General features: G+C 49.5%; 13 protein-coding genes and 1 long non-coding RNA gene across 32 annotated transcripts; 5 read left to right on the forward strand and 9 right to left on the reverse strand.

Annotated features, from left to right (window-relative positions):
• Window positions 1-38,422: 38,422 nt before the first annotated feature.
• On the reverse strand, window positions 38,423-45,443 carry LOC109285577 (uncharacterized). The gene is made up of 3 exons (XR_002093361.2): window positions 45,224-45,443; window positions 42,458-43,019; window positions 38,423-41,193 (listed from the first exon to the last, which is right to left on the reverse strand). It is a non-coding gene; the product is annotated as an uncharacterized LOC109285577 (long non-coding RNA).
• A 55,554-nt stretch (window positions 45,444-100,997) lies between these two features.
• On the forward strand, window positions 100,998-103,506 carry LOC102575024 (tubulin beta-4B chain). Its single transcript, XM_059716135.1, has 4 exons — window positions 100,998-101,119; window positions 101,239-101,347; window positions 101,428-101,538; window positions 102,280-103,506. Exons 1-4 carry the CDS (start codon window positions 101,063-101,065, stop codon window positions 103,338-103,340), a joined length of 1,338 nt encoding a protein of 445 aa, XP_059572118.1. The 5' UTR covers window positions 100,998-101,062; the 3' UTR covers window positions 103,341-103,506.
• On the reverse strand, window positions 103,322-171,808 carry CIMIP2A (ciliary microtubule inner protein 2A). Of its 4 annotated transcripts, XR_009456128.1 has the most exons (9): window positions 167,963-171,808; window positions 166,319-166,440; window positions 143,935-144,149; window positions 139,756-140,147; window positions 136,627-136,744; window positions 122,690-122,784; window positions 104,413-104,530; window positions 103,905-104,032; window positions 103,495-103,582 (listed from the first exon to the last, which is right to left on the reverse strand). XR_009456128.1 is itself a non-coding variant. In XM_014607957.3 (8 exons), the coding sequence occupies exons 1-8, from the start codon at window positions 169,330-169,332 to the stop codon at window positions 103,497-103,499; spliced, it is 1,170 nt and encodes a 389-aa protein (XP_014463443.1). In that variant the 5' UTR covers window positions 169,333-171,808; the 3' UTR covers window positions 103,322-103,496. The 4 variants fall into 4 exon arrangements, 2 of the variants coding, with proteins under 2 accessions (XP_014463443.1, XP_059572116.1); XM_014607957.3 differs by lacking the exon at window positions 103,905-104,032 and having other exon boundaries at window positions 103,322-103,582; window positions 169,309-171,808; XM_059716133.1 differs by lacking the exon at window positions 103,905-104,032 and having other exon boundaries at window positions 103,322-103,582.
• Window positions 171,809-172,284: 476 nt separating this feature from the next.
• On the forward strand, window positions 172,285-309,268 carry RNF123 (ring finger protein 123). The gene is made up of 39 exons (XM_059716136.1): window positions 172,285-172,376; window positions 178,405-178,522; window positions 179,299-179,383; window positions 182,319-182,398; window positions 183,588-183,685; window positions 185,794-185,848; window positions 186,177-186,262; window positions 187,286-187,372; window positions 188,317-188,384; window positions 190,222-190,360; window positions 191,073-191,174; window positions 195,890-195,994; window positions 197,220-197,345; window positions 201,824-201,916; window positions 202,073-202,146; window positions 202,700-202,817; window positions 203,049-203,148; window positions 203,692-203,753; window positions 204,735-204,806; window positions 205,731-205,851; window positions 206,720-206,821; window positions 207,940-208,046; window positions 208,810-209,008; window positions 218,670-218,815; window positions 219,344-219,427; window positions 220,096-220,203; window positions 237,471-237,648; window positions 239,829-239,903; window positions 241,904-241,991; window positions 243,289-243,376; window positions 243,568-243,652; window positions 252,033-252,172; window positions 253,804-253,992; window positions 256,893-256,968; window positions 258,430-258,514; window positions 300,762-300,904; window positions 303,550-303,644; window positions 307,708-307,793; window positions 308,163-309,268. The coding sequence occupies exons 2-39, from the start codon at window positions 178,441-178,443 to the stop codon at window positions 308,260-308,262; spliced, it is 3,927 nt and encodes a 1,308-aa protein (XP_059572119.1). The 5' UTR covers window positions 172,285-172,376; window positions 178,405-178,440; the 3' UTR covers window positions 308,263-309,268.
• On the reverse strand, window positions 292,222-294,886 carry AMIGO3 (adhesion molecule with Ig like domain 3). Its single transcript, XM_059716130.1, has one exon. It carries the CDS (start codon window positions 294,556-294,558, stop codon window positions 293,032-293,034), a length of 1,527 nt encoding a protein of 508 aa, XP_059572113.1. The 5' UTR covers window positions 294,559-294,886; the 3' UTR covers window positions 292,222-293,031.
• Window positions 309,269-309,819: 551 nt separating the features above from the next.
• Window positions 309,820-314,360, reverse strand: GMPPB (GDP-mannose pyrophosphorylase B). Its single transcript, XM_006274941.4, has 9 exons — window positions 314,174-314,360; window positions 314,003-314,083; window positions 313,886-313,934; window positions 313,661-313,803; window positions 313,334-313,492; window positions 312,787-312,865; window positions 312,261-312,388; window positions 310,488-310,670; window positions 309,820-310,050 (listed from the first exon to the last, which is right to left on the reverse strand). Exons 1-9 carry the CDS (start codon window positions 314,300-314,302, stop codon window positions 309,919-309,921), a joined length of 1,083 nt encoding a protein of 360 aa, XP_006275003.2. The 5' UTR covers window positions 314,303-314,360; the 3' UTR covers window positions 309,820-309,918.
• Window positions 314,361-315,678: 1,318 nt separating this feature from the next.
• Window positions 315,679-418,451, reverse strand: IP6K1 (inositol hexakisphosphate kinase 1). 6 transcript variants are annotated; one of them, XM_059716132.1, is made up of 10 exons: window positions 418,270-418,450; window positions 415,859-415,908; window positions 404,387-404,508; window positions 376,070-376,298; window positions 350,099-350,303; window positions 325,743-325,953; window positions 324,977-325,078; window positions 324,099-324,283; window positions 323,355-323,530; window positions 315,679-322,399 (listed from the first exon to the last, which is right to left on the reverse strand). In XM_059716132.1, exons 5-10 carry the CDS (start codon window positions 350,238-350,240, stop codon window positions 321,890-321,892), a joined length of 1,326 nt encoding a protein of 441 aa, XP_059572115.1. In that variant the 5' UTR covers window positions 350,241-350,303; window positions 376,070-376,298; window positions 404,387-404,508; window positions 415,859-415,908; window positions 418,270-418,450; the 3' UTR covers window positions 315,679-321,889. The 6 variants fall into 6 exon arrangements, with proteins under 6 accessions (XP_059572115.1, XP_019352549.1, XP_019352547.1 ...); XM_019497004.2 differs by lacking the exon at window positions 376,070-376,298; XM_019497002.2 differs by lacking the exons at window positions 376,070-376,298; window positions 404,387-404,508 and having other exon boundaries at window positions 349,972-350,303; window positions 418,270-418,451.
• Window positions 363,345-377,375, forward strand: LOC109285574 (uncharacterized). The gene is made up of 3 exons (XM_059716134.1): window positions 363,345-363,725; window positions 369,300-370,012; window positions 377,185-377,375. Exons 1-3 carry the CDS (start codon window positions 363,556-363,558, stop codon window positions 377,262-377,264), a joined length of 963 nt encoding a protein of 320 aa, XP_059572117.1. The 5' UTR covers window positions 363,345-363,555; the 3' UTR covers window positions 377,265-377,375.
• A 14,778-nt stretch (window positions 418,452-433,229) lies between the features above and the next one.
• On the reverse strand, window positions 433,230-461,880 carry CDHR4 (cadherin related family member 4). Of its 4 annotated transcripts, none has more exons than XM_059716137.1 (20): window positions 461,607-461,880; window positions 453,127-453,147; window positions 451,893-452,107; window positions 451,014-451,179; window positions 449,258-449,346; window positions 448,575-448,670; window positions 448,034-448,134; window positions 447,405-447,541; window positions 446,911-447,094; window positions 446,201-446,351; window positions 444,222-444,324; window positions 443,073-443,291; window positions 442,455-442,594; window positions 440,854-441,004; window positions 440,437-440,651; window positions 439,589-439,728; window positions 439,255-439,296; window positions 438,309-438,399; window positions 437,868-437,898; window positions 433,230-436,518 (listed from the first exon to the last, which is right to left on the reverse strand). In XM_059716137.1, exons 1-20 carry the CDS (start codon window positions 461,752-461,754, stop codon window positions 436,463-436,465), a joined length of 2,496 nt encoding a protein of 831 aa, XP_059572120.1. In that variant the 5' UTR covers window positions 461,755-461,880; the 3' UTR covers window positions 433,230-436,462. The 4 variants fall into 4 exon arrangements, with proteins under 4 accessions (XP_059572120.1, XP_059572121.1, XP_059572122.1 ...); XM_059716138.1 differs by lacking the exon at window positions 461,607-461,880 and adding an exon at window positions 453,575-455,463 and having other exon boundaries at window positions 444,180-444,324; XM_059716139.1 differs by lacking the exon at window positions 461,607-461,880 and adding an exon at window positions 453,575-455,462 and having other exon boundaries at window positions 444,180-444,324; window positions 451,893-452,092.
• A 235-nt stretch (window positions 461,881-462,115) lies between these two features.
• Window positions 462,116-469,029, forward strand: INKA1 (inka box actin regulator 1). The gene is made up of 2 exons (XM_006274938.4): window positions 462,116-462,264; window positions 467,976-469,029. Exons 1-2 carry the CDS (start codon window positions 462,214-462,216, stop codon window positions 468,921-468,923), a joined length of 999 nt encoding a protein of 332 aa, XP_006275000.2. The 5' UTR covers window positions 462,116-462,213; the 3' UTR covers window positions 468,924-469,029.
• A 1,131-nt stretch (window positions 469,030-470,160) lies between these two features.
• On the reverse strand, window positions 470,161-512,101 carry UBA7 (ubiquitin like modifier activating enzyme 7). 4 transcript variants are annotated; one of them, XM_019497012.2, is made up of 26 exons: window positions 512,016-512,101; window positions 511,582-511,731; window positions 510,750-510,812; window positions 509,937-510,105; window positions 509,179-509,313; window positions 508,489-508,595; window positions 508,212-508,302; window positions 507,565-507,703; window positions 506,853-506,950; window positions 505,777-505,923; window positions 505,315-505,473; window positions 492,816-492,923; window positions 492,575-492,655; window positions 491,708-491,863; window positions 490,596-490,761; window positions 489,971-490,185; window positions 488,544-488,608; window positions 487,831-488,017; window positions 487,333-487,407; window positions 482,225-482,414; window positions 481,084-481,193; window positions 480,161-480,253; window positions 479,791-479,982; window positions 472,876-472,977; window positions 472,062-472,162; window positions 470,161-470,515 (listed from the first exon to the last, which is right to left on the reverse strand). In XM_019497012.2, the coding sequence occupies exons 3-26, from the start codon at window positions 510,803-510,805 to the stop codon at window positions 470,383-470,385; spliced, it is 3,075 nt and encodes a 1,024-aa protein (XP_019352557.1). In that variant the 5' UTR covers window positions 510,806-510,812; window positions 511,582-511,731; window positions 512,016-512,101; the 3' UTR covers window positions 470,161-470,382. The 4 variants fall into 4 exon arrangements, with proteins under 4 accessions (XP_019352557.1, XP_019352556.1, XP_006274999.1 ...); XM_019497011.2 differs by lacking the exon at window positions 512,016-512,101 and having other exon boundaries at window positions 511,582-511,984; XM_006274937.4 differs by lacking the exon at window positions 512,016-512,101 and having other exon boundaries at window positions 489,971-490,167; window positions 511,582-511,983.
• Window positions 512,102-512,121: 20 nt separating this feature from the next.
• On the forward strand, window positions 512,122-515,383 carry TCTA (T cell leukemia translocation altered). Its single transcript, XM_006274944.4, has 3 exons — window positions 512,122-512,443; window positions 513,166-513,220; window positions 513,893-515,383. Exons 1-3 carry the CDS (start codon window positions 512,227-512,229, stop codon window positions 513,933-513,935), a joined length of 315 nt encoding a protein of 104 aa, XP_006275006.1. The 5' UTR covers window positions 512,122-512,226; the 3' UTR covers window positions 513,936-515,383.
• Window positions 515,384-518,471: 3,088 nt separating this feature from the next.
• On the reverse strand, window positions 518,472-526,259 carry AMT (aminomethyltransferase). 3 transcript variants are annotated; one of them, XM_059716143.1, is made up of 9 exons: window positions 526,151-526,259; window positions 523,217-523,384; window positions 522,690-522,770; window positions 521,795-521,926; window positions 521,580-521,658; window positions 520,671-520,816; window positions 520,248-520,428; window positions 519,675-519,830; window positions 518,472-519,172 (listed from the first exon to the last, which is right to left on the reverse strand). In XM_059716143.1, the coding sequence occupies exons 1-9, from the start codon at window positions 526,232-526,234 to the stop codon at window positions 518,994-518,996; spliced, it is 1,206 nt and encodes a 401-aa protein (XP_059572126.1). In that variant the 5' UTR covers window positions 526,235-526,259; the 3' UTR covers window positions 518,472-518,993. The 3 variants fall into 3 exon arrangements, with proteins under 3 accessions (XP_059572126.1, XP_059572125.1, XP_059572127.1); XM_059716142.1 differs by having other exon boundaries at window positions 526,103-526,249; XM_059716144.1 differs by lacking the exon at window positions 521,795-521,926 and having other exon boundaries at window positions 526,103-526,249.
• Window positions 526,260-527,065: 806 nt separating this feature from the next.
• NICN1 (nicolin 1, tubulin polyglutamylase complex subunit) lies at window positions 527,066-537,105 on the reverse strand. Of its 3 annotated transcripts, none has more exons than XR_001373494.3 (7): window positions 536,922-537,099; window positions 536,023-536,211; window positions 535,214-535,327; window positions 532,899-532,970; window positions 529,732-529,836; window positions 528,979-529,179; window positions 527,066-527,541 (listed from the first exon to the last, which is right to left on the reverse strand). XR_001373494.3 is itself a non-coding variant. In XM_006274935.3 (7 exons), the coding sequence occupies exons 1-6, from the start codon at window positions 537,051-537,053 to the stop codon at window positions 529,138-529,140; spliced, it is 654 nt and encodes a 217-aa protein (XP_006274997.1). In that variant the 5' UTR covers window positions 537,054-537,098; the 3' UTR covers window positions 527,066-527,541; window positions 529,098-529,137. The 3 variants fall into 3 exon arrangements, 2 of the variants coding, with proteins under 2 accessions (XP_006274997.1, XP_019352570.1); XM_006274935.3 differs by having other exon boundaries at window positions 529,098-529,179; window positions 536,922-537,098; XM_019497025.1 differs by lacking the exons at window positions 527,066-527,541; window positions 528,979-529,179; window positions 529,732-529,836 and adding an exon at window positions 529,843-532,242 and having other exon boundaries at window positions 536,922-537,105.
• Window positions 537,106-568,979: the final 31,874 nt, after the last annotated feature.

Raw genomic sequence — 568,979 nt, forward strand, 5'->3', positions numbered from 1 at the left:
TCCCCCCATCCGTCAACAATTGCTTCTGCCCATTTAGTAGGGGTCCTATTCCACCCTGGGCCTTCCTTTTCCTCCCTATATATCTAAAAAACAATTTTTTGTTATCCTTTACTTGGGATGCCACCCTCAGCTCCATGGTAGCTTTGGCCCATCTAACTGCCTCCCTACACGTGCGAGCAGAGGAGGTATACACCTCTTTGGTAATCTCCCCCCGTTTCCACTTTTTATACGCTCCCCTTTTAATCTGCAGGCTGCCCTGGATTTCTCTGGTCAGCCAAGGAAGCCTCCTGGCCCCTTTCCCTCTTTTTTCTCACATCGGGATCGTCTCCCTCTGTGCCCAAAGGATCATTTCCTTAAGGCACAGCCACCCTTCCTGGGCTCCCATCTCTTCAAAACTCCTACTCTGCAGTGCATCCTTGACTAATCGCCTGAGCTCATTGAAATCACCTTTCCTAAAGTTTAGCACTTTCACCCTACTAGTTACCTTACCCACTCAACGTCTTATGATGAGTTCTGTTATTTGGTGATCACTGTCCCCCAGGTGACTACCAATCTGTAGGTCCCCTACCATATCATCCCCCATTGCCAATACCAGGTCTAGTAAGGCATTCCCCCTAGTGGAACCGTGTACCTCCTGCGTCAGGTGTAGGTCCTGTACGCAGGATAGGAATGCGCGTGAACGGTGGGACTTTGCTGTCTGTGTCTCCCAGCGGATGTCTGGGTAGTTTAGGTCCCACATAACTACTGCCTCCTTAGATTTTATGGTCTCTGAGAGCTGCTTCAGGAGCCCTGAATCTAGTTATTTTTTTGACCAGGTTATAAAACGCCTGGATGCAGGAGTAGGGGTTGATGTCGTATACTTAGACTTCAGGAAGGCCTTCAATACGGTATCCCACACCATACTGGTAAACAAGAGGCTGTGACTTGGATGACTACACAGTCCGGTGGGTGGCAAATTGGCTAGAGGGTCACACCCAGAGAGTCGTAGCGGATGGGTCTGTATCGACCTGGAAGGGTGTGGGCAGTGGGGTCCCGCAGGGCTCGGTCCTTGGACCGATACTCTTTAATGTCTTCATCAGCGACTTGGGCGAGGGAGTGAAGTGTACTCTGTCCAAGTTTGCGGATGATACAAAACTGTGGGGAGAAGTGGACACACCGGAGGGCAGGGAACAACTACAAGCAGACCTGGACAGGCTGGACAAGTGGGCACAAAACAACAGAATGCAATTCAACAAGGAGAAATGCAAAGTGCTGCACCTAGGGAGGAAAAATGTCCAGCATACCTACTGCCTAGGAAATGACCTGCTTGGTGGCATGGAAGTGGAAAGGGATCTTGGAGTCCTAGTGGACTGCAAGATGAACATGAGTCGGCAGTGTGACGAAGCCATCAGAAAAGCTAATGGCACTTTATCGTGCATCAGCAGATGCATGACAAACAGATCCAGGGAGGTGATTACTTCCCCTCTATCAGGCGCTGGTCAGACCGCAGTTGGAATACTGCATGCAGTTTTGGGCACCACACTTCAAGAGGGATGTGGATAACCTGGAGAGGGTCCAGAGAAGGGCCACTCATATGGTCAAGGGCTTGCGGGCGAAGCCCTATGAGGAGAGACTGGGGCACCTGGACCTCTTCAGCCTCTGCAAGAGAAGGTTGAGAGGTGACCTTGTGGCTGCCTATAAGTTCATCACGGGGGCACAGAAGGGAATTGGTGAGGTTTTATTCACCAAGGCGCCCCCGGGGGTTACAAGAAATAATGGCCACAAGCTAGCAGAGAGCAGATTTAGACTAGACATTAGGAAGAACTTCACAGTTAGAGTGGCCAAGGTCTGGAATAGGCTCCCAAGGGAGGTGGTGCTCTCCCCTACCCTGGGGGTCTTCAAGAGGAGGTTAGATAAGCATCTAACTGGGGTCATCTGAACCCAGCAGTCTCTCCTGCCTTTGCAGGGGGTTGGACTCGATGATCTATTGAGGTCCCTTCTGACCCTAGCATCTATGAATCTATGGAGACTCTCCTAAAGAAGTCCCTGCCTGACCCAAAACTCAGATTTGGTGTGCCAGCCTCTCAATCGACGTCCCCCACAGAGCTGTGTGTTAATTACCAAGCAGCAAATAAAGAGCTCATTTGGGTCTGGCGTTATGAGTGATAATCCTCTTTGGGTCACCTTAAACCACACATCTCTGCCACCAGGGGATTATTCTGAAGAAGTCTGGGCCGGGCACTACCTGACCCAAAGCTCAGTTTTTGCATGTCAGTCTGCTAAGTGACTGCCCCCTGACCTGTGTGCTGTGTACATTCCTGTGACTAAAGAGCTGAATTTGGTCTTGGATTATGGGGCAAAATCCTTTTTAGATCAACCCAAAACACTCCTCTCCACCACCTGGGGACTTTCCAGAAAAAGCCTGAGCCAGTCCCTGCTTGACCCAATGCTTGGTTTTTGAGTACCAGCCTGCTACCTGCCACCTACCCTTCAATGCCTGCACGCTAAGTACATCGCGCCAATAAGGAGTTTATTTTGGGCTGTGATTATGCAGCAAAGCCCACCTTGGGTCACTCCAAACCACACTGTGACAGGGGGCCTCCTGGGGCCAAGCTCTGTGGCCCGCCCGCCTGTCACCGTGACAGCAGGCCTACTCAGGGCCGAGCTCTTCATGGCCCGCCCACCTGTCTCTGGGCAACCCCCGCCTATCTCGCCCACCACGCCTTTGATGATAATGAGTTCAATTGAGATGTTAATTAAGCGGGAGGCTACCCATTGTAATGCCCCGATGCCAAGGGGCGCTCTGCGGCTCCGACCTCCCCTAATACCGCAGCTCAAGCCTCACAGATGGCATCACAGTGTTCTTCCTCACTGGCCCCCACACTGGGCCCCAGAATCTTCCACGCAAGACCCCACTATGGTCTTCTCTACTCAGGCGGCCACTCCGCCGTCAACTGGGCTACCTTACCCCCCCGAAGCCTTGTTCCCCTCTCGGGTGTGGTTCCCCCAGAACCTTCGGCTACCTAGCCCTGACCCACCTCAAGGCCAGTCGGGACCCCAGGCCCCCGGCTCTTGGGTGTCCCTCGCAGTGGGCCCCCGGCCCTTTTGACCCTCACTGGTCCAGGCCTCAGCATGGGCCAGTCGAGGGGACTCTCCCCTTCGGGCTGGGTCTCTCTAGCCACTCACTCTACTCCTCGGGCCTCACCGTGCCACTACTCCCTTCCTCCTAGGAGCAACCGCGGCACCTTGCCCACATCACTCCCACTCTCAGGATCCGCCCTCTCTGGGCCCCTCACAAACGCTGGCCCTCTCGGCCCTCATCCAACTCAGGGGTCACCCACCCGGTGGTGGTGGGAGCTAGGGGTTAAGGCGCCCCAACCCACCTTTCACCGGGGTGATCACTGGCCTGGTATTTCCTGGGGGCTCCCGCGCCACTGAGAGCCCCACCAGACCACCCACTCCCGGCAGGGTGCAATTCCAGGACCCGGACCCGGACCCGGACCCGGACCCGGACCCGGACCCTCCTGCCATCCCCTTACAGCTCTCCCTTACCTCCGGGTCATTCACCGCAGCCCTAAGGCCAGGCAATGTTGCTGCCTGACCTCCTGCAGCCGAACTGCCTGGTTTATATAAGCCTCAAAATGGCTGCCGCAATCAGGCACCTGGAGGCTGCCAGCTCCAGGCCCTTAAAGTGGCAGGAGCACCCTGTGCTCCACCACATTCCTCCCCTCCTTAAATCTTCACCCCCTCGCTGGGGTCTCTCATCACCGCCCCCTCGCTGGGGCCTCCTCATCGCCACCCTCTCACACTGGGGCTCCCCATATTCGAGCCTCCGGTCTTATAGGCCCCACGCACTACCGTCCTCCCAACTGGGCTCACCGTCCTGCTCTCTCCCTTCCCGAAGCTACCTTCCCCTCTCGGGTGTGGTTCCCCCAGAACCTTCGGCCTCTTGCCCTGGCCCACCTCAAGGCCAGTTGGGACCCCAGGCCCCCGGCTCTTGGGCATCCCTCGCGGTGGGCCCCTAGCCCTTTTGACCATCCTGGTCCTGGCCCCAGCATGTGCCAGTCAAGGGTACTTTCCCCTTCGGGCTGCTACCGCAGGACCTTGCCCCCTCGAGGCCTATCATTGTGCTGGCCTTTTACCGGGCTCGATGTATCGCCCCTCTCGGGCTCCTCATTGGTGGCCCCTTACTGGGGCCGGGGTCACCGTACCCGCACGCAACCCACCGGTTGCACACACATATCCCTAACTCTCCTGAATAAGGACTGGTGCCCAACCCGCAGCTTCATTTTCACATTCCAGACAGCTAACTGAGAGCCCCCCAGGCTTGCGTGTTGTGTAATCAGTACTAAATAAGGAGCTGAGGTTTGCCTGGGATTTCCAGACAAAAACTGTTTCAGGTCACCCCAAACTGCACCTCTCCACCACTAGGGGACTCTCCCAAAGAAGCCTTTTCAGGCACCATTGGATCCTTGGCTTTTTCCACCACATTTTTATACATGACATTAAGTAAGTTGGTAGCTTAAGAGTCATGTGGAAGCCATGATGACATTCAATTGAAATAAAACTATATGCATATCTAGCTCTATATCGAATTACTGAACCATGCCTTTCAAATGCAATCACTGGCTTTTCAGAGATGGTGGTACTCTTTTCCCGTGCCCACAAAATCCATTTCATATATCCTGTATACTGGTATCTTGTATTTAAGTAGGTGACATGTTGCTAGTTAAAGCATGTCACCAGTCCTGATTAATTCAACAGAGAACATCAGACCTATTTGCAAATTTATCAGTTATTTAATTTATCAGTTTGCTAAAACAAAGGTTTTCTCATTGCACGTACAAAGTAGTTGGGGTAATGTACTGTAACAGGGATCATAAGGCCCTGTTACTGAAAAGGCCATCCACCCCAGGAAGCGTCATCATCAGGTCAAGAGACAAGACCAAAACCACAGAGCTGTGACCACCTGCAGCTGTCCTGAATAACAGAAGAGAGTACAGAATAAAAGGAAGAGAGGAGAGACAAAGCTCCCGGCTGGGGACCAGGGACGACAGAGCTTCTGAATGCTGAAGACCACAGAGGCTGCAAAGATAGGAGCTGAAGGATCATGAGGTTGGAGACTGATGCCAGGAAGGTAAAAGAATAATAGAGGGGTACTTACCGGAGTAGGAAATCGGCTAACAATCAGCCAAGGCAGTGACTGCAGCAGGCTCAGCTGAGCCAGCGCGGCTGGCAGGGGGGAGCGGAGTCCGTACCCCGGCAGACTCAGCTGAAGAGAGACAGCCAGTGCAGGGAACAGAGTCTGTACCCCAGCAGGCTCAGTGGGAGTGGCGCGGCTGGCATGGGGAACAGTGTCAGCATCCCAGTCAGCTCAGTAAGGGCTTTACCGTTGGCATGGGAAGGGAGAGCAGGGCCAGTGTTTTTGACGGGCTCAAACAAAGAGAGCAGAGCAGTCAGCGTCTCAGCGTTTCGGCAGTGGCTGCACAGCTGGCACTGGGAGTGGAGACTGTATCCTGAAGGGAACGAAGATCACTGCAGCAGGAGCAGTAGCTGCAGTGTGATCACAGAGAGTCAGACCTGCAAAAGAGACATAAGTAGTCCCTGTAAAAGGAAGAGATAGGATGTCCCTAGGAAACAGGGAGAAGCCATCCCTGTGCGGAGGACGATACTTGGAGGGCCTGTAAAAAGGTAAAGAGGGAAAAATGTAAAGGCGTGGTGGCGGGTACACTTTGTCACTTTTGTGTTTTCATCAACCAGCAAACCTGTATCTTTTCCTTTTTGCACCTAGTAAATGAGTTTCATATTCTAAAAGGGTTAACTCACCTGAGTTTTCTTTTCTTCAATCTTCCTATCAAAGGGGTGGCAGGAAAGTCAGACCAGAGGAGACCCTAGTATAGACACCGAACCCGGTAACATGTGCAGTACTGGCAACCATTTTGTATGTTTCCACGAAGTTGGTGAGACTGAATGCTGGCGTTACTATGATGGGATTTTAGAATGAAAAAAGGTAGGATGTGGAAGAAACTCCAAAGCTTCCCTTGTTGCTGTGTGAATGTCTCAGAAATAATAAAAAGATTGGCAAGGACACACATGGATAGTTAAATACATACAACTCTCTGGTTGTATGTACTGTTGTACTGGTTGTACTGGTGCTAATGCAGGTCAGGTCAAGTTTGCCTGCTCCTGTAACTTACAATAGATGGAACAAACAACCTGTGACTGTTTTTGCTGAGTGCTGGGCACCAGTTAAGTAACCTGGCAACCTCTAGGATGCCAATGGCTTTGTGCAGAAGACCACTTTAGAATGAGTTACTAGTCTTACCCCTGACAGGAAATGCTGTCAAAAGTTTGTTGAACTGAAGTCTACTCCACGATAGGGTAGACTGGGCTCTTTAACCTTGGCCAGTTGCCATTCTAGGAGCAGAGCCCCAATAGACAGACAAATGGATGTTCTCCTTTGATCTGGCAGCTCCTGTGGCCAACCTGATTCCAAACATACTGGCACCTGCCTTTCCTTTGGATTAAATCAGCATGGCTGAGAGGGGGACACTGGTGTGTGGGCAGCTCAGTGTCTGCATATACAGGCTTTTGTGCCCTGGAAAGGTCATTCCAGCTTCACTTTATCTTTCAAGTGAGAATTACATATAGCAAGCTGATGTCTCACACAGCATAATTCTGTTGTCTTGCGAGACAGATGTCTACTACTACTACTGGTGCTAATACTGTTATTTTCAGTTCTCATCTGTTCTCATCTATCTTCTATGTTCTGTTATTGGATGGAATAGTATGCTTTGATAATGATAATTTATTTTTGCAAGTGTCGCCTTATTTACCTGAATCTAAGATGGCTTTCAATGGAGGATGATCACCCCAAAAGCCTGTAGCCATTTTGTGCCCTGAGGCACACTTCACAGAACCTTTCAGAATTGAAAGCCCTGGGTGCCTTCTGGACAGGACCCAGGCTGCTCCTGCTAGTGCTGTCCCCTAGCCAGAGATCCTGTCTGGCCACAGGTGTGTTGCAAAGGGCTGCAGCCTGCTGCTCCCCTTGCCTAGCCCTGGGATCTCCCCAGGGCTGCTACCTGGCAGCAAGGCCAGCACCTGCTCCCTGCTGCTGCTCACCCCCAGCACTATCTCCTGTGTTTACAGGTGCTGTGCCACATTTGCCTCTGCTGCGCAGCTCACAGTCCCTGGCCATGCCCCTGCACTGTGTGGTGCAACCAGCTACACAGGGGCCCAGAGAGCCGGTGCAGGACACATCACCACTATGTCCTCCCTATTGAAGACTGACCCTGCCCACATGCACATGCCTGAGTCTTCTACCTCAGGCCCCAGCTGGAGCCAGGAGGAGGTTGAAGACCTTGTGACCCTCTGCAGAGATATGGAGCTGCAGAGGCAGTTTGTGCAGGGTGGGCACTCCAACACCCATATTTATGAGGCCCTGTCAAGTGGGATGCACAAGAGAGGCCACTCGCAGACAGTATAGCAGTGCTGCATAAAGATCAAGGCCTTGTGGTCACAGTGGGTGGCCGTGACCAACTGCAACTCTCGAGTTGGTCATGCCTGCAAGGCCATGCCCTTCATGCAGCAGCTGACCAATATTTGGCACCCTGGTACCCAGGCCATAACCCTCCAGTTTACACCAGCAGGAGCAGCCTGGTGAAGCCCCCACCCCACCCTGAGCCCTCTGGTGTTGACACCACAAGGAATGCATCAATGCTGGCAACAATGACCTCCTTGGCAGTGGGTAGCAGGGACATGTAGTGCTGCCACAGGTAGTCCTCCAGGTGGTGGCGGAGGTTGCAGGGCAGTCCGGGTTTGTCCCCCCCTATCATAGCTCAGGGTCCCAAACCAGGAGAGCAGGTGTGCTCAGGGCATCAGCAAGATCAGCAGCAGCAGGGTGTAGCAGCTCAGGCACCCCTCAGCCTGCACAAACAGGTCATCATGCACTGCCTGGGGCACACACAACGGGGGCATGCTCATGTTGCAGCAGTGGCACAGGGCAAGGGAGAGGCCCCCTGTGGAGAGGGAAGGGGTGTGACTAGTTCCTTGCCCCAATTGTCCAGGAGCCCAATGCACCTCAAGGCCAGGCACTGTGGGCTGGGTGGCAGTGCAGTAGAGAGGCCACCCTGTGGGGGAGTGGGACACCACCACCCACTGCTGGAACCCACTGTGTGCGCCACGTGCACCAGCAGCAGACAAAAGACCAGACACTCCTGCTTCAGTGGCTGGGGGTGATGGTGGAGGAGTGGGAGGTGTAGGAGTGGGCCTGGCTGGTGAAGGACATTGCCCAGGTGGAGGCACAGAACTGGGCACAGCAAGAGCACTGTGCCCACATGGAGGCCCTGAGCAGCAGCGGCTGGAGCAGCTCTGGCTGCAGGGGGACACTGACCACCAGGCCCTCAACAGCCTCCTGGCCCTGGTGACCTCAGCTGTATCCACCACTGCCCAGTCCCCACCTGTGGCCCTGCAGCCAGCCCCCACCCAGCCCTGGGCCCAGCCTTGCCACTTGCTAAGAGGTCATGCACCTGAACATCAGGAGGTGCCAGGCATAGCACTGCAAGGAGATGCTGGCCATGGACTGGGGCAAGTAGAGATGAAGCTGCCCATCATTGAGGAGCACCATCCAGTGTCCCCTACTGATGAAGCTGCAATGTGCCGGGATCACCACAGCCCTCGGACCCACAGGGGAACTGCCCAAGGCCAGGGTCCTGGGCATCTGTCCCTGGGCTCTGCCTCCTATGTGACCCCACCCCACAGACCCCCACTCCAAAACTCAGACTAAGACTGAGACTGTTGTACCTAGTTTTCATTTAGAGAAGAGGGTTTTTTACTGGTGGTGAGTGAGGAGGGTGGTGGAGGGGCACTGTATTGGAGAGGAAGTGGAGTGGGGGCTCTGTTGGTTGAGGGGGGAAGAGGAGAGGGAGGGGACTCTATGTGCTGGGGAGGGGAGGAGGAGGGGGTCTATGTGTTGCGGGGGGAAGGGAGAAGGATGCGATTGGGTGTTGTGAGGGTAATCAAGTTTTTTTGTTTCACCCATGTGCATGCCCTGAGCATGGTGCTGGGGATTGGTAGGGGGTGGGTGGATGGCAGGGCAGGTGGGCTGCAGCAGGCTGTGCAAGAGGAGAGGGTTGGCCAGGGCACCCTGCATCTGGTATCCTGGCCACTGCTGGCGGGTGCACGGCTGTCCTGGGGCCCGGGTGGGGGAGGTGGGTGCTGGAAACACCAGGCCCAGCACCATGGCCAGCAGCAGCAGGCAGGGCTGCAGCAGGGTGCTGGGTGCTGCTGGCAGGGGCAGCCCTGATGCAGGGAGGCAGGGTGGGCAAAGAGGGAACTGCCCCTACACAGGGCACGTGGCTCCCAGGCTGGCTAGGGATCCGAGCTTCCAAGATGGCTTCTAGGTGCTGGCAGCTGGCTCTGGCTTCAGCATAGCTGCCAAATGCTGGCAGCCATGTGACTGGAGCCCTGTCCCTTCCCCCCTTCCCCCCAGGTGGCCACAGGAGCGTATGGCAGGGCTGAAAGAGCTTGAGACTAATTTTAGTGCCAAGTGCACTAACTTTAGTTCCAAGACTGTGCATGTGTAGACACCTGCCCAAAATTGCTTAAAGCGCATTAGTTTAATGTGCATTAAATTTACTTGTGCCTATTTGCATGTGTAGATGTGCCTACAGTGATAGTATTTTTAAAAAATCATATTTTATATATGTGTACTGTATCCCTGATTATGTTCTGCATGTTAAACTAAGGTTATGTTCCGTAGTGAAAACTTTGCATATTTCTTATCTGCATACCCTCATTAGTATGCAGAGGGTACCCATGTTTGAAGGGTTACTTGAGCCTGTTTTCACTGTTTGTGTGAAAGTGCATACTTGTAAAAGGCAGGTGAGAGAGTGTAAGACGAGAGGCAGGTTAACAGGCAGATGAGATTTTGTGTCTACCAGCTCTCCATTCCAAATTTGTGAAGTCTGTTATTGATGCCAAGTGATCAAAATCAGTCCCATCATAAGCCATGCAATAGACTGCAATGGGGTGGCCCTCAGTTTTGGTGAAAAGTACAGGTGTGGGCAAAGGGGAGAGATTCCAGACAGGAGTCACTCCCTAGACATTTTCAACCAACTACTCAGATAAAAAGAGCTTTTGAGCACAATACTCCGTAGTCTTAGGTTCTAGGTAATTCACTATAGTAAAAACAAGTGAAAAAATCCTAGAGCCTACCACTGATATAGGCCAGGATCAAAATACCTGGGATTCCATGGTACTCTGAAGAGGACCAGCAGAAAACCCTGGCAGGATGGAGGAGTGACAAGAGACACCCAGTGGCATGAAGGAGAAGCAGTTATACCCAGCAGAGCAACAAAGACCCCTGGAGGTGTGGAGGAGTGATGGAGACCTTCAGTGGACTGACGGAAACCCCTAGCAGAGCAGTGGAGATCTCTGGAGGTGGCATCCACAGCAGTGCTCCCTAGCACCACACTTTAGCACCATTCTACAGCATCGGTGACAGTAACTCCTGTGCAGACCTCCCTATCTAGCCCTTGCTACTTTGGCTGGCATAGGTGGTAGAGCCCAAGGAGAAGGGCTGTAACCTCTGGCAAAAGGGAGCCTCCTATGCCCTTCGGGTTGGGCCTCCCTATGCAACACTTACTACTAAGCTGTTGCAGGTGGTAGAGACCCTGGGTGGCAGCCCTGGGTGAGACTCCCTTCCCAAGTGACTGGGTGGGCTAGGTGGTAGCTCCCCGGGTTGGTTTGTTGCTGAGTATGGCTGATCAATTTTGAGCTACATTAATAGTTAAGGTGAACTTTAATAGTTAAGGTTTTGCTTGGTGTGTATCCTTGTTGCATCAAAATATATAATTTTATTGTAAATGAATTGTGCCATATCAGAAAAGGTTCTTTGGATAAATATGATATCTTTTATTAGACCAACTCAAATAGTTGGAAACATTCTTCTTAGCAAACTTGCGGGTTTAAATACCCTTTGTCAGGCTATGCATGCAAGACAGACAGTCAGTGAAGATGTAAATTGAGGAATCAGTGGGTGAGAGATAGGGTGAGGGGGTGGGGGAGTGTAAAGGGAATGAATATACAGTGGAGTCGCATCATACGCGCATTTAACTTATGCAAATTCAACTATACGCACTCAGCAAAAAAAAAAAAAAAAAGAGAGAAAAATAACAATTTAAATAGTGTGGGCGATTTGAGACCGTACCAAGAAATGTTTGAGCAGCTCAAGAGACAACAGCAACAGTTGCCGATCACCATGTTTTTCAAGAAAAAACAACCAGCAGCAGATGAGCCTACGCAATCAACTTCTCGAGCTGAACCAGAGCCAACTACTTCGTCTACGACTCGCTCTCCATCACCCAAGCCTGGCCCATCATCTCCTGGATCGACATCAAGCCCTGACGACCCCCCTATATGGGCGATTTAAGGGATTTTCAAAGGTAATTTTGACTATATGCAATTTTCGCCTTACGTGCTGACTTTAGAACCTACCCCCCGTGTAAGATGGGACTCCGCTGTAGCTGGTAAGTAGTGGAGCAGCACACTTGTGCCATATATCACTCAATTTCCTTTTCCCTAATTCTTTTACTGTATTATCTGCTAAATTATTATTCACAAGCTTCTGATTTTTAACAGGGTTATAGGGTGATAGACCTTTCATGATTTCATGCAACATCCTGGTTTTTGCCCAGATAGACAGGATGCTCCCTGTGAAGAGATGATCTTTCAGTTTGGCATTAACCTAATCTGGGAACAATGAATTTACACAGGGTGCTTTCCACTACATTACACTACATCGTTATGGTTCTAAATGTGGCTGCCCAGTGATATTTCAGGTCCCCCTTTTCCTGTTCATCTACATTTGTTTCCTTTTGATACTAGGCTTTTTATTATGCCATAAAAAGTTATAAATATTTTTTCTACAAATGTTAAAAAAAATATTACAGGCAGCTTTATAGGCAAGGTGGACCTTATGTATAAAATTTTAGGGAGGACCATCATCTTCACATTGTTAATTCTGCCTGCCCATCCATAGGTAGATTCCGAATCACAGCAAAGGGAGTGGAGCTACACTTCCTTCAGCTGCTGCACATGTGCAGTGAGCTCTTTGAGCTCCCTGGCATGTCAGCACAGCTCTTGCCAGAGCTCCACACATGCTGTGAACTCCAGGCTCATCAGCTGATCAGCACAGGTTTTGGCCAGAGCCCCTGTTTTCATATGGATTCATAGCTCAAGGGATAAGGGCTAGCAGAGTCTTCTTCCCTTTTGTCTTCATAAGAGAGACAGTGAGGAATGCATCATAGGTTTTGCGTAGTTCTTTGGAATCCAATATGGGATTATAGACCTTACACAAGATGGAGACAATATCTAGATTTATAATTTATAAAATTCACTTAATGCTACAAGCCCAGAGGCTACCTATTAGGGAAAAAATTAATGGTTTCTATGATTTCATCTGGTGTAACTTTTTATCTAATTGAGATCTGTGTGTACTATTTAAGATGGTAACTTAATTTTCTCAATTTGTTGGCTCTCCTTCAGTCCAATCATCGTGCTCCTCTCTCCCCTTTCCGCTCCATGCCATGTCACTTTTTCTCCCTACATCCAGGTCTCTCCTCTTCTCATCCGGGTCTCTCTTCGTCTCCACCCCTCTCTCTGGCCGCTTCAGCTTCACAGAACAGTGACTCCAGAAATGCTGTTCGCAGCAAGATCTCTCCTCCCCCATCAGCTCTTGCCCACTCCCAGGCAGTATTGGGATCATCTTTTTTTCTTCTTCACAGTGTGGAAGCTGATTTTTTTGTCTGGAATAGAATCATTCCTTCTCCAGAACCAACTGCCCAGCAGTAGTGGCATTTCTCTTTAGGCAGCTGAGGGAGTCAGTTGACTTAACGGCTCATTGTTCTTTACTCAACAGGCATTAACAATTATCTCTCCTTTTTAATGGTCCTGATCTTCCACTAATCAACCTAACATTTCTTCTAGCAATTTTGCTGTCTGCTAGCTACTCCTGGTCTCCTCCTATTTTAGGTCTTGCAGATATTTTGGCTCTGTCCTTGTTGTATCCAGCTGTAACTTTGGAAAAATCTTTTTTCTTCATTCTGTCTTTCCAAAAATGAGGTCCATATTTTATTCCAGGATGTACTGCATGTGAAAAAATATGGTACTTTCTTTAATTTGTTCTCTCATCATAGGTTTTTGCATTAGAATTCTATTCATGCTCCAAGTTTTCCTATAACTGTATTACCCTTCTAAGCAAATATGTATTTCAGAGGGACATGACCTGAAATAGTGATAGGGTCAATGGTACAATTAGTGAATTTATTGATTGAAGCTCTGTCAGTGAGAACATAATCGATTTTTGAATAAAAAGTGTGAGGGATTGAGAAAAAAAGTGTATTGTCTTCCTGTAGGATCCTCCAAATATCTTTACATTTATTCTCACTAGGAATTGTTTTATGGCTTGGCCCCTCTTTCTAACATGGCCCATTTAGAGATAGCAAAATCACTGAGATATGGGGTACCAGTAGTGCAGCTACAAAAGTGACACTGCCCTGCAGCCTGTGTGGCTGCAAACCCTGTGCAAGAGCATGGTAACTCTGCCACAATACCATACAGGACTGGCTGTTGAAGGCCTTCTTGGTGTCAGTTGGGACAGCAGCTGTTAACCATGCCATCCCAGCTGTGACAGCCAGCTGCATTCAGACATTGTGCTAATGATGAGGACAATAAAAAGATCTTGATTATGGATGTGACTATCCCCTTTGAGAGCCAGTGGCAGGCCTTCACCAAAGCCCTGGAGCAAAAGCTGTCCAAGTACAGGCCACTAGCTGATACCCTGAGGGAGAACAGGTATAACATAATGGTGCGAATGCTGTTTGTTGGGGTATGTAAGCGAATGCCTGTCCTGGGTATCCGGTTTTCAGGTAACTCCCCCCAATTCCTGCCTGCCACGACTTGATCTAAATGAGATTTATGGTGGGGGGAGGAATAGTTGTTAGATACAGGTACCCCGGTCATAACCATGCGGGTCAGATCTTCATTGCAAGTGCTTTATTAAAGTTAATAGGGCTTTCTCTCTCTTTTAGCTTGGATTCCTCGGTCTTGCCACGGGGTTACCACGATCTGCCGTCTGGGAGTAACACAGGGTCACTGGTTTGCTTGTTACTCAATAACCAGTCCTTAACAAGGCCAATTAACGGCTGTTTGCCGCCAACATCGGGATTCCCCTCGGCTACGGCTTGTGCCGGCTTTGTCAATTTCCTATCCTCTTGTGCAATAATCAGCCGCTAACAAGGCAATTAACGGCTGATTGACGCCGATATCAGGATTCCCCCCCGGCCCCGGCTTGTGCCGGCTTCTAAAGCCCAGCTTCGTCAATTTCTTTTCCTTTCACTTTCTGCTGTCTCTGCTTCCCCTTTTTCCTCCGGAGAGAGCCTGGAGTTACCGGGGCTACAGGACACTGCCAGGGCTTCTTCGCCCTTTTCTCTCTGTCTCTTCTTTTCTCTTCTTCCCCCCCTCGCTCGGGGAATTCCCACACTGAGCCCCCTCGGAGCTGCGAGTGGCTCCCGCGCCGCCGCTCCGTTGATAACTCACCACCGAGACTGTCTTCTATCAGATAGGACGCAATCTGGGGCAGGACGTCTCAATTCCCCTCAGAACTCCTACTTCCATCTTGGAGTGTCCCTTCTGGTTCCTTTCCATGAGTGCATGCCCAAAGGCACCCTTGGTAAGTTTCCTCCCCTTTTTATTACGCTTTTCAGGCTTCGTATTGGCTGCCCGGGGTTATCCATCAATTTCCTGGCTGTCTTCATTCCCAGCAGCTGTTACCTCTCTTTTAGTAACCGCGTTGCAGCTGCGGCGCTGTTACAGGGTACATGAAGTATGGAACCCCAACAACAAAAGCATCCTGGGACCCTGCAAAGTACCCTTCTGCTGCTTGAAATTGATGAGGTGCCTCTTATTATCTGACACCATCAGATGGTAAGGGGACATCTATGTTAAACACACTATGTTGAGCACCCTATTACCAATATGTAGGGACCTACTGAAATCAGTGCCGCAAGTGGACAATTTCATAGACTAAATCGCAGGGTTGGCCACCATTTTTGTGGGCCTATTGCGGCAGGGCCTCCCATGCCTCTGGCTGAAGGGCCCTGTTAGTCCCATCCCTAGCTACTGATTGGCTGAGAGGGCTGTCTGTCATGTGGGCTGGCTGGCTGTCATATGGCAGAGAGAGGCGGGGCCGTTTGACTGGCAGTACTCTCAGCCAATCAGTGGCAAGGGACAGAAGGCACCATCTTGGCTGCTCCCCTTTGCACCAGGGGCCCCACCCCCTGGTGGGCTGCAACGTTGAACCACAGCACCAATGCTGGGGAGGCAGTGTTTTATTTTTAATATTTTTTTTATTTCATAGATTTCACAGAAAATACCTGATTTTGTGGGAAATGCCTGATTTTGCAGCTTCTATGAAATTGCAAATTGAGTAGATCCCTACCAATATGAAAAAAAGCTAGCTGACACCCCTGCCAAGAGCAAAAGTAGGGGGACAGACTGAACACTCTCCTATACTTCAGACTCTTGCAAAACTGATGACGCTATTGAATTTTTCTCCCCCTTTAGGAATTATAAATTGTATGCTAAAGTAAGAAAGAATTCTTAGACAATGTCAGCTCTATAATGATGCAGTCTCCTAGCTCTCTTTTTACCACAGCATCACACTGAAACTTTCTAATTATTTTATCCCAGGATAAAGTGGGTGGCATGACTAATTTGCACATGTTAGATTGCATTAATATACAATAATTAGGTTACCTATGCAGCCACAATTTGCAGGATTCCATACTGTCTTCCAAGTCTACCAAGCCATGTAACAAGCCATGTATAATTTTAACAACTATATTTTACCACTGTTGCTTTTATACTGTATAACACCACTACTGCCACTTCTAGGTTTTGTGACAAAGGCATCCAATCCTCTCTATCAAAACATTTGAGGATTGCAGCAGAGTATACCATTATACTCATCTTAATGTACAAAAAAATCTTTTCTTAACTCCTCCCTTCCTCTAAACCTTCTCCCCACTAACTGTAACATGTAAAGTATTTTCCACCTCCCCAAATAGATTTTTATATAGATTTCCTATATTTAAAATTAACATTTGTTCCCCCAAATGATTTAGCTTTGGGTATTGTCTAGCCAGAGTGGGATTAGCTGACTCCCTCTCACCCCACCAACTACCTCTCACTCCCATCCCACCAACCACCTCTCCTTTAACATGGGAGGAAATGCCTCATTTTAGAATTGACTAAGAGGGCAGTGGGGGGGGACAGGCAGCTGCTATGGCTCTGGTTTCAGCCCCTACTTGGGATCGGGGCCATAGTCACAGCTATTGCCTGCCCCGCATCTCCTTCCTCCAAGCAGCCTCTCGTCCCACTTTACTCTTGCTCTGTAACATCAGGCTCCATCCATGCTTCAGCCTAGGGCACTGAGAATGGACCCTTAGCAGTGGCACACAGCCCACTACGCTGCTACTAGGGCTGCTATGGGGCCATGCTCAGTGCCCCAGGCTAGAATGGGAATGGAGTCTGTCAGGGCATAGCGGGGGTGGGGGGAGAGGCAGGAAGAGGAGAAGAAGGAAGCAGAGGTGGGGGTGGGGGTGGAGGCAGGGAAGAAGCAGGAACAAGAAGCTGAGGAGAGGAGAAGCTGCTTGACCTTCCCACACCATGTGCTTCCACACCATCTGCACCCCCTTCAGTGGTGGAAGGGTAAATTAAAAGATGACCATCCAATAATTAGATTTTGTGCATGGAAAATTATAACAAATTTATAAATTTTCCATGTATAGAATCTAATTATTACAGGGGTAATCTTAAATTTGGGGTCATCTTAGATTCAAGTAAATATGGTATTATTTTTTAGTTATTACAAAAGGTGAAAAAGTGTGGGAAAGATTCATTATAGTCCAAAATATACCAGAGGGGCAAATTACAGAAATTAAATGCCCAAGCTGCCCATTTCCACTTCTAAATTGAAAAATACTTCTATTCCCCTTTTAAAACATATAAAAAACTGTTGGGACCGAGGGCAGCCGGCCAGCAGCTTTTTTTGACTCCCACCCGGGCAGATAAGGGTTCGGGGCCTTAGAAGGCCGTTAGGCGGGTACTTGTGACGCGTGGAGTGGAATTAATTAGGCAGACGCTTATCGGTTGCAAAGCAAGATTGTTTACTTACGTTAAGGTGGTGTAAGACGGAGGTCAGAGATACTTAGTTAGTTACAGCTTAGAGATCGTTGTTTAGTTATTTTGCAGATATATATATACGGGCCGGCGGTCGGCTTATTGGGCATGCGGGGCAAGGGTACGCCAGGGAGGTTGCGGCGGGAAGACGCTGACAACTGATTAAATTGTTAGATTTACTTTAAGGTGTGGGCAGAGTTGTTTTTGACTTTGCGAAAAATGTAAGCAGGTTTTGTTTGTATGATAGCCAATTGTTTTTTGCCACGTTATAAATTTAATTAGAATCGCCAATTATTTAGCGGTTTTTGCTAGGGTGTTATCATAGGGTTACTCCCTGTTTTTTTTTACCAATTATAATGATTTATATAAAGCAAAGAAGGCAAAAGTTTTTATCTTTGTTAGTGGCGCAGCAATAAATTTCTTTTTGACATGCGCAGAAAAAAAGCGGTTACTATCATTATTGTTAACCCTTAGTTAACCTAGTGCAGAAAAAACTGTTTTAAATGGTTATTACTTGTTTGTGACATGGGCACTACCTAATTTGGTTGTGACAAAAACAAGAATCAGAATTTAATAGATATAAAACCCAAATAAATATATATTTGTTGATTTCACATATATAGAACATGAAAAAAGTATTTCATTAAAATTTGGATTTTTATAATAAACTTGTTTTTAAGAGACAGCTTAAATACCATCATATCCTCAAATATTTTTCAGACTACAATTAGATCATGGTTATAAATAAGCTTAGGAAGTAGAATCAGGTCAGGGTCAGGGTCAGGCCCTCTCTACATGTTACATTTATGCTGTATAAATGGCCATTGCTCTTCCGCTGCCAAATTTATGGACCCCTGGGGATGACTACAGGCCAAATGAGATGGCTGTGCAGGCCACAATTTTACCATGGACTGGAGGTTGAGCACCCCTGATGTAGAACATTTTTATGACCCATTTGTATGGCACCTTCAATTTAATGTGCGGTCATGTGTGGCCTGAGGCTGGGCAGGGGGGAAGCCAGAGATCTTTCTTCTCTGGTCTCTTTAAACCTTGTACAGAGCAGCACTGGTGTGATTAGTTTTACATTTAGATATAGTATTAAAATGATGCTTAGGTTTAGAATTATGATTTGGTGGTAGCAAGGGTAAATGCACACTGAATCAGATCTGTAAACCCATTCTTGTTATTCTAGCTTTGAGCTCTTCACCTTTCACAGGTCTACTCATTTACCTCCATCTCAACCTCTACACCTTCTGCTACTTCATTCCTAGGATTTCTTGATGTATATCTATGCTGCTGCACCACAATCTTGTCTTGTAATGACTGCTATTCTAGTGCAGGATTACAAGTATTTGTCTGGCCAGACTGTAGCTTTCAGCCTAAGGTCTTAGCTTGGCCATCATGGCCACCTATCCAGGCCTCCTACTCCCTAGCTGATCATTGTGCTAGGCCAAGGCTGGCCTGAAGGGGACACAGCAGGGTGTTATGCCAGGTTATAGGCAGCCAGGTCTGGGCGTTACCTCAGGGTCAGGAGAAGCAGCCGAGGTCCAAGGGGAATGTGCTGAGTTGGAGCGTAGGGAAGCCAGAAGATCCATCCAGGAAACCAAGTTAGAGATCCAGAGGATCAGGCAGAGTGCAGGGTAAGGAGGCTAGCCAGGGCAGAAATCCAGGATATCAAACCAGAATTAAGTCAGGTATCCAAAGGGTCAGGCTAAACTCAGGGTTCATGGGCAAGCCAAGTCAGGTATCCAGATAGTCTATCAAGAAGTCAGTAGCAGCACAGCCTGGATACAGGGTTGAACCTTGTTGCCCAGATACTCCCTCGTCCAGGTCAGGGGTTTATATTGGAAGGAGTGAGGGTTTAGCTGACCCTGGCTGGCTACTCTGGTGGCAGGGAAAGGGAATGTGGCTAGGCCCAGATGAAGGATTCTGGCCACTTGTGGCCACCCCAAATGCTCTGCTGAGAAACTGACAGATCAGGAGGAGTGGCTAGGCTAGATAGGCTGTGGGCCCAGGTTCAAGGCCACAGCCTGATCCAGGCCCTAACTCTCTGTCCATACTCTCTCATCAGAATGGCTGATCAGGATTAGCTGACCCTCTACTTCCTCAATATAAACACCTGTACAGGACTAGGAAATGCCTGGACAATTGGGTTCAACTTTACCCAAGACTGTTGTGCTGGTCCATCTAGCTTGTCCTCTTCCTCCACTCCCTGCTTGACCTTCTGACTTCTTGTCTGGGCTTGCCTCTAGACTTTGATCTCAGATTAATTTCTTGGCTTCCTGACCTGGCTTGTCACTGTATTCTGCTTTCCCCTCCTGATCCTGGTTGGCAGCTCAATCCCCAAGTGGCCCCAGACCTGGCCACTCATGTCCTGGCAATATAACATATGACCTCTTCCTACTCCCTGCTGAAAGATTTAAGCCAGTGTTCATTCATGAAACTAGAGATCAGTGTCATGATTCTCTTATGAAAGTGGTCTGTGGTCCACGTTGTGGGGTTGTTTTCTGTGGCTGATCTAGCCACTTTGGGAATTACCCTGTCTCTGTAGTGCTGGTGTAAATCTTCCTTGGTGCTGGAGCCCATCTCATAGGACACTAATAGTATCTCACTTGTACAAGGAACAATGTGGGGGGTGTGCCCTTACCATGAACAGCAGTAACTGCTTATCTCAGCAATTCAGCAGGGATCGCCCCACTGCATGGCAGCAGCCGGTGAGCGTGGATTTTTTTTTCCAAGAGCCAGGAACTGGGCCAGGCAGGGCAGCCACTGAGAGCAGACGGGGGATGGGGCCTGTGTGATTTGGAGAGTCGGCTGATTCGGCAGCAGCTGAATCTCAGAATCAGATTCGGCCAAATTGATTCAAGACAGTGATTTGAATTGCCGTATCGAGTCACTGTCTCCCAAATCAGCCGAATCCAAATCTGAAGCGAATACTAGCCACTTCACACAGGCCTACTGTCCACAACAAAGCCATGTTGACTGTCATTTAAAATACTGCCTTCTGTTAGCCTATAAGTGATGGATTCTTTGATAAATTTTTCCAGGATTTTTCCAGGAATTGAGGTCAGACTGATCAGCCTATAATTCCCTGGGTCCTCCTTCCTTCCTTTCTTAAAGATAGGCACCACATTGGCCCTCTTCCAGTCTTCTGGGACCTCACCTGAGCACCGTGAGTTCTCAAATAGCTTTGCCATCAGTTGTGCAATGATGTCAGACAGTTCTTTCAGCACTCTAGGGTGTAGTTCATTGGATCCTGCTGACTTGTAGATATCCATCCTCTCTAGGTATTCCCTCACAAGATCTTCACTGATTTATAAGTGGGTGATCACCCCTACCTTGTCCATTGAATTTCCTATCTGGCAAGTTAATATCCTTTGTCTGGTGGAATAACAATACAAAGTATTCCTTTAGGAGTTCAGTTTTCTCCTGAGTGTCGGTTGTCAACTGTCCCAACGACTTGTGGAACAAATCTTAGCTCCCCACATGTCGTATGCATCTGCATACATAGACAACATTGTTATTTACTCAAGAAAGTGGACGCATCACCTTAAAGCAGTAGAGGCAATCCTGACAGAATTATGGAAAATGGGTATGACAGCAAATCCCCAAAAATGCTTCCTCGGAAACCGTGAGGCAAAGTATTTAGGATTTTTGGTAGGGCAAGGGGTCATTAAGCCTCTTGCAGATAAGGTGGCAGTGGTGAAAAAATTCAGGCCCCCACAAACCAAGCGACTGATGAGGTCATTTTTGGTGCTCGCCAATTATTACCAGCATTTTGTGCCCCGTTTTGCAGAGCTTGCTGCCCCCTGATGGATGCCATCTGAGGAAGAGTACAGAGACAAATAAAATGGACACTACTGATGGAAGACACATTTGCTAAGATCAAGACAGCCCTTTGACAGGATGTGATGGTTTTGACACTGGATTTTATGAGACCTTTTATTTTACAGACAGATGCATCAGATATGGCCTTTGGGGCAGTTTTGACTCAGGAGCAGGAGGGAATTGAGAGACCCATTGCCTACACCAGTTGCAAGTTAAATACAGCTAAAGGAAGTATGCTACCATTGAAAGAGAGTGTTTGGCTATTAAATGGGCCATAGAGTACTTTAGGTACTATCTGATGGGATGAGAGTTCCATTTAATAACAGATCATGCTCCTCTTCAATGACTCTGTAAAGCAAAAATGGACAATGCTCAAATTACCAGGTGGGTGATAGCATTGCAACCTTTCAAAATTTCCATCAGATATAGGCCTTGCACTACTAATAAGGTTGTGGATTTCCTATCTAGGTGTAATGACCCAGAAACCCAGCAAGAGGAGGTACACCTTGAAGATGGGAAGAATGCAAGGTCTAACATCAGGAATAAAGATGTAAATCTGCCCCAAAGCAACTTAAATGGGGGGGGGGTGTTATAGTGGGGTACTCCCTACTGACCCTTATTGGGGTCACAAATACACTTCTGGGAGCACTGCATACGCTTCCGGGAGCACTACAGTGCTCTCACTCCCAGCCAGCACCCACAGGGTGGACACTGGCACTCCTGCCTGCCCCACCTGCCCATTGCCTAAGTGGCAAGTGCGGCCTATCAGGGGATGCACCGGCTCTCTCAGGGGGTGCACATGCACCCCCATGTACCCCCTATGCGTTGCCACTGTTCATAGTTGTGCATACATGGAATTTTCAAAAAGTTTTGTTCAACACATGTCTATATAATAGCCCCCAAAGTTTACCAGAAACCTTTCCACAACTCTGTTGTCAGGATACCTTGGTCTTGACAACTTTTTGGGCATGAAAAGCTTCTTGATGTCTCAGAAGAACAAGTCCAGTGTGTAGGCAATGGAGCAGGAGGCTGATACATCTATTAACCATAGCCCCAGCTGGACTTGGGAAGAACTTAAGGACTTGACTGACATTTGGTCAGAGGAAAAGATCATTGAGCAGCTGGAAAGTAGGAGGAATAAGCCCCTGTATACCATAATAGCAAAGGAAATGAAGTTGCAAGGGCACAATTGGGACTGGACATGATGCCAGGGCAAGATCAAGGCCCTGAAGTGTATGCCTCATAGCGCCAACAAGAACTCTTGTTCTGGGGCAACATGCACAATTGCTCCATTCTACAACCAGCTGTCCATCATCCTCTCCAAGGATGTGGGTGAGGCTTCCTGTCTCCAGTCATTTGGGACTGTTGTTGTTCTGGAAAGCACATCTAACAAAGGAGCCACAGAGTGTCCTAAGATGGAAACTGAGGAAGTCAGAGCTGTGGGGCAACTCCTCAATGCTGCTGGATGACAAGGACAGCCAAGAGGACATGACCCTGATCATGACCTCAGTCTCTCCAACACCTTCACCGGTGGGCACAGATGATGATGAGGAAGAAGCCACTTCAGATGTGGTTAACACATCAGAGGTTCCTCCAGAGACCCAAAGATCAGTTTCTGTTCCTGAGACGTAAGAGGACGTATGACTGGGGACTTGTAACTTGTAACTATAAGGGAATGGGCAATATATCCATTTCCACCCCTATTCCAGCCAGGGATGTGCATCTGAACCTCAGACCCCGGCTCACACTGGAGCAGAGCACGTGCAGGAATACAGCTGCAGGCAGCAATGCTCCAGAACAAGCATAAGGGAGGCTTGGTGGAGGCAGCACAAACCCAAGTGGCCACCACGGATGACTGATGGGATGAAGTCAGGGAAGAGCTTAGGGCAAACGATGAGTGGGAGACCTGAAGTGTGGACAACACCATACAATTCAGGAAGCAGCTCCTGGACTGCATATGCCAGTTTCTTGACCTGGCCATGCAAAGCTGTGAGGATCTGCAGGCAACACGCACATTGATTAAGGACCATGTCCTTCAGTACATGAACAAGCCCCTGTAATTCATAAGTGGGTCCCCCCTAGAAAGTGCACACTAGCTCCACTCAGCTTGCTTCTGTCCAGGACATAGCCAGGAGTATTACAGCTGACCCTGTTCCCCCACCCACATTGCAGTCAACTGAGGGGTGCCCCAATGCCAGCAGGGCCAGGAGAATAGCACTGCTGTTCAGGGAGCAATGGGGGGGGTGCTAAATGGGGGGGGGGTACATGGGTGGGAAAAAAAGCCAAATGATGGGAAAGGGGTTCCTATTTGTTGCTATTTGTTCCTATTTCAGTAAATTCTTGGTTTCTATTTATTCCTATGTGTTCCTAAGTATGTTCTCAGGTGGAATAAAGCTGCATTTCTCATCCCTGTCTTCCTTCTTTATTGGTAAGGGGTGAAAATGCCTAGTTCTGGGTATTGCAGGGTGAAAGCAAAGCCAAACATTCCCTGACTTACCTCAGACACAGAGCAGTAATGAGACATCATTCCACAAAAGTGGATGGTGGGTGGGGCTGGGGGGAGAAGGGGAGTGATAAACTTTTAAGAAACCCCTGTCAACTGCCCCTGTTGCTGCAGCAGGAGAAAAAGCAAGGGAGCTCAGCCTGAGTATGTGATAATTGCCCTCTTTGAAATGTGAAGTATCTCAGTAATATCCTGTATTGAAAAGGAAAGTGCCTGCCTATAAAGTGTTGGCAAATGGTGAGGTGTTCTGTACCCAGAGCAGGACTCTCCTCCATGTACAGATGTTGTCTCTGGAGAGCCAAGAGACAAAAGCCCTTTGTAAAACATTGCAACATTTCACAGATAAGATGCTCAGCAATATTGTAGTTCCCTGCTTTCCTTAGATTGTGGCTTGGCAGATTGCAGTTAACTGACATGAGATGTGGACGGGGGCGGTAATTCAACCGCCACAACTAACTGACAACTAACCGACAACTAACCGACAGGTTGGGGGGATTAGATTGTCATGCAGGAAGGTGAAGGGCAATGCAAAGTACAAAGGCTCTGCAGGTGACTTGTTTGCAGCTGTTTGTGGCCTGCAGTGCAACAACTTGGACAGACAGGCAGGCTGGCAAGCCATTCTTGGTGTGTTTCCCAAAACCTTTCTTATCTGCTTGTCCGATTCTCAGAGAACACAATAATTCCCCACATTCATTTCTTTGGTTTCCAGCTCCAACTGGTATGCCACTGTCACCGTCTCCACCACTGTTGCCACCGCAGCCATCACCACTGCTGCTGTCACCACTGAAAAAACACAGACCACATAGGGAGCCTGAGAAGGATGCCTGGACAGATAAGACTGTCAGCACCATAAATACCTTTGTTGTGTGGTTGCAGGAGATAGCAAGATAGACGCATTGAATCTGTGACCGAGTGTCAACTGGGCAATGTGGCAGGAGGCATTCAAAAGAAAGTGACAGAGAAGAGCAGTCCAGCTCAAAAACAAAGAAAAGCTATGTTGCTTACGTGCAATGATAGTAGCTGCCTATTGCTAATTAGTGGTCATCACCTGTTTGTTTACTTAAGCATAAACAATGCCATGGTGTTGCAGAGCACTTAGGTGCCCTGCTTCTTAGAGTGGAAACTGCTAGGGAAAGAGCCCTAGCAGTGAGCAGGGAGCCCCAGCTGCTGGTTACCAGGACAACCGGAGTGAGCTAGTGGCCCACACCTGCCAGCAGTCAGCTGACCGGAAGGGGCAGGGCCTGGCTCACATATAAACCCCAGGGCTGAGGCCAGGATGGCAGTTCCCTGCCAGCAGCCAAGGGGGAAGGAAATCTCCCAGAACAACCAAAAGGGGAGAGGCCTGACTGCAGGTACAGCCTCTGAGACTGGTGAGGGACAGAGCACCCCAGAGCAGCTTGAATGAGGTTATAGCCAGGCAGCTGGAATTTATGTTATAGCCCAGGGGCTTGTGTTTTGTTTGCTGTATAACACTGGTGGCTTGGGTGAGGCTATTAGGGGGTGGAGGAGGCCTCACAGGGGACTCACGGCAGTGTGGGGACCCCAGCGCCAGAGAGGGCACAGCATTTTGGGGTGTACCAACCCTGGTGCCAGAGAGGGCGCAGCATTTGGGGTGCACTGACCCCAGCGCAAGAGAGGGCGCAGCACTTTGCAAGGCTGTGGAAAGCCCAGGCGCCAGTGAGGGCGCCGTGCGAGACAGGGGCTGCAGAGAGCCCAAGCGCCAGTGAGGCGCAGTGTGAAACAGGGACCGCAGACAGCCCAAGCGGCAGTGAAGGCACAGTGTGAGATGAGGATCACGGAGAGCCCAAGCGTCAGTGAAGGCACAGTGCGAGACAGGGCAGCAGAGAGCCTGAGCGTCAGTGAAGGCGCAGTGCGAGATAGGGCAGCGGAGAGCCCGAGCACCAGTGAAGGCGCAGTGCGAGACAGGGCCATGGAGAGCCCAGGGAGGACCAGGGCCCACATTACAACAAGGCCCAGACTGAACAATGTCAGTTCCATCTGCAAGGCTTGGGCAGAGGCAGTGTGACACCTCCGCTTATCTAGTGAATAACCACGTTAGCTGGGTAGGGCCTCTCCCCAACTCACCTGCCATGTCTTGATGATACTGTGAAAGGAGGGGTACAGTGTGATATGTGGTAGGCAGTAGGACTGTGCGAAATTTTGCCAGCTGTTTTGATTTGACATTGTTTTGACTCATTTTGAGCTTGAAACAGCAAAATCAAATCGAAACAAAGGGCTTTGAAACAGCCTTGGAACAAAACGAGGCTAGTCAAAATGTTTCAAAAGTTTCAAAATGTTTTGAGTTTCAAAGCAACCAGCAGCCAGGTGGTGGGAGACAGGGAAGAACCAGGGCTGTGCTCCTAGTGGCTCTGCAGCCCCATGTGATTCAGCCGGGAGTGCAGCCCTGGCTCTCCCCACCTTCCATGGCTGGGCTGCGGGAAGCCGATCACAGCGCAGAGGAAGAGAACTGAGCCCAGGCTCAGTTCCACTCCCAGTGCTGCAATCAGGCTGGGGAAGGCAACTGAGCCCAATCGATCGTTCAGTTCCCCTTCCCAGCCTTACGATCGGGCTGGGGAAGGCAACTCAGTCCAGCTGAGCTGAGTTCCCCATCCCAGCGCTAGGATCAGGCTGGGGAGAGGAACTCAGTCCAGCTGGGCTGAACCACCCCAATCCTAGTGCTGGGGAGGGGAACTCAGCCCAGCTGGGCCAAGTTCCTTTACCCAGCTTGATTGTAGCGCTGGGGAGGAGAGCTGAGTGATCAGGCTCAGTTCCCTTCTGCAGCACCCGGCTTCCCCCTCTCATCTGGCAGGCAGATCAGGGGCCTGCAGCCCCAGGAGGACTGGCACAGCCCCCGCAGCCCTCCCAGGGTTGCGGGCCCCCATCTGTCTGCCAAATGAGAGAGGCTGTTTCGAGCTTCTTCATTATAGCGTATGGGCAAAACCTAGAAACAGTGTCACTGTTCTGATGATATGAAATGGAACAGTGGTTTTGAGCTCTCTATGTTAAGGAAAGCTACGCGTCCCTGCAAGCCAATATTGGCGACCAGGGTGGACGGCTGGAGACCCTCTGGGTTAAAATCCGTGGGGAACACAGCTCAGGGGACACAATGGTGGGAGTCTATTACAGACCTCCCACCCAAAGTCCTGAGCTAGACCAGGAGTTTGTCCAGGAACTGGCTGAGGCAGCTTGCTCCAGGACCATGGTTGTCATGGGTGACTTCAATTACCCAGACATCTCGTGGGAGGATCGCTCAGCAAAATCTGAGCGGTCGCAGAGCTTCCTCTCGTGCATGGATGACCTCTACCTGACTCAAGAAGTCTATGGGCCAACGAGAGGCAAAGCGCTGCTCGACCTGGTGCTGGCTACTGGGGAGGACCTAGTCGGCGACCTAGTGATCGATGGGAAGCTGGGTGACAGTGACCACGAGCTGATCACCTTCACCATCTGCCGAAAAGCTGGCAAGTCGGTCAGCAACACGCAAGTCCTTGACTTCAGGAAAGCCGACTTTGACAAGCTCAGGAGGCTTGTCAGTGAGGCCCTAAGGGACTGTGACCGCAGGGAGAGGGGAGTTCAAGAAGAGTGGTTGCTCCTCAAGGGAGCGATCCTCAATGCACAAACTAAGTCTATTCCATCTCAGAGGAAAGGCAGCAAGAGGGCACAGCAGCCCCCCTGGCTCTCCAGGGACCTAGCAGACCTCCTGAGGCTAAAAAGAAAGGCCTACAAAGGATGGAGGATGGGAGTCACGTCCGAGGAGGATTATTCTGCACTGGTCCGGTCCTGTAGGGAGCAGACCAGGAAAGCCAAGGCTGCAACTGAACTCCAGCTAGCTTTGAGCATCAAGGACAATAAAAAGTCCTTTTTCAGATATGTGGGGAGCCGGAGGAAAAGCAGGGCAACGTTGGACCCCTGCTGAACCAGATGGGGCAACTGACAACTGACGCCCAGGAAAAAACCAACCTATTAAATAGGTACTTTGCGTCGGTCTTTCATCAGCCCCATGGGACGCCCGTGCCTGCTACAGGGCCGGGAAGTCCGGGTGAGGGTGATCCCCTGCCCTCCATTAATGCTGACTTTGTGAAGGAACATCTTGAGAAGCTGGATACCTTCAAGTCAGCCGGCCCTGACAATCTTCACCCCAGGGTACTCAAGGAGCTGGCGAGCATCATAGCCCAGCCTCTAGCGCGGATCTTTGAAAACTCTTGGCGCTCTGGTGTAGTGCCCGAAGACTGGAAGAAGGCCAACGTGGTGCCTATCTTCAAGAAAGGGGGGAAAGTGGATCCGGCTAACTATAGGCCCATCAGCCTGACTTCTATCCGGGGGAAGATCTTAGAAAAGTTTATTAAGGAGGCCATCCTTAATGGACTGGCCGACGCCAACATCTTAAGGGATAACCAGCACGGGTTTGTTGCGGGTAGGTCTTGCTTGACCAATCTCATTTCCTTCTACGACCAGGTGACCTATCACCTGGACAAGGGAGATGAGATTGATGTCATATATCTTGACTTCAAAAAAGCCTTCGATCTGGTGTCCCATGATCGTCTCTTGGAGAAACTGGCCAATTGTCGCCTTGGGTCCCCCACGATCCACTGGCTGGAAAACTGGCTCCGGGGTCGGACCCAGAGGGTAGTAATTGATGGAAGTCACTCATCGTGGTGTCCTGTGACCAGTGGGGTCCCCCAGGGCTCTGTCCTTGGACCCATACTGTTCAACATCTTCATTAACGATGTGGACACTGGAGTCAGAAGCGGACTGGCCAAGTTCGCCGATGACACCAAACTTTGGGGCAAAGCATCCACGCCAGAAGACAGGCGGGTGATCCAGGCTGACCTGGACAGGCTCAGCAAGTGGGCGGATGAAAATCTGATGGTGTTCAATGCCGATAAATGCAAGGTTCTCCACCTTGGGAAGAAAAACCCGCAGCATCCTTATAGGCTCGGCAGTGCTATATTGGTTAGCACTATGGAAGAAAGAGACTTGGGGGTCATCATTGACCACAAGATGAACATGAGCCTGCAATGCGATGCTGCGGCTAGTAAAGCGACCAAAACGCTGGCTTGCATCCATAGATGCTTCTCAAGCAAATCCCGGGACGTCATTCTCCCCCTGTACTCGGCCTTAGTGAGGCCGCAGCTGGAGTACTGCGTCCAGTTTTGGGCTCCACAATTCAAAAAGGATGTGGAGAAGCTTGAGAGAGTCCAGAGAAGAGCCACGCGCATGATCAGGGGTCAGGGAAGCAGACCCTACGATGACAGGCTGAGAGCCCTGGGGCTCTTTAGCCTGGAAAAGCGCAGGCTCAGGGGTGATCTGATGGCCACCTACAAGTTTATCAGGGGTGATCACCAGTATCTGGGGGAACGTTTGTTCACCAGAGCGCCCCAAGGGATGACGAGGACGAATGGTCACAAACTACTACAAGATCGTTTCAGGCTGGACATAAGGAAGAATTTCTTTACTGTCCGAGCCCCCAAGGTCTGGAACAGCCTGCCGCCGGAGGTTGTTCAAGCGCCTTCATTGAACACCTTCAAGATGAAACTGGATGCTTATCTTGCTGGGATCCTATGACCCCAGCTGACGTCCTGCCCTTTGGGCGGGGGGCTGGACTCGATGATCTTCCGAGGTCCCTTCCAGCCCTAATGTCTATGAAATCTATGAAATTTATGAATCCAAATGAAATTCAAAATGAAACTGTTACATCAAAACCTCGAAACTCAAGTCGAAATGGAACAGTGCCATTTTGCACAGACCTAGTGGGCATCCACCCAGGGGTACTGTGGCAGGGAAAATGATCCCGCCATGAGATGAGATTTAGCAAAGAGGTTGGAACGACGATTATGCAAGCAGCCAGCCGCAGGAGTGGCACAGGCTGAGGAACATCTGGTACCAGCATGGGAATGCTTTGTAAGCACGTGCTGATGCCAGTTTGCCAGGGGGAGCCCACGTGATGGGTTAAAGCCAGTTCAGGATGGCACAACCACGGAACCAGAAGTGAGTTCCCCTCACCCATGGATGCTGTTCCAGAGATGGAGTGCCCAGGCAGGAGTGACTGGTGGAAGCCAGAGACGAGATGGCTTTACACTAGAGCTGGCTCGGAGGAATCAGTGTACTCACTGGAGCAGCAGACATGGATGCCAGAGCTGGACGACTTGAGCTGGAGTGACGACAACACTGGAAGAAAACAGAAAGAAAAGTGGCAAAACCATGAGTAAAAGGGGTTGTTTAGCACGCTTGTCAGGGTGCCCACACCCTACTTACCATGAGAAGGGAGATTTAAGTTGAATCAAGTGCAGTTAAGGCTGGAAGGGCTGTATATGGATATTGTAATAGAAGACAGAGATTTTATGCCCTGTTGGCCACTATTGTGGTAAGAGTATGGTTGGGACCATACTTATGAGAAGTGACCTTGGAACATCAGGTTGGCACTCGATAGGGTGTAGAAGAGGCAGAGCCCCAGGTCTGACAGCGCTACGAGCAACCCCAAGAGACCCCAAAGAAGACAGGGACAAAATCTTCTTCCCTTATCTTCTAACATCAAAGGCGTGGCAGGAGAGAACCCACAGTATCTTTAAGAATGGAAGAAGCAGTCCATATTGTCGGTTCGCAAGGGAGCAGAAGGGGCTGGCCGGTCAGGAAAAAGCAAGCACCTGACCAGAGACTGGCACAGCAAATTACAGGTGTTCACAGTACATCTGTGGCTGACTCAGGGCTCTGCCTGCCCTATACCCTGTCCACTCACCAACTGTAGATGATGATGCTTTGTGGTCCTCAGTCGCTGCTCCAGCTTACTGGCTCCATTTACCTCCCACCCATTGTAACTTTGACATGTAATCCTACACTGGGCCTCCTCAGGTTGTGGCGTAGGTGTGCTCAGTGTCTTCTTCTGCTGCTGTCTCCTCTCAGTCCTTATCCCCCAAGTAAAGGTTCTGGGCCTTCCCTCACCAAAGAGGGCCCCTTCAGTTTAGACCCCATGGGTCTCAACCACAATCAAGAACAATAAAGAAAGAAAAAAGAAATAACAAAAGGCTTTTCCCAAGAAAGTTTTTAGCTCTCTCCCTTCCTGGTCCCCTCCTCTTGGAGGAAGCAAAAAAAAAAGAAATGTGGAGTGAGAGGAGTTTAGCAGGAGGGTCCTACTTGCTACCCTTCCTATCCTAGTGTGGACCCAATTGTCTGGATGCCCCTTGGCTGTGGCACCTCTCGGCTTCCCCCTGTACCTGGGCTGTCACTGCTCAATGCTGGGTTCCTTTCTTCCCGCTCTTTGGCACCATCTGTGCCTTTTAAATTCCCCGTGATGGCACATGGGACCATGGGCAAATTTTGCCTGACCAACCTGATTGCCTTTTATGATGAGGTGACTGTATCTGTGAATGTGGGAAAAGCATAACATGAGATACCTTAACTTTATCAAGGCTTTTGCTACTGTCTCCCACAGCACTCTTGCAAGCAAGAAAAGGAGGTATGGACTGGATGGACTGTGAAATGGATAGAAACCTGGCTGGATTATGGGGCTTGACAGGTAGTGATTGTTACGTCTCAGCTCTGTGTTCTTGGGCAACCCTGGCACAGGACAGTCTGTCTGGCTCACAAAGAATTCCCCCTCCCTCCCCTCCTCTACATAAACGAAACTGATTAAGATGCAGTGAGAGACACACCTAAGACCCTCAAGATAAGGGTGACAAGAGTGAAACAACTGCCCTAGGTCTCATTTGCATCCGAGATGGAACCAGATGACCATTCATTTACATGAGAGATGGAGAACAGAAAGCCTGAAGCAGAGACTGCAGTGAATTCTGGGACCAGAGAAGCAGGGGAGCACTGCATGATGGGGAATCTGTGCTCCAAATGCTAATCAACCCATGTTCACACACACCCAGCTCAGCATTTATCAGATCAGTTCTAATCTGGATTTACAAAGGACTTTTCCCACCCCCCAGACACACACACGCCTCTAAGTTTAATAGGTATCTCGGGCTGTACATTCCCCGGTCCCACTATGGGAGGCCTATTTAAACTTGATTGACTAAAACTCGGTTGCCAGGTTAGGGAATGCTGAGGCAAAGAGACCGAGTCAGAGGGGGTATGGGCAACATTTGAACAACGGTTAAGGGTTCATCACAGCGTCCAGCCCGTTGGAGTCCTAATTACAGGTGTTGCCATACTTTTCCCAAGACGACTAGTGGAAGTCCTCTCCATAAAAGGTTATGAGCACCCCAATAATTGCCTTAAGTCTGTTAAAAGACTATAGTAAGATCTGGAAAAGTCATGCTAAGCGAAGGCTTGTGCACAACAAGTAAAAATCCAAAATCCTGATGGTGCAAGCTATCTATTGTTCCTGAAGAAACCATGAGATATCCCATCAGTATATCTGCCATCCATAGGAATCTCAGGCTGGCTCCCAAGTATCTGGTTACTCCTTAACCTTATGCGTTTCCTGATTATCAATCAGTTTCTTGAGATGTTCCAAACCAGATAATCCCTTGTCAATAGAAAAGACAATGATTTACACTATTGAGGATGCTTCAAAGCAGCTGAACTGAGGGTATAAAAATCTGTAGAAAGCAGCTGTGTGGGGGCTTGAAGAAGAAAATTCCTGTGCTGACACCATCCCCTGTTGTTCTTGGGATGCTGGAAGAACAGACTGTCTCTCTCTTCAGTGTACTCTGTCCAAGTTTGCGGATGACACAAAACTGTGGGGAGAAGTGGACACACCGGAGGGCAGGGAACAACTACAAGCAGACCTGGACAGGTTGGACATATGGGCACAAAACAACAGAATACAATTCAACAAGGAGAAATGCAAAGTGCTGCACCTAAGGAGGAAAAATATCCAGCATACCTACTGCCTAGGAAATGACCTGCTTGGTGGCACGGAAGCAGAAAGAGATCTTGGAGTCCTAGTGGACTCCAAGATGAACATGAGTCGTCAGTGTGACTAAGTCATCAGGAAAGCTAATAGCACTTTATCGTGCATCAGCAGATGCATAACAGAACCAAGGAGGTGATAATTCCCCTCTATCGGGCGCTGGTCAGACCACAGTTGGAATACTGCATGCAATTTTGAGCGCCGCACTTCAAGAGGGATGTGGATAACCTGGAGAGGGTCCAGAGAAGGGCCACTCGTATGGTTAAGGGTTTGCAGGCCAAGCCCTATGAGGAGAAACTAGGGCACCTGGACCTCTTCAGCCTCCGCAAGAGAAGGTTGAGAGGCGACCTTGTGGCTGCCTATAAGTTCATCATGGGGGCACAGAGGGGAATTGGTGAGGCTTTACTCACCAAGGCGCCCCCGGGGGTTACAAGAAATAATGGCCACAAGCTAGCAGAGAGCAGATTTAGATTGGACATTAGGAAGAACTTCTTCACAGTTAGAGTGGCCAAAGTCTGGAATGGGCTCCCAAGGGAGGTGGTGCTCTCCCCTACCCTGGGGGCCTTCAAGAGGAGGTTAGATAGGCATCTAGCTGGGGTCATCTAAACCCAGCACGCTTTCCTGCCATGCAGGGGGTCGGACTCAATGATCTATTGAGGTCCCTTCCAACCCTAACATCTATGAATCTATGATTGTGCTACAGACTGTGCCTGTCAGCTTTGTAGCCTGAGTACCTTTGACTGATGAGATCCCATCGCTCTCTCTCTCTCTCTTTTCTCTCTAGGCGTAAATTTATGAACCTGAACTGTAGTAGTTAAGCTTGAGCTAAGTTTCCCCAAATACTTAGTGAAACCAGGGTAATACTGTAATTGTTTGTGTTTGTTTTTCCTTTGCATGTCTATTACTACTAGTACCATTATATATTTCATATGCTTAGTAATAAATAACTTTTATAGTCAAACTGGTAGTAACTGGGTATATTTTTCCTTCTCTGCTTCTCTTTCCTCCTGTGCTCTGCAGCAACGCTTCTTTTACCTAAGCTAAAGATCCCTGTGAGGCCCAAAAATACTGTGGGGTCTGCTCATCAAGAGGCCAAAAATTGGGACGTGCTGAGTTTGAAACACATAAGGGGATCAGCTTGTACAGGCTGATTGACCCAGTTTAACTCAGACGTGTCCTTATGAACTGAATGCTGGCCCATGAAGGTGTCAGCTGGACACCCAGCCGGATTCAGAGGGATTCTGTTCACCTGTGTCCTTGTGTCTGACTGCAGTTTATTGTTGCTCTGATGAACTGATTCTTGGCATATGAGGGTGTCAGCCTGTCCATGCTGATCAACCTGGCCAGGTCAGGCGTGTCACGTTAATTTGTGTGTGTTTGTGTGTATGACTGATTTGGTGACTGGAGGAACGCAGCCCCATTGAAACTGAGTCCTGCAAAATAGCTCCACTGGGGGTGAGGACTTGCAGAAGAGAGATATACAGCTCCGTATAGAAACACAAGTAACACAAACAGCACATTGACAGAATTACCAAGACCCTACAAACCTATCCCTAATAAATGAGCACACCCCAAAGTAATGGGCAAAACTGGTAACATGATCAATGACTCAATGTCTAGTTATCAGCCTGTATCAAGTGGAGTGCCCAGGGGTCGATCCTGGGGCCAGTTTTGTTCAATATCTTTATTCATGACCTGAAAGATAGAATGGAGTGCACCCTCAGCAAGTTTATGGATGACACCAAGCTGTGGGGAGTAGTAGATACATTGGAGGGTAAGGCTAGGATTCAGCGTGACCTAGACAAATTAGAGGATTGGACCAGAAGAAATTTCATGAGGTTCAACAAGGACAAGTAAAAAATCCTGCACTTAGGATACTGGGGTGCATTGGTAGGACCATTCCTAGCAGATCAAGGGAAGTAATTATTCCTTTCTATTCTGCACTGGTGAGGCCATATCTGGAGTACTGTGTCCAGTTTTGGGGCCCTGTGGCAAGGCACTGTTGGTGCTTGCCAGTTTAAAATCAGAGCCAAGCAGCCAGCAGGTGCTTGATTGCAGCAGCCATTTTAGATCCCTGGCTGCCTATGTAAATAGATCAGTTCCCTGCTGACAGGCCAGGCAGCAACATCACCTGGCTGCAAGGCTGCTGGTATCATCCTGGAGGTAAGGGAGGAGCTGTAGGGGATGGCTAGGAGGCTCCTTGGTCCTGGGCATGACCTAAAACTGCACCCTGCCATGAGTGGGTGGCCTGGTGGGGCTCTCAGTGGTGTGGCAGCCCCCAGGAAATGCCAGGCCAGTTACCACCCCAGTGAAAGGTGGGTCAGGGTGCCTTAACCCCAGCTCCCACAACTGGGTGGGTCACCCACTAGTAGGATCCAGAGGGCAGGATCTAGAGAGAGAGAGTGGGGCTAGAGGCTCAGAGACCTGATACAGAATACCCTCGACTGGTCAATGCTGGGGCCAGGACCAGACCAGTCAAAAGGGCCAGGGACACCAGACTGCGAGGGATGCCCAGAGCTAGGAGGGCCTGGGGTTTCCAACTAGCCTTGGAGGTGAGGCCAGGGCCTGTATGGCCAAAGGTCCCGGGGGGACCACACCCGAGAGGGGAAACAGTTTCAGGGAGCTAGATAGCCTGAATGGAGGCAGGGTAGGCTGCCTGAATGGAGGGAGATTAGAGGGGTCCTGATTGGAGAAGTCTGGGGCCCAGTGTGTGGCCGGTGACTGTGAGAACTATGGATGCCATCTGCAAAGCATGGGCTGCAGTGTAGGGGAGGTACGGAGCTGCAGATAGTGCCCCCTGGCATCAGGGCAAGAAAATGGGCAGCCTTCCACCTAATTAAGATTATTAATTAATTAACAACAAGGCATGGCAGATAGGAAGGTGGGTGGTTGGCCCAGAACAGGTGGGTGGGGCCACTGGTAGACGGGCCCCGAGAAGGCCCCCCCCGCTACAGGCCCCCCACTACAGAAAGCATTCGTGACACGTAGGGGGTGCATGCAGGTGCACGTGTGCCCCCTGAGATTAGCAGTGCACCCCCTGAGAGAAACACTGCTGACACTGCCAGTGGCACCTGCAGGCAGTCACTGCTCGCCACCTCCTGCTGGTGGTATCTGTGGGCAGTTGCTGATCACTACTGGCCACCGCCAGAACAAGTAAGAATAGTCTCAAGTTGCAGCAAAGGAAGTTTAGGTTAGATATTAGGATGGGGATGGTCCTGCTTTGAGACTAGATGACTTTGAGGTCCCTTCCAACCCTAGTTTTCTATGATTCTATGACATCAGAACAATATCAGGCTTGCTTTAGGTTCCTCAGGCAGCCTCCCTCCTATAATATCAAAGGCATAGCTGGCAAGTAGAGGAGGTGAGGACCACTAGACTTAGAGCTGGGGCAAGAATTTTGTGGTGTCCAGGGCGTGCATCGCAACTGCCTCTGGAACCAGAACTTGTCACACATAAGCACTTCCCATGCTTCTAGACTTTGCTGGTTGTTCTTGCTTCCCCACCCCGACCCCTTTTTTTTCCTGCTATATGTGCCAGAGGCATTGGTTGTTGGTTACAGCCAAGGCTGTGGACTTTGACTACGGTGTGCCACTGTTTCTGCTGGGAGCCAAGCCAAAGGTTCCTGGCTAGAGGGTTTTGCCCCTCCACTCAGGGTCTGACTGGTCACCATATTTAGAATCAGGAAGGAATTTTACCCTATTGTCAGATTGGTAGGGACTGTCGGGGCTTTTCTGTTCCTCTGCAGTGAGGAGCATGGCATAACCCTGGGATATCTTGAGCATATTTTATCAACCTTTACAGAGCAGGATGTTTTCTGCCATAGTCCCTTTGCTTTACCTGTGGCAGGTTAGGACATTAATTTATATGTTGCCGATTGCTACACGGAGGTGAAAGAAAATCTCCACTCAGCCTTTCTATTACGTTGGGGGGGGGGGGGGGTTAAGCCTTCCTCAGAGGCATTGGGTGTTAGCTGCAGCCAAAGCTAGGGTGTGTCAGTGCTCCTGCTGGGGCTGAAACCCAGAGGTTCCTGGCTAAAGGATCTTGTCCCCTGACTAAGGGTCAGACCAACTGCCATATTCGGGATCAGGCAGGAATTTTACATCATGGTCAGATTTGTATGGAATATGGGGATTTTTGCTTTCCTCTGTAGCAGGGTGTATGGCCCTCTACCCTGGATCACTTGAGCTTATATTGACAACATTTTACAGAAGCAGGACATTGGCTGCTGTGGTTCCTTTGCTTTACCTGTGGCAGGCTAAGGTGTTAGGTCTATGTTGCGACAGAGTCGAGTTTAGATTATAGTTTCTTCAGGAGGGTTTGGATAGGGATTATTCTGTTTCAGGAAGGAGGATAGACTAGATGACATCTGGAGCTCACTTCCAGTCCTACTTCTCTATGACTATGTAACAAAAAATTGGCACCCAAAGTAACTGTCCTCCAAACAAACTGAAGACCTATATTAAACAATAACATCAAGTTGCAACAAGTTAGTACACAAGATATCTGGGCAGACAGGTGGAAGTTGAAGCTAGAGGGCAGTAGTGAATCTAGGGCTTCAAATGATACCCTGTCACAACCCCTGCTCTGGAGGAAAAAACCACAGGCCTCAAAACAGACCTGTTCTGGGAGTGAGTCAGGTACAGCACTACCTGTGTCCACAGGCTGATTCCATTTCCCTGATCAGGAAGCCCTTATTGCCCTCTTCAGCTCTCTGGCCCCTTTGCAGTCTGAAGCTCCGGTTGCAACTCGCTCCAGGGGTTTAGTGCCGACTTCCATGCTGTGTCTCCATGCAGCCTACATTGGTCATGCTGCTCCCATGCACTCCCTGCACCAGGGGCTTCCAATCTGTCAGACATCTCCCTTTGGCTTCCAGCAGGGCACTCAGGGTGAATAGAAACCGGCTCCCATTGCCTGGAAGGGGGGCCTTGGCCCAGACGGCCTCTTCTGCTTCTGCTGGCCCTAGGGAAATGTGTTGTCAGGTCCCTCCCTGCATCGCTTCTTGCTTCCAGTAAGTCTCTAGGGGGACTCTGGTTCGGCAGCCATGCCTAGACCATAACAGGATCTGAGGCCAGTGCTCTGTTACACATCTTCCCCTCTTTCTTTCCCCCCCCACTTTGACTTCGTTAAAGGTGCCATTAATTTTGAAAATCAGAACATGATTTTTCTATAATTGGCTAAGCCCAGAAAAGACCTCAACTGTTTGTTGGTCTTGGGATACCCGCAAGCTCTAAGTGCCTCCACTTGTCGGCCAGGGGCTAAATCTTACCCTGCCCTACCTGAAACCGCAGGTACTTAAGTCTTCCATTTTCCTAGGTAGCATTTATTTGGGTTCCCCATTAACCCAGCAGATCAAAGCTCCCTCACAACCAGTTCCACATGGCACAAATGCCATCCCCAAGTGTCCAAAAAAGGTATAATGTCCTCTATATATGCAACTACATATGCCTGATGAGGAGCCAGGAGGCAGTTCATTAACCTTTGGAAGGAAGCTGCTGATGACTGTAATACTCAAGCTGAGCTGAGCCTACTTAAAAAAGTTAAAATACAAAATATTGATGGCAATTGCATAGTGCAAGAGGATGTATACTTGTGGCTAGACCTTCTGAAAAGAAATAATGACACATCACTTCCAGATTATCTTACTATATCTAAGATGATTTTAAGCAGACTCCTATGTGTCCGGTATGTAACTGTGTGAAATGTCTATCCTTGATTAATTAGTATAGTAAATATTTCTTTTCAATAACTCATGTTTATGTGCAGGAAGCCCATATTTTCCATATGGGCTTTGATAAGTGTCTCCTCCTGATTGACTCTTGTTTTACCTCAGTGGTTCACTTGATCTTCCAAGGACAACTCTTCAGAAATGCTTTGTATTTCTCCAGGTTGTTGATCAATTTCCTGATCTGTTCTCAGTAAAAATTGATAACCTCCTGTTACTGAATAAGGTAATTCAGTCAAAATTGGGCCTTTCCAATAGCAAATAAATAAATAAATAAATAAATAAAACCATGAACAGTTGAAAACAGGACCTTCCTGTTTGTTATTGCTTGGGTTTTTCTTTTACTTGGCTACAAAAATGCTTTGAAAAAGCTGAGCTTAAAGGATTTGAAGAGAAACAAAACAGCTAGCAGGGTGCATTTCAAGAATGAGAAATTCTGACAAGAACTGCTATTGCTTCCAGCTTATCTTCTGGTGAATGGAACCATACCTTGAGAAGCTTACAAGACTGAAACTGCTGTTTGCCTGCATTGGTGAAATACTATCACGTTTACATCTAAATATATTAGAATTTGATTTGCTTTAAGCTCATTGAACAATGAATACTTGTAGTAAATAAAATCTTTCTGTCATTCATAGAACGAGTTATGTCAATCCTTTATACACTAGTCCTGGATCCCATTTCATGACTTAACACTGAGGCCCCATGCAGTCCAAACAACATCCTAGTAAACTGGAACAAACCTTAAGGAGTGCCAAAAGCCATCTTGGACTTATTCTCCACAGCCACTGGACTCTCCAATACCCCTTCATAAGGTCTAGCATCATTATGAAGTGGGCTTGTCCAATTCACTCCAACATATCTTCTATCTGGGGCAAGCAAAGGTGGAGCCTACATTGACCTTCCATAAGTCAGTACATACTCATATGGTCCCATCAGTCTTTGGAATGATTTCTAATGGCCTTCATCACAGGCTGAGAGATTCTTTAAAAAACCCTTAGCCATCTGTTCCAACTTGTCTGACTGGCCCATACAGATGTCTCCACAGCCACCTCCAGTGCTCCTGCACTATACACCCCAGAGGCATCACTATTCTGTTTTACCCATTGGGCTTTTCCTGGCTCATCAATAAACACATCTTCAAAATCTCTTATTAGCAACCACAGCTAGCCCGTTTTAATCTCTGTAAACTGCTTGCCAAAACCTGGGGTGTTGTCTTCCCCCCTCATATTACATCTCCCAAGCTTGAGGTTCATAGGAGATGGGGCCACCCCTCTAGCTCCACCCATTTCTTTACTTGGTATACTTGCAGATTTTTCTTACTCCCCAAGTTGCTCAACTTTATAAATTTACAAGACCCCTTTCTGGACTACCTTAAAATGGGCCTTGCATTGCTTCTTGCTCCCAGTCTCTGGGAAGACACTGGTCTGGCAGATGGACCCAAACAGTAACAGGGTCTTGGAGTGGTGCCCTGTTACACTCTGCTACAGAGGGCAGGCCCTTAACATACAATTTGCAAAAAGGGGTCACAGCCCATGCTTTCCTAATTTCTTGCTAAGCACCAGGAACCCTTGGATTTGATTTGGGGAAGAGTGGTCCAGGCTGTCTCTCCAAAAGAAAGAACCTGTGTTGTGGTCATGTCCAGGCCTATCTAGGCAACAGTCTTTGGAATATTGTATCATCAGAAGCTTGTAAGTGGCCTGGGGAGCTGCTCCCCACACAAAGATACTGTGGTTCTTGGCAGACTCCTTGCTTGGTGCCAACCTGCAATTAGGATGTATTAGATACATATGTATCTAATATACATATCTACTCAATGTCTCACTGTAAAAACAAACAGCTGTAAAGCAAGGGACCACTTCATCAGTCTGGTGTTATCCAGCTTAGCTGTTCGCAGCCAGTGTAGAGGTACATGGTCTGTGATTAGCACACATTCCTGCCTTATTAGGCAATAGCAAAAAAGTTCCACCCCCACCGGATGGCCAGGCCCGCTCACTGGTGCAGTAACAGGTCTCCTCCAGGGTTAGCTTTTTACTGGTGAAGGCTATAGGCTTGTCTCCCCCACACTTTCTCTTGGAAGAGGATCATTCCTAAGGTGGTGCCCTATACATCTGTTTGCAGGAAGAAGGTTTTCTTGAAGTTCAGGGCATACAAGACCAGGTGTTGGCATAGGGCCTCCTTGACCTGCTCGAAGGCTTGGAGGGCCCTTGGGTTCCACTTGACTGAGTTCCTTTGGCTCTTAGTCAGTTCCGTCAGGGGTGCCACCTTCTCCAAGAAACCCTGGATAAACCACCTGTAGTAATTGACAAAGCCAAGGAATGATCGTAATTGTTTTAGTGTTCAGGGAAGGGGGTGTTGCCAAATTGCCACCACTTTGTCTGCCACTGGTCTTACACTACCTTGTCCTACCATAAAGCCTAGGTACTGTTTCCCTTTTTCCTAGTGCACATTTCCAGGGGTTGGCCATCAGTCCGGCCCATCGGAGTTCTTCCTGGACTTTCCGTAGATGTTGGCGGTGAGTTTTCCAGTCTTGTGAGAAAATGATATTGATGTATGCAGCGGCATATTCTTGGCGTGGTGCTAGTAACCAGTCCATCAATCACTGGAAGGAGGTGGCCACTCTGTGTAGCCCAAATGGCATTTATTTAAATTGGAACAGGCCCCACGGGGTCCCAAAAGCCATCTTTTCTTTGTCTGCTACTGCCATAGGGATCTGCCAATAGCCCTTGGTCAGGTCTAGAGTAGAGATATACTAGGCCTAGTCAACTTTTTCCAGCATGTTGTCCACCTGTGCAACATTTGATGCTTTCCCAATGCCAATCTCATTCACCTTGTGGTAGTCGATGCATAGGCATATCGAGCCATCCATCTTTAGGACCACCACCATTGGGCTCCTCCAGGGGCTCCTGGATTCTTCAATGATCCCTTATCTTTTCATCTGGTCAATTTTCTGTCCAACTGCAAGCCACAAGTGTCAAGGTAGCCTTCTCCAGTGGTTGCGAACAATGCACCCCGGTAGTGTCTGGATCTGGTGCTCTACTCCTTAGGCTTCTCTGGGTAACCCTTTGAAAAAAAAAAAAAAAAAAAAAAAAAAATCTCAAAATTCTGATATCAGGCCCCTTAGATTCTCCTGCTGTCCAGTGCTAAGATGGTCATCGATCTCTGGTCTAGCAGGGGGTTCTGTTGTCTCATGAGGCACCCTGGCTTCTTTGCTTTCTTACAGCCTGTCTGGTTATTTCATCATCCACCCCTCTGACTTGTGCCATTTCTGTAACAGATTAATGTAATAAATCTGTTTCATGGGTGGGTTGTCTTGAGGACCTTGTAGTTAACTGGTCCTGTGCACCTAGTTACTTGAAACGGCCCTTGCCACCATGATAATAGCTTGTGGGGATTCTTGGGGAGCAGCACAAGCACCCAATCTCCTACCTGGAGTTCCCTCTCGGTGGCCCACGTATCATAATGCCGTTTCTACTTCCCTTGGTTTTAGCCCAAGTTCCTTTGAGCTGTCTCTCCTGGAAATCTATCATGACTTGCGGTTGGGCCAGGTCCTCCATCTCCTTTTCCCATTCTTCTCATGTTATATCCAACAGCCCCTGCAGGCTGTGGCCATAGACTAGCTCGAACGGAGCATACCCAGTAGTGGGGATATCATCATGTCCCATCCCTGAGATTCCCCCTGTATGCAGGTCCAGAGCATCCCCTTCAGGGTGCAATTAAAGCGCTCCACTAAGCCATCTGTCTTTGGGTGGCAGATGTAAGTTTGAAGCTGCTTGATCTTCAGGGTGTGACATATCCCTCTCAGGATCTCGGACATAAAATTCTTTCCCTGATCGGTAACAATTTCCCAGGGAATCCCAACCCATGTGACCTGTTTCAGAAAGGCCCCAGCTATCACGGTGGCTGTTACCGAACATAGGGGCACAGCTTCTGGGAAGCAGGTGGCATAGTCATTGATCACCAGGATGTATTGGTACCTGGCCCGGCTGTGGGGAAATGGCCCTGCAATGTCCAGGGCAATCTTGTCAAAGTGGCATCCTACTAGGGGCAGGGGCATCAGTGGGGCCTTAACAGGCTTTGCCCCCCCTCCTTCTGGCACTTGGGGACACTCCATGCAGTCTCTCTCCACCATCTTATAGAGCCTGGGCGAGAAGACCCGCTGTTTCAGGCAGACTTCTGTCTTGTCCCACCCCAAATGTCCCCCCCGCCATGGAAAGAGCGTACGCTACCCATAGCAGAACCTCCCAGTACCTTTGGGGGCCAGGATTTGTCATCTCTCTTCCCCATCTTCCTTATCCTCTACCTGGTAGAGGATACCCCCTCTTACCTCGAACCACGGGCTCCACCTTGTCTCCCCGGGGTCCACCACCTCGCCCTCATCCTTGGCCAGTTGGGACAGTTTTGGAACAGGGGTTCTTGTCTCTGTTCCTCCCTGAAGTATCCATCTCCTATCATTTGTTCCATGTCTAGGTCTGCTCCCTCTTCCTCCTCCAGGGTCCTGGAGCACACCACTCCTGGGTCCTTCTCCCACTCGCCTCCTTTCTTTGCCAAGATCTGGGTGACTATCTCTTCCAGGTGGGGCCAGTCAACCCCTAGGAGCAAGGGGCAAGGGAGTGTCTCAGCTAAGCCCAGAGACCTCTCAGGTCCTGCTGATGAGAATATAGCCAGATCCATGCCTCAGTTTCTTGAGTATGTACCTCTAACTGGGCTTGTTGCCCCTGTAGGAGTCATAGGGTGAAGGTGTGTGCCTGCTGCCAGTCGGTCAGAGCTTGCATATCCATGGACTCCATGGCCCCTCAGGTTTCTTAAGGGTTCCTGGCCAATGCACCAAATTTTGTAGGAGGGCAGCTGGATCTGCCTCGGTTCCCCTCCAAACTTTCCTGCCACAACTTCAATTGAAACAAAAAACAAGGTTCAGTGATATTCTTTAGGGGTGAGGAAAACACAGACCTCCCAGATGGTAAACTCACAGGGTGCTGGTTTATTTAACAAGCAGTTACAAAGTAGCATTCACCTTGTCAATTACCTCATTAGTGAGGGAACTCTGTAGTTGAGCAGATAACTCTCCTGACCTCAGCATGCCCTGGATGCTTTTAGGCTATTCTTAGATCTAGTGGCATCTTCCGCATTAATTAAGTCATTAACAGGGCCTGTTCCCTGCACCTCCGAGTAGAGAATGGAGAGCTGCCCTGGCTGCTACTTGTGTGTTGGAATGGTGGAGCCAGCTTGGCACTCAGCTATCCAATAGCACCACCAGTACCACTCCACCTTAGCTGCCTGAGTAGTGCCCTGGACACCTACCTCGGGATTCTTCTTGGCCTGATGATCCCCAGAACCCCAACTCCCTATCCGTGTCAGCTGTGGGCCTCAGGTGAGTACCCCCATCTCCTTACTGGTCAGCCATGGCATCCTGGGGTCTTTAGTCTCGAGCTCTCTTTGATGATCAATCATGCTTCTCTCATCTCTCAGTTTGCTCCTCCTCCAATGCCCACTTGCTGCTGAATTTATACTGGCCATGGCAAGTTAATTACCCTCATCTCCCCCCAGTGTGCGGTTCTCCTCACCTGTGTAAGGTGCCCTCTATGGCTACACTAGTAATGGGGCTCCTGGCTGAGCCCCTGTCAAAATAAAATCCTATTGGTTTCAGCAGTTAAGGAGTGCTGGCTTTTATTTAGGGTCCCCAAGATAGACAGCTCTGATATGCGACTCTGTACATCAGTGTTTCATAGTACTTAGGAAAAGGCCTACAGGTAAAAGGGTGTTACAGGTTAAACTATCATGAAAAGCACTTACAGGGTTTACCATATTTCCAGTATCAAAAGAGAGGACACCTGTGGGGCAGGGACAGGGGGAAGACATGCAGTATATAGTGGGGGGGGAGCAGCGATATGTCAGTGCCCTGTCCCCGGTGCCCCTCACTCCCAACCCACAGCCCCCAGACCCCCCCACAGTCCTGCATGTGCGTCTCTCTCACTTGCTGGGGCCTACATGCAGAGCCAATCACCTTGCCCCATTGCCCCCAGCAGCCAAGCTGGAAGTGCCTGGGAAAAGCCAGAGGCAGAGCAAAAACCCAGACATTTGCTTGCATTTTAAAAAGCCTGCCTGGACAGGAGGGCAGGGGGCCAAAAAAAGATGTCTGGGAAAACCTGGACATATGGTAAATCAGGAGCATTCACCCATTAAAGAATGTCAACCTGTGCTAAGTACCCTCTAAACATTTTTTAAAAAGTTACGCAACCCTTGCCAGCATACTAGGCCAGGTGATATGCTGGATTCTAGATCCTCAGGGTGCCAGTAGCCCTTGGAACTCCTTCAGGCAGGTCTGCTGACTGAGTTGTCCCTTGGAGAGGTGACTCCCTCAACCTCACTACCCAAGAAGTTTACTTTAAAAGGGTTTTTTAATTATACACAACTATATACAGAATTTATGAAATCAAGAGAACAAATAAACCAACCAACAAACAATAGTTAATAATAAACCCAACAAATTGAATAGAATTTACAACTGCAACAATAGATGAATAATTCCACCACACTGGGTGGTCTCACTTGCATCAAAAAGCCTCAATGGTTACATTTGCTTGGTTATAACACTTTAAAACAGTTTCCCCCCCATAACCCAGGTTGATTTCCCTCTGGTCATACTTCCCGTCCCTTAACAATAAGTGGCAATAACTACGATCTACCACTGGGTGGCAGAGGCGAGGTTTCTGCTGCTCCAGGGAAGGTGGACTCTTTGCTCTTCCTTGGCAACTCAGCAAAAAAAAAAAAGTCTCTGATCAGCCACTGCAGGTAATAGGCTTCTTTCTTTTGTTTCCTTCTGAAAAATACACTTCCTGCAAACACTAGCGGTTAAGTATCCTATCACACAACCATGCAGATTTGGGATTCCCACAACCTGCTCCCTCTCTCCCCCAGCACTTCCACATGCAGACAGTGGATTCCTTCTGTGGGCTTGTGTCCCTGCAGTACAAGCCTTTCCAGCCCAAGCAGAGGACTTTCCCCTGTAGGTCCCTGACCAGGCAGCTTCTCCCAGCTAGCTTACCAACCCCTCCCCACTCTTTCCCTGGGTACCTGATTACACAGCTCTGACCTGGGTGCGGAATAAGCTTCTCCTTGGATGACTCAGGCTTTCCTCTATCCTAAAGTTTGCTCCCCAGCAAGCCTCAGTCAGCACTGTTTCCTCTGCCGGGGGGGGGGGGGGAAGCAGGGGCTGAGTCTCTGACCCTTTAGGCTGATATAGCTCTCCTGCAGCTTCACTCTCCAGCTGCTTTTCCCTCCTTCAGCTGTTATGGCTCCATAGTAGCCAATCAGAGCCTGAAGTTTGCAATGAGGTTACAGTTCAAATCCTCCAGTTAAAAACATGCATTGTGCACAGCATACCCTCCATTTGGAAAAGCTATTGCACTCTTTGCAAAACTTTTTGCTACCTTTCTTGCAAAGTTCTTAGGCACAGCTCACCCATTCAGTTTGCAGCCAAGCAAGCCTTTGCAGCTGTTACAGTTATGCCAATTCAAATTGGGATTATCTTTAATCACAGAATCATAGATAAGTAGGTCTGGAAGGGACTTCCAGAGGTCATCTATTCCACCCCTCACCCTGAGGCAGCAGCATCCCTATCCAAGCCATCCTATACAAATCCATTGTCAAACGTCTTAGCAAAACTACAGTCAAACCTGAAACAACAAAAGACGTAACACTGTAACATGCCACAGGTGAAGCAGGGGTACCATGGTGGCCAGCATCCTACAGCTGTAAAGATTGCTAATAAATGCTCACGAGATTCATGTCTTGATTCTTCTCCCCACTCCCCCCCCCACAGAGGAAAGCAAAAAACCCCACAGTCCATATGGGTCTGATCACAGGGTAAAATGATATCAAATACGGCAACCTTGAGTGGAGGGGCAAGACTCATTAGCCAGAACCTCTGAGTTTAAGTCTTAGCAGGAGCATAGGCACACACAGTCAAAATCCCTAACACCCAATGCCTCTGAGGAAGGCTTAAAAAAAAAAGCCCAAACAAAACAATAAATCCCCCTGACATGTAGCAACAGCGGGTAGGGGGCAGAATTCTCTCCCAGCCCCATGCAACAACCAGCAAAGCCCAAAAGCATAGAAAATACAATTAGTAGAATATAGGCATAGAACATAACATAGAACATAGTAGAACATAATTTATGCCTAGATTATTCCTAACCAGTGGCTGTCCAACCTCTTTGTGAACATTTACAAGGATGACGATTCCACATTTTCAGTGGGCAATCTATGCCACTTCCTCACCATTCTAACAGTCCAGCAGTTTTTCCTGATATCCCATAAAAACCTACTTTCCTGCAACTTTAAGCCATTAGTTTGCATCCCATCCTCTGCAGCAAGAGAGAAAAGTTTTTTTCCCTCTTCTTTATGGCAACCCTTCAGGTATTTGAAGACTGCTATGTCCCCCCTTATGCACCTTTTCTGAAAGCTGAACGTGTTGAGGGAACACTTTTAGGGTGCAAGACCAGCTGTTAAATCTTTTCAATCAGCCCTCGCTGACTTCTCCCCTGCTGGCATCATGACAAGGAAAAGGGTAGGTTGCCCAGCAAGGTTTTATTGTAAGTGAATGAAATATTATTTAAATAATAAGATAATAGATTAGAACAAAAATTTAAAGTGAAGAAACACAAATTACTTTTATTATAAATAGAAATACTGAAGAACAATAAACAAAGATTATAAAATAAAGAGATTCAATACAATAATACAAGGCAACAGGGACAAGAATTTAGATACACAAAACACAGCAAGTTACTTATCTTTCCTAACGAGCGAAATCCCAAGATAAGCAAGCACTGGTCTGATACAGCGAGGGAAGCAATGAGGAGTCAGTTCTGGAGTCTTGCTCAGAGAGCACTCAACTCACAGTTCATGGTCACCATACACATGCCACACACCCCACTCTCACACCTTCAACTTTGTCCCTGGGGACTTCTCCCTGAGACACAGAGGTTGAGCCTAGAATTTAAAGTCACTCATCCCTCACATTAGGACACACACACAGAGCAAACAAGGTATCAGACAGGATCCCAAGAATTGGATCTGAACCAGCACAGGAACAACTAGAACTCTCCTCATAGAAAAAAGAATTAGGGCAGAAAGTATGCACCAAGGTGAAAGAGCCCTACCCTGGGGTGCCTAGACTTTTTAAAGCTCAAAAAAATCACCCCCCTTTTACACACTAAGCATAATCCAGCTGTCAGCTATCAATCATTCATCTGTAACATACTTCCCAGTCTCATCCAATCAATAGCTTTCTCACCTCAGGCATTTACTGTCAATCAAGGTGATCTCTGATTTTTACCTCACAGAAACTGGACAGAACCAGTCCAGGTTCATGCCAGAACTAGGTTACAGTGCTGCGCGTGTTTGGTTGATGTCACTAGGCCTTCAGATCAATAGCTCATCAAGTTCCAGCAAGTTCTGGGAGTCCATGCGTGCAACCGCTCTACCTCCATACAGATGAGATAATGCTTCCAGAGTGCAGTAGAGTTAACCATTTCAAAACCAAAACAGAACAAAGTCTTCTATAGCAAACATGCCTAGCTCTTTCTTTATATACTAGCCAATTGCCCATCAAGAATGATGGGGGGGGGAGTGACCACTGCCGCCACCTCCAAGGAGCAAGGCGGGGTTGGGGGCGAGGCTCTGGTGGCCTCACCCCACCCCTCTGCTCCATCATCACTGCCTCCAGGGAGCTAACACCACCCCCGCTCCGTTACTCCCCCCTCCATCACCTCCACCTCCTGTCCCAAAGCTATATTTACACTCTGGTTGTTTCAGTCAGCCAATCAGAGTGTGAATAAAGCATTACAGACAGACAGACAGACAAAGGCTTTTATAATATTAGAATCTTGCTTTCCAAACCCTTTATCATCTTTGTTGCCTGCTTCTGGACCCTCTCTAACTTCATAGAATCGTAGAAGATTAGGGTTGGAAGAGACCTCATGAACTCATCTAGTCCATCCTCGTGCTCAAAGCAAGACCATCCCCAACTAGATGATTCCCGCCAAGGCTGTCTAGCTGGGTCTTAAAAACCTCCAAGGATAGAGATTCCAGAGCCTCTCCAAGTCACCTGTGTGGCAGAGTGAGTGAAGTGGGAGAAAGAAAGCCCCCATTCACACCCTTCCCCTTACTAGTGCTGCAGTGGAAACTCTCCCCAGCAGTCATAACGACAGCTGGTGCAGCAAGTGCCACAGCACTAGACAAGAAACACAACTTCATTCCCCGAGGACTAAACATCTATAATCCCCTGACCTACAACCTAAACCCCTACAGCACTAGACATACACTTTGGGCACACCAGCTAGGATCTGCTGGGCTGAATCACATGGCACACAGCACAGGGAATCCTGGCTGGGGAGGGACGGTCCCCCAGCCAGAAACTGGGATAATGGGACTCCCTAGCCCTGGACGGCTAGAAAACCTAGAACCCTGATTGGCAGCATGTGGGTTCTTCATCAGGGATGCTAAGTGGCAGCTGGAAACAGAGCACCATCCCTGGTAGGCTGGAGTACCCAGTGGAAGGATACAAGAAGATGCTGGAACTGAAATGGGGGACAGGGAACATCACCTGACAGCAAAAAGGATTCAAACAGATGAGATGCAGCCAAGCTGTCCACATTTCTTGATTTTCATAAAAGATAGACTGTCAGGTATTCTCAGTGTGAAATCTGGGGCCATCAGCTAGGGACTTTTTCAGGGCAAAGCTTAGTGCCCAGCTGCTGTCATGAACAGAGACAGGGTTTAGCCATGGACAGTCATACAGAGGCCTGAGGTAGGAGTGCAGGGGTGAAGGAGCTTCCAATACAGACCCTCTAAGGGTCAACCCAGCAGGCCTTTCTTTTGGTGGCTAGCAGAATCTAGCTGGATGAACCTTTTTCCTCCAGGCAAAGTATTGCCTCCTGTTGGGACCAATTCGCCTTTCTTTCTTTTACATCAACATCACGGTGGGTAAGAGAGAGAGAGGGAGAAAGGCAGGAAGCAAACTTTCCTTGGGGAAGAAAGTACTAAAGCATCCACACCCTTCACAGGTTGATACTGTGACAATCTGTTCCAGTATTTCACTACCTTCCTCATGAGAAAGTCTTTCCTATTATCTAACCTAAGCTTCCCTTGCTGCAACTTGAGACCATTACCCCTTGTTCTGAGAAGAGCCTAGTTCCATCCTCTTTGCAACCACCCTTCAAGGAATTGAAGGTTGCTATTAAACGCTCCCTCAGTCTTCTCTTCTCCAGACTAAATAAGATCAGTTTCCTCACCTTCTCCACTTAAGTCATTTCCCTAGCCTCCTAACCATTTTCTTTGCCCTCCACTGGACTTATCTACATCCTTTCTTGTGTGTGTGTGTGCGGGTAGGGGGACAAAACTGGAGACAGCACTCCAGATATGGTCTCACCAGTACCAAATAGAGGGGAATAATTACTTCCATTGATCTGCTGCCAACACTCCTACTAATGAAGCCCAGTATACTATTAGCCTTCTTGACAACAAAGGCACACTGTTGGCTCAGTATTCAGCTTATTGTCCGCTGTAACCCAGATCCTTTTCTGCAGAACTGAGGTTTGCCCAGTCAGTCCACATCCTATACTAATGCATGGGATTATTCTGTCCTAAATGCAGCACTTTGCATTTGCCCTTGTTGAACTTCATAAGATTTCTTTTGGCCCAATGCTCCAATTTGTCTAAGGTATTTGGTTGGAGTCAAATGCTCCAATTTGTCTAGGGTTTTTGGTTGGTAGTTCTGAGATCTCCAAGGAATGAAAAAAACTAAAAGTGTGACAGAAGATCAGGGAGAATAAAAAATAGTTGGAAATTAGGAAAACAATGGGTAGAGAAGGGAGGGAAGGTGGTGAAATGAGGGGGAAATAATGCTAAAGGTAAGCAAGGGAGACTGCTATAGTTGAGTTCTCCTTTTTATTCCTTGGAGATCTCAGAACAACAGCAGAGAGTCCCTATGCTTGTGTCCCAGGGCAAAAGCAGCTTAGCCATGGGCTTTGCATACTAGGCAGTGCACCACAGCTGTGGGTTGGCTGAGCATCAGGCCAATGAAGTAATTAGCCAGCACCTGCAAGCAGTCAGCTGACCAGGAGGCAGAGTGCTGGGCACATATAAGCCCAAGGCTGGGGATAGTAAGGGTGAGTTCTCTGGCAAGTGTCAGGGAAAGATGTGCCTGCAGAAGAAAGCTATTCAGGGCTACCTGGTGGCCTATCCTGCTCCCTGCAAGACTAATAAGACTTCTAGAGCTCATAAGGTACCCAGGGCTAGGAGGCACACTGTACTAGGTGAGAAGGTTGCCTACTTAAAGTGGTAGCATGAGGCCCTTCTGTTACTTTTATGTTATAGCCCAGGGGCTTACGTTTGTGTTGTTTAAGCTGGTGCTGTATGTACAGAGGCTTCATTAGTGCCTGGAGGGGGCATGCAATCGCCTAATCTGGCCAGTAGCTGGCTTGGGACTTGAGTAGTTATAGAGCCTGTAGTGGGCAAAATGTGTGCAAAGCACAGAGTACACAAGCACTTGGAGCCCCTAGTGCCAGAGGGGCATGGCAGCTGAGGGCCCAGAGGGCCTGATAACAGGAAGAGATTGATTGGAGCTAGTGCCTCAAAGCCAGGTCTGTCACCAGTGAGCCTAGGCTAGAAGTCCTAGATAGACTAAGGTGGCAGAGTTAGCTGAAGCCTCAGCGGTGGTAACAATATCTGTATAACACCTGCAAGGCATGGGGTATCATATAGAGGAGACTTGGAGCCATGCATTTAACCCCTAAGGCTCAAGGTACCCTGTGCAGCACAATACTGGAGTGAGGTCTGGTGAAGGCCCCAAGGACCAGTGAGTTCTTGTGGGGTTTAACAGACCAGGGCCATGCGAAGGCCTGTGGGTAGCCTCCTGATTCATTATTTACCCATCAAGATGTGGCAGGCAAGACAAGAGACAAATGCTATGGGTTGCTGATTCAGCATTAATGCTGCTCCTAGGTCTCCTTCTGAGCCATCACATTTCTGACCTCAGCAGCCCAGTCCAATCGAAGCTGCCAGTGCTGGCCGCTAGCCAACCAATTTAAAAAGCATCACAGGTCACCTGGGCTGGTGAGCCGGGGGCTTTTCCCCAGGTGACCAGAGAATCCACACCCGAGGCACCAGGCTTTTGTCATGTAGGCAGGGAGGAAGATCCCTGTCCCTGAGGAATTCAACATCAGCCTCTCATGCTGAGAGAGACAGATTTCTGGAGAGGGACACAGACAGTGGCATTTCAGCCACAGGGTGAATTTGATATCTTTTATTAGACCAACCCAAATAGTTGGAGAATAGTAATTAAGCAAGCTTTCGGGTTCAAAAACCCTTTGTCAGGCTAAGGAAGCTTCAGCAGTTGGTGTGTGCTCTTCCTGGATGGAATGAAAAGTAAACAAGGCAGGGGGTGGGCTGGGCTGGGCTGGGGAGTCAGTTGCCAGGCAGATTATGATGTGTCAAAAATCCAAATGTCTGTATTTAGTCCATGATCTCTAGTATCCTAGTGGCCTCTTGAGCAGTAAAATGCTCAAGAGGCCACTGAAATTGCAGACAGACTGTTGCTAAATCGTGAGAAGCCTCCCTACTCTGGGAAGGAACAAAAAGGGTTCCAGAGAGGGGGAAAGGGAGGTCCAGGTCAAAAAGGGGAAAGAGGGCCACCTCCTGCAGACCGCAAGGTGGCCCCAGATTTGGACAAACCACCCAATTCGGAAAGGAGGGGGTGCTATAACTGCGGGGCGCCGGGCCACATCAAGCCCAACTGCCCAAAGCTAAGCAATGGACCCAGGCCCATCAGGCGTGCAACAGCCGTGAGGGGGAAGGCCGGAGCCACTCTGAGGGGAGTGTCTGTTGCTACAGGATCACAAACTCGGAGGAGGTGATGGCCCCCCACCAGACCATGATCACGGTAAAGGAGAGGACCCTTGTGGGGGAACTGGACTTGGGGTCCAGTGTGACATGAATCAATTCCAACCTTGTCTCGTCTGCAGACATAATCCCGGGGAAGACACTTACTATTCACGGGGTGGGGCCCCCACCTCTTACGGTACCGGTAATCCGTGCACCCGTCGTGTGGAACGACTGTGCAACGTACCTGGAAATGGGGGTGATGGAAGGGGCTCCAGTCCCCATCCTGGTGGGACGGGATCTTATGGGGCAGGAATCCCAGCTCCGGAGGTGGGAACAGACCCAAGAGCCAAAGCCCTGCACTGTTCATGCGGTGACTCGTCTGCAGAACAGGAAGGCTAAAGAGGGCGGGTTAGAAAATTCCCAGGAGACAGCCACACCATTGGCCGCAGTGGAAGGGACCCCTGCAGATGGCGATTGCACACCAGTCCCGGAAGGAACTAGCGACCCCATGGGTGAGTTAAGTGACAGTCCTGGGGAGGGGTGTATTCCGTCAGTGGCAGAGGGAGGTGAGACTATCAGGGAGGAGACCCAGGAAGTCCCTGAGGATGAGAGTGCACTCCCTGCAGGAGCACCTGAACTCCCTGCTGATTGCCTAGCTGGGCAGGAGGAGTTCAAGCGGGAGGTTCTGGAGGACCCCAGCTTGGAGGGACTCCAGCAGATGGCTCAGGAGCAAGAGACTGAGTTCACTCTGGAAGAAAGGGAACAGGTTGTCTGGGATAAGGGGCTTCTCTATCGGTTGTGGGTGCCGAGGAACCATGCCGAGACCTGGGAGCCCCAGCGCCAGCTTATTGTACCCTGGAAATACAGACGGCAATTGCTCTCCATGGCTCACGATTTACCATGTGCTGGTCACGTGGGCAGGGAACAGACACGCCAGCAGTTGCAGGTGAACTTTTTTTGGCCCAGAATTGCCCAGAATGTGACAGACTACCGCAAATCTTGAGAGACATGCCAGCGGACGGGCAAAAGTGGGGACAGGAGAAGGGCTCCCCTGCAGCCCCTCCCTATTATCGAACAACCCTTCCACAGGGTGGCAGTAGACATTGTGGGACCACTGAAACATAAGACTCGTAGAGGAAAGAAATACATTCTGACTCTAGTGGATTTCACAACTCGGTACCCGGAGGCAGTTGCCTTGGCCTCCCTTAGGCACCTGTGGTTGCTGACGCCCTAATCATGGTCTTCTGTCAGCTGGGTTTTCCCTCCAAGAGCCTGACTGACAGGGGTGGGAACTTTATGGCGGAGGTGATAAAGTGCCTGTGGGACTGCTGTGGGGTGGAACACCTTAAGACCACAGCCTACTACCCTCAGACAAATGGGCTGGTGGAAAGGTTCAATGGGACCTTCAAAGGGATGCTAAAGGCCTATGTGGACTCCAACCCCAGTGACTGGGATGAGAAACTGCCGCATCTGCTCTTTGCCTACCAGGAGGTGCCGCAGGAGTCCACTGGGTTCTTGCCCTTCGAGTTGATGTTTGGGAGGCGAGTTCGAGGTCCTCTCGATTTGGTGAGAGAGGAGTGGGAAGGGAAGATCCCTTCCACAAGGCCCTCAGTGGTGGAGTATGTGCTTAACTTTCGTCAGAAACTGACTGACCTGATGAAAATGGCACGAGACTCCCTGGGACAGGCCCAGGAGAAGCAAAGGTCCTGGTATGATGAAAAGGCCCACTTACGTACCTTTGAGCAGGGTGATAATGTTATGGTTTTCCTGCCACTAAAAACAGACAAGCTGCAAGTTGCTTGGGAAGGTCCTCGTGCTATCCTGGACAGACTGGATGAGGTGACCTACGTAGTGGCTATTAGGGATAGAAAGCCTAAGACAGTTCATGTGAACATGCTTAAACCCTACTATGACAGAAAGGAGATGGTATTCTGGGTTCCCTCCATTGAGGGAACACCGGAGGACCCAGAGGAGCCGGTCATGTATGGTGACTGGGATGGCGAGGCAGGGATCGAGGAACTCCGCCTGCCAGACCATCTGCCCTTCCAGGACAAGGACCAGCTGCTCACAGCACTCGAGGACTTTGAGACAGTGTTCTCTAATAAACCAGGTAAAACGGACCTGGCAGTACACTCTATAGATGGAGGCAGCCATCGCCCTGTATACTCCCGACATTACCCAGTTAGTGAGAAGGTGAGGCAAGAAATAAAACAGGAGATCGCAGAGATGGAAGAGTTGGGGGTAATCCAGCCTTCAACGAGTCTTCAGCGAGACCAAGCAAGCTGGTCTTACGGTGAAAGCCAAAAAGTGCCAGTGGGCACTATCTGAGGTAGTATACTTGGGTCATCGTGTGGGTGGAGGTCATATTGCTCCCTTGTGGGACAAGATCGAGGCCATCAAAGACTGGCCGCCTCCACAAACCAAGAAGCTAGTCGGAGCCTTCCTTGGCCTTGCTGGATATTACAGACGGTTTGTCCCTGGGTTTGGAGCAACCACAGCTCCGCTGCACGAGCTGACCAAGAAGGGCAGCCCAGACCCGGTGGTCTGGAAGCAGGGGTGCCAGGAAGCATTTGACTCTCTCAAGGCTGCACTGGTCAAACAACCGATTCTGAAGGCACCGCTCCATGATAAACCCTTCTACGTGGCAACGGATGCCTCTGACGTAGGACTAGGAGCTGTACTCTTACAGGAGCACCAAGAGACACGGCACCCTGTGGTGTACCTCAGCCGGAAGTTAATCCCTCAGAAGCAGAACCTATCATCCATCGAGAAGGAGTGCTTGGCAATCGTCTGGGCACTGACCAAGCTGAAGCCCTATTTATGGGGACAACAGTTCACCATCCTGTCAGACCATGCCCCACTGCAGTGGTTGCAGACCATGCAAAACACTAATGCCAAGCTGAAGCAATGGGCCTGGCAGCTTCAAGAGTTCAACTTCACTGTTGAACACATCAAGGGAAGCCAGAATGTGATAGTGGATGCCTTGTCACAAAAGGACTCTGTGTAGTGGGTCCTCTGGACTCGGGACTAGTGAAGAGATCACTAGTGTAAGACTGACCATCAGGTTTTATGGTTTCTGTATGTTATTCTTATAACTCGTTTTAGGTTGTTTGTGTTTTTTCTGGCATCCCGTGGGAACTACCTGACCTGACACGCCCAGACCCACAGCCCTGAGAGGCCCTGTGTCCGAGCTTATAAAGGAGTGGGGGGAAGTGTGGCAGAAATGCCACCGTCTGTGTCCCTCTCCAGAAATCTGTCTCTGCCAGCGTGAGAGGCTGGTGTTTGAATTCCTCAGGGAGCGGGATCACAAAAGCCTAGTGCCTCAGATGTGGATTCTCTGGTCACCTGGGGAAAGGGAGGTGATGGCTGCTGATGCACGATAAAGTGCCATTGGCTTTTCTGATGGCTTCGTCATACTGCCGACTCATGTTCATCTTGGAGTCCACTAGGACTCCAAGGTCCCTTTCTACTTCCGTGCCACCCAGCAGGTCATTCCCTAGGCTGTAGGTATACCGGACATTTTTCCTCCCTAGGTGCAGCACTTTGCATTTCTCCTTGTTGAACTGCATTCTGTTGTTTTCTGCCACTTTTCCACTTGTCCAACCTGTCCAGGTCTGCTTGCAGCTGTTCCCTGCCCTCCGGTGTGTCCACTTCTCCCCATAGCTCTGTGTCATCTGCAAACTTGGACAGAGTACATTTCACTCCCTCGTCCAAGTCGCTGATGAATATCAGCCCTACTGAGCCCTACTGGCCCGCCACACACCCAAAGAACCTTGTCTGCCTATGTGGATACCAATACATTCAGCTCTGTAACCATAATTATCTATTCTTTTCTGGATCCTGATTCTGAGTAAAAGAATGGTATCTTTCTAATCTTCTTTTCTGATGTCATCAGAACTCTTCATCAGCTGCTTTAATGCAGTGATATTTTTTTTTTTTTCCCCAACCTCTTTTTTTTTTTTTTTTTCCATTTGCAGACCCCTAAAAAAATTTTTTTTGAATGGAGGTGGGGACCCCTTTTGAATGTTAAGTCTGGGTATTCCTATACTTTTGATTGACCATAGTCATCTTTTGCAGACCCTTTAGACCAGGGGTGGGTAAAATACAGCCCACGGACTGGGTCCGGCCTGCCAACTGATTGGAACCAGCCCACAGTTGCCCCACAGTGCTCTACATACAGCTAAGTCCCATCCTCTTCTGCTGGGGCAGCCAGTGCTGCACTCTTTCAGGTACCTGCTGGCCTGGGCCCTGACCAGCAAGCACAACTTCTAGCAGGGCTGTTCTCAGTGCTCTTCTGCTCCCCTTGCCTCCAGCAAGAGCTGCCTGGCTGAAGCTTCTGTCACCACCTGCTTGCCTGGAGCAGCACAGTAGTGGCAGGAGCGGGAGAATAATCCACTGCTGAAGGTAAGGGGAGCTGAGCAGTAGCTGGCCAGGTGCAGCTACACCAGGGACAGCCACACTGGAAGCTGCACACCCTGGCTGGGACCTGGGCTGACCAGGACTGTTCTGCTCCCCTCACCTTGAGCTGTGCAACTCTAAGTGGGGGTGGCGGAGGGAGCTTCAGCTAGGGGCTCCTGCCTCAGCTTGTGGGGCTCTGGCTCCGACTCCCAGCTGCCTTCCACCTGCTCTGTCCATGGGTCATGATGAGCAGCCACCTGTGGGTGGACGGAGCAGATGGATGGTAGCTGGAGCCAGAGCCCTGTAGGCTGAGGCAAGAGCCACCCACCCATATATTTTTATAAACTTTTTTTTTCTTTTTATGCTTTACTTACAGTTTCTTTGTGTCTTCATTACAGCAGAAGCAGCCAAACTTTAGACCAGAAAAACCTCAGAAGGGTTGGACCAAGATAGGAGTGGTGTGTATGTGACCATTTGTTCTACTCTCTATGCATAGAGAGATCTGTATGTGTTTTAATATAAGGCTTCTGTTGGACCACCATTTTAAAACTGCTTGCCCCCAAACGGAAAACCCTTCTTCAAGAATGGAAAACCAGAACAAGCATGTCCCTTCATGTGTCTACCCTGTAGTGAAAGGTACTTTTTTCTGAAATCAAGCTTTTTGAAACTGAGGGGTTTTTGGGGGGTGATGGTTAATTTTAAGGGTCTCTTAAAGCATGAGTGTTTCTTTCAGACTTGTAGCTTTTAAAACTGTTTGTATTTTGGGGGAAGGGGTAGGATTAGGGCTAAGGGTCAGGATGTATATTTTAGGGTTAGGGCAAGTTAAGGGTTAGAGGTAGTGTGTGTTCACCTTAAAAGTTAATTGTTGATGCTGAGATGTCAATGCTATTTCCTAAGTGATCTCTCACACAACACCTCCAAAGAGATGATGTTCCAGAAACATCAGAGGAACACAATCCCATTTGAAGGTCTCTAGCAGCACTTGCTGAAAACCACAGAATCGCCCACCCTGAGGATCAAAAAACCCATGGACCAGAACCCCCCCAAAACCAGAGCAGAAGGACAGTTTAAAAAAAAAAAAAAAGATGGCATTTTCCTCTGAGTAACCATGCGCCACCAAACCCTGAGAGCGCCATGTGTGACGACACAAACACTCTCAGTTCCAAAGTTGCTGTTTTAGGGTCTGTGAATAAGAAACACAAGACTGATTACTCACACTTTAGAGAAACCTGAGGAGGCTTTTCCTATGTGTTTTGAAAGATCATGATTATTTTTCAAGTGAAAAGAGGAGACTTTGGCAGGGTGTTGATACACAATACTTTAAAAGATCATGATTTCATAGACATTAGGGCTGGAAGGGACCTCGGAAGATCATCGAGTCCAGCCCCCCGCCCAAAGGGCAGGACGTCAGCTGGGGTCATAGGATCCCAGCAAGATAAGCATCCAGTTTCATCTTGAAGGTGTTCAATGAAGGCGCTTGAACAACCTCCGGCGGCAGGCTGTTCCAGACCTTGGGGGCTCGGACAGTAAAGAAATTCTTCCTTATGTCCAGCCTGAAACGATCTTGTAGTAGTTTGTGACCATTCGTCCTCGTCATCCCTTGGGGCGCTCTGGTGAACAAACGTTCCCCCAGATACTGGTGATCACCCCTGATAAACTTGTAGGTGGCCATCAGATCACCCCTGAGCCTGCGCTTTTCCAGGCTAAAGAGCCCCAGGGCTCTCAGCCTGTCATCGTAGGGTCTGCTTCCCTGACCCCTGATCATGCGCGTGGCTCTTCTCTGGACTCTCTCAAGCTTCTCCACATCCTTTTTGAATTGTGGAGCCCAAAACTGGACGCAGTACTCCAGCTGCGGCCTCACTAAGGCCGAGTACAGGGGGAGAATGACGTCCCGGGATTTGCTTGAGAAGCATCTATGGATGCAAGCCAGCGTTTTGGTCGCTTTACTAGCCGCAGCATCGCATTGCAGGCTCATGTTCATCTTGTGGTCAATGATGACCCCCAAGTCTCTTTCTTCCATAGTGCTAACCAATATAGCACTGCCGAGCCTATAAGGATGCTGCGGGTTTTTCTTCCCAAGGTGGAGAACCTTGCATTTATCGGCATTGAACACCATCAGATTTTCATCCGCCCACTTGCTGAGCCTGTCCAGGTCAGCCTGGATCACCCGCCTGTCTTCTGGCGTGGATGCTTTGCCCCAAAGTTTGGTGTCATCGGCGAACTTGGCCAGTCCGCTTCTGACTCCAGTGTCCACATCGTTAATGAAGATGTTGAACAGTATGGGTCCAAGGACAGAGCCCTGGGGGACCCCACTGGTCACAGGACACCACGATGAGTGACTTCCATCAATTACTACCCTCTGGGTCCGACCCCGGAGCCAGTTTTCCAGCCAGTGGATCGTGGGGGACCCAAGGCGACAATTGGCCAGTTTCTCCAAGAGACGATCATGGGACACCAGATCGAAGGCTTTTTTGAAGTCAAGATATATGACATCAATCTCATCTCCCTTGCCCAGGTGATAGGTCACCTGGTCGTAGAAGGAAATGAGATTGGTCAAGCAAGACCTCCCCGCAACAAACCCGTGCTGGCTATCCCTTAAGATGTTGGCGTCGGCCAGTCCATTAAGGATGGCCTCCTTAATAAACTTTTCTAAGATCTTCCCCGGGATAGAAGTCAGGCTGATGGGCCTGTAGTTAGCCGGATCCACTTTCCCCCCTTTCTTGAAGATAGGCACCACGTTGGCCTTCTTCCAGTCTTCGGGCACTACACCAGAGCGCCAAGAGTTTTCAAAGATCCGCGCTAGAGGCTGGGCTATGATGCTCGCCAGCTCCTTGAGTACCCTGGGGTGAAGATTGTCAGGGCCGGCTGACTTGAAGGTATCCAGCTTCTCAAGATGTTCCTTCACAAAGTCAGCATTAATGGAGGGCAGGGGATCACCCTCACCCGGACTTCCCGGCCCTGTAGCAGGCACGGGCGTCCCATGGGGCTGATGAAAGACCGACGCAAAGTACCTATTTAATAGGTTGGCTTTTTCCTGGGCGTCAGTTGTCAGTTGCCCCATCCGGTTCAGCAGGGGTCCAACGTTGCCCCTGCTTTTCCTCCGGCTCCCCACATATCTGAAAAAGGACTTTTTATTGTCCTTGATGCTCAAAGCTAGCTGGAGTTCAGTTGCAGCCTTGGCTTTCCTGGTCTGCTCCCTACAGGACCGGACCAGTGCAGAATAATCCTCCTCGGACGTGACTCCCATCCTCCATCCTTTGTAGGCCTTTCTTTTTAGCCTCAGGAGGTCTGCTAGGTCCCTGGAGAGCCAGGGGGGCTGCTGTGCCCTCTTGCTGCCTTTCCTCCGAGATGGAATAGACTTAGTTTGTGCATTGAGGATCGCTCCCTTGAGGAGCAACCACTCTTCTTGAACTCCCCTCTCCCTGCGGTCACAGTCCCTTAGGACCTCACTGACAAGCCTCCTGAGCTTGTCAAAGTCGGCTTTCCTGAAGTCAAGGACTTGCGTGTTGCTGACCGACTTGCCAGCTTTTCGGCAGATGGTGAAGGTGATCAGCTCATGGTCGCTGTCACCCAGCTTCCCATCGATCACTAGGTCGCCGACTAGGTCCTCCCCAGTAGCCAGCACCAGGTCGAGCAGCGCTTTGCCTCTCGTTGGCCCATAGACTTCTTGAGTCAGGTAGAGGTCATCCACGCACGAGAGGAAGCTCTGCGACCGCTCAGATTTTGCTGAGCGATCCTCCCACGAGATGTCTGGGTAATTGAAGTCACCCATGACAACCATGGTCCTGGAGCAAGCTGCCTCAGCCAGTTCCTGGACAAACTCCTGGTCTAGCTCAGGACTTTGGGTGGGAGGTCTGTAATAGACTCCCACCATTGTGTCCCCTGAGCCGTGTTCCCCACGGATTTTAACCCAGAGGGTCTCCAGCCGTCCACCCTGGTGGCCAATATCGGCTTGCAGGGACGCGTAGCTTTCCTTAACATAGAGAGCTACACCCCCGCCCCTTTTCTCTACACGATCCCTCCTGTACAGGGTATAGCCATCTATCCCCGTGGTCCAGTCATGGGTGGAGTCCCACCAGGTCTCCGTGATCCCTATGACATCGTAATTGTTTGCACTGAGCAGGAGGATGAGCTCCTCCTGCTTATTCCCCAAGCTCCTGGCATTTGTGTACAGGCAGGCAAGCGCCCCCTGGGGGGCTCCTTCCTTGCCCACAGATTTTACCAGGGCTGGGGCTGGGGCGGGCTCCCTTGAGTGCCATGATCCGCTGGCTTTGCAAGATTTGCTCAGCGGGCCAGCAGTGGCGGTCGTGCCCCCGTCCCCCAGCGGGCTTAGTTTAAAGCCCGGTGGAGCAGGTCAGCCAGTCTGGCTGAGAAGAGCCTCCTCCCTAGGGGAGAGAGGTGGAGACCATCTCTTCCCAGCAGCTCGCTGCCTCTCTCGCCAAAGAGCGGGCTGTGGTCATGAAAGCCAAAGCCTTCCTGACGACACCAGCGCCGCAGTCTTTGGTTGACCACATAGATCCTCCTGTCCCTTCTCAGCCCATAGCCTGAGACTGGGAGGATCGACGAGAACACCACCTGTGCCCCCAGACCCTTAAGCCCCGCTCCCAAATCCCTGTAGCGCCTCATGACCTGGCTGGGAGTGCTCCAAGCCGTGTCATTGGTGCCCACATGAATAAGGAGCATGGGATAGCGGTCTGTGGGTTTGAGGAGCTTGGGGATCCTCTCCGCAATGTCCCGGATGCGGGCCCCTGGGAAGCAGCAGACTTGCCGGGCTAAGGGGTCAGGGTGGCAGATTGGCCCCTCCGTCCCCCTCAGGAGGGAGTCTCCCACAACAAACACCTTACGTTTTGTCTTGGGGAGAGCAGGGGCGGGAGTTGCAGTTGGGCCCATGTTGCCTGTGGGGGCCGGCAACTCAGCAGGCTCTGCTGGGGCAGCAAGAGGTGCATACCTGTTGCTCAGTCGTGGCGGGGGTGGGGCCTTGGTGCGGCGGGCCTTAGGGCCCTTGACCACCTTGGTCCATGCCCCTGGCTGGACACAGCAGGAGGTCCCAGAGTCCTCCTCTGGCCTGGAGGGAGACTGTGATCTACCCTCTGCCTCCCGGGGGAGAAGGGCCTGGCAGTAGGAGTCTATCTCCTGCTCACAGTCCCTGATGGCACGCAGTCTGTGGACTGTGGCCTGGAGCTCCTCCAGCTGGCGCGCCAGAGACCCCAAAAGGGAGCAGACCCCACAAGGGGAGGTCGCCATGCTCCCAGGCCCCAGAGCCTGAAAAAGGGACAGGCAGCCCCCGCAGCCGAGAGCCAGGGGCTCCGTCTGGGTGGCCGTCTCTGAGGTGCCAGAGGGGGGGGCCGCGGAGCCCGAGGGGACCCTCGGGGTGCGGCGCTTGCCCATCCGTGTCATGCCTCTGGTAGGCTGGCTACGGCTGGGACTGTCTACCCTGGGGGGTGCGCAGGCAGGGTCTGGCGCCCTCCCGCACAAACTCCGCGCTAACTCACGCGCCGGCAGAGAAGCGCGCCTGTTTGTGCAGCCTGTTCGCGTGGCTCCCTGGGGGGCTGGGCGAAGTAGGGGCCTGGGCGGGGCTTGACCCGGCCCGGCTCCACTCAGCTGCCGCCTCCCACACACACACTAAGGGGTTAGCCCCTTCTCTTCACGGGCCCCGCTTACCCCGGCTGCGCTGGGGGTCAGCGGGGGGCTCCGCGGCTGCTGGAGGGTTTCTGGGGGGCTTTGGGGGAGCGGGGGTGCAGCGAGCTTTCACCCGCGCGTCTCTCGCCGCTCCCGCGTCTAACTGGCTGCTCCCAATGATGATTGTGCAACCAAAAGGGCACATGTTGTCTGTATGGCCCTGGCACTAGGCATGGTATGCATCATAAGAGGGGAGGCCCTGATAAACCTGAGAACAAGTGGCTTGCGGGGCAAAAAGTAAGGGCCTCTTTTAAAGATGAGTGGAAAAGGCTAAGCGCCCATTGAGAAATAATAAGAGAACCCCTACTGAGAGCCCCTCAAATACCTTAAACCTGTCTGGCAGGTCTGGCAAATGTGATGTTGAAGGGCCCCTCAAAAACCCCCACCCCTCCTGTGTCTGTGAAATTGGTCAGTAAAAATGGTGAAAGTGATTTAGAAGATGCCTCCGAGGGTCCCTTGAATGTAGCCCCTCCTTAGCCTGTGGAGGATGTCTTGCCCGATATAGAAATGGTATGGGTGAGAAGGCGGGAGTGGCCTATAGCCAGGTTTGGAGCCCAGAGGTATATAGAGGAGTTTCATTTTAGAAATCTAGAACTCGTTCTGCTACATGTCGCTCCTGAAGCCGTAAAAAGTGGGGGGTAGAACGAATTGTAGAAAATATCCATCATTTATTCACACCTGCTGATTATGCCCAGCTCTGTATTGAAGCAAATGGGATGAACAACTATTTTTTCATATATGTTAGGGTCGGAAGGGACCTCAATAGATCATCGAGTCCGACCCCCTGCATAAGCAGGAAAGAGTGCTGGGTCTAGATGACCCCAGCTAGATACTCATCTAACCTCCTCTTGAAGACCCCCAGGGTAGGGGAGAGCACCACCTCCCTTGGGAGCCCGTTCCAGACTTTGGCCACTCGAACTGTGAAGAAGTTCTTCCTGATGTCCAATCTAAATCTGCTCTCTGCTAGCTTGTGGCCATTGTTTCTTGTAACCCCCGGGGGCGCCTTGGTGAATAAATACTCACCAATTCCCTTCTGTGCCCCCGTGATGAACTTATAGGCAGCCACAAGATCGCCTCTCAACCTTCTCTTGCGGAGGCTGAAAAGGTCCAGTTTCTCTAGTCTCTCCTCATAGGGCTTGGTCTGCAGGCCCTTGACCATACGAGTTGCCCTTCTCTGGACCCTCTCCAGGTTATCCGCATCCTTCTTGAAGTGTGGCGCCCAGAATTGCACACAGTACTCCAACTGCGGTCTGACCAGTGCCCAATAGAGGGGAAGTATCACCTCCCTGGACCTATTCGTCATGCATCTGCTGATGCACGATAAAGTGCCATTGGCTTTTCTGATGGCTTCGTCACACTGCCGGCTCATGTTCATCTTGGAGTCCACTAGGACTCCAAGATCCCTTTCCACCTCTGTGCCACCCAGCAGGTCATTCCCTAGGCTGTAGGTGTGCTGGACATTTTTCCTCCCTAGGTGCAGCACTTTGCATTTCTCCTTGTTGAACTGCATCCTGTTGTTTTCTGCCCACTTGCCCAACCTATCCAGGTCTGCCTGCAGCTGTTCCCTGCCCTCCGGCGTGTCCAATTCTCCCCATTTATATTCCCCAGCTATAAATTTAAGCTACATATCCACTGACCTGTTTTTAGAGTGGATCAGCAAGCTCTTACAAAGTGAGAGAGAGAGATACTGTTTGATTCAACATTCTGGTTGATTGTGGTAGTTATAATAGGTGTGGGTGGTAGTGCCTGTAGAGTGATAATTTCTATTCCCAAATCCATTGCCAAAAAGAGACTGTATTTAATTGATCTGAGCACCACTGATACCAAGCTGTTTTGGTGGTAGTCTGCTTGCTCTGACCACTCTTGTAGCAGCTCCACGTCCGTGGTTCCTCCATGGCAGCAAACTAGCTGCACGAGAAGTTGGGGTGATCAGCACAAAAACAGGTCATGTTGAAGGATGTAGCATTATTTGAAGACCTTGTAAAGGTTAACATCCATATAGTTATGCATAAGGATAAAACAGGGTGCAGTTTCTTTAAAACACACAGCACACCTTGGTACCCAAACACCTGTTTCCTTATGTTGCATGATGAACGTTATTATGGTGTGCTGGATGTGAGAGATTTTGGGGTAAAAATTTACTGTGACCTTTGTCAGGCATTGTACAACCATAGCTACCCATGCAGGTTCTGGTGCTCCCTCTGTCTGACCCCTGACTGCAGATAATGTGGGTGAGGCACAGAGGTGTCTTAACTGTAAACTGGTCTGTTGGTCCTTAGGGTACTTAGAGAGACTCACAGTTCTGGCTTCTGAAAAAAAGGTTGACTGTCTATCTAAAACTTTGTTATAAATGTAAATCTTATGTGGACAAAAAAACCACAAATGCAAAGGGAGGCAATGCAAACAGCTATGGGAAGATCAAGGACGTAGACAAGCACCAGTGCTTTATGCCCTGGATCGCTAAACCTGAGATAGGGGAGGGTTCCTTTTTTGTTAAAAGATTTTTGAATGTATGCAGGAGACTGGGATGCATGTGCTGAATTGCACTTTTGCAATGGAGTTAGCTCTAGAAACCCCCTGGGAGGATGAGACAGAACAGACGTGGGAATTTAAGGGTGAAGAATGACTGTGTGACTTACTTTTTAAATTGATAAAGAACTTTATTATCAGGGCTACACCTTCATAGCTTACAATTCCAAGGGCTCTGATGGGTACTTCATTGTTAGCCAGATATTAAAGGAAAAAATGGGCGTAAATCCCATCACCCAGGGTGGTAAACTCATGTACATAGAAGTCACCAGCCTGGATATCAGTTTCATAGACAGTTTAAAGAATCTATCTTTGAAACTCAGCAAGCTCCCCCAGGCAATGTGGTTCAAAGAATGCAAAGGGCATTTACCATACTTTTTTAACACAAGGGAAAATCAGAATTATGTGGGGCCTCTCCTGGAAGCAGAGTACTAGGGGGCTGAAAGCATGATGCCTGGTGAGAGAAATTTTTAGAATGGTATCAGGGCAACCGTGATAAGACCTTTGATTGATTATACAAAAGGAGCTGGCCTATTCATAGTTTCATAGCAGCTAGGGTCAGGAGGGACCTGAACAGATCATCTAGCCTGACCCCCTGCCACAGGCAGGAATGAATGCTGGGTTCACAAGACTCCTGACAGGTGATCATCCAACCTCCTCTTGAATTTGCCCAAGGTAGGGGCGAGGACCACTTCCCTGGGAAGTTGGTCCCAGATTTTGGCCATCCTAACTGTAAAATATTGCCTTCTGATCTCTAGCCTAAACCTGTTCTCCATCAGCTTATGACCATTGTTCCTCGTCACCCCAGGTGGTGCTGGGGAGAAAAGAGCTCTGCCTATTTGCTGTTGCTCTCCCCTGATAAGTTTGTAGGCAGCCACCAAGTCCCCCCTCATACTTCTCTTGCCAAGGCTGAACAGGTTCAGGTCCCTCAGTCTCTCCTTATAGGGCCTGTCCTGCTGCCCTCTCACCAAACGGGTGGCCCTCCTCTGAACCCTCTCCAGGCTGGCCGCTTCCCTTTTGAAGTGTGGCACCCAGTACTGGATGCAGTACTCCAACTGCAGCCTGACCAAAGTCACATAGAGGGGGAGTATCACCTCTCTGGACCGGCTTGAGGTGCATCTTTGGATGCATGACAAGGTATGGCTGGCCTTGTTGGCTCTGGTCTGGCATTGGCGGCTCATGTTCATCTTGGAGTCAATGATGACTCCAAGATCCCTTTCTGCCTCTGTGCTTTCAAGAGGGGAACTCCCCAGTCTGTATGCATGCTGTGGATTCCTTCTCCCAAGGTGCAGCACCCTGCATTTGTCTACGTTGAACCCCATCCTATTCTCGTCTGCCCACTTTTGTAGTCTGTCCAAGCTTGCTGATGACACTAAGATGTGGGGCGAAGTGGGCACACTTGAAGGGAGAGAGAGGCTGCAACTAGATTTAGACAATGTGCTTTCAACCCCCTTGTCCAAGTTGCTGATTGAAGATGTTAAACAGTGTGGGCCTGAGGACTGAGCTGTGAGGGTACCCCACTACTCGCATCTCGCCTGGGTGCGCCCTATCAGCCAATTTTTTTACCCATCCAACTGTGTAGGCATCAATGCCACAGTCACTTACTTAATTTATTGATGAGGATGGGGTGAGAGACAGTGTCAAAGGCCTTCTCAAAGTCTAGAAAGACTAGGTCCATGACGACACCATCATCCAAAGATTTAGTTGCCTGGTCATAAAAGGCAATCATGTTGGTCATTTAGGACCTGCCTTTGAACCCATGCTGATTGCCCCTCAGCATGATCTCCCCTGCTGGCCCCCCACAGATGTGCTCCTTGATGATTTTCTCCAACATCTTCCCAAGCACCAAGGTGAGGCTTACAGGCCTATAGTTACTTGGGTCCTCCTTCCTCCCTTTCTTGAAAATTGGGACCACATTAGCCAGTTTCCAATCCCCCGGCACCTGGCCAGATGACCATGACTGCTCATACAGCCGGGCCAAGGGCTCCACGATGACCCCTGCAGTTCCCTCAACACCCTTGGGTGGAGGGCATCTAGACCTGCAGATTTAAAAATGTTCAGCCCTTCCAGAAGATCCCTAACTACCTCTGTGCTGACCCAAGGCCTGACAGAGCTATCCCTGAGATTCTCCCTGCCTCTGGCAGGAGGATTGTCCCAGTCTCTGTTCAAGAAAACAGAGGCAAAGAAACTGTTAAAAATATCAGCTTTCTCATCTGGCTTAGCCACAAGGTTACCGTTTGCATCTTGCAGGGGCCCCACATTGCCTGGTGCCCTCTTCTTGCTCCCAATGTACTTGAAAAAGGACTTTTTGTTGTCCTTAATCCTGGACGCTAGCCTGAGTTCTGTCTCTGCCTTGGCCTTCCTAATAGCCCTCCTACGCTCCCAGGCCGAGGAGGAGTAATGCTCCTTGGTGTTAGCCCCTCCCTTCCACTGGTTGTATGCCCCCCTTTTAGTTCTCAGGCATTGCTGAATGCCCTTGCTGAGCCATGGGGGTTTCTGAGCACTCTTACGCCCCTTTCTTCTCTCGGGTACTGTTACCCTTTGGGCCTGGAGGATTGCCCCCTTAAGGTACGACCATCCCTCATGGACTCCCATCTCCTCTACCTTCTGGGCCCTCAGTGCCTCCCCCACTAGTCTCCAGAGCTCATTGAAGTTGGCCCTTCTGAAGTCAAGGGCTTTAGTCTTGCTATAAGCCCTTGCTGGACCAGGTCCTACTGGGGCTGTGCACCTCCTGGATAAGGTGAAGGTCCTGTAATACAGCCAGGAAATCGGTCAGATCTGGCTGTCTGCTCCTCCCAGCAAATGTCTGGATAGTTTAGGTCACCCATGACAATGACATCCCTTGACCTAACCGCCTCCATAAGCTGACCGGAGAAGCCCCAGTCCAGCTCATCCCCCTGGTTGGGTGGTCTGTAGTAGACACCCACCGTAAGGTCCCTTTCGCCACACCCGCCACACACCCCCACAGTGTCTCCGCCCAACCCTCCTCTAACCTGAAGCTAATGCTTGATGATGTGAATTGCTCTTTGACATAGAGCGCAACCCCCCTCACCTCTCCTCTCTGTCCTGTCCCTTCTATATAGTGTGTACCCTGAATGCCCACCACCCAGTCGTGGGTAGGGTCCCACCAGGTTTCTGTGAGCCCTACTAAGTCTGGATTCTTACTCACAATCAGGAGGCACAGTTCCTCTTGCTTGCTCCTCATATGACCCAGCAACTTGATGCAGGGTATACCCCCATTTCTTAGCTCTGGAAACAGTTCTGAAAGGGGTGTCTTCACTGCAGAGTTGGAACAACCTCAGGAATGTATTTCTGTTAACTCTACCTCCCAGCTCCAGAGGAGATCCCAAGGTTGAGCTGGTGTTCTGCAGGAAAACCTTGATGCAGGCAACGCTGGGCAAAGTGATGTAAGAGATGAGTCACCATTGCTCATCTTGTCCTTCCAGTGGAGGTAATGATTTTTCTTTTACCCTCTAAATGTTAGACTTGGGAGACTACCACCCAGCTGTTAAATTTAGCCAGCTACCCCAACCATTTTAGCAGTAACTGCTTCCTTCACCCCTTTCCGTTCTCGGCTAGAATTTATTCAATCCTGTTAAACACTGTCCTTTTGGGGGTTCACTTTTTGTAGATCTTCAGGGTAAAAAGAACCCACAATAGGTTTGTGTTTGTAATGTTTTAGGCAGCAGATTGGGGTCTGCACTCACCTAATGACTTCATCCACCATAGGCACTGAGTACATGGGGGCCCAAAAGATGTAGGATGAACACGTGTCCCTAACTGGGTGGGAAAGTGCCAAAATAGGAATATGAAGTCCCAGTCCTGGACTGCATGACTTTGGGACAGCATTTGCCCTGGATTCCCCATATTGTGCAGGGATTTAGATGTTCTGTTCATTGTGGAAAACCATGGTAAATGGTGGGTCAGGAATACAGCCCCAGGAAGCAATGGAGAGCAGCTCCCCCATCTGCCTGCAGCTAAGTCTATGGGGCAGAAGATTGAGGTCCCCATGGTGAGGGAGGGAGTGGGGCAGGAGCTGGGCCTGGGGGTGCTGCCCAGCCAGGGCAGTCCCTGCTCTGGCCCCAGGCCTCCTGCAGTGGTACAGAGCCAAGGGTGACTCTTCAGGGGTTAGGGGGGGCCAGCTCCTTTCTACTGTTTGCACTCCTGGGTAGGGGGATATGGGGGGGGGCACATGCCCCCCCCCCCCCCCGAGTTGTGCACATGGTGGGGTCAGATGTGAGCTGTCCACTTCAGTCTCAAGGTTCTCTGTTCTGCCGCTTTCCCCCAGGAGCACTATACCAGCCACACCACCATAGGGAGGCATCCCCTGCCCACCCAGCAGCAGCAGGGGTGATGGCACAGAGTTATGCCCTGCACTGCTGCTGGGAGGGCAGAGGTTTCCTTGCCATGACAGCATGGCCAGTGTGAGGCTCCTGGGGAAGGGGCAGCAGTGGGGGAACCCCAAGCTGAAGCAGGCAGACTGCAAATGTCCCCCACCTCCCCAGTGGGCTCTACTCAGCTCCACTCTGGCCATGCTGCAGTGGGGGGAGGGACACCTGGAAGCATCATCTTAGGGTGTCCCCCAGCAAAATCAAAGGTGAGCACCCATGTCATCCAGTATGAAAATTTCATCGGTGAATGTTTTTCCATAACCTTTTTCAAATCTCCCTTTGGTTCTAGACACCCTCATGTGGTCTCCTTTTCTGAACAAGGCTGCTGCTGCTGCTTTTATTTTAAAATAGTCCCCCTACACTCTTTTCCACATCCAAAGAGAGTTTGAAGAGTTCACGTCAACAGGTCTGGCATGGATAGTCCTGTGAAAGCTGTGGTTATAGCTCTTTACAAACTGTGGTTTTGCATCAGTGTATTGAAAGGTGTGGTGGGCTGTAAAGTACTTCCTCGACTGGGGTGGGTGAGACAGGCTGGTGGTGTGCCATCTTCACCTTTCACTGGGGAGACACAGGTGTGGTATTTCCTGAAGACTGTCCCACCACAAGCAGCCCCACCACACCATCCAACCCAGCAGGGTGCATTTTCAGATCATGCCTCAGGACCAGGGACCTCTTCCATCCCCATAGTTCCTACCCTGACCTCCATATGTTCTGGGAGCTTCAGTCTGAAGGCTGAGTGTTGTTGCTCTTCTGGCTCCCTTGGTTTAACTGCCAGCTCTGGTCCTAGGGCCTGGACTTATACTGAGGCTGCCCAGCCCTCCTCCAATCTGGTGGCCCCCTTTCAGTCATGTGACCATTTAATTGGACCAAATTGCACCTCCCAGCTACCCAGAACCTGCCTGAAACCTCTTCAAAGTGGCAGGCACAACCTGTGTTCTGCCACAGTGATATGTTTGAGAAACAAAGAACTGTGCTGACAAAACATAATGTGGACAGTATGACAACCACAGGGAAACCAATCAATTGTACCCAGAAATAGAGTCATGAGGAGAAAAAGAATACAAAAGGAGGGATTTTCAGAGCAGCAGGGGGATCCCAAGGTCACTGTGGAAAGAGGGCACACCACCGGCCTGTCTCGTCCACCCCAATTGAGGGGGAAATGGGAAGTGGGCTTTGGCCCTTGACCTCCAAGACTGCTGACATTCAAGGAAGAACCATGGGGTAGCACTCGTGTACTGGCCAGACACATCATCACTCTCTGAAAGCCTTAGGACTGGTAGATAAGTAGAATCAGGGGGTTATTTTGTTTGCTTTGCCTGCATTACTCTTATCTGCTATCATTGTGTATCAATACAATTTATTCATTATCAAATGGAAGAAGTCATGGATCAGCCTGAGGGCTTGGGTCTGCCCAGGAGAAGGTATCAGGACTGGGTCATAAATTCAGTGGCAACATCACAAGTGTACCAATGTGTATGTTTTGAAAGCTCTCTATAAATGCACCATCTACCTGCAAAGAGATTGTATGGTTAGGACAGAGCCACACAGTTACAATAGAAAACCACACCCCAAAAATATAGATTAGTTACCTCAGCAATTCCCTATGGTTCAGCTTCTCTAACACTTCCACCCTCTCCATTGGTGGTTCTGCCACAGTCTCCAGGCCTCTTTGGGAGTCTGGGAATCTGTCTCAACCACTGAAATCTCACCCATAGTGCTGCTGAGAGATACCAGAACAGTGTCTGGGGCTTCCATAGGGTAAGAATCTATATTTGCTTTTGTCTGCATCAGCATGGCCTCAGAAAACACACAGCCTGCTTTGGAGGATTTCCCAACAGGATTTGGAAAAGAGGCAGGCCAGGGGCTTCCAGTCTAGGTCCTACCCATATACTTGGTCTGACTGTTCTGGCACTATTCTCGGGGAGTTCTGACACCCCACCACCCTTGACCAATCAGCAGGGGTTGCAGGTGTAAGTTGCTAGAAGGATCACAACCCCTTGCTACCTGATAGGTCATGCCTGTGCCATGTGGCCTAGGGGAGCAGAACTTCTGGGCCCCTGAGGTGGGCCATGCAGCATGAGGGGTGGTGTTTCCCAGTCAAGGGGTAGACCTTCTGATGTCACAGGCCATGTGATGGGGCAGGGGATTCTGGGACCAACTGGAGGAAGAACGAGGAGGACAGAGCAACAGGGGAGGTACTCTCATACTTCATGAGAAATCAGGGCAATCAACTAGTTACCTCAGGTGCCTGTACACAAATGCACAGAGCCTGGGAAACAAGTGGGAAGAACTGGAAGTTCTTGCACAGTCACGGCACTTTGACATGATTGGAATAACAGAGACTTGGGAGCTCACATGACTGGAGCATTGTCGTGGATAGGTACAAAACTGTTCAGGAAGGACAGTCAGAAGAAAAGAGTAGGAGGAGTTGCACTTTATGTAAAAGAGCCATATGATTGTTCAGAGCTCCAGTATGGAACTGGAGATAGGTATGTTGAGAGTCTCTGGGTTAAGGTTAGAGGGGACAGCAATAAGGGTGATGTCATGATGGGGGTCTACTATAGACCCTAGACCAGGAGGAAGTGGTGGATGAGGCTTTCTTCAAACAGAAGTTTCCAAATCTCAGGCCCTGGTTCTCATGGGGGACTTCAATCACCCTGACATCTGCTAGTAGGGCAATACAGCACTGCACAGGGAAATCAGGAAGCTTTTGGATAGTAATGGGGATAACTTCCTGGTGCAAGTGCTGGAGCAGCCAACTAGGGGCTATGTTCTTCTTGACCTGCTGCTTACAAAAAGGGAATTGGAGAGAATGTAGTAGTGGATGGCAACTTGGGCAGCAGTGAGCACAAGATGATTGAGCTGAGTTCAGGATCCTGAGGAAATGAAGGATGGAGAGCAGCAGAGTTAGGACCCTGGATTTCAGAAAAGCAGACTTTGACTCACTCAGGGTACTCATGGGCAGGGTCCCCTGGGAAGCCAGACTGAGGGGGAGAGGAGTCCAGGAGAGCTGGTTGTACTTTAAGGAAGCCTTTCTGAGAGTGCAGGAACAAACCATCCCAATGCGCAGGAAAACTAGCAAGTATGGCAGGAAACCAACTTGGCTTAGCAGGGAATTCTGCAATAAACTCATCACAAAAAGGCAGCTTATAAGAAGTGGAAGCTTGAAGAAATAATCGGTTTCTGAGATTAAATGAGATAGCTGTCTGCAGTAGAAAAGGGGAGGGTAGTTAGTGTGAATTAAAAAATAAGTTAAATCTAATGCATTATGAATTATTCTGATTAACAGACTACTGCAGTTTGGAGACGAGGTGAGCAGCCCTCAGTGATGAAAGAACAGGTTAGGGACTACTTAGAAAAGCTGGATGTGTACAAGTCCATGGTGCTGAGAGAGTTGGCTGATGTGATTGCAGAGCCATTGGCCATCATCTTTGAAAACTCATAGTGATCAGGAGAAGTCCTGGATGATTAGAAAAGGGGAGACATAATGCCCATATTTAAGAAAGGGAAAAAGGAGGATCCAGGGAGCTACAGACCAGTTAGACTTACCCCAGTCCCTGGAAAATTCATGGAGCAGATCTTCAAGGAATCCATTTGTAAGCACTTGGAGGAGAAGAAGGTGATTAGGAACAGTCAGCATGGAATCACCAGGGGCAAGTCATGCCTGGCCAACCTGATTGTCTTCTATGACAAGGTGACTGGCTCTGTGGATGTGGGGGGACCAGTGGATGTGGTGTACCTTTGATTTTGTCTCCCACAAAATTCTCACAGGCAAGCTAAGGAAGTATGAGCTGAATGAATGGACTGTAAGGTGGATAGAAAACTGCCTGAAGTATTAGGCTCAGAGAGTGGTAATCAATGGATCAATGTCTAGTTGGAAGTCAGTGTCAAGTGGAGTCCCACAGAGGTCAGTCCTGGGGCCAGTTTTATTCAATGTCTTCATCAGTGACCTGGAGGATGACATAGAGTGCACCCTCAGCAAGTTTGCAGATGACACCAAGCTGGGGGGAGTAGTAGATACACTGTAGGGTAAGACCAGGATTCAGAGTGACCTAAACAAATTGGAGGATTGTGCCAAAAGGAATCTCATGAGGTTCAACAAGGACAAGTGCAAAGTCCTGCACTTAGAACAATCCCATGCACCAGTACAGGCTGGGGGCTAACTGGCTGGGCAGCAGCTCTGCAGAAAAGGACCTGGGGGTCACAGTGGACAATAAGATGAATACGAGTCAGCAGTGTGCCCTAGTTGCCAAGAAGGCTAATGGCATTCTGGGCTGCATTGCTAGGTGTCTTACCAGTAGGTCAAGGGAAGTAATAATTCCCCTCTATTCAGCACCGGTGAGGCCACATCTGGAGTACTGTGTTCAGTTTTGGGTCCCCCGCTACAAAAAGGATCTGGACAAATTGGAGAAAGTCCAGCAGAGGGTTACAAAAATGATGAGGTGGCTGGGAGACATGACTTATAAGGAAAGACTGGGGGGAACTTGGCTTATTTAGTCTAAAGAAGAGACTGAGAGAAGACTTAATACCAGTCTTCAACTACCTATGGGGGGTGGGGTCGAAAGAGGATGGAGCTAGGCTATTATCAGTGGTGGCAGATGACAGAACAAGGAGCAATGGTCTCAAGTTGCATCAAGGAAATTTTAGGTTAGATATTAGGAATAATTTTCTCACTAGGAGGGTAGTAAAATGCTACATTATTCTGGCATTGTCCATTTTAGCAGATCTAAGCCATTTCAACAGGGCATGATCTGTAATCGGTTTAAATTTACGTCCCAGCAGGTAGTACCTAAAATATTCAATTCCCCATTTTAGGACAATACACTCCCTTTCCACCATTGCATATCTTTCCTCATGCTCATTGAGTTTTCTACTAGCATAAACCACTGGCCTTGCCATCCCTTCTACTGCTTGCAATAAGACCGCTCCCACAGCCTCGTCCACTGCATTGGCCTAAAGAATGAAAGGCTGTGTAAAGCCAGGAGAGTGCAAAACCACATCCTGGCACAAAGCCACTTTGATCTCTTTGAATGCCTCTCTGTGCTTCACATTGCGTTCTGTGGAGCTGTTGCCTTTCCCCCGATGGTGTCCACCAAGGGGCTTATTAATATGGCAAACCACGGAATAAACCTGTTGTATTAACTGGCTAATCCTAGAAAGGCCTGCATCTGCTTCTTATTCTGTGGGGGGCAGTAATTTTTTATTAACTCCACTTTATCCAGCAAAGGTTTTATGTGGATTTATCCTGCCCCAATAGAAAACTTTATTATTTGGTCTCACCCTTACCCAAGGTACATTTCTTTGGGCTTGCCATTTGTGTGTAACCCGGGCAGTACTCCAAGAGGTACCCCCTCACCAATTGAAGGGATCAAAGCAGGTGCAAAAGTGCTGTGGGAGGTGTAGGGACTCTCCTCCCCCTATAGAGCAGAGCCAGACCACCAATGGGGACTTAACCATATACCTTTTAATGAGAGAACAATACTAGGAACATAACCATTATAAACCAGGGGGTATAGGGGACACTACAATGCCCCGAGAGGGCAGGATTCAACAAAGGTTAGACACTTACAATCATAGACATATTCATCCAGTTGACAAAAGACAGGGTTAACCAAAATGTAAAACACAAACAACAGAACAAACAATACTGGTTGGTGAAATATAAAAAGGCACAAAATACAAAATGTCAAATGCCAAGGAATATAGGGCCTAGGTGCCTGGAGGGGGAGAAAGGGGGAAAATACAATGACCCCTTTCCACTGCAAGATTTTATCCCTGTTAACTCACTCCCCCCAAGTCACCCCAGCTGGAACTTAAACTCAGATCTCTGAGCAGAAACTCTGCCACACAGCCACAAGTGCTGGCACTGCACCAAGCTGCTAGGGGTCTTGACCTTCCTGGAGCCCTGGCCTCACGTCAAACTGCCTGGTCTCTTATTGGGGGAGCTGGAAGCAGGGTTGGGAACCTCTCAGGTTGCTGCTCAGATCCTTGCTGGAGCTGGGGAGCCTCTCCTGCCAGCTGCATGCCATGTTGCTGAGGGTCCAACTGCTGCCTGGAGGTCCCACTCCTTCAGGTCCTTCTGGGGCAACTGCTCCTGCCCCGCTGGCCCAGCTCTTGTCAGCTCTTTGAAGCACCTTCCTTGTGGTCCCTCGCTGGTCTCCCCGAGTCAGCCGTACTGCCCCTTTTATTCCTCTCCAGGTGACTCAAGGGGCCAATCAGGGGACACGGAGGTTGAGTCTCTGGGGCCTGATTGGTGAGGAAAGGGAATCCCAAGTCCTCCAATAATCTTTTACCCCTTCAAAGCCCCTGGGCCAAATCATTACCAGATTGGTGAGGAAAGGGAATCCCAAGTCCTCCCATCATCTTTTGCCCTTTCATAACCCCTGGGCTAAGTTACTGCCAGCTAGCCCATCACACATGTAAGACAGCCCTAACAGCTTTCACATGTCGGTCCCATCCTTCAGTACAAATGACAATATTGTCAATGTAGGCTGCTGTATAACCTTGATGTGGGGCCAGCACCAAGTCGCTGAAAGGTAGCAGTGGCCCCATTGAGGACAAAAGACATCCACTTGAATTCATACAGAACCCAAAGAGTTCCAAAGGCAGTTTTGGCCTTGTCTTCCAGTCTCAATAGGATCTTCCAATACCCTTTTGCAAGGTGAAGTGTCAAGATAAACTTAGCTTGTCCAATTCATTCTAAAAGTTTGCCTGCCTAAGGCATGGAGAAAACATTAAATTGTGTTATTGTATTCAATTTACAAAAGTTGATGCAGAAGCATAAGGTCTCATCAAGTTTCCGAACAGTCACAGTAGGGCTCCTCTAAGGACTTTGTGTCTCGGTTATGACTCCTTGCACTAACATTTTATCTATTTCCTCTTTGATAGACTAGTATGTGTGATAGGGTATTCTTCTCCACTTTTCTCAGATTATTTTCCCCACTGGAGTAACGATCTAATTTACAGCCCCCCGTGCTCTTCCTGGTGCTTCACTAAAGATGTCCTCAAACTCCCAAACTGTCTGTATCAACTGTTCTTGTTGCCTTTCCATGAGATGTTCCTCTAAAGCAGGGGTGGGCAATTATTTTGCCTGGAGGGCCACTTAATGGCTTTTGGTGAATTGGAGAAGATCACAAGGGTAGTGCCGCCCCTTGACAGGTGCCCTGCCCTGGTTGCCATCTTGGGAATGGAAGTCCCACCCTATAAACCCTAACCTTTGCCACTAGAAGTCCCTCCTCTTGTCCCTGGAATACATCTTTTGGGAGGGAGGTTTGCCATCTTGGAAACAGAAAAAAATATATACTATATATATGCTATACTATATAACCTGGAGAGGGTCCAGAGAAGGGCAACTCGTATGGTCAAGGGCCTGCAGACCAAGCCCTACGAGGAGAGACTAGAGAAACTGGACCTTTTCAGCCTCCGCAAGAGAAGGTTGAGAGGTGACCTTGTGGCTGCCTATAAGTTCATCATGGGGGCACAGAAGGGAATTGGTGAGTATTTATTCACCAAGGCACCCCCGGGGGTTACAAGAAACAATGGCCACAAGCTAGCAGAGAGCAGATTTAGACTGGACATTAGGAAGAACTTCTTCACAGTTCGAGTGGCCAAGGTCTGGAACGGGCTCCCAAGGGAGGTGGTGCTCTCCCCTACCCTGGGGGTCTTCAAGAGGAGGTTAGATGAGTATCTAGCTGGGGTCATCTAGACCCAGCACTCTTTCCTGCTTATGCAGGGGGTCGGACTTGATGATCTATTGAGGTCCCTTCCGACCCTAACATCTATGAATCTATGAATGAATGTCACGGGGTGGTGTCCCTAAGGATGGCCGTGATCTCCTAAGGCCCCTCGACTGTGCCAAATTGGCCTGATGGGCACCCTCTTTTCTCACCCACCACGTCTTGATGTAAAAGTAATGTAGTGAGGCTGCCTTCACGTCCGGTTGGACACGGTCCCGATGGACTTCCCTGGGACCCCACGGGTCCCCAGCCTTATGGGCTAATTGCATGGCTCCAACCGCCCCTTTACCACTCCCCATGCCTTGCAGATGGTACTGGTGTTGTTTTCCCTAGGCCTCATTATAATTCGGCCCCTTGTCCTCACTGGGCTTTCCACAGCCCTGTCTCTGCACCCCTCAGCGCTGGGGTCTGTGCAGCCCAAATGCTGTGCCCTCACTGGCGCTGGGGTCTGTGCAGCCCAAATGCCATAGCCTCTCTGGTGCCGAGGTCCCCATGCTGCAATGGGCCCCCAATGAGGCCTCCTCCTTCCCCAAATAGCCTCACCCAAACCACCGGTTGTTATGAAATGGCAAACAAAACATAAGCCCCATGGCTGTAACATAACACAAATTGCAGAAGGTGTGCTCTGCCCCTTTACATTACTAGGAGCAGAACTTAGTTAGGCCTCTTCCCTTCACTCACTTTTGGAGGCAGCTCTCTGCCAGCAGCCAAGGGGGAAGGAGCCCTCCTAGTCCCTGTCCTGGGGTTTATAATGGCCCAGGGCCCTGCCCCTTCTGGCCAGATGACCAGGTGCAGGTGAAGGCTAATTTCCTCATTAGCTAGCTGCCATGGCAACCTGCACCTGGACTCCTGTCTGGCTCTTTGGGCTCTCCCCAGGCAGTTTCTGCTCTTCTAGGATCAGGCACCTAAGTGCCCTGCGACACACTAAAAAAATCAAACATATAGTATATTTTAATTTTATTTTAAAATATATTTTTGTCCTGATTTACATGTGCTTGCGTAATGTATATAGAGGTGTACACTATGTATAATAGCTCAAAATACAGTCTTACTCTTGTATATTGTGTGTGGGGTTTGGGGGTTTGTGTGAGGGGGATATGTCAGGGTATGGGAGTGTGTGGGATGTTTCTGGGGGGTGAGTGGGCATGGGGTTTGTGGGAGGATCTGTGGGGGTTGTGGGGTTTGTAGAGGATTGTGGGGGTGGGATTTGTGTGTGGGTGTGGGATTTGTGGAGGTAGGTTGTGAATGGGTGTGGGGTTTGTGGGGGTATGGGGGTGTGTGTGTTTGTGGTGGTTTGTGGAGGGGAGGGGTTGTGTGGATGTTGGGTCCTCCCACCACATGCAGCAGCAGCAGCAGGTGGCAGGGCCTCAAGGCTTTCATGGCCCGCAGCAGGCAGAGCCCCCAGTGGTATGCAGCTCAGCCTGGAGTCTGTCCAGTCCAACCCAGCCCAGCCCAGCCCAGCCCAGCCTATTGGTGTGCACCTTCAAACCAGAGTAGGCAGGCTCCATGGCAGCATATGGGGCCCATGGCACTGCAGGCAGGAGTCACTTGCCATCAGGCTGGGCCAGGCCAGCTCCATGCTTCCATATGGAACTTCCAGCACTCCAGCAGAAAGCTGCATACGGCAGCACAGATCCCGTTTGGCCTGATGGCACACGACTCCCTGCAGCTTCCAGTTCACAAGTCACTGAGCTGGATGGGCTCTGTGCCTCCATGTGGAGCTCCCAGCACTTCAGCCAGTTGTATGCACAACTGGGCCAGTCTGGGTTGGTTCCATGCCTCCATGTGTAACTCCTCATTGGAGTGCTAGAAGCCCCACATGGAAGCATGGAGGCAGCCTAGCCTGGCCTGATGGCATGCAGCTCCCACCTGCAGTGCCAGGGGCCCCAAGTGGCAGCACAGAGACAGCCTGCTCTGGTCTAAAGTTGCATGCCAGTGGGCCAGGCCAGCTCTGTGCCATCATATGCAGCTCCTAGAACTCAGCCAGAGCCATGTGCTGCCAGGGGTCTCAGCCCACTGCCTGCTGGTGCAGCAGGGGCTGTGTGCCATGGGGGAGCAAGGGCCCACCCCCCAAGCCCCTTTCCGATACAACTCCACAACCCCCCCGACCACCTCCACACACACACACCCCACCACCACCCCACCCCTCACCCATATCCCCTCACCTACCACCTAGGCCACCCTGCCCACACCCCCACCCATCCCTCCCACCCAACCTACTTACCCCTCCACCTCTGCCCACCCTCCCACCCCATCCCCAACATGAGAGATAACCAGTGTCAAGTAACAGCATTATTAGGCATTAAGTTAGAGCACTGAGTGCAGTTCTGAGCTCTGCACTTTAAAAAAGGATGTGGAGAGGTTAGAGATGGTCCAAAGGTGGGTGGCAAAAATGACTAAAGGACTTGCCAGTGCAGGAGAAGCCCATTTACACATGGAGAAGAATGTAGGCAGCTTCAGCCAGCAGTTATTAGAACAGACCCTGAAACCATATTGAAATGGATGGAGATGCACCAGCAGAAGCAACCACCATTCCAAAACCAGCACTCTTTCAGCAGCTCCAGATTCAACAGCAGCAGTTCCAGCAAAAATGGTACGAGGAGCAGCAATTCTTTATGCTTTGGCTGCTGGAACAGGTGAAGCCCAGCCTGCAGGTGGATATGGCTTCTCTAAGCCATACAGAAATGGGTAGAATGCTTAAAATGAGCTTTCTTAGAGACTTTTGAGCAGGTGACTGGATGTATCAATGGGTGTGGGAGCTGAGGCCATATGCACTTATAACACCCTCAAGTATGCCATTTTAGGTTGCATGGAGCTCATGGAAGAGGCATACAGACACCAATTCTATGTGGAGCCACTTCACACAGACTCTCAACCCCAAGCACCTCACTTATGCACCCAGTGGCTGAAACTGGAATCCAACTCATCCACAAAAAAATCACAGAATTGGTAACTTTGAAAAAATTTAGACAAATATTGCTAGTGGGGGCCTGGAAGTTGGTCTAAGTAGAGTGGGTTAGGGACTTTGAGGAGACAGTCTTCCTCACTAAAGACTTTTTAGAGGTCATATTAGAGTGTGGGACATCTTTCGCTGGGTCAAAGGGACAGGCCCACTAAAGCCTAAATGTAAAGTGGGGAAACCAGTTGGGGCTCATGAGCTGTTGGATGGAGGTTGTGTACTTGTCCTGGGAGTTCTACAACACTTTACTGGACTCAGCAGCCTCAGACCAGGGAGCCTAGGACAGAAGAGGATCACCACTGGAAGGTAGTATTAGACCGAGGGAAAAAGGAGCCCTCTGGTCTGCTTTTTATGTGCTCGGGTTGGTCACTGGCACTCATGAACTCTAGTTACATCCAGTCTGGGGTCTGTAAGGTCCTGATGGTTGCCACAGTGGCTATCCTCTAGGGCTGTGCGAGTCTTCAGATCCCACATTGGATCTAGACCCGCTTTGGATGCTTCGGTTTCCGAAACACCACTTCTGGATCACAGCGGGATCTCAGTAATGGTGTCTGGAGTGGGTCGGGGGCATCCAAAGCACTTCGGACCTACTTTAGATGCTTTGGAGCTGCTTCAGCCATTTTGAGGCAATTAGAAGAGGGAGGGGGAGCAGGGGAGGGACGGAGAGTGGGAGGGAGGGAAGGGGAGCAGGGCAGGGCGGGGAAGACTGACATCTGTAGGTAGCCAGGGAGAAGGATTTCTCCCTGGCTACCTTTCCAATGGCAGAGTCTGTGGGGTAGGACTAAAAAAAAGCATAAAAGCCCCCGTTTCCAGCCCTTCTGTGCCTTTTGCAGTTCATTCCCTGTCGGTAGCTGTGTGAGAGAAGAATGCTGCAACTGAGACCTGCCTGCTGCTTTTTCCTGTTATAAAGGAATGGTTAGGATTTAGCTTAGCTTAGCTTAGCTATTCAATTCAATTATTAGTAGTATTACAATTCAATTTATTTCTTTGAATTATTTTTTGAGACTCACCCTCCATGTCCCATGATTGGCCTTTTGGGTCACCTGGAGGGGAATAAAAGGGGCAGCACAGCTGACTCAGGAGAGACCAGCAAGGGACCACAAAGAAGGATCTTCAAAGAGCTGGCAAGAGCTGGGCCAGTGGGGTGGGAGCAGTTGCCCCAGAAGCACCTGAAGGAGTGGGACCTCCAGGCAGCAGTTGGACCCTCAGCAGCACGGCGTGTGGCCAGCAGGAGAGCCTCCCCACTGGGCTCCAGGATCCCTTATGAGAGGCTGCAGCCAGCAGGAGAGGCTCCCGAGCTCCAGCAAGGATCTGAGCAGTGACCTGAGAGGTTCCCAGCTCTGCTTCCAGTTCCTCCAGTCAGAGGCCAGGTAGCTCAGCATGAGGCAGGGGCTCTGGGAAGGTCAAGACCGCTAGCAGCTTGGCACAGTACCAGCACTGGTGGCTGTGTGGTAGAGTTTCTACCTATCGTGTGGGAGATTCATATTCAAGTCCCAGCTGGGTTGAGTGAAGTAATAGGGAAAAATTCTTGTTGCAGTGGAAAGGGGTCATTGTGTTTTCCCCCTCTCCCTCTCCAGGTACCTAGGCCCTATATTCCTTGGCATTTGACATTTTGTATTTTGTGCCTTTTATAATTTCACCAACCAGTATTGTTTGTTCTGTTGTTTGTGTTTTACATTTTGGTTAACCCTGTCTTTTGTCAACTGGATGAATATGTCTATGATTGTAAGTGTCTAACCTTTGTTGAATCCTGCCCTCTCGGGGCATTGTAGTGTCCCCTATACTGGTTACGTTCCCAGTACTGTTCTCTCGTTAAAAGGTATATGGTTAAGTCCCCATTGGTGGTCTGGCTCTGCTCTATATGGGGAGGAGAGTCCCTACACCTCCCACAGCGCTTGTGCACCTGCTTTGATCCCTTCAGTTGGAGAGGGGATACCTCTTGGAGTACCACCCAGGTTATACAGGTGCTGGTGAACAAAGTCAGGGAGGCCAAAGTGCAGAGGTGAGGGGATGTGGAAGAGGGAGATCCACTTTCCCATGCCAGCACTCCCAGCACCAGCCCCAGCCAGCCTCCTCCACGCCAGCCACTGCCAATGTGGGCCATGGGCATGGCTTCAATGCTGGGTTCCAAACGCACCAGACCCCAGCCTCGGGCAGGTAGCGCCGAGGCTTTGGTGACTACCTATCTCGCTGAGGATGTGGAGCCACTGGACTGCAACCCCTTGGCCTACTGGGCAAGCTGCAACCAGATGTGGCAGGATCTGGCCATGGTTGCCCAGCAAAACCTGCCTTGTCCACCGACCAGTGTTCCAAGTGAGAGGGTGTTCAGCATTGCTGGGGATGTTGTGACACCCCACCGCACCTGCTTGGATCCTACGTTGGTGGAGCAGCTGGTGTTCTTAAAGATGAACCTCCTGCTGCTGGGGTTCCCCAAGCTCCACCTGCAGATGGACTGAGTGCCACCCTCCTCACTCCATCTGCACCAATTTCCTTTCTTGAGGTTTTGGAAAGCCAAGTAATGCCCCACTTTCAGCTGGAGGGGGCACTAACTGCATCACCAGCCTGGGAAGACCATGTTCCTGCTGAGCTCATTCCCCTGCCAGGATGAACTTGGAGGTATGGGATTGGGGCTATGGGGAAGGAGGAGGCCCCAGGTCCTGGGCATGACCACTAAAACTGCACCGTCCCAGGGTAGGGAGGCCTGGTGGGACTGCTGGCAGTGCGGCAGCCCCGTAAATGCCAGGGCCAATGATCCCCGGTGAAAGGTGGGTAGGAGGTGCCACATCCTACAGCTAATGCATGCACGCAAAGTCCTGGCTGGGGAATGCCCAGACCTGTCACGTCTTTGACAGGCCTGACGCTCTGCTGGTTGCAGTGCAGTTGTGAGGCTCCTGGTGAGCTCAGCTTAGCTGAGGCTGGGGTGGCAGGTAAGGGGGAAAGGGGGAATGTAGCAATGCAGGTAAAAGTGCAGAGGTGCCTGGGGTGTCAGATGTTTGGCAGGTCACAGTGTGCCAGAACTCCACTGTGTAGATTGAGTCCATGAGTTTCTGTACTTACTACCTAAGAGGCTGATGAAGTGCAGTTCATAGGCCCATGAAAAGTGGTTTGCATTGTAATTTATTCCCTCTCAGGATCAGGCCTGAGAGACTGGAGGCAGAGTGTTTTTTTGGTAAGGAATGTGCCCCCTCAGGTAACTACTGTTTTGTCGTTTTTGATAAATTCTGGTGTGCAGTTTGAGGGGGTACTGGAGATAGTTGGCAGATTTTGTGTTTTGAGCTGTAGGAAGTTGGCTTCAGTTCTGGTGATGAGGTTAGGTGCTTGTTTGAATGTACAAACCACTTTTCAGAGCTGGGCCCATGAACTTCTTTACTATTCCTTCCATCCAGGACCAACTGCAGGTACTTCCTCAGCCTGACAAAGGGGTTTTCAACCCTAAAGCTTCCAAAGATACAATTTTCTTAAGTACTCGTTTTTTTCATAATACACATATAGACATAAAAACACAAGGTAAGCCATGACACACCATGAATGACATCATATGTCCAACACAACACAACATAACATCTTTACTTCTTGCTGTCAATTCCTTTATAAAATGACAGGCTCTGTGACAGTTCCATTTGGGTACCGTTGATGCTGTTGATGATGCTACTGGTGAATAGTAAGGGTCTTCCCCAGGATTATGTCTGCGGGCGAGACAAGGTTGGGATTGATTAACGTCACACTGGACCCTGAGTCCAGTTCCCCCACAAGGGTCCTCTCCTTTACCGTGATCATGGTCCGGTGGGGGGCCATCACCTCCTCCGAGTTTGTGATCCTGTAGCAACAGACACTCCCCTCAGAGTGGCTCCGGCCTTCCCCCTCACTGCTCACGGCTGTTGCACGCCTGACGGGCCTGGGTCTATTGCTTAGCTTCGGGTAGTTGGGCTTGATGTGGCCCAGCTCTCCACAGTTATAGTACCCCCTCTTTTCCCAATTGGGTGGTTTGTCCAAATCTGGGGCTGCCTTGCGCGCTGCAGGAGGTGGCCCACTTTCCCCTTTTTGACCTGGACCTCCCTTCCCCCCTCTTTGGAACCCTTTTTGTTCCTTCCCAGAGTAGGGAGGCTTCTCACGATTTAGCAACAGTCGGTCTGCAATTTCAGTGGCCTCTTGAGCATTTTTGGGGTCTCTGTCCCTGACCAGGGTCTTAACCTCTCTCGGACACCAAAAATAGAATTGTTCCAGCACCATGAGCTGGCATGACTTTTCTAAAGTGTCAACCTTGGCTTCGGCTAACTATTTAAAGTATATGTCCTCCAACAGGGCCACATAATCAGTCAATGACTTCCTGGGTTGTGGGTGCGTATTCCGGAATTTTTTCCGAAAATAGTCTGGTCCTAACTTGAACCTTTAGACACAGCCGCTTTAAAGGCGTTATAGTCATCCGCTGCATCTGAGGGCAGGCTGTTCAGGACCACTGCCATGTCGCCTTCTACCAGAGCAGACAAGTGCATCATGAGCTTTTCCTCCGGCACCTTACACCGCTGGGCTTGTCTTTTGAAGTAGCTTAGGAACACCGCAGGATCGTCTCCGTCTCGGTAGTGAGCGAAGGCTGAGACGTCCAGTTTGGGGTGTTCCCCGGACGCTTGTGGAGTGCTCACGTTTCCCCCATTGCTTGGCAGACGGAGCTGAGCCTCCAGCTTCTTTTCCTCCAACTCCATCCTCTTCTCCTCCAGCTGTCATTCCCGTTCCCTCATGCTGGGCCTCCAGCTCCATCCTTTTCACTTCTAGCTGTCGTTGTTCCCTCTCGCGCTGGGCCTCCAGCTTTTTCTCCTCCAGCTGGGCTTCCATCACCAGCCTTTTTAACTCCATCCTTTTCAGCTCTAGCTCACGGAGTCTCTGCCGCTCCCCCTCAGTGGGTGATCTCTCGGCGGCCTCCCGACTTGACGAGCGGGAGTGTGTTTCTGGCTCGGACTCAGGAGTTGTCGAGCGTGTAGCTGTCGCTTGTTCTGACTCACTGATGCACAAGAGTTTAACCAGCTCTTCCTACTTTAGCCCTTTCTTCACATGAAGGCCTCTTTCTTTTGCCAGTTCTTTCAGTTTAGGCACGGTCATCCGGACATACTCGTCCACCATCCTGACTATCTACACTATCCAGTCAACCTGATTCCGAATTAGAAATTGTTTGCTCAAGGGATTTCAGTGACTCTATTCCTTTCCCCAAATTATGCCTCAAATACAGCAGGGTATTTGGATCCCACCTTGCCACCACATGTGGCGGGCCAGTAGGGGGCGCTCCTGATTTGAGCTGCCCACCTCGCTGCGCCCGACCACCTTCCAGGATCCGAGTGCCTCCCTGGGGTGCCTCACGTTCGGCCAACCCCTTCCCTGGAGCACACCCGCTAGCCATCCAAGGCTCTGGACTCAATTCTGGCTCTGCGCACCTTGGAAAACACAGGCCTGATCGTCCATGTGGTACTAGACCCAATACAGGCACTTGGGGCACTTCCCCCAAGTCAGGGGCTTATTAGGAAAGTCTCCCTTAGTCCACAGACCTATGGGCCCTCCTAGGCATAATTTAAACCCACCCCTCAATAAGTCTCCCACACTGGTCACAAGGAGAACTTTATTGATTACAGGGGGTAGGGCGAAAACAGGGTAAAAGGTAGAGCAGTCACAGAGGAATATCAGAGGAATCCCATAGAGCAAATCTGTATGGCTGAGGTAGACCATTAAGCCAGCAAAGAGGCAAAATGGCCTCCCCCTAAAGGGTGGGGCGTTCTTTTATACTTTTTACAATAAGGCAAGACTACAGGGTTAACAAAAGCAATACTTGGGCGGTGCTTCAGCATATTTCTATTAAGCTGAGCTAGCACTTTTTAAAAGCTAAAAGTTAAGTAACAGTAACATTATGATACATTAGCAAGAACTTGCACAGTGGTAGATACTTCTTAAGGACACGAGATCGCTGTACTTAGAACAATGGCTTCTTTGTCTTATCTTGTTCCTTGCTGTATCTGGTTTATAGCACACAGACTTATACAAATTCACTTGCTGCATTTTACTCAGAAAATGGTTAACACAGTTAAAAAGATTACTTAACATAAATAAATGGCTGGCTTAGCTATTATTCTGCCTTGTGGTCAGCAGTATTGCTAGGCCACAGGTCATGCCTTATATTCAGCTGTAAAGCTGATACTTCTTAATAATCTAAATTATTGTTAACCTAACAGTATGCTATCAGAAAACTATTTTATTTCAGGGTAATAACAAACATGCCCACCACATCCATACCAGCAAGAGGGTGAAGCAGGAGCTGGCCATTTCTTTATGAGAGAGGGAGAAGCAAAGACAGAGGTAGAAAAGAGCACAGAGACATGGGAAGGAAACCAGGCCAACCCTCGTGCGGAGGGCAAGCAAATGGAAAGAGCTGGAATGAGTGCGGTGGGAGAGGAGAGCGGCCGCAGGAAGGAAAGGCACAGTGGCCTGAGCCCAGGGGACAGTGTGTGCACAGGACACTGTCCACAGGTGCATCAGTGACCGCAAATTATGAGACGAGACGGATTCCTTGGTGCATGGTGTTTATTGTCAGTTGGGAATGGGCCCTAGGGGATGACCTCTGCTCAATGCCCAGAGGAAGGCAAAAAACCTCCCGGGTCTGTGGCCAATGTGCCCTGGAGAAAAATTCCTTCCTGACCCCAAATCTGGCGGTTGGAGGCCCCTGGGCATGGGAGCAAGGGCCATTGTGCTCAAGCCCCTGCTGGTTCCTATGCTTATGGACCCTGCTGCCCTCCGCCCCGGCACTGGTGCTTCCTCTCACACTTCTCTCCTTTCTTCATTTCCCTGCCGTTTCTTCTCACACCTTCCACGCACCTCCTCCCCCAGCCCTGCCTTTTTCACTCTCTCACTCTCCCAGTGCGCACCCCCTGCCCTTTTCCCCAATCCTCCCTCTTTTTTCAATCCTCAGGGCTTGTCTATGCTCTGGGGGGGTTAGCTCGTGTGGTACACCATGGTCGCCAATGATCTCCATCGATGCCTGCTCCAAAGCTAGAGAGGTTCAGGGACGGTGCTTCAGGCAAGCCTGTTTGGCTTCCTTCCAGTTTTCATGGGAATCCTTCTGGAACTCCCCTTTCACAGGAGGGAATAGCCTACCTCTACTCAGGGCCACGTGCTCTGGGCCCTCACCCAGGGCCAAACACCAGAGCCCCTAGCAACCAACCCAACACTCCCTGCATCATAATAGACTTGCCTGACATCATCGCCACAGCTCCTATTGGGCCTTGTGAGCTAAGGGCCCCCCTTGCCCCGCTTCCTTGTCTCACCGTGATGTCATGCCAGGTCTTTGTGCTGTCCCCTCTGTCACTTTGGAGAATGCCCTCCAGCTGCTCTGCTTCATTTGCTAGGGGAATATATGGCCCTTCTCCCTCTACCTGGGTCTCCCCTTTCTCAGCAGGTGTTTCTAAATGCGCAGCTCTTTTCAGAGGCATTGCAGTGTCTGTGGCCATTCCTCTCTGGTCATGTCCTTGTGGAGATATGCTTTCTCCTCAGAAAGTAAAACCCAAGCTAAAGATTCTCTCCTGGCTGCTAGCGGCAGGTGCCGGACCGCAGGGTAAAGATAAAGCCCTTCTGCGTGCTGTGGGCCTGTGCTCCTCCCTGACATGAAGCTGTTAGATCAGGGGAGTCAATCTGTGCCTGACACCAGATTCACCAATACCAGACTTCCACAAATTGTGACCTCCCTTGGGACTCCTTTTGGGGTATTTCTCTCCCTGGATACATTTCATCCCCACCCCATTTAAAAAAAAAATCCAAGTTGAGGTGAGTCTTTCCAGCCCCATGATGGATTTGAAAGGAGAAAGGGTGCAGGGCCAGGTACCCCTGCATAATTTGGGGATTCCTTTTCTCCACTGTATGTAACCACTGTAGGAGTATATGTTCCATGACCAAGGTGAAAGTCCAGTCCAGCAGTTAATATCTGAGTGCCTCCACTGTCCATCTTACTGCCAGTGCTTCTTTTTCAATATCAGAGTAATTCTTCTCCCTTGGAAATAGCTTCCAGCTCATATACAGGATGGGTGTTCCTCCCCATTCACTTTTTGGAACAACACTGTTCCCACCCCCACAATGGAAGTATTGGTCTGGAGTATAACCTCCTTTGAAAAGTCTGAGTTATACAGGATTTGTTTCTGGCATAGGCAAGCATTCAACATTCAGAATGCTTGGGTGCATTCTCCGCCCCACTGTACCTTCTGCAGATGGTCACCCTTGGGAAGGTCTGTGAGGGGCCTTGCAATTGAAAAGGATGCTGGTATAAGCTGTCTGTAGTACCTGGCCAGTCCTAGAAACTGGTATACCTGGGTTTTGGTGTTTAGTGTTGGGAACCTCTGCAGGACCTGTACCTTGCCCTCCAGTAACCATATTTGACCATTTCCCAGGATTATCCACACACATGTGGTTTCAGTCTTAACCACATTGCACTTGGCCAGGTTTATTGTTAGAGCCACTTCCTGGAGTGACTGCAACACTGTGGTTGCACAGTCCAGGTGCTCTGCCCATGTCTGGCTGTAGACTACCATGTTGTCCAGATATGCTGCCACATTCCCCTGATGAGCTGTAAGACCTGGTCCATCAGCCTTTAGAATATGGCTGAGGACTCATGCAACCCAAAGGCCATTGTCAAGAATGGGTATAAGCCAAAGGAGGCAGCAAAGGCTGTCTTTTCCCTAGTTTCCAGTTTTAATAGGATTTGCTTTTTGTAAGATTGAGGATTGTAATGTACCAGGCATCTCCTAGCTGGTCCAGCAACTTGTTGACCCACAGCATAGGGTATGAGTCAAATTTTGAGATTGCATTGACGTTTTTAAAGTCATTGCAGAACCATGTAGTGCCATCTGATTTTGGACTAGCACAATTGGACTTCTCCAGTCACTGTGGGGCTCCTCAATAACCAACAAGATCCAGCATGGCCTGTGGCTCCTGCTTCACTGTCTCCCTCATTCAGTGGGGCAGGGGACAGGCATTTTCTCTGACCCTACTGTCAAGATGAGAGAGCAGAGGGGTGAAAATCTCTGAGAAACAGGGTGAACCCTCCTGTACTTACCTCAGGAGAGTGGCAGAACACTGCTGGCAAGAGTGGCAGGATGCCGCATCTCCAGAGTGAGTGTTCACTCCAGATTGGCAGCCCCAGGGAGAACCCAGTCCCTGGAAGCCAGGAATGTAGGGGAGCTGCCTTTTCGATGCTGATCAACCAAGGAGAAGGCAAGATACAGGCACCAGGGAAAGTGTGAGGGGATCAGAAGATTCCTGATAAAGCAAGCATGGCTGCAGAAGCTGGAGCAGGAGAAACCAGGCACTGCTGAGATCAAAGAGGGAGTGATTGTCTTGTGAGAAGTGGGCACCCACAGGTAATTGGATATTTTTGCCTTTGATGGATTTTCGGTGTGTGTTCATTCTGGTATGCAGTTGTTGTTTGGTTACATTTCTGGAGGTGCATGTGTAAGATCTAGGAATGGTGATGGTTCTGTTGTGGGGTGTAATTACTGTAGGACTGATGGAGATGTGTTGGCAGGTTTTACATTTCTTGTCTTGGCATGGTCTGGATCCATTTGGTTTGATTTGGGTTATAGGAAGTTTGCTTCTGGTGATGAGGTTAGCAAGGTTCAGTGCTTGTGTAAAGGCTAGAGTGGGTGGTTCTGGGCAGATCTCTTTAAGAACTGGGTTTTCTTCTAGTATGGGTTGCAATTGTTTGAGGATTTTCTGTGTAGGTTCCAGGGGATATCACATCTACCCCAAGAACCTTGCCTGCTATGTCCTTAGACCAACACGGCTACAACCAACAACCCTGCTACCTGGGGTGTCAAACTTCCCAGCATCCCTAGCTCTGGCAGGAGTAGGGTTGTAAAGAAGCACTCCTATCATGTCAACCTGTTGAAACCAGGGGAAGGCTCAGCTTTTCTGGCATCTCATGCAGTCTTCATAGTTGACCAGCCCAACCCACTGGATCATCCCTGCCTGTAAGTCCATCGGTTTTGATTTAGTTTGACACAGTTTTGCCCTGTGTCTACACAAGATACTAAACACGCAGTAGACTAATTCTACTGCACATTAGTGCATTAGCATGGTTTTTGCTGTGATGTACTAATGAGCAGTAGATTTAGTCTTCTGCACATTAGTGTCACAAGAAAACCGTGGTCCAGTTATTGCACATTCAGTTAGTACCTGTTATTACATTAATGAATTAGTGCATTAATGAATGTGTTGATGCTCCCAGAGGATGGCAAAAGTAGGGGCGCTTGATCTTCAGGGTTCAGTTTGCAGAGCTGTGTGTTTTTATTGTCGCATGCCACCTGCAAGTCTTGGGCCTGTCGAAGATTTTTCTGAGCAAGCTCACCCAGCAATTTAATTTTCTCCTTCAGGTTGAGTACATACAAGACCACATTATTGGCTTGCTCTCCCCATATTTCCCATACAAGATCCAGGATTCCCCAGGGCTGTCAGCCATTGAGCACCTTGAAGGGGGAAAGCCTGTTGATGCCTGGGGTACCTCCCAGACTGGGAGCAACTGATCTCAGTGGTAGGCATTCCTGCCCAGGAATTTTCTTAACATTTCTTTAAGGGTTCTATTGAACTGCACCACCAACCCATCAGTTTGGGGGTGGACACACAGAAGTCCTGACCAGTTTAATTTTTAGTAGCTTATATAGCTGCTCTATGATTTGTGATGTGAAATTGGTTCTTTGGTCAGTAATGATTTATTGGGGCATGTCCACCCATGAGAACACCTTCATGAGTTTGGCAGCCACATGTGACTTTGGCCACCATCAAGCGCAGTGAGCCAGTGCCAACCCTTGTCCCTCACTGCTGGGCAACAAGGCAGGGTCAACCTCCAGGTGGGTAGCGCTCCTCACAAAAGCACTGTCTAAAGGTCTCCTCTGAAATGTCAAAGGGCATCCAGTATTATGGTTTTCACCTCCTGCTAATCATGAGCTGTCTCAGCATTGAATCCCCAGTAGGCCAGCTGAGCCACCCCTGACAGATACAGAGCCAGGGTCAGCACCCATTGCTCTCAAGGCCACTTTGCAGCAACTGCCACCCTCTCAAATATCTCTAAATATGCCTCAGGGTCATCACCTGGTCTCATCTTGGTCAGCCGGATTGGAATGCTCAAGCTTGGGGTTGCCAGCTCAGGGGATGCTATTGGTGCAGGTGGTCATGGTAACGTGCCAAACTTCTGGACCACCTGCTGCTGCTGGTTCTGAAGTCCTTAATTAGTTGCTGCTGGTGGGTAGCCATCTGTGTCAGCAGTGTTTCCATCTCCATGGTGTGGGGCAGGACTATCAGTGATCCGCTTCTCCCCTGCCAAGTCCAAACCCCCTCTGTAGCAGGAGTTGGGACAGGGGTGGGCAATTATTTTGGGTGGAGGGCCACTTAATACATTTTGGTGAGCTGTTGAGGGCTGTATGGGTAGTCCCACCCCTTGACAGTTGTCCCACCCCCTTGTCCCTATCTTGGGACCAGAAGTCCCACCCCTAGCCCCTTACCTTTGCCACTGAAAGTCCCCCTATCCCTTGCCCCCCAGAAATACTCCTATTGGGAGGAGGGGTCGCCATCTTAGAACCAGAAAAAAACCCAACTCATACACTAAAGTCAAGTTACATGCACCTGTTGTAACACATTTTAATTTTATTATGAAAATATTTCTGTCATGATTTGTGTTTGCATAGTGTACATAGAGATGATTGCATAATAACTCAAAAATAAATTCTTAGTTTTGTATATTATGGATGTGGGTATGTGTGTATGGTGATGTGTGCGTGTCTGGTGGGGTGTGGGGGGTTGTGAGGGGTGTTGCAGTATGTGGGGGACCTAGGGTATGTTGGGGGTTATGGGGGACAGGGTGTGGGTGCATGGGGTTTTTGGGGTGTGGAAAAGTGGGGGAGGAGAGAGTGGGGATCCTCTTGCACTCCCTCCATGGTGCAATGGCAGCAGGCAGGGAGCTCATCCAGGTGCACAACAGGGCCTGGCTCCAGCCAGCGCTGCACATCACAGCAAGGAGCACAGCCTCCAGCCAGCTGCCTTCCCTGCAGGGGCTGCCCTGGAAGGGAGGGAAGCCCCAGGTGCCTTCCCCTGGGAGATCGGGAAGGCAGCTGGCTCCAGTGCCTGAGGCTTCTCTCTAGTGCTGCGCAGCCCTGGCATGGAAGGCAGCTGGTTCCAGTGTGCAGAGCTTCCCCTGCATGCCTGGCAAGTGTGGGAGCTGCACACGAGTGGCAGGGAATGCCAGCGATACAGACTGCCCAGGGGAGGCTGCACCCCTCACTGTGTTATGCAGCACTGGCCAGAGCCACACCTTGCTGGGAACCTGCACCCTGAGCGCCCCATCTGCTGCTGCTGCTGTGGCTGCTGCTGCTGCTGCCTGCTGGGGCTGTGTGCCATGGGGGGAGGGCCTACACCTCCCCACCCTCCCTTACACCCGCCCGCTGCCACCACCCTCCTGGGAACAGGCTCTGTGCTGCCGCCAGCCCCAGTCCCATATTACGCATTCCCACGCAGTTGCAGCCCCACCCCCACCTCTTCCACTGCCCCACTTCTCTGGAGAGCAGGTAGAAAACATGCCCCTGGGGGCTGCAGCAGCTGTAGGAGCAGCCCCGCACAGAAGCTGTGTGCTGGCCAGGCCCGGCCCTTCTGCCCACAAGGGTGGGAGTGAGACAATAGGGTATATTTGGGGCTGTGTGTACGCGAAGTGTCTTGCTCCCACATTCATGGGTGGAAGGGCTGGGCAGGGTACAACTTGTTGATGTGTGCTGTGGGCCAGATGAAATGCTTGGGGGGCTGGATCCGGCCTGCAGTCTGTATTTGCACCCCCCCCAAGTTAGACTCTGTAAACTGTCCAAATTCTCCACCAAAAATGTAATGGGGCCACCAGGTAAGTTCCTTGGTCCTTGTGCTGTGATCTGCCCAGGTAGACTTTGGAATACTCATGGTTTGGTTCTTGAAGAACATTTTTTTTTTTTTTAGTTTTTGTTTCAAGGGCCAAATCCGTTCCAAATTCTATTGAGCAAAGTCCAATAGTCAGATTCTAAATTTCAACTGAGCAGAGCTCAATCATTAAAGCATGTGTGTGTGGCTCCACCACTGGGCAAGTATCCTCCCTTGCAGACCCATCAGTCTGAGGCTTCAGATACTCCCCAAATCCATGGCAGACATCCCATGTGGGAGCCCCAAGTCTGGAGGCCCTGGGGTTCAGATTTTTAAGGTTTTGTCTTTTTTTTACTATGTGTTCTTTGGGGAACCTTCTTGGAGAAAGCCAGCATATAAATTAAATAAACAAATAAATAAACACTGATAATGACTTTTTGAGATCTATTGGTTAGCCAGTTCTTTACTGATGTTGTATAGTGCTAGTTTTTTTAAATTGGAGTTTTGTGGGGTACTAAGTTAAAAGCTTTATAAAAGCCTACATCTACAACATTACTCTCAAAATCAAATTTATGATGTCGTAAGGAATGAATCCAAATAAGCCATATTTTTCATAAATTATGTTGATTGGCATTAATTGAAATTCTTTATCAGTTGCATTGTGTCACCTTTCCCATTATATTGCCTAGAGTTCATGTCTGGCTAACTGACCTATATTTATACAGGTCATCTTGCTTGCACTTTTTTTAATATTGGTACAACATTACCACTCTAATATTAGTCTTCTGGAATTTCACCTGTATTCCAAGATTGATTAAAAATTAACATCAGTGTGTCAGAAATCTCATCAGACAGCTGTTTTGGAACTCCTGGATGCAAGTTATCAGAGCCTACTAATTTAAAAAAAGGTCTATTTCTAATAGATGCTTTATCAAAGAAAGTTGCTTATGAATAACTGGAGTTCTTTAAAATGTATTGTCCACATATACATTCCCAGTACCAGAAGACTGGCTTTAAATGGAGACTTTTTACTAGAGGTGTACTGATAACTGGCTGTATCGGATATCAGCCCTATAGGGCCAATAATTTGACTGATAAAGGCCCATGCTGCGCGCAGCCGCAGCACACACAGCACGCAGGCAACGACGAGCACATCCCGCAGCATAGAGAACTGCCTCCAGCTGGTAAATCCAGCGTGGTGGAAGGAGAGGGGGGAGGGAACGGGTGTGGGGGGTTGCAGCTTAACACCCCCCGTGGTGAGTGAGGGGCAGGTACTGCCCAGGTGGGGTAGGGGGGCAGAGGTGCAGCTCATGGTGTCAGAGAGGCAGCTCCCACCACTGCTTGCACCCTCGGAAGGCGGGGGGGCTGTTCCCCCCAGATCTGCATGGAGCAGGGTGGGCTGCAGCCAGGACTGTACAGGGCTCTTCTTAGCAGGCTCCGGCGGTGTTGCTGCGTCCACCCCAAGTTTCACTGCTGCTCCACTCCCAGCACTACTGCTGCCTCCAGCTGCCTGACTCTTCCCAGCACGCGGGTGGAGGCGGGGCGTTGAGCACAGCTCCTGCCAAGAAAGCCCTGTGCAGCCCCGGCTGCAGGCAGCCTATCCCTAAACAGGTCCAGGGGGCTCCCGCAGCCCCTCCTCCCCTGTCCTCCCAGGGTGCAAGCAGTGGTGGAAGCCACCTCCCCCCCAGCACGAGCTGTGGCCCCAGCCCCCGCCTTGCCTGGGCAGCGCCTGCCTCAGCCCCCTCCCGCACCACAGGGGGCGCTGGTTCATAGATGCCAGGGTCTGAAGGGACCTCAATAGATCAAGTCCGACTCCCTGCCTAGGCAGGAAAGGTTGCTTATGAAGCAACCCCTACCCGACCTGGGCAGTGCCTGCCCCCTCCCTCACCACGGGGGGTGTTGATCTGACCCGCACCACGCTGGATTTACCAGCTGGAGGCAGTTCTTCATGCTGCGCATGTGCTGTGCTGCAGCTCCACTCAGCATGGGCATTTATCAGTCAAATTATTGGCCCTATAGGGCTGATATCCGATACAGCCAGTTATCAGTGCACCTCTAGTAAAAAGTCTCCATTTAAAGCCAGTCTCCCACTACTGGGAATGTATATGTGGACAATACATCTTAAAGAACTCCAGTTATTCATAAGCAACTTTCTTAATGAAAGCAACCTTTCAGCAAGTTATTCATAAGCAACTTTCAGATGACCCCAGCCAGATGCCTATCCAGCTCTCTCTTAAACACCCCCAAGGTGGGGGAGAGCACCACCTCCCTTGAAAGCCCATTCCAAATTTTGGCCACCCTTACCATGAAGAAGTTTTTCCTGATATCTATCCTATATCTGCTGTCAGTTTGTGACCATTGTTCCTTGTTACCCCAAGAAGCACCCTGGTGAACAGAGCATCTCTGATCCCTTGCTGCATCCCCCTAGTGAATTTGTAGGCTGCCACAAGATCACCTCTCAGCCTTTTCTTGCCTAGGCTGAAGAGGTCCAGGTCCCTTAGTCTCTTCTCAGAGCTTGTCCTGTAAGCCCCTCACTATATGAGTGGCTCTCCTCCGGACCCTGTCGAGTCTATCAACATCCTTCTTGAAGTACGGTGCCCACAGCTGGACACAGTACTCCAACTGCGGTCTAACCAATGCCGCATAGAGGGGAAGTATCACCTCCTTGGATCTATTTGTCATGCATCTACTGATGCATGATAAAGTGCGGTTAGCTTTGCTGATGATTTCCTCTCACGGACAACTCATGTTCACCTTGGAGTCCACTATGACTCCGAGATCCCCTTCTGCTTCTGTGCTGCTGAGAGGGTCACTTCCCAGCCAGTAGGTGTGCTGGATATTTTTGCATCCTAGATGCAGCACTCTGCACTTGTCCTTGTTGTACTGATCTTCCCTCCCCCCTCCCCTTCCATCACATTGGACTTACCAGCTGGACACAGCTGTATCGGAAATTGGATTGGTATTGGTCAATATGCCTCCTTAAATATCAGCTATCAGTATCAGCCCAAAAAAATCTCTATCAGTGCACCCCTACTTCTTACCTTAGCAGTACCCGTAGAATGTGCTGAAGTTGCATTGCCCTGTTGAAGGGATAAAAGGTAGTGTACATTTCCTGCTCTTCAGTCTTCTCCCAACCACAGAATCTTGTATTTGACTTGGAGGAAAAATGGAAGTATGGTGTATGCAAGTGTGTTTGTGGACAATACCTCTTGAAGAAATTCAGTTACTGGTAAGTAATTTCTCTTTCTCCTTCAGTAATTGTTCATATATATATATTTTCTCACCAGTGGGCAACTCTAAAGCTATGCCTCTCACATCTGGATGTGGGTCCACTAGGCAACATATCTGAGTCATCTAGGTATATAACAATTTGAGGACCTCCCTTTGTGAAGGTATGAGCTAAGTTCTAGCTTGCCAGCTTACAGTTGTCAGTTAGAAACACTGCAAAGTCAGGCATGGAGGCAGCCTGAGCTTTAACAGGCATAGATATCACTTACAGCACAATTTCACACAACCCAATAGCCAGCTGGATACTCTCTGGGCTGATATTTTTAAATCCTTTGGCTATAGATACAAAAAGTCATAAAGATTCACAAAAAGGACTTAAACTGATGCAAATAGTAGGCCAGTGCCTACATAACATCTAGAGTATATAATAAAGACTCAGCTTGGAAGGTATGTGGCTTTAGAAGGGGACTGGTAGAGAGTCCTTCTGGTGCAAATGAAACAGTGATCACTTTGGGCAAGAATTTCAGGTGAATCCTGAGGACTACCTTCTCAGGAAAAAGAAGTAGTATGCAGAGGTAATTGCTATTAATAAACATTTTTTTAAAAACTTTACCAAGAGAGAGAACAAGCAATGAGTAGGTTGTAGTGGCTCCAGAGGTGGGTCCAGTTGTGAAGACTAGGTTCAGGTCTAGTCTGTAGTAAGAAAAAACATCTTCACTAGGCCTTTGAGAAATCCTAGGGCTATTGGGTATGAGGTTCTATGGTAGTCATTAATAGAAAGGGTGAGTGATATGCTGATATCTAGATGTGATGCATCTAGACATAACTTGACTGAATTCATAAGTAGATTAGCATTATTGAGCTCTCACTAGTAGCCTTGAATATTCAGAATCAGAGAAAGGAATGTGCCTGTAGTAGCACTAATTGAAAAACCTTTCAAGCCATTTAGCCATTTAAGTTCACCTTACCTACAATGGATGAGAATAGTCCTAACTGGTTCAGAACATTCTCTCTCTTTCATTGAGAGTCACTCAACATCCATGGTAAGAAGTGGAGAGGGTAGAAATCTAGATGGAAACTCTCCCCTTGTTCTGTCCAAGTAGGTCCAAGAATGGGGGCAGGGACTTATGGCACAACACCAGCAGCTGCATAATCTCCTGGTACCAGAACCATCAGAATAGGGGGTGATGAGGGCAGATAGGATCAGCTGGGTTAAATCTGGTCAGATCTGGCAAGTTACCTGGGGAATTGGAGGCATTCCCAGATTCAAATTAGGATATTATATAGCAGGGGTGAGCAAAATGTGGCCCTGGGGGCCAGATGCAGCCCACCAGGTCATTCTATCCAGCCTGCAGGGCCCCTAAAAATTTTAGAAAATTAATATTTATTTGCTCTGGGCTGCTTATCATGTGGCCCTTGATTGCTTGCCAAAACTCAGTAAGCAGCCCTCTGCCCAAAATAATTGCCCACCCCTGTTATATAGGGTACATCTACGCAAGTGCTTTACTGTAGAAATGACTAATTAGCTTTGAAGTAAAGAGTCATGATCTACATGTGTGCCCGTATTAAGGCGCAGTAAATTAATTAACTCCACTGTAGGATAGTACTGTCTGGGACAAGTACTTTCCTACAGCAGAGTAGTCACATGTGCCAAAATGCATGTGTATACAGTGATTGGAGCTGCCTGGGGCATGAGGGTGCTACAGTTTGGGGGATGCCTACTAGCTAACTCTGCACTGTAGCACCCTCATGTCCCAGCCAGCCCCTCCACAGCATATTGAGCTGGGGCAGAGGTGCATGTATAAACTCTGCAACCAAGAGCAATAAACTCATGCATGAACTGCACTTCAGTTTATTGCTACCTGCTAACTGCACATGTACATGCACCCATAGAGGGTTGTGATGAGGAGCAGATGTAGAATGACGGGAGGGCTAGTAAATGGTGAATTATTTTGCTGCATCAGGCAACTGGGATTGATTGAGTTAGGAGAGGGTTACTGTCTGTTTTTGGAGGTTTAGGAATGGTTAAGGGAAGTTTGAAGATGGTGCACAAATGGGGCAAACCTGATAATTGGGAAGTGTAGCCGAGAGTGGAAGGAATAGGAAAGTGGGGCTGGGTCAAAGGGGATGGGAGCATAGTATTCAGGTGTGTCTTTTCTTACAGTCATTGCTGTGACTGTAGCTTGGGTAGGCATACCTGAGCTAGCTTGAAAATTAGCTAGCTTGTGTACTGCTCTCTGTAGCCATGGCAGCATAGAACTCCGTGCCAGTTGCAAAAGCAGTGAAAACATGAGGTAAATATGTGGATGGCTAGCCCATTCTGAGCTCCCTGGTACTGCAGATACATTGCTAATGTCACTCAAGCTTATTAGTTTAAATATAGCTTTAGGTATGTCTACACAAACTAAATTCACAATAATATATTTGTGAGCTCCCTAGTGGCATTCTATTTTATGCCTCAGAAGTTGCCAGAAGCCATTCAGAGCAGTACTGTGTTTTCATAACTGGGCTTGGCAAAGCTGTGTATATTTAGTAAACCACTGTGCCGCTTTGGTTTCTTTATATTGTTTGTGGCTAAATATTGGAGAAAGAAGGGGTTGAGAAGGGAGGACTGGGTGTTAGGAAGCAGAGAAGTAACTGAATCTCAATAGTTGGGGTATTATAGTATTGGATATAGGGGAAATGTTTGTAGGGAAAGGGTACAGCAGCCAACTTTTGAGGAACACAATCTGGGGCAGTGCCAGACACTCCACAGGCCTCTTGAACCAGAAATAGCACCACTTATAGCTCTGGATAGTGCGCTTGCCTTAGTGTGGTGCTGCAGGTTGGCTAATTAGACCCATGCAGTACTGTGTGAATGCCAGTATGAAGCCAACTGCCTCCCACACAGGTAGAAGTATAGTTGCATTCTTGCAGCCTAGTGCTGCACCTATTCAAGCTTCAGGACACTTCCTTTCACTGTGAAATGTCACCTCTTTTGGGATCTTTTTTCCAAATTCAGGACAAAATTTAGATCTTTGGGTACAGGCTAAAAATTTGATAATCTCCTGGAAAATTTGGAAAGCCATTTGCTTTAGGGAAGGAGAACCTGTTTGTTGGAGGGTTGAGTGTAGATGGGTTTGCGAATGACAGCTAGGTGAGGACAGAAAGAGGCCTTTGTATAAGAAAGGGAATTAGGGTCGTGGTGGGCAGTTGGAATATGTCTTTGGAAAGGGGTACTATGTTTAGAAATGCGTATAGGGGTGGTTGGGGGGCTGGTAGTAAATCTGGGTATCAGGATGACCATAGGGTTGGGTGTAGGAGTGGATGGCAACTCAGTGTTGGGAGGTGGAGGAGGGTTAGGAAGGAGATTCTAGTTTGGGGAAAGAAAGAGGAAGTTTAGGATAGAAGTCTGAACGTAGTGTGGGCCTGGTAGGTTGTGTTTCAGGAGGTTCGTCCCAGGGTTGCTGTGCATTTCTGAAACTGATTTTGGAAAGATGTATAGAAAGGCCCAGTGAGGAAGGAAGAGATGTCCCTGATATCAGAATGCACAGAATGGGTGGATGATTGGTATCTGGATAATGAAAATGTATGAAGGGACTTGTAGGGAACTTGGTCTGGGGTACTGGGGTTAGTCTGGAGTGGTAGCAGGGTGTCAAGTGGGACAAGTTGGCTGAGAAGGGAGCCTCACTTGCAGTACAGCAGGTCTCTGGAAAGGGGAGGATTTGGAAGCAGGGTGAAAGGGCAAAGTGCTTGGGAAGGAGCTGCTGAGTATCAGGGATGCGTGCACTTGCAGAAGTGGGGCTGGATGCTGAGCAACAGGCTTTGGGGAAATAGGATGTCCCAGGTGGCAGTTTGGGACGATTGGTGGCAGTGGGAAAAAAGGGTGCATGGCAGAAGTGGCTTGAAATGAAGTAGGTGTTGGCTGCCAGGGCTGTGGGGATGTTGAGAGAGTGCGTGCTGGGCACCAGGGGAGTGGATGGTGTTTGGGAAGGGGCTGCTGGCTGCCATGCCTCCACGAATGCCTCATGCATGCCTCATGCCTCCCCAGGCTCGGGGGTACGGCGACCACCCGCAGAAGGCGGCGGGTTGTGGGGGCAGTGAGCGGGGGCCACCTGCAGGCGGCCGCAGCAGTGTCAGGGGCAGGCTGCGGGAGATGGTGAGCGTTGACCGGCGGTTGGCGACCACCCGCAGATGCCGCTGGCAGTGGCGACGGTGGCCAGCGGCAATCGGCAACGGCCCGCAGACGCTGCCAATTGGGGGGAAGGGGAGGGGTGGCGGGCGGCAACCGCCTGCAGGCGCCACCAGCACCGTTGGCAGGGGCAGTCTCCAGGGGTGCACCGACAATCTCAGGGGGTGCATGTGCACCCCCTGCGCGCAGTCAGTGCGTGCTTGTGACGGATGTTGGGAAGGGGACCCCGGGCGGGGTGGACAAGTGGCATGGGCCAGGGGCGAGCGGAGTAGCAGATCCGGCAGGGAGCAGAAAGAAGAGCGAATCGGCAGTGGCAGGGGACCGAGAGGCAGGTGGGGAGGCAGCAGCGCTCCTCGGCCCACTGGTTCAGGACATCAAGGGCGGGCCGCACGCGGTCAGAGGAGGTATTTCAAGTGTGCGGATGCCGGAGAGGACGGGCCTCAAAATGTTTTTCTTTTTCCAAGGAAACGCGTCCCAGGCAACACTGAAGGGGAGCTGCCCCCACCCCCACATTTACGGCCACAGCGTAGCGCCTTGCCGCAGCTCGTAGTACACGTCCCGCCCGTTACGCTGCAGACGCAGCCTAAAGCCTTTCAAGAATACAGACAGAGCCACCGCCTTGCTCCTAACGCAAACCTCACTGCGGCGGTTCCTAGGACACGGGGTGTTAACCCAATCGTTGTGAGATTACTTCATTGCTACGGGAAACAGCCAATCAGCCTCTACATCAATCATTCAATTAAACCAATCGGAGCTGTGCTGAAGAGGGAGGGGAGAAATTGTGACGTTCAGAAACTTAACGTCACGACCCGCAGGAGGGGGCGGTGTTGGTTGAGGAAACGTGATAATTTGACCGACAGTTTCTTAACCAATCGCGCTTCTCTCTGTTCCGAGCCTCATTATGGTTGTCCAATAGTTTTTGCCAGCGGTCGGCCGGGGCCGAGGGAACGTGGGTGCGCGCGCAAACCGTTACTATATAAACGGCGGCGGTTGCTTGACGCACGCAGTGAGGCTGGTGCGGTGCTGTGGGCGGTTCGGAGTTGTCTGCAGAGCCGCCATAATGAGGGAGATCGTGCACCTCCAGGCCGGGCAATGCGGGAACCAGATCGGGGCCAAGGTCGGTGGCAGGGGGCGGGCGGGCGGGCCGGTAGTAACCCTCGGTACGCGGGGGCAGTGGCTGACAGGCGGGAGGGCCGCCGCTCGCTGCAACCTCTGACCTGGGTGTGTCTCTTGCAGTTCTGGGAGGTGATCAGCGACGAGCACGGTATCGACCCCACCGGCACCTACCGCGGGGACAGCGACCTGCAGCTGGAGCGCATCAACGTCTACTACAACGAGGCCACAGGTAGGTGCTGCCCCCGCCCCTCCTGCCCCCCCCCCCCCGCACCCCGATTTCCGGCCTCACTCTGCCTCCCTGTTTTCTAGGTGGCAAATATGTTCCCCGCGCAGTGCTCGTGGACCTGGAGCCGGGCACCATGGACTCTGTGCGCTCTGGGCCTTTTGGGCAAATATTCCGACCTGACAACTTTGTCTTTGGTGGGTGTCACAGGGTTTGTTTGGGATTGGGCGGGCAGGCGGGGGGATAGCTTGCCTTGTCTGTAGTGAACTTTATCCTGGCTGTAGAGGACTTCTTTGGAGCAGGGTAAGCTTCACCTAAGGCTTGGCTCTGTTTGAAGTGGTCACAGGTGTTTTGGGTGGGACGTGGACAGGGGCAAGGAGTGAATTCCTTGTCAACACACTTATGATGCATCCAGTTTCTGTTGCAGTGTAATCACTGCGACTTCGAGTTGATCCAAGGGGGCATTGTGCGAACATGGTAATTGGTGTTCAACCTTCTGGCCCTTTAGAGGAATGGTAAGGGGTCACTCCACAAACCAGCACGCTTTTAATATGTCTACTTCTCTCTCACCATTAAACTTCTGGACCTGGAGAGAGCTGTCTGTGCCATATGTTGAGCACCACTGTTTTTAACAGACTTTGCATGTTGAATACTCGCACTATTTCTTTATAGAATAATCTGGAATAAGAACTTTAAATTCATGAACTGCTGTCTTTTTGCCAGACTTGGCTTCAGGCACAGTCATGTCTATTTTTTTTTTTTTTTTTTTTAATATTAATATTGAAACTTGTTCTTTAAAAAGTAATTAAAGAATAATATTTCTTAAATATTGTCACTACCAGGAAATGCATTCTCAAGCACTCCATTTAAAAAAAACCCATCCAAACCCATAACATCAGCAGTGCCTGTAATGTAATGTAAAAATGGTTTTCTTCCAGGTCAGAGTGGAGCAGGAAACAACTGGGCAAAAGGCCACTACACTGAAGGTGCTGAACTGGTTGACTCTGTGCTAGATGTTGTAAGAAAAGAGGCAGAAAGCTGTGACTGCCTCCAGGGTTTTCAGCTTACACACTCCCTTGGTGGAGGCACTGGCTCTGGTATGGGCACCCTCTTAATCAGCAAGATCCGTGAAGAATATCCAGACAGGATCATGAACACTTTTAGTGTTGTGCCTTCACCTAAAGTATCGGACACTGTAGTAGAGCCTTATAATGCCACACTTTCTGTACACCAGCTTGTAGAAAACACAGATGAAACCTATTGCATTGATAATGAAGCACTATATGACATCTGTTTCAGAACGCTGAAGCTAACTACTCCAACATATGGTGATCTGAACCATTTGGTGTCAGCAACCATGAGTGGAGTGACCACTTGCCTACGTTTTCCAGGCCAGCTTAATGCTGACTTGCGTAAACTTGCAGTTAATATGGTTCCTTTCCCCCGTTTGCACTTCTTCATGCCTGGCTTTGCCCCACTCACCAGCCGTGGGAGCCAACAATATCGGGCTCTAACTGTGCCAGAACTCACACAGCAGATGTTTGATGCAAAGAACATGATGGCGGCATGTGACCCACGTCATGGCCGCTACCTCACTGTAGCTGCTGTTTTCAGAGGCCGCATGTCAATGAAAGAGGTGGATGAGCAAATGCTTAATGTACAAAACAAGAACAGCAGCTACTTTGTTGAGTGGATTCCCAATAATGTTAAAACAGCTGTTTGTGACATCCCACCCCGTGGCCTGAAAATGTCTGCTACATTCATTGGTAACAGTACAGCTATCCAAGAATTATTTAAGCGTATTTCTGAGCAATTTACTGCTATGTTTCGCAGAAAGGCTTTCTTGCATTGGTATACTGGGGAGGGCATGGATGAGATGGAGTTCACTGAGGCTGAGAGCAATATGAATGACTTGGTATCTGAGTATCAGCAGTATCAGGATGCTACAGCGGAGGAAGAAGGGGAGTTTGAGGAAGAAGCTGAGGAAGAGGCAGCATAACATTTATGCAGTAGCAATTCCTGTATATTATGTCTAAAGCTGTATGAACTCTTTCCATTCAAAACTTTTTTGTTTTTGTTTGTCTGTATTGTGTGAATCTTTTGCTGTTCCATGACAACTTCATGTCCACTGATGTACAGACAATTAAAGCATCTTTCAAAATGCATGAGCTTGTTGCTTTTGTTTCTGGTAAGCTTTTCGGGAACTGTTGCCAAAGGTCAGCATGTAGTTGTTTCTAATAGCTGGAAAATAAAATGCAGTAAAGTTAGCAAGTATTCATGCAAAAATAGTTTTGATTGGACAAATTTGTGGAACAAAGCTAGACAGCTAGTAAACTCAAAATATATGCCTGCTTGCAAGGAAGGGATGGTGTGGCAAGATGGTGCTCTTGTCAAAGAGCCTGCTACCCTAGAGGTGGTGAAAGGGATTGGGTGGGGGTGGGGGGGGGGGTGCAGAAGAGTCTACATCTAGTTCAAAGACCTGACAACAAGGTTAGTGCATCCCTCCTCCACCATCGCCTTTATGCTTCCTCTGTTAAACATAGGGAAAATCATGTTCCTATACCTTCCCCATGGGGAGCTGAGCCTCCGGCTTCTGCCATGTACAATCTTCACAGCAAGGTCACTAACCCATTGGCAGTGGGTGGGTGAGTGGAGGTAGTCAGAATTTTCGCAATGGCCTTCCATGGGATCCTGTACACCAAAGAGGGGAGAGCAGGTGCTTTCCATGTTGGACACTGGACCACCTTTGCCAGGAGGTGCTGTGCATTTAATGCTTCAGGGAGTGCTAATGATACCAGCCCCCTGCAGGCTCAAAAGACCACGTACCATAGTAACCTGCAGGGCCCTAGAGCAGAGGTGAAGGGCCCTTTTGCCTTCACTACCACCTCCTGGTGCAACAGTATCCCCCCTCAGAAGCTAATTCACTTTCACCTTCCAAAAACACTGATTAGCAAGACCTGTAAAACTGACTATGACAATTACTGGGCAGTTCATCATCATCATCTAGTATGCCTACTATGATTACCATGGCTATTACCATCAGTGATTCATGTCAAACCTGACAAACTTACTCGGTACAAAGCCAGTGTAGAAAGGTATCAATCCAGTGTTGGTGTAAATTCTTTTGTTAGGCCAGTATGTTTGGGGTAGTCTATTATTAGATGTGCACATTGGGTTTCTTGCCGTGTGCTGAAAGAATAAGTAATAGTTTATTTTAAAACGTAGTGTTATACAAACTTGTTTTATCACATTTGCACTCCTAACTATGACATTAACTTTGATGCAGAGCCAGATTCAGGGTTGAATAAAGCAAGACCCTAGGTTCACAACAATATATCTGAATTACAGTGATATGTAGTCCCAGTTTGACCATGACAAAGGTCCTGTGGTAGCTATGGGCCACAACTGGGACTGGCAACAGTGCCACTTAAAGATACAGGTCTTGAAGGTAGGCTGCGAGAGAGCCACAGATGCTAACTGGATCTTCAGTGCCCACAAGGCGATGACCACCTACCATAAGCAGTTCTCACACATCCTCATGGGGGGTGACTCCATAGCACCCCCCATTTGCCTGACACTGATGGTTGGGAACTAGCTGACAATGACTTTGATGCCTCCAGTGAGGCAGAGGGGGAAGACACCTCTCATCCAGGGACTTCAGTGGCACAAAAGTGAGCACAGGAGAAGCAGGAAAAACTTCATGGAGTCTCCATTCTTGTACAAGGGCAAAGAACCAAAGTTTATCACCCCTCCCCATGGTAGAGCTCTGGTGAGACTCATCCATCCATCAGTGCCGTTATTAAAAACTCATTACCATTTGGCCTCTAAAGAGACCAGACTGCAGCTCATCTATGATCAGGACCTGTTTTGCAAGCTTAGACTCAGAATTAAGATACTATTCCTTTAATTATCATCACTCAACCAAAAAGAAAAAAAATGCCATGAGACAAATCTACAGCATGACCCTTGAATATCACACCCCAAAAGCAGAACAGACACATTTCAATGCCCATCTAGCTATCCCACAAATGAACACAGATTCTCAATAGCTTTTTAGGTCTTCTTGAATGTTTCTCATTTTCCCTCCAGTCTATACCCTATGTTTATAGACAGCATAGTCTAATAACTTTTCTAACCTGAGAGGGGCAAGAACCAGGGTCAGAGGCCCAGCTGCCCAGGATAAATCCTAGGGCCAGGGACCCACAGAGAGAGGCACCAGGGCCAGCGGCCCAGAGAGACTGACAACTGATGGGGCTGAAACTGAGAGAGCTAGACCTGAATCTGGGCCAGGGCTGAAGGCTGACAGCCAGAGAAAAAGGAGGTGGAAATTGGGAAGCTTGAGGCTTCTATAAAGGACAGTATTGTATCAAGTAAAACCTGCAAGGCATGGTCACAGCTGTAAGGGATGCTGGAGGCTGTGAAAAGCCCATAAGGCAACAAGTACCCTGGGGCACATAGGGGCCAGGAGGGCCTATCTACTATGGACCAGGTCTGGGCTAGTGGGGTCCAGGAGGGGAGCAGTTGGTGAAGGAAGAACAAGGGTATGTTCTAGGACCCTTAGACCGCTGCCCTTTAACAATCTAATGCATGGTGGTTGAAAGTGGAAGAGAGGGTACCTAGAATCAGGGTAAAACACCTCTGACGCCTGGTCCAGATACAGGCAGTCACACAGTACCTAGCTGTATGTGCATGGAGGGATTTTTAATACTGGCAGGCCTGAGGGTGGAGGATGCAGAAATCAAAGTGAATGTCCTGTTCTGTTTCTGTTTGGGGTGGTACCAACACTGGCTCCCAGGGTCCCCTGCTGTGCCTGTCCTAAGTAAATACCTAAGTATTTACCACCTCTGGGTATCCTGGATTCATGCCCCTTCTCCCCCTCCCACCCCAACTTTTCCAGAATATGTGTAGATGGAGGGGGTAATTAAGATGAGGCATAAGGGGAACAATTCACAACATTCACTGTGAGAATTACTGCTGGTTCCATAGTGGCTCCCTTGGAATTCCCCAGCAATTAGAGGCACCTAGCACTTCATTACTGTGGGATGGTAATGAGTTAATGCAGGGAGGGAGAGTCTAGAAGGCAGCATTTCATTTACAAGCTTTCAGATCACCTACCCTTCTCTGACTCTGAGATTCCTGCCTCAACAGCCCAGGGGACAGGGAAACACAAACAATGCACGTGCAGGCCATGTGTGCAAACAATGCACCCAAGACCACAAGCATCCCAAACCCTCTTCCTGCTCTCCTTGACCCTTCCAGATGAAAGAAGCCATCTCTGCTAGTACACAGTGGCCGTGTCTACATGAGATGCTGGCTGCACAGTAGCCTGTTACTACTGCTCAGTAGCATCGCATGGCATGAAGCATGATGTATCGCTACTAAGCAGTAGTAATGAGCTACTGTGCAGTCAGCATCACCTAAAAGCTGTTCAGTGACACTACTAAGCAGTAACTCCAGTTACTGCTTACTGTGCAGTCATTTAGTACTTGTGCCTCAGGCAGGAGAGACTCAACAGGCTGCTTTGGCCACCTTCCGTAGGCAAAGAGCATTCTCTGTATCACATCATCACATGGTCCACCTCCACAGCCACTGAGTCACCAACACCTTGCTATTGTTTACCCTCTGTAACAATAGGCCAAAGCCCCTGTTACTTTAATAGGGGAAAGCAACAAGATAAATCTGCATTCCGAAGGGGCCGCTGAGCTACTGAGTAAGCAGCACAGCTGTGCAAGGTCCAGCAGAGGAGCAGGAAGCTCACTGAGCTAAAGGGGGGTACCCAGGCAGTAAAACAGCTAAGAGGGGCCATGTGACCAGAAATGAGTAGCACTCATAAGCTCAACCCTGAGCCAGGATAGGTGGTCTGGTCTTGATCCCCTGAAGGAGAGGAGCAATTGCCGGCAGGGAAGCTGAAACCTAGAGAGGGGTTTGCAGTGAATAGAGACTGGTGGATTTGGGTTGGGATACAAGATTATGTTAAAGATTGGTGTGTTGATATTTGTGTTTAAGTTTGACCAGAGGGCTGGATTGTGGCTGTAGGGAAGGATGAAAATCATAGCAGAGGGTGCCTGGTGGGGCACTCTGTTTTAGCAACCTAGCCTGGGGTCAGGGACCCAGAGAGCAGAGGACTAGAGATATGCAGGCCTCTTGGCTTTGGCCTAAGAAGCTGGAGCCCAGGAGGGGCTGCAAACAAATCAGGGCCAGGAGCCTGGATGCAGGTGGAGGCTGCAAAGCCTAAAGCCTCAGAAAGGCTAAAGCCAGAACAGAACCAAGGGCCCAGAGACAGATTAAGGCTGAGAAAGCCCAGGGCCTGGTGGGCAGATAAATGAGAAATTAACCTAGACAGGATGGGGGGCTCAGGGAAATAGACTGAACCTTGCCAGGGTCAAAGCCAAGACCAGGGTCAGGGGCCTGGTGAATTAACAGACAGAAAGAGCTAGAGGGCCTGGAGCAACAAATCTGGAGTGACACCTACAAGGTGTGGGCTGGCTATGGGGGAGCCTGGAGGCTGCAATTAAAGTGCTTAAGGCACAATTAAAGCCAAGAAGACCACGATTAGTGCCCTAAGGCAATTAGGGTCCTAGGCCCTGATCCATGCACAGAGGGCCACCTGAGTGCCAGTAAAGCATGAATAGTGTGACCCAATAGGAAAAAAAAATTGTTAGTGGACTGAGGGTCTGGTGACAAGAAGGACCCAGGGTCTGGCCGAGTAAGCAAAGTAAAACTACAGATGGTACCAGTAGGAGTACTCTGAAGTAGCCTTCTTAAGTGCTAGAATATTTAAATCTAGGTGTGGCAGGAAAGATAGCAAAAGGGGATACTCTGAAGAGCTGGACAGGGTTGCTTCAGCAACTACAGGGCACCATGTCCACCCTCAGGGCAGGTCCTGTCACATCCCAGTGTCCAATGTACCATCCTCCAACACCCCTCCCTGCAAGTCCCACATCACGGCCAACAGAGGAGCATGGTTTCCCTGGGCACCTCCTCATATGGATGCAGCAGCTTGAGGGATCCTCTCCCAGCCCTCAATCTCCCACACAGTGAGCCAGTACTACCAGCAGCAAACACACTTGGGGCAAATGCTAGGCCATGGCTAATAGCAGCAAACCCCACTCAGGGCAGCAGGTGGGCCAGAGCTATTGTTAGCTGCTTGACTTGGGGCAGTAGCCTCATCAAGGCTGCTGGCACCAGCCACCCTTGGCGAAGTATCCTAGAGGCATAGGCAGAGGGAGAAAAAATTATTTGGCAGGGCTAAGCATGTGCATGCATGTGCACCCCCCATCTCACCCCCACAGGTAAGTCTGTGGAGGAAGAGGGGAGGGGAGGGGAGGAGGCAGATCAAGGTGAGGGAGGGAGTGGGGCACAGGCAGGACCCATTCACCCCAGCCCCTGCTCCTGCCTATGCCCCCACTCCCTCCCCACGTCAGGTCCTGCACAGTCGGGGCGGGGCACAGGATAGAGCCACATGTGCCTTGTCCAGGGAGTGCCTGGTGCAGAGGTGGTGGCAGTTCCTGCTGCTGCATGCACCCTGGGAGGGCATGGGGGCTGTATGCCTGGGATCTGTAAATGGCATGAGGGTGGGCTGTGGGCTGGGGCTGCACTGGGCTCTTCCTGATGGGGGGGCTGGGCCATGCTGTGCTTGGGGTGAGCAGTGGTGGCACTGGGAGGGAATTGGGGCCTTAACTCTGCAGCCTTAACCAAGCCTTAACTCTGCAGTAGTATGTTGGGTGGGAGGGGGGGCAGGGGAGGATTGCATGGGTGCACATTACTGCATGGGGATTGTGCAGTCATGAATTGAAGCATGGGAGAGGGATTGCACGAGTATGCATTGCAATGGTAGGTGACTGATGGATCATGCAGTCCCTGGGGAGAGGGGAGCATCTGTGAGGTGTGCAGCCCCTGAGACATGTGGTTCCTAAGGGCTCAGAAACTCAAGCTGGACAATCCTGCTCTACAGCAAGGAAGAACAGTTGTTCTGCTTTTCTATGGCATCATCTCATATATTTGGAATCTATTATCAAGCCCCTTCATTCTCCTTTTCTCCAAGATAAAATACCTAATTGTCTCAGGCGTGCCTTCCAACTCCTTTATCATTTTTGTCACTGGCCCCTGAAACTTCTACAGCTTCTTCACATCCTTCTTAATGTGGAGCCCGGAACTGCACACAATACTATAGATAAGGCCTAGCCAGTGCCCATGCCTCATACCTAATACTCCCTTTATGCAGCCCCAAATTACTTTTGCTTCTGCAGACTTGATTGGGAAGGTATCTACTCCAGCATCCAAATAATTAATTCTTAAGATTCCTGCCCTTATGTTTCACTGTGTTGGAACCTTGTTAAGCATCCAATAGTGTGATTAGGAACAGTCAGCATGGATTCACCAGGGGCAAGTCATGCCTGACCAACCTAATTACCTTCTATGATGAAGGAACTGGCTCTTTGGATGTGGGGAGACCAGTGGATGTGCTATAACTTGATTTTAGCAAGGCTTTTGATAGAGCTGTTGGTATCAAGTAGAGTGCCTCAGGGGTAGGTCCTAGGGCTGGTTTTGTTGCATGTCTTCATAAGTGACCTGGAAGATGGCATAAAGTGCACCCTCAGCAAGTTTGCAGATGACACGAAGCTGGGGAATAGTAGGTATGCTGGAAGGTAGGGCTAGGATTCTGAGTGATGTAGATAAATTGGATTATTGGACCAAAAGGAATCTCAAAGGAGTTTCAACAATGACAAGTGCAAGGTTCTGCACTTAGGACAGAACAATCCCATGCACTGCTACAGGCTGGGGGCTAACTGATTGGGCAGCAGCTGTGAAAAAAAGGATCTGGGGGTTACAGTGGACAATAAGTTGAATGTAAGTCAGCAGTGTGCCCCAATTGCCAAGAAAGCTAATGGCATGCTGGGCTGCATTGGCAGGTATGTTGCCGGTAGGTCAAGGGAAGTGATTATTTCCCTCTATTCAGCACTGGTAAGGCCACATCTGGAGTACTGTGTTCAATTTTGGGCCCCCCCCCCCCCACTACAGAAAAGATGTGGACAAATTGGAGAGTGTCCAGTAGAGGGCAACAAAAATAGTGAGGAGGCTAGGGGACAAGACTTATGTGGAAAAACTGGGGGAACTGGGTTTCTTTAGTCTAGAGAAGAGGAGACTGAGAGGAGACTTAATAGCTTTTCAGCTAGTCTTCAACTACCTGAAGGGTAGGTTGAAAGAAGATGGTTCTCAGTGGTGGCAGATGACAGAACAAGGAGCAACTGTCTCAAGTTGCAACAAGGGAAGTTTAGGTTAGACACTAGGAAGAGTTTTCTCACCATGAGGGTAGTAAAACACTGGAACAGGTTACCCAGAGGAGGTAGTGGAAGCTCCATCCTCACAGGTTTTCAAAACCCAGCTAGACAAAGTTTTGGTTGGGATGATCTAGTTGGGGTTGGTTTTGCTTTGAGCAGGGGGTTACTTCCTGAGGTCACTTCCAACCCTAACTTTCTATGGTTCTGTGATTCTACAAGAGTAGCGATCAACAGCCTGAGAGGAAGGGGCAGGCTGTAGGGGAGGTGGAGCTCTGCATCAGACCGGTGACCTTGCCAGACCAACCTCGACTCATCCATCCTCCTGAGTATCATTATACCATTAAGGCATGGCAGACAAGTGGGGATGATGAGCCAGACATCAAGGTAATTCCAACACAGAAGTGGAGTAGTAAGGTACACACACTCACACAGAGTAAAGAGGATTTTCTATACATAAGAATAGTAACTGAAAAGGCTCATAAGTGGTTGTGGGAAAATGGATTAAATTTAAATTTGATGTAATGTGTAAAATGGAACCAGTGGAAAGTTTCAAAATGAATGTCTGACTTTTATACTGATAGTTGGGACCTGTGACAAAGTGTTTAATGCACCTGACAGTTTAAGAGGAAAAGTGGCCTGCAGGTGGTTAGGGGGGGCTGATTAGAGAGTCACCTGACCAGAAGGGGGCCAGGGTTGAGTCATATAAGCATAGGGCCTGATCCAGTCAGGCAGTTTAGCCCTGCGAGGCAGAAGGAAAAGAGCTCCTGGCAGTAGGGGTGCAGGAGGGCTCCTGAGATGACTGTGGAAGGGGGATAAGCAACACTGCAAGCTTAGGAACATGGGAATATTACCTGGGGCAGAGGGAGACTTGTTTATGCAAGTAGGTGTCCTTGTTTTATGTTGAACCCAGAGAGAGTTTGGTGGTGCTGGTAAGAGGGCTTACTACTGAGCCCTCCAATTTGTACTGGTGGTTCTGGTGGGATTGTGAGGGGTTATTTTTGGAAATCCCATTAGTGCCCTAGGACCATGTGATTTCCCTGAGCCCTGCTAGGGGGCCAGGCTGAAGGTGTAATCAAAGTATCTACAGCCTAGGGAAGGGCAAAGTTTGGGACCAGAGCGCCCAAAACCTAGAGAGGGGCAGAGCTTGTGGGGGCAGAGTGTCTGGAGCCCAGAAGAGGGCAGATCTGGGGGGTGGGGGGTGGGGCAGAGAGCCCAGAGCCTAGAGATGGATAGAGTGTTGCGGGGGGGGGGGGGGGGGAGGGGGCAGAAAGCCCAGAGCCTGGAGAGGAATAGAGCTTGTGGGGCCAAAGGGCCTGGAGCCCAGCAGAAGGCAGAGCTTGGGGGCCAGAGGGTCTGGAGCCCAAAGAAAGGCTAAATTTGGAGCCAGGCCTCCTGAAGCCTGTAGCCTGAGAGGGCCAAGAGGCAAAGTCAGCAACTCATAGCCCAGGAGGATCAAATAAGGTCAGGGAGCCCAGAGGTCTCAACAGTCCTGGGAGTGAGGCCAGGGCCCATGAGGGGCCACAACCAGAGACTGCCAGGGAACCTGGAGATCTCAAGTGGCCCAGGAGTAGAGGCAGGTCCCAGGAGCAGCCAAAGGTCCAGGAGAGGCCACTGCTGGAAACTGACAGGGTCAGGGACCCACAGCCTAGAGGAGGTTGGAGACATGGACCAAGGTCTGAAGCCTGAAAGGAGCTAAGCCAGAGTCTGATGTGGCAAGGCTAAGGATGGAACCCAGAAGCCAGGTCCAGTACCACAGGCCTGAGGTAAAAGGCTCAGCAAAAGCAAAAAGGGAGGAGGCTGAGAAGACCAAGATCCCTACAAAGCAGAGTAAGGGTACAGTGACACCTGTGAGGCATGGGCATAGTGTAAGGGGTGGTTTGGAGCAACTTAATTAACCCTTATGGCTACAGGTGTCCTGGGGGCACTGACAGGCCAAGAGGGCCCACTCAGCTGAGAGCACAAACTCAGAGGCCAGTAGGGTCCAGGAGGGACCTTCTGCTGGTTGGAAGTGACAAGGGCTGACTCTAAGACCCCCTAGGCACGGTCCCTTTCTTAAATATGTTAATAAGACCAAGATGTGGCAGGTGAGGAATAAAGGAAGGGTACCTTAGAGCCAGAGCCAGACAGGAGGCAAACTGCCACCAGGGGGTATCACAGCTTCTCCTGGGGGCACAGTCCTGTTATAGAAACTCGCCTTTGCAGTAGGAAGAGTTAAATGTATATTGAGGTGGCCAGACAGTAGAAGACTTGAATAATCACAGTGGCTGTAGCATGTACAAATCTCACGTGAGGCAGGAACCAAAGCTCTGGTATGGGCTAAGGTGGAAGAATGCTAAAACGCATCACTACAGTTCAGATGGTAGCAGCTCAGAGAAGTGAAGCCCCAGCTTCAAGCTCTAGCTCCCAGAGAAGGGCACAGCTGAGGACCAGACTGCTCATGTGTCTCTTGCCTTTCTGAACTCTGAAAGGAAGGGATGCTGTAGACCTCAAACAATTACTTTAAAACTCCTGGGAGAAACATGTCAGAAGGAATTGAATTGGATTAGACTGCTATAGATCCCTTGTAGGAAAGAAGGCCCATTGCTGACTTCTTAATTTGCTCTTTTTTTCCTTTTTGCAACAGCTGGTACTCCTGTAATGTGAACTGAACTAATGTAGCTGATGTTAACATAGAGTGTAATAATAGTGAAATATAACCATGTTAGTCTTGTCCTGTAAGCAACTTGAAAACTCCATTTTGTATCCTTCTGCTTGACATAAGTGAATAAACTTTGCATAGCCTTTTTGTACGAGTGTGTATAAAAGGGTGAATGGTGAAAGAATGGCATGGAGACACGAGAAGAAGATTTAACTGTTTATGTAAGCAACAAGGCACCAAATGTAAGTTACCAGCCAGTAACCAACTAACGAACGGCTGAAGAACCTCTTTGAAGCTCGAGGGCACAAAGGAGATAACAGAAGAAGAAATTCTGCCAGACGGGCAACAAGAACACTCCAAGGCTAAGATAAGCGGAAGACAAAAGAAGAACAACCGCAAAAACAGAAGCTGGGTATGGAAAAACCCCAAAGCACTGAAACAAAGGATGCCAATCCCTATAAAAGAACACTTTGAAAACGCCAAGTTGGGCGAGTCTCTTTCTCTACTGCTGTTTCATTGGAGCACAGATGCATCTGTTCACCCCGCTCCAGCTGTTATCTTCAAATCTGCCATCTTCAAATCATCATCATCTACTCAATTGGCCACCCTGGGCTCATATTGAGCAACTATTGCTGGTAACTATATCTGGTGTATGTGTGGATGAAATGGTTGTTTTGTGTATGTGTATGTATGTGTGTAATGATGTGTATGATGATTTGTGTGTGTTTGTATGAATGGTGTCCAAACCTCTATGTCTAACTCATGTAATCAATAAATGTGGCACCTTGCCTTATCCTCCTTCATAAAGTCTCGCTCATGATTTGAGCAATTGGCAATTTGAGTAACACTCCTGAGAGGGGCAGACTTGCAAATAACTTAGCTGGAGGGCTGAGTGGGTGTGTCTACATGAGACGTTTTACTGCACAGTAGATTAGTTTACTGTGCAGTAAAGCATCACCATCTACACATGCTTACATTTACTGCACAGTAAATTAGGCTACTGAGCAGTTAGCGACTATCTGTAAATACAGGTAGTAAAATACATGCAAACTACACACCTGTAGACTCTGACTGAGAGCAAATTTGCCCACAGTCAGCCTAGCCAACAGAGGGCCACAGGGGAGAGGGAGCTCTCTGCCCCTGGTCCTGGTGCTGTTCAGCTCCCTGGCTGCCCCCAGGAGCTGGAAGCTGATCAGCACCAGGACTTGGGAGTTTTCTGCCCCCTGTCCAGGCTTCCAGTTCAGAGCTGGCTGCTCCAGGGAGTGAGTGGGGGCTGGGAATTCTGTCCAGCAGATTCCCAGCCCCTGCCTGCTCCCTGGCACAGCCACCTGTGCATGGTGCAGAGCTGCTTTGGGGCACAGGAAAGACTGGATTCCTAACCCCTGCCTGCTCCCTGGAGCATCCAGTTCCCTGCAACATGGTACTGCTCAGGGGAAGAGGTGAGGGATAGATTTCTAGCTCCCACTTGCTCCCTGGAAGAGCTGGCTTCATGCTGAGCAGGGCAGCTGCCAGCAAGACTCGTGCCCCCCCCCTTCTCCTGCTTGGCAGAAGGCTTGCCTGCAGCTGCCCCACACCCCAGACAACTCCCAGCAACCCCCTGCTGGGCACAGAAGCACTTCTCAGCAGGGAGCTTGCTGGCATTTGTGTATCCAGATAAGCACAGGGCAAGAGAGCTCTGCCCGCTGCTGAGGCAGCTCTCTCCTGGCCCTGTGCACATCAAGTCCCCTCCCAATGTTCACAAAGCCAGGACACTGCTGCTGTTGCAGCTGGCAGAGTGCTGCTGACCCTCTGCCCATTGGGACTACCCTATGCCCCTTACCAGAACCTGGGCTAGCACCAGGAGGAGCCTGGAACTCCTCCTGGCTACTGTAGGGGGCAGAGCAGGATTTTCACCCATTGGGTGAAAATCTGCTCCCTAGAGGGAACACATGTAGTTGTTTTCCTAGGTAGGCTTACTGCACGGTATTTTTGCTTTGAATTAATAGCACATTTAGACCCACCCAGTGGGCGCATCCACACATGCAGGCATGTTCTCTTGCACCAGCTCAAATAGAAGCAGTGCAAATTTGAAAGCAGAAAAAAGAAGAGATGGAAAAGCACAGTGATTAGCTACATCAAGAATGAGCACTAGAAGAAATATGAAAGTACTGGCTGGTAGGGCAGATTTTGTCAGGCTAATGCTGGCTGGGAAGTTTAATTGGAATGATTTTCTGATTTTAAAATGTCCTTTTTACAAACTTAAAAAAAGTTCAGGAGACCCAGTCTCTTGTCACTTTCAGTAGTTGACATGAATATTTTCAGAGGATAGTGCAAGAAATTCTGCTTTGAGAAAGGAAAAAGAAAGGTATAAGGAAAATAAATGGAATTTGTATAATAAAAACTGTTGTATACTTGAAGGAATTTGGGCAGAAGAAATTATTGGTATTTGGATTAATAGCATTTGAAGAGACAGGGCTGAGGCCCTGCACTAGGTTGTCCCAAGATCAGAGAGGAAAAACAGAAAACATGGCTGTTATTAAGACAAAGCTGCAAATTCTTGTTACTGTTTCCAGTGCCAGAGAAGTAAACTCACTTGTACAACTTCCTGTGGACTTGCCTATGATTACACTAATTTGCGCAAAAATGGTTAAACTTGTTGAAAATTCCAGAAAATCCAACCCTGGACTCAGTGGAGAGTGATATATTAGACATAGCCATGGCACAAGAAGCAATTCCATCTTCAGGTTCTCCATCTGTCTAGTTTATTAGAACTTCCAGAAAAATGCATAGAGTGGAATAATTAAAAACCCTGAGAAATTTACTGAAAGCTATTGATTCTCTTTGGGATTAGTTTTGTTGACATAAGTGATAATAGAGGAAAAATTAAGTGTAGTTGTAGGGAAGACGTATGTGACAGTAGCTCTGAGTGTATGTGGGGAATTAGTTAGGAGAATTTGAAATGGTCATTCTTCAATACAGGCAGTCCTCAACTTGTAACATTTTGAGTTACAAGGTTTTGACTTACAACATTTATAAATTGACACCCTGTTTCAACTTGCTGACCTCAGTTTCTACTTTATAATGCTTGATCCGATGCTACACCATGCCAGCAAACAAGTTCGCTGGACCGCCCATCTCCCTAGAGAACATTTGTCCAAACTTTCTTGGACACTTTCTTTAAGAAAGCAGACAAGACTCCAGAAAAGCCTGCAGCCAAGACTCCTGAGAGTCCTTCAAAAAGTCCAACCAAGAGCCCTTCAAAAAGTCCAGCAAAGTCACCTCAAAGAAGTCCTTCCAAATCAATATGATTGCTATTTACAATATAAATACATTTCAGGAACCAATTGTGTCGTAAGTCCGAGGACTGCCTGTACAGTAAAGTCTAATAAGATCAGAGAGCAGGCTAGTGCCACTAGATGGATACAATGTGAAAGTAAAATAAGATTCCCTTATGTTAACATGAGGACCAACACCCCACTGGTCACTGAGCTACAAGAAATGTTCAAGTAATATTAAAAATGAAAATGTTTTATTTCAGAAATACCAAAATTAAGTGTTTAATCTTTTCCATTTGGTTTCCTTTTTTCCCATTTTTTCCAGCTGAAATTTTTTTATGTATTCTAACCAAATTGGCCCTGGGAGCAGCGTGAGACGCACGGGTCGAGGCCCGTCACACCCCCGCACCCCAAGGCCCCCCCAGCGACCCCCAGCAGCCACCGAGCACCCTGCCGATCCCCGGCACAGCCAGAGGTAAGCGGGGCCCGTGGAGGGAGGGGCTACCGTAGATCAGCTGCAGGGACGCAGCTGAGAGGAGCGCAGGAGGGTCTTGCCCCGTCCCGGCTCCTACTTGGCCCAGCCCCCCAGGGAAAGTAAAGAGGAGGAGAGGGTTCCTACCAGTTCCTCTCCGGTGGGGCAAAATCTCCCAAATCCCCGGGCAGGGCTCCCCCTTGCTCAGGAGCAGCCTGGTGCCGGCGGCGGGCCCATTGCGCATGCGCGCAGTTTAAAAGGGCCCGCCAACAAAAACCCCCTCAGTTTGGCCCCGGGAGCAGCGTGAGACGTAGGGGTGAAGGCCCGTCGCACCCCCCCTCCCCCAGCAGCCGCAGAGCACCCCGCCGACCCCCGGCACAGCCAGAGGTAAGCAGGGCCCGTGGAGGGAGGGGCTAGTGTAGATCAGCTGCAGGGAGCCGCTGAAAGGAGCTGAGGAGGATCTCACCCGCCCCGGCTCCTACTTCGCTCAGCCCCCCAGGGAGTCACGCAACTGGAGCCTCATGAACAGGCCGCGCAGTGTGGGAGTTTGCGCAGGAGGGTGAGCGGAAAGGCCCGAGGCCCTGTCAGTGAGCCCTAGGGAAGCTAGTCCCATCAGTAGCCAGCCTCCCGGCGGCAGGATGCGGATGGGCACATGCTGCACCCCGAGGGCCCCCTTGGAGTCTGCGGCCTCCCCCTCTGGCACCTCAGAGGTCTCCACCCAGATGGAGCCCATGGATCTGGGCTCCACGCAGACAGAGCCCCTGGCTTTTGACTGCGGGGGCTGCCTGGCACGTTTCCAGGCTCATGGGACCGGGAGCACGGCCATCTCCCCTTGTGGGATTTGCTCCACTTTGGAGTCTCTGGGGCACCAGACAGAGGAGCTCCAGGCCGCAGTCCAGAGACTGTGTGCCATCAGGGATGGTGAGCAGGGGGTAGATTCCTACTGCCAGGCCCTCCACCTTCTGGAGGTGGAGGGTAGACCAAGGTCACCTTCCAGGACAAAGGAAGACCCAGGAATCTCCCATATTGTCCAGCCAAGGGGTTGGACTAAGGTGGTCAAGGGCCCCAAGGCCCACCGCACCACGGTCCCCTCTCCTTTGGGGCTTTGCAACAGGTACGAGCCTGCGGAGATGCCAGCTTCTGCAGGCAAGGGAGGATCACCCACCCCTACTCTCCCTAAGATGAAACACAGAGTGCTCGTCATGGGATACTCCCTCCTGAGGGGGACTGAGGGAGCAATCTGCCACCTCGACCCCCTAGCCCAGGAGGTCTGCTACTTCCCAGGGGCCCGCATCCAGGACGTAGCCGAAAAGGTCGCAAAGATTCTCCAGCCCTCCAACCGCTACCCTATGTTCCTTATCCTTGTGGGCACGAATGACATGGCTTGGAGCAATCCCAGCCAGGTCATGAGAGAGTACATGGGCTCTGGGAGCAGGGGTTAGGGGTGCACATGGTCTTTTCCTTGCTCCTCCTGGTTGTGGGTCATGGGCTGAGGAGGGAGAGATGGGTTAAGGTAGTCGATCAGAGACTGTGGCACTGGTGTCATCATAAATGTTTTGGCTTCCACGATCACAGCCCACTCTTTGGTGAGGGAGGCAGTGGGTTGCTGGGAAGAGAGCCTCCACATCACTCTGCTGGGGAGGAGGCTTTTCTCAGCTAGACTTGCTGACCTGCTTGACCAGGCTTTAAACTGAGCCCGCCAGGGGATGGGGGGAGTACTGCCACTGCAAGCCCACTGGACAGTTTTTGTAAACTCAGCAGGCTAAGGCACTCAAGGGAACCCAACCCTACCCGAGCCCCAGAGCAATCTGTAGGAAAAGCAAGGGCCCCCAGTGGGACACTTACGTGCCTTTACACCAATGCCAGGAGCCTGCGGAACAAATGGGAGGAAATGGTCCTCCTGCTAAACCAAAAGGATTACGATTTCATAGGGATAATGGAGACCTGGTGGGACTCCACCTATGACTGGGCTACAGGTATAGATGGCTATACCTTGTCCAGGAGAGATTGTGCGGGCAAAAGGGGCGGGGGGGCAGGGGGGTAGCTCTCTATGTCAAGGAAAGTTATGCGTCCCTGCAAGCTGACACTGGCACCCAGGGGGGACAATTGGAGACTCTAGGTAAAAATCCATGGCGAACAAGGCACAGGGGACACAAAGGTGGGGATCTACTACAGACCTCCTAGCCAGGATCAAGAGCTTGATCAAGAATTCACCAGGGAACTAGCTGAGACTGCACACTCCCTGTGCATGGTAGTTGAAATCTCCCATGACAACCAAGACATCTCATGGGAAGAGCACTTGGCCACATCCGAATGGTTGCAAAGCTTCCTCGTGTGTGGATGAGCTCTATCTGACTCAAAACGCCTATGGACCAACGAGAGGCAAAGCCACCAGAGGTGGTGCAAGCTCCTACTCTGGATTCCTTTAAAAGTCAATTGGACATTTATCTTGCTGGGATCCTGTGACCCCAGCTGACTTCCTGCCCCTCGGGCAGGGGGCTGGACTCAATGATCTTCTGAGGTCCCTTCCAGCTCTAATGTCTATGAAATCTATGAAATCAGATTCATGAATAATTTGGGGTTGACCAAAATAATATTTTTAGCAAATAAAAAATTTGCCAAAATAATTTAATCCCATCCTTGGTGGGAAAACATTGGGTGTTTATAAACATGCTTGGGTGTGGGGGAGCTTCAATTTGAGTAGCTCCAAGAGGCGCTCTAACTGAAGTGCCTGGAGTATCTCATGTATCAGCGCCCTCATGCTTCAAAATGGTGGCATCGATGGAGCTTTAGATAAAGCTCCCCTGCTGCCATTTTTAAGCATGGGGACACTGATACATGAGACACTGGAGACTGCTGGAGTGTGTCACTTACCATGCTCCAGACTCAATTAATTGTAATTATAGCGCATTGGAGCAGCCTCGCTGCTCATGTATAGGCACCCATTAAGTCATTTGTCTTTTGTGGAGTGTAAAAAGAAGGTGGTGCTTCACAGGGAGCTAGTAGACATAAGAACTGTTGTATTGGAGTTTAAAGGATAGTATTGCAAACCCCCAAGGTGGGGGAGGGGTGTGCGGGGTGGCCGCGAGTTCTGACCAGTGGTCAACGACCACTCACAGATGCCGCTGGCAGCGTTGGCAGTGGCCAGAGGCAATCAGTGACCACCTGCAGATGCGAGTGAGGGCTGGTGAACAGCGACCACCCACAGGCACCGCTGGCAGCCATGGCAGCAGCTAATTGGAAGGGATGCACTGCCAATCTCAGGGGGTGCATGTGTACTCACCTGCCCCCCACCTATGCATCACCAGTGTAGCTAGGCCTTCTAGCTTAGGCCCATTGGGTTGGACCTGGCTTTGAGACACTTGCTTCACTTGTCTCTTCCAGTTGCTGGGTCCCTTGCCTCTCTGTGACTGCGCCCTCGCTGGCCCCTGGCCCCTCTGTGGCAGTGCCCTCGCTGGGTACTAATGTAGCCTACTCCTTCCCTTATAGCCTCATCTTGATACACCTTGGAAAACTGTAACATAAGCCCCTGGGCTACAACATAAGCAAAACAGTAAGGCTGTGTGAAAAAGCACCATTCCGTTTCGACTTCTGTTTTACCTTTTCGAAGGGACAGTGTTTCATTTTGTCATTTTGTTTTGTTTTGAAGCACTATTCCATTTCATTTTGTCAAAACTGTTTCACTGTTTTTACGTTTCACCCATAGGCTATAACAGGGAATCATGAAAATGCCTATAACTTTATCATTTCATGCCTGATTCAAATGCAAATTACAGGGATGGTAGCCCCTTCTGATGGCATAAAGCCTGTCAAGTGTCAAGGAGATAAGTGCAGGAGTTTCTGGGAAACTGCACCTCAAGGTGCTGACAAGCAAAACTCGTGTTATGTGCTGGCAGTGGCAGCCTCCTGTCATCCTGCATGCAGATCTAGAGGCCCACACCCCTGGGAGGGCTGTGGGGTTGTGCCGGACTCCTCCCGGTGTGCAGGCCCCCGGATCTGCACTTGGGATGACAGGAGGTTGTCACCTGGGACTGGCGGTGGGAGCAGCCTGCGCCCAGGGCCAGGAAGACTGGTGCTGCTGCTAGCCCCAGGCAGCAGCAGCAGCAGCCTCCTGTCATCCCACATGCAGATCTTGGGGCCTGCACCCCTGGGAGGAGTCTGGCAGTGCTGGGAGGGCAGGTTGAGCTCTGTGGGGCTGGCGGAGGTGCTTGGAGTGCAGCCCTGTCTCCCCCTGCCTCCCGCTGCCGGGCTGCACTCCAAGCAGCTCCGCCAGCCCATGAAGCTCAGCCCGGAGGCAGGAGGCGGGGAGAGCCAGAGCTCCACTCCGAGTGGCTCTGCCAGCCCCACGGAGCTCAGCCCGGCAGCAGGAGGCAGAGCGCAGCCCTGGCTCTCCCCTGCCTCCTACTCCCAGGCTGAGCTCTGTGGAGCTGGCGGAGCTGGTTGGAGTGCAGCCCTGGCTGTTCCCCACCTCCTGCCACTGGGCTGCGCCCCAAGTAGCTCTGCCAGCCCCACAGAGCTGAGCCTAGTGGTGGGAGGCAGGGGAGAGCCACTGGCCCAGGCCACACTCTGAGCAACTCTGCTACTGGCTCTCCTTCTACTTCCCACTGCTGGCTGAGTTCCATGGGGCTGGCAGAGCCACTTGGAGTGCAGCCCTGGCTCCAAGCACAGCCCTGGTGAGCACAGCCCAGCGTCTGGAAGCTACGTAGCCCCACGAAGCTGAGCTGACAGCAGGAGGCAGCGGAGAGCCGGTGGCAGAGCCGCTCTGAGCACAGCCCTGGCCAGTGGCTCTCCCCTGCCTTCCACCACCAGGATCAGCTCCATGGGGCTGCAGAGCCTCCAGCCACTGAACTGTGCTTGCCAGGGCTGTGCTCAGAGCCAGGGCTGCACTCCAAGCAGCTCCATCAGCCCCATGGAGCTCAGCCTGGTGGTGGAACTTCTCAGAGCGCAGCCCTGGCGAGCACTGCCCGATGGCGGGAGGCTCTGCAGCACCACAGAGCTAAGCCTGGTGGCAGGAAGTAGGGGAGAGCCACTGGCCAGGGTTGTGCTCAGAGTGGCTCCATCACTGGCTCTCCTGCCGCCTCCTGCTGCCAGGCTGAGCTCCATGGGGTTGGTGGAGGCGCTTGGAGCACAGCTCTGGCTCTCACCTGCCTCCTGCCACCAGGCTGCTTCGAAACTCGTTTCATTTGAAGCTGTTTCAAAGCCTTCTGTTTCATTTTGATTTCGCTGTTTTGAGCTCAAAATGCACCAAAACAGTTTTCAAAAGAAACACTCATCAAAATTTCACACAGCCCTACAAAACAGTAGAAGCAGCCCTCTGCCCCTTTAAGAGGGCAAACCTTCCATTCTAGGGCCAGTGTACCTCCCAGCATGGCTCCTTGTGAGCGCCTTGGGCCTAAGTCTTCTTGCAGGCAGCAAAGCAGGAAGACCCAGTGCAGCAAGCATGGGTAGCCTGACTTGCTCGCTCAAGCCCCGGATTTATATGCACCCAGGGCCCTGCCTACATCCCGCCAGGTGACTGCCAAGGCTGGCTGCTAATCACTTAATTATCCCAGTTGCCCCAGCAACTGGCAGCTGCTGCCCCCTGCCTAGCCTACAGTGCTCTCTTGCTGGGCTGTTTCTCTTAACGTAAGAGAGAGCTCTCTGTTACAGATGGGTCACTACCCAAGTCAGTTTACTGAAATACTGGTTGTGGACATGACTTACCTGATTTATGTCAAATTCATTCATGGCCTCTTTAACTCCCTTGAGGTAGTTAACACCCATAATCCAGGTGAAGCGGGGAATGAATCCAGTATAACCTTTAGGTGAAGATGATAAAAGAAAATAATTCCTTCTTAGGAACACATCTATGGAGGGCAATGGGTGTTCAGCAAATATACAACCAGGAAAGCTTGGGAGGTGCCATTTAATAGCTTGTTATAAGTAAGGTCAGATACTTTACACCTTAATTTTAATTAGATATTTGCAAAGTGGTTGTTTTGAAATGTTCTTTTTTTTTTTTTTTTTTAACCACCCCAGGGAAATTACTATGAATTAAATGGATCTTTTTGTTCATACATGGGTTCTATGTGATATGAATAAAAACACTATTTTCTTATAACCAAAAGACCTACCATGGCCTTTCACTCTTAGGAGTGATTCTGTGTAAGTGGTTTGGACCCAGTTGAAGCACTGATACCAAAGATCCTCAGCTATATGCTGCTAGGAAACACATAGGAAGTCTTGAGTCTCTACTGAGGGATTGATTCATACATGAGGTTTGAGATGCAGTCCTGCAACACAGACTCTTTACAAAGGAAACTGTAGTAGTGACCAGACAGAGCCCCGTACTTACTGGGGGGGGGGGCAAAGACCACCAGTGTGTTCCATGGGTGGCAGGTTTGCAGCCCGCTTGGTAAGAAAGCAGCAAGCCCAAGAGATGCCAGAGTGTCCTGCTGCTCCCCTGCCTCTGGGGCAGGATCAGTGGTCAATGGAAAGCAGACTTGCCACTGGTCCCTTCTCCAGGGCACAGTGAGAACTGGAGCCCAAGTCCCTTGTGGCCATGGAGTCCCATGCGGTCAGGCAGGTAGGCGGTGTGGGTGAACAGCACCACCTAGGGCCCAAGAGTTGCAGATACAGGAGCTGATGAGCCTGTCTGGGGTTCTCTACACCGCTAGCAGTGAGCATAGGGCACATGGGGGGAGGCAGAGATCTGGGTTGGCCCAGGCCAGCCCAGAACTTCTGATATAAGAGAGTACCAGCCTCAGATGGGGGGAACACTGGCCCTGGCACTGGCCTATACCACATTTCCCCACCAGAATGCAGGACCCAGATAAAGGACTTGATGGCTAACCCTGTCAAATATACGCTCGCTCAAAAAGAGACCCAGTATTTGGGCTTCCAAGTAGGACAAGGAAAGATAAAGCAACTAATTGGAAAACAAAATACAGTCTTTTAGAGACTATAAACAGCCTATAACAAAAAAACACCTAAAAACAGTCAGATCCTTTGTGGGACTTGCAAATTATTATCGTAAGTTCATCCCTCATTTCTCAGAAATAGTGGCACTTCTAACGGCCTTGACTAAGTCCTATGTATCCTGCAAGATCAAATGGAACTCAGTGGCTCAGGGCGCATTTGAGCAAATAAAGCAAGCTCTATGCCAAAAACCAATCTTACACGTGCCAAACTTTGACCAAACCTTTATTTTACAGATAGATGTATCAGCTGTGACCCTAGGGACCATATTAATTCAGGAAAAGAAGGGAACTGAGCACCCGATTGGATACACTAGTTGTACATTTTTAGAATATGAACAAAAGAATTTTACAGTAGAGTGGGAGTGCTTAGCAATTAAATGGGTGGTGGACCTTTTTCTCCTACTACTTGCTGGGGAGATTATTTGTTCTGGTCATGGACCACATTGTGCGCAAGTGGCTCCAGTTGGCAAAGACAGAAAATGCACATATCACTAGATAGGCACTGGCTCTACCACCTTTCTGTTTTACAGTGCAGCACCAGCCTGGCAAGAAAAACATTGTGGCTGACTTTCTATCATGCAAAGATGAGGAGGAAACAAAGTCAAGCATAAAAGTGCATGGGTCAAAAGGCAGTAAGTTGTGTGCCCACCAACTTAAAGTGGGCGGGGGATCTGTAGCAGTGACCCGTCCAAGCCCCATATTAACTGGGGTAATGAACGCTGGTGTGTTCCATGGGTGGCAGGTTCGCAGCCAGCCCAGTGGGAAAAGCAGTGAGCCTGAGGGCCACTAGAGCATCCTGCTGTTCCCCTGCCCCCAGATCAGGATGAATGGTCAGCAGGAAGCAGGCTTGCCGCTGATCCTTTCTCCAGAGCAGAGTAAGAGCTGAAGCCTGAGTCTCACGTGACCATGAAGCCTAGCCAGCCAGCCAGGCAGGTGGCATGGGAAAACAGCACCGCCTAGGGCCCAGGAGCCACAGGTACAGGAGCTGTTGAGCCCATCTGGGGCTCTCAACACTTGGCAGTGAGTGTATGGCGCATAGGGGCAGGCAGAGATCTGGGTTGGCCAAGGCCATCCCAGAACTTTTATATAAGAGAGTACCGGCCTCAAAGGAAGGAGGAACACTGGCCCTGGCACTGGCTTATGCCATTTCCCCACCAGAATGCAGGACCCAGATCAAGAACCAGCAAGTCGCCAACTCTGCGGGAGGAACTCTGACTGTCCCCCAGCTGACAAAGGTCAGATACCCATAGAGGCCACATTGGGGTTTGTGGTACTGGTGGCCGCAGAGTATCCAAAGGGCACAGCCCAAGATGGGCCAGCCCACTCAGGCTTAGGGGAGGATAATTCTGAAGAGCCCACTCATTTGGGAAAGGCAACTGAGGTGCACCATTGGGCCAACAAGAAGCCTGAAGCAGGCACAAACTGTATTACCTGAGTTATAGTTATGTATTTGGTTGTCTCTGTTGCAGACATGTGCATCTAGCAAATGAAGCTAACAAGACCAGATGCCCAGGCTGATCTCCGAGAACACCTGAGTGAAAAGGGGTGGGGTATAGAGGAGATGGAGCCCCACAGAAGACTCACAACCATTAGGACCCACATCAACAAAACCCAGAATATCAGGTACCGCCTCCTAACAGCTTCTTTTAGTAACACCAAGTCATACAGATAAGGGAGAAGTAGACACCCATGAAGTGGGGCTACTCGGCCAGGGTCCCTCTACAGAAACACTTAACATTTATCAGTGTTCAAGAAGTACTTCCCCACAAGGCTGCATTTCTCCATTCAAAGGAGATCCACGTGTTTTCTGTGAAAATTATATCAACTGAAACTCATCAAGTATAATCAAAGAAATCACCAGCAGCTCACAAAAATATATATTTTTCACCCCTGGGAAGCTGCTACTAGTCGTGGGGGAGTCAGAGATGTGATACATGCTGTCCTTGTTATGCTGAATGACATCATTGCAATTTCAAGAGTCACATAAGATGTGTGTCATCAGAAATTCAAGAGCATACAGGTAGTTAGCTATGTTAGTCTAAAGTCAATCAGAAATATTTACCCTGCCATCAGAAATTCAAGCCATCTGCAAAGAAGTTAGAGGATGGTATACCTCCAGCCACCACAAACACTGTCACTGATCTGAATCAAATTTTAGTCTGTGGAACATTCTAGGACTGTGCGAAGCTTTGGTTGCTGATTCTATTCGGAGACCTGATTCGGTGGCCAAAAATCTGAATCGAATCAGGAGACCCTTTAATCTCTCCAAATCGAATCAGAACCCTCCGAATCAATTCAGAGAGATTTGGAAAGATTTGGTGATTTGGGCACAGACACAGCTTTAAATGTTTTTTCTACATACCTTAAAGTAGCAGGCAGCTCATGAATGCTGCAATGCTGGGGCGGATGGCGTGTTCTCAGCAGTAGACCCAGAAGTGGACCAGAAGCACTTCCGGTCCACTTCTGGGTTCGCCAGGGGGTGTGCTGGGGGGGGACCCCTGTGCCCTCCCGACTCAGCAACAGGTGCCTTCTGGGTCTGGGGGGCACCCGGGGTCACCCCGCAGCCAATCACCAAGCTGGGGGAGCATGGGGGCCCTCCAGAGTGCTCCCTGGAAGACCCAGAACTTCTGGGTTTGCCACCAAGCATGTGGGGGACCCCACCATGCTCCTGTGGGACACTCCATCCATCCTTGCATTGCAGCGTTCACAAGCCATGCCTGGAACCTCAAGGTAGGTAGAAAAAACATTTAAAGCTGTGTCTATGTCTGAACTGCTGATTCTCTGAATCAGCATCAAATCTTCAGATTCAGATTTGGCCGAATCAAATTGGGGACAGTGATCCAAATCAATGAATCAAATCACTGTCCCTGATTTGGGCCGAATCCAAATCCGAATCGAATAGGGCCTGTTTCACACACCCCTAGAACATTCACAGATGTCTATAATAATAGTGTAGAAATACTGCCCCTACAAAAAAGTACCTACATTACAATGATGCTCCAAGTGTTTCATGTTTCATGGAAATAGACTCTGGACCTGAGTTTGCCTTAATTCCAGAAGGGACATACAAACTGCTGTGGTCTCAAAACAATCTGCTTATTGTCATTTGCAACGCAAGACTTGTGTACTACAATAAACACGCAGTTGACTTAATGTTATATCAGCATCCACTGTGGGAAGGATCAAGGGGTCCCCTACTTCATAATTGCCAGAGGATAGCAAGCAAGTGTCACAGGGCAGTAAGGTGAGCCTGCTCCTTTAAAGGCAGAAGCAGCCTAGCTGGAGACCACAGTGAGGGAGGCAGAGCTCTGCAGCTGCAGGTTGCCGGGGCAGTGGGCTAATGAGGAAATTAGCTGGCACCTGCACAGTCAGCTGACTGGAAGGAGGCAGAGCCCTGGGCACATATAAGCCCCAGGGCTAGAGGTGCCAGGAATTAGTTCTCTGGCACCCACCAGGGGAAGCAGCCCCTGCATGAAAGAGCTACCTGGAGATGTTTGGGGGCCTGACCTGCTGCCTGCAAGATTAATAGGGCTTTAGGAGCTTATAAGGTACCTGGGACTCAGAGGCACACAATACTAAGGGAGAAGTTTGCCTTCTTAAAGGGGCAGTGTGGCCCCCATTGTTATTGTTATGTTCTAGCCCAGGGGCTTGTGTTTCTGTTGTCATTTGCACCGGTGGACCAGAATGAGGCTAATAGGGCAGGAGGCGGCCTCATTGTGGCACTCTATTGTGTAGAGCCCCAGCACCAGAGGGGCGCAAGCTGCAGAGGCCCAGAGAGCACAGTGCCAGAAGGGCGCCACAACAGGGGTGCACAGAGCCCAGTGCTGGAGGGATGCAGCAACAGGGCCCAGTGGCAATAGGAGGCTGAGTTCAACCAAGGCCTCATCAGAGGGTCAATATTTATATATCACCTATGAGGCATGGCGAAGGGGAGGTTTTGGAGCCACACACCTAGCCCATAAGGTTTAGGGTGTTCTGTGAAGCACCAACTTGAAGCGGGACTCGGCAAGGGATCCAAGAATGTGCAGAGTCTAGTGGGGTCAACAGGACCATGGCCACATAAACTCACGGGCAACCTCCCTATTTGCTATCTTAACCAACAAGATGTAGAAGGCATCTGCAGGGTGAAGATGGCCCCGTCACGGAGCCCTGGGGGCATCACGGCCATCCCTGGGGACCCCACACTGTGACAGCACGCTTGCTAGGTAAGGAACAGTTCAAAACACTGGACACTAAGTTAATAGGAGTGCACGGCATTGCAACAGACACCGCTCAAGGTGTCTCAGAGATTCAGATCAAGCCTTGTTGTATTCCATTCACCTTCTGTCCAAAGACTGATGTAGTGATCAATCATCTTGTAGAACAGGTTGTCCTAAAAGCAGTAGTAAATCCATCCTGGTTCACTCCTATTGTACCCATCACAAAGCCAAATGTGCCTGTAAGAGGGAGCCAGAGACTCCCTGTTACTTTAAGGGTGGAACAGCTGCAGAGTGTCTTGGGTGAAGGGAGCTGCCCACCAGGGGCTGTGAAAGACTAGTCATGGGGAATTAATAGGCTACAAATGCCTCTTGCAGCACATGTGGCCATGCAATAGGACAATATGACAGGGCCTGTCTAAGCAACACCGTACCTATTGCAGTGCTAGTGGCACAGCAATAGTACAATAGATCAGAGCCCAGTTTAGGTAAGAAAGGAATAGCCACAGAAATTAGGTCTGCCAGTAAACCTAATGGAAAATACCTACAGCTGACCTAAGAAGGCACATGACCCAAAGAAGCAGGGCTTAGGAAATATATTAGCTCTGGGAGAGCCTGGGGATTAGTCTGGGGCTGTGGGCCATCAGGGAAGGAGCTCTATACTGAAAGGACTATGGTGGAGGGACTGACTGTGATCTGCCTGTTCTGGGGACTAAAATAAATTAACTGAAGGCTGGTAAAGATCTCAGTTTTGGTATGTAGCCAAGGTGAGAGCTGGAGTGACACAAGGGCTACACGGCCACCTGGAGGCATCACAGACCCTCCTGAGGCCCTAGACCTGCTACAGTGCCATTCAAGTATGTACTGACTACAAGTGTACAATAAATAAAGCACTGGAGAAACATTCATCTCGGATTACTGGTGTAAACCAGCTCCTTGACCCTCCCCTTGATCAGCTCCTTGATCAGTTTTCTTTCCTGATTGGTGCAGGGGGCTGGACCTGATGATCTTCCAAGGTACCTTCTGGCCTTACACTCTATGAATCTATCTCTGGGGGGGTGCGTGCATATGTCTGCGTCTGTCTGCGTGCGTGTGTCTGTGGGTGTGTGTCTGCGCGTGCACGTATGTGTCTGTCCCCTGCCTGCCCATCAGCAGCAAGCACATGGCATCATGTGGCCCTTGGAGCAGCGGGGTGCAGAGTCCAGCCTGCAACAGCAGCAGCCTCCACCCCATGCACAGATCTAGGGGGCATGTCCCCCCCAAACCTCTGCCAGGGTGCGTGTAGTGGCAGGAGCTGCCCCCTCTTCTCTATGCCCCCCAGATGAACTGTTCTCACAATTCCATCCCGCACTCCCTCCCTCACCACGGGGGCCTCAATCTGCACCCCCACTTCAAAAAAAAGAAAAAAATATAAAGGGGTACATGAACTGAAACTTTGAGGGAGAAGTACACTTATTAAAAAAGGTTGAAAACCCCTGCCCTAGATTTGAACAGGCAGAAACTGCAACCATTCCTAGGGTTGCTTAATTTCTACAATTCCTTTTTAAAAGACAAAACTACAGTTGCTGAGCCTTTGTATCATCTACTGGACAAGGATGCAACATGAAAATGGACTAAATGTCATGACAAGGCCTTCAATGATGTGAAGCAGTTTCATTCAACAGTCTGCTAGCCCATTAGGACATGAAGAAGACACTTTTACTTACCTGTGATGCTTTACCATATGGAGTTGGGGCTAGGGAATCAAACAAGTATTTATTTGGGTTTGGTTCAGATGCATTCAGTGGGTTCAGGTTTAGTTAGGGTTCAAGCCCCCCAAAGGAAAAATAAATAAACAAACCCCAGTGGTCTAGTTACCAGTTTGAACTGATTCAAATCAGATTTTTGTTCATGTATAACATAGAAGAAATTTGTCTGAGCAAACTAAAATGTCTTCTAATATCTGCTTTTGTCATATTGGACCTATGTGCTGATAGAACACATTTAAAGCTTGAAAATGTTCTATCTCCACTTGTGTTGCTGGAACTGCCATGACAAATTTTGCCAGTTGATATAGTTCAGCCATGGCATTTTTCTGAAGTTTCCAGTATTTTAATATATCTTCCTTCTTACTGAGACATAGCTCATCTAAACATAACTATCTTTCTGGGAGGTTTCTTTTGTTCAGATCTCTTTTTCTCTCTGGATATTTCACAAGCTTGAATAAGAGAGTTCAATTCATCATCTGGTCTTTCACTTTCAGACATGCATTTCTTAGATTCTATATAATTGACTTCAACTACTGAATGAAGCATTTCCCTTTCTGTCTATATATTGGTTAAATTAAGTGTTGCCTTAATTTTCCCTTCTTCTGACAAGGATTTGATATCTGGAATCAAGGCATATACATGACAGAAATATATCATTTCAAGCAGACTTTTTTTCTCACCTTTTCATGGAAGCCAGTAAGGACTGAGATATAGGGAATGAGACTTCTGCAGTTTCCAGTTGGCATTTTAACCAAGCACCACAAGTCACCCACTGTTAGTTGTTCATACTGAAGAATCTTTGCAATTACATTAACAGGCTTTATGCTTTCAATAGTATTCCATTTTGCTTCTGTCAGATGAAGCTCATGACTTGAGGTGACTGTGTCCTGACAGAAATCCCTTAGCTCAATTATGTCATAAGTTGAATGCCATCTGGTAAGACAATCTGTGACTGTGTGTTTTGACTTTAATTTCCTAATTATTACCAATATTGTTGGGCTTCTTAATATTTTACATACACATTGAGCTTTATGAATTATGTTAGAGATTATATTGTTCCTTCAGTGAATCTTTAACTGCATGCTGCTGCGTATAGGCAGAACAGTGAATTCCACTCAATGTTGCACCAATAGTCTCAGCAGATGTATTAAATCCATCTTCTTCAACCATCTGAACCCAGTTACTATAATCCCGCAGTTCCTGGCATTCCTTGCAACATGGTCAGCAACAACTGATGTACTTCCTCAGGGCATGGGTCTTCAGGGAGGCAAAGTCATCCTACTAAAACTCTCCCTCTAATGACCTGCTCTGGAATGTGGCTGTGTCTTTGTTGCATGGCAGCCTGTTGATGCTCCTCTTGGCGATTTCTTTGATGGTGCCAGCAGCAATACTGCTTACCACTTTATTGGGGCAAGCCAGGAGATGAAAGGTAAGGGTAACTAATACAATGTCACAGAGGTAACCGCATGTAACTCCATGTACAACTGCAGGTTAAAGCCCTGAAGAATCTCAGAAAATGAGAATTGGAAGGGAACTCAGGAGGTCATCAAAGCCAATCCCCTGCTCAAAGCAGGACCATCCCCAACTAGATCATCCCAGCCAAAGCTTTGTCTAGCCAGGTCTTACCCCAAGGATGGAGCTTCCACCACCTCTCTGGATAACCTGTTCTAGTATTTTACTACCCTCCTAGTGAGAAAATTCTTCCTAATATTTAACCTAAACTTCCCTTGCTGCAACTTGAGACCATTGCTCCTTGTTCTGTCATCTGCCACCACTAAGAACAGTCTAGCTCCATCCTCTTTCAAACCTTCCTTCAGGTAGTTGAAGGCTGCTATTAAATCCCCCCTCAGTCTTCTCTAGACTAAATAAATCCAGTTCCCTCAGCCTGTCCTCATAAGTCATGTTCCCTAGCCCCCTCACCATGTTTATTGCCCTCCACTGGACTCTCTCCAATTTGTCCGCATCCTTTCTGTAGTGGGGGTGGTGGAGGGCCCAAAACTGAATGCAGTACTCCACATGTGGCCTCACCAGTGCTGAATAGAGGGGAATAATCACTTCCCCTGACCTAGCAGCAACACATCTACCAATGCAGTCCAGTATGCCATTTGCCTTGGCAACAAGGACACACTACTAGCTCATTTTCAGCTTACTGTCCACTGTAACCCCCAGGTCCTTTTTCTGTAGATGTGCTGCTCAGCCAGTCAGCCTCCAGCCTGTACTGGTGCATGTGATTGTTCTGTCCTAAGTGCAGGACTTTGCACTTGTCATTGTTGAACCTCATGAGATTCCTTTTGGCCCAATCCTCCAATTTGTCAAGGTCACTCTGAATCCTAGCCCTACCATCCAGCCCTACCCTCTGAATTCAGCCCTAACCTCCAGCTACTACTACTGAGGAATCTAAGAACTACTGAGGCATCTATAGTTGAAGACCTGCTTGGATTGGCTTTCACACAGACCTGGTAATGAGTGCCAAGTAGAACAAGAAATCTAGTTCTTTATGAAACAGGCTACTTCACTTGTATGGACTTTCAAACCAAGTGATCCTGTTTGTGTCTGAAACCAGGCAACCAAACCACAGTAGATGCCTACAACTTTCCTTAAAGCTATAGGACTAGTGTCAGACAAGACCAAGACTCCAGATGGGAAGATACTTTGCAGATGATATGCCTACAAGATGAGAGACTGAGTCCCAGATCTACCAATCCAGGAGACATCATACTGCCAGTTCTTGAGTCCAACAGCTGTTTTGCCAGACACCTCAAATCCTCTACCTGCTGAAATGACTCATGAGGAGCTGAAAGAGCCTGCTGCCAATTCCAGTAAACTGACTCCTACCTCTGAATTGGGTTATCTGAGACAATTCACCATCCTTCCCAAGTACTTAAAGGATTACCTTATCTAGGTGGAGTGGTGTTCTGTACTGAGTATTACATATGTTAAGCAAGTCTATCAGTAGGTGGCACTATTTCACATGGTGTTTGCTGCCTGCTGCTTTGGTTGGAAGATTTAAATTAAGCCTTCTGTGAAAGTAATAAGAGATAGTTGCCCTGTTGCCTTCTGTCTGTCCCCACTGGGACAAAGAAACACTGCAGTAGGCTAAAGTGACCACCCCCAAGGATTGTGACCATAAAGAGGGAGGTCTCAGACTTCCCAGCACAGCATTCTAACCATCCTGCTGCAGGACATCCATTACCCTTGCCCATTCTTTGCTACTCCTTTTGAAGCTGGCCTCCTGAGCAGTCATGAAAGATGGGGATGGGGGCAGACTTGCAGGTATTTGAAGGGCTATATGTATGGTAGTAGGAGTCTTTGGATCCCAGGCTTTGGGGCAGTCCTAGTCCCCAGCAGTCAGAGCTGGCAGGATCAGCAGAAAGGCTGATCTCTGAAAATACTGGCAGAACTCTAACAAGAATTGTTAAGAAACTGGGATGTGGGCAGTCTTGCCTAGTGTTTAGACACCAGAAAAACAAGTGCAGTCTAGATTGGCATTCCAGAGAGCTGGAGGTACAGAGGAGTCTCGTATCAGAATTAGACTTGGGAGCTGTAGCCATAGCCAAAGCCAAAATAGGCCAGGGTCAGAAGCCGGAGCCAGAGACAGGGTAAGCTGATGGTTAACCAAAATCAGGAGCCAAAAGCCAGAGGCAAAGGTCAAACCAGAATCGAGAGCCAAGAACCAAAGTCAGGGAATGCCAAGGGTACTGGCAGATTCAGAAGCCTAAGTAGGATCCAGGAATCAGAACCAGAAAACCAACGAAGAAGATTGTGGGGATAAGGAGTTAACCCAGGGAAAACCTTGATCTTCCTTGGGAAAGCAGTGGGACAGCAGGGAAAAATTTGGGGCTCTGGGAATACCCCACAGATATTCCTGTCTTGGTGTCACAAACCTAAAATGCCACCACTGTCTTTCTCATGACAACTTCATGTTGTCCTCTTGAAATTCACTGAATTTCCCTTTGAACTGCTTTAAGGTGGTTACATGTATCAACACAGCATCTAAATAAGCTTTTGAATGGCCTTCACTTACTTCAAGAGTTAGTGAGTTGTAGACTCTTCAACTACCTTACAAAGACTTCCTTAAGGAAAACATGCTGCCCAGACGGCACCCCAAGTTCTGCTCAAAGCCAGTTCAGACTTATACCTAAATTAACTACTTACCTTATTTGTTTTCTTTCCTTGGCTACACTGAATGTTGAAAAGAAGAAAATTCACTCCCTGGATATATCCAGACATTTATTTTGTTACCTCTAACAGGACCAAGCCATTTCCATTATCTCCTTTGCTCCTTCTGGCCATTTTTAGCCTTTCAATAGGCTAAGAAACCTTGTTAAAGAGAACTTCTAAATGGACTAAGCAATGATTTCTGCCAACCATAGGTGCTAAGTAGGTGGTGGCTCAAGGGCCCTGACCCCCCCCCCCCGTCAGAAAGAGGCATAGGGTGACCACCCATCCCTAATTAAGTGCAGCAGTTCCAAAATGGGAACATCAAGTCCCATCCCAGGCTGCATGACTCCAGGATAGTATTTGTCCCAGATTCCCCATATCATGCAGGTATCTGCGTTTTCCGTTCACCATGGGTGATGGGTTTTCCCTGCAGGCTGGCAGAGTTCCAGCCTGGAAGGGGCTGCAGGGAGCAGGACACAGGGGGGTGCCACATGCATGTGTGCGTGCACACATATGCACATGGTCAGGAATTCAGCCTCAGGCAGTGGTTGAGAGCAGCTTCCTCAGCTGCCTGCAGTTAAGTTGGGGGAGGGGTGGTGGTGCAGATTCAGGCCTCCACAGTGAGGGAGGGAGTGGGGCAGAGGCTGGGCCTGGGGGTCTGCATGGGGTCCAGGATCAGGGCAGGGAGCAGCACAGAGCCATGCGTGATTCATCCAGGGGGCAGGGCATCTCACTGCTGCTGGGCACACTCCCAGGGAGAGGGGCATGGAGGGGCACATGCCCCCTCAGACTTGTGCACAGAGCAGGGATGGATGCAGCCATGAAGCTCCCTGCCCTGCTGGCCCTCCCCTGGGAGCCTGTGCCAGCCACACTGCCATGACAAAGGATCCTCTGCCTGCCCAGGAGCAGTAGGGGTGGTGGTATGGAGGTGTGCCCCCCACTGCTGCCGAATGGGCTGGGGGTGCCTCACCACGGTGGTGCAGCTAGTGCGGGACTCCTGGTGGGGAGGACAGCAGGGCAGCTTGCCCCAAGGCCACAGCAGGCAGCTTGCATTCACCCCTGCCCCCCCACAGACTTCACTCAGTTCTGTTCCAGTCATGACACTGGCAGGGGAGGCAGGGGACATCCTCTTAGGTCCCCCCCTGGCAAAAATAAAAGTTGGCACCTATGCTACCAGTAGACACCTGGCTGACATCCCTTTCCTTGTGAACACTTAAGTGCAGACCATCAGGGCAGAGAGTGCACTTATCAGATGCTTCAGAACTATTCCAATCCATGAAATCTGTAAGGCTGAATAGCCAGTAACTTTCCATATTTGCCAGCAGTACTTCAATCAGTGTTTGATGCAGTTGATGCTTCTCATCCCCTAGCCTTTTGAGGTAATATTTTCTGCCAGTAACCCGCAGTGGAAGCTGACACGTACTCAAGAGTCTGGTTTGTTTAACGTAGCAAAATGAGTCCACTTTGTGGCCTGTACTCTTTCCTTCTTTGCTAGGGCTTATTAATCATAACTGCGTCTTCTATTTTTATATCTTTACAGCACTTTTGCTTTTGCATAGGAGCAAGAGAAGGCACAGGGCACATACACAGCCTTCATATGTACTGCTACTCAAATATTTCAAGTTTCTTATGCATGAGGCACATGCGTATGTACAGTGGAATTCACATTGATTACAGTATCTTGAAGAATCATAGTCACTGTAGTGTAGGGTGAATAACCATTCTCTATCTGTAATCAAGCTGAAACTACTGGCAAAACTATGGTATTTACCCAGATCCAAGATGACTCTGAATTTATTTATAAAGTATCCATGTATAGAATCTAATTACTGGGAGGGGAGTGTCACCTGAAATTCATTCTCCCCCCCCCCTGCAGTGGGGCAATCGGCTGCAGAGGGTCAGGTGGTAGGTGAGTTAAATGGCCTGATATCTGCCCCCTGCTGCCAGCTTCCCCAGCCTCTGCCCCTAGGCCTGCCCCTCTACCACCACCTCTGCCCCCACTCTCCAGCCTATACCCCTCTGGCACATTTGCTCCAGCCCCAGCCCAACCATGCAGTAATGGCAGTGCCCAGGATGAGGCTGGAGCAACCATGTGTTCTGTGACCCAGGTTGGAGCAGGGCCAGAGCTGAGGCTAGAGCCAAAGGGTAAGCAGTGTTAGCACCAGCTGGGGGAGTGGCAGAGGAGACAGGAGTGGGGAAGAGGCGGGGAGGGGTGGGGGACAGTGGAGGCAGGGGGGTGGCAGCAGCTGTGGCTCTGACTCTGAACCTGACCCAACCTCAACCCTAGACCAGAGTCTGAGCTGCAGCAGCTACCTGATCCCCGACTTGTACTCAAATGCAAGTCAAGAGGCTCCCCCCATGTTAAAATGGGGATGAGGGGGAGACGGGACTCATCTTGGATTCAAGTAAATATGGCAAGATTTTCAGAAGCAAGAGAGAATGAAGATCCAGTTCAGAGAACCATAGAATCATAGAGAAGTAGGACTGGAAGGGACCTCAAGAGGTCATCTAATCCTTTTAAGATTAAATGGCCTCATATTGCTAGGGTTAATTCTGCACGTGACGTTGGTGTCTACCTGAAATAGCTTTCCGTTGGATCAGGTTGGGCACATCCAGCTGTGGGAGCTGAGAGTATCTGCTTACATCCACGGCTTCAGTCACTGCAGGCAGAGCCACTGCCTCAATTCTGACAGGCTAAAAACCAAAGCAAAAAGTACAGTAAGCACTATTTAAATTTGTCTCCTCCCCTGACTGTGTTTTCCTTCTTTGCCGTGGCTTATTAATCACAACTGCTGTTTTGTCTGTACTGCATTTAAACAACAAGGCCTAATCTGATACCCACTGGTTGAGTTACTAATAATGCTACAGCAGAGCTCTATATATGTAGATGAGAAAAATATGTCTGTCCTTTTATATTTTTTTATCATGAGTGTTCTCCTCAGAGCAGATATGGTGGTATCTGAGGGTTTGACTGTACATTACAGCTGTTTTGGTGTGCTTGGGAAAATTGCTGGTCTTGTGGGGATATGTATGGTGGTCTATAGGTTTTTTTGCATATGGCAGTTTGTAGGGTGCCATCCCAAATGTGGACCATGCTATGTACAAAGTTGATGGTAGAGTAGAAGTATTCTAGAAAAAATTTGATCAAGGAGTGAGAGTTGTTAAACCTGTGGTTAAAGTCAATAAGTGAGACCAGGTGCTCAGTTCAAATGATGAAAAGATCATTTATGTAATGCAGGTGTAGTGCAGGTTTAATGCTGCAGTTTTTTAGAAATGCTTTTTCTTTTGGCCCATAGCTGTGCCCATGGTTTGGAGAAAGTGTTGATTGTTGAAAGTAAAGTTGTGGATGAGGATGATTTTTTTCAACATGCTGTTGCATATCTGTTATATGCTCCATGTTCTTGTAGGTATTTCAAGCAGGCAGCTGTGTTTTCATGGTGTTGGATGTTAGTATACAGGCTGGTGATAGGTGATACCCATGGTTGCAAATATGGCCTGCTCAGGAGTGGTTGATGCTCTGGATTCTGTTGAGGAAGTCTTGTGGTGTCTTGTAGAAAACTTGTTCTTTTCATGACAAGTGGTTTCTGGGTAGTTTCTATGAATCCTGATAGCTCTTCTGTGAAGGTATCATAGTTGAATATGATAGGTGTGCCAGGGTTACCTTGTTTTCGGATTTTTGGGAGCATATAAAAAGTTCCTGGGATAGGAGAGTTAAGGATAAGTGGAAATAGTTTTTTCTGAAGCTAGGATGGGAAGGATATAATGTTTTCCAGTCCCAGAGCAAATGCTGGTATGGGGTCCTCCCTAAGTTCTTTAATACTACATATACCCCTGGTGGTCACCTATGACCCTACTCTGGAACCAATTAGAAGAATCATCAAACAGCTACAACCTGTACTTAACAAAGATCAGACCTTGAGAGAAATATTCCCAGTGCCTCTTGCTCCTGGCTTTCAAAAAACCTCTGAACTTTGCCCAAATTGTCACCTGAAGCAAACTGCCTACTGCTCAACAGACATTAATAATAGGTGGTTAATCTGTCAACACATCCCCACTGCTACTACAATTACAGCTTCCCACAACAAGCCTATTGGAATCTACAGAACCCAAAATGTGATATATCTGATCCAATGTACCAAATGCCTTCCCGGTAACTATGTGACTGAAACTAAATAGCTACTCATGAAACAAAATGAACTCTTACAAAAAACAAATATAAAGGATGGAGATACACATATGCCAGTAGGAACACACTTTTCACAGAACAACCACTTGCTTTCTGACCTCACTATCCTCATGCTCAAGGGAAATTTACCAAACGCCTTTAAAAGGTGAATTCAGGAATATTCATAAGATGGCTAGACACTAGGAACCAAGGACTGAACATTGATACTGATTTTATGACACACTTGATTCCTGAAATTCTTTCTATACCTGACAGGTCGTCTTCTTCTCCTCATGTCTCTACACCACATTTGACCATGTTGTTACACATGCTTGTGCATGTCATTTCATAGACATTGGACATTAGGGGCTGGAAGGGACCTCAAGAGATCATTAGGTCCAGCCCCACCGCCATAGACAGAAAAGTACATGACACTCTAGAGGGGGTAATAGATATCAAACAGGCTTTGTGTATTTGTGTATGTGTATAGACTTTATTGAAATTCTTGTAGTTTACTGTGTACATGCACCTTCAAGCAGTGGGCATTGCAGCAGGTGTTGCATAGTCTGAGGCTCTTTGCCTCAGTCACAGGTAGTGAACCAGTGGTATAGCCCCACTTCTTCATTAGTTCCTTGAAACATCCAAGTCTGGTACGTAGGTGGGTGAAACATTGCTATTTTTGCCATAGTTCATCAGCCCCTGGTAATAAGGACTGAGCTGCTGGAATGTACATTTTTTCACTGTCAAGTATTTTCTTCAGTCTCTTGTTTCACACCTGTAGTCGTGTCTCCTTGGGTATGGCATCAAGAGATTGGGTACTGGTAAGTAAGCTCCTGTATGACTTCAGACATGTGTGTGCTGCAGGATGGTTCTATACAACAGGTAATAATGATCCTCATCCCTCATCTTGATCACCCAGAAATCAAGCTTCTTTTCTTCTACTAATTATTTATCTGCTACCCCTGAGAATTTCTCCCCCTCATATTTCACAGCTGTACCTACTGTTCTTAAAAATTGTTGTGCTTGCTTTCCTCTTCAGACTTGAAGAATATTTTGCATTCAAAAGCTTGTCTGACTTTATCTTGACAATACAGTTGGTCCAATAAAAGATGCATGACCCAAAGTATCCTTACCTCTGGAATATTTATTTGACTGTTTTTATTTTTGCCATGTAGGACTGAGTCAAAAAACTTACGGAATATTAAATATATCGTGTCAACACAATTACCTTTATCAACCAAATTTTTACTTTTGCAAGAGATGATATCAAATGTATTTTATAATACCTCTTTTCCATACATCAGGTTTAATTATTTCCATAAAATTAGGTTTAATTATTAGTTATCAGAGTGGTCTGGGTGGCTTGCTAAGACGGACACAGCAAACTACATGAATTTCAATAAAGTCTATACACATACACAAATACACAAAGCATGTTTGATATATATTACCCCCTCTAGAGTGCCATTGTAAATAAGGAACACTCTTTCATTTTGTCAGTCTCTACAAAGGCAGTGTGGTACAGAGCTCTCTCCCATACCTCTTTGATTCTAGGGAGGCAGGGAAAACTGTTCCATCCCTGACCACATGCAAGTGCGATTTCCGAATGGCAAGGTCCATGGCTCTTTTCTTGCCCACATGCCAAAGCAATGTCAGGGTCACAAGATGACTTCTTCTCTTCCTGCTCAGAGATTAGCTGTTTTCCGGGAGGACAGGAAAGACTTTTCCACCCATGGCCACATGCCAAACGGATACCAGGATGGCAAGGGATGAAGTTGTTCTTCTCACATAATGATAAGGAGTCACCAGTATCTGTGTTCATCAATAATTGTTGTTCCTTTGCTGGAACAAGTCTTGATAAGGCAGGGTTTGATTCAGGTGCTGGTATAGGGAAGTACATTCCAACCTGTGGTTTTTGGTAGGGAATGAATCCTGTAAAACAAAACAAAAAAAATTAAGATGTATATATGGGTAAATGTGAACAAATCAGAGGAATGAAAAGGCATTCATGTCAAGGGAGGAAAGGTTTGACATGCAGACCTCTGTGTACTAGAGAGAAGAAGCAGTCCCATTGTCAACTGGCTAATAGAGTCAAGTACAAGTATTATTATACCCAGCTAAGAAAGAGCTGTCTCACTTGCTGAGCAACACTAAGAAGCCCTAGAGTCCAAAGTACTGCTTCATGGATATATGACCATACAAACATAAAAAGTGCCATACTGAGACAGACCAGTGGTCTATCTAGCCCAGTAACCTGTCTCCTACCATGGCAGAAGTGGATGCTAGAGAGAGAACATTGAACCAGATAGAACAAGTGATCTATGACCTCTTAACTACCCTCTCAGGAATCCAGCATTATTGATTTAGAGTTGCCAACAGCTATTTAATAATTCTCACTGCCTGTGACAGAGGTGGCAGCAGCTCTTTGGGCCTCTATGTGGCTCAGCCTGGGCATAATGCAGGTGGGAGCTCAGCCTTGGATCAAGCAGGGGAGCAGGGAAAGCCATGCTGGGCACTGGAGGCAGATGCAGTCCCAGACTTCCTGGGCTGAGCCAAACAGAGCCCCCAGGAGTTGACGCTGCCTCTCCCAGTGTCCTGCCATTGGGCGCTTGCCCAGGACAGAGGTGGGTGGAACAGGGAAAGCTGTATCAGGCAATGGGGCAGATGCAGTCTCAGCCTGCCTGCTGTACCGGGTGGGAGCCCTAGTGTGGGCTTTTAAGGGCACCTGAATCCTGGGAAGGCAGCGAGGCATCCCACCACTGCAGGACTGCATTGCTGGGCCACCAAACCTGTCCCGAGGGAGAGGCGCAGGGAAGCCACCAGCAGCTGCAACACCAGCTGCCACTTCTTTCTTCCTGGTGGTGCCCGCAGAAGCGCACAGCCCCGTGAGTTGGGCTCCTGTTGGTACAGCCAACATAGCATTAAGATGCCTACACGTGATTTACAGTGCCTTAACTAATCGAGCCTAAATTTGATACTTGCTTTATACAGGTATCAAATTTAGTCCCAGATAGCCCTAAGTCAGCATGTTTAAGGCACATTAAGGATGTGCACATGTAAACCTGCCCTTAGTGCACCATAAATATGGCAGCTAACGCAATGTAAATCACCTTAGGTCTTCTTGAGGGTGCACATATAGACACACCCACATTAAACTAGAATGACTACATGACTAATGGCATTATCTTTTGATTATTTTGACTGTTTTAAAACTTATATAAGCTTAGCAAATGTATGCTATTCCAATAATTATATTTGCTTTGATCTTAAGCTGAATAATATAGTGCTAGTTCCCTAGCATAATAGTAAGATTTCTAGATTCTCTTTAATTAGAGAAAAATGTATTGTGTTGTATGTGATGATGTGTCACACCATTTGCCACCTTCCATTTCAAAATCTTAGATTCACCCATAGGTCAGAATCCTATTTTACTGCAAGTGCTTAAATGGGCAGTTTTCTAGTAGTTTAACTTTGAGGATTTATACAGCATGTATGTTTCTATTTCTTATGCAGTGTAGATGCATAGCAACAGACAGTAGCAAGGAATGCCTTGAAGATAAAGTTATAAAGAATAAAGGAGGAGGTATTCTAAACTGAGGTGAATTCTCACAGTATGGAGCATGCCTGAGAGAGGAAAGTTCATGAGCACTAAATCAGACAGTAATGAACATTTTGATATCACAGGCATGTAGCTCTTAAACCTATTACTGGAACAGAGCAGGTACTGTCCAGTACCACAAAGAAACATGATTGTATCACACATCAGAACTAACAAACTTTTGCCCTTACTCAGGTGATATCACACTACTGCATAATTCGATAGCGAGCTGCTATAAAGCTTTATACTCATAAACCCCCCCCCCACCTTTGTCACTATAGGAAAAGCAAATAAAAAACAATTCTCCCATGCTGAGAAGAACATAGAAGAAAAACTTCTGTTGGGTCCTGGTGGACCTGCTGATGCAAACTGAGGTTCAAATCTGTTCGAAAGCATCATGTAAGCTACCTGAAGAGAACTACTATTGAAGAGGGGTCTAAGCTCAATGCCAAGGGTGTATTCAAAATCCTACAAGTGGGAATCTATGTGAGCCCTTATCAAAAGAGAAGAAAATACTTCATTTTACAGTTACTTGGCAAATAAGAGAGTGAGAACATTCATATTGTCAACTCTCAGAGGCAAGAGACTGAGGGGCCACATCCATACTGAATAAGGAAACATTACATGAATGCAACCATTCCCCTTTCCTATGTCAAAGTTATGATTTTTCCACTAAAGTATGTTACACTTTTTCCAAAGTAGTTCATATATTGTGAATACAGACCTGTAACAGGACCTGGCCCCAGGGTCAGCTGCAACACCCCCTGGTGGCCAAATGGCAACTGCCTTGCTCTGGCTTTAAGGTACCCTCCTTTTAGCTTTCACTTTGCCATAACTTGATGTAATTAATTTTTAAAGGGAAGCTGCCTAACGGTCCTAGAGCCAGCTCCAGTCCTACAGTCTACCAGCGGATCCTTTCTCTGAATCCTGCTAGCCTCAAATCCTGTCTTCATGCAGAATGGGTCTCCCTGGCCCGTACATGCCCCCAGGGTACCTTTTGCCTTACAGGCTATTCATGGCCTCCTAAACTTCCCTATAGCCATGTCCACGCCTCATAGATGTTAACAGTTATCAGTTAGCTGGAGTACTTTGCCCCAAGCCACTACCAGGCCACCTAAGGCCTTTACTCCCTTGTTGGAGCCTTGGCCTTCCCGGCCTCTGCCCCTTTCCTCTGTCTGTGCCCTTTGCCTATGTCCACTGCCCCAGACCTGGCTTTTGGGCTTCAGGCCCCATCTCACCCTCTCAGAGTCTGGGCCCCTTGGCCCTGGTCTCTACCCTTCCCAAGCACTGGGCCCCTGGCCCTTTCTGGCTTGCACCCGGGCTGGGCTTCAGCCCCTCTCTGGGCTTACATCCCCTTTGGCTTAAGCCTGATCTCTATCCAGAGCCCCTGCCCCGGCAGGGCTCCAAAACACTGGTGTGCCCCTGGAACTCTGCTGTGGTTAACCACAATATGTTCCTCAGGTGCTCCACTATAGGTTAACTGCAATGCATGCCTTTGGCTCCCTGACTACAGCCACATACATAGTCTACTGGTCAAAACTCAAACCAAAACCCCTGGCCATAACTAAACTCTTAACCCAACTGGCTGTATACCAACCCCTTCTCATTTGGGTCTAAGTTCCCTGCCAGCCCTCAGCTCTAGCAGACTCTCGATTAGTCACCCAGAAACTGGCATCTCTCTTTCCCCAGTGGCCTCTAGAGACAGAGTACTTGCCTGGCTCACTCCTGAGCTTATATTCTAGGCCCTGCACCTTTCTGGTTAGGTGGCTTCCACAGCTACCCACAGGTGTTTTCTGATTAGGCTAGCTGGCTTCAACCCAGGGTAGCTTACCATTGCTGCCTAGCCACTGTAGAAGTGTTTCATCTCCCCTGCTGGACTCTACCCTGCTGGACTATTGCAAGTTAACCAGCTTGATGATACCCCCTCCTGGCTTCTCTTTTTTCCCCTGGCTGGCTGTTTAGCTCCTCCTACTGCTCTTTCCTCCTCAAGTAACAGGAGCCTTCTGCCCCTCTGTTACAAGACCTCACCTATTTGGGTGAAAACCCCGACTTAATTTTAGCCATTTGAGACTTAATTTAACTTGTGTTTGTGTATGGAGTGAAATCCTGAGTTCTACTTGCCTGTGTAGCCAGGAATATAACTTTTGTCTCGATCCAGCATCTGGTTCAAGGGATGCTTTATGTCACTAAAATCCTTTAAGAACTTTGGCTTCACCAGTGGTGCCAGCACAGAGCATGGGCTCTTCTGAATACTAGGATCGGTGAGCAGGTGAGATGTGGTTTTGCCATAGGTTTCTCCAATTTGGTAGCGAAACTGAGGGTAAAATCCCCCATATCTGAGGAGGTAATCACAGATAGGCAGTCAGCAATCCAGCATACTAAGGTTCTCTCTCCCTAGTGCATAATTACAATAATTTGTTTTATTACTGTGCTCACATGTATTTGAAAGAGTATATTTAGCCTGGAGAGGAGACAGAGGGGTATTTGATAACAGTTTTCAAATACTTGAAGGACAGTTAGAGAAAGAATAGAGATGGGTTTTTTTTCTCTATGGCCAGGGGACAGGATGTGGAGCAATGGCCCCAAGCAGCAGCAGAGGAAATTTGGGTTGGCAATTTAGAAGGAACTTTCTGACTTTGAGGGTGGTCAAACGTTGGAGTAGGCTACCTAGAGAAGCTGTGGATTCTTCATCCCTGGAAATTTCCAAGAATAGGTTGGACAGACATTTGTCTGGGATGGTTTAGTCCTGCTTTGAGCACGGGGCTGAATTAGATGATCCTGTGAGGTCCCTTCCAGCCCTACTTTTCTATGGTCCTATAATGCAGATATGTATGGGTGCAAATGTGTGAGGTGTCTAAGATTGAACTGTAGATAAATATACTGTATGTGTGTTGGTGTTCACAAAGCAACACACTGGCATACACAGCATGCATACCTGCAGAAAAGTAAGCAAAGTGAAAGCTTGTACTTGGTGTTTTCAGCTGTGAAAGTGTATGGAAGGAGGTACAATTAAGATGTTTAAAGATGTGAAAGCAAGCAAGCAGAACTGTTTTGATGCATACAGGCTTACGCTTATGGGACTGTGCCTGCAAATGTACAATAGTGTAAATGTACCAGAGAGGGCTTGCATTTGTGGTCAGTGGAAGAAGATAGGGAAGATAGAAGGGATGCTTTGTGTTGATTTTTATTTTGGGAAAATATGGTAATAATATGTTTATAATAAAATGTGAAACCTTCCTCAGTTCCAAAGTTTGGGTTTGCATTCACAGTCTTTAAGCACACTGAATATTTTAAAATTTTCAAAAGTCCCTTGTTTAACTGTAACTCTAAAAATTATGAAAAATATTTTTCTTCTATTATTAAAATAATTCCTTCCCTTATCCTCTAAGGATGAAAAGATTAAGAAGAGAAACAAATACATTAGAGCAAAACACCAAAAAAACTCTCATAAAATCATACGCAGTTGTTGTTCAAAGAGATGGTTTTAAAGGAAAGTAATTAAGGAGGATAAGTTCCCAGTTAAGATTTGGATCTCCTGAGAGAGATTTAATACTAGCACCAGGGAGCACCCACTGAAGCTAGTAGATGACAAGTTTAAACCTAGCAAGAAGAAGTACTTTTTTATGCAACGTATAGTTAACTTGTGGATTTCACTGCCATAAGAGGTGGTAAAGGCAGATAGCAAATCCAGTCCCTTTTTGAACCTGGCTAAATTGATGGATGATAAATCAATTAATAGCTATTGAGCAGAATGGTTAGAGATGTTTCTTCCAGCATTTTTGAGCCAATAATGGTGGTTTAGACATGCCAGAGGATCACTGTAGGGGGTCACTATATCTAGATCATTCTAGAGGGTTCCAGCTCTCCCTCTGTAGCATCAACTTCTGCGATTGTCAGAGGCAAGAAACTGGGCTAGATAGACCACTGGTCTGACCTAATGTTGCACTTCTTATGAGACTGAATACAAGCAATCAATCAATATGCATTTTAATATATTACCAGGAGTAATATAATATATTGTCAACTATAGATACTATAGGATTTATGCCCTTTCTGGGACAATGTCTTCTGTTCTGCTCCAAAGGGAAAGGGGTCCTAAATAACCCTTAGCCCAGGGGTGGTCAAAATATGGCCTGCGGGCCGGATCCGGCCTGTGAGGCCATTCTATCCCCTAAAAATTTACAAAATTAATATTTATTTGTCCTTGGTTCCTGTCAAAAATGACAGGAGCCAGGGGCAGTAGGACCCAGGGGAAGCCCTGGTGGACTCCTACAACAGCAGGGCCCACCCGGCCCTGCCAGCCAGAAGCCCCAGGAGGGGCTTCTGACCTGGAACCATGTGGCTCTTCCAGTGTGGGGAAACTCAGGTAAGGGGGGAGGGAAGGGCAGGGGAGGACCCTGCCCAGGGAAGGAGCTGGTGCTGAGTGCAGGGAAAAGTGGCCCCTCCCCTGCCCCGTGACCAGTGCTCCCTGCTGCAGCTGCTCACAGCCCCTGCGGGGCTGTCCTGACCAGGCAAAGGCAGCCCTATGCGGGCTGCGAGTAGCTGCAGCGTGGGGCGGCAGCCATGGGGCAGGGGAGGGGCTGCTTTTCCCTGCATTCAGCACTAGCTTGTAACCTGCCCCCGCTGCCAGCCTGGGCCCCATGCCAGCTCCAGGCTCGCCTGTCAGGGCTGCACTGTGGCGGCAGCAGCTGCTTGGCATGGAGGAAAGCAGTGGCAAACACTGCCCAGTGCGGCAAGCAGGGGGGCCACAGCTGCTGTTGCCATGGTGCAGCCCCAACAGGCGAGCCTGGAGACAGCACGGGGCCCAGGCTGGCAGTGGGGGTGGGTTACAAGCTGGTGCTGAGCGTGGGAAAAGTGGCCTACCCCATGGCCAGCGCCCCGCGCTGCAGCCACTCACAGCCCACATGGGGCTGCCTGTGCCTGCTCAGGACAGCCCTGTGCGGGCTGCGAGCCTCTGCAGCAGGGAGCACCGGCCATGGGGCGGTGGAAGGGCTGCTTTTCCCTGTGCTCAGCACCAGCTCCTTCCCTGCCAGTGAGCAGGAGGTTGGGGTTGCGCACTGCCCCCCGCCTGTACTGCAGGGCTGGGAGGGGGGGGGGCACTGGGAGTGAGCAGATGCAGGAGTTAGTGGGAGCATGGGGCCTGCACCGGTGTCCCGGGGCCAGCGCTGGCCGGGCCCAGAGCAGGGCAGCAGGAGTACAGGGTCCCGGCCAGTAGGGGCTCTATGGAGCTGAGCCAGCTCCCCCTTCTCCCTGCTAGTGCAGCTGAGCCCAGCTCCACAGACCCCTGCCAGCCTGCACTACGCTCTGGGCCTGAGACATTGGTTCCAAGACGATGACCAGGGGATGGGCCGCCTGTCAAGGGGCTACCCATGTGGCCCTTGACAGCTTGTCAAAACTGGGTAAGTGGCCCTCCACCCAAAATTATTGCCCACCCCTGATCTAGTAGCACAAGTTGTCTTCTCTGCAGTCCTCCCAGTCAGGGACAGTGGCCAACAGAGGGAGGAGTGTATCGAGGTCAACCGAAGGCTTAGAAGATGGTGTCACCACGTGGGCTTTGGATACCTTGACCTTGGTATGCAGTTTAACTACAGCGGCTTCCATGCAAAGGATGCTGTTCATCTCATGACCAGAGGGAAGAAGCTCTTTGCCATGAGAGTTGCCGACTTGTTGAGGAGATATTTAAACTAGCCGTGTCTGGGGGCCAGGGAGAAGGTTTTGCTGCTGAAGCAGAATCCATTAGCCACAATGACACATGGGAGGACATTCAAACAACGGATGTCTTGAGGCAGACAATGTGATAGAAAACCTGAAATGAGCAGGGGAGAGCTCAAATGTCTTTATGGGAATGCCAGAAGCACAGAAATAAACAAGAGGAACTGCCAGTCCTACTGGCTGATGAGAAATTCAATTTGATTGGGTTGACAGAGACCTGGTGGAATGATACACATGACTGGGCAATGAATACTGAAGGTTACAGGCTTTATAGGAAGGATTGGATTGGGAAGAAGGTGTGGCCCTGTGCCTGCCACTTTAAGGGCCTGGAGCTGGCAGCTGCCAGGTGCCTGATGAGGGCACCCATTTTTTAATTTGGGGCTGCCCATATAAACAGGGCAGTTCTGCTGCTGGAAGCCAGGCAACAATATCGCCTGGCCGGAGGGCTGCTGGTATCATCTGGAGGGAAGGGAGGAGCTGTAGGGGATGGTCAGGAGGCTCCAGGTCCTGGGTACAACCTAAAACTGCACCCTGCCGGGAGTGGATGGCCTGGTGGGGCTCTCAGTGGTGTGGAAGCCCCCAGGAAATGCCAGGCCAGTGACCACCCTGGTGAAAGGCGGGTCGAGGTGTCTTAACCCCTGGCCCCCACAACCGCGTGGATTACCCCTTCGTAGGGTCTGGAGGGTGGACCCCCGGAGAGCGAGAAAAGGCCATAGACTCATGCCTCTCTGGACTTCCCCTGACTGGTCAATGCTGGGGCCAGGACCGGAAGGGTCAAAGGGCCAGGGGCCCACCGCGAGGAACACCCAAGAGCTGTGTACCTGGCGTTCCAACTGGCATGGAGGTGGGCCAGGGCTAGTGAGCCGAAGGTCCCGGGGGGACCACACCTGAAGGGGAAGCAGCTTAGGGAGTTATGCTACCTAGTATGAAGGCGGATGAGACCGCCTGAGGAGAGGAATCCAGGTGGGGTTCAATTAGGAGGATTTTGGGGCCCAGTGTGGGGGCTGGTAATGATAACATCTGCGAGGCTCGGGCTGCAGTGTAGGGGAGGAATGGACCTGCAGATAGTGCCCCCTGGCATCAGGGCAGGAAATGGGCAGCCTCCTGCTTATTAACATCTATTAATTCTAACAAGGCGTGGCGGGAAAGAAGGTGGGCAGTTAGCCCAGAAACAGGTGGGCGGGCCACAGTTAAATCGGCCCCGAGAAGACCTCCTGTTACAGGCCCTCTATGTGAAAGAACAGTAACCCTCCCTGCAGATCATGTTTGACATCAAGGAAGGGGCCCTTGAGACCCTCTGAGTCAGACTACAAGGGGGACGAGGAGAGGGAGACCTGATGCTGCGAATCTACTATAGGCCTCCCTCCCAAGAGGAAGAGAGCAATTGAGCATTCTCAGGAGGACTGACAGAGGCAGCTAGCACTAAAGACATGATAGTCATGGATGACTTCAACTACTCAGACATCTGTTGGGAAGACCATTCAGCTGCCTCCAGCATGTCAGCCAACTTCCTGGCAACAACAGACAATCTGTTTCTGACACAGGTTGTAGAAGGGCCTACTAGGATTTAGTAGTGCAAGGCCACCCTGGATTTAGTGCTGACCAAAGGGGAGGACATCATAAGCGACCTAAGGATTGGTGGTACCCCAGGCAACAGTGATCATGACCTGATAAAGTTCACCATCCACTGTAAGACTGGGAAATTAGTCATCAGAACAGGAGTCCTAAATTTCAAGAAGACAGATTTTGGCAAACTCAAGAGGATCACTGGAGAGGCCCTCTGCAACTGGCAACTGGATGATTTGGGAGTGTGGGAATGATGGTACTTCCTTAAGGAGGCAATTCTCACAGCTCAAAAACAGGTCATCCCCACACAGGCAAAAAATGGAAAAGGAGCCAGGAGACTTGCTTGGCTCACCAGGGATATTAGGGAGCCATTGAAAAAGAAAAAAGTATATATACAGTGGAGGAATGGCTCAGCAACCAGGGAGGAGTACACCTGTATCACCAGGGCCTGCAGATACAAGACACGAAAAGCTAAGGCAGGCACGGAGATCAAATTGGCAACTGTCATGGTGCGGGGTCCAGTAGGATGGCTGTGATCTCCCTAAGGCCCCCTTTACCATGCCAAGTTGACCCAGTAGGCACCCTCAAATTCTTGTCTTTGGTGTTCAGATATATTAGGGAGGCTGCCTTTTACGCTTTCTTGGTCACGTCTTGCTGGACATTCGGACCCCGTGGTTTCCCGGACCCCTCGTGGGTTGCGCTCTGCAATGGGTGCTTTAGGGGCACCCTAGCCTTATGGGCTATACATGGCTCCAACCATCCCTGTACCATGCCCCAAGCCTCACAGATGGAATAGACGTTGTTCGGTCCAGGCCTTGTTTATAATCTGGCCCCCTTGTCCTCTCTGGGCCCCACCTCTTTCGATCTGTGCCCTCTCTGGTGCTAGGGCTCTCCACGGCCCTGTCTCACTCTGTGCCCTCTCCCTGGGGCTTCTCCACAATGCTGCCCCCTCTCCTGAGGCTTCTCAAAGTGCTGCCCCCTTCTCTGGGGCTCACCACACCTACGCTGGGGCTTCTCATTAGTGTCCCCTCTCTGGGGCTTCTCAACTGCCCCCTCTCTGAGGCTGGGGTCAGTGCACCCCGAATGCTGGGGCCCCCACACTGCTGTGGGTCCCCTATGAGGCGTCCTCCAACCCCTAATAGCCTCACCCAAACCACTGGTAACAAACAGCAAACAAAATGCAAGCCCCTTGGCTATAACTTAAATGGAAGCCGCCCGGCTATAACAACATTCCAGCCTACCAGGGAATACTCTCTCTCTCAGCCGTGTCAGATGCTGTGCCTTCAGTCAGGCTTCCCCTTTCTTCCCTGAGAGAGCTCCTTCCCCCTTGGCTGCTGGCAGGGAACTCCCAGCCTGGCCTCAGCCCCTGGGCTTTATATGGGAGCCAGGCCCTGCCCCTTCTGGTCAGCTGACCTCCTCTGGTTGCATCGGCAACCTACAGCTGGGCTCATCACTCACTGCTAGGGCTCTTTCCCTAGCAGTTTTTTTTCCTTCTTAGGAGCAGGGCACCTAGATGCTCTGCGACAGCAACCAGTATGAAAGATAACAAAAAGTCCTTCTACAGGTACATAGGGAGCAAGAAAAAAAATCAGATTCCACTGTGGGACTCCTACTGAATACCCAGGGGCAGCCCACAATACCGGTTAGTCTGACTTTGATCTGGGGAAAATAATCTTTGAAAAAATTGTCGAGGAAGCTATCAGCCACAAGCTTATAACAGGTGGGGTAGTGAAAAACAACCAACATGGCTTTGTTGAGGGGAGGTCATGCCTAACAAACCTGATGTATTCTTATGACCAGGTAACTAACCAGCTGGATATGGGACATGAAGTTGACATCATCCATCTAGACTTTAGCAAGGCCTTTGATACAGTACCCCACAAGATCCTCTCAGTTAAGTTGGAGGGTACTGGCCTGGACCAGTCAACAGGTTAGCAACTGGCTCAGAGGCCAATCCCAGCGAGTCATAATGGATGGGATGGCCTCATCCTGGAGGGCCATCTCCAATAGTGTCCCCCAGGAATCAGTGCTTGGGCCCATACTATTTAACATCTTTACCAATGACCTGGATGAGGGAGTGGAAAGTGCAATGATTAAGTTTGCAGATGACACCAAGCTGTGGGGAAATGCAGGTACATCTGAGGACTGGACAAGGATCCAGGATGACCTTAACAGGCTGGTCCTATGGGCTGAATGCAATCAGATAAGGTTCAATAGGGATAAGTGCTGGGTCCTTCATCTGGGTAGGAAGAACCTTCACCACACCTACACAATGGGTGGTATTCCACTGGCTGACACCAGATCTGAAACGGACCTGGGGGTGACAATTGACCAGAGGATAAATATGAGCCAACAGTGCGATGAAGTCACCAACAGGGCAGGGCAGAGCAGGTGCAGTAGACCTGGGATGCCAAAAAGGGATCTTCCCCATAAAAAGGTTGGAGACCACTGTTCTATTCTATGATTCTATACTTTGCATCGGTATTTCTGAAATCCAGTGGGGACTGCTCACCCTGACCAGAGGCCCAGGGAACAGGGGGAAGGCAACAGCCTACATTAAATCAGCCCAGAACAGGTGAGGGATGAGGGATCTTCTATAATGCTTGGACATTTTCAAGTCTGCCACAGGGCCATCCCGGGGTGGGGGTTAGGATGGTTAGGTGGGGAGTGAATCGGGGCAACTGCCCCAGGCCATGCACTTTGGGGGGGCCCCGCGGATAGTGCCGTACCGGTCCCACCATGGCCACTGCATGCCACTGGCTCTGTGCTCCAGCCGCTTGCCACCCCTCCCTCGCCATTCCCTGGTCCTGCATGGGCTGATATACCCTGGACCCCGCACACCCCAAGGGATGGCCCTGACTGCCCAGACAACCTGCGCCTGAGAGTCCTGAAAGAACTGGCCAAGCTGTTTGAAGAGTCCTGGAACTCAGGAGTGGTCCCAGATGACTGGAAAAAGGCAAATGTGGTGCCCATCTTAAGGGAAGAGGGATGACCCTGCAAACTACAGACCAGTCAGTCTGACCTCAGTCCTGGGTAAAATCTTTGAAAAGTTGGTTAAGGAGGCCATCAGTTAGAAGCTGGTAACAGATTGGGTGCTAAAAAGCAACAAGCATGGCTTTGTCGAGGGTAGATTATGCCTGACAAACCGTGTATGCTTCTACAACCAGATAACTAACCACCTGGACGAAGGACACGAGGTTGATGTTGTCGTCTTAGACTTCAGTAAAGCCTTTGACTCTGTCTTCCATGGGATTCTCTCTAACAAACTGGAGAGTACTCAGCTGCACTAGTCTCCAGTGAGGCAGGTGGACAACTGGCTTACAGGCCACACCCAGAGAGTGGTGATCAATGGGATGCCCTCATCCTGGAGGGCCATCTCCAGTGGTGTCCCCCAGAGATCAGTACTTGGACCTGTGTTATTCAATATATTCATTAACAACTTGGATGAAGGGGTGGAAAGCTCAGTGATTAAGTTTGCAGATGATACCAAGCTGTGGGGAAATTTGGGCACACCAGAGGATAGGGCAAAGATCCAGGACGACGTTGACAGACTGGATTTATGGGCAGAATTAAGTCAGATGAGGTTTAACAGGGAGAAGTTCAAGGTCCTTCACTTGGGTAAGAAGAACCCTCACCATAACTGTATGATGGGTGGTGGTCCACTGGCTGGCACAGAATCTGAATGAGACCTGGGGGTCACAATCAGCTGAAAGATGAATATGAGCCAACAGCACGGTGAGGCTGCCAGAAGGGCAAATAAAACTCTAGCGTGCACAGCCAACGTGTGGCCAATAATTTTAAGGAGGTACTCCTGCCTCTCTATTTGGTGTTGGTGAGGCCTCAGCTGGAGTACTGTGCCCAGTTCTGGGCACCGCGCTTCAAGAAGGATGTGGATAAGCTCAAGAGGGTACAAAGAAGGGCCACCCATATAGTTAAGGGCATGGAGGGTAGGCCTATGAGGAGAGACTCTGGGAACTGGGCCTCTTCAGTCGGAGTAAGAGAAGGCCGAAAGGTGACTTGATAGCTGCCTACAAGTACGTCAAGGGGGAGCATCAAGAACTAGGAAAGTAACTCTTCAGGAGGGTACCTCAAGGGAGGACAAGGACCAATGGGCATAAACTAATACAGGGTAAATTCAGTCTGGACATAAGGAAAAACTTCTCTGTAAGGGTCACCAGAATCTGGAACACACTCCCAGCAGATGTGGTGCAGTCAACCTCCTTGGAGGTATTCAAGGTGAGGCTGGACAGGCACCTTGTCGAGCTCATTTGGGCCCAACAAGTTCCTGCCCATGGCAGGGGACTAGACTTGATGATCTTACAGGTCCCTTCCGGTTCTATGTTTCTATGACTGCTTGATAAACCAGGAGCTTGGTTTCAGATCTGATGTTGCAATCTTCGAACACCTATTTCTTCAGGTGTCCAAAGGTGCACATTTGAGGCAACGTTGGGATTTCTTTGTCAGTGTCAGCCTTCTGTGAGAGATGGCTTCTGAGGTATGGGATATACTCCTATAGTAACTATAGCTTTACTTTATGTTCCAAATATATATATTCAGTGCTGGCCAGCATGGCAGCACTCTTTCCCACTCTTGTTGTTGGAGCAATTTTATTTTGGAATACCCTTGGACAAATACAACAGCCATCCTCTCCCCTGCCCACTACATCTCAGAATACATCAACCATAAGGGCTTCTTCCCAATTACAACAATGAACATCATGGACCAGAGGAGGCAGTTCACATACATCAATGCTGGCTGCTTGGGCAAGGTCCATTGTGCCAGGATGTTTCACAACTTTGGCTTCCCTGCCTGATGGAGTTAGTCACTTTGTTCACAATGTTTTCAGGTGGCTGGATTCTGTAGAGTAAAGGGGGGCAACCTGCAGCATGGGTGCCACACATGGCACAGGCAGCCTGTGTGTGTGGCGTGTGACAGATCAGGGGGGGGGAGAAGAAAGCAGAGTAGCAGACAGAGGGTGTGTCTACACAAGGTGCTTATTGTGCATTAGCCTAATAACACTACGTCGTAGCACGTCACAGCACAAACCATGCTAATAGCCTACTGCGCAGTGTTATTAGGCTAATACACAGTAAGTATTGCTAAATAACCATGCATTGGTGCTACTGCACAGTAACTCTAAGTACTGCGCGTTTTAGTTAGTACTTTATTAAGAAAGTACTAAATGTGCAGTATCTAAGGTGCATTAATGAATGTGTAGACATGCCCGGAGAAGGAAGCAGAGCAGCAGGGGAAGGGGATCAGAATGACACCCTGGGAGAATGTGGGACTAATTTATGGCACATCTGCCAAAAAAGTTTGCTTTCCACCACTGCACACTATAGTATGCCCTGAGCTACTTAATGGCAATATGACAGAGCATTTATTTGAACAAAGCAGGGTAAGAGAAGAGGAGGTAAAGGATATGAGCAGGCTAAAGAATGTCAGAGATGAGAACAGTTTTAGAAAGTACGAGAATGGTCAAAAGAAGTAGGTTTAAGTTTGTTTAGAGTGTATTTGGTGGTTTTATGCTAGCTAGATGTTTTAGATAAGCTAGAGCTTAAATAAGGAACAAAATAAATGATATTATAATTAATATTCATATCCCTATTAGGACCATTTTTTAAAGCCTTATTTAGTAAGCTGTTAATATTTAGCCAGGCAATAGAATACAAAAATCCAGGTCTATCTCAGGATTTTTGCTTTTTGGTCCTGAACTGTATTTCTTGCTGTACTGGTCACCTGCAGGTATACAAAGTTAGTGACTGTTAAAAACCTAGTTTTTGAAGCATGCATAAGATGTTCTTTTCCCTAACAAGCTAACCACCTGTTAGAGGTATTTTAAGACTTTACAATGTAGAGAATTTAAGATGAGTTCTTTCTAATATTAAATAAGATAATTATTTCTTTAGATAGTCACATTTTATAAATTCTAATAATTTGCTTGATATAGTTTTACTTGTACTGTTTTGTCCTTTATGTCTTATATGTAAAGTTGCAGCAACTTCACAAATGGATCTGTGGCTCAAGGATTGTTTTTTTAAGTCACTCAAGACCCACCAATGAGCTGTGGTAGAGATCATTTTTAACTGAGGAATTGCCAATCACAATCTGTGAGCATTTGTTTGTTTTTTTAAAGTAAAACTGGCTCTCAACTTTTTTTTAGTTCCCAAAATACTTTTTGAAATCAACACGAGAACACTAGCTACTGCTGCAGCAGCTGCTGCGTGGCTGTGGTATGTGCTTTTCAGTACCTTTGAGGCAAGACGGAGGGCACTGGAGGTCCACCTGGATGTCTGAGTACTACCTGCCCTGCTTTTTGTTATTTATACCAATATTATGCTTAACATCTGTGAAGCCCGTCTTGAGGTGCCCATGTAGTCGCTGCCAGCACAGAGCTGATGCCGGAGCTGTGGAGCCCAGCACAGCTGCTTGCTTGCTGCAGCTGCCCAGAGCCCAGGCTGGCTACAAACAGCTGCACCGGGCTCCGGAAGCCTGCTATCACCTCTGTGCTGGGAGCAGGGGAGAGACCGGGGCTGCACTGCCTCAGGCCCCTCCCTCATCACCCACTCTGACGTATGGAAGCATGCGCTGGTGCAGAGCTGGTGCCAGAGCCTGGCACAGCTGTTTGGAGCCTCCCAGCTGCAGCCGGCCCTGGCTCTGGGGAGCTGCTGCCACCTGGGAGCCCGGGCTGCTCCCAGCAGGCAGCTGGGATGCTGCAAGCCCTGCTGGGAGCAGCCCAGGCTCTGTTGCTGGCAGCAGCTACCCAGAGCTGGGGCTGGCCATGGCGTACCAAGCAAAATGGCCTCGCGTGCCATGATTCATAGATGTTAGGGTCGGAAGGGACCTCAATAGATCATCAAGTCCGACCCCCTGCATAAGCAGGAAAGAGTGCTGGGTCTAGATGACCCCAGCTAGATGCATATCCAACCTCCTCTTGAAGACCCCCAGGGTAAGGGAGAGCACCACCTCCCTTGGAAGCCCATTCCAGACCTTGGCCACTCGAACTGTGAAGAAGTTCTTCCTAATGTCCAGTCTAAATCTGCTCTCTGCTAGCTTGTGGCCATTATTTCTTGTAACCCCCGGGGGCGCCTTGGTGAATAAATACTCACCAATTCCCTTCTGTGCCCCCGTGATGAACTTATAGGCAGCCACCAGGTTGCCTCTCAACCTTCTCTTGCGGAGGCCGAGAAGGTCCAGGTTCTCTAGTCTCTCCTCGTAGGGCTTGGTCTGCAAGCCCTTAACCATACGAGCGGCCCTTCTCTGGACCCTCTCCAGGTTATCCGCATCCCTCTTGAAGTGCGGTGCCCAGAATTGCACGCAGTACTCCAACTGCGGTCTGACCAGCACCTGATAGAGAAGTATCACCTCTTTGGATCTGTTCGTCATGCATCTGCTGATGCACGATAAAGTGCCATTAGCTTTTCTGATGGCTTCGTCACACTGCCGACTCATGTTCATCTTGGAGTCCACTAGGACTCAAGATCCCTTTCCACCTCTGTGCCACCCAGCAGGTCATTCCCTAGGCTGTAGGTGTGCTGGACATTTTTCCTCCCTAGGTGCAGCACTTTGCATTTCTCCTTGTTGAATTGCATTCTGTTGTTTTGTGCCCACTTGTCCAGCCTGTCCAGGTCTGCTTGTAGTTGTTCCCTGCCCTCCGGTGTGTCCACTTCTCCCCACAGTTTTGTGTCATCCGCAAACTTGGACAGAGTACACTTCACTCCCTCGTCCAAGTCGCTGATGAAGACGTTAAAGAGTACTGGTCCAAGGACCGAGCCCTGTGGGACCCCACTGCCCACACCCTTCCAGGTCGAAACCGACCCATCCACCACGACTCTCTGGGTGCGACCCTCTAGCCAATTTGCCACCCACCGGACTGTGTAGTCATCCAAGTCACAGCCTCTTAACTTGTTCACCAGTATGGGGTGGGATACTATATGTTTGGCACGTGTGCTGGGGGTTGCCGACCCCTGGACTACCAGACCAGGAGGATGAAGCTTTCTTCAAACAGCTAGCAGAAGTTTCCAGCTCATAGGCCCTAGATCTCATTGGAAATGCATAGGGGGTGCATACAGGTACATGTGTACCCCCTGAGCTTGGCAGTGCACCCCCTGCAAAAAGCAGAGATCTGTGGGTGGTCCCTGATCACCTGTTGGTGCCCACCCCTGCCACCAACAGCACCACCGCTGCTGTCTGTGGGAGCTCACTGATCGCCGCCGCACTCCCGCTGCCGACAGCACTGCCACTGCCTGCGGGAGCTCGCCATGCCCCACAGCCTCCAGGGGCACATGGCGTTCATGCTAATTCTTATGGGGGACTCCAGTCACCTTGATATCTGCTGGGAGCGCAATACAGCAGTGCACAGACACCCCAGGAAACTTTTGGAAAGTGCTGGGGACAACTGCCTGACAGAAGTATTGGAGAGGGCAATTAAAGGCCATGCTCTGTAGCTGCTGCTTACAAACAGGGAAGAATTGGTGGGGAAATGTAATAATAATAATGGATGGTAACTTGGGCAGCAGCAACCATGAGATGATTGAGTTCAGGATCCTGACAAAAGGAAGAAAGGAGAGCAACAGAGTAAGGACCCTAGACTTCAGAAAAGCAGACTTTTGACTCACTCAGGGAACTGATAGCCAGGATGCCTTAGGAGGCCTGTCAGAGAGGGAAAGGAGTCCAGGAGACCTGGTAGTTTAAAGAAACCTTACTCAAGGTGCAGAAATCAACCATCCTGATGTGCAGGAAGACTAGCAAGTATGGTAGAAGACCAGCTTGGCTTAGCAGAAAACTCTTCAGTGAGCTAAAACACAAAAAGGGAGCTTACAAGAAGTGGAAACTTTCATAGATTTCATAGACATTAGGGCTGGAAGGGACCTTGGAAGATCATTGAGTCCAGGTCCCTGCCCAAAGGTCAGGAAGTCAGCTGGGGTCACAGGATCCCAGCAAGATAAGCATCCAGTTTGCTCTTGAAGGTGTTCAATGTAGGCGCTTGAACCACCTCCGGTGGCAGGCTGTTCCAGACCTTGGGGGCTCGGACAGTAAAGAAATTCTTCCTTATGTCCAGCCTGAAACGGTCTTGTAGTAGTTTATGACCATTCGACCTAGTCGTCATCCCTTGGGGCGCTCTGGTGAACAAACGTTCCCCCAGATACTGGTGGTCACCCCTGATAAACTTATAGGTGGCCATCAGATCACCCCTGAGCCTGCGCTTTTCCAGGCTAAAGAGCCCCAGGGTTCTCAGTCTGTCATTGTAGGGTCTGCTTCCCTGACCTCTGATCATGCGCGTGGCTCTTCTCTGGACTCTCTCAAGCTTCTCCACATCCTTTTTGAATTGTGGAGCCCAAAACTGGACGCAGTACTCCAGCTGCGGCCTCACCAAGGCCGAGTACAAGGGGAGAATGACGTCCCGGGATTTGCTTGAGAAGCATCTATGGACGCAAGCCAGTGTTTTGGTCGCTTTACTAGCCGCAGCATCGCACTGCAGGCTCATGTTCATCTTGTGGTCAGTGATGACCCCCAAGTCTCTTTCTCCCTTAGTGCTAGCCAACATAGCACTGCTGAGCCTATAAGGATGCTGCGGGTTTTTCTTCCCAAGGTGGAGAACCTTGCATTTATCAGCGTTGAACACCATCAGATTCTCGTCCGCCCACTTGCTGAGCCTGTCCAGGTCAGCCTGGATCACCCGCCTGTCTTCTGGTGTGGATGCTTTGCCCCAAAGTTTGGTGTCATCGGCGAACTTTGCCAGTCCGCTTCTGACTCCAGTGTCCACATCATTAATGAAGATGTTGAACAGTATGGGTCCAAGGACAGAGCCTTGGGGGACCCCACTGGTCACAGGACACCACGATGAGTGACTTCCATCAATTACTACCCTCTGGGTCCTACCACGGAACCAATTTTCTAGCCAGTGGATCGTGGAGGACCCAAGGTGACAATTGGCCAGTTTCTCCAAGAGGTGATCATAGGAAACCAGATCAAAGCCTTTTTTGAAGTCAAGATATATGACATCAATCTCATCTCCCTTGTCCAGGTGATAGGTCACCTGGTCGTAGAAGGAAATGAGATTGGTCAAGCAAGACCTACCCGCAACAAACCCGTGCTGGCTATCCCTTAAGATGTTGGCGTCGGCCAGTCCATTAAGGATGGCCTCTTTAATAAACTTTTCTAAGATCTTCCCTGGGATAGAAGTCAGGCTAATGAGCCTATAGTTAGCCGGATCCGCTTTCCTCTCTTTCTTGAAGATAGGCACCACGTTGGCCTTCTTCCAGTCTTCGGGCACTATACCAGAGCACCAAGAGTTTTCAAAGATCCGTGCTAGAGGCTGGGCTATGATGCTCGCCAGCTCCTTGAGTACCCTGGGGTGAAGATTGTCAGGGCCGGCTGACTTGAAGGTATCCAGCTTCTCAAGATGTTCCTTCACAAAGTCAGCATTAATGGAGGGCAGGGGATCACCCTCACCCGGTCTTCCCTGTCCCGTAGCGGGCATGAGCATCCCATGGGACTGATGAAAGACTGACACAAAGTACCTATTTAATAGGTTGGCTTTTTCCTGGGCATCAGTTGTCAGTTGCCCCATCTGGATCAGCAGGGGTCCAATGTTGCCCCTGCTTTTCCTCCGGCTCCCCACATATCTGAAAAAGGACTTTTTATTGTCCTTGATGCTCAAAGCAAGTTGGAGTTCAGTTGCAGCCTTGGCTTTCCTGGTCTGCTCCCTACAGGACTGGACCAGTGCAGAATAATCCTCCTTGGAGGTGACTCCCATCCTCCATCCTTTGTAGGCCTTTCTTTTTAGCCTCAGGAGGTCTGCTAGGTCCCTGGAGAGCCAGGGGGGCTGCTGTGCCCTCTTGCTGCCTTTCCTCCGAGATGGAATAGACTTAGCTTGTGCACTGAGGATCGCTCCCTTGAGGAGCAACCACTCTTCTTGAACTCCCCTCTCCCTGTGGTCATGGTCCCTTAGGGCCTCACTGACAAGCCTCCTGAGCTAGTCAAAGTCGGCTTTCCTGAAGTCAAGGACTTCCGTGTTGCTGACTGACTTGCCAGCTTTTCGGCGGATGGTGAAGGTGATCAGCTCGTGGTCGCTGTCATCCAGCTTCCCATCGATCTCTAGGTCGCCGACTAGGTCATCCCCAGTAGTCAGTACCAGGTCGAGCAGCGCTTTGCCTCTCGTTGGCCCAACTTGGACAAATGACTAGGGAAGAACGTAAGAGTATTGCTCAGCCTTGCAAGGATGAAATCAGAAAGGCCAAAGCACAACCTATGTTACAGCTAGCAAGGGTAACAAGAAGACCTTAACTTAATTTTCTTGAATCTGGGACTAGGGGCTGGCTTTTACTTCCTTTTGTACACCTAAATGGTGTTTTTTTAATGCTATAGGGTGCCTATATGGATGCTCCAACACATTCTAATTAAAATGCATTGAAACAGGCTCAGTTAATCAAGTCTGCTCCACATTCTAATTAGAACACTAGTAATGCCACAGTGTCAAGTTTATAAGCCCCTGCAGGTTTAAATATGGCCACTGGGCACTTTAACTAAAGGTCATTGAATGAGCTTTAATTGAAGCATCCTGTGGCCATTTTTAAACATGTGAGGGCTTAATACACATGATGCTGCAGTATTTTATTTAGAGCAGCTCTCTAGGAACCACTCTAATTAAAACACCCCCTCCCCATCCCGATCATGTGTTTAGGCACCCATACATTTTTGGCACATATAGGGCTATGAATGCATGTATCCGAGTATAAATCTAGGAAAACTAACCCCATTATATTATGAAAAAGGGCGGAGCAGATGCTCCGACATTTTGGCCCTAAGAGCAAAGTAGTTGGTGCACTTGCCTAAGAAGCTAGAGGCCCAGGTTCTGGGTACCACTCATCCACTCAGGGTTCATAGGAAAGGGACTTTATAAGATCATCTGGCCTAGTCCCATGTTCAAGGTGGGATTATTCCCGACTAAACCATCTCAGCCAAGTGTTTGTCCAACCTGATATTGGAGATTTCCAGTGAAGGAGAACCCACAACTTCTCTAGTTAGCTTGTTCCAATGCTTGATCACTCTCATAGTCAGAATGTTCCTCCTAAATTGCCAACCTAAAACTTCCTCTGCTGCAGCTTGAGGCCATTGCTCCAAGTCCTGTCCCCTAAGGCTACAGAGAAAAGCCCATCTCTATGCTCTCTGTAATTACAGTGTTTGAACCTGCATCTCTCCAACTTCCCTTTAGTGTGCCAACCAGTTCCTCACAAATTAAACATTATTCAGTTTGCTCCACAATGCAGGGCAAGTGCCAAAAATCCCCAGGTACATGACTGCTATTGACATATACAAGGAGAAATAGAATTCTGCCTTAAGGGTCTAATTTCGGTGGTTTTCAACCTTTTCTCATTTGCAGACTGCTAAAAAACTTTGAATGGAGGTAGAGGCCTCTTTGAATTGCAAGTGCGGGCATTCACATACTTTTGATTGATCACAGCCATCTTTCATGGACTTCTTAGTCTGTGGACCCACTAGCCTAATTTTTAGGCAGTCTTACAATGCCTAAATTTAGGCACCTGAAATACCTCTCTGGGTCTAAGAATCATAAGGAAGTACCACATGTACTCAGTCCAATATTGGGTTTGCTACCCACCCCCTGCAATTTAACATGTGTTGGGGGCCAAACCACTCATCTTGGAATTGAGTACAAGGCAATGGAAGGACAGGCAGCTACTGCAGCTGTGGCTTCAGCTCCAGACCTGACCCAGGGTCAGGGCCAGAGTTGCAACTGCTGCCTGCCTCCCCACAACCTCTTCTCCTCGCATCCCCCAAACTCTCCTACTGCTTACTTTTGTTCTGGTACCAGCAGGCTCCATCCCCGCTCCAACCTGGGGCACAGAGCACAGCCCTAGCCTAGCCCAGTAGCAGTGGTGGCAGCAGTAGCTCCAGCTAAGTCCCAGAGCTAGAGCCCCAGCTGGAGCTTCCAGGCTGCTGCCACAAGGACAGGCTGGGGCCATGCTCCTCCATGCTTTAAGCTAGAGCAATAAGCAGCAGGGGGCAGGAAGGAGATAAGCAGCTTTGTTTAGAATCTAACATACAGAAGGTAGATTCTAAACAGAATATATAGAATCTAATAATTGGCAGGGGGTGGAATCATCTTGGATTCAGGTAAATACAGTAGGAGTAGAAGAGAGATCTGAAAGCTTAAGTCTATCCCAACTATGCAAATAATCCAATAAAAAGGTATTACCTACAAAAATCCTTGTTGCATATATTTCCTCCTATCATGGCTACAGCACCATTTGAACACTACCACTATACAGAAAAAAGACATTTGTTAATCAATGTCTCTTGAATCTAGCAGGCAAAGGTATTACCTAGAATCTGAAGGTAAGCATATTTAGGCTAGGAATAGTGTCTAGATTTTTTATTTGTGAGGTTAATTATCAGGAATCTTTAGAGCAATTTACCAAAGGCTGTAATTATTCTTCCAGTTTGAGCAATTTTTAAATCATTACTGGATTATTTTCTAAAGAATGAGTTTTATTTCCAACAGATTAAAAAAGGGAAGTCCTATTGTCTGTGTTACATAAGACATCTTTCTTTACTGGATTATTTAAACTCTGTTCCATAGGGTGAATGTTTAATTCCATTATGGGTTTTTAATGATGTCCATTGCTAGAGTTAAATGTTTGTAAAACAAAACTTTTTTTGTGAAAAACAAAATTAGATGAGAGGGTGGTATTATTTCAGTTTTACTGTTGAGGAATAGAGGCATAAAGAATAGCACCCATTTAATTTTTAGTGCCCAGTCTGAAACATATAAAACTCACCCCTCCAAACATGCATAGCACTTTATATGCTCAGTACCTAGATAACTTTGTCTTGTGTTACAGCTGTGAGTGCCTAGCACTTTGGGGTAGGGGGATACAGCCCAGATTGCAGGGGTGTAAATTGAACACTCAGAAAATAAAGGACATGCAGCTAGTGACCACTTGAAAAGTTCAGATTAAAAGCTAGCTCCACAGAAAGATTGATGCTTTTTGTCTGCCTTGGCCATTTTTATGGGGCCTAGGCTATGTTGCAGGAGTGTTGCTAAGCAGAAGGCCCAAAGCCTGTTTCTGAAAAATCACAGTGTGAACCTTTGACAACTAACTTGGTTAGCAAGTAAAGAGGACTATAAAAAATTAAACAAAGCACAAGGTCTGAAAGGAGATAAAGAGAAGACCATACATTAAATAATCCATATACACTATATCATAATTTTATAAGTAGTAGTAGTGACTGATATAACCAAATATATTAGATGTTATTTTGCTGTATAACTATATAGCAATAATAGACTGCTATATAGTTGAAGGGCATCCATAAAGAAAAGGACCCCCCGCCCCTTGCTTTCTGTTGCTGCAGAGCAGGATGTGACCTAAGGGCTTGAAGTTGCTAAGTAAATTTAGATTGGATATCAAGAAAAACTTTTTTGTTGTTAGAAAAGTGAGGTAGTGGAATAGACTGCCTTGGAAACTGTGAAATCTTTATCCTTGGAGGTTTTCAAGAAGAATTTGGATAAGCATTATTCAGGGATGATCTAGGAGTGACTAATGCCTGGAGTACTCCAAAACAAGCAACAGCTAGAAGCTCAGGAGTATCACCTATGACCCCTCCCCACCACCCCAAAGGGAATTTCTGGGAAATGAGAAGAGCTCTGTAGATTAGAGTAAGTGGATATTGGAGAGGACCATGCTCTGTAGTAGGAGAAAAGTAGGGCTCCACAACTGGCTTAGTTAGTGGGAGGTAGGGGGCATGGTCCTCATCCTTGGATCTCTTGAGTAGTGCATTTTAACAACCCTTGCAGCAGCAAGGCACCAACAACCCTTGTTCTCCTGCTTTACCTGTAGTACTTTAGAATGCTCTTGGTTCTTTTGGCCCAACATGCCTCACAGTTGTGTGACAGAGTGGATTGTGTACTATTAGGAATGTGTTAGACAATCAATTGTATGGGATGAGTTGGCTAGAGATGATCCTGCCTTGAGCAGGAGGTTGGACTAGTGACCTCCAGAGGTCCCTTCCAACTCTACTTTTCTATGATTCTATGACTCTTTCAGTCCCACACTTTTAAAGACAGGACTGTGGTGGAAGCAGGTTCTCTCCCCACCCTGGTTCTATTTCTAGTTCTACTATCCTTACTCAGCCAGTACCCATTTCCAGACCACAGGCTTCTCATTCTAATCCTAGTATTTTTACCTATCCAGGCCTAACCTCCCCGTCTAAATTCCAGTCTCAGTCCCAGTCCCACTCTCTTGCTTCTGCTTCTTTCTTTTTGTTCACCAATTCCACCCTTTCTGGTTTCTTGCCCAGCCAATCCCAGTTCCCCATCTCCTGTATCCTCCCATCTAATCTATCTCGCCCCACCCTACTTCCTCTGCTGCACCTCAGTTGTTTCAAGTCTCAGTCTCTGTACCCAGATAATTCCACTCTCTCTTGCTGCCTCATATGATCCAAGTATTGCTGCCACCCATTATTCCCATATCCATTTATCCATTGGGCTCCTGTTCCCCAACTCTTTGTCCAGCCCTGATTTGTGTCTCCAGCATTCTTTTTTCATAACACTTTTTACCTCGGACTTGCTTGTCACCACTGCATCAGAGGAGGAAGCTTTCTCCTCCTCACTGGCCGCTGAGGAGAGTGGATGGGCATGTCAGCAGTATCTTGTGCCAGGACACTCTACTGTCTTGATGTAGATTACCTTCAGAGTCCTGCTGGCACCCAGGCATAAAATCTCAAACATATCAGAGACCAAAGTCAAGGGTGACTGTAGGGGACATTCCTGGAATGTCCTCAATGCCATACTTCCATGGAAGTATGCAAGAAGCTAGTGGGCAGGTCATGCAGGAAAGTCTCTTGCTTAAACACTACCACCACAGTGTGCTGTAGACAATGCTCATCTATGAGCATAGGAAAGAAGTCTCATTGTTTTCCATTCTAGGAGCAGTGTTTGGGAGCAAGATGGGTGTACAGAGCCAGGATCACAAGACAAGGTCATGGGGCAGCCCTTGCTCTGTAGGGGGAGGTGTGTGTGGGGGAGGGGGGGGTATGTGTGCGCGTGCATGGGGAGTTGTCTGGGCACTAGGCCCTGGAGGCCAGCTGGGGTGAGGCGAGGAAGGAGGATGCAGGGGGCACATGAAGCAGAGCTTACCTGGACAGTGCAGTCCACAGTTGCCCCCATGGCACTCCACATTGGGCTGAGCCCTGCTCAGGACAGCCTGCTCCACGCTCCATCCCATGCCCACCAACCCTGGCCAGTAGGCACAGCTTCTGGCAGGTCTGCTCCTGGTACAGCTGCAGCCGCCTGGCTGCTGGCTCCACTCTCTACACCTCCAGCAATGGCTCCTGCTGCATCACTCCAGGAGTGGGGTAGGAGCCACCCTGCTGAAGCTTCTTGTGAGCCAGATTCACTCCACAGAACCAGGTCATCTAGCTGGAAATAAGCCTGGTCACCTAGCTCACAGGGTCTCCCCACATGTCCAGAAGTTTTCAGTGGCATTGATAGTTGCCCCTCCCCTGGTGCAAAATTTCTGGACCTATGGGGAGGTCCAGGGGCCAGGTAATATGGCCATGTATGCTAGATTGTTCCAACAGATTGGAGGGGTGGGGAGAGGAAAAGTCAGATTGGACCACTCTGTGCACCCATGGACCAGTACCATGCAGGTTCTTGCTCACAGAATGACACCATGCTACTTATCTGGCCTGCACAGCTAGAAGGTTGACCACACTGTGCTAGGTAAGCAGAGCAATGCAATTTGAACTCTATACAGCACAAGGGAGGCCTATCACTCAGGTCTCCTACTTAGTCAAATGCCCTAACCACTCAGTTATTGGAGCTAAAACACAGGATGGTCCTCCTCTCCATTCTTCACAGACTTATGCTTAGGCACATGTATGTATAAGCAAGCTCAGTCTACACATACATACTTGTGTATCCACAGTAGGAGAGGCAGAGTCAAGAATATCCATATATTAAGAAAGCCAGTATTTCAGGTACGCAGAGGGAAACAGAATTCCATTCGCAGTCTTTAAGTGCACTATATTATGCAGTTCCTCCCCCCACCATCATGGAACTCCCTTCCTCATTAAAATCCCTATTGAACAATGTAATTATAAAAAAATACTGAAGTTTATAGAAACAATATTTTTCCTTAATGTGATCAAATTTTTCTGCAATTAAAAATTACATACTGCTTCTGTGAAAGTTGGAACTTACCCTGGGATGTAGTGAGGTTCAGGATTAAAGAGGCTGTGTCTCTGTGGAGCTGTCATTGCATTTGTACTGTGGATGGTCAGCTCACGCAAGGCAGATGCAGGACTGAGCAAAGTCAAGCAACACTGTAGTCAAGACAACCATTGTGAAGTTATCATAAACAGCAGCATCATGGGCAAAAAACACACTTCACAATTCAAAGAAAAACCAAACCATGGAATCATTGTACTTCCTAGTTTTCTGGACCAAAATTTATAAATAGACAACTAGGTATGGTGAGGTAAATTTATACATTTCCCCAAATGCAAGTTAACTTAGTTGGCATCACTTACAACAATGGGAAAGTCCCCCTAACTACTAGTGTTTAACACCTTTACATCTGTGTTAGGAGAGTACCCTAACCATTAGGCTATGGTAGCAGGTTCCTTCAATTGTTCCTTGTTTTATATTACACAATCATGGACTGAAAAAACAGAAACAAGCTTGATAGTAGGGAAAAGAACCAAGGATCTTTTCCCTGCTAGGGAAACTGCCTTTATCACATGGTAAACTTCCTTCGGCTTCAATAAGACAGATGGAAAACGTCCTTATTTATTCTACTGTATAACTTGGGGTTTACAGTATTCTCCTAGAAAAAAAAAAAGGGGGAGATCTAAATTCAAGTCTGCTCAGGGTAAGGACATCTTAAAATGCGAGTCTCCCACTTTTTGTGCAAGAGCTTTTAACCACTAAGCTAGGAAATAACCAATACAAAAGCCGAGTTAGAGGGAACTTCATGAAGTCGTTGTGGCCTTTGCTCAAGACAGGATCAACCACCCCAGCTGAGAGTGCATGTCTAACCTGCTCTTGAAAATTGCCAGGATAGAGTTTCCACATGAGGAAGAAAACTCGAGATTGTGGGAGGCATTACACTGTGTGGAGAGGAACACCTTTCTCCTAGCAGAAAACTGGTTCAAGTAGGGGATGGGGAATGGCACAGAAAGAGAGCTCTTCTGGAAAAAAAGCTGAGAGCATTTCCAATCAGGAAGATCTCTCTCCTCCTACACCAACTTGAACAGCTTTATGCTTCCATCCGGTGGTTGGCACGCCCAATATCTCAGTCTTTGGTTGCATCCCCTCCCCCTGCACCCCCAGGGGAAAGTAGGAAAGTGCTGTACCAGCTCCAGTGGCCCAGGGCAGGCTGTCAGGGAGCTCTGTAGATCCTGCTGCTGGCACCAGATGCCTCCCACCATGGAACAGTCTCAGTTGGACAGTTCTAGCCATAGTGCAGAAGATGCAGAGCGGGTATAGTGGTAGTCATACTCCTTTCATACCACACAGAAGCAGCAGCCAGGGGCTTAGGTTGACCAGTCTTGTTCTCCCGATTTTTTTATTTTTATTTTTTAAGAAGAGAAGCATTATGTTGGCCCTTTTCTAGTCCCCTGGAACTTCACCTGTCTTTCGCTATTGTGCAAATACAATTGCTATGGGCTCTAAAGTCCCTTCTGCCAGTTCCTTCAACACCCTGGGACAGAGTTCATCAGGCAAGTTTCACTTGAATTCAGTTAAGCCAATCAAAGCTCTTACAGTTTCTTTCATTATCATGATCTTTGACCTTTCCCCTTCCTTGCCTATACAATTTTGATTAGATGTTTAGTTGCCACTTACCTTTTTTGTGAAAAACAAAGCTACAGTATTTGTCAAACAGCTCCTCTTTCTTTGCATCTTCTTCTGTTAATGGAACTTCTTGGCTATTTAGCAGTTGATTTGGGAGTGGGCAGGGGGTGCAGCACACAAGAAAACACTTTTCTGACCAAAGTATTTATAGAATCCAGTTTTCCTTAACTTCCCTTGTCAGGTGCAACTCATTTGCTTTCCTGATTTTCTCCTCCTAAGTTCTTGCTTTTGCACAGTATGCTTTCTTAGAGACTTATGACCCAGTTGAGTCCTCCATACACGCCCTATATTCCTACCAAAGCCTGTTTAAGTTCCACCTTGAGCAAAAAACTCCTTTAGTGATCTTTCCTCCAAAAGCTACACAGTTCAAAGTCCAAGGCCACTTTGGATGTGAAAACAGCTCTGGCCTATTTCCCCCATGCTTCTTTGTGGGGATAGTTGAGAGATCCAAGGGTTTGGGGCTTCTGGACCTCAAACTCTCCAACTACATTTCTAGCTGTACTGGACTCTGTGATCTAAATGCACTCCAACGGACCTCAGGCTATTTCTGATGCCTTCTGTAGGGTCTCCATTTTGGAGATTTGTAAAGCAGCAACTTGGAGTTTGCCCAAACATTATTGAAAATGGTGTGGGCGTGAGAGAAAATAGGAAGGGCAGAAACAGAAAGAAGAGACAAGGAAAATGGGAGTGAGGGGGATGAGGAAGAAGAAAGAGAAATGGGGTGAAGATCCTGGAAATTCTGCCCTGCTCACCAAGAATGCAGAAAGAGAAATCCTGCCTGTAGGTCACTGGGCAACATGGTCTCACTGCTAAAAAGGACTGTGGTCACAAGACCCTGTGACCATCAGCTAGGGCCAGTGCCCCAGCCATAAAGGCAGAGGTAGAGAAGCTCAGGCCCATAAAGATGCTAGGTGATCCCTGTTCCTTTAACACCTTCATGACCAGTGCTGCTAACAGTGACAGTCACTATATTGTGCTCAAGTAGAAGAATATTAATTAATCAAATATACACATTTGGGTATTTGTATCTATTCTCCAATTCTCTAATATGTAAAAGGCCTTACCGAATTACCTCAGGTTTACAAAACATCTAGTCCCAAGGGCCTGATGCTATATAGAAGGCTTAAAGCAAATGGAAGTGGCCCCTAATAATTCCCTTACCAAAGCTGGGAAAAGGACCATATGCAAGCCCAACTCCCAATTCCAGGGCAGAGGGTAGATCAGATACAGGTCTAGAGTGTATTGCCCTCTGGCTGTTTCCTGCTTCCTACGGGGCGAGGCAGGAACATGAAAAGGAAGGCATGAGAGAGAACAGTCCCAAAAAAAGTCTTACTTACCTGGGGGCCAGCCACGGTCTTCATGGCTCTAGAACAGTGCTTCTCAAACTATCTGATGTGGCAGACTGGCAATTTTTTTTCCAGTGGTCCAGGGACCAGTGCCCAGTTCAGCCGGTGGCAGCAACTACGTGTAACAGCGCTTCATAAATGCGTGACCAGCTGTTTCTTTCTCCTTCCTCACCTCGCATGACATGACGTCACCTGCAGTCTTGGAACGTATGAACTGTGGCATTATGACATATCAAGGTTATGCTTCTGAAAATATATTTCTTTCTTTCCTGGCAACTCGCTGTGGACCGGCGACCAGTGGCTTGTAGACTGGCCCCGGTCCGCAGACCACCACTTTGAGAAGCACTGCTCTAGAACACAGGGATCTTTCTCCCTTAGTGCCGAGTGGAGAACTGAGAATTAAGCCTTCAGGTCTCCCACTGCAGCAATTGTGATTTATAATGAATGTCCACATACATAAGAAAAATGTCTGCCTTACTCAGGGCAGGTCTTAAAGGATAGTGCCAATCATGGGAGCAAGGCTTGTGGCCAGTGCTCTTGGCTTCTCCGCTTGACTGGATTAGCCTACTGAGCCTGGTGCTGCAGCAAACTCTTCCGATTTACCCGCAGCAGAGCAAGAGCTACATCTACAGGTGTGACTGTTTACCTTGCTCCTCTCCCAAGATCCTGAGATATGAAGAGTGCCTTCCCATATAGGTAGAACAAATAAGAAGTTTGTGTATAAGCTGCCAAACTTGAGGAGCTTAGCTAAGACTTTGCTTCTGATGCCCCTGACTGCAGCAGTTTATTTTGTCCACATATCTTTAAAGGTGCCTGGCAGCCTAGCTAGGCTTCTCAGAAGCAAGCTACAAAGGGCTAGTCTATGCTTTAGGCAAGGTGAATATAAGCATTGTAATGGGTGCCACCTGCAAAGATAGATATGGGGCCCTCTGGCAGCCACCCCAAGACTATTTTGCATTCTGACTTGCTAGGGTATTGCCCTGTCTTTGCCTACCACACCTTGACATTGCCTCCCAAATTGGTGTTATCAATCTTGGCCTACCCCCACACCAACCAGCCCAGCCTAGAGTACCCTTTAGCCAGGCATTCTTAATACCTCCTTACTGCCCTGCAGAAGTCTTCCCCCATACCTCATGGCTAACAGACAAAACCATCGAGTTGTTACAAGTAAGATGACCAACCAACTCTTGCCCCCCTCAACCCGGAAAGTACCTAACACATCCAAAGCCACCACTGCTAGTTGGCTATCCTATACGAGCCTCTCAAAGCTACCTTACTGCCTATATTTTGTAGCCCCCAGTCATCAGCCTAGAGCCTTCCCTCAAAGGAACTCTTCTCCCCACTGTGATCTAATTCAGACAGACTATCATAGATTCCCAGCTTCTCCTTTTCCTAGTGCTTCAGATAAATTCTTTCACAACCCCATTCTGGGCTAGACTGACTTCTCAACCCAAGAGCCAGGCTCATATAGCCTCTAGGCTTCACTTCTGGTCACCTCTCCCTCTTATGATAAAGCACAGGAGTTCCTTAGTAGGGCTGTGTGAAATTTTGCTGGCTGTTTCATTTTGACACTTTCAACTCATTTTGAGGTCAAAACAGCAAAATCAAAATGAAACAAAGGGCTACGGAACAGCCTAGATACAAAATGACGCTAGTCGAAATGTTTCTACCACAGCGCTGGGGAAATTAACTCAGCCCAGCTGGGCTGACTTCCCAACCCCAGTGCTAGATAGTACTGGAGTCCAGAAGTCAGCCCAGCTGGGCTTCTTTCCATCCCCAGTGCAGCCCAGCTGGGCTGACTCCTTGACCCCAGCTTGATCGAGGCTGTTTTGCACAGCCCTATTCCTTAGTAGTATGCAGGCTTTTATCTCAGCTGTATGTGGCTTACTGCTCTCTACTGGTTGCCTGCAGGAGTTGCCTCTAATTGCGTGAAATAGACTTCACCAAATGGAGCAGATCAGCAGTGCTGTGATGTGTCCAACACAGCTGATCCACTTTGTTAAGCAAAGCATGTTATCCTTGTCTTTGATGGTATGGGATAAGTGGGTGATGTGATTTCCCCACTTTCTCTGCTGCCCCAGGCCTGCACTATAGGTCTGAAGCAGCTGGGAAAGATGCTTCCACTGTTAGCCAGCCCCATGGGACTGACTGGGTGAGGAAAACCCTGCCCCAGGTGGAGATTTCCAAGCAGGGAAGCACTTTTTCCACTCCCCAGACCCACTTCACAGGTCTGGGTGAGTAGGGAAAGGGCCATAAAGGTCTGCTACAATACAGTAGTAGAATCTATTACTACTTCTTTTTGTGCCACTGGTGTGGTACCTGTCATGTCAACAAAGGGCAAGGCAGCAATTTGTGCTGCCTTAAAAAAAAATGTTAGACAGCACAAATGAGACTAGACAGGTGATGTCTGTTTCCACTCAGAGGAATGCCTGTTACAGAAGCCTGTTACAGCATCTTGATATGAAATGTCACGTTTCTTCTCCCCAGGTTATAAATGGCCCCAAGTGCTGCGACCAGGATTATGCTGAGGCAAACGCAGGAAATGACTTTGCCCTTATGGGTCCTGCTGTGATAAGGCACCTTTCCATGTAGTCCGGCGGAGGGAGGAAAGCCCTGCTTCTGCATAAGCGACTGAACCGATGAGCCTGAGGCACAGGGGGGCATCGAGGACTGGGGGCTTCGGCGCAAGGCGGGTCGCTCCGGTCTCTAGTAGACAGCGGCGCCCGGCGCGGGACCTGGGAGCTCATGCGGCCCGGGGCGGATCGCAGGGGAGCCAGGCGGGGGCTCGGGCCGGCAGCTTTGCCATCAAGAACTTCTTCGACGCAGCCTGCAGGAGGGCGGCGACCGAACTCCAGCCTCCGCTCGCGCTGGGGAAGTCCGGCCCAGCTGCCAGCGGCGCCTGGGCTGGGAGCAGCGCCTAGGTCTCCCGCTCCGCCCTTGGCGCTGCCCCGGGGGCCAGCAGCACCGCCCCGACCGCGAGGGGCCTGCGGCTGCCCCGCCCCGCGGCCTGTCCCTGCCGAGACGCCGTAGCGGGGCGAGCGTTGCGAGCGGCGCCGCCGGTGAGTAGCTGTGGCCGGGGCCGGGGCCGGGGATCCCGGCGCGGGGCGGCGCATCACGGTGGGGCCCGGGCTGGCCCCGGCGCGGCCGTGGGCTCGTTGCTCGACCCGGGTCCGAGCCGCCCGCGAGGTCTCCGGCAAGGGGCCCAGGCGGGCAGCGCCCGCGGAGCTGGGCCTTGTTCGCGCGGCTCCTGCGGGGCCCCCGGCCCCGCTGCCCGCAGTGCCCCGCGCTCGAGGCTGCGTGGAGAGGACTGGGAGCGGCGGGAGCCGGGGCGGGGCTGGGCGCCAGCGCCCTGCGGCCGAGAATGTCTTCTCCACGGAAACGAGGACTCCGGGCTTGTGGCGGGGAGCTCGTCACAGCCACCGAGGAGCAGAGCAGCTGCTGGTCTGGCTGAGGCTGCTTCGGCAGCTGACAGGCGCGACACTTGTGGCACGATACAGGCTGCTTTAGCGCCACACAGCGCGGTCGTGTGTGTGCTCGGGATGTTTGTCGTGTTGCCTAATCTCTGCTTCAACAAGACAGACGGTGGTTGGCCCTTCCTTCTCTCTCCACTGCACCAAGGGAAGGGAGGGAGAGTAGTTGGCCTCCTGAAAGCCTTCCCAGCAGTGACCTGTCGGGGATCTCTGCAAGGGCCAGCTGTTGCTGTTCCTACCAGGTGACAAAGGTGACAGAACCACAGCAGGGGCAGTCCCTCTCACCTACCAAGTCAGGGGCAGGCAGTTATGTGGGCCCGCAGGCCACATAAGCAGTTCTGGGGAGTTACTGCAGGCCGGTCAGCACGCCCTCCCCAACAGCCTGGAGCCTGCATGTCTTGCAGCTCCTCCCAGCTGCCACCACCAGCCCCAACCCGGCCCCCGCCCACCCTGCACCCACTCTGGACTGGAACAGACCAGCCAGAGCTCGCACAGGCAGCCCCCAACCCAGCCTGCCCTGTGCCTGTTCCCAACTGCCCACCCACCAGGAGCAGTGGCAGGCCAGGCAGAAGCTGCTGCTTGTCTGGGAGAAAAGCGGCCCCTCCCCCTCACCACTGCCTGGCCCTTCTTGCTGCAGCCTCCCAGAGCCCATTCCTTGGGCTGCCTTGCAGCTCCTCTCTGCTGCCGTTGCCACTGCCTCCAGGCTGCCTGGCAGGGCAGCAGTGGCAGTGCAGAGGAGCTGCAGGCCAGTCCAGGTGTGGGCTCTAGGCAGCAATAAGGGCCTGGTAGAAGCAAAGGGGAGGGGTTGCTTTTCCCCACACCAAGCAAAGGCTTCTGCCTGGCTGCTGCTCAGCATGGGTGGGTGAGTCTGGGCAGGCACTAGGCAGGCCTGGGTCAGGACCGTGCTCATGGGTTCTGGCTAGTCAGGAGCTGGTCTGCTCATTTGGGCCGAGTCCGGAGCAGGTGTGTGGCAGGCCGGGGTGGAACTGCGTGTACTGGTCCCACTGGGCTGGGACCAGCAGTGACAGCAGCTGGAAGGAGCTGCCACTGCCTGGGCTGCCTAGAAAGGCAGGCCAGCTGCAGAGCCGCCCCAGCCCCACTGTGCGCCCAGGGGTAGGTAGGATACGGCATGGGCTGAAGGGCACCTGGACCAAGCGGGACTGTGGGACCCACTGTGGACTGGACAAAGTCCCTTTGCGGGTTGGATCCGGGCTGCGGGCCATATTTTGCCAACCCCTTTAATAAGTCCATGTCATCGTGTAGTTTGCAGACTGTCCTGTTTCTCTTGCTGCCAGGTGGCAAGGATAATAGGGCTGCTACAGGAGCACAGTCTGATTGGGTGGTAAAGACCTGCCCTGTCAGCCCGTACAGCCCCACAGGCCTATTTGTCATCTGTCAGGGGTATGAGCCCACCACTTAATCTTTTAGCTTCCCTCAGATAGGGAGGCTACAGAAAAAGATTGCAATTAATTACTGGGGACAAATAATGAAAAAACAGGGATAGGAGTGGAGGTCAAAGGTTCAAAACAAAAATGCCAAGGGGTTGGGGGGAGACACTGAGCACAGCACACCAGACAGTGCCCACTGTCCCTCAAATGAATCCAAGGAGCCAGTGGACACTGCCCAGTGATACTCTGCTCAGAGATGGGAACAAAGTAGGGTGAGGAAAGCAGCCCCCCTGTCCTCCTTCCTGCCCAGGGCTAGGAGGAGGTTGACCAAAAGGTCCTGGGCCTTGGTGGGGCTACAGGTGGGGAGCATGTAAATAACAAGTTGAGGGGAGTGGTGCAGCCAGAACCTCAGCAGGAGGTTCCGGAGGTGTTGCAAGGGCTGCAGCCTGACACACTCCAGGTAAGTGTGTGCCAGGGTCTCCCTCTGCTTGCAAAAGGGGTAGGTATTGGAGACGTCTGTGAACTGCTCCAGATCTTACAGCCACAAGTGGTTTTCCAGCAGCCCCATCACTTGCTGCCCAGCTGAAAGGGTGATGGGGCTGCAGTGACAGGTAGGGCTGATTGGGTGGTAGAGGCTGCCCAGTTAGCCCTTGCTGCTGTAGGTGACTTGTGGGCAGTCCTCTTAGCTGTTCCCACTGTGGTAACAGCTGATTGGGCCTGTCCCCCTTACTGACTGACTACCCTGCGGGCAGGGGATGCTGAGGAGCAGCTCCTTATCACTCCCTGCTTGGAGAAGGTACTTTTGTGGTGACTTCGTTGTGCTTCTGCCAGGGGCTCTTCACATGTGCATACCCTGTAATGATTTTTTTGTAGATCTACGCACTTTGTAGCAGTATAAAATAACATGTATATAATGTAAATAATTAGTATGGGGTACTTGGCTGGCTGCACTGCAGCCAGAGCACAGACCTCTGCTTCTGACCCTGAAAGCAGCATCCTTTGGAGTTGGAGTTCCTGAACTGCAAGCCTAGGCAGAGATGGAGTCATTTATATAATGGTATTAGCTTCTCTGTAATTAAGACCAGATTCAGCTTTTTATTCAGTGATTCATGCATTTTTCTGCATGGAAGAAAGATTGTTTCTTCCCCAAATGGACACTACATAGGTTTTAGGTAACAATGAAATTTTTTTTTTTAAATCAAATGTGTTTACTGTTGTTAAAATGATGCCTTTAAAAGATTTCTTCAGTGTCTGGTATGTTTTCCATGTCCCTTTAGCTAGCAAACAGGAGACTTTTTGTATAACTGAGACTCATCAGCATTTATCAAAGGTACATAGAAAAATCAAGTTGTATAAGTAAGTGAAGTTAAGTAGTTTCTCCCATCTGACCCATTTTTTTCAGTTATCTGAAATGCCAGCTGTTTTGATGGAAGTAAAGCTATTTGTGCTACCAGTAAACATGCTTACAATCACAATAATGTGGGGAGGCCCCTAATAAAGATACCATTTTTATGGTTTCCAAAAGGACTAAGGCCACTGACTGTCCTCCAGAAAGTCGCTGCTATATATCATGAGGGAAACAAAAGTGCAGTGCATATAGTGTTTGTGATCCTTGTTAAGCTGTTTTCAGCCATTGTAGACTTAAGACACCCCTTGTTAGACTCAAGGTATCCCTTGTAAAAGGACAGTGTTTTTTTTGACCACAGAAAAATAGAGTAATTCTCCTTTAGCAAAAAATTCAGAACAACCACAACAGGTCAGACTTACTTTAACACTATGGATTCCTATATGAAACTTCTAGGCTTATGTTGTGAATCTCATTTGCGCACCCAACAGTGTTAAGACTGCATGGCTTCCTGGTACCCATGAAAAGATCTCAAAACACTCCAAGGTGCCATGGCATCCAGTTTGAGCATCACTGTCCTAATCCGTGTTCCACTGATACTGGGAAGGATCATATTGCCACTCTGAACTTCCTTTTGCCTCCAGGAAATAAAGAGTCTATTTTTGGAAGTAGGCAGTAGATTCTAGTTAAGAGCTGTGTCAGTTTGTTTTCTGATACTGCATCAAAGATGTATATTATGATTATCTGGTTTTAGTCCTTTTTAGATAAAGTTTTGGCAGTGGCAACCTTGTAGAGGGCATATCGCAGAGCTACCTGCACTGATCTAGTTAGGAAAACTGTTTGTATTAGGTAAGGAACACCAAAAGGGAATGCAGCGGATGAATAGCAGTGCATGTCCCACATGCATGATGTTTTTCTTTTTAGTGTTCAACTAGATCTGTATTTGTACTGCCTGTTGATCTGTCAGGCCTTTGGAAAAACTGAGCAGCTAAACAACATCCTCTGTTGATGGTAGTTTTTTGCCATGCCATCTTTTTCCATTCTGTCTTTCAGGAAGTTATCAGACCTGTTGATAACCATGCCTCTGGCAGTAATCTACAGACACTGGCTTTTAATGTTTTCAGGCTGAGAATTGGCTGTTTGCTTCTTGTAGACTTAACAAGTGCTTGGCCACTGTGGCAGCACCTCACCTTTTTATGGTGTTCCTATCACATTTCCTTAATGATCTTATGGTGAGGGGAGCAAGGAGAATACTTGTCCTTAGAAAATCTAAAATACTCTACAATGTTGGTGGTTTCTCTTCAGTTTTCTTCACTGTTCCAAAGCATTCTGACGGATTAGAATAAGCCAGTACAGCTCTGGAAAAGGTGAATTGGATTCCCTGTTTAGAATTCTTTGAGCTGTTTCAGCATTAGCAGAAGCAAGTTTAACAGTGCCTTGCTTGTTTAGAAAGTTTGCATAGTATAGGCTACCATGTGTAGAGCTTGAAAGGTATGCACTGTTTGTACTGCAGTAGTTTTGTTCTTCAGTTTCTACCAGAATCTCAGATAAAAGCCACTTTGTGGTTTTAGTACAGCCTAACTTTGAATTATTTGTAATGTGGTTTTTAGATAATACTCCAGTGGAGTGGGTAGGCAGTTCTCCAGTTTTCCTTTCAGCTACCTTCTGCACCTGATATGGCACTATCTACAACAATGAAGCATATACTTGCTTCATGCTACCTATACCTCTGCTCCATTTCTTTAGAACAAAAAAACAGTGATGTTTATCAAGTATTTGCCCTCAAGGGAAGATTCGAATGATTTTTTTTCCCCCAATGTACTGCTTGCTCATACATAGGGGATGGCTTATAATTGATGTCTAGAGTACAGCCAGCTCGCACATCTGTGTTTTTTGACACCTGCCTCTTAAATACCTGGGGTGAAGGGTAGAGGACTGTTTTAGTCCCTGATTGCATGGGTGATGCACTCAAATATAGGGGGTATTGCTTAAGGTGTATTGCCTCTGGGTTCTAGTGATCTTGGGAAGGCTCAAATCTTCAGACTAGTGCTAGGTTTTAACTTTATAAACATGTCGCATCTATTTCTTTTGCAGCTAAATGAAATTGTCTCACAAAGCCTCCCAGTGACCTCAGCCCTCCCCTCTGCTTTGCAACCATGGACATTCTGTTCTAGTCATGTTCAGGCTCCTTTGTGTCCTCCCCCATCTTGCTGCCTAAGCCAGCTCCTGCTTGAAAAGTTAGCAGATAGAAAAGCTGTTGGGTATCAATATACTTGGCAATGCTCTCTACATGCTCTTTGATACACGTCAAGCGTGGGATTATTTTATCTTAGTACTTCATTATAAGGCTGTTCTGCCTACCTTCTTCAAAGAGGGACTTCCATGGGGGGCTTTGATGTATTACAATAGCTCTACCCCCACTCATTAGCTCAGGGGAGGGCAGTTATTTTGGGCAAAGGGCCACTTAGTGAATTTTGGCAAGCCATCAAGGGCTGCATGACAGGCAGCCAGGGGCTGATAAATATTAATTTTCTAATTTTTTTTTTTTTTTTAGAAGCCCTGTGGGCTGGATAGACTGGCCTGGTGGGCCACATCTTGCCCACCCCTGCATTAGCTCCAGCTGTAACTCAGAATGAAGCTTGCCTGGGAGATTCTGTGTTGGGGCAGCCTGGAACATGTGTGATAGAATGGGTTGGAGAACAATGGCTGGTACTCTTGTGGATTGATTCAATGGCCTGGGATAGATGCTGGGAAATATTGAATTACAATGTGTTGTGACAAAACTGTCTCCCTCTTTCCTGACCCTCAGGTGAGATTAAGGTCAGGTTTAACTTTCTACTCAGTTAACTTTCCAGTAACAGAACATTCTTGCATTTGGTTTCAGCGTTGAGTGTAGTGGCTATTCTCACGGCTGTGAAGAATGACGTCAAAAGGTGCTGGGACAGCCTTTGTCCGGAAGAACTACAGGCTGAGTACTGAGTTGGAAAAGCCTAAGGTTACAGGTATGAGTCGCATGTGTAGATGCTGTTTGGGAAGAATGCCAAACTGTTCCTAGAATGACCTGTGGACAGGAGTAGTTAAGTGTTCCTATTCCACACTGGGCATCTTCTTCCTTAATTCCGCTTACTCATCTGTTGATGCCAAATCCTAGTGATAGCCCCAACTTTCCATGGGGAAGTTTACTCTATTTAAAAGCAGAGGTGAACTACAGTGGTGCCAAGTATTCAAGTGCCTGAGCTAGTTGTTGCCTTAGTGCAACAATTACAGACTGGAATTGTGCAAATTCCCTGTATAGACAACAACTTTTAAGACACTTAAGGGTCTTCTCCCTCCATTTGGTCCAGGAAGGACCATAGAATGTATTTGACTCATTTTATTGGTGTTCTGTGTCTAGAAGGAACTTGTCCTAAGGACTGTAATTTGGCTTATTAGCGAAACTAGAGTCTGTGGCTTCAGATAAGTTGGGCTTGGCTTTAGATCTGCCTGCTCCTGTGCCTCCAGGAAGACTCTGAAAGAAACTGTAGATGTAAGGACACCTTGTGAAATTTGGTGTTCTGGGGAGGGCTTTTGGACAGACTAGAGGGGTAGTGGTTGACAGTATCCCACATTCCAACAGCTTCTTAGAGCAGTTCACAAATATCTGCAAAAGCTTTAAATGACACCAAGAATGAATTATGAAATAGTTGGAGACCTCTTACCCATCCCTGAAGGAGGTCACCTCAGATCATCTTTACTTCTGACTTACCATCGTTCATTTTGTTTTTTCTGTTCACTGTAGGAATAGTGAATAGCAAACTGCTGAATGCCTATCTGCATCGTGTCTTTCCTAGTGCTGATGGGAGCCTGCCAGCAGCGGCTTACAGGTACTGGACTCCTGATTCATTTAATAGCAAGTGAAGCTGTGCCTGTGATCCTAACATATAATGGCATATTTAACTGATAGGCTCTTTCCAGAGTCACTATGTGACAGGGCCACGGTGATGCTGGCACCGAGACAACTAGATCAGAAAACAGCATTGTATTGCAGAAGTGATTTCTTTGTTTCATATTTAATGGCTTCTCAGACAGCTTGGCTTAAAGGGCTTGGTTTTCAGAATTGTGCATGTATACTTGTGGCCACAACTTACTTACAGGCATACTGTAAATTTGGTGATTGCATATATACATGGCCGGCTGGGCATTTATTTGATCATTTATATGCAAGTTTTCCTAATTTGTTTATGCAGTGGCAGTAATTTAAAATACAAAATGCAGAAATCATGAAAGCTAGGCCTTCAGTACCTTTTAGTTAGATATGATGCTAGATTGTTATACTTAAATGCTGTGACACTTTCTATAGCAATAATCTTTCTTCTGCCACCTCAGCAATAAAAATGTGGTATATTGGCCTTTTTGTTACTAGATATCATCTGAAGAAAACTGTAAAGAACAAAAGTAAAGCTAGACCCCAAATTACAGTGCTGATTTTTCCCTCCTTGTTATGTTTTCAAGTTGTTTTATGTTTGTGTGTAAGAATCCCTTGCATTCAGTCTTGCAATTGCAGATCATGTCACTTCAAAGGTGGTGAGATTGGTGGTCAGTGGGCAGCTGTATGAAGAATTCCTCTTGCTGGCTGTTTGTGTTTAAAGAACTGGGTTCACATTCCACATTCTGTACTTAGATTCTGAGCTCATAGCTGAGCTTTAGTGCTGCTAAAAATTGCTCTTGACCCATTTGCTTTTGGCAAGCAGACATTATAGGGGAAGATGTGTCATGTTACTCTGCCACTAGCTGTCCAGCCAGTGTGCACTGGAATGTTGCATTTGCATGTGTGTTCCATTTTCAGAACTATGGGTTCTTTTGTCTGATGATTTGAGCCTTAAGAACATAGGGACGGACAGGCAGGGAAAGAAGGTGTGACCCAAAAATGGCTTCTATTTGGCTAGCCCCGTTCTGCATTTGAGTTGAGGTGTGTAAGCCTGTTACCTGAACCCAGGTGTTAACACTCTCATATTTCCGCTAATGCAAGTTGCCATTCTGGAAGAGCTTACATAGTTTGCTGTCCTTCTTCTAGCAGTGGTCTAAACTAGTGCTTAGTAAGTGTTTTCAAGCAGTAGACAGAAATGATCCAGTTCATGTCCAAGGTGGGCTGGTTCAAGGACCTGGCAGCTGCTGCCACTATTGCATTTTCCTGTCACCTGATTGCAGTTTGGGCAAAGTTCCCTCTGCCCAGACCCAGTGTGGACAAAGCCCGCTGCCGCCGCCGCCCCCCCCCCCCCCCCCCGCACCCACTAGAAAGTCACTAAAGTCTCCTGTTTCAGTGTGCTGGATCCAGTGGCTCCACACAGAAGTATAGCAAGCACTTTCAGTGCTGGGAACAGCTGGGGGGGAGTTGAGGGGGGAGATTGTGCTGATCACTAGAAAGTGATGAGGGAGAGGAAGAAGAGGCAGAATCTTACCTACCAGAGCTCTCCTCACTTGAGTGGTAGCTGCTACTGCTGCTACTGTAGCCGCATGGGCTCAGACTACTGCTGAGGGACAGGCAGTGGTACAGGCTCCCTGGGGGGTTGCTTTTGGTGCTGTTTGCCCTCCCACCCATGGAAGCAGGGCTGTGCTTCGCAGGGCAAAACCTTCCAGGGGGGATGATGTCATTCCCTGCCTCCCCCAAATACACTGCTGGGCATAGGGCTGCAGCTGCTGGGTTGTTCTTGCTGTGGCAAAGAATTCTGGGAGGATGGGACCATAGTGGCATCCCCTGTAAGTTGGTGCCTGGGGTTGGTGCCCAGCTTGTCTTGCCATAGTTATGCTACTGGCTACATGGGCACTGGCTTAAACTATGTATGGAAGAAGCTCCCTATGAACATCCATGAGGCTACCTCCTTACTCTCCTCCAGACCTTTTCTTAAACTCTTTTTTGTGATTATATCTGCAAAATCTTGATCATTCTTAAGTAGCAGTCAGCACGTCAGTGGTCTCTCGTGTCAACCAGCATTATCTTATTGTTTACTTGTTCTCTCTCATCTGTCTGTCTCTCTATCTGCATACCTCTAATGTCTCTCCTTATGTATTCATATTGTAAGTTTCTTGGGCAGGAATCTATTCCTTAATTCTTTGTGTATACCAGTGGTTCTCAACTCACCCCTCAGAAAATGTCAGCCTTAGTTTTCATTCTTCTCTTAACTACAAAATAATAACAAGAAAGCAATTCTTCTGTTACAAAGAACTCAAAGACCACAGGAGGCCAGAATGTTTTAACATTATGGTTTCTTATTTGAAATCTCTGGGTTTATCTTGTGGCTTATATATGCATACCTAACAGCCCTAACATTGTGTGGCTTCCCATAGTACCCTGGAAAGGATCTCAAGACACCCCAGGGTACTTCTGCGCCCTGAGTGAGAATCACTAGTGTATACAGTGAGTGCTTAGTCTGTGCGGTCCTCATCTGTGCCAGGGGCACTATACTAATGCAAAAATAAATGTTAATAATCCAGATGACCAGTTTTACATTACTCCTTATACGGGTTTCTCCTGAGCCCAGTTGGCAATCAACAAAAAGATCTGAGTCTTCTGTATGTCAGCTAGTTTCTGTGCAGATACTATTCTTATATGCCTCAACATCTGACCCTGCCTCACCTTGGGCAGCAGGTTCCTTGGCTTAAGCTACATAACATAACACAAGTAAATGTAACTTACAAGTAGCAGTGAAAGGCAGTGTGAGAACATTGGGGAAGCTCTGACTTTGCAAGGCCCATAAGGCTTGAACTCTTTAAAATGTGGGGAATTGGTGAGTTCTCTGAAGGGCTCTCTTTCCTTCTCAGAAAGCCCCTGACGTTCCAGAACCTGCAGGAGCACCTTGATCGTTTGCTAGCAGAGGACAGTGGTTCTGATGACAGTGGAGGTAGGAAATGCTGGATGTCTAGTCCTGTTAAAGATTCCTTGTGTACTGCTGTATTGGGGGAAGAAGGTCTCATGGGAGAGTTTCTTAAATGAGATTTGTTCCTTACTTGCTTTCTTTGCTTCTGATCTATCGTCTTGTGAGATCCTGTGTATTAAACACTTGTGGGCTAACCGTATGGCAGGTCAGTTTATAACTGTAATAGCCATATTTCCTTATGGGGAGGCAGTTGCAAAGCAGTGGACTTCTTGTTTATTGAGATCTGGTTTGGGTAGAGATCGGAGACTTATTACAATGACATAACAAGTCTTGCCAGGAGAAATGGCATGTTCCATTCTAATTGTGGAATACCATGCTATGTTGATAGAAGAAGAATCTAGAGAATGACTCATTTTCACCATTCTCATTGCATTCCCTCTGAGGCCTGACCTACTACCTGCTGGTTTTTATCCATTCTCTTAGGAACTTGTTTCTTTGAGTTGGGCAAGTATTCGGCAGAGCAGCATTTCTCAACCTGCGAGTTACAAGAAGATTTTAAGGGGTGGTAGCAAAGTCTGAGGGAAATGCTGCAAGGCTGCATGGATGGAGTGGGGTGTGGGGTAGTGAGCATGCAGCAGGGCAGCATAAAGTAGTGGAAGAGGTAGGGAGGGGGCCAGATGCAACAGCTGGAGGGAAAGGAAGGGGAGAGAGACGCACACTGTGGGGCCAGACCGGGAAGGTATGGGTCAGGGCAAGCTGATAGTTATGCTAATGGGTCCCGTTGTGAAAAAAGTTGAGAACCACTGTGCTAGAGCATACCCAGACAACGCCTCTAAAGAAGGGAACATTTTGCTCCTTGGGCAGTTTGATCTGACCTGTGCCTGTTGATTTGACTTTGGGGGGGGCTAACTTCATCTCTAAACAGTTTGAAACCACTTATTGCCCCTGAGACTAAGGGCAAATGTTTCAGGTATTGTGTAAAAAATTGGCTTGTGAGCTGGCTGCTTCTTGGCTAAACCTTATATACTTACATGAAAACTTTTAAAATCTTGCCCTGATCTCCCTTCCAGAAATTCTGATAATACTAGTGACATGACTTTACTGTTCCTACTCAATGTCAGAATTCAGCTCTAGCCAATAATATCCATTCAGTTATTGTATTCTAAGTGCACACAGCATTCTCTGATGCGTTTTTGTGGAACTCTCATTTCAGATCAGATAGTAGATGGGCGCCTTGGGCCTCCTACTGTGGTGTTGGACCACACAAGTGGTTTTGAAGGGCTCCTGCTGGTTGATGATGATCTTCTTGGGGTGAGTGTGACAAGGGGCACTTTGTAGAATGGATCTTTGTGGCTTAAAGTGTGCTGTCTTTAGGCCTCTTACAGGAATTTCCTCACTGCAGATCCCTGTTGCCATCCTTTTGGTGTGTAGCAATGATGCTTTTTTACTCAAGGGGGAGTCTCTAGCATTCTTGAGTGAAACAGGCTCTCCTGGAGAAAAAGTTCTAGCAGTGTCTTAAAGCTGCACTCCTTGGTGAACTGCTTCTGCTTTCATATTACTTCACTGTATGTTTTTTTTAGAGTTTTGAGACTCTGAAGTTGTTCTAAGTTATTTCAAAGTTACCTCAAGATTTCATTGCATTTTTGCCTGTATGCTGCATTACCTTGATACTGCTGGGTAAGTTGCTGGATGTGTAAAGAAATCAAAGACAATAAACAGGACTGCTGGATATATAAAGGTCTAATGTCAGCAGGGCCAGGGCAGCCTGTTCCTTTCTCCCTCTGATCAGTATTCTTCTTCCCCCTGGGCTCCTAGGACCATTCCTTTGCCCTTGCTCCTGTGATTGATCAGGGAGAAGCTACACCAGTGCATTTACTTGTTCTTCCGTTTCCACTATCTCTTTGGCCAGATGTCCCTGCTGCCCCCATTTGACTTCCAATTACTGTAGCCTTTGTGTCCCTCAGACTCTTTCAAAGAATAGATTGACACAACCTAGTGGTAGTTAGCTCCTCTGGGCATTTATAGATGTACTCCAGGAGGTGGCAAGGGGAGGGGCCCTTTGATTAGTGCAGCTCCAAGAGTCACACTAATTAAAAGCACCTGGAACATCATCTGTATGAGCATCCCCATGCTGAAAAATGGCACTGGGGCACTTTGAACTAAAGCTCATTAAACAAAAGGGGTGGGTTTAGTTTAAAGAGCCCCACCACCATTTTTCAGTGCAGGGACGCTAATACACATGACACTAGAGTGTGCTGGAGCATGGCAGTTACCATGCTCCAGCAGACTTGATGAATTGAATCTGCTCTGATACACTATAAATACAGCCCATCAGAACAGCCTCCCTGAATGTGTATAGGAGCCCTCTTTCTCCAACTTTGCCTCCTCCTACCCTGGTCTCTTCTAGGGTATGAGCTCCTGTGCTTACAGGCTCCCTTGCTCCTTCTCAGGGCTTTGCTGTTCCTTGCTCTCACAAGAGAACATGCCCTGGTCTTCACTCAGCCGTTCTTGCCTCTCTGTTCACCATCTCATTCCCTGTCTTCCCCTGTATTTACAGCTAATTCTCAAATCAAACCAAATTAACGTAGTAATTTCCCCTTCTTTAAACTTTTTTCCTTGTGTGCTCTGGTGACGTTCTTTTAGCGTCAGGAGAATTTGCAGAGGACAATACAGTAAATAGGATGGAATCTCTGGCCAGCTGTATTAAGCCTGTAGCCTATCTAACATTTAGGTATCTGTCCCTCTTATACTCAGCAGTGCTTCCCCTTTTTCCTTGCAGGAGCTGCATCTGTATGTTCTCATTTATTAGGAGCCAACTTTCCCCCCTGGGCCCTTGTCCCACCAGCTGAGCTCTGCATTCATTTGGCTATAGCATGCACTATGGACTGTAACATAATCCTAGATCATCTAGATCAGGGGTTTTCAACCTTTTTGGATCAGTGCACCCCTGGTGGCTGGACGTGGAGCAGTGTACTCCCAGCAGCCACATGAGGGGCAGGGTGGGGGGCGAGTAGGGGGAGTGGCATGTGGCCAAACATGGAGCAGCAGCAGCTGCTGCATGCAAGCTTTCTTCACCCCCTGCGTCCAGTTGGGTGGGCAGTGCCTGCATGGCAGCATGGGATGGTGCATGGCGGCGCTCCGTCCCCACCTGCCCATGTGTACACCCTAGGGCCTTCTCAAGTACCCTCAGTTGACAACCCCTGATCTAGATGGCTTTGAACTAGCTGCTGCTAATGGCTCTAAGTCTGTTTCTGGGATCCTGCCTTTTCTAGCAACTCTCTCCCATTTGAATTGGCTGCATTCACTGGGACAGTCCATGGGAGATGGAGGGCTAGGCCAAAGGAGCCGGTGGTTTTGTTTAGCTGTAAAAAAAAAAAGTTTTCTGTTTTTTTGTTTTTTTTTTTTGTTCCTTGGTTCAGGTGATTGGCCACAGTAACTTTGGCTCCATCAGGGCCACAACCTGTGTGTTTAAAGGTAAGAAATGGGATGTGGAAAAGTGGGGCATGGAGAGAATGATGTTAGAAGGAGCAGAAACCTGTGGAAGCTATAGTAGGCTAGACAACTTGAGGGGTCAAGGAGTTGGGGATATACTGCAGCTTCAGACTGTAAATGCTCAAATTCCTCCAGCTGTTTCTTGAGGAACAGAAGAATGATTTTGGAGGGATTGGGTTTGATCTGGTCTTAACTCTCCAAGACCCACCCCTTTCTCTGCTGCATTGGTAGTGTAACCATCTCATTTTTGTAGAGATGTGCTTTGAGCTAGTATAAACTTGCCCTTGTCCCTCTGCGCTACTTCTTTTAGGGAAATGGATCTACGAGGTGCTCATTTCCTCCCAAGGCCTCATGCAGATCGGCTGGTGCACTCTCAACTGCAGGTTTAATCAGGAGGTATGATAATTGCTCAGCATAAGGCTGGAGTGCCCACAGCTTATTCTCCACCTTACCATGCAAGCAAGGATGGATGCAAGTGAGCTCTAGATCACCTCCATAGAGACTGTTCCCAGCAGACTATTCCCTGGAGATGCCATACCTAGTATAAAAGAAGAGATCTAAAAATCTGTTTCTGTTGTGCATTGCTGAATTCTGGTGCAGTGACAGAGCCTTGTAAATCCATCAGGTGTATGCTAGGCTTTTGCTTGATAGTCATGAGTACATCAAATATTGTATTTCCATGTACATAGGAGTTTTCTGCTGTTCCCTTCTTTGGCATCTCACTAGCAAAATCTACAGGTCCTATGGAAACATTACTGGCATCTGTAATATGTATGGCTCTTTCCAGTGGGTGCTACAAGGCCTGGTAGAAGTAGGCCCTTGCTGGAGGGTCTGTCCTTTTCGTCTGGGCTTGCCTTCTTTAAAGTTGCTGCAGCTGTTTATCAGTTGATGGGCTGACCTGCAGGTTTTCAGTATTTACTTCTTGATGCATGGTTCTTGAGAAGAGGTGTATATGTAGTTCTTGAGAAGAGGGAAGATGTAGAGCAGCATAACATGGTACGCTGGTAGAGTGCTGATTATGTATTTATTAGTGTTCTTGTTTTGAGTTAAGGGTCACTAGGATGGAATGTGTTTTTAAAGGAGAATATTTGGTATGTAGGAATGTAAATACCACTGAGAGGATCTTTGCAGATACTGCTTAGGTGCAAAAAAGTGTGCCCTTTTTTCTTTTCTTCCCTCCCAGGGAATGATTGGTGAGACCTGTTAAATCAGAAATATGGGGAACTTAGGTGAACTCTTAAAATTTTGGTTAAGGACTCTTCTTCCTCCAGTGTATGCTGCTGAGTGCTTGAGTGTGTGTTCTCTCTGTCCTGTATCTACTCTCCCTTGGGGCTGCTGCTGCTGGGTGTGAGGTGCTCTCTCTGCTTCATGTTAATAGTTCATTATGAATCTTATCTTGGGCTCTTCTCTTTAACACAGGAGGGGGTTGGAGACACTCCAGATTCATATGCATATGATGGAAACAGAGTACGCAAATGGAATGTAACCACCACCAACTATGGCAAAGTAAGTGCCTCCCCTGAGTCATTTCTGGCTCTGAGAATATGCAAACCTTTACTCTGGAGTCACTATGAATTTGGAATCGAGCTTTATCCAGCTGCAATTATGCTCTGGACATCAACAGTGATGTGGAAATATTGAGAGTAAAAGATTCCAGAATAGGACATATGCAGTAGCTAACAGAGTATTCAGGGAAGAAGTCATAGAGAAGGCCACTGGTGCTCTAGAGATGCAAGAGGGATACTGCTCTCAAACTACACATGCACCTTCTCCTTTGGGACTTCAACTGGACAAAAAGATACTTTTCCCATTTCTGTTTCTGTTGGGGAAGGGTAGAGTAAGAGGATGGCTTTGAAAGCCTTTTATGTTTCAAAGCAGATGGTTCCCCACATTTTTCTGTGTTTTTGTGTGGGTCATGCAAAATCTTTTCCTGGCATTGCAGTTCAATAACCCCATTTGTGATTTTGGGGAAGCATGATTTTGGCACTGACTTGAGCTCTTGGGGAGAGCATTGCCCCTGTTGGGTCACTTCAGTGCTTGTGCAGGGCTATGAGTACAGCTCACTCAGCTGCTATTGAGTAGCCCTGATGTAAGAATTCCCAGCCTAATGTGGCTGTTGTTGGAGGGCTATTTTTTTTTTTGTTCTTTTCTGAAGAGTGTTACTCACTTTATGTCTAATTCTGAGTGGTTCATGGGCTTACTGCAGCCATGGTGAGAGGTCTTCTCTTAGTGATGGAGGAAAGAGCCTGGCCAGTAGTGTGCATGTAACAGCCTAAAAATGTATTACATAGCTGTATGAGCTGGTACAAGGAGGTCTTCCCCTGCCCTTGCAGGGGATGACAAAGTGAAACTGGGAAGTAGGGCTTTCCTTTGGTTTGAGGGTATCCCATAGGAAGATGTCTGAGCTTGTGGAGAAGCCTCTCTAACCAATTCTCCTTCTCTTTCTGCAGTCCTGGGCAGCAGGGGACATTGTCACCTGTTTGATTAACCTGGATGAGGGGACCATTGCTTTCTGCCTGTAAGCATCTTTACGTGTTTTCTGCTGCATTGACCAATTCTGTGTAATATGATACATAAATGTTTTTGCTCTGCTCAACAGAAACTGTTAAGACTTGACCTGAGCTGCTCCTGCCAACTGTTAGAAATCTTTTGAACCTTTTGCCAAGCAGCCAGATTGGTATGATGCTTATCCTTTCCTTCAGGTTCCCAGTAGAGTTCTGGAGCCGAGATGGTTTGTCTTCTGAAGAGTCAGCTTTGAGTAATTAATGCCCAGATAAGCCTAGCCTGTGGGTTAGCAGCCCCACCATAAAGACATGTTTGAGCTACTTAAGGGTATTTGGGTGTTTGAAATACTATTGTTCTTAACTTTGGAGTGAGCACAGCCTCTCCAGACAGAGAATTGTTGGAAGGCATTAATGTTGCTGGTCCTCCAACCATGTCCTCACTATTGAGTGAGTAGGTTGTCAGTCTGGGTGAAAGCAGCACTGACAGTCAGTTAACCTAGGTTGAAAGTACCACCAAATCTCACCATATTTAAACGAATCAAACACAACCCTGAATTTAAGGCAACCCCCAATAATTAGATTCTATACTTGGAAAATGTATAAACTTGTTATTATTTTCCATGTATAGAATTTAATTATTGGAGGATTATCTTAAATTCATTCCCTTCTCCTGCCACTGCTTTTTCCACTAAAGTGGCAAACAGGGGGAGGGGGTAGAATTAGGCAGGCAGTGGGGAGAGCAGTGGAGGGGAGAGGCAAGCAGCTTGTGCCTGCCACTTGTGTCCTCCTTGCCTACTTCCTTGTCCTGGCCCCCTGTACTCTCTCAGGCTCCCCCCAACTATGCTCCTTCATCCTCTGTCCCCACCAGTGCCCCTTCCTGCCACTTACCCTTGCTCTGGTGCCAGCAGGTTCTGTCTCTGCTCTGGCCCTTGGCACAGCACCCAGAACCTGGACTCAGCTTGGCCTGAGGCAGCAGGAGGGCTGGGTCCCGAGGAGATGCAGGGTTGGGGAAGAGAGGCAGAGTAGGGAGAGGGAGAGGCAGCAGGAGGATGGACCCAAGGTGGTGGTGGGAGGATGGAGCTGCCATAGGTGCCTGCCACACCCCTCACCACTGCCTCATGCTCAGTTCCAACTTGATGGGAGGAAAATTTGTCATCTTGGAATCTGAAGTTAACTCTAAACTGAAGATAGTTTAACACAGCTCTGGGGTTCAGTTTATACAGTCACGAGAGGACATCTGCCTTTGAAGCTTTCCCCTAACAGGGAATTTGTTAAATTCTCAAGGCTATAGGTTTCCCTGGATGGTGAATGGATTTTTGTGCCATCCCAGTATTGATCTGCATAAACTCCAGCACAGTCAAGTGTGTGAAAAGGCAAAGTTTTGGCTTCTAGGAATCTGAGCCCTTGGGGAGGAATCTGAGGAATTCCATGCCCTTGGTGAGGAATCTGAGCCCATGGGGCGTGATAGAGATGAATGGGGTACTTCATAGCTCTGGGTGCCTGTTTTGGGATAGGCAGATGTGGAAAAATACCATTATTACTTCAGCCTCACTTATTATTTTCAAGGTTAACTTGGTGCTAAAGGGCTGGTGGCTTAAATAAGATTCTGGAATGCAAATCTGTGACTGGGAATTAATTCCATGAAGATGCAGTACTTGGCTTCTGATTTGTATTTCATTATTTCAGAATCTGCTATTGTACATTTCCATCTCATTGTCTGAGAAGAAAAACCTCTGGTCTATTGTCTCCTTCTCCAGTTACATTCTCTGTGAGGTGGATGGCTTGTTCTGCTGAATACCAAAACCTCCTTCATGCTTGCTGAACCTCAGGGACTGTTTCCTCTTCTTTCAGGAATGGTGCATCTCTGGGGACAGCTTTTGATGATATCACCAGAGGAGCTGGTATGGCTTACTTCCCTGCAATCAGCCTCTCATTCAAGGAATCTGTTGCTTTTAACTTTGGCAGCCGTCCACTCCGATATCCTTTGGAAGTGAGCTGGGGGTCCCAAGAAGAAGAGCCAGCACCTGCACAGCTCTGGATGAGTGGTGCTGCATGTGCAGGCCCAAATATACAGTTGATGAGACCTGCCTTTGTTCATTCCACTTGGTATGCAATTGGGCAGGAAGGGAATAAGGTGCTGTTAATCATCCCTTTGGCTGGAAGTTGAGGGGGAGTGGCCATACAAAAGGCATGCATGCCAAACTAGCTCTTCCTGGTAAAGACTATCCATTATGGATTGTATTCTGCTTAAATGTGCAGAGCCTGCTGGTAGCTAGTTCTGCAGCTGGCTATTCTGGGTTGCCTGAATCCCTCCAGTGTGTTCTGTATCAAAGTTTAGAACTGCACATCAGCCAAGATCATAGTTCTTCAGTCCAGGCTGTGAATGCTTTAATGCATCCTGTGGACATAACAGGAGTGTTGCTGTCTGCGCTCTTGCAGAAGGGTTATGAATGGCAGCTGAGGGCTTGCAGTTTGTTCTTTCTTAGGAGTCTCTTGGCATGTCTATTCTCTGCTTAGAATGTACTTGCGGGAAAGGTGCTGTCTAAGACATGACTAGAGAGCACGTGGAATATGTAAAACAGTGCTTACATGGCAGTCCTGCATAGCAGATGGGGCAGAGCTCCTGAAGTGGTTTTTCTAAGGAACAAGTTGCATTCTGGCAGGTGGACTTTCCTTAATGCTCTAGCACTTATCCAGTGGAGAGTTATCGCCCCCTACAGGACCCACCCTACGCAGACCTGGTGAAGGCACACAAGCTGTTGGGGTACCTGAAGAATGTTATTCGCTTTGGGATGGATGTGGCGGTAAGCTGGTGTCACTGGATGGGATCGTGAGGCAATGATGCTGGGAAGTATAGGCCGACAGTAATTTTAAGAGCTCCGAACACATTTTCTGTCTTCTGTGAGTCTGCCAATTTTGAAGCTGTTAAATTCGGGGGAGGATTAACTTCCTAAGGTGGAGTGAGGAACTTCTAATTATTCTATCTCAGGTTATGAGAAATTGTTAGCTTTATACTTTTTTTTTCTAAATTGGAAAGTATCATCCATGTTATCCACCAACAGGACTGGAGCTTATTGTTCTTATATGGCTAAAACCATACAAGTTATATTTGCAGCTACAAGATGAGCACTTTTTGTATCTTCAGCTTTTCACTCAGTCCCTTAATCCAGCTCCACTAGGCCAGTTTCTGACGTACCCATCTTGGCATTAGTTTGCCCACACTGAACAAATTGTGAAAAGAACCTGTATTCTCCATGATCAGTCAGGAGAGGAAGCAGAAAACAGCCATTGTTCTAGAACTTCAGAGTCCCTAGAGACTGCTCTGAGCAGGGACTGTTCTGGGACTGACTTAGATTTATCAAGGCAACAGCCTGGATTTATCTTGGATGCCAAGTTTATCCACTGTAAGCGAGTTTGACCTCCCTAGGTTCTACATAGAGGGTGATGTTGTATCCAGTCCAGTCAGTGGCTAGGGCTAGATCCAGTACAGTCTTCTTCATTTGATCTAATCTTTTTCAGAAACATTCATTTAGAATCCTAACAGTATGGACAGCTCTCTTCCCCCTTTTCAAAACTGATTGTTTCCTTTAGTGACTGGGTTTTGCAGAACTTAAAGCAGTTTATTTTGCATATGCAGAGCCAGAAAAAAGCTCTAGTTTTCTTAAACTGTTCTGTTAAATGTGCATTTTAACCAGAACATATGTTAGTTCAGGGCTTCTCAGCCTCTGGCCCATCAGCCAAATGCAGCCTGCGCAGCCATCACATCTGGCCCACAGGGCTCCCCATGGGCATGACTCCAGCTGCAGGGGTTGGGGCTCCCTGCCCCCTCCCGCAGTAACTGGATTGGGGCTGCACCCCCTCCCTCACAGGTGGATCAGGGCTGTGTACCTCCCCTTCCTCCCCATCAAAGGAGCTGGATCAGAGCTATACCATGCCCCCACCCCTTTTCCCCCCACCACCTGTGGGGCTATGTTGGGGCTGAGTTACCCCTGCCTCCCTCTGTGGGGCTGGATGGGGTCCACTGCACCCACCCTAGATCCACCCCGTGGACAGATTCGGCACTGCCCACCTGGCCTGCTGGGCCAAAAGATTGAGTACCATTGTGCTAGTTTACAGAAGTTCCAGAGGCAAAGATTTCTATGACATCTGTTATTGGACCAACTGTATAGTTGGGAGAGCTGTTGGACAAGCTTCCAGGCATCAAGTGCCCTTCCTCAGATCACATATCTCAGAATTTCTGTCTGAGAGAGTGCTGTCCTTTATGTTTGAAATACTATAACTTCTGGGTATAGCTTTATCTAGCTGCAGAGATGCTCTGGAGATTTTGCAATGGACATCAGCAGTGACTTGGAGGAATGGAGAACAGCAGATGCCAGAAGAGGACATATGTAGTGGGTGTCATCTGAGGTGTCACCTGAGAGAGTGCACTTGATGTCTGAAAGCTTGTCTAGCTGTCCTCCCAACTATACAGTTGGTCCAATAAAATGTATCACAAAAAATCCTTGCCTCATACATTTCCTGGACCATTGCGTCTACAACTTTCCAACCCTATTAAAAGTTCCAGTTTACCCCAGTTTGTGGTGATGTAGCTAATACCACTTGCATGCTGTCTTGGCTGATCTGGGGTTAGTTTGCTCAGTCAAGTACATAATTACCCCTGGAAGAAACACAGGGTAAGCTTCACAAGTGTAAGCTACCATGAGATAAATTGCATGCAGATGACACCTACATTGGTAGCTATTTACTCAGTGCAAACAGGCAACTACCTGTTCCCAACCACCTGGTGGTATAGCTCTGTAGCATCTACAGCAGGGGTGGGCAAAATGCAGCCTGCGGGCCAGATGCGGCTGGCCAGGCCATTCTATTTGGTCCTCGGGGTCCCTAAAAAATTTAGAAAATTAATATTTATCTGCCCCTGGCTGCCTGTCATGTGGCCCTCGATGGCTTGCCAAAACTCAGTAAGTCGCCCTCTACCCAAAATAATTGCCTGCCTCTGATCTACAGTATATAGCTACCCTAGGAGAGTTGCTTGTCTGTTTGTTTTGAATCCCGGTGTAATTTACACTGGTGTACAAAACGTGAATGGATTACAATCCTGTAAATGTTTAGGTCCTCTAGGAGCAGCTGCTGGCTCTTCCAGGTTGTAGACAAGTGGGGCTGGCCAGTCCCGAATGAACTTTTAGAAGAGGACTGAAAACAAATGAACGAATACTTGCACATGCCCTCCATCACATTGCGTAAATGAAATCTTAAAAGCTTAACTTTTGTCTGTGGTTGCCCCACAGGCAGGCTTGTCTCCATTAAAAGGGAAGGCTTTTTCTCTATTGCCTGCTGAATTCCATCAGCAAGCCAGTGTGAGGAGGGAGAATGCCAGAACCCTTATTCATGGTAGTTGTTGATACTTTCCTTACTTGTTGCAGGGCAGTCCTAGAGCATGGCAACTTTAGCAGTCTGCTGGGACAGGCTTGATGGAATAGCCTCTAGAAAGATGGGTAGTTTATTAAGAGACCATACAAAACAAAATGGGCCATCTGAATTTCAGCACCCATGTAAAATATGAGGTGAAATTTGTACCCATCTCTGCTGCCAGAACCATCTAGAAAAACTCTTGGGTGCATGGGCCAGAAAAGATGATCTGACATCTAATAGGGAGGCCAAGTCTACCAGTAGCAGTTATCCAGTGACTCCATGTTCAGAGTGGACACACTGGCCTCTTTTCTTGAACCTTTGCTGAGGAATGCCAATAGAGCTATAGTACCAGCACATCTCAGGCCTTAATAGGGCTTTGGTAGGAAGGATCATGGTTATATGGCTGATTGCTAGAGGAATTGTCATTGAGATGAAGCACAAGCTCCCTAGCTACTATATCATACCTAACAACACAGACTGAGACACAGGGCTTCAGGCTGCCTTTATCAGTTTGTCATCCATCTTTTACCGACACCCTCTTGGGGGAGGAGGAGGAGAGAAAGTGGAACTGCTGCCATGTTGTTCGCAGTCCTTCCCCCAGGTTTTTGTCTAGTGCAAGCATAGGATGAACTCTGGTTTGTTGCTTAAACAATAAAAATCTTGGGTGGGGGGTTACCCAAAATAGAAATTATTTTCTTGGTAAAAAACAGAAAAGAACCCTTTATTTTGGGTGGACTATAACATTTTATTAAACCTAAACTGAAACTTTTAGTAGAAAAAGGTTAAAAAAAGCTGAAAGTGTGTGTGTATATAAAATTAAACACACGCATTGTGTTTAGATTTTCGTTCGAATATTTCAGTCATAATAGTTTATTCACATTTGCCCAGTTCTCCTAAGCACCCATGGAACCTGTGTATATCCGAAACCACTGTTGTCTGCTATTTGCTAGATTAGCATTGGCCTTGTTGCCCTTGATTTTGTCTATGGCACTTATAGGGTGTTTTGGATATGTTTCTTGTGATGATTTGAGGGATTCCTTTGGTTAAGGAGTACTTGAGAATAATCGGGAGTGGACCCTTGGGCCCAAGAAACCCTTTTATTGTCCATTGTTCCTGTGTTTATTCCCCACCCCCTACGTTTTCCAGAGATACGTAACATTGAGTGAAGTAGAGGATGCACCAACAATGGGCCTTCTACCCAGCTATGAAAAGTAGCATCTCTGGATGGTATCATGTTGCTGGGTAGAGTTGCTGTAGTGATCCCTGCAGCATCTCTGTCCTGGGAAATTTCATCCAGTGCTGTTAATCTGGCATCAGGACCTCAGCAATCCTCCTACAGCATAAGTGAAAAATATCCCTTGGTAAAGGTATTTGGAGGAAATTTGTTAAATATACCACTGAGTTAACAGGTGTATCTAGTTCTAAATGTAGACAGTGGGCACATCCCCACATGCAGGTATGTGTGGTTGCTGCGGCAAAAATGGCATCAGCACAAATGTGTGCCTCTGTTTTTTGCTGCTTCTAATTTGCAGTGCAGCGAACAGGTGCATGTGTGCTGTGTGCAGTTTGTGGCGCTTCAAACTGCTTTGTGGCTTCACAAACAGCATGTGCGCACTTGTGGGGATGTGCTTAGTGTGGCTGTTTTGGGGTAGGGGTTTATTGAGTGATTTGTGTTTGAGAAGTGAATTTGACTTCTTGAATTTGTATTGGAAGAGTTAGAGCTAACCTAAGCACGTACTGCTAAGCTATTAACCATGGGCTCAGGGCTAACTTGGAAAAGTTGGATTGGCCTGGCTGTTTGAGAAATGTGACCTCACAGTGGAAATGGGTATAGTTTGATTGCTGGCGAAGTGTTCCTGAGTCAGAGATGGGAATATTTTGTTTTGAAAAGCTCCTGGTGGGGGCAGGGTAATATATACATGTACTCAACAGGCTTCTCTTACACCTTGCAGCTTCTTTCCAGTGCTAATATCCTCTCTGCAAAGTGGGATATTTTCCTAAGAGACATGCTGAGCAAAGAGCTGTTTTTTCCTTTGGGTGTACATGGTAAAGGAGTTGTGGGTGGGTTGGGGTTAGTTCACTGCTTTATATTTCCCTGGTTTTGTTGCAGGAGGGGAAGCTGGTGGAGAAAGATATTTCGACATGGCAGCTGCAGGGAGAGCCCACAGTGCTGATTGCCCTTGCACACATCTTTAACCACTTTGCCCCTCTCATGGTGAGTTGTGTGTGGCCATTTTGGCATATGCATCCATTTTAGCTGCTCTTAGAGGTAGAACTAAAATCTACTGCACTCTCCTGTAACCCAGCTGGGAGAAGTGATATGTCTTGACACCGATAAATTCACTAGCTTGGAGTTATTTGTCTAGGCCAGTGGTGCTCAACATTTTTCCTTAGCAAGCCAGATGGGCAGTGCCCTGTCTGTTCATAGGCTGGGTGTGTTTGGTGGTCTGGTCTGACCCCTAGGGTGGGTGTGGCGGGGCCCCATCCAGCTGTGTAGAGGTGTCCAGGGAGCAGCCTAGACCTGATTCAACCCTCTGGGGGGAGAGGTTGTGGTCTGGCCCCGATCCAGTCCTATGGAGAGTAGGAGGTGCGATCTGGCCCCAGTTGAGCAGGGAAAAGGGAACAGGGCCTGGCCTGGCCCCAAATTGACAGTGTAGAGAGAGGGGGATATGGCTTGGTGCAGAGTTGGCTGTGCTAGTAGAAGTGGTATAGGGAATTAGGTAGCAGGGGAGGGTGGCCACTGCTTCCCTGCTGCCAAATTTCCCAACCCATGGGCAGCACCATGGGCCAGATGCAATGGCTCTTCATGCCATGTTTGGCCTACAGGCTGGAGTTTGAGTACCTCTGGTCTAGACAGTTGCAAGCTGTCCTTATGTCTTAAGTAGTCCTTGACTGGTCACTTCTGTGGAATGGCCTATCATGAAACAGGGTTGATGCAGTGGTGTTTACAAGGTGAGTGAAAAGACTTCGTGTTCATCAGGGGATGAACTTCTCTAGTGCTTAACTGAATTGCTCAGTGGTGCCAACAATGATGAGATTTTGGCATGTAAGTGATGGCAAGACACCTTCCTATGGAGACTTTCACTGTTCCACATCCTGCAGTTGGATTTTTCATGGGCTTGGTTTCATGTAGAGTGGTGGTCCAGTTCTTTTTTGTTCTACTTAGAAATTGTAATGCTTTCAGGCACTCCTGGAATGGGCTCAGTTGTTCATGATGGGCAGTCATTGCTAGTCTTGTTTTCATAGCCTGCACCAGTAAGAGCCTATGGTAGTCTCCAGGGAGCTCACTGTTATTTCTTGTCCACCGGCTCACAGCAAATCTAAAGCTTTCAGTTCCAGCCTAAATCCTCTGTTGGCGTCCTAAATTAGGTATCTCTTGCCTCTGTTGGCGTATGTTGATTGTGTTGCCCAGAACTACTGATCATGCTTTTTGTTCTCAGTGCAAAGTGTATCTGGTGGAAGATGTGCTTATGAACTTCCTGCTGAGTATCTTGGAGCAGGGTGGGGCAGTGGAAGCACATCCTCTCATCCAACAATTACTGGATCTCATGTGGCTTCTTATGGAGGTGAGTTCCTTAGATACTTCCACGCCTGTAATGCTACTGCTCTGCGATTATTGACAGGTGTCAGTACCTTAGTTAGACGAGGTTCTTTGGGTAAATCTGATATTTTTTATTAAACCAACTCATATAGTTGGAGAAATTCTTCTTTGCAAGCTTTCGGGTATACATACATTTCATCAGGCTAAGTATGCATCTGCAGTTGGTGTATGCTCTTCCTGGATGGAATGAATGGTAAAGAAGCCAGAGGCTGATACGCATGCAAGAAAGCTAATCAGTGAAGATGTAAGTTGAGGAGTCAGTGGGTGAGAGACAGGTTGGGGTCAGGGGGAAGGAAGGGGAATAAATGTAGCTGGTGTAAATAGTGGAGAGGTACTTGGGGAGTCAAATTTTAGGCAGGCTATAATGTGTCATAAATCCAATGTCTATATTTAGTCCATGATTTTTTGTATCTAGAAGACTGATGAAATGAAGTTCGTAGGCCTGTCTATGGAAAGGTGTTTTGTAAATTCCCTTTGAGGATTAGAAGTGAGAGACTGGAGAGAGAGTGGTTTTCTTGTGAGAAATGTGCCCCCCACAGGTAATTGGGTATTCTTGTCTTTGGTAGATTTTCGGTGTGTGTGCATTTTGGAGAGCAGTTGTTGTTTGGTCTCTCCTACATAACTTTCCATCAAGGCATTTGGTGCATTCGATGAGAGATTACATTTCTGGAGGTGCAGCTGTAAGATCCAGGAATCCTCATGGTTCTGTTGTGGGGTGTAGTAATTGTTGGGGTTGTGAACATATGTTGGCAGGTGTTACATTTCTTGTCATGGCATGGTCTGGGTCCATTCAGTGCATTTTGGGTTATAGAAAGTTTGCTTCTGGTGATGAGGTTTGTGAGGTTCAGTACTTGTTTGAAGGTTAGGATGGGTGGTTCTGGGAATATCTCTTTAAGAAATGGGTCTTCTTCTAGTATGGGTTGCAATTGTTTGAGGATGTTCCATATAGGTTCCAGGGAGGGGTGATATGTCGTAACCAGTGGTGTGTGATTCATGGGGGTTTTCCTTCTGTACTGCAGCAATTCCTCACGTGGTATCTGGGTGGCTATTTCAAAAGTGAGATCTGTCTCTCTGGAGGAGTGTCTTCGTTGAGTGAAAGTCTTTTTAAAATTTGTGAGGTGGCAGTCACGGGTGTTCTCAGTGCAAATTCGGTAGTATCTGAGGGCTTGGCTGCATATTACAGCTTTCTTGGTGTGTTTAGGATGAGCACACACCAACTGCAGATGCTTCCTCAGCCTGACAAAGGATATTTATATCTGAAAGCTTACAAAGAATTTTTCCAACTGTTTGAATTGGTCTAATAAAAGATATCAGATTTACCCAAAGAACCTTGTCTGCCTACATCTTTAGAGCACCATGGTATGGCTACAACCTATACCTTAGCTAGACACTTATTAATTTTCCCTGTTTGCCCTCTGCTCTAGTGGTCCAGTGGATGATTTAGACACCTGGAATGTGACCAGATTGCGTGCTATTTGTAGTCCACAACTACTTTGCTGTTTAGCTGCGCTCTCTGAAAAAGGCAAAAGAATTTGGCATCAGCAGTTGACATCCCTGTTATGTCTTTTCTCAGTGTCCCATTCTGTAGTGCAATAACTGCAGGATGACTTTGTGAGGGAGCTGAGAAGAAACGGATTTATAATTGGAAAGTGTCAGTTATGGTCAGTTCTTTCTTTTTCCCAAAACATGATCACAGGGTGTGCTCATGAGCCATTGATCTTGATGGAGAGCTGGGAAGTCCCAGCTGCTGTGTGAGGGCCAGGAAAGAGGAGTGAGTGTTGATAGGTGCTCTTTAATTTGTAACAAGACAAATACTTCTCTGTTTTTGAATTTGACTTTTCTATCATCGCTAACTTTTAAATAAGCTCTAATGTTAAACAAGTTTCTCTTTTACTGGAAAACAAGTTTAAATGCCTTGAAAATAAGCATTAAAATTGCTTTTTATGACTATACAGAGCTTTTCAGAGGAACAACCAAATGTTACAGTCCGCAATTTTGCATGAAACTTCATTGGATATTTGCATTGCACAATTGCCGCCTTGTCAGCTTAATGAAAAATATACCCTAAACTCCCACACACATCTGCCCCCAGCTGAGCCAGAGCAGAAGGTCTTTATCCCTTTTTGTGGACCTTTATTTGAGCTTGGCTTTGTCAAGCATCATCTAAGAAGCCTTTGCTGCTGGTATCCCAGCAAGTTTAGACCTGGAACTGGCAACAGCAGCCTACCAGTTGATAGAAGCTGTTCCATAAATTACAGGGTTAAGGTAGCTGGGTTCACACTTCCCAGGGTTCCTGGGAACTGCACACTTCTTCAGTTGCACTGGGCTAGTGGGCAGCAGCAGCAGCTTTGAGTCCATCAGTATCATGGCTCAGAAGCTATAATGCAATCCCGCTTTAGAGTATTCTACAAATTTGCTGAACCCTAGCTCAGGGGCCTGAATCCCCACCTGCTATCTCTTGTTGCCATATCTCCCTTCCCATGGATGAAATTAAAAGCCCCTACTGGATGAAGGGCTGACATGAACCTAGGGGAGCAGATTCTCCCTTTTTGCTTGGCTGTGGACTTAGTCATAGAGAAGTAGGCTGGAAGGGACTTTCAGAGGTCATCTAGTCCAATGGTTCTCAACCTTTTTTTTTTTTATATCGGGGCCCATTTGTAAACAGTCTCAATCCAGTGCTCCTGGCTCCTGACCTGCTTCCTCCTACCCTCCACACCCCTGGTGTGTGGGACAGAAGGAGGTGTGTTTTGGGGTGGTGGGGGGTGGCAGGCTGGAACTCTACCAGCCTGCAAGGGAAAAGCCACAGTTTCCCACATTTTTCTTCTTTAAAGGAGAATCCATTTTTAAAGTTTGTTCCAGTTTTTTGTTTGTGACCGTTTCATATATTCTTGCAACCCACTTTTTGGTCGCAACCCACATATTGAGAAATGCTGATCTATTCAATCCCTCTGCCTAAGGCAGGATCAGCCTTATCCAAACTATCCCATACAACCATAATCTAAACTCTATGTAAGACTACCATTAACCCTGACACAACATAGACCTAACAACCTAACCTGCTGTGGGTAAAGTCGGGGAACCACAGCAACCGATGTGCTGCTTCTATAAAATGTTGTCAATATATGCTGAAGAGGTAGAGGCCCACGCTCCCTGGTACAGAAGAATGCAACCCCCCCCCCCCCCAGTCTGTACCAGTCTGACCATGGGGTAAAATTCCCTTCTGACCCCAAATATGGTGATTTGGGCCGACCCTGAGCAGAGGGGCAAGACCCTCTGTCCAGGAACATCTGGCTTTGGTCCCAGCAGGAACATTGGCACACCCCAGTTGAAGTCCTCAGCCTTGGCTGTATCCAATACCCAAAGCCTCTAGGAAGGCTTAAAAGCACCTTAATACACACAGCAGAAAAAAAGGCAGGGGGAGTGGGAACAACGAACAAAGCCCAGAAGTATGGAAAATACCCATGCTAGAACATGGACAGCTATTCCTAGATCATCCCCGACTAGTGGCTGTCCAACCTCTTTTTGAATACCTCTAGTGATGGAGAGTCCACAGTTTCCTTGGGCAGTTTATTCCACTGCCTCACTATTCTAAACTTCAGGAGATTCATTGGTTTTTGGGGTCTTTATTCCAGAGAGTCCTATCCCTTGCAGTCTGGGAGATGACTCATCTCTTTGGTGATTGATAGTTGGAAACAAGTCTTTTAGAGACTCAACTGAACGTCCTGACAAAAACGGTCAACTTTCCTGATTTCTAGGTGTTTAGGTTCTCAGTGATGCATTCCATTATGGTTTAGTTCTTGTGAGCTTCCAAAAATTGTCCTCCTAGGCTGTAGTATTGGCTTATATATAAGAATTGGGAACTGCAGCCTGTCTGACTGGGGCTTTGGCGTAGAACTTCTGGTTTTGGTAAAGCTATGATAGGTAATTGGTCTGCAAGTCAGTGCTGGGTTGAAGTGCATTACCTTATTTGGAGGCTGGTTCAGAACACAACTGGTGGGTTGAAATGCCCTTATGGCAGGCTCATCTTTTGAAGTGATATGGGAATCTGAAGGAAGCTGCATGATGGGACCGCTAATGTCACCTTTGTGCCACTTGGGGATTCCCCCTTTCAGTGAAAACATCAAAAACCCAAACCTGAGAATGAGACTCTCAATCTGTAGGGGACTTATGCTTATGAGTAAGTCAAGTTACTAACAAAAACCACAAGAGAAAGTGGAATGTGAACATGATTTGCCCCATGTGACATCTGACTGCTGCTTTTAACCGTCACTACCCCACATGGTATTCTAGTTCCTGCCAAGCAAATGTCATAAGCATGGATCCAGAAGACAGCAGCTGATTTCAAAATGAACTCCTCCTGACTCTAAGAGACATTTTCATTGGTACTTGCTTCCACTCTGCAGCATGCTGTCTGTTTCCAGTTAATTTTTCCATCTTTCTTAGGAGTATGAAGTGCATGAATGCCTCAAGCAACTGCTGATGTCCCTGTTGCGGGCATACAGGTTCTCTCCCATTGTCCCAGACCTAGGCTTACAGGTAAGTGGCACTTTTAAGCCCCTAGAAGCAATGACTGGCCAGGATTTACTAATCCTGTTTTGACCAGGAATTATTAATCCTATGTTTGTGTGGGTAACTAAGGTCTTTGGCCAGTTCTGCACTATGCAGTTAATTCTGCTTCTCCTGTCTCTTTAGATTCACTATCTCCGTCTCACCATTGCAGTTCTGAAGCATGAGAAATCTAGGAAATATCTGCTCAACAATGTCCTGTATCCTTTGTCTTTACTCTTATCTGATGTGCCCTCTAGAATGTGCAGTTAAAATCTCCAAGACCCTGGCCAACTGCCAGCAAAAGGCCCTTTTGTCTCTACACAATGTGATGTTTTGGGAGGCTGTTTCATGGTGTTCTGATATCTAGGGGAATAGCCAGTGCTGTTCTCAGTGGAGCCTTATTTTGAAGAAAGAAGGGTAGCTCATGGACCTTCCTGTTGGAGGGGTTTTCCTGACCTATGTTTCTGCTTAGCTCGTGTACATACAGACTCTCTGTATCCTTTTGACTGATTTGTGGTAGAATCTTAAAGACTGTACAAGATCAGTTTTCACAGCCATTGCCCTGATGCTTTGGCAGCTGGCTGGATTCCTTGGGTATCTGAGCACCTCCTGGAGATTCCATTGTTTGGAAAGAGGCTTACATGTCTGCCTTCTCTCTGGACTGTGGAATTGCTTTCCTTTCTGCTGAGGTTCTCTGTGCAGTTGAACAGTTCCCTGTCATTCTGCATGTGCTCCCAACCAAACAGGTGCTTGTGCCTTAACTTGGAGCAGCTTTGATGTGCTCCGTTCTGTTGTGTTCTTCTACATCAAGAGCCCCTTGCGTGTGGAGGAAGCTGGTCTGCAGGAGCTCATTCCTACCACCTGGTGGCCAAACCGCTTCACCAAAGAGGTATGAAGAAACATACCTCTAAAGGCCTGACAATTCCAGATGGTGATCCATCCTGGCAGGGAAAGCTCTTACCCACTTGGAAGCTGCACGAGTTTGCTCCACATTCTGCAGTAGCTGTGGGCTTGGGCTTGAGTCCTGAAGTGCTCTGCCTGGGGCAAATTGTTGTTGCCCTTCTGGGCATTGTAAGACATTTTTATTTACCATTCTTATTGATGCTCTCTTCCCATGTAGGGTAAGGAAAGCAAGGAGGTGAAGGAAGAGAGTGCTGAGGAGAGGCTGAGACGGCGCGCATATGAGAGAGGTTGCCAGCGGCTCAAGAAACGCATTGAAGGTCTGAGAAGGGAAAGGGAACTCTGCCTACCTAGTGGCTTAGGTGGGCAGTGGTCAAACACGTGCCCTCCAGCTTAGGGAGAAAAATCTGCACATTAAGCAGCCTACAGGACATCAAGACAAAGTCCAGCTGCACTCCCATCTGTCTTGGGCTATGCAGTGAGAGCCAGGCCCATGCAGTCCCCTGGTAGAGAGCACAAATACCTGGGGCACTGCTCTACACAGACCTGCAGCACTCCATCCTAGGGTACATAAGCAAAGCCTGAGCTCCCCTTTCTGGTCATTCCCCATTACTAATGGTAAAATTACTTTGGTCACTCCCTATTACTGCTGCCACATCAGGCCTTGTATGAAAGGGAAGACTCTGAGTGATGGGGCTAATTTTCTGACTTGTGCTAGGATCATCCCTACCACATAGTTTGGCTGTGAAGGGCCAGTCACCCTTTTAAGTACAATGCACAATGTTGGGCAAAATAGCAGTGGGGGAATGGGGTGGAAGCTATCCAGTGCAGTTTATCTGATGGCTGACTTATTCCTGTCACAGTGGTGGAGGAACTTCAGGTTCAAATACTGAAGCTGCTGCTGAACAACAAAGATAGAGGAGGGGTAAGTGGAATGAAGATGTCTTTTGACTGTTAGTATAAGGACTTGTAGGTATTTTATGGCAAAGCTTCTTCACAAAGGGCTCCATGAGTACTTCTCAGGAGCACAGTCTACTCCATGTGACACTGACCACATTCTGAATCCCAGTCTCTGCGATTTCAAGTTACTGAAAACAGAGTTGTGTTTGATCCATGTGGGCAGGTTGAATTTGCTTACTAAGACTTGAATCTGTGTATTATGGGAACAGGAAGCCAGTGATCTGCAATATGTGATTCTGTGGGTCACTTGCACGTCATCTTTTGGCCAACGCAGTATTAAGTAACTAGCATCTAAATACAGAGTATGCATCTCTTTCTGGCCTCTGAATTTCCTTCACCCTTGGATTCTAATGAAATGGTATTTGCCTCCTCCAAACAGCACTATGTAGCCTCTCTAAGATTCTTAACGTGTATAGTACAGGATGCATTGGACATGTTCTTGCACTGACCAGATGGAAGTGGTAGATCCCATCAGGGCCCTGCTGATTAACCCATGTGCATTTACATGGTGTGAAGCCTGGAGAGTTAATGGCACTGTCTGGAAGATTCTTAGAGGTAATACAGGCAGTACCCCTGCTGAGATGCACTCCCTGCTATGTGATGTGCTAGGCATACAGGTTAGCTGGAGAAGGTTTTAAGGCTTCTAAGAGTGAAACTTGCCCTGTGACAAGGACGTTGTCCAAGGCCCACAAGTCAGTCAAACCCAGGTACACTCCAGGTTTTTAGAGGCTTGTAGGGATCTAAAGATACAGAGAGGAGCATGATGGGGTTTTCAAAAGTTCCTAGGTGCCTCTCCATCTTTAAAGAGAGGAATCTGTAGCTCTGTGTGATGAAATTTTTGTCAGGTGAGCAGGAATCCAAAGGGTGGAGGGGACCAAGAGGTGACACCTTTCAGTTTATCCCTCGTGGCCCAGGTAAACTCAAGTCCTTCTGTTCCTTCTGGCAGGGAGAAGCCTCCAGATACATCTTTCTAAACAAGTTCCGCAAGTTCCTTCAGGAAAATGCCAGCAACCGAGGGGTAAATTATGCACCGATGCTTCAGTAACTCTTTGCTTCTTGCTCTTCCTATGTGATTTCCCTGGGCCACTGGTCTCCCTCTTGCCCCTCATCAAACATGGTGGTGTAACTCCCTCTTAAAAATGTACAAGATGAAACCCAATGGGTGCCAAACAAGGGCACAGCAAGTTAGTAGCAAAGAAAAATATTCTTGTTGCCCTGCTGCAACTCCTAGGAGTGCTGTCTTTGGGAACACAGCTGGTGGCAGGCTTGTGTACACTGGAGCATGACAGCATTTAGTGCATTGGGATGGGTGTATATATAGAGAAGCCAAATATTCTAATAAAGCACCCCAACTTCCTCATCCCCTTGGGTCTCTCATCTGACATCCTGCAGGGATAGAAAAGTCTGTCCAAACTGAATGTCAGGGCCTTTTCTGCTCTCTCTGCCAACTTGGCAATGCTGTGTCTGTTGGCAAGTCTGGCAAGGATGTCTGCCCATATGAAGAGGTGACCATGCTGGAGGTATGTTGCCAATGTTTGTGGAGGTCTGTTAGTGTCACATGGGAAGTCTTGGGTGAGGGTTGAGCAAGCTTGGCCCCAGAGAATGCTAGCTGTCTGCTTCACTTGAAACTTGGGGTTATGGTTAACTTATTGCTGCTGAAGGCTGGGTGATGCCAGGCTGGCTCAACAGTTGATTTTGTTGTGCTAGCTGCCCATGTCTGGTGCTTGGAGGGAAAGGGATTGTATGACAGGTCAGGCTGCTGCCTTCCATTGAGGTGGATGGGTATGTATTGGGATGGACTTGCTACACTTTGCCAGAAATCTAACATGTGTTAAGAAAAGCACAAATGATGAGAGCAGGAAGAGGCCCAGCACTCCTGCTAGGAGCCATTCAGCGTTCACTGTGGACTGAATCTCCTTTCTTCCCTCTTCCACTGCTCTAGAATCTGACTGTGCTGTGCCCACCAGAATATATGGTATGCTTCCTACACCGGCTCATCTTGGCCTTGCGCTTCTACTGGGATGGCCACAAGGCAAAGACCCCTGCAGCCTTAAACAGTGAAGGTATGGCTTTTCCATGCTGCAGCAATTAACAGTGGGAAAAGGAATCCTTAAGGCTATAACCATGCTTGGTTAGCTAGGTATGGATATAGAATTAAGTCTAGCTTTTAGAGACCAGTAGCTGCTACCCAGAAGCTAACATTCTGTTCCGTAGCAATGGCTTCTCATAACCCAGCACCTGAAGTGCCTGAGCCCTTTCATACTTTAGACTTATCTACATGTAGGAATAGATTGGCATGGCCCTGCTGGCCATGTTGGTGTTTTGCTGCTTAGCTGACCAATACTTCTGTGTCTATTATGAACAGAGTCCTTTTCATCAGTTATATCTTTGTAATTCTGCTGGTTAGTTTCCCTGTATAGAGAAGCTTTTGTGGGGAGAGGGAGTGCTGGTGATCTTGTCAGCGAGCTCAAAATTGCGGAGTAATAGCACAATAGTGTGCTAGCCATTTATGCACCTTCTCTTCCTGGCTTTTCCATTCCACCACAGTACTATCCTTCAGTCCCCTTTTGTTCCAGGCCTACCTCCTCCTCTGAGCTATGTCCATTCCCATCTTAAAGAAGTCCTCCCATGCATGGCCAGTGTGTGGTGTGGTGTTTGGGATATTTTATGCACAGCCAGTGAATGGTCCACCAAGTTCATGAAATAATTGGATTGTTGAAGGAAGAGGCAGCTATCGATGCGTAGCTCCTGGCGAGTTGGAAACCTTGGAGCACCCTTTGTTGTATTTTGGGCGAGAAATAGCTTGAAGTTGCAGACTTATGATTCAGCTCACAGTAGAAGCATTATATATTAGTAGCCTTCTTAGGCACTTAGTGGTTGGTCCAGGCCCCAGACCCTTGCCATAAATTTTATTTTCTCTTCCCCCTCCAGAGGCATATGTTCCTCCTCAGCTCTTTTATAATGGCAAAGTGGATTACTTTGATCTTCAGCGACTTGGGGGGCTCCTGTCTCATCTCAAGAAGACCCTGAAAGGTTAGTGCTGTGTAAGATGGTTAGCCCCTCCATTGTGGGCAGGAAGTTCTATGTTACTGCAGGTAGCCTTCAGTATAGGGCAGCGGTTCCCAATCTGTGGTATGGGCACCACCAGTGGTACACAGACAACCTGCCAGTGGTACACGTTAACAGATTTATTATAATTACTTTATATGACAAAAATATGCTGGTGTTACTTAATATTGTATCGTTTTAAATTGGTGTTGCGCAATCTGTCAGTTTGGGAACTGCTGGTCTAGGTTGTAATGCAGACTGGATTGTGCAAGGAGGAAGGAAGGACAAGAACAGTGAGCCTGCAATAGTCTGACCCTTGAACTCCCTTCCAAGCCAAGAGGAAGGGGTTGCAGTGTTAATGCAGTAGGGTATTTGCTTTGAAGGTGGATAGCCACTGGAGGTCACCAGCCCTGCTGGAGTGCAAGCTTGTCCTTGCTGTCTAGATGGTTCAGTTGTCCAGTTGTTTCACTGTGTCTGTATCGTGGATACCAATGTCTCTAAGAGAATATGAGCAGGGTTACCAGGAGTTTGCTGTGCTGACAACATGAAGATATAGGCAGGATCTTCCCTAGACTTTAAGGGAAGATAAGTGCCTAGTGTGTGTCCTTGCTGAAGGTGCTGCTTCATCGTCTGTGAGTGCCCTTCCTGAATCATTCCAGTAACTGTGCCTGTAGCTCAAATGCTCCCCCTTTCTGTGTTTCTACTCTTCCTAAGGCCTCTCATCAGGTTATGATTAAGTATTGATGGGCAGAGTCCAGGGGTAGGTCTCTCTCTGTTTCTGTACAGGTGCTGTTGTCTGTACCACCCCTGCTGTTGATATAGCATTTGCAGCCTACGGAGTCTGGTTCTGAGCTCTCTTAGATGTTGTTATTAAGGAAGGAATAGCTTGCCAAGAAGCAGGGGAATGAAGAAGGATTTGAAGAAGGGCATAGGCTCCAAAGTCTGCATGAATAGCAGGGGGGAGAAGGGTCTAAGAGCAGAGGGTGAGGTCTTTGGGAGCTATTCCAAAGGGCCTTAATCTGAATATGTAAGTGCTGGGACACCACCACCCTCTGGATGGTGTCCTATAGTGAACCTTGTGTTTAGCATTAATGTCGTGGCAGATGACCTGGCAGCAAAGGCCAATATCTTGATTGATCCTGCGGAGCTGCAGGCTGTAACTATGGATGATCTTGATGAAGATGAAGAATCAGCAGTGTCAATGATGCAGGTGAGCCTTATCTTGAAGTTGTCCAATGCACCAGTAGGCCTGGGTAGGCATGAGAATAGGGGTAGTGAACTTGGCCTCTGGCTCATGAAGTAACCTTGCACTGGTAAAGTGACAGACCTGTGCTGGCTCCAGTGCTGTTTGGACCAGTCAGATACATGGCAGTCTGAAACAGCATGGCAAAGTAGCATGTTTCTACAATCTCTAAACCTCCTTGTTGGGAGCAGCTGGTTGGTGTTAAATTAGAAAGGGATGCTTCCTTTCTCTGCCTTCTACCTATTTCCCCCAGATCCGATTAAGTTTCCCCTCCCCTCATGATGAGGCCAGCTCCTGGTGCCTTCATCTAAAGTACAACTCTCATCAAAAAAGTAACTGTGGATATGATCCCTACTTATTGTACAGCTCTGCTCCCTTTGCCTGCTTCTTTTTAGTTGAGGCTTTTTAGCTGAAGCTTTTAGCTGAGGCTGCTTCCTTTTAGCAGTGAGAACAAATGTTTGTTTCTCTCTGTGCTTCACAGATGGTCTGTATTACGTTAGCCCTTGCAGAGCTGGTCCAGCCATAAGGACAGTGAGAGGGCATTTCTTAGTCCTTACCTGTCCTACACAACTTTATGAAATACACAACAACTGCCCCTCTGTATATGCAGTGGAGTCAGCTGAATGTATGGGGCTTTTCCTGTCACAAGTGGGGAAGATAAGGCGAAAAGGAGGCACTGAATTAATGGATAATCCAGTAAATAGACCCACTTACCTCCCTGACTTTTCAGTCTCAGCGCCCAACTGCTGCGCTGGCCGTCGGGGGTGCCCTGGCCAGGCCCAGCTGGCTCAGCTCACCCACACTGGGTCGTGCCAACCGCTTCCTCAGTACAGCAGCTGTCAGCCTTATGAATCCACGGCGGCCCCTGGGCTCTCTGGAGAAGATTAAAGTCCGTACACTGAGTGTAGAGCAGAGAACGGAGGATGATAGTGAGTATTTCCTTACTGTATACTTGCTGAGGCTGGCATGTAATGAGTGGGAGGTGGGGAAGGGCCAGGTGGTACAGATTCAGGGAAAACTCGGGAACTAATTGTCCTTTCCACTTCCTCTTCAAACAGAGAGCAGGCAGCCCAAGTTTTTGTTCTTCCAGTTGAACCCCTGTTGGTTAGTAGATTTGTACCCACCCCAAAGCCAGCATGTGGACTGAAAGCCTGGAATAAACACTGGCAGTGACTTGGGAATAGTGCTGTCTGCAAGAGCAGCAAAAGCTGTGTGCTTGCTTAGGTTACATTTTCATATTGATACAGGCACCTCAGACTGGTAAAATCCAGGAGTAACTGCAGTTGCTTTTTCCTTAAACATAAAGTCAGTAGTGGGGTCCTTCAGGGATCTATGCTGGATCCAGTTTTGTTCAACATTTTCATAAAGACCTGGAGAAGGGATTGCACAGTGAAATCTCAGAGTTTGCAGGCAATACTAAATTGTTCCAGGTAGGCACATGTCAACCTGATAACAAGGAGCTGCAGAAAAATCTCTCAAAGCCAAGTCAGTGAGGAAAAAAGTGGCAGCCCATGGGGCAAAATAACTTCAACTATATCATATGTGTACAGTACTGGGTGCTAAGCTCTTTCTTGTGACTCAGGAAAAGGACCTTGGAGTCACTGTAGGTAGTTTACCAAAAAAACCCCCCAAACAATGGTTCCATGCTCAGTGTTGATAAAAAGGAAAAAAAAAAAAAAGCCAATAAAATGTTGGGCACTATTAAGGGAATTGAAAACATCATGATAGTACTACATAAATACCTGGTGTGATCATATTTTGAATACTGTGCACAATTCTGCTCTCCACATGTCCAGAAGGATACAGTGGAATTAGAAAAGGTACAGAGAAGGGCAACCAATATGATTAGGGGGATGGAGCAGCTACTAATACCACAAGAAACTGAAAAAATTAGGGCTCTTTAATTTGCAAAAGAGAAGAGAGCGAGGGAGAATATAGTAGTGGTCTATAAACATTATGAAGTGGGGGTGGGGAATAAAGCGAACAGGAAACTTATTCACCAAGTCCCAGAATAGAAGGGAGGGGGCTATAACAGGATCTGTCTCTAAACAGCAGCTGTGGCACCCTCTGGCAGCCAGCCCTTTTAATCCTGCTTCTCACTTCAGCTCCCACCAGGGTACCTTTCTGTTCTTGTCTGCCACAGCTTTGATGGCAAATAAAATGTAAATTAGAGAGGCTGCCCTAAGAATAAGTCTGTAGATGCCTTATTCCTCCCTGCTCATCACTGGGCTGCCTCATTCTGGCTTGAATCTTTTAAACTTTGATTATCAGCAAGGTATCTCTCAAAATGGCTTTAGCACATTCTCTCTCACTGAACAGGCAGGCTCCATCTCTAGCCTGTTTGTTCAGTCTCTTGGGCAGGCTCGGTCTCTAGCCCTTTCCCTCCCATTCTCACACTACCTTCCTCAGGTACCCACCATGTCATTCTTCCTCCATCTCAGCTTGCAGAGCTGCTTCTGCTGTGATACTTGTTCAGAACTCCTTTTCACTCCAGGCTGTGCGCCATTCTGAGGCTCCCTCCCAGAGGCCAGGCTGATATGGCTCTGTGCTGCACCCCTTTATGATCATCTGACCTATAACTCTCACCTGGGTACAGGGGTTTTCCATTTCACTAATTAGCAGGCTTATTACTTTGGAGCCTGCCTCTGTGGCCCACACTTGCAGACTACCTCTTCGCAAGCAGGCTTACAGCTTTGCCACCAGCTTCTGTCTCTAGTAACAGGGGTACTTATTGAAATTAATAGGAAACAGGTATAAACTAAATAACAATTACATTTTGTACACGGCACATAATTATCTTGTAGAACTTGTTACCACAGGAGATTGTAAAGACAGATAGTAACAACCAGGTTAAGAAAGGGATTAAACAAATTAATGGAGGACAGGTCCATTGGGAGCTATTAATCTGAACAGTCAGGTCAGTGGTTTTCACCTGTCATCCCTTAACTAAGGATGATGGATGCCAGAGAGGGTATGATAGGGAAATCATTGTAGATATGCTTTCCCTCTAAAACAGCAGTGCTCAACCTTTTGGCCCTGTGGGCCAAATGAGTGGCATGGCGCTGGTTCTTGGGCTGGATCAGGCCCTGTGTTGCTTCCATGTGGCTCCTTGCACCATGACCAGGCTGCAAACACTTTGATCAGACCCTGCACTGTCTTGGCTAGCCCCTATGTACCTGGGTATCATGAGGGGAGCTGATTGATAACTGATGAACCGATCATCATTTAGTGAGATCAGTCATGTCCATTAGGGTTGCACTGAAACATCAAAAGCAATCCGAATCATGGAAAATTAGAGTTGGAAGGGACCTCGGGAAGTCATCTAGTCCAACCCCCTGCTCATCATTCCCGACTACATCATTCTAGCCAGGGCTTTGTTGAGCTGGCCTTAAGAACCTCCAAGGATGGAGATTCCACCACCTCTCTAGGTAACCTTTTCCAGTACTTCACCACCCTCTTAGTGAGAGTTTTTCCTAATATTCAACATATACTTCCCTTGCTACAACTTGAGGCTATTGTTCTTTGTTATGTCATCTGCCACCCCTGAGAACAGTCTAGCTCCATCCTCTTTGGAACTACCCTTCAGGTAGTTAAATGCTGCTATCAAATCTCCCTCTTCTCTTCTCTTCTCTTCTCTTCTCTTCTCTTCTCTTCTCTTCTCTTCTCTTCTCTTCTCTTCTCTTCTCTTCTCTTCTCTTCTCTTCTCTTCTCCACACTAAATATACCACATTCCTTCAGCCTCACCTCGTAAGTCATGTGCCTCAGTCCAGTAACCATTTTCATTGCCCTTCACTAAACTCTCTCCAACTTGTCCACATCCTTTCTGTAGTTTGGGTGGGGGGGGGGGGGGGGGGCAAAACTGGACACAGTACTCCAGATATAGCCTGACTAATGCAGAATAGAGGGGAATAATTATTTTCCTCGATCTGCTGGCAGCACTTCTACTAATGCAGCCCAGTATGCTGTTAGTCTTCTTGGCAACAAAGGCATGCTGTTGACTCGTATCCAGCCATAGCCTCTGGGTCCTTTTCTGCAGAGCTGCTGCTTAACCAGTTGGTCCCTAACCTGTAGTAGTCCATGGGATTCTTTTGTCCTAAATTCAGGACTTTGTACTTGTCCTTGTTGAACCTCATGAGATTTCTTTTGGTCCAATACTCCAATTTGTCTGGGTCACTCTGAATCCAAGCACTAACCTGTTCTTTCACCCTGAAGGCTGCTCACCTCCCCAAACTGTACTGCCTGCTTCAGTAGTGTGAGAGCTGACCTTGCCTGTTGCCTGTGAAGACTGAGGTAAAAAGGCATTGAGTACTTCAGCTTTTTCCTCATCATCTGTCACTAATTTGCTTCCCCCATTCAGTAAGGTCAGGGAAAGTGTGGGTCCCTTTTTCTTGTTGGTAACATACTTGTAGAAACCCTTCTTGTTACCCCTCATGTCCCTTGCTAGCTTCAACTGCAATTGTACTTTGGCCTTCCTGATTTCATCCTTGCATGCTCAAGCAGTATTTTTATACTCCTCTGTAATCAGCTATCAAAGCTTCTACTGCTTGTTAACTTCCTATTTGTGTTTAAGCTCATTGAATACTTCTCTGCTAAGTCAAGCTGGTTGCCTGCTATATTTGCTATTCTTCCTGTACAATGGGATGACTTGTTCCTGTGCCCTCAGTAAGGTTTCTTTAAAATAAAACCAGCTGTCCTAGAGTCTTTTACCCTTCAAACTGGCCTCCCAGGGGATTCTTCCCATTAGTTCCCTGAGGGAGTCAGTCTGCTTTTCTGGAGTCCAGGGTCCTTACTCTGCTGCTCTCCTTCCTTCCTTTCCTCAGGATCCTAATCTCTATCATCTTGTGGTCACTATTGCCCAAATTGCCATCCACTTCTATATCTCCCACCAATTCTTCCCTGTTTGTGAGCAGCAGGTCAAAGAGAGCATGGCCCCTAGTTGGTCTCTCCAGCATTTGCACCAAGCAGTTGTCCCCAATGCTCTCCAAAAATGTATTGGATTGCCTGTGTATTGCCCCCACAACAGATGTCAGGGTGATTGAAGTCCTCCTTGAGAACCATGGCCTGTGCTCTGGAAACTTCCACAAGTTGTCTGAAGAAAGCCTCATCTATCTCATCCTCATGGTCTGGTGGTCTATAGTAGACACCCACCATGACATCCATCCTTGTTGTCTTCCCCCTTTCCCCAGAGACTTTCAACAGGCCTCTGTCAAGTTTCATACTTGAGCTCTGAGCAGTCATACAATTCTTCTATGTACAGTGCAACTCCTCCTCCTCTTCTCCCCTGACTGTCCTTCCTGAACAGTTTTATATCCATCCATAACAGTGGTCCACTTATGCAGGCTGTCCCACCAAATCACGTCATAGTTCCTTGACTGTGTGAGGACTTACAATTCTTCCTGCTGGTTTCTCAGTCTCTGTGCATTCATGTACAGACACCTGAGGTAACTGGCCAATTGCCCTACTTTCTCAGGAATAATGAGAAGAAAGCCTTCCCTGTTGCCCCCTCTTCCTTGTGCTTCTTCCAGGTCTCTTGCTTCCCCATTTACCTCAGGGCTTTGGTCTCCATCCCCTGCCAAACCTAGTTTAAAACCCTCCTCATTAGGTTAATGAGCCTGTCTACAAAGATGCTCTTCCCTCTCCATCAGGTAGATCTCGTCTCTTCCTAGCAATCCTTCTTCTTGGAAGGACATCTGGTAGTCGAAGAAGCCAAATCCCTGTCAGTGACACTACCTGCACAGTCATGCATTGATCTGCAGGATTGTCCACTCCTGCCTGGGCCCTTCTCCTGGACCAAAAGGATCAAAGAAGACACCACCTGTGCCCCGGTCTCCTTCACTCTTGCACCCAGAGCCCTATAGTCACTTTTGCTCTGGCAGTATCATTGGTGTCCACATTCATGAGCAGCATGGGGTAGTAGTCAGAGGGTTGGATAAGTCTCAGTAATCCCTCCATGACATCTTGGCTCCAGGCAAGCAATGGACCTCCCAGGAAAACAGGTCAGGCCAAAGACAGTACAACATCAAATGCCTTCAGACCCATTGACACCACAAAGCCTTCCAAATGCTTCTCAGTAAGAAACTTGCCAATCTTGGGATTAAAAATGATAACACGTGTTGAGGAAGATTGGCGAGCTCTAAGAGAGACCATCCATGAGGTTTACATGGAATCAATGGCTTTATCACCTAAGGCCATCAAGACTGATTTGGCAAAAATAGCCCTGAGATCATCAATGCCTTTCCCCCTCAGAAGAGAGAAGCTTTCTGTGGCTGGCAAAAACATCCTATGTTCAGTCAGAAGCAGAGAACTTTTTGACAGCTTAAAGCTGAAGCCCAGAGGAAGATTCAAGAAATCAAAAATAAATAGGAATAGAAGACAAAAGAAATCAAATAATTTGTTATGTAAAACTCTTGGTTCAGAGATACCTTTTATTAGACCAACTAAAAAATTGCAAAAAAAAAAAATGCATTAAAAAATTGTCTCTGAACCAGGAGTTCTATAGTTTTGCATTTCTTTTTGTTGGTAGCCAGCATGGCTACCAAATACATCCCTGAAATATGGAAGATGCCTAATTTTAGCCAATTTGGGAATTATAAGCTTCACTACTAAACAACAAAGAGATTTCTACACCTCCCTCCCTTTCTTCCATCTGACACCACCAGGGAAGGAATCCTGCCTTATCTGCACATCTAAAAGCACCTCACACAAAAGAACTCTCGTGGACCTAGAGGAACAGAGATCCATCTTCAGCTTCCTCTGTGCAAAATGAAGTTCATTTTCCTACCTATGGGGACTTGTACCATCTCTAATTTTCCCTAAGCCTGAGGAAGAGTACGTGGGCCCAAAAGCTTGCAAAGAAAGATAATTTTTTGTGATTTCTTAGTTGGTCTAATAAAAGGTATTATCTCTGAACCAAGAGTTTTAGTTTTGCGTTTCTTTGTCTCAGATCAACATGGCTACCAAATACATCCCAATAATTTGTTGACAGTAATGGCATGAGGAGCTTCTTCAGTGCAGTCAAGGCTGTGTATGGACCAAGTTCTTGCGGACTCAGCTCACTTAGAGCTGAAGACAGCAGTACACTCCATGAAGGGAAGCACTCGCTAGTCCACCTACCTCTAAGGAAGTCCACCAGATGATTAAGACAGATGAAGAGCAATGAAGCATGTGGCTGTGATGGTATACCAGCTGAGGGATTCAGAGTTGGTGGGGAAACTATAACTAACAAGCTTCGCACAGTTTCTTAAAATCTGGAACACTGAGGAAATTCCCACTGACCTAAGGAATGCCAATATGCTAACAATTTTTAAAAAGGGAGATAACGACGAAACTATCGAGGTATTGCCCTCCTCTCCATTGTTGGAAAGATCCTCGCTTGAATTCTGCTGAACCAACCACTCACTGTTGCCAAGGAAATCCTTCCAGAGTTTAAGTGTAGCTTCAGACCATTGAGAGGCACCATGGACACAATTTTTGCATCCTGGCAGATCCAAGAAAAATGCCCAGAGCAACACCAGGAACTGTATGCTGCTTTTATCAATTTGACGAACGCCTCCAACTCTGTTAACCATGAGGCTCTATGGAAGATCTTATCAAAGTTTGGCTGCCCAGGAGAATTTATCACTATCCTAAGACTCCTTTGTGGCCAGATGACTGCCTCCATCCTATGTAATGGCTCTTATAGAGCCATTTGCCATCCAAATTAGCATCAAGCAGGGCACTGCATGATTGCACCAATTCTGTGTTCCTTCTTGTGGTCATCAAGGTGCTCGTCTGATGGACAGGAGCTGGAGAATGTTGAACACTTTGCATATCTTGGCAGCCATCTATCAAAGAAGAGCAACATCAATCAACAAGGAGATCTAGCATAGGATCTGATGTGCCAGGTCTGCCTTTGGAAGACAGTATCAATGTATGTTCAACAATCATAACATCAGGACTTGAACAAAGCTCCTATTATACAAGGCTGTGGTAATCCCAACTCTTCTCTAGGGCTGTGAGGTTTGGGTGACCTATACAGACCACCTGAAAAGCCTGTAACACCTTCACCAGTGCTACCTGCAAAAGATCCTTAGCATAAAATGGAAAGATCATTGCACAGATGCCAGTGTCCTCACTGACACTAACACCACTAGTGTGGATGCATTGATTATTCAACATCAGCTGCAGTGGATAGGACATTGTGTGCAAGCCTAAAGTGCATTTACCAAAACTGGTATACTCCCGACTCAGCTAAGGACAAAGGACATGCAGGGGCCAGAGGAAATGTTTCAAGGACATCTTCCAGGCAAACATTAAGAAGTGTGGCATTGTCATCACAAATTGGGAAAAACTGACCTGGAACAGGGCTGCATGGCAACACCTTGTGAGAGAAGGTACATCTTACTTTAAGGAAAACTGTCTTGTCCTGGAGGCAGAAAAACTACAGAAACAAAAGGAAAGAGAAATGACTGAGAAATCCATGGTCCAACCCTCCCTGTAACCACCATCTGTGGTGTCTGCCAGAGAGTCTGTGGCTCTAGGTTTGTCCTTCTTAGTCAGCAGTGGACTCTCATCTACTGCCCTTTTACTAGGGGTGCACTGATAAAGATTTTTTGGGTTGATACCGGTGGCTGACTTATTAATGAGCCATGTTGGCTGATACCAATCCCATTGCCGATATGCAGCCTGGGAGCTTGGAGAGCAGCATCCGGCTCATAAGTCTGTTGGGGGGAAGAGGTGGGGGGAGGCAGGTTGAGGCCCCCACCATGAAGGAGGAGGGGGCTGGGGTAGGCACTGTCCATCTGGGGCAGGGTGGGGCATGGGACAGAACCGCGAGCCGCTTGTCTGGAGACTGCAGGGAGGGAGGAGTGGCTCCCACCCCTGTGCACACTCCTGGGGCAGGCATGGGAGCCCTGGGCCCCCCAGATCTGTGTGCAGGGTTGTAGTGGGCTGCTGCTGTGGGCTTGGGCTGGGGGGGTGGTGCCAGGCTCTTCCCAGCAGGGGTGCTAGGCTGGGGCTGCAGGCAGCAGTGGTATTGGGAGGGGGGGCTACGGGGGCCCACCCTATATCCCCAGTCCTAGAGCTGCCTCTGCTTGTCCTGAGCGCAGCCCCAGCCCGGCCCCACCCCCTCCAGGAACAGCCTGAACCTGCAGTGGCAGCCTGCCCTTGCCCTGCGTGCAGATCCGGGAGGCACACACACCCCCTATGCCTGCCCCAGGGGTGTGCACAGTGATGGGAGCTGCTCCCCGCTCCTTCCCCATGGTCTCCGGATAAGTGGCTCATGGCTACGTCCCATGCCATGCCTTGGCTGGGCAGCACCTGCCCTTGCCCTAGCCTCACTCCCTCCTTCACTGTGAGGGCCTCAATCTGCCCCACCCCACGCCCCTTCCCTCCACCTTGACCCTCCACCCCAACAGACTTACCAGCCAAATGCTGCTCTCCAAGCTGCCGGGCTGGCTGCGCGACTGCTGTGGCTGCACGCATGCATTTATCTGTGACATTATCGACCTCATGAGCCAAAGAAGGCCAATTGCCAATAATGTTGGATTTCCTTTTATTGGTGCCGATACAATATAGACTGATGTATCGGTGCACTTCTACCCTTTACGTGACCCGTGGGAGTGATCATCCTTGATCATGAGGGGTTGCTGACAACAGTGTGCCTGGATTAGCCCTGCACCTCCATCCTGGCTCTGCGCCCCCAGTTGAGTGTGCAGGGCCATGCTATGCAGCTTGTGGGATTCCCCACAGGTCTGGAAATGTGATAACAGGGGAGTGGCTACCACTGACCCTCTGCCAAATTTTTGGACATGTGGGGAACCTTGCTGGGCAAAATCACACACATCTATGGGCCCAATCTGGCCCATGGCATGGGGGTTGAACACCCATGTTCTAAAGCATCTACTCCATATTGCCAGTCAGCAACAAGATACTGGGCTAGAAGGACTGTTGGTATGACTCAGCATGGCAATGCTTGTTCTTATAAGCAAGTCCAGTTTGATGACTGAAAGCTGTGGTGTTGATTCTGTTGCAAGAGTAGAGGATAGATGCTGCAGGGTGACCTTGAAAAAAGCCAGGCTCTGGGTCACTCAGAGAAAGCTTACATTCCAGGTGGTATGGCCCAAGTCCAGTTGGTGTTCAGAGGCTGACCATCAGTACCAGACTACAGATCTAGGGGCCTAGTTCCAGATCTTGGCCAAATTTGATAGTTTGAATTTATAGGAGGCTGCTGGGTTCACTCATTTATGTGGTACGAATACCTCTGCTCCCCCTAGCTGTGCAGTGGGGAAGTATGGAGGCTTGTATCCCACTTATCAGTCTATATTTTCCCCAAAAAATAAGTGAACACTTCTTGCTAAGCCTGTGGAAGACATGAGGCTGCACATAAAGCAGAACTGCAGCTGCTAATCAGCTGATGCACCGTGCTGTCAGTTATTTGTGTGAGCAAGCCTTGTGAATTGTATGGGTAAGGAAAGAGCTGTGCTGTGGAGTTCTCCCCCAAGGGAGAGTGCAGGGAGGCTGTGGGCAGTTGTTTTTCTGAGTTATGTCTGGGGATTGTGCTGTTAGCTATGCCACACTGAGAATTTTTTTGTCTTGGGGGATGGTTTACAGTTGAAGGCAGCCATGGAAATGAAGGTCTGTTACTGGGCAGACCCCCTGAAGAGCCAGAGAACCCTGTCACTGAGAACTCCCTTCTGGAAATTCTGGATGGAATAGTGATGATGTATAACCTCAGTGTCCACCAGCAGCTTGGTAAGGTGAGCAAAACCTATTTGAGGAGAGTTCGGTCCTCCTCCTGTCCTGCTAGCTGGTAAAAAGGCAGCCTCCTTACAGCCAGCCTGGGCAAGAACTGACCTCTGTCTGAGCTACAGTTCTGTTTCTCGCATCACTGGATTGGTCACAGCATAAAGGCACTGGAAGGGATCACTCCAGTGCTTAGTCTATGCTGGAGACATATGTTATAGATCCTACACCAGACATCTGTCACACTCAGGTGTGGCTTTTGGTTGCTTTGACAGCCATGATGTATTGTCACTTACCAAGCAGCTCTGGCTGGACAGACTTGCTGGAGGCAGCCTCTAGTATCTGCAGTAAGAGCTAATCACTGAAGCTTTCTATCTCTGGTGTCTGAGCAGCCCCACCAAAGGGTGCAGAGTACGGATACTCCACTGTTTGGTTTTGGGCAATGCCATTTCCTTGTGATCTGCCTGCTGAACATTTGGCTCTTTCTAAGGTGCCTGGAAATGCCCTAGGCTGATACTACTCTACTGGGCTTGTGTTTTCAGATGGTGGGTGTTTCAGATGATGTGAATGAATATGCTATGGCACTGAAAGATACAGAGGAGAAGATCAGTCGCTGTCCAAAGAGGGTGAGTGCTCCTGGAGCTTCCAGGTTCCTTTTTGGGAACTCTTCAATTAAAGTGTAAGTTTTTGCTGCCTGTATGAGGAGTAGCCTTTGCATACCGCAGCTGGTCATTGCTTTTATGCTTTTCCTCATCTCTCACAGAAACACTTGAACTGATTTTGCTGTCCCTGTGGAGCTTCCCTATTTCTTTGGTATTTGAGAGTAAGGTGCTTCAGGCTTTAGTGGACGGGCAGCTGGCTGGTGTGTCTTGTAGGACCCAAGCAGGAAACACTCCCAATGAGTGCCGAGCTTATGTCTCCTTTTGCCTGTTACTGCAGTTGGAGACTTAACTTTTTCAGATGAAACCCTCAAAGAGCTGCCTCTGATAGTAGGTGACCCCAAAACATCTGGACACCAAGGTGTTAATATCCATGGGCTGGATTGGCGGTTTGTGCTGTTGAAAGCAGTAACTGCATCCTCCCTAACTGTCCTGTTTCTAGCTCCTGTTCCACCCTGCAGAGCAGCTCTATTTGACAAGTCCAGTAGCTGGTCCTATTAGCTCTTTCCTAGCTAGAGAGAACAGACATAGAGTGGGGGGAAACTCTTCTGTACTGTTCATCCAGCTCAAAAAAGTGATGGTACAAATGGGGAAAGTACATCTTCTGCTCCTCACCTCCTCTGCTGTCCTTTCAGAGGAGTGATATCCATGAAGAGCTGCTGAAAAGTCAAAAGGTTTTCTCAGAGAAACTGAACCACCTGAGCCGTCGCCTAGCTTGGATCAATGTCACCATCTATTCCAAGGTAAGAAAGGAGTGGGATGGGAACAGCTACAGGATGACTATAAGTGTCAGACCAGCTACGATGGGAGCCTTTTCCCTGTAGGTGGGATTGCTGCTTGGCTATCTTGCCACAAATGTCAACTCTATTGCTGAAGTAGACTTCTCCCCAGAACAGTCTTAGTTGCACCAGGGCATTTTCTTCCCTATGCCTAGTCGGGAGAGAGCAGGGGAAACCTTCGTGTCCTGGGGTGTGTTTGTTAATAATTCAGTCATAACACAGACCGGTTCTTTGTCCTGGCCTGGATACACAATGTTGCAAGTCCTTCCCAGAGGCATTGGCTGTAAGATCCAAAGAAAAGTGCGGGGATGAAGCACTGTTCGAGGCTAGCTGGCTCAAGGCTGTTTATCAGGAGATCTCCTTGTGGGATGTGTGTGCAAGAGAAAGGAGAACTGTTAAGTTTCCTTATATTTTCTCTGTCTGCCTGCCACTGTGCCCCACTCTACAACGCAAGGACATGCATGCTAAGGCTACCATTCCAGACATCCTGAGATGCTTCCAGATGAGAAGTTTGACTGTTTTATCACCTCATGTCCTCCCTGTTCTCCCTTTTCAGCTGGGTTTCTCCTTCAGTGAAGGTTTCAGAGCAGTTGAACCACCCATAGTCCCCAGAATTCACGACGAATAGCCTCAAGTCAGTGTCTGCTTTCAAGCGCTCTGTAGGGGAAACAGTTGGGGAAAAACAGACACAACAGCAAGCAAGGTCCGACCAGATGACCCAGAAATCTAAAAGGCAGGCTCAGGTGGTTCAGTTTCTCTGAGAAACCGGACCACCTGATGTATCCATTTACCTGTTGCATTTAGCAGTGACCTAGACTCTGTTCATGCAGACATTCTCTTCTGTATTTTGACAAACCTAGTAGCAGCATGGCACTGATTGCTTTTGTTCCCCTACTTTACCTGTGGCAAGTTAAGATGTGTGACAAGGTAACCTGTGTAGTTTTAGTAATAGGTTAGGCAAGGATTTTTTTGTGATGTTTGAATAATGGTGATCCTGCTTTAAGCGGGTAGTTGGACTAGATGACCTCCAGAGGTGCCTTCCAGAAGTACTTTTCCACGATTCTATGCTTCTGCCTCCCTCACCTCACCCATCTGCCACCTGGGCATCAAAGAAAGGAGCAACTCAGTAGTGGGACTAAGTTAAGGAGCTTTTGCTGGGAGCTGATGGTCTGAAGACCAGAAATTCTGGGTGTGTGGTTTGTCCTGTCTGTTTGACTTGTGACTGCTTGACAGTGTTTGTGCTTGCAGCTTTGTGGAGTGCTTTGCTTCAAGTGGGGCTGGTTTAATTAGTTGAGGGGTGGGGCCAGGAAGGCAGAGCTTAGGCAGCCTTGTAAAAGGCTCCTGGCTCTGGATTAAGGGAAGTAACTAGCTGCCACCCCTAAGAAGAGATGCAGGGTGGTCATGGTGGGTGACTCCCTCCTGAGAGGGACAGAGGGAGTGATCTGCCACCCTGACCCTCTAGCCCGTGAGGTCTGCTGCCTCCCAGGGGCCCATATCCGGGATGTGGCAGAGAGGATTCCTAAATTCATCTGGCCCTCTGACCCACTCGCCCATGCTCCTCAGCCATGTGGGCACGGATGACATGACTCAGAGCAATCCTGGCCAGGTCGTAAGTGACTACAAGGCTCTAGAGGCTGGGGTTATGGGGTTGGGGGTGCAGATAGTTTTCTCCTCTGTCCTGGTTACAGGCCTAGGAGAGATGGATGTATTGAAGAGGTGAACCAAAGGCTCTGGCAGTGGTGCTACCAAGAGGGTTTTGGCTTCCTTGACCACAGCACGCACTTCAGAGACGGAGGTCTTCTGGGAAGGGACAGTATCCACCTCAAGCAGAAGGGGAAGGCTCTTTTCTCGGCCAGGATGGTGGACCTCCTGGACAGGGCTTTAAACTGAGATTGCTAGGGGATGGGGGGGACAACAAGTGTAAAAACCCAGGGGCCAGCAAACAAACCTCCATTACAACAGGAGATGACGGGAAGGACACTACAGCATGAGCTGAGGGAACGGAGCTCCCGCAATGTGATGGGAAACAGAGGACCTCCAGCGGAGGGCTCAAATGGCTGTACACAAATGTCAGGAGCATGGGGAACAAACAGGAGGAACTTGCCCTCTGGCTTTCCAGAAGGGACTGCAATATCATAGGGGTAACAGAGACCTGGTGGGACTCTACCCATGATTGGACCATAGCTAAAGAGGGTTACATCCTGCATGGGAGGGATCACATAGGGAAAAAGGGTGGAGGTGTAGCTCTAAATGTAAAAGAGCAGTACGCTTTCTTGGAAGCCGAAATTGGTAGTAAGGAAAGGCAACTTGAGACCCTCTGGGTCCAGATACGGGGTACATGGCAAAAGGGACCTAACTGGAGGAATACATTATAGACCTCTGAATCAAGATGAGGAGCTAGATCTGGAATTCTCCAGAGTACTGGAAAAGGCTGTGAGAGCACAGGATATGGTCATCATAGACAACTTTAACTACCCAGACCTCTCCTGGGAAGAACACTCAAGCAGATCTGACCGGTTGCATAGATTCCTGATTTGTATCAATGAGCTGTACCTATCTCAGGAAGTATACAAACCGACCAGAGGAAATGAGCTCCTAGATTTAGTTTTAGCCAAGGGGGATGACCTGGTGAGTGATTTGATGATGGAGGGTAACCTAGGTGAAAGTGACCATGATGCTGTTGCTTTCACTGTCTGTCATAAGGCTGGGAAATCTGTCAGTAAGGGTACATATTCTTGACTTCAAAAAAGCTGACTTTACTAAGCTAAGAACTTTAGTGAGTAATGCCCTATGGGACCATGGACCACAGGGAAAGAGTGTGGATGTAGAGTGGTTGTTCCTCAAGGACACTATCCTCAGTGCACAGAAGTTGTCCATACCTGTACACAAAAAAAAAAGTGACACAGGGGCTGGAATAGATCTTGCCTCAATAGAGAAGTTGCAGATCTTCTGAAAAAAAAAAGGGAGGGCTTACCAATGATGGTAGCTAGGAATAGGCCCAAGGAGAACTACATAAGATTGGCCCACACCTGTAGAGGGCAGATTAGAAAAGCAAAGGTGATGACCGAATTCAGGTTAGCAACCGAAGTCAAGGACAATAAGAAGTCCTTCTGTAGGTACTTAAGTAACAGTAAGAAAACTAGTGGAAATGTGGAACCACTGCTCAGTCCATCTGGACATCTGATCACTGACACCAAAGAGAAAACTGAACTCCTGAATGAGTACTTTGCATCTGTATTCCACCAGTCTAAGAGTGATAGCCTGCCGAATGCAAATATGATACCAAATAGTCAGTCACAGTAGGGATAATCACCTACCAACAATCAATGTAGAGCTGGTAAAAGAACAGCTAGAGAGGCTGGATATCTATAAGTCAACAGGACCAGATGAACTCCATCCAAGAGTGCTGAATGAACTAGCCAAAGTCATTGCAGGACCACTGGCGAACCTCTTTGAGAATTTGTGGTGCTCAGGAGAGGTCCTAGAAGACTGGAAGAGGGCCAGTGTTGTGCCCATCTTCAAGAGGGGGAGGAGAGAGGACCCAGGGAACTACAGGCTGATCAGCCTGACCTCAATCCCAGGAAACATCCTTGAAAAAATTCTCAAGGAGTCCATATGCAATAAGCTAGTGGAAGGCAAAATTCTGAATGACAGCCAGCATGGTTTTGTCGCAGGTAGGTCATGTCTGACTAACCTCATCTCCTTCTATGACCAGGTTACTCACCACCTGGATAAGGAGATGAGGTCGACGTCATTTACTTGGACTTTAGGAAGGCCTTTGACTTGGTGTCCCATGAGGCTCTCGAGGTAAAACTAGGGGACTATGGGCCCAGTAATTCAATGGTCAGATGGGTGGGAAACTGGCTGTGGGGTCAGACCCAGAGAGTACTAATAGACAGATTTGTGTTGACTTGATGGAAAGTAGTCAGTGGGGTCCCCCAGGGTTTGGTACTTGAACCAGTGTTTTTCAGCATCTTCATTAATGATCTGGATGTAGGGGTGAAAAGCACACTGGCAAAGTTCACCAATGACACTAAGCTGTGGGAAGGATGGCCATGCATCAGGGTAGGCTGATGATCCAGGAGGACTTAGACAGATTAGTTAGATGGGTGGACCAGAACCAAATGCTGCTCAACACTGAGAAGTGTAAAGTGCTCCATCTGGGGACGAAAAATCTGCAACAAACTTTCAGGTTCAGTGGTGCTCCCCTAGCTAGCACCATATTCGAAAGGTACTTGGGGGTCATAATTGACCATAAAATGAATATGAGCCACTAGTGTGTTGCTACAGTTAGCAGAGGAAACAATCTGCTGGCATGCCTCAACTGCTGCATCTCAAGCAAAAATAAGGAAGTTATTCTCCTGCTCTACTTGGCATTGGTGAGACTGCAGCTGGAGTACTGCATCCAGTTCTGGGCGCCACACTACAAGAAGGATGTAAAGAAGCTTGAGAGTCCAGAGAAGAGCCACTCATATGATTAGAGGCCTGAAGAGCAAGCCATACAAGGAAAGGCTGACAGATGTGTCAGCCTTGAAAAGAGAAGACTTTGGGGGTATTTGGTGGCAGCTCTAAAATCAATCGGGGGTTAGGCAAACAGCTATTCACTGAAGCGTCCCAAGGGAAAACCAGGAGCAATGGTTATAAACTCCTAGAAGAAGGTTTCAGACTGGATATAAGGAAAAACTTCTTCACAGTTCATGTGACCAGACTCTGGAATAGACTCCCAGTGGGGGTGGTATAGGCACCTACCCTGGAGATCTTCAAAAGGAGACTGGACGCACACCTTGCTGGGGTTATTTGACCCCAGCAGTCTTTCCTGCCAAGAGTGGGGGCTGGACCCGATGGTCTCACAAGGTCCCTTGCAGCCCTAAACTTCTGTAAAATCTGTAAATGACACCCTCTTGTGAAAAGAGAAGAAGCTAACAGAAGGAGTTTCCTGAGAGTTCACTGCAGGAGGGGGTGGGTGGGGGGTGTGTGTGTGTGTGTGGCAGGGGGTGGAGGGATTGGGGAAAGGCTCTTTGGTTTGTTTTCTACACCTTAGATGTCCTTCAGGAAGCATAGGTGGCATAAGTGGAGATGGAGAGTAGATCAGTAGTTGTTCTTTGTGTATGATGCACCATGTTTGCCTTCCTCCCAGGGGGTCAAGACCATTTTATCTGAACTAGATGCAAGTTGGTGTTCATCGTGGAAGAACAAATTGAAGGCTTGAAAGCACAGGTATCCATACTCTGCTTTCAAAGACGGGAGTCATGAGAAGTTGGAACAAGAGAGGACAAAGAGAAAAAAGGGAAGTGGTGGCATGTGACTTAGCAGGAGTGTCCTCAGAATTCAAGATGAATAGCCTCAAATTAGTGTCTGCTTTCAAGAACTCTGCAGGGGAAACCATTGGGGAAAAAATGGACAACAGCAAGCAGGGACTGACCAGATGACCCAGCAGTCTAAAAGGCAGGGCCTCGGGAATGAGGGCTCCAAGACCACTGCGCCAAGGAAAAGGAGAGGTGGTGATTGGTGACACCCTTCTGTAGGGGACAGAAGCATCAATTTCTTATCCAGATTTGGGGTCCTGGGAAATGTGCTATTTGACTGGAGCCTGTATTCAAGATGTCACAGAAGATTCCAGAGCTCATCTGTCCATCAGGTCAGTTTACTTTCCTACTTGTCCAGATAGGCACCAACAATACTGCCAGGAATGATAATGAGCAGACCAAAGGAGATTACAAGGTGCTTGGCAGGAGAATGAAGGAGTTTCAGTCAACTGGTGTTTTCATCAGTTCTCCTGGTGGAAGGTAAGGACCCAGACAGGGAACACTGAATCATAGAAATAAAACTATGGCTTAAATGAAGGTGCTGACATGAAGTTGTTGGTTTCTACAACAATGGGCAAGTGTTCTGGGGTAGAGGACTGCTATCAAGAGACACAGGATTCACCTGTCCAGAAATGAAAGAGTGTCTTTTGGCATTATTTGGCCAACCAAGTAAGGAGGGCTTTAAATAGGTTCCACAAGAATGGTGAATACCCTGCAGCAACAGAGTAAAAAATTCAGAGAGGAAAGGACCAGAAGCAGCAGCTCAACTTAGGGGAAGTGCCATGGGGCAACAGGACAGCAAGAATGCATGCAAGAGGGAAATGAGTAGGTCAAAATGCAAAATACTTCCAATGTGTACGTACACATGTGAGGAGTGTGAGAAATGAACAAGATGAGCTGAAAGTCGCAGCCTGTGAAGAAAACCATGATACAATTGGTATTGCAGAGACTCGATAGAATAACTCCTTTACGACTGGAACATCAACACTGAGACAGACACTGTTTTAGAAGGACAGTGTTGGGAGAAAAAAAAGGTGGTATCACCTTGTGTATCAGAATTGTATATACTTGTTCCCTGGTTCAGAAGGAAGAAGGTAGTGGATCAGAACATACTTGTGTAAGGATACAAGGTGAAAGATAAAGCACTGTTATCATGATGGGTACTTATTACAGACCACCATGTCAGAAAGAAGAAGTGAATTTAGGCACTCATCGGGAAGGTGTCTAAATCATCTGAAAGTTATTAGATGATACTGATGGAAGACTTCAGTGCTCAGAATATCTTCTGGAAGAATAAAACGGCCAAACAAAATGTCAAACAAGTTCCTAACTTCTGTGGAGAGTAACTTTCTGTTTCAGAAAGTTGAGGACATGACTAGGGGATCATTTATCTTGGATCTTGTTTTGACCTATAGAGAGGAATCGGTGGAAGATGTGAAGGTAATGGGAAACTTAGGAGGAAGTGATCGTGATGCGGTAAAATTTTCAATTCTGAGATGGAGAAAGCATGAGGTCAGCAGAACTAAGACATTGGATTTCAAAAAGTGTTCATTTCATACAACTCAAGGTGATAATAGGCACTATGCTATTGGGAGGACAAACTGAAGGATAAAAGGGTGCAGAAGGGCTGAAGGTTTCTAAAAGGCACAGCATTGGAAGCCCAACAGAAGAAGAGTGGCAGGAGACAGTGTGGCTGCACAAGTAACTTCTAGGATGTCTCAAAAGCAAAAGGAGAGCATAGAGGCAATAGTAAGATGGGAAGGTCACCAAGGAAGTGTACCAGGAAATGATAAGAACTTTTAGGGAACAAAATCGGAGAAGCAAAGGAAAAAGAATGAACTATACGTGGGAAAAGAATTTAGAGACTGGTAGCTAGTCTAAAGTCTGGCAGAAGGGTAAGCGGTCTGCAGGCAGTTCCTAGGCCAGCTTGTGGCCCCCCAGCCCCTTTTTTGAGAGGCAAGACTTTCATCTTGGCATGAGGGAGCAGGAAAGAAAAAGAACCCTTTGGGGCAAGGAGCAATAAAGAGGCCCATTCCAGGTGAGTTTGCTAGGGGAGGTCTGCTTGGAAGAAGAGCAGTAAGAGAGAATGCAGATTAAGAGACCCAGAGAAGTGGCTGGAGGATGTCACAGTGCCAGAGCCATTGCCTCTGCTTGCATATGTGAGGCTTCTGTCCAGGCAGGATCGCTCACCATCGAGGCTTCCACCTGGTCCAGGTTTGGCACTGTGGGGACTGGGGCTTGCAGGTTACTTCCAGTGATGGCCAGATCGGGGAGTGCCTGTGGTGTGAGCAGAGCCTTCTGGTGGTGTCTCTTAGGGAACAGGCAACGAGAACTACAGGAGGAGGTGATGAGGCTCCAAAGCATCCTCTGCCATGAGGCATTCATTAATTCAGTGGTGGAGGAGATCTCCGGGACTGTGTGGAGGAAGAAATGCCAGAGGCAGCGCTAGAGAAGGAAGAGGACATGGACTCCCTAGAGGGTGGAAGTTGGAGCCTTGTGACTTCTGGCAGTAAGCATAGATCTTCATCTCTACCCACAGTCATTCATCTGGAGAACAGGTATGCAGTCCTGGCAGCAGAGAGGGAGGAGCACGTTCCATTGGTGGTGGAAGAGAGGCCAGGCCTCACCAAGGTGGGTAGGATCAAGATGACCACCAAGAAGTGACAAGTGGTGGTGGTTGGAGACTCCTTTCTACGGGGGATGGAGGGAGCCATCTGCCAACCTGACCTGTTGTCTTGGGTGGTGTGCTGCTCGCCCGGAGCCTGGATCTGATATGCCATGGAGGGATTACCGAGGCTCATCCAGCCCTCTGACTACTACCTTATGCTGCTCATCCACGTGGCACCAATGATACTGCTAGGGGAGACCCTGAGCATATCAAGAGTGACTACAGGGCTCTGGGTGCAAGGGCAAGGGGGTCTGGGGCTCAGGATGTGTTCTCATTGATCTTTCCAGACAAGGAAAAGGGCCCATGCAGGAGCAGGTGCATCCTGCAGATCAACACCTGGCTGTGTAGGTGGTGTCGCCAGCAAGGATTTGACTACAACCATTGGGTGTTTTTCCAAGAAGAAGGATTGATGGGTAGAGATGGGATCCACCTGACAAAGAGAGGGAAGAGCGTCTTCGCAGACAGGATCACTAACCTAGTAAGGAGGGCTTTAAAGTAGATTTGCCAGGGAATGGAGACCAAAGCCCTGAGGTAAGTGGGGAAGCAGGAGACTTGGAGGAAGAGCAAGCAGGAGGGGACAACAGGGGAGGTGCTCTCATACTTCCTGAGAAATCAGGACAATCAACTAATTATCTCACGTGCCTGTACACAAATGCACAGAGCCTGAGAATGAAGCAGGAAGAATTGGAGGTCCTTTTAGTCACAGAACTATGACATGATTGGAATGGCAGAGAGTTGGTGGGATAGCTTGCATGACTGGAGGATTGTCATGGATGGGTACATACTGTTTAGGAAGGACAGGCAGGCAAGAGGAGGAGGAGGAGTTGCACTTTATGTAAAATAGCCATATGACTGCTCAAAGCTCCAGTGTGGAACTGGAGATGGGCCTGTTGCAAGTCTCTAGGTTAAGGTTAGAGGGGAAGGGTAATAAGGGTGATGTGGTGTATGTCTGATGTAGACCAGAAGGAAGTAGTGGATGAAGCTTTCTTCAAACAGCTAGCAGAAGTTTTCTGATCACAGGCTCTAATTCTCATGGAGGACTTCAGTCACCCTGACATCTGCTGGGAGGGCAATACAGCAGTGCGCAGGCAATCCAGGAAGTTTTTGGAGAGTATTAGGGACAACTTCAGCGTGCAAGTGCTGGAGCAGCCAGTGAGGGGCCATGCTCTTGATGAGCAGCTCACAAATGGGGAAGAATTGATTGGGAATGTAGTAGTGGATGGCAACTTGGGCAGCAGTGACTATGAGATGATTGAGTTCAGAATCTTGAGGAAAGGAAGGAAGGAGATCAGCAGAGTAAGGACCCTGGACTTCAGAAAAGCAAACTTGGACTCACTTGGGGAACTCATGGGCAGGGTCCCCTGGGAAGCCAGACTGAGGGGGAAAGGAGTCCAGGAGAGTTGGCTGTACTTCAGAGAAGCCTTACTGAGAGTGCAGGAACAAACCACCCCGATGCACAGGAAAAGTAACAAGTCTGGCAGAAAACCAGCTTGGCTTAGCTGGGAACTCTTCAGTAAACTAAATCTCAAAAAAGGCAGCTTATAAGAAGTGGAAACTTGAAGAAATAACTAGGGAAGTATATAAGAACATTGCTCTGGCATGCAGGAGTGAGGTCAGGAAGGCCATGTGCCGGTACAGGCTGGGGACTAACTGGCTGGGCAGCAGCTCTGCAAAAAAGGACCTGGGGGGGTCACAGTAGGACAATAAGCTGAATATGAGCCAGCAGTGTGCTTTTGTTGCCAAGAAGGCTAACAACATACTGTGCTGCTTTGGTAAGTGTTGCCAGTAGGTCAAGGGAAGTAATTATTCCCCTCTGTTCAGCACTGGTGAGGCCACATCTGGAGTACTGTGTTCAGTTTTGGACCCCCCACTACAGAAAGCGTATGGACAAATCAGAGGGGCTACTGCAGCAGGTGACTAAAATGGTGACGGGGCTGGAGGACATGATTTACGAGGAAAGACTGATAGAATTGGGCTTATTTAATCTAGAGAAGAGGAAACTTAATAGCAGTCTTCAACTACATGAAGGGTGGTCTGAAAGAGGATGAAGCTAGACTGTTTCCATTGGTGGCAGACAGAACAAGAAGCAATGGTCTCAAGTTGCAACAAGGGAAGTTTAGGTTAGATATTGGGAAGAGTTTTCTCACTAAGAGTGTACTAAAACACAGGAACAGGTTACCCAGAGGTGGTGGAAGCTCCATCCTTGGGGGTTTTCAAAACCTGGCTAGACAAAGCTTTGGCTGGGATGATCTAGTTGGGGCTGGTCCTGCTTTGAGCAGGGGGTTGGACTAAATGACCTCCTCAAGTCCCTTTCAAACTTGCTGAGGGTGTACTCTGTGCCATCTTCCAGGTCACTGATGAAGACATTGAACAAAACCAGCTCCAGGACCGACCCCTGGGGCTCTCCACTTGATACCAGCTGCCAACTAGACATCGCGCCATTGATTACTACTCTCTGAGCCCAGTGCTCCAGCCAGTTTTCTATCGACCTTACTGTCCATTCATCCAGCCCATACTTCTTTAGCTTGCCTGTGAGACTGTTGTGGGAGACCGTATTGAAAGCCTTGCTAAAATCAAGGTACACCGCATCCACAGAGCCAGTCGCCTCATCGTAGAAGGCAATCGGGTTCTGGCAATCCATTGTGTGGATAGTTTCTTGTTCCACAGTTTCCCTTTCCAGTAAATTTTAGTTTTATTGTCTAAGACCAGCTACTCTGAGGTCAGAGCTGGGATGTTCGGGAAGGTTAAGGTGTTCTGCCATAGGCTTGTGAGTCTTTCAGAAATTGTCAGCTCAGAGTAGCTGTACTTAAGCAACAGCAGTTTAAAAACCAACTGAAACTTGCCTCTTCCAGCTGTGTTCCCTCCTTTTTTGTTCCCCTTCCCTATCCTTTCTGTTCTAATCACTGCTTTCTGTTTAGCAACTTTGTTTCCTGGAGATGAAGCAGGCCACTGCTTATGAAAGCTTATGCATCTCTGATTTAGTTAGTCTATAAGGAGCATATCTATCCTGCCTTCTGAGGGAAGGTAAAAGTAAGAGGAAGGTTTATAAATACGATGGGGGGAAAAAAGAAGAGTAAGGAAGTTATAGCCAGCATGAACTCTTAATAGAAGACGCAAAGAAATTGGAACTGCTCAGCAGTTTGTTTGCCTCAGTCACCACCCTAAAAAAATTAAGGTGCAACCAGAGAACTAATAGGGATTATTGGATAAGGAAGGGGACAAGCCAGTGGTCATGGTCACAGTCATAGAGAAGTAGGGCTGGAAGGGACCTCCAGAGGTCATCTAGTCCAACACTGTCTCTGAGGCAGAATCAGCTCTATCCAAACAAGGCTGCACACACCATAATCTGAACTCTGCATAAGACTACCATCAACCCTGACTCAATGTAGACACCTTAATTTGCCAAAGGTAAAGCAGGGGAACCACAGCAGCCAATGTCCTGCTTCCATAAAATGTTGTTAATATGCACCCAAGAGGTGCTGGCTAGAGGGGCAAATCCCCTGCTACAAAGAAAAGCAAAAATCCCCACAGTCCATACAATCTGATCATGGGGTAAAATTCCTTCCTGACCCCAATTATGGCAGTTGGTCTGACCCTAAGCAGAGGAGCAAGACTCTCTAGCCAGGAACCTCTGGCTTTGGTCCCAGCAGAAGCATTGGTACACCCCAGTTGAAGTTGCCAGCCTTGGCTGTCGCCATCTCCCAAAGCCTCTGGGAAGGCTTAAAAACACCCTGATAAATATAGCAGAAAAGGGGGAGTGGGGGTGGGGACAACCAACAAAGCCCAAAATATGGGAAATACCCATGGTAGAACATAGGCATATCTATGCCTAGATCATCCCTGACCAATTGATGTCTCACCCCTTTCTGAATATCTCCAGTGATGGAGAGTCCACACCTTCCTTAGGCAGTCTATTCCACTGCCTCACTATTCTAACAGTGAAGAAGTTTTTCCAGCTATCCAATATAAACTTTCTTTGCTGCAGCTTCAAGCCATTGGTCTGTGTCCATCTCTCTTCAGCAAGAGAGAAAGGTGCTTTCCCTCTTCTTTGTGGCAACTCTTCAAGTATTTGAAGACTGCTGTCATATTCCCTCTTAAGCACTTTTTCAGCAAAATGAACGTGACTAGCACCTTCAGCCTCTCCATGTATGACTTTCTTTTAAGCCCTTGATCATCTTTGTTGCTTGCCTATGAACCCTCTAACTTTTCCACATGCTTTTAAAAATGTGGAGCCCAGAACTTCACACGGTACTCTAGATGAGACCTAACCAGTGCCAAGTAGAGATGCACTATCACCTCCTGTGTCTTGCACCTAATGCATCCCAAAACTGCATTCACTTTGTGTGGCTGCATCGCACATCAGACTCATATTGAGCCTGTGATCTACCAAGACTCCCAAGTCCTTTTCCATAGTATTGCCATCCAGGCAGATGTCACCCATTTTATATTTGTGCTTTTTAATTATTCTTCTTGAGGTGTAGTACTTTGAATTTGTCTGCATTGAACTTCAATGTAGGAGTTAGAGGTTTTGATCCGTCTCAGTGAACTTCATCCCCAGGTAATAAAGGAACTGACAGAGAAGATTTTGGAGTTCTTGGCAATAATTTTTACCACATCGTAGGAGACAGTTGGGGCCCTGGGAGACTGTGAAAGGGCCAATATAGTGCCCTTCAGAAAAGGCAAAAAAGGAGGACCCAAGGTATTATAAACTGGTTAGCCTGACCTCAGTAGTATTTCTGGAGTATGCCATAGGGAAGTCCATTTGCAAGGATCCGGAGGAGGAAAGGCTGAACCTGAGCAGCTAGCGTGGATTGACAAACGGATCATGCCCAAAGAAACTTGATCTCTTTCCACTCAGCTAATTACACTATATCCACTACATTCCCGTTTTCAAAAAAGTATTTGTACTTCAGCAAGGCTTTTGACAAAGTGCCACTTGACCATATCATAAACAAATTGGAAATGTAGACTAGGAGAAATGACGACAAAGTGCATAGACAACTGGTTCAGAAGCTGCAAGTGAAATGTAATGATAAATGTTTGAATGGCAGGAGGTTTCAAGTCCACGGTTGTCTGTCCTGGGCTTGGTGCTGTTCAACTTGTTTATTCATTATTTAGATGCTGGAATGCGGAGCTGCTTAAACAAATTTGCAAACAAAGCTAGGATGGTTTTTGAAAACGTTACAGGACAGGAGCACAGTTCATAAGCAATCATGATAGATTAGAAAATTGGGCTAGAGTCAGCAGGATGAAGTTCATTTTCGACAAATGCAAGATGCTATACCTTGAAAAATAATCAAAAATACAAATCCCAAATGAGAGACACTTGGCTGAGTGGCAGCACTATGGAGAAAGCTCTAAGACTCTTGGTGGAGAGGATACATAAAGGGGAGTTCTGGCCATTCAGTCTGAGGGTATGGAATCATGGTTGCTGTTTTGAGGTCTTAGAGCAGGATAATAGAGTGTTTGGTTTTTCCCATGCTTCTTGGCTTTGCTGATTCCCACTTGGGGCAGAGAAGGAATATTTTTCCCTCCTGTGGCTACAGGTGTCAATAGGGTGGCCATCATAGAGGACATTCTGGTTTTTTGCTACTCAAGAGAAAAATAGAGGTCATAAAGGCAACCGGTTTCATATCAATAGAGGACAACCAGACTGTCCTGTATGATGACCATTCTAGGTGTCAAGGGTTTTTTTGGTTTTTTTTTTTGGCTGCCTGTCTCAGAAGAATTGTGTTGGTTGTAGCTAGGGGTAGAGATTTGTGACTGTCATATGCCAGTATTCCTGCAGGGACTAAACTCTTAGAGGCTTCTGGTTAGAATGTCTTGCCTCCCTGCTCCGGGTTAAACTGATCACCACATTCTGAATTGGAAAGAAATTTTAATCCATGGTCAGATTGATATAGTGGTGCTCATGGTTTTGGCTCTGCAAACCAGATGAATGGTGTGGGGTTGGTCCACAGGCTGTTTCAGGCCCGTTGCTGCACCCCCATGTTGGGATTAGGCCCCATCCTGCCTCCTCCCAGCCCCTGCCTGGCTGGGATTGGGCTCCAGGGGCCCTGCACTGCCCTCACACAGCCTCCTTGTGCTCAGATCAGGCTCCGCAGTGCCATGTGCTCCAGGTCTAGTGTGTGGGCCTTTGGCTGAGGGGCTCTCCACAGATCCATTGGCAGTCCCGTGGGCTGGATGACACAATCTTGGGCGCACCACTGATAGTCTGTGGTGCTATTTTGCCTTTCTCTACTGCAGGGGGAGAACATAGCTTTCTTTCTTGGGTCTCTCAAAGGCATTTTAACAACTCTTGCTGCAGTGGGACACTGACAGCCTTTGTCTCGCTGCTTTACCTGTTGCAGGTTAGGGCGTTTGCAGTGCCTTTCTGCAATGTGCCTTGTAGTTGTGCAACAGGGTAGATTGTATAGTTTTAAAAATAAGTTAGAGAGAGACTTTTATGGGATAGTTTAGCTGGGGATGATCCTGCCTTGTGCAGGAGGTTAGACTAGATGACCTCTGGTGGTCCCTTCCATCTCTAGCTTTCTATGATTCTATGAACCTGCTTATAGATCTTTCTCCTGCACTCTGGAGATCTCCCTTATTTCCCCAACCCTTTTGCTCTTCTTTCTCCTCTCTTTGTGGATTAACCCTTGGAGAAGGGGAATGTTCTTTTTTTCCCCTGAGGCGTGATGGCACCAAGGGGGAAAGGAGGGAAGATGAGGACCTTCTAGAAGGCATTCAGGGAAGGAATGAAAGTAGAGAGAAGCAGCTAGTCCTTGAACCTAACTGCATGGAATTGTGCTGTGGCTAGGGGAAGAGGATGTGAGTTATCTTGCTCAGCAGTTCTTCCTTCAGCTTCTAGGTTCCCCTGGCTCGACTGGCTCATTCCAGTGTTTAGTTCTCATTAATTCATGCCACTGGATGACCTTATAGATGCTTGGCTAGAAGTTTGCCTAAGACCTCACATGCTACTGGGAGGCAGGGAAACAGTATTCCTATCTACATATAGGAAGCATGGACATTACATGACTCATGCTCTCATGGATTTGGCAGCTGAACCCAGATCTCTAAATTTCTTTGCTATGCCTCATCTATGAAGTTCCCCTGCTTCCCAGCAGGAGTGCAAAGCCTGGTCTTCATGGAGCAGACAGCGGTGCCTGCGAGCAGAGTACTAGTCCCCTTGCTTAGTGGCCTCCTTCAGTCTGTTGCTGGTCTCAGAGGGAGAGGGGGGTTTCTGCCCAGTTGGACTGCAGTTGGACTGCAGCAGTCAGCAGCTAGATGTGTTTGCTGGAGAGTGATTGCAGAGATGCAGCAGGATGTTTTGTCTGTGCTGCATGCATTTCAAGGTGGTGTCCTTATATAGCCTCATCCTCCCAGTTCTTTCCAGGAGTCTCTCATTTTATTCAAGATGTAATGCTTTCTACATAACCCTCCCTGATGGCTCCAGTTTTGCTCCAAAAACCTGGAGGTGCTGGGCTGTACCTCTAGGAGTGACTGTAATCTACATTCAGTGCCAGTACAAGTAGAGATTGGCTTTGCTGTCTGCCTAGATTGGTCCTGTTCTTCTCACTCAGGCCACATATTCAGACATTGGGGCTCTGACTTGGATGACCCTCACTGGAACTCAGTCCACAGGAGCAGGACTCCTGAGCAGGGACTTGCCTGGGTCTCTGCTGAAAGAAGTTAGCAAAGAGACTGTTCAAGGCCAGTGGGTTTTAGTTTTGGGAGGAGAGTGATGTCATAATAAAAATAATAATAGTACTAATAATAAATCAGGGTAAACAGACTGAACTGAAAGTCTTTGTGAATCCTATTTTAATGCTAAAGTAGAATCTTGCCTTTTATAGCCCTGATTACCTGGTGAAAGGAGGGAGGAAATTGGTTGCTTATAGTTTTCATTTTGGGGGCTTTTTTGTTTGTTTTATTTTAATGATGTTGGACTGAGCTTTCAGTCTAGTTTAGCAGCCCTTGGAGTAACTTTCTGAGGTCAACACGTTTTAAAAGATTCAGATGTGGCTTCTCCAATCTTAATGTGGTATAAACAGATTCTTATCCCTCAAATTAACTGGTAAACTGAAATGTGTGTTATTTTCTTAAAGAGAGATCCTTAGAGAAAGTTCTTTAGTTTGTGACCCACACCGTTTGCTGTAAATTACAGAAAAATCACCCTAGTAAGGGAGTGGACAAACATACCTTTAGCCACTTTAAAAAGGGGATTGGAAACTGCTGCTCAGGAATGTGCAAGGGTTATGGAGGGTTACACTGGCATGATCCTGTAGTCATACAAGTGAGCTGAATTACCTTTTCTTTGACCCTTAATGAAGAAGGGTTAAAGTTGGCACACTTCTGTTGCTCCTATATTGCTACAGAATCGTGCAAACATGGAAGTGGTATTATCACAGCCTGTATTAGAATTCTTTGATATCAATACAATTGTTATATCTATCTGTACCCTAAGGGCACCTGTACATGAGCAGTGAGGCTACTCCGATTGACTGCGGTTACAATGTGTTGAAGCAAACTTGATTAATCGAGTCTGCTGGAGCATGATTACCATGCTCTAGTAGGCTCCAGCATCTCTATAGGAGTCCCCATGCTGAAAAATGGCAGTGGAGTGCTATAACTAAAGCTTCACCTGTGAGTTTTTTATTTAAAGTGCTCCTGCTGCCTTTTTTGAATGCAGGGACACTGATGCATGAGATGCTCCAGGCATTGTCATTTCCTCCCTCCCCTCACCCTTCACTCTTCGAGCACGTGTATAAATGCCCTGTTTCCTGGATGAGGTTAACTGAGATGACTCATTGATATACCCACTGAAAGAACAGGATCCCTTGTGTGTTGAGGATTTATGCTCTTAGTTCTTATTTATTTTTTTCATTCTAAGAAGCAGGAATTGGACAGGCTCCTAATTTACATAAAAAGCTGCCAGTGTTTCATGTTGCTAAAGGGAACTTTTTCTGACACCCTCTAACATAGTTTGATGGACTCCTTTCTTTCTGCAGCAACACATACTTTAGGAGCGAAGGTGGCGGCCAGGGATAGTTCTCCTCATGTGTTTACCCCAGAATTGTGAGAATTGCAATAGGTGTATACAAGAAAATTCTGAAAACCCTGGGGTCTGTTCAAGGGACTGATCTTAGATCCAGGCAAGCCCCTAGGTAAAGTCCTGAGGCGGGTGGGGTGTGTGTGTGTGTGTTTCAATGAATAAGCCTTTTCTGCTCCCTGGAGTAGGAACTGACTGAAGCATGGCTGTATTCTTCTCTGGCCAGGAGAAGATGCAGGATATATACTGGCTACTTCGTGTGTGCATCCGCACCATCGAGCATGGTGACAGGACAGGCTCACTTTTTGCCTTCATGCCAGAATTCTACCTGAGTGTGGCTATGAATAGCTACAGTGCACTGAAAAACTACTTCAGCCCTGTCAACAGCATGGATGAGCTCCCAGGTGAGGGGGTTGGGGCTTTGGGCTGCACAATTGGGATTGACTGGATAGTTTGCTCTTATGGAAGATAAGCAGGGAATTGGTAGTGGGGAGAAGGTGGGCTGGAATTCTCATGTTTTGGGGTGTTGTTTGGGGAGTCTACTGTTGTTTTGGGTTTCTTGTCTCTTATTGTAAGCTGCTTTGAGACTTTCTGCGTAGGGCAAGATATAAATCTAAATAATAATATTTGTGTGTGTGATTGTTCTGTCCCAAGTACAGGACACTGCACTTGTCTTTACTAAATGTCATGTGTTTAATTTTGGACCATTTATCTAGTTTATCAGGGTCACTTTGAATCTTTCAAGGTGTCTGGAGCTCCATCTAGCTTAGTGTACCCTCTGCAGTTTTGCTAAATGTGCCCTCAATCTTATCTTCCAAATCATTAATAAAGGCAGTATTTCTTGTTTCTTGCCTACCCTTCATGTGTGTGGGGGTGTCACTGACTTTCTGTTGTTACCCTGGGTTTCTCCCCAGCCATGTTTGTTATCTCTGTGATTTTTCTGTGCAAGTAAAAATTGGGGTGCTAGCAGATTGTACAGCAGATGTTCTAGACAACAAAAGGTCCTGCAGATGACCTGTCTGCTTGATGTTTTACTTGACTTTGTCTCTGCTCCCCATGCATAATCCCATCAGGAGTCGCCTTCTTACCCTCATTCATTCCACCTCTGTGCTGCAGCAGCCATGTGAGCCAAAGGCCTGGCTCTGCAGCCCTGGTAATTAGGCTGTGTTGATGGATGGTATTCAGCTGGTGGACCTAAAAACCATGGAGCCTTTGACCCAGACAAATATGAAGAGACAGGTCAGCTAACCAGGCAGGTATTCCAGCTTCTTGCATCCACAATCCTGTGTGATAGGGTCCTGCTTTCATTGCTAGCTATTTTCTGGTTGATAGTGAGACTTAGACCTGTGGGAGCTGGTATGGGCCTGTCTGTTCCAGAATTTAGTCTGGCCCTGTGCCCATGTGCTCCTTTTCAGGGCAGGATGGTAAATTGTTCTGTTGAGTTGTGCAAAATCCCCTTAACTATTTAGGACCAGGGAAGGATGGGCAGTGCTTTCCTCATGGCAGGAGGAAGTGTGATGATGGTTTTGCATGTAGAGTCAAGAGCTGTGCTGGCCTTGGGAAACCTGCTCTTGATAGAACTGAGTATCAAGCAGTTGACTGTTGTTTGGTAACAAGTATTTTTGGGAACAACAGACTGGACTTAGCTCTTTAGGATAGAGAGAGCATGTATGTGTGTGTGTGTGTATGCCTACACAGTTCCAGGCACAGTGATGCCTGGATCAAGAGTTGGGTCTGGGACTGCTACTGTATGAAAAGAACATGCACAGTTTGGCAGTGTGTGAACTAGATGTTTTAAGGAGCTTACAAGTTTGTCTGCCTTGCTGAGCAATATGGATCCTCTTGTCATATCAGCCTGTGAGCACCCTGGTCCCATACAAGGGTGCAGTTGAATCTTCTGAAGGTAGGCAGTGCTGATATACAGTTGTTTAGCATGGTTACACACAGCCAGATGTTCTCTATTGCTTTCTATAGTGTCAAGGTAGTTGACACTACTTCCTGATTGCCTCTAACCATTCCTCATGAGCGTGCATGCTCAGGGCAGTTAATTGTACTGCCACAGGTTTATCCATTATGTTTGCCAACCTAAAGATCCAGATGAGGGAAAATGTGCTATGCTGGGAGTCTCAGACCCAGCCTACTGTTCTGAAACTTCCTACAGCCAGACTTAGTGTTGGTAGAGGATTTCAGGGCAATTTGTTCTATGAAGTATCTTTCCCAAGCATTTCCACACACAATATACAACCAGCTCACTGTTGAAAATGTTGCTTATAGATTATTTTTGTGGCGGCTCTTTGAGCATTTTGTCGCATGGGGTCTTGGCCACTGCTTTGTCAAAGCAGCTTGGGTCTCAAATCTCTCAAATCAGGCAGTGTTCCACCTGTAACTTGTATCACATTTTCACAATTCTTTCTGCATTACAAGGCCCAGACATGCAAGTAATATTCAGTGAAAGCTTAGTTCCACTGCAAGGGTGAATCCTGTGGCCCAGTCTGCAGCCAGGTGCTTGGGACTGTGCCTGTGACCTTCTAGTGAATGCTAACAGGCCGTCCCCTTTCTAACTGTCTGATCCCTTCCCTTGCAGGCTATGAAGAGACTCTTACACGCCTTGCTGCCATTTTGGCCAAGCACTTTGCTGACTCGAGGATCGTGGGCACGGGTGAGGCTGCTTTCCCCTCCAGTGAGGTGACATGCAACTGAGTATTGGATGTCTTCTTCCAACCCTTCTTACAGGTTGCCAGCTTGTTATCAGGGAATCCAGCCAATGAATTTCCTGTGTGCTTTTAAACTTCCACAGCCTGAACAGAGTTCAGGCATTACCTCAGCTGGAATCTCTCAGTTGAGACTTGCAGATCCCTTCTGCATCCCAACTGGGACATGGATGCCACATGCTAGTTTTCTGAATGCTTAGACTTCTCTGTGATGTAAGCACATTCTCTGTAACAACTTACCACAAAGGGTATCAGCTTCCTGGCTTAGTTTCAGTCTTCAGGAGTCATATGTATAGGGATCTGTTGAATTTGAGGCTGCCCCCTGCTTTTGCAGGCAGAACATGGAGCACGGCTGCCATTTTGCAGGTGGAACATGGTGCCCCCCTCCCCCCACCTCTGATTGGCCAGGGGGCCTGGTGGCTCTGCTCTTGCTGTTGATTGGCTGCAAGAGCCTGTCCCTCTTGCAACCCTGCCCCTCGCTGCTGATTGGAGAGGGGCAGGGCCATGTGACAGGCAGCCCTTGCAGCCAATGAGGGCAGCCCTTTGAGCAGGCAGCCCCAACCCAATGGACTGCCACAGTGCCCTAAGGACACTCTGGGGAGCCAGCATTTTATTTTCCCTAAGTGTTCTATTTTTTGTCCTGTGGATTTTGCAGGCATTGCCCACTTTCACGATGCTGGCTTTCATGAAATTGTGTTTTCGGTAGGTCCCTAGTCACATGATAGCTGTAAGCAGAGACATACAAATGGACTTTTTACAGAGTTTCTGAATAGGCCATATCTTTTTATTTTAACAGGGTGAGAGATGATGCATCTCTAGAAAAAAAATGACAAATTTTATACACGTTTCTCTTCCTGAGTTTTATCAGTATGCCCAGAGCATTCCTTATCTTGGGGTCAGGAGCTCTGGAAGAATTCTAGAATTCCCCTAGCTCCAGCTGCCTTCTCTGACTATGTCTGATTCTCTAATGTGGACCATCCCTTGTACAAAGGCAGGCTTGTCCATTACATTTTCCTGTCCACTTTTTTCTAGTCTGTTCCAGTGAGCCTCTCTTTGTCCACATGCTGTTTGTGGGTTGGTATGGCTGCTGCTTTGCAGGCTGGCTTTGCTCCCTTGGGAGCTCCTTAGCCAGTCCTCTGTACACAAAATGGAGTCATTGCACTAAACAAACAAATAAATGAGCAGAACACAAAACTCTTAGCCCTTCTCTGAATGGTAGGAGAAGCTTTTTAGATCTGGTCCAGTACTGTTGCATGGTCCTTCCTGGTAGCAAGCTCATCTGGGCTTCAGTCCACCTCCTGGCCACAAGTTGCTGCTTCCCCCAACTTTTTGCAACATTCTTTGCTCTTTCCTCTGTGATTTTAAGTGCTAGTGGGATACTGCCTTGTTAGATAACCACCTACATTTGGCCTTCTGCAACAGGACTGTCCTGCTCTGAATGCAAATGATCGATTCATGTCACTGGTTGGGATGATCATGAGGGAGGCCTTGTGAACAAGGCGCATATATATATTGATAGAGACATTTGTAATGTATCATAATTGTATAATGTGATCATAGAGACTAGTACTGAAGACTTGTATGCAGGTTCCCCAAATCTATACAACATCTGTCTGTGCTGGCTTGTAATTCAGGGGCCCAAATTCTAATCTGTCCGGTCTCATTGCCTGCCTGGAAGAGGCAGGGTATGGAGGCTGAGGTTCTGATTTGGCCTGTGCCATTGCTAGGCATGCAGGTGTAGGGTGGCTGCAAGGTAAAGTAGGCTTGGTGGGAAAGCACCCTTCATCTCCTACTTTTATCAGTGCCCTGTGACTCACTGAACTGAAACAGTCAGACTGGATTCATTTAAAACCATGCTTAGCTCCAACGACCTCCATTCCCTGAGCTCCATGACTGAGTACGTGTGCCATATTCTGCTGTTGTATATTCTTTTCTCTTCTACCCGCAGACATCCGGGACTCATTGATGCAAGCACTGGCCAGCTATGTCTGCTACCCCCACTCGCTGCGGGCTGTGGAGAGGATTCCAGAGGAACAGTAAGTGCTGGGCCTGCCCTTAAATTCTCACAGTACCTGGGCTGTGAGCTGAGAAAGGTGTATGAGGCAAGGGAGGGCTGAATTCGGTCTGCCAGGCCATTCTATCTGGCCCACGGGGCTCCTAAAAAAAAAAAATAAGAAAATTGATATGTATCTGCTCCCGGCTGCCTGTCAAAGATGACAGGAGCCAGGGGGAGTAGGACCCAGGGGGAGCTGGCAGCAGGACCCAGCAGCTCGGCCCCAGCCATTCTGTGCCTTCCTGCCCACTCAATGCTCCAGCACCATGCAACTCCCAGCTACATTGTCAGACGGAGGACCACAGGACCCGTGCCAGTATCCCGGGGCCAGGAGAGGGAGGGTGTATGTGTATGCACGCGTGCAGGGAGGGAAGGAGGAACAGTATGTGTGTGGTGGTTGGGGGGGGGGAGGGGGTGAATCCCACACGCACACCCCACCATACACATGCCCCCACCCCCTCGCACTGCCATAAGTGCAGACCCCCATACCCATGTACATCCCACATATCCACATACACCCACACCCCCCACACCTATCCAGCCCCCACAGCCCTCTACAAAGCTATATTTGCTCCCCAACCCCCCACAATATACAAGAGTATGACTTCATTTTAAGCTATTGTGAAATCACCTCTATGTACACTACGCAAACACATGTAAATCAGAACAGAAATATTTTTTGAAATCAAATTAATGAATGTTGTTTGCTTTTTAGAATATAATTTGGTATTTTTCTGGTTCCGAGATGACAAAACCCCTTGCTGAAAGGAGTACTTCCAGGGGCAAGGGGAGGGACTTCTGGTAGCAAAGGTCAGGGGTTAGGGGGCGGGACTTCTGATCCCAAGATGGTGACCAGTGGCAGGGCACCTGTCAAGGGGCAGGGCTACCCATGCAGCCCTCGACAGCTTGCCAAAACTCGTTAAGTGGCCCTCCACCCGAAATAATTTCCTGCCCCTGGTATAAGGGGTAACGTAAGTGAAAGTGGCTTGGCTGGGCTGAAGCAGGCTGATGAATGAATAGTGGTGGGAGGTTGTGGCACTTGAGACAGACAAGCTAGGTTTGGGTTAGGGAGAGGAGAGGAGTTGCTTGACTATCCCTTCCCCAAAGTGTTCTATAGGTTCTGTTACTCTCTTGTTCTTAGTCCTGTTAACCAAGTGAAAGGAGAATGGGGATATCTCCTCATTCCCTTGTGCTAAATATACCCTGTTGTGTCTCTTCCCATTCTCCCACTTCCCCTGATGATATGTCATAGCTGCTGAACTGTTCCTTCTGTCTGGCAGGCGAATATCCATGATGAAAAACCTGCTGGCCCCATATGAACAACGGCCTTGGGCACAGACCAACTGGATTCTTGTGCGGCTCTGGCGGGTAACAAATCCCACTCCTTGTGTCATTGTTAGCAAGCCTTGGACCAAGGTTCTCCAGCCTTCTTACCTGCTGGCTGGGCAGCACTGCCTCTGTTGCAGGAAAGCCTGCCTCTAGGTCTAGCTTGGAAGGAGGCTTATAGGGTTCATGCCCTTAAAGGTACCACTTGTTTTTGTTTTTTTTTTCTCCTGCAGGGCTGTGGCTTTGGGTACAGATACACACGGCTCCCTCACCTGCTGAAAACCAAGCCTGAAGATGCCAACCTCCCTAGCTTGCAGAGTGAGTGGAATGGGGCAGGTCTGTTCCCTGGAAAGTTTATGGCATTTACAGGGTTGGGAAGGAGAGGAGAGATCTCTCTGGGGAACTCACAGCATTTATCAGTGGGGGCAGGGAAAGGGATGGTCTTCTGCAGAGCTTGCATTATTTACTGGGGAGGAGAGGGATTTTGCCCTTCCCCTAACAGTAATCTCTTTACTGCTTCAGCCCTGTTGTCAGGGTGGAACACGGTTTGTACTTTGCTAGTTGTATCCTGTTTGGGAGCAGAGGGGCCCCATCAGGTTGCAAGTCTCACTCAAATCCTGAAGGAACAAGTCTGAATTTCTGCTCCCAAGTACCACCTGTCTTCAACCTGCTGGCTGGGCCCAGGGCATAGTGGCTTCTCAAGTGGGGAGTGGAAACCAGGGAATGCCAAATTAATCCCAAGCTTAGAAAGGCCTAAATAACTAGCTATTCACCATGGAGATAGGGACTGTAGAATGCCATATTCAAGCCCAGGGAACTATGAAGGAAGCAGGCTGTAGAAACAGGAACAAATTTGGCATTCTCCTACAACTCCCTCCCTCTGTGTCCTCTGCTGCTAGACTGTGATATTCTATGGCTTTTGGAGGAGAATGTGTGTAGGAGAGGTAGGAACTAATGTAATCAAATGCTAGTCTGGCTTTGGGCATAGAATTCTGCAGATGTCTGTACTGCACTGGGTGTCAAGCTGGGCTTTCTGCTCCCTACCCTGATAGGGGAGCCATTTGTGTCCCTGTTTAATAGTGCTTTCTCATTCTCTTTCACTCTCTCTTTCACTGGTGGGGGCCTAGGAGATCTATCTGTTGCTAGTTTCCAGAGTAAGTTTGCTGTTTCTTTGCCCTTTTCCTATTTGGTGGTGGAGTAGCTGTTAGCCATTTAGGTATTTCCTCTTTCCCACCCCACACACACCTATTCCTATGAGACCCTTGGCTAGGGGAGGATTTTGCATTTGTGGCAGTGGTCTGTGAAAGGTGCAGGGGAGACGAAGCATCTTGCATCAGTGCCCTGAGCAAGGTGCCATGGGTTTGCTTTTCCTGCAGATGGGATTGTCTCTCTGCCCCTTATAATAGGCTCCTTTTCTGACCCAGTAACCAGGGAAGTTGTGTTCTGTCCTTGAGGGGAGGGGGTGAAACACAGCAGAAAGGAGGGGCAAACCACATGAGTCTTGTGTGCTAGAGAGCACCCTGGCAGCTGCCTCATGCCTTCATGTGGTGTCTTGCCCATGGCCTTGGTGACATTGCTCTGTTGGTAGATGTACTCTGTCTGTCATTTCTTGGGGCTGGCTCTGGAAGGTCTGAACAGCAAGGGGGATGGGCAGGCTCCTTGGACCTCACTTCTGGTGTTGCTATTCTAAGGATAAACTGATCAATAATGAATGCTGATCTAATTGCAAAAGAGCATGTTATTCAGAGGTGTCCTTGAGACCTTCCCAGAGGGGGAGGCCACTGAAACCCCACCACTCACCCCAACAGTGTGATTGTCTTCAAAGATGCAATTTTAGCACTGTCAAGGGCAAGAGGACAGGTGCTGGGCATCTTGGCCTGCTGCTACTACTCTGTCTGGAGAAGGAACGGAGGGAATTGTTCAGTATCCAGATCTCTCAAGCTTCCCTTCTGCTGCTGCCCTTCCACACTTGGACCTAAAATTAAGTAAGAAATCAAAGACAGCCAGCCCAAGGGACACTCTAAGCACTCTGAAAAGCAGTGCTCCATCTGGCATTTAGTGCGATGAGTAGCTTGAATCCACTGTATCCCTTGTAGGAAGTAGGAGTACCCAGGGAAGTCATATTGTGCAAGTTCCTCTTCCTTTATTCTTGCAACACTCATTTAGGGCTGTACCCCTGTGTTGGGGTAACCTGGGACAGGAATTGAAGAGTTGAACAGCTGGGGAAACCACACATGCTGCTGCTTGCTTTATGGGTTGTCCCAGGCATACTGGCATCAACCGTCTTTCCTAGGAGCAAAGATTTGTAAACAAAGTCTTGTAGCAGGGGACAGCTGCACTCAGCCTAGTCTAGTTTACTCTTAAAGGGATTAGCTACTGTTTGCCTTTCCATTTGACACATTAGTGTGTGCCTGTAACAGGGCCCCTTCCCTATTACTGAGAGGAGGAGGGAGCCCAGGGCCTGCTGAAGAGGCTTAATTTAAAAAAGGGACCTTAAATAAAACAGCTCCCCACCCCAGGTGTAGGTGGTGATTGGCTTACCTGGTGCAGAAGTAGAGGGTCAGGTGAGGCTCAAAAGCCCAGGGCTTGGCCCAGAAGGGACAGTCTGGCTGCAGGAGGCAGAGCTCCAGGAAGGAGCCAGTGAGAACTGCCTGGGAGAAAGGACTTAATGCCACAAAGGGCAGAAGAGACCCTGCACCATGAGCAACATGAGATAAGTACCTCAACTTTTGCATAGGTACTACCGCGTGGTGAGATTAACCCTAATGGGGGAGCTTGTGTTTTTTGAGCCTTGTTTTGGAGAGTGGATGCTCTTGCTCTTGGTATTCATTTGAACTGTAAGGGGCAGATTAGAGGCCACTGGGGTGCAGCAGAGGCACCCAGTTTAGAGTGTTCCTGGAGCCCAGAGCCCTGGGGTGTTGTGTGTGGATAGGAGCCCAAATATGTTTCAAAAGGAGGGTTGTGCCATGTCAGAAGACTAGGTATCTGGCTGCAAAGATTGTGGGATTGTGAATCCTGTGTGCACAAAGAAGGTATGCTTAGGGCCCAGGTGGCCCAAAGCCCACAGAGCTGAGCTGGAGCCCAAGAACCTAGGGTCCTGGTGTAGCTGACCCTGGGTCGTGGGACCTAGACAGATTAAAAGTGAGCCAAGGCCAGGCCGGGCCTTAGTTCAGACAAGGGTCCACCCCCAAACCCTCTTCTGCCTCTTAGCTTCATAAGGAGGCGGCCCCTATAACATCAGGTCATGGCAGGTGAGATAACCATGGTGGGGAAGGACCCAGCGAGTTCAGAAACAAAGGTGAGGTCCAGTAGCCATTCCAGTTGTGCCCACGTGGGGCATCCCAAAGTGGCACACCACGGGAACACAGTGCAGCACTGGTGCTCACATCCCTACCAGGCCCCCAACCTGGCAGAGCTCAGATAACCTGTGGGTCCTGGCCCTCTTCCCCCTGCACCTCCTCCCCTGGCACTGTGGAGAACCTTACCTGAGCTTCAACTCACCAGGTGCAGGGTTGGAATGGGGCACAGACAGCCTTCAGGCAGAAGCCTGGTCAGGAGTGCAGCACACCCTGCCTTCAAGCTTACACTGGGGTTTTGGGAACGGGCAAGGCTGGCTGGCTGGGGAGAGGAGGGGAGTGCCTGCTGTTGCTGCAGCTGGCTGGCATGGGGAAGGGAGAAGGGCGAGAGGCACCAAAAGCCAGGGCAGCTACAGGTCAGATACAGTTCTCCTTCAGAGGAGCAGCCATAGGCTGGGTAAAATCATTTGGCAGGCTGAATTCGGCCTGTGGGCCATATTTTGCCCACCCCTGTTCTAGAAAGTCTTCAGGCAGAAAACTTTCAAGAGATGTAGAAACCACCATTTTCATTGGGTAGTTTGTTCTACTGGTTAATTGCCTTTGCTGTTACATTTGTAACTTATTTCCTATTTGCATCTGTCTGGCTTAGGCTTCCAGCTGTTCATTTTTGCTGTCTTAATGTTGTAGATTAAAGAACCTTTTATTGCCCAATATTTTCTCCCCATGAAGATGCATATACACTGCAATCAAATCACCTCTCAATATTTTCCTAATAATGAAATGCATTGTGCTCTTCAAGTTTTGCATTGCAAGACTTTTTTCTTTTTTTTCAGTCAAATTATTTTGTAGGTGTCAAGAACTTTGTAAGTTTCCTTGTATCGATCTTGCCACATACATGGGTAAAATCACCTCTCATCTCCTCTGTTTACACATCCAGCAGTTGCTTTTTTCCCTTTTTTGTCAGGGCATCAATCACATTGGGAGCTCACATTGAGTTGCTTGGTCACTATGACCCCTATATACAGGAGCCATTGCTCTCCAGGATACCATATTTACTTGAATATAAGGTGAGCTTTTTCCCTCCAATCAGCATGGGGGGAAATTTATAACCAACTTATAAATTTTCCATATATAGAATCTTATTATATGGTGCAAATTTTTAACAAGGATATCATTTGGTACTAAATAGAACACCATGCAGAAGTCTATTACAGCTGTTTTGCCTACTTTTTTGTCAACCAAATACCTCATCAGTGAATGAAATAAAGTCTGTTTGGCAAAATGTGTATTCCATAGTATCACACGGACTGGCATTAATCGTATTCCTTTTGCTTTTTATAATTAATTGAATCCCATAGCAGATTTTCCATGATCTTACTTAGGATTGATAACTACCCTATGTTTACACAGTTCATCCCACTTGTTATTTTTTAATGTTGTCACAGCACTTAGTACTGTTTTCTAGTACTCCCAGGTTTATTAAAAATGAATATTGGTGGGTCATAGTTTTTCTTAGTCAACTTTTTTTAGGACTCCTGGGCATCTGACAGCTATTATATTTTATGGTGTGATTAATATGTTAATGATGCATTCAACCAACTCATTGTGCAATAAAATGACAAACCAGCCACAAAGATGTTCCAAATATAATGTAGAATATCTTTGTGGCTGGTTTGTATTGTGCCTTAAATTGAACATGTGGCAAGTGTCTTTGGACTGGGCAGCATAAACTTCTTTGGACAATCTGTGGATTGTCAGGATAGCGCATGAGACAGCCATGGAGTTCAGGGTACAGCTATCTTGTACTCTATCCCTCGGATTGGACGGGGGCAGCCCTGGGTCTGGACCCAACTCCCTCCACCCCCCTGCACCCAGTACACTAGAGGCAACCCAGGGTTCCATCCTGGACCTGATACTGCCCCCCCAACTCCCTGAATGATCCCATGAAGGCAGCATTGTGTCTGGGTGAGGGGGACCCAGCACTGCCTCCTGGGGTTGGGTGGGGGACAGCATTGGGTCCCTGCGATTGGGTGGGGAATGGCCAGGTCTAGGACTGTTCTCTACCCAATCCCAGGAGGCAGCCCTGGGTCTGCCTGGCTCCTGTAACCCCATGCACTGTATAGGTGCTGTTGTGTGGGGAACCCATCAGCTGAAGAGCTATCTGCAATGGCACCTAAGACCATGTCACAGCTGATGTGCAGAGAGCCTGCATGCTGGCATTCAAGCCATGCAGGGTTCCCATCAGCTGATGAGCTCCCTGCACCAGCACCTAAAGACACATATGGTTCAGCCTGCTGCTCCCCACTCTGGCAAATTAAAAGTTTGCTCTGGAAGCCCAACTTCAGGGACTGGTTCCTGATGCCAGGCTCTCCCAGCATGAAGTTGCAAAATTTGGGGTATGATTAATTTTATCAGAGATCCCAAAATCACATGTCCTACTGTGTGCCTCTTGGACACTTGCATCATCATATCCCAATCATGCCACTAAATTGACATCTGCCAGGGGACTTGTGTACATATCTCAGTCTGCTGATTTTAAAATGTTTATTCCTAAATAAAATAGCTGTCATTTTAACAACTCTCATGGTTACTAGTGGGCTGAAAAGAACTTTATTATCCATATGGAATACAAATACACTGAAAGTTCTGTTATCCGGCATCTTACAAGCTGGCATGCTCCACTAACTGACATGCTGGGTTGTAAGATAAAGTGAAACACTTCCGGTTTCTCCAAGCTCCCATTGCTTGGGGCAAAGCAGCCTGCGCTGCTGAGTCCCCACGGCCCGGGGGCATAACAGGCTATGGGGGACCTGCCTCCCTGTCCTGCAGAGCCGGTGAGAGGGGTGGTGGGATGCCCCAGATGCGACAGGCAAAGCGGTGGCCTGGGCCACTCGATTAACCGGCATATTTTGTTATCCGGCATCCCCCATTCCATGAAAAAGGATACTTTACCTGCACACATGCCATGAATTCTCTACAAGAAATCCAAGATTTTCGCAGAGCCCTATCTATGAGTTATGGGCCACCTCCCAGACATATGACCAGGGGGATGGCACTTTCTGAAGTAACACAGTACAAGTGGGGAACAAAGTTGTGGTTCATGATACCTTGCAGCATGATAGAGAAGCAGCCAATGCAATGGATGTACTTCATGTTGGGCCCAGGATGGCAATGTACGTGCCATCAGTGGCCCCAGCACAGTTCGGAAACCCCATGCAGTTGAATATGACAACCTCTGATGGATTGGTGAGGTGGATGATTCACAGCGCCACCACATGCTGGATTGCTAGATATGCCTCACACAGAGCCAGTGCCACTGCAGATTTGCCTGTGTTGAACTGGTTGGCCATGGACCAGAGGCTGTCAGGGGTTGCGAGCTTTCAGACAGCAATGGCTATATCGTGTGTAGGTGTTTGCACATCTAAGAATGCTAATATTGCATGGCACCCCATGGCACCCTTAAAAGAATCTAATGGAACCTCAGGGTGCTGGTTGAGAATTGCTGCACAACATTCTGGAAACAGTTCAAACCCTATTAAACTTTAAGCCATTTCAAATGGTATGCCTGTCTCTTCTTAAGTGTATTTAAAATATCTTATTGTCCTTATCCTTGCCAGTTAGTGACTTTTCCCTCATGTCTTTAGATTCCTTATCAGTTCATAATTTCTGTTGTTTTGTCATCTTCCCCTTTTTCCCCCTTTGTGATTTTTTTGGAGGGGTGGGGGGTGTTAGTGTTGTACCAGTCTCCCCTCCTGGACTTATCTAGTTAATATGTTGATCCGTTTCAGTTACTGATAACTCTAGAATGGGTAATTATGCTCTAACAGTGTTGTCCCCTCCACCTTTAACCCATGTTGTCTTTCTGTTCAGATTATAGCCAGTGATTTTTAGCATTTTATTCTTGTGGTGTCAGTAATGCCAATAATATTATTGGTCTTCGTTAATAAGAAATTCTGGTTCCTTTTGCTTGCTCCCCAGACTCTCACTGGAATGTAAGCAGTTGAGAAGATCCTTTTTTTCCACATTGTTAAATCAGTTAAACTCAGCAGGTGACAAACAAATTTAAGTCTGTACTTTGTTTGCCTTTAAACACCCTCCCTATGTGATGTTAATTTATTTCCCTATTGGTTCTAGTCTCCAACTAGGACTTACTCCTGCCTATGAGATGTGGGCCATTCCCTTCATACAGCTTCTCTTCTCACTGGAATGCCCATTGTTCCATAAAATCAAAGCCTTTGGTTTTCTGCACCCCAGATTCCTAGGCCTAAGCTGTTTGGCCCAGGGGCACTATTGAAAAGACTTTCTAGTGTGTTTATATGCCATGTGTTGGAAATTCTAGGTACTGTAGGAGCCTGTTTGCCTTAGCTCTGTCCATGGTAGGAGGGCTGAGACTGATGGGGGTACCTGGTAATCCCCCTACTAGACATACAAAGCTGCTGCCAGGTCCTAGGAGGAAGCTAGGTAGTCTCTGGACTGAGTGCAACCCTGGGGAGGACTTGGCCTGACTCAGCTCAAGGACCATCTTCTCAACTGCAAATAGGCAGACAAATGGGCCCATATGAAGAGGGTGACCATACGTCCCAATTTGGCTGGGACAGTCCCAGATTTTGTAGGCTGTCCTGGCATCCTGGCCAGTTGGTGAAAATTGAAATAAGTCTAGGAATCAGCCACCTAACATGATCCCTTCTTTCTCTACTTACTCTACTGTGCATGAGTGTGCGGCAGCAGTGTTGGCCTTGGGGGGGGGGGGGAAAAGGCGCCCTGGGTGAACTTGGATTTTGGCACCCTCTTCCCTTCTCCTCCCCTTCCCCCATGTGCCTAGCCTGGCTCCTTGTGAGCAGCAGCAGTGCCTGCCTACCCAATTGCCTGACACACCATGTCGCTCCATTTTCACTTGAAACAGTGTCATGGATTTCCTTAAAAATAATGTGGTCACCTTACATATGAAGGAGTAGGGGTGTACTGGACAGCTCTTGTGATGCTGGTATTGAAACTGATTAGCACCGAGTTGTCCTGGAGCCCTCTGTAGATAAGTGCAAGGGACAGCACTGAGCTGCAGGGCCCATTTCTGTGGTTTAGGAGGAGCAGTGAAAATGTTTGGCCACATCCTGGTTAATTCAGGTTGGCACTCTGGGGAAGTGCGGACTGCCTTGCAGGCAAGATCTCTGCTCAGTATAGTCTGTGTGTGCTGGATTTGTGAAGCACCTGTCATCTCTGCTTATTGTAAAGTGGCCATGGGTGGGGGGGCTTCTTGCTTTTTACACCTTGTCCCTTTAAAGAGAGAACAGTATTTACCAAGTTATAGGGTGTTGGTTTCAGGCCTATTTATTTCCTCAATCTGAATTTTTTTCTCCAGCCCTGGGGCTGGGCCTAACTTTGAAACTCTTATTTTCTTATTCCAGAACCATGTCCCTCCATCCTACTGCAGAGGCATATGGCGGATCTACTGCGTAGTGACCGTAATTTGGCACCCAGCTTCCTCAACAGTGTCCTTAACCAACTTAACTGGGCTTTCTCTGAATTCATTGGGATGATTCAGGAGGTGAGTACGTGGGTGAGTAGAGGAGGGTTGCAGGGGTGGTTCGGTGCAGCGGGGTGTGGATTGGTTCAAATACTGTAGGATCCTCTGAGCTTTCCTGTAGACACCTACATGCTCTACTAGGGGTGGCCAATTATTTAGGCTGGAGGGTCACTTAGGAAGTTCGGGTGAGCTGTTGTGAGCCGGGTCAGCAGCACCCTCCCTTCCCCCCTCCCCCACAACAGCTCACCAAAACTCAAGCGCTCCTCTTACCCAAACAACTGCCCGCCCCTGGGCAGAGAGAACAAAAGTTAGGGGAACCTAAGCTTTATTCCCCACTTCTCCCTGTGCCCCCTGCCCTGCCCTGAGTCCCCAGCATGCAGCTTTGCTGGTGTTGTGCTGTATTCCTGCACATCGGATCAGGCCATGTGCATGCAGCTGGTGTGACTCCTGCCCAGCCTGCCCATGTGCTGGGGACTCAGGGTGGGGGAGGGGGTACAGGGACAAAGAAACAGAGCACAGCACCAGTCCAGCCAAACCCGGATGACATGGCTCCCCACTCCCTTCTCCCTGCATCCCTTCCTCTGTCCCAAGTCCCCAGCACTTAGTCATGTTGGGCAGTAGCCACGCCAACTGCACCCACATGGCCCAAAGGGGCACCCAGGAATAGAGCGCAGCACTGGCCTGGCCATGTGCAGGGGACTCGGAGCAGGGGAGGGGGTGCAGGGAGTGGGGGACTGGGAGCTGTGGGTTATCTGGACTTGACTAAGCCGATGCTGCGCTGAGTTCCCCCAGTCTCCCTGCACCCCCTGCCCGACCCCAAGTCTCCGGCACATAACTTCCATTCGCTTCTGGCTGTGTGGGTGTGGCTGGCATGGCTCCTGTCCAACCCAGCTGCATGCCGGGGACTTGGGGTCAGGCAGAAGCCATGCCAGCCGCTCCAGCTGCACCAGTGTGGCACAGCCCAAAGCAGCATGCAGAAACACAGTGTAGCACCAGTACCCACACCCCTACCTGGGCCAGCAGAGCCCAGATAACCCACAAGTCCTGGCCCTCTTCCCTCTGCACCCCTCCCCACCAGTAAGGGAGAACCTTACCTGAGCTTCAGCTTGCCATGCGCAGGGTCGCAGTGGGGCACAGACACCCTCACTAGGCTGAAGCTTGGCCAAGAACTCAGCACGCCCTGCTGTGGAGCTTCCACTCCACAGCAGGGGCTGGGGGGTGGGGCAGGGCTGGCTGGCAGGGGAGGGGAGGGGAGTGCCTGCTGCAGCTGGCTGGCATGGGGAAGGGAGAAGGGGAAGAAGCACTGAAAGCCAGGGTAGCCACAGGCCAGATATAGTTCACCTTTAGAGGAGCAGCTGTGGGCTGGGTAAATTCATTTGGTGGGATGGACACAGCCCGTGATCTATTTTTTGCCAACCCCTGCACTGTACCTTGACAAACTAAATGATTAGAAAGTACAGCTTGCTTGTGGAACATAATGACATTTGTTTGGTGGAATAGTGGTATACAGTCTGCTGTCCAGAGCCTAGCCCTCTGGGAATACATTGGCTACCTGGCCTCTAAGGGAGCAGGGATGCCAGGAGCCAGGGGGATGTTGCAGGATTGGGCGGGTTGGGTGCCCCCCTACTAAGTTGCATTCCATTATGTGGTAGATCCAACAGGCAGCAGAGCGCCTGGAGAGGAACTTTGTGGACAGCCGCCAGCTGAAGGTGTGCGCAACATGCTTTGACCTTTCTGTGAGCTTACTCAGGGTGTTGGAAATGACTGTCACGTTGGCCTCTGAGATTTTCCTTGATTGGAGCCGTCCCTCATCAGAGCTGCTACTCAGGAGGCTTGCACAGGTATGTCCCTGGAACAGGGAGTGCACCTACCAACACAGTGTGTGAGTGCTTCCTGCTAGGGCTGCAGATTGTGGCATGGGGCTTGCATGTAGGTTGCAAAGAATATAGCCTTTGACTGGGTCTATGGGATGTCTGGGCCTGGTCATTTCGTACTACAAACCAGGGAGATCTGACATAAGTGCCCATGCTTGGTTTAACATATCATGACAGTCAGCCACATATGGGCTTGTTTGGCTCTGGGAAATGCTGCCACGCTTCCTGCGTGCACCCTTAAGATAATATCCCAGAGAAACCCAGCCCACATAAAGCTCCCTACACCCAGAGACTGACACATGCCGAAAGATCTCCATAAGGACCTCCATATTATCAGTTGCTTTCATATGGCAGATGTTACCTTAATGGATCTCAGAGCAGAATCCTAAGATTTGAGGTGTGCAAGTCTGTCTGTCTGTGAAATCAAGGGGGAAAGCAGTGAAAGGTGCAGCTGGCCCCACATTGTATTTGGAATAAATGTTAGTGGGGTGAAGGGAGGGCATCCTTACTTGCACTTTCCCATCCCTGGCTACCTATTGTAACTTTTCTAATGTCCTTCAGTCCTGAGCTGCAGCTGGCTGCTAGTCCAGTTCTGCCCTCCTTTACATAAGATGCACTTGTTTTGGCTCTCTGCACCTGTCAGGGCCAAAGCTAGCTACATGGACTTTATTTTTATTACTTTTATTTCAATTCAAAAGCATCCTGCACGGCCTTGCACCACAACTGTGTAATCATTTTTAATTCATGACTTTTGTGTGTTTTGGTGCCAGCCTTTGCAGAGACCACCCCGAAGGGGTGCCACCTACTGACCTTATTGAAAAGATGGTTAAGAAGTGCCTTGTTCATGAACTATAAAGTACCTGGGTGAGCAAGACATTGCTCAGAGAGAGCCCTTCAATCCAGTATACAGAGGCAGCAAGATAATGGGGCTGGGACCTAAGGTTGGCAAAGGTCAAACTGGAAATAAACCCCATGTTTAACATGGGGCAGTAACTAGTGGAACAGATTCTCTAGGGAGGAAATGGGTTGCCATCACTAGGAGTCTTTAAATCACTACTGCACATTTCCTTTCAGGAGCTCTCTGCTAAGTGAATTATGAGTTGTTTAACCAGAGGCTGGAATTGCTGGGTGAGGCTTTTTCACCTATTTTATGTAATCTTGGGTTTGGTGCTAGCAGCCCCTTTTGCCTTTAAAATCTGTAAGAACTTGGTCTATATGGGGAGTGCTGTAATGAGTTTCTAGATCGCAAGGCTGTGAAGTCTGTAATGTTTAAGCGTCACCATCTCACAGTAGCCTGGGGCCCAACTTGTTAGCTGAGCTTACAGTAGAATTTGACGATTATTTCCCTCTGGAGTATGTTGCCTTTTCCTGCACATGCAGGCAGTAAGAGGTTTGTAGTACAACAGAGATGATTACCACTAGCAGCATATCTGTTGCTTTACCTTCTCTGCAGAAATTATTTTTTGGCACTCTGAGAAAAGATGTGCTGACCCCTGCCTCAGGAGAGAGATGTTGCTGGTCCCAAGTGTACCCAAAGCAAAGTACAGCTGCCTTGAAGAGGAAAATCCATGGGGCCATAGAGACAATAGAAGCAGCCAGGGAAGAAGGAAAGCACAGGGAGTTCAAGCATGTGGTATGGCCAGGAGGAAGGGAATTGCTTAATTAGAGCCAATTTGAGCATGCACATGGTTCACTTATAAAGTTGGGGGATTGTAGTAATAAGGACAACCACATGTCAGACTCAGGTCTGCCCCCGGCTGCTTCAACAGGAGTTTGCTTTCAGTTTACAGAAAACCAGCCTGCATGGTAGCAGGGTGAATACTCAGTGAAATGAGGCAGGACTGTTATGATCACACCAGTCTTGGAGCAGCCCTTGTGATCGAGTAGACTTGCTCAGATCCTAACAGTAGCTAGTTAAATGCTGTCACGGTGTTCACAAGCAGAAACTTGCTGCTGTTATGGTTGGAGTTCTGGTCTCTTATTGCAGGACACCTGTTCTACATTGTCTTCACTCTGCTCCAGTCTGTGCCCCAAGATTGGCAGTCCCAGTCCTGCTGTTGGCTTTGGATTCAAATAGAGTCCTGTTCTGGACCATTTGCGGCTAGTGACTCTCTTCTCATAGGCTTCACTCTGGTTCCTAGAGGTTGACGGAGGGTCTCCAACTAGCAGTTCCTTCCACAATGTGTTCTCAGTACTGTAGCTTCTCTCTCTCCTTAGAGCTTTCTCCAGAAGTGCCACAAACTGGAATGCAGCCTGTCTCTTTCTGCTGCAGGCTCAAGTTCCTATTAACACTGTCAGGGCTTGTGGCTGCAGTGGAGCTGAGCTCCCATCTCCTGTGAAAGCAACACTCTGGACAGGAGTTCAGTACACATGCAAATCACAGAAGAACATTGTGGTGCAGTCTGACACTGCCTTCCTCCTCCTTTTATCAAATCTGAAGAGAATTTGTGTTGCAATATACAGTGCAGCTGTTCCCACCGACTCCAGATGGAGTGTTACATACTGGGACCTGCATTTCTCACAGGCTGTTTTGTTAGACAGATATGGGGCTGTAGTTCGATTTGTGGTTCAGGTCCTTAGCAGTCCATGGTGTAGGGTCAGTGAGAAACATCTTATTCCAGCCTCCAGAATGATTTAGTGAAGAAGATATTGCTTCAAGAAAAGACCCCACTTGGGAATGAGTGCTGGTTGTGCATGTGGGCTGGCTGTGAACAGAAAGTGCCTGATCAATGCAGTGTAAAGTGGTTCTTGTATGCCTTTGCCTGGCTGTTGATGGACAGAAGCTATTCAAATGTATGGCTGGCATCTTGTTCTGCTGATGGAGAAGGCCTGTCCATTCCTTATAGTCTGCATTTCTCCCTACACAGCTGTTAAATCAGGTACTGAATCGCGTGACAGCTGAGCGGAACCTGTTTGACAGAGTGGTCAATCTCCGGCTGCCAGGTGAGGCCTGCCTGCACCTCCTGTGGGAGTTTGCTGGGGATGGAAGTGGGAGGGAATGTTTTGGGGATTTGGAGGATTTAGGAGCTCTCTCTGCAGTTTCTTCCAGAGGTTTGGATTCCAGATCATCAGGGCTACTGGAGCTTTCAGAGGGATATGATCTGGCAAGCTAAGCTGTGTGGGGCTAGGCCAGTGGGTGGGAGACTTTCTTTGATGCTGCAGGCAAGGATACACATAATAGAGCAGGATGTCATTTTTCCTTCCAACCTAGGCCTTGACCAGTTGTCCTGCTGGAAGTGGCATCTTCAGTAGGGCATGGAAATGCTCAGGAAGAGCATTTTAACAATTCCAGTTTCTTGAACTCTTCTTTTGGCCAGGGTCTTTAGCCCGTGTTTGTCTCCTTAATTGCCTCTTTGGTTTCTTTTGCCTGTGGGAACTTTTAGCACCAGCCTTCACGCACCATTAAACACCTATCGCATCTTACGACCATTCTGAATGAAGCAGTTTTCCCCTATGAGAACAGTACCAATGCCTGGTGCACTGTTATCTGCTAGAAAAGGTAGTATCCTGTTCAATGGATTGGAATCAACCTTCAGTAGAACAGCTTGGTGCTGTTTGAAAGACACAAAGACCTTACCTAGTTCTGCTTTCCTGGGCAGCTCTGCCAGGAGATGGCAGAGAACAGCAATCTGCTAGCCCCTGTCCCTGCAGAGAAGTGCTCTCACTCGCCTTCCCCCAGTACTGTATTATCAAAGTCCCGTTGCTGTGCAGCCAGCATGCTAAACAATGCACTATGCACAGTAACTGTTTGGTGGGTAGGTGTTGGAACGGCAGTCTCTGAGTGAGTAGCAATGCTGAGTGAATCTGTCTTTCTCCTCCTTGTGAAATGATGTCTCAGCAGTGTGCCGTTTTTCTGGAAATGGCTACTTCACAGTTCCAACATGAAGGTTGTTTGAGGCACTAATGGGCCTCATGTAACCCTGGAAGCCTCCCTTTCTCCATTCAGCCCTCTAGCTCCTTTGATTGGCACTCCTCTCTGACTGAGACATGACAAGAAGGAAGCTCTGGCCACTCAAGAGTTAAGTGCAGGACTGTGACAGCCATATTTTGGGCAGTCCCATGTTGCTTGTATACCCACCAGATTTTCTTTACTGCTAGGGAGGGGGATTAAACCAGTCCCTTGCTCATGAGGTTTTGGAGTAGGCAAGGTAGTACTGGCTTCTAGATCAAGGGGAGAGACTGGTGTTTGGGGTTATGCCAAAAAAAAATCTTGCTTGATCCCTTTCCTGAATGATCCATGAAGCTCTCATATGATCCATAGGTCCTGGCTAGAGTAGACTTGCATCTCAGTGTCTCTTCTAAGCAAGTCATAAAAACTCCAGAAAATGGCTGGTATAGCTCTGGGCAGCAACCTCTGGTTGCACAGTGGTGGTAAGGGTCCTCTCTTTCTCTTCTGTCATGCAGGGTTAGAGAGTGTGGATCACTATCCAATCCTTGTGGCTGTGACAGGGATCCTGGTTCGACTCCTTGTGGCAACTGACATCCAAGGGTGAGTAGTGTTTTCCGCCTTAGAGTTGATGACTGACATGTATTGCTGAACTCTTTATTACCATTTTTACTTCACGTGGGATCCAGTGGCTTGGGTACTGTGAGGGTACTAAGCCCAGGGTGGTGCAGGCATGAAGTGGTCATTAGGCTATAAAACCAAGCGTGATGAGAGGATGCAGCTGCCTTGGGAGCACTGGAGGCAAAACTCACTGTATTCTTTTCCTGTGTCTCTTCCCTACAGCAGCTCTGCTTTGCCTCCCCTCATAGGTCTTGACCAAGATTTCCAGCACACTTGGTTGTGGAGTGGATAGTCACAATCCCTCCTTGTTTCAAGAGTTCACATCCAGATTTAGGGCTACTCTGATTTGTCTGTAACCACTGTCTCCCGCTTCTTCCTGAACTGCCAATTGTTGGTCATTACCGTAAGGGTTAAAAGGCTTTACTTAGCAGCATAGCATATGCAAGTTCTAGGCATCTGGAATCTCACATCATCTTAATGTGTCATCCTAAAACCTGCTCTCACGGGTATTACCTTGAGTCTTTAAGGCAGGACTGTGTTTGTACCTTAGCCCCTCAGCTCATATGTGTTGGGTCTCAGTAGTGTCTTAGTATTTTTAATGGTTTTACTTTCCCATCACCCCTGTGCAGCAAGGCAAGGCTATTACACCTAGTGTGCAAAGGGGAAACTGCTGGCCAGAAAGTCTGAACAACACATCCAAGGTCACCCAGGGGGTCAGTGATAGAGCAGGGATTTGAACCCAGATCTTCTAAGTCCTAACTGAGTGTTCAGACTGCTGAATTATCTGTCCTCCTTGAACTGGTTATTCTAAGTGTGCATCCCTTCAGGACTACCTGGATTTTTCCTTTGCTTTACAGAGACTCTGCTGTTCATAGTTCTGAAGTACACCTAATGAGACCTACATTGGCTGGTTGGCTGGCTGAGTGAGTCAGAAGATTAGCTCTGCTCCTCTCTGTGGGTTCAACAGCCTTGATAACCCATTACTGTAGTTTAATTTGGAGGGAATGGTAAAATTGCCATGATCATCCTTTGCCTTCTCTTGGCTGACTATTGAGTTGAAGGCTGCCTGGATCTAGGGAGGTGGGATGCCTCCTAGGTTTGCCCATGCGTTGTCAGGCTAGAGAACTCCCCCACTATGACCCTTGCACAAAGTGTGTGCCTCCCATGGATAGCAGTAGTGTGGGTTGACTCTTTTAACCCCTGAATCCTTAATTCCTATGTAGAGACCTCCTGGGAAGTAGCAATAGTATATCTACCTTGTGTTGCAGATGCAAAGCATAGAGGGAGCCTATCTAGATGTGGAGGACTGGCATTCATCATGCCACACCCTAGGCTGGGTCTCCCTCTCAGTCCCTACTCTCAAGCTATCCTCTTTGACAGCACTGAATGCAGTGAAGGGCCAGCCAACCCCTGCCCCATAAGTACAGATTCAGGTGATTGGTACACTGGATTGAAGGGGGCATGTGATGGCTATGAGAGAAGGCAGGTAAGAGGATAACAGACAGGGCCCTTGGGAGATGGCTGTTCAAGAGCTCTCCAGCACCACAGCAATTCATTTCATTCCCTTGTCTCTCCCTCTCCTACCTCCCCTGTCATGGTGTGAGATGGGGCTCGCTGACAGGCCCATGCTGTAGCTACAGAGCCTCCTGAGGTTGATGAAAACAGCAAAGTATATTAATCATTTAATTTGTTTAATGTGAGTTTTCTATACTTGTTTACAACTGCTCATCCTCAGCTGGATGAAAGTACCCTTTTGTTGTGGGTACAGGCAGAATGTCACTGCGTGAACTCTCATGGGGAGGTAAGGAAAGCAGACAGCACAAGGCGTGTGTGCACTGGACCAATTGTATCCTAGTTCCTTCTAGCTTCATTTTGGAGAGGTGGTCAAGAGGATGGTGGTAAGAATGTGGTAATAGGTTAGCTGACTTCCAACTTTGGGAAGAAGCTTCATCTTATGAAAAGCCAGAGGCTCTGGGGCAGCTTGCATTTGGGATCGTTTTTGGGGGTGTGAATGGGGAATCTACAAGCTTTCTTTGCCACAGCCACATTTCAGGGAGCAGGTTGGGAGCTTTGCTAGGAGGTTAAGCTGGGTTCAGCTTGCCAGACGGGTGAAAAGTCAGACTGAGTAATTAAGGTAAAACAATGTTTAAAATTCACATAGAAAGAAAGCTTGCTGGGAAAGACTCCGCTTCCTCACCCCTTCCATTAAGAAGAGGGAGAAGTCCCATTCTGTCCCAGGCTCTGTAAAGAGATGATGCAACCTTCATAATAGGAGCAGGGGGAGAGTAGGCAGCAACAGAAAGAAAGCCCTCTCATTTCTTCTTATGACTATAAAACAAACGCATAAAAAAGGGAGGGCACCCTGCCTCTGTTCTCTTTAACTGCCTCGCAGTTCACCTCTGCATGCTTTGGCTTCCTCATGAGCTTCACCTAAAGTCATATGAAGAGTTGGAGTCCTGATTCAATCCTCTTTTATTCTCGGAGCACAACCCTTGCTACAATGGAAACATCTATACGCCAACAATGGAAAGACTATTCCTAAGAGTACCTTGACCTCTGTCTGGTCACAATTTTTAAGTTCCTGATGGTATGTTTTCTTGACTTCAGGGTTGCTGGTCATTCAGTATCATGCTCCTGAAGGCTCAGATAGCATGGGGTGGGATGTGTGTGCTGCTAGGAGAATAAATGCTAATGCTTGAGCAGTTAATGCTGTGCTTAGTCCTCTTGGAGATGCTGGAGAGAGTAGAGTATCTTGGTGCCCTGGCAAGCCTTTGTACAGTTGTCTCCTTCCCCAAGTACAGGTCATAATGTGGGACAATGACACATGACCAATACTCTGGTGCAGCTGGCTGTGAGCAGGGAGTAGTTGTGACACACCTTGCTTAATGAAAGCAAGGCATCAGACCCTGCTTTGACTCCAAGGAAATTCATCAGGAAAGGGTATCACTGGCTGGGTGAGCTTGGGGTGGCACTGCTGATCACACAGGAGTGGCCACCGCCAAATCCATGCCTATGTCCATCCTTGGGCTGCTTCACTGAAGGCAAATTCTCCACAGCCTCTGGCTGTATCGGTTCAGCACAGATGAACTGGTGACCTTAAAATGGAGTGCAGCATTGTCATGGCATATAGGACCTGCATATTCCTTTCTTGGTTGAGAATGAGCTTCGAGGGACTGTGGCACAGGCTGGATTTCTGTAAGACCTTGCTAGCTGTGTCTCTTCCTTTCTATTTTAATGTCCTAGTGCAAGCATGGTGAATACTCTGTGTTCTGCAGCCCGAAGAACTGGCTGGCTGGTAATGCTTCTTGCTAGAACTCTTGCTTGGCAATTTCTGCTTACTCCCTGTATTCTCTCCAAATGTTTTTTTGCTCCCAGCTTTGCCAGCTCAGCCATTAGGAGCTTGTAGTGCCAGGCCCTCAGTCTGTCCCGTGCTTCCCACTTTCTCTTAGCACTTTGGGAATATGATAGTCTCTGGCTTTGCAGAGAGCTGAGTCCCATCTGGCTGGACCACTCAGCCCTGCAGCCTCTCCTTTGATTCTTCCGTCAAGGACTCAAAGATGTACACAAATGTATCTAATTATATCTTGCCTCCTGCGGTCGCTGCACCAGTCACACAGCCCTAAGCTTGACAGTGACAAGTGTTCAGCACAAGGTCGCTAATCATTGGCTTTTCTGTGCTGCAAATGTGGACAGGCTTTGCTCTCGCACATAGTCACAGAGCTGTTTTGCTGATGTAGTTTTGAGACGGTTCTGTCCTTGGAGGGGGCAATTATCAGAAGTTTTACTTTATCTACCTGTGCTAGAGAGGTTATTCCTTGAATTCTAGTAGGAGCTGAAAGGCCTCCTTCCTTCTTTGTTGCACCCAAAACCCCTGCTACTGCCTTTAGAGTAGTCTGGCAGGTGGAAGGGCAAGAGCAAACTTGCACAGGCTACTAGTATAAAGATCATGAATGTCTCCCATGGTATAACTGGGCCTGTAAGTGGGAAGCTGTGCAAGATGAAAGGAAGTGAGAGAGAGCCTGTGGAGCTGGCACTTACAGAACAATGGTAATAGATGTAGAAGAAGCAGTGGCAAGTTAGGGCAGTACTGTCAATGACCTGCAGAGACTACATAGGAGCTCGCAGTGTAATGCAACAGCTGGCAGAACGCAAGCAATTACAGCAGGGGTGGGCAAAATGCGGCCTGCAGGCCAGATGCAGCCTGCCAGGCCATTCTATCTGGCCTGCAGGGACCTTAAAAAATTTAGAAAATTAATAGTTATCTCCCCCTGGCTGCCTGTCATGCGGCCCTCAATGGCTTGCCAAAACTCAGTAAGCGGCCCTCCGCCCAAAATAATTGCCTGCCCCTGAATTACAGTCTGCTGCCCAGAGCTTTCCCTGCATGGAGTCGGGAAGCAGCAGGTCAACTCTGTATAATGTCCATGTATTGGAGGTGTTGCATTCATTTCTCAACTCTAGAAGGATGGAGTGAAGGGAGGACAGAAATCTGGAGCTTTGTCTTGGGGAAAGACCATGGTGGTACAGTGCTGCAGGGTGGGCAGCAGATAGGAGGTAGGTTTAACCAAGGTACAATGAAAGGAAATTCAGGAAAAACTGGTTACAAAAGGGAGTTTGAGGCTGGGATCTTAAGGTTCTACGTCTGGATGAGGGTTAATCATCAGATCCTTCTCATGAAACCGTAACCATTGTTGTTCTCATGGGGTAACATTACCCTGCAATTTGACATTGTTGGTCTCATGGGGTGACTTGTTACCCCACCCTAATGAACAAAATGGAACCAGTGACAATAGTATAAATGTACCAAAAGCTATTTATTAAACATACAGATTGTTTGAAACAGTATTTATGATGATTTGAACACAAAATATTATTTAACTAGAACTATGAACAAAATTTAAACTTTTTTTTTAGTGTTTCAAAATGTGAATAAACAATTTGTTAAGTCTGCAGTTCACAATTTTCATAGATTTCATAGACATTAGGGCTGGAAGGGACCTCGGAAGATCATCGAGTCCAGCCCCCTGCCCAAAGGGCAGGAAGTCGGCCGGGTTCATAGGATCCCAGGAAGATGAGCATCCAGTTTGCTCTTGAAGGTGTTCAATGTAGGCGCTTGAACCACCTCCAGTGGCAGGCTGTTCCAGACCTTGGGGGCTCGGACAGTAAAGAAATTCTTCCTTATGTCCAGCCTGAAACGGTCTTGTAGTAGTTTGTGACCATTCGACCTAGTCGTCATCCCTTGGGGCGCTCTGGTGAACAAACGTTCCCCCAGATACTGGTGGTCACCCCTGATAAACTTGTGGGTGGTCATCAGATCACCCCTGAGCCTGCGCTTTTCCAGGCTAAAGAGCCCCAGGGCTCTCAGCCTGTCATCGTAGGGTCTGCTTCCCTGACCTCTGATCATGCGCGTGGCTCTTCTCTGGACTCTCTCAAGCTTCTCCACATCCTTTTTGAATTGTGGAGCCCAAAACTGGACGCAGTACTCCAGCTGCGGCCTCACCAAGGCCGAGTACAAGGGGAGAATGACGTCCCGGGATTTGCTTAAGAAGCATCTATGGATGCAAGCCAGGATTTTGGTCGCTTTACTAGCCGCAGCATCGCACTGCAGGCTTATGTTCATCTTGTGGTCAATGATGACCCCCAAGTCTCTTTCTTGCATGGTGTTGGCCAACATAGCACTGCCGAGCCTATAAGGATGCTGCGGGTTTTTCTTCCCAAGGTGGAGAACCTTGCATTTATCGGCGTTGAACACCATCAGATTCTCATCCGCCCACTTGCTGAGCCTGTCCAGGTCAGCCTGGATCACCTGCCTGTCTTCTGGTGTGGATGCTTTTCCCCAAAGTTTGGTGTCATCAGCGAACTTGGCCAGTCCGCTTCTGACTCCAGTGTCCACATCATTAATGAAGATGTTGAACAGTATGGGTCCAAGGACAGAGCCTTGGGGGACACCACTGGTCACAGGACACCACGATGACTGACTTCCATCAATTACTACCCTCTGGGTCCGACCACGGAGCCAGTTTTCCAGCCAGTGGATCGTGGAGGACCCAAGGCGACAATTGGCCAGTTTCTCTAAGAGGTGATTATGGGAAACCAGGTCAAAGGCTTTTTTGAAGTCAAGATATATGACATCAATCTCTTCTCCCTTGTCCAGGTGATAGGTCACCTGGTCGTAGAAGGAAATGAGATTGGTCAAGCAAGACCTCCCCGCAACAAACCCGTGCTGGCTATCCCTTAAGATGTTGGCGTCGGCCAGTCCATTAAGGATGGCCTCTTTGGTAAACTTTTCTAAGATCTTCCCCGGGATAGAAGTCCGGCTAATGGGCCTATAGTTAGCCGGATCCACTTTCCTCCCTTTCTTGAAGATAGGCACCACATTGGCCTTCTTCCAGTCTTTGGGCACTATACCAGAGCGCCAAGGGTTTTCAAAGATCCGCGCTAGAGGCTGGGCTATGATGCTCGCCAGCTCCTTGAGTAACCTGGGGTGAAGATTGTCAGGGCCGGCTGACTTGAAGGTATCCAACAAAAAATTACTTCCAAAAACATTTCCTGTTTTAACGAAATACTGCATTCCTCACAAAGCAGCAGTGATGTCCTGTGGTGGACACAAGCAAATCGCTTACAATCTTTGCATCGCTTCTGGGTTTTGCAGTTGTCTGTCCTTGGACAAAAAACACAACATCCACTCATGCTTGCAGAAGGTTCTACTGGGGTGAGTTGTAACAATTTGTAATTTAGGGCAGTCATACCAGACTTGTCGGACAGATTACATGTATCCATCATTCTTCATTTTATTTGTCTGTCGATCAACAGTTCTCCGAGCTCCTGCAAAAAAAAAAAAAAAAAAAGCGCCATCTTGTTAAATGTGATCTTTGCTTCCAGTTTGCATTGTGGCCTAGCCAAATGATGAGGTTGGCAATGGCTACCACATCCAGCATATTGAAAAAGTGTCATTGGCCACCTGTTGATTTTTCCATCTGCAGGTGGGCATACGGACTAAGTGGTCAAGGTTATCCACCCCACCCTTATTTTTATTGTAGTCATGGATGATGTCCGGCTTTCTCTGTTCTCCACCCACTGACAGGTCATGATGCATGCTTGACAGCAACAGCACAACTTTGGACTTCTTTGAAACATAGGAAACTAGGGTGAGTTCCCCATCAAAAGCAAAAATGGATGAAAAAGTTTCCCTTCTTCTATTTGCTTGCATTTCATTTGGGGTATTGGCCTTGTTTTTCCAAATCATACCCACATAGGTCATACCCACCGGAGGGCTGGAAACAACTACAGGCAGACCTGGACAAGTTGGACAAATGGGCAGAATGTGGCGAGCCAGTAGGGGGCGCTCCTGCATTGAGCCGCCCACCTCACTGCGCCCGACCACCTTCCAGGCTCCGAGTGCCCTCCCTGGGGTGCCTCATGTCCGGCCGACCCCTTCCCTGGAGCAAACCTGCTAACCTGGGGTTCCCACTGCCACCATCCAAGGCTCTGGACTCAATTCTGGCTCTGCACACCTTGGAAAACACAGGCCTGATCGTCCAATGGGTACTAGACCCAATACAGGCACTTGGGGCATTTCCCCAAGTCAGGGGCTTAATAGGAAAGTCTCCCTTAGTCCACAGACCTAAGGGGCCTCCTCAGCATAATTTAGACCCACCCCTCAATAAGTCTCCCACACCAGTCACAATGGAGAACTTTATTGATTACAGGGGGTAGGGTGAAAACAGGGTAAAAGGTAGAACAGTATCAGAGGAATATCCGAGGAATCCCATAGAGCAAACCACGCATCTGAGTTACTGTAAGCTAAATATCTAGTCGGATCTTGAGTAGCTTACTCACACGCATCATCCAGAGGTGGTTGGAGTTTTCCTCTGGAGGCAGGGCACTCTTGGAGCATGCGGTTATGAGGAGAGAGCCAGTTTCAGATGGTGAAGCCTCCTCTCCCAGTTTCAAATTCACCTGGATGACCGCATGGCTAATGGCTGCCTTCTTCCTGGACCGGGCCTTTTAAATAACCTTTCTGACCTCAGCAGCCCGGTCCAATCGAAGTGGCCAGCACTGGCAGCTAGCCAACCAATTTAAAAAGCATCACTGGCTACCTGGGCTGGTGAGCAGGGCTTTTCCCTCCCCCTCCCCAGGTGACCAGAGAATCCACACCCGAGGCACCATGCTTTTGTGATCCTGCTCCCTGAGGAATTCAACACCAGCCTCTCACGCTAGCAGAGACAGATTTCTGGAGAGGGACATAGATGGTGGCATTTCTGCCACACAGAAAACAATAGAATGTAATTTAACAAGGAGAAATGCAAAGTGCTGCACCTAGGGAGGAAAAATGTCCAGAACACCTACTGCCCAGGAAATGACCTGCTTGGCAGCATGGAAGTGGAAAGGGATCTCGGAGTCATTTATACAGAAATTGCATTGGGGTAACAAGTTACCCCAATGCATTAACATGGGCTCTGGGTAAGTTGTTACCCCATATGGAAAAACACATTCACACCTGGAGTAACATGTTACCCTGAGCAGTTCTTCATCCATAGAGAGCAAACCATTCATATAAGCTGGCTGTTCTTTGTGGATATTGTACACTGCAGTGCCGGTGACAATGTCCTAAAAAGAAATGTTTTTAGAATTAATTAACTTTAAGATACAGCACAAAATATGCATCTAGGGTAGGAAATTACCCCATGGGAATGTATGAAGGTCAATATATTGACCTGGAGACTGGGTGTCAGGGATTGAGGTTTTCTATTTCCCATGGAAAAATGGAGAAAAACGCTGATTTCTACCTGAGGAAAAAAACCCTCTGATTTTTTCATTTTAATGGAGAAATGCACAGATTTTGTACTTTTGCAGAGACCTCTCTACAGGCTGGCAGAGTTTCAGCCTGCAAGGGACTGGGGGAGCAGGAGGAGGACAATCAGGCAGGCAGTGCCATGTATATCAGGGACAGGCGAAGTCCAGCCTGTGGGCCAACTTGGGTCAGTAGTGGACTCCATTTCCCAGCCATGCCTGCCCACGTGGCTGGGGCCAGTCTCCATGGAGACCCCAGCCACAGCTGTGCTGTGATAGCCCAAGGCTGGGGTTACCATGGAGACCAGCCCCAGCTGCACTAGCAAGGCGTGGGGCAGGGCAGGGCAGGGTGCTGCTCCAGAACTGCTCAGATCGTGCAGCAGAGGCAGTTTGGTTCGGGGCCAGGACAGCCACACAGGCCGCGGATCGTGTCTCTGTCCCGGCTCGAGACCATGCTGTCACCGCTGCAAGGAGCCAGGGCAGAGCCAGGGGCACCAGCAGAGTTGGGGTTGTAGGGAGGGGGTGAGGGACAACAGCAGAGCCGGGGAGCCATAGGTGGGGGAGTGAGTACTTTGGGCTTTGAGATCCTTCTGCTCATTTGCTGCTGAACTTTGCTTTGTCTACTATTAATTTTGAGTAGGAAAAGGTGAGAAATTTTTGCATGGTAGGTACACAGTTTTCTATTGAGCTTAAGGATAACATTTCAAGGTTTGGTTGTATATCTCATATAGGGGGAAAATAGAAGAGAGAAGATCTAAAGGAGAACATAATCATTAATACATGCCCTTCAGTTAACATTTACAGGTGTCTGTATACCAATCAGGATCATTAAACCTTTTTTAATGAATATCTTATTCTGTTAGTATACAAAACTTAGGGATAGCTAGATGGTTTAGATTATGTCTACATCGCTTGATGAAAAACACAGGTGTGGGCAGAAGGGAATGATGCCACATGGGAGTCACTCTCTGGATGTTTTCAATGAACTTTTTTCAGATTAAAAGTGCTTCTGAATACAGTGCTTTGTAATGGGTCTACATGATACTATACTGTTGTACTATAGTAAAAGCAGCTGAAAAAAATCCCCAAGCCTACCACTGATACAGAGCGGAGCCTAACAGATCTGGGGTTCAATGGCAACCTGAAGAGAACAAGCAGAAACCCCTAGCAGGATGGAGAAGTGATGGATACCCACAGTGGTGTGGTGGAGTTACAGAGACCTCACCCATGGAGCAACTGAGACCTGGGTGGTGTGGAGGAGCAGCAGAAACCCCTTGGTGGAGCAACAGAGTCCCCTGGCAGAATGGTGGAGTCCGACTGGTGGAGATTCCCTGGCACCATGGAGGAGCAGTGGAGACTTCCCACCTCCCCCCAGCAGCATGGAGAAGTGGCAGGACCCCCTGCCGAGCAATGGAGACCCCTGGAAATGGCATCCACGGCAGCATTTCCTAGCACTGAACCCTAGCAACACTCTCCAGCATCAAGTTATAGTAACTCCTATGTGGCCCTCATTAGCCAGCTCTTGCTACTTTGACTGTCATAAGTGGTAGAAAACCAGGAGAAGGGCGGAAACCCTTGCAGAGAGGAGGACATGGATCAATGGCATGAAACTGCAGCAAAGTAAATATAGAATTGGATATCTAGAAAAACTTCTATACTGTGAGAATAGTGAGGCAGTGGAAAAGATGCCCAGGAAAGTTGTGGATTGTCCATCACTGGAAGTGTCAAGAAGAAGGGTGGTCGGGGATGATTTGGGCATAGCTATGCCTAAATATGTCGGGGTGTTTTTAAGCCTTCTTCAGAGGCACTGAGTGCTACTTCAGCTAAGGTTGGGACCTTAAACTCCGGCTGGGAGTAAAGCCAGACGGTCCTGGCTGGAGGGTCTTGCCCTTTGCTCAGGGTCAGACCGATCGTCATATTTGGGGTTAGGAAGGACTGACTTTTGGCCCATGGTCAGATTGGCATGTGGACTGTGGGGGGTTTTGCCTTCCTCTATAGCAGGTGTGTGACCTCTACCCAGGAATCTCTGGAGCATACATTGATAACATTTCATAAAAGGAGGGCTCCATAGTTCCCCTGCTTTCTTATGGCAGGGGTGATCCTGCCTCAGGCAGGGGGTTGGACTAGGTGACCTCTGGGGGGGTCCCTTCCAGACCTACTTCTCTATGATTCTGTAAGTCCATGAGCCCCTGGCAGCAGGGAGCAACAGAGCGTCTCGGGTGGTCCTCCCTACCCAGAATTACTACTAAGCCAGTGCAGGTGGTGGAGTCCCTGGATGGCATCCCTGGGTAAGACTTCCTTCTCAAGTGAGTGGGCTGAGGGGGAACCCCTTGGGTTGTTTCCCACTGACTGTGACTACGATCAGTTTTGAGCTATAGTTAAAAGTTAATAGTTAAGGTTTTGCTTAGGGAGTTTCACTGTTCCACTTTTCCCTGTAATAAATTTGTTTTAATTTAACGTTGGCTACTGAGTGAGCAGGTTTCTTTAAATTACAACATCCAGTTCTAAGTTTACCAAGTTTCTGGGTGGTGGTTGGAGATAAATGTGAGAAGCTGGTGAAAAATCCCTAGCGGCATCTATATGCATGCTGTGGGGTGGAGGGTGGGCACAGTAATTAGAATGACTCCGAGAGGCTCTCTAATTAAAGCACCCGCATTGTCATGTGTATTCAACATCCTGTGCTTTAAAATAGTGGCAGGGACACTTTTTAACTAAAGCTTGTTTGACGAACTTTAGTTAAAGCGCCCCCGCTGCCATTGTGAAACATGGGGACAGTGAATACATGTGACACAGAGGTTGCTGGAGCACACTAATTAGCATGCTCCAGCAGATTGGCAGCAGATTAGCAGCTCTGAAACGTGCTAAATAACGTGTTGGAGTAGAGGTCCATCACGTATATAGGTGCCATATATTTTCATGCAGCCATTCTTCCTGCCATCCAGTGCCTGGTGGAACAGCAACATACAGGTTTTTAAGGTTGGGTGTCAACTGGCAGGCTCACACTCAAACTGAGTGTTGGGTCTAGCAGGATCATACCCAGATTTCTTCAGCAGGCTCTCTTGGTAGTGGGGATGTGTTTTGGGATGGTTCCAAGAGGGTTTTGCCCCATGATCTCAGCAGAAGGGCAGCTCCTTATTGGTAGCAATGTAAATAGGACATGGAGATGGGGAGTAAGTTGGAGCCTGGCACAGCCAAAATGAGCTTTGACCTGACCAGTCTTGCCCAGGGATGTCCAGGAGAGTCCCCCAGTACCACAGAGGCATGGGGTGGGGTGGTCCATACAGGATCTCCAGCCATAATCCCAGCCCAAAAGCCAGTTCCCTACTTGGGTACTTATACTTAGTACAGCAGGCAAGGGGAGCTGTACTAAGCACAAAGAAACCACGCTTCGGGCTGGGCAAAACTTTAATCAGAGATGCCTGGGAGAGTCCCCTGATGGTACAGAGGAATGTTGTGGGGTGGCCCAAGAAGGATTTCCATCTGTAATCCCAGCCCAAAAGCCACTTCCTAATTCAGGTTTATGTATTTATTACAGTATGGAGGGCTGTCAGTTGGCAGTCTGGCATGGCCAAACAGTGCTTTAAACCAGACAAGACTCTGGACAGGGATATTCAGGAGAGTCCGATGGTGACTCGGAGTCAAAAAGGATTTCCAGCTGTAGTCCCACTGAAAAGCCAGTTCCTTATTCGAGCACCTATACTTAGTGCAGTGGCTGGAGGGCTGTCAGTTGGCAACCTGACAGGACCAAGATGTGCTTTGGGCTGAGCAAGATTCTGATCAGAGATCTGGAGGAGAGTCCCCTGGAGCCATAGAGGCATGGTATGGGGTGGTATAAACAGGATTTTGCCCATTATCCCAGCCCAAAAGCAAATTCCTTATTCAGGCCCATATACTTAGCACAGTGGCTTGGAGAGCTGTCATTTGGCAGCCTGACACACACAAACAGCACTTTAGGCTGGGAAAGACTCTGCTCAGAATTCTCCAGGAGAGTCCCCCGGTGGCACAGAAGCATGGTGCGGGCTGGTCCAGAAAGGATTTAATCCCAGCCCAAAAAACAGTTCCTGATTCTAGCCCATATACTTAATACAACGGAGAGCTGTCAGTTAGCAGCTTGGCAGGAACAAACTGCCCTTTGGGTCAGGCAAGACTCTGGTCAGAGATGTCCAGGAGAGTCCCTCAGTGCCACAGAGTTATGGTGTGGGGTGGCCCAAAAAGGATTTCCAGCCATAATCCCAGCCCAAAACTGGTTCCTTTTTTGAGCCATTCTATTTAGTACAGTGTGCATGGGGGACTGTCAGTTAGCAGCCTGGAATGAAGAAACCAAGCTTTAGGCCGGGCAAAACTGTGGTCAGACATGTCCAGGAGAGTTCCCCGGTGGTACAGGGTCATAGTGTGGGGTAGCCCAAATGGGATTTCCAGCCATAATCCCAGCCCCAAAGACAGTTCCTTATTCGAGCTGTTATACTTAGTACAGAGGGCATGGGGCTGTCAACTGGCACCCTGGCACGAATAAACTGCACTTTGGGTCAGTCAAGACTCTGGTCAGGGTTGCCCAGGGTGCTGCAGAAGCATAGTGTGGTGTGGCCCAAACAGGATTTCCAGCCATAATCCCAGCCCAAAAGTTAGTTCCTTATTTGGGTCTATTTAGTACAGTGGCTGGAGGGTTGTCAATTGGCAGCCTAGCACAAACAAACCGCCCTTTGGGTCAGGCAAGACTGGTCAGAGATGTCCAGGAGAGTCCCTCAGTGCCACAGAGTTATGGTGTGGGATGGCCCAAAAAGGATTTCCATCTGTAATCCCAGCCCAAAAGCCAGTTCCTTATTTGGTGCCATATACTTAGTACAGTGGGCATGGGGGGCTGTCAGTTGGCAGCCTGACATGGCCAAACCGTGCTTTGGCCCAGGCAGGATCGCACTCAGGGTTCTTTGGGATAATCCCCTGGTGGCATCGACAGGAAGTTTGGGGTGGCCCAAGAAGTATTTTGCTCCATAATCCCATCCTAATCTGCTCTTCATTTAGCACTCTGTACTTGATGCAGGATAATAATTTATATATTCATTGGTAAATATGCATCTCTCTTTAGAATGTGTAATTCATTAATAAGAATATTTTATTGATTATAGCTTAGCTTTGAAAAAGGAACCGGGAAGGAGGACTGGGAATAAGGAACCAACTTCAGCCTTAGGTCAGGCCTATCTTGGTTTGAACCTGATCTACAACTAGTGCCCAACCAGACCATTTGGTGGAGATGTAAACTACAAAAGGAGGCCCAGGCCTATCTCTGGGCCTGGACTGAGCAGCAAAAAACTGGCTAGACCTATACGGCACTGAGGCCTGGATAAAGAACAAATAGTGCGAGATCTTACCCTGGCTCAAACCATGTCAGGCTTCACCTGGACACACATCTGCCAGCCAAACATATGGCTGGGGTTCAGCCACATAGCTAGGCTGAAGTACAGTAGCTGTGAAACAGCAAAAAGGGCCCAGGCCTATGGCTGCGGACTGGACATCCAGTCTCAGCTATACCACAATGCTGAGACACTACAGTCACAAACACAGGGGCTAATAACTGCAAAGACCTATTCCTGGTCAGTCTGCTCCAGGGATTAACACCCCCATGGTACTATCCCACTCAAGAAAAAAAAAAAAAGGGGGAAGGGGAGGAAATAGGAGTCTCAAACTCCGAGGCAGACTTTCTCTCCCTGTACCTGAGGCTTTCTCATCACATAGCTTTTGCTTCCGTCTCCAGTGAAGGTGGGAGGAGACTCCCCCATGGGGAGCAGATTTTTCTGGCTCCCAATGCAGCTATGCAGCTCTTAGAAGCCGCAGAGGAAAGAGAGAGTTGTTCTTAGTTAAGTTGTTTTTATATACCTGGCATGACATTGTCCAAGCCTTGTCCAATTAAGGTGCGTCACAGTCCAGCCTCTCTTACTCAGTTTGCCTGAAGAATATTCTGCTGCTTCTGGGCTGTGAGGCCAGAGGGTTTTACATATTTTGCCCAGATATAGGTTTCCCTTGCTTTATGTGGGCTCTGTATATGTGAATTTGCTCTTGTGCGATGACCTTTTCTATACCAAAAATTTGTTATATGCGAGGTAAATTCACTCTAATGTGATCAGTGTGGTGGAAGCCCAGTCAGCTGCTTTGTGCAGTGCCCTGTGGGAGTGACATGTACCAAAATAGTCTCCTGTATGGATCTGTGCTCCTCATTCATTGTCTGCAACACGTGTTTCTGTAGTTGCCATCTCCATGCACTGTGCTTGTGTGTACTGTCTGCTGTTGGTGAGTACTAAAATTGTCTTGTAAAAGTGGTAGAAATGGGTCTGGGAATCAGTACAGTCGAGGTCTTGGAACCAGATTTCCCTCTAAACTGCATGGCATGCGTGGCCATGCAGGCACGCTCCTGCCTCGCTGCCAGGTGCATCTGTGCGGACACGCACACTATGCAGCTTAGAGGGAATGCTTCTTAGAACATATCCCTGCTTGTTACATTGTAAAGTGGGTTCTTTTTATGCAAATTTGAGTTATGCACCATTTTCCAGGAGCGCATGTACTGCATAACCCGAGGGAAACCTGTACAGGCTGCAGCTTGCCATGTGCTGAGCACATGGCCAGAACAACAGGGGCCATCTTGCCCACGTAAACACACGCATGCGCGCAGACACATGCATGCACACACATGTTGAGCTTGCTTCTTAGCAGAAAGCATGTGAAAGTTTGGTAGGATAGGTGACAGTTTCAATCTTAGATCTTCAATACTCAATTTGTTTCAGTACTTTGTTTTTCTGATACTAAGGCTGAAAACTTCACATAAATATGTGGTTGGTAATAGTGTCAAGACTTTAATGGCCTTATTTATCAGATCGGGGTACTGCTTTTTTTGTTTTCAACCATAATTGGGCAAAAAGTTCCTGCCTGAATTCAAGTTTCAGTCCCCTGTCACAAGATAACTCAAGTAATTGCTCTTTTTTTGTTGTTAAACAGAGGTGCAGTCTGCTACAGAAGTGTTATGTATCCACTCATTCTCACTGCCCATTTCAGGAAAGTACTGGCAAAACTAAGATTGAGTTCTAGCAGGTGTTTCTCAATTTCGCTTTTTACATCGTTGTCCAGTGTCAATTTGTTTTCAGCCCAAAAGTTGTCAGTTATTTTCTCTTACTTGAGAAACCTAGAGTTGAAGCTTCTTGATGAAAGCCATCAAGTACAGTCCCCTGTATACACAGGCAACTATATCCACCCAGGGATTCCCAAAAATTGCCATATCAAACCGTCACACGTTCTACATGTTTTAGATATGCTGTGAAGAAAAATTGGGGTACAGACTGAGCTAGTAGATATCCCTATACCCTACCAGACTTTTGCTGGTGGCCTCTCATCAGTTTTGTAGGACCTCATCTTTCACTAAAAATATGTGTAGTTCTTATTTTTCCAAATAAAGATTTCCATAAATGCCTCAAGACATTGCCAATTTTTCCCATGCAAATTCCATGCAAACTGGTATGCTGTTGCCCCTTTCAGTTTCTAGATTGATATCACCAGGTGAACAGAGGGGCTGTGGGCTGCAGCATCACACGGTCCCAAAAGAAGCAGCAGCGGCAGCAGAATGAGGTGGGGCTACCCGGCTGTGCTCTGCTTGCTGGCACTTGGCCATTGGGGGGGAGCTGGAGCAGCAGTAACAGCATGTGCTCTGTCTGCTGGTGCTGGGATGCTTGCTGCAGGGAGAGCTGGAGCAGCAGCAGCGGCAGCACTTCCCCTTCAGGCAGCTCTGCTATCTTCCGCAGACCTGCTAGACATGCTCCTCGGACCCCTGGGGATTGAAAACCACTGGGATAGAGATTAATATGGGACTAACTGTATGGCTAGGGACAGATATTCAAAAAGTCTGAGCCTGAATTGATTCAATCTTTGCAGGTTAGTCTAAACTGGTTTGTAACAAGACAGACATCCCCTCTGGACTGAAGAAATGCAGGCACATGCCTGAAGTAGCTCAAGCTAAAAGCAGGGGGGCACTAGAGCAGCCCTCCTTTCCACAGTACTGAGCTGGGGGGAGTGGGGGGGTGGGTAGGTGGCCAGGCCCCAGCAGGAGCTCTGACCAGGGTGGGAGTTAGGTACACAGCATGGAGTTGCAGAGGATTAACAGAGCACTTATCACCTCATCAGGAAAACAAAAGCCTCTCTCATTAGTTCAAGCTGTTCTTCACCAGCCTTTTCCAAGGAAGGAAAGGAAAGACATTACCAGCTGACCTGCTGATTAGCTCCAAAAAGCCCTAAGCAGACACTGTCCTGTCTGCCTTACAGACATCTCTCAGCATTAGCTACCGTACCACATGCTGGCTACTGTCTATGATGTGGGAGAAGGGAGGAATCCCTGCTTACACAGGGAGTGGGGGGGGAAGCCAGGCAAAGCTCCAGCCAGGGAGCAGAGGGGAGGGGCCAGCCCAGCTCTCTGGAGAAGAGAGCCCCTCCCAAGGCTGCAAAGCATCTGGGGTTCTGGGGGACTCTGGTTTAAGTTAAACCAGGAAGGGGTCTGGAATAGACATTTCATAAACCAGTTTGACCCAAATAAGTTACGTCTGATACTACATTCAACCAGGCTTATCTCAAACTGGTTTTAGCCATTTTCAAATTGGTTTATGTGCACTGAAGATTTGTTCTGTTACAGGTTTAAACCAGTTTCTGATCATTTAAACCGGTTTGTGTGTAATATCTGTCCCTAGCCTATAAGTTTTTGGTATTCTCATCTGAATCTTACCTGCAGGACTGTTCAACCCATCTCCAAAAGTGCTTTACAGAACTGAATGGGGTTCAGGAAAGGTTAATGAGAGTGACTGATGGCCTGGAGAAACACTCCTGAATAGGAGGACTAAAGTTGTTGCTTTAGAGAAATAAGCAAAAGGGCCCAATTTTCCCAATAGAAATTCCATCCAAACTGGTATGCTTTCACTGTCAATACAAGTCTATTAAATTCTGTTAAAGCCTATTAAATAAGGCCTGAACTGAAGAAGTTAGATCAGAGGGATCTGTTTTCCCGATCTCAAAAAACAAGGAACTTGGGAAAGCCCAATGAAGTTGGAGGTGTCTGAGTGCAGCATCCAAAGCAATTCTTACCCAACCCATTCCTTGCCCAGCTCACAAATCTTGGTTATGTGGCAAATCATTTCACTGCAAACCACCTCTGCTGATCTGTTACAAAGCAGTACAGTTTAAAAAATGAAACATTGTCTAGGCTTGCATGTGAAAAGATGACATATACATCATTTGCGTTACAGGCTTTGGACAGAATGAAATCTAGTGTAGAGAGTGTTACAGTCCTCCATGATCTCTAGGAGTATTTGTGGTGGTGGTGAATAGCAGCCTGGCTTATTGCTCATTATAAAAGCCTTTCTGGATTGCTGCTCTGTGACTTTTCAACTACGTTCACTGCAGAAAATATTGGGGGGTTGTTTGGCTGGAGGGCAGGGACAGGTGCCCCAGGGCAATGCCCTCTGCTTTTGCCTCAAAACTTTAGGTGTAGATAGATGAACAGGCAATTGTTAGTATCAGGGTATCCTGATCTGACTGAAGTAACTAAGAAGCTGAATCTGTCCTCTGTAATCTATTATGAATGGCAAATTCAACACAATTTCTTTTCTTCTGTTCTGTTGAATGATATAGTTGGGACTGTGGAGCAGGACTGAGGGACACATACCGGTGCATGAGGGAAGCCAGCTCTGGAATAGTAAGGACAGCATATCAGGACTGAGAGATATTAGCATTGCTACATTGTAAAGAAGCACAGGACTGGAATAGTAAAGGACTGTCAGGTAGTATTGAGACCTGTCAGAAGAACTGGACAAACTGGCCTAGTGTCTTATGTCCTTGTGCTTGATTTTTAGTTAACTGTGAGTACATTTCTGTATTAACGAACACTGAGAAATACTGTAGAAGCAAAGTTGGCTGCAGTATCCATCCTGTTTGATGCTATTCAAAAGGATCATAGTCACATCATGAGATCATCTAATCCAGACCCCTGTTCAAGGTAGGAGTGTCCCTGACTAATCTATCTCAGCCAGATGTCAGTCTAACCTGCTCTTGAAAGTTTCCAGGGATGGAGATCCCATAGCTTCTTTAAGAAATTTAGTCCAGTGCTTGACCACTCTCATAGTTAGAAACTTCTTCCTAATCTCCAAGCTAAATTTTCTCTGTTGTTGTTGTTTGAGTCTTTTGTTTGTAGTCCTGTCCCCTGTAGCCACAGAGAAGATTCTGTCTCTATCCTCTTTATAATCTCCCCTCAGGTATTTAAAGACTATTATCAAATCCCTTCTGAATCTTCTCTTCTCCAAACTAAACAATCCTAGTTCTTTCAGCTTTTCCTCATAAATCATGTTTCCCAGGCCCCTAATCATTTTTGTTGCTCTGTGCTGGATTCTTTGCAAGCTGTCCACCACACCTTCCTTGAAGTGTGGGGCCCAAAACTGAACAGGGTTTAGGACCCCCAATATCTGGCTATCTGGAAAGTTATTTTCAGTGTCATGCTGTGTGCTCTTTTACACACTGAGAAGAGGAGCTGCTGGCAAATTCAGATCTTTCACTCTAGGACAACGGAGAGCTGGCTGAAAACCAGAATCTGTGTATAGGGGAGTTTATTTCTGCTTCCTTTTTCTGGATGGCTGGTAGTAACAAGAAGACTGGGTAGAGCTTACTGTGAGAGCTGAGCATAGCAACTCAGTGCCCCAGTCAGTCCCCCCCAAGCTGTGTCTCCTTTAGCTGCTGCATAGTCTTCTGCAATATAAAGATTTGTTGCTAATATGTCACCTGTAACAGACTGTACAGCTTCTGCTGCTCAGCTAAGAGCCTTCCCACTCAGCCCAGTGTAGATCTCTCTGCTCAAAATGGAACAAGATGATTTCCAAAACGCCCCTTCTGCTTTGGTGGGCAGCTGTCCAAGCAAGCCTGTGCCTTTCAGCCAGCCAGGTTGTTACCTCCTGCTAACACTAAACTGAGTGCCCCAGTATCTGTCCATCTAGAAGGACATCTTTGGTTTCGTGCTGTGTACTCTTTCACTTGCTGGACCAAGGAGTTCCTTGCAAGCAGGCGCAGGCATTAGGTACTGTCCTGCACTGTTCCCCATGTTGATGTGCTGCTGGCATGACATGGCAAGGCTATTAACAAAAACCCTGTACCATTCAGTCTTTAGAGAGACCAGACTACAGCCATATATGATCAGGACCTCTTTTCCAAGCTTAGACACAAAATTAAGGGACAGTTACAAAGTCCTTAATGACTGCACTTTTTATAAAACCAAAGCAAGGTATGGTTACATTTCCAAAAAAGACTCCATTCCTTCTTAGGAGGTAAGGTATTACTACCCAAGTCAGATAAAGAAACAAGAGACAGGTTTATAACCCAACCTTTTATTAATTATACCCCAAAGTGTAAGAATAAGCACTTGTCTCTATGTCTGTTTAGCTACCAGCAGCAGCACAATACAGATTTTCACCTATGCCTAGAGAGCTACTGAAATTGTGATTTCACAGATTTTGCGAAATCCAGCATTGCCTGTGAAATCCACTGGGGGGGGTAAAAAAAAAACCCCCAAAAAACTTAAAATAAAATACTGGCTCCCCGGAGAGAGCCAGCAACCCTTAAGGCACTATGGCAGCCTGTTGGACAGGGAAGAAATGGCTGCTTGAAGGGCTGCCAACAAGATTGACGATGCCCCCTGCCCCTCATTACTGATTGGCTGCAAGTGCTGCCTGTTTTGTGTAACCCTGCACCTCTCCACCCATTGGCGACAAGAGGTGGGGTGACACGATGGGCACTGCTTGCAGCCAATCAGCAGTAAGGCAATCCTACCATATTAGGCCATGGAACAAACTTAAAGTAGGGTGGCAGTCTTTTAGCTGCCAATTAGCTAGAGTCTGTGTCCTTGTGAAAAGTACAGTTCTGGGCAAGGGGACTTATCTCTTTCCCTCACCATTTGGGAATGTTACTGGGTGCGTTCTGACCAGGCTAGTGGTAATGTTAGCAAAGGTTTACTCTAAAGCAGGCGTCGGCACCTGCTTTAGCCATGCTTCTGCAGCTTTGCATAAGTCCTGTGAAAATGGCCAAAGCTGACAACCACTTAACAAAGATGCATGACTACAAACAAAGATTCTAGCTGACTACATACAACTCAATTCTTATCAGAAGGCAAAACATCAGTTCTTACTTTTAGCTGCTATTAAGCACTTTCTCAAAAAGCAGTTATTCATATTTGGCCTAGCCTAGTAAGTGGTCTTGACAAAGAGATTCTTATTTTACTTTCCCAGGCTACTGCTTATGACTTAAATGCAAGCATATTGATTATTGATTGTATACCAGCTGAAGTGCTTATTAATCATGACTCAGGATTTTGCTAGGTTTGTACTCTACACTTGTCAGTGTGGTCTGTCAGTCACTGACTATGTCTACAGCCTACAAGGCTGTTCTGCTGCCCTGAGTTTGTTCCATGGCCTAACATGGTAGGATGGGCAGCACTGTCCATCAGACTGGGGTAGTTGTTCTCCCCTGCCTACAAGCTGGGGCAGAAATGCCAAGTGGGCAAAATCCAGACAGAAATGCTTTGTCTCTATATTGGAGCCAGGCCCTAATCAATAAATAGACTTCTGATGGTGGGGCATTTGGAAGGCAGAGTAATTGCCAAGTGGTGGTATGATTTGCTGATCCCTGCCAGAGACTCTGGTGGCCTTGTGCTTATATGATACTTCTGTTTGTCTGCTAAATAATTGAGCAGCTGTTCTATCAAATATCCATCAGTGTGAGCTAATGGGAGTTGCCTTGGCGGGTACAACATCTTGTGTAATAATGACACTGGAGAGAGCCAGCACAGGATGAGATCAGGCCTCCTGTAGGTATATACTTGAATTGCTTGTGGCTGGGTGCTCACTCCAGGAGCTGACTTTGGGAAAGCTTGCTTTTTCTTTCCAGGGGATTCCTATGTCTGCATCTAGTTTCTTGTCCCAATGCACCAAGACATTGGTCACAGCATTCCTTGCACAAGTCCAGTGGGGGAATAAAACCTTATCACCCAGGTGCCCCAGACAGAATTGGGGGTGGTTTTGTTCCTGGTATGAGGGAGGAGGCCCACACACTTGCTTGATTGGCAGTGCAGTAGGAATGACCGATCCTCTTGTTCTCCCAGGCAGGACTGTTGTTAGGCCCAGAGCTACAGAATGAGCTTAGAATCTGTTCCAGCCACAAGTTTTAGATTTGGTAGAATAGTGGTCTGGGGACAGGCAGTGACATGGGGATGCCTAGTGCCCCATGAAGAATTTTGTGGGTGCTTTATAGACTGCAGCACATGCCCCAGCCCCTGAGTAAGCTGTGGCCTGGTGGATTGCAGACAACTACATAGTTGGGTGCTGTCCCCTCTCTCCCCCAGCCTTTGTTCATGTTGTTAGCTTGTGGTCTACTCTATTGGAAACTCTTCTGTGACTGCATCTCTATTTGCCTCCTGGCAGGGAGCACAGAGGACTTTGGTGTTATGAGCCACTTTCAGCAGTTTTTCTGCCAGTTTAACCTGCTTCAGAGCAGATTAGGAAGACTTGTGAGAGATGTGGAGAAACAATTTGGGAAGCAGTTTAGAGTTGACCCTGCTGTACCTATTCTTAGCTGTTCAGACTCTTTTGTGTAAAGGGATGGGACTTCCCACCACAGCTCATCTTGAGACGGGGAGAGTGTTTTGTTGGGCATACATCCCACCTGCTTTTAGGTTGGTTTTTCTCTAACCCTCAGTTGCCTACCTTTTGTATGGGCCCTTGTGTTTCTTCCACAGACGAAGGGTTGGCTTCCCTTTGGAAAGTGACTGCAGTCTTGGTCATGGCTTCTCCCATAGTGGCTCTTTGTGGCCCATTGGCCCAGCTCTTTAAATGTGAGACCTTGGCAGAGTCAGTTGGCACAGAAGTGTAAGGGGGCATGGTGTGACTGTACTGGTACCAGGTGTGGAAACCCTTCCCCTCTCACTTCCCATAGCAGATCCACCAGCCCAACTAACAGCCAACTACAGAATAAAACCAGGAGATTTCAACACAGGGGTTGAAGAGGAAAGAGGGCAGGTGCTGAGGCAGGGGACTTGAAGGCAGGTGCCCAGCAGAGAAGATGTGAAAGTCTGATTTCAGCAGGATGGAGTGCTGGAAGCATACCACTCCTGTTTCTAGTGCATGTGACAATTTGGTTTTCCTGGCAGGAGACTCTGAGCAGAATTGGATGCTGACAGACTGTAAGGATAAGTCACGTGAAGCAAAGAGACTATACTGTCACTAGGCCTCTGTAGATGTGCTTTGAACAGATGACTGCCTCTGCTAGGCTGATCAGCTTACCACAAACTCTTGCCATGCAGTAAGGTGTGTGGAGAGCAAGTAAAGTGCAGACTTTTCATTGAGAGAGAACTTGTCCTGTTTCATATCCAAAGGCCAGCTCTCAGGAGATGGTTTAAAAAAACCTCTACGGGGCAGGCCTGCTGGTTCTGTACAGCTTTGCTGTGCCAGGTTGGAACAGCAGTGACTTCAGTGGAAGTGTGTGGAGAATGGTAGATAAGCTATAGTTTACTACCCCTGTGGGTGGCTAAGGCTCTAGGAAAAGTAGGTCTGCTTAATTGCATTTTCTGCAGCTTAGCATGTAATGCAGTGGGGCTGCTATATAATGGCAGTGCTTGTATGTCAGAGAGCAGCATGCAGTTGGGTGCACCCCTGTTTGGCATTTCCTGAGTTTGTTGTGCTTAATACTCGAACACACTGCAGCTGTCTGTGGAATAACTGGGTATTAGCAGTTCAGGGAAAGGTTGCGATCTGCATTGTGGAGGAAGCCTGTGAAAATGAGTGTTGCTTGATTCCTAGTGCACATGAGACTGAATATGTTGGGGGACTATGTTAGTTTAGCGGGGAGAGGCAAATGTAGGTGTTTTGAATATAGGTGACTTGTGAAGGCAGAGGGTAAGTGTGCAGTCACTAACTCTGAGCTAATTTTGTGTAACTGAAGGCCTTGGAAAAGGAATCATTCAGGGCCTGACTCTCCAAACTGTGCATGTACTCTGACTGGTGAGTCCTAGTGGTAGGAGCAGTGATCAAAGCTGAACTGCCAGGCTTGCATTCTGCTGGCAAAGGCAGAACTTTGCTTGTGTTCAGGGCTAGCTTGATCTTGTTTGCTCAATACTCATGGTGTTGTAAGCAGTGTAGCCCTGGCGTGCACCCAGAAAACAGCAGACAAGAACACAGCCTTTAGTGTTCTGTATTCAGTCCTAGCAGCAACCAGTGAATGTGGCTCTCCATATTCTCCCTGCACTTTTCCAGACATTACTAGTGGCTCCCGTTCTGAACAGTGGGGCGGGGAGTTCAGTTATAATCAAGATTCCATGCCAGCCAAGGTCTGCGATGCCTGCATCCAAAACTTGCCAAGCTGCTTCCAGCCACCTGATCAGTGCCCTTATCTGAGATGTGCTGCCTGGTGCTTTGAATATAGGTGACTTGTGAAGGCAGAGGGTAGAATTGGGAATTTAGGCAGGCAATGTTTTTCCTCCAGGGCTAGCCCTTTACCCCTCTCCAAAGACATTGGTTGTAGAAAAGGGCTTCACCATAACCTAGATAAAAACCTTCCTTATGGTTTCTAGCTGGAGCAATAGTGCTTAGTGCTGACCCATTAGCTTAAGTTTACAGCTAAATGAGAAGCCCAGAACTTGGCAGCCATCCTGGACTACTGGTGCCAGTATTTGCTGAGAAGATGGTGCATTCCTAAGGGACCTTCATTAAATTTTCAAAGTCCTGTTTGTCAAAGAGTCTGTGTCCAGGGTTGTGGTTTTCTTTGCAAATATGAGCCCTGAAAAAAGATATGAAAGACTTTACTGAGCGTTTGTGCTTTTGAATTGTTCTCTTTTCCTGCAGTGGCTTGAGAGGCAGTGCAATGCAAGGTTCACTCCTGTAGATCCTGCTAACATTTGGGCTTCCAGTTGACTGGAATGGCAGCAGCCACAGCAGTTTTTTCATGTGTATGCATCTGAGCAAGCCTGGAAGGGATGCCCAATTTTAGCCTGGAATAGGTGGGAAGTAGTGATCAGCCCCACTCCCTCTATAAAGAGGGATTGCCAGCTGTGACTCATCTTTCCAGGCAGTAACTGGGGCTAGTGTGTCCCTCTGTGGTTTTCCTCCTAGGCCAGTGGTGCTCAACATCCAGCCTGTGGGCCAGATGTAGCCCACAGGACCATGTCATCCAGCCCATGAAGAGCCCTGTAAGCCAGATGACAAGTGCTGGGTTGTGCCAGCATGCAGGGTTGCTTCACAGCCAGATCTGATGTGGCTGACGTGTTGGGTCACACCCACAGACTGAACCCATGCACCCAGCCCCATACTGGATCTGGCCTATGGACTGGCCCTATGCCACTCATCTGGTTCATGGGGAGGGCTTTGTGGTGATGATGCTTACAACTGGACTAGAACGATGTTGGTGCTCATCTCAGCTAACAGTTGCCTTCCCCAGCAGACCAGGATCCCTGAGGCAGCTTAATTCAGGGAGTCCCAGTCCTGTTAGAAATGGGACAAGAAAGAAATCCTCTAGATCAGAGGTGTGCAACCTCCAGCCTGTGTAACAGATGCAGCCCCCAGTGCCCTGTCATCTGGCCCATGGGGCCCCCCAGGGATCTGTGGGGAGCACAGCAGGCCATGGCACTGTGTGCTAGAAGGAACATGCAAGGTGGCACAGGGCTGGGTGAAGGCAACACAGAGTTCATTCCAGCTTGTGGACCAGCCCTGCATCACTCTTTTGGCCTGTGGGGTCAAAAGGTAGAGTACCACAGCTCTAGAGACATGCACCCAGCACTGTGTCATCAGCATGTTGCCTTACGTTGAGCACAGCTGCTGGTCTGAAAGGCTAGAGGACACAGAATAGTGAACTGAGGGGCGTGGACAGCTGGATGGCCTGGAGTGGGGTGTGTAACTGAAGCAATCATAAACTGCTTTGTTTCCTGTATGAAGACGAAGCCTGACCTGCTTGACTTCATAGGTAACTGGAGTGGCAAGAAGGGAGATTTTGCCACTGGGGGGAGGGAGGCAGTGTTCCTTCTCTTGCATTGTTGCTAATTTAACTTGAATGCCTGATAAAAATCTGAGAAGAGAGCTCTCCTCTTACTGTCCATTCATAGATCAAAAACTCCATTCAATGCCCTGATAAGATTTGAGCCTGGGCCAAGCTGTCTGTTGCTGGCCTGTTGTTTAGCCACTCTAAATATTAGGGAGAGTACCCGGTTCAGAGCTAACCCCAGCAAGGAGCAGTGAGGAAGCAGTCCAGCAGAGGCTGCCTCTAGGTGAATGCTTCTCAGAGCCCTTGTGGCTTCTCCCCTGGCATCTTGTTTCCCGAGTGCCTGAGTTCTGAAGGCTGCTATCTACTCTGGCTCCATCAACCCTGCCTAGGGAGTTTTCCCTCCATTTAATTAGGTTTGGAAGCCCTATGTGGTGCAGCTGTTCACCTACTGAAGCACCCAGCTTTCTACCACAAGTTTTTGTTGCACTGCATGTGGGAAGGATGCTGGCTTGTGATTTAAGGTATTGGCCCAGGAGTCTGGGGCCTGTGTTTTATTTCTGTGTCAACTATAAATTCACTGTGGCCTTGACCAAGTCACAGCACACATCCCTGTGTCAGTAGCTGTCTGTTATAAGAGGCCAGTTCTCCCCAGCTCCTGGCAGGGCTGAAAGGCAGTTAATGTTACTGAAGTAGATGGGGTGCTATGCTTCATGTTTAAAAGTACAAGATACTAGCAGGAAACTGAAGCCATGAAGGCAGTCCTGTAAGTGTCTCCTAAAAGCACGGGGATGACTGGAGCCAGGGATGCATTGAAACAACCAGCTGTCCCCTTAAATAGGGTGCAGCTGGAGGTATAGTGAAGGGAATGGGACAGCCTTGTCTGTGCCCCCATCAACAACAATGGGGTGCCATCTCCACTCCAAGAGTGGATGGCAGCATACCTCCTTAGAGTGCTGTGTGTCTTAGCCTTTCTGTGCTGTGCAGTGGTGGTTGCTAGCATCTCTTCTTGGACAACTGCTGTAGCCCAGGGTGATCATGGTCAACCACCATACACCAGCAGTGCCTGTTCAGGTGCCAGTCCACAATTAGGAACCACTTGCTCAGCCCTTAAGCCAGCACAGCTCTGCATCTAATTGCCAGGTGGGGTGGAAAGGTGTATATGGGCCCTTTGGGAAATGGACTCTCTGCCTAGCCCAACTTCATGTTGTGGAAGTATTTTTCAGAAAGTCCTTTGCAGTGCTATAGCTCGGTGTGAAGGAACCTGCACAATGAAATGCATGCCTGTCTGCCAGTCTGGGAATTGAGCCTTACCCTGTGCAATTCCTGCACTGGCTTGTAAGTTCTCCTTCACTGTATGCGTCAGAGATGAGTTGTCAGGGCTCCTTCTGAGATACTGTACCACTTGCTTGTGTTCAGCCATTGTTCTTGCTGCAGCAGAGCCGCGTGGCTTGTTGCTGTCACTAGTGGGAATGCTGGAACTGGGAGCCTCTGGCAGCACAGCAAATTTCTCTAGGTTCTTTTGTGTTTTCTCCCTAGCATCAAAGACAGCTGTTTGTGGTGTGTTTGGCCAAGCCTATCGGGCAGAGGTAGCAGGCTGCTAATGTGAACAGATAGGCCCCCCAGCAGCTCACCAAAACTCCCTAAGTGGCTCTGCTCCATGCTGGGCTGGGTGGTTGGGATGGGCTGCACGTGGGGACCTGCATCTGGGAGCGGGATAGGTAGGCGGGGCTGGGGCTGGGATTGTGGGGCAGTGACAGCAGAGGGCTGGGGTCAAGGAAGAGCCCTGATCCGCTCCTCACGCTCACTTGTGATGGGCATCAATTCTGTGGGCAGGGCTGTGTGGGGGATGGATCATGGCTCTGCCCTGGGCCCTGGCCCCATGCTGTCACTGCCCCATGATCCCAGGGTCTCCATGGAGACTTGCTCGGGCAGGGTACGTGGCCAGGCAAATGGGATGGGGCCACAGGTGGGCAGGGAGCTGCGTCCAGGAGTGGAATGGGTGGGTGAGGCCAGGTCTGGGATCTTGGGGCAGTGACAGCATGTGGCCAGGAACCAGGGCAGAGCTGCAATCTGCTCCCACCATGCCCCTGTCCACAGAACCAGCGCCCTTCACAGATATGCAGGCAATGGATTGTGGCTCTGCCCCAGGCCCTGGTCCTGCACTATCACCATCCTGCCCTGTGATCCCAGCCCCAACCACCCATTCCACTCCTGGACACCACACCTTGCCCTCCTGCAGCCCCATCCCATCTGTCCGGCTGTGCACCTTGCTCCACGTGGGTCCCACCCCCAGCAATGGGTACAGAACAGATGGGCCAGAACGCCTGGCCAGCAGGGCTAGGTCCAGCAGCGGCAGCCAGAAGGAGCCACTGCTGCTGGGAAGTGAGTTCAGCCATCATGCTGCCCCAGTCCTGCTGCTTGCCCAGGGGTGGCAGGACCAGCAGCATGCACCATGGCCTGGGCTGCCCACTGGGCTGGGTGGGGCTAAGGGACCTGCTGCAGGCCAGACAAAATTCCTTGGTGTGCCAGATCTGGTCCATGGGCTGTATTTTGCCCACCCCTGAGCAAGGGTATTATGGTTGTTTGCTAGGAGTAGGACTAGACAGATGAACCCATCTGTAAACTCACTACGGGGGACCAGAAGGCTTTGGGGGAGACCTTGTTTCCCTTAGCACCCCCCAGGATAACAAGGAATAATGGCCACAAGTTGTTGGAGAGTAGGTTTAGATTAGACATCCATAAGAACTACTTCACAGTTAGGGCGGCTAGGATCTGGAACCAACTTCCAAGGGAAGTGGTGCTGGTTCCTACCCTGGGGGTCTTTAAGAAGCGGCTTGATGCCTACCTGGCTGGGGTCATTTGAGCCCAGTTTTCCTCCTGCCCAGGCAGGGGTCAGACTTGAAGATCTACAAGGTCCCTTCTGACCCTGCTTCTATGATTCTATGAACCCTTGTGTCCTGCCAAGCTCTGGGGTGTGGTAGATGGGTAAACTCAATCTTCCTCTTTGCTACCTTGATACAAAGGTGACCTTTCTTTATCAAGACCAGCTCCAACTGCTACCTGTGAGGTCTGTGTCTGTCTGGGAGTGAACTGCTGCATCAACCGTGGGCTACTATCTCCTTGAGGGAGGGGGATAGTGAGCAGGTGGGCGGGGTGTGTTCATCTGCCCCCAGCTCCTGTCATCTACCCCCCCAAGCCCTGGCAACTTGCAGCTTAGGAAGAAACACCCTGGGTATCTGGGGCACGGCTAGCAACATATGCATAGTGGTCCAGACTCAGCATGAGCAGGCTGCCAGAGTAGTCATCCAGTTTCCTAGGTGGGTTTTTTGCTGATACAGTACCAATTTCCATGCAGAACCTGACCTATGTTTGCTTGTTTGCACCTAGCTTGGGTATGTCCATATAAACTGTAGTAGGACCCTACCTGTGTGTGAAATGGTTGGATTTGTAGAAATTGCTCCTTGAGGGAAGGTTGGAAAGGTACCTGCTTGCTTTGATGTTATCTGGTTGGATGGTGGAGTAAGCAGTGGCCCTGGCTGTGTACTTCTGCATCTTTGGCATTTGGGGTCTGCTAATGTGTTCTTCCATTATGCAAGGAGCCAGCGTGGTATAGCCGCAACTCCAACTCTGTTATCAGGGACCTTGCATGGGTATGTCCTTAGCTGTGTGTCTCCCGTGCACATGGGGCTAGAGAATACTGGGAAAGGAACTCATATCTCCCTGCTGCCAGGTAAATATTAAGGTAATGGGAAATTAGGACTGGAAGGGACCTTATGAGGTCATCAAGTCCAACCCCCTTTTCAAGGCAGTCATCCCTGACTAAACCATCCCAGCTAAGTGCCTGTCCAGATGCTCTTGAAAACTTCCAGGGATGGAGATTCCAGTTTTTCTAGGTAGCCTGTTCCAATGTTTGACCACACACACAGTCAGAAAATTCCTACTAACCTCCAATCCAAATTTCCCCTGCTGAAGCTTGAAGCCATTGCTCCTAGTCCTGTCCCCTACAGCCACCGAGAAAAGCTCATCATCATCATCCTCTCTGTAATCACCCTTCAGTTATTTAAAGACTGTTATCAAATCCTTCCTCCATCTTCTCTTCTTCAGACTAAATAGCCCTAGCTCTTTCAGCTTTTCCTAAGCCTTGGTTCCCAAGTCCATAATCATTTTTGTTGCTCTGCACTCCCCCTTGGACTCCCTGAACATAGCACAGAAAATCTGTGTCCTGTGTGCCCACTCTATTCTTGTCTCTCTTATAGAGCAAGATTTGCCTCTCCACAGGGCAGTGCAAGCCCAGAAAAAGTGGCTCAGAGCTTAGAGGTGTTTCTTTCTTGGCCTGAGCCCATTGTCTAGTTACTGGCCAGTGCAGCCAGTTTCTTGCTGCAGAGAAAGGATTTATTTCTGAACCTCTCAAATGAATTTCCTGCTCTCAACTCTGTGCTGCTTGAGCTGGAGAAGTGCCTCTCCCCTAACAGAGTGCCTGCTGTGCTGTGCTATGCTGTGCTATGTGTGGTTACCCAACAGTTTATGGCATTGCTGCTGCTGGTTTGACCAGTGTAAGTGCTGGTGGGTGGGTAGTTGGGAAAGGCTGTGCATGTTCAGCTGCCTGCAGGTGCTTCACCCTGTTGAGGGGTGCGAGTGCTGCAGAGAGGTCTAAAACTTAGCAGGGGATAAGTCTCACTGACAGGTGCTTGTTTTGTCAGGGAGAAAGAAGTCAGGGGAGCAGGACCAATGGCAGAACTCTCTGTTAATACAATTTCAGCCACCCTCAGGTTAGCAATTGGCAGGGTCAAAGCCTTCTAGAATGATGCTAAGCCCAGTGATTGAGATACTGGCTAGCTGGACCCAGGCACTAATACAGAGGGCATCCACTGTTTGGTGGGTGACCTCCAACCACTGGGTGAGCAAGCTGATGAGCACAAATGTTTGACACTGACATAGCATGTGTGCAGGACTGGAAAAGAGGAGCAAGGTATGTATGTTGGACTCTTCTGAGGCTGAAGGAGGATTGCTGGAGATTGAGGCCACTGACAGACTTGGCGGGGGGAATGTGCATTACCAGAAGAGGAACCGCTTCAGTTTGACCCAACTCTCCAGCGTCTATATAGATCATGCGCTTCATCAACTTTTTGGTATTTTATCTAATAGCTGATTGAATCAGCTATTAGATAGAAGTGCCAAAAAGCCCTGCTGAAGCACACAATCTATACAGATGCTGGGTGAACTGAGTCAAACAAACTGAGGCGGTTCCTCTTCTGGGCATGTGCTGTACTCGGTGCAGGAGCATGCTGAGCTGAAAGTAAAATGTTGTTTTGGGGTTTTTTCCCATATCTGTCAGTGGCCTGAAGAAGGATTGCTGGAGTAGGAAGAAGTGAGTGTGCTCCCACTGTTTGCCAGAGTCCATGTTGTCCACCATGTAGAGCAGGACCTTGCATCTCCAGTCTCCTCATCCCTCCTGTGAGTTCTAAATACACTTCCATTCCCAGGGGCTTGGAAACACTGACAGGAGCTTCAGCCAGAGCCACCTCACCAGTCTGCTACTTTGGCTCTGTGTACATTAGAATCAAGCTGCCCTTCACATAATGCTGTAGAGCAGTGGTCACCAACCAATGGATCTCAATCCACCATTAGATCTCAGAGCCTCTTGCAGTAGATCTCAGAGCCTCTTGGAGTCCATCCAAGATGGGTGGGGGGCTGAGTGCCCGCGTGTATGCATGCATACGCCCCAGCCCAGCAGGTCAGTCCATGGGGGAGGGAAGGGGCAGGGGCTAGATCGAGTCCCCGTGGTGTGGGACAGGCAGGAGCAGGGGTAAGTTGAGTAGGGCCCCAGCTAGGTGGGACTTACCTGCATGCCCCCAAATAATATTTTTCTCCCTCTGCCTTGATCTGTGGGAAGGAAAGGGGGGGTGGGGCAGACTTACCTGCTGGGCAGGGGTTGGCAGTGGCACATGGTAGATCTTGGGTTTCTTTTAAATGCCAAAAGTGATCTCCTGCTTAAAAAGGTTGGAGACCACTGCTGTAGAGGCACAAGCCAGAGTTAGCTGGGAGGGCTCAGCTCTTTTGCAAACTGTGCCTGACTATGGAGTCTCTTGGCAGGGGCATTCAGCTTCCCAGACAGCTTGATATCCTGTACCATTGCATGCAGCATCTGAACAGTGCTCTGCAGACCTTAATTAGGAAAAGACTGCTTCCTACTCTGGATCAACCCTATTGTTGTTTTCCTGCCCCTCATCCTACTACTTTGGAGCTCTGTCCTGCTGGTTATATGTGCTAACATGATGCTCCTACAAGAGGTTAAGTGTCTAATAGCTCTGGCTTTGCAAATTTCAGCCCCAATCACTGAAGTACTCCTCTTTCATTGTGATCTTAATGTAGACATTGAGCCAAATACCGAGGTGGTTGCAAGGAGTTGGTGACCTGACCACCTGTGCTGGGGTCGACACAAACATAAAGTTCCTCCAATGTGTTCCTGTTCCATAGGGCAGCAGAGGAGGGAGGGGAGAGGGTTTCTTGAAGATAGCACTTGAGAACAGACTGGATAGGCACTGCCCCATGTCCCATACAAGGGCAGAGAAACACGCAGGCGAACTTGAGTTTAGAAAAGAAAATATTTTTTTAATCCAAATGTAACAAGAGAATTCATGGCGGATAGGAATGGATTAGTCACAATTATCAGTACACTTATTAGATTACTGCTGAAAGAGCCAGCTCCCCAGTGTGCCCTAGCAGCAGATCTGCCCTTCTCAAGGAGAAGCAGGCAAGAGAGATGGCACACTTAGGAACTGATGGTCCTTAGTTACTTGGGGAAACTCTCAGCAATGTGGGTTTGGGTCATAATTGTTGCGCTATACACAGCTATCGAGTACATTCCTGAAATATACTACTTGCAGGCTACTTGTGTGCATCGGAGGAGACAAATAAGGTATTGTTTATGTGGCTAAATGACTTTGTCTAACGAATATCTCACTGACATCCCCCTTACAAACACACAGATGGGAGGCATTACTTATCTAAACTTGTGCATGCCTGCTTAAAGGGGATAGCAGTGAGCTAATTTGTTCACAGTAGACATCATCACCATATACCCAGGAGAGAATTGTCCTTGCTGTCCACAGGAGCCCTAGCTTCCCATGCACAAGACTGCATCACCTCTGCTGTTGGGAATGGAGCTTGCTGCTCTCACAACTCTCTCACTCCCTCCCCCTGCCCTTCCACGTAACAAGCCAACATCATTTGTGCTGTCCAGAGGTAGCAGAATTTTAGCATAGCAGTGTGGATACCTACTGTTGGGGACAAATGTATCTAGGAAAGAAGCCCAGTGGGCTAGGCCAAATGAATGACATGCATGGCTTTGTAATTAAAGCTGTTTGTTAACATATTTTAAGCACTAGGATCTAGAGGATAGTGTTTGGCACTTATCCTACTGTCCGTGCACATGCAAAGGGCAGGTTTGTCTTTCTCAAGAACAGTGCTTTTCCAGCAGTGTGTAGTCCAGTAAGTCCAGGGGTCAGCCAGGAATAGATGGTTCTTTCATGTTTTTCTATGCCCAGTATTAGAGGGAAAAACAGGCTGTGCAGGGAAAAGGAGAAGGATTAGGGTTGAATCAGGTGGAAGAGTTGGCTAGTTAATGTCATTGCTGCAATTCTCTGTAGCAGTAAATTCACAGGGCTACTAGCTAGCTGGCATGTTAACCTCCTGAAGGTCAGTTTCAATGCTAGCCAGAAAAGGCAGGAGTTCCCTGACAGGTTTCTCTTGACATATTAATGGTCACTAGAAGAAACCATCTCTGTTCCATTGCCAGAAATTTAGTGGAGCACGGGATACTCTTTACTGTCATGTGCGTCTGTCACAGAACAGGCTGCAGTCAGCTGAGATTCTTCAAAAAGTATTTAATCAAATAAAACCTAGATCTGTACTGAAAATGACTTGGTTCAGTTCAAACAGTGATTTGAGACATGGGCCATCAGACTGCAGTCACAGATTGAGCAGATCTCAGAAGATCATCTTGGCCTTCTGTTTAAGAATGTGGTGATTCTTAGATGTAGCTGAAGTTTGAAGATGCACCACAGTCCATCCTTGGATAATAACTGAAGAAAGCTGGGCTCTTCTGGGTGGGAGACCCCAACACTACATTGTGCCCCTTCTGCTTGCAGTGGGGACCACTACTGATGCCCCAAATTTCCATATCCTGCAAAACTGCCACCCATCTCTGCTTCCAGGCCTCCTACCTCCTATGACTAGGGACATACTGAAATCACGATACCATAGATTTTGCAGATTTGCAAAATCTGGCTTTGCCCATGGAGGTGGGCAAAGCATGCAAAATCTGCAAGGGGGAAAAAAAGAATATTTATGAAAAATAAGTAAGGGGAGAGGGGACTGCCCATCAAAGGGCTGCTAGCATGATATGGCTGCCTCTCCCCCGCCCCCTGCCAGTGATTGGCTGTGAAGTCTGCCTGTTATGTGGCCCCGCCCCTCTTCACCAATCAGCAGCAAGGTGGGGTAGGGTTGTATGATGGACAGCCCTCACAGCCAACCAGTGGCAAGGGGCAGGGCCATTAGGAGCCCTCGGCCAATCAGAAGTGTTGGGGAGCCACTGCACTCCACCTGTGAAGTGGCTGCGGGGTCCCACATTCTGCCTGTCAAATCGGTGGGCAGCGGCATCAAATCCAGTAGGTCCCTACCTATGACATGATGGGGGTGTCCGAGAAGATAGAACCAATGGATTCAGAGTCTGACTTGAGCTGCGGGATTTTGGGGTTCTTGGTATCTGGGAAATCTTCGCTGACTGCCAGTTGGATCTTGCCATTTTGTACCTCCTTGATGGGCTCTAAGAACACCACGTGCTTGTGGGTGCTGATCTTGCGGCTGGGTCCCTCTGTGGCTGGTGGTGTGGTGCTCAGAATTGAGGACTGAGCACTGCATTCCTGGGGAGGACTCAGGGTAGCAGACCTTCTGCAGCATCTGAAGCAGCAGCATGGAGTGAGGTACAGGTACATGAAAACTAGCACCAGGCTGACTACACACCCCAGGAGGGTGGTGAGGCCTGTATTGAAGGATTCCCCATCCAGCTTAGGGTAGTGAACTGTTACATTGACCTCATGGGATTTGTTGAGGTTGTAGTGCTTGCTTATAGCTATGCATATATATACCCCAGAATGCCATGGCTTGGCTGCTATGATCTTTAAACTCCCATTGTGGTAAACTTCAAGGGTACGATTACTGTTCCCAGGGTGTGTGATGGGTTCATGGTGAGGTGAGATCCACATGTAGGTGGCAGAGGGGTCATGCACACTTGTGTTACAGTCCATCAGCAGGGGCTTTTCCACAAGCACTCTGAGATTCACCTCTGGTGCACCAAGATATCCTTTTCTCAAGGAACAGTTCTCAAAAATTGTGCTGTACTTGAGGAATCTAACTAAGGACCGGGCCACATTGTCAAAGGCCCTGCATGTGTGCTCCTCGAGGAAGTCCTGCACGGAGCTGAAGCCTCGTTGCTTCCATTGCTGGAACATCTGATAGAGTGCACAGTCACACTTCACTGGGTTGTTGTGGAGATACAAGCCATTTTTAATGGACACGGGCAAAGCCATAATCTCATCAATGGGAATGCTGCTCAGATTATTGGAGGAGAGGTCCAGTGTCCTGAGTTTGGGGTGACTGAATCCTTGCATGGATTGAAAGGGGAACTTGGTTAAGTTGTTCCAGCTCAAGTAGAGCTTCTGCAAGCTGCTTAGCCTGGCAAAGGCTTTTTCATCTACCCGTATGATCCAGTTGTCATAAATTAGAAGCTCTTCCAGGTTTACCAACACATCAAAGTAATATCTCTCCACAGCATGCAAGTAATTGGAGGATATGTCCAGGTGTCTCAAGTAAGTGGCATTGTGGAAGGTCTTTGGAAAAAGGTCTTTAATCTGGTTGTGACTGATGCGGAGGGCCTGGAGCCGTGGCAGGGAAGCCAGCCAGTGATCATGAAGCTGGAAGAGGACATTGTGGCTGAGATCCAAGGTGGTTGCTGTGGGAGGCAGTGTTAGAGGTACCTGCTGGAGATTCTGCCTAGTACAGCTCAAGAGATCGGAGGTGCAGATGCAGACACTGGGGCATCTAGGGGGTGGGGGTGAAGTACTTATCATGATGCCTTGAACACATAGTTCTAAGACCATCAGCAGCTTTCCTAGATGTTTCCAGAGAGAATAATACCGTGTAGTCATTGTGTGAGAGAAGGAACCTCCCTATGCATCCGGTACTTTGGAGTTTGGCTATCACTGAGCTAAGAGAAGGTCAAAAGGAGTCTTTCCAGTATTAGAAGGACTGGTAACTCAACATTACTCCCTGCCAGGTGCCAAGTACCCACTGCTAGTAGCAGGGCGTTTTCAGAAGCTGCTCCACGCCAAGCAGAATCTGTAAGTTAGTTCAGGATAATCAGGCAGGAAACAAATCCTAGCAGAGGGTCTGAGGTTTAGAAAGAGTTAAAAAAACAAAAAACAAAACATAGCTCTGTCTAGCTTTTCAGTGACTTAAGCAGTACTGTACTGTACCTGAGATCCAGTTGTTCCTGTGACTCCTGGCAATAGTGTGCAGAGTGGCAGATGCATTCTGGTGTCTGGCATCAGTGTAGCTCTGGTATGTCTGTTTCTCTGAACTGAGATCCAGACAGTAGTTTGAAGACCATGCTCCTGCTCTCTGAAGATAGTGTCTGATTCCTGCTTCTGAGTGCTGGGTGTACTTGTAGCCCAAAGTGCTCAGCTCATGACTGCGACAGTACCATTCCAATGCATCAGTCTCACAGGAAGCTCCAGATAGTAGCCCAACTCTAGTACCCTGTAGTCTAAGTACAGAGAAGTGAGAGAGGGTCAGCGATGCCCAAAGGGAAGCTTTTGCCTTTGCAGTGTCATTTCCAGAGTGCAGCACACAGACCCATTCCTTCACCCATGTCTCATCTCCCAGTGCGCTTGTGTGCAAACACTTCCCCTTTCCTCCTGCCTCTATTTACAAGCTGCCTGTAAGCACTGAAGGCAGAGCCTTGTGGGTCAGGAGCAATCTGATTGGTCAGTGAAACAGGGAGTGGTGTACTGTAGAAGGACCCTACAAAGGAAATTTTTGAATGGCATGTTGTTTTGTGGTTGTGCCACTAGTGGGCAGAGTGACCCCACATAGCCATGCACAGGGGACTTGGCTCCTGAGCCTTCACAGTAATTGCAGCATTCTGTTTCACCACACATTTCCAAGGTGAAAGCAGAAAGAAGGCTTAGGGCAATCCTGCTGCTTCCCCTTGGGCCCTGTGGTTAGAATCCAGTTACAGCCTTTCCTGGTGAATAATGCTTGGTATTTATCAGCCTTTGTGTCAGATCTCTTCCCAGGATTCTCTGCCCTAGAAACTTCATAATCTAATGCTTGGGAGAGTACAAGGGAGGCTAAGATGAGGGAAGGATTTGCCCAAAGCCCCACAGCATGACAGCTTCAAGACTGTGAACATGGACCCAGAGATCCAGGTGCCACGTCCATGGCTTGGCCTTTGCCCTGAGAGGGGAAGGCATCCTCTCCATTTCGGAGTTTTACAGTGACTTGCCCAAGTTGGATATAACCTCTGGGGGACATTGGCCCTGTAGTTAGTTCTTTAGCCTTAGTTGCCCTCTCTTGGGAAGTGTAGGAGCCAGGCAGAGCTGAGGTGTGTGTATTTCCTTTGGTGTCTAGCACCAACATAGTCTCAATGTGGTGCATGGGATTCAGGTCTTCATTCCCTTGATTGTTCACAGGCAGCTTTGGACAGTCCTTTCTGTGTTGCGAGTGCCAGGGAATGCCATAACAGGGCAGGAAAAGTTATTGGCTTGGGGCCTGTATGGCTCCATGAAACTGGACAGGAGCAGCCAGGATTTCCCTCTTCACTATTCCACACGGATGCCAGGGCAAGGGAACAGATGAGACTGTCCTCATTCATGTCAGTGTCTCTCCTGCAGTGCTGTTGGGGCACTCCAGAGCCACATGCAAATCCTACAGAAGCTGCTTTCCAGCTGCCTCTGAGGGCTTTGTTCCTTTGAACTGGGTAGAAGGCTGGTGACTTATTCATCTGATCAACTGCCTGTTCTCTTCCCATCAGCTACATTGATCCATCTGCCTCCATCCAGGGTACTTTCCTTCTAGGCTTTCTGCTTCCAGTTTTATCTAAGGGTAAGGCAATGACAAGAGGGGCTTGTTGTTCAGGGCTCACATTTTGCGCACCGACTTGGTTGGGGCCTTTTAATTTTTTGAGCTTGCATCCCACTCTGGTCAGTCACTGTGGGTCTCACTTCCTGTACTGCTGTTTCCCACATTTGGAATTGGCAGGAGGACTTGTCTACCACCCCTGTGTGCTTCAGCCATCAGGGCTTCCCTCAGGTTATGCTGCCAAGTCAGCACTGTGACCATGCTGCTAGCCCCAGGGGCAGCTCCAGTCTCTGATAAGAAAGCAAAAGGAACAGTGGGACACTTAGGGCAGGTTTGTTTGGGTTTTAACCAGGGGAGCATATGGTATTCAGCTTCTGTGGATTTCCTGCTGGTGATGGTCACCAGCCATGCATATGGGGTGTTAGCTGGGGCTGGGGCAGGGATGGCAATGCAGTGAAGGATGTGCAGCAGTGCCATTAGCCAAAGGATTGGGCTACTTTATTGAAGGGAAGTGGAAATCAGAGCTGGGTAATTGGTTTCCATTAGGGCAGCAAATGTCTAATTCTGCTGCTGTAGCTGCTGTGTACAGATGACTGTTAACTGTCTGCTCCCCAGTGAGAGGGCAGCCTTTATGCTTGGCTCCATGTGTCATGGAGTGCTGTGCAGTGAATGAAGCTCTGTAGAGCAGTCTATCTGGAGGAGACTCTGGTCTCCTAGTTACTAGTTCTGCCAGAGGGATGGAGACCTGCCCTGATAACCCATCCCCCATCCCAGTTCCTGATAAGCCTCCTTTCTGGGGACCCCCTCATGCAACTGGCACAGCCCTTCCCCATCTGAATCTTCTGGTCTGCAAGGTCCCCTGGGCGTTGGACCTGAGCCCGTATCTGCATAAGAGCGCTCATAGGGAAGGAAGCAGAACTGCAAGTGGTCCGCCCACAGCTGGCAGGCATGTGCATCCAGTGTCATCGTGTCTCTGAGTGGTGGCTCTCCTGTCATCAAAAGACCAGGGGATAGATGTGGCACTGGCAGCGGGCTCTGCTGTTCATGCCCAGAGGGCTTTTCGGACATGGTTGAAAGTCCAGTCCAGCCTGTGGATTGATACAGGGACACAATGTTTTTAAGCGTATGAGACAGATCCCCTTTTGTCATGAAGGGAGGACACTGAGACAGGACTTCCATTCCTGGGGAGCTGAAGAGTCTCCTGGCTGGCTTCTGTTCAAATGGTGCTTTCGCAGGTGATGGTTGAGCTGCACAGACAGGTGTGGGGCCAGAGGTCTGTTCCTTTCCTAGGTCTATGGATCTAAGGAAATCCTGCTCCGTGTTACTAAGATGGAGGGACACCAGGTCCAGAGGAAAAGTTAACTGAAGGTTCGCAGCCCAAGGCAGATCCAGCACGCCTTGGGACAGGGCAGAAGGCTAGAATACAAATCTGAATCTTGGCATGAAAGAAACAACTGAGGAAGGGGAAAGGATGGGAAGGGAAGGTGGTGGTGGGAGCAATCCAGTGAGCAGCTGCTTTTGGAGGCAGGAAGCATGGGTTTGTTCCTGTCAGAGGCAGGCAGTAGCCTTTGCAGCATCTTGGCTGACTTCTCACTGAATGGGTTGGTATCCTGTGTTCCATGCACAGTAATCCTGCAGCCACTCTTCTGATGCGAGCTGTCCTGGGTGGTGTCCCTCCTGTCACAATGGACATCACTTCGCTTATCCTCTCAAGTTGAACCACAGTGGGCAAGAGTTTACCACATGGGTCTGTTCAGACAGCCATGCTCTTCTTGCTGTCAGGTGCCAGAGGGACCTGGCCAGAGCTGACTCCCCAGCATCTCTAGGCATGTTGTGGGAGAGCAAGAAATGTTGCACCCTTTTGGAGGTAGTTTGAGGACTGACCTATCTGCAAGGAGACAGATGCTCAGGCAAGTGCCAGGCTAGCAGGGACTAGCAACAGGAGCTTGTTTGTGTCCAGGGTTCTGAGCAGGATCTTGAGATGCCCCCAGACTCTGGTAGGCCTCATCCCCTCTTGCAGGAAGCTGTTGTGCTGAGCCAGAACGTAGGGAACATTTAAGTAGTTGGAGCTGGGTTCACAGGGTGGAGAGCTCCCAGCCTAAGAGGAGAGGGGGGGCTTCAGTCTCCTAGCCTTTAAACTGAGCATGTGTAATCTGTTCTTGCACGGAGCCTGTGAGCTGAGCAGAGTGACCCTGTAACACCACTGAACTTTGTGTTGGTGCTTTGACATTTGAAAGGGGTGTCCCAGTACTGCTGTAGCTATGGTCTGGTTCAGGCTAACTGCCGTTGGCATTCTGTGCTAGCATGAATGGAGAGGGGTAGTATTTGTTTTTAAGTGTGTACATTTACATCCAAGAGACATACCTGTGTTTTGGCTCCTTCCTCCTGCCTGCCATAGGCCTCCCAGCCCACTTCTGTCTGAGCTAGACCCAGGGGATTTGCTAATAAAGCCTTAGTGCCCTTGTATGCTTACTTTTGGGACTCTAGTTAGGACAGGCAGTGGAACTGCAGAGCTCTTGCATGTACCCTTCCAGCAGCTTGTTTCTCAGGATTGCTACCAGAGGCACTACGTGCAGTGGCTTCATTGTGGTGCCTAGCACTACCTGTGCCAAGTGCAGCTGCAGATCTACTGCTGCTCTTTTGGCCTCATCTAGGATTTAGCCCTGCTTGCATGGATGGGGAGGAAGGTGTTCTCCACAGTAAGACTTATGGATTAAAATGCAGCCAGCAATGTGTTTAGCTGGCCCAGCATCTTCTGGGCTGTGCAACAGCGACCCCTGTTTGCTGTTGCTCCAGGAGAGCCCAAGCCAGGGTTTTAGCTGTTGTGAGACAAGCTCTGCTGTGTAATCTTGGCTCAGGGTCAGACAGCAGGAGTGGAGAAGAAAAGGTCTAGTATACTGCTACTTTGTGGAAGGCTTTGCCAGTGTGGGAAGATGGATCAGGTCTCCTGAGTGTGTGACCTTGAACTGTTACAGAGCTGCTGTCCTGGGATTTGCCACAGAGCCTTGCCTTTGCACCCTTTGGAGATCACCATCATTCCCCTCCGCTCCTTCATCCAGAGCCAGGAGGATAGAACAGGAAGGTGTTTATAAATCTGGTGATCTTGGCTGCCCTCCTCCTCTCCCACTGCAGACACACCTACTGTCTGCTGAACTACAGAGCTTGAACTGGCTTTTTTGTTAGGAGCAATATCTAGTAATGTTGCCACATAGAAATGGCCATTTAGCAAGAGCTGGGCCTTAGAATGGAATACAAAGGGCTGAGGGCAGTGGAGGCAATACAGCCATTCTGGGCCAGCACTGAATGTGATTGCAAGGCATATATTGCTGACTCAATGCATTATGGGCTGTCTCACCCACATGTGTTTCTTGTGCCAGGGCCAGGAGCATATTGCTGAGTGGGCCATGTCAGTAAGAGCTGGCTTAACTTTGTGCAGTCCATGCCATACCGTTATCTGTCCATCCCTGCCACCAGTCCCTAGGCACTGCTGGGGAGGTGGCTTGGCTATGTTCCCATTTGCTGGGGTGGAGCCATCTCAGGGACTGCTGAGCCATCTCTGTAGCAGAAAGAGGTTATCCTCTCTGTACCTCCCTCCCAAAGGAGACTGCTTTAGTTCAGAAATTGATTTTTGTCTGTTTCTGCTGCTGCTGTATTCCTTCAGGCCACCCAGGTAAGGGACCAAGTGGAAATGGCAATGACTGTACAAATTGATGATCCCTGCTTGTAAAGGCAGGATCCTGCAGAAGGACTTGCCAGAACCACTTCCTTTTGACACCCTCCCAGATAGCTGCCTCCTGTACAGTGGCTTTGAGATGGAGTGGCAGCGATGACTTTGAAGGCAAGAGGAGAGAAAACATGAATCCATTTATCCCTAGCACGCAAGTTCATTCCAGGGATCAGCAGATGCACATGCACAGGCTCCATGACTGAGAAGTTTGGCTCTTGGAATCTGCTTGCCCTTCATACAAAGCAGTGGCTCAGGTGCTCCAGGGCTTTGGTTGGGTTCCTGGGAGCACTGGCCACATTGCTAGGGTGGGCCATTGTTTTCCCATAAATCCCTGCACAGCTGAAACTGGATCCTGGTTTACCTGTTCTGAATTGACTTGGCACTGGAGGTTATCCCCAGCCCTGCCTGCAGCCCCAAAACTTGGTGTGGCTCTGTACCATCTGCGTGGGAACACCTGGCACTAACAATACTAGTGACACACACAAGCATTGACCTTGTCCAGGGGAAATGTGGAGTCTGACTAATGTGTGCGTCTCTTTACAGGGCTGAGCGGGCGACAGCCGTGCTTCTGGCAGACCCCTGCTTCCAGCTGCGCTCCATCCAATACTTGCTTGGCCATGCGGAGCCATCAGTACTGGCAGCTGCGCCATCCTCAGCAGACAAAAGACATTTCTCCCTGCACAACTGTAAGTGTCCATGACATATGCCAGTGAGAGATGGGCAGGGCAAGGAGAAGGCAGGGGGCCAGTAGGGCTGCATTGTTGGTGTTGTTTGACCAGGTTAACTCCAGCTTCCTCTGTGGGGAGGACAGGACTGGTCCACTGGGCAAGGCTGCAGGCCTGCCCAAATCTCTCCTTGTCTTACGTTTCTGGGATTGTCCATTTCACTGCTTTGAAGGTGCATATCCTGGGGACCTGGCTTGTCCATGAGGCATTTAAGAACAGAGCAGAGATGTGCCTTGGGCCCCTTCACTGTCCTTTTGTTCCCAGAACAACAGGCTATGCTATCTATGGCCAAGAGAGTCTACCAGGCTGATGCAGCAGAGAGTCCCAAGGGACTGGCCTAGGATCTGGCACTACTGGTAGCAGCCATGCTGGCTGCTTAGGCTCAGATCTGCTTCGGTGCAAGCAGCTCCTCTGCTAGGGGCAGGAGAGGGGGGAAGGCTGAGGGTGAAGCAAGGCAGCACTATGCGCAATATGTACCTGGAGGGGCCTGTGTGGAGACAGGCCCTTGTAGCACCAGCTGCAGGGTGGGGCTGGGCCTGCTCTTGGCTTGGCTTTGCCCCCTCTAAGACAAGACATTTGTAATGGGTGGCTTTTTACAGCTGGATTTTGCAGCCTCCATTTGTTTTCAAAGACATACAGGTTTGACAGGGACAAAGTCCCATAGCAGCCCATTAAATCCTCAACTGAAATCTGAGTCACTCCCTTACCTGTAGCATGGTGGGGGGATGGGTGCTATCAGGAACTGCTCACCCATATGCTCTGGCCTGTAGCCAAAATGAAGGTTGTCCCTCATAGAGGAAGTAAATTTGTCTAAATATAACTGCAGCACTATAGAGCTGGGCTTGCCCTTCATCAGCCTCAAGGAGAGGACAGCAGAGCTGAGGCTGGGAATGAGCTGCACCTAGTGTCACAGGAACTGTCCTTAAAAACAGCCAGCTGTGGCCATTTCCATGGTGACCCAAGGGCATGAGCTGCAACAGTCTGAACTAAAGGGACAGAGGAAAGTGGGAGGCATGATTGTGCAGCGGACTTGCAGAAAACCACTCTTTTTGTCCAGTCAGCCTGGATCCCCTCTCTCAGGCCCTTGGCAGACAGATGGACAGAGCTTGCCCTAAAGGCACCAGCAGTGGGTATGCCCAGGGCCCAGTGCTCACTGTGCTAGCAAACCACAGCTTGAACTTTTCACATTTGAAAGTACCTGGGAAAAATGGAGAGAAGTAAAAGGGCTTTACCAGCTGGCTTGCATATAGTCCCTCCAGTCTTCAGTCTGTGCTGGAGGAAAGAGGTGACAGTGGAGTTGTTCCACCTCTCCATATTGCCTGAAGTCCTGGCTTGTGCTATAGGAGACAATGCTCAACAGGTATGGTATGTGCCAACAGCTCCAGGAAGGCCTACTTGAGCAGCTTCCTGATGCTGGCATCTGGAAGGCCCTGGACACTGTAGAAGGCATGTCTGCTCCTTGCAGGGGTGTACATCTGGGCTCTGCCCAGCAGCTGCAGGTCATTGTGTCACTGGGGTGGGTTTAGTGGCTGGAGACAGTTGCAAACAGGCATAAAGTCCTCTGGTATTCAAAGTGCAGACAAGTGCCCAGGGGCCAGCTCCCGTCTTCAGTGTTTTGCTTGTGCATGTCCTTTGAGCCCTATTTTAGTGTTCAAACACACAGCTCCATCCCAGGCAGCATACCATTCCCTGCATGGCCTGAGAGCTCCTCCCCATCCCAGGCAGTGGGGAAACGCTGTGGCAGGCTGAGCTTCCCTTTGGTACAGTTGGCCTCTGGGGCTGATAGAGGAGTCCTGAACCCAAGTTTAAGAGCTGTTCCCTTTGCCCCTCTGGTCCTTGATCTGCACTGCAAGTACCGTGTTGGGCTTGATCCTCTTATAGGCTAATGAGGGCTAAGGTCTCTCAAGGTGCTGAGCTCCTCCATCCAGCTGTGGTTACACAACCCTACACATTCTGGGTGCCCCATGCCTATATCAGCCTGCCTTCCAGATAGGAAGTGCCTTGTTCCTCCACACTATGGCCTTCTGCTTCTCACCTGATCCTATTGGAGTAAGACCTCTCCTCTAGCTAGCCCATCTGTCTCCTTGCTCCCCCTGCTGTTTTGCCTTCACAACAACCCCCTCTGTCCTGGGCCTCCCTGCTGGTAATCTATATGGCCAATACCATGACTGTGCCTTACCCCAGTTATCTTTTCTGAGCCCCTGCTGTGGCCCTTGTGTAGAAGAGGAGAGCAGCCTACCAAGTGCTTGTCCTTGTCTGCTTCTCTCTGCTTTTAACGCTAGAAAAGCTGGAAGCTGGAACCTTAGCACACCTGGTGGATCCTGTGTTGGGGCCATGCTCCAGACCATACAGGGCAGCTTGGCAGGTATGCTCCTTGGTTACTGCTATCAAGCCAACATGTTTACAGTGTAATGGCTCCTGGTCAGCATCTCTGTATAGTCTTGCATTCCCACTGGACCTTCAGCTGCTGTCCTACCCAGTGTAAGACCCTGATCTGATGCTCTCTCTTTTGCAAAGGCCATCTGTCCTCAAGGCCAGCCTTAGTACTCGGACCCTCAGTGGGCGGTCACAGCCTACTCCCTCACCACATGCTCTTCTTTCTACAGACACAGACTACATCAGCCCAGAGGAGCTGGCCAAGGTGGATCAGATGTTGAACCACCTAAATGAAGAGTCCAAGCAGGCAGCTGCTGCCACACTGGTGAGTCTTTCAGCCAGGAGCATGCTCCTTGCCTTGCTATGCAGCCAACACTTAGGTATTCCAGTGTCTGTCATAGGGACCAGCCCTAACCTGACAACCAGCACCTGTTCTGGAGGGGAAAGTGTCTTCCCTAAAGCTTGCTGAGGGAGGAGTCACTACTTGCTGTCTCATGCTGGCTCCACCTGCCACGTTTGCTTTGGCATGTTGCACAGCCTGGCTAGCAGTGTTGCCAGTATGCTGCTTTGGGCTGAGGCACATCACTGTATAGAATGCTAGATGCACCACCTGCTCTGCTAGGCAGCTGTAACCCAGGATTACTGTGCACACAGTGGTGGAGATGGGGGTGAGTGGCCTGTTGGGAGGTGTGGGTGGTACTGGGGAGGTAAAGGATATGCCTTGGCTATACAAATAACCCCAGTCCTGCACCAGACACACCTTGGCCCAAGACCAGGCTGTGAGGAGCAACTGGGATCTGTAGCAATTTAGGTTCTCTGGAGTTGGTTGGTGCCATCCATCTGGACACAGAATCTGATTGAAAACCTGCTGTCCTGCTGCTACACTGGCTTAAGAGGGTTGGGGGAGGAAACTACCCAAAGCAGTGATCTGGGTTTGTGCTCTGCTTCTGCTCCCTGCTTGCAGATGGGCCAGATCCAGGGGAATGCACTTGTGCATTCCTGCTCCACCAAAACTTGAAAACCAAGTGCCTGGGAGGGGCAGTGGCATTTCTATCCTGGCAGTGCTTAGTCACTTGACTGCATGTATTGACAACATTTTATAGAAGCAGGATGTTGGCTGCCCTGATTCCACTTCTTTATCTGTTGCAGGTTAGGGCAATGCTTCCCAAACTTTTCCTCAGTATGACCACATTTATGATCCCATTTCCACAGCATGGCCCCAGTGTTCCCTCTAAGATGCGTGGTGCGCACAGCCACGCAGGCTTGCCTGGCAGCGTGGTGCGCACAGCCACGCAGGCTTGCCTGGCTGCATGGCATGAGCGTGCCTGCATGGTCATGCACACCGTGTAGCTTAGAGAGAGCCCTGCATGACCCCATTTCATCAGCATGGCCCCTCACTCCTAGCCCACAGTCCCCTGCCATCCCCCAGTAGTGCATGAGCCCAGGCTGCAACCTGTGGGAGGCAGCAGCTGCTGTGGCTAGAGCAGAGCGCAGAGGCCAGCTCTCCTGCCCCCAAGGGTGGCACAACCAAAGAGAAGGCTGTGAGCAGGGGGGAGGAAATGCAGGCTAACCACTGCGGGTGCGGGGCTCCCTGCCCTGCTGCGCCATGTTCACCAAGGTGAGGTGCCCCCTGTCCTCCTGGCAGCAGTATGGGGCACAACTCCACACTGCTGTTGCTGCCATGCCTCACCTTGGCTGTCATAGTGGCACAGGGCAATAGAGTATGGCAGGATTTATGTGGGGAGAGTGTGGGAGCAGGGTGTGCATGTGTGGGGTTGGTGGAATGTGAGGGAAGGGGTGGTTGGGAGGAACCCCCCACACACTCTCCCACATAGTACACAACCCTGCTGTCAGCCGCAGCAGCAGGTACTTATGGCCTGTGCAGGCACTGCCACCTGGCAGCACACAGCTCCAGCCAGCGCTGCACATGGTGGTAAGGAGCGCAGTCAGGCCAGTTCACCTCTATCGTGCAGGGCTCCCCATGGTGCACAGGCAGCTCCCAGCACTGGGGGAAGCCCTGTGCAGTGGTGCTGGCTGCCTTCCCTGCCCCCTGCCATACAGGTCCTGGGACTCCACTGGGAAGCAAGGGGTTGGGCTCCTTTCCACTTGCTGCAGATTCCAGGGACTTGCATAGCAGGGGGTGGGGGAAGGCAGCTGTTTCCATTGCGTGGGGCTTCCCCCGGTGGTGCACAAGTGCTAGGAGCTGCAAGTGCACTGCGGGGAGCCCCATGCGATGAGGCAGGTGGGCCTGGCTGTACTCCTTGCCACCACATGTAGCGCTAGCTGGAGTCACACGCTGCAAGGCCACAAGCATCTGCCTCTGCTGCTGCTGCCAATGGTGGCTGTGTTCCATGGGGGGAGAGTGTGTGGGGGGTCCCCACGCTTCCTCACCCTCCCTCACATCCATATCCTGCCCACCTGAGCTTTGCTGTCCTGCTGCTCCCCTGGGCACAGGCTTCGTACTGCCACCAACCCCATGCTCCCTGCCCCCGTCCAGCTGCACCTCCCCTGCCACTTCCCTACCTGGTGCCTGGAGTGAGTGGGATGCCAGGGAAGCTGCAGGTCCCCCAGCAGCTGCAGCCCTGCCCAAAATCTGCACGCTGGCTGGGCTCTGGGCCCTTCCGCACACGAGGTTGGAAGCAAGGCGTGGAGGTTGGGAGGGTACAGTTAGTTGGTGGGTGCCTGCAGGCCAGATGAAATTGCCTGATGGGCTGGATCTGGTCTGCAAGCCATATTTTGCCCACACCTGGATTAAAGTGATTTTATTTCTCGTGACCCCATCCATTGTTTCTGCAACCCTATTTGGGGTCATCGCCCAGAGTTTGGGAACCACTGGGTTAGGGTGTTAGGTCTCTGTTGTGTCAGTGTTGATGGTGGTCTTTTGTAGAGACTAAATTATGGATTGTATGTGATGGCTTGGATCGGGAGGATCCTTCCTCTGGCAAGGGGTTGGACTAGATGGTTTCTGGTTCCTTGGGTCTACTTCTGATTCTGCGATTCATGGCTCATTATCCTCTCCTGGATTCCTGTTATTTTTTCTCCACTCCACAGGTATTAATGACCCTTTATCCTTTTTAATGGTCTTGAAGTTCCACTATTCAAACTATCCTTTCTTCTACAGTTTTGTGCTCTCTTAGCAGTTCCTGGTAACGTCTCTGTTATTTCACATCCCTACAGACTGTTTTTAGCTTTAGCTACAAACCTTAATTTACATGTGGTAATGTTAGCTGTGGTGTAGAAATAACTCAATGAAGTATTGGAGGCACTGTCAAGAAGTTCAAGGTTAGATTTTATTTAATGAATCTGAATAATAGACATACATTTAACCAGAATGACTGATGACACTATCTTTTGACTCTTGACTTTTCTAAACTTTATATATAATCTAACAAATCACTGCACATTCCAGTAGTTATTTGTTTTTGCTTTGATCTTAAATTGAAAAATATAGTGCTAACCCCCTAGCATATTAGTAAGGCTTGTAGTTTCTCTTCAATTGGATAAAAATGTGTTGTGTTATATGTGATCCTGGTTTTCTTTGTTTAAAAATCACAAATTCTGATAACCCCAAATTCTGATTTAAAAAATACCCAAATCCATGATTTTTCTGTGATTAAAATGAAACACCACTATATGTATATAGGTTTCAGCTGAACACAATGTTTTATTGATATATTTACAATTTTAAAGCAATTTGGAAGCCTACCAGTGCCTCAATCATTATCATAAAATAAATTCTAAATACCTATATATTTTGGTGTTTGATTTTGGTTTTTTAATCATAGAAAATCAGAGGTCCCCCTGCTCCCTTCATCAGAATGCATGGGTCCAGCTGCAGCTGTCCCACCTCCTGCTTTGTGGGGCTGAGCAGACCTGATATGCCAGTGCCTTTGCCCCTCACTCCCAAGCCACAGCCCTCACAGTGCCCCTCATTTACTCCTGGTTCTGCCCCCCCCACCTTACCTGGAAGGACCTGCTGGAGCTGCTCTCCACCTCTGCCTGGCTGTTACATACTCCCCCTTGCCAGACCCAAGCAGCCCCCTGCAGGCTGGAGCTCTGCCAGCCTGCAAGGGGAAACTCATGGGGAAATTCTTTAAATGAGAAAATCCATGTTTCTGTGGCAAATGGAAAACCTGGGTCCTTGATAATGTGCCACACTATCTGTACTCTCCGTTTCAAAATCCTAGATATGCCCGTGCCAAAAGACCACTTCCAGGGAAGTATGCTGGGTACAGGTCTGTATGGCCATGGGCCAGAAACTGGGGCAAGAAAGGAACAGGATCACCAGCACTCATGATGAGAATGGCTCAAGCTGCTTGCCATGGCATGCACAGAGCTGATACCCTGGTGCTTCCTCCATTTTGCCCACTTCTGATTTGCCTCTGCAGCCTACCAGTGAAGAGGATCTGTGTCCTATCTGCTATGCACACCCCATCTCTGCTGTCTTCAGGCCATGTACCCACAAATCCTGCAAGTGAGTAATCCCATCATACCCCTAATGGCTGGGTATAGCAAGATCAGCTAAGAGCTTGTGGCAGCTCTAGTAGTCTTCCCTGGACACTTCCAGTTGCACAGGGAGAACATGCTGTGGGCAAGTGGCCTGAGGCTGGAGACTCCAGACCTACACCCTTTGGGAAACCTGCAGTTCTTGGATAGTCTTTGTTGGGCTAAGGCTTTGGTGCCCAGTGCAGAACCTGTTTTGGCCTGCACTTGCTCATGCCAGTTGCCAAACACATGCTGCAGGCACTAGAATCGGGATTAGTCCTGAAGCATCCAAGGAACAATCTGGGTGGAATGAGGGGCTCAACAGTGTTCCCTGACAGCTTGTGCTTTGTCTCTCTAGAGCCTGCATCAACCAGCACCTGATGAACAACAAGGACTGCTTCTTTTGCAAGGCTACCATCACAGGTGTGGATGACTTCACTAAACCAGCCAGCTCCTAGCATGTGGCTCTACTGCAGGGCCTGCCAGATCCTCAGGGCCCCTTTCACTTCACTTAACTGTAGGGCTCAACTGCCCAGCTTTGGTTTATTTATAAGCTCTTCTGTTGCCAAGGGGCTACTATACCCAGGCCCAGTCACTGCCCTGTGCCCAGTACAGTGCCTGCTTTCCTTCTCCTGCTAGTAGGCTCTTTATAGAGGTGGGACTGTGAGCCAGGAGGTCTATGGCTTCCAGCTTCCTCTGCTAGCCTAATCAGAAATATGGGCCTCCCTCCTCTGGATGCCTGTTCTATAAAGCAGGAGCTCTAGCCACCCCAGGGCCTAGGTCTAAACTAGGCAGGGTTAATCCCAAAGCAGCCTCCAAAGGCTGGAGTCTGGTTTCCTCCTGCTTCTCCAGCCATCAGTCCTACTTCCATTACCATTTGTAGGTGAAAGTGCCTGTTTGAGCTGGTGGATCTTAAATGCTAGCAGGTAACTCCAGGTAGCAAGCATGCCAAGGCAATGGCACCTGGGCCTCAGGTGTTGTTGCTGGGGGGTAGAGGACATAGTCATTACTAATCCAGTTGTTCTAGGCCTGACAGGATAGGGCTGAGTTTAGCATCTCATTTGTCATTGTTTCTGTAAGAAGCTGAGGTGTCATCATCCTATAGTCCAAGGTGAGAGCCTTCTACCAGCAGCCTCAGCTTCCCAGCCCTCAGGCTATAAACGTTCAGCAGGCAGGCTGGTTTTGTCCCGTGCTGTTATTGGGAGCTCTGTCTAGGAAACAGAGGGGATCTTGTTCCTGTTGGCGCAGACCTAGGGCTCAGTTGCAGTGGTGCTTAGTGCTATGGGCTGTGTGGTGTGTGTGACATGTAATGAGCAATAGCATGTGATTTGTGGCAAGCCTCATTCCAGGCACTAAACCATGGTAGGGATCTTTAAGTTATGTGCATCTGTACTGTGTTTGACTTGCCCCCAAGGTGGGGCACTATGTCTATGGAATGGAGCATTAAATTATTATTCTTCTGTATATAGCTGCAAACAAGCTACTGCTTCATGGCACTGCCATGGAATATGAAGGAAATTGACATCCAGCTGCTCCTGCAGGATAGTTCAGTCTCAGGGGCACAGGAACAGCAGCAGAAAGAAGCCTACACAGAGCCATACCATCACTTGTTAGGTTGTAATTGCAGTTGGTATTGTTCCACTTAAAAAAGAGCTCTGTTACCCCACCTACATGACAGGGCACCCTGCCCAAGGTACTGCAAGCAGTACAAAGCAGTGGTATGAGCCAGGCCTATACCATTAACCTCCCCAGCATCATCCATATTTCATGGCTGTAAACAAGCAAGGGCTCTTGCTTCCTGGTATTTTCTGCCTCCTTTAACCTGACTGCCTATGGCTCCAGTCCTGGAAGGGGGAGGGGACAAGATACAGCCTGGGGTGGGTGCTGACAGCTGCCTGCCTGGCCCTGCCCACTGAAGGCTGTAGTGGTGGAGAGGTCCCAACATGCATGGTTCCTAGTCAGAGAATGGTCCTTTACAGGGCTGTGTGCCAGAAATGAAGGGTTAGTCAGTTCAGTCAAGGAGCTATAAATATTTAATCCAGCCAGTGCACTGGCCTGGAGAGTCCTTGGCAATCTCGGACTGTTCTGGCACAGCAGCAAGGACTCCAGGGAGGTTACATGATGATGCGTGGCTCTGGCACAGATTCAGAGATGGACTTGTGAGGCAGCACACTGGCCCCATTGAGGTAGAGCTCATCATTGACGATGACGTCCTCACCCAGCACTGTCACATTCTCCATGCGCACCTAGCCAAGACAGGGCAGTGGTCATGCATCTAGCACAGTGCTGCTTTCAGAGCAGAGGCAGTCTACTGTAGATTGCAGCCAGTCCCCACCACTGAGCTGGGGGACAGCAACTGCACCGCCATGCAAAAGAAGACTATCTTTAGCAATGCAGGTACTCTTTGGTCAAGAGTGATGCCAGGCTGCCCCTCCCCAGGGTACCAAACTCACTTGTATTTAAAACCTTCATGAGAAGAGGTCAGGTCCTCACTAAGAACATGGCTGATGGCAAGAAGACCAGTGCAGTCTTATCTGGCCACTGCTTCCTGCACAACTCTTCCTGTTGAGTTGCCCTAGCACTGCCTGGCAAGGTCTGGCAAGTGAACCCACTCACTACCTAGCTTCCTGCCAGGGCCAGCAGCCCCTTCTGTTGGCATAAGTCAACCTACACAAATACTCACCCACTGGCCCACGGAAGACCTCCAGCCAACAATGCAGGACTCTAGCCAGGAGTGGGAGCGAATTTGGGAGCCTTTCAAGATTGTGCAGCGCTTGATGCGCACCCCATCCTCCACTACCACTCCTGCCCCAATGGTAACATTGGGACCAATAGTGCAGTTCATGCCAATCTTGGCACTGGGGTCCTGGAAGGGCAGAGAGGCAGACACTGTTAGGTTCCCCCATCACTCTTCAGCCTCTTCCCCAAAGTACTTGACTGCCTGTACTGCTGAGGGAATTAATGCTCTGTTCTTACAATACAACCTAGCCCTAGCCCAGTTTCTTTGCATGGTAGAGCTGATAGGGCAAGAGACTAGCTGAGCAGAGGTAACCACTGGGGTGGCATTTTGCCCATTAAAAAGTCTGTGTCTTTATGCTAAAGAGGACCCCCCTGCCCCCCGTCTTAGCAGGTAACTCCCTGAATATACCTGTACCCTGAGCTAGATTGAGCCAGCCACAATGGGCTTACTAGATGGGTTCTCCTCTGTACAGAGCTGAGTGCCTGCCAGCTGGGGGACAGCCCCTGCAGGGCAAGCATCCAGAATGATTAACTGGCTACCAACTGTCAGGCAAAAAGAGACAACTACCACATGAAATGTTGCAGATAGGCACAAGGGTCCACAAGTGGCGGAGAAGAATCTTAGCCCTAGGGTCCCACCTTCCCTTCAAGTATGCCCAGGTCATCCTTAGGCAGACCCGTCCCTTGGTGCAGTGCTGCATACACGTGGTGGACTAGGTATGCCAGCTTGTACAGAGCTGGCTGAGAGCAGCACAGGCGCTACTCTGTGCTGCACCTGCCCCTTGCCCAACATGCTCAGCCATTCAGAGTAACTGCCTGCTCATCCTGAGGGGTTGGGCTTGGGTTTACAGTGTTACAAACTATCAGGGGAAAGGAACCCAGCAGAAACTATGCACTTAAGCAGAGATCTGTTATGAGCTATGCAACTGCAGAAAAGAGCCCACAAGATACCAGGGCAACAGGACCTGGAAAATGGAGACAAAGCTAGTTTTGATGCATAAAGCCAAAACACAGCTTCATTTGGACAATATAGGGGACCTACTGCTGAACCCACCTAGTCATGCAGAATGGTGCACTGGAGATCCTCTGGGGACTGCCTCCATCCCAGCATCACTACACCGGTGTGGACAACCAGTAACCTTCTCTGTCCACACTGGAGCTAACCCCCAGATATCAGGTCAAAAGCAACCCTTGTCTCAGCTTTTACAATACTGCCCAGATGCCCATAGGAAGACACAGCCAGAACACAGGAAAAGGTGGATTAGGCTCAGGTCAGTGTGACAGGTCAGCTAGTTTCCTACGTGGGGTCATGGGTCAGTACCCTGAATGAGACAGCAGCCTCCAATCTATCAGTGAAACAGAACTGAAAAAGCCAAAGCTATCGTCTGCTGTAGCACAGCAGCAAAGCAACTTGTGTGCTGCAACCTAGAATAGGAGGCTATCACTCCAGTGTTACTCTGCTCCTGGTTCTGCATACATGAAGGGGATGGAGAATATTAGGATGGAAACGCCCCCAGTGGCTCCACAGATGATCAAGGAGCAAACAGGTATTTCCTTTTCCTCCAGCTCACTACCCCAGCACCAAGGCCAGCTACACGGATAGTGAAGGACTCGTATCCTATTACCCCAGTGCTATGCCCAGAAGAGCAAGGGGTATATACAGGCACTAGGCTAGTGATGTACCTAGCAGTGGTTGGCAGGGCTCACCAGCACTTACCACCAGGACATTCCCCACAAAGCCAGTGCCTGAATGCAGTCTCTCTGGGTGCTGAACTCTCAGCGACTGCAGGTACATGCACATGCCTGTCAGGAAGTCTTTAGGCTGCCCAATGTCCATCCAGAATCCTGCAGGAACATAGCAATACTGACAGTCCACAAGACGCATGCCACAGGGCTAGCCCAAGACCCCCAGGACACTACTGCAGGCAGGTGAGCCTCCCCCACCCCATATACCTGAAACTGGTGCTAAGTCAAAAGCTCAGCCCATCAGAAAAGAAATACCCATCTAATACTGAGGCACCAGTTTTGTTGTACACAAAGAGGCACATAAATTTGGGAAGAGTACCCTGACAACTCTGAAACGAGGCAAAAGGAAAGATAAACTCCTTTACCTTAGAGCAGAGCAAAGGAGCAAGGATGTTACTTGCCACTGTAGCTTCTGGGAAGGCATATTTCCTTTTCCCTGAGACACAGCAAGGCTGGGGGAGGAGCCACCTCTGTCTAGGGCATGACAGGACCCTTACCCTGCAGCTCCATGGCATATAGCTGCCCATCCTCAGCCATCACTGGAAAGATTTCCTTCTCTATGGAAGTGGGCCGTAGCTGCAGATGAACACATGGGGCCAAATCAAGACCAGTTCCACCACAGGACTCCCAGGTGACACTAAAGATAATGGGTTCACAGCTCCCAGATTCCTAGCTTTCCCCACCTTAGTTTCATAGTAGCTAGAGTCAGGAGGGACCTGAACAGATTGTCTAGCCACCTTCCTATCAAGTCCAAGACCTCCTCTTCACCAACATGCCCTGTGAACAGGCAGCTTTCAGCCCCCAAGCACCCTAGAGATGCTGAACATCCTCATGCGTCTACCACGTGAGCAGAACTGGTCCCTACCAGCCCTGTGCTCCTCAGCAAGGCTTGGTTTGCTGGAGTGACCAAGTGCTGCCTTTCCTATTGCCCTGGAAGTACACCCCCCCTTCCCCCTGCTTCGCATGCACATAACCCCAGGAGATCCAACCCCCTCTGCTCATTTCTTTCCAAAACCTGGCTGCTGCTGCTGGCCAGCCACCTACCTGGATCCTCTGCAGCAGGCTGGGGTTGAAGATGTACATGCCAGCGTTGATCTTGTTGGACACAAACACCTGCGGCTTTTCCACAAAGCGGTGGATGCGCCCGGTCTCCGCGTCACAGACCACCACGCCGTACTTGGACGGCTCCTCCACCTTTGTCACCTGCGAGGCTCAGAGTCACCCCTGGGCAGCCCCGCGCAGAGCCAGCACCTCTGTGCCCCTCCCTGCCACACGGGCGCTTCCTCAGCCCTGGAAACCGGGCCAGTGCAGCCACAGCCGCAGGCGCCCCCTCCTGCCCTCGGGAGGGGAAGGGCCGGGGCCCGCACTCACCACGATGGAGCCCTCGCGGCCGTGGTGCCGGTGGAAGCGCAGGAGGGCGGCGAAGGGGAAGTCGCAGATGACGTCGCTGTTGAGCACGAAGAAGGGCTCGGTGCCCTCGGCCAGCAGCTCGCGGGCCAGCGCCAGGGGCCCGGCTGTGGGCACAGCGCGGCTCAGCGGCGCCCAGCAGCGCGACCCGGCCCCGCCCGCCCGCCAGCCCGGTGCCGCGCCACCCACCTGTGCCGAGAGGCTCCTTCTCGTGCGACAGCGAGATGCGGATGCCGAGCTGCGGGGGACGGGGCCGCGGTCAGCACAGGCCGGCGCCGCGCCCGCCCCCCGCGCCCCCGGCCTTACCCGTTGCTCCTGCTCGCGCATGGCCCGCTCCAGCGCCTCCGACATGTAGCTGACGGCCAGCACCACGTGGCTGACGCCCGCCTGCGGGGACAGCGGGGGAAGCGGCGGCGTCAGCGTCCGGCCGAGCTCGCTCGCCCGCCCGCCCGGCTCACCTGCCGCCCCCCGGCTCACCTGGCGCAGCGCCTCGAGCTGGTGCAGCAGGATGGGCTTGTTGCAGAAATCCACGAGCGGCTTGGGCGCGCTCAGGGTCAGCGGCCGCAGCCGCGTGCCGTAGCCGCCCACCAGGATCAGCGCCTTCATGGCCCCGGCCCGGCCCGGCAGCGCCACGTCACCGCGCCCGTCGCCCCGCGCCCACGACAGCCGGAGGGGCGGGGCGGGGCCCGGACCAGCCCCTTGGCGGGCGGTGGGCGGGGCCGGGCGGGCAGACCAATCCAGCTCGTCCGCGTGTCCTCGCGGACAGGCGGTGACTCCGCGCGTTACCATAACAACCGGCACGTCACAGGTGCGCAGCGCACCAAGCACGCGACGACGGGGCGGGGCGGGGCTGCGCGGTGTCTGGGCCGGGGCCGGCTGCTGCAGCGGCTCGTCACTGGGCTGGAAGGCCGACGTCAGCGGGGTGGGCGGGGCAGCCGCCGGGACGCGTCCGGGTGCCGCTTGCCCACGCGCGGACCCCGGCTGCTGCGCTGAGACCCGCGCGCCGGAGCGTCTCCGAGCAAGGGGCTGCGCCGTGGCCGGTTCCCGGGGCGGGATCGGGCCCCGCGGCGCCTGCGTGGGGCGGCCGGAGCACGGGCCGGACTGTCGCGCGCCGCAGTCGTGGCCGTGGCCGTAGCAGGGGGCGGCGGTCGGGGGGAGGACAGGAGCCAGGAGCCGCCCCTGGAGCGCGCTCTGCCCCGGCTGGACGTGCGTGGCTCGAGGAAACAGCCTCAGGCTTGCTCCAGGGGCTCTGCGGCAGCTCTCACTTCCACTCTGTCCCCCCGAGAAAACAGAGGGAGCCGCTGCCGGTTGCCTGCACTGCGAGCTTCCTCCTTGCTCTTGAAACAATTGCTTTGCTTCATTAAAATCAACTAAACATACAGCTAAGGGGGCTCAGCGCTGGCAACTCTGCAAACACAAACCCTCCCCTCGAGAGGGCTACGAGGAGCAGGGAGGCCCAGGGAAGTAGGGTTTTTTAGATCCTGTTTTTACTTGCACGTGGTTTGTGTGAGAAGGCCAGCTGAGTGTGGCTGGGGATATAGGGAGTAAAGGTGGAGAGGATGCACTGCACCATTGCCAGCATCTCTGCCAACATGTCTTTGTGCTGGAGCTGGTGTCAAGAGGGGCTGTAGAAATCCTGCCCCAGGCAACTCAGATGGTGGAGGTAGGTATGGTTTCCTGATAACTGGGAGGCCTCTCCCATGACATCCATCCACCTTAGCCAGTTGATCCTGCCACAAATGGTAAAGCAGGTTTTCATGGTCTTTCATAGAAGCACCCTAGCTGCTTCGTATTTGTATTGCATGCCCTACCCCCAACCCATCCTCTTAAATCTATTTCCTTCTCCAAGGTAAGAAGTCCACCGGGAAAGCAACTGGTGGGTTCTCCTGCAGTCCACTTGTTACCTATTATGATTTCAGAAGAGGCAGCAGGCTGAGCCAGCTTGTTTCATGGAATTTGCATAAGGACACACATTTCACTGCTAAACTTCTAGCAGATTTTATTTGTATATACATGACTGAGACAGCAAAAGAGGTAACGGTGAAGCGTCTGTAGTACAGATACTGGTACCTATTCATGCCCATAAGCTTGATTTGTCCAGTAGAATGAGGCTAAGAGAATACTAAAAGTAAGCAAAAAAAATGCTAGAAGACAGTATATGATGCCACATCCCTCCCAGACAAGCTGAGGGATGGAGGGCAAGTGGGGACAAACACTCTGCACTGCAGAGGGCTTGTGCTGCTTCCTCCCTCCCATACCATCATTACCTTTACAAGGCCCCCAACACATCCCAATAGACCCTCCTCACCTGGACTTTTCAAGTACAAAAGCATTTTGCTCCTGAGATAAACATGCAACAGTACAAACACAAACAACAACATCTGAACTTCTGCTTTGGGCAACTTTTCAGTCCTAGGCATAGGCTGGGAGTGGGAAAATGAGGACATGGGACCAGTTATATAAAACAGGAGGAAGCTGCAGGACTAGGGAGGGCAGCTACATTGTGACCTCTCTGGAGAGGACATCACAGCAAACAATAAAACATGCTGAGAGCTGCCATGTTCACAGATTGTTACTCCATACTATCTATGGTATTGGCTTTACTGTAGGAGTTAGGCATATTCCAGCAATTTTTGACAAGTTGCTAGTAAGGATCTGAGTTCAGCAAACATCCTTTCACAGTCCTCTCCAGTAACCGTCTCATCCACTGGCCCCATATAAATGCTGTCTAACACCTGAAGAGAGGAGGCCTGCAACCATGCAGGGTTTGGTCCTCTGCAGGGGGCAGAATATTTGGTACAAACCTGCTGGACAGGTGGAGGTACAGGAGAAAACAAGTTTCAGCTGTTGAGGCAACTCCTTTCCTTTTCAACCCCCTCTCCAGCTCAGAGAAATAGTTTGCACTGTCCCCATGGCAGATTTCCGTCTTGTAAAGGAGACAAGATGAAGCCAGTTAGTAGAGGGCTAATTTTTCGGAAGTGCTGCATGTGCTACATCATGGAGCCAGGCATATTTTAGGTAAACTGCATCTCTACGTAGACCCATTCTTCAAATGAGGGCATTCAAGCATAGTTTCTAATACATTCCAGCCCAGCCTTCTGCAAATCAAAATACAATGGCTGCCAGCTCAAAAGAATGGCTTCAGATACCATTGAGAGAGCAAGACAGTCAGTGACAAGCTACAGGGCAAAAATAACCCCGAGGTCATGGTAGGAGTGGAGAAGGAATCCACAACATTATTTTCCACAAGATAGCAGCAGCGACCCACACAAATCCCTGTGCATTTATGTGGTGAAACAAGCCCCTTGCTACTATCCCACTTGCAAAGTATTTATCTGAGGAGGCTTTGTTCCCTTTTGCCCATGTTTGTAAGTCCACTGAGACCAGGATACAGGAGAAGAAGAAAACAAAATAACAAAAAAATCCACTTTCATTAACAGACCTACATGTTCCCACTGCTAGAAGATCACACTATTGCTAGAAACTGACTGGCTATGTATTCCAGAAAGTGGAAAAGCTGGTCCATCTTTCTACATGAGGGCAACTACACAGTTCATACTAGTTCTGATACAGAAGTTCATACTGCTGAGCATGAAATGTCAACAAGCTCTGAAAAGAGAACAAACTATGCTGTTGCAGTAAGACAGGGCAGAAAGGATAATCTATACATTCACCCTAAGGTAGTTTTGACTGTGTACAATGCATGCAGGCTGTGTAGGGAAGGGCTGTCCAAGACCTTATACTCCCAACACCAAATAGCTGTCCTTATGGCCACTTCAGCTAGTCCCTCTGAAATTTAAACGTAGGGACGTACGTATTTATGAACTCTGAGGATGCTTACTTTAAGGCAACTCACTTCTGCCTCCCCATGGTGCTTTAACCAGCCACAACAGTCTGCTTCCCAGGGTGGGATATGGGGAGAGATGGAAAGAACCCTTTATTTTGTTCTTTGTAGTCAAATCAATTATATACTGACCTGTCTGGCACGGGGGAACAACTGGGTAGCTTCAGAATCCAAAACAGATTCCATGCTCCCCTCCCCTTTTTCTTTTTTAAATAGGCCTGTTTGCCTGAGGGTGCTACCAAGCAGGAGAAAAGGCAAAATTACCTCCTGATGATTTACCAAATCAGAGGCAGCACTAAGAGCTGGCAGATTATCTAGAAAAGAGGCTAACCAGAGACTTCTCATTCTTGCTATCAGGCTGGGGGAGTGAGTGATAAGGGAGGAAATCTATTACAGTGTTAACAAGAAATGCTCAAATCCTGGCCATTTTTGGTGCTACATTTATTAAAATTCTCTTTAGCTCCATCCATAGCAAAGTAACATTCCCCGCAAAACAAGATGAAACAAAGCTTACCTCAACCATGTACCAGCACTCACTTTAGTGAGCTAGAGAATGTGTGTGATAGCAGAGGGCAGGAGTGTTTTGTCAGGTTGATTTCATTCTCTTCTTTGCAAGATAAGTAAAACTGAAGTCTACCCAAAAGACAGTGGATCTACAAGTCTCACTGGCAAAAACTGGTTTTATAGATAGACAGTGAAGAGGAATAACAAGCAGGGTAATCTGCTTGGAGAATCAGTCCATAGATTTTGGAAGTATCTGTTCAAATCCATTTCTGACATGAGCGGAGAAGAAGTCTGTGACAAACCAACAGTGTTTTCCTGTTTAGCCACAAAGAGCAAATTCAAACAATCATCTCTGTCTTATTGCAAAGAGCAGCTGGTGAAAACTACTTTCCTCATGTGTGGTAGAGCTAGCTATATGTTTGCCTTGCTGTCTAAGACAGCTTTACTGCTGTTGTCAATTTAAAGAGAAGCACCAAGTTGCAGAGGCTGACACTGCAGCATGCCCACATGGTGGGACATGGGCAGGGCTGGCAGAGAGCTACTCTTACCAGTGCCACCTAGTTAGGAGAGAGTACCTTGCATTCATCACAAGCTCTATCCACCTTTTGCTTTGCTTATGCACAAGGATTTCAGCTACTCCTGCCCTGGCAAGAGGGTGAAGAGCAGTGTCAACTGAGTTTGGGCTCCTCCGACTCCAACTGAACATTCCACTCTCCCCAAGCTAAGGCCTCCAGAAGTCTAAATCTCCAAGGGTATCTTTACACATGCTGGGGTGCAGGGCGGGGGTGAGGGGTGGTGCACTTACAGTGCCTCCAAAAACCACTATAATTAAAGCGCCTTCAGCATCATGTGTATTCAGCATCCTGCGCTTGAAAATGGCAGTGGGGGCATTTTAACTAAAGCTTGTTTGATGAGCTTTAGTTAAAAGTGCCTCCACTGCCTTTTTCAAGCATGGGGGTGCTGAATACAGGACATGGAAACTACTGGAGTGTGTTAACTAGCACTCTCCAGCACACTGGATTAATCAATTCTGCTCTGATGCATGCTAATTAGCACTTGTTAGATCAGACATCCAGCATGTGTATAGGTGCTCCAAAAGCCTAAAGCCTATTCAAAGCCACATGAGAAGGCTTATTGCTATTGCACACTGCTGGGCTTTGCAATCATGTAATGTGGAAATGCCGACATTCTACAACGCTAACAAAACAAGACCTTGTGTATTTTTGGTTCTAAATGAAGCACAAACAGCAGTCACAGGTCTTGTAAGAAAAAGTCCTGGCAACAGTCAGAAAAATATCTTATTTTCAACACAATTTACAGGTTGTAGAAAATCTCATCTGTAGGGTCCAAAGGGATTTTTAAAAAGGACTCACAAGGAACCAAACTTTACCATTAGAATAAGAACAGCTTTACTTCTAGAACATCTCCTTTACTCCTCAGCTTGATCCTGGAGTGAGGATATAATACAGGGACCATACTGGACCAAAAATAAGATACAATACATACCAAGATGCCATGTGGCATGACAGCCATTTTTAAGCTCAGCATTATGATGGGATCAATGGGAGAGATAAGGTAGGGCTGCATAGAAGACCAACTCTGATAACTAGAATAGGTGGCAAAGGGAATGCTGAAAGATGAGGTGATATGTAGAGGTGCTCCATCCCCAGTGTGAAATGCTCCTCTTTAGAGGTACCTTCCACAGAAGACACCAAGGAAAACGAGGGGCATTAAAGGAGAAAGAACACCAGAGTCAGATTTGACTGGTCACTGTGCAATAAAGAACAGTCTTCTGGTGAGGCAGAGCCAGGGACATTAACTCCAGATTTCTTCACAGCTATCTTAGACTTCCCTTTCTTCCTTCAGTGACTGCATTTCCTCTAGCTAGACTTGTTTCTGTACTAGCCACTGCTTGAGGAAGCAAAACAGTCAACAGCCTGCAGAATGGGGAGGAAGGAGTAACCCAACAAATGTAATGTCATAACCTTATAATCAAGAACCCTAACATCATCTGAAGGCTGGAAGGGAGCAACAGCTTCAACTGCACTCTGCAGAGCAGCAACAAACAAGGACGATGTTAAGCTCTGAAACCAAATTTAGCAATACACCCCCACCCTCAAAGAACAGCTGTAATAGAAATGCAAGTTTCCCATTCCACACTGCCCCAAACTCCACATTGCAGCAATTACAGATGACAGCAACTCAGCAAGAATGCTCCCCCATCAAAGCGTGTAACCAAAAGGCCTAGTGCATTTGCTACATGCAGAACTACACACCCATCAGCAGCAACTGTTTTGTTACAACTGGGCTCACTCAAAAGGCCACAAAAATGCCCAGGCAGAGTTTCTCTGCCACCTAACACCAGGAACCACAGGTAAAGCACTTACCTTTAACTCTGAGGTTGGGTTGCTGTACTAGTTTTAGGAGGAGAGTCAGTTACTTGCTTCCTTGCTGTTCTTTTAAGTTCCAACATAGAAATCCATTTGTGAAGGAGTGGTGCACAGATTTAAAAATGAAGCTAAACTTTGTTCTGTCCAACAGAGGCATGAGACACCAATGCTTCACTACAACAACCAGGCCAGCAAATAACAGCTCCCTGAAATTAAGCTGGACAGTGATTCCAGTGATTCTAGCTGCAGGCTCACTTTGGCAGCTAGGCAACTGCTTCCATTCAGAGGAAAGACCAACTCCAGCAAAGGCTCAACAGTCAGCACAAAGGCTATGACCACTGAAGCCCTGTTACAATAATCAAGACTGTCGTCTTTATTTTGAGATTTGCTATCCACCCTCATCCCCTCAGCCTTCTTTTCTACTGCCCCAGCATTAGTGAAAAAACTATCTGCAAAAGCAGCAATGGGAGGCAAGAAAGCCTTGTTCCAGCACAATTAAAGGAAGACAACTATCTTGTGCTGCAGCACCTGGTCTGCACATGGCTAGGGAGATACTTGCATGTGATTTATTGGGCCTACATTACACAAATGGAGAGAATGAAAATAGCCTGATGAACCATAGAGAATAGATGGTGGTTGTATTAATTTGCTATTGACACTAGTGCTAGTCAGTTAGCTGAACTCTCATTGGGCAAGTGCAGTGAGGTGTTTAGTATCACAGAAGCCTCATGCTTGCCTGCTAGCCTAAGCCATCGCTACTGATCCTGCCCAAGTTTAACTACCAGTTGCAAAAAGTGGCAGGGGAAGTAAGTGACTAACTCAGGAGCAACCCATGGTTTGTGGCCATTTCCCCTCTGCTGCAGTCCTGCATTGGGGTTCATTTGGTCATTTATTCTTGCCTGTTTGGGATGATTAGTCACAGTGCCCAAACGGGAGAAGATAAAGGCAGTATCAAAAACAGACCTCTCGGTCAATCACAACCCCAAGGCAGGGTTAGCTGCATTAATACAGCCAGTACATAAGAACAGCATGAATGTGCTGCCTTCCATCCACTCCACAGATACTGCTGGCTCTTACTTTAATGAATGCCCATTCCAAGTGACAGAAGAGAAGTTCAATCTGGAAGTTCTGCTAAGACTTTCGAAGGAGCAGTGGCAACAGAATCCTAGACCCACCTCCCATCACATCCTACCCCATCTGATGAGCTATCTCCTCCTCTCTTCTCTGTGGGCAGGTCCTCTTACAGAAGGTAGGGCCAAGTGCAATACGAGCCATCTGGTAAGCAGGACAGCAGAGATCCTCACACGTGCCTCAGCTCTTCTGTCCCAGGGTATATTTAAAAACAGCAGAGCAATACAGTCCTCTAAAACCAAAGCTGTTTGTTTTTTTCCTGCAGTAGTAGGTGGTCCTGTCTGCTCCTGCCACCAGAGTATCAATGAAAGAGCACAGTTCAAACTACTGGTTCTCATCACGCATCTGTTCCATTATGTTGATGAGGCTTTCCAACCCAAATACATAACCCATGTCAGGTCCATCATGCACAGTGGGATCATCCCGAAAACCCTTGAATGTGCTGTGTGCGAAGTCAATCATGCGCACATCCACCTTAGGCTGGGCTGAGGGGCTGGGCTCTGTGCTTGTGCCATCCTGCAGACTCTCACAGAGAGAGCTGTCCACTCGCTTCAGGCGCATCTCTGCCCTGCGCTCCAGAAACATCCCTGCCCTGCTGTCCTTCCCATCATAAATGATGAGGAGGGAGCTTGAGTAAAAGCGGTAGGAGGCCTGCCTCACCAACACAGCTTTCAGGCTCCGGAGTTTGGTGAGTATAGGTTCAAAGAGGTCCTTGCGCAGCTCTATGCCATTGTGGAGATACTGGTAGAGGGCATTGCGGAAACCTTCAATGGAAAGGCCACGGCCGTAGTATTTATTCCTGCATAAGTAATGGCCTGTATCCAGCTGATAGACCTAGAATGCCAGAGGAGGCACATATTAAATGGGAAGCATAGCAAGATCGTAGTGCTATGCAGAAGGACTAGACTGGACTACCCTGTGTTGCAACAAGAAGAGACTGTCCAGCCACCACTGCTTAAGAGGTGTAGCATAAAATAAGACTGGCTAGTACCTTTAATGCTCCTGATATCCCAATATACAATGTCAGCAGGGCAAGGGGTTCTGCTTGTGTGAATGATGGCTGCCCAGCAATCGGCATTTCCCAACTGGGGCAGCTCTACAGGTATCTGGTGCAGCAACATCTACTGGTGCAGCAACATGCAAAGTACTGATACAGACAAATGTATAACCACGTGGCCCAGAAGCAAAACTGTTACCCCCTGAGCCACATGGCTTTCCAAACCTTCATGGTCCCTCCACATGGTACCTACTTATTGGTTGACAATCAGTGTGGTGCATGTTTAACCTGGATCACTCACTGTTGCATAATCCTGAAGATAGATTTAGACCCCTAAAAGGACAAGTCTTGAATAAAATAATAAGGGGGGCACTCCATCTCAGCCACAGGGCTGGATATCAGGTGCTACTGGACACAAAACCCTAAAGGCACTACTGTTCTGGCTGGAAAGTCAAACTGCTAGACCATCAATATGCAGGCTTGCTGGATTTTAGCACATCTTCAAAACACGGGGTATTTTGCTGTTGTAGGCTGTGACCTACTTTTGTACACTATCCTAAAAAAAGTCAGATCCCCTTACTCTAGTCAAACAGACAGAAGCAATGTCTTGAGCACATGCTCTATGAAACAAAGCAACACTTGCAATCAAGGTGCCATGCAGCTTAACTGAAGGATGGAAGTTCATGCGCCTAGTAAAGAGTGTTCCCTTTGGGGGCTCCTGAAGTTCTAGGAGTGGAAAAAGGGATCTATGCCACAGGAGCACTCCAGAGAGATCCCCTGGGAATACCATACCTGCATGCCACAGACTCTCACACCCAGTGTAGCTGAGGTGCTCTGTTCACACTTCTTCATCTGCCGAGCAGCCTTCTCCTCAGAGGCATCATCTCCATGCTGCCTAGTCCCCATCTTCAGGTCTAGTACACAGGGAAATCTGAAATGGTGCACCACATTCTCCAGCAAGAGGAACTCTGGAAAGTGTGTCAAGGATAGCACATCTGTCAGAGCTGCCCCCCATCAGTGCTACCACAGCGGGGCTCAAGAGAGGCTTTGGGAGATGCTAAAGTAAAAAGAATGTGTGGGAAAGGAAAAAACATGGTTCAAAAACCAATACAAGCAAGAAAAGAGGAATAGAAGAGCAGGAAAGAAAAGAGAAAAGGCTCAACAAAATAAGCAAGGAAACAGCTACCAAGGCAATGCTACTGGACAGAAATACACATCCAGGCCGTCAGAGGAAAAGAAATTGAGGAGAGATGATGTAGTGAGACAGCTAAGGCCTAGCCAGTGGATGTGGCTAGAGTCCTTAGTTAAAAACTTATCCTTCTCCCAGGTCTCTGCCACTGCTGCCACTGAAGGGTCATACTGGAGGAGTAAAGGAAAAGGCCCCAAGCACTTGACATAGTTGGTCACTATTTGTGCTAGCTGAGGGGAAGCATGTGCTCCAGGTACAGTAGCCTGAGTGCCAAGTGCTAGCCACTCCAGGCAAAGGTGTGAAGCAGAGGCAGCAAGCAGCACATGGCTCTGCTTTCTAGAGGATACTGTAGAGTTTTCGATCCTTGGACTCTGATCGCATACGGCTCAGCTGTTGCTTGTGACATCGCAAACTCCATGGGTTATAGCTAATCTTTTCAGAGCTAAGGCCACTGTTTCCATCCAGCATCTGAAATGGAACATCTGAATGGATGTGCAAGTCCATCTTGGGACTCTTCATTTCCTGGATGCTGCTGGAACAGAGAAGAAAACAGATCTCCTTGGTAGTGCTTGTATGCAGCAGCTGCCCTTTCAGACACAAATTAGACTACAGTTCCAGAGTGCTTATAAAGGCAAACAAACAAACATATCCTCCCATCACGCAATGTTTCCCTGTTCCTCTCCTACTATACACCTCACACAACTCAGAAGTGCCAGCTTCTCTGCAGCAAACCAACACCTCTAGGTATCAGAACAATGATTTTCAGGTTTCAGTTTAAACTGCACCTGTGCTAAGTTTACAGAATATGCAGAAGGACAAGTCTGCAGTCTCAAGATGTCACAACACTGTACCTAGGTTTTGACATGAAATACAAAGATATGAAAGGGAGGAACCCAGTCCCCCAATCTACCCTTCAGGTCAATGAGCTGCAGGTAGAATTCTCATCATTCTGAGATAGTGACACCAGTATCTTCCCTACCAGAATGGGGCTTAAAGGGCACAAGGAGACCTCAGAGATCAACTGAGGTCATGCACATACTACACATACTAAATTAATAGGGAACAGACATACACTCCAGATCTCTCAGCCAACCTGTCTTCTCATTTGTATTTGGATGGAGCCTGTGTTTAGCTATTCTGCCTACACTTACATAAGAGAGAAGGGGGCAGTCTGCACCAACTAGAGACAACCCATCTGTGCAGAGGTTAGAAATCTTTGACTCACTTTGAGGCACAGGACAGCTTGCACTCTGAAGTCTGGCTGGTCCCATTAAGAGCTGTTCCATCAGCACAGTCCTTTGCTTGGGCTGCTGAAAGCTCAATAGACCTGGCAGAGATGTTTACAAGTACCTGTCAATGTCCCTAGTGTCCTGTCTAAGAGAAGAGATTCCTGACCCAAGGATCAGGTTATACATTAGCCAGTTGCAAGAACTTCATATCAGAATTCTAAGCAATCCAGGGCCTTCCTAGCAGCAACTGTATGGCACTCAGACTGATCACAATTAGAGCAAGCCAGCCATTCATTCTGCCGGCACGTACAACAGAGCCACAATGTTGTGTCAGATCATAGGAGCTTGCTTTAGCAGACACCATAGGCCAGCCAGGAAAGTACAGCCTTCACAAAGGAAATCTGAAAGGTTTTCAACTTTCCTAAGGCTGCCCCAGTGAGTAGAAGAGAGTTCCTTCAACAAACCTCAGGAATGCACAACAGAGCCAGCCTTTTCACTAGGACACACCTGACTCTAGTGTGGTATCTGGAAAGAGCTGCTGCCCAAAAATGGGGCAATCCTGTAGCAGTCAAGGGTTGGTACAGAGAAGCAGGAATGTGACAAAACTCCTAAAAAACTCTGCAATCACTAAGATAGCAAGCATGTGACATTCTACCTACCATGTGCAACTGGAGAACTGTTGTTAGGAGCACAAAGCTCACAGAAGGACATGAAAGTGGCTTCCCTAAAAGTTGTGTTGTCCTCAGCCCACAGTCCCTTTACCTCTCAGTGCTGTCACTGGCCAACCCAGGTTTCTCCTCTTTGTGCTCAATGCTACTGCTGGATCTGTGAAGGCTCCTGCGTGAGTGTTTGCGTCGGGGCTGGTCCCTCTCAGGCACGTCATCCTGTTCCAAAGTCTCATTCTCCACAAAAGGGTATGCTACCAGGTTGATGTAGCCATCACTGTCCCCTTCAAAGCAAACAGACACAACACCTGCAAGAAAAAGGCAACATAGGTCAGTTCTAACAACTCATTTCCCAGCAGTCCCTCAGTAGGAAACAATGTATACATGCAATGGAAAGGTAATAACTTTCAACAGAACAGATATTGAAGCAGCACAAATTGAGAACCATGTAACAGGGCTGAAGAGACAAAGCCCTAAAAAGAGACTGAGATACTTTCACCTAAGCATCTTGCAAAAGGAAAATCCCTCAGACACAGTATACCATTCATTCACTGGCATCTGTCCATGGTATGAGCTAGCAATTAGTTGCCCAGAGCTCCGCAGCCCTCAGAACTGAACACCTAGGGCGCCTGTACATGTGTTTAATTGTCAATAAATTAAATATGTTTATTAAGATTGAAATGATTTGTTTTAATTTGATACATTATTGTTTACAGGTGATAGCCTTTAAATTGAATTAAGCTCAGTGCACAATTCAGAGTACATTACACCAGGGGGAGCAGCGTAACAATCCACCCCTCTGATCTTTTTGGTAGTCAATTACAGAAGGGCGCACAGCAAGCCAGTAATCCCCTCACTCCCAAAACACAACCTCCCCACCCCTTGAAGCTGTAGCTGCCCATATGGAGCCCCAGGCCAATCCACTTACAAAAAAAAAAAAGCACACCATATCCAGAAGGAACTTTATAAATTAAAACCTTTATTTACTATAAACCATTATTTATATACTATAAAAACATAAAATATACTATTTTTGTTTATCACTTTAAAAAAACTAAGTAAATGAATGACTAAAAAACAGCCAACATAAATAAACTTTTCCTTAACTGGATGAGGCCAGCTGGACAGTGGCATCTTCTATTTCTATTATTTGTTATCCTACTATTTTCTATTTCTATTATCCTTTTCTATTTTTATTTTCTATCATCTTCTATCTTCAGTTTTCTTCTATTTCTAATCTTCTAATAGTCCTGCAGGTGAAGAAAGAAGATGGGTTTTGGCCTATACTCCCAAAACCACCTTCTTCACCTCCCTGCTACAGGCTACAAAATCTCCCATGGGAGATTTCTCCAAACATTATGTCTGTCAAAGTCTATGCATCACCCAGGATGCAGCATAGCCCGGGGGAGGGGTCTGGGATGATACCTCTGCCGTGCATGTGTTTTCTGGAAGGCAATTATAACAAAGATGCAAGTTATCCCAAAATATTAAAATGTTAACATGTGCAAAGGCACGCCCCCTCAATGGCAAACTTACCATGTGCTGCACCTGCTGTTGCATCCCTTGCAATGCAGGTGGGTGCTAGGGTTTGTGTGGTTGAAGGGCGCAGATAGAAGGAGTGGAAACATTACCACCACAGGCAGTGGGGGCGGTAGAAAAACCATCACCATATAAAGAGCAATGATGTTGGGGGGGGGGGAGGAAACGACAGGTAAACTGGGGTGTGTCCCTCCATGTTTCTTTCTTTCCCTTGAAGAAAGCAAACCAGAAGCCGGACTCCATTTCACAGTGCCCATGTGGCTGTGGCTGGTTTCCATGGACACTCCAGCAGTGATAACATGGGCCTGGGGTTTATGAAGACTGGGCCACATGTGCTGGCAGTGCATACAGCCACATGTAATTTTGGGGGTCGCTCTGCCCCCTCCCCCAGCCCCCTCTGGCAGGGTGCTCAGCATGGACCTGCACTGCAGCTGGCTTGGGATCTTGCAGTGGTGGCAGCATGGTCCATAGCTGGGGCAGAGCCACGATCTGCAGCCTGCATGCCCCAGGCCACGTAGCCCCTCTGCTCCCTACCACTGCCAGCTGCTCTGGCCACTCCTAGGGTTCCACCATGGTGGCAGCCTCCCGCCCAGTACCCAGCAGCTGCTTCATGCATTAATCTGCCTATGTGGAGGTGGGGGGGGATCTTCTCCGACACGAAGGGAAATTTTGGCACACATTAACCCAGGGGTGAGCAAAATGCAGCCTGTGGGCCAGATGCGGCCTGCCAAGCCATTTTATCCGGCCCGCGGGGCTCCTAAAAAATTTAGAAAATGAATATTTATCTGCCCGTTATGCAGCCCATGACAGCACGATTCACTCCCACCAGTCAAAGCTGCTTGCATGAGCCCAGACCCTGTGATTGCTGCTCCATAGGTTGATCCACGGACACCTGTAAGCCACCAGTTCCACAGCTGCCTCTCAGTTCTCCCAATCCACTACACAGGCTATTTGCCTGGTACAGCGAGCCGTGATTAAGTTCTGCCACATTTTCACAATTTAGCAGAAGGCTCAGCATACCCTGCACTGCGATCAGCATCTGTGTCTCTACAGTGTTGATTGCATCCAAAGCCATCAACAGGTGATCCTACTCTATTTGCTCCTCCTCACTCAGGATTCCATGAAGCCATGTTGTTTGGCAGCACAAAGCTGTTTAGCCCACAGCACCACCAAGGTTCACTAGGGATCATCTAAACAGCTAGGGCTGCTGAATACAATCTATTAGCATTATAACTGCCCAGACTTTTGCATTTCAATGCTTACACAGCTCAGGAGGCCGTGTCCTGGGTGTAGGACACCAGAGGTTTTGGTGTAGTGAGGGGAAGGTCATGTTCTGCAGGTCCACTGAGAACTTGTGGGGTTTAGGATGACCCCAGAAAACCATCATACACCCTGGGTGCAGATACTGCCATTTACCGGACCAATGAATAGGCACAGCCAAGAAATATCACCTCATAATGTACCCCACCCTGGATTAAGCCAAATTTGAAACATGGGTGTGTGGGGCCAGCACTATGTTTCAATAACTCTCATTAGCACATCAACATCTATGCCAGGCAACGAGGTGCCAGAACCATCAAGTCCTCTCACAGTCACTATGGCTCAAAATAGACCCACACCCGATTTTTGAATAGGGCACTATTAACACCCATGCTACATTTCTACTGCTGAACACACCAGGCTCCTGTAATCTGGCTACCTCCCATAATTTAGTACTTAGGGTATTGGGCCCTCCCTATCCCCCAGAAATTCATCAATTGCTCATCAGTAAAAACTGGGGTGCAGACAGCCAGACATTCAATGAATGAACCTCAGACTTTCCTTCCCTTCAGACCAGATAGAACCCCAGAACAGTTGAGCACTTGATAGGTGGTAACAGTGGGGGGAAAGGGGTGTGTGCATGAAGGAAGAGCTGCTAGCCAAAGACGCTTGGGTGCAATCAGCAGTGAGCCATTATGATCTACCCTTCTGGACAACGGGGGATGATTTAGCCCAGGCTATGCATATTACCGGTGCTTTGTTCAGAAAGGTCACTTGAGCAAATTCCCTTGATTGCCAGTACTGAGACACAGTTCACACCTTCATAGGTATGCATACATGAAATTTCTAAAAAAGGTTCTTTAAACACATGTCTATATAACAGCTCAAAAACTTTGCCAGAAAGCATTTCGCGACTGGTGGTAGCATATCTGGCCCTCTCTTGACTCATTTGGCCACAAAAAAAGTTCTCGATGTCGATGCTAAAAAACAAATCCAGTATGCAGGCTATGGAACAGGAGCCTGATACATCTATAAGCCATGGCCTCAACTGGACCTGGGAAGAACTTAAAGACTTGATCGATATTTGGTTGGAGGAAAAGATTATTGAGCAGCTGCAAAGTAGATGGAATAAGCCAGTGTATATGGCAATTGCCAAGGAAAAGAAGGCGCGCAGGCACAAACAGGACTAGACACAGTGCCACACAAAGACCAAGGCCCTGAAATGTGCTTTTCATTGGGCCGAGGATTACTCTCATTCTGGGGCAACACACACAATTGCACCACTCTATGAGAAGCTGTCCACTGTCACCAAGGATGCAGGTAAGGCTGGTCTCTGGTCATTTGGGACAGGTGTTCAGGAGAGCACACCTAACAAAGAGACCACCGACTGTCCTGAGACTCAAACAGGAGATATGTTGGAGGCGTGGGGCAACTACTTGCAGGAGCTGGTGGACAGGGACATACAAGAGTTATCCTGACCATGCACCCAGTCTCCCCGATACCTTCAGCACTGAGCACAGAGGATGAAGACAAGTCAGATGAAACTGTTTTTCCTCTCCAATGTGTCTGACACATCAGAAGTTCCCGAGACCCAAAGATCTTCTGTTTTGAAGATGCAAGAGGACCCGCAGCCAGGGACTTGTAAGTATTGGGAAACGGGCATTATATCCATTTGTGGCACTACGGCAGGCAACGTTTTGCTTCCATTGGGGTGGATATGCTGGGGGGTTTCTACAAATAGCGTAGGTGAGTGTTAACCTTTTCTTTACAGGTTGGGGATGAGATCTTTGACCAAAAACACTTTGTTTTCCAATTCCTGTTACCAGCTACTGCACCTGATGGAAGCCAGGGACGTGCATCTGAACTGTGGACACTGGCTCATACTGGAGCAGAGCGAAAGCAGGAATTCCGCTGCAGGCAGCAATGCTCCAGAGAGAACATGATGGAGTCTTTGGTGGAGGCTGTGCAATCACGAGTGATCATTGCAGATGAGTGGCAGGACAAAGTCCAGGAGGTGCTTAGAGAGACTAATCAGAGGGAGATGGAAAGCATGGCCAACACTAGGGAATTCCAAAAGGATCTCCTAGACCACACAAGCCAATTTCTTGATCTGGCCTCACAGTACTGTGCAAATCTCCAGGAGACGCATGCAATGATTAAGGATCGGATCTTAAGCATGTGAACAAGCCCTCGATTCATAAATGGAGCCACCCTGGAAGACTGTCCGTGAGCTCCACTAGGCTTGCCTCTTTCCAGGAGGTCACCAGCAGTGATACCACTGAGCCTGCTCCCCCACCCACACTGCCTGCAACCAAGGGATGCTCCAATTCCAGGAAAGCACCACTACAGTTTAGGGAACAAGTGGAGGTTCAGACAGGGGGTGCATGGCTGGGAAAGAAGACCATATGATGAGAGAGGGGTTCCTATTTGGTAATGAGTTTTTATATACAGCAAATTGGGGAGTTGGCATCCCGTGGTATGTCACTGTCATTTAATTAAGTGCTCTGGTCTAATAAAAAGTATTTCTCATCCATATCTACTTTCGTTATTGGAAAGAGTTAATAATGCCTGGTTCTGAGTGCTGGCTGATGTAAGCATAGCCAAATATTCCCTGGCTCGCTTCAGACACATACCAGTAATGAGAGTACTTCCCCACAAGTGGACAGTGGGTGGGGGGAGGGGGCGCAGAATGGGGGTAACTCGTGGTACACTAGAACAGAATTTCACTAGTGGGAGGGGGCAGGTCTGACGTCAGCTGCCCCCATGGGCTGCCCCATTCTATAATATTGGCACTGGTGCCAGCAGCCGAAGGCAAACAGCAGGGCAAAGGTGGGAGCAGGGTCAACCATGCACCTCTGCATGTCCATGGCTAGAATAACCCCCCATGCTGCGTTGCCCTTTAATCAGCCCCTGGTTCCTGTCAGGGCTTAATAAATGCTTGGGTGCCTAATGTGGGCACCTGGAGGCACTTTCAGGGAGCCCTGCCAGTCCTGCACCCACCATACATGTGCCTGGCCACAGTGCCAACCTATGCTGTGCTCTCCCTGGCTCCCAACATTTCTTTTCATCCCCCCCCCCCCCCCCCCCCGAAGCTGATCTGCAATTTTAACAGGTTTTTATAGTTTTAAAAATTTAACAAACCCCTCTACAGGTGCCTCTGTCAACTGCTATTGGTTTTGCATGTGAGGAAAACAAAGCCAGGGAGCGTGGCTTGAGTATGTGATAATAGCCTGTGTTGAAAAATAAAGTGGCTGGATAATAGCCCGCATTTAAAAGGAAAGTGCCAGCTCATCAAGAGGCAACAGCCCATCAAGAAGCAATGGCCCAAAACACACCAAATGGATCCAGACCATGCCATGGCAAGAAACATAAAACCTGCCAATGTATCTCCACTACCCCCACAATTACACCCCACAACAGAACCATCAGCATTCTTGGATCTTACAGCTGCACCTCCAGAAATGTAATATATCTCATCCAATGCACCAAATGCCCTCTATGGAAAATATGTAGGAGAGACCAAACAACAACTGCGTACCAGAATGAACATACACCTGATATCTATCAAAAGACAAAAAACCCAATTACCTGTGGGGGGACATTTCTCACAAGAAAACCACTCTCTCTCCAATCTCTTAGTTCTAATCCTCAAAGGGAATTTACAAAACGCCTTTCACAGATAAGCCTATAAATTTCACTTCATCAATCTACTGGATACAAAAAATCATGGACTAAATATAGACATTGGATTTATGACACATTACAACCTGCATGACATCTGATTCACCAGGTACCTGCCTGACCTGACCTATTACGTTTTCTTTTCCCCCACCTTTTCTCCCCTCCCCTCCTCTATTTTTCTGCCCTTTGTCTTCCTGATTTCTAATATTTCCTTTTCCATAGCCTCTTTTTTACCTTTTATTACTACCACTTTAGTGTCTCCTTTTGGCCTTCCCTCCTCCACTGCTTTCTTCCCCCTCCCTTCCCTTTTTACCTTTTATTTTTCTAATTTTTATTCATTTACATTCTCAATGACATCCTGCCACACTTTTAGCTTCTCTCATTCCTTGAAGTCTCAGAACAGCAGAGATTCCTTATGCCTGAAGAAGGGTGATTGCGACTGAAACCTTGCTAAGAACTTTTTTCCAACTACTCAGATGGTCTAATAAAAGATATCACCTATTTCTTTAGACCAACATGGCTACAACTAAAAACCCAGAAACCTTTTGTGAAATTCTGCAACATTTCACAGATAAGATGATCAGCACCAAGTGCTGTCCACTGCTTTTTCTCAGATTGGGGCTTGCCCATGCACACAGGTGCGCAGTGAGAATGGTAAGTCAAACAGTCAGACCTGGTGGCCAGGAGACTGCCAGATGACTCCCCCACTCCTCTTCTCAGCTTGCTCTACTGTGGCCAGCGTCCCACTGGGTGATGGCTGCAAGTAACTGCTGCTGCCACTCTGAACATTTTTCCCTACCCCCCATCTGCCCATGCAGGACAACTTCTTTGCTCTACTGCTGCACAGCTGTTGGCACCCGGCTCATCATGCAGGGCTGCAAGACAACCTTTGTGAGGCTCTTGCCACACAGCTACCACCCCACGCCCCTTGCAGGAGCCTCCCTGGGGAGGTGCCCTGGGGATGGTTACCCCCCACAATGCCAATGTGCCCAGAGCATGCCACTGCTGCATATGCCCTACGCCATGCACAATGAGGTCTTTGTATAGGCTGAAGGTTGGCCAAGCCACTATGCCCTGCTGTTGCCGATACTGCTGGTTCCCTGGACACACCTGCATTCCTGGGTCAGGACCCTTAGCTATGACAGCATGGGGGGCAAGCCTGGCCTGCCACAGAACCTCCGCCAATGGCTGGATGGATACCTGTCACAACGCTACATGACCCTGACCCCCAATACTGAGGATAACGTCACCACATGATCAATGACTTCCTCAGTGTGTGAGCAGTACACTCACGCTCAGCACTGGGGAAAAGAAAACAGGATGATAAATAAAGATGTGAACCTTGTCACGCCTGTGTGTGTGCTGTGCTGGTGGGAACAAGGGGCCAGGGTGGTGCTGTCATGCCATCCCACCCTAATAGTAATCCTAATCCTAATACTATTCAGAACTTCATTTAGAACAATCATGCTGTCAGCTGCTATGGCAGATTCCAGGCAGATCACAGCAAGGAATGTTTGCTCAAAGTAGAAGAGCTGACCAATTTCACTGTTGCTGCTGGCTTTGGCCAAAGACCAACTGTTCAGGGCCCTCGGCTCTGCTCAGTATTGCCAACTCCATCGTGGCAAAAATCATGAGACAAACTCTTAAAAAAACAAGAGATTTGGAATGTAAATCATGAGATGCTATTTTTGAAGTGTGTGGGGGAAGGGGGTTATTTGTGAAGGTGCGGGGGGCTGTGTGTTTGTGTGGGGTTTGGAGCCCAGGGGATTGGGTTGGTGTCAGACACTGCTTTAAAGAGTTGGTGAGTTAGGCAGTGCAGGACAATGCACAGCAGGGAGGCTCTCCTGGGCAATTATTTGCAGCCGTTCAGGGCCTGCTGTCCAACAACTTGAACAGGCAGGAAGACCTTCTCGGTCATTTTTGCCCAACCGCTTCATATCAGACCAGAGATGAAGCCTGTTAAGAATGCCAAGACAGACAGGATCGTCAGTGTCATCAGTATCTATGTGGTGTGGTTGTGCAAAATTGCAAGACAGGCATGTCATGTCTGTAGCTGAGCATCATCCAGGCAATGCGGCAGGAGACAATCATGAGAACAGGAGAGAGAAGGGCAGTCCAGCTTGGGCAGTCCAGCTTGGAAACATAGAAAACAGCACTGCTTTTCTGCAGTGGAAGTCATTGATTATTGCTTGCTTGTTGTTTTAAACATTCAATGCCTATTGTTATTGCTAGTTGTTATAAAAGTTGTTGATTATTGCTTGAGGTTTTAAAAGTTGAAGAGTAATGAGTATTTAAGAGTTGAAGAGTTTTGCTTGTTGATCACCATTACCTTGTAAATGCTGTGGTATTTGGTAACTTATGTAAATTATGCTTAATATATCAGTAACAGCCAATTATATAAATAAGCTTTTCTATTTTCTTTTCTTTCAATGTGAGTCATTAGGAGGTCATCAAGCCAGGCTCCCAGGCTTTGTTCTCATCACTGCCAAATCAACAGCTGCTAGCACCAATAGAGAGGGTTATTAAACCCGTAAAACTGGAAAAACCAGTAAATCCCCAGTTGATACCAGCATGGCACAGTGGGGTAGGGTACTGAGGGTTGAGAGTGAGGGGCAGCAGCAGGCCTGGGGGAGTTGTGGCTTGGGAGTGAGGGACAATGGAATGAGCAGGGCCAAGGCACTGGAATATCACTGCCCCCCACAATCATATACCGTGCATGCATGCAACAGGTGCCCTCTTTTTTGGAACTGGAAATATGGTAACCCTGGTAAAGGTGATGTTGTCAGTTAGGGCTTCCTGCTGCCATTGCAGGAGCACCCATGGATCTGACTGTGAGGTAAGCTTGTGCAATCATGACTGGCATGGTGTGGCAGCCAGCACAAAGAAAAAAAAAATTATGAAGCATGGAGGCTACAGGCTGCAGTCAGTCCTGTAAGAGGGCAGGCACCATTTGCTCTGAAGGCAAATTAAAGCGGTCAAGGGTGCCCCCTTTCGGTGCCCAAGCAGTTCTTTATTCCTGGACTGAACTGGAGCAGATTATGGGGTGACAGTGCCAGTCTCATTAAGGGTTGCCTGCTGCCATGGGTCTGACTGTGGGGTGCGCTTGTGTGTGGAGGCGATGATCTAAAATCCTGTAATCAGGAGGGTGCCATTTGCTCTGAAAGCAAATGAAAGCACTTCCCCCTTTAGGCAGCCAAGCAATTCTTCACTCCTGGATGGAACCAGGGGCAGATCATGGGGTAATGGTGACACTGCACCCCAGCCAGGGCATGGCTGGCGGGGGGAGGAGGGGTGTGGGTGTCTATGCAGGTGAGCAGAAAATTAATTCATGTCGGGCTGGCTGGACCACAACACTGGTGTACAATACCTAGTGTCCAAAAAAATACATTACATCCAAGTAACTAAAAATTGCAGGTATTTGCTTTCTATCCTATCTGCAATTCAAAGCAACATCTGGTGGATAAAGGGGTTCATGACACAAAAATTGCAATGGCATCTGGTGGACAAAGCGGCTCATTACACATCATTGAGTGAATTTCAATTTACACGTGATGGATCCATGGATGCATCGGTTTAATTCATGGTGATCTGGTTCCTTCAGAACCATCATGGGAAACGGTCTCAACTGAATGCTTTCTATTTCCCCTGCCATTGGCACTGCAGCCAGAGGATACAGAAGGATTTGCTTGGTATAGCATATTTCAGATGGTCATTCCAAATATCGGTGAATGCTTCTAACATTATGTCTTGAGGTCTCTTAATGTGTTTTTCCAGTGCCTACTTCTGATGGCAGGGCAGGAAATTCTTGAGTACCTTTGTACCCTGAGTACTCAGTACCTTGAGAATACCTTTCCCAACTCTGGCTCCATCAGAAAGGTAGGGTCCAAGCTGACTTGCACCTGTCCAAGTTGTTTCTCTTGGAGCTCACTTAATTTTGGCAACAAATACTAATATTCAGAGAAGCATCATTCTTGGGCCACGAGCTGGCTGTTAGTGGTGAGTAAAGCATTTTCACTTGTCATATGTTGCCTCTTGACTTGACTTTTAGTCTAGTATCATTGTTATTATGAATCGTTTACCTATCAGCAGCAGGTGGTTAGAGTAGAAATACATCAACTAATGTCACATTTGTGCCATCATAAAAATTTTTAGAGTGGCACAAATGATGAAATAATAGATGTCTCAATTCTTTGTTGTACCACATCAATGGCCACAACCAAAGGTAGTGTTAAATAGTATCACAGCAGATGTCTATTTCCTCTGTGGTGAGAAAGCGCCAGCTGTCCAAAGGTGCCTGCGCGCTCCAGCCACACGAGCAGACGCTCCTGAAGCTTGAAGGGCCCGATCCTGGGCATCCTGGAAATTCCCACACAGGATCAGACCCCTCAAGCCATGGCTTTCCCTACTTAAAAGGATGTGCCCCAGGAGATTTCAGGGGGTGCTCTGCAAAGCAAGGAAAACCAGGGTTCCTTGCTTACAGACACATCCCCTGTGATCTTCAGGGAGTATCATCAGTGGGGAAAACTTGTGGGTCCCAGCATGGAGGCAAAAGGACTTGGAAAATCTGTGGGGCCCTGTGTCTCTTTTCTAGAACCCATGCTGACCCATGCATCCATGTGAACTATAGGTCAGCACAGGGCCCGGCATGGAGGCACAGGACACCAGGAATTGTGTCCCTGGGTCCCACACCAGCCCCTATGTCACATGGAGGCATAGGTCAGTGTGGGTCCTGGTGTGGAGGCATGGGGCACTGGGGATTCTCCAGGTCCTGTGCTGCCCGACACCTCCACACTGGGACCCAGTGCAGGTCCTGACAAGGGAGCACAGGACAGTGAGGGACACCAAGCTTCCCCAGACAAAGGAAACATATTACTCATTGTCCCAGATTGCATCCCTGTCTGATGCAGGACAATAGTCATTGCATGTTTTGCCAATAAAGCAGATCAGCTATGGCAGGATATGACCTGCTACAGCTGATCTGCTTCATTAAGCAACATCTGTTTTTACTCTTACCTTGATAGCTAACTAGATTAAAAGCCCTATAGTATGTTTAGATAACAACTGGATTTCTGTTTACAGACCATTTTTCAATGCTGTTTAAAGCTGCTTGCTTAGTTACACTGGTTTGAGAACAGGCATGGCAGTTCAAGGCCAAGGCCCAAGTTAGCAATGATGATGTTAGTTGGGTGAATAGGTTTCCACAATATAGTCCACTCTAATTTAAAGCTTTTTATCCAGAAACAGAAAAAAAGAGGTGAAGCTCCATACAACACCTGTATCTTTTGATTGCACTTCTGGAGCTGAAGTTGGTGTTGGAGGCTTGCTCTCAGTGGTTGCATCTTTCTTATATTACCACAAAATCTGACTTGACTGATGGGGGATGGAGACCAAAGCCCCAAGGTAAGTGGGTGACCTGGAGGAAGCACAAGCAGGAAGGGGCAACAGGGAAGGTGTTCTCATTCTTGCTGAAACAATAGGGCAGTCGGCTAGTTATCTCAGGTGCACAGGTGGAGGGAAAAAATATTATTTGTGAGCTAAGCATGTGCATGCTTGTGTGCGCTCACACCCTTCCCCCTCAAGAAGGTAAGTCTGTCATGGGGAAAGGACATGAGGGGGCAGATTGAGGCCCCCACAATGAGGGAAGGAGTGGGGCAGAGGCAGGGGCTAGGGTAAATGGGGCTCTGGGGTGGGTCATGGGAAACTTGGAGCCTGGGCAGCTCGTCCAGGGGCACCGGTGGGCTTCTGCCGCTGTATGCACACCAGCGGAGGCCCAGGGGGCACAGGCCTCCCCAATTTGTGTGCGTGGCAAGGGCAGGCTGGGCTCTGCGCACTGCTGCCTTTGCCTCGAGAGCCACACGATGCCATGTGCCTGCCACTGCTGTAGGACAGGGCGCAGCTTGGTGGTGGCAGGCACATGGCGTTGCATCGCTCCCAGGGCAGCAGTGAGGAGCACAGGCCAGGCCAAAGTGTCAGCCTGCCTCCGCCCTGCACACAGATAGGGGGCATGTGCTCCCCCTTGCCTTTCCCAGGGTGCAGCCAAGGGCAGGACCCCCCACACCCCTAGACGAGCTGCCCAGTGCTCTGATAGTCCCACAACCCACCCTGGGGACCCATTCACCCCAGCCCCTGCCTCTCCCCCACTCCCTCCCTCCCCCACTGTGAGGGCCTCAATCTGCCCCCCCTCCCCCAAGCCCCTGTCCCTTCACAGAGTAGACTGAAACTTGCCTGGCTGCTGTGCTGAGCAGTAACCCACACGCCAGGGCAGTGATCCTGGCTGCATGTCTGAGTGTGCGCACCCCCCCTGCTGCAGCAGCCCAGAGCCTGTGGCTGAGCCGTTCTGTAGCCCTATCCACTGTGTCACATGGGGGGGGGGGGGGGTAGCCCCTGCTTTCTGCCGCTTATGCTCAGGTGTCTGTATACAAATGCAAGGAGCCTAGGAAACCTACAGGAAGAACTGGAAGTCCTTACAGAGTCACAGAACTATGACGTGATTGGAATAAAAGACTTGGTGGGACAGCTTGCATGGCTGCAGTTCTGTTATGGATGGGTATAAACTGTTCAGGAAGGACAGGCAGGAGAGAAGAGGAGGAGGAGTTGCATTTTATTTAAAAGAGCTGTATGACTGGTCAGAGTTCCAGTATGAAACAGTAGAGAGGCCTGCTGAAAGTCTATGAGTTGGAGTCACAGTGAGAGAGCGATAAGGATGACGTTGTGGTAGGTGTCTCCTGCTGACCACCAGACCAGGAGGATGAGGCTTTCTTCAAACAGCCAGCAGAAGTCTCCTGATCATAGGCCCTGGTTCTCATGAGGGAATTCAATCACCCTGATATTTGCTTGGAGGGCAATACAGCAGTGCACAGGCAATCTAGGAATTTTTTGGAAAGTTTTGGGGACAACTGCCTGGTGCAAGTGTTGAAGAAACCAACTAGGGGCTGTGCTCTTCTTGACCTGCTCCTCACAAACAGGGAAGAATTGGTGGGAAATGTAGTAGTGGATGGCAACTTGGGAAGTGGGAAGGAGCAGTGGATGGCAACAAGATGATTGAGTTCAGGATCCTGAGGAAAGGAAGGGAAGAGAACAGCAGAATAAGGACCCTGTACTTCACAAAACCAGACTCTGACTCACTCAAGGAACTAATGGGCAAGATCCCCTGAGAGGCCAGTCTGAAGAGGAAAGGAATCCAGGAGGTCTGGTTGTGTTTTAAAGAAACCTTTGAGGGCACAAGAACAAACCATCCTGACACATGGGAAGACTTGCAAGTATGGCAGAAGATCATCTTGGCTTAGCAGGGAACTCTTCAGTGAGCTAAAACACAAAAAGGAGGCTTACAAGAAGTACAAGCTTGGACAAATGACTAAGGAGGAGTATAAAAGTATTACTTGGGCATACAGGGTGGCCACAGCATGGTTGGAGTTGCAGCTGGCAAGGGACATGAACGGTAACAAGAATGGTTTCTACAAGTACATGAGCAACAAGAAGAATATCAGGGAAAGTGTGGGAGGGAAACCTACTGACAGAAGATGTAGAAAACACTGACGTACACAATACCCTTTTTTTACCTGCCTTCACAGGCAAGGTCAGCTCCCAGACTACTGTACCTTGCAACACGGTCTAGAGAGATGAGCAGCCATCTGTAGTGGAAGAACAGGTTAAAGACTGTTTAGAAGAGTTAGATGGGTACAAGTCCATGTAGCTGGATGCAATGCACCAGAGGGTGGTGAGGGAGTTGGTCAATATAATTGCAGAGCCACTGGCCGTTACCTTTGAAAAATCATGGTAACTAGGAGAGATCATGAATGACTGGAAAAGGGTAAATATACATTGCCTGTGTTTAAGAAAGAGAAGGAGAATCCAGGGAACTATATACCACTTAGCGTCACTTCAGTCAATGGAAAAATCATGGAGCAAGTCCTCAAGGAATCCATTTCTATGCACTTGGAGGAGAAGGTGGTGATTAGGAACAGTCAGCATGGCTTCACAAAGGGCAAGTCATACCTGACCAACCTGATTGCCTTCTATGAAGAGATGACTGGCTCTGGGGACGTGGGTAGAGCGGTGGACATGATCTACTTTGACTTTAGCAAGGCTTTTGATATGGTCTTCCACAGCATTCTTGCAAGCAAGCTAAGGAAGTATGGGTTGGATGAATGGACTGCAAGGTGAACAGGAAACTGGCTGGATCATTGAGTTCAAAGAGTATTAATCAATGGCTTGATGCCTAGCTGTCACCTGGTATCAAGTGGAGTGCCCCAGGGGTGGGTCCTTGGGCCAATTTTGTTCAATATCTTCAACAATTACCAGGAAAATGGGATGGGGTGCACCCTCAGCAAGTCTGCAGATGACATCAAGCTGGGGGTAATAGATATGCTGGAAGGCAGGCTAGAATTCCAGAGGGACCTACACAAACTGGACAACTGGACCAAAAGAAATCTCATAAGGATCTCATAAGGACAAAGGCAAAATCCTGCACTTATGATGGAAAAACCCCATACTCCAGTACAGGCTGGGGACCATCTGACTAAGCAGTAGCTCTACAAAAAAGGACCTAGGAGTTACAGTAGACAATAAGCTGAATATGAACTTACAGTATGCCAGTATGTTATTGCTGTGAAGAAGGTTAATGGCATACTGAGCTGCATTACCAGAACCGCTCCCAGAAGGTGGACGGAAGTTATTCTTCCCCTCTATATTTGGCACTGGTGAGACCACATCTGGAGTACTGTGTCCAGTTTTGGGCCCCCCCACTACAGAAATGATGTAGACATATTGAAGAGAGCCCAGCAGAGGGCAACAAAAATCATAAGGACATATGACTTGAGAGGAGAGGCTGAGAGAACTGGGCTTATTTATTCTGAAAAAGAAAAGATTGATGGGGGATTTAATAGCAGCCTTCAGCTATGCAAGTGTGGTTGCAAAGAAGATGGAGCTAGACCAGGGAAGGGCAATTATTTGGTTGAAGGGCTGCTTAACAAATTCTGGTGAGCTGTCAATGGCTGCAACGGTAGCCCTGCCCCTTGACAGGTACCTCACCCCCTAATTGCCATCTTGGGACTGGAAATGCCACCACTGACCCCTGAACTTTGCCACCAGAAGTCCTTCCACTTGCCCCTTGCTGACATCTTGAAACCAGAAAAACACCCAAATTGTATACTAAAAAAATCAAACATCTACTACAACTTATTTTAATTTTATTTTTTTTAAATATTTTTGTCCTGATTTACATGCATTTGCATAGTGTATTCAGAGGCAATTTCATAATAGTTCATAATATAAATTGCTGCGGGTAAGGGGATAGATGTGGGTGGTGTGGATGGGGAGTGGGTGTGCGTGTGGTGGAGTGTACGGGTGGGTGTGGAGGGGTGTGAGTGTGGGGTATATGGTTGCGTGGGGGCTGTGGGAGGGTGTAGATGTGTATGGGGTTATAGTGGGGATGAGAGTGTATATGGGAGCGTGTGGGTGTGTTTGGAGGGGGGTGGGGTATGTGGGAGGGTGTGGGTGTCTGCATGTGGGGGACTTGATGGTGAATACAGCAACAACTTGGCCAGGCCTACACATAAAATCTTTGTGACCAAATTAAAATAACAGTGCATCTTGCACAAAAATGCAAAGTGGCAGCTGGGACCGTACAAAATAGAGCAACCCCAATTGGTTTTACTCTCTGTGCTAGATTATGTCAAATCAAGAAAATGGTCAGAGAACTGACATGCTCATCACATGTGTGTGCGTCTCAGAAGCCAGTAAAGGCAAGAAAGCTACATATGCATTTCAATTGAGCTAGCAGCTAAAGAACACAAAAGGCTAAATATGCATCTCAAGAGAAACTTGTAAAAGATACAGAAAAGATGCCCTGTACATAATAAACACTTCTCCCAACAAACATCCTAAGGTATACGGTATTAAAAATGTCTGAACCATTCAATGTATGTCTGGAGTTTGAAAAACAAACCATCACCTGTACAAGCTACTGCAAATGTGCCCCATTGATATACAAATACCCCAAGACAGGTTTGGTGACACCTCTAAGTATCCTGTCTGACTGCTCAAGCCCATCACCTGTAAATTGACCTACAATTGCAGTCTGCAGAGATGCACATGTTTTTACACCTAGACAATACAAGAACAGGAGCCAGGAAATTAATAGTTATGATATGATGATCAACACCTTTTCTTCCCTGTTTGGACTCTAATCGGCCAACTATTAAGGAAAAATGGTTTGAAGTTATACAATTAAATAGTATAAGAACTAACAGAATTTGCCAGCAAAGCATGCACTCCAGGAGAAGCAGAGAGAGATCACTACTACATCACACCCAGCTTAAGTAGCAACAGATCCTGCTTGGTGAAAACTGCAAGACTGAACCAGCTTCCTTTGCTGGCATTCGTGAGAGAACACTAATGCTGCTAAATATGTACTAGGACTGCGGAGTAGCTCATTTTATTTTGAGAAGGAGTCTTTTTCTGTATTTTGGTTTTATAAGCTTGTTTGTAGTATTGTTACTAAAGCCTTTCTGCTATTGATCAACCAGGTGTTGTGTCAATTCTTGGGGCACTAGGTTTACTGGAGCGTGCAAGTCCCTGGATCTGCATGTAGTCGCAGTGGCAGCACACGGGGCCAGCCTGACCTAGCCCCATAGCAGATGGCTCCCTGAGCTCCCACCCCTCTGCCCCAGCAGGAGTCCCTGGCCTTGACCCAGTGGAGCCCATACCTGAATTCCCACTCTCGCAGGCAGGGAAGCTGAGAACAGCCACAGTCTCCAGCAAAAGCTTCTGTCAGGCAGATGCTTCTGGTCTCTAGCGCCTCTAGCTTGGGGCTGGGGTGGGTCAGGCCAGGCTGGGGCTGGGGGGGCAGGGCATGGTTGCTTAGCAACCAAACCCACACCTCCTGCATGGAGGCACTGACTTGCAGAGGGCCAGGGCTTACAGAGAGGCCCAGCAGGTTGGCTGTAATTGTCTGGTAGGTCAGATCCAGCACACAGGCCATATTTTACCCACCCCGAGCTATCATGTTCTCAGTGGTGGCAGATGACAGAACAAGGAGCAATGGTTTTAGGTTTCAGCAAGGGAAGCTTAGGTGAAATATTAGGAAAAACTCTCAAGAGGAGAGTAGTGAAGTACTGGAACAGGTTATCCAGAGAGGTTGTGGAATCTCCATCTTTTAAGATTGTTAAGACCCAGCTAGACAAAGCCTTGGCTGGGATGATCTAGTTGCGGATGGCCCTGCTCTTGCGGTCCCTTCCAACCCTGATTTCCATGATTCTGTGATTGAGCAGCTACTCAGTCCCTGGGAGTGATGCTAGTCTTGCCACAAGACTAGAGGCGCAGTCAGGGAACTGTGCTGTGTGATAGCACCGGAACCCAGCAAACTATGAGCTCAAGGCTCTCCTTCCACTGCCTGCTGCGAAAAATTCCTGTGCATGCATAACTTTTATTACTGACCCAGGGGCTATAGGGCAGGACACTGTCCTTCTCCCTCCATTTTTACAGATACAGTAACTGAGTATGCACAAGGTAACTTCTTGTGTAGCTGGGGAAACGCTCAAGTCAGCCATAACACCTTTGGGAATGAATGCGCCACATTTTATTCACCTAATCAGTCCATAGCCACTCAACCACACTTCCTATCCAGAGCCAGGAATAGAATCCAGGACTCTAGCTGTGCCACTTATGTGTAAGGTAGGCTAGTTCCATTAAAAGAATTATAGTTGGTGGCCAGTTTAATCTCCATCTGGTCCTGGAACTACAACATTGGACAGTATCAAAGGAACTGGGTTCTAACCTGGACTCTACCTCAGACTTCCTGTAACTAGGACCTTTGGAGATAGTTTTAATAACTGTAGGCCCCCTCCACAAATACCTCTCTGAATTCTTTGGCTTTGGACAATAATGCCTTAGAAACCTTAAACATTCAATATTCAGCAATGCCGAGGGAACATGCAGAAAGAATTTCTTCTTGTGAGCTGCTAGCCACCTCCACCTCAGCAGGATAGGGAACACTGAGCCATTCACAAGTATGGATAAGCTAGTTCAGTCCTAGGTGCAGCACCAAATGAGCCTATTTTGACTTGTTTAAGATTTAGGATCCAGGTTAGTACATTTACTGTCAGGAGCTTTTTAAAGCTTGCAGGTGGGCAGTGAGGCAGATAGCAGAGAGGAACCTAAGGGTGCATAGGAATGCTGTCAGGCTACAGGGCCCATACTGAGTCTTTAAAATCAACAATAGCCACTGATGCAGGCACACCTAGACACACAATCTTATTGCAGGTCCATTACTGAGATGGTGTTCTGTGTCTGGGTCACTATGATCTCACTTTACCACTACAATCCAGGGCGGGATTAGTAGGGGTTTAGAAATGGATATAAACCTATGGTTTGAGATACTCCTGATATGAGATTTTTAAATTGTCCATAGAGATTAGGATGTTTCCTTTGATGGACGTGCTGTACATAGAAGCTTATTTCCAGTAATTATTGACAGGGGTCACCCTGAACAATGGAGGCCCAGAAAAGCTTCCTGTACCCCTCTGGTACATGAGACTCTGCAACCCTGAACCTATGGGATTAGAAAGCCAGTTAAGATCTCAATGTTAACTGCTCAGTCAAAGTCTCCCATACTAACTACAAAGCAAGTAAATGGAACAAGCAGAAAAAGGTTGCTAGCTAACAACCTCAGGAAGCACCCTCAGGCACTGCTTCTCCCAGAGCCATAACTCCATCCTGCAGAGCAGGGGTTGTCAACTGGGCTATGCATATCCCCAGGGGTACTTGAAAAAGGTGCTAGGGGGTATGCTAGGGGATGAAGCACCACCAACCACCACCCCACACCACAGCCAGGGGGAGGGCGAGGGCAGCAGCTCCCCTCTGCCTGCCACACAGGCACTGCCTATCCCGCTACCACTGCCATCCACCATCCCACGCCGCCACATGCAAGCCCCACCCCACCCCACACTCTGCATCTGGCTGCCACCACCAGAAGGGGCATACTCCTTTAAACAGGTTGAAAACCCCTGCTATAGAGATGCCAACAGAACCTGGAAACAATACAGTATAAGTACCAATCAGGACTACTTTCCATATTGGTTCCCAATATGATCTGCAGAGCTATGTTGACATGGTAGTGCATGCCACTGCTTCCACACATACAACCACAATTAAAGAAGCTTACATTGCATTCAGGAATTCCTTACAACTAGTTTCCTTCACATAAGGGAAATATTTCCACTTACAAGAGAATTCTGCAATAAGGGGCTGCCATTGCTATGGAGTAGTTACAGGGATGAAGCAGCACCTTCACTGGGCATTTCCTTATGTCTACAAGTATACAGATTTTCTCCATATCTCACACACTCATGGGGGATAGGTAGGGAGACTAATGATCAGCTCCTGACATTCTACTGGACAAAGCAAGGATTCTGAAATTCCAAGACCTAGAAGGCCATGGGAAACAGGAGCCCCATTTTGTGGCAGTGACCTGACCTGGTAGAATTACTTTCAAAAGTAAATAACTCAGAAGGTCTTCAGACAGGGAAAGTGCTGAGCAAGTGGAATCCCAGCTAATGCAGGATGTGTAGGAGGTACTCCCCACTGAGTACAGATTCCCAGAAAATATGGAAAAGGGAAAGAGATGAGGTCATACAGGAAGTCTATGGCACAGCCTGGGAGGGGTATTCTAAATCTCTACCATCTTGGACTTTAACTGCAAGACCATGGCATTTTCCTTTATGAAAATCTACCAGCCCAAAACACTGGACTCATGCACAGCATGACTTAAATCAGGAAATAAACACCACTGCTCAAATTGGGAAGATATCTACCTTAAAGCTAACTGCTCAGTCCTCCTCATCCTCAGAAAAGACTAGAAAAGAGACAGGACTCACCAAATGCCCCAAAGGCCAACAAACACTAGCTGTGCCAGTCCAGACTAGGGAAAGAGTTGTAAAGCAGCAGCTCTTCCCACTTCTGTATTTTTGGTAATTGCACTTAAACTGCTTCCCACTTGGGAAGAAGTTTTTCATTTTAAGCAAAGGGAGTCCTTCTGAGAGGATTTTCCAAACTGGACACAATTAATCACAGCCACTGTGTATACATCTCTCTGATAGCCACGCAGACTGAAGTTAACTGCTGTAAATTGGCATTGGTTAAGTGCCCAGCCAACTGTACTCTACAAACCAAAGTGTGCATATAAAAGAGGTATCTGTGCTGACTTCATCATGTGCCCACTAATCCATCATCAGGAGGCTATATACCACAGGGGCCACACACTACACAGGCAGACCTCCCAGCTCCCCTCCACTGTGCAGGCTGCCCAGTGCTCCCCCCTACGTTGCGGTCATAGCACAGGCAGCACAACTCCCTCCCGCTGCAAAGTGCATCACCCACTCCTCTTCCTACTGTGCATACCACCCACTTGCAGTGTGTGCAGCCTGGCTCCCTTCTTTGCCACACACACAGCTTGGGCACTTCAGCCCCCTCTCAGCCACAGGGGCAATAGCAACTGGAAGGAGGAGGAAGAGGCAGGTGGGAGCCTGTGATCTGCATGCCAACACTTTTGGGGCTGCATGTGGCCAGTGGACTGCCAGCTGGACAGCCCTGCCCTATAACACTCAACTTTAAGAGAAAAGTTGCCAAGTTGAGAGTAACACTTGTGCATAAATTACTTTCTACCAACTATTATTGTTATTAAAAGTAACACCAAAATTATTCAGTGGCAGGGCTACAGTAGGAGAAAATGCAGTTTTCCTTCACACACACGGCCAAATATTACTGGGCTCGGTGCCTCACTACAACAAAACTGCATGTGTACTCAGCTCTCATGCCTCTGGACAGCTCCTCCAGTCCTCCAGGAGGATCAGAATTTAGTTTGCTGCTGTGGCACAGCACACCTGCTCAGCTAAGAGCATCTGTTCTTCAAATAAAAAAGTTGGCTACCCTGCACCCTGTATAGCTAGAAATAGGTAGGTATCATAGGGTAAAGAAAATTCCTGGCTAACCAATGGCATCTGCTGTTCACATCAACCCAGAGACAGACTTTGAAGCAATTTCTTTTTAGAAACACAGAGCTATTTTAGACATCTTAAAAGGTGATCATGTGCCACACAGAGAGGTGCATTCTGATCTGGAGTTTATGTTGGACTTGTGATATATTCCTAACCCAGAACCATCCAGAGATGATAATGCTGACAGGCTGGAGGAAAGCCAGGAAACAGGCTCTCCCTTAAAGAAGTTCTTGTCTAACATTTCATATTCCGATATAAACCCTGTTCACCTGAGAGAGGGAACCCAAATGTACCTCTAAGAAAGGTAGAATGCCTGCACAGCAGGCAAGGCACCAATCTATGCTGAGACAGCTCATGCTTCTTTGCTCCTGCCTACTGCACTCCTACTTCCCCAAAATGTCAAGCATACCAGGAAAAAATGAGGTCAAGTTTCAAACCACCAGTTTAAAATGTTATCTTCAGCACTTTATTCTGCTTTCTATCATTTTGCACAGGGCACCTATTCCTGTACATGGGTCCCTTCAGAACTAGAGTCTGTAAAGTGGAAACAATTCTAACAAACCCACAAAGCACAGACAGAGAAGAACTGCTCCCCAGGGTTGGCTATGATGCCCCTTGGTGGTCAAATGGTTCCTGCCCTGCTCAGCCTCTAAGATACTCTCTCCCTTTTATTTCACTTGCCACATCTTGATCTTTTTAGTAGGTTTTGAAAGGTAGGCTGCCCAAGGGTCTTAGACTGAGCCTTAGTCTATCTTCCTGCCAGCAGATCCCTCACAGATCCCACTGATCTCAGTTGAACCCCCTCCCCTCAACAAACCCCTACCCTGGCCTGTACATGTCCCCAGGGGACCTGTTGCCTTACGAGCTGTTCACAGCCTCTGACCTTCCCCTACAGCCATGCCCATGCCTCAGAAATGTTACTGATCTTTCACATCAGTGGAGGTATGGTCCCAAATCTCTTCTCTAATGATTCAGGCCTCTATGCCCTTATTATTCGCTGCCTCTCGTGGGCTATGGGCCCAGTCTTTGCCCTTCCTGGATTGTGGGCTCACTGGTCCTGTTTAGTCTCTATCCCTCTTGGGCTGTGGGCCACTGGTCCTAGTGCTCACCCCTCCAGGGCCATGGGTCACTAACCCTAACTCTTTCTCTCTCAGGCTTTGGGCCCTTGGCCCAGTCTCTGTCTCACTATCTCACTCTCCTGCTGGACCAGATCCTTGCCCTCTTGGGCTATACTGTAGCTTGCATCTTGTCCTGGCAAACTCCAGCCTGACGTGCCTCCCTGGCACTCTGGGACCTCCTATCCTCCCCCATCAGTCTCACCTGGTGTACTGATCCAAACTCAAACCAACAGAAGTGCATTGGCTGCAACTTAAATCTAAGTGCACTGGTTGTCTACTAAAAACTCCCATTCATTGAGTGTCTCCATCCCCTATCAACCTTCAGCTCATCACTTGTTCTCACGCTTCACAGGGTCTCAGTTAGTCAAACACATGTGAAGGCTGAGAGGGGATCTGGTGGCCGCCTATAAACTTGCCAAGGGGGACCAGCAGGCAATGGGAGAGTCCCTGTTCCTCCAAGCAGTAAGTTGACTGAGAGTAGATTCAGACTAGATATCAGGAGGCACTACTTCACTGTCAGGGCAGCTAGAAGCTGGAATCAACTTCCAAGGGAAGTGGCGCTCGGTCCTACCCTGGGGGTCTTCAAAAGGAGGCTAGATAATCACCTAGCCAGGGTCCTTTGACCCCAGCATTCTTTTCTGCCCATGGCAGGGGGTTGGACTTGATGGATGTACTCAGGTCCCTTCCAACCCTACCAACTATGAAACCTGCAACAGCTGTCTTGCAGCAAGGATCTTTCCCCTTTGGCCTCCAGGGCCAGACTGACCATTCTGGCTAAGGATCTGGGTTTATACATCTCCCAGGCCCTGCCCTCTTCCGTTCAGGTAAGTCCCTGGACTAGCTGCAAGTGTTTCCGGATTTAGCTTACTGGCTTAACTCCAAGGTAGCTTACTGCTGCTGGTCATTCCTGCAGTACTATCTTGTCTCCCATACAGGGCTCTAGCCTACTGTACTATTGCAGAGCAGCTAGCTCTGCAATAGGTATTGGTAGCAGGTAAATCCCTGGGGACCTGCTCTCTGGCAGGTTATAACAAGCAGCCTCCCCTTCATGAGGCTCTCTTGGCTGTTTTTTTCATCCTTAAAGTAACAAGAGCCCTAGGCTCCCTGTTGCAAAAGGTCACTTTATTGTTCTACTTTCACTCAGTGTGAACAAAGGGTGATACTAAGAGCTCTTCAAGGAGGCTCAGAGGAAGAAACTTTTTCATTTCTGCTTCTGTCAAGCCTTCAGAGGCAGAAGTTAAATGATGCCAGGTGCCTCTTCTCTTCTCCCCTACCAAAGCCTAGACCATGAGTACTCTAAGTACACAGCTGAAGAAAGAGAACTAATCCCTTCCATTTAACTGTTTCCTTGACTGATAAGAAAAGCTAGAGTAACGTTTCTAATGTGCCCACTGAACTCTGAACTGAGTTAAGAAGAGAATTTCACTGCCTTTCCATCTATTTGGCATACATCAAATATGACTGAGTAGGGATCTGGTTAAAGACTTTATTAGACTGAAGCCTGGCAGTACAATCAGCACTCTACTCTAGATGTCTCTATATGCATCTCCAGCTGCCTGCTTAATGTGAATGCACAAAGAAAGCCTTTCTTCACCTTAGTTTCTATCAAATTAATAGTTAGCAATGGAATAGAAGGACTTGAAATGAACCAGATGAAGACCGTAACACCACAGCAGCACATCAGTGTTTCCTCAGTCAGAAGCCCCATGTAACATGCAGTGGTGTTGGGACTCACCTTTGTACTCAGGTGTGAACTCCTTCATTTCTGGGGGCAGGGACTCATAGAAGCGCTGTTCTCTGGTAATAAGAGGCTTGCACACGGTGTGGTCGTCGTAGCGCATCATGCTGCTGTGGCCACCCACCTGGTGAATGAAAGGCTCCAGCAGGACCCCTCTGTCTCCAGCTCGACTGGCATTCTTGCCATACTTGCCCACCTCCATGGTTTGACAAACACACATTGCGTTGGGCACTGGTGACACACTTGGGGCATGGGAAGAGCCACATGGGCTGGGAGGGAACAGCAAGTCACAGCTAGAAAATCCCTGGTATTAGGATCGTTCTGATAATCTGGAAAACAAAAAGAATCCTGTGAGACAGGGTCACACTATCAGACAAACCCCAGGCTCCTTGGGACATTTTACAACATGAAGCCCAATAAGTTTTCTACTAAGGAAAACATGTCTGCAGCCTTCCAATCACACTCCACTTACTATTGCTACTTGTCTTGGGGCCAGAGTTCCTTGTGCTCCCTCCTTACTACTACCTTGGTCTTCATGAACTCAGATTCTTTACAGCCAGCATGAATTTTCCCCTTTTCTAGAGTCTCTCCTACACGTATTTGCCAAGTGCCAAGAGAAAGGTTGTATTGACTAATATTATGATTCCACCATCAATATTTTGATTCCACCACTTTCCATGGTGTAGCTGACCATCCCATTACAGCAATGTCAAAATGTAGCACAAGTTACAAGAGAGAGAGCCTCAGTCAAACCTCTTCCCCTTTCCCTACCAACAGCAAGCATTAAGAACAGCACAGACGCACCAAAAAGTCCTCTGGAATATAAATCCCGCCACTACATTTTTAGGATCTAGTTGACTAAACTGGTAAATTCTAGTTTGTCTTCTCCCACTTCCCCTTCCTAACATCTAGTGCTTCCCCTTCAACTCACATGAAATATGGTCCAACATCTTTCCAACTGTCTGCACTGATCCCCTCTGAAGCTGTTCACCGGCTTCTTGCTTCATTATTAGACACTACATTTGAGCTTCTTGCTGTTACATCAAGGTATTCCACAATCATAGCTCTCTCTCTACTTCCTTACTTCACCCTCCACTTTGCTACATAAGCAGTGTCAGCTTCCACACTCTACTACTCTTTCTCCCTCAGCCATTCCCACATATTCATACCTAAGCCATTGTTGTTAATGTGAAGTCGCATTAAAAATCAAAGATGGTCAAAATTAAGCTTCTTAGATTACACCCCAACCTTCCTTCTTTTCTGTCAAAATGGATACTTTCACTGCTCTATGTCATTCAGGCCTGCAACTGAGGCAATTGCTACACAATCTCTTTAGAGCAGGGGTGGGCAAAATATGGCCCTTGGGCCGTATACGGCCCACCAGGCACTTTCATCCAGCCCACAGCATTCACTAATGAATTGTGCCCTGCCCAGCCCTTCAACTCACAAGGGTGGGAGCAAGTCACCCATGCATATACACACCTTGCAACATATCCTATTGTGCCTCGCTCCCACCCTCGTGGGCAGAAGGGCCCAGCCCTGCCAGCAGCAGCTTCTGGTCAGGGCTCCTGCTCCCCCATGGGAACCTGCTTGCTTTCCTGGTGTCCAGCTTGATCTGGCCAGCAGGCAGGGAAGACTGTGGTGGTGGTGGCAGGGGCAGAGCCGGTGGAGCTGCGGCTGGGTGGGAGTGCAGAGGGCAGCTTAGAGCCCACACCTATAGGGGCAGCAGAAGCTCAGAGCTTGGCTTGGCAGGGTATGGGTACAAGGGAGGTTGGAAGGTGTGGGGACCTCCCACACACTCCCCAACATGGTGTGCAGCCCCCACTGCTGGCAGCAGCAGCAGGCACGGGCTCTCAGGTGCTCATGGCAGGCACAGGTGCTGGCACCCAGCAGGGTATGGCTCCAACCAGCACCATGGACAGTGGGGTGAGGAGTGCAGCCACCTCTATTGCACACCACGTGCCTGTAGCTCCCACACTCGCACTGTGGGAAGCCCCACACTGGAGCCAGCTACCTTCACTGCCCCTTGCTGCACAGGTCCCCAGAGTCCGCTGGGAGTGGAAGGAGTCCCCACCCCCTGTTTCCCCGCAGAGTCCAACATGGGACTTCCCCCAGTATGTGTGCGAGAGCTGCAGGCACGCAGCATGGAGCCCCTGTGATAGAGGCGGCCAGGCAGGGTGTGATCCCTACCCCCCATTCTCACATGCAGCGCTGGTCAGAGCCACACCCTTTTGGGCACTAGCACTGGTGCCAGGCATCAGTGCCCTGAGCCCCTGCTCCCCACCTCTCCCCCCCGCCCCCCCACTGCCAGCAGCAGGGGCTGCATGACATGTGGGGGAGTTTGCAAGAGGGCCCCACAACCCCCATCCTCCCTCACACCCATACCCCACCCTCTGGAACCAGCATGTGCCAGAAGGGGGATCCATGGGTCCCTCACATGCCGGATCCAGTGCCGCCAACTCTAGCCAGTTCAGGATTGTGTTGCAGTGGTGCCCACTCCAGAACCCATGCTGCAGGTGTTATCTGCACCAGACCAGCTGGAACAAGCACCACACATGACTTGCATCCTCGACCAGCCAGAGCAGGAACTGTGGGCACTGGTTCCAGTATGTGTGGGGAAACAGGAGGGGCCAGGGAAGACTCCGGGCCCAGTCCAGTTTGCAGGGTCAGCCCCATGCCATTCATCCAGCCTGTAGACTATCATAAGAACTACATTTACTGGGTCAGATAATACTGTATCCTGTGTTACACAGTGGTTGAGAGTGGATGCTGAAGAGGGAGTTAACAGAATATAACCAGAGTTTTTCACCAGTTCCTCTCCAACTTGCAACCTTGAGCATATAAAACCTAGGAAGTTCTGATTCAGAGGCTGTATCCCTAGCTCCAACGCTCAATAGCTACTAAGGCACCTTTCCTCCAAGAATCTGTCCAATCTCTTTTTGGATATGGTTACATTGTCAGATTCTACATCATCATGTGGCAATGAGTTCTATGCTTCCATTATACGCTGCGTGAAAAGACTTTCTTCTGTTAGCTTTAAACTGACTACCTACTTGTTTCATGTTGTGATCCCTAGTTCTTGTATTGAGAAAGACTGTAAATAATAAATTCCTGTACAATGTCCCCCCTCAAGCATCTCTTTCTAAAACTGAATAGACCCAGGCTCTTTAGTCTCTCATGTAGAAGCCCTTCCATACCACTAATCATCCTTGTTGCCCTTCTATGTACCTTCTCTAATCCTTCTATATCCTTTCTGAGGTGTGGATACCAAAACTAGGCACAAGTATTCAAGATATAGATGCACCATGGGTTTACAAAGGGACATAATGACCCTTTCTGTTTTGTTCACAATTTCCTACCTAACAATCCCTAATATTTTATTTGTCTTTTTGACAGTCTGCCTTGGTCTTTAAAAATGTGAATAATTTTGTGTCATCCAGAAATGTGGCCACCCTTCTACTCACCCCTTTTTCCAGATAATTTATGACTATGTTAAGCAGCACCAATTCCAAAACAGATCCCTGGGTGACCCATCTTTCCGTCCCAAACACTGACAATTTATATTCACTCTTTGTTTTCTATCCTTAAGCCAATTTCTAATTCCTGAGTGGACCTTCCCTGTAATTCCATGACTACCTAATTTCATTACAAGCTTTTCATGGGAGACCTTGTCAAAGGTTTTTTGAAGCCTAGACACACTATATCAACTGGATCGCCCTAATATTCCTGCTTACTGACATCCTCAAAGAACTCTAGTAGGTTTGTGAGGCACAATTTCCTTTTGACAAAACCATGCTGATTTCTCCCCAGAAAGTCACGTTCATCCATGTGCTGAACAATACTTTTATTATTTTTTCCACCAGTTTTCCAGGAACGGAAGTTAGACTCAATGGCCTACAGTTCTTTGGGTCCCCTCTAGAGCCCCTTTTAAATACTGGAGTCACATTAGCAACCTTCCAGTCCTTTGGTTTTCAGTGATAAGCTGTATGTTACAGTTTGGAGTTCAGCAATTTCCAATCTGAGGTTCTTCTGGAGCCTAAAACAAATGCCATCAGATCCTAGTGATTTGCTACTGTTCAGTTAATCAATTTCTTTCTACAACCTCATCTACTGAAACCTCAATTTGGGTCAGCTCCACAGACTTGTTCCAAGAGAGGATGGATCTGGTGAGAGAATCTAACATCTTCCATAGTGAAAACAGATGCAAAGAATACATTTAGTTTCTCAGCAACAGCCTGTCATCCTTTTGTGCTCCTTTTACATTGTAATCATCCAAAGGCCCAAAGGGCAAGATAAATCTGACGTCCCTATTTCAGGCAGTTTTAGTGCCCAATGGGCACTCAAGAAATCTGGATTTGATTCCCAGTTTTTTTACTCTGAGACCTAGAGCTATGTCACCTCAATTTCTCTAAAACAGGGACAAAGGCAACTTCCTCACTGGGAGATTATGAGGATAACAGTCCTTTATGGACAAAGACTGTGGAGACTGAAGTCACATCAGTAACTAAGCAGGTCAAAGCCCACATAGTAAAAAACCTTTTGTAGGAACAGCACTACTTTGCCACCAGCTCCTAAGCCCTCAAGATAATATTTTTACCCAATAAAATGTTGTATCTACTCAGTAACTCTTTTTGGTAATTTTAGGTGCCAGCCAGGTCCTGATCTATTTCTAGCGGCCTAGCAGCCAGTCCAGGGAAAACTATGTATAGAACAGCAGCACAATTATATTTGTCTTGAACTAAGAATCAAACAAAAAGGAGACTAAACATCACAGGCTGCAGAATAACACATTCAAGAGCTATCCTAAACATTCACATGCAGGTACCATGACCACAAAGAAAATGAACACTGGAAATAAAACATTCAGAATTAACACACTAGATGGGGTAAGGGGACATTTGGCTAAGACTGCTGCTCTGAGAAAACAAAGCAGTAGCTGTAGCCCACTGCAAGTACAGCCAGAAAAAAAACACATTCATACTAAATAATTTATTCAATAGACTGAACTCTTTTCAGAGAGTAAGTTTTCTGCAAAGCCTTTTTCCTAAGGGATTTTTTATTCATTATTCACAGTTGCTCAAGCACACTTCTTTGACATGTGATTAACAAACACTATGTAAAAGATTACTACACAAATACTACACAGAAAATAAAGTTAAGAGCAGCCTTAACCCACTACAGAACTAACAAGGCTGTTACAGGTTACTTTTAAACCATTCTAAATCTGTGGAATGCTAGAAGTTGGAACAGTTTCAGAGCAGTTGCAGCTTAAGGTTTAATGCCATCTCTGACCTGCACAATTTTGACTTGCCACTAGAGGGCCTGGTGAGCAGGGGAATGGCTAGGAGCCAGGACTCTCTATACCTCCTCTAAGACTGGAGCCCTGGGGGTGAAGCACAGCAAGAGGATGGACTTCAGGGAAGCATGCCTCCACAGGCTCCAAGCTCTCACCACACTTGCTCTTGACAGCCTTTTGTCCCCTCCCCCCACAGGCATGTAGGAGGCCAAAGACAGAAACTACACCCCCCCTCCCCCCACCCCCCCCAATTCTCCAGGCTAATGGAAAGCCACCCAGATGAGGGGTCAAAGGGGAGAGCCCAGGGGCCTACATTGGGTCTCCTGGGGTCCTTGGGGCCAGCAGTATAATGCCATGTAGGCTGGGGTCATACCCACTGGGGGCAGGTGGGGATGTTTGCTTGGGACTGGTACTACCCCTTGGGTAGTAGAGCTTTGGAGGATGGCAGAGGGTCTGGTAGCCATGCAGCTGGGGATGAAAATTTGTTGCTTAATCTCTGTGAAGCAGACTAACAATACCCTAGCTCAGACTAGGCAGAACAACTCAACAACAACCCTCAAAGTGGTGCATCTAAGATGCTTCGAGGGCACTTAGCACAGTTTAACACCCTATAAAAGCTCCCGTTTTAATTGCATTTAGTATGGTTTAAAGGTAACCTGTAACATCACCCCAATACTGGATACTTGAACCCTTAGGGTGCCTGTACACATCATGGATTTTAATCCTCATTAAATTAAATATTAAATTAAATTAAATTAAATAGGTTTATAAAATTTAAACTTATTTTGGAGCATCACACCTGTGTTTACACGCGCCAGGTTTTCAAACGAATTAAGCCAGGTCCCTGGCCAATGCCACAGGAGAACGGGACAGTCCAGCACTGCCCCGCCCCCCCCCCCGGTCTGGGGCCCCCACTGACCCCATGCCCTACCATGCAGTTGTGGAAGCATGGAGATGGCAAACCACACAAGAAAAAAAAAAGCAGAAGCAAAATGAAAGCGAAAGCAATTCAAAGGGGTGAAGTACAAAAAAGTAGCAGTGCCATCTCATAAAAAAAGAGGCTCATTACACATCTTTGAGTGCCTTTGTGTTTGCACACAACGAATCCACGGATGCAATGCTTTAATTCCCGGCAAGCCAAACTAAACTACATCAAGGAGTTTTAGTTTAATGCACAAGAAAGACTTCTAAAGTGTTGGGAAATTCTGCTCGTGCAAACAGACACGCAGTTGCAAAGCATGAAAGGGCAAAAATCATAGCAGGTACATGAGCCCTTAAGGATTACTTATACTGTCTCATACTAAACAACTGGGGCATCACATCAGCTATTTTAGCTTACTGCTGTTAAAATTCATAGTATTTGCTCTGTGCATAATGTAATCTATTACTGAGAACATATTTGAGAGAGACCAGTTCACACAAGCAAATTCTTTGATTACTGTCCAGAGCAGCTGTGTTTGTTCCTATTATATAGCAAATAGGGGCATGATAATGACAGAAGGGTACACATTTAGGAAGACATGCTGCCACCCACACTGCACTGTACTGGACTTATAGAAAAAGGTCAAAGAATCCAGTTGTCAAGGATTACATAACCACATACAGATCAGCAACTTTCCATTAAACTCCCCCTGCCTCTGACAGTGAACTAAAAAGATTTCCATTAAAATGGTGTACTAAGAGGAAGCTGACTCTCCAAATTTTGAGTTTAGACTCCCATCTACCAACATCTGATTTAAATCATATATCACCGTTGTGTCTCATAGTCAAAACAGTGATTTTCAACTGGAGTGGCATGGCTGTGGAACCTTGGGGTGCCTTAAGATCCTTTCAAGGAGGCCACAGGATTCCATGCAATGTTAGCATTGTTAGGTGTGCAAACGTGATTTGCAAGATAAACCCAGAGATTTCAAATAGGAATCCACCTAACAGTGTCTTGCACATAACGCTTCTATCGATGCATCCCAAAATAGCATTTGCCTTTTGCGCGGCTATATCACAGTGAAGACACACGTTGAATCTGCAATCTACCAAGACTCCCAGATCCTTCTCCATAGTGCAGACATCCAGCCAGGTGTCACTCATTTTGTATTTGTATCTTTGACTATTTCTTCCAAGGTGTAGCACCTTGCACTTGTTAACACTGTACTTCATTCTGTTAACTTCAGCCCAGCTTTCCAATCTGTTGAAATCCTCCTGAATTAATGCTCCCATCTTCCAATGTGGCCACAATCCTTCCCAATTTTGTGTAATACAAATTTAATACAAACTAGGCTCAACGGGGGTCGGGGAACTGGTGGTCGAAGAGAGCCCAGGGTTGGTAAACCACAAACAAGACGCCAGATCACACCAGGTAAGTATTAAGGGGTTGGCAAGCCATAAACAAGGCACCAGACCACACCAGGTAAGTAATAAAGGGAACACACGCCATCAAGGCACAGGGACCCAGAGGACTAAAATGTCTTTATACAAATGCCAGGAGTATGGGGAACAAGCAGGAGGAGCTCGCACTTTTGCTTGCTAGCACCCAGTATGACCTAGTCAGACTAACCGAGACATGGTGGGATTCTACACACGACTGGGCGGTAGGCATTGAGGGGTATAGGCTGTATAGGCGTGACAGAGTGGGGAAAAGAGGTGGGGGGGTAGCACTTTATGTTAAGGAGCAGTATACATCTTCCACCATTAAGGCAGGGGTGGAGGAGGGGAACACCGAGGCATTGAGAGTCAGGATCGGGGGGGGGGGGGGGGGCAGGGGAAAAGGACGTGGTTGTGGGGGCCTACTACAGGCCTCCTCATCAGGATCAAGAGCTAGACGATGTATTCTCTAGGCAGCTAGCAGATGCCACACAGGCGAGGGAGGGGGTGGTCATGGGAGATTTAAACTACCCAGTATCTACTGGGAGGAGCAGACAGCCAAAACAAGCCGCTCATGGAGGTTCTTGCACTGTGTGCAGGACCTCCACCTAACCCAGGTGGTGTCTAGTCCCACCAAGGGTAGCACCTTGCTTGACCTGGTCTTAGCAACAGGGGATGATCTCGTGGGGAACATGCGAGTTCATAGTAGCCTGGGAGATAATGACCATCACTTGGTCGAGTTCACTATCCAGCAAAGGGTGGGTAAAGTAACTAGTGGGGCTAAAATGTTGGACTTCAGAAGGGCCAACTTTAGCAAGCTTAGAAGGCTGGTTAGTGAGGGGATGCAACTCAAGAACATAGAGCAAATGGGGGTCCAGGAGGGTTGGAGGTATCTCAAGGGAGTGATCCTTGGGGCTCAAAAGGAGTCTATCCCATTACGTAGGAAGGGAGGTAAGGGGGCAAAAAAGCCCCCTTGGCTGAACAGGGAACTCCAGGAGAGTCTGGGGGCAAAGAAAGAACTGTATAGGCAATGGAAGCAGGGAGCAGCCACCAAGGAGGAAAATATCTCCCTGGCACGCTATTGCAGGGAATTAGTTAGACAGGCCAAGGCAGGGCTTGAGCTCAGGATGGCTTCAACAATCAAGGACAATAAAAAGTCCTTCTTCAGGTATATAGCAGGCAAAAGGAAAGCTCAGAGCAACATAGGGCCCCTGCAGGACAAATCAGGACAGTTGGTGGTTGATGCGGGGAAAAAAGCAGAGCTCTTTAATGACCAACTCCAAGATGAACATGAGCCAGCAGTGTAACTAGGCCATCAACAAGGCCAATCGCACCGTGTCATGCATTAGCAGGTGCATTACTAATATAACAAAGGAGGTGATGCTCCCCTCCCCCATGCAGCACTGGTCAGGCCGCAATTAGAGTACCGTGTCCAGTTTTGGGTGCCGCACTTCAAGAGGGATGCAGGGAATCCTGAGAGGGTCCAGAGGAGGGCCACTCGCATGATTAGTGGGCTTTGTGATAGACCCTATGGGGGGAGGTTGAGAGAGCTGAATCTCTTCAGCCTTCACAAGAGACGGCTGAGGGGAGATCTTGTGGCTGCCTATAAATTTATGAGGGGAGGTCAATGGAGAATAGGAGAAGCGCTGTTTACTAAGGCACCCCAGGGAATGACTAGGAATAACGGGTGTAAACTAGTTGAGAGTGGATTTAGGTTAGAAATTAGGAAGAAATTTTTCACAGTAAGGGTGGCCAAGATCTGGAATGGGCTTCCAAGAGAGGTGGTGCTATCACCTAGCTTGGAGGTCTTCAAGAAGAGGCTAGATAGTCACCTGGCTGGGGTCATCTGACCTCGGTCCTTTTCCCTGCCAGGGGCAGGGGTTCGGACACGATGATCCATTGTGGTCCATTCCGACTCTACAATCTATGAATACAAAATTGCTCAAGAAGCCTTCTGCGCCAGCATCCAAATCATTAAATAAACATGTTGAGCAGCACTAGGCTCAGGACAACCCCCTGTAGGACTTCATTTGAAACTTCATTACCCTTAGCTTATGGCTATTGAGACAGTTAGTTATGCACCTTAAAGTCTTTTTGTCCAGCCCACATTTCTCTGATTTGTTTATGAAAAGGTCATGTGGAACCTTGTCAAAAGCCTTACTGACATCCAGATACACTATATCCACAGCATTCCTTTCATCCACCCAAATAGTTATTTTGTCAAAGGAGATCAGGTTTGTTAGAAACAACTTGTTCTATGCTAGCTGCTTGTGATCAGCCATTCCTCCTCCAAATGTCTGCAAATGGACTTCCTTTGGATATGTTCCAGTAATTTTCTGGAATTGAGGTGAGGCTAACTAGTCTGAAGTTCCCTAGGTCCTCCTTTTTACCTTCTTTAAAGAGGGGAACTACACTACACTGGCCCTTTTCCAGTCCTCTGGTACTTTGCCTGTCTCCCACAACGTAATGAATATCACTCCCACAGGCTCTGAGACTACTTCTGCCAGTTTCTTCAGTACCCTGGGATGAAGTTCATCAGGCCATGCTGACCTGAATTTGTTATTTTTCTGTAGTAAAAAAACAAGTGAAAATTAAGGGCTGGTATCTTCTACAGAGTGCTTTGACTCTAACAAGGGGTGCCTCACGTTGAACAAAGAGTGCATCAAGTCTAAAAAGGCTGCAAACCACATATTTGTATGTAGTAAAATGGACACAATGTATTTCTAAGGCCCTTAGAAGACATTACATTTGAAATAGGTTTAATACATGAATGGAGCAATAAATTGCAACATGCCACATGTTCAAACAATTTATCACCTAATAATGAGCCACAGAAATGGTGATCCAGCCTCGAAGATATTATTTGTTAACTGCAGAATATTCTTGAAGCTCATTCACATCACATTTTAATTTGAAAGTTGGCACATTACACATAGGGTGGTAGGCTTGGCAAATCCTTCAGTATCTCAGGGTGGATTACTTTCTACCCTACCTTGCCTTCTTCCAAGGGGACTCTCTGTGACTCATGCTGAACTCTGCTGCCCCAAAGTGCCTCAGCAGGAGATGTCATGACTCACCACCCCTCCTCCCTTTCCCCAACCATCCTTCAAGGCTGTTTCTTTAAAAAGACATTTAGCACCTTTTCCCTATGAATACCGAAATCACAGCAGCTGCAGGCAGATTTTTGTGGAAAGACTAGGGGCCAGGCAGCCATTTTCGTGGGCCGACTGTAGCAGGGCCCCCTACATACCTCTGAAAGACCAAGAAGTGCCTAAAGTCCCATCTCTCCCCACAGATTGTCAGATGGCTCTAAACCACTGCTTGCTAATAATAAGGCATCAATTAATGGCTTCTGGGGGCTTAATCCCAATTAAGCCCATGGAAGCCATTAACTAATGCATTTTTAAGCAATCTGATCACCCATTAATGGCTTTGATGGGCTTAATTAGGGGATTAATCCCATGGAAGCCATTAATTGATGTGTTAATAAGAATTTTAAGCACTTAAGGTCTAAAATGAAATATCTTAATGAAATAAAGTGACACACACCATGTACTGCAAGTAATATCAACTATATATACTTTATTAACTAATACCAACTATATACACTTTAATAAAGAACATTATGAAAAAGGAGTTTACTGAAACTGACTGCTCATCTTGAGACAGGCAGTTCATGCTAGGTATTGAAGTCATGCATGCTGCACCCAGCCACAGTAGTTGCATACATTCTCTGTCTCTGTAGTTTGAACACTTGTCCATGCACTGAAATGGCACACTCAGCATTCATCGAGTTCATTGGAATGGTGAGGCAGTGTCTTGCCAGGGCATAAAGATGTATAAACCAGTCACAGACAGAGTCCCAGAACACAGGCACAGGCATGAGCATCTGGCACTCTGATGAAGTTGACGCAGCCAGTATGTTTCTCTTGTTCTTTCCCCCATCCCAGGATTTTTTTCAGTAGTTGAGGGCCACAACTTAGCAAAGACACCTGGCTGGGGTCCAAAATGTGAACAGTGTTAAGGAAAGAGGTAGTCTAAACTGTGGTGGCAGTAACAGGTCATACCTTTAGTATTGGTTCAGCTTCATAGCTAATACGTGGAACGTCCTTTCTGTACTGGTTATCACAAGGACAGCTTGACAGTTCTTGCTGTCTTTGACCCAGCTTATCAAATGCATAACCTTGTTGTGTGCGTGGTGGATTACAGCCTGCCAGCCTTCAAACTTGGTCAGGAGCTCCATGAACCTGGTGGCACTGTCAGCCACAAACGTCAATCTTGAATGTCGCCTCACCCCAAGAGATAGCAAAGCTTAAGCATGCATTGTGCGCCAGATGTGATTTCCAGCTCTGCAGTCACAAACTGCTAGTAGTGCTGCATATGCTTGCCATAGTAACAGACCATGTTGAACCAGGAATTCCACCTTGTAAGCACAGGCTCTAGTGGCAGCATCATAGCACCATGCAAGTCCCTGCTTTGACTAGTGACAGAGTCTCTGTACTGAACCTTATGACCTGAACAGTGCTTGAAAGCTTTCTTGAAGAAAGACATCAAGCTATCCACCTCGGGGAAACTGCATGCACCAGATGTCATGTACTACAGACAGAATGTGCACATTGCAGGTGACATGAACAGCACTGGGCAGCATTCCTTGGAGCTCACTGGAGAAAGCATTGCACATGTACATGGCACTGTCAGACAGGAATGATGAGATCTCGTCAAAATCTATGCCATTTCTGATTTTACCTTCCATGATGGTTTAAGACATGGTAGATAAACTGACAGATGTGACATGAACTGGCTTATTCTGAAACACAGGCAGGTCCCACTCAGTCTAGCTCCCCGGTACAAATAAAACGTGCAGCATGTAGTTATCCTAAGGGTCGATGGCTCAGCCACAACAGAAAAGAAATGATACTCTGCCAAGGCAGCCTTTGCGAACTGTACATGCAAAGCAGTCACTGCAGGAAGATAGTCTTGGTGAAACTTGCTGGCACATGGACACTGCCAGCATTTGGCACGTTCTGGGTCAGGTAGTCCAGTAACTTCAAGTGATCAAGTTTCTCTAGCAGGATGCTGACAGCTGCAAAAGCTTCCATAAGGGAAAATGCTGCCTCTTGCCTTGCCAAGCTGCTTTCTGTTGTCCTTTAAAACAGGGAGGAAACAGTCATTTGCTTCTTGCTCTGACCTTCAGTCTTGGCAGTAGCCTTCCTCTGTAAGTGCACCTCAGATTCCAACTGCCAATTTATGCTGGTTTTCCTGGACATATCCAGAGTTACACTGCAGAAGGTACAAAAGTCTGCCTCCATCTATGTCCAAGGTCCCTGCAGGGTACTGTCTTACACAATCTAGAACTGAAATGTATTTGACTGTCTTAGAAGATTTCTTCTCAGTGGACATGCTGAAGAAAAATCCTTCTCAGACGGAAGCATGCTGCAGCAGTATGCCTATGGGTATTGTCATGACCCAAAGGTCTGATTTTTTTGTGTGCACTTCGGCACTCGAATTATCCCCGTGGGTTTATAGCTTCATTGCACGGAGGAGTTCTGCTGCGCAGAGAACCCGCGTGCAAAGGAGTGTTCCCGCCACTTCGCAGCAATCTTTGCAGGGTGCATTTCCCTTTGCAACAGAAATGCACGGTGCAAAGATTTCCTGCTCGTTGTATGCAAATTCGTGCCCCGCAATTGGCTAGTGCTAAATTATTCATACGTGGCGGCTAGCGATTGGCCTGCTAGCCGTATAAGAGGCTTGAGCAGTTTCCGCCCAAGCCGAAGAGGACTCCACATCCATCTCGTGGGGACTCTGGGTGTGCGCGGCAGGGTAACAGAAACCCTGTGTGTCACTCATAGGAGTTTGGCGGCTTGATCCACCGCCCACCTCTTCCCGTCTTCGAACGGAGCCTACTATAAGACGTAACGACGAGTTTAATGCGCTCTTGTCCTGGACATCTGGAGTTTGTCTGCGTGGAGCCTAGCAACCTCCACATGATTGTTCGTGTTCTGTCTGCGTGGAGCCTAGCAAACTCCATGTGTGTTCGTGTTTTCTGTTGTAACCACAACTCAAGCAAGTTCTCAGCCTACACCACGACCATCTCGGTGTAAGTAAAACAATCTTAAAATCAACCATTACGTGTCTGTGCCTAATTCTAGCTCGGCAACCCCCCTCTCCGATCCGGCCTGCCCGGGCTGCTGGCCACAGCCCACGTGCAGAGCGACGAAAAGGGCCCGGGGTCAGACCCGGACCGCACAGGCATTTTAAAAGCTGGTGTCAAAATCCTCCTGCTTCCCTGGCTGGCCCCTGACTGAGCCTGCATCAGGGGATCAGCCTCTGATTTGCTTCCTCTCCCCCACCCTTCTCTCCCTGCCTCTGTTTCAGGATGCAAGGGCTTCCCTGCCCTTTTCTCTGCTTGCAGCTTTCTTCCCCCCACCCCTACTCAGGGAATTTGCACCTTTTCGCAGTCCCTGTGGTTTTTAGCAGAGACCGCCTGAAATCATGGTTTCCACAAAAATCACAAGATTGTGATTTCAGTAGGTCCATACTTATACAAGCCAGAGCATAAACAAATACTCAACATGACATGATTTATTTTCACAAAATAGGAATGTGAGTGAGGGGGAGAAAATTGAAACCAGAGATAGAGGGAGAGCATGCAGCTCTCCACGCTGCCCTGCTCTCTTCACCCTCCCCTCCCCTGCTTTACCTTTTGTTTTTCTAATTTTTAACCTATTTACATTCTCACTGACGTCCTGCCACACTGTTAGCTTCTCTCATTCCTTGGAGTCTCAGAACAGCAGAGAATCCCTATGCTTGATGAAGGCTGACTGTGCCCAAAAGCTTGCTAAGAACTTTTGTCCAATTACTCAGTTGGTCTAATAAAAGATATCGCATCTAACCAAAGAATCTTTCCTACCTATGTTGTTATAGATCAACACTGCTCCAACCAAAAACTCAGCAATTTTCAAACAATGCAGGCATACCCTGCTCTTTAGCATAGCTCCCAGATCTAATTTACTCATCGTAAGGAAGGGATTCATTTTAAATAATTTACAAGCTTCAAGGACTCAAGCAGATCCATTTGGTATGGACACTCCCTTAAATACACATCATTCAAGAGAATCATGGTACAGAACCAGTGCCAGGGACCTGGCAAAACACATATGCATATAGACATAAGTCATCATGACAATGAGAAGCCTCTGATCAAAGACTCTTCCAGTCCCTATCCACACTGACCAAAAAGTACAGAGAGTGTTCAAAAGAAACTCAAGTTTGAACTTTCCTGTGTTTGGGGAAAAAGAAGAGGGGAAATATATACCCTTCCCACTTATATTGCAACAAGTGGCATTAGTAGGCTCTGCCAAAGGTGTGATAGCACTTTTAGTACTTTTGAATAAGAGTACAAGACCTAGGAACACACAAACACATGAAGAATGAAACCACACATAAGCACCAATCGGAGAAAATTAGGGTTAAAAGGGACCTCAGTAGGTCATGTAGCCCAATTCTCTGTTCAAAGCAGAAGCATTCCCAAATAGATCATTCCAGCCAAGGCTTTGTTAAGCGGGCCTTAAAAGCCTCCAAGGATGGAGAGTCCACCACCTCTCTAGGTAACCCGTTCCAGTGTTTCACGACCCTCCTAGTGAGAAGTTTTTCCAAATATCCAATGTAAACTTCCTTTTCTGCAACTTGAGACCATTGCTCCTTGTTCTGTCACATGCCACCATGGAGAACAGTCTAGCTCAGGGGCAGGAGTCTACACATGCAGGAGTTAGGGAGCAGATTTGCACCCAGTTCCCTGCAGCCCTGCAATGGGCCCCTGCCATCACTAGAAGGAGCTCCAGGCTCCCCCTGGGTGCTAGCCCAGGTGCTGGTAGGGAGCACAGGGCGAGGAGGCAGCTGCCTCCTGGCCCCTGGTTAGTGGGGTGGGGAGAGGGGAGGGAGGGGGGAAGGAGTTGCCTGCTACCAGGACAGGGATAATGTTCCCCTGTTCCAGAAGCAGGGAGCTCCTGGCCCTGGCTCCATGATTAGGGGCAGGAGATTTGGAAAGAGCTACAGGGGAAGGGCAGGTCCCAGCCCCCTGCCCCAATCCACTGGTGGGGCAGCAATCTAGCTGCCCCACTGGCAGATCGGGACAGGAACAGGGGACCTACCCCACCCCTGCAGCTCTTTCCAAGCCCCATGCCTCAACCACCCAATCGGGTAACAGGGCTGGGATCTGCCCCTGACCAAGACAGTTCCCAGGCCATGCCCCGCACGCTGAGCAAGGGCTGGGGAGTTTGTTCCCCACCAGCTCCATGAGAGTGAAGTAAGGGAGGGGAGGAACTGGCTGGGGAGCATGTTCTTCTCCTAGCTCTGCGCTTGAGGAGCTGGGCAGGGAACAGGCTCCCAAGCCCCTGCCAGCAGGGAGCTCCCAGCACCAGCTCTGGGACCACAAGGCTGCTGCTGAGAGATAAGGGTCCCTGCAGGTGTGGAGCTGCTGCTGGGAAATAAAGGTCTCCCAGCCCCCTGATCATGATCTCGGAGCAGGGGGCTTGGAGTTCCCTGCTGAAGGGGCAGGGGGACACAGTTCCTACCCAGGCTTCTGTGATGAAGCCTGCCCCAGCAGCAGGCAGGTCCCAGGAGCAGGGAGCTGTCTCCCACCCCCTAGCAGACAGCTGATTAGGAGCAGATTTTGCTTCGGGTCAGGCATTTACATGAGCGCTACAGCACTGTTAATAATCTCAAGTAAACCTTCTACTTGCATTTGCAGGTCGCAAATTTACTCAAGATTAGGGAGGTTTAATGCATAGTAAGCATGTACACATGTAGGTGCACGTGCTTACTTTGCAATAAATTATGCTAATGTGAAGTTACGTATCTTGTGTAGACACGCCCACTGATTCCTAGTTGAAGAATAGCTAACTTTGTTTTAATCTAAACAAACCTGCTCCTCAATGAGTGTCTAAAACCAAATAAACTTGGTTTAAACCAATATAGTGTGTCTGTTTCAGTTTCAAATTATTTCTTCAACTAAACATGACATCCTCAGGTAGCATGTTACATGACATCAAAGGATACGAGCAGTTCAACTGGCTACCAAAGAGGGCGTATGACTTTATGGTTCCTAGAAAACAGTCCAAGGCACAGGAACTGTATCCCTTTTCCTCTAACAAATGAAATATACCAGATCCCAAGTGTACAAAAGAATTCTACATCGGACTAAGTTCACTCTCTCCCCAGAGAACCAGGTAGATGAGACAAATTCCCATTTTCCTTGCAAGCTAGCAAACTGAGGGGAAAGTCTCAGAAAGAAGACAAGACAACTAGTTGCTGACATATTGCATAAGTCCCTGTCCACAGGTTGCACAGGCTGTTGGGGTATTCCACTTACAACTGAAGAACAGGAATATACACAGCAGGCTCTCTTCTCTGCACAGAACACCACTTTGGTTTGCAGGGACATTTTCACTGACTGATTATTACTATGCAAGCTGTATTCTTCATACAGTTTGAGGGATCCTGGTGTCATTGCCACTGGTCACCAGGGTGCACACACACAGAAGTGGATATTCAGTTTCTGCCCATGGCAATTCTTCCTCTTTCAGTCATTTCAAAAAAGAACATCCCATTTCTCTGGACAGAAGAAATTGAATACCAATTTATAACAAGTACTCCTATAAGCAGTATTCTTACAGATCTGAGTGAAATAATTCTGAAGTTCCCCCAAAACTGACTATGGATTTGCCAATCCAGTCAGCAGAGACACCTGCCATCTTTAAAAAAGTAGGGGGGGAAGGAGAGCTTATCATACTGGCATATACATCAGCTGAAGCAATGCAACGGTTTTGCCTGTGTAGTTGTGGACACTCCTACACAGGTATAATGAATCAGGTTCAAAGTTTACAGCAAACATCTGTATAGCAGCAAATAGACTAAAAAACTGCATTAGTTTAGTGTAACCTGTGTGAAACTAGTATAATTTAAGTCTTTTGTCTGTCCATGCCCTTAGTAACCAAAGGGCAGTTTTCAACTCTCTCCTGGAAAGATTGTCCAACACAGGATGCATCTACGAGATGTTTTAATGTGCAGCAGACTAGTTTGCTGTGCAGAAAAGCATCACTATCTACATGTGCACGGCAATTAGGGCACAGTAGACTAGGCACAGTTTACTGCACTGCCAGACAGTCCCGTCAGATACAAGTGGTATCCAGCAGTGCAATAAATTACTGCAATTAAATGGGCGTGTAGATGGTGACATTGGTATTAGTCTACTCTGCCTCAAATTGAGCTGGAGTATACTCAGTTGCTTTAATTGCACATGTAGATGTGCCCACAGAGGAGCAGACTTTTTACCCAAAAGAAGAAGACTTTTATACTTTGTATGCACGGGAAAAACAGACGCAGGATAGTTATGGCCCTTGACCTCACATTAATTCTGGGAACATAATACAAAAGCTGATATGGAATTTAATTAATAATTAAAATATGGGAATTTAACTAATGCCAATCAACATGATTTTATACATAAAAAGCCTTGTTAAACAACACCAATTTAATTATTTGAGGCGATCGCAAGTCTGGTTAATAAAGGTAGCTGCATAGATATGACTGGTAAGGCTCTTTGGTTTAGCCCCACATGAGATTTGCTTTAAAACACCATTATTATATGAAGTCAATAAATCACATTAATTAAAAAGAAGACAACTGACAAATCTCAAAAAGGTACCTGTCAATGGAGAAATATATTGGAATATTTCTAGCTGGAGTCCACAGGCCCAAAGCTATGCATTAGTATCAGTGATTTGAGATTCAACATAAAATCACCACTAATAAAATTTGTGGATGAGACGTCAACAGAATGGTAAATCATGACACTGACAGAGCATTCATTGATGGGGCATATAGACAGAGGTAACTGTGCTCCAAGTACCTTTTAAAGCAGTCAAAAAAAGTGTGAGGAGATGAGGAATGAATGTATGTGGCACATAGTGGAGAGGTACCTGGGGAGGCAGATGTTAGGCAGGTTATAATGTGTCATAAATCCAATGTCTATATTTAGTCCATTATTTTTTTGTATCCAGGAGGTTGATTAAGTTAAGTTCATAGGCTCATCTGTGAAGTTTTTTGTGACTTGTGAGGTGGCAGTGTGAAAAAACTTCCTCTTGTTAGTTTTAAGCCTACTACTTCATTTACTTTCCTAGCACCATCTAGTTTTTTGTAAACCTTTATGTCTCCCTTCATGCATTTCTTTTCTAAGATGAAAAATCTTAGCCTATTTAGTTTCTTCCTCAGATTGACTAGTCTCTTCCTGATATTGACTGCCCTCCATGTTCCTGTTCATCCTTGTTGGCATTTTATGTAGCTTTTCTAGTTCTTCTGTATCTTTTTTGAGGTGTGCGTTGAGCACCCGGGGGGGTGCGAGACAGGACAGCAAAACTGCATACAGGACACAGGATGCAGATTATACTATGAGATTTATAAAGGGACATAATCATATTCTGTTTTGTTTATAATTGTCTTCTTAATAATGCCTAACATTTATTTGCCTTTTTGACTGTTGCTCCAAGATTTTTCCTGTGTCAATGTATGTAAAATGTATTTTGAATGATTTTTCCCAAGTTGATTTTGGAGCAATAGCATCCAAACAGTCTGAAGAAGTCACTTCGGTAACACGGTCATTTAATACTTCTAGGGTATGGACAAACATGCACTTGGAACAGTTTAAAAAAAGGACAATGTGGGAGGGACCTGATGCAGCTGTATGGAAGATGGCCACCTCCAGAGCCAATTGTTGCACTGCTGAGGCAACTTCCCCAGTGCAACTGGGGAACAGATACAAGGATGTAGCATCACTGGAGGAGAGAGTAACAGAGGAAGCCACCTCCACAACCACCACCACCACAACCACCAGCATGCAGACTAAGAGACAACCGGACAGCTGGAAGAAGAGACCCCTAGTTGTCGTAGTGGGCAACTCCCTCCTGAGGGGAATAGAGGGAGTCATCCGTCACCTAGATCACGTGGTATGGGAGGTATGTTGCCTGCCCAGAGCCCAGATCCAACACGTCACTGCAAGGATTCCTGACCTCATTAGGCCCTCCAACTACTATCCCATTGTCCTCAACCACATGAGAACAAATGATACGGCCAGGAGTAGTCCAGGCCAGATCATGAGTGACTACAAGGCTCTGGGGGCCAGGCTTCAAAGCTCAGGGGTGCCGGTGACCTTCTTGTTGATCCACCCAGTCAGTGGTCACGGTCCGCATCGAGACAGCTGTATTAGGGAATTCAACATGCAGCTCCAGAGCTGGTGTCATTGTGCAGGTTTTGGCTTTCTTGACCATGGTCCATACTTCCAGGAAAGAGGCATGCTGGAACGAGACAGCTTCTATCTCTCTTCAGAAGGTAAGAGTCTGTTCTCTTACAGGTTGGCTGATCTCCTGTGCAGGGCTTTAAAGTAGGTTCATCGGGGGATGGAGATGCAGAAGATGGGGAGAACCTAGGAGCAAAGGACCAAGAGCCACGCACTGGAAAAGTCCACATAAGTATTGCAGGGTTCAATAGGCATCAGCACAGAGGGGTACCAAGGGCACCCATCGGGGGCTTAAATGTCTCTATACTAATGCTAGGAGCATGGAGAACAAGCAGGAGGTATTCACACTCCTGCTTGCAAACAAAGACTTAGTTAAACTAACTGAAGCCTGGTGGGTCCCTACCCATGATTGAGCAGAGGGCTATAGGCTGCATAGACACGATAGAGTGGGGAAAGGGGGGGGGGGGGGGGGCCTTACTGCCTTACTGGATTTGGTGTTCGTTACAGGGGACAACCTGGTGGAAGATCTGTGGATACAGGGTAATCTAGGAAATAGTGACCACCAGTTACCGGAATTCACTATCCGTTGAAAGGTAGGAAAGATAACAAGTAGGGCAGAAGTGCTAGACTTCAAAAAGGCTAACTTCAATGAGCTCAGGAGGTTAGTAATTGAGGTGCTAAAGGACAAGAGCCTTGGTGAGGTGGGAGTCTAGGAAGGGTGGTCATTCCTGAAGGGAACAATCCTTCAGGCACAAAAGGAGACAATCCTATTGCACGTAAAGGGTGATAAGGGGGCCAGGAAAACCTCTTGGCTGAACAAGGAAATCCAAGAAAACCTAGGGATGAAAAAAAAGACATGCAGACTGTGGAAGTGGGGGTAGTCACCAAGGAGAAATATACTTATTTGCCTCACATTTCCAGGGAGTCCGTAAGAAAGGCCAAAGCAGCAATGGAACTCAGGATGGCAACAAAAATTAAGGACAACAAAAAGTCCTTTTCAGTTATATAGGGAGGAAAAACAGGGTACAAGGTAACGTAGGACCCCTACAGGACAGGCCAGGGCAATTAGTAACAGACGGGTGGGACAAAGCTGAGCTCTTCAATGAGTTTTTTCATCAGTATTCCTGAATACAGATAGAGACATATCACCAAACTGGACTATGGACAGGCACAGGGGGGACACTGTGCCTTTGGAGTCAGTTAACAGCCAGGTTTTCCCAGCTCTTGATGTTGGCATCTACTTTCTTGATGGGGCACAGAGGATAGGGCACTTTCTAAGGACACAGAGGATAGGCTCGTGTCTATGCCTTCAATGTGTCCTTGTAGCATTTCCTTTGGCTTCTAGAAGATCTCAGGCTGTAGCTAAGCTGGAAGTCAAGTCAGGGATTTGCACATAATGTCCAGTCCACTGAAGTTGGTGCTTGAGGATCACTGAGTCAATGTAGGTAACACTGGCTTCAGCAAGGATGCTGGTGTTCGTGCAGTGATCTTCCTATTTGGTGCAGAGGACTGAAAAAGGAATGGGGCACATCCAATGACTGCTTTGTGAATCAAAAGAGCTTTTTACTAAATAGTTATAACAGTTTTAAAAAAATTGTGATTAAAGTGAATTACAAGGGAAATTGCTTTATTGTGTTTTTATTGTTCACAACCTCTGGAAAAACATCAAGATCCAGGTTTTCAGTGAAGTTGTCATCCTTACTCTCCTCTACAAATGTGAAACACGGGTGACCCAACGCTGTCATCTCAAGAGCCTGGAGAGGTATAACGAACCATGCCTCTGGAAAATCCTCTGCACCAAATAGGAAGATCACTGAACGAACACCAGCATCCTTGCTGAAGCCAGTGTTACCAACATTGACTCACTGGACATTGTGTGCAAATCCCTGACTTGACTTCCAGCTTAGCTACAGCCTGAGATCTTCTAGAAGCCAAAGGAAATGCTACAAGGCACTGAAGGCATAGACACGAGCCTATCCTCTGTGTCCCATCAAGAAAGTAGATGCCAACATCAAGAGCTGGGAAGACCTGGCAGCTAACTGATTCCAAAGGCACCAGAACCACAACCAGCATCAGACCACTTCAAGGTAAAGTATCTTGTCCTCAAAGCAGAGAAAGAGTGAAAGAAGGAAAAGGAAAGAAATCCTGGCTTACCGCCTACTCTGGCCAGCAGAAAGAACTGCAACTTCTGCAAAAGGACCTGTGACTCAAAGATTGGACTTTTAAGTCACCTCAAGACCCATAAATAAGCCATAGCAGAGATCGTCCTCAAATTGAGGAATTGTCGCTGAGAACAAGAAAGTGATTTACAAGCTGGTTTATGGCAAATGGGGATGCTCTGTCAATTGGAGGCTGGGAAGGGAAGAGGCTGGCACACAGCCAAACTGTGGCTTGTCAATACTGATGCTTACCTCTATGGGTGCTGGTGGGACAGGGGTGTTGGTGTTGAGTAGCCCTTGAATTGGGGTATAGTTCTGTGAGGCTGCTGTCAGAAGCCCTGGGCCAGAGGTTGCACAGCTAAAAGCTGGAAAGGGTAGCTCTCCCCATGGCACATCACAGGCCTGGGGGGCTGATCAGGAAAACTACAGCCTTAGTGAGATACCAGTTCAAGTTCAGGACACCAGATCTGGATCTCTCTGGTGGAGGCTGCTGTGAGTAATACTGCCCCTGTTGAAACTACTGCTGGCACTCAATGCTTTTTGTCTACCTGCTGAGCATGGCTAAAGGCCTACTGGGTGTCTCTCCATCCAGATGGTATCCATTAGCATCTCCATAGCATTCCTCCTGGCCTGGAACATAGCTGTGCACTTGCTTTGGGAGATGCCTTGCCTCACCAGGTCAGCACACCAGTCCTTGTGAAACTCCATCCTGAACCTCAACTCAACAGTTCCAATTTTCCTGATGCCACTAGCTCACTCAGCATCTCCTTGCTCCATCTTTTCCTCCTCCTATGTTGTGAGATTATTTGCACTATGATCTTTAGCTCAGGGTTTGGGGCCTCTGTGCCTACTGCTGTGGGAGCTCCACTTAAGCAGGTGTTGAAATGACAGTAAGGAAATAAGCACCTTTTGTTAAATGTTGGTGACATGGAGATAGTATTCTGCAGATGAACTGTTTAGATCAGCTGTAGACAACCCCTCTCTATGTGCTCTCCTGTTGTTGGAGGAGATGGTTTTGGCCAAAGACCTAACCTTCTGGAGAAGGCAAGCCTGCTTTGGTGACTCTATGGAAAGAAGAGGGATTCCTTTCAACACAAAGTCTTGGAAGACAGAGTATTTCAGAGAAAATTTTAATATCTATCCCCAAACAATTGGGAGTCAATAAAGAGAATGTAATTTACTCCTTCCTGGCCTAGGGAGCATAATGAAACCCATACAGAAGTTGCAAACGCCACACAAGACTTATAGGCTCAAGGTACCCCACCCATTACAGCTGCCTGCTTCCAGAGAACCCTGGTTGCTAACCCTGCAAGGCCTCCACTGAACTCTGGAAGTGACCCAAAACAACTAGCTGAGACATCTTCACAGTCTCCTGCACCCCTGGGTCTGACCACCCACCCACCACATCCCAGACATTAACTGGATCTTCAGGTGCCCACCTGCTGCCACCACAGAGAAGGAAGGAAGCCAACTTGAGCTGCAGCCAACAAACTGTTTCTGGGACATTTAGAGCCATTTAAGCAATCAGGAGATATCTGAAAGAACCTGACTGTAGGACTGGCCTTTGTGCTGTGAAAAATGCAAGTCACCCCATTCACGCCCCCCTCACTACACACTGCCACCTGATCAGGCAAGGAAAGAGAGTGAGGGGGTTGGGCAGAGAGTTACTGTGCTGGGATTCCCAGTGTTCATAGATGTTAGGGTCGGAAGGGACCTCAATAGATCAGAGTCCGACCCCCTGCATAGGCAGGAAAGAGTGCTGGGTCTAGATGACCCCAGCTAGATGCTTATCTAACCTCCTCTTGAAGACCCCCAGGGTAGGGGAGAGCACCACCTCCCTTGGGAGCCCGTTCCAGACCTTGGCCACTCGAACTGTGAAGAAGTTCCTCCTAATGTCCAGTCTAAATCTGCTCTCTGCTAGCTTGTGGCCATTATTTCTTGTAACCCCTGGGGGTACCTTGGTGAATAAAACCTCACCAATTCCCTTCTGTGCCCCTGTGATGAACTTACAGGCAGCCACAAGGTCTCAACCTTCTCTTGCGGAGAACAAGTTACAGGATGGGGGAACAAGTTCTCTCCTGTTGTTCCCCCATCCTGTGTTCAATGGCTCCTGTGTTCAATGTGTATAGTGTGTGAAACTGATCCTATCCTCTGTGCCCTTAGAAATTTTTGCCCTACTGTGAACTGCTATGATCTGTCACTGTTGGGAGGCTGGTCATAGGAGGGTTGCAGTCTGCTTGTGAGCACAGTTTTTTCTTCCCCCCAGCCTCCCCAACCCACTGCATTACATGAGATTGGTAGCCTTACAAAATAAAAGGATTACCTTGGCTAATTACTCTTCTTTTTTCCCCTGAATGAGCAATCTCTTTTGCTCTACAGTTGAGGGGGAATTACTCTGGGGTAGAAATGTGAGGTTCCAGGGCAGGTGGCCTTGGGTACTTATTTGAGACTTTCTGGGCAGTGATTAGTGTGGGGAGGGGAGGAGAGTGGTGGCAGAGGCAATGTTCCAATGAAGAAGGCAGGGTAGATTTGTACCTTACAGATTAACTCAGTGCCGTCGAAATGGTGGCCCCATGGGCCACATGCTGCCTGTGGGCTCCTCACAAGGCCTCACTGCCCTTGCCCCCACTACTGCTCCTACTGTGACAGTTGAGTACTTTGAGCTTCCTCACCCTCCTCTACCTTCTACTTCCTACCCCCACTCCTGGGAAAAGAGTATAGCAGCAGGAGCAGGACAGGGTGCCTGTGTTGCAGATACAGCAGGGGAGGGGACTGGGGTGCCCACACTGCAGGTGGGTGCATGGCTGAGTGGGGAGGATGCTGCATGTGTGATGGTGGCAGCAGAGCTACCTATGCTGCAGGAAAACAAGAGTGAGGAGGGTTCCCCACATGGCATGCACAGGTAGAATCAGAGGGGGAGCTAGGCTGCCCACACTGTACACAGGATGGGGGAACAAGTTAAGCCACCTGTGCTATAAGCATGGCTCCTAGGACTGCAGTCTGGTCTGTGCACATGTCCCGCAACTGCCCAGAAGTTGGACAGACCTGGACTAACTACATCAGAAATGTATATGTAAAGCTTGGCCAACCCAATCAATGAGAAGTGGTCTTGAAAAAAAATGGGAAGTGATGGATTCTGGGGGATTACCTGGGGTTTCATTTTCTCTCTGTTTATTTCATGCTTACATGACAGCTCATCCAGCAGTCAGAGGCATGGTCAGGAGTGTCCAAAGACAGGGTTGGGGAGCAGGTGGTAGAAGTCACTCCTAAGCAGCTTGTCCAACCAATCAGCAGCAGCGGGGGAATGGTGGAGCAATGCCCAAAGCGTTAGCCACTGTAGCCCTCTCAACAACCAAGGAAGGGGGGCAGAGAATGTAAGGGAAGAGTCCTTGTTGCTTTCTTACCACCTCAGAGGTAGAGGAGGTGAACAGTTGCTGTTAACCCCTTCAGGGAGCAAAACAAAAGGCTAAGCTGCCCATTGGTGAATTACGTGACAACTGTCAGCAACATCCACAAACAACACTCTGGGGTGGGCATATACCCTCTTTTCCCAAAACTGGATTCATTTATGCCCTTTGAAGTAGATCTGGTTGCTATTATGGTCTGGAGGGAAGCATTAATCCTCCCTGTAACAGCCCCATGAAGACCCAAGTCCCAAAACAGCAGATCATAACATAGTATGTTAGCACCTCCCCCACAAACTCTCTGAACATGCTACTCACAAAGCTAGCACTCTGATCCCCAAATGACAGCTTCCAACTGGAACCCCACCCTTGAGTGATTCAAAACAAATATGCTTTTCTTGGCTTCAAACACCCTAAAACCATATCTCCCCAGGTAGGTCAATTCAGGGTTACCCATGTTCCTATTAAGTGAAAATGTGCTCCCACCCCCCAAGCCTAATTATGTCAGAGGTCTCTGTGTCGGGGTGGAGATGAGGGTGGGGTAGAAACACCGGTGGTGTCACAGTGCTAAACTGCTGAAACTTACCAGGTGGCTGTCCTTGTTGTCTGCGTCTCCTAGCAGTTGGCTCCCAAGAATAAGGAGAAAAGAGGGCTGGCTTGTTGCAGGCAGGTGTGTGTACTGGAGGGGGAGGGCAGGGGTGAAAACAGGAAAGAGGTCATTCACCAGTAGTGGCAGGAAAACAGCTGGCAGAAGTGTTGCAGGAATATTGGTCTATGAGGACAGAAGAATGATGGGGCACAATACACAGACTGGCCTGTAGGGATGAGATTGCAGAGATGGTCAATGTCAGTTATAGTGCTGTCATGTCTGGACAGATGGTAAGTCTTTCAGTTAGAGCTCCTGAACAAAAGGGACTCCCCAAAGTCATCCTAACCCTCCTGTGACTGGTTGTCAACTGTGACAGCAGAGACCAAAGTCCTCCTGCACCTCCCAGTCAGAACTGTTTCAGGCCTTGGTTAACTTCAGGGTTGACACAAAGCAGGGATCTATTCAGTCACTGCCAGACAGAAGCTACAACAGGTCCTTGTATTAGGAGCATGTCACTCTCCAAACACCTAAGATGCAACTGGTGTTGCAAGTCTTCTTATGTGTTCAGTACTTTGAACTTGGCACAGCTCTGGTTCCAGTCACAACTGTGTTCCCAAGAAACTATTTCAGAGGCTACATGCTCATAAACAACCTGGTTGCAGTGGTGCATCCTTAGCGAGCGCCAGGTTTTCTCATCATGCCAGAGAGCAAAGAGGTCCAGTACCTCTGTCTACCTCCAGTTAGTGGAGTGCCTTATACATGCAGCAGTGGATAGTGCTGCTAACGTTCTCAATGTAAGCCAACACATTCCAAGGGGTCTTCACCCAGTTCTGGTACAAAAGATGCCATGTGCTTCGGATGAGGGCCCAGCAAAATGAGGGTATAGCACATTTTGACAACTGGCTGTAAACAAGCGAGGTCAGACAGATCCTGTGACCCAGGAGGAGCCTGTTTGGTGAGTGACACAGGTGACTTCTCACAACATGGGATGTGAGTGGGGGGCAGAAAGCACTGCTGGATGCTGGAGGACTGATCAGTTCTGCTGGAGGGTACATACATAATATGAAGCAATTTACACTGAAGCATTTCAAAGTTGTTCCTGTTTTTTTCAGGGTCAGAGAAGGTAAGCTGGAAGAGACCTCGGAAGATCATTGGGTCCAAACCCCCTGCACCAAGCAGAAAAGACAACTAGGATCAAGTGACCCCAGCAAGGTAACTGTTCAGTCTCCACTTGAAGATTTCCAGGGTAGGTGATTGCACCACCTCTGGAGGGAGCTTATTCCACAGTCTAGACATCCTGACTGTAAAGAGGTTTTTCCTAATGTTAAGCTTGAATCAGTCTTCCAGGAGTTTGTGGCCATAACTCCTGGTTTTCTCCTCAGGTTCCCTGGTGAACAGTTGCTCACTGAGCCATTGATGTACTCCCCTAGTATAGCGAGCGGTAAGCTGCTACCAGGTCCCCTCTCAGCCTTTTTTTCTTCAGGTTGAAGAGTCCCAGATCCCTCAGCCTTTCCTCATATGGCTTAACGTGTAAGACACTGATCATACAGGTGGCTCTTCTTTGGACTCTCTCAAGCTTGTCCATGTCCTCGTTAAAGTATGGTGCTCAGAACTGGATGCAGTACTCCAGCTGCAGTCTCACCAGTGCTGAGTACAGGGGAAGAACCACTTCCTTGGTTTTGCTGGAGATGCATCGATTGTTGCATGCCAGAGTATTATTTTCCCTACTGGTTACACAGCATTGCACTGCTGGCTCATATTCATATTGTGGTCTATTATTTCCCCCAGATCCCTTTCATTCGTGGTGCTAGTCAGTTTGGTGCCGCCAAACCTGTCGTGTAGGGTGGGTTGTTTGTCCCGAGGTGGAGCACTTTACATTTCTCAACGTTGAACTTCATTAGATTCCGATCTGCCCAACTTGCCAGCCTGTCTAGGTCTGCCTGTATCTGTAGCCTACCTTCAAGTGTGACCATGAGCCCCCATAACCTTATGTCGTCTGTGAACTTGACCAGTGAGCTCTTCACCCCCACATCCAAATCATTAATAAAGATGTTGAAAAGTACTAGACCAAGCATCAACACCTGCGGGACACCACTGCCCACTTCTCGCCAGGATGACACAGATGCATTCACTATGACTCTGAGTCCTATCCTGCAGTCAGTTCCTCACCCACATACTCTCTCGGAGTTAAGCCCATAACCCTCCAATTTTCTAGCAAGGACATTGTGGGATATTATATCAAAGGACTTTTGGAAGTCAAGGTATACAATGTCAACCTGCTCTCTTGTGTCCAGGTGGCATAGAAGATGAGGTTGGTAAGGCAAGGAGATGAGGTTGTTTATGAGGCAGAACAACCTGGATTTGAAGAATCATCACCTAGGTACTTCTGTACCCTCCCTTTTTCAAGCACTTTAAAACACTTGAAGAACTTCAAGTGTTATGTTTCTCTCAGTTTCATATCATGCCCTTACCGGGCCTAGCTATTTATGCTAGTACAAGGTCTTCATAGAAGCCCTTTTCATGAAAGAATTCTCCAAACCTTGAAGAGTATTTGCAAATCAGGCTAACCATTGGAATACCTTTGCTGCATATCTGAGAAACAGAAAATTCCAATGCTATTTCAAACTCCTATTGTCAAGGGGTGCACCTACACATGCTGTTAGGGGGCAGAAAAACTGCAGAGCTTATTGCTCCAGTTTATGGTTCCTGGGACGCTCCCAGGCACACATCTGCATGTGCGCCCAGACCACAGCACATTGAGCCTGTCACAGCAGCCCTGGCTGGCAGGGAGCCTCTGGGGTCAACCTGCCAGCCCGGAGCTGCTCCAACCAGGCTCAAATGTGCTGAGAAGGGGTTGGCCGGGGCACAAGGTGCCTCAGTGTGAGGCTAGCCAGCAGGTAACCCTGGTACTGAAGCACCCTCATGCCCCAGCCAGCTGGTCAGAATCTAGACTTGCACTGCTGCACATGAAAAAACTCCGCAGCAAGATAGAACTTGTATTTACAAGTCCTACCCTGCTGCGGAGTTCATTAGTTTTGTGCATCCTAATAAGGGGCGCACATGTAGATGCCGAGACATTTACCATGTAATTAATTAGGCAACTGTGCAGTAAACATCTCGTATAGATATGCCCAGTAACTCTTAACTGGGTCACAAAGGGGTTTAGATTTGCATACTCTAAAATGGATGGGCAAAATGGAGCCCGCAGGCTGCATGCGACCTACCAGGCCAGTCTATCCAGCCCACAGGGCCCCTAAAAAAATTAGAAAATTAATATTGATCTGCCTCTGGCTGCCTGTCATGCAGCCCTTGATGGCTTGCCAAAACTCAGTAAGCGGCCCTCAACCCAAAATAATTGCCCGCCCCTGCTCTAAAAGCAACATTTGCTCCAATTGCACGACAGGTCTCTCACTGGGGTTGTAGAGAGACAGCAGGAAGGCGCCAGACTACCATGCGTAGACCCTGAGACGGTGCAGAGTCACTTGGAAGAACTGGATGCCTTTAAGTCAGCAGGCCCAGATGAGCTCCATCCGAGGGTGCTGAAGGCACTGGCTGACATCATTGCAGAGCCACTGGCGGGAATATTTGAATGCTCGTGGCGCACAGGCAAAGTCCCGGAGGACTGGAAAAGGGCCAATGTGGTCCCCATCTTTAAGAAGGGGAGGAAGGAGGACCCGGGCAACTATAGGCCAGTAAGTCTCACCTCCATCCTTGGCAAAATCTTTGAAAAAATTATCAAGGCTCACATTTGCGAGAGTCCAGCAGAACAAATTATGCTGAGAGGAAGCCAGCACAGGTTCGTAGCAGACAGATCGTGCCTGACTAATCTGGTCTCTTTTTATGACCAGGTTACGAAATGCCTGGACACAGGAGGAGGGGTGGATGTCGTATACTTAGACTTCAGGAAGGCCTTCGATACAGTATCCCACCCCATACTGGTGAACAAGTTAAGAGGCTGTGACTTGGATGACTACACAGTCCGGTGGGTGGCGAATTGGCTAGAGGGTCGCACCCAGAGAGTCGTGGTGGATGGGTCGGTTTCGACCTGGAAGGGTGTGGGCAGTGGGGTCCCGCAGGGCTCAGTCCTTGGACCGATACTCTTTAATGTCTTCATCAGCGACTTGGACGAGGGAGTGAAATGTACTCTGTCCAAGTTTGCAGATGACACAAAGCTATGGGGAGATGTGGACACGCCGGAGGGCAGGGAACAGCTGCAAGCAGACCTGGATAGGTTGGACAAGTGGGCAGAAAACAACAGAATGCAGTTCAACAAGGAGAAATGCAAGATGCTGCACCTGGGGAGGAAAAACGTCCAGCACACCTACAGCCTAGGGAATGACCTGCTGGGTAGCACGGAGGTGGAAAGGGATCTTGGAGTCCTAGTGGACTCTAAGATGAACATGAGTCATCAGTGTGACAAAGCCAACAGAAAAGCCAATGGCACTTTATCGTGCATCAGCAGATGCATGACGAATAGATCCAGGGAGGTGATACTTCCCCTCTATCGGGCGCTGGTCAGACCCTTGGAGTACTGCGTGCAATTCTGGGTGCCGCACTTCAAGAGGGATGCGGATAACCTGGAGAGGGTCCAGAGAAGGGCCACTCGTATGGTTAAGGGCCTGCAGACCAAGCCCTACGAGGAGAGACTAGAGAAACTAGACCTTTTCAGCCTCCGCAAGAGAAGGTTGAGAGGCGACCTTGTGGCTGCCTATAAGCCCATCACGGGGGCACAGAAGGGAATTGGTGAGTGTTTATTCACCAAGGCGCCCCCGGGGGTTACAAGAAATAATGGCCACAAGCTAGCAGAGAGCAGATTTAGATTGGACATGAGGAAGAACTTCTTCACGGTTAGAGTGGCCAAGGTCTGGTACGGGCTCCCAAGGGAGGTGGTGCTCTCCCCTACCCTGGGGGTCTTCAAGAGGAGGTTAGATAAGCATCTAGCTGGGGTCATCTAGACCCAGCACTCTTTCCTGCCTATGTAGGGGGTTGGACTCGATGATCGGATCGATGCAGAGTAGGAGTTTTGAAGGGATGGGAGCCCAAGAAGGGTGGCTGTGCCTAAAGGAAACGATCCTTCGGGCACAAAGCAAGACGATCCCCGAGCGAGGCAAAAAAGGGAAAGGGGCCAGAAGGCTTCCATGGCTGACCAGAGAAATCCAGGGCAGCCTAAGGGCCAAAAAGGGAGCACATAAAAAGTGGAAACAGGGCGAGATCACTAAAGATGAATATACCTCCTCTGCTCGTGCTTGTAGGGAGGCAGTTAGGCGGGTCAAAGCTACCATGGAGCTGAGGATGGCAACCCAAGTAAAAGACAACAAGAAATTGTTTTTTATATATATTGGGAGTAAAAGGAAGGCCCAGGGAGGAATAGGACCACTGCTAAATGGGCAGAAACAATTGGTGACAGATAGGGGGGACAAGGCTGAACTCCTCAACGAGTTCTTTGCCTCAGTGTTCCTAAGTGAGGGGCACGACAAGTCTCTTGCTGGGGTTGTAGAGAGGCAGCAGCAAGGCGCCGGACTTCCATACGTAGATCCTGAGGTGGTGCAGAGTCATTTGGAAGAACTGGATGCCTTTAAGTCGGCAGGCCCGGATGGGCTCCATCCGAGGGTGCTGAAGGCACTGGCCGACATCATTGCAGAGCCACTGGCGGGAATATTCGAACGCTCGTGGCGCACGGGCCAAGTCCCGGAGGACTGGAAAAGGGCTAACGTGGTCCCCATTTTCAAAAAGGGGAGGAAGGAGGACCCAGGCAACTATAGGCCAGTCAGTCTCACCTCCATCCTTGGTAAAGTCTTTGAAAAAATTATCAAGGCTCACTTTTGTGAGAGCCCAGCAGGGCAGATTATGCTGAGGGGAAACCAGCACGGGTTTGTGGCGGGCAGATCGTGCCTGACCAACCTAGTCTCTTTCTATGACAAGGTTACGAAACGCCTGGACACAGGAGGAGGGGTGGATGTCGTATACTTAGACTTCACAAAGGCCTTCGATACAGTATCCCACCCCATACTGGTGAACAAGTTAAGAGGCTGTGACGTGGATGACTGCACAGTCCGGTGGGTGGCGAATTGGCTAGAGGGTCGCACCCAAAGAGTCGTGGTGGATGGGTCGGTCTCAACCTGGAAGGGTGTGGGCAGTGGGGTCCTGCAGGGCTCGGTCCTTGGACCGATACTCTTTAATGTCTTCATCAGCGACTTGGACGAGGGAGTCAAATGTACTCTGTCCAAGTCTGAAGATGACACAAAGCTATGGGGAGAAGTGGACACGCCAGAGGGCAGGAAACAGCTGCAGGCAGACCTGGATAGGTTGGACAAGTGGGCAGAAAACAACAGGATGCAGTTCAACAAGGAGAAATGCAAAGTGCTGCGCCTAGGGAGGAAAAATGTCCAGCACACCTACAGCCTAGGGAATGACCTGCTGGGTGGCACAGAGGTGGAAAGGGATCTTGGAGTCCTAGTGGACTCCAAGATGAACATGAGCCGGCAGTGTGATGAAGCCATCAGAAAAGCCAATGGCACTTTATCGTGCATTAGCAGATGCATGACGAATAGGTCCAAGGAGGTGATACTTCCCCTCTATAGGGTGCTGGTCAGACCACAGTTGGAGTACTGCGTGCAATTCTGGCCGCCACACTTCAAGAAGGATGCGGATAACCTGGAGAGGGTCCAGAGAAGGGCAACTCGTATGGTCAAGGGCCTGCAGACCAAGCCCTACGAGGAGAGACTAGAGAAACTGGACCTTTTCAGCCTCCGCAAGAGAAGGTTGAGAGGCGACCTTGTGGCTGCCTATAAGTTCATCACGGGGGCACAGAAGGAAATTTCATAGATTTCATAGACATTAGGGCTGGAAGGGACCTCGGAAGATCGAGTCCAGCCCCCCGCCCAAAGGGCAGGACGTCAGCTGGGGTCATAGGATCCCAGCAAGATAAGCATCCAGTTTCATCTTGAAGGTGTTCAATGAAGGCGCTTGAACAACCTCCGGCGGCAGGCTGTTCCAGACCTTGGGGGCTCGGACAGTAAAGAAATTCTTCCTTATGTCCAGCCTGAAACAATCTTGTAGTAGTTTGTGACCATTCGTCCTCGTCATCCCTTGGGGCGCTCTGGTGAACAAACGTTCCCCTAGATACTGGTGATCACCCCTGATAAACTTGTAGGTGGCCATCAGATCACCCCGAGCCTGCGCTTTTCCAGGCTAAAGAGCCCCAGGGCTCTCAGCCTGTCATCGTAGGGTCTGCTTCCCTGACCCCTGATCACGCGCATGGCTCTTCTCTGGACTCTCTCAAGCTTCTCCACATCCTTTTTGAATTGTGGAGCCCAAAACTGGACGCAGTACTCCAGCTGCGGCCTCACTAAGGCCGAGTACAGGGGGAGAATGACGTCCCGGGATTTGCTTGAGAAGCATCTATGGATGCAAGCCAGCGTTTTGGTCGCTTTACTAGCCGCAGCATCGCATTGCAGGCTCATGTTCATCTTGTGGTCAATGATGACCCCCAAGTCTCTTTCTTCCATAGTGCTAACCAACATAGCACTGCCGAGCCTATAAAGATGCTATGGGTTTTTCTTCCCAAGGTGGAGAACCTTGCATTTATCGGCGTTGAACACCATCAGATTCTCATCCGCCCACTTGCTGAGCCTGTCCAGGTCAGCCTGGATCACCCGCCTGTCTTCTGGCGTGGATGCTTTGCCCCAAAGTTTGGTGTCATCGGCGAACTTGGCCAGTCCGCTTCTGACTCCAGTGTCCACATCGTTAATGAAGATGTTGAACAGTATGAGTATTTATTCACCAAGGCGCCCCCAGGGGTTACAAGAAACAATGGCCACAAGCTAGCAGAGAGCAGATTTAGACTGGACATTAGGAAGAACTTCTTCACAGTTCGAGTGGCCAAGGTCTGGAACGGGCTCCCAAGGGAGGTGGTGCTCTCCCCTACCCTGGGGGTCTTCAAGAGGAGGTTAGATGAGTATCTAGCTGGGGTCATCTAGACCCAGCACTCTTTCCTGCTTATGCAGGGGGTCGGACTCGATGATCTATTGAGGTCCCTTCCGACCCTAACATCTATGAATCTATGAATCTATTGAGGTCCCTTCTGACCCTAACATCTATGAATTGCACTTACCTTCATTTGTGAACTCAAGTAAAAGAGCTCCAGGGTCCTCCTAGCAAAATGCTATTTTTATAGGAAAATTAAATAAATATGATTTTCTGCTTCTATTTTTTGTTGTATGAAAGGTGAAACAAAAGGATTTTCAACGTACATACACACAGAGAGAAGATTCCATAGCTCTGACCCCAAGTTTCTGGACTTTTGGAGCACTCTGCAGGCTGAATAGCAGCTCCACACACCAGATATCATCCAAGGTCCAGGGGTTGACCACCCCTACTTTACACATTCTGTTTTCATTTACATATGGAGTAATACACGTAATATTGTTCTATTTGTTATTTAGCTCAAGCTGCACCTGCTTCTCTCACACCTGAGGAAGGACAATTTGTGCTGACAGCTTGTCTAATCTCTCCCAACTACTGTATTTCCTTGAATTGAGGATGAGGTCCTGCCCCCCATCCCACAATTAAATATAGGCAAAGAGAACCTCATCTTAAATTTGTGTACCAGCCTAGGGCAGGAGGCTGCTGCTGCTCCAGCTCCAGTCTGGGGGAGATTGCATAATATGCGGCCCTGAAAGAGCTGCTATGGCTCCAGCTACAAGGCCACTGTTGCTACTACCTGGCCAGGACCAGGGCCACTGTATGCTCCATGCCCCAATCTGAAACTGAAACCTGAGCCGCCACACAGGGTAAGCAATGGCGGTAGAAGGGAAGACACCACCAAGTGCCAAGTGATGGGAAGGACAAGTGGAAGTGGGACAGGAGCTGGGAGGTGCAAGCAGCAGAAAGGGGGTGGAGAAGGCAAGTGACAGCTTCCCACTGCTAACTTCCCCACTGCTTGGCACCCTGACACTGCTTTCCCTGCAGCAGTTTGGAATGTGAATTTAACATGACCCTCCAATAAATTAGATTTTAAATGCTGAAAATGACAATCAATTGTCCATGTATAGAATCTAATTATTGTGGAAGCCATCTTAATGTCAAAGTCTTAGATTCAGATGAATACGGTATACAGCTGATCCATCAAAACATTCTTACCTCTTGTGTATTTCTTGGACCATCATGGTTACAGCCCTATGATTTCCAAAATGCACACACAAGCAACTGATTCATAAAGCCTACTGACATACAGTTAAGGTACTATATGTTGGGGGGGGGGGGGGGGGGGGACACACGCACAGGAAGAGCATGGGGAAACCTGTTCTTCACTGACGTTTTTTTCCAGAGTTGCTGAAGGGCAAGTGCCAGAGCTCCAGGCTCTATTAAAAATTAACTGAAGAAAGAAATATCAAATCTTGATGTTTTGGGCTTCACCAAAATATTCAGAGGCTTCTTGCTGAAAACTCACTTTTGGCCTCATATATGCAGAATTCAAGCAAAAAATCCTAATTTAATTATTTGCTGCAGTACCACATTTGTACTAAAATGTCACCTCTCCACTGCAGGAGATTTTTTTTCATAGTTTCTAGGGTCAGAAGGGACCTGAACAGACCATCAAGTCCGAACCCCAGCCCTGGGAAGGAATGAGTGCTGGAATCATAATACTCTAGCCAAATATCTATCCAACCTCCTCTTGAAGACCCCCAAGGTAGGGGAGATCTGCACCTCTCCTCTGCAATGATTCTCAACCAGACTGCAACAGCACCCTGGGGTGCTTTGAGATCCTGTCAAGGGTGCCACAGGGCAATATGCAATGCTAGCACTCTTAGGCATGAAAACATGATTCACAAGATAAACCCAGAGATTTTAAATATTAATCCATACTGTCAAAAAACATTCTGACCCATTGCGGTCTTACTGAGTTCTTTAAACCAGAAGGACATCTCTATTTTTTTTAAGTAAAAAAAAAACAAACAACAAAAAACAAAACAAACAAAAAAACCCCAAAAACAAAACTAGTAGTTGGCATTTGCCAAAGGGTGCCTTGAGTCTAATGATTGAGAACCAGTGCCCTACAGCTTTGAGCAAGGTATGCCATCTACCTATCAGAAACATCATAGAAATGTCTAGAAAACTTTTTTCAACACTTGGCCCTACTGAGTAACAATAAATCTCTTTTGAAAACATGAGTTAGTTCTAGACTGGTTTGTAATTTCCTCTCCAAATCTGACCTAGCTAATGCAGTGCAACAAATACCATCTAAAATAAACCTATGGCTTGTGAGAGAAATGATACACAGACTCTAGCTGAGTAAGGCAGACGTAACATGGGTGAGCTCAGAGATGGAGATGCAATATTACTTTAGTGCACAACTAAGGGAGTGCAGCCACTACTGGTAAGGGAGGTGGGCAGTCCAAGTGCACTAAAGCAGGGGTCAGCAGCCTGCAGCCCACAGGCTGAATCTAACCCATGGAGCCATTTTATCCAACTCACACAGGTGGGAGCTTCTGTGGTAGCAGCCTTCACCCATGCGGCAGGAAGAAGTGGAAACAGCAGCACAGGCTGAGTTGCAAACAGCCTATGCTCAGAGCTAAGCACTATTTAAGTGGTCACTCCACTCCAAACACTGCCAACCCCTGCATTAGAAATCTCAGCCAGCAGATCTCTACCTACTTTTAATGAGAAAATATGGTTTTTACCCTCCAGCATCAACCTTGATAGTTACCTTTAGCTTTGTCCATGCTAGGATAAAATGGAATCATTTTTATCATGGAATGCTCCATGTTAGCTAGCAACTAACACATCCATCAGATAGAAGGAAAAATGTACTTCAGCAAATGCAAAGGTTAGACAAAAACCTAGCAGAGCCAAGGGCTGACCTTCCCACTAGACTAGCTCTGAAGTGACATTTCAAATAGGCTTAATTATTTCCAAGTCAGTATTACTTTGCGTATACCTTGTCTTCACTAGGAAGAAAGCTATATTAACACCAATTAAAATTCTAGCATAAACAAGTTTTAGCTTTAACACATATTAGCTGGTTGAGATAAAGGAGAACACAGAGTATATGTAAACTGGTTGAAGTAAAATGCCACAACTCTGCAAAACTAGCACATCAAAGCAACTTTGTCATCATTTGGATATTAGCACAATTTCAATACACTTTTTTCCAAAAATAAACTTGTTCAATGGGTTAGCCTAGATTTCTGTAGTGAATGTTTCTACCAAATCAGGCAACAGTGCAGCAGGCAAGCGTTAAGCCCAGAAATCAGCCTGTGTCATTCAGTTGTTCTCCCTAATTCCAGGTTACTTTTATATAAAAATTCAGATCAAATGGTGCCTCTTTGAAGGCCCTAATGCCCAACGGATACATTTCAACATAAAACATACAAGATAGTAGCTAAAAAAAAGAGTACAACAGCACCACTTTGAGAGGACACTGCTCAGAAACAGCCTGTAGCCCACTTATATCTGTTTAGATCACCTTTAAAGAGGCACTTCATCACTTTGACACAGTTTCACCCTGTTTGTCATTGATCAGGTCTGCTGCCAATGTTTCAATGAGCCTCTAAACACATGGACTTACAACTTAATATCCCTTATAAAGAATCAACCAGGTCCCTACATGACCACAGGCCACATATTTGGAATGAGGTCCAAGCCATACAGATAAAAGAGGTCAAAGTCTTTGTCCAGGCTTTATAAGTAATCACATCAACCTTTTTATGAAGAAAAGATATACAGCTTAAATTTCAGAAGTACTTAACCACTGGCTTCACTGGGACCTGAAGGAACTAAACACTAAAAGCCTCTCTTCACAGAAACACTGTACCAGGAACAGTGGTACTTTCTGAGCACTGTAATGGTTTTTAGCTACCAATTAGCTAAGGGAAAATTTTTCACTTTCTGTTACTTTTATCTCCTACATAGAAATTAAAGACACAGGAAAGAGTAAAGTACCCTCATGCTAGAGAGTAAGCCTCTAGGACTGAAAGGACTACCTAGATATTTATAAAACTAAGAGAGGGGGGATGGTAATGGAACCAAGAACAAGTCAGTAAGCACAAAGCAGCACAAAGACACTAAAAATTAAGAAATAAACTTGATATAGTTACTGTCCAATGGTTGTTCAGCAGCCTGTGAAAGGGAACAGTTCTTAGAAGTTCTTGGTAACAGGTGACCGATCACAATGTAAACACCACCATTACAATGGGTTTTCTTACTGGAAACATACAGGCACCAAAGACTGACAACCACAAGGAATGTTAGTGAGACAGTAAATGGAAAGTAATGTTTCTACAGCCTCTGTTGTACCTACTTTGTATATTCAGGATTTCAGCCTCTCAGGTTGTCCAATCAGCACAAAACTTTTTATAAAGGGAAAAACCGTGCCAGTCAATTCACAAATTTCCCTAGTCCCAACAAATTAGGATCTGTTAAATCCTACTTTTCCTTCGCTGTTTAATGAATTCAACACAATTATCTATAGGAGGAACTCCACATCCAAAAGCATTTAGGTTTTAAAAACAAGCCAAAAGGTTTAACTTTAGGATAGTAAGGTGTACTATTTTACAATATTAACATTTTTAAGGCCTTATTTCTTTACCATCAGATCCCTCATTTATCCTCTGCAATTCTAAGCAGCAACACAGTTGCTGAATTTATAAAAAGTAAAGTGTGCAACACACTTGTGGGATTCATACTAGGTTAATGGGGCCATGGACAGACAACAGCAGCATATATAAATAGCACTGCTGATGCCAAAATGCCATGCAACATTAGCACCATTAAGTATGTAAATGCTTACGTGCGATTCAGAAGACAAACCCAGAGATTTCAAATAGGAATCCATATGGTCAAAAAAATTCTGACTGGTTGTGATCTTTCTGATATTTTTGCGACAAAAGAACTGTTATATTATTTTTCTGTAGTCAAAAAATAAGTGGAAGTTTAAAAGCTGGCATTTTCTGTGGGGTGCCTTGAGCCTAGAAAGGTCGAGAACCCCTGCAGGTTGCAAACCCCAGACCCACATCTATAAAAACATGAGAATTCTGTTTCTCCAGTCCGGCAGTGTGAACTGTGGAGCTGCTTGTTGTCCTAGAACAGCAGAGCAAAAAAAGTGGAGAGTGCTTAGTTTTTCCCATGTTTCTGGCCTTTGCTGGTTGCTACAGAGCAAGGAAGGAATTTTTCCCTTCTTCTTGCTACAAATGTCAAGGGTGCTTTATCAGGAGTCCCGGGTGTTGGCCACAGACAACACTGGGGATTTGACTGGGATGTGCCAATGCTCCTGCTAGGATTAAAAAACCTTGAGGTCTCTGGTTAGAGGATCCTGCCCCTCCCTCCACTCAGACTAGTCACATTTGGGATCAGGCATGAATTTTACACACAGTCGGATCACCAGGGATTGCAGGGTATTTTGTCTTCCACTCTAGCAAGGGACATAGTCCTCTTTCTTGGATCTCTCAAGTGTATTTTTAACAACCACGTCCTATCCTTGCAGCAGCAGCAGCATGACATTGACAACGCCCTCACCCCCATGCTATACCTGCCCCTCCGACATCTTTTTTCCTCACTGCTGACACTCTGCCAAAGCCACATGGCTCGTGTTGAAGTAAAGCCTGGGTACCCGGTCCATGGCCTATTAAAGGTTACTGGCCACTGGGCTAGAACAATTTTAGTAAAAGGAATAAATCTGCACTGCTCCTTAACACTCCAGATGCAACAAAGCTGTTGAACAGGAAGCTAGTGTCTTATGCAAATGTCATGCAAATATGTTGAGTTCAAATTAAAAAGATGAATAAATTTAAATCAGTGATTTTAATCACCTATTTCAATCATGATTTTAATAATCAGAAATTAGAACACTTGATTTAAATCATCTATTTTAAAACTTGCTTTGCATTTCTAAGAAAATCTAAAAGGTACACACACAACATCTTAGGCAGTTATGAAGCTTAATATAAATTTTAATTATTTTTAGGTGTTATTATGGTAGAAAATGGAGAATGATGAACTATGAATACATTTTTAACTCACAATAAATATCAATTTCTATTTGCATGGAAAATTAAATTTAACTGAATGCACAGAAGGCATGTAATATTTTATTTTTAGTAAATAAAACAAATTTAAGTATATTAGGTTCAGAAGAGAAAAATCCATAATTTTTGCAATTATTTAGTCTTTTGTGCACTGCAGTACAATGATGATCATTAGTAGAAAAGGCTCAAACATGAGACTGAGGACTGTAAAAACAGGAGCCTTATTTACCAGACTGCAAAGACACGGCTCTGCTAGACAAGACAGCAGCAGACTCAACCTCTATGTACAGCAGCTCAAACAGAACATTAAATTCCTCATTCTGCATGTGTTGCCCAACCCCACCCCAGCAGGTGCTTCCCATCACTGCAGAATTCAGCCCTTCCTACTATTACTGGGAATGGGAGTTGGCAGTGCATGACAAAGGTGCCTGCAGGAGGCTTACACACTGTGGAGAGTGGAGAAAGTCTGTGGTTATGGCCAGATCACAAAGGGCAGACCACCACTCTAAAAAGGTTGCCAATCCCTGTCCTGACACAACCAACTATGATTATTATCTTGGTACTACACATTTACATTCCTGGCTGAGTTAACTGCATAAGCACATTTCTTCTCACCGAAGACCATCCTCTATAGAAGCTATATAATCAAAGGTCGGCTTAACAGAAGCACTGAGATGACAATGTACGGAGTCAGAGAAAACAACTAGGGCAAAACTAACTGGGAAATCTATAACACTTTGGGTCAAGCTGTTGACTTCTTTGCTTCAGAGTATTCAGACTAAAGAGACTGACTGTCAGTCCTGCTGAAAACACTGATACAAATATACAGTAAAAGCTCTGTTATCTGGCATCCCCCAGGAATGGGAGATGCCAGTTAATCAAATATTCCGGTTAATATTACCAGAAGTGCTACTTCCGGTTTCGCTTTTGCCACGTCCCTGGGATGCCAGTTAATAGAGTTTTCCGGCTAATAAAGTGCCGGTCAACACAGCTTTTGCTGTATTTAAACAATGAAATGTGGGAAAATACTGAAGTCACAAACAAAAAATCAGGAAGCCAACTGTACATGACAACTGGATTTTCCATTATTCTTCATTTTTACCTTTTCTAAACTATTCCAACAGACAGCTCAGGACCAAAGGACCTCAAGGGATACGCACATTTTTAGACCTCTTGTTTTCAGGTTACTACATATACTGATCATTTGTCACTTCCAAGTTAGTCAAGAATGAAAAATGGGAGTTCTTCATCACTGAAGAAAGCTAGGGGAAATAAAATCTCAAGCAATTATTTAATATTGGCACATACAGTACAATACAAATTAAGAAATGAAGTCAAGTAAAAATCATTAAGGTATCTTAGCCCTTTAATGACAGAAATAGTCATACGTAACTGAGGAAACACTACTATCAAGACATATACAAAGGAAAATGCATGTAAACAGCTCCTTTTTTTTTTTTTTTTACAAATTGATAAAGTCAGCACCAACTGCACAAGGTCATGAAACTCCACTATGAATTCCACAGTAGTTAATGCATCCTGCACATATATTCTGGCATTTAAAAAAAAAAAAAAAAAAAAAAAAAAAATCAGTCAAGCAAGGGGTTAAATTAGAATTACTATGGTGAAAGTATACACAAAATTGGCTTACACACACACTTGCCTTTTAGTGTTAATTGTCTGAACTCTGAGAACGGAAAAACAATGGAAAAGATTAACGTAGAAAATAGCAGATAACAGTGCTGGCAGAAGCTAACGAAACAGTAAGAAAGATGGACAATATATGAAATCATGTTGATGTCACTGGTGATCAGTGGGACTATGGGCACCTGTATACATGAAGCCACTACCATGTACATGTGACGAAAATGTCACTGTGTGGCTTAATGGCGTCACACTACACGTGCAAGAGTTTGAGGGGGAGTTTGCATTGTTGGAACTATTAGTCAGTTCATCCCCCCGGCCATGGGAGAGGCGAGCAGGCTTCGCAGGAAAAAGGGTTCAGGCCACTGCTTCTGTCTTCAGCATCTTCTGAAGGCAGAAGCGGTGAGGGACCCAATTTTTTTTTTTGATGCAGCCTGTCTGCCTCTCCCAGATCTGGGGGGCCAAGCTGCCAGCAGGCTGAGCGGCCTCTGAGCTGCGGGGAGCCCTACTCCTTCCCTCCACAGTGGCAGCAATAGAGATGTGAAGGTCCAGAAAACAAAACAAACAAACAAACAAAAAAACCCAAAAAACAACCAGAAAAATTCAGGGAAAAAGAACAGGTTTTTTCTGTCTTTTTCCGATGACTGTTTTTGGGTTTTTTCCAAAAAACTGAAAATGTTTGGAAAAATTAAAAAATCTTTTATGAAATATTTTCTTATAGAATGATAAATAAAAGATTTTAAGACAAGGTGTTCATATACTGGTACCCTTTACTCCCCAAAAATGTTTTCTAATAACTTTGTAATAGGAAGATTTTAACGTAAGACTATCTACAGCAGGGGTTTGCACCTTTTTGGGCCAGTGTACCCCCGGCAGCTGGACGAAGAGTGGGGGAAGGGGGTGGCGTGTAGCTGGACACTGAGCAGGGAGGGTGACGCACGGCCAAATGTGGAATGGCAGCAGCCGCCACGTACGACCTTCCCATGCCCCCTGCATCTGGCCAGGCGGGCAGCACCTGCGCAGGAAGGTGCGTGCTCCATCCCCGCCCATGCGTACCCCCTAAGGGCCTTCTAGCATACCCCCAGGGGTACGCGTATCCCCAGCTAGCAACCCCTGATCTACAATATCAGATCATGACAATTCCTGTACACCGAGGACAACCAGTACAATACAACTCTCAAATACAATAGCAAGATGCATTTCTGCCCCTAGGGGGACTGCCATTTTCACAAAAGAAGGAAGAAGGATTCAGTGCCTTCTTTGCTTGTGGACTTCCTCTATTGTTGACTTTTGATTTAGAGGCTGGTGGATTTGTTCCTGTCCTCCTGACTAGGCCTCAAAGGACTCAGAGAACACTGGCAGCAGCATCCATTTGTTCCTGTAGAGATTAGAAAAAAGGAGCTTATTGCCCTGCTTGCTCAAAAGCCTCAGGAGAAGAGACAGAGCAAGACTAAAGGTTCTGGAGTTGGAAGGAACCTGCCTCCTTCTGGCCCTGTGTCCTTGAGATCCACGGAGACACAGAAGCAGCACAAAGGAGCTGAAAGAAAGTACACTTCTTTATTGAAAGGCAAGAGTTTTAATTTCTCTGAATTCAGTATATTAAACTATATTTTAGCTGCATTAGTATATTTTCATAGCCTATGTAATTCATAATTGAACTCCTACTAATTTGATGTTTTGTTTCAAATCACGTAAACTTAGCAGTGAGGTGAGGCCTGCAGGGCAGGGAAGTTGTTCACAGTTAACTCTGAGGAGGCCTCTCCTCCATCCACTACCAAATTTGTACATGCTGTAGCTTAGCGTTTATATATGCAAGCTAGCCACTAAATCCATTTCCCTTTTTTCTCCTTCAGCAAAATGGTGCAACCAACTTCTAGCATATGGAAGCATTTCCACACTGCAAGTTATTCTGAAGAAAAAAAAAAAGTGATTTGCAAATATTGTCAAGTGAAACATGAATTTGAAAATGCTACTAGAATGACCAAATACATCCTTGTATGTAAGAAGTGTCCTGCAGACATTAAAAAACATCTTTCATGGGTGTAAGTGAGGAGGAGATAGATCATGATGATGATGATGATGAAAGTGCAGGTAGCTCTTTCCAATGTTCTCGACCCAGAAGTCCTCCTATTGTTGTTGCTGCTGCTTCTTTTTCTGTAATATCAGCATCACAAAGGGTTGCCCAATCAACATCCTCAACTAACCAAATATTGCAACCAACCGTATACAAAAGACTCTCAATAGCTTTATTTGTAGACAAGATAACACCTGAAGATCAGGAAAAAACTGACCAAGCTCTTGCAAGAGCAATATATTCTTCTGGAATGCCACTGTCAATAACTGAAAATGCATACAGGCCGGTAGCACTGCTACTGCATTTGATTGGATTACAAAACAAGCAACACTTAGGACTTGATGTTGGAAAGGTATTTTCAGATGTTGCAGAATACAGAACATCTTCAGGTATTTGGTCCAGGAATGCAGTCTGGGACTCTGCCAAAAATACCCCTCCTGCAATGTGGTGGCAAGGCCTTTGCACGGCACAGCCTGCGACTCCTCTTGCTTCTTGCCCGATTCAGATTCCTCCATCTTCTGCAGCATGTGAAAGAAATCAGTTTATGTTTGGAAATACTCATCCCAAATGAAGAAATAAACTAACGTGAAAGAGTAGAGAAGCTTGTCTCAATCCGGGAAAACCTTCAGTTTTCAGAAATCCATGAAGATGACAAAAATTAAGGATCAGAAGAATCAGAAACTGCTGATAGTGATAGCTCAGAAAATGAGACTGATTAGACAAAGTTTCATGTAGCAAAATTTGTATTCAATGAGTCTTGGGGATTTTTTGTTCCTTTTTTTCCTCAGCTCTTTTTCTAAAAACGAGTGCTTGTTGTATCTGCTTGACACTGTGCAGGAGACTAAGTCTAGAATACATAATAACTTTAATTGTTTTACTATAATGCTGATGGTTTCTTCTATTTTCAACTTTATTTTTTGCCTGATTCTCATAAACTGGCAAAAACTAAGAGACGCTAAGTTCCTTAGGAGTTCAGCAGCTTGTAGCTCCACTTGTAACAAAAATTTAAAACATTTTAAAGTAAATTCAATTAGTAAATTTGTAATTATTGTCTGAATAAACTATACTTTTAAATTTAATAAATGTACCAAACATGATAATTTTATAAGCAAACCAAGTTATACATAATACATTTAATGTTCTTAAAGTAGAAAAGTGAATTTAGATCTGTAAAGGGTGCTAAGAAAATAAATACTGCATATATTTAAATTTTCCCTAAAATTTCCATTTTTCTCTGGAAAAAATGGAAAAACAATAATTTTTTTTCCATGGTTTCAAAATTTCCAGAAATTTTACATCTCTAGACGGCAACCCCCAGGGCTTCTAGGGCAGGCTACTGCCCCAGTTCAGGGGTCTGGGAACAGTTGGATTGGGCCAGGTGCTGCCTGCAAGCTGGGGTAGCACCTGGCCCGCTAGCAGCCCATCCAAGTGGCCCCAGGAAGTGCTGCCACCATGAAGAGAAGGACCAGCTCCCCTGCAGCTCAGAGGCCACTCGGCCCACTGGCAGCTCATGCCCCTGGCCACAGGCAGGCACCACCAAAAATGGATCGGGCCCCTTACTGTAACAGTGACAGAAAAATAAAACCCTTAAATTGAAACAGTGGGTTTCAATTAAAAACCCACCATTTCAATTTAGGGGCAAAGAATGCAACTCTAAGGACTAAACTCCCATCACATGTACAAGCACCCTTTAAGTATAAGAAATCCACTGTGCAAGCATAACTGTTCCCATAAGACGTGCAGAGTATGAAAGATACACACACACACACACACAAAATCCACATCGTATGCACTCTTGGAACGTGCACTGAGCTATATAGGAAAAGAAAAGGAAAACATGGGGGCATAGACCAAAATTTGTGAACATAAATATTTAGATTAGCAGCCTGGTTTCCAGAAGTGCACGCATCCATAATTTTAACAGATTTCATTGGGAAAAGTAGCTTCTGAATCCCTTTTCAAATGAGATAATTTATTTAGGAGCCAAAATAAAGGGCGTTATTTGGAAGTGTTTAGAAGTTTCAGAGCAACACAGGCACAGAAAATTGGCTTTCCAAGAACAGCTAGCAATGCAATGACCAGCAATATATCCATTAGCCCAACAATGCTGAGGTACAGTACAAGGCTGACAAACAAGTGCCACTGACCCCTTCAGACTTGCATAAAGTTGCAGGTTACTCGCTCACATAGCAAATTGCTACTTCCAGTGGCTGAGTCTCTGCTAACAATGTACCATGTTTACTTGAATCTAAGGTGACCCTCCCCCCCCCAGTAATTAGATTCTATATATAGAAAAATCTATAAAATTGTTACAATTTTCCAGCTATAGAATCTAATTATCAGAGGGTAGTCTTAAATTTGTCTCCTACCCACTGCTATAGCAGGGAAAGTAGTGGTTGGGGAAGGGTTAGGTGGCTGTTAAGGGGTGGGGGGGAGGGGTCAGGCTGTCCCCTTGCCCTCAGCCCTCCCACTTCTTGTGCCTGCTGCCTTCCTGCCACTCCTGCCAGTCAAGGTTTAAAGCAGGGGTGTCAAAGATAGGGCCCATGAGCCCCTTTAACTGGCCTCCAGTGCTGCCCCTGGGTCATAGATTCATAGACTTTTAGGGGCTGGAAGGGACCTTGCAAGATGATTGGGTCCAGCCCCCCTGCACTAGGCAGGAAAGACAACTGGGGATCAAGATGAGCAAGGTGACTGTCCAGTCTCCTCTTGAAGATTTCCAGGGTAGATGATTGCACCACCTCTGGAGGGAGTTCGTTCCGCATTCTAGACACCCTGACTGTAAAGGAGTTTTTCCTAGAATTGAGCCTGAAGCAGCCTTCCAGGAGTTTGTATCCATTACTATTGGTCTTCCCCAAAGGTCTCAAAAGTTGAGCCACATGCTGCTACACATGGTGCCCACCCTAGCTGGCTTGGGGCCCACAGTGCGAGTCCTCAACCGAGCTGGACCAGCCCCACACAGGGTCTGCACAATTCCAGACCAGCTGGAGTGGGCACTGTATGCACTGGATCTGGCATTGGGGGAGGGGGGGGGGGGGGAGAGCAGGCATTGACCAGCTCCATGTACTCATTTGGCCCACTAGGTTGGGGGGGGGAGGGGGGTAATTTTTTTCCCCCCTCAGTCTTCCTCAGAAACTGGATGTTGGATGGAGCCTGAGGATCCTGAGGTTTTTTGCCTACAGTGCTTTTGTCCCTCTGCTCAGAGTCAAACCAATCACCACATTTGAGGTCAGAAAGGAATTTTACCCCATGGTCAGATGGGTATGGACAGCTGCAGGGGGGAAGGGTGGCCTTCTTTGGATCTCTCAAGTTTATTTTAATAACCTTTGCAGATGCAGGACGTTGGGAACTGTTGTCCCCTTCCTTCACGTTGGCAAGTTTGTGCTAGGCTTTGTGATTGTGTGATAGTAACAGGTTAAACAAAGATTTGCATGGGATGGTTTGGATAGGGATGACCCTGCTTCAGATAAGGGGTTGTACTTAATGACCTCCACAGGTCCCTTCCAAACCTACTTTATGATTGCAAGTACTATTTACCTCCAAGGTCTTGGCTGAAGTCTTTTGGTGTATATGACACACAAGGACTCTCTTGGAGGCAGTTCTAATTGCTGAAACAGTGGCAATATCAGCAGTGTATGATACCTGGCACATCAACAGGACACTGTTAGTTAACAGTACATTTTTGCAGAAATTGGAATTCACTAGCTTTCCTTGCCCTGCTTCTAGCTCAAATAGATCTGGAGACTTAACTGAATTATTCTTCTCAGGGAATAAGCAGTTCACCATGCTGAAGAACAAAAATGCAGGCCAAACCCCCCCCACCCCTCAAACCCTACAACAACAGAGAATCAGACTAACATCTTGTGTTCGTGGCTAATTTCTACCCCTTCTCCCTTATAGTTAAAACTCAGGGCCTAGGCAAAAAAGAAACAAATCATTCTCCATTCCCTTTCCTCCTTGGTCTTTCAGCTAAAATGAACAGCAATAAGGACAAATGTACAAAAGAAAGACGACTGACGAATCTCTATACCAGAGATCCCGTGATTCTTATCAGGATGCCACAACAACCTTTCAAGGATACTGCAACATACCACACAATATTAGCAGTTAGGTGTGCAAATACCTATACATAATTCGCAAAAGAAACCCAGACTTGAAATAGGAATCTACAGTATCAAAAACAATCTGACCTGTTGTGGCCTTTCTGAGTTCTTCGCAATAGAAAAAATGCTCTATTATTTTTCTGTAGTTAAAAAAAAAACAAAACACACAAGTAAAAGCTAAGAGCTAGCTTTTTCCAAGGAGGGAGTGCTTCAAGTCTAACAAAGTTGAGAACCACTGCTCCCCAGGCCACTAACAGCACAATTGAGCATATGGTTACTAGAGCCAAACCAGGTCATCTCTTAGGTAGTGACCTAGAGACCAGAGAAGAGAGTCTTTATCCCAATTTCCAATGTCCCCAGCTTTTGAGTTCTCCAACATGCTTCATAAAATCAGGCCACACATCCAGTGTATCCTAGCTGAACTACAGGGCTTTAAGTCTAGTGTTAAATCTTTTTGGAAATTATTTGACAAAATCTTGTATTCTATCCTAAGGTCTTAGGTGTCAGGGGAGACAGACAGATAGACTTTTCTGCTTCTCAGGGCAGACAGGCTCCGCAACCTGCCTTTATATTGGGTCATTGTTACCAGAAAAGCCCCCACAGCTAGTCACTGGTCATTTTTCCATCTGGACAGCTTCCAATACCCCCATGCTCGTCAAGGAGGAAAATGGGCAGTCATCAGATGAGTTGTCTCAACATTTCAGATCTGTCTGTTTACAAAGAAGGTCTGTACCCAGAGGTGCCCAAATACAGCTTCTGATGATCAGGAAAGGTGAGTGGTACCTAGAGGAGGTAGTACTTCTGATACTTGAGCCCTACACAGTTTCCCTCTCATCTCCTCTCAACAACAGCAGAAAGCAGTGGTGTGAAGGTGCAAAAGCACTTATGTATTGTTTCTAGAACTCTTCCACACTGGCAGCAGAAGATACTGGCTGCACTTCATTCTTCCTTTCTAAAACAGTTTCATTGTTCTGCTATTTTGAAAACATCACACAGAACTCAGTGTTTTCCTTTGGCTCCACTCTATTTCTGCCATTCAGAAGGAAAGTGAAGCAGAAATCTTACATTCCACTCACACCAAAGAAAAAATGGGAGGAGATGCACACAGTGAATAAACAAGTTAGTCTTATGTAAGAGTTCAGCAGCTGTAAAAAGGAAGCACTCTCGTTTTAAAGGAAATCCAACCCCATGGCACACAAGCACCAATAATCCTGTCCAGTTACTGGAGTATAAGCAACCACTTCATGTTCCGGGCTTCTCTTCTATCCGTTTCCACAATGAATGCAGCGCACAAAGCCCACTGGCAAGGAGCAAAAAACTCAAAAAACTGGTCCCCCAGTTGGGAATTTGTGCACAATTTCTGTTTCCCAGGAATTAGAACAATGTCTAGTTTTAAAATGATAAAACTCAACGGTTTTGTACAAAAGCCAAGTACAAACTTATCCTAAAATATTGTAAGGAACAAACTACCTTTCTAAATGCTTCTTGTTACAGGGCCTGTTTTGATCACCACCCCCCCCCCCCCCCGAGACACTGACTGCACTGGAGTTACTGTGCAGTAGCGTAGCCAAACAGCTTTTATGTGATGCTGATTGTGCAGTAGCTTGTTACTACTATGCAATAGCACTGCATCACACTTTGGGCCACGTGACGCTACTGCGCAGTCAGCATCTCATGTAGACATAGCCATTGAGAAGCTTCTCAGTGCTACCCAGCTTCTTCTTGGATACTATCCGACTGGCTGGTCCAATTTATGGAAGGGACAGTGTTTAGTTCCCTTTAGTTTAAGAGATTTTCACAAATATTTAGACAAAGCATTCTAGTATATTTGGGGCTATTGTAAAGGGAAGAAAGTGGGGTGTAATCTAAGAACAGAACTAGGAGCCAGAATGCTGGTCTCAGTTCTTCCATGGATTGCCTTAGTGACCTTAAATCACCATAGCCATACTATAGCCCATTTGTTTGCAAAAGAATAATGCTACATATTTAACTCAGTGAGACTGTATGACACAAGTATTTACAAATTGTTTTGAGAGAGAATTCTGTTGTGAGCTTATTTTGTTTTCCATGAAGAAGCTGCAGCTAGGTCCAGTTTTGATCTACCTACAGATCAAACTGAAAATGTTCATGGGTCTTTCAACCTGTCACAACCCAAAGTTGTGATTTTTTGTTTGTGTGCGCGCTTCGGCACCGCTAAATTATTTCCCGCCAATTTGCCGCTTTCTTTGCACGGTAGAGTTCTCTGTTGCAAGAGAGAACTCTGGTGCAACGGGGGATTTCCCGCCAAATTGCAGCTTCTTTGCAGGGTGCATCTCTTTTGCATCGTAGTGATACACACTGTAAAGATGTTCCCGCCATTTGTATTAGGATTCACGCCACATTATTGGCCCATTCCTAATGTCGGTACACGTGGCAGCTAGCGATTGGCTTGCTAGCCATACATAAGGCTTGGGTAGCTTCCGCCCAAGTTGGAGGAAGAGAGAGAGAGAGAGAGAGAGAGAGAGAGAGAGAGAGAGAGAGACTTCGCACTGCGTGAAGATCTCCAAGCGCTGTGGACCCTCGCGGACCCAACGCGCCTCTCCTAAGCAGGCAATAGAGGCTTAATAACCGAACCCACAGAGCTTTAACTACTCCGGAGGGAAGAACGAACCGCACCTCTAGCCTCTCCCCGTTGCCGAGCGCAATCCTAGACGTATCCCTTTCCTGTAACCGGACCCGCGGAGCCTAGCAAACTCCATGGGAGCAATCGATTTGTCGTGGTCCTCTAGTGAGGATCCAAGCGGGAGCTGTGCCTGGAAACTTGTCCAGCATACACCATATCATCTTCAGTATAAGTAAATAATCTTTTCAATCAACCATTATGCCTCCGTAACTAATTTTAACTCGTATGCGCTAAACCGCCCTGCAGTTCTCTCCAGCCCCGTGTGCCCGGGCTGCTGGCCACAGCCCGTGTGCACCGAAGACGGGTCCGGTTCAACCCTGGTTCACCCCCGGCTTGCCCGTGGCAACGCACATGGGATCGGAATCGCCACCACACATGGCGAGGAGGGCGGGATCGGGGCCCGGCCTGCGCACAACCAACAAGTAATTGAATTTGTTTGTGTGTCTAACACCTCCAATTTGAATCTGAAGATGCAGCAGACAATTTACCTAATCAAGATGCCAAATCCTTTGCAATAGGTTGCCACTCTTTACAGCAGTTTTATTTTCCCTGGGTCAAGCTTGTCCCCACAGGAAACAATGTAATCATAAAACAAACAAATACCTAAACAATAAGAGTTAACTTGCATCCTGCAGTCCTTTCCCAGACCCTGAGGGCACCTCAAAACGAGGGCCCATGTGCTGCATACAGCACAGCGGACCCACAAGCCTTTTCAGTTGTTGAGAGAGAGAGATCATTATCACCATTCACCATCATCAGGCCTAACACCATACTTGGAAGCTTAGAGAGAAATTGATCTAGTACATACTCAGGTATATTAGTTCAGTTGCCCCAGGACAGCCTCTGAAACCAAGTCTAGAGGGGTCCCACACCACCATTCTTTGCATAATGTTTCTTTACCCACAACTATATCCTGACTAAAACCAAAAAAGTTCTTGAATTTAGATTTTAGCCTTCTTCCCCCTCATTCCTAAGAAACAACTAGAGACAACATCTCCCTTTTAAGCCAAGACCCTATTAAGAAGTGGTAGATCTCAGGAAAGGGATTAGAAACTTCTATTCAGACAAAGTGGAAAAGAGAGAATACAAAAAAAGCATTCTGCATTTGTACTGGTTGCTATTCCTAAACCATCCCAGATAGATCCTTGTTCAGCCTTTTCTTGAAAATGAAGGAGAAGGCACAACTTCCTTAGGCAGCTTGTTCCACTATCTTTTAGTTCTTACAGGTAGGAAGTTTCTCTGAGATTTAAACTACAGCAAAGCAGCTTTAGATTAAAACTGCTGCTTCATGTTCAGCCCACTGTGGCAAAGGACAACAGTCATTCTCCTTTTTCTTCATAGCAGACTTTCAAATATTTGAAAACCACTATCATGTCCCTTGCTTTAATCTTCTTTTCTCCAAGCTAAACAAACACAACTCTCTCAACTTTTCCTTGTATAGCCTGAACGCCCTTTCATTTTTGTGGCTCACCTTTGGATCCTCTTCTACTTCTTTACATTCTTCTTCAAATGCAAAGCCCAGAACTGCCCACAGTCCTCTAGCCCTGGGGTAGACAACTTTTTCCAACTATGACTCAGAACAACCCACCCCGAGTCAGACAGACAGACAGGCAGGTGCTAGGACCCACCTACAGCTGGTGTTTGTCCCTGCAGCAGCAGTGGGAGAGCTCCCAAAGCCGAAGACCCTTACCTGCCAAAGCCCCACATATGGAAGGCCAGACCCAATGGTTCCACAGACCAGATCTGGGCCATGGATTGCTGACTTCTCCTCTAGTCTAATCAGCACCAAGTAGAGTATTGTCCTGTGTCTTGCATACAATATTTCCATGAATACAGTCCAAAATAGCACTTGCTTTTTGTGACAGCATCACACTGATGTTAACTCTGATCTGTTGTAGCCTGCAGATCCTCTGCAGATCATCTGCAAACATAATTGGAAAGCTTTCCTCTCCTACATCCAAGTTACTAAATAAAATTGTTAAGGAACACCAAACCCAGAACAAACCCCTATGGCAAATCATCACCTAGCTCGAACTGCAGTTGCTGTAACAGGACTTCTAATATGGGACTTGAGAAATCATACAGTGCAACAAAAGCTGTACAACACTGCCTCATGCTCCAGATATGACAGCTCTGGAAAAGCAAAATATTACTCCTCGCCTGGGCAGAAGCTATAGGGAAGTTCCAACACTGCTTCAAAATTGAGATGCTTTTGATTACAAGCCCCAACAGTTCTCACAATCAATGCAAAGGTCAGTCTATCACACTTTTTTGTAGCTCTAACGCTCTCTACTGAAATTAGTCTCTTTGAGTGCTGACAGAAGCAGGGGGGATGCACTTTACTAAAAGCAGCAGCATGTTACTTTGACCACTTCTGCAGCGTCTGTATACATTAGGTGCTTCAGTAGGGCTTTTTTGGTGCTTTTGGCTGAGTCAATCAGCTATTAGATGAAAGCACCAAAAAAGCCCCACTAAAGCACTTGATCTATATAGAGACATTGGAAAAGCTGGGTGCAACTAATGTGCTGCCTCTTCTGGGCGTGTGCTGGGCTCGACATGGGAGTGTGTTGAGTTTAAAGTAAAGGATTGTTTTGGGGTTTCTTTCCATGTCTGCAAGCAGCCTTTGGGACCACTGATCACTGTCAGGGACAAAACTAAAAGGTGTTCCCCCCATCTTCACTCGATCTGAGCCTTCAAGAGGCCAAGAAGCAATAAACTCCCTCCTTCCCCAACTAACTTTATCTAGTCCACATAAAGACTTGCAGCAGTTTCAGTGGTTAAATTTGCTTATTTCATATAGAAAATAACAAGACTAACTTTGAAGGTCTTCCCAAGCTGGTAAGAGATTACTGGAGACTAACTGTTTCTACTGCTTGCTTTGGCAGACATCATGGTCTATCTCACTTGATTGATATTTCAAAGACCATTTTAAAATACCCAATATTATTTTGGTATCAACAACAAACAACACTCCAGCTGTCACATATGTCCACTCTGACATAGTTTGAAATGTAAGAAGTTCAGTTTAGCCCCTGACTACACATGAAAAGCAGAGGTTTTGAACAGAGTTCAGTAGTAAGAACAGGACACAGTTCTTAACTTTAGGTCATAAATCCAGCAGAGGAAGTGACTTGAGAATTTCAGTCTGAAGAGTTATAAAGGCAGCACCTTTCACCAAACTAAACTCATAAAAACAGAAAAAGATACCCCAAGGAATCGACAATCACCATCATTTTAAGACTGTTTAGTTAAAGTTCAAATACCATCTAACTAACAATCAATGCTCAAACATAAGAGAATTAGCGTTCAAAGCCTGAAAGCATCCTACCTCTCTAAAGCCATGTAAGGCCAGTGGTTCCCAACATTTTTTTGCTGCGACCTACTGCTGAGAGCGCAGTGCGGCAGCAGTGGCAGCCCAGGGGCAGGGGAGCTCCTGGCACATGGTGTGGCTTGCCCTTTGTGTGCGGCACCACCGAGATTGCCCCCGTAACCCTCATTTGGGTCGCGATCCGCCCGAGGTTGGGAACTGCTGATGTAGGCGTAAGCTACATTTTTCTCAGGAAAGTCTTATGCTAGAAGTCATGCTGTTAAAGGTATGTAATCCTATTTGAATATAAACATCAACTATAAAAAGTCATCAGGCTTTTCACTGCATTTTAACATACTTATGAGGATGCCCCTGCAGTTGTCTCTCAGGAAGAGAGGTATAACCATAACATCCATGGATATATCTAGCCAAAAAGTTAAATGACACACAAAGAGGAGCTAGTTTTCTGTTTGCTGGATATGTGCATCATTTGTATTGCTCACCATGTGTAAAGCAGATCGGTATTTCCAATAAGCCACATGAGTTCTGTTTATGAAATAGCAGCTAAAAGGTAGAGCCAAGTTAATGCAGTTGGGATGAAGCAGGAAGCCAGGAGCAAGCCAACCTGAAAAAAGTGTGAAAAAAAAATGAGTAGCTATAATAAATGTCTAAAGACATATATGAATTTAAACTAGTAAATTGCCTGTCATGAATGACCCGGGGGGGAGGGAGGGGGCGGGAAGGCCACAGACAGGACAGAGCGCCACCACCCAGCACCCCATGGTGCCACTGCTCTGCTTCCAGTTCCATGTGCCCCCTCCACCCCTGGCGTCCCTCCCCAACCCCCATGTCCCGCCCCATGCGCTCCCCCTACCCCCTGCGTCCAGCCGCATGGGCTTCCCCCCACCCCCCGCTGCTCCCAGTGCGGCCCCATGCACACCCCCCATCCTCTGCCGCTCTACTGCCAGCTCCTAGGAACTGGCGGGAAGGGGAACTTGCACACAGTGGGCCTGACAGGGGAAGGAAACTTATTTTTCCCCTCCCCCATGCCATGTTGGGCTGGTCTGGGCCAGGCTGGGCTGGTCTGGGCCAGGCCCACTTTGCACCCCCCACCCCTACTGCCACAGCGGGCTGGCTTTTCCCTCAGCTCGGGCTCACTCCCCCACCCCCCTCAACGTTGGGCCCGGGCCCATTCCTCCCCTGGCCCTACTGTCATCACTGATGCCACAGCACACCTGCTCCTCCCCCCATCATCCTCCTCGGGGATGGAAAGAGTGGACTCCTGGCCAATGCAGGTGAGAGGGCTGAGGGAGGAGTGGGCCTGGGCCGGGGGGGGGGGCACTCCGTCCCTCCCCCAGCCTCTGCTGCTGCATTACCTGCAGGGAGCAGGGCATCCGCTCTGTTGCTGCTGCCTCCAGGGAGCAGGTCGGGGGGCCAAGGCCAGCGCTCTGTCCCCTGTGTCCTCACCATTATGGTGGTGGGCTGTATTCTGTCAGAACACTTCTTCGTGCTCCAACTGGCTGTTTGTCAGCCAATCAGAGCATGAATAAAGCATTTTGGATAGACAGACAAACAGACTTAGGCTTTTATAATATTGGAAAATGCATTGAGGAAGCATGGGGGTGGGACATGTGCCCCGCCCCCGCAGGTTTCTGCTCCCAATAGTGGGACGTGGCCTAGGGCTGTAGCCTGGCCAAACTGGGACCAGCTCAAGACACAAGATGCCTCTGCAGCCCAGCGGGCAGTACCTGGTGTGGGAGGGAGGAGCAGCATGGAATGACTCAGTTCTGCTGCCACCAGTAGCCCCACACCAGGCTGCCAAAGTGAGGTGCTCCCTGCCTGCCTGGCAGCAACAGGGGTGGTGGCAGTGCAGAGTTCTGCCCCTCCCCCACTGCAGCAGCAGACAGGGGGTGCCTCAAGCTGGCAGCCATGGCAGCACAGCTGGTGCAGGGCTCTCAGTGGTGGCAGCACCAGCACCAAGTCTCCCCACCCTGCTCCACCCTCCAGCACTGGGTCTTCCCGCTGGGCCACAGACACAGCTTCTACCTGGTGCTGGTCCAGCCAGGCTGCAGCCTGGAAATCCTGTCGGCGCAGAAATCCGGGGGGGGGGGAGGAAAGATGGGGATGCGCGCCAAGCGGAGTGCTGCCGTGACGGTGGGGACCAAGCGGGGGCGGTGAGGAACGCTGCTGGACTCGTCCCCCTCCCGCCCAGCCCTGCTCCTCAGAGGTGGCGGTGGCACGGGGTGCTGGTAGAGGGGAACAGAAGGGACTGCAAGACAAGTTTCCCCACCCTCCTGGGAGGCAGCAGTTGCATGGCAGGGGGAGTGGGAGTTAGGGTTATGGTTAGCAGCCATATATATATTGATATATTTACAACGTTATATATATAAAATATTGTGTTCAACTGATATATCTATTATATATTTTTATGTATTATCCGTTGAGCACAATATTTTATTGATATATTTACAATTTTTATATATTATCAGTTGAACATAATATTTTATTATATAAAATTGTAAGTATACCATACATAGGCAAACTGCCCATCGAGAATGATAAGGGAGGGGGGGAAGCTTGCTAACCATAACCTTAACTCCCACGGCCCCTGCTGTGCCACTGATGCCTCCCAGGAGGGCTGGGAAGCTTGTCTTGCAGTCCCGTGTCCCCCCACTACCAGTTCCCCATGCTGCCGCCACTACCTCTGAGGAGCAGGGCTGGGCGGGAGGGGGATGAGTCCAGCAGCGTTCCTCACCCCCACCACTTGGTCCACACCGTCACGGCGACACTCTGCTTGGTCCCCACCATCATGGCAGTGCTCAGCTGTGCTACCGCCTCCTGTCTGGAACGCTCCTGGAGCACTCTAATTGGTTGTTTCCGTAACCAGAGTGCTCCAAGAGAGTTATGGGCTGAGACACAGATGGACTAAGCTCTTTATTATATTAGAATAATATAATCTAATTAGAATACTGATGTAGATAATCAGTTGAACACAATATTTTATTGATATATTTATGATTTTATATACATTTTAGATATATTAGTGGCGTTTCATTTTGATCACAGAAAAACACGGATTTGGGGGTTTTTAATACGAGAATTTGGGATATTTTTAAATCACACTATTTGGGATTTTTAAACAGAGAAAGCCAGGATCCCTGCTCATCACCTTCAGGAGCAACTCCACCAAAGGGTTGGCAACAGACAGTTTTCACACTATTAAATTTATGCCAGTTTGGGTTGTATTTTTTTAGATGCAGAAATTACACAAGTACAAGTTGTAGCATGGCTGCAGCTATACTATGCAATGGTGTAGTTATACTGGTATCACTTATTCTTTTTCTCTTATAGCAGGGGCAAACACAATCAAGCCTCCTGGGCTGGATCCAGACCACAAAGAGCCTTGCAGGCTGGATCCAGACCCATCAGCAGTGGCAGGGTGAAGTTTCCTGCTTCACATTCCAGTCACACGAATAGTGCAAAGAGGATGCTCACAACTTGCTCTGTACTTGAGCCACAGCCACTACCTCAGTACCTTTGACTAGGTTCCTACTCTTTCCTGAGAGCACAAGCCTAGTTTCAATACAACTAGGCAATCTGAGCATTTGACAGGATTCCTATGGAGATTTCTGTATTTTCCTCAAGTCATTCTTTCTTTGCACTGCTCATCTCAGAGCTAACCAAGGACCATTAGCATTTACTGAACAGGGTTGTTTGTTTGGACAGACTAATTTTCAGAGACTGTGAGAAACCATGAACAGAATCAGCTGTCCTTAGGCTGCTCACATTATAAAGAAGCCAGTGAATACAGAGAAACAGTTCTACTGAGCTGTTACTCAGACTATATTAGAAGTTAGGGGTGGCATGGGCACTAAGGCACACAGTTAACAGTCCAGAGCTCACAAGTTTGAGGCCACAGCAAACACTTCCAGCACAGGCCTGTCAGATTCCAACAAATCTGTGATTTCTGCTAAATACCTCATCACAAAGACAAGAAAAAGGAAGAGTAAAATCCAAATTTTGCCCAAAAGCCAGGTTAATTGCTTGTCATGTTTCCAAATGTTACCTATTTACATTCTCACTGACATCCTGCCACACTTTTAGCATCTTTCATTCCTTGGAGTCTCAGAACAGCAAAGACACCCTATGCCTGAAGAAGGGTGACTGCCTGAAAGCTTGCCAAGAACTTTTTTCCAACTATTCCGTTGGCCTAATAAAAGATATCATATCTACTCAAAGAACCTTGCCTGCCTATGTCCTTAGACCAACAAGGCTACAACCAAAACCCACCAACTTGCTGAGGGTGCCCTCCATCCCATCTTCCTAGTCATTCATGAAGATATTGAACAAAGCCAGCCTCAGAACTGACCACTGGGGCACTCCACTTGATGCCAGCTGACAACTAGATATCAAGCCATTAATTACTACCCTCTGAGCCCAACGATGCAGCCAGTTCTCTATCCACCTTACAGTCCATTCATCTAACCTGGACTTCCTTAGCTTCCTTGCAAGGATGTTGTAGGAGACTGTATCAAAAGGCTTTCTGAAGTCAAGGTAGATCACATCCACTGCTCTCCCTGAATCTAAAACCTGTCATCTTGTCATAGAAGGCAAACAGGCTGGTCAGGCATTATCTGCCCTTCGTAAATCCAGGGTGATTAATCCTAATCACCTTCTCCTCCTCATCCAAGTACTTACAAATGAATTCTTTGAGGACTCGCTCCATGAATTTTCCAGGAAGTGAGATGAAGCTGACCAGCCTGCAGTTCCCCAGATCCCCCTTCCCCCCTTTCTTAAAGATGGGCTTTTGCCACTGTCGGCTATTCACCTCCTCCCCAGACTGTTCCACCAGGTACAGTAGTCTGGGAGCTGACCTTGCCTGTGAAGACTGAGGTTAAAAAAAGGCACTGAGTACTTCAACCTTTTCCTCATCATCTGTCACTAGCTTGATTCCCCCATTCACCAAGGAACCCACACTGTCCCTCATCATCCTCTTGTAGATGGCATACTTGTAGAAACCCTTTTGGTTACCTACACATTCCTTGCTAGCTGCAACTCCAACTACACATTGGCCTTCCTAATCCATCCTTCAGTTTCTGAGCAATACTCTTATACTCCCCCACCTTCCCCCCAGTTATCTGTCCACGTTTCCACTTTATTTTTAAGCTTTCTTTTTGTGTTTTAGTTCACTAAAGAGTTTCCTGCTAAGCCAAGCTGGTCACCTGCCATACCTACAACTGTTGCAGTATGCTGAGATGGCCCTGAGAAAGGTCTCTTTAAAGCACAACCAGCTGTCATGGACTCCTTTTCTGTCTCGGACTGGCCTCCCAGGGAATCCTGCCCATCAGTTCCCTAAGTGAGTCAAGGTCTGCTTTTATGGTCCAGGGTCCTTACTCTGCTGCTCTCATTCCTTCCTTTCCTCAGGATCCTAAATTCAATGATCAACTGCTGCCCAAGATGCCATCCACTTCTACAATCCCCACTTATTCCCATTTGTGAGAAGCAGGTCAAGAGCACAGCCCCCAGTCGGCTTCTTCAACACTTGCACCAGGCAGTTGTCCCCAACACTCTCCAAACCTTCCTGAATTGCCTGTGCAGTGCTGTATTGCCGTCCCAGAAAATGTTAGGGTGATCGAAGTCCCCCATGAGAACTAGGACCTGAGATCAGGAAATTTCTTCAAGCTGTTTGAAGAAAGCCTTATCCACCTCATCCTCCACAAAAAACTAGAACTCCTGGTAAAGAGTTATCATTTTGATAAAAGGTATATCATTTTGGAACCAAGAGTTCTAGTTTTTTGTATGGTCTACACTACTGGATGCAAACGATCAAAGTCATCACAGATGTTGGAACCTGGCCTCTGACTCCAGCAGACATCATATCATGTGTACTTCTCAATCAGGATTATCCACTGAACCCATGTAGATCATATCAAATACCCATTTTAGTCTCTCTACCCGAGATCCAACTAGCACAGCTCTCACGTAAAGGGTGTATAATTATAAATTTCCTATGGAAGCTTATTTTCCAGCTCAGAGTAAAACAATCGTCTGCTCAGTAATTACCAAGCCCCTGCTACTGGACATTTCTGGGTACTTTCATAGGCACCTTTTTTTTTTTTTTTTTTTGTGCCAGTGGGCACTTGCAGGCATAAAAAAAAGAACAGCAGCACTTTAACTCAGCACGTTCCCACGCCAAGTCCTGCACATATCCAGAAGCAGCAGTGCATGAATTCAAACCAGCTCTTCAGCATCTGTATAGAAAAGACCTTTTAGTTCAAATGAAACATAAGCAACCATTGATCCTCTGGATTATGGTGTACATGTAAGAGATCTGGTCAGATGCCTGACCAATCCATTTGTGGCTGACAAGCCCAATTCAAGAGCAACACAGCTTGTTACAAGTTTCACAGATACATATGTTGTCTGAGTCGGAGTCCAAATTTACAGAATGCTTGCTACCTTCTCATTTTACTTCCATCCTTTGGATCAAAGCCACTTCATGTTGAGCTGCAACCAGTGCCAGATGCTACCTCCAGATCAGAAGGGATTCTGCACGCTCCTGCTAGCTTTGTATCATGAATGGTGCGTGCCCCGGGCGGCTAGGGGGGGCACGGCTGCACCGGCGGCAGTTGGCAGCACCGTAGGTGCCACCGGCACTGTCAGCAGCAGTGGGGGGGGGGCGGTGGCAAGCGCTGACTACGGGTCGGTGACCACCCGTAGGTGCCACTGGCAACAGTGGTGGTGGCTGGGACAATCAGGAACTGCCTGCAGGCACCGCCAACAGTGTCAGTGGCGCCTTTTTGCAGGCGGTGCACTGCCACACGCAGGGGGTGCAAGTGCACCCCCTACATGTCGCCCCTGCTTTGTATGTTGGTATTGCACAACTTCATATAATTTTTTTGAACATTGTGGTACCATCGAAGAGGGCAAGCCTGCTTTCTAGAGCCATCTCAAATATCCCTATACAAAATATTCTTGGGAATACAGTCTTCTTCCATTGCCCTGACATGGCCAATTCATCACAACCTCATCTTGATAGTGGTTTTCAAGTGCATCAGTCCTGTATGCTCCAGTACCTGTGTTTGATATTCTGTCTTCCCACTCTATTTTCAGGATCTTATACAGACATCTCACGTGGAAGCTGTTCATCTCTTGATGTGCCTAGCATATGCAATTCCCATTTCTGAACCACAAAGCAGGAATGGGCTGACAGCACACAAGTGAAATGAAGCAACTTTATGAAAAATGCTTCTCAGAAGGCAATGAACTTGAAGATGACGATGCTGATGTCTGAGCCATCTGGATCAACTGGTTAGTAAACTATTTTTGAACTGTTCTTATCAATTGCTTACCACATATTGCAAGGCTAGGAAATGATAAATTTATGACAATAGTATTAGATATTAATTGGATTATTTATGAATTTCAAAATGTTTATGGTTCAACATATCAATGGAAATGCTAGTTTGTGGGAGTACTTGTCAATTACACATTTTTAATATTACCCCTGCACTTTTGAAGTAAGTTTTATTGCTCGGTGTGAGCAGACATACAAGCCCTAAGCAAAAATCTCCTGTGCAGAATAACATTTTAACAGAAATTTATAAAAGTTTTAAACTAAAAATGTAAATTTTTCCAGCTCTTTTATATTGATAAAGAAAAGGCTTTAAATAGAAGATGATAACTTTTATGACTGATTAAATATTTTCCCTATAGAACTGGGTTTGGAAAAATTAGGTCAGTTAAACACTGGTTAGAAAACACCTGCTGTAGGAAGGATCTTTATTTTATAAATCTCATCTATTTTTAAGTAAAACATGAGAAATACACAGTTTGAGTAACTTTTTAACCATTGTTTCAGGGTCCAACTTAGATGTAAGAAATTATTCATGTCCATCATCTGCACTGTCTGCAGCTTCAGAATTATCTACTAGTATCACAGAAATACCGCAACTAAATATACCTCCGGCAGTGAATCATCTGTATACAGAAAAGAGACTTTCCTCGTTATTAAATAAAACTATGGAGGAGTTCATAATCAGGACTAGCAAGTTACTAGAGGTACACCGATATATCGGCAGCATATCGGATCAGCACCAATAAGAGGAAAATTAACATTACTGGCTATTGGCACTTTTTGGTTGGTGTAGCCGATAGTGTCACCAATAAATGCCATGTACATGTGCACAGCTGCAGCATGCACGCGGTGAGAAACGCATCCCGGCAGCTTAGAGAACAGCGCCCTGCCAGTAAGTCTGTGGGTGGGGGGGCAGGGAGGTGCTAATCAAGGCTCCCACAGTGAGGGAGGGAGAGGGGCAGGGGCTGCTCAGCCAGGGCAGTAAATGCGAACCTGGAACGGGGAGCAGAACACAGCCACGAGCAGCTGTTCCAGAGGGGTGCAGGGGGGAAGGCTCTCCACCACTGCACACACCCCCAGGAGAGGCATGGGGGTCATGTGCCCCCCAGATTTGTGCATGGGGTGAAAGTAAGCTGTCTGCTGTGGGCTCAGGACCAGAGGCCTCTTCCCAGCAGGGGGCTGGGAGTGGAGCAGGCTCTGATGCATGGGGCAGGCAGCAGTGCTGGAAGAAGTGGATACGGGGGGCCTATGGGGAGTTTTGGAGTGGCTATAGTCCCCAAGCCTTCCTGCAAACATCACCCCTGCTTGGGGCACTCTGCTCTGCTGCCGTTCCCTCAGCAGCCCTAGCCCTGCACTGGCCACGTGGCCCCTGCCCGCCCCGCAGTGGGGAACTCCTGAGGGAACAGCAGTAGAGCGGAGTGCCCCAAGCAGGGGTGGCACTACAGGGGTTCTTGGGGAGCTATACCCATCACAAAATTCCCTGTAGACCCCATAACCACCCCTCCCAGCACCATTGCTGCCTGCCCAACACAGCAGAGCCCACCCCACTCACAGACCCAAGCCAGCCCCTCCCTTCCTTCCCCCGCATTGGGAAGAGGCTGGCACAGCCCCGACCCCCAGCCCACAGTGGGCAGCCTGACCTAACCCCACCCACAAAATCTGGCGAGGAACATGCCTCCTCCGAGGGTTTGCACAGCAGCGGGGAGCCACTCTACCCTCCCACACCCCTTAACAAGCTGCCTGCAACTCCGTCTCGCTCCCGGCCCCAGAGTCCAATTCAACACCCTGGCTGGGCAGCACCTGCCCCTGCCCCAGTCCCACTCCCTCCCTCATTGTGGAGGCCTTAATCTGCACCCCCCATGCCCTTTCCCTCCCCCACGCCCTTTCTCCTCCCCCCTCCAAAATTTACTAGCTGCCAGGCTGCATTCCTGTAAATTGGCTATCGGATCAGTATCAGATGATATGGATAGTTAATAACCGGTTACCAGTATTGGACAAGAAAATCTTTATTTGCACACCCCTACAAATTACAGCAGGACAACCATGGGTGACTGCTGTTTCCTGAAACTGGGGGGGGCAGTTTATGGTTGGCAGCATTGGTGGCGGGGTAGCAAGTGGCAACCGCCCATAGAAGCTGCCAGCAGCCAAATCTCAGGTCCCCCCGCGGGTGCTCCCCCTGACCAGTCGCCTATGAGGATAACACAGATGAGAAGATTACTGGGTTCATTTATACAACATTCTCTTTTGCCTTGTTCAGAACAAACACTGCACTGGCATGGTTCAATCATTACACATAGGTTCCACTCCACCCAGCAGAACAGATATTGCTGGAAGGCTTCTAGATATAGTGTCTAAGAAGGAAATGGAACAGCACGCAAAAAACACTGAAGGAAAAGTGTTAATCTGAGTCTTAATGGATTTCATAGATTTAATAGATTTCTAGGGTCAGAAGGGACCTGGTAGATCATCGGGTCCAATACCCTGCTCCAGGCAGGAAAGAGTGCTGGGGTTAAGTAACCCCAGCCAGATGCCTGTCTAATCTCTTCTTGAACACCTCCAAGGTAGGAGAAAGTACCATCTCCCTTGGAAGCCCATTCCATATTTTGGTAACCCTTACCGTAAAGAATTTCTTCCTTATGTTGGATGGAGCAATGTACACAATGCTTAAATAATATGTGCTTTGGTGACAACAGAAGACAGCAGGGGTGCACCACTAGAGATTTTGGGGGGCGATACGGATAGCCGATATTTAAGGTGGCCTATTGACTGATACCCATCCATGCAGCTGGTAAGTCTGTTGGGGTGGAAGGGGAGAGGGAGGGAAGAGCCAGGGCTGCACCAGGCAGGCAGTGGCAGCACTGGGAGCGGGGCTACAGTAAAATCTGAGGTGAGTGCAGCCCCCTCGTAGCCTCCCTCCCAGTGCCACCATTGCCTGTCCCGAGCCCAGCCCCAGCTGAGAATAGTCCAAGGCAGCCCCGGCTCCAGCCTGCAGTTGCAGCTGCAGCCTGTCCACCCCTTGCCCCAGGCAGATCTGGGGTCACATTCCCCGCCCCCTCCCTCATACCCTCCCAGGGTGCACACAGGAGTGGACAGCAGCCCCTCCCCACCTCTCCCAAGCCACGGCTTCGTTCCACACCGGCCCCACACCATCTGGGCAGTGCCTGCCTTTGCCCCCTCCCTCCCACATCACAGGGGGCATTCATCTGCCCCCCACCAGCCCCTTCCCCCCTTCTACCACAACGGACTTACCTGTGCGTGCGCGCAGTCACAGCACAGCACACAGGTAGTGAGGAGCACAGCCTGGCAGCATGCACCTGGTATTTATCAGCCAAATTATCGGTCACTTCAGGCTAATTTCCAATACAGCCAATTTTCTTTATATCAGTACCAATCCGATATTGGACCAATGTATTGGACAATGTATATCAACAACTGATATATCACGAAATGCCCTTACTACAGAATGTTTAAAAGAAATAGCAGTAAAAGCTGCAACTGAGCAAAAATTCAAGTGTCACATGCGTGCCCTTGTCACAGATAACTCTGCAAACATAGCAAAAATAACAAAAAAAAAAAAAAAAAAAAAAAAAAAAAAAATCAAAAGATAATGTAGCAAACTTGAAACTTATAACATATGGGTGCAGTGCTCATTTGTTGCATCTTTCAGTCAAATCTGTAAGTACTCCAGGAATAAAAGAAAATGCTGAAATTGCAAAAAATTTCAGTAACAACTCTTCAACTTCACTGAAGACAGCTGGGGTATCCAAGCTAATTCTCCCCAAAGATGTACAATGGAATTCATTGGTTAACTGGTTTTGAGCTGTTTATTAAGAACTGGCCCATTCTGATGACCATTTGCAAGGAAAATTGTGACAAAATTGACAGATGTATCACAGCTAAAGTAGTAAATATTGGACTGAAAATAAATGCAAGTACACTAAAACCTATCTCAGCAGCCTTGAACAAATTACAGAAAGATTGCTGCTGTACTGTGGATGCTGTTGACATGTGGAAAGAACTTCAAGAAGCAGTAAAGCATGAAATACTCGACAACAAAGTTAAACTGCAAGCAGTAGAGAAATGGATGGACCAAGCACTTATTCCATCTAATTTTCTTGCCAATATTCTTAACACAAAGTACCACGGTAGAAGCTTAACTCCCGAAGAGGAAAATGCTAAGACGTGAGCATCTACTAATCGCCCATCAATCACACCAATAGTAATCAATTTCAGGGCTAGCAGCAAACCACTGAAACATTACACACTTGGTGAGGATGTTTTAAAGAAAGTCACACCACTTGAACTGCTGAAAGTCACTAGCAAAGCACCTAGAACCAGAGTTTGTTGAAATGCTAAACAAACTTTTATCAGAGTCTACAGGTGCAGAAAAAATATTTTATTCCTTTGGACTAGTTCACTCCAAGTGAAGAAACTGATTCTCAGTTGAAAAAACCAAAAAGCTTGTTTTTCTCTTCTAGTCCATGAATAAAAAGGGGAGGAGGATGAGACTTGTAAGTTCTAAAAACTTAAAATAAATAAATAAATAAATAAATAACTTTCAGAACAGCCTAGAGTCTCATATTTTTTAGAAAAGAGAATTAGAAAAGTAGGAACTTACGCTCAAATAGCTTTCACCTTGGCATTTCAGAACATTTTCCCCAGGATGATCTGGGAAAAAAAAAAAAAAGGTTTAATTTACTAATGACCATTTACCCTTCTAATAATATAACAGTTAATACCAGTGTTTACTAAATTAGTCAGTTGTAAACATGCATGTTTTGATTTTAAAGAAAAGTTGATGTATCCAAAATATTAAAGTTTTGTTTATTATATTTGAAGTGCTGGTTTGTGCATTTAATTACATTCAAGTTGCCATCTTAATGCAGCTTGATAGGAATACGCGCAAAAAAATTATCTAGTGAATAAGAATTATTTTTCACCATTTTATACAGAACTAAACGTAAGATTTCTAACAATCCAAATAGGTTACACTATATATTCTTATTCCTTTTATACACATATATACACACACACACACACACACACACACACACACACACACACACACACACACACACACACACATTATATAGGCGCCCAGCTTGTGTACCTAGGAATCATATACCAAATCTACTATACAAATTGTATTTAGTTGTAAAAATTAATGTTTTAATTTTTACATCAACTAATGAAAATAGTCCTCTCTTTTAAAAAACAAAAAATATACAATGGGAAAGTTGATAAAAATCAATTATTTAAATTGATCATTGGGGGACTGCTGGCTTCCTGATTTAAATCATGATTCAAATCTACTTGATTTAAATCGATTCACCCTGCAAAAAATCTGAGTGAACATTTGCTGGCAAATAGATGCTGTTTCTAAAGAGGAAAACTCTCTCCTGGTTCACTTCCAGTAACTATCTCCTTCCTCTTCCTGTCACAACTGCATACTGGTCACTTGTCAGTCTCTCACCACATACAGAAGAGATGCATGCTATTGCCACAGTGGGAAGGTATAGATAAGCAAAGCAGGTTGATGATAGCAGCAAACCAAGAGCTACTGGTACATCAGGAAAGGAACAGCCCACCCTATTCAGAAGATGATCCTGCTGGCATTTCTTGTTTCTCTCTGCCCCTGTGACCTTAAACTTTCCTGACTCAGTAAGTGACCAGGTTAACCATGAGATCTCTCAAGTGGCAAAAAGGTTATGGATCCCGAGTAAGGGAGTTGAGGGCATTTCTCATACTGCCCCAAAGCTACTGCTATCTTTAAACAGGAAGTGCAAGCTAAGATGAGATGAGGAAACCACAACCAGTGAAGCAAACTTTACACACTTTGAAACTGACTGCAGCTCATCAAGAGGGCTATACACAGCTGTGGTAAAGCACAAACAAAAAGAGCCACGTTTTGAATATACTGAGGGGGCAAGGATGGGGAGGAGAACTCAGTGCCTCATAGCATATTCAGAAACCTAGAGGAAGAGTAGGTAATTAAATTGTGAGCCATGTTGTATCCATGGGGAATCTGGGTTGAGTTTTCCTGAAACAAATTACATTTAAGTAGAGGTTCACCCAGAGTTGACCTGAGCAAGGTGCAGGGCCTGGGGCAAATCAGCCCATGCAGGGCCCCATCCCTGCTCCGATCCCATGAGCCCCAGACCAAAGAAGCTGCCACCACCATTTGCAGTGGGGGGGGAAGCAAGCCAGCCGCTGGACACCGATCTGCCACGCTGCCCAGCTCCACACTGCCCCTGCCCTGCCCAACTCCACTGCCCAAAGCGCAGGGCCCGGGGGCACTTCAGTCCCCCATCCTATAAATATCAAGGGATGTCAACCTGGCTCATTTCACTAGCGATAAAATTTCCTTTGGAGAGAAAATTTTATCAAAGCCCACCTGAACTCACTGGCTAGATCACATCCATGAGGGAGGCTGCAGAACTAGCCCTCCCAGCCACCTTCCATCTCCTGTTCTTGCCATCAGCACCCCCAATATTTGTGCCAAGCCCTTTCACTTGCCCTCACTGCAGCAGGACAGCACAAGGAACCAGAACTCCCCGCCTCCCCACCCAGCCGAGGCAGAAAGCAATGGCACAGCCTGCAAAGCAGCCTGGCCCTTCTGTCCCCACACCCGGCTTCGGACAGCAGCACGGCACACAAGGCCTCGTCCTTCTCTGCCTGGACACTCCTGTAAGAGAAGCACGTCAACCCCTTCCCAGGGCAGGGGCCGAACCGATCCCAGCCCCGGAGCCCCGCGCCCCGGGGGCGATCCGCAGCGCCGACGCGCGCCCTCAGGCCCCGGCCTCCGAACCCGTCACGTCAGCCGGGAGAACAGGCCCGCAGCCCAGCCTGGCCCGGGTGTCACAGGCCCCGGGAAGGTGACGACCCCCCTCCCCCCGAGCGCGATGGGCTGCAGCACAGGAGCGCGGCCGCAGCCCGAGCCCCCGGGCATCCCCGCCGGCGACACGCGCTGCTCCCGGCCCCTGAGGAGGACTCCTCCCGGCGTCGCGGCGCCTGCCCCCCGCCGCTTACCAGCAGCCCCGGCCGAGAGCCGCGCGCCTCTCCCCCGAGGGGGTCAGATCCGCCGCCCCGCGCTCTCCCTGCCCGGCCGGGGCCGAGTTGACGCTGGGATCCCCCGGCTCCGGCGGCCCCGGCCACCCGCTCCGTACCGTCCGAATCAACAACAAGATGGCGGGCCCCGAGAAGGCGGAGACTCAACCGCCTGCCGTCATAGCAACCGCGCCGGCCAAAGCCCGCCTCCCCGCGAGTAGCATCACACGCAGCGCGAACCCCGCCCGCCAAGCGCACAATCTGAGTTCTGATAGGCTCTGACAGCTGTCACTCAGCGACAGGGAAGCCTCGCCCCCGCCCCTGGAATTTTGACACACTCTTAAGCACAAGAGATGCGCGAAAACACCCGCAAGCTGCGACTGCCCATTGGCCACCGCCATCAGGAGCCGGCCAATCATGGCACAACGTGGGAGCCCGGGAGACGTGACCGCGTAGTTTACCGGTGAGTCTGCAGTGAGGCAAGGTCGGGACGGACCCAGCGGAGCGGGGCGGGAATGCACCAGCCTTCGTGAGCGAGAGCAGTGCAGGGAGCTCTGCTCAGGGACGCTTTCGCATCACCGATTCAGTTCGTCTGCAAGGCGCGTCTTTACCTTGCCTCTCCCCTGAGAGCCCTGGTAAGCGGAGTCGCGCCCTCACCCTTTTCCGAGGTCCTATCTCCCGACGCTGCCCTGGGGACTGGAGTGAGCCAGTCCTGCTCCCTGACCTCTCCTCAGAGGCTGTTTCTCTGATCTTGCTGTAAGGACTGGAGTGAACCAGACCCTCTGGGGATCAGCCCTACAATGCTACTGCAGAGCCCTGCTCTCTGGCCATTACACTTGACTGAACCACTCCTCTGGAAGAACAGACACCGAAGTACCTGGCAAATGGGCCTCCAAGATCAAGTCTGGCCTAAGAGCTTTAAAGTGTAGAATGAAGCCAGAAAGTTCTGAGAGTTGCATCATTTATAAAAACATAATAAGTGTCATATTGAGTCAGAGCAATGGTCCATCTAGCCCAGTGTCCAATCTCCAACAGTGCCTACCTCGAGTGCGCCAGGTTGCAGCCCCTCTTCCAGAACCACCTGCTGAGGCTCTGGCTGCACTACTCCCTGCACCTTTTTTGTTATGTACTCCCCATCTGTGGCAGCACCAAGCCACAGGACCTCTTGATCAACCTCCTCCAGGCTCTGGCCAAGCTGGCCAGCTATAAGATCAGGAAGGAGGCTCTAGCTGGGGAGAACCCAGATGAATGTGGGGCTGCCTTCAGGTTACTCCATTCACATCTCCAAGCAGTTTCATTAGCTGGTGTCCATGGGCTCCCTTGACACATTCAGGGAGTAGTGTGTGCTGCTTGGTGTCCCCTTCCAGATCACTTTTTATTAACCTATGACGTCAGTACCTTGATGTACATTTTAGGACATCAAATCTAGCCAGCACTTTTCACAAGGCTTTGTGACTGATGAAATCAAAGGCCTGAGTGAAGTCAACAAAGGCCATATACAGGTCCTGGTGCTGTTCCTGACACTTTTCTTGGACCTGATGGGCAAAAAAGATCATGTCAGTTTTCCCATGGGATGGTCTAAAACAGGGGCAGGCAAAGTCTGGCCTGTAGCAAACTCCATTTCCCAGCAGCCCCTGCCTGCGCTGCAGCCAGTTTCCGTGGAGACCCTAGGAGTGGCAGAGCTGTGACAGCAGGGGGGGCCAGGGTTTCCATGGAGACTGGCCCAAGCAGCACTGGTGGCAGGGTGGGGAACTGATCCAGGGCCAGGATCCTGAGGCAGTGACAACATGGTGCAGAGCTGGGGCACAGCTGCAGTCCTCTGCCCGCTGCAGGGGCTTGCAGGCAATGGATCACAGCTCTACCCTGGCTCTGGACCACACAGTCACCACTGCAAGATCCCAGCCCTGGCTGCAGAGCAGCTCCCCACCCAGCTGCGCACCCTGCCAGCACTACTGGGGCTGGTCTCCACGTAAATCTTGGCCCCACATTATCATGGCTCCACCACTTCTGGGGTCTCCATGGAAAGCAGCCACAGCAATGTGGGCAGGGGCTTCTGGGAAATGGAGTCCAGCTGCCAGCTGGATCCATCATTTTGCCCACCCCAGTCTAAAACCGCACTGAGACACTGGCAGGACTTCCTTAGCAAGAAGCAGAATATTGTTCAGGAGAATGTGGGCAAGGATTTCCCCTGCTGTGGAAAGGAGGCAATACCTTTATACATCCCGCATACACAGACTTATCTTCTTTCTTGAAGATAATCATGATGCTGACATTCCTCAGGTTCCCAGGAATCTCTTCATTGTTCCAAATTCAAACAATACATTTGTGGAATCTCAGTACCAGTTCCTCACTGCCAGCCTTGTAGATTCCAGCAGTATGCCATCCAGTCCAGTAGCTTTGTTGTTCTTGGTTTCCTTGATGGAACACCAGACTTCTTCAAGGGTAAGAGGGTTAGTGAGGGATCCCCTTTCAGGGTGTTGGGGGATGAACTCGATGGTGGTATCTGCCACATTTTCAGAAGAAAACCTAAGTACTAAAAACAACCATCCTTGACCTTCAATAGACCAACAACTGTGGCATTCTTGTGCATACTGAGGAACATCTCTAGACTGCGCTGGACCTTTTTGGGGAAGTCTATCGAACTTTGGCCCCTCTTTCAACATCAAGAAGACTAAAGTACTCTGTCAGCCTGCCACAGGCCATGAATGTGGCTCCCCAAATTACCATTGAGAAATAGACCCTGGAGGTACTTAAGCACTTCCACTGCCACAGGGCAGGCTGCTGCTGCAGGCTTTGCCCCGAGTGCCTGCTTTTGTGAAGTCCAGGGTCCTTACTCTGCTGCTCTCCTTCCTTCCTTTCCTCAGGATCATAGGTGGAGGGAGAAAAAATTATTTGGGAGGCTGAGCACGCGCATGCCCCCCAGCAGGTAAGTCTGTGGGGGAAGGGGCAGGGGGAGGGGGTCAGATAGAGCAGTGATGGAGGGAGTGGGGCTGAGGCAGGCCCTGCAAAGCCTGGACGGTGTGCAGGACAGAGCTGCAAGTGGCTTGTCCGAGGGGGCCCCCTGGTACAGGGAGTGGGTGGCGGCTCCTGCTGCTGTGCACACCCTGGGAGGGCCTGGGGGGCATGTGCCCCAGATCTGCATGCGGGATGGGGCAGGCTGCTGCTGCAGGCTGGGGCCAGGGCTGCACTGGGCTCTTCCTGGTGGGGGGGTTGGCCATGCTGCACTCAGGGTGGGCAGTGCTGGTGCGGGGGGGGGGGGGGGCTGCAGTGAATTCTGGGGTGGCAGCAGCCCCCCTGTAACCCCCCTCCCAGTGCCACTGCTGCCCACCCTGAGTGCAGTCCAGCCCAGCCCCCCCACCCCCCCGGAGGAGCCTGGTGTAGTCCCAGCCCCAGCGGTAGCCCACCCTCACCCTGCACAGATCTGGGGACACATGCCCCCCATACCCTCCTGGGTGCACGTAGCAGCAGAAGCCGCGCACCCCCAGACGAGCCACTTGCGGCTCTGTCCCACACAGCTGGGCAGCACCTGCCCCAGTCCCAGCCCCACTCCCTCTCTCACCACTGCATGTGTGCCCTCCTCCCCAACCCTGCTGCAGCTGCCAGAAGCCCTCAGCCAGGCTGCCTTGCGGCCCTATCACTGCCCCCATGTTTGGGGGGGCTAAGCCGCATTAGCCCTCCCCACTTCTGCTGCCTAGGCTCAGGATCCTCAACTCAATCATCTCATGGTTGCTGCTGCCCAAGTTGCCATCTGTTACTACATTCCCCAGTAATTCTTCCCTGTTTGTGAGCAGCAGGTCAAGAAAAGCATGGCCCCTAATTGACTTCTTCAACACTTGCACCATGTAGTTCTCCCCAACACTCTCCAAAACTTCCTGGATTGCCTGTGTGCTGCTGTATTGACCTCTCAGCAGATCTCAGGGTGATTGAAGTCCCCCATGAAAATCAAGGCCTGTGATCAGGAAACTTCTACTAGCTGTTTGAAGAAAGCCTCATCTACCACGCCCTCCTGGTCTGGTGGTCTATAGCAGACACCCATTACAACATCACCTTTGTTTCTGTCCCCTCTGACTCAGAGACTTTCAACAGGCCTCTCTGCTGTTTCATACTCGAGTTCTGAGTGATCATACAACTGTTTTACACACAGTGCAACCCCTCCACCTCTTCTCCCTTGCCTGTCCTTAACTAAACAGTTGGTAATCATCTGTGGCAGTACTCCAGTCATGTGAGCTATCCCACCAAGTCTCTGCTTTCCCAGTCATGTCATAACTCTGTCACTGTGCAAGTTCTTCCAAATCTTCCTGCTTGTTTCTCAGACCCCATGTATTCATCTACAGGCAGCTGAGGTAACTAGCTGATGGCCCTACTTTCTCAGGAAGTATAAGAAGGCCTCCCCTGTTGCCCCCTTCTGCTTGTGCTTCTCCAGGTCACCCACTTTCCCACTTACCTCAGGGCTTTGGTCTTCATTCCTCAGCAAGCCTAGTTTAAAGCCCTCATCACTAGCTTAGTGGGCCTGTCTGCGAAGATGCTCTTTCCTCATTTTATCCGTCTCTTCCTAGCAATCCTTCTTCCTGGAAGGACATCTAGCGGTCAAAGAAGCCAAGGCCCTTCTGGCAATACCATCTGTGCAGCCATGCGTTGATCTGCAGGATACATCTGCTCCTGCCCAGGCCCTTTCCCTTGACTAGAAGGATGGAGAACACCACCTGAGTCCCTGTGCCCTTCACCCTTGCACCCAGAACCCTGTAGTCATTTTTGATCTGCTCAGGGTCACCTCTGGCAGTATCACTGGTGCCCATATGGATGAGCAGCTTAGGATAGTAGTCAGTGGGCTGAATGAGTCTCAGTAATCCTTCCATGACATCTCAGATCTAAGCTCCTGGCAAACAGCACACCTCTTTCTTTCTGACCCTTGTTCCAAGCAGACCTTCCTTAGCAAACTCCCCTGTAAGCTGGCCTGTTTGATGCTCCTTGGTCCCGAAAGGTTCCTTTTTCCCTGCTAACCTGCTTCCTCTCATCAAGCTTACAGTACAAGAAGGTGACAGAGTTTCCAGGCAAACTCCCTGGTAAACCCTGCCTCACTTTGCATTCTAGTTAAACAAGGGGCTCAGCTAAAGACTGAGGTGAACATAGGTGCAGGATTGTTTGTTTGTTTTTAAGGAAAATTTTTCGTGTCCCAAGACAAATCAGCCAGATCAGTTCCAAATCCGTGAGTCATTCAAGAACCGTATGTGGCCCTACTACCAGCAAACATCCTCCACCCCCACCTGGGGCTTCAGATGCTTCCAAATCCTTTGGCAGGCATCCTACATGCAGGCTCAAGCCCAGAGACTTGGGGTTTGGATGCCCCTGAGTTTCGCTTGCACTCAACTGCATGGCTGCAGGAGCAAGCTAAGGAGGAGGCTCCTAGTTCCATAAAGTTTGCGTATAGCCAAGATCTTCTCACTGGAAGTGAAAGTGGGAGGTATTACCTTGGCCAGGGTACTACCCTCTGAGGAAAAGTGGTTTTCCCCTGCAACTAGGAAAACCGCCTTCGTGGTCATGGTATTTCCCCTGCCAGAGATGAACATAGGTAGTCAGAACCTGACACCAGGGCCTAACCACTTGCCTACTTCCTGCAACTGGAGTCTGCAGCCTGAGTCATCTGATCATTCACCCCTTCTTATAAGAACCCCAGACCTGGAAAAGGAAGTATCTAGATGACAAGGTTCAACCTTGTATTCAGGCTGCCTTGTCCTTGGTTTGTGCCTCTACTGGCTCTCTGACAGCATGCCCATAGACCACGGATGAGCAAGTTCCAGCCCACAGTCCAGATCCAGTCGGCAGCAAACTCCATTTCCCAGCCGCCCCTGTGCATGGCTGGGGCCATTCTCCATGGAGACTCCAGCTGCACTTGCACTGTGAAAGCTCAAGGCTGGGGTTGCCATGGAGATCAGCATCAGCCACGCTGGCAGGACACGTGGCAAAGCAGGGCAGGGGGCTGCTCTAGAGCTGCTGGGATCTTATGATGGGGGCAGCCTGCTCTGGAGCCAAGGGAGAGCCACGATCTATAGCCTGCATGCTCCAAGCAGGGGATCATAGCTCTGCCCCAGCTCCTTGCAGCAGTGACAGCATGGCCTGGAGCCAGGGCATAGCTGCAACCCCTTGCTCCGGAGCAAGCTGCCCCCATCACAAGATCCCTGCCCTGCTCTGTGGTGTACCCTGCCAGGGTGGCTAAGGCTGGTCTTCATGGGAACCCCAGCCTTGAGCTTTCACAGGGGCTGGGGTCTCCATGGAGACCAGCCCCAGCCATGCAGGCAGGGTCTGCTGGGAAATGGAGTCCAGCTGCTGACTCAGTCAGCCATTTTGCCCACCTGCCATAAAACCCGAGTCTGACCTGGCTCCCTAACCTGATATTAGTTTGATACCTGAACCAGGTTCCCTACACTCAGAGAATCTACACTCTCCTCAGATCTTGGTTGCTTCTGATTTTGGGTGACCCCACTCCTTCCCACCCATGGTGTGGCATGACAGAGACAAAGAGGTGGCAATCATCTAGCTTTCTGGATCATGATATATGCATGAGGGCCACCCAAACAGATGCCTGGCTGCCCAGACCTTCTAGCCCAAAAGAGCACTAAGACAAAATCCAAAGACCAGACGTTTGGTGCCTCTATGGCTGTAATTGTTTAAGAATTGAACCCAGGTCATCTGTGTGGTAAACAAGGATTCCACTACTGAACCACAGGGGACTCCTGGAGGATATGGCAAGAGATCTAAAACCAAGAGAGGTGTAAACAAGGTTGTTCTTGTGTTAGAAGAGTGATTAACAGGAAGAAATATTGGAAGGGGTTGTGTATTCTGTATGCTTCTGTTGAACTCTATATTGGAAAGCAAAATTTCAGTTACATAATTGTTAGAAGGTAACAAATATGTGAAAAGTTGATTGATGTTTTGATACTTTACAATAATAAATAAAGAACCAAGAGAAAGCAGGGTAGATCCCCTGAACTGGGGTTATGGGGGCATCTGCGTAGGTGCTTGCTGAATTAAACTGGTAAGAAATGGATACTATCGGCTAGGTGTACTGATTTTCAGAATTTGGAGTTGCTGTTTAATTTGCAAGTGAATTTGGGTGGTTATTAAACTATTTTTTAAAGAGAAAAAAACCCCCAAGAGTGTTTTTTAGCTAGGACCCTCTCAGTGAAGAGGGAAGAGGGCTGATCCTGAACACTTAGGTCTGGGAGAGCACAGTTAAAGGCTGTGGTGGAAGAAGGTAGGAGCTCTTTGGGAAGAGCAAGAGGTTCTGGAGACAGCAAGGTTTTATGAGCTCGTTTTTTATAGATGGAAGGAGGTGAACCAGGGGGACCTGAATAATTTTATGAAGTAGGTGGAAAAGAATGTGGCAATGGAAGGAGAAAATAGGGGACTGCTAAAAGCCTTTTTTAAAAGGGGAAACCCCAGGGGCAGACAGCCCCACCATAAAATTTTATGAAAGTTTCTGGGGCCTTGTGAATCCAGATCTAGTGGAGGTTTGAAATGAGATTTTAACGGAGGAGGCAGCGACTATAAGTTTTAATGAGGGTGGGGTGGTTGTGTTATGCGTAACCCAGGTGGCGGCCCAATAGTTGCCACACCTGCCCAATATCAGGGATGGTGTGGTGAGTGGAGCAGGACTTCCGGCTAGCACCAATTTACTTTTCAGCCGGCCCCTGTTCCCCACAGAGCAGCCCATGGTCCCAAGAAGGTCTAACACTTCCTGTGTAAATAGTTACAGGGTAACTGGCAGCTTTTAGCCACTGCTGAGGTGCTGCCACAAGGAAGCAAGGTGGTCACTCCCTGCAGCTCCAACAGGCTTCCCAATAAGTGATAGACTGCAACAGGTTAAGCTGTTCTGGTCTGCAGCAATCAAATTGTATCAAACCCCAACCCCCACAAGGAATCTTTGTCTACCCTACAGATGACCTGGGTTCAATTCTTAAACAATTACAGCCATAGAGGCACCAAACATCTGGACTCAGTCTGGTCTTTGGATTCTTAGTGCCCTTTTGGGCTGGAAGGCTGAAGGGTAACCCTCTGTGGCAATGAAAAAGGCAAGCAACAAGCAACAGAGTAGTCTCCTGCAGCAATTAGCGCAAGCACAAGCACAAAGCTCAGGGACTCCATCCGATGACAATCAGCTGCAGAATAAGGGATAGGACGGAGTCCCTTCAGGGCAGTCAGTGGCAGAGGGTCAGCAGCACAGGCAGCTCACAGGGGTCATTGCTCCAAACCCCTGCTCCAGCTGACTGGCCAGGCACTCCACACACCTCGCCAATCCCACTCTGAGCGCCGGCCTGTGCCCCGAGCTCCCAGGGACCCTTGTCCTGTCGCTCTGCTGCTCCTCAGGATCCCAGTGCCTTGCCTGCTGCTGTCCCACTTTCCCAGGGAAGGTGAGGGGTTTCCTTAACTCACCGGCCCAGCTCCCTGCTCTGGATAAGGATGCCACCTGAACTCCTGGTCACTGCCTCTTCTTTGCAGTGGAGTGGGGGGCTGACTGCCACCCCCTAGCCTCTGGGACACCTGGCACATCCAGCACACTGCAATGGGGCCTTGGGGCACCAGCTCTCTGCCCCAAGCCCTGGATGCTGCTCCCTCTCTGCTCCAGGGCTGGAGGCACAGCTGACTGCCGCTTCCTTCTTCTCCCCAGGCCTTCAGGGATCTTCTGAGGGGTCTCTCTGCTAGGTCAGCTCACCCCAGCTCTTCTCAGGCCTCCTGTGCCATTCCCCAGAGTCACTGTCAGCAGCTCCCACATGCCACTTCAGCTGCTGTTTTTATCCCCTCAGGCAGTCCCTCCCTGTCTTGCAAACCGGCCAACCAGGACTCAGGGTGGCAGGCCCCCAACCCCGGCCATCCCCCTTCCATGTGAATGAGGGGATTGAAAACCCCTTTTTTCCATTGGCTTCTCCTTTTCCACAGGGCAGGGCTCTCCTGCTCCACCCTTGGGGTCGCTCAGAGTTCACTGGCACTGTTTCTAGCTCAGGGTAAGTATCTCAAGCAAATCTGGTGAGCCGACATTGGCAGTCCTGTTAGATCTGTAAAAAGTGAGACAAGGAAGTATTAAAATACTGGAAACTGATTACACTTTTAAATGTAGATTATAAACTGTTACCAAAGACGTTAATTTTAAGGATGAGGAGAGTGCTTCCCCAATATTATTCATAAGGATCAGGTATGTGCAGTGCCAGGAAGGAAAATTAAGGACACATTCTGCTTGATAAGGGATGTAGTGATATACTGTGGGCATGTCTACATGTGCTATTAATACTATAAAGGCTTACTGCACAGTAATATACTGCACAGTAAGCTTTCCCTGGGAGCACATCTACATGTGCTCCTTGTTGGGAGCAAATCTGATCCCCTGTACTGGGCTGCTCCTACTCTGCTCTGGCCCCATGCTGCAGCCAGGAGGAGCTCCAGGCTCCCCCAAGGTGCTAGCTGTGGGGCTGGCAGGGAGCATGGGGGCTGGTCCTGATGTGCATGGGGCCAGGTGAGCTTTGCTGGCTGCAGTGGCAGTTGTCTCTTGGCCTCATGCTCATTGGGAAGGGTCCTGATGTGCACAGGGCCAGAATACAGCTGCTGCTACAGAGCTCCCCTGGCCCTGTGCACATGAGGACAAGCCCTGTTCCCAGTGGGGCTTTCCCACTGGGGCCTGGCTGAGAGCTATCCTGCTTCTGGACCCCAGCTGGGTGGGAGATCAGAGAGCTCCCCAGTCCTGGTGCTGCTTGACCACAGGAGTTGCGAGTTGGGAGGGGCATGTAATCTACAGTGCAGTAAAGCACCTTGTGTAAACATGCCTTGTAAGGAGCAGAAACTGAATATAATGGTGATGAACCTGGACTTGGAGAAAGCAAATGACTGGCTTACACACAACTTTTTATTTAAGGTTTTAACAGAAATGGTCTTTCTGAGAAGGTGGGTGGGGTGGATACTGTTTATATATCAGGAAGTGGAGAGCCAGATTTTAACCAATGGCCATCTGTGCTGTGATTTTAAAATACAGGTGGGAGTGTGGGGGGAATGCCTTATGCCCCCAGTGCATTTAACATGTGTCTTGGAACCCCTGCTGAATGCCTAAGAAGAGACAGTGTGATTAGTGAGGTGCTGGTGCATAGTGGTGAATGGCAAGACATGCAGTGTTGTCTATATGTGGATGATATTCATATAGTGGCAAAAGACAGTTCCCCACAGTCTCCTTGGGAAGCATGCTATGATGAGGAAACAATCAAGCATATATTTTGGGATTGCAGGTTTTTGTGTTGAGTGAGAGACAGGATCTTCCTTTTGATATGGGCAACATCCAATGTGAAAGTGCTCTCAAAAGACATATTTTTATACAGGCTAGTACTGAAGGGGCCAAAAGAGGACTTTTTATAGACACTGACTGTGTTTTCAAATGACACCATGGACACTGAGGAGCCTCCCTCCCTCTTTTGAAGAACCTGGCTTTCTCAGTGATGCAGATTGAGTGAATTGAGATTTTGATGTGAACTGAGACTGGGAAGGAATGGATGAAGAGGACGTCAACAGAAAATGGAAAGTGAAGGACTGGGAAATCTTACACAGAGGATTTTATACAGTAGGACTGTATCTAAATTTGCTGCAATAGAAAGAATGTTTTATGGACCCATGTTCACATTGATGTATTAAGCTCCTGATGGAAAGAAAATTTTATAGATGATTGTTTCCAAGTTTTTGTATCATTTTGTGTCACTCTTTATAAGAGACTTGGTTTTAGGCACACAGAGCAAGGTTTTACATCAGTTTTATTACTGTATTATGGCTTTTATCATGTTGGATGAGAGTCCTTGTAGTGTCATGGGAGGAAGTGGGTTGTAAAAATTGGCTGAGAGGAACAGCAAGTAGGAGAATACCCACCAGGGTACATGGTAGCAGATGAATATGAGCAAGACTACAAATAGTCCACCTACTGTGCTTGTAGTTGAGGGATAGGGTGGAAGGATCTGGACTAGAATGGGAGGATAGGGAAAGGAGGGATGGGGTAGATGTCTTCAACATGTGTATGGCAGTTGAAGAATCGTGTGAAAGAAAGAATGCAAGTTTGATACTTTTGTAATAAAAATAAACACACAAACAACAACAAAACCCCATCTCTGATACTTGTGCTCTTTGGTTCTCTAGGTTATGACCCTGCTCAGCTCTGCTCCTGGACTCTGACTTTTGGGAGCAACAATCAGCTTTGATAACTTTGTCCCTGACTCCAAAGCCATGACTCAGCCTGTGACTTGGACTCTGCTCTGCAATTTGCCCTTGGAATTGGTAAATTGATCCCTGATTCAGGAGCTGATGTAGCCTATGACTTGAATTCTGCCCCTGAAATACCCTGTCAGATTTGGAAACTTGGACTTGAGCTCTGTTCCCACTGTATGACTCTGGGTCCCCCAGTTCCTGTCTCTAGCCTTCCTGTGGTAGCCTACCCACTATACCAGATTGTATGCATAAGGTATGGCACACAGAGAGGCTCGGCATGGCATGTGAAGGCATAGCATGGTATGTGGCATGGAGTGAGTTGGACAAAGGACAAGACTGCCCTAGTTTACATTGTTCAGAACTGTCAGTTGCTTTCAGTCCACAAATCCAAAATGCTGCCATCCTATCCCCAAACCAGGTATGAGCAAGAATCTAGCCTGCCCCTTTGCTTACCCCAGAACAGAATTCCCATGGTTCAGATCATGTAAGAAGATGTAAGAAATGTCAGATAAACTGCAGCTGGAATCTGTTAGCCCAGGGACAGAAGGTGGGCTGTTTAAATGAAATATTTGAGCTCTTGCTAGTCTTCAAGGCTTATGAATGGATCAAAGAGTCCCCCTTCTCCCTTCATCTAGCTACAGAATAGCTCTTCCTGCAAGGGCTGTGGCAATGGGAAGAGCTGTCATGGCCCCCATAAGAAGAATGGCTTTTTCTGGGTCTTACGTAGAGCAGCAGCTCTAATTGCTACCTTCCTGCCTCCCCAACCCCACAGGAACTGGACTTGTTCCCACTGGGATCTGTGATCAGAAAGTGGCTCTTGTCAATGCTCTAGTGCTCTATCCAGGGGATCTGGACTTTTCACTGTGATGGCCAGAGCAGGGCAAGAGCCCTGCTCTGGCAACACAGTGGGGTCCTGTTCTGAAGCCAGACCACTGGGCAGGGGGCAGCTGCACAACTAGCAGAGCTGGAACTCTGCTGGTCATGCCACACTGGCAGAGCCCTTACCACCCCTTCCCATAGGCGGATTAACACAAGGGCCCAGGGGCCCCTGCCATCAGGGGCCCCCAGGTGCCTGGGTTCCTGCAGGAAACAGCGGGCTTCCCCATGCAGGGGCTGCTGGGAGTGAGATGCAGGGGATGCTGAATGCCTGTGTGCAGTTGTCCACCTGCACGTGTCCCAGAACACATCCAGGCAGTGTGGAGAGCAGCTTTCTGCAGGTAAGTGTATGGGGGGAAGGGGAAGGGGCATGGTGGGGGGCAGATTGAGACCCCCACAGTGAAGGAGGGAATGGGGCAGGGGCTGGGGCTGGCGGCACTGCCCAGCCAAGGCAATGCATGGGAACTGGGGCTGGGGTGGAGAGTGGGATGGAGCCACAGGAGGCTTGTCTGGTGTGGGGAGGGGAGGGAGCAGGAGGGGCTGCTCCCTGCTGCTGCACACCCCCCTCAGGGGAGGCATGGGAGGGCATGTGTCCCCCATATTTGTGCATGGAGCAGATGCAGAATGCTTGCTGTGCACTTGGGGCTCTCCACCTTGCTGCCTTTGCCCCAGGGACCCCGTGCTGGTGGTGCACTCCCTGCCTGCCTGGCAGCAGTTGGGGTTGCGAGGTGTACCTTCTGCCAGCTGGGCAGGGGGCACATGGCCCCCAGGGCAAAGGCAGCAGGGTGGAGAGCCATCCGCTGTCACCCCGCTCAGCTCTGCTCCACTCTGGCTGTGGCCAGGGGAGGGCTGTGGGGGGGTGGGGAAGGAGCAGTGGGTATGTGCCATGCCACCCCACCCACAGCCCAGCCAGGTCCACCCAGCCTCCGCCATGGGCAGGTGTGGCACCAGTCTTTTACCAGTGGAGGGGTTCGGCTGGGGCTGGGCTTGGTTGGCCTGAGGGCTTGGGGGGGCTATAGCCACCTCAAAATTCACCTTAGCTCCCCTGTAGCCACCCCTCTAAGTGCCACTGCTGTCCACCCACCCTACACAGCTGAGCCCAACCCATGCCCACCCACTCCAAGCCCAACCCTGGCCCAGCCCCACCACTGGGAAGAGGCTGGCACCACCGCTGCTGGGAATGCCACACCTTTGCAAGCTCAGCTGTGCAGGGCAGGTGGGCAGTGGCAGCACCAGGAGGGGTGAGGTGAATTTTGGGGTGGCTATAGCCACCCCCAACCCACAGCACCACCCCAGTTCATAGGGCACAGAGACCTACCCCAGCCTTGGCGGCAGCAGCAGGAAGGAAAGGGGCCCCTTTCCCCTCTGGAGCCCAGGGCCCCAATAAATCTTAATCTGCCACTACGCATCCCTGCCTGGTCCTGCAGGAGGTCCTGGGCAGGGGCAGCCCCCAGTGACGAAACCATTCTCTGTCCAATTCCACTGCATGATGGCTTGTTGCTGGGCCAGCTATCAGGGAGTCACTCGCTTTCCCTCTCTTCCCCTTGGAGGTGGACAGAAATACCTGCCCACCCATTACATTTGTCACAGAAAAACTTCCTGTAACACTGAAACTGCTGTTTTAAACAGCATCTTTTTTGTTGTGATTTACCATATTGGAGTTTGATCAGTGCTTTTTTTTTTTTTTTGGCAGGACAAGAATATAACTGTGTGGCCTCAAACTTTTTGTCATGCCACAACAGCAGATAAGTTATGTCTGTCCAAACCCAGAAGATACATCTTACAGGCTTTTACACAGTGGTGTTCCTTTTGTTCAGGGAAGTAGGCATGATGACAAGGTGGGGAAAATGTAAATTCAGACCAGTTAGGCATAGCTTACGGTAACACCCAGGGAGCTGAAGCTGGGTCCAAACGTCCTGATCCTCCAAGAATTCATTATACGTCTTTCACCCAAATTTGAAACTACGTTTGTCTGCTTTAAAAATGCCTTCATCAGTAAATAGATGTATTTACTCCCACATGACACATACCTTTCCCCACAAAATTAGCTTTTCAAAATTGAAAGGAGTGTCTTAAGTGAGGAACCAATTTCTGTCTGGAATAGAAACATAGGGGCATTGTAAATGCAGTGTCATGGTTTTAATCTTTTCATAGACACTATTGAACTACTTGAGCAGCCAAAAGCTGCTGCCCGTGCAGCAGTGGCTGTGAGGGGGTGAAAAATGTAGTGATGGCCGATCAGCACTGGTCATTCAGTCATGATCCCACCCATGGTCAGGATTCAGATGTGGCCTGGTAAAATCTTTTTGCTTCAATCTACCTTCCCAAAACAAGATGTATATCTTATTTGAAGATATGTAGTACATACAGAAAATACTGTAAAATATTTTGTTCCTTCAGTGTGGTCTCTTGTTCTGTATGAGTCCTTTAGGGTTTGAACTCAAAGGAATTAGATCAGGGGTTAGCAGCCTGTGGATTGTAGATTAGATCCAGCCCATGGATGCGGGGCTTTGAAGGCATTCAGCCCTGAGGGGCTTCAGCTCACAGAAATGAGCACCAGTTGCAGACACTCTCCCTGTGTTGTCACAGAGACAAGCGGTGGTAGCAGCAAGATCCTACTAGCCACGCTGCCTGCTGGCCTCTGACCCAGTGTAGGCCATTTCCACTCTCACCTGGAAAAGGTTGCCTGGTCCTAAATTAGACGTAGTCAAAGAAGGTGCCAACCACATTTTCTGAATTTGGAGATATGATGAGGAGTTAATTAGACAATTAATTTTTGTGGTATCTTTTATTGGACAAGCTACAAGTGGGAGGGGAAGTTGGACAAGCTTCCAAGCACAAAATGGTCATTGAACATTTAAGAAAGCATCAGAGATTTGCTGTACACTCATGCCATCTACTGGACAGTAAAGGAAACAGCCTAGGAGAGAGCTGAGATACAAGGGCCCTGAAGCAGTCAATGGGAAAGAAGGGTGTGCCACTCCAGAACCACCCCCAGAAAGTGCATGGAGTTACAGAGTGCACTGCAATTGTCTCTATATAGGCTCTCTGGGACAGTCCCATTCTTAGTGGTGTTGGCCTTTGCCGCTGCCAGGCCCCACAGTTCCAACACTGGACCTTCAGCTCCACTGGCCATGTTTCACCAGGCCTCTCCAGATGAGCGGAGCCCCCTCGGAACCCTTCTGGGAGCAATTCAAGCACTGTGTATTGGCAGTAGCCATTCAACAGCTACTAGCTGAATACAGTATTTGAGGGCCTTTTGATGACAACAGGAAAGCAGAGTTCATGTGCCTTCCACATTAATGTCACAGCCTGCCACAATGCCCCACAGCCCCTAGGAATATTCCCTGTCTTCAAAGCCAGCATGGTTCTTTTGGGAGTTCCCTGCTTAAGATACAGTCTAATTGGTTTCAGGTTCTATTCCATGGCTGGCAGTCTTTCAGAATTAATGTGTAGCCTTTGCTCTTCCAGCATCTTTTCCAGGAAAATGCAACCTTTTTTGGACAGTTCTTGAGACTTCATAGACACCCACCTGGATGGCCAACACCCACCCCAACTCCCATGTCCCAGAGGAAAAATTGATTCCTCCACACCTAGCAGGAACAATACCAAGTGGGACAATACCAAGGGGAACTGAATTATACAGTTTTCTACTCCACATAGGGCATGTCATCTGAGGGGCTAAATTCACCAAAGAACCTGCTAAGCCCCTAAAATGCTACCACAACCTTCCATCAGTTTCTTCTCTTCTCTGGCAGCAAGGCACTAAGATCCTGCTAACCCTAAAAGAAACTTTAGAACCCAGAACTACTACAGGGCATTCAGCCAGCCCCATGAACGGCTGTGCCCTTCCCAAGCTCCTAGGCTTCAGAAGGAGTGGTGAGACTCCATTTCCTAGATCAGGGGTATCCAACCTTTTTGAATGTGGGGCTGGATCATGAAATGTTTATCACCCAGTGGGCCGGCAGGAGTGGGCGCTCACGCGGCCTGTCCAGTCCAGCCGCGGCCTGGGGGGGCAGGGGTCAAGGGACGCCACCTGACCCTGCCGTGTCCTCCCTGCCACCTGGGCAGCCTTGAAGATGCTTCCACACCTGCGCGCCTGGGCTCAGCAACCAGGGGGACATGCAGGGACCCTACAGGGGGTGTGGGATGTGCAGGGACAACCCCCTGCTCCCTCTCCCCTGGGGCAGCCCAAGCCCAACCGGCAGGGCTCCCTCCCTCCCAGGGCCCGTGACTCACCACCCCCAGCACGATGTCTGCAGGTGTGGGGGTATGCGGGGAGGCGGGAATGGTGCCAGCTTCCTGCCCCAACAGCCACAGCAGCAGTGGCAGAAGCATTTCTCATGGGCCTGGCCACAGCATCCCTCCACGCTGGCACCCGCACCCCGCACACCTGCTCGCTGCACCACAACCTGCTCCGGCCCATGTGGCCGGCGGGACCAGGGCAGGGTCAGCATGCAAATGAGGAAGGGAGGGACGGAGCTAGGATGGGACACAGTGAAATGAAGGGGAAGGGGAGGAGCCGCACTGAGTTGGCAACGTCAAGCTGATGTGGTGCATGTAGGAACCTTGTCCCTGCCCCAGCCCTTCAGCAGCCATTAGGAAGCTGCTGAGGGGCTGGGGGAGAGACAGGGGGTGGGAACAAAAGTAAACAGTATTTACTTTTGTTTCCTATCACAGCACTGCGGGCCACAGAAAATGGCTTGGCGGGCCGCATGGCGGCCGCGGGCCATATGTTGGCCAAGCCTGCCCTAGATCCTAGTTCTTCGCATGTAAGGGTAGTTGTTAAAGGGTAACTTCAAGCCTTCTAGCTGCATCTCCGAGAATCACAAACCGGATTTTGATTAAGCAACATTCTCTAAGTGTTTTCACTTTGTAGGCCCAAGTAAAGTGCCCTGAGAGAGTCTTGAACACTAAGGACTGGTCTACATTAGTGCTCAGCCAGAAGCAGCTCTCCTGTGGTAGCAGAAGCCTCCTTTCTACAGCAGAGTTATTATTTCACCTTTTCTGAGCAGTGTGTGGCTTCTGCTGCTGCCCAGCCCTGTGCTGACTGCTGCCATCTTGTGCCCTCTGCCAGCTGCGGCAAGGTCTTCAGTAGCTAGTACCTCCCTAGGTGTACTTTGTGCTCTGGCAGCACCACTACTGAGCGAAGCCACATAATGCTGCTAGAAACACCTAGGTATGTGCATGCTTGCACCTGGTGTTTGCATCCAGAAGTTCTACTGCCAGAGTAAGGTAGAGACAGATGAGGCCTAACTTTAAGCAAGTGGCTTAAATATTTTAAACTAGAAATAGCAAGGACCACATTCCCATGAATATCTTGCAACAAGGGCAACATTGCCTTCTGGAGAATTACTTGATCATCAATGAACATATCAGAGATAATAAAGAGCTGACAGCTGATGATTAAGAGTAGTAATAAATCTTGATTTCTGCTGTTCTCTGGTACAAGTGCTTGTACTCAGTTCTGTTTGTCGCTTGTCAGATAATAGGTTGTATTCAGTGTGTCTCAGACTTCTGATATCCAAACTTAACCTATGCGACTATCTATTATGCTCCTTGGGTGGTTCTTGATTACTTAACACGCATGTTGATTGGTTAGGAATGCCAAAGTGATCTGACAGGCACCCTCCAAGATTACAGTAGATGACAGTTGATTGAAAAAGACCCCTGCCTTACAATTTGCAAGCTAGTACTCCTGCAACTCAAAGAAAAGGGGTCACCCTCACTTAATTGCCTGCCAATATTGGTAATTACCTTTACCCAATCAGCAAATATAAATGGTTAGATTACAGCTTTAAAATCTAAATGGGACCCTATAAAATTGGAAATACTGCTGCCACCATACGCTCACAGTGGGCACAATGGGCATCACACTCCCAATATGCATATATTGCTGACCTCCCCTCCCAGACCATTAATCAATATATGAACATAGAAACAAGGTTCTTCATAGTTCTGAGGTGGGGTAGCTGGGCCAGGGTATGTACTGTACTTAAATTAATCTAGTAGCATGGGGAGGGGACAAGGTATGTTTCTTAGGTCTAGTAGTGCAGGGGTGAAAGGGATGCATTCAGGTCCAACGCCGTGCTCCAGTGCTGCTGTTGAAGAGATATTCTCGGCCTGTCACTGGAGACAGAAAGCAGGGTACATGTGTCACAGCATGAAGGACCCAATCTCCCCAGCCCTGTGGAATACTGGAACTTCCAATACTTCTGTGGAGCACTGGAGTGCCCTGGCACTAGCACTACAGGACCTAGGCCCAGCCTCCATGGAACACTGGAATGCCACACTCGGCCACTGCTGCAGTGGCCCTGGATGCTCCATGAACTGTCCAAGACACTCATGTGCCAGGGCAGTTGCTCAGGAACCTTAGGTTTGGGGCAGCCTGCACCCTGCTCAGGTGAATGCCTATTACTGAATGCAGAGGAAAGCATGGTTTGGCTGCCCTGGACTGAGTCACCTGGTCTGGCAGGGGTGCCAGAGAAGACTGGGAACTTTAGGTCACTGCACAGGAATCAGCAGTGTATTTTACAGATGCCACAGGCACTAGCAGGCACTAGGAATCACCAAGGCTAGGAGCCAAAGGCAGCAGAAACTTCAAGGGCATGGCAGACAATATACATGCAGGTGGGTGTCTCCCTAATGCCAACAGCTTCTTCCCTGATATCCTGGGGACAGAGCTATGCTGTTGAATTGCATCTGTTGGTGAGCAGGGGTTCCTCTGCATTGGGGGAGATACTGTATAGGAGGGGCAAAATGCAGCCTCACTGCTGAAGGCTCACTGCTACATCAACCCCAAGGCATGGTTTCTTGAGATAATAAGTACCAGCATGCCATGAAAACTCCATGTCCCTTTTGAACTAGGTTTTGAAACGCCCTCTCCCCCCGGTTTGGGATCTTACAGGTCAACAACATGCTGGACTATGACAGTGAATCCATTGCCACTGCTGGCTTCCCATATGTGGCCACCATCCTGGTGACAGACAGTAGGCAGCCTCCCCAGACCAGTAAGTGTTCTGGTCCCTGCCCAGGACTCTCTTGCTTCCAAGGTACACTCACAGGGTGGCACGTAGAAGCTTGACACAGTTATTAAGCACTCTGAAGATGCAGCCACTGGAATCTATGAGTCCCAGAATGTACTAGGACAGGGCTGCTTGACTTCTAGCCCACAGAGCCTTGGAATCCATCCTGGACCCTGCATCAGGAAGGCACAAGGAAGGCCAAAATCTAGTCCCTGAGTATACATTGGCACACTAAAAATGAGATTGGCTGAAGTTCATGAATGTGTGCCCTCAGTCTGCTACAAAAGCCCGCACAGCCCAGGGGCAGTGCAGGGTTGAGAGTGGCATGCCATTCCCCAAAGGACTAGCACTAGAGATAGACAGCCATTTCCTCCTTCTGCTGCACTGGGTGTGTCACAGAGCTTCCCCCACTGCAATCAAGGCAAAAGGAAGGTTGGGAGAATATATACTCACAGGGGTCCTGGGCACGGCCATCAAACTGCCCCTACAAGAGAGAAAGGAACAGATGCTAAGTGCTGAGACCACTGCACTGCCTGCCCTAATACACCTGAAAGTCCAAGACTCATGGACAGGGCCACAGACAGCCGCCCAGCAGGGAGCTGGGCAGAAACATTGCCTTTGGTAGTGTTAGATTAGTCTCAGCCTTTCTCAGCACAGGGAGCTGTAGATAATGAGGCAGGAGCACTGGCTCTTCCATTGCATTAGCAAGGAGTCTCAGCAAATATAGGGCTGGATTGGCAGGGACAGCAGCAGTTGCTTCCTGCCCTCAGGATGGGTAGAGGGTGAGATAGTAATGGTGCCCAGCCAAAGCACAGCATAAGACACAGTGCTCTAGAGGTGGCCACCTTGGCAGGGTTTGTGGCTGTCTGTGCGATGGGGCATAATCAGCCATACCAAGCTCAGGATGCTGGAAGAATCCATCTCCTTGCTCAGATCATGCAGGGCCCCTTTCTCTCTGTTCACAGAGTCTGTGTGGGGCAGGGATCTAAAGGGAGCAAGAGGTAATTAGCAGAGGGTCCCACAGGCAAGGCACACACTGTAGTCAAATGTGTTCTTTTCCACCCAACAGCTGCTACCCTGCTGTTCATCTGCAGGGGAAGCCACTCTCTTCATGCAGTTAAGGTGCCCAGGACGGGCACTGGGTGCACTCTATCACTAGAGATCCTGGTCATTGAGTACTGCTTTTAAAGGCATGTCAATCCCTCCTCAAACCAACGGGCTGACAAGTGAGTGCAATGGAGTTGGTCAGACCCAGGGCCCAAGGGTAAAGCTGGTGGGAAAGTTTCTGTGGGACCATAGTGTGCAGGGATGGGCATGAGACGAGGGGTGCACAGCCATGGGAAAGGACAGTGGAGCAGTAGCACCACACAGGAGGATGCATGTCCACATGACCTAGGGACCACCACAAGGGTAAGTGTCACCCCAGGAGAACTGGGTTCAGATCCTAGTGCTAAGCACCCTGCTGCAGTGAGGGCAGCCAGGCGGCCAGTGTGCACAGGCTGCCAGGCCTTGCTCTCAGCTCTCCAGCAGTCAGAACAACCCTGGCACTGCAGGTGGTATCAATGGTGATTCAGAGCCATGGGCACATCCTCCTGGATCATCAAGTCTGGCCCAGACTAGCCCAGCTGGGAACTTTCAACCTAAGGGGCAAACAAGGCAGCATAGCAACCCAATGCAGGAGGTGAAACCCAGACACTGAGTCAAGCACGTCAGACCCAGCCCCTGCCCTGGGACTGCTGAAGATAGTTGCCTGCACTCAGCTCTGATGCTTGGCCCATGCACAGCTGCAGGTTGTGCCAGTGCCGGACCAGAATGCAGAGGAAAGGCATCTCTCACTTACCTGTCCTGCAGAAGCAGCTGGGCTGGTTTTCTGGGGATGGACCTGCATTGAGGAGCACAGGGAATCTGTGAGGACATGGGGTGGAGGCAGAGGGAAGAGGAGTTGGGGGAAGAAGCTTAGATCTCCTTCTAAGTTTTCCTCCTGATGCTCCAGAAATGTGGGAGCAGAATTGCAGGATGTGGGAAGCACAGGCTGGCTGTTGTCTCTGGCAGATAGAGCTGTACTAGAGCACTGCTATTTTGGAACAGCAGAGGCTCCTGCTGGCCATGCCTGGGGCAGGTCAGGCCAGCAGGCTTCTGACCACAGCAAGGCACTGCTCTCAGTCCCTACTCACCGGCACAGGAGTCTCCAGGCCAGCCATCCAAGGGCTGCCAGAAGAAGAATGCTGGAGGTGGTCAGCACCACCATAAACCAGGGTGTGGGCTCCCAGAAGTAGTCTGTCCGTGTGATTACTAGTGGTTCTGTCCTTGGTGTCTGCAAGAGAGAAACTTGATACCAATGCCTGGGCAAACCAAGGCTTGGGCGTGTTGCCAGAGATACCTCCTGGTGGGTAGCACAAGGCACTGGCAAACCAGGGTGCAGGTTGCTGTATCCACCTCGCTCTGCCCTAGTTTCCCTGCTAGAAAATGGGGACAAGTGCCAGTTTGCAACCAGTGGACGCTCTATGACTCCTCTCAGCTGAGGGAAGCCTCGTCTGAGCCAGTCCTTGCCCACACTATAATTCTCAGCCTGGTGTTCAGTGAAACCCAGTGGTCCATAATCTAAAAGCCCCCACAGAGGAAGAATAGTGTGGGGTGGCAGCAGCCAAGCTGCCCACAGAATCAAAGCATGGGCTGGATGTCCAGCCAAAAGTGAGACCTTTTCACAGTCTCACTATCTGACACTGAAGTTATAGGCCAATTCTTGCCCAGCCACCAAAGCCAGAACCCACACCCAGGAAGATGAGGTAGTCAGAGAAGCTCTCTAGAGATCAAGTAGGGATGCAAAGGTAGGAGACCTAGGGACAGCTGATTCTGTGGAGTTGGAGTTGCAGGACACTAAAAGGAAAGGAAGCCTAGGGAGCTATGAGACATGATGGAGGGTTATAAGAGAGCTGTCATGGGGCAGCTGGGCTGTTGACAGCAGTAACCATGGTACAAGAGATTGGATGCATAGGCTGCCTTCTATGACAGACACTCCCACCGTGAGCCAGGTGCTAGTGGTGGGCACAGTTGTGGCCCAGGGAATCACATGCACAATCACTGTGGCAGTCGTGCTGTGATGCGGCGGGCTGCAGCTGTCCAACACTTCCACCAGAAGCTCAAAGGTTAAGGGGTCGAAGATCTCATCAGGGTCGTAAGAGAAGCGGTTGTGGTAAAGGGTGTTCCCACGCAAATGGAATCGTTCATTGATGTTGCCTGAGGAAGGAAAGCCCTGTTTAGACCAATCTCCTTTGTACCAGGGCAGCTTGGTGAGAGGCTGAGAGGCTGCAGTAGGGTGGGCCTGAACCCAGCACCTTCTCACTTTGCCAGGCTGGGCTAGTGTCCCTATACGCCCAATGGGGACACCATCCCCATGGCTGGACTAGTCCCCCTAGGCTTAGCCCAGCACCCTGCTCACCTCCGACAATGGTGTAACACAAGGGCAGCACAGTGCTCCTGTCATAGTCCGAGCACTCCAGATATGTGACAGGCTGACTGGGGGCCAGTGTGGAGTATATGGAGAGCTCCTTAATCATGGGTTGGCAGATTGGGGGCTGGTCATCAACATCCTGACAAACACAGAAATGTGAGAGTGAGTCCCTGGCTGGTAGCTCAGCACCCCTATCCCATGGCTGTGCTGGTCAGCCCTCCCTGGGGCACTGACACCATTTGCCTTGTTGCAGTGCTTCGTGCTGGATGGAGTCAACAGGATTCTCCACATAGGAAAGTCCCTATTGCAGGGCCAATGCTAAGTTTCAACCACTGTACCTTGGTGAGTTCCAACACTCCCCTCCTTCTGCAAGTAATTCTGCAAAAATCTCAGTGCAGCCTCATGGTCCATGACAATGGGTCCCACATCTCATTGCTTTCTGCTACTACAGCAAAGTGGTTCTGCATGTATCATAGATCATGCACTGCGCTGGCAATTACCATGGGATCCCCATTGGCTCCAGCAGCATGAGTCTCTACTCCAGAGAGAAGTGTGGGAGAGGGCATTCTATTGATGCTAGCATTGGATGAGGCTGGGCATGCTGTGTAGCATCCTACAGCATCCCAGCTGGAAGGCACAGGATGGTTAGAAGCATATGCCTATAGACTCTAAATTACAGCCACATAAAAACCACAACCTAGCCATATACTGCACTGGGCAGCTGAAGCTGTTTGGACCTCTGGAGCCACCAGCTACTTCAGGCTAACTGCCACATGCCACACTGGGTCAGGAGCCCAGCTGATCCAAGAAATTTCAGATAAACTGCATAAGAAGGAGTTTGTTGAGGCCACAGAGAAGAATTCAGTGGTTCTGCAAGGTAATTCCAGGACCCCAGACCATTTTCATAGAGCAGCTAGCCTTGTCCTGGTGCTTGAGAATCAGATTGTAAGGAGGAGGAGCTGGCCTGTCCCATATGATTTAGAGGCTGGAAGGTACGCGAACAAAGTGGGGCCACAGGGAGCTGAGGGAGCGTTTCATATGAAAGCAGAAGGCAAACTATAGGTAGTCAGGCAGCTACTGACCGCACTTCCTCATTTCAGGAGCCCCAAATTGTGCCCTTGCAGCTATATTTGCAAATGTGTTGCACATGCATAGGCACAGCTAAAATCCATGGGAGCTTGAGCTAGCCAACCCTTTTGGCAAACCAGCTACTTCGTGCCTCAAGTCCAGTCATCCTGGGCACTTAACAAGGCCAAGCTGGAGGCAGGAAGAGCCCAGGCAGCAATTCAGGGAGCTCTCTCTCCCCAGCAGCATGCTCTCCATAGCCACCATTGGTGTCCTGGGAGCTCTGTGCTATACCTGAATGCCTTAAGAGACAGAGGCCACAAGTGGGCTGGAGACTTCAGTTCCATTTCAGCAGAGCCCATGGCTGAATCTCTCCAAGTTGCCTGCCCTCAGTGCCTGGCTGCATCTGGCACACCACACATCCAGCACCCTGAGCTTAATGAAAGGTTCTTCGTCTCTCCCAGCCCATGCCCACCCATAGTGCAGACAGAGGTTGATGGGCACTGCTAGGCTAGTAGCATCACCTGCACATTGATGGTGATACTGCAGGACACACTCAGTTGGAACTTCGGGTCCACGTCATTGTGCGCATCCTGCAGCTGCACAATTAGCTGGTAGGTCGCCTGTCTCTCATAGTCCAGTGGTCTGAGTACATGAATCGTTCCTGCCATGGCGATGAAAAGCAATATTGTATAAGCTGCTTTTTGCCCCTGACTACTCTAGATCCTACCCATTGAAAGTCCTCAGGCTCAGGAATTTGGGGCTCAGGTTGGAACTAGGTGGAAAGAGGATCATTGTGGAGGGGGTAAGGGAATAAGAGAGCCAGGATTAGGTGAAGAAAGGGCCCCTCAGTTAGTAGAGAGTGGGAAATGTCCTGACTGGCTCTGTGCCATCTCTTTGGGGGATATGGTGCAGGGTGCTCTGACTGTTCCCTCTGGGGTACAGGCTAGGGTGCTCTGAATGGGTTCCAGGAGGCCCCAATGGGGATGTGTTGTGGAATTGTTCTGACAGGCCCCAAACTGGGTCAGAGTGGGTGAGGGGAGCTCTGACAGGCCCTGTAGGATTTCTGTGGGAAGTACAGAAAGGGGAGTGCTCTGACTGGCCCCAGCTACCTAGTACACAAGTATACCAGGGTTCCTCACCACTCCATGGACCAATGTAGAAATCAGGAAGGCTGCCACCTGCATCTCCAACGAGGCTGTATATGATGCTGTTGAAGGGATAGTCCCAGTCGGTACCATTTACAAAACCAATGATGTAACCAAATGCAGCATCCTCTCTCACGCTGAATGTAGAGTGCACTGGACATGCAGGGGGGTACTCGTTCACAGGGGTCACTGTCACCAGCACAGACACACTGGCTGCATGACACAAAGACCAGAGCAGTTCAGCCAGGTTGGGCCATGCAGAACCTAGACCCAGATCCCATATTTATGGGGTAATGGGGGAGGGACTGACTTACCAGCATTTGGGATTTCTCGGGTAGCGAGTTGGGACTAAGGCTCCAGGGCTGCTATTATGGGGTTATGGGGGCAATTCTCCTGGGGTTTGGTCTCCAAGAGAATAGGAAGTTCTTTTGCCTTTACCCGTGTCTCCTGAACAGCTGACCACAACTGGAGACCACAAAACCCTAGTACAGTGGTGCTCAATCTTTTTTGGCTGGTGAGCCAGATGGGCAGTACCCAGTCTGTCCACAAGCTGGATCTGGCCAGTGGTCTTGATGTGGCACCAGGGACAGTCGCAGAGGCACCCTATCTGGCCATGCAGAGGAAGGGGGGACTTGACAGAGTCCCCAACCTGGCCCTGGAAGGGGGCATGGCCCAGCACTGATCCAGCTGAAGGGGGTGGGGTACATGACAAAACCCCAATCCAGCTGTGAGGAGAAGGGAGGGGGAGAGGAGGGGGCATGGTCCAGGCCCAATTCAGACAAAGGGATGGAGCATGGCATGGCCCCAATCCAGCTGGGGAAGTGTGTGACCCAGCCCCACCCTGCTGCACAGAGTCTGGGGGTTGCAGTCTGTGGAATTTGGCAGGGGGAAAGATGTCAGTATTGGCTGCTGCTGCTGCTCCCCCGTCACCAAATTTCCTAATCCAGGGGGAGCCCTGTGGGCTGGATTCCAAGGCTCTGTGGGCTACAAGTTAAGCAGCCCTTTCTTAGTACATTCTGGGACTCAGATTCCAGTGGCTGCATCTTCAGAGTGCTTAAATAACTGTGCATCAAGCTCCTACATGCCACCCTGTGAGCATACCTTGGGAGCAAGAGAGTCCTGGGCAGGGACCAGAACACTTACTGGTCTGGGGAGGCTGCCTGCTGTCTGTCACCAGGATAGTAGCCACATACTGGAAGCCAGCAGCAGCAATGGATTCACTGTCATAGTCCAGGGTGGTGTTGACCTGTAAGATCCCAAATGGTGCCGGGGGAGGGTGTCAAAACCTGGCTCAAAAAGGGACATGGAGTTTTCATGGCATGACCCCAGGGATGCTCATGCAGTTGCTTGCTCACAGGAATGAGAGTCATACCCCAGACACAGAGCCTACTTGTGCTTAGGGACACCCTGGCCACACAGTACCCACCTGGGTTGTGGAATACAAACAGAAGCCCATCTGAGCCCTAGGATCCTACAAAGGCCCCAGCCAGATGGACTCTGTCTGTCCCAAATGATTAGTATGGGCTGGCCTGGAAGAGTTACAGGGAGTGTGAGTAAGGGGAAGATTTTCTGTGGAGTCACAGGCTGCCATCACCTATCTGAGAATGTGGAAGGAGTCCCACATTTACTGAAGTCTGGCAGCTCCAGACAACAAGTGCCTTGCTGTGCTGCAGCCCTAGTGCCAGGACTGGCCAGTTTACAGCTGAGCTCCCTCCATTTGCTGGAGAGTGGCCTTAACCATGTCAGTCTAAAGCAGAGGTAGGCAACATTTCTTGGCAGAGTGCTGAAAAAAACTCCAATGTCTACCCTGTAAGGTGCTGGAGTGCCAGCTTGCCAGAAAAACAAAACTGGGGCAGGGGTACATAGCAGGATGCACTGCATATTAAAATCATTTAAAAAAAACAAACAAAAAAAAAAACAAAAAAACACACACCTCACACACACACACACACACACACACACACACAGAGTAAATACCAGGTTTTCCAAGACTTCTAAACCTGGTGATGATAAATAAAACTTCATATACCACCTTTGTTGTTGTGTATTCTTTTTTCCTTAAGCATGTTGTGATGAGAGTGAGAGTCAAAAACAGGGGAGAGAAGAGAGAGAGAAAGAAAGAAAGAAAGAGAAAAAAAAAGGAAGAGAGAAAGAGGGTGTGTCTCTCGCCTTTCACATCTCCCACTGCTACTGGCTGTGGCTCAGGCCCACTGATGCAGGGCAGTGTCCAGTGGAGGAAGGCAGGGACACCCCAGTAGCAGCCACCAGGGCTGGGGGTGCTCAGGCCCAGAGCAGGGGAACCCTGGGCCCAGGGTTGGGAGGGAGGGCCTGGCTGGGGCTCGGGCAGACAGACATCCTGTCCCACCCAGGCAGAGGCAGCACTGGGGTGCCAAGTGCCAGGGCTGAGTGCTCAGGGCAGAGTCCAGCCAGTGTGGGGAGAAGGAGGGGCCCTTAGGAAGGCGGCAGCTGGAAGACAGCAGGGCTGGGTGGGAAGTGCAGGCTGCCCTGGGGCTCTACAGACTCAGGCCCACTGACACCTGAGGTGGGGCCTAGCCCAGCCCGTGTAGCTCTGTGGGAATGGGCTGCAACCACCCTGCCTGTGAGGAGATGCTGCCTGGCTAGGGCAGAATGCCAAGCTCCAGGGACTCCTGGTTCTGGGCTTGACCTCTCTGCACACCAGGCACATTGCGAGTGGGGCAAACACATCCCCAGTGAGGGAGCTCAGCTGTGGAAGCCCTCCCAGGTCCCAGCAACAGCTGCCATGGGCAGTACTTAGGGCTGAGCTAGCCAGGAACCTCCAGCGCAGTGGCCCTTGGCAGCACCTGCCCAGGCCCTGGCTTCACCCACCTGCAGTTCCCCTCCAGGAGCCAGGCTGACCTGTGGCATGCTTAAAAAAAAAAAAAAAAAGACCACAAAAAAACACACAACTTTTTTTTTTTTTTTTAAACAATTTTCTTGCACACCTCCTGGCATGCCGGGGAAAATTTCTTATACTACTAATTGGCATGTGTGTGGGGGGTTACCTATCCCCGGTCTAAGGTGTTCCCTATGAAGCCCTGTTAGCTGTGCAGTGACCAGCACTGGCACAGAGTTGATATCTTGGCCTAGATGAGGCAGCTCACCTGCAGCTGGTGGCCCTGCATGCGGAATTTGTAGTGGGATCTCTGGTCACCTTCAACCTGGTAGTGCAGAGAGCTATTGCCAACATCAGGATCCGTACAGGTCAGAGTCATCAGAGTCCTGCCAATGGGAGTGGTCTCTGGCAATTGTGCCCTGGGGAGGCGAGAGGAGAGTGCATGTCAGGCCCAGCTGAGAATGGTAGATGACCTGAATGGGCAAAACAGGTGTCCACTGTTGGCCCTTTTCTCTATCCCTGTGCTCTGGGTTTGCTCCCCAAAGCTCATGGTGTACTGTGTGTAGCTTAACTGTGCCAGCTGCATGATGCCATTACTCACCTGTGGCCCCAGAACCACAGGTAGCTCTAGATTTCCCTGTGGCACAGGGTGCTCTGGCCACTTCATAGGCACAGACAGAGCAAGGGCACTACCCCTGACCCTTCAGGACATTTGTTGAAGAACTGGGGGTAGAATGCAGGAGTTCTGACTCTCAGCCCCTACTCTGATCCACTGGAGCTCACTCCCCTCACAAAGTTTATACAGAACCCAGGAGTCCTGGCTTCCAGCTCTATCCCACTAGACCATACTCCCCACCCAGAACCAAGGACAGAACCCAGAAGTCCTGGGTCCAGCCCTACTGCCTCATGCAGTTTGCAGGAAGCTGGCATATGGTAGCCCCACAGAGGCCTTGTCCCTCCCATCCCTTCCAGCCTTACACAAAAACATTAGGTGAGCAGCGGGGTGCCAGGACATTGGCCTTCAGCACAGTAATGTTGAGCGTCATTGTGGCTCTGTCGCTGGGGTGCAGCATGTCATAGGCTTGCACTAGCAGCTGAGTGTGGGCTGCCTCTGGGAACTGCCCCAGGTCCACGTTGTAGGTGTTATGGATCTCACCTGTCCCTGCATAGGGGTGGACAAGAATCTCAGGGCATGGGGCATAAGGGGAGGTGCTATTCCTGTGAAACCAACCCCGAGTCCCCCACCAATCACCAAGCCATCCCTCATCACATTATGGGGGACAACCCTAATGGGCACTTCCTTGAGTTTTCCCCAATTAGAGGGAAAAACTCTGACACCCACCTCCCTGACTGCCCCCATCACATTAGAGGGGAAGAGCCCTGAGCTTCCCACTCCTAGATATGCTGTTATTGGAGGATGCCTCTGTCCTGTTCCCATACAGTATTGTGGGCCATGTACAAGCCTGGCTCACGTGGGTTGATAGTGTAGAGCCTGTGAAAGGCTGGTGCAATGATCTCGTAGCGCACGTGGTCTCCACTGGCTGAGACTTGTGTGACCCTCTGCATGGGTCCCGTGTTCTCCTGCACCATCACAGCCTGCCATGGCACCCTGGAGCAATGGTAGAACAGTGGGTCAGTTCACCCCAGGGAAACCACCTCACACTTAGCTCTCCACAGCTGGGCACTCACTTGTTGTGGGCCCCAGCTTCAAGCCCTGACCCCAGGCACATGTGCCAGTGACAAATCTCTCTGGCAAATAGGAATGAGGAGACAATGCTGTCTTGTGGTGCATGCTGCTCTGCTGTCCAGAGATGCTGCGCTGCCCGTGCATGGGGCAGCTTGCTTCTGCCATCCCAGATCAGCATCTCCAACCCACCATCCCTGCCCCTCACACCTCTCATTGTGCCCCATGCCCCTGTTCTCCACCTCCCCTGGACACCACACCTCTGCCCCCACAACTCCTACCTATGCCTCTAACACATCCCTGTGCCTCACATCTCTAGACCCTAAAGTCTCTGCTTATGCCTTCTACCTCAGCACTCCTGTTATGTATATCCACAGCCCCACCTCCTGACCTTGCCAAATAATCCCTGTCACTTACGTGAAGTTGACACGGGGCTGGTGAACATGCAGCACTTGCACCTTCAGGATCCCGCTGCAGTTCCTTCCTCTTCTGTCAGTCACCAATATCTGCAGTCTGAACTGGAGACATAGGATATAGTGAGAAGCCATGGTTGCCCACTGTGCTGTGTAGGCAGGTGTAAGGGGCAACATGCTCGGAAGGGGAGGGAAAGTCATGCCATTGGCATAGGCCATGGCACAGGCAGGGGTATTTAGGAGCAGCTCCAGATGAGCACCAAGCGGTAGAGGAAGCAAAGTCCTAGTGCTGAGGGAATGATAAGGACAGGGAGTGCTGTGAGGGGGGAGCAAAGGATGTCCCAAGAGCACAGCTAGGAAGGTGGAGGGGTGTCCTGGGGAAGGGCTGGAATTGATAGAGAATGAAGGTTTCCATAGAGGGGTGAGAAATAGATGGGTTGCCTTGGTCTGGATGGGGAAAAGAGGTGGTAGAGAGTGAAGGGTACCATGGAGTAGGTGAAAGTTGGTGGCAGGGGGCCCTAAGAGGAACAGGCCTTGGTACTCACCTGATTGTGATGTCTCAAGGAGAAGCCAGTTTCTGAGGCCAGCACCTGGCCACTGGAGCTGATACTGAATGGCGAGTTGTTGTCTTCAATGGTGAACTGTGGGAGTGAAAGGGGTTCATCCAGAGTGATTAGGGACCTCATGCCTCCAGCCCCATTTGACAGAGACCTTTCTCCACAGTATTACAGACCCCAGAACAATGCCTATCACAGACCCTTTCATATCACTTTCCTGCCTGGAGATGAGTCCCTTCATAGTGCCTGCTGCCCTAGACTGTGAGCAGTTTTTCACACCCTCCACCCTCTATTCCCCAAGTTTCAGGCTGTGCTGACCCTTTCTCCATTTCCTGGTGGCTCATGGTCTCATGGGACCTGGATTGGAGATAGACTGGGGAAGGACACAGTTTAGCTGCTTTAGCAGGATTGGTTAGCAGCCATATTTAGAGTGGTTTCAGGAGCAAGCTCTGGGTGGGGCAGCACTGTCTTCAACCCCTATGCCCTGTGCCTCCCCAGGCCAAGTGCAACTAGCATTGCCAAGAGAAATAGGGTACTTGGGGATGCTATCACTCCATATTTCCACAAACTCCATGGGTGTTAGTAGGAGAAAGCTTTTCTGGGCTTGGCAGGCTAGGTGCCCTAGAACCTCAGCAGTAAGAGGGTCAAGCCTAACTCCATGCTTAGCTTACCCTCAGCCCACTCACTGGGCGCTGCAGGATCACAGTGTAGATGGGTAACAGGGGAGCCACATTCTCTGGGACTTCCATCAGATCCCCATCTGCAGCAAAGAACAGAACACAGGTAAGCAGGGTGGGCTCAGAGGTTCTTTCAGGCATCAAAAGTTGGCCAAGCACTTGACCTGTGCTCCACAAGGTGGAACATGCTGTAGCCCAGATCACATCCATCACACAGGGCTGAGGGCCAACAGACTCCTGTTAACGCAAGAAATGCTCTACTGGCCCTGCCAGAATACCCTTATGCTACACCATGCTGGTACTTCATACAGAAAAACTTACCCCAGTGTCATGGCGGGGTCCTACAGGAGGGCCGTGATCTCCTTAAGGCCCCCTCTTCCATGCCAAGTCGGCCCAAGGGCACCCTCTAGTTCTCGCCCGCCACATCTTTGATGTTAGATTAGGTTGGGAGGCTGCCTTACGTCTCCTTAGGCACGGCTAGTTAGGACCTCTGTCCCCGTGGTTTCCCAGACTCTCCGGGGGTCTCCCTGTATGATGGGTGCTTCCCAGGCACCCTGGCCTTATGGGCTACGCGTGGCTCCAACCACCCCTGATACCTCGCCCCAAGCCTCGCAGACGGGATAGATGTTGGTCTGTCTCTCTGTCTATATTCCTGCCCGTCTCTCAGGCCTTCTCTGTTGTGCTGCCCCCTCCTGGGCCCTCCCTGTAATGTTGCCCCTCTCTCTGGGGCCTTCTGCACCCACTCTGGGACTTCCTGGTTGAGCCACCTGTCTCTCAGGCCCACCACACTGCTACCCCCTTTCTCCAGGGCTCATTGCACCACTACACCCTCTCACCGGGGTTTACCACAGTACTCTGCCTTCCACAGGGGCTCGCCATGTCCGCCCTGGGGCTTCTCAGTAGTACCCCTTCTCTGGGGCTTGCCACACCCACACTGGGGCTTCTCAGAAGTGCAACCCCCCCTTCTGGGGCTTGCCGTGCCCAACTTGGGCAACTCAATATGGTCCCCTCTCTGGGGCTCGCCACCCCTGGCCTTCCCAAAAGTGCCCCTCTCTAGGGCTGGGGTCTATACACCCCATATGCTGTGCCCTCCTGGGCGCCAGGGTCCTCATGCTCTGCTGTGAGGCCCCTTTAAGGATACTGCGCCCTCACTGGTGCCAGGGTCCCCACACCACTGTGGGTTCCCCCCTGAGAATGCTGCACCCACACTGGCACTGGGGCCCACACACTCTGTTGTGAGTCCCTGATGAGGCCTCCTCCAACCCCTAATAGCCTCACCCTAGCCACTGGTGTAATACATAACAATGCCAACACAAAACACAAGCCCCTAGGCTGTAACACAAATTGGAGCCACCTGGCTATAACTTAACAACACCACTCAAGCCTCCAGAGCTGCCATAAGCTGTACTTACAATTCTTGCATCCTAACTCTAGGAGCTTCTGCCCCTCTGGCTGTTGACAGGGAACTGCTAGCTTGGCCTCAGCCCTGGGCTTTATAAGAGCCAGCCTCTGCCTCCTACAGGCAGCTGACTGCTGGCAGGTGTGGGTCATTTGCTCCCTCCAGTTGCCCTGGCAACCCACAGGTGGGCTCCTATTCCCCGCTAGGGCTCCCTATGCACTGCCAGAGTTTTTCCTTTAGCAGTTTCTACCCTCTAGGAGCAGGGCACTGAGGTGTCCTGCGACACCCAGTTTCTAGAAATACGGGTGCTCCATCTCACCAAGGCTCCCTCCCTCCCAGTCCCAGCCTTACCTGCACTGGCAAACTTGCCCATGCACTGTGGGGCAGCATCTTCTGGCATGACCTGGACAAATAGTTGTGTCTCAACAAGCTTCTCGGTTGGGCACTGGGCCTGCAGGACCAATGTGTATTGATTCACCTGCTTGGCATCCAGGGCAGCACTGGGACTGAGTGTGATCTAGCAGAGGGTAACAGTAGTTAACAGAAGAGCCAGCCCAATGTGTATGTTGCTATACCAGCCCCCTACATGCAATGGGAGCCCCAGTCCAGAGCCCGAGTCCCACAGGCAGCAGTTACCCCCAACCCAAGTCCCCTGCCACATGTAGTAGATATCCCTGTCAGATATGACAGCTCCATAGGACCCAACCCCTGGACTAGTGTCTCTGAAGGAAGTGCTTTTCCCCTGATGGTTGTGAGGGGCCGATACACGAACTGCCAGAGGAGGGATCTTGGTCTGTGCTCTGCAGGTTTAGTTGGTCTTTCTTGGCCTTCCCTTCTGGTTCTGACGCTGACTCTGGACAGACTTCTAGTCACAGTAGAGTCCTGGCAAATCCCTTATTCCCCACTGGGAGGGAAGGCAGATGTCACCCTCACCCAGTACTGCCCTGGCCTAAGGGTAGTATACAGCACTGGTACAGAGCAATGGAGTCATTGGGCTCTTTGTCTCTACTGAAAATTCTAATCCCAGGGAACCAGAGCCTTTGGCACAGCCTTGTCTTGGCACTGCCAGTGTCTGGATCCTACACCTGAAACAATGATATATGGGGGTCTGCCAGCCCTGGCAGCCTTGGGGATGCCTTCCTCTTTGCCTTGCGCCAAGGCAAACTAAGGAGGTTTGGGCAGACACCTCACGACTGGAGCACTTTATTTGGTATCTACTCTCTGCCCTACCTTAATGCTGTAGCATTTGTCCATGGTGTCACTGGGGCTGATGGCAGGTGGGTTGAAGAAGGTAGTGGGTGGGGTGACACTTTGCAGAGTGACGCTGATGTTACTGTTCAAGTGCGTGCAGTTGAGGACGAATTCTGCGATGGATGTGCCAGGCAGTGCATTCTCACTCACATTCACAGTGCGCGGAAGATCAAGCAGTGCTGGGTATGGAGGTGCTGTCAGAGAGCTTGCCCCATTTTAGCTCCAGCTTGGCAGGGCCCTGTCGCCCTTCCTTGGGGAGATGGGCACTACCCATTCAGGGAAACAGGTGCATCTTGTGCTGTGTGTCCTGGCTGGGAATGCCCTGGAACAGCTACCTTGGCCTTGTCCCAGCACCTCTTTCCACTTAGAGATGCATTGCTTACCACAGGCTATCATATGTCCTTGGATTTAAAGAGATTACAGCCCCCCTACTGGAGCCTGAATAAAGTGCTTCCCATGCACTGGGACATGGACACACATACATGCGGCACACACACATTCACACACATGGTATACCACTGCTCACACCCACAGCCACACAGACAGACCCACACACCCCCGGGCATCCATTCAGCATGTATTTCCACACAGACTGACATCCATATGGGTGCCATATGCACACCTTTGGCACCCATCTGCCACAGATATACACACAGAAGCATCACCATATATACATTCACAGCCACAGTCACTCATTCATGGACTCAGCCATGCACAGAGTCATCTATACCCACATGGGTACATACACATGGACACCCACCCAGCTGTGCATATATATGGGCATACCAATACACACATTCACACACATAGAGCCACATTCAGGGGTACACACATGGGAGCACCCATACACACATTCATACAACCTTACATACAAGCATACATTGGGGCACTGATATGCATATTTATACACACAGCTGCACACAGGTATACCACAATGCATGTTTACACATATAGCCATAACCACTTGGGCAGACTCACCTACATAGCACTTACTCAGCAAGAACACACAAATATGTACAAAACTCCCTCTCCCCCACCCCTCCCCCCAAACGCACACTCCTACTTCTTTGGCTTGGTTGGTGGCTGAGTCCACATTCTATTGGGCTTATCTGGACTCTGGTGTTTTCCCAGCACAAAGCAAAAGGTAGGACTGACTGACTCAAGCCTGAACGTGGCAGGTTGTCAGGTGTGAATCCTTCTGTTTTGTTCTTACCAGTGGCTCTGACGAAGACCCCTGAAAGAGGAAGAGATACTGTCATCCATCTGTGGGACACTGCATAGCTTGGGCTCAGCGCTGAATACTTACATGCCCACCTTCCCCCAGCCCCAACCTGAGAGGAAACACAGCCCACATTTGTGAGGTGTTCCATTGCCAGTGCCATGGGTACTCAGGGTGGGGTGGCTCCTGGGCAGTGCTAAGTCTCTGAGGACTCCTTCCAGTGCCTTACGGACTCAGACAGTGCTGGCTACTGGAGGAATAGGGACACCATCAGCATCACAGAGACTCTAGCAAAGAGGGAGCCTACCAGCATAGATCTCTGGTGGTTCTGCTCCACAGGAACCTGCCATCACTCAGCATTTGATCCACAGGCAGTGAATTCTGGCAGGAACAAGTTCTTCCTGTGGCTGGATTGCAGGAATTTCAGCTCTGGTATACCTACCTGAGGTGCCAAGGATGAGGAGCAGCAGTAGAGGCAGGTTCCTGAATACCCCCATAGCTGCCAGAGATACAGTGTCCACAGACTGGATGTGGCCAGGTGGCTCAACTCTGCCTGCCTGTGTTTGGGAAACTGCAGAAGGTTGCTGGGCTGTTGCTATAGACTCTAGGTTATGCTCAGGAAAAGCAGGCACCACCCCAGTCCTGCTGGTCCCAAGGACAGTGGCCACTCCCTCACTCAGATGTTGGTAACAACTTCCAGGGCCCTTCTGTCATCTACTGCCCATGCTGTGCCAGCCTGTGGTCTGTGCTTCCCCGAGCTTTCCCCTTTAGCCTGAATCCTGAGGTCCCTGACCTTTCCTTACAACACAGGGCCTCCTCCTGTCACTGTTAGCTCAGGCTGAGGGACACCATACTTGCGCCCAGCTGAGCTTTTACATCCATTCAAACTTTGTGCCGAGATGCTGTGACTACCCCACTAAGTTGATTGTGTTCTTGGCACACCAAAGCTGGGCTGGCACAAGACATGTACCTTTCCTGATGGGGGTCTTTTCTTTAATTCACAACAGCCAATACAGCTTGAAGCTTTCCCTGCTGTCTGCCTATGCACCCCCAAACCCACACACAGGACCAGGCCACAGCTCCTCATCCCAGAATGCATGCAGGAAGCCCAGACTCCCAGGAAGCATGCAGCCATGAGCCAGCCTTAGGGCTGCACCTAGTAGACCACTGCTCAGCCCCAGGGGCAGCCTTGTCTACCCAATACACTACACAGAGCTAACTCTGCCGCGGCACTGGTTGTAAGTCTAGTGATTGGGGGTTCCCCATGGCAGCTCATGTAACCCCTCCCAGTCCTGTGCCTACTGGGAGCCTAGATGCAGCGAGTGCTGTGCCTGACTCCGCTGTGACTATCTGGGGCTTGAAGCCCTGAGTAAGCTGCCCTGAACCCTTTCACATCAATTACCTAGGGCAGGGGTGGGCAAAATGCAGCCCGCAGGCTGGATGCAGCCTGCCAGGCAATTCTATCTGGCCCGCGGGGCCCCTAAAAAATTTAGAAAATTAATATTTATCTCTCCCTGGCTGCCTGTCATTGGCCCCCCATGGCTTGCCAAAACTCAGTAAGTGGCCCTCTGCCTGAAATAATTGCCCACCCCTGCCCTAGGGGTACCACTTCTCCCAGTATCACATAACCCTTCTACTTGGATGGCAGTAACAGGGGCTGGGCTCAATTTTAGGAGTTTAACACAAGCTTTCCAAATTTGACTCCAGCTTGCATGGAGAAACTTGGGAAAATCCATTTTAACCAGGTGTTCCAAAGTAAAACCACTTTCCAACTCACAAGCAATGTTCAACTACATCATGGTTTATTACAGGGGAAAAGGAAGCAAACAGCCAGCCTTAGAGAAAACTTTAACTATTAACATGAACTGAAACTCAATACAATTAACAGTCTCAGTCATTGGCAAACCAACCTTGGGAACTACCACCTAGACCTCTCAGGTGGGAGGGAAGACTAACCCAAGGCTGCCCTCCAGGGGCTCTACTGCACAGGTGGGCAAAATATGGCCTGCAGACTGGATCCAGCCCACCAAGGGATTTTATCCAGGCTGCGGCAGGTCCCTCAGCCCTGCCTGGGCAAGGTGCTGGGGCATTCTGGGCTGTGGTTTGTGCAGCTGGTCTTGTCATCCCTGGGTGCATGGCAGAGTGGGGGTGGTGTGGTAGCTGGACTCCACTTCCTAGCAGCCCCATCAGTGGCTCCTTCCAGCTGCCACTGCTCGTGTCTCTGACGCCACCAGACCTGGCCCTTCTGTCCTGCACCCACAGCTGGGGATGCTGGACGCAGCAGGCAGGTGGGGTCTCCATGGAGATCATCCAGGACCCCTGTAGGCAAGGCTTGCTTGGCCAGGTGGTTGGGATGGGGCTGCAGCAGGCGGGGAGCAGCATCTGGGAGAAGGACAGGTGGGTGGGGGCCGGGATCTTGGAGCGGTAACACTATGGGGCTGGGACCCAGGGCAGAGCCACAAGCTCCTCCCTGCCTGTCCCTGCTGTGCAGGGATCAGATTGTGGATCTGCCCCAGGCCCCAGCCCTGCGCTGTCACTGCTGCATGATTTCAATCCTGGCCCTGGCCCGCTCACCCATCTCACTCCTGGATGCCTCTCCCTGCCTGCCCACAGACCCATCCTATCTACCTGGCCAAGTGCACCCTGCCCACAATGGTCCTGGCCGTGGAGACCCCACCTGCCTGCTCCATCTGTGTTCAGGCTGGACCAGCCTGGGTCAGACAGTATCAATTACTCACCCCCCACCACACCAGGCCAGACCAAGTTAGCACCCCCCACCCCACATGCCCTGCTCCAGCCTGCAACAGCTCACTCATATTCCTAATGTGGCCATCTAGCCAAAGCAATTGCCCACCACTGCCTACTGCCTACACAAGCCAAAGTAGGAAGTGCTGGGTAGGACAGCCCAACTCATCCTCCTGCCAGGGCTTGCTGCTTTACTTGCCCTACCACCTACACCAGCCAAAGTAGCAAGTGCCAGGTAAGGAGGTTTGCACCTGACTTGCCACTATTCCCCTGCTGGGGATCACTATTCTGGCTGCTGCTACCAGGGTTCACCATTGCTTCTCTGCCACTGGTCCTCTAAGATTGTATAGGCAACCCCAGCTCTATTAGACCCTGACCTACTCAACACCATTCCCAGGGATTTCAGCTCTTACTGTTACAGTGAGCATCAGGCCTCTATCTGAACCTACTATAGCAAGTAGGTGCTTTCCCTTTGAGAAGCTGAATAATACCTGTCCCAAATTTCTCCTTCTTACACACACCATTTCCACGCTAAAACTGAGCACCACTCCAGTGCAGCTCCCTAAGGGTCATAAAATGAAATTAGTAGGTAGTAAGTTTAAAATTAACAAAAGGAAGTTCTTTTTTACACAGTGTGTAATTAAACTCATTGCCACCAGACACTGTAGAAGCTGACACTTTAACTGATTCAAAAAGGGATTGGACAAATTCTTGGAGGAAAGGTGCCTCAATGGCTATTGAGCATGTGAATTAGGGGTACAGCCCTAGAATCAGAACTTCCTAGACCCTCAATGCTAAAGGCTACAAGTGGGAGAGGAACAGTGGAAAAAACCCTGGTCATATCCAATTCACTCTTCCTTTAAGCATCTGCTCTCAGCCACTATGTGACACAGGATACAGGGCAAGATGGATCTATGGCAGTGGTGGGCAAAATACTGCCCAGGGGCCAGATCCGGCTTGCTAGGCAATTTCATCTGTCCTGCGGGCACCCACCAATTAATTATACCTCCAGCCCACTGGTGCACTTTGCTCCCACCCTCCTACACAGGAGGGCCCTGACCCCAGCCCCAGCCAGCATGCACAGCTTCCAGGTGCCCTGTCTGCTGCAGCTGCCAGGGAACCTGCTCAGCTTTCCTGGCTTCCAGAGGCTCCTCATCATGCCCCAGCTGCAGTGCTTGCTCCAGGCAGCAGGTAGGGAAGCTGCAGCTGGGTGGCAGCGCGGACCATGGGGCTGGGACTGGCAGGAGCACGGAGCCTGGGGCCTGTGCCCAGTGGGGTGGTGGGAGCACAGGTTTGTGGTGGGCAGATTGTGCCTGACCAATCTAGTCTCTTTCTATGACCAGGTTACAAAACGCCTGGACACAGGAGGAGGGGTGGATGTTGTATACTTAGACTTCAGGAAGGCCTTCGATACGGTATCCCACCCCATACTGGTGAACAAGTTAAGAGGCTGTGATGTGGATGACTACACAGTCCGGTGGGTGGTGAATTGGCTTGAGGGTCGCACCCAGAGAGTCGTGGTGGATGGGTCGGTCTCGACCTGGAAGGGTGTGGGCAGTGGGGTCCCGCAGGGCTCGGTCCTTGGACCGATACTCTTTAATGTCTTCATCAGTGACTTGGACGAGGGAGTGAAATGTACTCTGTCCAAGTTTGCAGATGACACAAAGCTATGGGGAGATGTGGACACGCCAGAGGGCAGGGAACAGCTGCAGGCAGACCTGGATAGGTTGGACAAGTGGGCAGAAAACAACAGGACGCAGTTCAACAAGGAGAAATGCAAGGTGCTGCACCTGGGGAGGAAAAATGTCCAGCACACCTACAGCCTAGGGAATGACCTGCTGGGTGGCACAGAGGTGGAAAGGGATCTTGGAGTCCTAGTGGACTCCAAGATGAACATGAGTCAGCAGTGTGACGAAGCCATCAAAAAAGCCAATGGCACTTTATCGTGCATCAGCAGATGCATGACGAATAGGTCCAAGGAGGTGATACTTCCCCTCTATCGGGCGCTGGTCAGACTGCAGTTGGAGTACTGCGTGCAATTCTGGGCACCACACTTCAAGAAGGATGAGGATAACCTGGAGAGGGTCCAGAGAAGGGCCACTCGTATGGTTAAGGGCCTTCAGACCAAGCCCTACGAGGAGAGACTAGAGAAACTGGACCTTTTCAGCCTCCGCAAGAGAAGGTTGAGAGGTGACCTTGCGGCTGCCTATAAGTTCATCACGGGGGCACAGAAGGGAATTGGTGAGTATTTATTCACCAAGGCGCCCCCGGGGGTTACAAGAAACAATGGCCACAAGCTAGCAGAGAGCAGATTTAGATTGGACATTAGGAAGAACTTCTTCACAGTTCGAGTGGTCAAGGTCTGGAATGGGCTCCCAAGGGAGGTGGTGCTCTCCCCTACCCTGGGGGTTTTCAAGAGGAGGTTGGATGAGTATCTAGCTGGGGTCATCTAGACCCAGCACTCTTTCCTGCTTATGCAGGGGGTCGGACTTGATGATGTATTGAGGTCCCTTCCGACCCTAACATCTATGAATCTATGAATCTACAACATTACCATTGTAGAGTGTAGACCATAGCTATAGGTGAACTTGCATAACATAAGCAGGGTTAAAATCAGACCTGTTGCTCTCTGATGCAGCAAGTTTACAGCCCTAACTCCACACATCCCAGCCTAGAGCCAGCACAGCATCTGGCCGTGTGGCCACCAGAGGGTGCTCCCATTTCGCTGACTGGTGGGAAGTTGAGTCAGATCCCTAGTGCTCAAAACGAAGCTAGCCTTTGCTCATGTCCGACTGCCTTTTCCTTGGCTTGTCTCTGTGACACTCCCCCATGGGAAGTATGCTCTGGACAGTGAGGGCACCCAGCAGTCTGGGTGAGCCGATTCCTGTTCTTTTCCATTGGACCCTTCCCTAGAGCACAGGGGCACAGGTCCTCTGAGGAAGGGGATACCCAGGGAGGGAGAGCTGGGGAACCCAAACTCCTGTGCAGCCTTGCTTCTCTTTGCACTACTGTTTCCCCACTGATCCAAGCAGAGCAGTCCTCTGCCCTATGGCAGGCTCTGTAGTTCCTGTAGAACTGCACAGACCTCATGCTATACCAGTGCATCTGCCAGGGCTGGGAGAGGAGGTAGGCTATGAGTTGGGAATGAGGGACAGCACTAGAACTGAGATGAGGGAGCACCCAGGGCACAGCTAGCAGGAGACTATGGGTAGGGGTAACAGCAGGGCTGTGTGTTGAGGGAGCCCTGGGCTGGCCTAGCACAGGTTGTAGGTTGGGAGTGAAGGGCGCTGGAACTCCTGACTTGGAGAATCTTGGTGTCAGTCGTCACAAGTGCCTTGAGTATTGAAATCATGAATGACACGTGTCCTTGGCGGCTGGGGGAGGAGCATGCAGTAAGCAGGAAGCTCCTGCAGATGCCACTGGCACTGTCAGCAGCTGGGGGGTGACGAGCACCAACCAGGGGTTGGCAACCATCCACAGATGCCTCTGGCAGTGTTGACAGTGGCCAGCGGTAATCTCTGACCGCCCGCAAATGCTTCCAGCAGTGTTGGTAGTGGTGGGGGGGAGGGTGGAGAGTAGCAATCGCCCACAGGCGCCACCGACAGTGTCAGGGGTACCTTTTCATAGGGGGCGCACCACTACGCTCAGGGGGCACACATGCACCCGCGTGCACCTCCTACACGTCACCAATGATTGAAATACTATGGCCAGAAAAGAGCACTCTGTTTAGCCTTGGCTCTTGGCCCTGGTGGGTCAGAGGGTTGCACTTGGGGATGGTTCACAAACAAAGGGATCATCAGGGAGCGGGGAGGGGGGGGACTCTGACCATTTTCCAAGGGTAGGCAGTGTCCCCTTGGCAGATGCCATTGTGGGGACTGGATGGGTGCTCTGGAAAATATGGTATGTGATGACAGAGGAAGATCAGAGCCTGGGTGGATCAGAAGCAAGATATGTAGCCATGGAGGCTGCCTGTCTCTCAGACCAGCCCCCCTACAATTGCCCTATATGTCAGTCATTGCACTGGTTTCCCCTAGCTTGGAAACATGTCATAGGTGCTGGACTAGATCAGAGGTTCTCAAACTGTGGTCTGCAGACCACCACTGGTCCACGAGCTCCATTCAGGTAGTCCACAGAAAGGCTGCGGAACAATCGAGAATATCTGTACTTGTAAGGTAAGACTACTGATATAAAATATGAGTTGTGTGCTTTGATTTGTAGAACAAAAAAAAGTCTATTAAGTGGTCTGCCTAGACACTTAGCAATTTTCAAGTGGTCCGTGAAAAAAAAAGTTTGAGAACCACTGGACTAGATGATCTCTGAAGGTCCCTTCCAGCCTATTTGTCTATATACTCCAAGTTTATTGCAACTGTCAGAGGGTAAGAAAGTTAGTGTCTGTACTAGGTCAAAGACCATGATCCCAGCTTGTCCCATGGCCCTGACCAAGGCAGTTCTAACAGAGTGGGTCCTCCAAGGGCATGCACTGTAGCCTGTCCAGAACCACCCAAAACTGCCAGGAGCCTTGGCACAAGGAAGCCTAAAGTCTGGGTACCAGCAGCTGGGACAAGAGCCCAAGGTCCATCCCAGTATGGTGGGGTGCATGTGAGCAAGGGCAGGAGTGGGAAATGGCTAAAAGGAGGGCTGGGGGCTGTCCTGAAGCTGAGGGAAGTACGCTAGGCTTAGGCTGATCTGTGCCATACATATAGATGCATGGTGGCAGATTCCTGACCCACTTCCTCCCACAGAGAGCATGACCATGTGTTCGTTCCACTTATTTGGGGCTGAAAATGATTAACAACATCTCAGCTGCCCTGCAGCTATACCCACAATGCCCTTCCCAGGCACTGCCCTCCTGCCAGTGCCAGCCCCAGCTGCTCCTGGACATGTGAGGAAAAGCCTGGCTTCCTGCTATAGAAATGGGCTGTCTCAGGCCTGGCTGGGACTGTACAGGCCCTTAGTGAGGGGGTCAGGGCATGGTGCCAATTGCAAGGGGTGGAGGCTACAGGCTGGGAGTCAAGGCTGTTCCTCTGGTTCCCAGGGAATGGCCTTCCTCCTGTGGCACTGCTCCTTGCCCAAGCGTTGGGAAGGTAGAGGCACCTGTGATAGAGACAATGCTTTGTCAGCCTAAGAGCACTCCTTCCTCTGACCAAGTGCTGTGCCAACAGGTCCCTTTCTGGCACAAGGCTTTTCTGATACCACTGTTCTTACCTACCAGTCATAGCCAATTCTTGTTTGTACATCTTGGGATGCACTGCCAAAAGCAAGGGGTTGAGTCCACTGGTCTACATGTGGCCTCAGCATCCTGAGTTGGCCCTGGTCTATGGAAACAACACTGGCCCGGTGGACAGGCTGCTCGTGCCAGCAAGTGTAGGGGAGCTGGGTGCTGAGATTTGGAGTCCCCAAAAACTGCACAGTTAATGCACAGAAGGAGCCTCCAATGCACATTGGCTCCGTGGCCTGTGTCGTGCTCCTCCTGCTCTCCTCAGTCACAGCAGAGGTCCACATATTTTCCAAGGCACCTGAGCCAAGGTACAGACCTGGGGGGAAAGAACACTAGAAGGGCAGCAGCTTACCTCTGTCACTTGTCTGTGCCACACATCGGGTCAGCTCCTATTCCCGTTACCTGCCTACCTCGTTCTTGTTCCACCCTGTTCAAATCCCCGAAAAACAGTCCACCTTCCACTGGGTGCTTTCTGTGCCTTGGTCTCACAGTTGAAATGAGGACCCCTTACCAAAGTAGATGCATGGACGTTTTTTCAAAGGACTGGAGCAGGAAGACTGGGGCAGGATCACCCTCGTGTCTCGCAGGAGGAGCAGGATCTGTCCCAGCCCCTCTGCTCCAGGGAAGGGCCCAGGGTGCAGCCACAGCACAGCATCCATGCTCCTCACAGAACAGACCCGCACTGGGGCCCAGCCCCTAGGGCCGTCTCCGGGGCGCAGCGGCAACGCGCCACCAGCACGCGTGATACAGCGTCCGGCAGCCGCGGCATAGCCCCCCGGGCCCGCCCGCTGCGGGCTGCTCCTACCTGCCCGCCCTGCCCTGCCCTGCTCCGGGCCAGCTGCTCGCGCCTGGGCCGGGACACGCTGCCAGCGGCCGCCGGGCACGCTGCCCTGCCCGCCCCGGGCGGAGCTCGCCTTCCAGCGCCCGCCCATTGGCCAGCCCGGGCCCGGCGGGGGGCGGGGGGCGGGGAAGCGCCGGGCCCATTGGCTGCCGCCGGGCGGGGGCGGCCTTGGCCGAGCCAGGCTGTGCGCTGGGACGCGCCCGGGCACGGGCTGGGCTGGGCTGGGCTGACGGAGCGAAGCGGCCGTCCGGGACCCTCCGTGCGGGGCGGCCCTGCCATGCACCGCGCCCGCCTGGACGTCTCCTCCGGCCACCTCCGCTCCGAAGCGGTGAGTGCGGGGCTCGCGGCGCGGGGGCCGGCGGGGCTGCGCTGCGGGACAGGGGCTGCCCCGCGCCTCGCCTCGGCCGGCGGTGCTCCCGGGCGGGCTCAGGCCGGGCTCCTTGTCGCTGCGGGCGGGACCCGGGCGGGAGCGCAGGGAAGTGGAGCCGAGCCCCGCTCCAGCTCGCGACGGGGCGGGCGAACGGGGTCTCTGAGCTGAGGACATCGGGCACTCAGGGCTGGGCTGAGCACGGGGGCAGGCTGGCACGGACCGTTTCCCATCCGCTCGGGGGCGCCGCTTCGCCCCGGGGCTGTCTCTAGCTGAGCGGCGGAGCCAAGTGCCGGCTTTCCCGGGGTGCTGGCAAGTCGAGGCTGTAGCAGGAGCCACCTCGTGGCAGGACTGCCAGTGCCTGCCTGCCCGCTTCCCTGGGGTGGTGGGTGGATGGGGTGACGCTGAGAGCAGTCGGTGGGGGTGCGAGGCTGCTGCTCGGGCCCCACGGTCCCAGGGGGCTTCACCACTCAGACTAGCTTTGCCTTTAGCAGAGCAAGGGGCTGACATTGGCCCTAGTCTCTTAGTGCTGACCCTGTGGGGCTGCAGTCACTGGGCTTGTCCTGCCAGGCCCTGGGACTGGCTGGAAAAGACAGTAAGGTCAAGCCCCCTCTTCTCCTTTGTGGCTCCACTCTCAGACAAGGGTCTCAGGGGTCCTAGAGTCTGGTTACTTCAGAAAATCTTGGGTTTGGGGCACATGTGATGCACTAGGCAACTTCAGTACAGCCTCCCTCACCAAGCATGTCCCTGACTTGCATGTGCACACCCCTACCATGCATGCACATAAATGCACACACGCATGCACACACATACACAGACTCCCCCACTACAGAGACATACATGTACATATACAGAGTGCCCACCACACACATCCAAACACATGACAGCATGATTCTCTTTCACACACTGTGGCTCTGTGTAGTTAGTGTCCAGGGGAGACCAGTGGGCTGTGATGGATCATCTCTTCCCTTCCTGATGCTTCAGAAAGAAGTACTTTGCAGGAATTTTTACACTGGATTTCAAGATGGTTTGAAATAGAATGTTGCTGAGTGACATCATAATGACATCAGACCTGGGGACTCAGTGAGGCCAAAGATGCTAGTGATATCAGAGTTGGGTGAGACCAGAAATCGGGAAGGCAGTTAGCATAGAGATGGGACTAGTTAATTCTGACACCCTAATGCCCAAGACCATTATATTTTGACAAGGCGGGCACTGGGAAAAAGTGATTCCTGAGGATGAGATCTTTTGGGCCCAATGTCACCTTGCACTGAGTCTGCTCTTGCTATTTCCTCTCACTTGAGTTCTGGGAATTGCCTGGCTAAGGCTATAGACATAAGAAATGTCCCCAGGAGCTTTTGATCAGACCCTTCACCATTTCAAAACCAGGTTTTGGGGTCTCAGAATAGTGTTGTTATTGGGGAGCACTGATCTCCTGCAAGCTGACACCTGGGGGAACTTACCACATTTGAGAAGCTCTGATCTTTGATCCCCATGGCAGTTGTTTCCAATTCTAGTGTTTTACAATAGTGGGGGGCAACCTTTTTGGCAGGCATGCCACAAATGAGCCCCACACCCACCCCAAGTGCCACGTCCATCCCTTTCCCTTCCCTGGCCTACTGCTCAGCTTTCTGCTCCCTGCCCTGTACTTCTTGACCAAGCTGCTTTCTGCTTCCTGTCCTGTCTGCCACTGTGTTGCTTGTCCCATCCCCAGTCTGCTTCATGCCATATAAAGAGGCTGCTCATGCCAATTGTGCCACCTGTGCCATAGGTTGGCTACCTCTGGTTTACATCTCAAGTCTTCCAGTGTTACTGGAGACAGGGCACTGGCCCAGGCCTACCCTGGCCTGTAGTTTTCTGAATCCTGAGCTTCTGCTCCCAATATGCTGTGCTGTGCCTCTTCCTGTTGTGTTTGGTGGGCTGGGTGGTACTGTAGCCAGAAGAGCAGTGCTGGGGCCTGAGGTGATATCTTGGGGCAAAGTTGGACGCTCAGGGAATGGCTGAGGGATTGGGATCCAAAACTGTGCTCCTCTGAATGCTTCATTTTTTGCTTTTGTCTCCTGAAGCTAGCAAAAGTTTGGAATTTTGTTGGGGTTTTCTGGGTCATGTCACCCAACTGGTGGCTCAGGGTGGTTCATGGAGATAGAAGCCTCTGGGGAGGTGCACCTCTGCAGTGACACCAACACGGGTACTGGGTGCAGTGCTAGTGGGAGCAGATCCTACTCGCATCAGGCCAGCAGCATCTAGCAGAGTAGAGGATAGTTCCCCTGGGATTGGCATGGCTTACTGAGTTTCCTAGCTGTCTGACCTTCTTAGTGCAGGCTTGGGGGTTGGGGCATGGAATTGTGACTGTTTGGCCCCTGTTTAGGTTTCAGCTGATGGGGAAACAAGCACAAAGTGGTTTCTTTGAACTGGACCAAAATGGTGGTATGGATTTTTATCTCCACAGTGTTTTTAAAATTTCAAAATTTTGAACTGACTCAGGCTGTGAACATTTTCATAAACATTTTGCAGGATGCAAAAAGCACTTCTCACCCAGGTGTAAACATGGGCTTTTCTTATCACAGCAAAGACAAAAGGATCCTTTGTGGATCCCTGCATTAGGCCTTTCTGTCCCAACAACTTTGGATCCCCCTAGTACCAGCTTGTGCTTGAGCAGAAATAAACCTGATTGTGAAGTATAAATCCAGGTGCCTGGGAGAGCTGCCTGGGTGGGGCATGATGGCTTGCAGGTATTGTAAGTGTGTGGGGGTGGATGAAAGCATGAATAGCCCCACCCCACAGCCCAGAGGAAGAGCTGCAATCCAAAGGTGCTGGGGTGGGCATCAGGCTGAGTTCTGTGTTGGGAAGACCAAACACTGAGGCTTCATATTCTTATTTAATGAGTGGCAAGCTATGTGTAGCCTTTCTTGGTGAGGCTTGTGACATCTGGTCCCCTCACATCAAGTCACATCCCTACTCCAGTCACTTCCTGAAGTACCTTCTCAAATCACATCTGCAAATATTTGGGGCTGGTGTGGACTTAGCATATTACAGATGTGTATAGGAGAGGGCTCAGAAGGTATAGAGAAATGTGAGGGAAGATTTGAGTTCCATTTTTTGATAGAACCTATGCTGGAACAGCTCAAAATGCAAAATGTGTTGTCGCAGACTGGGCCTCCTGGGGTTACTCCCCAACTGTATCTGGGAACATTGTCTAGTGCTGAGAGCATGAACAGGAAGCCAGGGCTTCTGGACTCAATCTCCAGCTCCGCCAGACTCCCTCCATGACCTTTGTCAGCCTCAGCCCTGGATCCATCTTATGCTGAGCCCTTGTCTGAAAATGAAGGGCATGACATGGGCCATGGGCTTTGGGAACCCCAATGGGAAAGCCCCTTTCACTTCATCAGTGAGTAGTAGAATTATCTTTGTGAGAAGCAGTGCCAAGGTTGTACTGAACCTTGCTGGGCAGTTTGGGGTGGGTGGTACATTTTCTTTCTGCCCCACCTAGCATGTCTATGTAAGGAGCTGTATGTTGTGGTGCTCAGCTCAATTGTGTCCCAAAGCAGGATGGCTCCCCCTGTGGGCTCTGCTTTAGACTCCCCTGGGCACTGTGTGGCTGCCCCCATTCCCTTTCTTCTAAGAATTGTGAGTACCCCGAGCACTATGCATTGCCTAGGACTGCTGTTGCAGGAAACACTTGGCTCCTAGGAAGTTGTGCCTCATCATGTTTCAGCCTGCTTGTGTGGCCTTTTGCCCCACTGGGAATTTCCAGCTTTCTGCCTTAAATTGTGGGCATCAATTGGAGCTCAGCTTTGTACATGAGAGTTGGGGTCTCATACGGGGCAGTAGCTGGGAACTTCCTGTAGGTCCAGGCTGGCCACTTGCAAGGCTCTCCTATCCCCTATACCATCCAGTGCTCGGTGCTCCAGTGCACCCTGTCTGGCACCTTTCTGGCCTCCTATTGGGCCAAGGTGGTGTCCCACCCAAATGTGTCAGTCCCTGGCAGGCTGGGACTTGGGCTGTAGCTGCAGATTGGGGTGGGGCGGCTGCTTGCTCACCCTGACATGCTGCTACATGCTGGCCAGGCCCTGCGCAGGAGTGGCAAGGAAGTGCTGCCTCAGGGCTGGGTGCATGGGGGACAGCCAGGGCCTGTATATGCAGCTCCCCACACAGCTCTACACGCAACCTAGGCAGCTGCTGTTGGCCTACTGGCACCACAGCGTGGGCACCTTGGCTGAGCTAGCCAAGGCCCTGTAATCCTGCAGGATAGCCACACTGACTGTTGCTGAGAGGGAACATGTGGATCCCTAGAGGGAAGAGGCCTGGCATGCCTCCCTGTCCAGGGCAAGTCCCTGCTTCGATGTCAGGGTAATGCTGAGCAGTGTGGAGATCAGGGAGAGACAGTGGGATGTGTCAGAGATTCAAATGAGAATTGCAAAGTCCTAAACTTAGGACAAAACAATCCCATATCCTGCTACAGGCTTGGGACCAACTGGCTAAGCAGCAGCTCTGCAGAAAAGGACCTGGGGGTTACAGCGGACAGTAAACTGGATATGAGTCAGCAGCGTGCCCTTGCTGCTGGTCTAACAGCATACTGGGCTGCACTAGTAGAAGCATGGCCAGGAGATGGAGGGAAGTAATTATTTCCCTCTGTTCAGCACTGGTGAGGCCACATCTGAAGTACTGTGTCCAGTTTTGGGCCCCCCACTGTAGAAAGGATGTGGACAAATTGGAGAGCCCAGCGGAGGGTAATGGAAGTGGCTTGGGGGCTTGAGCACATGACTTATGAGAGGCTGAGGGAACTGGGTTTATTTAGTCTGCAGAAGGGAAGACTGAGTAGGGATTTGATACCAGCCTTTAACTACCTGAAGGGTGGTTCCCAAGAGGATGCAGTTAGGCTATTCTCAGTGGTGGCAGATGACAGAACAAGGAGCAATGGTCTGAAGTTGGAGCGAGGGAAGTTTAGGTTGGATATTAGGAAAACTTGCACCAGGAGGGTGGTGAAGCACTGGAACTGGTTGCCTAGAGAGGTGGTGAAATCTCCATTCTTGGAGGCTTTTAAGGCCCAGCTTGACAAAATCCTGGCTGGAATGATATAGTTGGGGATGGTCCTTCTTTGAGACTAGATGACCTCCTGAGGCACCTTCCAACCCTAATTTTCTATGGTTTTATTATTCTATGATTTTTATCTGTGCCAGGGCAGAGTGTTGATTCTCACTTGGGAGGCAGAGAAAGGGGGGCAAGCAAAGTGTAAAGGAGTAAAAGTTGCAGGGAAGTGGTTGCCACTGTCAGTAGATGAACACTGTGATGTTCTCTGATCATGTTCAGGGAGTCAGTGCTGCTGCCCAAGAAGCCCATGGGAGCAGGATAGGGCTGGCACTGAACTCATGCATGGATGACAAGGCCCCAAGGTCTGTCTTTTTTTATTTTGTTCCACTTTGGCTCAGCAGTGACAAAGCTGCTGCTGGTGGGGTATCAACCTGCTGCTGGACACATGAGGAGGGTGCAGAGGGTATGTAACAGGTGCTGCCAGGGACAGGAGGGGTGATGTCAGGGGGTGGAAGAGTACTTCCGGGACAGATGATACCTGAGGTAGGAAAGGTGATGTGTTCTCAGAGACAGGAGGGCACTGATGGGGTGTGTGACACTTCCACAGCTGGGGTAACTAACATGCCTTTTTCTTCTCATAGCTGTGCATGAAAGCATCAGGGGACACACTGCGGGAGCAGATGCAGTGCATGATGCAGACTCTTCATAACCTTAAACGCATGCAAGACCAGGCCCCACAACCAGAGCCTATGAAGCCAGTATCTGTTCCTGCCAAGCCTTGCCAGCAGCAGTGTACTGAAATTCGGGCGTCAGACACCTCTGAGGTGGACTCAGCCTGCTGTTTGGAGCTGGCTGGTGAGGAAGAGGAGCGGGCACTACCTGCCTTGTCCCCACCTGCCAGTGAAAGGAGCCTGGAGTTCGATTCGGGTTATTCAGAGGTGTCAGAGGGCACGTGGCATGAGGAGGAGAGACCAGTGCTGCTCAGAAACCCTCTGCCCCCATGTCAGCGGGCACACCGGCTCTCCGCAGGCAACTTCCTCTGTAGCAGCCCCAGCCAGGCCCCCAGTAGAAGGGTCCGGCCCAAATCCACATCTGATGCCTGCCTAGAGCAGTGGCGGGTTCTGGAACCAGCAGATGCACAGGACTGGACTGTTGCCCTGCTGTCGCAGAGCCGTAACCGGCAGCCATTAGTGCTGGGGGACAACTGCTTTGCCGATCTGGTGGAGAACTGGATGGACTTGCCTGAAGTGGGTGCCGAGAGCTGCCGATTGCAGCCTCCAGAACCCCCACGCTGGCTAGGAAAGTCCCACGGCTTTCTGCTTAGCCTCTCGGGCAACGTCCGACGCAAACTGGCCAGCATCTCGCGTCCCAAAATCCATGAAGCCCCACGGCCTAGTGGACGTGACCCCTCTAGCACCAAGAGGTTTTCCTGCCCCCTTGGTTTTGGCGGGCGGCCCAAGGGGCCCTACCTCCATCAGTCCCACAACAACATTGCCCAGCTGGCCACAGACTTCAACTGCTTCGCTGCCCTCATGAACAGCCGGAGCCGGCAGCCCATCATCTGCAATGACATCATTGGCTACATCTGAGTCCAGCCTAGCTCCCGCTCCACCTCCCCTACCTTGCATTCTTCTAACCAAAGCCTAAATTTTTTTTTACCACAGTCTGTAAATAAAATCTTTTTGTAATGACAAAGCTGAAGCCAGAGTTCATAGCTGGAGGTAATGTGGTGCGAGCACTGGCCACAAGGGGCTTGTGTCCTGCTTCCCTGCAGGTGTGGAAACTGTGCTGGGCATGAAGGTTTGGTGCCAAATTTGCCTGCAGGCATGGGACCAGCTTCCTCCCATCGACACTGCAACAGTTTGTGCTGAGCTTAATTTATACTGCTGCTGCACATGCTGTGTAGTGGAAGGTACCCAGAAGCACATGCTGCCCATAGGCATGATTTGCACACATACAAAATATGTATACACCCCCGCCCCCCATACACACAGCCTTTCTGAAACAGCATTATTCCCATATGCACACACATTCGCCGTAACATCATCTGCATGTCTGAGCGTTAGAAGTGTAGTTGGCTAGTCCACCCCTCATGAGGCAGTGCAGACTGCTGTGGTGCCTGCTGACACCCCTGCTGAATGTAGTGGCATGATCAACTGCCACTGCTGTCATGGCTATTTTCTGCACCCCCTGACAAAGGTGGCTACTTCCCTGTTGCCCCTCCTCAGTTACACTACTGCTGAACATGTGCACGCAGACACACAGCCCATACAGATATACATGCACCTACTAAGAATGCCTCCACCCCCCCCAGACCTGATGTATCACTTTGCACTTACAATGTGTATATACATACACTCCCACCGACATTTGCGTGTGCACACATGTTCCTACATACATGTACCCATTTAATGATGCACATATACACATGTGAAACAATTTGCTTGCTCAGAGCAGTTCATTATGGGAGTGGACCCTGTCCTATGAAATGCCACTGGCTGTAGGTTTGTGACACTACCAGAGCTCTTCAGCAGCTATATTTTGGCTACACCCAGCCCCCATGGCCAAGACTGCTTGTGTAGGGCAAACTTTCGGAGGTTCCCTTTCCCTTATACTGAGATTCTGCACTTTTTCCCTGCCTGCCCCTTCTACTCTGCACCACAGTTAGACAGGGTCAGCCATTAGTGCCCAGAGTAGGCCCTGCCCTTTTGGAAAGGATTGGACAGGGCACTCAGAGGTCACAGACAATTCAAGGCATGCTGTTGAGCTGCACAAAGGGCCTCATGGGCTCAACAGAGTCAGTTCTGACATGGGCAGGCTCCCAACTGCAGCAATCATCACAGGTTTTATTAAGCATTTATCTTGATGAGGGTCGCATCAGTGCTTTATTATCTATGCAGAAATGCCCTATCAAGCCCAGCCATGAAAAGCTGCATAGATACAGAAGAGAGGCTGCCTTGTGTTCTCTGTCCATTTGGCTCCCAGCTGACATAGGAGTTGAAGGAGGAGTGCACTGTACCTACACGAGGCAGACTTCAGTTACTGAATTCAGCGGAGCCGGAGGTGGATGGGGGGTAAGGTGGTGTCATCATCCTCATCTTCACAGATGACCTGCAGCACCAGGACAGGAGGCAGCTGCTGTACCGCATTACTGGCATCACCTCTTATAAGCTGGGTCAATCTAGTGCAATGGAAGAAAAAGGGTTAGCATGCCAAGGACAAGGTGAAACTCCATCATGGAGGGTGCTGTTCGGTGCACACACTGGCATGGACAGGGCATGCACCATTCAACCAACTCAACCAGTAGAGCTAGGGCATCAGCTGAAAGACATCAAGCTGTCCCTGGGAATGGCCCCAGCTGCCTTAGCCAAGGACCAGAACTGAATGCAAAGGACAACTCACTCAAATGCTCTTCCTTGCCTCAGTTTCCCCAGGAACACTGGTCCCCCAGGGACTGCGAAGCATGATCTGTACTTGGGTGGGGTGGGGGGGGAAGTGGGTGGGTGATTTGGGTTCCTGAGCTTGCCATGGAGAAGTCTGTACAGCTTTGAGGTTTAGTGTCCCCGTGGCACACTCAGGGAGTCTGTAACTGCCCCTCTCTGGGTTCTCCTCTTGTCTCGGTATGTTCGAGGCATTAAGGCTGGCATGCTGTGCATGGTGGCATTAGGGTGCAGCATTCACAGGGGCTCCAACACCTGAAATTGTCTAATAGGGCTCGACAGCCACAGTAGCCCCATTCTGACCCTCCTGACAGCCTAGTGTGGTGTCAATGCCATCCTAGCCACAGCCTAGGTTGTCAGCATAGGACTGGGTCACTGCTTAGCACTGGATGGCTGAGCAGGTAGCCTGCAGAGGCCTGGCCTGAGCTTCTTGCTAGGGAAGCCAGTACAGGGCTGGGCTGGGGCCCCAGCTCCAGGCAGAGGAAGGATTGACAGCAGGATGTTTATCCTGCAGGGCAGGCAGGCCAGGGCGAGGCTTTGCAGCTGCTAGGATGAGCTTGGCAGCTGGAGGAGCTCAGCCTGGATGGGAGGGGCACAGCTCAGCTCTTCATGGGCTCTTTTGGTGTACATCCACATACCCACTGGGCCCAAGAGCTCTGGGGAGCCAGGGAAGGGAATGTAGATGAACATCTGGGTTAAGGAGGAAGAGCCCTGGCGAGCTGTAGGAGAAGGGGGCAGCTGGAGCTGGAGTCAATTGGTCCAACAAAAGTGGTTGTGCAAGCTGGGGAAGCTGGACACAGCGGGCTGAGCATGGTACCAGGTTGGGGAGGGATGTCAGGGTCTGGGTCCCACCATGCCCACCACTCCCTAGGATAACAGTGCTGGCAGCCCCTCTAAGCATTTCCATTATCATGGGGAGGGGTTTGGCACAGGTGCTATAACCAGCCATGGACCTCTCAGCCCCCTCACCTCCTACTGGCACTACAATGACACAGACAGATTGACAAGACAGCTCCAGTAACAGCTGCACAGCCAGAGGACCAGTCAGTGGAGCACCTTTTGTAAGTATGGGCTGAGAATGCCTCAATGCACCCATTCTTGTGGAGCACAATCCCTTCCACCTTTACCTTGAATTCTGATCTGCAGTCCCTATTGTCCCAGTATCCAGCTCCTGTCATATACACAGCTCTGCCAGTGTCCCTCAGTCCTGACACACAACCCTGGCCCTTCTAGATGCATAGAAAGATGCAAATCCTTGGGTCTAGATGGGCCGAGCACACAGCCTACCTCTGGATGAGTCGCTCCTCTTGTTTCTGCTTGCTCCAGAGACTGTGGTAGAGGGTGGCCTGCTCATGAAGCAGCATGCTCACCGCCAAACTATGAATGGTCTGCAAGACAAGAGTGAGCAGATAAGCTTGTCCTGGGAGCAGGGGCTTTCAGTCACTCACTTTCATTTTTCATGCATCAAAAGAACAGCAGAAAGTGGGATGAGAACAGTGTGAATTGGGCATCTACCCATTTCAGGGTGGCTCCACTTGGGAAGGCAATGGTATTGCTCACCAGCCCCTGAAAAATGGTCTGATACCACAGCCTGCAGTACCAGGGGCTGGGTGGCAAAGTCCTGGCGCTGCACCTTGTAACCATCTCTAAATGGTGATCACTTCCCCCAACTGCTGCAGAAAAATGAACGTTACTCATCATAATTTTGTGAGGAACTTCTGAAACAGTGTTTGGGGTTTAAATGAAAATCTGAACAATTTCACCAGAAATTGGAATTTTGGGGGAAAACTGAATTTGACAGGAAGCCATTTGAGGCCCCCAAATGCACAAGTGAATATCTTGTGTGCATATGCAGCACTGACATCCCCCCATGAGAAGTGGTTTGGTGGATGTGCTCCCCCATCTGTCAGAGTAACATGGGCACAGAGACCCAGCCTCTCTGAAAGGGGGCAGCCATGTCACAAATCTCCATACAGAAATGGCCAGGATTCTGCAGGGAAAGGCAAGAGTAGGGTGATTCAGTGTAAGAGGGAATCCTTATTCTCAGAACCCCTCTCCAGAGCCAGGCTCCCACCGGCAGGGCAGGAGCAGGCTTCTTCACCTTCAGATGGTCCAGAAGCTCCTGCAGTGTCATCTCCTTTCCATCATCTCTGATCCCTTGCACCCTGAACCGGTCCCAGCAGCTCCACATCTTCTGGCCATACTAAACACAGAAAGTCATAAAGGGAGGGTGACTGCTGGAGCCAGCTTGCTGAGGCCGCCCTCCCCACAAGTCCCCAGGCCAGCTCAGAGTGCCTCAGCACCTGGGAGGGCAGAGGATCTAACAGAAGCCATCCCCCTATCCATCCTGGCTCCTGCTTACTGCCCTGTCTGGTTGATACCCCTCAATACAGCCATGGAATTCCCAAACTGTACCCAAGAATACCTGGGTCATGGGTCAGCAGAGCCTGGCATGAGGGCAGGGGTGAATGGTACAGCCCCTCCCCTTTAGAAAGAACCATACTCATCCCAGAATGCAAAATCCTCACCAGGCTTGAACTGGCATGCCTCCTCCCTGCATCTTCTGCCTGACATTTGCTAGTGAGAGCAGGGAGGCAAGGTGAGGCAGAAGCAGCTCAACCATGTATGCCGCTATCAGTTTCCACTGCCAGGATGGTGTCCTGAGTGAGGGCGCACTAGCTTGGCAGCTGTAGGAGGCCATGCCTGGTCTGCTGGACCCTTGCTCTGGGGAGTGCACAGCTATTCTTAATGGACAGTCAGCTCAGCACCTGTGGCCCTGGAACTGGGCATTCAGTGGGGGAGGTAGGGCAGCCCCAACAGGCAATACGCACAAAGCAAACATTGCATGAATCTCCAACCTCCCCAGCTGTTGTCCTGTAGAGCTCAGATGTTTACCTGCAGAGAGGAAGGTTATGATACCCTACCTGATGTAGGGACAGCACATCCATACAGGGCTAGAGCTGAGCCTGGGCAAAAAGACTATGGCCCCAATGTGCACATACCCTCAGGCTGTGGCACCCTCAAGACTCTTCAGGGCAAGGCCTATTACTGGCCTGCAGACTGGTCCCTGCTGCTGTCTGTGCTTTGTGCTGGGCTGTGATAGGGAGTGGTTGCAGAGCTTGTGGAGGAGAGGCCAGGTCAGGCCAGACCCACACAGAGGCCCATTGAAATACTGCTCATCCCAAGCACAATCACCCCTTCTTCTGCCCAACACGGCCTTGCCACGCCCCCAGCCTGTAACCCAGCTGGCTCCTGCCTGGGGGCAGCTCTGGCCTCTACAACAAAGGCCTTTCTGAGGGACTGTCCACCCGCTAGCACAGGATGCAGCAGAAGTGGAGAGGCCAGTGACCACACAAAGGGGCAGTGTCCTGGCAGCCCAGGGCTGCTCAGCAGCTGCTGGCTTGTTCAGTTTATTCTAACAGGACTGGCTAACCTCTACCAGGACCCATGCAAACCCAGTTGTTCACAGAGCTATCAGTGGCAGAAAAGGCCGTAGGAGGCCAACAGCACTGCCATCAGGCTGGGGATGCACATCTAGGCTGGATGGGCAAAACATAGAGAGCACAGACACCTCTGGATGATGATCCTCATCCTCCCAAACCTCCAGCTGTGCTAGGTCTTTGACAGCTCCCAGAGTTGCTCAGCTGAATCAGTCCATGATATCCCTGGCCCACAGCACTGTCTCTTTGGCCTTGGTGTGGACCATCTCACAATGTGCCAGCTCAGGGCCTGGCCATGATTCAGATAACAGCAATACTGCACTGATTCCCACATGAGGCTGTTCAGCCAGGGTCAATGTGGTTGTCATCCTAAACTGGACCAGTCTCAGACTGCCACCCACATCTAAAAGTGCTCTCTGCCCTGAAATAAGCCTGCATCTGTCCCAGAGAAGACCCCCAAGCAGACCCTGCTTTCTGTGCTGGGGTAGGTTCTGTTTCCTACCTGGTCAAAGGAGGAGTAACAAGCATGTCTGCAGCAAAATGTAGCACAACATGCTTGTGGAGGGGGAAAACTGAAGCACAGAGGGATGGGACTCATTTAAATTGCTAGGAGTGATTTGTGAGAGACCTGGGAATGGACCCAGGAGTTTGGGGTGGCAACTGCTGCTCTATCTGTTCAGCCTATGGGTCATATAGGTCACTGTTAGGGCAGCTTGTCCCACACCCAGCTTGCCAGGGCAACACAGACCGCACTGCTCTTGTAAGACCATGGCAGAGCTGCGGCTGAAGCCCTGGAACTTGTAACATAGCCCTCAGCCTTGGCCATGAACGGAGGGGGAGGCAGCTGGCTGCCTGGAGCTGGGGTGGGCGGGATTAGTTCTCCCTGGAGGCATCCAGCTTCCTGGCCTTTTGATGCATCTGGCCTCACCATTTTTTTTCACCACATGCTGGGATGGCTTGGAGGGGAGGCAGGGTTTGCCTCAGCCCACTGCTGCTTACCCCTCCCCAGCCCCAGGACTCCCTCTGCTCACCCTCACCACCCTTCACAGGGATAGCAGGACCAGAACCTGGCAGAGACCTCCCAGGGCCTGGGTAACCCCCTCCCTGGCCTGATTGGCTTTCCTCACAAGGGTGGCAATGGCCTTTAATGCCTGACACTGTCTTAACTGCCTCCCTATGCTGAGAACTAGCAGTTAACTCTGTCTTTGCTGTGCAGCACAGCCTCTATCCTAAACACTCCTCCTGAGCAGGCCTCTTGCCTCTGCTATGCAGAGCTCATCTAAGTTGGGCACTGCCATCCACCTCATTCTCCTCAGCTGATTCAGAGGCTCCACACAGCTTTCCTGTGCCATTCACATGTAGGGGAGCTATGTCCTGGCTGGATCAGACTGCAAAGCATGGGGATTGCCCCAACAAAGATCAGGTCTCAGAACGGGGGCTGCACATTCCTTCCTGCTGGATGAAATCCAAGTGCCTTGGGGAGCTGGGTGGGAGAGCTCCCCCTTTGCAGTCAGTGTCAGCCCCATTGCCCCAGGGCAGCACTATGGGATGCCGTGTTGCAAATGCTCATGATTTTCAGCGTTGTTCTTAAAGTCGACACTTTGGGAATGTGAAAAACTTAGCTCTTTCTTTTATTTTTTATTTATATACATATATAAAACAGTAAGAGCTAAAATAGTAAGAGCTGCGCTTCACATTCCTGAAGTGTCAACTTTAAGAACAATGCCAAAAATCATGAGAGTTGGCAACACTGATATTGTCAGGGGTTGGGCCAGCCAGTCCCAGTGCAGCACTATGGGTTATTGTGCTCCAGGACGTGGGGTGGGTATGGTCTCCGTTTGCTGTTAGTGCCTGATCAGCATAGTGGTCGCCCCTGCTGTGAGGAAGAGTCTATATGCCCAGCTGGCACAGCCCACATAGCCATGTCAAGTCGTAGGGAGCAGTGATAAACTGCAGCAGGGCTTGAGATATGAATATTGTTAGAGTTGAAATGGCAGCTCGGAAGGCGTCTTCCCCTCCCCCCCCTTTCCTGCCCCGGCCCCAGCCCCCAGCCAATCTGGTTCCAATCAGTGTTTCCTGTGCAGCAGGAAGCCAGGCCTTGCACTCCATAAACCCCCAGACAAAGAGGCTTCTATTGGAACAGACGGTCCCAATTTAAGCTCCCTCCTCCCCACACCCACTCGAGCTCTGGTTTCTCTCTGGCACATCTGCAAGCATGCAGAGAAGGAGCAGGCCGTCCCTGGGGACTGGCTGTGCATGTCCTGGCCCTGTTGGGCCAGGCCTCGCAGAGAGTGCTGGGCAGGGAGCCGGGTGCTGGGGCACAGCCAGCCAAGGGAACAGCACACAGCAGGAGAGGGAGAGGCCAGCTCCTGCACACAGTGGTGCTGCTGAGGGGTGGCCTGTGGAAGGCCATGGGGATTGGCCCCACCCAGTCCAAGCCATGCCCCCAGGCCATCCCCTGCACACCAGAGGGAAGACTCCACACAGAAACAGAGGGTTCTCCGACAGCCCCTCAGAAACAGGCGTCCCACAGCCTTGCTGCCCATCCCCCTCTCCCACAACCTCAGAGATGGCCCACTGCCAAGCAGAAGTTAAGTTTACAGCTGCTTTTCATAACCAGAGCAGCGTAAGACAGCTGGAGTGTGTCCCCCTCCCCTGCATAAACAGCTTTCTCTGCCCCTGACATCCTGCTTCCTGCATCATCCTGCGTGCCCCAATGTCCCCTCCAACCTCCCTGTATAACCCCACTCCTCTACAGCCCTCAGTTTCTCATCACCTCCTAGCTTCCTGCAAGCCCCCACCTCCCAGTGCTCCCTGCTTACTGGAAGTTGATCTGGGGAGTTAACAAATCCACATGCAGGGCCCTTAGCCTTTTTGGCCATGTTTTTCTGAGCTGAGAGTGTCTTTCACCTCAGGAGCTGGTGCATATTCTGTATTCTCTTCACAGAGCCTACCCTGCCTTTCCCAAGTGCCTATTCCTCCCAACCCTGCCTCCCCCAGAAGCCAAGATGTCTCAGGGAAGAAGTGGTCCCTGGGCTGTCAGAAGGCAGAGGAGAACAGTAAGGAACCAAAGGGAGAGTGGCCATTTTTGCTGGGGAGAGTTTGTGACCTCTGTCCCATCACTGCCACTGTGAAATGAATGCCACAAAGAGAAGCTGACTCCTTTGTAACAGTCTGCTCTCCCTAACCCTGCTTATAGGACATCTCCACATGCCCCACAGTAGCAGATAAGGCTCCTCCTGTATCCTCTCCTGTTCCTGTACCTGCACCCTGTGAGCATAGACCCCTGGGAGGGGAAGTGGACAGGGAGAACGAAGAGGACAACAACGCAACTGAACCGGGAGACAACAATGAAGACAGCAACAGGATCAGCAGCAACGGAAGTGACAGTGACAAGGACAGTGAACAAACTGAGAATCTAAACCCCAAATCGGGGCCTGGACTAAGGGACTGTGATTGGGTTAGGGAAGGGCAGTGGTTGGGTGCAAGGGAGTGGGTGTGCAGTTTCTTAATGTGGTTTAAGGTGTGTGATGAAAAGTTTATGCTAGATGATGTGTATATATATTCCCCCCTTCACCTCCCCGCCCCCCCCCTCCCCCCCCCCCCCCCAAAAAAATCCAAAACATCTGTTTGGTTAGGGTTTGAGCCCCCAGGAGAACAGTCTTTATCCTCCTGTCCTGAGCTAGCTGGAAACCAGGTTAGGCCAGTGCTGGACATTGTTGACTGAACCTGGGTATGCACTGGCAGTGTCTTATTGCAGCCCATAATCCCTCACAGGAATGAGCAAAACTCAAAGTAACATTGGAGCCATGCTTTCCACTGAGAGCCAGGAGCCAGGGAACACCTGTCTCAGGGGCCAAACTCAGCTTTGCTGTAACAATGGAGACATGGCCAGCACCTTCAGAATGATATCTTGGATCCACTTCTAGAGGATTACGCCTTGGTTTCTGCTCTGCTGAAGTGGGTGTGGGATTTGTCTTGAAGAATTTCCAGCATCTTGTTGCAGGGAAGGGCAATACATTAATCCACTGTGCCTTACCATCATTCTACTTTCCCTCAACTCCATGGCCTAGGCTTAAGGAACTGATTCTGCTTTGCTCTAGGGTGCCTCACTCCCTGGGAAACCCACATCTGACAAAGAGCTGGTGCTGGTAGGTAGCTTTGGGAAGGTCAGGATGACAGAATGCCCATGGCCAAGAACTCTGGTAGGGAGGGTGCCTGGGCGAGCAGGGAGCTCTGGAGCAGAGTCCCCAAGCCAGTTTAGCTCTGGCTCTGGAGCCAGTCCCGTGCAGTCCAATGGTCCTGTTGTTCAAGGAGGCCTGGCTGCAACTGAGGATGGGCAGTTTAGCAGGGCTAGGTGGAGAAGGCTGGCTATCAGCCCAGGCTGTGGGGGCTTGCAGGCTGCAGAAAGGAGTTAAAGCTCTCTGCTGTTTGGCCCTCTGCCCAGGCAGCCACAGGCCTAAGTCCCATTTCCTGTGCCTGACAGCTCCCAGGCAGCCCTGCTCTGCCTCTCTCAGGCTCCCTGCTCCAGGCATCTGCTGCTGAACTCAGCCCTCTTCTGGTCTGCAGAGGGGACTACACCAGGTCAGCAGGCATGCAGCATTCATGCAACGGGGGGTTGATCTCAGCAAGGGGGTGTTTTTCAACATGAACAGAAATGGGATATGTGGGCAATGTTCACCCATGTCCCAATGAAGGGATACTGCTTCGTCACTGTCTCCAGCTATAGCTCAGCCAGCTATCCTCAGAGCTGGGATACCTCCAGAGCTGTGGAGGTCACTGCAGTGTCTAGGGCATCCTACTCAGAGATGTGCTCTCCTCTTTCATCAGTGCAATGTAGGCAGTGCTGCCAAGGACAGTTTGACCAACTTGACACTAAAGCCTAAGGCCCACTGAGAAGCAGCTGTGTCCTGACCTAAAGCAGGAGAGGAAGTGAACCCATTAGGCCAGGGGTGCTCAACCCTTGGCCTGAGGATCAGATCTGGTCTGTGGAGCCATGTCACTTGGCCCTCAAGGCTCCCCATGGGTCCAAAAATTTGATTGAAGGGAAGCAATGGCTGCTGTACTCATGCTAAATTTCTGGACCCGTGGGGAGCCCTATGAGCAGGATAGCATGGCCCTGCATGCTAGATATGGGGGTGGGGAGTGCTGATCTGGGTGCAGAGGGGATGGCTGAAACAGTGCAGGGCCCAATCCCACCACTGAGGCTTCAGTCACTCAGAAGTGCTGAGCCTCAATTTAACTTCCTGCAACAGCCCCCCTCCCCGCAACACACTGGGCTTTAGTATTTGCCAGACTGTTGTTCCATACCAAGCCCCAACCTCCCTCCCTATAGGATAGAGGCCCTTAGTACCACTTAGAGTATGCTAGACCAAAGAGGAGAGCATGCCCAGAGAGCCCTTCTAGACATCAGGTCTACCCTACACCATGCCCCCCTGTTGTCCTGGAAGGGCTCTTAGGAGTGCAGCCAGTGCAGGGACAGATTGAGCCCTTGCCCAAACAGCCCTGTCCTGATGCTGTGGGCAAGAGCAGCCTTGGCAACAAAGGTGCAGATACCAGGGCTGGGAGAGACATACCTTGCAAGTGGAGGCTGGCAGAGGCTGGAAACGGGTAAGCCGGGGCTCTGAGAGCTGCAGGAAGCTGTTACAGTAGGCGCTGAGGTGCTGGTGCCCCCATACCAACTTGAAGAGCTCTAGGCATGCCAGGCCAGCCACCGCTGCTGTTGTGGTGGCAATGGCAGGCACGATCCGGCCAGCAATCCGCTTGCTCTGTGGGCAATTGGGCAAAGCACATCAGCAGCAGCTCCCCAGGGCTGTGTAAGATGTGGAAAGGACCTCCCAACCAGGCTCCTCTGCCTGGGAATGTAATAGCCCCAATCTCCCCATAGGGATGCTATAGATACATTCCTGCCATAGACTCACTCCTAGGGGCATCATAGATTTTCACCTTGCACTTGTCAGCAGGCGGAATGCCATAGTTCTCAGCTCGTAGGTTGGATGCGACCGTGATAAAATCAATGTGGCAGTTGCTATCATCATCCTGCAGAGAACAGTGAGGGAGAGAGCAGAATGAGAATCCAAAGGTGGTACCAAACCTCCCAAAGACAGGGCTTGGTGGCTGCCTCTCTTGGGACAGCAGAGACCCTCTGGCTGTCAGAAGTGATCAAGAGCAAGAGGCTAGCACCTCAGTCCCAGTAGTTCCATGGAGAATGGCTGCCAGTCTGGAGAGGGCTGTTTATGGGGCTCCTTTGGAAGACAGGCTGTGATAGTTCCAACTGACCACTCCCGCCCACGCCCTGCCTGACGAGTCAGGCAACAGCATGGCTAGGGACCTCAGATCCCTGCAGGACCACTGCATTGCTGAGAGGGCCTTTGCACCCATTCATACCAAAACTGAAAGGCCAGGGTGTGTAAGGGTATGCATGCTGCTCCCCAGCGATTGAGTGGGGGCTGGAGGGGGATCCTGCACCTAGCGCTAAGGACTCTGCTCAGCCATAATTGTGCTGGCAGCTCCAGGCCCACCATCAATTGGAGCACTGTAGGAACCAGCCCAATCCCCTGGGTGTGAAGGCTGTGGTTAGACATGGGCAGTGACAAACAGCTGTCAGGGAGAGGTAGCATTGATAAAGGAATGCCCTTGTGGAACTGCAGGGCCATACTCCCCATCTATGGAACTGTACATAGTGCCCTGCCCATGGGAACCTCCTGCAGACCCACTCCCCTGGGAAACCAGCCAGGGCCACAGGCACCAAGACTCAAAACTTCTTGTGCCACTTTCCCACCACAATCTTCTGTGCCCTGGCAGCTGGGTCTGCCTCCTGAATGGAGAAGCCAAAAGAAAGCCAGTTAGAGAAAAACAGCTCCTGGTACCTTCTCAAAGTGAATTGGTTCCATAAGGTAGGCGCTGAAGAGATTCTTGCTCACCAGCTCATGGCGGAGCTCTGCAAGCTCCTGACTCAGCTTTGCCAAACGACCCTCATCTGTAGGGGAACAGAGTGAGTGGAGGAAGAAGTGACCCTCTTGTTATCTCAGACCCCTCTGGGCACAGTCAGAGCCGTGTCACTTTAGGGGATACATGACCCAGAAGCAGAGAGGATACTGGCAAAGGTCCCAGGACTGAGCACCTGTGTCCTTCCATGGACTGAACCGAGGTCTTTTCCACATGGACTCTGCTATCCCTGTGGACATGAGGGGGGCACTGCCTGGGGTGCCTGAGACTTGGGCCAAGTTGGACCAGTGATCATGTCAGTGTCCATAAGAAACCAGTCAGCTGGACCTCCCAAGGAGGACTCAGTGTGCCTGTTTGACAGCAACACTGGGCAGTGTTTGCATACCCTCATACACCATTACCTGTCAGTTTTGGCATGAATGAGTGCAAAGGCCGCCTCAGCAATGCAGTGTCCTGCAGGGATCTGAGATTTCTAGTCGTGCTGTTGCCTGGCTACTGTCAGGCAGGGCTTGGGAGGAAATGGTCAGAGTCAGGGATGTCACAGCCTCTGTCTTCCAGAGGAGCCCCATAAACAGCTATCTCCAGTGTGCTTGTTGCACACCATTTGTCTGTACATGGGGCTGCAAGCGAACCACACCAAAGACTTAAACAGGAATGAGTCAGGACTGAGTGCCCCTTGGAACCAGAACCCACCACTCACCAGGGGCTGAGGTACAGAAGCTGAGCCACTCTGTTAGGCTGTCAAGGAAGGTACATGTGGAAGACTGGCAGTCAATGACTGGGGTCATCAACTAACCCCTACATAGGAAGTGAGGTGCTGTCAGTTGTAGTGCATAAGAGACACTGACACAGATCTGGAACAGCAGGCCTGTGCAAGGCAGCAGGAAGTATTTCAAGCAATGGGTTCTGCTGGGCAGATCTAAAGATCCAGAGCAAGCAGCAGACAAGGCTGCTAGGAGTGCCCCCCTCCTTCATACACCCCCAAGGCTCCCAGGATCATCTGTTCAGGGAGCAATGCAGTTATTAGGCAGGGCAGGGCAAGGCAGGGCAGGAACTCCTTACCAGCTGCAGTCGATGTCTCTTGCAACTCCTCATCTGTGACTGGGATCTTCACCCCAGCCTGTGGCTTGAAGGGCAGCAAGGTCGTAGAATGTAGGGTCTCCTGGATGGCTGCTGTGTCCCCAGACATCTGTAGCTTGTGCATCTGAGCAAACAGGCTGGCAGCAGCTATGATGTACTGCATGTGGGTATCCTGCAGGCATGGCCAGACTCAGTGGGACTCTCCTGCTGTCTCACAGCCATCCCCTACCATCTTTTTCTCCCATCATATCCCCCCACTTATCACAAAATGGAAGGGAGCTCAGGAAGACATTGGGCACTTTTACATATACTCTGGGGGTAGAGAGGCAGTGCTCCAGGAGCTGTTCTAATTAAAGCGCCACAGCATCTTGTGTATTAGCGTCCCCATGCTTCAAAATGATGACGGGGAGCTTGAAATAAAGCTTGTTCAACAAGCTGTAGGCAAAATGCCCCTGCTGCCATTGTGAAGCACAGGGACACTGATACACAAGACATGGGAGGCTGCTGGAGCACAGTAATTGCCACGCTCTAGCAGGCTCTATTAATTGAGTCTGTAATTACAGCACATCAGAGCAGCATCTGTGCTTGTGTACAGGCATGCATCTAGTCCAAGCCCCTGCTCAAAGAGGGACCATCCCCAACTGCATAATTCCAGCCAGGGCTCTGTTGAGCTGGGCCTTAAAAACCTCCAAGGACGGATATTCCACCACCTCTCTAGATAATTGCTTCCAGTGCTTTACCATCCTCCTAGTGAGAGTTTTTGCTAATATCTAACCTAAACTTCCATTGCTGCAACTTGAGACCATCGCTCCTTGTTCTGTCATCTGCCACCACTGAGAATAGCCTAACTGCATCCTCTTGGACACCACCCTTCAGGTAGTTAAAGACTGGTATCAAATCCCTACTCAGTCTTCTCTTCTGCAGACTAAATAAGCCCAGTTCCCTCAGCCTCTCCTCATAAGTCATATACCCCAGCCCCCTCACCATTTTCATTACCTTCAACTAGACACTTTCCAACTTGTACATATCCTTTTTGTAGTGGAAAGCCCAAAACTAGACACAGTACTCCAGACATGGCTTCAACAGGGTTGAACAGAAGGGAATAATTACTTCCCTCAATCTGCTGGCAATACTCCTATTAATGCAACCCAGTATGCTGTTAGCCTTCTGGGCAACAAAGGCACACAGCTGACTCATATCCAGTTTATTGTTTACTGTAACCACCAGGTCCTTTTCTGCAAAGCTGCTGCTTAGCCAGTTAGTCCGCCAGCCTGTAGCAGAGCATGGGATTCTTCCATTCTAAGTGCAGGACTTAGCACTTTTCCTTATTTAACCTCATAAGATTCCTTTTAGCCCAATTCTCCAATTTGTCTAGCTCACTCTGAATTCTAGCCCTACCCTTCAGTGTATCTACTACTTCCCCCACCTTGGTGTTGTCTGCAAACTTGCTGAGGGTGCACTCTATGCCATCTTCCAACTCATGGATAAAGATACTGAACAAAACTGGCCCCAGGACCGACCACTGGGGCATTCCACTTAATACCAGCTGCCAACTACACATCAAGCCACTGATCACTACCTGTTGAGCCCAACAATCGAGCCAGCTTTCTATTCACCTTACAGTCCGTTCATCCAACCTGTATTTCCTCAGCTTCCTCGCATTTCCTGCATCTGCAGGGCCAGTTATCTCATCATAGAAGGCAATCAGGTTGATCAGACATGACTTGCCCTTGGTGAACGCATGCTGACTGTTTCTGATCACTTTCTTCTCCTCCAAATGCTTAGAAATGGCTTCCTTGAGGATCTGCTCCATGATTTTTCCAGGGACGGAGGTGAGGCTGGCTGGTCTGTAGTTCCCTAGATCCTCCTTCTTCCCTTTGTTAAAGATGGGCACTATATTTGCCCTTTAGGACCTTTCCTGATTGCCATGAGTTTTCAAAGATAATTGCCAGCAATTCCACAATCATATCAGTCAACTCCTTCAGCATACTTGGATGCACTGCATCCAGCCCCATGCATCCAGCTTTTCTAAACAGTCCCTAACCTGTTCTTTCACCACTGTCACCTTCTCCCCAAATTGTGCTACCCAGTAGTCTGACAGCTGGCCTTGCCTGTGAAGTCTGAGGTAAAAAAGGAATCAAGTACTTTAGCCTTTTCCTCATCATGTTACTAGGTTGCCTCACCCATTCAGTAAAGGACCCACTCTTTCCCTGATCTTCCTCTTGTTGCTAAAATACTTGTAGAAACCCTTCTTGTTACCCTTCACGTCCCTTGCTAGCTGTAACTCCAATTGCACTTTGGCCTTCCCTGCATGCCTGAGCAATACTCTTACATTCTCCTCTCTAGTCATCTGTCCAAGCTTCCACTTGTAAACTGTTTTGTTTTTAAGCTCACTGAAGAGTTCTTTGCTAAGCCAAGCTGGCTGCCTGCCATATTTACTATTCTTCCTGCACATGGGGGTTTGTTTTGTTCCTGTGCCCTCAGTATGATTATTTAAAATACAACCAGCTCTCCTGGACTCCTTTCCCCCTCCCAGGGGATCCTACCCATCAGCCCCCTGAGGGAACCAAAGTCTGCTTTACTAAATCCAGGGTCCTTACTCTGCTGCTCTCCTTCCTTCTTTTCCTCAGGATCCTGAACTCAATCATCTTGTGGTTGTTGCTGTCCAAGTTGCCATCCACTACTACATTCCTCACCAGTTCTTCCCTGTTTCCCCAGCAGGTCAAAAAAGCATGACCCCTAGTTGGTCGCTCCAACACTTGCACCAGGAAGTTGTCTCCAAAGCTCTCCAAAAACTTTCTAAATTGCCTGCACACTGCTATATTGCCCTCCCAGCATATCTCAGGGTAATTGAAGTCCTTCATGAGAATGAGAGTCTGTGATCTGGAAACTTCCACTAGTTGTCCGAAAAAGCCTCATTTACCTCATCCTCCTATTCTGGTGATCTATAGCAGACACACACCATGACATCACTATTGTTGCTCTCTCCTCTGTCCTTAACCCAGAGACTTTCAACAGCCCTATCTCCAGTTTCATACCGGAGCTATGAGCAATCTTACAGCTCTTTTACATACAGCGCAACTCCTCCTCTTTTCCCTGCCTGTCCTTCCTGAACAGTTTGTACCCATCCATGACTCCAGTTATGCAAGCTATTCAACCAAGTCTCAGTTATTCCAATCACATCACAGTTCTGTGACTGTGCAAGGATTTACAATTCTTCCTGCTTGTTTCCCAGACTGTGTGTTCATGTACAGATACCTGAGATAACTAGCCAACTGCCCTACTTTCTCAGTAAGAATGAGGAGGCCACCCTAGTTTCCCCCTCCTCCTTGTGCTTCCTCTGTCTTCCACTTTCTTACTTATCTCAGGGCTTTGGGCTCCATCCCCCAGTGAACCTAGCTGAAGGCCTTCCTCACTAGGTTAGGGAACCTGTCTGCAAAGATGCTCTTCCTTCTCTTCAAGAGGATCCTGCCTCTTTCTAGCAATCCTTATTCTTGGAACAACATACCATGGTCGAAGACGCCAAATCCCTGCTCAGAACACCATCTTTGCAGCCATGCATTGATATGCAGGTTATGTGCAGTCCTGCCTGGGCTCTTCCCCTTGACTGGAAGGATAGGAGAACACCACCTGTGGCCCTGTCCCCTTCACCCTTGCATCCAAACCCCTGTAGTCACTCTTGATCTGTCCAGGGTCACTCCTGGCAGTATCACTGGTGCCCACATGGATGAACAATATGGAGTACCGGTCAGAAGTTTGGACGAGTCTTGGTAAACCTTCCGTGACATCTTGGATCTGGGCTCCAGGCGAGCAGCAGATCTCCCAGGACAACAGGTCACGCCAGCAGACAGATGCCTCCATCACCCACAGAAGAGTCTCCAACCACCACCACCCACCGCTTCTTCTTCATGGCAGTGGTCTTTGATCCTCCCCACCTTGGGGATTCTTGGCCTGGCCCCTTCCACCAATGGAATGCACTCTTCCTCTGTTGCTAGAGCTCCATGTCTATTTTCCAGGCAAACTGCTGCAGGTGGGGACGGTAACTTTTTGTTGCCAGAGGTCACAAGTTTCCAGCTCCTACTCTTCTAGGAGTCCATCCTCTCAGAACTGGTTTTCCAGGGAACCAGGCTGCTGCAGAGGCTCCTCCACCCAGGATATAGGTATGGGCACCCCCTTGTCCAAAGGGCAAAGTACTGGCTGCCCATGCCCAGGGTAAACAAGACCCCAGGCAGTAGCATAATAGAGAGGGAGGCGAATGGGACAGCTACCTCGGGCACCACTTTTGCATGTGTGTATGCAGTACTGCACTGTTGTGATCAGCAACATAGCAGAAAACACAGCCCCAAGCACTGCATGGCTGCCCAGAACACAGCACTGCCCAGCTACCCATTGGTCCTAGGACACCATGATGCCCCGTTGTTAGAAAGGGCAGATGGGGAAGAGCCAGATTCACATCTGGGGTGCTTGGGGTGAACTCCAGGAGTGGCTGAGCAGTGCAAGAGGCTGTTGAAGGGGGAAGCACTTGGGACACTTGGATCCAGGACAGGCAGAGCTATGGGGGACAGGGGCAGGAACAGCTTCAGTTGGGACCCCAGGGCTGGCTCACTGTGAGACAGGACTACCCGTGTTCCCCTTGGTTAGAAGCATGAGTAGAGGCTCTGACCAGCTCTTCAAGTGCCCATTGCCAACTGTACCAAAACTGCTGGGATAAGCCCTGAGGTACTGGGCACTAATGCCAGATTCCAGAGAAATGGTGTGCCAGGCTGGGCTGTGACCCACCCAAAGGAGGTGCACACTTGTACTAGCAAATCTTTCTGCAGCTACCTGGGACCCAATCCCTCCACACCACTGACACCTATCAAAGCCTTACTCTTGCACACAGCCCCTCACCTCAATGGCTGCACCCCTGGTGTTTGCACACACCATCTTGGCAGCTGCCTTCCCTGTTCCAGGGCACTGTGCACCATATCTAGATCCTGCCAAAAGGCCCTCCTGTGGCATTGCCATAGTTCTGGCACCAGTGCTGACCCCTGGCTGCCAGCTCCCACCAAAAGCATTGCCCTGTCCTAGGGGCCCAGCTCTGTACTTACATTGTTGCAGTCAAACTCCAGGGGCCGGGGACATTTCCTGATCCCTGACCAGAAGGGGATCCCCAAGCTGGTCACCTGTGGACAGGGAAAGCACAGATCAGGCATGGATGTTCAGGCTCAGCCAAGCAAGGGCTCAGGCTGGGAGCACAGGGACCCACCTAGCCCATGCACAGCTTTGCAAGCATTCCTCCTGATACGTTGGGACGCTAACAAGCCAGTGTACCTGGAAGAAGGCAGTGACTCCAGGTCCTGGAAGGGACTCTGGTGTGGGACATGTGGACTTGATGAGAGCCTTGAGATTTATGTGGGAAGCAAATGAGTGGGCACGGGTTGGGGAGTCTCCAGAGCAGGAGATTGAGAGGTAAGAACTGAGTGAGAGATGCAGGGTGCAGCAAGGCTCCTAGGGGCATAATGGGATACAGAATGTGGGGAGGCTCCCAGGGCTGAGACAGGGCACATTTTGGGCCATGATCTGGGACACTGCAGGGTGGCTCTTACATGGTCAGGGGGGAAACTGTGCAGCAGCTGCTGGATGCTGTTGTGGTAAAGGCTCTCCCAGCGATGCCGGGCCCAGTACACACAGTCCTGCCAGGATTGTGGTTTCTCCAGCAGGCTACTGCGCACCAGCTCCAGGACCTCTAGTGCCTCCATACTTGGCTGCTGCCCGTCCAGGAAAGTTGAGTCCCTGTGAGACATGGCAGTGTTCAGCACTTCAAGCTCTCACAAACCTTTTCATCTCCACCCTCCCCCAACCACCATCCAAAAAGGTAATGTGGGAGAAGAACCGCAGTACCCTGGCAAGGAGTGAAAGCTGAGGCTAGAACTCAGAAGCCCTGGGCCACTTAGGTGAAGGCTAGTGCGACAACCCAGGCCCTGAGAGGCCCAGTGCTGGAGCCCAGGAATCTCACAGCTGCTGGGGTCATCATCAGCAAAAGCTGATGAGAGAACCATGGATAACAAAGGACATGGCCTGTCTGTGCTGCGGCCAGTCCCAGGGCTCTGACTTGTTCACATGAAAGCCATGGAGGACCAAGGTCCTGGTGTGTCCCAGTTCTGCTGGGAGTTTTGGCCATGTCATACCAGTTCCTTGCTTGAGGCAGGATGGAAATGGGAGCCCCCAAACACAAAAGACACAGGAAGAGCAAGCCCAGCTCTGTGCCCCAAACTCCCTTATGGCTGAGCCACAGGCCTATCCTCATGCTGACACTCACTGCAGGTATCTGTTGACATTCTCAGCAGGCAGCCTGAAGAGCCCCTCAAACTCATCACGGGCCCACTAGGAGAGAGAAGAGGGTCAGACACAGCGTGGAGGATCCCCACCCCTCAAATTCCAACATCAACCCTCCAAGACCCCCCTACCCATGGTTGAGCCTGTAGTACCAGGGTTGCCAAGATGTGGCAACCTGTAAGCACATTGGTCCCTGCTCCTGAAGCCTGGTACAACCTGTGCAGGTGGCAAGAGCCCTGGACCTCAACACCCAGACTGTCTGCAACCCTGCTATGGGACCTGTCCATCTAGCACCCTCTCCCAGGACTCGGGGCAGGGGGGCAGGAGCTCCACTCCTGGAAGTCCTCTAATTTGCAATGATACCCAGAGCCCCCTTAGCTTAGGCAGGCAGTAACCAATTCAGGGCTGCCAGAGGAACTAACAGGGGACTATGGACTGGATGCTGAGGTAGCCCCCTGCTTTCCTACATAGCCCTGAACAGCCAGATCTCATGCCAAGGTCCCTGTCCTCCCCAGAAGACCTCCATCCCCTCTGAAGTTTCTCCTGGTAAGCAGTGGCGAGGCCGGTGCATTTCTGAGGGAAAATACAGCAGTGGCTTCCTTCAATACATATGAGTGGCCCTAACTGCCATGAGAGGGAAAAAAGCAACAGTGGAAGGCAGAACCAGGGATCCTGCAGCCATGGGGAGCTCTGGAGGGCCAGGGCACTGGTGGGGAAGGGGCAGAGCCCCACACCAGCAGCTATCCTGGGGAAGTCTGGCATGCCTTAGACCAGCGGGTACTTGGGAAGGCTTCAAGGGGTACTTGGCGACGGACTGCCAGGGTACTCCTTCTTTCTCAACTGGCCACCGGGGGTACACTGACCCAAAAAGGTTGAAAACCCCTGCCTCAGACCAGCATGGGGGCTTAGCGGCAAGAATGCACATGTGGCAATGGGGCTTCCAGCCAGGACGCAGCTGGGCCCTGCAACCTGCCTGCAGCCCTGACAGCTCTTTCTCTGTTCTTGTTCCCATTCACTGGCTAAGACCAGGCCTAGTGCTGAGGAATTTCTTCTTTCTGAAATGCACACAGACTGAAGCACAGAGGCCCATAGCAGGGCACGCTAGGGAGCACACTCCATGCTGCATGCCCACAAGGACAGTGGGCAGGGGTAGGGTGTCCCTGGATGAAACCACCTGCTACATTAGCCACAGGCCTCTCTGAGGTGATGGCTGTTGAGAGCACCCCAACCCATTCAGCCACCCTACCAGGGAACTGGAGATGCTGAAGCCAAGGCTTAGTCTAGCTGCCAAGCACTGGTGCCACCTCATGGGGAACAACTATGCTGGGGAGACAAAGCGGGGTGCACTTGGGTCTGTGGAAGGGCCATGCCCAGCATTGGGAAACCACTACATGCTAGGGTGGGCCTTACCTGCAGCGTGTGCTCGATGGAACTGGGGAAGTGACGCAAGGTGCAGACAGGAATGGCCTTCTCCAATGGGTCACTGTGATTGCCAAATGGTTCTGTTAGGTGGGGCACAATGACCTGCACGTGTCCCTTGGTGCCCTGGGTGCCTGAGTCAAGCAGTGGCTTCAGGTAACGGATGCACTGGCTGTCCACATATGTCCCTGAACAGAGAGGAAAAACTGAAAGGAGACCAACATCTGACTCCTTTGGCTCCCCTCACAGGTATCATATTCCCATTCCTCCACTCCTCCAGACAAGCACACTCCATGGGTAAGAGAGAGTATGGGTCCTGGGGCATAGTTGGGGAGTCTTCCTTTCTATGGACTCCATCCCCTGTCCCAATCCAAGTAAACTCCACCCACATAGAAGAGTCCCCAGAGAAGTCCCAGCACCAGGGCAGGATGCAGAGCAGAGAGTGAGTCAGTCTGAAGGAGTGTGCAAGTAGCCTTCTGTTCTCATCTAAGCCCCCAGGTGCTGCTCTGTAGTTAGGTGGCATCAGGTCATTTCCCCAGTGCCATGTGGAATGGCACAGGCATGGGGTGTGCATGACCATGCTCAGCCTGGCCCTAGCTCCTTCCTGGGCACTCACGAGCTCTCATGCTGTCCAGGGCACTTGCCACGCCATCAAGAGGCTGGAAAAAGTCCTCGCCGTATTGCAGCTCTGTGGTGGGCCCCACCTGGTTGTCGTGGGCCACTATATTGATGTGTGGGTTCATGCGCCTCACTGCCTCTGCTGCAACCTCTGATTTCAGCTTCTGCAAGAGGAATGCAACCAAGATTCTGGATGGGGGTGGAGGTATGATCCTGTCCTGGCCAGGTCTGTAAGGTGGAACAGAATCCCTCCATCCCTCCTACTGGTACAGCAGGCCGAGTATCCCAGAGAAAGCCAGCCCATTGTAGAGGCCAGGGAGCTCCTTATCTACCTCTGCTTTGGGCTCCTGCCCACACAGCTCTATGGCTCCTGTCACAAGCCAGGGTGCTGGTAACAGTGATGCCCCATCCTAACAGAGCCGGCTGGTTTCCAGACACTTCCCATGACCAAACAGATGGGAAAGGGCCAGCACCAAGTTCCTAGCAGGAACTGCTGGCTGCAGGCAGAGAAGCCCCTGCCTTGACCCCAAAGCCTAGTAAACACAGAAGTCTGGTCCCCCTCCTCAAGTCTGTCCCCTTCACTTCTTTCTTTCCAGACCACACTGCTGGTGCAGGATAGCTCCCTGCAGAAGCTGGGCAAGAGGAAGACTGTGGTGATTTGGGCAGCTGGAGCTAACAAGGACATGGGAGCTCCCTCTAATCGGTATTTGGGCTCCCCTACCCTCACTCTAAGGGTTCAGTCAGTGCTTCCTGAAAGCCACATGATGCAGGCAGCAGGTGCTGAAGCAGATCGTCACTGTCTGTGGGGCCTTTTCAGCCCTGGGCTGGGAACTGACTCTAGGAATGCTGATGTGGGGGAGCAACACTGGTAGAGCTGGGTGGAGGGGAGCCCAGAGCTGGGCCAGCAGGGGCCTGTAGGTCATAAGTGAGAAGCACTGGCACAGCAGGTTGGCAGGAAACAGTTGCACCATGCCTGGCTTAGTTGCCTCTCTACGGACTGGGTGCTTACAGGCCTGGCTAGGCAAACCCTTGCCCCTGCCCATGACAGCTGCTTTGGGCCTCAGCACCCGTGCACATGCTCTCCAGTACCTCAACCCTGCAATCACTCACAGATATATCCCATGGCCGGAAGAGAAACTGCCGGTTGAGGTTGGAGCGCTCAATGGTGTCCATGTCGGTCACTGTGATGTTTCCACCCTTGCCAGCAGCCAGCCCCATCATTGCAAAGTTCTTCAGCAGCTCACAGCCAATGGCACCAGACCCTACCTGGCACACAGGCACACAGTCAGTGGGACCATGCCTGCACCATGAAGAAACTGGCTACTTATAGCTGATCATACTACTCCCATCTCCTTCTCCCCCACCCCCGACTTCCTCACTCCCCTCCCACCCTATCCACTCTGCTCTCCTTGCACACTCCATCCCAGAGTGTAGTACCCATCCCAGATTGGGTGCTACAGCACCTGCTGCTGGTAGGGAGTGGGAAATGTCTGCACTGAAACAGGCTGGATGCTTGGGCATTGCATGGCAAAGAGACTGACCTAGATGCCAGCTGGAGGTCAGTGCAGGCAAAATGTGGAATGACTGTGGGATCCCCCCTCACTACCAAGAACAAGCTCTTTCCTGCCCTGTCAGTGGGTCAAGCTGCCCTCAGGGCATCCCTCCAGAGGGTAGAAAAGAATCCTGAGTTTAGGAGCCCATGCATCCTTTCCCTCTGAGGCCCAGGGTGAAGCTAGTTAGCACCTCAATACAGAATAGGCAGCTATACCATTTAACTGTAGCTGGGTCTGGCCCTGGTGTGGAGCCAGCAGACAGGGTCAAGGTTTTCACTGCCTTTCTGAGTCAGCTAGAAGATGACTGACTCACGTCAGAACCTTTTCCTCACACATAGCAGCTAGTTCCCTGACCCTGGCCAGCACTGCAGGGGTAAAGGCAAAAGCCCCTGTTCTGTCTTTGCTGTCCCTGCCCTCTGCTCACCACAAAGTACTTCTGCTGGCCCAGCCTCTCCTGGAAATTGGCCCCAAACACAGCAATTTGTCCATCATAGCGGCAGCCACGCTGTTGGGGATAGAGGCAGACATGCTGTTAGGGACTCCTTGTCCATGCCCAGACCCCCACAAGACTAGAGAGGGTGGCAGAGCCAAAGCCCTTCTCCCAATCCAGCATGGGGGCCAGGAGAGTGGACACAGTGGCTGGGGCAGCTGGAAACAGTACTCACTGGAGCACAGGATTCCTCGGTCAGTGATGCAGCTCCATCCTTGGGCAGGCATTCCAGGGCATCAAAGTACAACCATTGTGCCAGTGGCAGGAACTTCCCTGAGGCAGCCTGGGCACAGCAAGATGGGCTTTGTCAGCTCCTTCACAGCACCACACTACATGGTACTAGCAAGGGCTGATAGCAGAGGCCCTACAGGAATGCCTTAGTGCATTATATCAGACTCACCAATGGAGAAGCAGTACCTGGCAGGCAGTAACAAGACTTTACAGGCAGGAATGGCGCAAGCCCCCACCCAGCACACAGTAGCCCCTGTACCCTGTGAACACTGGCCACAGGGAGACCCTCCTCCAGGCTTTGGGGTGTTCAGGAACTCAAATGATCACTGCTTAGGGGTTCCCAGTGGATGGGGACAGCTACTACCAAAGCAACTTGGGGACAGGGGCCACTGGCAAGGTTTGGGCCAGGGATCAGGGTCCCCCCCCATGCCCTGCCCATTGAATGCCTTATCCATTCTCTCAAAGGGGGCCAGTGGCCCTGGAAGTGTGGGTGTCATATAAATGGCACAGACCCTGGAGTCTAGGCCACAACATTCTCATTGCTATGAATAAATGACTCACTACCCCTATAGCTGAGCCCTGCAAGTTGCATCCTGACAATCTATCGGACAATATGGCGTTCACTAGGATTCAAGGGATACATTAGGGAGCCCAGGGCTGTCAGAGGGGTGGTAGATCAGGAGTAAGGGTCGCCAACAAAACTAGCAGATCAGCCCAGGGCAGGGCTAGTGAGGGCTGTGGGTCAGGAGCACTGGCAGAGCCCTTCCTGGCTGAGCACTGAGCTTCCAGCTCTGGCAGTGAGGGAGGGGCTGAGGCAGCCCTGAATTCAGTTCTGAGCAGAACAAGTTTCCCATTTCCCTCCCCTTGGATCCTCTAGAGGCCTTGCATTTTGCTGACCAGACCCTCTCAGGGCAGGGCATGGAATCAGCCAGTCAGGGCTAGGTTGGAGTCTGTGCTGGGGAGCACTGGAATGGGCCCATGATACATCTAGGGATGCAGACTGGGACAGAGCACCACATGGGCTAACTCCTCCATGGTACCTGACACCAGATGCCCTCCCAGGAGCCAGTGCAGCTAGCCAGAGCCCTGGGTCTGGTCCCCAGTAGATCAGATCCAATCTCTGTGAGGAGGCATGAGACACCAGCTGATAGACCTGGTTTCTGTCTCCAAATGTCCTGGCCAGCCATGAGCCCCAAGCATCAATCTCTCCAGCTGCTCCATGGAGCTGCAGAGCCACACTGCTACCTGCTGAGGTCCCACTGCTGTCAGGAAGGCCTAAGCAGAGCAGCTCCAAACCCACTGGACTAGGTCTGGGGAAGTTGAGCCCCGCACTCGCTCTTTTCTCAAATGGTCCTGGCTGGTTTTATAGGTGAGTAGAATCCTAACAAGCCTTCTCTGCCCTCACTATCCCACATACAGGGAGTGCAATCAGTGTAGTCTAGCTACAACCCTGTTGGTCTGTCAAACTAGCCCGCCCTGGCAGGGTCTCATTATGGGGATGGTGAGCCACAGCCAGGACTGGGGACAGACAGGCTGAGGCAAGGGTACCACCTCGTGGCTATTTGAGAAATGGCAGAATAGATTTGTACCTTAGAGCTTTAAACTAAGATTCCTGGAGGACGGGAAAACACTGACTGGAGCATGCCTGGGGACCGACATGCAAGGAAGCTCCGTAGATAGGGACACCAGGAGGGCCACTCTCATGGGAACTGAGGGAATAGTTCTCCTTCAGTGTGACAGGATGTTGACAGTCTCAGTAGGAGGACTCAGGTGCCCGTACACTAATGCCAGAAGCAGAGGGAACAAGCAGGAGGAACTAGCTCTCCTGCTCTCCAGCGGCCATTACAATCTAGTAGGGATTACGAAGACCTGGTGGGACTCCTCACACGATTGGAGCGTAGCCATAAAGGGTTATGCCCTGCATAGAAGGGATTGAGTAGGGAAAAAGGTGGAGGTGCAGCTCTCTGTGTGAAGGAGCTGTACACCTCCTTGGAGGTTGACATCAGCTCCAAAGATGAATGACTTGAAACCCTCTGGGTCAAGCTGCAGGGGGGAGGCGGGTGGTGAAAGAGATCTAACTGTAGGCATATGCTACAGACCACCAAACCAGGGCAAGGAACTTGATCTAGAGTTTGCCCAAGAACTAACAAAGGCTGCGCGGGCACGGGACACGGTTGTCATGGGCATCTTCAGTTATCCAGACATCTCTTGGGAGGAACACTCGGCCATGTGGGATCAGTCACATTGCTTCCTGACCTGCATCAAAGAGCTTTTCCTGACTCAGGAAGTACACAGGCCAACCAGAGGTAACACTCTTCTTGGTCCTGGCCAAAGGAGACGACCTGGTGACCGACTTAAACGTAGAGGGCAGCCTGGATGACAGTGACCGTGAAACCATTCATGGTCCAACACAAGGCAGATAAATCGGATAGCAGACTTGAAGTTTTGGATTTCAAAAATGCAAACTTCAACGAGCTCAGGTCACTAATAGAGAATGTGCTGAGGGGTCAGGGACCAAAGGCAAAAGGAGTGTGTGAACAGTGGACATTCCTAAAGGACACGATTCCTTGAAGCACAAAGGAAGTCCATTCCCATGCAGAGGAAATGGAGCAAAAGGGCTGGGAAGCCCTCTTGGCTAAACAGGGAAATCATGATCCTCTTAAGAAAGAAGAAAGAGGTGTACAGTCAATGGAAGCTAGGGACAGCCCCCAGGTAGGACTATATAGCAATGGCCCACACTTGTAGAGATCAGATTAGAAAAGCTTAGGCGGCAACTGAACTAAAACTAGCAACGGGAATCAAGGATAACAAGAAGTCCTTCTTAAGATATGTAGGGAATGGGAGGAAAATGAATGGGAGTGTGGGGCATTGCTCAACAACTCAGGACAACTAGTCACTAGCACTCAGGAGAAAACTCAACTCCTGAATGATGACTTTGCTTCAGTCTTTCACTAGGCCAAGGGGAAAATCATGTCAGCTGGGGTACAGAATGAGCAGGGTTCAAATGACTGCCTTCTGACTATTGCCATAAAACTGTGTATATTCAATTGAAGAAACTGGACACGTATGTCTTCCAAAACTTATGGCGCTCTGGGGAGATCCCTGAGGACTGGAAGAGGGTCAATGTTGTGCTCATCTTCAAGAAGGGGAGGAGGAAGGACCTGGGTAACTATAGGCCAATTAGCCTAACTTCTATCCCAGGGAAAATCCTGGAAAAATTAATTAAGGAGTTGATGTGCGATAGGGCTTGCAGAAGGTAGGATTCTGAATGACAGCCAGCATGGCTTTGTTGCAGGCAGGTCTCGACTTACCAACCTCATCTCCTTTTAGAATCAGGTGACTCGCCACCTGGATAAGAGAGAGGAGGTTGACATTATATACCTCAACTTCCAAAAAGCTTTTGATTTGGTATCCCATGATATTCTTGCAAGAATATTGGAAGACTGTGGGCTTAAGTGCGAGACACTCAAATGGGTAGTAAACCGGCTGCAGGGTAGGATCCAGAGAGTTCTAATGGACAGATCTGTCACCTTGTTGGGGAAGTGGCTAGTGGTCTCCTGCAGGGCTTGGCCTAGTGCTATTCAACATAGATTCATAGATGTTAGGGTCAGAAGGGACCTCAATAGATCATTGAGTCCGGGCCCTGCATGGCAGCAAAGAGTGCTGGGTTCAGATGACCCCAGCTAGATGCCTATCTAACCTCCTCTTGAAGACCCCCAGGGTAGGGGAGAGCACCACCTCCCTTGGGAGCCCATTCCAGACCTTGGCCACTCTGTGAAGAAGTTCTTCCTAATGTCTAGTCTAAATCTGCTCTCTGCTAGCTTATGGCCATTATTTCTTGTAATCCCCAGGGGTGCCTTGGTGAGTAAAGCCTCACCAATTCCCTTCTGTGCCCCAATGATGAACTTATAGGCAGCCGCAAGGTCGCCTCTCAACCTTCTCTTGCGGAGGCTGAAGAGGTCCAAGTGCCCTAGTCTCTCCTCATAGGGCTTGGCCTGCAAGCCCTTAACCATATGAGTGGCCCTTCTCTGGACCCTCTCCAGGTTATCCACATCCCTCTTGAATTGCGGCGCCCAAAATTGCACGCAGTATTCCAACTGCGGTCCGACCAGTGCCCGATAGAGGGGAATTATCACCTCCTTGGTTCTGTTCATCAAGCATCTGCTGATGCACGATAAAGTGCCATTAGCTTTCCTGATGACTTCGTCACACTGATGACTCATGTTCATCTTGGAGTCCACTAGGACTCCAAGATCCCTTTCTGCTTCAGTGCCACCATGCAGGTAATTTCCTAGGCAGTAGGTATGCTGGACATTTTTCCTCCCTAGGTGCAGCATTTTGCATTTCTCCTTGTTGAATTGCATTCTGTTGTTTTGTGCCCATACGTCCAACCTGTCCATCATGTTCATCAATGATTTGGATGTGGGGGTGAAGAGCTCACTGGCCAAGTTCACAGACGATACCAAGTTATGGGGAAGCGTAGTTATGCTTGAAGACAGGCTGGAGATACAGGCAGACCTAGACAGGCTTGCAAGTTGGCCGGACCGGAACCAGATAAATTTCAATGTTGAGAAACGTAACGTGCTCCACCTGGGGACGAACAATCCCCTGTACACCTACAGTCTTGGCAATGCCAACCTGATCAGCACTACGAATGAAAGGGACCTGGGGGTAATAACAGATCACAGTATGAACGTGAGCCAGCAGTGTGACGCTGTAACCAGCAGGGCTAACAAGACCCTGGCATGCATCAATCGATGCATCTCCAGCAAAACAAAAGAAGTGATTCTCTTACTCTACTCGGCATTGGTGAGACTGCAGTTGGAGTGTACTACATCCAGTTCTGGGCGCCACACTTTAACAAAGATGTGGTAAAACTTGAGAGAATCCAGAGAAGGACCACTCGTATGATCAGAGATTTGCATGGTAAGCCATACAAGGAAAGGCTGAGGGGTCTGGGACTCTTCACCCTTAAAAACAGAAGGCTGAGAGGGAACTTGGTAGCAGCTTACTGCTACCATCAGGGGCATACATCAAGGGCTCAGTAAACAACTGTTCACCAGGGCACCCCTGGAGAAAACTAGGAGTAATAATCACAGGCTCCTGCAAAGCCATTTCAGGCTCAACATTAGGAAAGACTACTTCACAACTAGGGTGTCCAGAGTGTGAAATAAGCTCCCTCCAGAGGTGGTACAATTGCCGACCCTGGAAATCTTTAAGAGGAGACTAGACAGTCACCTTGCTGGGGTCACCTGACCCCCAGTTGTCTTTCCTACTTGGTGCAGGGGGCTGGACCTGATGATCTTCTGAGGTCCCTTCCAGCCTTACAATCTATGAGTCTATGAATCTTATGGACTAACCCCAGTAGAAATACACACATGAACACAGTGTACATGCACCATATTTTGGGAACAGAAGCTCACTTCATCACACATTGCAAGGCAGAAGGAGTATAAGGAGAGAGAAACTACAAGGGAAGGAGAGGAAGAGAGTAGTACTGGGGGGGAGACAGACAGGACAGACAGACAATAAACCCATAGGGGCAAAAGGAGTCCCCAAAGCTAATTCAGGTAACGGTAAAGTTGCAAGTGAATGAATCTCAGATGTTACAATCCACGTTATTCGGTCCAGTGATGACATGTTCAGTTTTAGCGTTGGGGCACAGAAGATATTTGGGTCCATTGAAAGGCTTGGTGCCCTGGTAAGACTGGCAGTTAGGCAGCCTGTTCCTTGAGAGATGCCATTTGAGGTCGATGTGGGCTGTCTAAAAGCCAGGACAGGTTTGTCCCCAAGGGCTACTTTGAGATGGTCTTTTTCCAGGAGGGACTGGAAGTCATTAATGATATATCTAAGGTGTTCAAGCCAGAGGCTGTAGGTGGTGACAACCAGAAGAACTGTTATCCTTGTCCTGGGTTAGTATCATAGCAGGCCAGAGCAGGGTCTGAGTCTGGACAGTTTCAGGGGTGTATTGCTACTGCAGGAATCCTTGCTGTAGACCCTTTGGGTGTGTATTCCAGTTGGTGGGATCGGAGCAGATACAGATACAGCTGTAATGTAGAGCTTGGCTGTAGATAATTGATTTAGTCATGTGCTTACGATAAAAGCATGAAAGCAGCTGTGGTGGTCAGTTGGTTTCTGATGCAATGTGTTGGCAATGTGGCCATCTTCACTGTACTAAGTCATGAATTTGGTGGGTGGAAATTGCTAGTTTGATGGAGGGTGGAAGTCATTAAATTCTTGGTGAAGGTTCTCTAGCAATTCCTTCCCATGTCCATGCAAAGATGTCATTGATGCATCTTAGGTAGATCACAGGGATAAAAGGTCAGCTGTGGAGGAAGTGGACTTCAAGGCCTGTCATAAGTATTTTGGCATACTGGGGGGCCATACATGTGTCCGTGGCAGCCATTCGTTTGTAGGTATAGGGAGCCGCAAAACCTAAACTATAGATTTAATAAATTTCATAGACATTAAGGCTGGAAGGGACCTCGGAAGATCAAGTGCAGCCCTCTGCTCCAGGGGCAGGAAGTCAGCTGGGGTCAAAGGATCCCAGCAAGATAAGTATCCAAATGTTTCTTTAAGAGTCCAGAGTAGGTGCTTGCACCACCTCTGGAGGGAGTCAATTCCAGGCCTTGGGGGCTCGGACAGTAAAAAAGTGTTTCCTTATGTCCAGCCAAAAACGGTCTTGGAGGAGTTTGTGACCGTTTGACCTTGTCATCCCTTGGAGTGCTCTGGTGAACAGCCATTCCCCCAGATCCTGATGTACACCCCTTATATACTTATAGGCAGCCACCAGGTCACCCCTGAGCCTGTGCTTTTCCAGGCTGAAGAGTCCCATGGCTCTCAGCCTCTCATCATAAGGCCTGTTTTCTTGTCCTCTGATCATATGCATGGCTCTCCTCTGGACTCTCTAAAGCTTTTCCACATCCTTTTTTAATTGTGGAGCCCAGAATTGGATGCGGTACTCCAGCTGTGGCCTCACCAAGGCTGAGTACAGTGGGAGGATGACATCCTGAGATTTGCTTGAGAAGCCTCTATGGATGCAAGCCAGAGACTAGCTGCGTGCGCGGACAGCAGAAAAGCTTAACTGAAACAGAAGCAATTTTTTCATCAGGAATGTCCTTTATGGCTTTAATCAAAATTCATGGGGGATGCTCGTGAACAGAGATGTGACATCCACAGAAACGAATATGGTATTAGCTGGAAGCTTGTCAGTGAAGACCAGTTTCTTTAAGAAATCTGTGGTGTCTTCCAAATAGCCGGCAGCTCCAGTGGCATATGAGAATGGGATAGACTCAATATAGCCAGAAACTCCCTCTGTGATGGTGCCAATGCCAGAGACAATGGGGTACTCTGGGTTGCCAGGTTGGTGGATTTTGGGTAGTAAGTAAAAGTTGCCTGGCCTAAGTTCCTGAGAGGTAGAAGCAAGTGTTTCTAGAGGTAGCTTCCGCCTGATATTGTGAGATGAGGCTCTCTGTCACAAGTTGACAAAAACTGTTTTGGAAATCTGTATCTTGGCTTCCTGTATATAAGCTGTTTTGGCCATGATGACAGGCCCTTTATCAGTCTGGGTTGTTTTTAAGGCTGAATATGCCTTTCCATTTTGCAAGACTGAGATTGAAAAGAAATAGCAACTTTTACATTACAATTTCAGGGTAGGTATGATGGCAGAAACCATTTACATACAGGTTCAGAGCAGGTCCACAGCTCTCAGCTGGTTTAGGAGCTATCCTTCTTGTGCTCTGCATCTGTATGTTCTGGTATTAGCTTGGTCATTGTGTATTGTCTTGGAAATATTCCCTCAGTCTTAGAAGGCAGAAAAAAAGCTTTAAGGTCTTCATACAGCTGCACTGTATTTAGTTGTGAACTAGGGTAGTAAGAAAGACCATGGGAGAATACAGACACTTCAGCTGAGTGAAATATGTGGATGGATAAGTTGAGAACATTACTGTGGATTGTAGCATTTAAATTTGAAAAAGTTTTGTTTTTTCCTTCTTTAAGGAACCAGGTTCATTCTTCTTTGAGGAAGGAGGTGTTCCTGAAGCCCAGAGCAGAACACGGATGCCTCTGCAGAAACAGGCACTAGGGGTATGTGAAATGGGCAGTACTCAATTTGGATTCGGCCCAATTCAGGAGCAGTGACTCGATTTGCTGATTCGGATCACTGTCCTAATTTGATTAGGCTGAATCTGAAGATTCAATTCTGATTTGGAGAATCAGTGATTCGGCCACAGACACAGCTTTATACGTTTTTTCTATGTATTTTCAGGTACCAGGTGCAGCTTGTGAACGCTGAGATGGTGGGGTGGATGGAGCGTCCCCTATGCACTCAGTGGCGGACCCCTGCTGTGCCTCCTGGCTTGGTGATTGGCTGCGGGAGGACCCTGGGTGTCCCCTCAGACCCAGGAGGCACCAGTCACTGAGCCAGGGGGCAGAGGAGGTCCCCTGCGCTCTTGGCAGCAGGCCTGGAAGTGGACCAGAAGTACTTTTGGTCCACTCCTGGATCCGCTGCCAAGCATGTGGGGGACTCCCCAACAGTCCCATGGGATGCTCCATCCACCCTACTATCTCAGCATTCACAAGCCATGCCTAGTACCTTGAGGTACGTAGAAAACAAACGAACAAACAAACAAAAAACACCACATATAAAGCTGTGTATATGGCCAAATCATCGAATCTCTCCGAATTGAATCAGAAGCCTCTGATTCAATTCGGAGAGACTAACGGGTCATAGATTCATAGACACTAGGGCTGGAAGGGATCTTGGAAGATCATTGAGTCCAGCCCCAGGGGCAGGAAGTCAGCAGGGATCATAGGATCCCAGCAAGATAAGCATCCAAATGCCTCTTGAAGGGGTTCAAAGTAGGTGCTTGAACCACCTCTGGTGGCAGTCTATTCTAAACCTTGGGGGCTCGGACAGTAAAGAAGTTCTTCCTTATGTCCAGCCTGAAACAGTCATGGAGGAGTACGTGGCCCTTTGACCTTGTCATCCCTTAGGGTGCTCTGGTGAACAAACATTCCCCCAGATCCTGGTGAGCACCCCGTTAAGCTTATAGGTGGCCACCAGATCGCCTTTGAGCCTGCGCTTTTCTGGGCTGAAGAGTCCCATGGCTCTCAGCTTCTCGTCATAAGGTCTGTTTACCTGACCTCTGATCATGTGCATGGCTCTTCTCTGCACTCTCTCAAGCTTCTCCACATCCTTTTTGAATTGTGGAGCCCAAAACTGGACGCAGTACTCCGGCTGCAGCCTCACCAAGGCCGAGTACAACAGGAGAATGACATCCTGGGATCTGCTTGAGAAGCATCTATGGATGCAACCCAGCAATTTGCTTGCTTTACTAGCTGCAGCATCACATTGAAGGCTTACGTTCATTTTGTGGCCAATCATGACCCCCAAGTCCCTTTCATCTGTAGTGCTAGCCAGCGTAGCACTGCCAAGCCTATAAGCAAGCTGCAGGTTTTTCCTCCCAAGGTGGAGAACCTTGCATTTTTCGATGTTAAATCAGGTTTTCATCCGCCCGTTTCCTGAGCCTGTCAAGGTCTGCCTGGATCACCCTCCTGTGCTCAGGTGTGGGTACTTTACCCCAGAGTTTGGTGTTGCTGGCTAACTTGGCCAGTCCACTCCTGACACCAATGTCTGCATCATTAATGAAGATGCTAAATAGTATAGGCCCTAGGACAGAGCCTTGAGGGACCCCACTGGTCACATTGCACCATGAAGATTGACTTCTGTCAACCACCACCCTCTGGGTCCTACTGCGGAGCTAATTCCCCAGTCAACAGATCATGGTAAGGCTGAGGCCGCAGTTAGCCAGTTTTGCCAAGAGGTAATCATGGGATACCAGATGCATCTTAACTTTAAAAAAGACTTTTATGACATCAATCTCTTCCCCCTTGTGCAGATGATAGATCACCTGGTCGTAAAGGAAATGAGATTGGTCAACCAAGACCTACCCACAACAAACCCGTGCTGACTATCCCTCAGGATGTTGCCATCAGCCAGTCTGTTAAGGATGGCTTCTTTGATAATCTTTTCTAAGACCTTCCCCAGGACAGAGGTCAGGCTGATGGGCCTGTAGTTTGCTGGATCCACTTTCCTCCCTTTTTTGAAGATAGGCACCACATTGGCCTTCTTCCAATCTTCAGGCACTTCACCAGAGAGCCAGGAGTTCTCAAAGATCCATGCCAGGGGCTGAGCCATGATTCTAGCCAGTTCCTTGAGTACCTTAGGGTGTAAACTGTCAGGGCCAGCTGACTTGAAGGTGTCCAGCCTCTCAAGGTGTTCCTTCATGAGGAATCGCCCTCACCCTGTCCTGTAATGGGGAGGGGCATCCCATGGGACTCGTGAAAGACTGATGCAAAACTACCCATTTGGCAAGTTTCCTTTTTCCTGGGCATTGGTTGTCAGTTGTCCCATCTGGTTTAGCAGGGGTCCAATGTTGCCAGAGGAAAGGCAAGGGCAACATATCTAAAAAAGGACTTTTTATTGTCCCTGATATTTGTAGCTAGTTGGAGTTCCATCGCAGCCTTGGCTTTCCTGGTTTGCCCCCTGCAGGTCCAGATCAGTGCAGAGTATTCTTTGTTGGAGGTGGATCCAGTCCTCCATCCTTTGTAGGTCTTTCTTTTTAGATGCAGGAGGTCCGCTAGTTCCCTGAAGAGCCAAGGGGGCTGCTGTGCCCTTTTTCTGCCTTTCCTCCAAGATGGGACAGACTTTGTTTGCGCATCCAGGATCACTCCCTTGAGGAGCAACCACTCTTCCTGAACTCCCATCCCCTTTGGGCTGTGGTCCTTTAGGGCCTCACTGACAAACCTTCTGAGCTTGTCAAAGTCAGCTTTCCTGAAGTCGAGGACTTCTGTATTGCTGACTGACTTGCGGATGGTGAAGGTGATCAGCTTGTGATCACTGTCACCCAGCTTCCCTTCAATCGTTAGGTCACTGATTAGGTCGTCCCTCATTGCCAGTGCCAGGTCGAGCAGAGCTTTACCTCCTGTCGGCCCGTAGACTTCCTGCATCAGATGGAGCTCATCCACACACGAGAGAAAGCTTTGTGACCACTCAGATTTGGCCAAGTGCTCTTCCCATGAGATGTCTGGGTAGTTGAAGTCTCCCATGACAACCATGCACCAGGAGCGTGCAGCCTCAGCCAATTCCCTAGCGAACTCCTGGTCAAGGTCTTGATCCTGGGTAGGGTGTCTGTAGTAGACTCCCACCATTGTGTCCCCACGAATTTTAACCCAGAGGGTTTCCGGTCGTCCACCCTGGGCACCAATGTTGCCTTGCAGGGACACGTAGTTTTCTTTGACATACAGAGCTATACCCCCACTCCTTTTGTCCACTTGATCTCTCCTGTCCAGGGTATAGCCATCTATATCTGTGCCCCAGTCATGGGTGGAGTCCCACCAGGTCTCTGTTATCCCTATGACATTGTAATTATTTGTGTTAAGCAGGAGGACAAGTTCCTCCTGTTTATTTCCCAAGCTCCTGGCATTTGTGTACAGGCATGTAAGTGTCTCTTTGGGGGCCCTTGCCTTGCCTACAGCTCGTTCCAGGGCTGGGGCAGGGGGTGCGCTCCCTTAAGTTCCTTGGCCTGCTGGCTTTGCAAGAGTTGCTCAGTGGGCCAGCAGTGGCAGTAGTCCCCCTATCCTCCGGCGGGCTTAGTTTAAAGCCCGGTGGAGCAGGTCAGCCAGTGTGGCTGAGAAAAGCCTCTTCCCCAGCGAAGAGAGGTAGAAGCTGTCCCTTCCCAGCAGCTTACTGCCTCTCTCACCAAAGAGTGGACTGTTGTCATGGAAGCCAAAGCCTTCCCGATGACACCAGCGCCGCAGTCTTTGGTTCACTACCTTGATCCTCCTCTCCTTTCTCAGACTAGCCTGAAACCGGGATGATTGATGAAAACACCACCTGCACCCCCAACCCCTTAAGACTTGCTCCCAAATCCCTGTAGCACTTCAGGACCCGGCTGGGAGCACTGCAAGCCATGTCATTTGTGCCCACATGGATAAGGAGGATAGGGTAGCGGTCAGTGGGTTAGAGGAGCTCAGGGATCTTTTTCACAATGTCTCGGATTCAGGCTCCCGGGAAGCAGCAGATTATCCCCTCAGTCCCCTTCAGGATGGAGTCTCCCACAACAAACACTTTGCGTTTTGTCTTAGGGAGAGCAGGGGTCTCCTGATTCAATTCAGATTCGGCCACCAAAATGGGCCGAATCTCCTCAGAATCAAAATTGGCAACCAAAACTTTGCACAGCCCTAACAGGCACCACTCATTCTGCTCACTTGTCCGCACCCGCTCTACATCTTGCTGGCAGAGCTTTACGCTCAGCACCCACGTGTAGCCCTGCTCCTCTGCCATGCCATCAGCTAACCTCAGGACAGATACCTTCTTAGGACAGAAGGGGAGGTCTACAGGAAGTAATGTCTGGACCCCGACTACAAGCCTGCTTGCTCACCTTCAGCACTTCCTGGGCAGCCAGGCCCCCAAAAACGGCAGCAATGGGGCTCAGCTCTCCAGCACTCATGCTGGCAAATGCCCGCACCAGATCCTCTTCCAGTGGCTCCTGCTGCACATTCAGGTCTTGAGCCAGCTTCAGTAACTGCTCAGCATCCACCTAGAGAAAAGACATGCATCAGGTGCAGATGGAGCATGGAGGGCACAGACAGGGCATAGACCCTGCTGGGCAGGGGCAGGCATAGGCACAGGCCAGTCGATGGCTAGGCACATACAAGGGCAGATGGTGCATGCATCCTGGGTAGAGCATGCTAGGCAGAGCTGGAATGCCCACTGGGAATAGGGACAAACCCCACTGTGCTGACTAGTGTGGCTAGGAAATGCCAGGGCACAAATGACCCGGAACCCAATGGGACAGCAGCCCTGCAAGAGGTAGATAGGGCCTAGTGTGGCAAGCCCTCACCTGCACTCTTGGCTGGGGAAGTCGACTCTGCTCCTTGCAGAAGACATGCAGTGCCTGGAAGGCCAGGTGCAGGCTATGGTAGCGCTGTTGCTTCTCAGGGTCTGCATCTTTGATCTTCAGGTTGGCCAGGGCTGCTCTCAGAGGCTCCTGTGGGTAGAGAAGTCAGAGTGCTCTATGGCTGAGTTCTGCACTAGGGATCTGAGTACAAGGCCAAAGCAGCACCTAAGCACTCTCACTATTGTACGAAGATTGAGGTAAAAGGGGCAAAGATTGAGGTAAAAGGGGGAAACAAAGGGGCTGTCCCAGTGGGTGCCTGCTATAAAGGGGAAGAGATGGACAAGATATTTTTTAAGTAACTAACTGAATTTGGAAGTATCCAAATTGCAGGACCTGGTGTTTACAAGGAACTTTAATTACCAGGACATCGGTTGGAAGGAAACTCAGCAGTTAATAGACAGTCTGGCAAGATTTGGGAGTGTGCACGAAACCTTTTGATACAGATGGTGGAGAAACTTTCCCCTAAGAGAGAAGTTCTTTTTGGTTTGATGATGGTTAATAGGATGGAACTGGTTGAAAATCTGAAGGTAAAAATGCATAAAATGCCTAAAAGGCATGACCATGAAATGATGGAGTTCAACATTGCAACAAAATGAAGGAAAGTGCAGCAGAATAGAGCAGCAGGACTTCCAAAAAGCAGACTTTAACAAAAACTTGGGGAACTGGTGCACAGAATCCTATGAGAGGCAAGTCTGAGGAGAAGGAGAACTGACTGTACTTTTAAAAAGCCATACTAAAGGGCACAAGAGCAGACTATCCCAATGTGATGGAAGGATAGGAAGCACAGCAAGAAACCATTTTGGCTAAAAGGTGAACTTGTCAATAACTTTCAACTTCTAGCTCTATGATTATATGAACTGGGTACTGCCAGGCAGTACCATACCCAGATTCCTGGCACCCCCAGACAAACTTTTAGTATCACACCCTGCCCCTCACCCCCCTTTGTCATAATGATAATAATAAATTGGATAACGGAAAAAAAACAACATTTTTGGGCCCCCTTTCTGTCTGACACTTACATAGGAGTGCTCCTGGGGCACCTTCACCTGAGTGACAAGGCCCCCACGCTGGTATGGAGAGAAAGAGCTTGTGTCGCCAATCTCCAGCATGTACTCGCCTAGGAAAAATAGTACCTGCATGAGGGGTGCTTTTGTGCGAAAACAAGGCTAGCTATCCCTATGTGGGGCCAGCCAAGTCCACCCCTGCCCAAGGGCCTCCATGGATGCTGTAAGAGCTGGGAGAAACAGTAGGGAGTGGGAAAAGAGAACACAAAGAGATGGCCAGACCTAGCTCCAGACAGAGCCACATCTGGCTTTGGGTTGAGCCAGCACTCAATGGACACCTTCCCCAAGCACAGCTCTGCCCCACATTATAGTACAGGCCAGAACAAAACCTGCAGTAGCATCCACTGCGGCAAAGGTCCATGCAGCCCAGAATCACATTGCCAAGGCTGAGGATTCTGCCATGGGCTCAGGTACAGTTTGGGCAGGCTTGACCAAGCCCAGAAGCCAGTGGTGTTAATAGACAGGGTTATGTTCAGAATAGAGAGTCAGTGGGAAGCTGCATGCACTCTCTATGCCCCAAATGGGGGGTTGGGGCTAAAGATATGGTGGTTTTCAATGGATAAGTACATCCCAGCCCCCACAGTCATCAGAGCAGGTTCACCCTAGAATTTGCTGCCTCCACCTGGGATTCCACTTGAACCAATGGGGTTCTGGGGATGGGGCTCACCCAGCACACGGACAGCACGAGGCTCACAGGCATTCAACTCGGTCATGCCCTCCACACCTGAGAACGTCACAAAGTCGCCACTCACAAAGTCATGGCTATGGCCTTCTTTGTCTACACAGGTTAAGACTCCGGGGTTGTCCTAGAAAAAAAATTAGTGACACTAGCAAAACCCAGCTGGGTTGGTGACCCCATGGATGCCAAGAAGAGCAAGTCAGTGGGCAGGGTTTGGGGAATGGCAAGAGGCAGTGAGGAAGTCAGGGAGAGGAGGAGAGCCTAAGTTTTAGGGGGCTGGAGAGAAGTCTTTGGGAGAGGTGAGGATTCAAGGCATTAAAGGGACACTGAGGACACTAGAGATCTTGGAGCAGTGAGGGTAAGAGATGTCAGGAGTTGGAAGTCACAGTTGGGGGGCAGTGAGAGGACACCAGAGGATACTGAGGAGACATTGGGGATGAGGAAAGTGAGGGAACAGTGGAGGCAGTGGGTGACACAGGACTTTGGGGACCATGGAAGATGCTAGACACAGCAAAAGGCTGGGGAGCAGCTGGGGATGAGGTAACATTAGGGACAGTGATGTACTGGAGCCCTGCTGGTGACTCTCTGGCAGTGGTCTCAGAGTTGGAAGGGAGCACTGTCTAGCTCTGACATACCTGTGAGATGTGCTGGATGTAGGCACAAATGGGCTCAACCTCCGTGGGGTCATGGACAACAAAATGTTGCCCAAAGTCACAGAAGAGCTGCCTAGAGCCAGGGGATAGGAATGAGGTTACAATGCCCTGCCCTACCACTCCCCACCAAAGATGCTGGAGATGCCAGGAGCTCCTCCACAGCCAGTACCCTAGCCCACTCCCTCAATGCCCTCTGCTGGGCAGCAGTTGAGATGCGTGTACTGCGGTCCCTGGTGATTCCTGGCTGTTGTACACTTACCCAGCCAGTCCCTTTGTGTCAGCAACGATGAAGCAGATGTTCCTGGCATGGCAGAAGTCACTGATGTAGAGCTGCTCCTCCAGGGAGGAGTTGGTCAGTACCACAACCTAGACCAGGAGCAAGCATTAGTACCCAGTGCAATCAGTGCTGTAGTGTCAGCTGTGCTCACCAGGATTCAGTGTGGTGAGCTCCCCCATGCCACTAGCTGCTCAGTGCCTACTTTCTGCAAGGACTTGCTCCCAGGGAATGCCCTTCCTATTCCTGCACAACTGCTCCCTTGGATGCTCAGCTGGCTTTGACACCTGTCATCCAGGGACACTGCTGCCTTTTGCAGGCACCAGCCAACAGTCCTGCTGGATACTGCTGCTGCAGGGCGGACGGGGAGTGCCCGGGTTGATTTGAGGTAGATCACATGCAAATACTGTTTGCTGTCCTTTGATATGAGAAGTAATCCCAAAACTGCTTTATAGGAAAAGAAGACGACAGCTAGGGCTTAATTTATTCCAGAACCTAGGACAAGTTGGAGCCGCTTCCCGGCCCTCATTGGAGGCAGTAAACTGGCTCATGGCTTACACTGGCCACCTCTGAAAGTTGACTCAAACCTGCTGCTCTCCATCCCCTGGCATCAGCTCTCTCCCCACTGAATACCCGGTGCCCACCCTACCAATAGATATCTCAGCCTCACCTTACCTGGAAGGCCTCCAGGAAGCTCTCAGACAGGGCCCCAGTATAGGCTGTCACAACCACGTAGCTGTTGAGCTCTGCGAGGCGCTTCTGGGAAGCTATGGCTCGGTTGTGACCCACGTCATTCTCTGACAAGAAGAACTAAACACAGCCACCGCTGCATAGTGAGTAGGGAGGCATACAGCAGCTGAGAATGTGACAGATGCAGCTCCACTGGTCCAGTAGAGCTGAATTTAATCCATAAAGCAGCCACTAGATCCAGCCAGTATCAGACTCTACAGCCAGTGGGTAGAAGCTGTGGTGGCTCCATAGCCACAGGGTCATGGTTGGTCTGTCATGCCTGGTTTAGGGACACATGCCTTTCTGGCATGCTCTGTGTCCATGATATCCCAATGCCCACCCTCTCAAGGGAAGTTTGGGGCATCCTGGGAGTACCCTAGCAAAGCTCCTACCCAGAGTCTAGCATCAACTGTTAGGCTGACTTTGTGGGCAGCACCACCCTGGAAACATGCCCCTGAGCAGAGGGACAGTTTCTGTTCAAAGTCCAATCCATACCCCTGCCCTGTATCCCTCCCAGAGTTAATTGTTTGGCTGCTGCCATGCTAGTACATGCTAGTATGTGGTAGAGAGCCTGGCTCCTACATAGCGGCCCTAGGCCAGATACCAGGTCCAAATCCAGACCAGCGCAGGCCAGGATGGGTCATACCTTCCAAAAAGGGGCAATTCTGGAACAGTGCAGAGGGCAGCCAATGCAATCAGCTTACCTGTGAAGAGAGGTCGCTCCACTGGGCATCACCTGGGTCGTGCACAGTGACAGATTTAACGCCAGCCAGGATAACGTTCTTGGCAATCTCCACACCCAGCCCCTTCATTCCTGACACCAACACAGAGGTGCTGGCCAACCTACGCATGGCCTCGTGGCCCAGCACATACCTGCAGGGTGAGCACAGGGCAGGTATGCTGGGGAGAACTGTGCATGCAGTGAACAGGTCTCCTTCTCATGGGACTGCAGCCCTTGGTTCCTGCCTCTGCCACAGCACCCAAACACTGGATTGTCTAACCCCCCCCTGCCACAGCCCCAGAGACCATCACCCTCCTCCTGCCTTGGCCTGTGCCCCACAAACCCTCACCCTTCCTCCTGCTCTGAACACAGTGCTCAAGAGCCCCCACTCCTCTTCCTGCCAGGGTTTGGTGCCTTAGTACAGGACTGTCCAACTTGCAGTCCACAAGTGCTGAACAGGCTCTTGGGGCCAGCAGGCTACACCTCCTACTGCCATATGACAGAGAAGCAGAGGATCACCCCTTAGAAAAAGGTGCTGCCAACCGCCGCTCGCCATCCCACCACCCCAGCCGCTGACAGCGTCTGTGGGTGGTCGCCGACACTTGCGCTTGCCATCCCCCCACACTGCTTACACTCGCCATTACCTTGCTCCTGCCACACCCCCTCAGCCATGGGCGGTCACACATCATTCATGCCCCTCTGCCTCCTTTGTTAACACCCCTCATGCTCAGCTCCAGCCATGTTGGCTGACATGCTCCCTCTTATTTTTCCCTCAATGCTCAGCACTGGCACTCACAGCTGCCTTGAGTAGAGGCTCTCATCAATCTCAGCTGGGCTCTCCTGGGCCTGCATGCTGCTCCTGCCAAACAGGGACACAGACGGTGTGGAAACTAGGTCTGGGTCAAACCCTGCAGGAGAACTGCTTTGAGGAAGTAAGGGGGTGAATGACAGGATATGGGGAGATCTACACTAAAAGCCAGAACTCCTGGATTCTGCTTCTGGTTGTGCACCCTTCCTTCCTTCCCTGTGCCTCCGTGTCTCCGTCTGACAGTGGGCTGAAGGGCCACTTGGCTCCTGGGCCTATGAGGAGGCCGCACTGAATCTGCAAAAGGATCCTCTCAAGCTAAGCGCCATGTACGAAAGGCAGGGAGCAAACTTGGTGGTCAGAGCCCTGCTCTTCACAGCCAGCCAAGCTCCACATGCTTCTCATGAGAGCCACACATCTCAAGGAAGTGGGCAGCTTCTGCCCAGCCTAGCTTTACTCTACCACCACCTGAGGCAGGTGGGGTCTTCTTGGGTCCTTGCAGGTGCAGAGCAGTGCTGCAGACCGTGAGGTTGAAGGCAGAGGGTGCACAGGGAAGCTTATCTGGCAGAAGGGCCTGCACAAGGCTGGCACACTTCCTAAGCTAGAGGGGTAGTGCTGTGGTCTGGCACACGCCTCTTGGGTATCATGGCCGGTGGTGCTGTACAGCGCTACAGCAAGTGAAGGAGTGGCTGCCCAGGCAAACCCAAAGCGAGGTGCATGCCAAACTGCCAAGGTAAGACCAGTGCCTGTTCACTACCCGGCAAAGACTAGGGCATGCTGTGGGATGGCACGTTAGCCCCTCACAGGGCAGCAGCGCTCTTACCTGTTCTGAGGGTATAATCCTGCCCCTTCAGACTCAGGAAAGGGTCTAATTCAGTACCGCTCAGCGCTGTGGAGCAAAGAGGTCTGGCACCTTACAGGCTAACACCGCAGTGTGGACCCACTCGGCGAAGGTGGCACAGGCCGGACCGGGCTGCGGAGAAAGGAAAGTAAAAGAGCAGCCTCGGGAGCGCTTCCTGCAAAGGGCGGGAGGGGCGCGGCTGCGGGAGTCCCCCCCGCGTGACTGCCAGCGCCTCCCCCGAGCCCGCCCCCCGACGAGCCGGGCTGGGGCCGCAGGCACGGGGCAGGGACGAGCCGGGAACCGGGCGGGGAGCAGCACTGGCACGGGCCCGAACAGGAGCAAGCGGCTCCCTCGGGCTCCCGGGCCCGGCGCGGGGCTGGGGCCAGGCTCCGACTGCTGCGCGGCCCCGGACTGACCTCGCCACTGCCCGGGGCCGCCAGTGCCGGCGGAGCTGCGTGCCGCGGCTCTGGCAGGCGGGCGGGCGGGCGCAGCAAACACAGACACACCCACCCACGCGGGCTGCGCGACCCCGCCCCGCCCCTGGTCACGTACTCCGGGCAGAGCCGCTAGCATAGCGACGGCGCTGAGCGACGCCTGAGCGCCTGCGCAGTGTGGGCTGCGGGGGCAATGGCGGCTCCATGGCTGAGCTGCTGGGAGGCGCCGGCGCGAGCGCTGCGGGGCCTGGCCGGGCTGGGCCGGGACTTCGCGGCCGAGTGGGAGGCGCAGGACCTGCGCGCGGCGCTCTTCCAGCTGCTGCTGCTCTGGCTCGGCCTCAGCCTCGTGGCCATCCAGCTCGCCTGGCGCGTCTACGGCGGCGCTGTCACCGCGCTCTGCTGCCGCCCAGGTACGGCCCGGCCCGCGCCGCAAGGCCTGGGGCCTTCCCGGGGCCTGCGGCTGCGGCCCGGCCCGAGCTGAGCGCGCGCTGCGACGGGCGGTGCAGGCGGGGGCCGGCGGCAGCCAAGGCTCCAGGCTTCCCTGCGCTGGGTCCCACTGGGCGCGCAGAGCTCTGCCCGCTGCGGCCTGGCAACGGCCTGCTAGTGTCGGGGCCCCCGGAGGCGGCTTGGCCTTCCTGGGTGCTGCTCAAGCAGCCTCCAGCCCGGCTCCGGATCGAGGACCCAAGCGTTTGCATCCGGCCCACGGGAGAAGGATTGGACTCGCTGGATCCCAGCCGGGGCCCTGGTCCATCCCGGCTGGATGCCTGTTGCCGTGCAAGGGTACCAGTGCTTCTCCGTATTTTGCACCAGGGAGCCCTGGGCACGGGGGGAGGGGAAAGCAGGGCAGTTCTAGGCCAGGCCTCCCATCCACCAAACCAAAGAAAAGTCACTGAGCCCAGAAGAGGGCTTGCAGCTGGAGACTGTCTGGTTGTTCCCTGTAATGCTGCTTCCCTCCCTGCCCCAGAAGGGGCCAGAGCCCAGCCCTCCGGCACATGGGTTTCACCCAGTCAGGCAGGGACTGTCTTGTCCCAAAGTCTCCCTGCCCTTTGGCTCGTGGCTAACAAGGCGCATGCTGGATTGTCTGGCTGTGGATCCCTACTAGCTCAATGACTGCACTTCCTCCTGTCTGCAGGCATGGGAGGCCAGAATGGAGGGACCCCAGATGGCTCCTCACATTTCCCTGCCTGGTGAGTTCCTGCAGACCTGTCCTCTCTGAGCTGGTGGGCCTGGTAGTAGCCACAGAAACTTTCATAGTTGGAAGAAATTTATCACTAGCTACAGATGTGTCTCTTGCATTGGTTTGAAAATGGTTGGTATGTGCTCATATGGTAGACCTCCCCACTACCATTCTGCTGTGCCCTTTTCTCCCCTTGGTGCCAATGATCCTGCAGCCAGGAACATGGACTCAAAATGCAGGAGTCTGATACTGGCTGGATCTAGTGGCTGCTTCTCCACCAGCAGGGAAAACTACCACACCATCTGCACTGTGGGGGTGGGGAGGTTGGGGGCTGTGCCACACATCATCACAGGACTCCAGGGAAAAACCTGCACACCAGTGTGAGCCTAGAGACCAGAACTGTCCAGTGCAAAACCTGGTCCCTGGCACTGGTGAGTTAGGTGTCACTTCCAGTCTAGCATTTTAGGTGGCAGTGGCCTGCACCTGTGGTACACATGTATGCAGGTGGTGAGTAGGTGAAGTGCTGGGGAGCTTTCCACCTAGTCTGCTGCCCTCTTCCCTTTAATTTGTCTTGGCTAGTTTGGCCTGGAAGCCTCCTCTGTGCCTACCCAGGAATGTGCTGGGGACCTGTGAATCACTGCAGTCACTGATTCCAGTGCCTACCTCCTTCTCTCTCCCTCAGGGAAAGTTCAAGCACCGAGCCTGTGAAAACACACCGAGAGTGATGAATGGATGAGCTGGCAGAGTGTGCTTCTGCCACTCCAGGCATGTCTGGAATGGCGCCCACAGTCCCTGACACTGTTTTCAGGCCTCCAGAGAGACTCGGGGAATTGGCCTTGCTTCTTCACTGCTTTGGAGACTGCAGCCATCTACTCCCTTTCACTGAGCTCTGATGGCACTGGTAACCTGCGTGCACAGCTGCACAGAGTACTGTGAGAACTCATCTAGGATGGACTTTCACCTGCCTTGTCTTTGGGCAGGAGGTGCTATTTTCTGTTCATTCACTACTAATAGTATTTGCATTGGCCCCATGTAGTGGATCTTGGCTCCTGCACCAAAGCAGGAAACTTACCAGGCCTCCACAGCAGCATTCAGTGTTATGCCTCGTTCTTGCCCTGATAGCCTCAGTTTAAACCCTTCCCCATACCTAGTGAAAGTGCTGTGAGTCTCTTCACCCTGCCCCCAGCATCCCAACTTCTGTCTGCTCAAATACTTCCTGCTGCTTTGGCATTTCCTGTGTTCCTTAATGAGAAATTGTCTGACCAGGTCCCTTTTCCCTCCACTGCCATGGGATGAACTGTGCATGCCTTCTGTGCCAAGGTGGTGTGTTGTCCTGCCTCACCTGCCATGTTCCCTGACATCACCTAAACACCATAAAAAGCTTGAGACTTCTCTGTGGTCCATCTGCTCCTCCTTAATGGAGCAGGGCACTCTTGGATGACCAGGGCTCCTGGCTAAGTACAGGCTGTTGAAGGGGAAAAAAGAGCAGGCTAGCAGGATACATTTGTCCAAGCCTGCCTAGTTACCTAAAATAGCTAGTTATTTAGCCATAAAGAGCTGCTACACTTACCTGTCTTCGAGTAGGGGGTTGGCAACAGTTCCACGTTCTGTTGCCCTACTTTAGCACCACTAGCTGGCTAATGCATACTTGAGTGTAGCTCTGGGAATGCAAGAGGTGGTGGTGACTTCAGCTTCTATACAGCCCCTCAACTGCTTTCCCTCTGTTCTGGTACCCTGCAAGTTCTGCCCTGCAGCTGGTGATCCCACTTGTGCTTAGAGCCAGCTTCTGTAGAGTGAGTCAAGATGCCATCTAGTGGGTGACTTGAGGATGTACTGGCTCCTGAGTAAGGGTCTGGTAACGTTTCCTTGCCACATCACCCAGAAGAGGGCACCATCCTGGTTTTCTCCAGGCCAGGAGCAGTGAGTGACTCTGTAGGCCCCACTGGAAGACCTTGCCATGGAACACAGCATCCTGGAGCCCAGGTCAGAACTGTAACCATAGGTGTCTTCAGCCACTTCCTAACCCCTGATAGCTGGTGACTGCCTGTGCCTTCTGTGTGGCTCCTCTGACCCTGGCTCTTTCCTACCCATGTAAGTACATAGGCTTCTGACTGGAACTGTGCTGGTACCTTGTGCCATAGAGCATTGGTGGATTAAAGCCTTTTTGGTTTGATCTGGGTGTCTCCATTCCTTGGGCATGTTAGGACAGGGTTCTGTTTTCCCCTCACTTCTACAACACATAATGAGGTGGGGGGGGCAGCTGGGAGTGGAGGAGTCTTACATAGATTCATAGATGCTAGGGTCGGAAGGGACCTCAATAGATCACTGAGTCCGACCCCCTGCATAGGCAGGAAAGAGTGCTGGGTTCAGATGACCCCAGCTAGATGCTTATCTAACCTCCACTTGAAGGCCCCCAGGGTAGGGGAGAGCACCACCTTCCTTGGGAGCCCATTCCAGACCTTGGCCACTCTAACTGTGAAGCCTATGATTCTGACTGATTCTTCCTAATGTCTAGTCTAAATCTGCTCTCTGCTAGCTTGTGGCCATTATTTCTTGTAACCCCGGGGGGTGCCTTGGTAAATAAAACCTCACCAATTCCCTTCTGTGCCCCCGTGATGAACTTATAGGCAGCCACAAGGTTGCCTCTCAACCTTCTCTTGCGGAGGCTGAAGAGGTCCAGGTGCCCCAGTCTCTCCTCATAGGGCTTGGCCTGCAAGCCCTTAACCATACGAGTGGCCCTTCTCTGGACCCTCTCCAGGTTATCCACATCCCTCTTGAAGTGCGGCGCCCAAAACTGCACACAGTATTCCAACTGCGGTCTGACCAGCGCCCGACAGAGGGGAAGCATCACCTCCTTGGATCTGTTCGTCATGCATCTGCTGATGCATGATAAAGTGCCATTGGCTTTTCTGATGGCTTCGTCACACTGCCGACTCATATTCATCTTGGAGTCCACTAGGACTCCAAGATCCCTTTCTACTTCCATTCCACCAAGCAGGTCATTCCCTAGGCAGTAGGTATGCTGGACATTTTTCCTCCCTAGGTGCAACACTTTGCATTTCTCCTTGTTGAATTGCATTCTGTTGTTTTCTGCCCATTTGTCCAACCTGTCCAGGTCTGCTTGCAGCTGTTCCCTGCCCTCCGGCGTGTCCACTTCTCCCCACAGTTTTGTGTCATCCGCAAACTTGGACAGAGTACACTTCACTCCCTCGTCCAAGTCGCTGATGAAGATATTGAAGAGTATCGGTCCAAGGACCGAGCCCTGCGGGACCCCACTGCCCACACCCTTCCAGGTCGATACCGACCCATCCACCACGACTCTCTGGGTGCGACCCTCCAGCCAATTCGCCACCCACCGGACTGTGTAGTCATCCAAGTCACAGCCTCTTGTTTACCAGTATGGTGTTGGATACCGCATCGAAGGCCTTTCTGAGGTCTAAGTATACAACATCAACCCCTACTCCTGCGTCCAGGCATTTTGTAACCTGGTCATAAAAAGAGACTAGATTAGTCAGGCATGATCTACCTGCTACGAACCCGTGCTGGTTTCCCCTCAGCATAATTTGTCCTGCCGGGCTCTCGCAAATGTGAGCCTTGATAATTTTTTCAAAGACTTTGCCTAGGATGGGGGTGAGACTGACTGGCCTATAGTTGCCTGGGTCCTCCTTCCTCCCTTTCTTGAAAATGGGGACCACATTGGCCCTTTTCCAGTCCTCCGGGACCTGGCCCGTGTGCCACGAGCGTTCAAATATTACCGCCAGTGGCTGTGCAATGACGTCAGCCGGTGCCTTCAGTACCCTCGGATGGAGCTCATCCGGGCCTGCCGACTTAAAGGCATCCAGTTCCTCCAAGTGACTCTGCACCATCTCAGGGTCTACGCATGGCAGTCTGGCACCCTGCTGCTGCCTCTCTACAATCCCAGTGAGAGCCTTGTCCTGCCCCTCACTTAGGAACACTGAGGCAAAGAACTCATTGAGGAGTTCAGCCTTGTCCCCCCTGTCCGTCACCAATTGCTTCTGCCCATTTAGTAGGGGTCCTATTCCACTCTGGGCCTTCCTTTTACTCCCTATATATCTAAAAAACAATTTTGTGTTATCCTTTACTTGGGATGCCATCCTCAGCTCCATGGTAGCTTTGGCCCGTCTAATTGCCTCCCTACAAGTGCAAGCAGAGGAGGTATACTCCTCTTTGGTAATCTCTCCCCGTTTCCACTTTTTATACGCTCCCCTTTTAATCTGCAGGCTGCCCTGGATTTCTCTGGTCAGCCAAGGAAGCCTCCTCGCCCCTTTCCCTCTTTTTCCTCGCATCGGGATCATCTCCCTCTGTGCCTGAAGGATCATTTCCTTCAGGCACAGCCACCCTTCCTGGGCTCCCATCTCTTCAAAACTCCTACTCTGCCGTGTGTCCTTGACTAATCACCTGAGTTCATTGAAATCAGCTTTCCTAAAGTCTAGCACTTTCACCCTACTAGTTACCTTTCCCACTTGACGTCTGAGGAGTGGTTGGGAGTCCATGGGGCTTGTTGCTTTGCTGGGGGTACTTTGGCTCTGCTTTGCTGCTAGCCCTTTGCTGCTTGATTCAGCTGTCTGGAGCTTTGGGCACCTTTGTCCCATCCAGGTAGGAACATGCTGACTGCCTCCCCACAAAGGTGCAGGAGAGTGAAGTAGGTATATGGCAGTATGGGGGAGCCCATCTGCAGCCGTCCAAGTGAAGAGCATGATTGGATGTTACTGTGTCCTAGCGAGCCCCCTGGCAGGTAGCCCCAGCTCACTTGCTCTGTTTCTCTGCCCAGCAGAGGAATGCAATTTGCTCCACTGGGTGTTACTTCTTTACTAGGTATCACTGCTCCCCTTGGCCTGAGGCCATAACCCCCACACAGCATAGGGTTCTGGGAGCTTCCATCCTGAGCTGTCTGAGGCACTGAGAGGGAACAGAAACCCCTCTCTGATGGAGTGCGGAATTGTAAGGGGTGGCACTACCTTCCACAGGCATAAAAGGGTAGTGACCATGTCCTAGTGCCTTCTGCTGTGCCCTGTTCCTGCCTCGGGCTGGCAGGCCCAGGCTGCTGGAAGCAGTGCTTTACAGGAGCCTTAGCAAATATGCTCCTTCCAGAGATGGAGAAAAGGCAAGGAAAAGAGCCATGTGAGGCTCCTGTCTGTGGACAGCAGAACTTGGACAGGTTTCTGCCTGTGCTGTTACCTAAGCAGTTTCTGGGCACAGGCCCAACATAGAGAAACTATCAATGAGGAAGAAATGGGGAATGAGAAGAGCTAGGATCTTTAATGGAGGCAATTATCAACCCAATTACAAAAAATTGCAAGGGAGGGGGTCAACATTTACTCTGCTGGCTTAATGCCTGGTAGGAAGCTGCTGGCAGTGTATGGCACAAGTGCTGCGTGAACGACAGCTAGCCAAAGCCTGTGCAGACAGAAGCCAGGGGTATAACACAGCAGCACAGACAGATGTTTGTTGAGTCCTGCATGAAAGAGCAATGGCTCCCCATGGAGACGGACCTTACCCAGCATTAGCCATGGGGTAAGATAAGGGCCTAAAAGGCTCCTTGCAACTCACTGCTTTGGGACCCTGGCTCTCCATGGACATGGGCCCCTGCAAGAAGTGTTGGGGAAGCCCTTCTTGTCCCCTTACTGCTTTGGGGCTGATGTGGTTCCTAGTACAGAAATACCCTGAGCAGTTCCCCCTACCCCCACCACAGGAGTCTCCAGGAGCAGGGATCACTGTTGGGGAAAGTTGGTTCGGCTCCCCTAAAACTAGCAGCAAGCACCTCACTTGATTGTGTAGTAGCGGGTGGGCACAAAGGGCATCTTGCTGACAAGGGCAGAGTAGTTCTTCTTCCTCACTTCCACAGTCAGCACTGTGTCCACCTTGCTGTGCTCACTCTTGATGTAGCCCATGGCAATGTTCTTCTGCAGGCAGGGGGAGGGGCAGCCACTGGTCACTGTGCCTGGGTCCAACCAGGGTAAAAAGGATGGGTTAACTGGGGAAGGGTGCGGATGCTCCAGCCATGCTCCTGCTGGGGCACTGTATCCATGAGTGTGCTGGGCCCTCAGGCAGGGAGAATGAGTTTCATCTGGGAGAGGTGGGTTGTATGCCTGCAGTAGAGGGAGGTAGCTGGAACTTGCAGGTCAGTCCAGTATTGGGACAAGAGACAGCACATGCTGGTCAGCCACAGGGTGCTCTTCCCCCCCCGCCCCCCACTGGTGCTCATCCAGTATCCTGTAACAGGGCAGTACCTGTATGCACAGAGTTCTGACACTGAAGCCTATGCACGAAGAGGGAGGTTTGAAAGGGAAAGGGTTAGCCTTGAGCAAAGCCCCAAATCACCCTGGGTTACAGCAGAGCAAGGTGGAGAGATGCACTGTGACTGTACCCCACCCTAACCACTAGTGGGTTGGCTGGTTGGCCTGGGCACTTTCTAGAAGGGATGGCTCGGCTCCCACACCTACCAACAGTCCGGCCTTCCAGATCCAGGATACGTGTGTGCTGACGGATTGGGGGCCCAGTGGACATCAGCCCCACTCGTTTGCACTTGGGCTTCTCTTTGATCTGTGGCACAATGATGGCAGCACCAGGAAAGTCCATGGCTGCACGGCGCCGCTTTCCTGGAGGCAAGAAGACAAGGCAGCCAGGATAGCCCCTCCCCCATCTCAGTAACCCTCTAGGCTCTATACCCACATGTACCCCCAACAGCAATGCTGTAGTTTGTGCCTCCCTGTAGTGGCTGTCATTCCCATACCAGCTTCTCCCACCCATAACTAATCAGTTCCAGAGCTGTCGTCATAATTCCAAGGACATAATATCTCTGAGCACCAAGGCTTTTGCCCTCCTCAAGGTGCCCAATCTTCCCACATCAGCTCTCTTCCTCCTCCCCTGTCAATGTTGACAAGCAGCTCACACTGGTCACAGCTGCCAGGCTGAGCACTGAGACCCAGCTGGGCCTGGTGAGAGAGGTGACTGCCAGGGCCCAGCTGGGATTCGGGGGTTGCTAGACAGGATCCATGGATGCCGCTTGCACCTACCCAGGGTCCACACCAGACTGGCTTCCACAGGTGTGGTGGTCTCATCAATGTCATTTCCATAGAGACAAAGCCCTGCCTCCAGGCGCAGACTATCCCTAGCCGCAAGCCCTGCCAGCCAGACATCAGGGTCATCAAGCAGCCGCTCAGCTAGCTCCACCACACGTCCAGCAGGCAGCGAGATCTGGGCAGGGGTGGAACTGACAGGTCAGTACTCAGCACCCCCATGGACAAACTGTCTATCCTGCCTTCCCCACTCCCACCTAAGCAAAATAAGCAGTTAGTACCCAGCACTCTCCACCCCATCTAAGCAGTGCTAATCCTGGTATATTACACCCTCCAACAGGGACAACTACCTATCACACACCAACCAGGGCAGTGGCCAGCACCTCTGAGGCTCCAGGGGCCTCCAGCCCTACATAGTACCTCCACGCCATCCTCTCCAGTGTAGCCACAGCGCGTAACCCTACAGCCTGGTACTCCAAACACATCCATCACAGCGCTGCTCATGAAAGGCAACTTGGCCAGGTCATCTGACACACCTGCCTGCAGCACCCGCACTGCTGAGGGACCTGCACACAGACAGGGATGCCATTAGGATCCAGTCTCCCTATGCTGTGGGGGAGAGCTGTAGTGCTGAGAGAGCAACAAAGCAACTAAGGATCTGGAAGACTCCCTGCCCCAAGAGATACCAGGAGAAAAGGTTGAGTTGGAGCCTCACTTGGAAAACTAATGCCCTCATCTGAATTTCTGTATGGAGTGAATCTGGGGAATAGGGGCAGACATGATCTGAGCAGGGTGTGGGGCCCACAGCAAATCAGCCTGTGTGGGGCCCTGCCCCCGGACGTGAGGAAGCCGACGGCAGATTCAGAGGCGGGGGGTGCCAAGTGGCCAAATGTGAAGCTGGCAGCTCCATGGGGTCCCCCAAAGCCTGGGGCCCGGGGTGGTCACCCCAATTCGTCCCCCCCCCCAGGGGTGGCCCTGCATAGGGGCTTGCATTCTCCAACTCTCTTCTGCAGTGCATCCCACCCAGTTCCTGTGCCCTTTGCTTCTGTAAGGTTTTGGGAGTGGCTCTGGATGAGCCCTAGCCATTGGAGTCCCATCTCAGCTCTGTCAGCATGCCAGGAGAGAGCTAGTGCTTCAAACTGACCCAGAACGGAGGATAGAGTGTTATGAGATGGGGCTGAGAGACGGAAGGACCTCAACACAGCTGATCCCTGCTCCTGCTTTGGTGCTCAGAAGTAACTTTACCCTCCCAGAAAAGTGTGAATGCCTGGCCATCACAAGCACATATGCAGTAGGCTGTGGTGCTCCCCTGTGTAAGGACCCTCTTACCTTGCAGAGCCAGCAGTGCATTCTCCCAGACCTCCAAGTGCACGTCATTGCCTGCTGCTCTCAGCTCCTGTGCTCTGGTCTGCAATCAAGGCATCAGGCAGGTTAGCAATAGACATGGGGCAGCTAGGGCCCAATAGCAAACTGACCTGCTCCAGTACTCCTGAGACCTGGACCAGATCCCCAGGGTCTACCAGGCCACGCTGATTTCTCTGTACCTGCATGAGAGCCAAGTCCTTGTCACTGCAACCTGCATTGGACACCACATACAGGTGCTGCTCCGAAGTGCTGGTCACAATTAAATCATCAATTATGCCTCCCTTCTCGTTAGTGAACAGAGACAGTGTGCCCTGGAAAGAAAAGCCATACTCACCCCAGAGACTATTCGAGCAGGTTGTGGAGCCCAGAGCAAAAGAGCCTGTGCGGGGCCCCGCCCCTGGATGCGATGAAGCTGGTGGCAGATATGGCAGGGAGGAGGGGAGTGGGGGTGCCAAGTGGCTGGATGTGAAGCCGGCGGCTCCGCCCGACTCCCCAGAGCACGGGGCCCGGGGCGGTTGCCCTGATTTGCACCCCCAAGGACAGTCCTGCTCACTCCCATGTGGTCACCGGCAATATCACCAGGCTGGACTCAGACTTCTCCACTCCAACTGCCCAAGGAAATGCCAGGCCGGGCAAGAGGTAGCTATCATCTAAGAGTCCCCTTATGAGAGGCTCCTGCAATATGAGTCCTGAGCTCCCGCCAGCTCTGCTGGTGCCCCGTACTCCAAGCCCTATCAGCCCAGCCTTGGAGTGCTCCTGAATGGACAATGGAGTAACTTCTGAAGTGCTTTTGTGTTCTGGGCAATGTCTTCTTTGTGACCAAGAGCTGCTGAGGTCCTTGCACTTGTGGCCTGAGCAGGACATAGGGTGATGGAGCCATCTGACTGCATCAGTGCTGGCAAGGCCCAACCCAGCAAGCCAGGAAGTTGGCCTTGACCCTCCCTGACCAGATCCTTTGGAACAAGGCCACACATTCATAAAAACATGGATCTGAGCCATGAGTAGGGACCTCCCTATGCCCAGCAGGAGTCCCAGGAGAGTATGTGAATTTGCAGAGGTCCACAATCACTATACCTGGTCAGGCTTGAGCTCAGCGATGTCCCCAACCACCAGGCTCTCCATGAACTTCACCCGATCACGGCCAAACACTTTGGTCTGGGGAAGAGATGCCATTGAGTCCCAATTGCCAACACCACCCTCTGCCTCTGCCAATCCCTGCCACCACAGAGAGCCCCATGCTAGTGCCCATTGGAGAGCTCCACCCGATCGTTGTGCCAGCACCATCTGGAGTGCTAGAATATAGCCTCACTCCACTGAGAGGGCTCCAAGCCAGGCCATGTCTTCCTGGAAGGTGTGGACACTCTTGTACTTAAGTATATGTCCAGTGCCCAATGTAAAATGTGGGGAAAAGAGTTGGTCTTAGTGACCCAGAGAAAAGGACTCCTGAGTTCTTTACTCTCTGCCTTGACTTGTTTCCCATCTCCTCAAGAAGGAGGCTTCAGCCACTGATGTCTATAGGTAGTATGGGGCCTTCTGACAGGAGGGACTAGAAGAAAGGCCCCCTAGTGTTCCCCAGGCACAGCCCCTCCCCCCAACGCTACCTGGAGCATGTGGGACACATCAAAGAGGGAGCAGTGTTGCCTTGTGTGCATGTGGGACTCCAGGTGGCTGTAGGTATATTGCACAGGCATGCTCCAGCCAGCAAAGGGCACCATTTTCCCACCATGCTGCTGATGGAAGTCATGCAGGGGTGTCTGCTTCAGGCCAACCTAAAAGAGGGACAGGAAAGGAGGATCCAAGGCTCAGGGAGAACTGGGCCTGCATGGGCAACAGCACAGGAAGTCCCTTAGGAGCAGGCTGACTCCTATGCCACTATCCCCTGACCCAAATGGCTGGTCACCAACAGGAACTGGACAGGAGAAGGTCTGGCATAGGGAAATATGCAAGGCTGCCACAGGGATCCCAGAAATTGCCAAGATGGCTAAGCCAGGAGCTACTGGAGGAAATATTTCAATGAAGGGACAAGCTAAACTGCCTTGTGGGAGAAAGGGCCATTAGTTGGGCACCAGAACATGGGGGTGGGGGGGACTCAGGTTCAGCTCATGGAAGCCAACATGGAGGCAGAGAATTCCACACAATGGAGAAAAAGCAAGTACTGGGAGCCCAGGCATATGATCTTCAGGGGCTAGCACAACCTCAGGCAGTGACAGAAGACCTGGAGATGAGGGCTTGATTACCCTGCCTGGAGCAGTCTAAGCTTTATTTCCCATGCTCCCTGATAGAGTGCCCTTGCCAGGACTGAGCTGGCTGTTGGCTGTATCAGGCACTCTTGGCTGACACCTGCCTGCACCACCTCTAGTGCTAGGTGGGGCATCAGTGTTCAAAGCCCAAACCACCCTGTCATGAACTCTAGAGAACTAAACTGACCTCCAGCTTGGTCTCTTCCTGGAAGGTGACCCCTAACTCCCACAAAATGAGGGCCCTTAAGTTCAGGGGTATGACAGGGAGCCACTAACTAGCTTTTCCCACATGATACCTGTACCTCCCCCAACCCTGACCCCCAGCACATGTTGGTTGGTGTCAGTGTACCTGGAACCTTTGCTCAGCTGAGCTGATAAAATTGCCTCTGCCTGCTTATTCTGGGGGCAAAGTCTGGGCTCAGCTCTGCCTGGGGGGTGGAGCAGCACATCCCCCAGGAACTTCTGCAGAGCAGAACTGGAATGGACACTGCCAATTGACCAAGTGGCTTTGGATGTTTGCCACCAACGTGACCCAGTTCACCATAGTGCCCTGTGCACAAAGCACTGCCCCAGCATCAGTGACAGCTGAGATACAAGTGTGGATGCAGCAGGCACTGAGATGCCTGGGGGCAAGGTAGTCACTGCCTGTGTTGGCCCTATGCACACACATGCTCTCCTCAGGCACCTCACAAATTGGAACAGCCAAACCTGCAAAGTGGCTGAACTATTTGTCTACCCAGAAGTATGCACATACTCCTGCCAGCCCCTACCTGCTACAGGCTCTTCAATGCCCCAAATGGACCAGCCCCAACAAGCTGTCACCTGCAAGCTACTTCTCCCCAGCCACAGTGGGCTTGGGACTGGGCTCTTCTTTGGCAGGAGAGTCACAGTTCCTGTTTGGTCAACTCCTGCCTTCTCAGACCAAGGCAGGATACCACACCCTTACAGCCAGGGCTAGGAACAAGAACCACATGAGCAAGAAGCACAGGAGCAGAGACCTCCCAGAGCAGTTTGGCCACTAAGCTCCCCACCCAACCTTCCTTGCCCAGGTAGGCTGTCCCATGCAGAATAGGCTGGGGCTTGCACCAAGCAGACAGGAGACTTTCCAGGATCACTTGAGCACTGCTGGGAATTACTTGCAAGACAACCTGAGGAAACACCTCCCCTATGATCATGGTACAGGTTTTGGGGATAGGGCTGAAGAGGAAGCTATGCAACTCCCATCATCCTGACTTAGCTGGCACAGCATATGGTATCACAAGGGCTGGCACAGCACCCAAGTGGCCAGAGGCCCTAGTTTATTATTCCCCTGAGCTGGAAATCTGAGTCACATGATGAGGATCAAGGCAAGTTTCTTCCCTTTTCTAATTTTCAGACTTTAAGCCAAATGTGAATGAGACTCTGACCCACAGAGAACTGGATACAAGATGGACACCGTGGCCCAGCCAAGCCACAGAGCTATGGCCTGGGCTCTTGAGGCAGAGACAAGTTCTTCTGCTTGTTCCTCTTAGAAATCTGCTGGATTCCCCGGGAAGAGTTTGGAGGGCACTGGCCTCCTGTGGGCAAGAGCAAGTGCTGCATTTTAGAGGGCCATGAGACCACTGAAGTCCACTACCACCCCCTTCCTGCAGGTGTGAGGGGCACAGCCCAGGCTTGACTGACTGAATGAACACCCAGCATTATCACCAGCTTGTGGCATGTTCAGGTCACTGTAGGAGTGGCGCTGCCCCCCTTACCCTTTGCTGTCTGCCTCCTTTACCTCCTCCTCATGTCACCAGGGCTCATGGGCATCCTTGCCCCACCAGTCATCATCCCCAGCGCAGCGGTGCCTGAAGCTGCCCATGAGCACAAGCTTACTCCTGCCAGCTGCCTGCGCCAACAGCGCTGCACCAGCATCCGGCCTGGGGCACCCACCTAGCAGGGCGGAGAGGCTGGGACCCAGACACCTGCTTACGCACTAAAGCAGCGTCTGCCCTGGGGACAGGCAGGGCGGGGGCACAGCTCAGACACCAGGGCTGCAGCTCCGAGCTCGTTGTTTATAGCCTAAAGCCGCTGCTCTGAAGGAGCCCAGGGCCCGGAGCTGCCAGCCCCGACGGAGAGCCCCAGTGCCCAGCGGCTGGATGGGCCCCCGAGCAACGCGGCGCCGCAGGGGGCTCCTGGCCGCTCCCTCTCCGAGGGGGGCTCGGGCGAGGCCCCCGGGCAGACGCGCCGCCCAGCACCCGGCCGGGGCGGAGGAGCGGGGCGCACCTGCCAGGCGCTCGCCCAGCCCCGACGCCCGGGCTTCGCCCCGCTCACCGGCCCGGAGCTGAAGCGCCTCCCGGCCCCGATCCCGCGCCGGAGCCCAGCGCCCAGCGCAGCGCCGCAGCCCGCCCGCAGCATCCTCCCGCGGCCTCTGCCTGACCCCTGGCCGGCCGGGCCCGCAGCCAGCACCGCCCCCAGCGCGGCAGCCTGGGAAATGGAGTCTGCTCCGCCCGCCGCGGCCGGCCCCGGGGGACCCCTCGGCAGCGGCTCTGCGCACCGGGAGCCCACGCTCCCGCAGCCCCGCCCGCGGCCCGGACCCTCTCGGGGCAGCGGAGCACGGGGCCTTCCTGCGCTGCTGGGGGCGAGGCAGCCGGGTGGTCGTTCCTTGGTCTGAAGCTGCAGCAACCCACGCCTTGAACAGCGGTGCATTCAGGACCCAGGCTGCCAGGACTAGACCCCACCAGCCTGGGAGGGAATCTCCTTGTAGGCCCCCTCATGCTATCCAGCTAGCATTGTCCCAGTGTCGCAAGTCAGTTCTGAACAGCAGGAAAGAGACAGTGGAGGCCTTGCCCAGGCAGTTCAGAGGTTAGGGGATTTTCAGGGACTGCAGGTGTGCTCAGAATAGCCAAGTTTGATTTGACACTTCACTGGGGCAAACAGCTATGACAGCCTTGAGCCACAGTGGAGCAGCCCTTGGGATTCACCAGCCTGTCTCAGCAGGTCACAAAGGCTACTAACCACATCTCCTTTCACCAGCCATACCACTCCTATAAAGCCTGGTGAGCTTTCCCCTCTTGGGCCAAATGCTGTTGGCACCAAGGGCCAAGTTAGAAACAGGGCTACTAATTCTGTGACACATGCGACAGCACTGGAAACATAGAGGGAGCTCCTGCCAGCCTTAGTTGGAAGGGCAGGGGGAACAGCAGCTAGGTTGGCCCAGGCTTTTTCCAAAAAAACCCACAACATATATCCAGCTTTGGAGTCTGTTCCTTTATTAGAGATCCATCACAACAGACACACACCTTTCCCACTCCAGGGAATGCAGAACAGGCTCTTTCCGCTCCCCCAGGGTCCACCAAGCCTTGGGGAGCAGCTATGGCACATAGTTGTAGCTGTTCGGTGTGTAGATTGGGACAAGCAAGAATTGGCAGCTTAGTGGCTCGGCACAAGCCTGGATGGCCCAAGTTTAGGAAGCACTAACTTCTTGAGCACCCCTGCAAAGTCTCCTTGGGCCTGAGGTACAGTGGTGACGATAACACTACCCTACTTCTAGTGGGTGGGAGAAAAAACATGGGAAATACTACAAGGGGTTTGGGCACTACTATACTTTCAGCGCTGCTGGAGCTCCAGCTCTTGTCTAGCCAGCTTCTGCCTTTGCAGGCTCCACAGGGAAGAAGGGAGGCCAGCCCAAACAACACTTCATCATTCACTGTTTCATAGCCAGCCTGCAGGCAAAGAAGAAAAGCAGAGGTAGCCAGTGCAATAAGGACATTAGGGAGTCCTAGTTCAACTGCTCCTGCACTTCTGGCTAAAGCTAAATTTTCAGTGTTCCATGACCCTGTACAGGCAGATCTGGTGGAGAATTTCCCATCCTGCACCTTTCCCTCCTGCCACCTCGATCTGCTAAGGGCTCAGGGCAGAGATCAGGGCACAACACTGAGTGCATTTGGTCCAGGATTCTTTGAGGCAGTCTCTTTGAGCACCAGTTTCACCATTTTCCTTTTCTTTTATACCTCTTTTATAGTGCAGAGTCAGGGAGAAACCCCATGAAATGCAACATGAATTTGCCCTGCCAAAGCCTGCTCACAAAGGTAGAAAGAAACCTAGGTACTAATGCAACACACATTCAGGGCTGGCAGGAGCAGGCTTGGAACGTCAGAACTGCATGAAGGCAGAGGAAAGCCACCCCCCCCAATGCACGCACACACACACACACACACACACACACACACACACAGTTGTTTCAGGGTCCATCCCCTGAAACAAGGTCTCTAGGAGGCCATAAGTGTCTGGCTGCCTGTTGCTACTTGACCATCACCCCAGACGTCTGGGATGCTAAGCCCAACCTTTTTACCTGTCATTAGTGCGGGGGAGGGGGAACACACTGGCTCTCACCACCCTAGTGCTCTTCTGAGGCTGATTTCTGCTGTCTCTGATACCCATGGAAAGAATGCTCCAGCAAATGATCCTCCTCCCTGAAAAGGCAATTACCCATCCTGCACCTTTCACCTCCACCTGCCTAGAGCCAGTAAGGTAAAGATCTCTGGTCTCAGTTCTGCCCCATCACACACAGGCCTTACCAGTAAAGGGATTGTTTAATACTCACAACAAAAATCTCAGCAGCCCATGCAAGGAAGACATGTCCTATCCTACTCACAGGTGAAGGCAACAGAACAGGAACCATCACCCTGTAAGCCCATCATCTCCATGCTGCCAGGGGAGTGGAGGAGATTCAGTTTGTACTATGGCCTCCCTGAGGGACTCCTTAGGGCAGAGTAAAGGTTGTATGTCTGTGCATTAGCACTGTTCCATTGTGGCAGGCAGGAGCACAAGGTGGCCATAAGCTACTTCCTACTCAGTACCTGTTATAAGAGCATCAACTGCAGGTTCTTAACGCTGCGGCCACCAGCAAGATCATATGTGCAGAAGATCCCCTCCAGTTTGGAGTACAGTAGTTTCAGCTGACTGCCCAAACCACACTAAGCAGAAGGATGAGGCCAGCAGCAGCAGGCCTAGAAGGAAAGGCCTCTCCAGTGTAATGTGGAGAGGTGATATGGTTTTCTCAGGGCCAAGGGAGACATTCAGGAAAAAAGGCTGCCCAAAAGCAGGAAGCTTGGCCACTGAAAGAGTTCCCAGAGGGAGGCCATCAGTAAATGACTCACTTGATGCTGTGAGGTGGCTCAGACTGGCTATGGACAGCCAAAGGCCCTTATCATGTAGCTATCCCTTTGGATCCAAAGCAATGCAGGTGAAATGTGCCTCAGCAGGAGGACAAGCATACCAGGTCAGGCAGCTCTGCCTGCTTCTGCTACCAGGAGGGCTCAGGTATAGGAGAGCAGATTGACATCATAGCAGCCATCCACCTGAAACACAGAAAGCATCAGTCACTCTCTTCCCAGGGCCACACTACTGTCTGTTAATACTGCTGCCAGTCTCTCTCTCCTCAGTGACCCCCTACTGGGACAGACTGGGATTACAGGAATATCTGAAAACCTGGAACAGAATGTCAGCCCCCTAAAACTCCCTCCCAACTTACTGTTGTAAGAGGCAGGGACTGCAGGAGCCAAGAACCCTTTAAGAGCCTGTTTTCAGACAGCAGCTCTTGTTGGCTGACCTGGGAGCTGGACAAGGCTGGGACTGCAGGGGCTTTGAGCCCTCTCATTCAAGTCCCGCCATCACCTTCTCTTGGGAACAAGCTGTGTTCAGCACATAAGAGCAATTTCAGTGGCCTGATAGCATTTTCACAGTGATATCTATTGGGAGATGCTTACTGACAACACCTCAAAGTAAATGCAGGAGCTGCCAGCTTTTAGGGTGCACAAATACTCTTGGTGCTTGCCAAGACATGCAGGAAGACCAGAGTCAAAGACTGGGGCCAGCCCCTGGGCAGTAAACTGAGCTAACTGGGAACTAACGTCAAAACGCCCAATGCGGGCAGCCGCTCTGTTGGCATGGATCATCTCTGTCAGCACCCACATCTGCTGCACCTCTGCCGACACCTTCTCCGGATTGGGAAGTCCCTGCAAACAAGCAGCGGTTACCAAGAGAAGAACCTCCCTACTGCAGCTTAGAGAATCACCACCCGATCCTTCAATAGGCACTGCCCCTCCCCAGTCCTGGGCAGCACAAAGACAAATTATCCTGCTCAAACCCAGGGCTGTAAGCTCTTTGGCACAGGGGCTGTCACCAACTGTTTGCATTGGACCCAGAGTACTGCAGCCTTGATATACAACAAAGCTTCTGGTGAAGGGGGCCAGCAACCTTTTCAGGCTGTGGGCCAGAATAACCTGGCTCCAATCTGGTGCAAACTAGGTGGCTTTGGTGGCATGTCAGTAGCAAGGGGGGTTTCCTGTGCCTGTGCCAGGGCAAGACAGCTGGAAGCTGCACTGGCACCACTTTTCCCAGTCCCCTGCTCCCTGGCTAGACTGTAAGCACCTTCCAGCTGAGGGGAACTTGAAACTGCACCTATGCTGCTGCCACTTCTCCCTGTCATCCCACATCTCCACCCCCACCCCCCAAGACTGCAGCATGGGCACAGCTAGAAGGCACCCAGCCTCAGCCAGCTCAATTCCCAAATGGCTAGAACCTGAGCTGCCGCTGGAGAGCAAGGGTCAGGGGAAAATGGCAGTGACATGGACACAGCTTCCAGCTACCCAGCCCCAGCATGGGTGTGGGCACAGGCAAATCCTTCCAGCTTAGCAGGCCAGATTCAGTAGCTCTGTGGGCTCTCTCTGGCCCATGGGCTACACATTGCCAGCCCTCGCTCTAGGCCCTACTGCAATATTATAATATAATAAAGGGCTTAGTCTGTCTGTCTGTGCATAATGCTTTTGGGCAACTGTGCATGTGCCACCGAGAGGGCTGGTGGCGATTGGCTGCCCTGCTGCTTGCAACTGCCAGAGGAGGCAGAGGCTGGCAGGGGGAGGGAGCCGATGCCACCACCGCCACCTCAAGCAGGAAGGTGGTTGTGGTTGCTTCAGGGGAGGAGGCGGAGGCGGGTGGGGGAGAGGGAGCCAGGCGGTTGGAAGCCCTGCTGTTCTGGAGAAGGATGTGGAGGCAGGCAGTGGGAGGGAGCCTCTGCTGCCACCAGCACCTCAGGCAGGGAGGCGATGGTTGCAAGCCCCACTGCTCTGGGGAAAGGAGGTGGAGGTAGGCAGGGAAGAGGGAGCCGCCACACCGTGTCCAGCCCTGCGACACTCCTTCCCTCCCCCGCCACTCTGTGTCCGTTTGGCTTGCTCTGCTGAAGCCATTCCCTGCTCGTCATTCTTTGCACACATCTGCCTGCAAAGGCCAGGAAAACCATTTGTAACAATGCATTTGGCTGTTTCACCTTTTGCTGTCTGTAAAACTGTCCAAATAATGAGAGATACATTTCATATGAGAGGCAATTCAAACATTTTTCCAGATAATAATGACTTGTGTTGGTTGCATACAGTGGTCATTTACTACTGCTCACATCCCAACTTGGACAACCTGTGGAATTCCACACCATGATATCCAAATGGAGTCTGTCATCTGCTCTGTAATCTCTGAGCTGAACGCTCAGCCTTGCTGGCGACACCAGGTTCCATTCCTCAGCCTTTCTAAAACAGACACCCTACCCTGCACTTGCTCCAGAAACCCCTGCTGGGTTCAAAAACAAGGGTTACTCTATTCTAAGACCTCACCCAGTCATGCAGTGCAGGAGGGAACAGGATATCTCCATGCCATGCATGGTTGCTCTGCCATCCCCATACACATACAACAGGGTTCTCTTAGATCACCCCTTTGAGCTGCAACCTGGTGAATCCTTGTTCACATGGGTTATTCCACTCATTCCAAGGAAGATCACTCGGGTACTGTAGTGCTGGCAGGATCAGCCCCATTCCCTGCTTGCCCTGTCCTTCACTTGATCCTTGAGAATCATAACCAGCCACCTCTCTGGGCTGCACTGCACCCAGATCTCTCTGCTTAGTTCTATTTTTCTGACTACCTAGCTCTATTGTCTCCAGTTTCCCCTCTGAGATATCAACCCCTGCACATGCTCCCTGAGCATTAATATTCTATGTTGCAGAGACCTCCCTGCTCTGTTCCCTTGGGATGAGGTGACAGGGTGGAGGAAGTGCCATTGCATCATGCCCTGCATAAGCCTAGAAGAAGGGTGATTGAATGACTGGAGCAATCAGAAAACTTCAGTGCAGTAAAGAGATCTCTGAGAGTCTAACCTGGAGGAGGGAGCTATTGTCCATCCTTGGACATACTTCATGTGTTAGAAGAGCACTATATCCCAGCTTGCCAGAGAGGGCTCAGCAGTCCAGTGGAGGGGCCTGCACAGGTTGATTGCACTCCTTTTCCCTGTTGTGGTGAGTTCTGAATGGTCTCCCCAGTCCGGTAGGCTTGGTCTGCCCCTTGGACAGTCACTTTCCCCAGCACAAAGTACCACCATTCTGATTAGAAAGCAGTTCACACACACAATGAACCAGGGCAAGGAAGGACACATGGCACAGGAGGGGGTAACCCAGGACCTCAGCATCTTCTTGCAGTTCCTCTCTGTCAGGCCCTCACTGGTGACCCTCCCCAAATCTCCTGCTAAGCCATGAGGCTATGCAATGTCTGAGGGGAAAGTCTTTGTCAGGAGAGGAGGGAGCTGGAAGTGGGGTAAGACACTACAGCCCTAACTGCAGAGGGCAGGGTTAAACTTATGTTTACAATAATGAATACTGGTGCTTATCATTGTGCCTCAGGCACATCCAGATCATAGCTATTATCCAATCAGCTTACTTGATCAGAAAATGCTGCCTCTCACCCATCTTTTCCACCTCCAAAGCAAACAATCTCTCCCCCCCTAATTTCCAGTGCCTAAGGGTGTGTGCACCAAATACCCAATAGGCATTTGGCTCTCAGCACGAACAGGGCATCTTTGTGCAACTTTCCTGAGTCTTTCAGAGTGAGGAATAGCCTTCCTCAGCCGAACTGTCTCACAGAGGACTTCCCCGTCCAGTGGCTACTCTCATCACAGAACAGCCTAGGCCCCCCCTGCTACCTCCCCACTCCCATCCCAGGACACAGTCACCCAAGTACTTCTATAAGGGTGAATACCTACCCCATGCAGGTTTGCTGGCTGCTCCCGAGAGGTGAGATGGGAAAGCCAAGATGGAAAGTCTTTATGGGGGCTCTGAAAGGAAATAAAACTGTGAGGCGAGTAAAAATACAGCTTCAACTTAGCAAAGCTTTCAGGCTGCTTTCAGGTCCTCCAGGGCCTTGCTGCTAACATTAATCTTTGTTCTGAGCAGAACACATGCCTTGAGCTGGAGTTCCAATGCTTGACCAAAACTAAGTTATTTTGTACTGGGCACATATGCATGAGATGATAACTGCGCAGTAGCCTAATACTACTGCGCAGTAGTATGTCACAATAAAAACCATGCTAATACATTACTGTGCAGTAGTAGTAGGCTACTGTACAGTTAGCATCACTAAATAGCCGTGTGCTGGTGTTACTCTGCAGTTGCACCAGTTACTGCACATTGATTTAGCACATGGTTATACAAGTACTAAACTTAATACACAGTAACTATGGTGCATTAATGAACATGTAGATGCGCCCACGCAGAAAGAAATGGAACCCAGTCTGGCTGGGGCTTGACACTTGGTCCATCTCCCCAAAGGATCCTACCCTCCCCAAGTGTGCTACAAGAAAAGCAACTGCTACTAGCATGTTCTTACTTCACCTAAACATGCAAAGGGACTTCAGAGCCATTTGTTCTCAATGGCAGGATCTCACTCCATGACCTAGAACATCTTCAGGAGGCACTCACAGGACTGGGTAGTAGAGGTGCACTGATACATCGGTTCCATGTTGGATCGGCACCAACATAAGGAAAATTGACGACATTGGCCATTGGCCTTTTTTGGCTGATGTGGCTGATCATGCCACCGATAAATGCCCTGTGCATGCATGCAGCCACAGCGCAGCACCCAGGCGGCTAGAAGCGCAGCCTGGAAGCATGGAGAGAACCTGGGTCTGGCTGGTAAGTCTGTTGTGGGGGGAGGAACGAGTGGGGAGGAAAGGGGTGGGGGGGGCAGATTGAGGCCCCAGTGGTGAGGGAGGGAGTGGGGCTGGGGCAAGGCAGGCACTGCACAGCCGGGGTGAAGCACAGGACGGAGCTGTGAGCAACTCATCTGGGGTGCGGGGGGCAGCTCCCACCGCTGCACGCACCCCAGAATGGCACGGAGGCGTGTGGCCCTGGATCTCTGTGTGGGGCGATGGTGGCTGCCACTGCAGGCTGGAGCTGGGGGCGGTGCTGGACTCTTCCCGGCAGGGGATTGGGCTGGGCTGGGCTGGGCTTGGGGTGGGCAGTGGTGGCGCTGGGAGAGGAAGTAGGGGGGGGGATACGGCAAATTTTGGGGTGGCTGCAGCTCCCCCTGTACACCCCTCCCAGCACCATTGCTGTCCACCCAGAGCGCAGCCCAGCCCAACACCCCTGCCAGGAACAGCCCAGTGCTGCCCCGGTCCCAGCCCACAGTGGCAGCCCATCCTGCCCTGCACGCAGATCTGGGGGCACATGCATACCTTCCCAGGGTGTGTGCAGCAGCAGAAGCTGCCACCTCCCACCCTCCCCAGATGAGCAGCTCGGTACCACGCTCCACCCAAGCTGTGCAGCACCTGCCCCTGCCCCTGCCCCAACCCCAGCCCCACTCCCACCCTCACTGTGGGGACCTTGATCTGCACCCCCCATGCCCCTTCCCACCCTCTTGCCCCTTCCCCCACAACAGGTTTACCAGCCAGATACCACTCTCCAACCTGCCCAGCTGCATATTGGAATTGGAGCAGTATCAGCTGATATGGCTCGTTAAAAATCAGTCATCAGTATTGGCCCAAAAATTCTCTATTGGTGCACCCCTACTGGGTAGTCAAAGTCCTGCTCCTAGGAGCCTGCAGCAGCTGAGACAACATGCTATGGCCCAGGCTGCAACCCTTCTGTGCTGATATAGGAGAAGGGGACCAAGCATGTCAGGGGCTTTGCCCAATGAGGGAGTTTCACTTCCTAGGCTGGATAAAAGCATGAAGCAGCCACTCACTGGGAACAAGACAATTAACTCATGGAATGTGGAACCCAGTGCCTCCTGCACTACTCTCCTGATGGAAGAAAGCTCTTTACAGGCAAAGAAGCACCAATCTGAGCTGGGTGGTCAACACTGGTCAGCTAATAACAGAGGTTAGGATAGCCCCATGCCTGTCTCAGCCATACCTACTGATGGGCAGAAGACAACTTGCAGTCACCCAGATAAGCCCTGCTATCATGGGTCAAAACCTTTACAAGGAATCCCAGGCTTGCTAAGTGCTGTAGCCTAAGCAGCCACATATAGGGCCCAAAAAGGGCCCTGACCCATCCCAAGCAAATAAAAGGCACCCACCTCCTGGCCACGAGGGTAGATCTGCAACTCCTCAATGGTGAAGTGCAGCCAGACTGGTGAGGGCTGTCGCAAAATCATACGTATTGCCATGACCTCATCAACATCACAAAGCATCTGCCAGAGACACAATGGAAGTTGAAAATGTATCACTTTAGCTGCAAGAAGCCCAATGGACACTACAGTCAGTCCCTTTAACTGAACTTTGGCACTTATAAGGCAGGACATAGAAACTGTTCAGCAGGACACTACAATGCTACATAGCAATCCAGGGCAGGAAAGAAGTGTCAGGTTTGAGTAAAGAATGCAGGGAGACAGATGGGAGTTGCCCACACTGAAAATCAGTCAAAGGATTATGTTAGCAGACCCCCTCGAGCAAAGCAATGGATCTTTAGTTACAAGCACCCAGGGTTATGTGTTCACACTGCAACAGAAAAACATCAACTGCAGTAGCCCAGTCCCCTCACCAGTCCACAGATCCCTACAGACCTCAACAGGAAGCATGGTTCCTGTGAAGTCACCAGGAGCACTGCTTGGGCCATTCTCAGAGGTCTGTCATCTAAAAAGTGAGGGGGTTTGCTCAATGTGTGGTGGAGGTGGGCTGGCCACAGCCCTGGAACAGCAAGAGCCCTGCAGGGCAGCTGTTTCTTTGTCAGTTCAGGGCTCAGAAGGGGAAGGGAGTCAACTGTCCAGGCAGTCTACATAAAGTATGGGAGAAACAGAGCATGCTGGATAAGAAACATGCCTTGGCTCTGCAGAGAATAATCCAGCCCCACCCTTCACCCTGTCCCAGTGGGACTGAGCGTCCTGACCTGGTGCCTGAAGACAGAGAAGTAATCTTGAGAACCCTCCTCTGTGTGCGGGTTGGGCATGAGGCAGTAATTCCGCAAGCAAGTGACCCACTTCCTGGGGCCCTCACCAGCCACATCCGCAGGGCTGCGACGCTGCACCCGGATGGTCAGGAAAGCCGTGTAGAAATTTTTAAATACAATCTCCTGCAACTGGAATGACACCACCAGCTGGTCACAGAGAGCAAGGCACATGGGAAGAGCTTCTGCTCCCTGGGACTTGCACTTATGCCTTTCAGAGACCCTCCCATGGCAGGGAAACAGCAGTCTGCTGGGCCTTGCTCTGGCCTCCACATTGCAACCCCCCTCCCACCTGACTGAGCTCAGCACCAAGGCTGTGGGAGCAGCCCAGCAAACAGACACAGGGATGTGTAGGAAGAGCAGGCTGTACAGACTGGACCAGGAACATCCCATGGTGAGGCAGGCTGCTTTCCACTTTAATAAGAGCAGCCAGGGAGAACGTGGAGAGCTGAGGGGCCCCCAGAGACAGTGGTCTGCAGAGAATGTGCATGTGCTCAGGGGGCACTGGCTGTGGTGGGAACAGGGCTGTGTGGCCCCTGCAGAGGGGAGGCCATTTCCCTCAACCCCACAGGATGAAGAGCTCAGCCTCGGCCGGGCCCTACAAAGACCCCCGGGGGAGTCCTGCATCTCCCCAACAGCCACCTGCAGCCCTGGCTCCGCCCCTCACCGCTCCGCGCCCGCTGCCTGCCTCGCTCGGCGCGACCCACCACCCCAGCGCCGCGCCCGCCAAACGCAAGCCAGGCCCCGGGCCGGGCGGCGGAGCGCAGCAGCCTGGCGGCAGAAGGGTCGGGGCTGGCCCCGCCTTCCCCGCGCCCCGGCCCGCGGCGGTCCCCGCCACTCACGCCCACGGCCCCGGCCTGCGGAAAGGCCACGTCGATGACGGCCACGCCGGGCAGGGCCAGGTCTGTCTGCACGTCCCCCGCCTGCAGCGCCACGGCCGCCCGCACGGCGCACGGCACCGGCTCCCGGGCCATGCTGCGCCCCGGCGGCGGCGGAGCCAGCCGGCGGCTAGTCACGTGACACCAGCAGGCTGCGGACCCGGGATGCGACAGCCTTGGCAGGGCGGGGCTGCGCCCCGGGTCGCCATGGAAACAGCTGCGGGTGGGGGCGGGGCCTGGGGTCCCAGCTCTTGCCGCTCGTGCAGTCCGATGGGCCGAGGCGCGCGGGCCGCAGCGGGGCGTGTGGGACTTGGGATTCACTTTGCGGCCCCGGGGCTACATGGCAGCGGAAGGGGGGAGCGGGCGGTTCTGGGCCTGAGAAGCGTCGTTGGAGCAACCCGGCACGGCCGGAGCTTTGCACGAGCGCTGAGCCCGGCTCTGCCCGCCTTTGCCTCTGCCCCGCAGCGGGGGGTACCGGGGAGCTCGGCTGTGGCCCAATGAAAGTGTCACCCGCGCCCGGGCAGCCCGGTGCCAGGATGCAGGCGTGTTGGTTGTGGCTGTGCTGGTCGAAAGGCACAAGCAGACAAGGCTCTGGGTAAATGTGATCTCTTTTATTAGACCAACTAAAATAGTTGGAAAAATTCTTCTTTGCAAGCCATTCTTCAGGCAAACTGTTTGTACCCAGAAGCTGGTGAAGAAGACATTTTCCACCTATTCTAGTTGGTCTAATAAAAGAAATCAGACTTGCCCAAAGAACCTTGTCTGCCAGGATGGAGGTGACATTTAGCAGATTTCTGTGCCTCCCTTCCCAGCACAGGCTCTGGGGGGCTAGGCTGAGACACAAAGTAACTAGGGACCCACTGAAATTGCAGCTAGCTCTGCCAATAAAACGTGGGCTTACTGGGAGCTGCAAGAACAGAAAAGGGCAGGGGGCCTTGGCATCCTGAAGTGGTGGAGGGGAGAGAGAGCGAGACGGAGTCTGAGCCCCTCCTGGAGCCAGTCCCAGTCCAGCTAGGAAAGCAGGAGGGTTTTGGCACTGGCTTTTAAAGTGCCCACGAGTATAGTGCTGGAGCCTCTTCCACCTGAGGAAGAGCAGGGATGAATGCTAAGAAATCCTTTAAGACAGCCAAATACATTTCAGTGCTGGACCATGTAAGACAGTATCCTGCAGAGACCTTGCATGTAGATGGAGGCAGACTCTTCTGTACCTCCCACAATGTAACTCTGGATATGTCCAGGAAAACCAGCATAGATCAGTACTTGGAGTTTAAGGCGCACATGAAGCGGAAGGCTGTTGCAGAGTCTGAAGGTCAGAAGCAAGCGACTGTGTCCTCCTTGTTTAAAAGGACCACAGAAAGTAGCTTGGCAAGGCGAGAGTGTAACACTTTCCCTTCTGGAGGCTTTCGCCGTGGCAAACATCCCACTAGAGAAACATGATCATCCAAAGTTAAGGGACTACCTGAACAAAAACATGCCAAATGCTGGCAGTTTTCTGCATGCCAGCAAGCTTTGCCAAGGCTGTTTCCCTGCATTGATTGCTTCACATGTACAGTTCACAAAGGCTGTCTTGGCAGAATATCAGTCCTTCTCCATTGTGGCTGATGAAGCCACTGACCCTCAAGAAAACTATGTGCTGCACTTTTTATTTGTACCAGGGAGCTAGACATACCAGGACCTGCCTGTATTTCAAACAGACCCAGTCTACCCCATGTTTTGTCAATTTTTCAACCATGTCTCAAACCATTATGAAGGTAACTGGCAGTTATGGCATAGACTTTAAATAAACTTTAACAAGATCTCAGCATTCCTGTCTAACCCAGGCGGTACTCCAAGATGTACCCCCTCTCCAACTGAAGGGACCAGAGCAGGTGCACAAGCACTGTGGGAGGTGTAGGGACTCTTCTCCCCCTATAGAGCAGAGCCAGACCACCACTGGGGACGTAACCATAAACCTTTTAATGAGAAAAACAGTAGTGGGAACATAACATGTATAAAACCAGGGGGTATAGGGGATACTATAACGCCGCGAGGGGGCCGGATTCAGTAAAGTTTAGGCATTTACGTTCATAGACATATTCATCCAGTTGACAAAAGACAGGTTTAACAAAGTATAAAACACAAACAGCACAACAAACAGTCCTGGTTGGCAAAGTATAAAATGCACAAAATACAAAATGCTAAGTAACAAAAGATATAAGGGAATAGTACCTGGAGGGGGGAAAGAGGTAAAACACAATGACTCCCTTCCACTGCAACAAGAATTTCTCCATCACTTCACTCACTCCTACTTGATACAGCTCGAACATGAACTCACATCTCCCACATGGTAGGCAGAAACTACCACACAGCCACCAGGGCTACGACTATTCTAGACAGCTAGGGGTTTTGACCTTCCGGGAGCCCCTGCCTCACATTGAGTTTCCCAGCCTTTTGCTGGGGGAGCTGGAAGCAGAGCTGGGAACCTCTCGGGTCACTGCTTAGCTTTTTGCTGGAGCTAGGGAGCCTCTCCTTCTGGCTGCAGCCTCTTATTGGGGATCCTGGAGCCCAGCAGGGAGCCTCTCCTGCCAGCTGCATGCCGTGCTGCTGAGGGTCCAACTGCTGCCTGCAGGTCCCACTTCTTTAGGTTCTTCTGGGGCAACTGCTACCACCCCACTGGCCCAGCTCTTTGAAACTCCTTCCTTGTGGTCCCTTGCTGGTCTCCCCTGAGTCAGCTGCGCTTCCCCTTTTATCTCCCTCCAGGTGACCCAAGGGGCCAATCAGGGGACATGGAGGGTGAGTCTCTGGGGCCTGATTGGTGAGGAAAGGGAATCCCAAGCCCTCCAATAATTTTTTACCCTTTCAAAACCCCTGGGCCAAATCATTACCAGATTGGTGAGGAAAGGGATTCCCAAGTCCTCCAATCATCTTTTACCCTTTCAAAACCCCTGGGCCAAATCACTACCAGCTAGCTCATCACACCTGTCTGACAATGTTACATGCATGTGCAAGACTTTCTTCAATCTGCTCCCAGGAATTCTGCCCAACACTGTTCATGTCATCTGTAATGTGTACATCCTGTCTCTAGTAAGTGACATCAGGTGCACTCAGTTCTTCAATGTGGATAGCCTGGTATCTTTCTTCAAGAAAGCCTTCAAGCACTGTCCAGGCCATAAGGTCCAGTACAGGAGTTATCAACGGTCAAAGTGTAACAAAAAGTCCCTTTTTGCCTTCACCGCCCTATTTGTGCATTTCTTTTTCCTTCTAAGTATTGGCAGAGACCTAGCACACTCATTGTATGGGTGTGGCAAGGCTCAGAGCAAGCCAGAAACCTAAAATGGCTTTCTGTTGGAGAAACCTACAAACTACATCTACATATCAAATGAGCTAAGTGTCACTAAAGGAAACAAAATAACAAAAATATCCACTTCAAAGCAAAGCCTGTAAGAGACAAGAAAAGCCAAGGTGCATTAAAAACATGACTGTAAATATATCATGGTGAACACATTCCCCCTTTGATTAAAACCAATTTCCCAAAGCAAACTTCCCATATCTGTTTAAAGTTTATGGTAAATCAGTCTGCTGCATCTAACCTAACTCACTTATTGTTCCCAGTGGCCGTTAATCCTCACTACCTCAAATTTGCATTTATTGATTCAGGTATAATTCTTTTATATTTCATCTGCCTCATCTTTACCTTGGCATTCTGTATTTTATATTTTATGCCTTTTAACTTTTAATAAATGTATTTTTCTTGAAGGTAAAGTCATACCTTGTATCAGTAGAACTATTATTGTAAGAATGCATTGGAATTGTAATCCCTGGAATTGCATTGCTGCATTGGGGCTGGTTTCCTGAATGAATGGGAGTGAATCTGAGTAAGTGATTAAGTAATCTGGGTAACTTGATAGGTAACCTGGGTAACATCGACCATGAAATTATCAGATTCACCGTCCGCCCCAAGGTCGACAAATCAGCCAGCAGGATTGAAGTCCTGGACTTCAAGAATGCTGACTTTGACAGGATCAGAGCATTAGTAGGGGAGGCAATGTGGGACCAGGAAGGGAAGGTGAATGGGGTGCATGAAGAGTGGTTGTTGCTCAAGGACACGATCCTTGAAGCACAAAAGAAAACTGTTCCTGCAAAGAGGAAAGGTAGCAGAAGGGCTGGCAAGCCATCCTGGCTTAATAGGGACATCATGGTCCTCTTAAAAAATAAGAAAGAGGTGTGCACACAGTGGAAGCTAGGGAAGGTCCTCAAGAAGGACTATACTTTAGTGTCCAGTACTTGTAGGGAAATGACCAAGAAACCCAAGGTGGCGACTGAGTTTAGGTTAGCCATGGGAGTCAAGGACAATAAGAAGTCCTTCTTTAGGTATGTAGGTAGTAGAAGGAAAACAAACGGAAGTGTGGGACCCCTGCTTAACACCTCGGGGCAGCTGGTAACCGACATTCAAGAAAACACTGAACTCCTGAATGCCCACTTTGCTTTGGTATTTCACCAAACCAAGGGGAAAGACAAGCAAGTTAAGGCTCACAGGGGGCACACTGGGATCGACAGCCTCCCCACTGTGGATGCTGAGTGGGTGCAATACCAGGTAGAAAAGCTAGACATTTATAAGACAGCAGGACCAGACAGACTTCATCTGAGAGTGCTGAAGGAGCTGGCTGAGGTCATCGTGGAACCCCTGGCAAAGCTCTTTCAGAATTCGTGGTGCACAGGGGAAATGCCTGAGGATTGTGCCCATCTTCAAGAAGGGGAAGAGGGAGGGCCCAGGCAACTATAGGCCAATCAGCCTAACCTCTATCCCAAGGAAAATCTCATTAAAGAATCTACGTGCGATATGCTCGCAGAAGGTAAGAATCTGAATGACAGCCAGCATGGCTTTGTCGTGGGTAGGTCTTGTTTTACCAATATCATCTCCTCCTATTACCAGGTCTCTTATCATCTGGGCGTGGGAAATGAGGTAGACATTATATACCTAGACTTCCAAAAGGCTTTTGATCTAGTATCCCATGATATCCTTGTGGGAAAACTGGAAGATTGTGGGCTCAGCTGCTCAACAGTTCAGTGGGTGGGAAACTGGCTACATGGTAATAGCTACAGAGTTCTCATGAACGGATCTGTGTCATCCTGGTGTGAAGTGGCTAGTGGTGTCCCTCAGGAATCTGTGCTTGGACCGGTGCTTTTCAACATCTTTATCAGTGATTTGGATGGGGAAGTGAGAAGCTCACTGGCCAAGTTCATGGGTGACACCAAGTTTTGGGGCAGTGTGGTCACGCCAGAAGATAGGTTGCTGATACAGGCGGACCTAGACAGACTAGGGAGCTGGGCAGACTGGAACCAGATGAAGTTTAACACTTCCAAGTGTAAGATGCTCCATCTGGGGGCAAACAACCTTCAACATACATACAAGCTTGGTGGTCACAGCTTATAGTTCCATAGTTTCATAGTTGGTAGGGTCGGAAGGGACCTAAGCAGATCATCAAGTCTGACCCCCTGCCATGGCAGGAAAGAGTACTGGGGTCAAATGACCCCAGCAAGGTGTTCATCCAGCCTCCTCTTAAAGACCCCCAGGGTAGGAGCCAGCACCACTTCTCTTGGAAGTTGGTTCCAGATCCTGGCTGCCCTGACTGTGAAGTAGCACCTCCTGATGTCTAGTCTGAATCTACTCTCTGCCAGCTTGTAACTGTTATTTCTAGTCACTCCTGGTAGCGCTCAGGGGAACAGGGACTCCCCCAATGCCTGCTGGTCCCCTCTGACTAGTTTGTAAACAGCCACTAGATCCCCCCCTCAGTCTTCTCTTGTGGAAGCTGAACAGGTTCAGGTCCCTCAGCCTCTCCTTGTAGGGCCTGCCCTGCTGCCCCCTGATCATGCGACTGGCCCTCCTCTGGACCCTCTCCATGTTGTCCACATACCTCCTGAAGTGCGGCACCCAAAACTGGACCCAGTACTCCAACTGTAGCCTGACCAGTGTCACATAGAGGGGGAGGATCACCTCCTTGGACCTCCTTGAGATGCATCTGTGGATGCATGACAAGGTATGATTGGCCTTCCTGACTGCGCCCCACACTGTCAGCCCATGCTCATTTTGGCATCAATAATGACTCCAAGATCCTTTTCTGCTTCTGCACTGACAAGAAGGGAGTTCCCCAGTCTATAGGTATGCTGCTGGTTCTTCCTCCCCAGGTGCAGCACCTTGCACTTGTCAGTGTTGAAACCCATCCTGTTCTCATCTGCCCACCCCTGTAACCTGTCCAGGTCCAATTGCAGCCTATTTATTCCTCCCTTCTAGTGTGTCCACTTCCCCCCACATCTTAGTGTTGTCTGCGAATTTGAACAGGGTGCTTTTACCCCCTCGTCCAAGTCACTGATGAAGATATTGAACAGTATGGGCCGGAGGACCGAGCCCTGGGGGACCCCACTGCCCACATCCCTCCAGGTCGAAAATGACCCATCCACCACCAGTCTCTGGGTGCGGCCCTCCAGCCAGTTAGTGACCCATTTGACTGTGTAGGTGCCAACGCCACAGTCCCCTAGTTTTTTAATGAGAATGGGGTGAGAGACAGTGTCGAAGGCCTTCCTAAAGGCCAGAAAGACTACGTCCACTGCTACTCCTGCATCTAAGGATTTTGTGACCTGGTCATAGAAGGCCACCAGGTTGGTCTGACAGGACCTGCCTCTAATGTGTTGGTTGTCCCTAAGCATAACCTCCCCTGCTGGCCCCTCGCGGACATGTGCCAGGATAATTCTCTCAAAAAGCTTACCCAGGATCAAGGTAAGACTAACTGGCCTATAGTTTCCTGGGTCCTCCTTCCTCCCTTTTTTCAAAATGGGAACCACATTGGCCCTTTTCCAGTCCTCTGGCACCACACCAGAGCACCATGAGTGCTCGTAAAGCTGTGCCAGGGGTCCTGCAATGACCTCTGCTAATTCCCTCAGCACTCTGGGGTGGAGGTCGTCAGGACCTGCTGATTTAAATATGTCCAGTCCCTCCAGAAGTTCCCTGACTACATCCTCACTGACCCTAGGCCTGGGTGCATCTCCCCTGGAGCCTACGGGGGTCCCGGTGTGGGGGGTGACCCGATCCCTGCTCAGGAAAATGGAGGCAAAGAAATTGTTAAATAGGTTAGCTTTGCTGTCTGATGCGACGACCAGATTTCCTAGCATGTCTTGCAGAGGCCCCACGTTACCTGGTACCTTCTTTTTACCCCCTATGTATTTAAAAAAGGACTTCTTGTTGTCCTTGATCCAGGTAGTTAGTCCCAGTTCCATCTCCGCCTTGGCCTTCCTGACCGCCCCCCTGCAGCCCCAAGCAACCGAGGTATAGTCCTCCCTGGTGGTGGCCCCTCCCTTCCATTGGGTGTACACCTCCTTTTTAGCTAGGAGACATTCCCGTATGCTTTTGGTGAGCCAAGGGGGCTTTTGCGCCCTCTTGCCCGCTTTGATCCATGTTGGGATTACCTCCCTTTGGGCTTGGAGGATCATCTCCTTAAGGAACGACCACTCTTCTTGGACACCCGACTCCTCTCCCCTCTGGGACCTCAGTGCAAGCACCATGGCCAAAAGGGACCTAGGGGTAATGACTGACCATTGCATGAATATGAGCCATCAGTACAAGGCGGTGGCCAGCAGGGCAAACAACATTTTGGCATGCATTGACCAATGCATCTCATGTAAAACTAAGGAAGTGATACTGCTGTACTCAGCACTGGTGAGACCGCAGTTGGAGTACTGCGTCCAGTTCTGGGTGCCGTACTACAATAAGGATGTGGAAAAACTTGAGAGGGTCCAGAAAAGAGCCACCCATATGATCAGGGACTTGCAAGGGACCTGGGCTTCTTTAGCCTAAAGAAGAGAAGATTGAGAGGGGACTTGATGGCGGCTTACCGCTATAGCATAGGAGGGTATCAGGAGCTCGGTGAACAACTCTTCACTAAGGCACCCCTGGTGAAGACCAGGATCAATGGATACAAACTCCTGGAAGGCTGCTTCAGGCTTAATACAGTAAAAGCTGCGTTATCCGGCACCTTACAAGCCGGCATGCTCTATTAACCGGCATGCCGACTTGTAAGGTAAAAGCAAAACCGTAAGTGCCCACCGTGGCACTTCCAGTTTCACTGAGCCCCCATGACCCAGGGCAAAGCAGCCTGTGCTGCCAAGTCCCCACAGCCTGGGACATAGCAGTCTGCGTGGGGTCCCCCTTCCAGCACACTGATGCAGCGGGAGGGGTGGCAATATGGCAGCAGGGGCAGCGATGCACTGGATGCGGTGGGAGAGGTGGCAGCCCGAACAGGCAAAGACGCCTGTTTGGGCCTCTCAGGTAACTGGCATATTTAGTTATCTGGCACCCCTCATTCCCCATGCCTCCACTTTGGGTTCAGCCTCCTTGATGGGGGTGGGGGGAGGGGGGGGGGCTATGGGACTCCCCCCAGAGGTGGTACAAACACCTACTCTGGACTCATTCAAAATACATTTGGGTGTTTATCTTGCTGGGATCATCTGGTTCCTGTAGACTTCCTACTTCTGGCAGGGGGGCTGGACTTGATCTCACAAGGTCCCTTCCAGCCCCTAATGTCTATGAAATCTATGAAATCTATGCACAGGGCATCAGTGTTTTGGTGCTGCCATCCATGGCAATGCACCATTTCATAACTGAACTCGGCTAGTTGTTCCAGCGACCTAGCCAATTGTCCTTCAGGTTGCTGAAAAATATGTAGCCACCAAAGCGAACCATAGTTGTTTTGAAATGTGAAGCATTTCCCAAGGAGAAAATGTCAAAAGTGCTTGGTTGTAACAGTAAAGATTCTTTGGGTAGCTGAGGTATCTTTTATTAGACCAACTGAGTAGTTGGAAAAAAGTTTCTTGCAAGCTTTCAGATGCAATCACCCCTCTTCAGGCATAGGGAGTCTCTGCTGTTCTGAGATCTCCAAGGAATGAAAGAAGCTAAAAATGTAAGAGGATGTCAGTGAGAACATAAATAGGTGGAAATTAGGAAAACAAAAGGTAGAGAAGGGAAGGGAGGGGGAGAAATAGATTTCATAGACATTAGGGCTGGAAGGGACCTCGGAAGATGATCGAGTCCAGCCCCCTGCCCCAGGGGCAGGAAGTCAGCAGGGATCATAGGATCCCAGCAAGATAAACATCCAATTGTCTCTTGAAGGCATTCAAAGTAGGTGCTTGAACCACCTCTGGCGGCAGTCTATTCCAAACCTTGGGGGCTCAGACAGTGAAGAAGTTCTTCCTTATGTCCAGCCTGAAACGGTAATGGAGGAGTTTTTGTGACCATTCGACCTTGTCATCTCTTGGGGGTCTCTGGTGAACAAACGTTCCCCCATGTCCTGGTGAGCACCCCTGATAAACTTATAGGTGGCCACCAGGTCACCCCTGAGCCTGTGCTTTTCCAGGCTGAAGAGTCCCATAGCTCTCAGCCTCTCGTCATAAGGTCTGTTTTCCTGACCCTTGATCATGCATGTGGCTCTCCTCTGCACTCTCTCAAGCTTCTCCACATCCTTTTTGACTTGTGGAGCCCAAAACTGGATGCAGTACTCTAGCTGTGGCCTCAACAAGGCCGAGTACAACAGGAGAATGACGTCCTGGGATTTGCTTGAGAAGCATCTATGGATGCAAGCCAGCATTTTGCTTGCTTTACTAGCTGCAGCATTGCATTGAAGGCTCATGTTTGTCTTGTGGTCAATCATAACCCCTAAGTCTCCTTCACCTGTAGTGCTAGCCAGCGTAACACTGCTGAGCCTATAAGGGTGCTGCAGGTTTTTCTTCCCAAGGTGGAGAACCTTGCATTTTCAGTGTGTGCCCGCCTCTGCTCCAAAAAGCGTTCCCGGGCTACTTTTGCGCAGGTAGCTGACCGGGTCTGCCCCGATCCCGCGGGAGGGTCCCCAGAGGGTGCCCCGGGTGATGGTGGCAGACCCCCAGAACTCGCCAGCCGCGGTCTTAACTGGACCCTCAGTGGTGGGGTCCCCCTCTCCGCAGCCTCCAGTGCCAACATGCCTTTGGCGGGCACTCACGGGGCTCCAACCTCCCCTACACCCCGGCCAACGCCACCTTCAGCCGTGGGTCTTCAGCCTCTTATCCCTGGTCCCGTCTCGGCTCTTCCCTTGTCCCCAACCCGCTCAGCTCGGTGACTTGAGCTGGGTTCCGGTCTGTGGACTATGGGACCCGAGACTCTGTTGCCCCTGCGGGCTTTCTCCCCGACGTCCTCGCCGGCTCTCCCACTGATTCTTCCACCGGTGTCCATGCTGGCTCCCTCTCCGGTTCCTTCACCGGTGTCTTGGCCGGAGTTTTCACCGGTCCCTTCACCGGCGTCCCTGCCAGCGCTTCTACCGGTTTCTTCACTGGTGTCCCTGCCGGCTCTCCCTCTGGCTCCCTCACCGGCGTCCCTGCCGGCTCTTCCACCGGTTTCTTCACCGGTGGTTCCCATCCCCGCTCTCCTACCAGCTCTTGTGTCGGCTCCGCAGCTGGGATCCTCATGGCTGCGGCTCTCGCTGCTCTTGCCGCTCCCGGTGCTGCTGCAGCTTACCCTGCTCACGGCAGAGACACCCCGTGGGGTCTGCTTCCGGCCTCGGGCTTTCCGCCGGGCTTCGCGTTCTCCTGCCACCCTCCTGTGCCCCCGGGGCCGCGCTTTATTCCCGCCGGGTGGCGCCTCTCAGTGACATCACCCGGCCTCAGCTGAATGTAAGTGCGGCTAATAAACCGTGCGGGTGGTTTCCTGGCGTGCGTGCCTCTGCTGCCCTCGACTCCTGCAGAGGGTTAGTATGCACTTTCGTTTCCTTTGGGTTTGGGCCGGGGTTTCCCTCTAGCCCCTGTATCCCTGGGACACAGTGTTAAACAACATCAGGTTCTCATCTGCCCATTTCCTGAGCCTGTCAAGGTCAGCCTGGATCACCCTCCTGTCCTCAGGTGTGGACGCTTTATCCCAGAGTTTGCTGTTGTCGCCAAACTTGGCCAGTCTGCTTCTGATACCAATGTCCACATCATTAATGAAGATGTTGAATAGTGTAGGTCCAAGGACAGAGCGTTGAGGGACCCCACTGATCACTGCGCACCACGATGATTGACTTCCGTCAACCACCACCCTCTGGGTCCTACCACGAAGCCAATTCCCCAGCCAGCGGATTGTGGTGTACCCGAGTCTGCAGTTAGCCAGTTTTGTCAAGAGATGATCATGGGATACCAGATAGAAGACTTTTTTAAAGTCAAGATCTTTGACATCAATCTCTTCTCCTTTGTCCAGGTGATAGGTCACCTGGTCATAAAAGGAAATAAGATTGGTCAAGCAGGACCTATCCGCAACAAACCCCTGCTGGCTATCCCTCAGGATGTTGCCATTGGCCAGTCTGTTAAGGATGTCCTCTTTGATAATCTTTTCTAAGACTGTCCCCAGGATAGAGGTCAGGCTGATGGGCCTGAAGTTTGCCGGATCCGCTTTCCTCCCTTTCTTGAAGATAGGCACCACGTTGGCCTTCTTCCAATCTTCGGGCACTTCACCAGAGCACCAGGAGTTCTCAAAGATCCATGCCAGGGGCTGAGCTATGATGCTAGTCAGCTCCTTGAGTACCCTGGGGTGTAAACTGTCAGGGCCGGCTGACTTGAAGGTATCCAGCCTCTCAAGGTGTTCCTTCATGAGGTCAGCATTGATAAAGGGTAAGGAATCTCCCTCACCCAGGCGTCCCTGTCCCATAATGGGCAGGGGCGTCTCATGGGACTGGTGAAAGACCGACACAAACTACCCATTTAGCAAGGTAACCTTTTCCTGGGCATCGGTTGTCAGTTGTCCCATCTGGTTTAGCAGGGGTCCAATGTTGCCCTTGCTTTTCCTCCAGCTCCCCACATACCTAAAAAAGGACTTTTTATTGTCCCTGATATTTGTAGCTAGTTGGAGTTCCGTTGCAGCCTTGGCTTTCTGGTTCGCTCCCTGCAGGTCCAGACCAGTGCAGAGTATTCTTTGTTGGAGGTGGATCCAGTCCTCCATCCTTTGTAGGCCTTTCTTTTTAGATGCAGGAGGTCCGTTAGTTCCCTGCAGAGCTAAGGGGGCTGCTGTGCCCTTTTGCTGCCTTTCCTCCAAGATGGGATAGACTTTGCTCGTGCATCCAGGATTGCTCCTTTAAGGAGCAATCATGCGTTCTGACCTCCCCTCCCCTTTGGGCTGAGGCCCTTTAAGGCCCCACTGACAAGCCTCCTGAGCTTGTCAAAATCAGCTTTCCTAAAGTCGAGGACTTCTGTATTGCTGACTGACTTGCCAGCTTTATGGTGGATGGTGAAGGTGATCAGCTCATTGTCAATGTCACCCAGCTTCCCTTTGATTGCTAGGTCGCTTATTAGGTCGTCCCCCACTGCCAGTGCCAGGTCAAGCAGAGCTTTACCTCTCGTCGGCCCGTAGACTTCCTGCATCAGATGGAGCTCATCCACACATGAGAGAAAGCTTTGTGACTGCTCGGATTTGGCCAAGCGCTCTTCCCATGAGATGTCTGGGTAGTTGAAGTCTCCCATGATAACCATGCACCAGGAGCATGCGGCTTCAGCCAGTTCCCTGGAGAACTCCTGGTCGAGCTTTTGATCCTGGGCAGGAGGTCTGTTGTAGACTCCCACCTTTGTGTCCCCTGTGCTGTGTTCCCCATGGATTTTAACCCAGATGGTCTCCAGTCATGCACCCTGGTGCCAATGTTGGCTTACAGAGATGCATAGCTTTCCTTGACATAGAGAGCTACACCCCCACCCCTTTTGTTCACTCAGTCCCTCCTGTACAGGGTATAGCCATCTATACCTGTGGCCCAGTCATGGGTGGAGTCCCACCAGGTCTCTGTTATCCCTACGACTTCATAGTTATTTGCGTTAAGCAGGAGAACAAGTTCCTCCTGTTTATTCCCCAAGCTCCTGGCATTTGTGTACAGGCATGCAAGTGTCCCTATGGGGGCTCTTGCCTTGCCTACAGCTCGCTTCAGGGCTGGGACAGGGGTGGGCTCCCTTAAGTGCCTTGGCCTGCTGGCTTTGCAAGGGTTGCTCAGCAGTGGGGAAAAAACCAAAGGTAAGTAAGGGGGACTACTGTAGTAGCTTTCCAAGATAGAAAATAGGCTCTCTGTGAAAAAGTAAATAGTTAGAAATTAGGAAGACAAAGGGTAGAAAAGGAGAGGAAGGGAAGAAGGGGGTGGAGGGAAGAAAGGTGTAAAAGGTCAGGTCTAGCAAGTACCTGGTGAATTGGATGTCAGGCAGGTTGTAATGTGTCATAAATTCAATGTCTATATTGATTCTATGATTTTTTGTATCCAGTAGATTTATGAAGTGAAGTTCACAGGCTTATCTACAAAAGATGTTCTGTAAGTTCCTTTTGTAACAAGGGACAGATATCAGCCCCTGTTTTGAGGAAGGAACGGCGTCAGGGACACTTACCTGGGATAGATACACAGTGTCATGGCAGCATCTGATGATGTCTGCCCATGGCAGGGATTTTGAGCATTCTGGATCCTCCTGGGTGAGACTCCGTGGATTAGTCAGGCCGGCTGGAATGCCTTATAAAAGAAAAGGCACCAGTGGGTGTGGCTGCTCCAGAGAGGGGCCAGCAGAGCAACCAAGCAGGTTGAGCTGAATCTATGCAGAGGCGTAGGAACTGTGGTCTAAACGAGTTAAACCAACAGAGGCAGTGAGTTGCTGCGAGAGCAGGGTATCCTCAGATGAGAGCGAGAGAGAAAGGGATATATAAGTTTCCCACCTTGGCCCAACTAGGGAAGGGGCACTCAAGGAGGGACATGGACTATGGGTGTCTCAGCCCACTTTAAGGACTGCCGGTAACCACAGTAAATGCTATTTCCTGAAATGGAGAAAGAGAGAGAAAGAAACAATCCCTGCTTAGAAGTAGGAAGATGGGGAGGTAAATACAGAAATTGACCAACTGGGGAGATAAGCTGGGTGAAAAGTTGCTATACCCCAAATGGGGAGGAACTCTAGGCTACGATATTGGTCGGGCATGGACAAGGTATGAGGGGTGGTGGAGCCCTGCAATGGAGATCGGCATACCAAACACCTGCAGTCTCATGTCAGCTGTTCATCTGCTTTGTTATACTTTCTTTTTCTCCCATCAAGTCATGGCAGGTAAGCCAAGGAGGACGATGGCTTACAGGGTCATTGGAGACTGTGATGGTGACCAGTAACATTGGTAAAGCAAGCAATTCTTTTTTTGCGGTGAAATATTGGCACTCCACTTTGTTCAGGAATCAGCTTGCATAAGCTATCACTTTCTTCAATTGTGGCAGAGCAGCTCCAATGCCAATGTCACTCACATCGGTGTCCAACAAGAAAGGTAACTGAGGGTTGTGGTATGCTAAGATCGGGGAAGACATTAACTGCTGCCTTAGGTCAAAGAAGGCAACCTGATATTCCTTGGTCCAAGCTAACCTCTCCTTATCAGAGGGTTTAGGTAAAGGGCTTACGATGGTAGCAAAACATGCCCCAAATCTCCTATAATAGGAGGCTAACTCCAAAAAAGCTGTGCAGTTCCTTTGCATAATGGTGTGCTGGCCAGATTAACAGCCTCCACCTTCTCTGGCTCTGGGCCTACTGCCTCTGTGGAGATCACATGTACCAAAAAGTTCACTTGCTTGCTGAAAAGTTCAACCTATTACAATGATATCATCCAAGTATACCAGACAGAAGATCCCTTGTAGGTCTGTGAGCATGATATTCATCAGTCTTTGAAATGTACCAGGGGTATTGAATAGCCTGAAAGGCATAACATTAAATTCAAAAAGTCCCTTAGTGAAGAAGGCGATCTTAACTCAGTCCTCCAAGTCCACTTCCACCTGCCAGTATCCACTCACCACATTGAGAGGGAAGAACCTATGGTGGGCCAGTAGGGGGTGCCTCTGTGCTGAGCCACCCACCTCATTGCACCTGGCCAAAAACCACACTTCAGATGCCTCCCCAGGGGCGCCAACTTCTGGTCAACCCCCTTCCTGGAGCACACCCACAAGCCTGGGGTGGTGCTGTCACCATCCAGGGTCTGATCATTGCTCAGGCCCTGTGGGTGCTTGACCCACTGCAATATTTTGGGGTGCTTCCTTTAACCTGAAGCACTGAAAGTAGCCTCCCTTAGCCAGCTGAGTCATGGGAATAAAAGATGTACCTAATCCCTCTCTAGCATGTACCACAAAGCTTGTTATAGTGGATAGCCTTATTGGGTAGAGGGGGTAGGCCTGGGGAGAGGTACAAGTCAGGGAAGAATCAGAAAAATACCTCTGAGCAAACAGAAGTGTCTTGGTTTAGGGTTACCATACTTCCAGGATCAAAAACGAGGACACCTGTAGGGGGGAGGTGTGGGAAGAAGGCGGGGAGGGGGGAAGAGAGGAGGAGGGGGAATATGGTTGTGGGAGGGCGTGATATGGCTGTGCCCCGCCTCTGCCCCATACCTCCTAAGCCTATACCCCCCTCACTCCTGACCCACAGCCCTGCCCCCACAGCCCCTCACTCCTGACCCACAGCCCCCTGCTCCCACCCCAGCTCTGCTGGTGCCCCGCACTCCTGACCCACAGGCTCTGCCCTCCACAAGCCCTGTCAGCGCCCCTCACTCCTGACCCACAGCCCCTGCCCCTACCAGCCTTGCTTCCCACACAGCTCCCGTGCGGACTTGCATACACTATTACCTGGAAACAGCTTGCCCAGGCGCAGAGCACGTGACCCCCGACAGCCAATCATCTTGCCAGCTGCTCCCAGCCCCAAGTATCCAAGCTGCTAGTGCCTGGGAAAAGCCAGAGGCACAGCAAAAACCCAGACATTTGCTCTCATTTTAAAATATAAGAGGCCAAACAAGAGGACATGTCCAGGAAAACCCAGACGTAAGGTAACCCTAGGCTTGGTAGCCTTTTGACAAGCTTTCTAGAACACTGTTACTGGCTAAATTTCAGGTAAGTTACTCACATGTTCACCTGCTGAAGGTGGTGCATGCAGGCACTTGGTAGGATGGGGCCATGAGCGCCATGAACTGCCAGAACCCTGGCCACTCAACTAAGAAAAAGGGCTGGCCTTCCTCAGCAAGCATCTCCCCAATGTTCTGGGTGATCTCGCTTACCCTTGCAACTCACCACGCTTTCTGCCCGCCGTTTCCCCACTGTTCCAGGGTGCCTCTGCTTTGGGGGGATAGGGGCTTTGGAGCAAGAGGGGGACTTCCCTTTGGGCATGCTCCTGCTTGTGCCAGGCTGAGGAGGAGCAAGGGCAAGGGGGTGGTGCCTGCAGAGATGCATCATTTGACCCCAGCACTCTTTCCTGCCTGTGGCAGGGGGTCGGACTTCATGATCTGATTAGGTCCCTTCTGACCCTACCAACTAGGAAACTATCAGCATCCCCGTGGTGCTCGTGTGTTTTGTTCCCTTGCCCTGGCTGGTTTTGCCTTGGTGGTGCAGGCAAGACAAGCTTCGGGTGGTGATTCGATTCAGAGGAGATTCGGCCCAATCCCGGGGCCGAATCTCTAAATCCAAATCGAAGCAGGGGACCAATTAAAAGGTCTGAATCGATTGGAAAAGATTTGGAGAGCTTTGATAATTCGGACAGTCCCCAGTGGCTGCAGCAGGCAGCTGGAGCCAGACTAGAAGCTAGTAAGTAGGAGGCATGGGAGAAGTGGGGAGGGGACCATGGGGGGACCCATGCCAGGCCCCATCCCCTGCCTGCTCCTCCAGCCCCCCTGACCCCTGCCAGCTCCCCCAGCACCCCCATAGCTTCCCCGCCTGCCACAGCTCCTGGTGCTTTTAAAAAAAGCCCTGACTCAGATACTGCTGGGTGAGGGGGGGTGGCAATCCTGCTGCCCTGCACTGTGCCACGCTGCATGGGGGGCTCTGCATGAGCCCCCCAGCACCTCCCTACTTCCCCATTTCTACCCCCAGCCATGGCTCTGGCCCTTTAAGAGAAAAAAGACCTGAGAAAAACCCTGGGACTCACTGCTCCTGCAGCAGCCTCAGGGCTTCAGGGGGCTCAGGGAAGAGGCCCCCATGTGGCATGAGGCAGCAGGGATCGCCCCCACACTGGGCAGGAATGATGAGTCAGGGTTTTCTGGGGTTTTTTTTCTTCTTAAAGTTTCGGAGCTGGGGTGGGCGGGGCAGCCATTGGCAGGCTCGGAGATCAGTGGGGGATGGGGTCTGGGTGATTTGGAGAATTGACAGCAGCCAAATCTCCAAATCAGATTTGCCTGAATTGATTCAGGACAGTGATTCGAATCACCGAATCGAATCACTGTCCCACAAATCAGTCGAATCTGAATCTATGTAACATCTATAAAACATCTATGAAACTATAAGAATCATGAGTGCTTTGGTGCCATTCCAGGAATCCACATCATCGCGGACGATGTGCTCATTGTAGTGGCTACCAAAGAGGAGCATGTCGCTATCCTGACACAAGTTCTGGAGAGAGCACGTCTGAAAGGAGTAAAACTTAATCAGAACAAAATACAGTTTTTAGTTGACCGCATTATGTATATGGGCCATAACTTCTCAAAAGATGGTGTCAAACCAGATGAAGACAACATGGAAACCATCCACAGGATGCCCCCTCCAATAGACAAGAAAGGCCCTCAGAGACTCCTTCGAACTATTCAGTACTTGGTGCAGTACATTCCACATGAGTCCAGCTTGACAGCTGCGCTGAGGGCGTTTCTCAGGAATGACATTATCTGGCAATGGGGACCTGAGCATCAGGCAGTCCTGGAGAAGCTCAATCAAACCATCACAACAGCACCTGTGCTCAGGTACTTCAACCCGGCAGAGCACCTGGAAATCCAAGCCCACGTGTCCAAAGATGGCTTAAGAGCATGTCTGCTTCAGCAGAATTAACTAACTGCATATGCTTCGAAGGCTCTAACACAATCCAAGAGAAATTATGCACAGATTGAAGAAGACCTTCTGGCAATTGTCTTCACTGTGACAAAGCTCCACCAATATGTGTATGGCACGGAGGTATGGGTCCAGTCAGACCACAAACTCCTGGAAGCAATTTTTGCAAAGCCCATAGGAAAGGCTCCAGCACAGCTACAGAGAATGCAGTTGCAGCTTCAAAAATATGACATCCAGATTCACTAGACCAAAGGCAAAGACATGTTAGTGGCTGACACACTTTCTAAAGCCACAATGCTCACTCCTCCTCCTGAACCGGATCTTTTCCACTCAGAAAAGGTGATTCACGGTCTGATAGAAACGGAGCCACTCAGTGACCATTGACTCCAGCAGTTACAGGAGCATACGCAGTCTGACAAGGACCTGCAAGCCCTTACATAGCAGCATCTTAATGGATGGCCAAGCAGGCAAAAACAAGTCAAACCTGACTTAAAGCCTTACTGTCCTCTCAGAGACCAAATCCACATTCAGGATGATTTACTTATGATTGAGCCAAAAATAATCATTCCAGGTGGTGCGAGGACCAACATATTGACATTGCTTCACTCACCCCATCAAGGCATACAAAGGTTAAAAGCGCGAGCTCAACGAATCATGTATTGGCCTAAAATGAATGCCCACATCGAGCAATGGATTGCGAATTGTGCACCTTGTCAAGAGCTCCAACCCAGTAATCAGAAAGAGCCCATGATGTCACATAAGATCCCAGACCTGCCTTGGCTAAAACTGACAACAGCCATTTTTGACCAACAGGGACAGTCTTATTTGATCCTAGTCAAGAGCTGAGTGGTGAATTGGCTAGAGGGTCGCACCCAGAGAGTTGTGGTGGATGGGTTGGTTTCGACCTGGAAGGGTGTGGGCAGTGGGGTCCCGCAGGGCTCGGTCCTTGGACCGATACTCTTTAATGTCTTCATCAGCGACTTGGACGAGGGAGTGAAATGTACTCTGTCCAAGTTTGCAGATGACACAAAACTGTGGGGAGAAGTGGACATGCCGGAGGGCAGGGAACAGCTGCAGGCAGACCTGGACAGGTTGGACAAGTGGGCAGAAAACAACAGAATGCAGTTCAACAAGGAGAAATGCAAAGTGCTGCACCTAGGGAGGAAAAATGTCCAGCATACCTACTGCCTAGGGAATGACCTGCTTGGTGGAACGGAAGTGGAAAGGGATCTTGGAGTCCTAGTGGACTCTAAGATGAACATGAGTCGGCAGTGTGACGAAGCCATCAGAAAAGCCAATGGCACTTTATCATGCATCAGCAGATGCATGATGAATAGATTCAAAGAGGTGATACTTCCCCTCTATCAGGCGCTGGTCAGACCACAGTTGGAGTACTGCGGGCAATTCTGGGCACTGCACTTCAAGAGGGATGTGGATAACCTGGAGAGGGTCCAGAGAAGGGCCACTCGTATGGTTAAGGGCTTGCAGACCAAGCCCTATGAGGAGAGACTGGGGCACCTGGACCTCTTCAGCCTCTGCAAGAGAAGGTTGAGAGGCGACCTTGTGGCTGCCTATAAGTTCATCACGGGGGCACAGAAGGGAATTGGTGAGGTTTTATTCACCAAGGCGCCCCCGGGGGTTACAAGAAATAATGGCCACAAGCTAGCAGAGAGCAGATTTAGACTAGACATTAGGAAGAACTTCTTCACAGTTCGAGTGGCCAAGGTCTGGAACGGGCTCCCAAGGGAGGTGATGCTCTCCCCTACCCTGGGGGTCTTCAAGAGTAGGTTAGATAGGCATCTAGCTGGGGTCATCTAGACCCAGCACTCTTTCCTGCCTATGCAGGGGGTCGGACTCGATGATCTATTGAGGTCCCTTCCAACCCTAACATCTATGAATCTATGAATCTATTACTCCAAGTACCCTGAAGTTTTGCACCTGCCAGACAAAACAGCTGGCATGGTAGTAGGCAAAATGAAGTCTGTGTTTGCTCACTATTTCATACCTAGAGAAATTGTCTGTGATCACGTGCCATTTGCAAGTCACACAATGAAACAATTTGCGATTGACTGGGGCATAACCATCACCCATTCTAGCCCCAGGTACCCACAATCCAACGGCCAGGCTGAACGCACAGTTCAGACCATAAAATCAATGCTTAAGAAGACTTTGCAGGACGGCTCTGATCTACATCTGGCTTTACTCAATCTGAGCAACATGCCCATTTCCGGTCTTGAGTAAGCTCCAGCGCAGCTTCTGATGGGGAGATTTTTGTGCAGTCCCCTCCATGCTACAACGGCACTGCTGACTCCTAGATGACTGTCAATCACCTCCCAGAACTTGTGGGACCTTCAAAGGTGCCAGAAAGAGCATTACGACCGCATGGCTACATTCTTGCCACCTCTATGACACAGGGAGAAAGTAGGGATGCAAACAAGTACAGGTTGGACACCAGCGTCCATCATGGAAAAAAGGGATGAACCGTGCTTCTATGTAGCAACAACCCCCAGCGGTAATGTCTATAGGAGGAACAGAAGACACTTAAGAAAGGATTACTTGTCAGTCCCAGCAGGACATGTCGGTGTACCTCAAGAAACAGCAGCAGAGCAAACTTCAGAAGACGAACCAGACCACCATGAGCAAGAGTTTAATCACATTGCAGAGAATCCACCAGTACCCAAAGAGGAACCTGATGACACCATGCAAACTAAGAGTGGACATGTGGTGAGATTGCCTGTGAAGTGAGTGGTGCCTGTGGTGAGATTGCCTGTGGTGAGATTGAGTGAGGTGGTGTGATTGAAGTGAGTGGTGCCTGTGGTGAGATTGCCTGTGGTGAGATTGCCTGTGAAGTACAAGGACAATAAGGGGATAAGCGGTAAAGGCTAGACCCCACTGGTGAGCCAAGTGCTAGCAACCTCTGGCTCCATGATCCTGAAATGTTCCAAGTTAAAGTAGCGCCTGATGACCATCCAAGTAGTTAAGAGGGAGCTCCCAGAGTACAGAAGGAGGATGTGGTATATGGATGGTACCTTGAAGGGGCCAGCTGTGAGATGACCCAGTCTCTCCCCGTGATGCCCTGTGGGTGCGGTTTGTGGTGGTGGGTAGTTGTAGCTCTCCCTGCAAGCTGTGAGCTTGTGAGTTGCTGAATCCTGTTCCTAATAAAGATCAAGCTGTTTACCCCCCCCCCACCGGTCTCAGCTGAATGGTGACTCGAGGACAGGACTCCAAAGGCATGGAGGTCTGAGTGAGTGTCCCCTCCCTGAAACCCAATGGCATAGAACATACACTACAGTTGGGCCCATCCCTGGCACTTGGTCTCATGTGAGGAGCCCACAAGTGTCCTGTTGGCCATTCGGTTGTGCCAAAGCTATGAGCATGCCCGTCCCTCCTCCCCTTTCCCCATCTGGAGTGACAGGGCCCAGGGAGTATGCCACTGAGCTGCACATATTCATCTCATCCCCTTCCTAGGGGCAGGGGTGAGTGCGGGGACAAGATGATCATCAGGAAAGTCCACTCCTAGTGACTGCACCATGCTGGGGAGCTGAGCAGGGGCAAGAGGAAACTCCCACAGGGGATCACGTGGGGGTCTCCTGTAAGAGTCTAAGGAATGGGAGCTTTTTCTCTCCGACAGAAGCAGGAGTGGAGGGTTAGGAAGCCTTTGTAACTCTGGATTTGCAGATGGAGCGAGGCGCATGTGGTTGTGTGTGCACCTGGGTGTCACTGCTCTGTGTGTGGGCACATGAGTTTCATAGATTTCATAGACATTAGGGCTGGAAGGGACCTCGGAAGATCATCGAGTCCAGCCCCCCGCCCAAAGGGCAGGAAGTCAGCTGGGGTCATAGGATCCCAGCAAGATAAGCATCCAGTTTCATCTTGAAGGTGTTCAATGAAGGCGCTTGAACGACCTCCGGTGGCAGGCTGTTCCAGACCTTGGGGGCTCGGACAGTAAAGAAATTCCTCCTTATGTCCAGCCTGAAACGATCTTGTAGTAGTTTGTGACCATTTGACCTCGTCATCCCTTGGGGCGCTCTGGTGAACAAACGTTCCCCCAGATACTGGTGGTCACCCCTGATAAACTTGTAGGTGGCCATCAGATCACCCCTGAGCCTGCGCTTTTCCAGGCTAAAGAGCCCCAGGGCTCTCAGCCTGTCATCGTAGGGTCTGCTTCCCTGACCTCTGATCATGCGCGTGGCTCTTCTCTGGACTCTCTCAAGCTTCTCCACATCCTTTTTGAATTGTGGAGCGCAAAACTGGACGCAGTACTCCAGCTGCGGCCTCACTAAGGCCGAGTACAAGGGGAGAATGACGTCCCGGGATTTGCTTGAGAAGCATCTATGGATGCAAGCCAGCGTTTTGGTCGCTTTACTAGCCACAGCATCGCATTGCTGTGTCACTGGGGGTGTGAGGGGGTGGGATGGGGGTGTATGCACGTATGTATGGATCTATAGGCGTCACTGTTATGTGCAGCACAGGGCACTGGCTATGTGCTGCACCAGGACCAGGCCCAGCAGCGCCGGGCAGGGGAGGCTGCATTGGAGGTAGGTGCATGCTGACCTTTGTTCCAGCTGACCTGTTCTTCCCAGGATCCTGTCATCCCGCCCTGCATGGAAACGGGCTGAGGCCTAGCTGAGCTCTGTGCTCGCAGCCCCAGTTACTGCCCTGATGTGGCCTGACCCCACAGGACAGTGATCAGAGAGGGGCTGAGGATCTGGCACAAGGGGCTACTGTTTAACCAGGACCCCCTAGACCAGGGCTGTCAGTGTTGTGAACCTCCAGCCAGGGCTGTCACTGCTTGGTCCACATGGACAATGAAGGAGAAAGTGCCCAAAGAATTCAGGGTCTAAGGTCGTCCCGGGCCGGGAACACCCCCAGGCCAGGCCAGGCCAGGCCAGGCCAGGCCAGGCCAAAGGCACCCACAGCCACAGCACTCAGCACCTTGCCCATGTGGGAAGGAGACCCCTGGTTGCCATGGCAACAGTGCTGTTGTGCCCAGTGACATCCAAATCCCAAGCCTCAGTGTCGGGTACCGGCTCCTCCCAGTGCTCTCCCGACCTTCGCCCAAGTCACTTGCCCTTCCTCGTCCCTCGAGCCTTTAGTTATTTCTGTTGTTTAGTTGGTTTGTTAGTTTAGCAGTAGGTTCATAAGGTAGTGTGAGGGGCTAGCTGGCAGTGACCTAGCCCAGGGGTTTTGAAAGGGCAAAAGATGATTGGAGGACTTGGGATTCCCTTTCCTCACCAATCAGACCCCAGAGACTCATCCCTCATGTCCCTTGATTGGCCCCTTGGGTCACCTGGAGGGGGATAAAAGGGGCAGCATGGCTAACTCAGAGAAGAGACCAGTGAGGGACCACGAGGAATGAGCTTCAAAGAGCTGGCAATAGCTGAGCCAGCGGGGCGGAAGCAGTTGCCCCAGAAGAGCCTGAAGGAGCAGGACCTGCAGGCAGCCATTGGACCCTCAACAGCACGGCATCTGGTTGGCAGGAGAGGCTTCCTACTGGGCTCCAGGATCCCCTACCAGAGGCTGTGGCCAGCAGGAGAGGCTTCCCGCTTCAGCAAGGATCTGAGCAGTGACCTGAGGGGTTCCCAGCTCGGCTTTCAGCTCCTCCAATCAGAGACCAGGCAGTTTGATATGAGGCCAGGGCTCCAGGAAGGTCAAGACCCCTAGCAACTCAAGCAGTACCAGCGCTGGTGGCTGGGTGGCAGTGTTCCTACCGACTGCATGGGAGATCCACCTTCAAGTTCCAGCTTTAGTGACTTGGGGGGAGTGAGCTCACAAGGAGAATTTCCTCTTGCAGTGGAAAGGGGCCATTGTGTTTTCCCCCTTTTTCCCCTTCCAGGTACCTAGGCCCTATATTTCTTTGTCCTTTGACATTTTATATTTTGTGCCTTTTTATATTTCCCCAACCAGTATTGTTTGCTCTGCTGTTTGTGTTTTATATTTTGTTAACCCTGTCTTTTGTCAATGATTGTAAGTGTCTAACCGTTGTTGAATCCTGCCCCTTGGGGCATTGTAGTGTTCACTGTACCCCCTGATCATGCCTGTTATTTTCCCAGTACTGTTCCCTCATTAAAAGGTATATGGTTAAGTCCCCATTGGTGGTCTGGCTCTGCTCTATAGGGGGAGGAGAGTCCCTACACCTCCCACAGCGCTTGTGCACCTGCTTTGATCCCTTCAATTGGAGAGGGGGTACCTCTTGGAGTACCGCCCGGATTACAGTACTTTGTCAGTTCATGAGGTAGTTAGTTTGTTAGATAGTTCACTAGTTAGTTAGTTATTTCATTAATTTGTTAGTTAGATTGTCTGTTCTTTAGTTAGTTTATTAGTTCCTTAGATCACTAGTTAGTTAGGTAGTTATTATTTAGTTTACTATCCAGGCGTCAGACGTGAGCACCAATTGGAGACATGAATGCCCTTTCTCATTCAGCCATGGAGGCAGCACTGTGGACACGGCACGGGCCCGTCACAGGGACTTTTGGGAGATGTGGCAAGTTGTCAGCAGGGGCTCAGGTTGTGCAAGGGCCCAGCATTCGGCCCTGTGCCTCGTCCCTGCTCTTGGCAGTCAGGCTCCTCTTTCCCTCCTTCAGCTCAGGGCTGTGTTTCTTTGCAGATGCTCTGGTGGGAGAAGCTGCCCCCATGCGCCTGCGTTTCAGCAACCTGGGTGAGACCTGGGCACGTGACCCACTATGGGAGCAACGAGGGCTGGGCAGCACGAGAGTCCATAGGGCTGTGTGGCCTCCCCTCCCAGCAGGGTTTGGCTGGCAGGCCAAGCCCACACTGTCCAAGGTCCAATCTGGACAGCCCCCCTCCGTGCCCGCCCCCCCAGCAAATTCTGGCCTTGCAGCCCCTGCCCATGCCTCAGCCCTGGGAGCCTTCCCTCTGGCAATGGCCCTGCTCCCCTCTGCTCCCTTGCAAGGTGGGACACACACAGGCTCTGGCATCCTCATCCTAAAAGTGGTGCTCAGTCCCACCCAGCCTGATGCTCAGCCCTCATATCCCCTCAGCACCAGATGCCAGCCTGGGTGCAGATGGGTGTGCCAAAACAAAACTGCCCTCCATTAAGGGGTTCCCATCTATACCCTCCATTGGAGAAGTCCAGGAGAGGAGGGACCCTGCACCCGTTGAGTTTGAGTCTGGCGTGAGCTGTGGAGGAACTTGCGCGGTTGCATGGATAGAGGGCAAGGTCCTGCTCCCTGGAGGGACTCCCACCCAACCCCCATAGAGGAAGGCCCTGCCCTTGCAGCACGCAAGACTCCTGGCAGGTGCCCCCATGCATTGTGTCCCAGAGGGGCTGGTCACCCTGCGCTCTGGCAGCAGAGTGGGCCCAGCTGACGTGCGGACCCTTTTCTCCCCTCAGGGCCAGGAGCAGTGCTGGGGGCAAGTGACGAGAGGGGCCAGACGTAGCCACATCCCCCAGCTACCGTGAGTCTCTCCCCTGCCCAGGGAGTGGGACGGGTAGATCTGGGGGACAGGGGTCTCTCACCAGGTGCCCCGTGCCCCTCCCAACCCCATGCAGCACACGAGACCAGGGAGAGATTCTCCATCTTCTGCCAACTCTGGGGGCCCTCCAAGAATAGGGGAAGGGTTGTGGGCTCATCCCCCAATCACAGGGACAGTCCTTCCCAAATCTGAGTGTCTGATGGGACCTGGGACCTTGAGCTGGGTGGTGGTGACTCACCTGAGGCAGGTGGTAACAACCAACCCAGACCTGCCCAGCCTCAGGGCTCTGGGAGCCACCAACCCTGCATCATGGGGAGATGGGAACTGGCTGCCCAAGGGAGTCCATCGCCCCAGACACTCTTTCTTTCCCCAGGAGGAGAAACCCCACAGCAGGCTGCTGCGGGTCCCAGCTGGGGTGGGGGGCTGTGAGGGAGACCAAGTGGGCTGGCTGATGGCTGCATGGAGGGGTGGACCAGAGAGACAAGCCTGGGGCTGGGCTGGGGGATGGAGGGCAAAGGCAGGGCCAGAGGGACAGATGGGGGCAAGAAGTGGCTCCATGTACAGACAGACAGGCAGTGTCATGAGGCCTGTCTAACCCGTGCTGTCTCGTTTGCTGCAGTCTGAGCTGAGGGCTCAGCAGGAGCAGGACACAGCAGTCCTCCTGTCCCGGTAGATGTGGGGCTGGGGAGGGAGCTGGTTGTTCCTGTTGTGTAGCACAGGGGTCAGGGCTAAAGCCCAGGGCCCATCCCTGCTTCTGTGTGTCTCTCTCCCTGGGGAAGGGGTGTTTTGTGGGACAGCACCGTCAGTCTCCCTGAGCCCACAAATGTATTTTGTCTCCATAGTACTCGGCAAAAGGAGGAGCAGCTCCTGGTGAGTTTATGGGTGGCAGAGGCCAGCAGGGCCATGGGGCAGGGGAGGGAGCAGGCTGAGGCCGAGTTTGGCCAGGTAGGGTAAATCCCAGAGGATGTGAAAGTGGGGAACAGAGTCCTGGCATCTTGTGTGTGGGGAGAGGTAGGCCCTGATGGGTGCCTAGGGAGGTACTGCTGTTGGGTGCAGAGGCCCAGTATGCTTGGTGCAGCCATGGGCATGGTCTGGCGGGCTGGGGTGATTCTGGTGCAGGCTTAAGCGGAGGAGCTGACATAGGAAAATTGTGCCCTGGTGCTGGCCCTCAAGGCCCAGAGGGAGCAGGGCCAGGCTGTGGAGGACAGCTCCACAGAGGTAAGCCACTCAGCATGCCTTTGCCCCAGGGAGAGGGGCAGTGTGTGTGTGTGCCTGTGTATCCACAGGGCAAGGCTGTGCCCTGCTGTGCCAGGCCCTGCAGTAGAGGGGGCTGGGTGCTGCCCTGGCTCTGTGGGTGGAGGGCTTGTGTGTGCAGTGCTGGGTACCATGTGAGCTTTGTGGATGTCACAAAGGTAAGGAGAAGGGGGCAAAAAAGCCCCCTTGGCTGAACAGGGAACTCCCGGAGAGTCTGGGGGCAAAGATAGAGCTGTATAGGCAATGGAAGCAGGGAGCAGCCACCAAGGAGGAATATATCTCCCTGGCATGCTATTGCAGGGAATCAGTTAGACAGGCCAAGGCGGGGCTTGAGCTCAGTCTGGCTTCAACAATCAAGGACAATAAAAAGTCCTTCTTCAGGTATATAGTGGGCAAAAGGAAAGCTCAGAGCAACATAGGGCCCCTGCAGGACAAATCAGGACATTTGGTGGTTGACGCGGGGAAAAAAGCAGAGCTCTTCAATGAGTTCTTCACTTCAGTATTTCTAAGTGCTGACCAAGCCAATTCCCCCACCTCGATCATTGACGGATGTCCACAGGGCACCAGTCTGCCTACAGTTAGTTCTGAAATAGTTAAGGAACTCCTGGAGGAGCTGGATGGGTAAAAGTCAGCAGGCCCGGATGACCTCCATCCACGGCTGCTGAAAAAATTGGCCAGTGTCATAGCTGAGCTGCTGGCACAGCTGTTTGAACACTCGTGGTGCTCCGGCCAGGTCCCTGAGGACTGGAGAAGTGCCAATGTGGTGCCCACTTTCAAGAAAGGGAGAAGGGATGAGCCGGGTAACTAGGCCAGTCAGTCTTACCTCTATTCCTGGGAAAATGCTAGAGAAAATAATCAAAAGAACACATTTGTGCGGGCCCAGCAGGGGAAACGATGCTGAGGGAAAACCAGCACGGATTTGTCACATGTAGATTCTGCCTGACAAACCTTGTAGCCTTCTATGAACAGGTCACACTGCCTGGACGCGGGAGCTGAGGCTGATGTCATCTTCCTGGACTTTAGGAAGGCCTTTGACACAGTTTTGCACCCTATCCTCATTGGGAAGCTAGCAGACTGTGGAGTGGATGCCTACATGGTCAGGTGGGTGGCCAACTGGCTTAGGGACCGCACCTAGAGAGTGGTGGGGGATGGTTCCTTCTTGGCCTGGAGGGAGGTGGGCAGTGGGGTCCCGCAGGGTTCGGTCCTCGGACCAATATTATTCAATATCTTCATCAGCGATTTGGACGAGGGCGTGGAGAGCACCCTCTCCAAGTTCGCTGATGATACCAAGTTATGGGGCAAAGTTAGTACACTGGAGGGCAGGGAGCAGATTCAGGCTGACCTGGACAGGTTGGATCAATGGGCAGAGAGAAATAGGATGCAATTTGATAAAGATAAATGTAAGGTACTCCACCTGGGAAGGGGGAACCCCCAGCACACCTATAGGTTGGGGAGTGTCCTTCTCAGTAGCTCGGAGGCAGAGAGGGATCTTGGAGTCATAACTGACTCCAAGATGAACATGAACCAGCAGTGTAATGAGGCCATCAACAAGGCCAATCGCACCTTGTCGTGCATCAGCAGGTGCATGACTAATAGAACAAAGGAGGTGATGTTCCCCCTCTATGCGGCACTGGTCAGGCTGCAGTTGGAGTACTGTGTCCAGTTTTGGGCGCTGCACTTCAGAGAATCTCGAGAGGGTCCAGAGGGGGGCCACTCGCATGATTATAGATTCATAGATTCTTAGATGTTAGGGTCGGAAGGGACCTCAATAGGTCATCGAGTCCGATCCCCTGCATAAGCAGGAAAGAGTGCTGGGTCTAGATGACCCCAGCTAGATGCTCATCTAACCTCCTCTTGAAGACCCCCAGGGTAGGGGAGAGCACCACCTCCCTTGGGAGCCCGTTCCAGACCTTGGCCACTCGAACTGTGAAGAAGTTCTTCCTAATGTCCAATCTAAATCTGCTCTCTGCTAGCTTGTGGCCATTATTTCTTGTAACCCCCGGGGGTGCCTTGGTGAATAAAAACTCACCAATTCCCTTTTGTGCCCCCATGATGAACTTATAGGCAGCCACAAGGTCACCTCTCAACCTTCTCTTGCGGAGGCTGAAAAGGTCCAGTTTCTCTAGTCTCTCCTCGTAGGGCTTGGTCTGCAGGCCCTTGACCATACGAGTTGCCCTTCTCTGGACCCTCTTAGGGATTAGTGGCCTTTGTGATAGACCCTATGGGGGGAGGTTGAGAGAGCTGAATCTCTTCAGCCTTCACAAAAGACGGCTGAGGGGAGATCTTGTGGCCGCCTATAAATTTATTAGGGGAGGTCAACGGGGAATAGGGGAAGCGCTGTTTACTAAGGTGCCCCAGGGAATGACTAGGAATAATGGGTGTAAACTAGTTGAGAGTGGATTTAGGTTAGATATTAGGAAGAAATTTTCCACAGTAAGGGTGGCCAGGATCTGGAAAAGGGCTTCCAAGAGAGGTGGTGCTATCACCTAGCTTGGAGGTCTTCAAGAGGAGGCTAGATAGTCAGCTGGCTGGGGTCATCTGACCTCGGTCCTCTTTCCTGCCAGGGCAGGGGGTCGGACACGATGATCCACTGTGGTCCCTTCCGACTCTACAATCTATGAATCTATGAGTCACACTGTGGGACCGGTGGGATGACATGTCTGTGCTGTACTGACCTCCCCTGCTTCGCGGATTGCTGTCCCCCAGCCTCCCCCCATACTCCGCCAGGTGCTAGCTCTGGACCAGGGGGTTGGATTTTGTTCTCACTGCTATTTTGTTTTTTCATTTGCAACAGCCTCCCACGGAGGGGGTAGTGGAAGAGTGCCCACCACCTTGGGAGGCATAAGTTGGGGACTGGGAGGGGAAGGTGAGGTGCAGGGCTCTCCTGGGTAGCTTGTGGGCTCTGGGGAAGGCTCTGGGGTGTTGCAAGTGGTGCTTCTTGCAGGTAGGGGAGTTGTTCCTTCTCTGGTGCTGGAGGGGATGAATTCAGTCCAGGACCCGTTTCTGACCAGTTCCTTTCTGTGCAATCAGGAGCATCAGCCTCCACCAGGAGAAGGGGGCAGGGTCCCAGGAAGACACTGGGACCCAGACTTACCTGCCCCCTACCACAGAGGCCAGCACCCAGGCAGAGGGCTCCCACAGGATGCCAGCACCCAAACCAGGGCCCTCTGCCTGGCCGACATGGGGTGCCAGGGGGAACCCCTGGCAAGGACAGTGGCGAGCACACAAACAGAGGCTCACCACTGTCCAAAAGGAGCAGGACACAGGGAGACGTATGGTGCTTTTTGTACTGTTAGTTTGTGGGGGCACTGGGGGTGTCGCGCGCAGCGTTCCAGCTGCAGGGCAGGCTGGAGGTGCTGGGAGCAGGTCTGTTCGCAGGTTGGGGAGTTCTTCCATCAAAGGGCCTGTTGGGCTTGAATTCAGTCCATGATGCATCTCTGACCAGTTGCTTTTTGTGTAATCAGACGGAAACATCCCTCCCAGGGGATTGAGGCCGGGACGCAGGAGAGTGTTCTCCCCACCATGGAGGACAGCACCCAGGCAGAGAGCCACCAACATCAGGACACCTCCACCCAGACAAGGGCCCTCTGTCTGGTTGATGCGGGCTGTGACCCCCTCCCCCCTGGACCAAGGCCTTCCAGGGTCCAAAAAGGACAGGACAGGGGAAAAGGTATAATGCTTTTCCTAGGTTTTTTTTGTTTTTTTCTAAAGAAATGTTTCATGTTCCAAGCCAAATCAGTCAGATCCATGGGCCAATCTAGAACCATAAGTGGCCCTACAGCCGGCAAACATGATGCTTTTCCTAGTGTTAGGTTGTGAGTGTGGGATCAGTGAGGGGAGTGGAGGGAGGGCTGGAGCCAGGAGTCCATTTCTGGTTCTGGGAAGGGTCTTGCAGGTTGGGAGAAGGATGGTTGAGGGCCAGGAGCCCAGGAAGGGAAGAGGTGAGTGAAGGGGAAATGACTAGTGTGTTTTCAGTAAGTGACTTGCCCACAACTCCCTCCAGTGCCCTGGATGTCTAGGTGGGGCAGGGCTGAGGCAGGGGTGCTGCAGGCCTGGGCTCTCTGTGCTGGGAGCCATCCCTGTTGTGTATATCCAGACTGCAGCCAGAAACCTGACCTAGGCGCAGGCAGCACACAAGGAGGAAGGTAGATGGGTCTGCAAGGGCACCCAGGGCTGGTCCCTGTTACGAAGGCAATGACGGAGAGAGGAGAGGCCTGGGCATGGGGTGGTGGCCGTGGCTGGAGCCTGGGGGCTTGAGGTAAATGTGAGCTGACCAGTGTCTGCCTCCCACCCCTATGGCTGACACTACGGCAGAGGAGAGGAGAAGGTCGGGGGCAGCAAGAAGGTGAGTGTCCCCCCTGCACCCCAGCCAGTCCCAGGCCTGAGGGGCTGCCCCTTCGCCGGCCCATATGATGATCGGGTGCCCCCTGCCTCCAGGCCGCTCAGGATGACCCGTCCTGCCTCTCTGCCAGGGCCCTAGTGCCCTGTATGGACCGGCTATCTCCTGGGTTGGCCCCTCATTGCTCACCTCTGGGCCCAAGGACCCTGTTGCCAGGGGTTCACCCTGGGAATCAGAGCTCAGAGCTTCTGGCCCAGGCCAGGTCTGCTGGGACAGAAAGCCCCACTGAGCCATGTGTGAGAGCCACGTCCTGCTCCCTGCTGGGGAGACTGTCCTTTACCCCGTGGTTGTTCCCGGGGGTGAGTGGAGGGGCCCACACTGAGCATGCCCTGACTATGCCCTTCTCCTACAGGGTCCACCTGGCCTGTATCCTTCCATGCTGCTTCGCCCTGAGGATGTGAAGGCCTGCACTCCTCCCCTCCCCTTCTACCCCTGTTGTCCCCTCCCTTCATCCTCCCCTGCCCAATCTGGGATGGACCCACGGAATGACAACGTTGGTGCCTCTGCCTGTCTGAGCATGTAAATGGTTTCTCACTCTTTGTAGGTTTCTCCAGACTCTTCTCTTGTCTTCTTGTCTTAGGCCCGCGCACTCCAGCAGAGGGGCCTAGTAAGTCCTAATGTTGAGATTGCCTATTCACTCTCATGTAACCTTGTAACAGGCCCCTGCCTGACTCACCTTTTCACTGCGACTCAGGTGGCCTGGCTACATTCAAGGATCCAGTGCCACGGTGAACAGTGGAGCCTCGCCCATTGGCCAAGGGCTTGGCTGCAACGGGTGAAAAGTGGGCTTGGAGATGGAGGCACCCCTGGGGGCTTCCACTGGGACACTGTCAACTTGTTTAGATGCTGTCGTCACAGCCAGGAGGGATCCGGTGGTTTTCCCCAAGGCCAGCATGCCCGGGGAAGCGGTTCACACCCATCTTGCTTCTGCAGCATCGTTGCCCTACTTGGCTGCCCAGTATGAGCCATTTAACTTCCATTATCTGTTGAGTTGTGATTTTGAACATAAAAGGCAGAAGCAGAATGCTCGCGGTCTCAATTCTCGCCAGACTCCTAGCACAGAACAAAGACAAGGTTGGCATGCTGACATGTCACTAGGGGTAATGACAAGACCCAAGTAGAAAGGGT

The sequence above is a fragment of the Alligator mississippiensis genome, chromosome 12 (assembly GCF_030867095.1).
Source record: "Alligator mississippiensis isolate rAllMis1 chromosome 12, rAllMis1, whole genome shotgun sequence".
Lineage (NCBI taxonomy): Eukaryota > Metazoa > Chordata > Crocodylia > Alligatoridae > Alligator > Alligator mississippiensis.

Bases quoted from the DNA above. Each gene is read 5' to 3' on its own strand.
- LOC102575024 (XM_059716135.1), top strand. From the start codon at position 101,063: ATGAGGGAGATCGTGCACCTCCAGGCCGGGCAATGCGGGAACCAGATC. The intron at 101,120-101,238 runs GTCGGTGGCAGG...TGTCTCTTGCAG, and splicing joins GGAACCAGATCGGGGCCAAG to TTCTGGGAGGTGATCAGCGA. The intron at 101,539-102,279 runs GTGGGTGTCACA...GTTTTCTTCCAG, and splicing joins ACCTGACAACTTTGTCTTTG to GTCAGAGTGGAGCAGGAAAC.
- CIMIP2A (XM_059716133.1), bottom strand. From the start codon at position 168,019: ATGCAAAGAAAGAGGAGCTGTTTGACAAATACTGTAGCTTTGTTTTTC. The intron at 166,441-167,962 runs GTAAGTGGCAAC...TCTTGACTACAG, and splicing joins CTTTGTTTTTCACAAAAAAG to TGTTGCTTGACTTTGCTCAG. The intron at 140,148-143,934 runs GCAAGTAGAACT...TTTGTTTTACAG, and splicing joins TTATATTCCTGGCTACACAG to GATTCATTCCCTACCAAAAA.
- RNF123 (XM_059716136.1), top strand. From the start codon at position 178,441: ATGACGTCAAAAGGTGCTGGGACAGCCTTTGTCCGGAAGAACTACAGG. The intron at 202,818-203,048 runs GTATGAAGAAAC...CTTCCCATGTAG, and splicing joins CAAACCGCTTCACCAAAGAG to GGTAAGGAAAGCAAGGAGGT. The intron at 243,653-252,032 runs GTGAGTGGAATG...TTCTTATTCCAG, and splicing joins CAACCTCCCTAGCTTGCAGA to AACCATGTCCCTCCATCCTA.
- AMIGO3 (XM_059716130.1), bottom strand. From the start codon at position 294,558: ATGACTACACGGTATTATTCTCTCTGGAAACATCTAGGAAAGCTGCTG.
- GMPPB (XM_006274941.4), bottom strand. From the start codon at position 314,302: ATGAAGGCGCTGATCCTGGTGGGCGGCTACGGCACGCGGCTGCGGCCG. The intron at 314,084-314,173 runs GTGAGCCGGGGG...CTGTCCCCGCAG, and splicing joins AGCTCGAGGCGCTGCGCCAG to GCGGGCGTCAGCCACGTGGT. The intron at 312,389-312,786 runs GTAAGGGTCCTG...ATGTTCCTGCAG, and splicing joins ATATGCCATGGAGCTGCAGG to GATTCTGGATGGACATTGGG.
- IP6K1 (XM_019497002.2), bottom strand. From the start codon at position 350,194: ATGTGTGTTTGTCAAACCATGGAGGTGGGCAAGTATGGCAAGAATGCC. The intron at 325,954-349,971 runs GTGAGTCCCAAC...TTTTTCTTGCAG, and splicing joins GTTCACACCTGAGTACAAAG to GTGTTGTGTCTGTTTGCTTT. The intron at 323,531-324,098 runs GTATCCTCTAGA...CACACTTTCCAG, and splicing joins CAAGGATCGAAAACTCTACA to AGTTCCTCTTGCTGGAGAAT.
- LOC109285574 (XM_059716134.1), top strand. From the start codon at position 363,556: ATGCGCTCTTGTCCTGGACATCTGGAGTTTGTCTGCGTGGAGCCTAGC. The intron at 363,726-369,299 runs GTAAGTAAAACA...TAATACTTCTAG, and splicing joins TACACCACGACCATCTCGGT to GGTATGGACAAACATGCACT. The intron at 370,013-377,184 runs GTAAGAGTCTGT...TGTTTTTTTCAG, and splicing joins CTTCTATCTCTCTTCAGAAG to GGTCAGAGAAGGTAAGCTGG.
- CDHR4 (XM_059716137.1), bottom strand. From the start codon at position 461,754: ATGGATGCTGTGCTGTGGCTGCACCCTGGGCCCTTCCCTGGAGCAGAG. The intron at 448,671-449,257 runs GTAAGCTAAGCA...TCACTCCCACAG, and splicing joins GCCCAGTGAGTGGGCTGAGG to TTCACCATTGAAGACAACAA. The intron at 439,297-439,588 runs GTGAGTAGGGAC...TCCTCAATGCAG, and splicing joins GCCTGGAGACTCCTGTGCCG to GTCCATCCCCAGAAAACCAG.
- INKA1 (XM_006274938.4), top strand. From the start codon at position 462,214: ATGCACCGCGCCCGCCTGGACGTCTCCTCCGGCCACCTCCGCTCCGAA. The intron at 462,265-467,975 runs GTGAGTGCGGGG...TTCTTCTCATAG, and splicing joins GCCACCTCCGCTCCGAAGCG to CTGTGCATGAAAGCATCAGG.
- UBA7 (XM_019497012.2), bottom strand. From the start codon at position 510,805: ATGCAGGCCCAGGAGAGCCCAGCTGAGATTGATGAGAGCCTCTACTCA. The intron at 492,656-492,815 runs GTGAGTACTGTT...TATCCCCAACAG, and splicing joins CCGAGGAATCCTGTGCTCCA to CGTGGCTGCCGCTATGATGG. The intron at 490,762-491,707 runs GTGAGTGATTGC...TTCCTCTTGCAG, and splicing joins TCCGGCCATGGGATATATCT to AAGCTGAAATCAGAGGTTGC.
- TCTA (XM_006274944.4), top strand. From the start codon at position 512,227: ATGGCGGCTCCATGGCTGAGCTGCTGGGAGGCGCCGGCGCGAGCGCTG. The intron at 512,444-513,165 runs GTACGGCCCGGC...TCCTGTCTGCAG, and splicing joins CGCGCTCTGCTGCCGCCCAG to GCATGGGAGGCCAGAATGGA. The intron at 513,221-513,892 runs GTGAGTTCCTGC...TCTCTCCCTCAG, and splicing joins TCCTCACATTTCCCTGCCTG to GGAAAGTTCAAGCACCGAGC.
- AMT (XM_059716142.1), bottom strand. From the start codon at position 526,234: ATGCTGCGGGCGGGCTGCGGCGCTGCGCTGGGCGCTGGGCTCCGGCGC. The intron at 523,385-526,102 runs GTGCGCCCCGCT...TCCCTCTTTTAG, and splicing joins GCTGGGCGAGCGCCTGGCAG to GTTGGCCTGAAGCAGACACC. The intron at 520,429-520,670 runs GTACTATGTAGG...ACCCCTGCCCAG, and splicing joins CTGGAGAGGATGGCGTGGAG to ATCTCGCTGCCTGCTGGACG.
- NICN1 (XM_006274935.3), bottom strand. From the start codon at position 537,053: ATGGCCCGGGAGCCGGTGCCGTGCGCCGTGCGGGCGGCCGTGGCGCTG. The intron at 532,971-535,213 runs GTGGGTGCCTTT...ATTTCCTTTCAG, and splicing joins TCTACCCTCGTGGCCAGGAG to AGCCCCCATAAAGACTTTCC. The intron at 529,180-529,731 runs GTTAGTTCCCAG...TCTGTGTTTCAG, and splicing joins CCCGCATTGGGCGTTTTGAC to GTGGATGGCTGCTATGATGT.